This window comes from Haliotis rufescens, unplaced genomic scaffold (genome assembly GCF_023055435.1).
Source record: "Haliotis rufescens isolate VD_foot unplaced genomic scaffold, xgHalRufe1.0.p SCAF_1, whole genome shotgun sequence".
Taxonomy (NCBI): Eukaryota; Metazoa; Mollusca; class Gastropoda; order Lepetellida; family Haliotidae; genus Haliotis; species Haliotis rufescens.
Window position 1 is genome coordinate 8,161,742 of NW_025963779.1, and position 576,716 is coordinate 8,738,457.

General features: G+C 38.4%; 5 protein-coding genes across 10 annotated transcripts; 3 read left to right on the forward strand and 2 right to left on the reverse strand.

Moving 5' to 3' along the window:
* The first annotated feature begins 9,460 nt into the window (after nucleotides 1-9,460).
* On the forward strand, nucleotides 9,461-439,139 carry LOC124136674 (zwei Ig domain protein zig-8-like). 6 transcript variants are annotated; one of them, XM_046502651.2, is made up of 13 exons: nucleotides 9,461-9,812; nucleotides 96,542-96,624; nucleotides 190,695-190,758; nucleotides 287,249-287,851; nucleotides 297,424-297,658; nucleotides 366,859-366,989; nucleotides 406,782-407,001; nucleotides 410,294-410,314; nucleotides 412,233-412,253; nucleotides 420,883-421,173; nucleotides 424,582-424,626; nucleotides 431,136-431,159; nucleotides 433,621-439,139. In XM_046502651.2, exons 5-13 carry the CDS (start codon nucleotides 297,538-297,540, stop codon nucleotides 433,734-433,736), a joined length of 990 nt encoding a protein of 329 aa, XP_046358607.1. In that variant the 5' UTR covers nucleotides 9,461-9,812; nucleotides 96,542-96,624; nucleotides 190,695-190,758; nucleotides 287,249-287,851; nucleotides 297,424-297,537; the 3' UTR covers nucleotides 433,737-439,139. The 6 variants fall into 6 exon arrangements, with proteins under 6 accessions (XP_046358607.1, XP_048257588.1, XP_048257634.1 ...); XM_048401631.1 differs by lacking the exons at nucleotides 9,461-9,812; nucleotides 96,542-96,624; nucleotides 190,695-190,758 and adding an exon at nucleotides 215,290-215,469; XM_048401677.1 differs by lacking the exons at nucleotides 9,461-9,812; nucleotides 96,542-96,624; nucleotides 190,695-190,758 and adding an exon at nucleotides 215,517-215,641.
* On the forward strand, nucleotides 72,446-73,600 carry LOC125374339 (adenylate cyclase, terminal-differentiation specific-like). The gene has a single exon (XM_048386726.1). It carries the CDS (start codon nucleotides 72,446-72,448, stop codon nucleotides 73,598-73,600), a length of 1,155 nt encoding a protein of 384 aa, XP_048242683.1.
* LOC124136720 (lisH domain-containing protein C1711.05-like) lies at nucleotides 96,800-98,218 on the reverse strand. Its single transcript, XM_048391566.1, has 4 exons — nucleotides 98,074-98,218; nucleotides 97,418-97,969; nucleotides 97,116-97,343; nucleotides 96,800-96,975 (listed from the first exon to the last, which is right to left on the reverse strand). Exons 1-4 carry the CDS (start codon nucleotides 98,216-98,218, stop codon nucleotides 96,800-96,802), a joined length of 1,101 nt encoding a protein of 366 aa, XP_048247523.1.
* Nucleotides 109,247-118,881, forward strand: LOC124136719 (vegetative cell wall protein gp1-like). Its single transcript, XM_048392216.1, has 2 exons — nucleotides 109,247-109,357; nucleotides 117,859-118,881. Exons 1-2 carry the CDS (start codon nucleotides 109,247-109,249, stop codon nucleotides 118,879-118,881), a joined length of 1,134 nt encoding a protein of 377 aa, XP_048248173.1.
* LOC125377998 (putative uncharacterized protein DDB_G0282499) lies at nucleotides 237,416-251,564 on the reverse strand. Its single transcript, XM_048392702.1, has 3 exons — nucleotides 251,372-251,564; nucleotides 239,182-239,658; nucleotides 237,416-237,645 (listed from the first exon to the last, which is right to left on the reverse strand). Exons 1-3 carry the CDS (start codon nucleotides 251,562-251,564, stop codon nucleotides 237,416-237,418), a joined length of 900 nt encoding a protein of 299 aa, XP_048248659.1.
* Nucleotides 439,140-576,716: the final 137,577 nt, after the last annotated feature.

The window sequence follows — 576,716 nt, forward strand, 5'->3', positions numbered from 1 at the left end:
CTCCTTGTCAGTTTACTACTCATTTGTAGTGTCCCCAAGAATGAATCACACCAATCAGTTATTAATGTAGCACGTCCGAAACATTGGGTGGTGCTTAATTTAATGCTCATGCAATCATGTTTTACACATTGGATAATTCATTATTACAACTAATGTACTGCATTGTAAGGAATTAATTTCTGTATACATTTTTCTGTATTTTGTTCCCCGTGAGCATGACAGAAATCCGAATTAAGATAACAATTTTAAGTAATTGACTTTTTAATTAGCATAATCTGCAGTAGTATAAAAGGAATCTGGACAGGTATCAAAGGGCAAACCTTTTTCAGCTGCCATTTGACAACAATTCCAAAGGAGCTTTGTGTCCTGAAGACAGTCGTGGCATTTATAAATTGTCTGAAACACTGGCTGAACTGAGTCCAAGCTGTAAGCTGATCACCTTCAGTCTATACGTGTAAATGAATGGACACATTACCCAATATTGTCTTTCCATCACACTTAGTGAGTGAGCATTACAGATCACGATACGAGGGCTGGTCAAAAAGTTCTAAGCCTGACTAACTTTCAATTGTCGGCCATCACAAATTGAACTAGTCAATGTAGAACATTGTTTCAGTAGTTCATTGCAAGTGTATTTGGTATGTTAAGGTCGTTAGTATATTAGTTACAGGCGGCGGAACGTGATAGTGAGTACCGAGCAGTCATCAAGTTTTTGACTTTAGAGAATAGTACTCCCTAAGAAATTCATGACCGCACGTCACAAGTGTATGGGTATAAGTGCCGTAGCTATACCACTGTTAAATGTTGTTAAGCTATGTTTAAGGGTTGTAGAACAAGCCTTGATGATGACCCTAGGTCTGGACGTCCATCAACTTCCATCAAAGAAGATTCAATCAAGGAGATAGAAAAAAACATACACGTCAGATAGACGTATTACCATTGCTGCCTTCGAGGAAGACACAGGTCTAAGCCATGGATCCATTGAAACTATTCATGAACATTAACAGATGAATAACATATCTGCTCGTTGGGTGCCAAAGTTTCTAAATTCTGACCTAAAGGAAAAAAGAACTGACACTGCTAGAGACAATTTAGAGCTAATTGAGGAAGATTTCGTCAAATTCAAAAAGAGATTAGTAACGGGTGTTGAAACATGGCTCTACCACTATGACCCCGAGTCAAACCGTCAATCCATGGAATGGCAGAAATTCCACTTCTCCGGGACCAAAGAAATTCAAGTCTTCAAGATCAGTGAAGAAAGTTAAGGCCACTGTATACTGGGATGCAAAGAGTGTGATCCTCGTTGATTACTTAGAAAGTCAAAAGACAATTACCGGTTCCCACTATGCTGACTTGCTTCATCGAGATTCATTCAAAGAAAAGCGGCTATGAATCCTGACTGCTGGGGTTCTACTATTTCATGACAATGCCTCTTCTCACATCTCTCGATTTGCAAAGGCTGCTGTGCAACAATGTGGGTTCGAACAGCTTCCACGCCCCCTATACTTGCCAGACCTGGCATCATGTGTTTTCCAGCTGTTTCCTAAACTGAAAGAACACTTCGTGGAAAGGGCTATGACGACAACGATGACCTTAAAGCTGCCGTGAATGGTGGCTTCAGAAAACTTCTGGAATTGAAAAACTTCACCATCGATATGTGTATTGAAAAGCAGGAGATTATATTGAAAAATGAAATTATAAAAATATCACAGTTGTTGGTTTTGTTTGTTAGGCTTAGAATTGTTTGACCAGCATTCGTAAGACTATCTATCGATACGATACCTATACTTTGTTCACGATACGATAAATATCGCGATACTTATTTCGCGGCAATTTTGATTTTTTTATATATTTCATAGAGTATTAACAGTATTATAAAAGCTTCAATATTTCCTAAAGATTTGGTCTTATATAAATAAAAAAGTCTCTTTTCAATCAATACTTAAACACATTAAACTGAAGGGAACACTATTTTCTGTTATCAAATAAAATAGCAAATTCCCTGTTCGCGAGTGTCCTGAGATGTGCATCCGAAATTACATAAATTGAATATGAATGAATGGGCCCATGTGTCAAACGTTACGGGATTAAACTATGAATCGATTCAGGTAAGTTTTCATTTGGAAATAGTATCGATGGATCGGAGTATTGTTGAATCGTGACATACCTTGTGAGCATCTTTGGTTTAATGCAGCTTAAACATATTTGATCATTGAATTCATAGACTATTTGAACACAATTGCATTATTTAAAACATTCAAGAATTAGTATAAGTTACACATATACCTTCTATGTGTATGTTGTCAAGCAAACCCCCACTGAAGGTAAAATTTCAAAATGTGCTTGTCGTTAGAAGCAGCTGACCATGCTCGATGACTTGGTTGACTGCGAAACACCGAAAGCCTGGGGCCAGACTTGATTATTTACAGCCCGCCATGGTAGAGATGGACCATTGCTGACAGCAACGTTTAACAACAAACCTGATCATTCCACACTCGCCTATTAGTTGGGCCTGATTGACCATACAGTACGAAAGCACCCGTTGACTGTAATAATGTACTCGTTTTTTTATCCAGAAACCAGTTTAAATCTGAAACATGGCTGTCAGGTTTAAAAGAGATTCCGTTCGAAACTAATCTATCAACGCGAACAACTGGTAGAATCTCTCAAATGTTTTATGAATACAAATTATTAACACAAATGTGTCAACATGTATACACGCTTTCCTCCACAGAAAAGTGTAATGTAGTGTTTTGTACCTATGCACAGGGACCTATAACTCACGACAAACGCTTCGTTGATGAAGCAGTCGTCTGCTCGGCCAGGTTTACTGTTAACCACAATGTCAATGCTAACATGTTTCACAATACCTGGAAATATCTACTTTAGCAACCAAACCATCCCCTAAAAGCCCAACCAACAACTATTAGGGTTTCCCATTGATGCAGCGCTTACATCTTGTTTCCACAAACGCCTCTTCTGTATGCGTATATTAGTTAGACTTAGGATGTTTGCGGTTGTCGCCAAATGGGAATGAAATCGTGCAGAAAGGGAACACCACTAATACGTTGTCAATGTGGCCATTTGTGGTTTTACGTCACAAACATGCTAATTCCATTGAATGGGAAATACTCGCGTTTGAAATATTAGCACTTTGATTGGATGATGATATCACAACAGACTTATTCTGAATCCAAAATGGGAAAACATGATAGATTATATCTCGGAAAGGCTAACGCGTGTTCGGAATTACCACTCTCGCGTGTCTTCAACAAAGCCGTGTTTGAAATTCAGGCATCTGTGATAATCTGCAAATTGAGATCACCAAGACTTTAATGTCCAGACAAATCTGATGAGGATTAGCTTAATGGAGGATTTATCTGCACGTCCCTGGAGTCCTGGTAACGTGAACAGGTGATGCGATAGAAAACAACCGCTACCACTCCGACGCCACCTTTGTTAATTGTGGCTTGTCCCAAAGGAACACACGTGTATCATCAGAGTCAGTTGATAGTGGTCGGTACGAACATAGGTCAGAGTGGGAGCGTCTGTGCAAGAGGGTAGCTGGCTACGTTCACGTTTAATTTGGATCTAATTAACCCGACTGATAACAGTACAGGGGCTTTAAAATGCTTCTTTAGAATCTAGAGAGGTTCTAAATTCCCATTTGCATTCCCGTCTGCGCGTTAGCAATCTATCTCTGTGAGGGGGTCGAAATTAAGAGACGCGTCTAATTACTTTATTATTTGTTTAAAACATTAAGTGTGAAAACAGACGAGAGATGAAGCCCGGATAGTCTAGCGGCCAATTTGTTAGGCCGGTGAACTCCGAACACTTACTGTGCTCGTCTACACGTTGTAACTGAGTAACTATCAACAGACACCACGTATCACTATTCACGTGTACATGGTGCAGCGTTGTGTGTGAGAGCCCGATATGAGTTGGGCTTTCAGAGTTTCAGATTCAATTATCACCTGTTTGTATGACGATGCACTGTAGTATCTAGGGAAGGAGGGGGGGGGGGGGGGGGAGAGAGAGAGAGAGCATGGGGTGCCCCCCACCCTTTTTTTCTCAGACACCTTACATGATGTTATTAGACCCGTGAAGAATCCGGGGTAGAATGCTTGCCGTAAAAGGCGACTATGCTTGTCGTTAAAGGCGACTAACGGGATCGGTGGTCAGGCTCGCTGACTTGGTTGATGTATGTCATCGATCCCAATTGCGTGGCTCGATGCTCATGATATTAATCACTGGATTGTCTGGTCCAGACTCGATTATTTACAGACCGCCGTCATATAGCTGGAATATTGCTGAGTGCGGCGTTAAACAACAAACCAACCAACATGTTATTAACTGTACATGATGTAACCGCGCCCTCGGCCAAGTCAGCTTGTGACTTGGGTATTATGTGCCCCCCCTTTTTTTTTCTCAGACACCTTACATTCTTACATGTTAACTGTACAAGTGTACATGATGTAACCGCGCCCTCGGCCAAGTCAGCTTGTGACTTGGGTATTATGTGCTCACCACATTATCAATCACTGAATTATCGGGACCAGACTCGATTATTTACAGACCGTCGTCATGTAGCTGGAACATTGCCGAGTGCGGCAGTAAACTACAAACAAATCAAAATCCTCGACCCGCCTCTGGCCCCATGTAGGACATTCGCATGTTTGTGTTAATTTGGTTAATGTCAATATTGTAGTTAGCTAACACATCCAGCCAAACGCGGTCCAGCTACGTTTATCCCTCTCTTAAGGGTTGGCTAGTCCATGAAGGAAACAAACGATATAGGCCAACTTATATGACCAACCCTTGTATTGTTCAAGACTAATGACTTGAAAACAGAGGAAAGACCTCCTCTACGACTGTCACGCCATGATATAACTAAAATACAAAGCGGCGTTAAACCCAACCCACTCACTCTACCAGTAACCTGTGAATATCCAGGTTAGAATTGGTCTTCAGCAAACCATGCATGTCGTAAGAAGCGACTAACGGGATCGGGTGATCAGAGTCGCTGGCTTGCTTGATGCATGTCATCGTATGCCAGTTTAGATCGATGCTCATGATATCAATCACTGGACTGTCTGGTCCAAACTCGGCACTCTACAGACCGCCGCCATAAAGCCGGAATAATTCGGAGCGAGGCGTTAAACAACAACCAAACACTCGAGCAGCTGAATATTTTGCTGAACGCGGTGTTAAAAAACAACAAAACACTCCGAGCAGTTGAGTATAGGATTCAATATCACGTGGAATGATTGTGTAGAAAGCTTGGCCTAGTTAACACTCAATCGGCCAGGGCAGAATGTGCATGTAAGCTGCATCCTATCACTGTCTTAGCCAGCCTTTGCCTTAGCGTGAACCCCTGGGAACTCTTAAGGATTCAAACTGAATCTGAACTGACCAATCAACTAAGAAGAAGAAGATTTATTGCACATAAACACCCACAGGGTCTGAGTACAAAGCATGAAATTGACTAGTTATAATGAAAAGCTATAAACATTGACATACACAATGGAATACAAATATTTTTAAGGTCTAGAGGAGAGATGCATATTTTCTTCACATGAAGATTTTGTAAATGAAATATGAGATAATTTTTGCAGAGGCGCTAGTGGATTTAGTACCATTTTGAGTGATACTGGGTGCACAGCTAAGGCGGGTGGTGATTTAAGTTCCAGTTTCACATTGTTGTAGACAGGGTATTGCAACAGAAAGTGTTCCTCGTCTTCTATTTCATTAATATTACAGAAGGTACATATTCTTTCTGCTGGAGTGTTAAAGTATCTTCCTCTCCCAATGTGAAGGTCCGGAGCACTCAGTCTTAGCCTTGTAACTGCTTAGCGGTGCTCTTATGAGGTGGTTGCTTTCAGATATGGTTTAATTTCGAATTTGTCTCCTAATTTCCCGAGGCGTCTAAACTTATGTGGTTAAGTGGATGGGACTTGGTCAGTTTCAATGAGGTATATGGACTTTTTATGCAGTCTCGTTAAATTTTCCAGAAAAGATGGTATTGTGAGCCAGATCAGGGAAAAGATTTATTGAAGAGGTCCATCAGTTCAGTTTTTATCTTTAATGAAGGCGGCAGAGAGTCATCTGTCATCCTTCACATCTATTAGCCGAAGGTAATGGTTGTACATTGATATGAGTTGAACTCTTCGTGAAAACAGTCGGGGCGAATCAAACCGACACCCAAAACATCCAGTAACAGATAGCTACCGTTACATTGTGATCAAAATGTCCATTCGCTATAAGACCGCCTCCACGGTCCAGTCCGCCCGGAGAGTGGAAGGTCAGTGGTTCGAAAAGACGTTAAAAGATGGTACTTGTTGTTACCCTGCCTGGCGCTCGGCATTAAGGGGCTAAAACAAGGACTGGTCGGCTCGGAGTCCATACACTGTGTCTTAGAGGGATATTCATGTTTAACTGCGACATAGTATATCCTCGGGCTAGCACTATAAATCGGCATCAGTCCGGACTAGTACAAAACACACACACACACACACACACACACACACACACACACAAACACACACACACACAAACACAAACACACACGTCGTGATATAAGTGCAATAATCTTGGACGCTACGTTAAACACCATTTCACCTCACCTCACCATTTGCTGTGGTTAAATACGTGTTCAGTAATACAGGCACCAGCAGATAGAACAATTTACGTCTCGGCTCTCAAAATGTCACGTTGCCATGGTAACACAGGTGCCAAAACCATATTTCAAGAACCACATTTGATCGATTTCACGGAGTACCATCCCGGTAAAAGTTCGATATTTAGTCCCTGGCCGAAGACTTCATATTGACTTTCGTATGTCACTTCGGTAATCTTAAACAGACTTGCTCGAGACAAGTAGAGATCCAAGTATCGATAACATGTCCTAGTCTAATTAACATTTTACGCTGAAAAGAATTTTCAAAAGCCTCCCTTACATGCTTTCATTGCAAGGCGATGTTGACACGCAAAGTAAAGAGTGTCTTGCTGATTCTCTATATCCATGATCTTATATTACCGTGCAAAGTCTATAATCATTCTGTCATTTTTTTTAAAGTTACGGCTGTAAAACTCGCACGGCGTCATAGTTGGACATGTCGCCCACGTTGGGATTTCTTGCGTCGTGGACAACGACGATGCGTCTTGTTGTAAAAGACTAGCTATCAACGGTTGGTCTTGTGACCGGATACCCAAAACGGTATGTTGTATAAGAAGGACTGGCGCAGTTGATCAGTAATGAGAAACTGGTGCTTTTTTACGCAGTTGTGACAGAATTAACGTGTATGGCACAGATGTAGGTATACACCTCACGTACCTCAATTCAATTTGGTTGCCGTGGTCATTGTGACACACACGAGTGAGTGAGTGAGTGAGTTGGGTTTTACGTCGAATTTACTTATATTGCGGCATTTCAGATTAATGTGGGAGGTAAGATGGAAGTGAAGCATGTCTTAGTAGTCTATTGTGTCCCATTGGTGAGAGCAGCTATGGGGTTGACGAAGCTAGAACCATTAACAGGGCGTATCTGAGATTCGAACCAAGACTCATAATTCTGGCACATCTAAGGGCCGCAACTCTGCACAGAGTATTACGATACCTGACCAGTGAAGATCCGGGGTAGAATAGGTCTTCAGCAACCCATGCTTGTAAAGGCGACTATGCTTGTTGTAAGAGGCGGGCGAGTACAGGGGTCGGGTGGTCAGGCTCGCTGCATGTCATCGAATCCCAATTGCGAAGATCGATGCTCATGATGTCAATCACTTGATTGTCTGGTCTCGATTATTTACAGACCGCCGTCATCTAGCTGGAATATTGCTGAGTCCGGCGATAAACAACAGACAAACAAACAAACAAATTACGACACCTTAGACTTCTGCTGATGTGAAATGGGGTTTTCATATCGCGTCCAAGATTATTGGAAGCATATAGCGACGTGCATGCACGTGTGTGTGTGTGTGTGTGTGTGTGTGTGTGTATGTGTGCTTGTACTAGTCCGGACTGATGCCGATTTTACACTGCTGGCCTACTGGGATATCATGCAGCAGTTTAACATGAATGCCCCACTCAGACACAGTAAACTGGCTCCGATCCGAACAGTCCCTGTTTTAGCCCCTTAATCCCTTGCGCCAGGCAGAGAAACGACAAGTATAATCTTTTAACGTCTTTTAGAATGACGCGGCCGGGGATCGAACCCCGGACCTTTCGCTCTCCGGGCGGACGCTCTACCACTAGACCACGGAGGCGCTCCTTAGACTTCTAGGCTGCCCGTGTCACATCATATATATCGGTTGAATTCGATTCCCCACATTCACTCTGAAATGAGAAGAACCTTCAGTGATGCATCGAACGCATTAAAAAACACAGGATATGTCAATGTTTTGTCATTTGAACCGTTGTGGTATTTTCTTTCCCAATTAAATATTTATTCAGATTCCGTTTTGGGCATAAATCACCGGTCGACAGTTTTTTGTATCGTAAATGTTGAAAATAACTTATGTAGAAAGGGATAAAGTGTCGGCATCAACATCATCACATTATTTTCCCTTGGGCATACCTGCATAATTATTTTTGGTGTTTATGTAATTGTATCGTCTCTTAAAAATACGAGGCGAGGTGAAATGGGGTTTAACGTCGCGTTCAAAATTATTGCACATATTTTGCGACGTGTGTGTTTGTATGTGTGTGTGTGTGTGTGTGTGTGTGTGTGTGTGTTGTCGTTTGTGTGCGATCTTGTACTAATACCGGACCAGTGCCAGTGTTATTAAATTGTCTCCGAGCGACACAATCCTTGTCTCATCACCTAATACCGAGCGCCAGGCACGGTAACAACAAAGATAATCTTTTAACGTATTTTGGTATGACGTACCCGACCGGCGATCGAACATCCGACCTTCCACTCTCTAGGCAGACGCTCCATCCACTTGACCCCTTAGAAATGTAATCTATCCATTATCAATTGTTCATAAATTCAAATATGAATAGTTTTTTTGCACAATGACGCATAGCAAGCAGGATGCAAACATTAGTGTTTAACTGTACGAGAAACGACACAGCTCAGCTGAAATTGTCCTAGGCTTCCTGGGCATATACATGTTTTAATGAACACAGCAATCAGGGGCAAGCAACCAGCGACTCAACCGTTAAATACAAATATAACAGCTGTTTGAAATTTATCCCGCGATAGAGAGGCAGAAACGTACAACAAAGTCTCGAATTATTTTAAAACACGTTATCGTTCATCAATAACGTTCAGTTATCGTTCAGTTGTCTATTTCCGAGAAGGCATTGACTAACGTAACCTTCAGCGAACCTCACAGGCCAATTCCTCCAAGAACTCGTCTGTGTCATGCGAAATTGAAACGAAAGTGGGTTAGATTTTTGAAAACCTAACATTTTAACTTTAAAATCAATTGTGCGGAGAAAGGTTACGCCAGTAGCTGACCATCTAACCACAAGAACCTGGGAGAGCTATTAGGTCTCGCTGCTTCTCGAAATTGCCTCTGATAGATTTGTGATCGGTCTAGCACGAGTTAAACGAACTATCAAAGAGTTAACTAAACCGTTGGGCAAGCACCGCCATGCCAAGCAGGCATTCTGTTTTCTTCGTGGCTCGGTGATACTCTATTAACACGTGGTTCCACTAAAAGCTCGGAAACAACGTGTAGACATATTTGTAAGTGCCGTTGTCTCATGCACGCTGTGTTTTCACAAGTCACAGCGCCCACGGTAATCATGCGAGTGTTCGTTGAGTGAAAAGACCAGTTTTTGGATTACGACAACGTTGACAAGCGCTGGTAAGTGTTTTGGGAATTTGTGACAGTTGAGATCAATCAATATACAGTATTGTCGTTTCTGATTCTCTCCGACGTTGCTTATGTAGTGTCAGAGAGAGACACCCAAATCATAACATGTGAACGATGGCGAGTCGACATCAAGCTCCATGGTGACTTTATGATTTAATGACCCATGGTATACATTACAAGAGATGATTACATTGACATAATTTATTAACTGGCTGTTGTGTCTGAAAAGTTTGAAAGTTGTTGTTGCATTGGCGGGCAACACCACAACTCAACACGCATTTTACATGCTCATATTTCTGTTGACGACCGTCTCGCCTTGATTGGTGACAAGGATTATTTCTGTACTGTTTCAGCGTCTCCACAATAGCCCAAGTGTGTTCCACCCCAGACAAACTGATATCCTAGCATAAAAATATTGACGGGTTCATTTGTGTAGACAAGCGATTGTCAGCATGGAGGACCGAAATGATTTTCATCTTTCTCAGCTGACAATCTTTCTACAGCACTTAACGGTATAATCCTGGTGAGAAAGGAATAAAAGCCAACAGGAAATTGAAGGCTGTGAATATGGTGCGATATATGTAATGTCAGGTGACGCTTCTTCATAAAACCTTTTATGCAGCAATCATTTCCTACTTTAAATCCATTTGTAGGACCTCAGAACAAGCAATGCTACAACAGTTTGGTGTAGTTTACTCTGAATACTGTGGGGTTGAAAACAACTGCTTTAACAGTGAATATGTTTTGAGCTTGATTTGTGGATGTATTGATTTGCCATGATTATTTATATGTATGACAATAAATATCTACTCAGATTGTTTTGACATCAGTCATTTTATTGACTCAAATTTTTCAGTGGATATCCTTTTCAAATGATTTATTTCCAATTCAAAGTTTACAAACAATTAGGAACTACCATCTAATTGTGGCAGTTTAAAAATTGGGGTTTACAAAAGTTTCTGGTATTTTAGCATTTTTTTATGAGGAGTCCTAATCAGTGATCAATACATATTTGCATTTAACATATTAATGTTGACTAGAAGCAACTGAAGGAATGTGTTGCATGTGTGATGAGCCCTAGTGACAAACGTTATGTGGCACAGATGTCTATTTTAGAGATATAGTAGTCACATGTATCATTGTTCAGACACATTCCTTCATTGTGAGAGTTAGAAGTTGGACAGCACTATGTGTTTCTTGTGTATACTCAAGGGGTTTGGCACTTTGCCCTTTGATACCTTTGTCTTATTCAAATGCAGACAGATTTATCAGAATTAGCATCCAGTGCCATCCTGGTATGTCTGACTTGACACCCACAAGTTAATTAAGATTTCAAAACGTGATCCACCCTGCTATCCCCCATAGGCCTAACAATAATACCATCGTGTAATGGATGTATGCAATATGGTGATTCTGAAGTTGTTACCATCATTAACTGTTATGATGTTGTAATTATGTAAATGGGCTACAAGATGGTTATTATATTGTTTAACCAACACATGCCCTACTCAGTCTGAAACTGCTAACATTTACTGTTAGACCAAGCCCAGAGTTTGATAAGCAAGGGTTTGCATGTATGTACAGTTGATTTCCATAAACACTGACACTACAGACAGATTTAGGTCTGTCGCTATCACTGGAAGATTGGTGATTTGTTTCTCATCCATCAACATTTAAAGCTGCTTTGTCTAGCTTTGAATGTGACTGGCACTTGCTACTGATGTGTGATTGGTTAGGGAGTTGTGTCAATCAGAGCTGGTGATTTAAACGTAGCATATTATGTTGCAGCCACAACCTCTAACAAATGCCCCATCCCCATCCCCAAGTACCTGTTTTTTCCTGTTACCACAAACAATCCATCATTCCACTTGTGACCAGAAGTATTTTTATATATGTACCTATTTGCCATGATTAATACTGAAAAAAAGAAATCCTAACCTCCAGATCCATGTCTGTTAGAGGAATATAATATTGCCGTCTGTAAAGTGCCCCCCCCCCCCCCCCCCATGTATAAGGTGACCCCTCCTGTACAGGACTTTAAAATCGACGTTAATTTATACACCCCGTCCATAAAGCAAATAGAAATGAAGCCAGCACATACACAACCCCTACATTTGCAATAAAAATAATTCTGCAGAAAAAAAGTACATTGCTATAGAAGTGCAATAATCTTGGAGGTGACGTTAAACCTCATTTCACCTGACCTTTGGCAAAACGATAACTTTATATATAGGTTATTACATGGCCCTATTCCTGAAAACACTCAGGTAGATGGTTGGACCAGCTGTATAATGTTGTGTCATTCCATTCTATGATAACAGGTCTGAATTACAGATTCACCCTTATTGTGATCTTAAATCTGTCGGAGGTGGGGTAATGTAGAGGTTATAGTGTTCACCTGACATGCCAAAGGCGTGGGTTTGATTCCCCACATGGATGCCATGTGTGAAGCCTGTTCCTGGTGTCCTCTGCCGCAAACTGTACTCCCTCACTTTATTTAACCTGGAGGCACCATATGGTTAAAAAATGCAGACAAATTATTAAGCCATCCTTGCATGACTGTTGTTTTCACTTTTCAATTAGTCTCTCTAGGTTTCCATCAAAACGCTATATGATAAGGCGCACATCCAAAGGTAGGTCCAGGATAATATGTATGAGAAGACTAATAAACTTCCTTTGTGGGGGGGTTTGGGGGGGGGGGAGGTTGTGGGGCAGGGGATCCAGATCCACCATCCCCTCTTTTGAAAACCAAATGTAAAATTATCTGTGAGATGAAAACTTTATTATTTTGGACCCCTCCCTTTTAAATATGCTGGATCTGCCCTTGATTCCAATGCAATGTCTGCAGTACCTGGAGGGGGCGGTCAGGTAGCCTAGTGGTTAAAGTGTTTGCTTGTCATGCCAAAGACGCAGGTTCGATTCACGACATGGGTACAATGACATTGTGTGAAGCCCATTTCTGGTGTCCCCCTCCGTGATATTGCTGGAATATTGTTAAAAGCATCGTAAAACCAAACTCATTCACTCACTCCAGTACCTGAATGTCTGGGTACTAAATGGAGATTTAATGACCACCAAAGTCTACTGAGGATTTTCATACATTATTTGAAATCTCAGATGAAATCAAAGGGCTTAGAGTGATTATGATGAAAAAAATGGTAGGTCTTTAGATTAATCTTCTATGACCAGAATCCCCCATGACCCAAGGACCCACATGCTTCAAACACTTTCCATTTTCCAATGGGTATTTGGGTTGGAATAGGTCCCTTGCATCTTATGCAGGTCATAATAGGCGACTGGATGAAGTCATCAGGTTGGGTAAGTTCTTTGAATACAGGTGATTGTACCTTGATGACATAGATCATTAGCCACAATATCAGTCATTGCCTTGTCTGGTCCAGACTCGGTTATTCACACCATGACTCATATAGCTGGAATAATGCTGAGTGTGGCGTTAAACAACATACGCTTTATATATTGTCTGGGTTAATCATCATGAAGGATGGGCAACCCTTGACTGTCCTGTCACGCAGTATGATTGTGATTGCAGATGTGATTCTTTTGCAGACAGTGTACTTTTGCCTGAACACTACAGACAAGTATCTAAAACAGCATCCAAATACTCAGATTCGTGGAAGAGAAATTAGCAATGGAATGTGTCAGAATTCTCCAACAAGTATTGGAATGTACATGTTTCATAATGCCTCGGTGCTCCTTGTTTGCTTGATAAGTGATTTATATGGGAATTGGGTGTTTTTTAGAGATGAGATGGGATGGTGATTGGATTTGTGATCACCCAAGAAGAACACTCAGTTTGACGACTTTATGATGTCTTTATAACACGCGTGTTGACTGGGTCTCTACACACTGAAGGCTCATGTCATACATGGTACATATGGTTGGAAAGTTAAGTCTATCAAAGCACTAAGATTGGTTCCATGAAGTCATGTAAATACTTCAAGTCTACATTAAGCATTTAGTATTAAAGTTCAAGCTATCAAAGCACTAAGATTGGTCCATGAAGTGATGTAAATACTTCAAGTCTACATCAAGCATTTAGTGTTAAAGTTGAGTCTATCAAAGCACTGGGATGGGTCCATGAATTGATGTAAATACTTCAAGTCTACATCAAGCATTTAGTGTTAAAGTTAAGTCTATCAAAGCACTAAGATTGGTCCATGAAGTGATGTAAATACTTCAAGTCTACATCAAGCATTTAGTGTTAAAGTTGAGTCTATCAAAGCACTGGGATGGGTCCATGAATTGATGTAAATACTTCAAGTCTACATCAAGCATTTAGTGTTAAAGTTAAGTCTATCAAAGCACTAAGATGGGTCCATGAATTGATGTAAATACTTCAAGTCTACATCAAGCATTTAATGTTAAAGTGAAGGCTATCAAAGCACTAAGATTGGTCCATGAAGTGATGAATGTACTGCAAGTCTAAATCTGCTCTTTCACTTTCACAGAAGAACAGGCCATGTCAAAATTGCAATCGTGAAACAATACCTAGGACATTATTCGATGAAGCGATGTTAGGGCTGCAGGTGTACAACTTGCTTATAATGAAAGCCAGCACTTAAGACGTTTGGACAGGAATCCAAATACAGCACTGTACAGAAGCCATCTAGGATTCATGGATCTTCAACTAATCTGAAGAAGGATTCACTATGCTCGGCTGGAGAAAGTGGTTTTAGCCCTATATTATTGCAACCTACCCTCTGTTAGTCTTAATGCTAAGTCTAATTTCATAAATTTTATTACTATCTTGTATCAGACATTCCCTAAGCACCAAATTATAGATTTGCTGAGGGTTGAAAAATGCACAGACAGCAACAATGAATTGAAGAAGTGAATCAGTGCCCCTTGTCCCATGTGATGCGACTACTATATAGTAAGGAGAATGTAATTATGTTTGCTGTAGATATGAGTTCAGTTTAAAGAGATTGGCTTTGTTTTGTCTGAGTATCAAGCAGAGTCTCTGGTGTAAGCGCCTAGGGACCCATCATTGTCCTCAATACCATGATGGTAAGTACTGATGGAACTCACGGCATTTTACATTAGGTCTCCAGATGCTCATTGTGGTGCCAATCTCACTTCCACATTTTGATAACAATGGTATTTCTACCAGATACTACTTGTCAGAAGAATAAATGATAAGTATGATGTTAAAGGATTTGATTTCATGGGATAAAGGTACTTTTATACTTTGATGAAGTATTTATTGATTTGGTTGCAGGGTTCCCCCATTGGTGCGATTTAATTGAAATATGTCCATTGTATAGAATTTATTCTGTTTTCTTGGTGACTTTCAATCACAAATTTAATTCATGAATTAAATAAATTATTTTCTCATTTTGAAACTTTAATAAGATGTTTAGGCAATCATTAGTGCATTAACCTTGTGGAGACTTGGTTAATTGTGTATCCAATTGATACGGATTGTTGGTGATCATTGGATTGTCTGGTCCAGGTTGAATTATGTACAGCCTGCTATATATATATATATATATATATATATATATATATATATATATATATATATATATATAGCTGAAAATATAGCTGAATTGAGTGTTAAACAACAAACCAATCAAACTTTAGTTGATAAGAGATTCTTTAACAAATAGTCGAATGAACAGTGTATAACATACCGGTAATATTAATTATAATCTAATTCAATAATACTCATTCTGTAGCCATTATACTGGGGCCCTGATTAACAGAAATGACCCTTGAACACTTAGCCTATTTTCTATTCTGATTTGCAGTAGAACTGATCACAAATACAGATACAGTCAGTTTAGTCTCTATAAATAGAAATTTTTTACTGTCATCCTGTGCAGATAAACTTGACCGCCAAAGCATCCACATGACTGTTGGCTGTCATTAATAGCTCTTATTACTATGACAAATGTGTGATTCAGATTAAATGCAGGGACATTCATACTGGAGTTATGATAATGAGAAATTTAAACATAGATAATTGGTTAATGGTATTATATGTTTTGGTTAAAGGGAAGTGACAATATGATGTGATATATATATATGCTTTGATATGAATTCTACATAAGCTGCATTTTGAACTGTTTCACTGATTGTAATTAATTTTTGATTTGAACAAATATTTTGAACATTTGTGCAACATTATTTCATATAAAAATAAACAATTTCCATTATTGTTTCCTGGACCCAAAAATATGACAATTAATTGATTTAATAAAAATGAAATACTCTATGTCAATTACTATCTTCTATTTACAATGATTACTGACAATAAAATAAGACACAATCCCTCGAGGAAATGAATACTTCATCATTGCAGAGTATTGACTTTTGTCTGCATGGGTTGTGGTATATCACATTTTCAATAATCTGTGGACATGTTGGAGAACCACCTTCAAGAATGACTTCACAAAGTATGTTCATTTTCTGGTTGTCTATATTACCAATCTAAAACCCTTTTAAGGTCTTTATCTGTAGAAGGAATATATTGGTATTTTTCAAAAGTCAAAACATACTTTCAGACATATTAAAAAGATGAAACTTGGCAAAACTGATTATCATGGTTGAAATTAAAGTGTCAAATGTTCTTAAAGGGAAACACAACACTTGTCTCTGAGAAAATGGCATCACAAGTCAGTATCTTGTGTGTCCGCCATGTGCATTGATGACAGCCGTGCAACATCGATACATGGAATGGATGAGGTGGTTGATGAAGGACTATAGGCACTTGACCGCCCACACTCTGAGGGATGCCTGACGCAGTTCAGCTGCAGTTGTCGCCCTTGGTCAGACGTCATTCATCCGTTTTTGAATCTCGTCTCACAGGTGCTCAATGGGATTTAAATCGGGCCTGAGGGCAGGCGACTGCATGGTTCTGATGCCATTCTGTTGGAGGAAGTCTCTCGTTGCTCTCGCAGTGTGGGCAGGGGCGTTATCATGCTGAACCTCATGGTTGCGGCGACGTGCCAAATGAGGTATGGCGTGTGGTCTCAAGACTTGATCAATGTACTGCTGTGACACCATTGCCTCGCCCTGGACCAATGTTCTGGAAGACCACAGGGCCGACCCTCTGTGCAAGACCAATTCCACCCCACACCATGATGCTCAGACCACCCCATGAGTCTCTCTCAACAACACAAGCATCCGAATAATGTTCCCCATGGCGTTGCCAGACTCTCTCTCTGCCATCTGCTGTTGAGATACAGTAACGGCTCTCGTCTGAGAAGAGGACTCTTCTCCACTGCTGGTGGCGCCAATGTTGGTGCTGTGTTGCCCACTGAAGATGGTCCCGGCGATGAAGTGATGTCAGAATGGGTCCTTGGTGTGGCCTGTGAGAATGGAGGTGTCTGCTCGTCAATTGTTGATGCACAGTGTCCGCACTAATGTGTTGCTGGTGTGTCCCCATGGCCTGTCGAGAAAGTTTCCGAAGCAGTAACAAAGCGAAGATGCTGTCGCACAGTCTGACGATCCTGATGTCGGGTGGTGACCCTTGTTCTCCCACTACGTGGTTGGTCATTGGTAGTGTTGGTGGTCTGGTACCGTTGCTGGAGCCTATAAATGGTCCTTACTTGGACTTGAAATGCATTGGCTACTTGCAGGTCGGTTTGTCCAGCTTGCAATTGTCCAAGGGCTTGGTGTCGCTGATTTCTTGTCAATCTTGGCATGTGGAAGCAATTCAATAACAAATGAAAGTTATAGGGCAAAAAATGGGGCAACACATGTGCATTTCATTTTGCACGGAACTCCTGTGCATCAGGTTGCCGTGATGCGTTTGGGCAATTGGTTTTATTGTCATCTGCTTTGGTTTATCATCAAATTTCATTTTTCCGGACAAGGTAATGTTACATTTTAGATACTTTGCCAAAAATTACCCAGATATTTAAATGACAACTTTTCATGCAATGTTACTTGGGGTGACTTTTCTTTTGCGGTTCAGTATATATTAGATTAAATATTAAGTTAAATATATAGAAACGTATCAATTTATTTTAGTCCTGTAACAGATTTGTATCCTTGTTTGTATATCTCTAGACTTGCTATCTATTACCATACAATAAGCACAATGACATCTTTTTCCTTCAGTACAGCCTTGGATCAAGGCTATGACTGATGTCCAAGTTGTATGTATTACTAATATTCAGAATCTAACTTACTTAAGGAATGCCTGTTGAACCAACAGTAGTATTCCACTTAGAGATAGATGTATGTTCTATATCAAGTGACCCGTGAAGGTCCGGGATAGAATAGGTCTTCAGAAACCCATGCTTGCCGTAAAAGGCGACTTGGTGTAAGAGTCGAGTAACAGGATTGCGTGGTCAGGCTCGCTGACTTGGTTGATGCATGTCATTGTATCCCAATTGCGTGGATCGATGCTCATGATGTCAATCTCTTGATTGTCTGGTCCAGACTCGATTATTTACAAACCGCTGTCATACAGCTGGAATATTGCTGAGTGCAGCTTTAAACAAGAAACAAACAAATCTATATCAAGTGGAGGGGTCAGGTAGTTCAGTGCTCAATGGCATTGCAATTCTCTTTGCAGCATTGTCTCCCTTAGCCATGCCAGGATGCGTTGCTTGGGTTCATTTCCCAGATTCTTGATACTTGATTTGTTTCCATGTTACCTGTACTTATCAGTTTCACCAAAGTTGTAAATGTCTGACCTGTGTCACTTTGAATTTTCCTTTTACATGGTGTGACGGTTGCACCCTGATCATGCTGATGTACGGATTCCCTGATCTCGCAGTCCGATTCATTCAAACTCTTACTTTATTTAACACAACATTGATCGACATGTGTCGCACTGGATTGTCAAATTCCCGGTTGTTTTCAATTCAATATAGTCCTGAGAAATAAGTTAAAACTGATAGGTCAAACTACCATAAATTACTTTGAGAAACACAACTGTGCACATTTTAGAATTTAAGTTAAGTTTTATACCCTAAACATGTGATGCCATTGCTTTCTGTTCTCCGATGGCGAGGCCTGATGGTATATTAAAGGCTGAGTTGAATGTGTCGAGCCCAGATTAACTGAACTATTTCTGTAGTGCTTAGGAGTTCGAGACAACAGGATCGGACTCTATTTGATTCTGTGAGAATTGTTTTAATCAATGCATATGATCTCATTTGTTTCCAAGTTAATCTATCCAGGGTCATGCATGGTCTGTCAAAGAAAGAAATACTGAAATTTTACAGCAGTACTGCATGTTCTGGTGAAACAGTCAACACTTACCTGCTTTCATCAAGTTTTACAATGACGGATGGAAGACAAGTTCGTTTATTTTTCTTAATTAACAAACGGATCATGTGAAAAACATTAGCACCTCAGATGCCAGCAATAGTACAATAAATCCATGGTACAGACATTCACCAAATCTTTGCTCTTTGAACAATAACCGTAAGATACATGCTGGGTCCCTGTCTGTCTTCCTATAGTGCCTTCATGTTATAGCGAGCTAGCCTGTAGGGACTTGAGATTAGTTTTGAAGACATTCAGATCAAGTTATCATCTTCCCTTAACTTTTTATCATTTTAAATACTTGCCATATTTGCTGTTCTAAAATCATCTTGTCAAAAAACCACAAGGCAAATACATCTTAATGAGCTGACTAGCCCCCAATTCATACGGCGGCAGGACACTATCTACATGGGCTTCCCGATCTTACACCAGGAACCGTCCATAGGGATGTCCGGGTCCACGACCCCAGGGCAACTAATCCCACCATTAGGTCCTCTCCGTCCTAACCACGGGTCCACGACCTACAGGTTACTTCCCTTTGCCTTCTAACCGCGGGTCCACGACCTACAGGTTATCCTTCACCTCTAACATACCCAGGGTTGGCGACCCTCCGGCAACCGAAGTAGCCCCCTCAATTGTCCAAAGATGTTGTAAATAAACATATTTTTACCTACATCATGTTTTGTTGTTTCTGCACAAACCGTAAGATACATGCTGGGTCCCTGTCTGTCTTCCTATAGTGCCTTCATGTTATAGCGAGCTAGCCTGTAGGGACTTGAGATTAGTTTTGAAGACATTCAGATCAAGTTATCATCTTCCCTGAACTTTTTATCATTTTAAATACTTGCCATATTTGCTGTTCTAAAATCATCTTGTCAAAAAACCACAAGGCAAATACATCTTAAAATATATAGCTTAGGTAGTTCACACACATGAATATTCATGGCATTTTGATTGGAAAACAATTTAGGCCACTGGAGCCATTCTTGGCCATTATATAATTTCCATACACAAATAAACTGCCTAGGGTGTGTATATAAGCATCCATTGTCTATTTGGCATTGTCCTCTGAGGAAATTTCAGTATCACTGATATGAAGAATGGCTTGGATAAAATGAATATAAGAGATTAATGATTTGACGCTATGTCTGTAATCTGGTAGGTCCTAGCTTGTGTCTGAGGAACAGGAAGCACCCTGACTGTGATGCACGCCTGTACGACACCAGCTGTGGAGGGAAGGGTGGAGTTAGAAAAATACTATCAACTTCACTTTCACATGGAAAACAACAGTGAAAAATAAGGGAAAATAAAGAAACTAGTTGATTCAGTAATCCTATGATTCTTCACATGGCATGAGGGGCGGTCTGGTAGCCTAGTGGTTAAAGCGTTCGCTCGTCACACCGAAGACCCGGGTTTGATTCCCGACATGGGTACAATTTGTGAAGCCCATTTCTGGTGTTCCCCGCCGTGATATTGCTGGAATATTGCTAAAATCGGCGTAAAACCATATTCACTCACTCACTCACATGGCATGACAAACAAACTTACCACATGCTCTATATGGTGCAATATTGAAACCATAGGAGTTAAGGTAGTTTAGTTTCAAAGCCATCTAGATAAGGACTTGATGGAGATTCAGATGGTCCTCGAGAACCTCATGATAGTTTGTAGACATACTGGACTGCATGAATCATTGTTCATCAACCACTGGTGGCTGGATGCAGACTCTGTTGAAACCAAACCCCCATTTTATGGTTGGAAAGTTGTTGACTAAAGAGTTCAACAACATTTCTGTATCTGTATGAGGCAAAAACATTTTGTTTCCAGTATTCACCTGTGACATTTATCCAATGGTGCATTAGTCTTTTTTTATCCCATGTTTTCAGAATATGCCAACTGCAGTACATTAATTACGTGTAACTACTACAGTGACATCAATGTTTTTACTCTGTGGACCATACTTAAGGAAAAAGGGGCAATACTTAAGGAAAAAGAAAAAGGTTGCCACATCACTATGTATAAATTTTGTTGAAACAAGAGACATTTTGATGACATTGATTTTTCGAATTCAAACTCCTGAAACATGATCATGGTTTATATAAGGTTAGGCCAGGTTAAAAGAAATTATTCTTGTTTTGCCATTATGTTTTAGCTCACCTGACTGAAAATCATGTGAGCTTATGTCATGACCTGCCTGTCTGGCGTCTGTCGACACCTGGACCAATAAAGCTGAAAGTTCACATGCTTGTCCCCACCAATGATGAAACCTGAATTTGCTCCAAAGTTTCGAATCATATTTTGAATATGACCGCCATGGCAGCCATATTGAAAGAAGTAGTTATGGCCATTACCAAATCATATTTAGCTCACCTGACTGAAAGACAAGTGAGTTTGTTGTGGCCTGTTTGTCTGGTGTGCGCCATCCATTGTAAACATTTCCTCAGAAACAACTGGACTAATGAAATGAACCTTCAAATATTTAATCACACCAATGATGACACAATAACTTGTTCAAGAGATCAGTCAGATTTTGAAGATTTGTGAAGGCAGTTATAGTTGAAAACCTGTTGATGATCACTTCTAATGAAAAAAAGTGCTTAATGCTGAAAATGTAATGTCATGCTCAAAAATTCTGTCAAAATGGATTTTTGTGTTTTTTTCCCTGATATGCTTAACTTTGCCATGTATGAGTCTCCTCATGATGACATCATATTTTGCACAGAATCATTAGGATTTTAGTGTGTTTTAGTGAAACAATTGGAAAACTTGTATGACTAAAAAACAGATTCTCCTTATAAGGTACATAAGTCTCAGAATCAAAACTTAGTGTAAAGTAAACTTAACTGCTGGACATCTTTGTGCAATTGTACTTTGCAACAATTGTATCAAAAAGTTCATTATTCTTGCAGATTTGGGTTCATTGTGGGACTTTAGTTACTCATTCTTATTTATTTATACTTTTGTCTGCATTATTTATGCAGAAAATATTTGAATAGCAATGCTGACAGTAACTTTTAATAAGATGCGATTTTGGTTGACATTTTAACTATTCACTACATATCCGGGTGAGCTACAGTGTAATTAATGAAATTTGGTATTTGTTTAGTTAGCTGCATGATTCAACACATTATATATTCTATATTCAATTTTATAACCTTGTTTTGACTTTGCTCTTAAATTCTCCCAAAAGACATATTTGGCTCTAAAAACTTCTCTCCAGAACATGTTTAAAAAGCCAGGTTAACTGAGCTGAACTTTGGCAAGTTTATTTTTTCTTATGATGGCATATTTTATTCAAAGCATTAGATTTTAGTTTTTTGAGCCTTCAATATTTATGCAGAAAATATTTACATATTAAGTAGCTGTTTTTCTTGACATTTCAATCTGTTGACTACATATCCAGGTGAGCTACAGTGCCATGGCACTAATTTTAGTTCTTGAGCCTTCAATATTTATGCAGAAAATATTTACATATCAAGTAGCTGTTTTTCTTGACATTTCAATCTGTTGACTACATATCCAGGTGAGCTACAGTGCTATGGCACTATATTCTCAAAGCCATCATGAGTAGGGGAGTAAGATATATTTTTGTATTTTATTTCTTTGAAGATTCCAAATCCTTAAAAATACACAACTGGATTCTAATGCTCTGCATGTGACCATTGTTTTGGCCATTATCAGGCACCAACAGCTGGGTTGTAGTATGAGGTGACAGCACCGCACCCATGGGCACAATACCTGGGTTCCCCTTCGGGTAGCCTAGTGGTTAAAGCGTTCACTCCTCGCGCCGAAGACCCGGGTTCGATTCCCGACATGGGTACAATGTGTGAAGCCCATTTCTGGTATCCCCCGCCGTGATATTGCTGGAATATTGCTAAAAGCGGCGTAAAACCATACTCACTCACTCACTCACTCACTCTGATACACTATGAATGAATGTTATGTCATGAACAAAATTAAAATTGAGTTGACAAATGTTTCATCTCTGATTTTCAGTGATCAATTCATATAATTATCACCTCGATTTTCCTTCTAAGCCAAATGGAATCAGTTTTGATGGATAATCAAACCTGGTTATTTCCTGTCTGCTGTTGATGTTTTATTTTAAGAAATTCTTATAAGTAAATAACCCTTGGGGACAGGGTCAATTTTATGGCCATGAGAAACAAGAAATTAATTTATAAAGACTAACGTGGTGTAGATGGAAAGAATATGGCAAAATTGACAGTGTCAAACATACTGAAAGCATATATATTTAATTGTATGGGGCAGGAAAAGTCTTAAAAAAGACAACCCGTGAAGATCTGTGTAGAGAATAGGTCTTTAGCAAACCCATGCTTGCTGTAAGAGATAACTATGCTTGTTGAAAGAGGCGACTAATGGGATCGGGTGGTTAGGCTCATTGACTTGGTTTGATGCATGTCATTGTATCCTAATCGATGCTCATGATGCCAATCACTGGATTGTCTGGACCTGACTTGATTATTTACAGACCGCCATCACATAGCAGGAATATTGCTGACAAAACTTAAAGGTATAGACTATGGTTTATTTTCAGTGTCTAAACATGGTAAAATAGTCAATTACATATGTCAAACTGAGAAATAACCATTAACTAGTACATCATACAATTAGAATATGCAGATAAATTAAGTGGGCTTTGAATGATTTAAGAAAGCTTCCAGGACCATCAATTAGCCCAAGCATTGTTCCCTTTGTAGAATGACAATGCTCGACAATCTGTTGTCCATTTCCTGTCTGTAGATCTAGACATTGTAATTACTGTTCCTTGTGAAAGTGAAACATCGACTGTGTGTAACGAGGATGTCATTAACTGCTTGATTGATGTACATAGAGAAATTAGTCAGCAGACATTCAAAGCAGGGTTTAAATGACTTAAAACAAACTTGCTGGCCCTGACAAGCGACCCATACCTTCTCTTTAAGTGAAGACAAAATTTGGATATCTTCGTATATTTCTTAAAAAGGATTCTGAATAAGCTATTTTATCAAGAATTTGGTGATAAGGCAATGCCATTACTCTGTATTATCGTGTGTGTTATTGATTATAATAGGCAGTAAAAAAGTGTTATCGGTACATCATAGGCCTATATTTAGACAGATACAAAATTCATCATTTTGGAAAACAGATTATTGAACTATATATTTTTGAAATAAATGCAAAAAGGAGGTATAGGCTTTAGGTTTCATTCTTTATCAATAGATTTATTTGAGAGAATTATTGATTTCTGTGGAATCCTGTAAATGAGATATATGTGATAACATCTGATTCAACTGCTTTTCCTTTTATCCTCATATCCTATGTAAATGGGAAATCTTTTGACATATCGTATGAGATATCAAAGATGAAAAATATTTGCTATTCCAGACAGATTCTCACAGCCATTCACAAGGAACTTTTAATCTAGTTTGCTAAGTAGAAAAGTCATGTCGGGATCTTGAATGTCCTACCAATTGGAACTATGAACAGAGACTTGATCAATCACATTTTCTTTTTTTATGGCAATACGTTCCACAGAAAAAATGTAAAATAATCTATTAAGACGTTGACAAAAAATGTCTCAAGTAGTCATTTCTACTTTTTGTTGTACATTTCACCAAAATTGGTAGATTAGATTTCAGCAAAGATCAAAACAATAGCATAAAAAATGTAACTATTTTGAACAAAGGTTAAAAAAAGTACTTTGGGCTGATTGATCAGAATTTGCACATCTCCTCAAGAACCAGAAGCTGAAATGTTATCATTAGACAAAAAGGGAATCTGGGGTCAACAATTCCGATAAAAGACAAGATAAGAGCAGTTGTGTTAGCGGAAACCATGTTTTTATTGTTCCGCTAGGGCAAAAAGACGTCTCTATTGTTTGAGGGTTTATAGCACAGACTGGCTAGTGAGATAAGAGCAGTATTCTGGGCAGAGGGGTCTATCGTAAGATCATAGCTGAATATATTTGATGTGTTAAAGTCAGCGATGACAGCTTCCATCAACGCAGGCATGTTGGGGAATTTTGAGAGTGCAGAGTTCATGTTTGATGGGTAACAAAGCAGAAACAGAGATAATTCTGGTTATGTCATTATCTTGTTTTTTGGAAACCCTGCCTGTGGTAAAGTTGAAGAAAAACGAAATTTTATGGATGGTTGTTATTTTAACCAGTTGAGTAATTACAGATTGTTTGTACAGCTTATAGTTTGAGTAGGGGAATTATGCTATTATCCTGAGTTATATTATCTTTGACATGTTTTATGTTTAAGTAGCATACTTGAGACTGAATGAGATATTTTTGCTTATAATTTGGAAAAACATAAAGGGCTCTAATTAATAACACATGTTTTGTAAAATTTTAATTGGATTTGTTTTTGCATGAATTCATCATATTACAAGATATGAAATGTCAACGCCAGAGAGTAACCAGTCTTGATTATCAACTGAAGCAGATTCCATTAGGCATCAAAGGCACAATTAAAGTGAAAATTATATGAATTGATCACTGAAAATCAGTGATGACACCAGGTGTTCGCAAAAAGGGGTAACCACTATGGGTGGTGCCTGGCTCACACAGAAATTATATGCAGATACAGTCTGTTCCACCATTCCAGGGGTGTAGAATAATTTCAAATCAATTTTCAAACCTGTAGGGTTGTTTTATGTTGAACAGATCTTGAACTGGCATGACACAACTTTATACTACAAAGTGCTTAATGAAGAAGCCTCGATGTTTGTTTATTGGCAGAATTATAGATATTATTATTACAATATACTTCAATGTTTGTGTGTAGATATAGTATGTATACTGGTCCACCAGGCCACTGACTAAATCTTATAGCAGGCCCTCTGCCATTTCTGCAGGACATGGGCCAAAGGTCCAGCAGTGAAGTTGGCACCTGTAGTTCTTAAACCTGCAGATTGACAGTACCAACACTATATGCAACAGGGAGCTGGGTCAATGATTGATGCTCAGATTTATCTCTTGTAGGACATGTTGCAAAGAGCAATGTGGTAGCCTAGTGGGTTGATCACGTCAATGTCCGGGTTTGATTCCCTTATGGTAATTCCACATGCGTAATATGGATACAATGATAAGCATCCACCAAGTCAGCAAACCTGACCACCAGATCCCGTTAGTTGCATCTTGTGACATATCACTTCCATGGAGAATTCAGGATGGTATAGCACCCCTGTAAGGACCGGCTACAATGTGGATCAGATGGTCAAAATGGTCTGATGTATCATCATACTTGTCACCATTGATCATTCCTCCGACATTTGTCAACGATGATGAGTTCCTCTTGGAATTCGTTCTATCCGGAACAAATATTGTGAGTTTAACTGTATCATGGAAAGATTTTCCAAGTAAAAAACTGTTCCATGGGAATAATTCCCCTAGAAAAAACTGTACAACAGAACAATCTCCCTACAGGAACAGATATTCTGTGACACCGTCTGGCCCAGATTTGACAGCATCATAACAAAACCAAATTCCCCCCTTCATCCCTGTGTCAAGTCATGTATATTGTCCAAGAGTTATTGTCAAGAACTAATTAGTACATCAGCAGGTGTTCTCATTTTTCTATGTCGTCTTCCTCTTCTCAACAGGTGCACCGAACACTGCCTGTCATAAAAATACTCACTGAGTGCAAAGCTATTGTGTATGTCAGGGAAGGTCCTTGTCTTGACAGTCAATGGAGAGAACAATGTTTATGACACCTGTAGATCAATAAAGTCTTTCTTTGAAGACATCTGGTTTATGTAACTGTTGTTTATGAATCACAAAATTCTGTCACCGTTGGTAAATTATTTTTAAGGTTGTGGTTGAGGTTAAAAGTAAGGTTGAACTACGAGTGAGTTGTTATCTTGCATGGGAACATTTGATGGAGAGTGTTAAGTTATCATTATGAGAACAAACCAAGAGTTTTGTTACTTCACCCATGCCTTTGAAATACATCCCCATACGGATGCAGGGTCAAAATGGCCTTCAAGTACCAAATACTTGGTGTTGAACCAATGAAACTGAGGACTGGATAATTAATGTGGGATCTTGCTGAGGTGTTTCATCATATCCTGATGGCTTCCAGTGTTGCTTATGCAATCTACTACTGCTTTAGCAGGTTACAGAGTTTATCATGCATGCTATGCTGTAGTTCAAATATTAAAGGTGGTCATATACTGATATGTGGTCTCTGATACTGTTACTATGGTGTAAAACAACATTCATTCATAACCAACATCACATATGTCAATTTTACTTACAAGCTGATAGAAGAGGTCGGTTCATCCTATTGCATGATTTTCTTCAACATCTTGCAACTATGTAATTCCATAGTTCAGTGTCTTATACCAACCCCAACCTCAACGACAAACCTAACCCAAACCCTTACCCAAACCCAAACCCAAACCTCCAAACCCAACACCAAAACCCAAACCCAAACCTCATCGACAAACTCAACCCAATCCCCCAAACCCCCAAACACAACCCACAATTCCCAACTAGCATCCCAACTCCAACCTGCCACCCAAACCCCAACTCAACCCCACCAAACATAACCTCTTTTTCACATTCTATGCTGAAGCCTCATCCTTTGGTCTCACACTTCCGTCACAGTCCCATCTGCCCTCACTGCCTCTCCATGCATCACAACAAAGTGTCAGTATGCTCTAGTACACATGTAAAACAAACAAATTGAGACCTTAGGAGAAAAACATTGCCCACGTTTTGATTACCTTCACAGTTTTTGCATGTTATTACAGTTCTTCATATAATCTTTGAATATTTCTTTGCCTTTTTGTCCTCCTAATCCAGTCACAGGTAATTGTATGACATTGATTTTATTACACACTTGCTGAAACGAATTCCCATATGTCCATAATTCCCACACCTTCAAGCAGTATGATAACATCAGTCCGTGCTGAAGTTTGAACAACATACAACTTAGTTATTCCATGTTGAAATAAATGTCTTTCCCAAATTAAACCCTATGGCACTTAGGTAATAAAGTTAAATTCTCCCGGTACCGATGGCATTTGGTAGGTTCAACCAAAGGATGTAAGATTCAATGAATACTCAGTGACCTTTAACTGAGGTAATAAAATGTTTTTGTGTATCAGCTTATACCACGGAAGTGTTTTCTTGTTTTTCTGGTAAGTGGATACTGTTTGGCAGCAGGGAGGTATAGACTTTCAGTGAAACCCATGCATGGCAGAAATGGTGCCAAGTTCGGTCTCATTCCCGGCATGTCTGGGCTGCAGCTACCATGAAGACATTAGTGGAATGTTACAGTCACTTGTAAGAGCTGACTGTCTGATAGTAACTGCTGCAGCATGTTGCCATTCCTTTACCATGGAGGTCAGGCATAGGACACATAGTACTCCTTCATAGAACACATACTGGACAGCACATGCATGTTGTGTGGTGAAGACCGGAGGACTGTCTGGAGGAATGTTACATGTTACATATTACATGTTACAATCTGTATTACTTTACCAGAAAGTTTTGGATGTCATTGATGACTGAGATGGTTGTTTAGTTACGCATGTCTCTTAGCACGTTGTGTGTTCAAGATAGATGTGCACATGTTTTTGGAAGCTGAAACTGAATGAGTGACAAAATGCATGGGGTGTTAAGATGTAGACTGCAGTATTTCAGCCATAACATAGTGACCTGTGTGGAATCCCCTTTTTAATAACAAAATAAAAACCCTTTAGAGAAAATATGGTTAATATATAACATCAACGCCAGAGACTAATCAGTCTCATTTATCTGCCAAAACAGATTCCATTAGGCGTAAAAGGCAAAATAGTGATGATAATTATATGAAAGGATCACTATATCAGCGATGTAAAAGAAGAAATTGCAAAAACGTGATCAATGAATAATAAAAAATAAATCGCCATGAGTTTTACATCAATTCCATCCATGCTGAGCTGGTTCTATGGAACAAGCATGTTTATCCAGTGCTGCGATAACTCTGTTTATCCTGACTCCTATAAGAGTCTGTTTTCATATTAACTTAAATGACAAAGAACAATGGCTCATCATCTTAGACCACCCTGCTCAATTTTATGCATATGAATAAAGATACCCTCTCACCTTGGGACCATCAACCAGTACATATTGGACCTTTGTCAAAGTTCATATTTCCCCAAAGAGTATACAAGAATTAGCCTTATTGAACTGTAAAGATTTATTGCTGCTGTAGAAGTGTGTTGTATGATAATGAGTTTTGGGGCTCACTTGATTGACCTCCATGTGAGTGGCTTTACGTGTGTCCCAAATGCACTGGAGTACATCATGAATGTACTTGGGTAATGATTTTTTCATGGCTGATGGATAATAGTTGGACCAATGAATTTATTCATAGTGATAAATGTTTTCTTCTTAGCCTTCATTGAAATTTATCTTTCTTTAATACTTTTCAGCCCACCTAGCTGGGCCTTATGTCCACTTGAGCTTTGCGCTTCGGCAATGCTTCCAGTGTCTTTTGAAATGCAATCTGGAAATAGCTTGTCTCCTGACACAGCTGGACCAATGATGCTTAGTCATTGTCTACATCGTCCCACAAACCTGTGGTTGCAATTAAGTTTAAGATTTTCTCATGTGACATTCAATATGACATCCATATCAGAATTGACACAACCTTTCTTATGTGAATGGTGTATATTGCAGTTGCCCGCTTTATATTTATTTGATAGCTTTGAAGTCCAGATTTGCCCACATTGGTATGTCAACAACACAAAAATGTTTGTTGACATTTTAAGAGTTTCAGCTTTGAATCACTCTTTAACTCACCTGACTAAAACTCATGAAATTTTAAATTTGTCATAAGCATCTGATATCTGGTATATATATTTTTCAGCACATTTGGATATTTGATCAATCTACTGCTGTTGACCTTCATACAGGATTTTTCTAGTGTTACTATCTTTTCTACGTCTCCTCTGAAATGAGCTATGAATATCTGGGTTAGAATATGTCTTCAGCAACCATTACTTGTTATAAGAGGCTGTGGTATTAGAGGTGACTAATGGTCTCAGGCTCTCTGACTTTGTTGATGTATGTCATCGTATCCCAATTGTGTAGATCGATGCTCATGATATCAATCACTGGATTGTCTGGTCTAGACAGGATTAGTTATAGACAACCAACAGCCAAACAAACTCCCCTGAAACTACATGGTGCATGGAACTGAACCATTGTATGATTGATCCCAGCTATGGTGATAGAATCTTGACAAATTTCAAACATGGCCACCATTATTCTTTCTAACTTCAGGTGAGCTAGAGGTCACGGGTGGCCCAGTCATCTAAGGCGCCGCGATTTGCTGTACGCAGTTGCATCCCTTGGGCACGCCAGAAACCTATGATTGTGGGTTTGAATCCCTTTTCGCCCTGATTATGTATCTAGGTTTGTCAGCACCATACCCGTGCTCGTGGGTTTCATCGAAGTGGTTAACATCTGAGACTTGCATCACTTCGGGCTTTCCTCCCACATTAAGCTGACACGCTGCGATATAACTGGAATACTGTTAAAAGCGGGGTTAAACCCAACTCACTCACTCAGGTGAGCTTATTTGGGTTTCCTCCAGAATGTCCAACACCAAGAACCATCTGTTAAGATTTCTTTAAGTGGCATTTAGAAGTTGGTGTGATAAAGTAAGACAGGTTCTATGGATGAACAACTTCTTTATTACAATTAGTGCGACGTTTCGGTGTAGATCCTAACACCTTTATCAAGCAAGTGATCATTTGCTTGATAAAGGTGTACGGATCTACACCGAAACGTCGCACTAATTGTAATAAAGAAGTTGTTCATCCATAGAACTTGTCTTACTTTATCTGTTATGATAACTGAAGTACAGTTTAAAGTGTCATCCAACCCATCTCAATCATCACTCACTCTTATTTTCTTCAAGCTTCCTACAGCAATGAAGCTGAAAAATGGTTCAGAATGTTCAATTTCTTTATGGCATCACAACAACAAAATGGCCAACATTGGTTTAGCTAGCATGTGGTGGTGCCTCACCTACTTGTTGTGCACTTTGATGACACACCCAGTCAGGTTCTGTCACATTTCACCCGCATCCGTTGTCTTGTGGTAGAGCATACACCCTGAGAGTGGAGGGTCCGGTTTTGATTTCGGACGTGTCATACCAAAAGACATTAAAAGATGGTTCTTGTTGTCACCCTGTCTTGTGCTCGGCATTAAGGGGTTTTACTGGTCGGCTCAGAGTCAGAGGCTGTATACTCTGTCTGAGTGGGGTATTCATGTTAAACTGCGGCATGGTATCTCAGTGAGCTAGCACTTTAAATCGGCAAGTCCAGACAAACGTGCACGCACGCACGCACGCACGCACGCACGTACACACACTCATCATCATCATCATCATCATCATCATCACTACCCGTGAATAGGTCTTCAGCAACCCAAGCTTGCCGTAAAAGGTGACTAAATGCTTGTCTTAAGAGGTGACAAACGGGATCGGGTGGTCGGGCTCGCTGACTTGGTTGATGCATGTCTTCGTATCCCAATTGTGTGGATCGATACACATGACATCAATCACTGGATTGTCTGGTCCAGACTCGATTATTTACTGTGCGGCATTAGACAACATACAAGCAAAATCATCATCATCACCATCATCTCAAAGTGTGAGAATTAATACGCTTTATCAGAAATTCATATATTGTTATATTGATCCTTGTCTCTGCAAGTTCCTCATAACAAGACCAGGCTATGACAATGGCTGAACACAATCCTTTTAACATGTGTTGTCTACATCAGTATTCAGCCTACACGATTAGTCTATGCACAAATTTATCAAATATGTATCAGCTGGAATCAGTGTTCTGAGAAGCACATTCACACCTTTCAGTCTCAACAACAACTCTGCATATATTATCAGGGACAGAGTGGCTTTCCTCATGGGTTCGCTTCAAGATAGTCGAGCCATGATCTCATGAAATATTGAACAGATTTTTCCCCTTGGAACAAAAATCTGTAAATTGTTGATAGCTCTCATTAGCAATTCTCTTAAGCCCGAATTTCAAGTGATTTAGATTTGGACAGAGAATAAGAACATTTACATATCAAGAAAAAGTATTGTGTAACTTTAAAGGTAACATTTGCTTATACAACCCAGGGAACACTACCATGTGTTTTGGAATTGGAAATAAAAATTTGGTTTCATTGTGGCTGTATGGTGTCTAGCTGATAGGCTGATAGTGCATGTCTTTGTCAGGACTCCATGGATGTTTGTATAAGGGTAACACTATTTTTCAGGGCATTATCATTTGCAGAAGCCCGAGGTCTTCCAGTAACTGCCCGACAAAGGAGGGCAGTTGAAAAGACTGAGGGCTTCTGCATATAATGCCCTGAAAAATAGCGTTAGTAGGTTTAATGATAATTCTATCCATTTTAGCTATAAGAGGTCTAAGTGTAAGAAAGGAATATCAGTGATGACAAAAACACCTCTGAGACTTTAGGACAGAGATTATTTAATAATATGACATTAGCATACAGACCTATGTAAGCAGTAAGCTTTCTTCTTATTGTGTTCATATTTCAAAAAGTAATGTTTGGTAAGACCTTTAATTATTTTATGTTTTGTCATGTGTGTTGCCTTGCTAGCTGAATGATAAATTTCTCAAAACTGCCAGTGTCAATCTTTTATTTTGTTTTGTTTTGCACACTCACTTGTTTGTAACAAATACCAAAATATATTTGACAATTTTATGAGTGCTTCCTGTGCAGCCAATTTTGCACTTTGACATTATGAAGTGAGGTGAGGTGTGGTGAAATTGGGTTTAACATCGCGTCAAAGATTATTGCACTTATATAGCGACGTACATGCACGTGTTTGTGTGTGTGGCTGCTTGTACTAGTTCGGACTGATGACGATTTATAGTGCTAGCTCACTGAGATACCATGCCTCAGTTTAACATGAATACCCCACTCAGACACAGTATACTGACTCCGAGCCGACCAGTCCTTGTTTTAGCCCCTTAATGCCGATCGCCAGACAGGGCAACAACAAGTACAATCTTTTAACGTCTTTTGGTATGGCGCGACCATTATGAAGTGAGTGCTTTCACCATATAAATACAACTCTGCATAATGATACATGGGACTTGTTCCGGCAAAATGTTTTGATTACTCTTAATATTGCTCTAAGTATTATTGTGTTTTAGGAATAACTGTTATTTATCAATGATAATCTCTGATAGAATCTCGTTTCCCTGAACATTACTGAGCCATTAAGTTGCTTGTTTGTTTGTTTGTTGTTTATCTCAGCAATATTCCAGCTATATGACGCTGGTCTGTAAATAATCAATCCTGGACCAGACAATCCAGTTACGGACATCATGAGCATTGATCTCTGAAATTGGGATGCGATGACATGCATCAGCCAAGACAGCAAGCCTGATCACCCGATCCCATTAGTTGCCTCTTATAACAAGTATGTTCGTCTCTGAAGACAAGCATGCATTGCTGAAGACCGATTCTAACCCAGATATGCACAGGTCAGGTGTGATGCAGTACTATTTGGTCTTTATCCATGTTGATGCCTGTGAATATGCGTATGCTAATAGGTACAATACACTGCATGGTTTTGCGATCTTAACATGAACTTAAGCAACTGGAAAAGCTATTTGTTTTGAATCAGGTAAATCACATTGCAGTTAGTTTTACAGGGTGTGTTTGTAAAATGTCATTATAACTAGACAATAGATAACAAATATAGAGTGCAGGAAAACAATCAGCTGTATCAATCCAGTAATGTCTGTTCATTGTGTTTCACATCCTTGCTATCATCAGAACTGCATCATGGAGGACAAATCTAAAGTAAACTTAATGGAATCAACTGATCATATTATGGCTTTTGCAAGACTGCATATGGGCTTTCCAAGATTGCAGGTAGTTTGAATGACCTCGAGATTCTACACAAATTGACATTTATTCAATCGCTTGCAATCTACCTAGTTTGTATAGAAGGTGGTCATCACTATTTGATAGTGATTCATAAAGACATGCTTTACTGGAAAATATAATTTTGACTGCCAATTTGCCCTTTTATGCCCAATGGAATCTGTTTTGGTAGATAATCAAGACTGATTATTCTCTGGCGTTGTCGTTTCATATCTTATGAAATATAGTCGGAGTGTAAAATGGACTCTGCTTTTTGCGGACATTTCTTATGATCATGGAAAAGGCTGTGGCGTTTTAGTGTCAACTGGTGAAGGTTGTTCATGTGGACTGAATGACAATTTGTGTAGGTAGTAAGAAACAGCTTCCATAGAAGGTCCTGTTGACTATAATTACTTCTTGTGTAGATAGTATTATAGACTTCATGACAATTTGTTAACGTTGATTTGAATGTTACTGGCTGATTGGCAGTTTGTAAATACAAAATATACAACTATACATGAGGCTTTACTTTCAACCATCAGTATATGTGATACGACTGTCACAATACTGAAACTAACTGTCATTGCTTCCTCTGAAGTCCAGATGCAATCTCGGTATTCAAGGATTCTTCACATCTGGATCTTCAGGAAGCACAATGGGGGATGATAATTTTTTGTTCGGTAATTTTCAGTGAATGCTTGATAAAGAAATCCTGAATTGGTCCAGGAATGATATCCTTTGAAATGTCTCATTTTTAGAGATTGGAATACATGGCCCACGAGAGGAAGAGACCAATTTGCAAGAGGATTGCTTTGACTTTTTATATTTCAATCTTTGGGGGTTAAGCCAAAATTACAAGTGTAGGCTGCAGCAGATAGAGGCTGTCCATATCTTCTCCTTAGAATCCAATAATTCCTGCAACAAACACACTGTATAGTCATAGCCTAACTCAGGAAACAGTTCACCAAACTACGAATCTTGTCTTTATCAAAGGAAGCCTTATATCTGAATATTCCCAGGAACCTGTATTTCCAAACTGTTTTTGTCGACTCCACCAGGGTCCCAGACGTTGTGTTTTCAGGAAATACAAAGAATTGCACACAACCTGGTAACCACCTTCATAAAACAAACTAAATATCAGTTAATCAGCTTTTTTCAAGAAGGTTTTGTATCCAAGGTCCCAGTTGGTTTATCATTTTGCCCAGTACCAAAGATTTAGGAGTTGCTAAGCTAATGTTTCATATCACATGCCCAAGTGCAATAATATATTGTCCCAGTGTTGCATGTTTTGATGGAAGTATAGTTATTTCATATCTGTGAAATGGATTATGTTGAATGTTCAGTCAAATAGCGTAAAAAAATATAAAAAAAATTTCTGGCCAGTGACCAAAAGATGTCTTGTGTGGATTTACAGTAAACTATGGTCATAACAAACTCAAATGGGCCACCAATTTCAGTTCATTATAAGCATTTCAACTAAATTTCCTGAATCTGATCATTGCGTTTTAAAGACAGAATCTATCCACTGCAAAGGCTATACTAAATCACTGTTTTCTATTGTTAATTAAGGGGAAGTGGTCAGTACTTAATACAGTTAATCTCTTGCCTACAAATTGTTTATTGCTGCTTTGAACAGCTGGATGTTTTGATAGACTGATTGGTGACTCCTGAGCCACTTAGGGATTAACAGTTTGTTACAAACATCAACATTGTTATTGACAGAGTACACGCTGTACCACAGAGTGTTGTTGCTAGATCTGTTTTGTTATAAGCGTATTGTTATATCCATCAATTTGATATGATAAAATATACAGAAAATGGCCAGGACCGACAAAGCAGTTTGTTATATCTGTCCGTCATGAGTGGGTTCATTATAAATGTACTTTACTATATGTAGATTCAATTGATGATCACTGATTCAAGCTTTATTTCTATCCAGACAAAATACATATTTATACATTCAAATGAAATAAACTTGTGAAATTTATGAAAATATATGCTGAACAGAAAAAGTTGGTTTTTTTATTTCGGAATGCTTTATAAAATTGTGTGCTCAATCTTCACTGCAAAAAAATGTCCCCAAAACATTATGATCTTTTACATTATCTTGGATAATAATAAAACTTACTTCTACCTCAGTTTGGGAACTTGGTTACTTAACATGCCATTTTTACAAACATATTATAAACAAGATACTGGTTCATTTGCAGCATTTCATCTTTATGTTTTCATTTAAATGCGGTCTAGGGTTATTCATATTGGGTTTGTCTTTCAATCTCAGCAAACTTTATTAATCCTGTGAGATTTCTTAAATGCCCATGTTTTTACATGAAGCAAAGAATTGATGAAATCAGTAAAAAATTGCCTTTCAGGAATATCTTAATTTCCACATGAGGGAAATCATCTGTGGCTAATTTTGGCGAAATGTCATTTTCTACCATCTTAATGTAAAAAACATGAACAAAGAGCTTTGCAATCTTTAACTCACAAGAAACAAGTTGATTATGTGAATGTAATTAATAGTATAGATTTTCAACAAAAGCATAGAAAATTACAACCGTGTACAGCAATTGTAATTTGATACACAAACAGTTGTGAAAAACTAGAACTGATTAAACTTCAAACAGCTGCAAGATTTTTAAAGTTTCATTTTAACATCACAGGGTGAATTAATTTCTCTATGAACCACTAATTTCACTTCATTTATGTTGTTGCTAGCTTTGTGATACTGCAAATGTTGCACATTTCTAAACACCAGTTAATCTGAATTGTTTGATAGGCATTACTTAGAAGTTGACAGATGACAGAGTAGACACAATTTATGGATAACAACTTCTTTAAAACTGTAAAAGCGACGTTTCGGTACAGATCCTTATACTGTTGTCAAGCAAGACTGCAAACTGTATCTTTAATACTGTAAAGGCGACGTTTCAATATAGATCCTTATTACCATTGTCAAGCAAGACTGCTAACAGTATCTTTAATACTGTAAAGGCGACGTTTCAGTATAGATCCTTATTACCATTGTCAAGCAAAGACTGCTAACAATATCTTTATAACTGTAAAGGCTACGTTTTGGTATAGATCCTTATTACCATTGTCAAGCAAGACTGCTAACAGTATCTTTAATACGTACTGTAAAGGAGACATTGGTATAGATCCTTATACTGTTGTCAAGCAAGACTGCTAACAGTATCATTAATACGTACTGTAAAGGAGACATTGGTATAGATCCTTATACTGTTGTCAAGCAAGACTGCTAACAGTATCTTTAATACTGTAAGGCGACGTTTCCGTTATAGATCCTTATTACCGTTGTCAAGCAAGACTGCTAACAGTATCTTTAATACTGTAAGGCGAAGTTTCCATTATAGATCCTTATTACCGTTGTCAAGCAAGACTGCTAACAGTATCTTTAATACTGTAAAGGCGACGTTTCAGTATAGATCCTTATTACCATTGTCAAGCAAAGACTGCTAACAATATCTTTAATACTGTAAGGCGACGTTTCCGTTATAGATCCTTATTACCGTTGTCAAGCAAGACTGCTAACAGTATCTTTAATACTGTAAAGACGACGTTTTGGTATAGATCCTTATTACCATCGTCAAGCAAGACTGCTAACAGTATCTTTGATACTGTAAAGGCGACGTTTCGGTATAGATCCTTATTACCGTTGTTAAGCAAGAATGCTTGACAACAGTATAAGGATCTATGCTGAAATGTCGCCTTTACAGTATTATAGAAGTTGTTATCCATAAATTGTGTCTCCTTTGTCACCAGTTAATCTGTCACAGTGGCAGTGATGTCCTGTGTCTAATGCCCTTACATCCATCTTAAACATCCCCTCTGAAACCATGGGAACACACGGAACTGAAACTGTGCATGGACAATCTTGTGTCTACAGTTTGCTCAAGTTGAAAATCCCTTTCTCGACTATTGCACCGAGATTTGTTATAATGCTTTTCCCCCCGGGTAGTACGATGAAATGGACATGTCAATTGCTGATCCCAGTTTCACGTTTAAACTTTGATAACCTCTTTATGAATTGTGATAACACTATGAAATGGGTCACTTCTTCTGAAGCTGAGAGATGTATGAAACAGTGGGATGCCATTAGACCTTGGCGGCCATTAGATATCCTTAGGGACCTTTATTTCACATTTCACTATCTGCAAGATCACAAAATGTCTGTGCTTCAGTAACAGTGTCTTATGAAATGATTGTTTTGTATTGTATGTTTGCATGCATGCACGCATCCACTCAAGGAGATGAAGGAGATCATGTGACAAACGACAAACCTAAGGACGAAATGGCTACTGTCAAAGTCATAGTCGATTGACATAGATATGTATAAGTATGAGTATTTACATGTATGTCGTGTCGGGGTGAAATGATACAGCAAGATCAAGATGTGATACACATCACGATGTACAGGCCATGTTATGCGATATACGCATATTTACGTCAAATCACATAGAAACTTTTTGACCATAAATATTTAGCTGTTTTTGCAAAAACGAAAACTCTGGGGTGGTGATGGGAATCATTAAATGAGTTTAATTCATTTGAACAAGTGGATCCTCTAGATCTAGGGCTTGGACAAGTCCAAATTTACTACCCTGGTACCCACCACCCTATTACCCGACCCTACCCGGGTACCCACTGTAGGTCTCAGGAGATGTCTCAAAATGTCCGATTGGGAACATTTTTAGCATAGCCCAGGCAAAACGTATTTAGATACATGTATTAAACAATCTGGTCATTCATACACTGAAGTTGAATTAAGTTAGATGTTTGTTCAACCATATGAAAAATCAGAAGGAATGGGTGCATAGTCAGAAAGAAATGCGAACATTAGTGACTTTAGTGTAACCATAGAGTTCTAGATAATTTTTGTCATTAAACAGTATATCACGTGACTAACAACGGGTCCAGGTAGTCCTGTGGGTACCCAGGTCCTACTCAGTACCCACCCAACCTGGGTACCCGAGTTACCCGTCCCAGCCCTAGTATCCTCTTGTATTCATACAGAAAAGGGGGAACGGGTGGCCCAGTCATCTAAGGCGCCGCGGTTCGCTGTGCAGAGTTGCGTCCCTTGGGCATGCCAGAAACCTATGATTGTGGGTTCGAATCCCGGTTCGCTCCAAATATGTTTCTAGGTTTTTCAGCACCATACCCATGCTTGTGGATTTCATCGAAGTGGTAAACGTCTGAGACCTGCATCACTTGGGTCTCTCCTCCCACATTAAGCTGACACGCCGTGATATAACTGGAATACTGTTAAAAGCGGCGTTAAACCAAACTCACTCACTCACACACTCATACAGAAAAAGATGTATCGTGTATCGAATTGTCACATAAAAAATCACGATGCACCTGTGCACTGATGTATCATTTCACCCCTAATACCATGGTGACATCTCGATAAGTATGTGAAGTCTATATTCCCCTGTTGACCAGCTGGTTACTGACAGAGAGTGTTATCAAGGGGCATTAATTCAGACTAGGTGGGTTGTGTGTCCTGTGTCACACGATTACCAACAGTGAGAATCATGTGAGAGCTCACAGACCGGACAAAGGACTACTGTTTCAACATGTACAAAGCTTACTAAAATGATTGTTTTAAAATAAATTCTTTATTCAAAATAGCTAAACTATTCAAAAAGAAACAGCTAGATATGTCAACAATGGAAGAATATCTTTCAGTAGAAGAAACTCCTTCTTGTAGATTGATGCAGGAGAACTAGCTATTGGTGATCTCAATATAGTCATGAGCAATATCTGCTGTCGAGACAGTGGAACAGAACACTTTTGTTCTGTGTCACCTTGAGGGTGTCAAAATCATTATGACATGTCTAAATAGGATTGCAGACAATCCTTATTGTCACTCATCCAAACAATACAACAAATCTGTCCCATAGTTGTGTGTCGGTTATAATGCTAATGACAATGTTGAGTGGTTGGCAGTGTCTAGAATTGGTACCTATTTGTGAAGCAGAGATGAGCTGCCAGGATGTAAGTGCTGTGCCAATCATCATCTGGGCCATCTACTCTCTCCGATACACGGGACAGAACAGGGCCCTGTTTCATGAAGCAATCTTAGCACTACAACTGTCGCAAGTCTTCGTTAAACTATTACCACTTTGTGAAATGGATCGAACCCATGTCTTCTCATGCTTGGGTTTAAATAAAATGGAGATCAGTTTGCCCATAGCTATTGTATATGTGTGGTATTCTGATTGGAGATCTCTAGGAAGGATGTACTGTCAGAGATATCAGTGCCTGAGCACATGAATAGTGAGTGAGTTGGTATAGGTTTACGCTGCTTTAAGTAAATTTCCAGCAATATAAGGGCGGGGGACACCAGAAATGGGCTTCACACATTGTCCCCATGTGGGGAATCGAACCAGGGGCTTTGGCGTAATGAGCGAACACTTTAATGACTAGGCTACCCCACACATGGATAGATGTTCATGCAGTTAGCCACCAGTTTGCTTGTTACACTCAGCAGCCCCCAGCAGTAGGGGAAACAGATGTTAAAAATGGCTAATGTGACCCCACCTTTAAGGCGACCCCCCAGAACACGAAAATCGACCCTAAGCCATATACCCCATTTATAAATCAACCTTGAATGAAGCACATCACCACCGCACACACTAACTTTATATTTGCAGTTATAGCGTGTTTATCCTGCATTTTTTCTACGATGATTTGTTGAGTGTGTAACTCCAGCACACGTTGCCATTTTGTGTATACACGGTGCGACACCAAATTGGTGCCTGTAAAATAAAGTTCATTTATGAAGTAATAACATAAGAACACATTTCAAGTTAGGAGCCATTTATTTACTCACTTATAAAAAATTATTCATACAAATCTTCCACTCAATTACAGGCTGCTGTCATATAAGAGGCGTTAAACAACACACAAACATAATCATACATAAATTCATACACCATTTGGAATCTATGTATCTTCAGCAAAAACATTTTCAAACATGTATATGCAACCTTTTCTTAATGTTCATGAAGTCAAGTGAGCACACATGTTGATGCAGAGAAAGTATCATGCTATGGATTTAGTTTGCTAGTGTTATAACAGCTTTAACACAGGAAGTCCCGTGGTTTATGCCTTCACTCATCACAACAGACACCTGTGTTTAATTTCTAAGATCTGTACAATTTGTGAGCCCATGCACATTGTTGCAATATTGTTAAAGAGGCACAGTACATTCACCCACCGAACTATCCATCCATGCACCCTGACCCCTCAGCCAACTTCCCAACACTCTTCAACCAACTACCCAACACTCTTCAACCAACTACTTAACCACCCACTCAACCAACTACCCAACACTCTTCAACCAACTACTTAACCACCCACTCAACCAACTACCCAACACTCTTCAACCAACTACTTAACCACCCACTCAACCAACTACCCAACACTCTTCAACCAACTACTTAACCACCCACTCAACCAACTACCCAACACTCTTCACTCTTCAACCAAATACTTAACCACCCACTCAACCAACTACCCAACACTCTTCACTCTTCAACCAAATACTTAACCACCCACTCAACCAGCTACCCAACACTCTTTAACCAAATACTTAACCACCCACTCAACCAACTACCCAACACTCTTCACTCTTCAACCAAATACTTAACCACCCACTCAACCAACTACCCAACACTCTTCAACCAAATACTTAACCACCCACTCAACCAACTACCCAACACACTCTCCAACCAACCACCCAACACTCTTCAGCCAACCATCCAAGTCCCTCTTCAACCAACCACCTAACCACCTCTTCAACCAACTACCCAACACACTCTCCAACCAACCACCCAACACTCTTCATCCAACCATCCAAGTCCCTCTTCAACCAACCACCTAACCACCTCCTCAACCAACTACCCAACACACTCTCCAACCAACCACCCAACGCTCTTCAGCCAACCATCCAAGTCCCTCTTCAACCAACCACCTAACCACCTCTTCAACCAACTACCCAACACACTCTCCAACCAACCACCCAACACTCTTCAGCCAACCATCCAAGTCCCTCTTCAACCAACCACCTAACCACCTCTTCAACCAACTACCCAACACACTCTCCAACCAACCACCCAACACTCTTCAGCCAACCATCCAAGTCCCTCTTCAACCAACCACCTAACCAACTCCTCAACCAACTACCTACCCAACACTCTCCAACCAACCACCCAACACCTAGGGATGGGATAGGTAACTCAGGTACTCGGGTCGGGTGGGTACTGAGTAGGACCCGGGTACACACAGGACTATACCAGGACCCGCCGTTAGTCATGTGGTATATTGTTTAACAAGAAAAGTTATCTAGAACCCCATGGTTACACTACAAGTCACTAATGTCAGCATTTCTTTCTCACTATGCACGCATCCCTTTTTACTTTCATATGTTTGAATAAAGATAAAGTTTCAGTCAACTTCAGTGTATGCATGATCAGATCATTCTATATGTGTATCTAAGGACATATTGATAGGGCTATGGTCAAACTAGTCCCAATCGGACATTTTGTACCCACCTCATGAAACTTACATCGGGTACCCGGGTAGGGTAGGTAAATAGGGGGTTGGGTACCCAGGTAGTAAATTTAGACTTAAACCATCCCCTCAACAACTACCCACTCACTGAAGTAAAGTTCATGTCCCCCCAGTCCTTTCAACTGTAAGATAACAGGTGTCATGTTGCTGTAGACATATCTATTTGGTCAAGGGTCTGATAGTAATGGACATGTATTGACCCCATGTAATGACCGTGGTGAATCAAGGGGTACCAAGAGTGTTCCTGATAATGGCTATTTGATACAGTATGTGCAGATGTTTCAGGATATAACGCATCCCAACTCAGCAAGTTCTGCTTGGAAAAGAGATATATGATGTGTGTGCATTCCTTATCTGCAGTCTTTGATACATTCTCTCACTCTTTCATTGCTTCACATATCTGCAATAACCGAATAGTGTAATGAATTATAAACTTTGGGCTTCTCCCATTGTGAAATTTGTTGATGCGTTGTCTAACATGGGTCAATTTCCAGAAATTTGCATCGCAAGAGTTGTGCTAGATTTGTGAGGTCCCTTGATGTGTCTGGTCCTTTGATTGCGTTGCATCAGTGTATTTGACAAATGGCTTAGCAATCATATGGAATGGAATGGTTAAGATGACAAACACTGTAATGTAATTGTTCAGGTCACAGGAGACAATTCAGACTAAAACCTTTTAGGAGTAGAATGTTTCTGAGATATGGATGACTTCATAAATGACAAGCTGATAGAATCATATTTTCTTTTGAAATTGCACCCATTTTTTATCCTATGGGTGTAATTAATTTCCTTGTTTTTGCATGTCAGGTAGGTGACGAATTGATATTTAAATGTTCCAGTCATGTTGCATCTTTCAGCATTTGTTGCTTGGATTATGTTTTCATTGCTGCAGTGAGTGATGCAAGTGGGACTACCATGATCCAATTCTTTTGTAACATAATACTGTTGCCATGCTTTGATCAGATTATGGTATTGTGTTAAGATGGAGTGTTCATGATCTGTATAAATAATGCATGCAGTGAGAAAATCATTCTGATAGTAAGATAACATGAGATTTATTGTAAGTGATGCATCCCACATTGCCATATTTGTAGTCATAGAGCTATACAGCAGCCCTGCTAACGAAGGGTTACTTTACAGTTTGGTTGGAACTTGCTTATTGGTTTCGATGCTGCCATATTAAACCATGAAGAAAATCGTCTCAGGCATATCATATTAAGTATGTGGCCTTTATAGCAGCAGGTACTATTCAGATACCCTTGACATATGTCAAAGGTTAAGGTCACAGTGATGTTTTCGTGAGAGTCCCTTTAAATAAATGTTTTTCATTCTTGTGATCAACATTCATGATGTTTTTCACGTCATTAGTACCACATCCTTGGTTCTGCATCATAGAAAACCAGCACTGATATGTATGTTACATAGCTGAGATTCATGCTTGCTTATTATGCTGCAATAATAAAGAGATACAGACAATTTAATAACTTTAAATTTTGAATTGGTCATTTCTGATGACATGAACTGTTTAAAAACAAATTCTTCCTGTTTGTATACATCACTGGCATTACTTCGGGTTTTTACTCTCACATGAAGCTGACATCTTTCGATACAGAATAATTGTATTCAGAGCAGCATTTAACTCTGCTTGCGACAAAACCCTTCCCATATCCATGAGTGAGCTACAAGGTGAACTAAAATGGGGTTAAACATCGCGTTCAAGATTATTACATGTATAGGCAACATACATGCATGTGTGTGTGTGTGGATTATTGTACTACTCCGGACTAATGCCGATTTGATAGTGCTAGCCCACTAAGATACCATGCAGTTTAACATGACTACCTCACTCAGACACAGTATACCGACTTCAAGCCAACCACTCCTTGTTATAGCCCCTTAATGCCGAATGCCAGGCAGGGTAACAACAAGTACCATTTTGTAATGTCTTTGGTATGACGCAGCTGAACAACCTAACCCTTTGCTGTTCTGGGCAGATGCTCTACCAGAAGACCACGGAGGCGGTGAGAAATTCTCTGCCAAAAGCAGAGTGGATTGTATGATTCTGACTGTATCACAAAATTCTTGTTAGCTCAAAGCATCAGGAACATAAGATATATATGAGAAGTTATCTGAAGGCAGATATTACCGTCGACCATATAGGGCCATTAAGTGTACTGCCAGAACCAGACTGGTGCCTCATCTGACACAGTGATATTTCTAGTTTATGGATCTCCTCAGGTTAAAAAGGTTTTACTGCATAGAAAATTGAATCTTAAAGAATTGCCTTTTGTCTGTTCAAAGTAAGCAAATGCTTTTGCCTACATCCATTTTTTCATATTTTGAAACAAAATTCACCTGTAAACTCAGTCTGTCCAATTAACACAAACATATATCAGAACCATTGTCACCCATTTCATGATAGGAGATTGAAGTATTCAATCTCTCTTCAAAGGTTCTGTTCTGTTAATGTTTCCCCTGATAACATTCCAATGAATTAATACAGTACGACATTTCCTAAGATCAAAGCCTGAGAAGTCTATATGATAGCTTCAAAACATCTACACCCACCAACCTTTCTACGTGTGATACTCCGAGGGATACAAAACCATGTTTGTGTATGTTTTTTCTGATATGATCCACTAGTGGAAGAAGCAACAATGATTGGAACCCAATCATGGAAGGTGTTCTCTGGAAGTCTTGTGGCACAGAACCACTGTACTTTAAGGTAAACACAGTCAACTGCCATGGATTAACTTCAAAGACTGAAGGTATATATATGGAATCCAAATGGAATGGAGTTTTTCTCTCCATGGCTTACTGAGAAGATGGTGTTTGAACAGTGCCGCTGTCTCATTTCATATCATTCTTCAGATGTAATCTCCTTCATCTACCAAGTCCAGGTCTGAGATGAATGTTTTCGGCAAGAGCTCAGGAAAACTTTACTCGTTAATCTGGAAAAGACGAAGAAGCTGGTTTTATGTGTGAAAAGCAACAAATAGTGGAAAAGGTTTTTGGAATATGCTTCCTTTGAATTAGTGGTGACTTCATGATGAAGGTACACACACACATGCAATTTGAAGAGATTGTTGTTGGAGTTGGCTCATTGATTACTCTTTTTGTTTGGCCATTTGAAGAAAAGAATTGTTGATGCCACATTGCTCACTCGCTATCTGTTTTCTTTCTGCCGATGACATGTAATCCTGCTGTAAGTTCATTCAGAAATGTTCGAATTGATTCTTTTATGTCATTTGGATTTTGATTAAACTGTCCATGTTTGCATGGAGGCCTTATATCCTTTAGAAAAAGCTGCGATCACTTTCATGGAAACATGTGTAAGAGAAATGATTTTACCAGTGCAGATGTTCATGGAACAGAATCTATCATTGTGAAGAGATTCTGTCAGAATGGCTGTTGGCAGGAGGGAGACACTTATCACAGCATTCATTTATGTACTGCATGGGGGAAATCGGCCATCAAGTTATTTTGGGCACCTTTTCTGAAACGGCTCATCCATTTAGTCAATGTTTGGATGGCTTAATGTATAAACTGTTAATAAAGAAGCCACTACATTGATCTGATATAACAAATGTTATATTTGGGATAACACTTTCTTAGTAAAGTACAGATTCTTGTACTTTTTGGGGTTGAGTCTCGTCCGGGATTCGAGCTCACACTTGCCAGAGTGAGGCACCTAATCGCCAGCACACAGCGATCTAACCCACTCACGAGGCTTCCACAAGTCCGACAACTGGTATTCTAGAACACGTACTTTGAGTATCCCTCTGACCCTCCTACCAGTTGTCAGACTTTCATTTTTGTGGAAGCCTCGGTGGCTGAGTGGGTTAGATCGCTGACTTTGTGGGCTGGCGTTATTTATGGATAAAAAAGTAGGTACTACTTTCAGAAAAAAGGCTTCATCTGTTGGCGATTAAGTCAGAATTGTTGTTGTGTGGGATATCTGACTGCATTTTTAAGTCCCATTAATGTGTTGACAGGGCAGACAGACTCAAAACCAATGTGACAAGAGTAGTTTCCCTTTGATAACGGGCAATTACTCTAGCGGGTGAATTGGTAGATTGCTGTGAAAGGCAATCACTGGTAAATTTGAAAAAAATATCTGTAGGCAATTGTCCTTTTTCCGATAAGTTAATTAAGCCACTGTCTAAGGACTTGTTTCAGTTGGAACTATATTGACTGTCATCACTGTCTTATTAATCCCTGACATTGTGAAATAATATATTAATGTGCACAGACCATGAAAACTTGCAACTTTTGTGGGAGATGAAAATACTTCTTTTGATGAGAGAATTTAAGAATGACACAATATTATGACAAAAAGGTTATCATGCTTGTGTGTTTTGGGGGATGGCAAATATTCTGCATTAGGAATAAACACAATGTATTTAGCTCACCAGTTTTATTCCAAATACAGGATATCTGCCATCCCCAAACACACTCACTTGATAACCTCTATATACCTTACAAGGACATATGATTGTTATTCTAATGCTTAAATTAGTTCTGGAACTTGCCTAGAGGTACATACCATGTGTTGTAAAACCTGGAGGGTCTACAAGGACTGCTGTTTTCTGGCATACTCTTCGTAACATTAGCCAGTAATCCAGTTCCTCAAACCTAGCAGACTGAAGTGACTGGATCAAACCCTGCATGCTAATAATAAATTGGTACCAAAAATGGTTCCCAAACCAATTTCATAATTATAAGCTAACTATATGCAATAGCAGAAAGATTGTTTGGAGATTTTCCTTTCAACCTATACTTGCTGTAAAAGGTGACTTTGCTTGTCGTAAGAGGCGACTAAGGGGATGGGTGGTCAGGCTTGCTGACTTTTTTGAGGCATGTCATCGTATTCCAATTGCGTGAATTGATGCTCATGATGTCAATCACTGGATTGTCTTGTCCAGACTCGATTATTTACAGGCCACCGTCATATAGCTGGAATATTCCTGAGTACGGCGTTAAACAATAAACAAACAAATAAAGTCTGACTATTGCAATATAGCTTTGCAAACATGATGCTTAAATTTTTCTTTTCCTTATGATATTTCTAATGGTTCTTTTTGTCATCTCTAAATCAAGTTATTATTTGAGCAACAGTTTCAACATAAAATATGTACTGTGACATTTTCAAAGTCTAATATTTCAATATGGAACATATATCCACCATGCTTTACAGGCTTATGAAATTGTTACACCAGAAAAGTATAAACCTTCAATGCATTGTCAATATATTGACTTGGCCCAACTTTTTAAGTAATGAAACATGAAAAATTCCCAGATTAAGCAATCTGACTCCCAGACCATGAACTTTATACCATGAGTATAACTGCAGTCTGAAATGTACCAGTTCTTATTATTTCTCAAGTATTGCAATGTAGTTCATGGTCTGGTGCCAACCTGACTCAACTGGTTTTGTCTGAGAGACATATATCTGAAACCAGTGGTAGCACTTAATCAGGACGCCAGGCCTCAGTGAAAGGATCAGTCCTTTCTTCAATTTTAATTCTCAAGAATTTATTTCCCAGCAACTGATCGAAGTGTAGATGTGTGTCAGCATCAAAGCCCATCAATCAGATTGATTTCTGGGAAAATAGACATTCTGTTCTAACTGCAGAAGTTGTGTGTGTAATATAGGAAATTCACTTATAAATTGATCCAGGAAGATTGCATTATTTGTAGGTCAGGGTCCAGAATTTATTTCGATCTAAATTGACTTGCTGACTCACTACAATGGACCGAAGACACCGTGGCTTTTTGCTGTGTTTATCTGCTTTGTGTTAGATTGGGCATGGGCGTAAAGGATGGGTTACAAAAACTGTGTCCAATTGTAGATGCAGATGGATTTGCTTTCTCTCTGAATATGTGATTATGTTTGTAGTATGATGAATATGGGACATGAACCTAACGCTCTCCTTGCAAGTGGTTCCAGTTCCTTGTAAAAAGTTATTGGTATTACAGTAATTTGTGAAGATTCTTTAGGCAAGGAGTGGGAAGTGATTGTGTTTTTAAGCTGAATCCAGTATCCCAGCTATTGCAAGGGAGTCTGTAAATAATAAACTATGGGCCAGACAATCTAGTGGTTGATATTATGAACAACATGCCATCGGAGTGTGATGTCATGCAATCCAGTGATTCATAAGTGAGCTATGATGTTTCTTTGTTTGTTGTTTAATGCCGCACTCAGCAATATTCTAGCTATGAGAATATGAAATCGCGTTATGTGTATCAACATTGTAATTGTCAAATATTATTGTCCTATTGTCCTTTTCTCAGTGCCATCAAACAGCTGTAGGCACACTTGACACCACTCATTGAATATTATTTGCTTCCTTGAAAACCAATGCCGAAAAGCAGAATGAAGAGACAAAGTCAAATATTAATAAAACTGGGTCTTGAATGAATATGATATTGACATGCTTTTGTTCAAGTGTAGGACTGAGAAAAAGAAATTGTCAAGAGACATACTCATATGTTGAAATAAAGCCTAAAAAAGTATGGACTTCAATCGACATTATTTAGATTTCATCACACACATTTACAAATTACATTACATTTGAAAATAACTGAATTGCTTCAATAGTGTTGCTCTTCCACTGAGTGTAACACCCAGCTATAATCACAGTCTGTATTTAAAGGCACTGAATCAACACTTCAATATTTTGAGAGAATCATTTGTGGATTTTGTTGCTTTGAAGAAACAAACTCATTATCCTTCTCCTGATATTGAACCACTGTCATCGTTTAGGAGTCGCTCCTGGTTTGTAGTTAGTATTTGATTCACCTTCAAGGAAACTGTGTTGGAAACCATTCCTGTCTATAGGAAATGAGAAGATGATATTCACGGAAAGTTTCTCTGACAGTTATTATCATTACATGTTTACAGTCATTAATGATGAATCCAAACTAGGAAAACATCAGATGATTCATGTTTTGTTTCTAAATATTTAATTATTAGTTTTCAAGGAATTAATCCAAAATGTCTAGCATCGTTTGAAATTTTAGAAGAGTTATTGTTTTTATATTATTATAGACCACTTTGTTAAACTGTAGAGACATCATTAATACTGGGATCTGTTTAACAAGATATGTCATACAGGATCCAAGGAACCAAAGTGATTCAATGTAGAAGATGATGTATTTCATTGTGGAGTAGCAAGAAAGATGCAATTACCTTAGGCCAATCATCTTCATGTTTGAGGACAATGGGAGAACCTGTTGGCCAAGAGATGCAATAGAGCTCAGCATCCAGGGTTGTGTACCTCAGTACCATGGTATACACTGGAGGTCACTGTGTAGAGTTGTGTACCTTAGTACCATGGTATACACTGGAGATCACTGTGTAGAGCTGTATACCTTAGTACCATGGTATACACTGGAGGTCACTGTGTAGAGTTGTGTACCTCTGTACCATGGTATACACTGGAGGTCACTGTGTAGAGCTGTGTACCTTAGTACCATTGTATACACTGGAGGTCACTGTGTAGAGCTGTATACCTTAGTATCATGGTATACACTGGAGATCACTGTGTAGAGCTGTATACCTTAGTACCATGGTATACACTGGAGGTCACTGTGTAGAGTTGTGTACCTTAGTACCATGGTATACACTGGAGGTCACTGTGTAGAGTTGTGTACCTCAGTACCATGGTATACACTGGAGGTCACTGTAAGGTACCATGGTATACACTGGAGGTCACTGTGTAGAGTTGTGTACCTCAGTACCATGGTATACACTGGAGGTCACTGTGTAGAGTTTTATACCTTAGTACCATGGTATACACTGGAGGTCACTGTGTAGAGTTGTGTACCTTAGTACCATGGTATACACTGTAGGTCACTGTGTAGAGTTGTGTACCTTAGTACCATGGTATACACTATAGGTCACTGTGTAGAGCTGTATACCTTAGTACCATGGTATACACTGGAGGTCACTGTGTAGAGTTGTGTACCTCAGTACCATGGTATACACTGGAGGTCACTGTGTAGAGTTTTAAACCTTAGTACCATGGTATACACTGGAGGTCACTGTGTAGAGTTGGGTACCTCAGTACCATGGTATACACTGGAGGTCACTGTGTAGAGTTTTATACCTTAGTACCATGGTATACACTGGAGGTCACTAGGTGGAGTTGTGTACCTCAGTAGCATGGTATACACTGGAGGTCACTGTAAGGTACCATGGTATACACTGGAGGTCACTGTGTAGAGTTGGGTACCTCAGTACCATGGTATACACTGGAGGTCACTGTGTAGAGTTTTATACCTTAGTACCATGGTATACACTGGAGGTCACTAGGTGGAGTTGTGTACCTCAGTAGCATGGTATACACTGGAGGTCACTGTAAGGTACCATGGTATACACTGGAGGTCACTGTGTAGAGTTGTGTACCTCAGTACCATGGTATACGCTGGAGGTCACTGTGTAGAGTTTTATACCTTAGTACCATGGTATACACTGGAGGTCACTAGGTGGAGTTGTGTACCTCAGTACCATGGTATACACTGGAGGTCACTGTAAGGTACCATGGTATACACTGGAGGTCACTGTGTAGAGTTGTGTACCTCAGTACCATGGTATACACTGGAGGTCACTGTGTAGAGTTTTATACCTTAGTACCATGGTATACACTGGAGGTCACTAGGTGGAGTTGTGTACCTCAGTAGCATGGTATACACTGGCGGTCACTGTGTAGAGCTGTGTACCTCAGTACCATGGTATACACTGGAGGTCACTGTGTAGAGTTGTATACCTCAGTACCATGGTATACACTGGAGATCACTGTGTAGAGCTGTATACCTTAGTACCATGGTATACACTGGAGGTCACTGTGTAGAGCTGTGTACCTTAGTACCATGGTATACACTGGAGGTCACTGTGTAGAGTTGTGTACCTTAGTACCATGGTATACACTGGAGGTCACTGTGTAGAGTTGTGTACCTCAGTACCATGGTATGCACTGGAGATCACTAGGTGGAGTTGTGTACCTCAGTGCCAGGGTGTACACTTGAGGATACAACTGCTTATTTTCCTATCCCATTTGTGTAGATTGATGCTCATGATGTCAATCACTGGATCGTCTGGTCCAGCCTCGATTATTTACAGACCGCCATCATACAGCTGGAATATTACTGGGCCTGGTGTTAAACAACAAACAAACTCTTCACTTGGATCAGTTTGTGAGTTCCTTCCTCTTTAGAAAATATGAAATGTTCATTCAGGTGTTCAACAGGGTGTTGAATCTAAATATCTAAATATCAAGTCACCTATACACGTTGAATGAGTTGACGAATCAGGAAGTCAGGCTATGTGTCTTACATGTTGTCATGCTGGAAGGTATTGATTGTAGCTCATGCTTACAGTCGCTGGTATGTATGATCCTGACATGACTGTTATAGGCTGCAGTAAAATTGACGACTACTGCCTAACAAGTAAAGGACCTGCCTCCATCTGATATGGGAAGAGACAAAACAAAGACCTACCCTTCAGGAAACAATTTGAAGGAAGTGATGATACCATGGATAAGTATCATCCATGATGAGAGAAGGTCAAGGTCATGAAACAACTATTATCATGTCTATGGAATAATGCTGTCTAAGTTTGTTTGTTTGTTTGTTGTTTAATGCCACACTCAGCAATATTCCAGCTATATGATGGCAGTCTGTAAATAATGGAGTCTGGACCAGACAATCCAGTGATTGTCATCATGATCATCGATCCACGCAATTGGGATACGATGGTATGCTTCAACCAAGTCAGCGAGCCTGACCACCCGATCCCATTAGTCGCCTCTTACGACAAGCTGGTTTGCTGAAGATCAGTTCTAACCTGGATCTTCACGGGTAGCTCTCTAAGTGATTTGATTACTCCAAAGACTTGGCGTGTTACCTATACAGCAAACGTTGTCAAACTCTCGAGACATCGGAAGCAAGGTATCAAGACATTCTCTGTACAGTTCCAGAAGCTGCTTTGTACCTGTCTTATGTTCAACAACTAAATGTCAACACATTTCCCATAGTGCCCAGTCAGTCACAGAGATGGGCTTTGTCTCACCTCCTTACATGGGAAGCAGTTAAAACTTGATCGTGAAGTGAGACTCGTGATTGTGGCTTATTTTCCCTGTACCATGCTTTCAGCTAGAACCTGAGTCCCATCAGCAGGGATGAGATGCTCTTGTTAGTTGATGCCATTCTTACTGGTACTACTTTCTCAAAACAAAACTTAAAGCCTCCTAACTACCAATATGTGTAAGTCCTGGCTAACTATAGAATTCCAAAAAGCTATCTAAATTGTCTGGTATCTTTCATGTGTCTCGACAAATCCACAGTGTTTCAGATTGTGTTAAAGTTTCATTGTGATTTAGGAGTTCACTCACTCTTCCTGTTCCAAAGATTATTGAATTTCAATCTCTGTGGTCTTAAATCTGGCATTTGGCATGTCGGTCCTGAAACTGAATAGCACATTTCATTCCCAGAGACAATATCAAGATGAGTGGAGGTTTTGTATCCGTTTCTTCATTGAGATCACAGGGTTTATTCTAGCTTCTGAATGACCTACACATATGGTCATTTTTAGCTATAAAGTAAGTCAATGAAACTTTGTTTTTAGCCATACAAGTACCATGTTAATGCCACAAAGAGAGGGAGGGAAGGTAGTTACAGTGTTTGTGACTTCCCATATTGGATACAGTTTGTAAAATCCATTCATCATGTTCCTGGTGTTTCACCTTGATATGGCTGACATGTTGGTAAAATGGAGCACGAAACATACTCACTTACTCACACTAATAATGTACATATAATAAATATATCAGAACAAGAATAAAACTAATTGTGTAATTTTTGTGCTCTCGGCATATAATGCGGGATATAGTCATCGTCTGGCCTGTCTGTCTGTCCGTACATCTCTCCATCCGTCCATCTGTCCATATTTCGTTTCTGGAGCATATAACTTGAGAAACTGATAAATGCTTTTCATCCAAACTAGGTACATGTACTAACCAGGGGCTGAAGTGGTGCATTTGCTATTTGTCATCTTCTGTTCGCATAAAGCTGAGTATGATCCTGCCTCACCAATGGCACCATCACAAACACATGCAAAGGCAAGGCAAATGATCATCTGAACAAACAAATGAAGTTTTGGTTTGGTTTTGAAGATATTATTACCATGATTTATATACCCAAATGTCCTGATTTTGATATCATTTTGTAGTAGCTGTGTTGTTAAAGCATATATTTTTTATTATGTGTACTAGGCATGCATGTGAACTCATGCCCACAAATGGATAATCACATACACTTATATTGATATACATGTTTAAAGTTACCCGTGAAGATCTGGGGTAGAATAGGTCTTCAGCAACCCATGCTTGTCGTAAGAGGCAACAATGCTAGTGGTAAGAGGTGACTAACGGGAACGGGTGGTCATGCTCGCTGACTTGGTTCATGCATGTCATTGTATCCCAATAGCTTTGATCGATGCTCATGATGTCAATCACTGGATTGTCTGGTCCAGACTTGATTATTTACAGAATGCCATCATATAGCTGGAATATTGCTGAGTGCGGCATTAAACAAAAACAAAAATAAACAAAACATGTTTTAAAGTAGTTAGCACGCTATGCTGCTGCAATTTGACATAAAGATAAAAGTACATTTCAGTCAAATTGTTTTACCTTCTTGGCGCTGCATGGTTTAATAGTTTTAATTTCCACTTGGCTGCTTGTTAATTCCCAAGTCCAATCCAATCCAATACATTGTTCCCTTGGCTAGTATGACAAGAAGAGAAAACGTCTCTCAAAGAATAGACTTTATACACTAGACGCTTTCTGATCGTGCAGTGATTTTCCATCACTTGAAATTGAAAAACAAGTGTAATCATAGCACGAGTACCTGAATTTCACCCCTAGTTTTGAGGCCTGTGTCACTTTGGGCTTAAATTTCCTTCAACATCAAGCTGACATGCTGTCTTATAACTGGAATACTGTTAAAAGCGACTTTAAACCCAACTCTTTCACTCACGCAATCAATGTCATTTGCTCACTCTGTAGTCAGTTAACCTTTGTGTTCCACACTAAAACTCAAATTGGGCTATGACAGTTTCGCCTTCAGCAATGCTCTTAACTTTATATTACGTACACATGAAGTTATTCCTGTCAAATTGTGATAATACAATTAATGCTGTTATGAGATTAGAAATTAAATATTCATGGTTTGATGTACGATGTATTTCGGCTTCAAGGACTGTAGTGTGTGGATATCAGGCAATTGACTCATGACATATCTCTCTAATGTTGTTAAGGAAGGCTATTGGCCAGTGTATGTACGTCAAGGTCACTGTGGGTCGACACAGGTCCCGAGCACATTGCTGGTCGTAAGAGGGAATGTATAGGATCAGGTGGGCAGACTGCATGTCATTTTGATGTTAGGGCACCACAGTTCTCTGTGCAGAGTACTGTCCCTTAGAAAAGTCCAGAAACCAGAATCCCAGATTTGTGCTGATTGTGCTTTTAAGTTTGTCAGCACCATCACCATGCTTGTCAGTTTCACCAAAGCGGTAAATGTCAAGACCTGCATCACTTTTGGCATTCCCCCACATTTGACTGACTGGCTGAATATGACTGAGATATTGTTTAAAGCAGTGTTTAACCAAACTCCCTCACTCATTGTGTCGATCTCCAGCTGCGTCATAGGAAAAGATGTTAAGAAATGGTACTTGTTATAGTGCCTGTCCATCAGCATTGAGGGGATAAGTCAGGACTGGCTAGCTCAGTCAGTATACTGTGTCTGTGTGGGGTATCCATGTTAAACTGTGGCACGGTATGTCAGTGGGCTAGCACTATGTAATAGGAGTTATTTCGAATAAGTACAAGAACGCACATACACGCATGCACACACTATATGTGTGCATATATTTGTCCCACTATATGTACTATAATCTTGAATGTGATGTTAAACCCCATTTCACTTCACCAGCATTCACAGTGCCTCAATGGTGTTAACGGTTGCTCATGTTTTCAACCACTGGTTCCGCTGGTCCAGTCTTGATTAATTACAGACCAGCATGTATAGCTGGAATATTGCTGACTGAGGTGTTAAACAACTTTCACTAACTCACCGCCGCCCCACCAACCACCCATGAACCCCTTCACCCACCCATCCAACCATCCACCCATCCATCTATCCATCTATTCATTCATCCTCCCATCCACCCATTCACCCACCCATCCATCCATCCATCCATCCATCATCCCTCTATCCATCCATCCATCCACCCATCCATCTGCCCTCCCATCCATCTACCCAACCACCCACCCATCCATCCATCTACCACCCATCCATCCACCCGCCCATCCATCCATCCATCCCTCTATCCATCCATCCATCCACCCATCCATCTGCCCTCCCATCCATCCACCCATCCATCCACACGCCCATCCATCCATCCCTCAATCCATATATCCATCCACCCATCCGTCTGCCCACCAATCCATCCACTCGCCCATCCATCCATCCATCCCTCTATCGATCCATCCATCCATCTGCCCACCCATCCATCCACCCGCCCATCCATCCATCATCCCTCTATCGATCATCCATCCACCCATCCATCTGCCCACCCATCCATCCACCCGCCCATCCATCCATCCATCCCCCATCCATCCATCCATCCACCTAGTTTACCTCACAGCACTCCTGAAAGCCAGTGTGCATGATGGTAGACATTAAAAGTCTCTATCTCAAGAATCTCCTAAATATTCACGATGCACTGGAGTAGTATGTGTTTGGGAGAGTCTGATGTTTTTACTACATTTTTTAAAGCCAGACTAATCCAAACAAGGTGTATACTTTGTTTGAGGCTTACATCAATACTGTTGTGGTCTTTAATGAAACCTTTTGCAGGGTGATACATTCAGTTTGACATGCGTGTAGGCTGGTAGTTACCTGAAGGTTCATGACCAAGAATGAGGTCTTGGTGGGAGTAGTATGACCTGAGAGGATAAAGGTCTTACAGGGAAATTATGAACCTCCAGTGACATCATCCCATTCTTCTTTTAGGTATTTTTTCCTTTTAGCAATTGGACTCATTCAAGTTGAAAGACAGGAGCACTTTGAATATACATTTGAAGATCTTACTTTCCCTGCAGGTTTTGCAGGGGAAAAGGTTTTTCAAATAAATACAAAATATTTGATTATTGTGTATATCAAACTAGATGTTGGTTTATAAGTCAGTTCATGACCTCAAATTTGGTCTTAGTGGGAATAGTAAGACCTCGGAGATAAGTATATTAAAGAAACACCTCATAGTTGATCGTGAATCATTACATAAAATCTCCCAACTTGAGTTCAAGTACTTGCTCAAAAGAGAAAAAAAATTGTTTTGAAAATGTGATGATGTCACCAGGGGGTTGTAAATCTAGGTGAGATCCATGAAGAGGCAACTATGCTTGTCGTAAGAGGCGACTAGCAGGATCGGGTGGTCAGGCTCGCTGACTTGGTTCATCCATGTCATCGTATCCCAATTGCGTGGATCGATGCTAATGATGTCAATCACTGGATTGTCTGTCTAATGATGTCAATCAGCTGGAATATTGCTCGGTGCGGCGTTAAACAACAAATAAACATACAAACGATAAATCTCGGTGATCGCAACCTGTAAATAACTGAATCTGATGGACAAACCAGTGGTTAATAATATGAGCAACATTCCATGGGGATATGACATGCAGTCAACCAAGTCACGAGCAACATTCCGTGGGGATATGACATGCAGTCAACCAAGTCACGAGCAACATTCCATGGGGATATGACATGCAGTCAACCAAGTCACAAGCAACATTCCACTGGGATATGACATGCAGTCAACCAAGTCACGAGCAACATTCCGTGGGGATATGACATGCAGTCAACCAAGTCACGAGCAACATTCCATGGGGATATGACATGCAGACAACCAAGTCACGAGCAACATTCCACTGGGATATGACATGCAGTCAACCAAGTCACAAAGCCAAACCATTTGGGGATCTATTAAGTAAATAAAATGGTGTCCCTATTTCGTTGATATTTGGCTCAAAAATATTTGAAATGTTTGCTTATCGGGGAGTTTTTTTTATGGATGCATAAAAACTACTGGATGTCATCTTTTTTCTCAATTGTTATTTGACTGAGTAAATAACCCACAGTCTACATGTACGAGTTTCTGATGATGAGCACATAGATGTAACCTATCCAAAATGTTTGTCAAAAAGAAAGTAGGCAGTTTTGCCAGTGGTGACTGATTTCATAGTTGAGAGTCTATGGATTTTCCTGGAACCAGGGCATGGCTTATACAAGGCAGGCTTTAGTTTGATAGCTAAATCTCTTTCCTACATACAAGAAACAGGTTCATTTGCTTGCTTCTGAAGGTTGAAAGAGTAGGTAGGTAGGTAGGTAGGTAGGTAGGTAGGTAGGTAGGTAGGTAGGTAGGTAGGTAGGTAGGTAGGTAGGTAGGTAGGTAGGTAGGTAGGTAGGTAGGTAGGTAGGTAGGTAGGCAGGCAGGCAGGCAGGCAGGTAGGTAGGTAGGTAGGTAGCAGGCTTTAGTTTGATAGCTAAATCTCTTTCCTACATACAAGAAACAGGTTCATTTGCTTGCTTCTGAAGGTTGAAAGAATAGGTAGGTAGGTAGGTAGGTAGGTAGGTATAAATGAAATAAGACAAATGTCCCAAGTTTACATATTCTATATAATAGAGAAGTGTTTCTGGATATTTTAATTCAAATAATTGTTTTGTGGAATAACAACAGTTGTCAATATGTTAACGTTTTATGTATAGGCAAAGGATAGCTAAATGTCAATAATATTGGTTTCCCCATTGGTTTTGTTTAAAGTTGGTTAATTTCTCCTACCCAAATCAAGCATGACCCATAACAGGGATTTTTCTAGGATTCCAAACTAAGTGCCCTTGGCAGGCAAATTGAGAAACAATCCTTATTTTGTTCAAAATTGGGATTTTTTTAAAAGTTTGTATTTTCCTAAATTCAGAGGTATTTTAACATCGAATTTCAGCTCTGCATTCAGTGCAGTAATGTTAAACAAAGCAGTAATGTTATCAGTGAATCACCTCTATGAAACCCTACCATTAGATACAACTCGTGAACTGGGAAATGTTTTATTCAAATTTTTGAAATTTTACTGACATTTTCTGCATGCAGACTTGAGGCCAATAAGAAAAATGACTTTAAAGCTTTTAAAAGTTAGTCACAGCGCTCAATACCTATTTTTTGTTTTTTGCAATAGTTTAAATTTAGATCTTAACTTAACCTTTTCACTTTGACTACGCTCCTAAATTCTCTCAAAATGCATTTCCAACCACCAGAAACATCATCTCCTCAGAAGCTGTACCTTCACATGCATGTTCCCACCAATGATGACATCCTGGATCTGCTCTACTTGTTCAAATTCAGTTTTCAAAATGGCTGGCATGGCTTCCAACACTAAATATAAGAATTATTCTACTAATGATGCTAGGAGAAAAATTTGGTTGGATTTTTTGTTTGTTGAAACAATTACTAAAATAAGAGAAGCACTGACATGAAGCTATGATATTTATCAGCTGGAATCTTTCTCTTATATGTCAGTGAGTGAGTTGGGTTTAGTGCCAGTTTGAACAGTAAATCAATTATCTCACGGCGTGTCAGCTTAATGTGAGAGGAAAACCTTAAGTGATGCAGGTCCAAGATGTTTACCACTTTGGTGAAACCCACGAGGATGGTTATAATGCTGACAAACCCAGAAACATAATCGGGATTTGAACCCATGATCAATGGTTTCTGAAGAGACGCAACTCTGCACAACTGCTGGACCACCCATGCTCCTGTCTTGCATGTAATATTAGGTATGGCTTTAAGATGATGCACAGATACAAAGTGGCTATATGAAGACATTATGTTCAATGGCTATCCATCCATTTTCGATAAATCATGAAGAAGATTAAGTACTACAAAGCCATTAATGCATGTTTTGTCAGCCATTTGTGTATATGCATTCTTATTGTAATTAATATACAAAACTATTATGTAAAATGTCAAGAAAAGATTATGTTTCACATATTTGCTATTTAAGGTCACGATTTCATTTGTGATTTAAAAAGGACAGAACTGACATTTTGAGATTATTTTAAACATGTTCTTTTAGAAGCTCTGCAAAACATCTATCTGGAAGACCATTGTTTGGAAACAGGAACTTAAAACTGTTATGCCAAAATTTCCGTATTTTTCAACTGAAATCATGCACTAGATTGAATTGTCAAAAAAGTGACAAAACCCTTTCCATATCCAATAGCATTCTCTGCATAAAGAGAGTTGACAGTATGATTCCAACTATATCATAAGCATGTGTTTATGAGTCACTATCAAATAGTGATCATACCAAGTGTTTGTGAAAAGGTGAGCGTATCCTGCCCCAGCAGTGGCACCCATCACAAACCCATGCAAAGGCATGCCACTTTAAGTCTAGGTTTTGGTTTGAGTACTTTGCCACCTTATTAGGAGAGTGCAGATATATATGAGTGATTAATCCTGAAGATTTCCACTGTCTTCTACACAAAAGATTATTGAGATTAGACATTATTCGTCCAATGAAATCTTCCACATGGTACAACAGAATTCTTTTGGCACATGTCATGTAAAGGTCCAAGGTCAAGGTCACAAGGTACGAATGGATTTATCATGAGACTTGTTAGGTATTTGTCACGATATGGCTGAAATATTGCCGATGTGACGTTAAACTTTAACTCGCTCACACTCACTTGTTAGGTATTCCTTCTCTAGGTTGGGACCTGCCTGTGGTGTGAGGAGTGAGCAATAAAAACACCTTCAGCAGCAGCAGCAGATGTCCCACAAGAGTCACAGTTGTTCTCCGAGTCCCAGTTGTTCTCCGAGTCAAGGCTGGATACAGCCCAGGAATTAGATAGTTGTCAGTTTGGTGTGTAAGGGAATAATTATGAAATATCCCTATAAAAAGTAGTGTAGTATATTGAACTCATTTCACACCCTGCTTCATACAATTTGAACACTTTTATTGTCTTGCTCCCAACAAGACCTTACCAAATCTATACCAGCAAATATCTATTCAGGTTTTGATAAGAACAGTCTTATTTCAGCAAGATGTTTCAGTCGGCCGTGAGGAGGCTTCCTCCTAGTATTTGATTGATCATGTGTAAGTTATTCAGCACTGAAATCAAACTAGAACTTTGCCTAAGGCAATTCTTTGAAGAAAGCCTATTTGCCAACAGCTCATTCGTGTTCTTTAGGGAGAAATATTTTTTCAAAATTGTTTATCATTGATGCAGTTAACATAATAACCAAACATGCTTCTTTTCGATGTTGATTTATGTTTTGAATTTTATGCTTAGTCAGTTCTAAAGGCGTTTGCTGTAATTCAGGAACAGATGGTTTGTGTAAAAGACAGATTTATTTCCTAAAGGCATTTTATGTAGTGTGAATGCATTTATGATCGGCTAGTTATGTGTGGCACATTAATTTGTGTGAGTAATTATCGGATATTCTGACAGTGGTATTTGAGCTCTCAATTGCATGCACTCAAGTTCTTTTCTTACGGCACATTCGTGCAAAATTCTTTTAGGGATTGAAAAAGCTTATTCAACTTTTGTGTGTCTGTGGCTGAAGATTGCATGGAGATGAGATGTGTTAAAAAATAGGATAAGATACTGAAATCTGTAGGAGATGAATGTGTGGATTGACAGATTTAGAGGAAGAAGTACATAAAGGATAAATGAGGAGAGATAGATTGGATCTATTCTTTCTGTGGTTTAAGCTAAGTAGAAATGAGTATTGCCTGAAGAGATTGAAATATCTGTTTAGCCTTTGTCATGGACTCTTTATGAATAAGGAGAAACAAAATAATATGTGATTAAGATAAAAGCGACGTTACCGTTTCAGTTATTATTAGGGACATCTCTGCCAAAGCAGGTCCATTGTGTGAATCCAATCTTATGTGCATGTGTTTTCATGAATCTCTATCAAACAGTGATGATACCAGGTGCTCACGAAAAGTGGAGCGAATCCTGCCCCACCAGTGGCACCATCACAAACACATGCAAAGGCAAACCACTTTAAGTCTAGGTTTTGGTTTGAGTACTTGAGCACCTTATTAGGATAGTGCAGATATGTGAGTGATTAATCCTGAAGATTTCTTCCACGCAAACACTTGGGAAGGCAATCAATTGTTTACTTGAAAAAACATAGGAACGTATAGGGACATTTTTTTTTATCACCGATGCATCAAAGCCACAACTAATGTGTTACATGTTTTAGATCTAGATCTTCAGCATGTTTAATCTAGATCTGTTCTTTGTATTACATGAGGTGGCTGGGAAGCTGCTAATATCCACATCTCATTGTGAGTATTTTGTTGTTATGAATGCAATGATCACACTTAACATCTGGTATGTTTGATGACACATTGTTTAACTGAAATTTAAAATAAATAATCTAATTTAGTACAACTGCTCAGTGGCTATGGTTTTATGCCGCTTTTAGCAATATTCCAGCAATACCACAGCGGGGGACACCAGTTATGGGGTTCATACAGTGTCCATATGAGGGGAATCAAATCTGGGTCTTCGGCGGGACAAGCATGCGCTTTTTCCACTGGGCTACTCCACCTTCAAGTTGAAAAACAGGAGCGGTTTGAATATACATTGGGAGATCTTACTTACAATTGGGAGATCTTACAAAACCTCAAGGCAGGTTTGGCAGGGGAATAGTTTTTTTCAAATAAATACAACATATTTGATTATTGTTTATATCAAACTAGATGTTTGTTTATAAATCAGTTCATGACCTCAGATTTGGTCTTAGTGGGAATAGTAAGACCTCGGGGATAGGTAAGAAACACCTTATACTCGGTCGTAAAACAATAACATAAAACCTCCCATCTTGAGTCCAAGTACTTGCTCAAAAGAGAAAAAAACCTGTATAGAAAAATGTGATGATGTCACCAAGGGGTTGTAAATCTAGGTGAGATCCGTGAAGATCCGCGGTAGAATAGGTCTTCAGCAACCCATGCTTGCTGTAAAAGGTGACTATGCTTGTCATAAGAGGCGACTAACGGGATCGGGTGGTCAGACTCGCTGACTTAGTTGATGCATGATCAGATTCAAATTGCGTGGTGGGGCAGTTGGGTAGCCTAGTGGTTAAAGCGTTTGCTTGTCAGGCCAAAGACCCGGGTTCGATTCCCGACATGGGTGCAATGTATGAAGCCCATTTCTGGTGTCCCGTGCCATGATTTCGCTGGAATATTGCTAAAAGCATCGTAAAATCAAACTCACCAACCCAAATGCATTGATGGATGCTCATGATGTCAATAACTGGATTGTCTAGTCCAGACTCAATTATTAACAGACAGCTGTCATATAGCTGGAATAATGCTGAGTGTGGCGTTAGACAACAAATAAACAACCGAACAAACAAAACTCCACCATCCCTATTCTTTTAGATGTTCAGAGATGTTTTTATTTTCATTGTCTAATAACATACACATGTTTAACTCCTGGAGTCTGTGCTTATCTAATATAGCCTGATATTACATATGGATAAAAACTGACATGCTGTCTTTGAAAAACAAATATGCAGTAATATTTGTTTGATAGAAATGAACTTATTGGATTAAAAAAAACATTTGAGTACAGGGTGACTCTTTATTTTGACATTACAGTGATTTGTTTGTTTGTTTATTTGTTTGTTTGTTGTTTAACGCTGCACTCAGCAATATTCCAGCTGTATGACAGCAGTCTGTAAATAATCAAGTCTGGACCAGACAATCCAGTGATTGACATCATAAGCATCGATCCACGCAATTGGGATACGATGACATGTATCAACCAAGTTAGTGATCCTGACCACCCGATCCTGTTAGTCGCTTCTTATGACAAGCACAGTCGCCTGTTACCGCAGACATGACAGTGAAATCAATTTGAATATCGCTAACTTCTGTGTTCTGATCTCATAAATGATCTTTTAATACCATCCTTAGGGAGTTTACAGAATTAAAGTGTTATCATTATTAAAGATTCTTTTATCTTCACACTGTCCAGGCATATCCATACTGTATGTGTGCAGAAAGACAAAGTATGCCCTAAAGAATTGGAATTATGTGTATGGAAAACTGATTTTGAAACTATCTCTTTGATGTACTGATTTTTAAACGAGATTCATTTGTGGTGCTTATGAACTCTCTGTGCAAAGTGGCTTATCTTGACAGTATTAATTTGAAATTACATACTTTTCAGTGTTTTATGTGCCAAAGCGTAATCTTCTGTCGATTCAGATGTAATGCTCTAGATGAAGAAAGACGGAGCTCAAATGACTTTTACCTTAGGGACCAACTGACACTCTGTTAAAGTGACTTAGAGTTTTTGCACATAAATAATTTGTTCCTGAAGATACTTAAAAAAATAATATTCTTCAGGTTTTGAAAGATACAAAAAGTTTTCACTGGACAAGGTGGAAGTTCTGAAAAAAATATGACTGAAAAATATATTTTAAAATATTGTTTGGCTCTTCTTTTTAGAGAAGGAAGCTGTGTGTCTTGAAGCAAAACAAAAATCCCAGTCTCCCCAAGTAAGAAATGGTCAGTTCCTCATTACGATAAATGATACAAAACTCTTTGTATAAAACTGATCAAGTGAACATTTACTGAAGATTTTTCAGACTTTATCTACTAATGTGTAGACATTACAGATCACAGTCAGATTACCTAGACTCTTGGCCAGTACTATGGAATGACTTGAGCTCAGGAAGCTCTTAAAACACTTCTCTTTGACAAAAGCCAAAAAACTATTTCTGCCAAGATTTACTGATGGGCCGCTGATCCTCATCTGGGGAGGTGGGAAGATTTATGGGTGGAATCAGTTCTTGTATTCACAACCTAAAATAATCAATAATGTTTACTTTTGAAAGTAAAAAGAACTTTGAAAGTATTCTGCCCTATGAGAGTCATATTCAAGTATATTTGGTTAACTAGTGATTGAATAAATCTGTGCTAATACTGGGCTAATACTGGTATGTATGACACCCTAGAAATACAATCGGGGTGAATATGGGTTTCGAAAATGCATGATAATAACTTCCTGGCTACCCAAGGGACATAACTCTACATAATGAATTATTGAAGTAAGGGACCGACCATTTGATATATTCAGTAGAGGGAAATCAATAAATTGCCCCAGAAAATGGTAAAAAAATTAGGTATGCTTCAGACTGTTGAAAAGAAGAAGAAAATGTCTGACACAGAAATATATTGTTGCAAGACGTTCTTCTTAAAAGAAGTTTAGGCTGTAGCTGAAACAATATCCAGTCTCCATACAAAATACCAGGCTCTCCCCTCCACCCACCACCCCAGAATTTCAAATCATTGGTCCCTAAGTGATGAAAGAAATGGTGATAATGATAGAAATGATGATGATGATGATGATGATGACCTTTTTCTTCATAATTGATTGTAATTGTGCAAATTAACAGCAACAATTAAAACAAACATGAGCATATGACATGATATGACCACATGATATGACCACATGCATTCAAGAGAATCTCATGTCAATTTCTGTTTCCATAGGCATGGAAAATGTTTTCAAGACATCTGTCACAAGACTGGCACAAGAGGTTTACTTTGTAGTAGGGAATTTTGTTGTGTTTGTACATAACATGCAAGGCTAAGCACCCCTGATCCCAGGAACTATGGACTGCTGCTTGTCAACTGTGAAGTAGCCTCAGAGATAATTTCCCTGGAACATGAGAATAAGTGCTGCCAAGTTCCCTCTGTGCTCTTCAGGCCTAGAGGATGTAAGTAAATACATTGGAATTGTGGTATGGATTTTGTGTGAATGAGGGCCACCAAGAGGTCTAGTTTGACCTATGCAGTTGTCAATATGACCTTGTATGGGCTTGGTTGACCTTCTCGTCAAGCTGCTCAAAATCTGAGACTTGATCATTTTGGCTGTACCATTCATAGCTCAGATGGTCTGCAGAGCCTTTGGATGTCTATGCATCTGTCCAACCATCGTCTATTTATCTGTCTGTAGGCAATCTTGGATGTATTTGCCCAAATGTTTCTAAGACGATATTACTTTGGGATTGAATTTTAGTAACAATGGATTTGGATTACATTTGGATTATTTAATGTGACAAGGAGGGCTCAAGTTCAGCATGTAAATCAAGTTTGACATTATCACCTGTTTATTTTGTCTGTGATTTTAATGCAATCCAGTATTTAGGGGGCATATACAAGGCTAGGATTAAAACCATTGTCTGTGATTGATCCTGCCATCCCTATATATGGACAGTAGCTTCCAACAGAATTTGGTCAAGTTTGTTACATGAATAATACTTTATGGCTGACTTATACCGCCAAGTCAGCCAATGTTAAGTGGGTGAAAGGTTACATGATCAGTCTAGAATTGACTTGTATTGGTTTCAAGGTAATATTTTGACAACTTGACATTTAATGACATATGATACTTCGAAAATCAAAATCATATAGGTCAGAGGTTACGTCACCATGACAATGACATTGGTCCAGGACTTTGAGCAAATGTGGATTGTCAGGTCTTGTAAATTGATAAAAATTAAGTAGTCAGAAACAAAAACATATTCCCACCAGTTGAGCATCAGTCAAAAGTATTCCTGTTGACTTCATGAAGTGCTGCCTGTTGGGCTTCATCAACTGCTGTATATTTAGAATAATACCTACCAGAATCCATACATCGTGCATGAAATATTTATGATCTTTAATATTGCAGAACGAAGGATAACTTTGAAATCATTTATCTTTTTTTTTTAGCATTCACAATTGCCTGGCACAGGTGGCCCAGTCGTCTAAGGCGCTGCGATTCGCTGTGCAGAGTTGCGTCCCTTGGGCACGCAGAAACCTATGATTCCCGGTTCGCCCCGATTATGTTTCTAGGTTTGTCAGCACCATACCCGTGCTTGTGGGTTTCACTGAAGTGGTAAACGTCGGAGACCTGCATCACTTCGGGCTTTCCTCCCACATTAAGCCGACACGCCGCAATATAACTGGAATACTGTTAAAAGCGGCGTTAAACCCAACTCACTCACTCACTAATGATAATCATATGGACATATTTTGTATTATATACAGCAAAAACATTCACATTTTAGATCTGACTAGGGTAAGTTGCTAAAAGTGTCCATGCAACATTCTAGACAAGGCGGATGGTCAACTAATCGTTGACTTAGCATGAAAATTAGGGTTGTGCTTCAATATCTGGAAAACTATAAACATTGTGCTTTGTGAGATCAATGGTTTCATTGATAAATGTTGTGTGTATGAGAAAGTACCTGAATAATGGGGAACGTCTGGTGGAAGGAGCATGACACCTGTGATGGAGTGCTTTGTTTCACCTGTTGCAAGACATTACAAGAATTTTCAGAAAATACTTTCATCTATATGTAACAATCATAGGCATTTATCAGCTGCCTGGCAGGTCATTAAGTCTAGAAAAGAAGCTATCCAATTTGTGACTTATTCAGGATTTGTTTCTGTAATTTGGCTCTTGGTTAGACTGTTTGTTCTGTATTGTGCTGTGCATGGTTAGGGCTATTGTTGTTCTTTCTTCCATTTGACTGCCTCTGTGGTCTCGTAGTAGTGTGTTTGCCTGGAAAGAGGAGGGTTCGTGGTTCGATCCCTGACTCTTATACCAAAAGAAGTTAAAAGATTGTGGTTGTTGTTACCCTGCCTGGCACTCAGCATTGAGGGGCTAAAATAAGGACTGGTTGGCTCGGAGTCAATATACTATGTCTGAGTGGGGTATTCATGTTAAATTGTGGCATGGTATCTCAGTGGTCGTGGTATAAAGTAAATCTGATGACAAGCGAAAGACCATGAGCAGCATGCACACAACAGAAGTCATGACATATAAGATTGAACACCCTTTCATCACTAGCCCCAGTGGCTCATTGGAATACATCAAGTCGTTTTTTTAATCCTAGCCTTTCAAATCACACCATGTCACGCTTTGCCAGAAAGACACAAATGTTGTACATGGCAACAATTAAATGTGTATTTCATTTTTAGGGCCTTAGCTCTCCACGCACGAGCCTTGAAAAGGCCTTCAATTTTGTGACAGGAACACTGTATGAAACATGATAAAGAAATGGCGATCATCATATATGTGTAATGACTGGCATCTCGCAGACTTCACAATCAACTTAGTATGTAGTGTTTGTATTACAAAGCATACAATAAACCTTTGATGTTGATATAGCTTTGTTTACCATAATGTCATCAGAAACATCTCTTGCATAGTACTTACACTACATACAGAAAATGACTGTTCAAACGGTGTTAAACACAACTCATTCACTCACTCACCCAGATAGAAAAAAAAAAGGAATTCCAGTGTGACATGTTTTTATTTTTATAGTTCACCTTTGCAGTAAAGCTTCTTTTTTAACTTGCAAGTCGGTGATCTTTACAGTTAAAAAATCCTTGTTTGAAAACCCAAACTTGTATTGTTGAAAACTCAAACATATCAAATGCAAAATCAGTATATTTAATCAAGAGACCTACAGAAAAGAGCTTTACAGAACTATTTCAAAGTATCATCATTCAGTATCTTCAAGATTTAATACACCAACTTGGACATTCCAATCCATTTTTTGCCAAACTCCACAAGCCACGTAAACCAGAATGATCCTCTTGCATGTGCCTTCTCTGTTCAGAACCTGACATTAAGGGGTATCTACATCATTAAACCTCCTTCAGGTGATGTCAGTTTGAAAACTGACGTTCACCAGCGAGAATTTTTTACCAGAGCTCTGATTATATATAAGTACATAAATTGTCTGGCAACTGTTGTGTCAGTAATGGTGTGAAAAACACACCCTGCCAAAATCACATCCCCAATGTGTTTATTTCTCTGTCAATGTTTCTGTGTTGAAAGGGGCTTGTATATACGATAAGATGTCATCACTTTGTGTTAAGTAATAGACTTGCTGCAAGAGCCTGATAGACAGATAGACATATAGACATTAACCTTACATTGAACAGAGTTATCTCCCTTTGAAGTGTTTTTCAATCTGACAAGAAAACAGGAATGTTTTAATAGAGAGAAATGCCAAACCTGAGTTTAATCAAACCCAAGTGTCCAAATTGGTGTAGATTCCTTGCATGAGATTATAGAGACATGCCAATCTTAAGTACATTAAGAGGTAGGTATCAAAGCTGAAGCCGTTTTTAGATTCTGTTAGGTTTCCTTGTAAAATTACCCCATTATACAGAGGTTATCAAGAAAACACCATGTTCAAAAGGGAGACTGGTGATCATGGTGATGTTAAGATGTTGATGTCAATAAAATGTCTTGGATCTTTCCTGGCATCTATGCATGTAATGTAATGGTACTATCAAAGAGTGTGTTACGCTTCGGCAAACTGGTTATGTCATGACATGTTGAGCTGTATCATAATTGCTGTTCTAGAGCCAAGGGTGTATATAGGCTTCTGAAAGGGGCTCTTGTTGGGGTGTGGTGGTGTCAAATGGGGTTTAACGTTGTGTCCAAGATTGTTGCACTTATATAGCGACTTGCATGCACTTGTGTCTGTGTGTGGCTGCTTGTACTTGTCTGGACTGATGCCGATTTATAGTGCTAGCCTACTGAGATACCATTCCACAGTTTAACATGAACACCACACTCAGACACAGTAAACTGACTCCGAGCAGACCAGTCTTTGTTTTAGCTTCTTAATGCCAAGTGCCAGGCAGGGTAACAACAAGTTCCATCTTTAAACGACTTAAGGTATCAAGCGGCCGGGGATGGAACCCCGGACCTTCCACTTTCTAGACAGACAGTCTAGTTCTGGACCATGTAGGCGGTCCTGTTATTGGGACCTAATGTTGTATGTAAGGCTGGGATGGGTAACTCGGGTACCCGGGTGGGGTGGGTCCTGAGTAGGACCCAGATACCCACAGGACTACCCAGACCCATGGTTAGTCACGTGATATATTGTTTAATGAGTTGTATGTATGTCATCCCAGTCTGTTAAACAGATTGCTACATTCCCTGCCACAAAGTGGGAGGGGGAAAATAGGAACAGAGTTAGTCTGTCCCTCCTTCCGTCTGTCCATCCGCTTCTCAAATTTTCTCAAAAACTATATAAGTCAGAGAAATGAAATTTTACTCACTAATATTACTGGACATTTCAAATGAGTCAGGAAATTGGCATCTTAAATTCATTTCTCACAAAGTTACGGCTCTTGCTCCATGCTTTTCAACTAAGTGCATACTGCGCGAAATGGGGACAAGTTTTCTCAGAAACTACTGAAGTTACATGAATGATAGTTTGCAAGCTTATCTAAAGGATACTTGTCAAGACTGAGTTCAAAAGTTGATGACATAAATTATGTTTTTGCAAAGTAATGGCCCCTGCTCCTTGCTTTTCAACTTATTGCAATGGTGTCTGCAATGGGGACAATGTTTCTCAGAAACGACTGATGTTACATAAACGACATTTTGCATGCTTATCTAAGTGATACTTGTCAAGACTGAGTTTAAAAATTGGTGCCGTAAATTATTTTACTGTGTTTAGATTTTGAGCATACACAGCCCTTGATCCATGTTATTTTAAGTGCATAGTGTCTACAGTTGGGATAAGAAACTACTGAAGTTAGCTTATCTAAGAGTCACTTACAGAGACGGACATCTGGAATTGGCACCAATAAATGTTTTTTCCAGAGAAGGGCCCTTTGTGTGTATTAATTTCACATTTTATCATTTTTTTCTGATGACATGAAGTGACCCTAGTGCCCATCTCTTCTTAAGGCTTAATAGGACTCTATTTTATAGTTTATATTCACTGCTATATGAACAAACAAAATTCTCGTGTGCCCCATGGCGGGGAATAGTGATAATGTGATAACTTTTCTTGTTATCCATAGTGGAATTAGAAAGTACTAACTCAAGTGATATTATGACAACAAATACTTCCAAAAGGGAATTGATGAATAAGTTTTGATATTTGTTTCAATAGTTAAATATGGTCCAGAAGCAATGTGTCACACTTATTTTGCTATTTTTGATTGGAACTACTTATTGGGCAAATGAAGGAAATGGTGGAGGCAACCATGATGCACCCACAAGTGGATGAATATGTAAACAAAAACATGCTGGCATGTGATAAATATTTACATGTCTTTATCATGACATGATTAATTGGTAAAACATACAGATTGTTCTCATAAAAAATAGTTCACTACTATTAATTTCGTTATATACATTGTACAATGATTAATCTTCTTATGTTAAAGGTTACATGGGATAATATCTCCATTTGGGTTTGCATAGTTATTATCACATTTATCTCAACAGGGTTGGATGATTATGAAGAAGAAATATGTGTATGACATGTTTACAATAGTATTCTTAACCAGATGTGAACACTTGTTGATATGAACAATATAGTGTTTGTTTTAAGAAGTAAAAACATTATGTTGCCATCTAATTATTTTTACCATACCAATGAGAACGTTATAATCCAAAACTGGCCTCCACAGATATCGCTTGGGTGAGGTCAAACGGTTTCTCCCAGGAGATATCGCTGCAATCAAATTGTATCACAATACTTTGCAGACCATTGTGACATCATCAGTTGCCATCAAATGACATCACTAATATGATATCTATCACTGAAACTGGTTAGTTGTACTTTTGTCCACACACTTTTGACTTCTGTTACAAACTTACAACAAGAATGGGTTGTTGAAGAACAATTCTGAGACCCAGATCTTCATGGGGAGGATTAGTCTGTTAGTTTAGGTGTTAGATCCGGGATACAGTAGGTATTCAGCAACCCATGCTTGTCGTAAGAGATGACTAACAGGATCAGCTGGTCAGCCTCACTGACTTGGTTGATGCATGTCATTGTATCCCAATTGCGTGGATCGATGCTTATGATGTCATTCTCTGGATTGCCTGGTCCAGACTCGATAATTTACAGACCACCGGAATAGTGTTGAGTGCCTTAAAAAACAAAGAAACAATAAGAAAAACACCTGTCATACAGAAGACCTGCATATCTGGGAACAGTGTATGAAGCCCCATGCTTGGTGCTTCCAAATGTAATGATGCTTGAATATTACTAAAACCTGGGACAATAAAATCACCCAGTCAAATCACTTCTGTCAAAACACATCTCCTACATCTGCTGATACAGCAGCCACTTCCCTGTGGATATGATATAGTTTCAATTGTAACCACTTGTTGTATAGGCCATATTGAAAATGTCACTCTGGCTCCTTACTGGTCATGTTGTCAGCTGTTTGTCATATTTAGGATTCAATTAGCATGTAATTGGGCATGCATTATTCATGTAATAAATGCAAATGTGTGTTACACAGTGTTAAATCTCTAGCTTGTTGCCATGAAATAGTTTAACCATAGACATTAGTCTGTTGAAATGCATGAAATATGAAATAAGTAACAACCACAAGACTGAGAGTGCAATGGGCATAGTTTTGTTTACATCATCATAATTACTTGCTTAGAAATAACAGAGACAACTCTTTCCATGGTCACAAGAAATTTCTGCTAAAAGTCCATTATATGATTCTTACCATACCATAGGCATGTTTTTATGAAATCATCACCATAATCACTTTAAAACAGTGATGATTCCAGGTGTTTGTGAAAAGGTGATTGTCCTGCCTCAGCGGTGGCACCCATTACAAACACATACAAAGGCAAGTCAATGGTTCACTTGAACAAGAAATGGAACATGTGGTAAAAGGTCAAAATAGGGAATTGCATCAAACATCAGAAATGTTGTTGAATGCTGCAGCCAACAATATTCCTGCTATGTCATGTCACAAGAACAGAGTACAGCAACAGACGCAAGAACACAGTACAGCCACAGACACAAAAACAGAGTACAGCCACAGACACAAGAACACAATACAGCAACAAGCACAAGAACACAGTACAGCAACAGACACAAGACGTGGTACAGCCACAGACACAAGAACACAGTACAGCCACAGACACAAGAACACAGTACAGCAACAGACACAAGAACAGAGTACAGCAACAGACACAAGAACACAGAACAGCCACAGACACAAGAACAGAGTACAGCAACAGATACAAGAACACAGTACAAACAACAAGAACAGAGTACAGCCACAGACACAAGAACACAAGAACACAATACAGCAACAGACACAAGAACACAGTACAGCCACAGACACAAGAACAGAGTACAGCAACAGACACAAGAACACAGTACAAACAACAAGAACAGAGTACAGCCAGACACAAGAACACAATACAGCAACAGACACAAGAACACAGTACAGCCACAGACACAAGAAAAGAGTACAGCCACAGACACAAGAACACAATACAGAAACAGACACAAGAACACAGTACAGCAGCAGACACAAGAACACAGTACAGCCACAGACACAAGAACACAGTACAGCCACAGACACAAGAACACAGTACAGCAGCAGACACAAGAACACAATACAGAAACAGACACAAGAACACAGTACAGCCACAGACACAAGAACACAGTACAGCAGCAGACACAAGAACACAATACAGAAACAGACACAAGAATAGAGTACAGCAACAGACACAAGAAAAGATTACAGCAACAGACACAAGAACACGTACAGCAACAGATGGAAGAACAGAGTACAGCCACAGACACAAGAACACAGTACAGCCACAGACACAAGAACACATACAGCAACAGATGGAAGAACACAGTACAGCCACATACACAAGAATAGAGTACAGCCACAGACACAAGAACACAGTACAGCAACAGACACAAGAACACAGTACAGCAACAGATGGAAGAACACAGTACAGCCACATACACAAGAATAGAGTACAGCCACAGACACAAGAACACAGTACAGCAGCAGACACAAGAACACAGTACAGCCACACACACAAGAACACGTACAGCAACAGATGAAAGAACACAGTACAGCCACAGATACAAGAATAGAGTACAGCCACAGACACAAGAACACAGTACAGACACAGACACAAGAACACAGTACAGACACAAGAACACAGTACAGACACAAGAACACAGTACAGCCAGACAGAAGAACACAGTACAGCAGCAGACAGAAGAACACAGTACAGCAGCAGACACAAGAACACAGTACAGCCACAGACACAAGAACACAGTACAGCCACAGACACAAGAACACAGTACAGCAACAGATGGAAGAAGAGTACATAAACAGACAAGAAGAAAGTACATAAACAACACAAACACAAGACCCAGGGATCATGTTACCTGAGCAATATGTTACCTGAAGATGTGGCAAGTAAGTAGAGACCTCTTTCCAAGTCCTATAATTACCAACTTTTGCAATGTCAGTATTTAGCCTTATTATTCTAAATCAATATATCTATTTCAAACTTTCGAAAGTTTTATGTTTCAATTTCTAATTAGATTGCTAATGATTTCTGTTATTACTTCAAGATATATTTAAGGACTTCTATTTGTTATTCTGATTGCTACAGTATTTTCTGAGATAGAACTACAGTACTTTAAGGTATAATGTTGTCTTAGACATATTACATCCTAATCAAACTTAAACAAAAACCATTAAAGTATTAAGTCTTCGAAGAAATACCTCCCATTATATGTTGACAGAGTAAAGGCAAGATAAAGATGAAACTTAATATGTCATGAGACATTGGTAAAATCTAATCTAAATAAAGAGTAGGAAATATTTCGAGACTTTGGTAATTACAGTATTTTGCTCTGTAAACAGTGGACATGTTCTTACATTCAAATCAATGAGAGACATTATATACTGACCAACAAAAGTTCCTGTGACATTGAATAAGATTTAATGCAAAGTTATGTTTTTTACCAAATCTGAAACAATTTCGGTTTGCAACAGATAAAAGACTCCTGTAAGTGTTCAAATGGTTTAATTTGCCAAACTGACTTCAGAAAATGTGTGATTTCATAAAAAAACCATGAACATGCCAAAATGTCAATTTACAAATCAGTAGCGTGTGTGTCCACCTCTGGTTGCGATGCAAGCAACACATCTTCGTCTCATGGAATGGACAGGGCGTTGCACAAAGTCCTGTGGGATATCTGTCCATATCTGCTGGAGCATGTTTCGAAGTTCCTGGAGTGTCTGTGGGACACGTGGTTGACGTCGAAGGCGCCTATTCATCTCATCCCACATGCGATCGATTGGTGAGAAATCAGGGGAACGAGCCGGCCAGGGGATGACATTCACGTTGTTTTGTTGAAGAGAATTCTGAACAAGTCGAGCAATATGAGGCCGGGCGTTGACATGTTGAAAGGTAATGCCTGGGCCATAACGATGCAAAAAATGGTAGAACAACAGGGATGATTATCTCGTCGCGGTAGCGCTGTTCATTGAGATTTCCCTCTACCACTAACAAACAGGTCCTCTGTTGTGCTGTAATCCCACCCCATACCATAACGCTGCCGCCCCCGAACCGATCTTCTTCCATGACACAATCATTGACGTAACGTTCACCTCGACGTCGGTACGCTCAAATCAGTCCATCGCTGTGGCTGCGGTGAAAACGAGACTCGTCAGTAAATAGAACTTGTCCCCACGCTGTCTGCACCACTGTAGACATGCTTGACGGTGGTTTCCTGTCAAAATGGGATGTCTGGCGGGTCTTCTGGCGACAATCCCTGCACATCTGAGGCGATGACGTACGGTTTGTGAAGATATTCGTCGAAGGCCAGGGATGCTCCTTGCAGTCACTGTTGCTGACTGGATTCGATTTTGTAGGTGTGTTTGAATCCAGTTTTCTTGTCGATTATTGGTCACGCGTGGCCTGCCACTCCGAGGATGGTCTCTGACTGCATTCGTCTGTTGCCAACGTTGCCATAAACGCAAAATGGGGTTTCTGTGGACGTTGTCTTGCAACATCAGGTTGACTCGATCCTGCTTCAAGCATACCAATGCCTCGCAGACGCTCATTTTCGGACAGGCGTGGCATTTCGTAATGTTGAATAATTGCGTAATTTTGTTGTTTTTCTGAGTGGTTGTTGTCAGCACGAAGCTAAACAATGCATATTTAATCTCGTTAACGCACATGTTTTTATACCCATTTTTGGGTAGTGAAATGCATGGGGCTTGCATAAAAGTCAACTTTTGGATGGAATGCATGCTTTTCTGTAGCAGTTGCTATTTTTGTGACTTGATTCCATACATGTACTACAATATTGAAAACCAAAATATTGGTGTCACAGGAACTTTTGTTGTTGAGTATATGCATCTATACATGGACCCATTGTTTTGCTCAAAACATACAAGATCTCGAGAGATGTGGTGATAACAATATTTTGCAAGAAAAACAATGAACACTTTCTTACATTTAAATTAATAAGAGACATTCAATTTATCTATACATGGACTCATTGTTTAACTCAAAACATACAAGATCTCGAGATGTTTTAATAACAATAGTTTGCAAGAAGAACAATGGACACTTTCTTACACTCAAATCAATAAGAGACATTCAATTTATTTATACATGGACTCATTGTTTAACTCAAAACATAAACTATTATGACGTCAATGTCAGCATTGTAATGCAGATTTGTCCTGATTCAGACTCTTGGTTTCACACCACCATGCCCTGCTGGTGAGTTTACGAAGTGGTACTGTAAATCTTGACATTAAATGCAATCATTGCATCCAAAGTCTTTGATGTTATATTATTGGGTATCTATTAACTGCATTTGCTATTCGCTCTTTCCAGCCTAGATTACAAGAAAATACACATGGTAATCTTATTTAATCATCTGCATGTCAAACATACTTAGCATCACAGGAAATACAAGTTAATTGGTAAATCATCATGTCCAATGATGTTTAAATTCAAATTTTAAATCTTTCTTGTCACCTGTTCGTTCACATGAAGGTCACGAGGGGAGGTCCTTTTGTCAACAGTCTGTTTGAGATATAAATACGAAGTATAATTAACACAAACAAAGAGCACACATTTTTCACATTAATTTCACCCTGCTATTAATTTCAAGATATACAGTATACCGCCAAAACTCTTCCTACATTCCAGCTTTCCTTCCACTTTCAGGTGACAAGCTTGTTGACATGACTAAAATAGTGTTCAATATTCTGCTACTCCCAATTCTCTCACTCACTCACTCCACAGTAAGTTGAGAAGCACCACATTTCAAGCCCTACTGACTCTGAAATTAATAATAGTCTACTTTAATTAAATTATGAGATTTTCTGTCAAAGGAGTGTCCCAAATCAGTCGCTGTGACAACAGGAGCATCAATATTAAATGGATGCTGAATCGGATCCTATCAGTATTTGAAACATTGTACAATTAGGAATTGAAAACAGATGCGCCGACTTGATGAATAACAAATCAATTATAATGTTAACTTTCTATAGAAGTTGCATCCCTCTGAGATGTATTAATATAGCAAAAACGTTTTAAAAATGTTATAAATTCAGGATAAAAATCACTACAGTTTTTGCAGGTTTTTGTTTGCCAGTGTCGGTTGGATTAATTCTCCGTTTATTTTATGTTATATATTCCAAATACTGCATGAATCATTTAACCATTGTATCGTTTATCTCACTGATGCTAAAGCAGCTCATTTAGATCCTGGAAAACTCTTCTTCCAGTGCTACCTAACACTTCGTTTCAAGAATGTAGTCATTATTTTGTCAACCTTAAAGTGTAAACTGCTACTGCCGTCACAATATGTATAATTTACCGTTATAACATATGATAACAATCTGGGTGCCTGGCTGGCCCAGTCGTCTAAGCTGCTGCAATTTGCTTTGCAGAATTGCGTCCCTTGGGCACATCAAAAACCTTTGATTGTGGGTTCCAACCCTGGTTCGCCCTGATTATGTTTCTAGGTTTGTCAGCACCATACATGTGCTCGTGCGTTTCACCGAAGTGGTAATCGTTTATAACCTGTATCACTTCAGGCTTTCGTCCCACAATAAGTAGCATGCCATGATATAACTGGAATACGGTTCAAAACAGCATTAAACCCAACTCACTCACTCACTCATAATAGCAATTTATCTCACAGCTGAGCAAAACCAATCGTTTATCTGCTTGTGTTGAAAGCTTTCATCTCCACCATCGGTTGTCAGCCTTTATAGTGGATGGAGGTATTAGGATATCTAATCGTCTTGTGTGATCCTCTTAATTAGTGATGGCTTTGTATGTATCATTAGAGTATCATCAGGGGCTGCAAAAACCATTCCATCTAAATTCCAGCCATTTCCCAGCGCTGGTAAACTGTTTAGGTTTGGCAATAGTACCATGTTAGAGGAGAAGGGATTTATTGTATAACATATATTTGCCGGCCATTAGATGGGTGATAAGTGCCATGATGCTTTAAGTTCGTCAGATCCACTTATTGGAAACACAAGCTTTTTTGGTAACATTAGGGAACAAAAACTGCTGAGTATTTCAGCTGGTCCCAGCTGGATTTGCCAGTATTATCAAGTCCTGCGTCTCAAGTTACTCATGCACGGTTTCAAAGAATTAATGTAAAATGATTATACTCACGAATGTTTAATTCCATTAAATTTGAGCCATTCTTTCAAGAACCTTTTTGAAAATAATATACACCTCCTTAGGACTGACAATTTGACCATTATCAAACCTAATGTGAAATTTAGGATGAAAGCAAATGCAGAACATCAATATGTTGAACACAAGTTGTAAACACTTTTGAATACCAATGTCAACAACATTGAAAAAATATTTTATCATTTCATTGGAACTGTGAAAAATATATGTGAAAATTGAATTAATTTTAGATTGCTTTTCTCATTGTGAATTCAAATGGTCCAGTGAAGACAAGTGGACTACAAGTGTCCAAGAATCCCATCCTGAGTAAACTGATGTTAAAAATCAGTGATGTAAGAACAATGTCATGTCTTTATGTATGCTGTATGTATTCACACTGCCAAGAGCTGTATGTATACTACTCAAATAAAAATAAGGACAGATTAACTGTAGTAATATGAAAGAATCAGGTGGTCCTTAACTTATTTTGGTTGTATACATGATGGCATTACAGATTAACTGTAGTAATATGAAAGAATCGTCAACTGTTTTTGGGTAGTGTATGATGCAATACATTTATATTGCTATGAGGTTCACTGTAGCTATCACTGTATTTTGAAATGGATGATTTGTCATGATATAGCTGAAATATTGCTGTTGTGATGTTAAATTTTAACTCACTCACTGAAATGGATGATATGACAAGTTACGCTTACCCTTTCAGAGCATTACCAATTTGTAATTTTTCATCGTGACAGACCAATTTAGTTCCTTGGTTTATGCATGAGTCTACGTTAAACCTTTCAAAGGTAATAACATTAATTAAAAAAAATGAAAATGAAAAGGTGCTGATTTTGACGTGTTAGAACCTCTTTTTATTGGTATTTTTGTTTCAAATTTCAGTTAAAGAGCTCCTACCGCAAATCGCCTCAGATTTGTTCCAGTGCTACATGTTGACATATTGATGAAGTAGCAAGTACAAAATTCATAAGAAAAGCAAAGTGGTCTGGCATCATGTAGTTTTGTTTAACACACACGAAGGCCGATTCTATACCCTTTTCATATTCTGCTTTCATTCGTTCTGTATGTAGCTGTAGAATATATTCATAGATGTGAAGATTTTGCAGTGGTGTGGCGCAATGTATCACTTCCCCATGTTGGGATTCCAAAGAAGATCCCTGTGAGAATTCTGGATTAGAATTGGTGGTCCCCAGCAACCAATGCTTGTCATGGGAAGTGATTATATGGATGAGGTGGTGAAGCTTGGTGGCTTGGCTGATTGAGTGTCAACATGTGCTGGACACTATGCATAATATCACAGAGTTGTCTCATTTTGACTACATATTTTACAGGCCACTGCTGTATTGTTGGAAGGTGCCTGCTGGAATATTATGCAGTGTTAAACAACAAAGAAACTGAGAAATAATAGATCTAATAACACTTTGTAGATGGCTGTAGCATTAATTCTGTTATTCTGTCGTTTTAATCCCATATCAGTCTCGGAGCAACTAACATCGTTTATTCATGAAACATAAAAGCCTATGCTTTCACCCACAAGTGACTATATCACAAAGATACATGAAAACGGTTGAACTGCATGACACTTGTCCGATTTTCAGGATTTATTCAAATGAAACCTTACCAATGATTAACCAGGAATAAGTGATGAAGACAGTGTGTCTCCTGACAGTTTTATTGTGTATGAAGGAATGGTTGTTTGGTACTATTATGTAGATTTATAAAATCAGGAATTTAGATTTGCCTGGAGGCATACCAATGGCTGCTGAATGGCAGTTGACTTTCTGATATACATCAAACAGGGGTGATTGGGTAGTCTACAGTTGTCGTCGCACTGGTCACAATGGTAAAATGTGTGACACACTATGATGTGGCTTGAGTATTGATTAATAAGAGTTGTATAAAACTCATGCTCACATTCTGTCACTTATAGGGTAATTGAGACAAGATTTTGTTGAGGGTCACACCTGTTTTCTGTTGTGTAGGGACATATAAGGCATGTGTATGTGGTACTATACTTTAACATAATGTAGTCAAAGTATGATGTTAAATTACAATTGACTGTCTGAAGACGTGATGTTAAATTACAATTGACAGTCTGATGGCATGTGATGTAATATTACAATTGACAGTCTGAAGACGTGATGTTAAATTACAATTGACTGTCTGAAGATGTGATGTTAAGTTACAATTGACAGTCTGATGGCAGGTGATGTAATATTACAATTGACAGTCTGAAGACGTGGTGTTAAATTACAATTGACCGTCTGAAGATGTGATGTTAAGTTACAATTGACAGTCTGATGGCAGGTGATGTAATATTACAATTGACAGTCTGAAGACGTTGTGTTACATTACTATTGACAGTCTGAAGAGATGATGTTAAATTACAATTGACAGTCTGCTAAATATTGTACCATTAAATAATTTGACTCTGTAGCTACAACATCAATTTCATTAAAATATACTATTATAATTCCACACTGTGTAAAAGTCTGCAGAATCTTTTACTGATTATTTTTAGAAATAGCTAATTATTCCTCATGTGAATAGTTTCTTTTCATTTGATGTTGATTATATATTAAGATTCCTTCAGACATAATAAACAACAAAATTGAAGTTTTTATCATGTTTTTGATGGTTGTTGTGTTTAAAGAATGACAAAACAGTAGGCAATGTTCTTCCATTGGTCTTTGCACAGCATACTTTAAGGATCACTTAAGCTACTCTGAAGCATTAAAAGTGCATATTCATGAGATGTATGGCCTAATAAACAAATCTCTACCCAATGGTTCTACACTCTCAGGATAAACGTAGTCTCAGCTTGGCACATAATAGAAGTAGCTACCCACTTCTTGGTTTGGCAGATCCACGGTAAGACAAATGGATGGCCTAATTGCACAAGTTTGGGAAATGCATTTACCATACAAGTAATGTGTAGCAGGAGTTAGTTTAATCTGAATGGAAATGAGACGTAGCAACATGGACAATTAAGACTAGGTAGGGGTTCCATGTACTCGCAGCCGATTGCTTTCCGCAGCTGTCATGGCGGCAACGGAAAGTCGGCTCAACAGCTGATGCTCAGACTTAACGCTTCTCTCTGCTTTTCTATTAAAAATTGGCACTGAATAATGGTTTCCTGGGTTACACTTTATGTAGCTCTTCAACAGGATAATTCAATTGACATATGTTTGTCTATCAGTCTTTAATAGCTTTAGGTGTGTTCAAAAAATTGTGTCATGTTGATTGCCAAGCTTGTACTCCTACTTCGATGTATGTGGTGTTTGTTACACAATTTATTTTTGGTGGTAAGTGCTTGATTAAAATATCACAATGAACCATTTATTGTAGAACATGTAATCAGAATTCTTGGGATTTATCTAGGATTCTAAACTAAGTGTTCTTGGCAGTCAGATTGGGAAAATATTTTCCGTTCTTCTGAATTTGGATTTTTTTAAAGTTCTTATGTCAGAGGCATTTTAACATGATATTTTAACTTTGCATTCATACTCTTCTTTTTAATGGCCCTGTTATGAGTAAATACAATTTAATTCACATTTGGGAATTGTTACTGACATTTGCTGCAGCCTTGGGACTGAATATTGGGAGGTCTGCCAGTCTACTGTCTACTGAGTCTGATAGAACCATCTTGGGAGGTCTTCCTGTCTACCAAGTATGATAGTGCTGTGACCATCTTGGGAGGTCTTCCTGTCTACCAAGAATGATAGTACTGTGACTATCTTAGGAGGTCTTCCTGTCTACCAAGTATAACAGTACTCAGTGACCATCTTGTGAGGTCTTCCTGTCTACCAAGTATGATAGTGCTGTGACTATCTTGTGAGGTCTTCCTGTCTACCAAGTATGATAGTACTATGACCATCTTGGGAGGTCTTCCTGTCTACCAAGTATGATAGTACTGAGACCATCTTGTGAGGTCTTCCTGTCTACCAAGTATGATAGTACTGTGACCATCTTGTGAGGTCTTCCTGTCTACCAAGTATGATAGTACTGAGACCATCTTGTGAGGTCTTCCTGTCTACCAAGTATGATAGTACTGTGACCATCTTGTGAGGTCTTCCTGTCTACCAAGTATGATAGTACTGAGACCATCTTGTGAGGTCTTCCTGTCTACCAAGTATGATAGTACTGTGACTATCTGAGTCAGACAGTACTGTTAGGTGAGGTGAAATTGGGTTTAACATCGCCTCCAAGTTTGTTGCACTTATATAGAGACGTGCATGTGTGTGTGTAAGTGTGTGTGTGTGTGGCTGCTTGTACTTGTTCGGACTGATGCAGTATAAAAGTGCTAGCTCACTGAGATACCATGCCACAGTTTAACATGAATACCCCACTCAGATACAGTATACTGACTCCGAGACGACCAGTCCTTGTTTTAGCCTCTTAATGCCGAGCGCCAGATTGGGTAACAACAAGTACCATCTTTTGGTATGATGCGGCCGGGGATTGAACCCCGGACAGAACTGTGACCATCTTGGAGGTCTCTTGGTCTACTGAGTATGATAGTACCGTGACCATCCTGGGAGGTCTTCCTGTCTACTGAGTAGGTGAGTACTTGCTGATAGTGCGCATCTGGGTTAGAATATGTCTTCAGCAACCCATGATTGTCGTAAGAGGTGACTTATCTTGCCGTAAGAGGCGACTAACAAGATCGGGTGAAGTCTTTGGAAGGCATTTAAAAGTGATAATCATAAGGAAGGAATTTATGGATGTCAGCTTCGGAGTATGTGCTTATACTCCTTCATCAGGTGGTCAGGCTTGCTGACTTGGTTAATGCATGTCATGGTATCTCAATTGTGTGGATCAATGCTCATGATATCTATCACTGGATTGTCTGGTCCAGACTCAGTTATTTACAGAAATATATAGCTGGAATATTGCTGAGTGTGGCATTAAACAACAAACATCTGAACAAAAACAAACCAAGTATGATTATAAGCACTGTGACACTGACCATTTGGCAGGTGTACCTGTCTACTTAGTGTGACAGTATTGTGATGGAAGCTAAGGATATTCTTCAGTACATAAACCTCAAGTCAACACAGATTTGTTCTTGACATACCTCTGGACATATAGGAAAACATTAAAAGGATGATCTGGCCTCATGCCGTCTTGTTTAATAGCCAATTTGGTACTCATTTCATATGCTCCTTTATTTCATTCAGTCTACAACTATTGAAGAGATTTCGTAATATGAAGATTTTTAAATGGATTTGTGGAATGCACCACTTTAGTAACCTCATGAAGGTATTCAAGGAAGCGCCACATGGGGATTGTAAGTTAGAATTGGTCATCCCCAGCAACCTATGCTTGTCATTAGAAGTGACTATATGGTTAATGTGTCATCATTCCCTGAAAGTGTGGGCTGTTGCCCTCAATATCAATCACTGGTTTGTCTGTTCTATTCTTACAAGCATTTGTTGAGTTTTTTTGTTTTCTGCATTATTTGAGTATCAAGTGAACTATACCCAATCTTTTAGTCCATTCTTCTATCTGTCTCTGTGTCTTAATGACCGTATATGGAAGAGGAAAGTGTTCAGCGAGGTTCACCTTTACCCTTGTTATGGCCATACAAGGAAACATTTTTGAGAAGTATGTATGATTTGTTTTATTTCGTTTCATTCCTCACTCTGGAAAATTCCAGCTGTATGACAGCAGTTTGTAATATAATCAAGTGTGGAACCGACCACCCAGTGATTGACATCATGAGCAATAGGGCGGGGCGGAGTAGGACTCGGGTACCCACAGGACTATACCCGGACTCGTGGTTTGTCACGTGATAAATTGTTTAATGAAAAAAATGATCTAAAACTCTATGGTTATACTACAAGTCAGTGTTGTTCACATTTATTTCTGACAATGCACCCATTCCTTCTGACTTTTATATGTTTGAATAAAGATAAAACTCCATGCAGTAAACTTCAGTGTATGCATGACCAGATCGTTTTACACATGTATTTAAATACATTTTGCCAGGGCTACGGTCTAACTTTTCCAAATCGGACAGTTTGTACCTATCTCTTAATATCTACAATGGGTACCTTGGTAGGGTCGGGTAATAGGGTGGAGGGTACCCGGATTGTAAATTTGGACTCGTCCCAGCCCTAATGAGCAATCTATCAACGTAATTGGAATACGATGACAAGCATCAACCAAGTCTGTGAGTCTGACCAGCCGTTCTTGTTAGTCGCCTTTTATGACAAAGAGTGGGTTGCTGAAGACCGATTCTTCGTGGGGGAGTAGATAGAAAGACAAGAGGATGATAACACTAGAGATCTGCACCAGTGAGAAGATTTGAAATGAGGCCCAACTGCTGTACTGTGGTGCATTAATAGAAACCTGTCAGGATTAGTGATTTAAGTCCCCAATTAAGATATGTTTATGTCATGGATATGTTAGAAAGATCAAAGTAATCGAGATAAGAATTTAGAGAAAGAAACATAGGTTCAAACAGGGTGTGACATTCATTGTCAAATTGGGGAAAATTCTTCACAGACAAAAACTGGTTGAGGATCCCCATAATCTGGGTTATGTCTCACTAATGAACATGAATCAAACGGTCATTACCATCATCAAACCGTCATTAGCAGCATCAAACAGTCATTAGAAAAGCCACTTTGTTTAGCAGTGATAGCTTCCATATGACTATCCTCCCACATGAAACTTGAACCCTAGTTCTTAAGCCATTCACAGCAACTTACGAGTCTTTTTACTACTTATTTACGAAGTTAATTGTGAGGAGTCACACCTATGATTCTACATTGAGGTTTGGCACTGGGTGTGTTTTGTTTGGATACCAATCTTTGCATATCATTTACCTGAATGAGAGGAAGATGCTAACACCATGGCCAGTCGGATAATGTTTGGATCCAAGTTTTTTACTGTGGTATGAATTTGTGAATGTCATTAATTTTATGTCAAGAGTGAATAAATTTGGAATCTGTTTCGGCGGATAATCAAGACTGGTTAATCTCTGGTGTATTTTATGTAATACTGCTTTCAGGGAATTTGAGTTTAATATCTGCATATCTGCTTTATTCAAGAGGAAAGCCCAAAGTTATGCAGGTAGTCATAGACATGGATGTGGTACTGACAAACCAAGAATCATACATGGGCTCGATCTCACTCATCTTTGATATGAATCTTGACAGATGTTCACATGTTCAGTCAATTTTGTTCAAAATGTTATGAAATTTGATAAATGTGTAGATATCAGTGGGGCTCAACATATACTCTGCAAAAAAAGAATTGCAAAAGTAGAAAAATCGTAAGTATCCATCCAAAATTAATACCAAAAATGAATTGGTCAATTCTGCATGGATTGGGATTGATTTCTGTGGAAAAAATGAGGTATTGCTGAAATTTGGTGAAAAGATGGAAAAATCGCAAAAACACAACAACCTGACATGCATGTGCAACTTCACTTGTTTGGCTGTAACACGTTGGGTTTTCATTTGTATGCCATCAACAATCTTGTAGCAGGTGAACAGTGAAAACATGCCACGGCTGACGGAAGCTCAACGCAAGAACGCCTTCGGCCAACTGCAAACAGAAGAATCATCTTCAGCTTTGGCCAGGTATTTCCAAGTAGCACCAAACACCATTACAATTCTGTGGAACTGTTATCAGACAAATGAGACAACATGTGACCTTCCCAGATCCGGTTGACTACATATCACCACCAGAGCACAGGACAGATTAATACTAACGTGAAAGAACCACTGCGGCCACCACAACAACTTCAGCAACACCAGGATTGTGTAGGATATCAGTCCAGACAGGGAGGAACTGTTTACTCACTGACGGTATACGTGCTAGACAATAGTTCAAGGTGTCATTTTGAATGGCCTGCATCATCGGGTGCGACGTCAATGGTATCAAAGTTACAGCCACACCTGCAATGGAGACAATATACATCTAAATTCACTTTTGTGTTTCTACAGAGGCAATATGTTCGATTTTTGTGATATTTTAGATCTGATCTTGATTTGACCTTTACACTTGGACCACATTGAATGCTGAAACATATGGCCATTACTCAGACATGTTGTTTCATATTGTCATGAAATCTGGTATATGTGTGGCGGTCGGGTAGCCTAGTGGTTAAAGCATTCGCTCGTCAAGCTGAAGACCCAGGTTCGATTCCCGACATGGGTACAATGTGTGAAGCCCATTACTGGTGTCCCCAGCCGTGATATTGCTGGAATATTGCTAAGAGCGGCGTAAAACCATACTCACTCACTCTGGTATATGAGTAGTTTGTAGTGGGGCGCAACATACATGTAATCTTGCTGAAATATCTTATGGCCATTTCTCAACGATTTTTGTACAAAATATTAAGAACTTTGGTGTAGGACATGCTTACCATTTTCACACACACCTGGTGTCATCACCGGTTTTCAGTAATCCATTCATATAATTTCACCACTATTTTGCCATCTATGCCCAAATAAATCTGTTATGGCAGATAATAGAATAATTTATTCTCTGACATTGATGTTTTATATTTAGTTTAATTTGGGATGAAACATGTATGTAATGTTATTTGCATAACATTAAATTTTGACCTTGTTTTGACCCTGTGTTTTAGTTTTCTCAAAATACATACTTTGGCAAGAATGTTTCTCCTTATGATGACATCATATTTTCTTGAAATCATCACATTTTAGTGAAACATTTACTGAAACAATATTACATGATTGAGTATGACATCAAATGAATTTTGTGAGTTTGATGTCAAAGAGATGGCACAGTTCTGGTTATAAAGCATATCATTAAGGTGGGCTACTGTACCTTTGGGACATTGGTAGAAATTCCAAGCCTTGCATCATCAATACATAAGGGCGGGAAATAATGTAATTTCAAATCAATTTCAAATTTCACATACGTGTGTCTCTTCATAAACAAGATCAAATTCTGAAGGCCATTTTCACTTAAATGGAGCCTTGGCAAAAAAATAATTCTTCAAGTCAACTTTGTTCAATTTGGTTGTTTTATAAATCTTTTTCAATTACAAGAATAGTGGTTGTTTCTGGAGTCATACTTCAACATTGTTCAAGATGCCTTAGTAAGGCATAGATACATGACACCTAAGGTGCCTTGAGACATTTACAATCTTTCACTGTTATATTTTGCGTATCCAGGGAAACAAGATAAAGAGATAAGCTTTTAACAAAATAATTTGAGAATGTCTGTGTATTTACTTACATAGGAAAACATATTGTCTCTAGCTTAGCATCTCCATTGGAGTATATTTTGGCTAATTTCCCAAATAGGGCAAAGTCTCTGAAGATCACCTATGATAACGAAGGAACTCGGCAATATTCATATTCATATGTTGTGTTCGCTGGAATACAGGGAAATTGTCTGTTAGTGAATTATTTATGCATTTATCCCCATGTTCCACACATATATATTTATTTAGTTTTATTATGGCTTCATCCTCTGGTGGGCCTCCTCCATGGTCTAGTGGTTGGGCGTCGGCCCAGAGAGTGGAAGGTCGAGGGTACAATCTGCATCTTATCAAAAGACATTAAAAGATGGTACTTGTTGTTACCCTATCTGGCACTCGTTATTAAGGGGCTAAAATAATGACTGGTCGGCTCAGAGTCAGTATACTGTGTCTGAGTGGGGTATTCATGTTAAACTGTGGCATGGTATCTTAGTGGGCTAGCACTATAAACTTGGCATCAGTCCGGACTAGTACAAGCAGCCACACACACACACACATACATGCATGCACGTCACTTAATAAGTGCCAACATCTTGAACGCTATGTTAAACCCCATTTCACTTCACCTCATTCTCTGTTGATGGTTTGTTACAAATATATCACTTTGTACTCTTAGTACTGTATTAGTACTATTAGTATGAAGTCAGTGAATAATTATTACACATGTGCTTGGTATAGATTTTTGTAAACTTCCTTAAAACTATTTGGGTAATAAATAGAGGATATTTGACTTTTCATGTCAGATAACACTTTTGTCTTACCAAATGACCAGACAAAGTTGATATTTTCGATGAAATATACATTTTATTTGACAAGTAAAGTCAAATGTTGTATTTATTCTACATTTTCTTATTGATCTTCATGATCTTACTCACACTCGAAAAGTCAGTGAGGCAGACTGAAAGTCGTTCCAGCATGTTATTTCACTCAAATGAAAGTATTCAGAATTTCAGATAAATGCAGTATTAAATCACTATTAATACATAATAAATATCCATGATCAAAGCACCAACTGAATGTAGCTCATCAGTTTCCTGACTTGATCTATGTATGGGATTTGCATATATATAAACACAAGGATTTATGGCCTGGAGAATGACTTCAATTTTCTAACTGTCATTTTCCCCTTCATGTCAAGCAGTGTACACCATTACCCAGTAGTTCATGATTAAATCTCTCAACTATTGAAATACTCGACCAGTAGATCCTTTAATGCCAAAAAAACCATTACTTCATGTTCGTTAGAAAGTATTTGATCTAGCTGTGGTATTATGGAACTCACAAAAAGGGCAAATATTCTGAAACAATCGGATGATAAGTTACAAGGGCTGGCACATCGTATAACTTACCTCCCTTCACAAAAAACATTACTTTATTTGGGATGACTGCAATAAATATATGACCTGGCTGTGTCATTTGGTACCCAAAAGGTGTAGATAAGCCGAATTTTGAGGACCAGAAAAAGATTCTGTAGAATGGGTCGGCTTTATTTTATCTATGGGTTTCATTAAACTCTTTTTCTGTTGGTAAAAATGCTACATCGTATCGCTTCAGGTGAATGAACATCGCTATAATGTAAATGTGAAATTTACAATTAAATATCATTACACATAATGATTTTCCACTTTGATTGTATTTTTTGTCATGCTAGGCATTGTTTTATAGAGATTACCTTGTGTATTGTATTGCAAACTAAGCCGGAAGTAGCAATCAGCTGTACACACATTTTCTCCCAATCTACCGGTCAGTATGTTAAAACATACCAAAAATATAACGGAAATTTTTTTGGATGCAAGGATCAGAAAAGATAGTATCTTAAACTACTATTTTACTACTAATATTATATTCTGATATTGTGTTATTTTAATTGCAGGTTTTACCATATATCTTCAAAATAATGATAACCATACCCAAGGTCATGCGGTAGCACTTTTGTGAAATGTCGGATCTCGCTATTTCCATCGCAAAAACAATATGTTGACATTTCATTGTCAAACTACAACAAATATTACTTTTAACGACTCAAAGTATGGCAGTTATGATATATGTATTCATTCTCTGTCAACTGAGGTTTGTTTCAAAGTGTCATTCCCGTGAATGTCTAGCTGTGGTGATGTAGGGCTACTCATGTACTCATGGATGATTACAGACATAGCTGCATGTGTTCAGTAACGTAAATGATAAAAATCAATGTGAACTCGGCCACAAGGTCTAATATTTTATGATCAGTGTACATGTTTTGCAAAAAGTTCACTTTAATATTAATTCCTTCAAATAAGTCACGAAAATACCCATAAAAGTATGACACTGGGCATGCTATTTTAAATCACAACAAAAACACATGTGGCAGTAAGAAGGAGTCTTGACAGATAAAACTAAACTCCATCTGAGAAAGCAATGTTGTGACATTAATGGCACTCATGGGAGGACCATAATTTGTCAGCAAGCACTTGACTGTGATGGAATACTGACACAGTGATTCTTCATCCTGCCTCCAACTGCCATCAGGACCAGCGCTAATCTCACTCCTAGACTGTCTTAGATTAACCAAAGTGAACTGAAATGTCCAGTTCCTTCTTACTTAACTGGAGGCTGCACACATTATTAGTGTTGTTCTGACCATTTGAAGCATTAAAGATGTATGGCATTAACAGAAGGGCTATAGGTTTATGTTGTGTATGAGAGAATTTCTATTTATTATCAGTTCTAGACCATCTTGCATTCCATCTAAATGAACCCAAGTATGCAGTTACTAGCTCACCTGGAAATCAAGCAGGCTCATGTAATGTGTTTTGTCCATCACCTGTCTTCCCATCGTAAACTTTTGTATTTTTGACCTTTCCTTGGAAACTGCAAGGGCTGTGAAGCTGAAACTTTGCATAAAAGATCCCATGTATTGTCTTTAAAATTTTCTCACAGAATTTCCTATTCGATTTTAATCCATATTGACAATGTCAGTTTTGCCAATTATGATTATGAAATTTGATATGTATAAAATTTGTAGCATGTGGAATAATAATAACATAATATGTTTTTGTCATCTTTTGTATTTTTTATCTAGCCATGACCTTTGACTTTATGTACACTTTTGTCTAGTGATACAGCATTTTTTACTTATCCTCAGAAACTACAAGGCTTCTGAAGCTGAAACTTTGCATGAATATATGAATTTCCTAAGCTATGGTGTTTCTAAAGTGTACATTTAGAATTCTGTTTCAGTTTCAGACATGGTCACCACTGTAGCCATATTTTGAATTCCTTTAGAGGCTTTTACTCAGCCCTCTTGTTCTGAAATTTGGCATATTTGTAGTTAGTATGGGAGTATTTTGTCCTTTATTCTACATTTAATCCTTGACAGCTTAATCGTTAGTGTCACTTAAGTGAAAATGCTGTCAATGGAATTAAAAGTCCAGGTAGGTGCAAAATTATATGCAAAACCCAACCACTCTAGAACTAGCAGTCCTTCAAAGATAGGTCTCTTTTTTGCCACAGACTACTTTAAAGGTACATGACCCTGTGACCCCGACACCCCGACACTGACGTTCTTTGTTCCTTCTTTCATACAGTCTGGATAAACATGTCTATGTCTAAACAAGATTGTGGTCTGACCCGACTATATTGCATAGGTTCTTTAAGGAAACGTTCAGTAACAACCTAACTAAAACGACCAATTGCAATAGCCATTTTGGAAACTTTCATGAGCCACTGCAAGTCCAACACTTTCATTCCGGATTAGAGAAAAATACATGAATCAAAGTGCTTATTACCTTCAGTCTACTATTAGCCTGATTCTCTTTGGCAGCCATGTCGTGAAAGACAATGATCTGTATTTCATGATCGCAATAATGAAGGCGATGGCAGATGATATCATTATATCATATTCTTGACATTCTAATTGCACTTTAAAGGTGTCCTCACAATTACATTTTATGTGTATGAAGGGTTCTAGGTAATAAATTAGGTTGGGTTGATGTGTTCAACTTCACTTCTATGAAAGATCATATATGCATGTTTTGTTCATTGTCCTTAAAGCTGTTTGGCTATGGCATAATGTGTCTTCATATTCTTAACTCAATAGTCAGATAAAAGATGTGGGAACAAGAATGGTTAATTCCACTATTCTAAATCATATCTGTGACATGTTCTCTCAGATTGTCGATCATAGACTGTCAGGTGAGCTACAGTGCCTTTGACTTTGAATATCCCAGGAAGTTGTTACAATGATTCAGTTCTGAAGCATGCCCAGTCAGAAACTCATAATGATGGGGATTATTTCTGAATGTAGGCATTAAACAAACTTTCAAACTTTATGGATTTTGTTCTATGTAAACATCAAATATATAAACTTTTACTCAGTGAAATTAAGTTTCCCTGCATTTTTGTAGAAGTAAATTAATACAATTTGAGGACCCTATTTTGACAAGGTGTCATCCTTTGAGTCAAGAAATGATAACTCATTGACAAAATTGCAATAAACAAACTTATTTTCTCATCTTAAAAATTCTGTTTATTGAAAATTGGAAGCAACAAGAGAACAATCAACTATTTTATTGTCCAATTAGGATGTGAAATATGTTTGGCAAAAACACAGAGTTGCTGTTATTTCATGTTGTGCTGATCTTAGGACACCTCACATAAAAATGTCATATTTCTGAAGACCCACTTGGCGATAATGCATCTCTGAGCACTTAATGCCGAGGTTGCTTTAGAAGCAGATGATGTTTCCATGCCTGAGCCTCAGTGCACAACAGTATCACTTGTAGATGATGCATTTATCATCAGCTTCGCCAAAATCCTACAGATTACAACGTCATTCTCCAATGGGGCTGTCAGTGGAGTCATAAGTTGGTGAGGGAGGTCATTTATGTTAGCTGTCTTTCCTGTTGGATCTGACATGAAGGTGGGAGATATATATGGCTCATATTTGTTTTCATTATGTGTATGGGGCTGGTATGACAGATGGTAAGAATAGGCTGAAGAACAGGTGTGGTTATTGGTCATGTTACATGTACAACAAAGGTGATTTGTTTCAAAGGGTATTTAAAGCATGGATAAAGATGAGGATGGATTGTTCTTATCACTCCTGAAATGAATGAAAAATGTAACTCAGTGATTTGATATGACATAGTTCACTTTTGATGATGTTCACTTTTGATGATGATGATGATGATGATGATTATTATTATTATTACAATCACTGGATTGTCTGGTCCAGGCTCAATTATTTATAGCCTGACATCCTATAGCTGGATCATTAATAAATGTGCAATACTATATGAAGGGCCCTTATACAATACCAGTACATATCTCAATAGACTGGTCACGATATGATACATATCTCGATATGCCAGAATTACAACACAAAGCCATGAACTGAAATAGTAATGTTTGACTCTCAGAAACTGTGTTAGGACAGTAAATGATCATCCTTCATGGTAGGATATTCTACCTGGATTTCATGATGGGAGTTGTCCCCTATATTTCTCTTTAATTAGACTAGACAAGATTTACCACTTACCATGAAGGGTCACTGTTGGAAATTGTGAATATATCTAAAGTTTGGTACTGTCCAGTAGGTCCACCCATGGTACTGGTCAGCTCAGCAAAATTTAAAGTATGACAGCTCTTGTTTCTTGTTACTAGTTGTACCCAAGAAGCCAATTTGTCTGATATCCTACAGTCCTTCAGTGTGAGAGGGATGTGCAGGAAAAGAAGCCAATTTGTCTGATATCCTACAGTCCTTCAGTGTGAGCTTCCAAGGGATGTGCAGGAAAAGAAGCCAAACATCTACTTGGAGTTAGTCTAAAATTACCATAAATCAGATCCCTGTGTTTCTAATGGCACTGAGGTTCTGGCTTCCATTTACACATGTGGGTGCAATTTGTGAAGCCAATTCTTGGTGTTCCTATGTAGTTTGGGTATTGCTGGATAATATGTGCTGTCGAATCTGTGTGAAGCTCCACTCACAGTCACTCCTTCACCTCATAATCACCCTCTCATCGCCTTCACTCACTGGCAACCTTCACTCACTCACTTGCCACCTTCTCTCACTCACTTGCCACCTTCACTCACTCACTTGCCACCTTCACTCACTCACTTGCCACCTTCACTCATGTTCCACCTTCACTCACTCACTTGCCACATTCACTCACTCACTTGCCACCTTCACTCACTCACTTGCCATCTTCACTCACTCACTTGCCATCTTCACTCACTCACTTGCCACCTTCACTCACTCACTTGCCATCTTCACTCACTCACTTGCCACCTTCACTCATGTTCAACCTTCACTCACTCACTTGCCACCTTCACTCACTCACTTTTGGTAAAAAACAGTTTTATCAGTGTCTGTTTTTGAGGCATGGTAACCTCTAAAGGGATGCAACTGAATTTATGTTTGTCTTTATGCAGAGATTTCTATTGGATATGGAAAGGGTTTTGTTGCGTTATTAACAAAATCCAAACACATGAAATATTGGTTGCCCTCTGTCAAAGGTCAAGGTCATCTTTGAGACTATTTTGGAAAGCTGTTGTACTTGCATTCATTGGCACTTACTGAGCACTTGTGTACTTGTAAAATCATGGAACTTGGTGACTGTTGAATATCTGAAAGGTTGGAGGTCTGAAAGTGATGTTTTCAGAATGGAAGTACATGGTGGTATATTAAGATTTAAGGGGCTTTGAGGAGATGATGGTTCTTGCTAACACATCCAGTTTACAGACCTGAGCCCAGCTTTGACAGAAGTGCATTGCTGTAACAAATCACAGTTCTGCATGCTCCATACTAACCTGTTAGTCAGAAGACATAAAGTAAGTCTGACTTAGCAGCTGGACTAAGTCTAGAATTAATCTAAATCATATTCTTTTGAAGAAATAATCATTATCGGTGGCTACTCTCTGCTGATGACTGATATCACAGGAAGTGTTTACTCAACAAAGAGAATGGTGCACCCTGGGTAAACAGTGGCGGTATAAAGAAGCTACATTGGTCCTCGAGATGCAGAAGGAAATAATCACTCTTATTGAATTGCCAAAGACAGATGTTCAATAGGAATGGTGAAATCGATAGAAACGAGCTATTTGAACTATAGCTGCCAGCAAAGGGTTAAAGTCATTTCACAACAAACTTCTGAAGCAATCATGACCTGTGGAGTTTTAACCACAAAATGTTTTCATTTCGACTTTGATCTTGTTTAATTGGTTCAAATGATTTAATTCTGTTATTTGTAATGTATTTTTTACCGTTTTTAAATGAGACTGAATGTATTGTTGGATAATTTTTTTAGCATGGGAAAGGAGGTTGTATTTGTTCATCGAACACAGACCGTGTGAGGATACATATGAGATGGGGGTTCGTGGTGAAGATGCTCTCGGCTTTCTCAAATGTTATGGTTTAATTTGTCCACTGTCTATTCCCAGGAATATTATGCAGCTGTACATAGACCAGGGACTTGGTGGTGATGAAGCTGATTTGTGCAAATTTCATTATTGAAATTGATGTTGCTGTTATAATTATATTGTTTGGTTTTTCAGTGAAACCTTGTTCATACAACATAATATGTTGCATTATCCATGGTTAGAGGCATGCTTGTTTCTAATATTAGGTCACATGCAGTTCTAAAAAGGACTCTGTATGGGTAATGAAGTTTCATTGTCTGAAACAAATTATTGAACAAATGGGGGCCGGGTTGTAAAGGCTCTGGAACAAAACTATCCAAATATTCCCAAGTCTACAATACTCATTTGGATTTCTCCAATTTCTTAAAAAGTAGAGATTTTCTGGGATCCTTTATATTATGTATTGAGAGATATGTACTGTACAGCAGAAGTCTAGATGCTCTATATACCAGCATACACTGTAGATGCTCTATATACCAGTACATACTGTAGATGCTCTATATACCAGCATACACTGTAGATGCTCTATATACCAGCATACACTGTAGATGCTCTATATACCAGCATACACTGTAGATGCTTTATATACCAGCATACACTGTAGATGCTCTATATACCAGCACATACTGTAGATGCTCTACATACCAGCATACACTGTAGATGCTCTATATACCAGCATACACTGTAGATGCTCTATATACCAGCATACACTGTAGATGCTCTATATACCAGCATACACTGTAGATGCTCTATATACCAGCACATACTGTAGACACCCTATATACCAGCATGCACTGTAGATGCTCTATACACCAGCACATACTGTAGACACTCTATATACCAGCACATACTGTAGATGCTCTATATACCAGCACATACTGTAGACACCCTATATACCAGCACATACTGTAGACACCCTATATACCAGCATGCACTGTAGATGCTCTATACACCAGCACATACTGTAGACACTCTATATACCAGCACATACTGTAGATGCTCTATATACCAGCATACACTGTAGATGCTCTATATACCAGCACATACTGTAGACGCTCTATACACCAGCACATACTGTAGACACCCTATATACCAGCATGCATTGTAGACCCTCTATATACTCGCATACACTGTAGATGCTCTATACACCAGCATACATTGTAGATGCTATACACCAGCACATATATACTGTAAATACTCTATATATCAGCATACACTGTAGATGCTCTATACATCAGCACATACTGTAGATGTTCCATATACCAGCATACACTGTAGATGCTATATATACCAGCATACACTGTAGACACTATGTGAACCAGCATACACTGTAGACTCTCTATATACCAACATACACTGTAGACTCTATATACCAGCATACACTATAAACACTATGATATATACCAACATACATTGTTAGCACTATTGATATCACACCATAATTGTATTTTCTCCTTCCGTCAAATCAAATTTTCTAATCAAACCTATTCTGAGACAGTGACACATAAGTTCCATGATTGTTATGTTTAAGATGAGTTGATGATAAATAATCAAGTGGATCATGTAAGGTCACACGTAAATATTTTATTATTCATTGCCTCCTAAACTTTGAAAAGAAATCAATCCTAGGGTTTTAATGTCTATATTTTTAACAATTTGCAGGATACTCCAGACATTTACACTTCACGCCAGAGTGCATTTCTACAGACAAAAAGTGTATTTGAAGTCAGTGACATCCCATTGAGGTAAGTTGCTATCTTTGTCTTCTAGGGTGAGGTAAGTTGCTATATTTGTCTTCGAGGGTGAAGTAAGTTACTGTCACTGTTTTCAAGGGTGAGTTTACTGTCACTGTCTTCTGGGGTGAGGTCACTGTCTTCTGGGGTGAGGTCACTGTAACTGTCTTCGAGGGTGAGGTTACTGTCACTCTCTCCTGGGGTGAGGTAAGTTACTGTCACTGTCTTCTGGGGTGAGGTTACTGTGACTGTCTTCTGGGGTGAGGTTTCTGTCATTGTGTTCTGGTGTGAGGTTACTGTCACTGTCTTCTGGGGTGAGGTTACTGTCACTGTCTTCTGGGGTGAGGTTACTGTTACTGTCTCCTTGGGTGAGATAAGTTACTGTCACTGTCTTCAAGGGCAAGGTTACTGTCACTGTCTTCTGGTATGAGGTAAAGTAAGTTACTGTCACTGTCTTCTGGGGTGAGGTTACTGTCACTGTCTTCTGGGGTGAGGTCAGTTACTGTGGCTGTCTTCTGGGATGATGTTACTGTGACTGTCTTCTGGGGTGATGTTACTGTCACTGTCTTCTGGGGTGAGGTTACTGTCACTGTCTTCTGGGGTGAGGTTACTGTCACTGTCTTCTGGGATGATGTTACTGTCACTGTCTTCTGGGGTGAGGTTACTGTCACTGTCTTCTGGGGTGAAGTTACTGTCACTGTCTTCTGGGGTGAAGTTACTGTCGCTGTCTTCTGGGGGTGAGGTTACTGTCACTGTCTTCTGGGGTGAGGTTACTGTCACTGTCTTCTGGGGTGAGGTCAGTTACTGTGACTGTCTTCTGGGGTGATGTTACTGTCACTGTCTTCTGGGGTGAGGTTACTGTCACTGTCTTCTGGGGTGAGGCTACTGTCATTGTCTCCTAGGGTGAAGTTAGTATCACTGTCTTTGAGGGTGAGGTTACTGTCACTGTCTTCGAGGGTGAGGTTACTGTCACTGTCTTCTAGGGTGAAGTTACTGTCGCTGTCTTCTGGTGTGAGGTTACTGTCACTGTCTTCTGGGGTGAGGTTACTGTCACTGTCTTCTGGTATGAGGTTACTGTCACTGTCTTCGAGGGTGATGTTACTGTCATTGTCTTCTAGGGTGAAGTTAGTATCACTGTCTTTGAGGGTGAGGTTACTGTCACTGTCTTCTAGGGTGAAGTTAGTATCACTGTCTTCTGGGGTGAAGTTACTGTCACTGTCTTCTGTGGTGAAGTTACTGTCAGTGTCTTCTAGGGTGAAGTTAGTATCACTGTCTTCGAGGGTGAGGTTACTGTCACTGTCTTCTTGGGTGAGGTTAGTATCACTGCCTTTGAGGGTGAGGTTACTGTCACTGTCTCCTGGGGTGAGGTAAGTTACTGTCACTGTCTTCTGGGTTGAAGTTGTTAGCACTGTCCTCTTGGGTGAGGCTACTGTCACTGTCTTCTTAGGTGAAGTAAGTTACTGTCACTGTCTTCTATGGTGAAGTTACTGTCACTGTCTTCTGGGGTGAGGTTACTGTCATGGTCTTCTAGGATGAAGTTACTGTATCTATCACTATGAGATGTCCTTTGTCTGTATGTCAGTCTGTCTATCATGAAGGTTTTCATTATTGAAATCTTGTCTGACACCACAAAGCCTTTGATACTGAAACTGTTAATTCCAACACTTTTGTACTGTGATCACTGAACATAACAGCTATGGAAGCCAGATTGAAAACGTTCATTTGGCCAACTGCTCAACAATTTACTTTGTGCCATCTTGTCCTTTCGTCTTTGTATATATCCAAATGAATCCCGAAAAAACTGCATATCCGACATCTTATCTGATACCAATAAAATGCGTAAAAAATAAATACGCTAAACTGCGATTCAGGGCCTTGTGTTCCAGAAACATCTTAATGCAGTCTTAACACAGTCTTGTGACAATCAAGATTACCCCAATGTATTTAAAAAAACCTAGTGGAGGTTGGAATGCATCAACATATGTTACTGTACTGTTACAAATGCAGGGCCATAGATACAACCTTATAGTTCATCACACATGCGAAGATCCGGGGTAGAATAGGTCTTCAGCAACAATGCTTGCAATATGCTTGTCATAAGAGGCGACTAACAGAATTGGGTGGTCAGAATCGCTGACTTGGTTGATGCATATCTTCGTATGCCAATTGGGTAGAACGATGCTCATGATGTCAATCACAGGATTGTCTGGCCCAGACTCGATTATTTACAGACCGCTGTCATACCGCTTGAATATTTGCTGAGTGTGGCGTTAAACAACAAACAAACAAACAATCTTGGCCTACTGATGTTCGGCTTCAGCAACAGCAACATCCTTATCTGATATGACCTTCACTACAGAAGACGACTGAACTAAAAGCAAGATCCAGCACATCACTCATGTGTGTCTCCCTCCTGTGAATCAAATATCCCTTGATGTGTCATGCCAGGTCCTGCAGCATCAGATACATCCAAACTGTAACATAATATTGTTGATATGAAAATGAACAAAACGACAATTCTTTTCCCAAGAAGTGGCAAATTAAGGCTTTTGGCTCTTTAAGATTCAGTCTTCAATGACATTTCAAAGGATGATGTTTAATGATTGTGGTCAGGAAGCACACACAGAGTTTCAGATCCTTGTTGCTTTAAGGGACTATTATTGAACTTGAGTGGGTGAAGGAAGCACTGATATCATTAATGTTAAGGAACCAAGTGTCATTTAGAAATATCTTGCCATTTGATTGACTGGCAGTCTGGATGTGTTCATAATTCAAAAGGAGCTATCTACAATTTAAAGTGACATTGATAGTGATAGTTGTTGAAGTGTACTTTGTAAAGCAATGACTCCTATTAAAGTAACTATGTTTAACAAAAGGTAAGGAGATTTTGTACATGGCCCAAGTCTTCTTTTCTGTTAATTTTGTAATGAGAGAGTTTTGTTTAAGAAACAGGGTCTATGCTGACATATTGATGATTATAATGGATTCCTGATTTAGTTATGTGAGATCTTGTAATTTGCCTTGTAGAACATGTGAAAGAAATGTCGTGGAGACCTTGTATTCATTTTTATTTTGGCATTTCATGTCATCCAAAGGTATTTTTCACATGGTTGAATTTTAGCCTGATTCCTTCTGTCAGATCCGTAACTAATGATAATTAGACTGCATTGTTTTTGTATTCCGAACTTTTACTGTTGTGTCAAACACACCATATCTGAATTTGTCATTTCAATTGAGAATTGACTTTTACTTTGTGTGAGTTCATTGAAGTATGAATGTCTGATTCTTCAGTCCAACAATGGTGATTTTATCCTTGCTACCCACAAACATGCATGCACACATGCACGCACACATACATACTCACATACACACTCACATTATGGTGAAGCACTACCCTCCTTAATATTTAAACAGCTCGCCCAAAATTCTTCAAAAACATTTATGAATAGTTCATGAATGCTTGAATGTTTTATGTTCATGGATTTGTGTTTCTGGATCCGAACCGACCACGTAAACTGAAAAAAATATATGAGAAAATCTTTTCCAGTGCAGTCCTGACATCTTAATATTAGTTTTGATGTCTTTTTATATGGGGAATTGATTACTTCCATCTTCTGAACAACTACATCTAGATGTTGAATGATGCCTATTTTTATATCACCAAGTGTTGGGAATTGTGGATTTTTTATAGTTGTTTTTCCCCTATAAATGATGTGTCATAAATTATGGTATTGATTTTAAACTAATAAGGTTAATAAAAGATGTTTTTTGTGTTTAAAAAAAAATCTGATTACAAGTAATTGATCCAATCTCACGATTAATATAGATGATTATCCAAGCTGTCTATATCAAGTCCTTACATGGCCGAAGTTAGCTGTGTTATGTGGTGGCTTTCTGTAACTCGGATCAACTACCAACAGTTTTGTATGACATATAGTGCCTGGTTCAGCAGTTGGGAAGTTATCTATTGGTTCATGATGTCCTTTGCTGAAATCTGTCAGTTACAATTCTTAATCATGAATAAAGAGATTTATATGACATTTTATCTTCATTAGGATTTTGATGATTGTCATTATGACCATGTCTGGATGCTAAAAACATAAAAAAGCAACGTTAATTTTCATGTTACTTTCCATAAAAGCCATCAAATACAAACATTGTCATTGGGAATAGGTTTGTTGAAATTAAACTTTTAATGAAAATATGTAATGCCTCCGGCTTCTCAGTTTACCAACAAAAATAAATTCATTATTTGTCGAAAGATGTTGAAAATTAGGCAAGATGATATGGAATTTGTTTGTTTCAAATCAGATAAGATACTTTGATGGCTATTTCATTTATTTTGTTTGCCTGTTATTTTCTTACATGAACACATATTTTTTTAAATCAATGTTGACAAAATTTTCAGAATATTATATTACAGTTTGTTGATATCACATTTTGAAATTAATTTCTGAAGATGGTTTTCATTTGCTAAAAGTTTCAAATAAGGAATGTAGTTTGATTTTCGGTTCAGACTTTCAGTTGTTTATAGTTTCATACATTTTCATCTACACAGTATAGGGAGGTTAGTGAAACAACTGTGTCATAGTCATATGTGGCAAAGCCCTGGTCAGTCGATCCCCATGTGGATTCTGGTGCATCCTTGCATCTGGTGGTCCTGTGGCTGGTCTTGAGATTGGTCCCTGGCTTGTTGTATTATTATTATTATTATTATCTAGACCTGCTTAGAGGCAAGTCTTCTGCAGCAAATGTCATTACAAATTCACAGATTGGAAACATTTTAAACGAAATGTCTTTTTTTAACCCACTTTGCCTGCCAAGGACACTTGATTAATCCCTGAGTAGAGGGTCCGCAAATTATGTGTGTGAGCGGATGTGGGTTTGGAAGTGGTTATGGGAAATTGGGTGTGAGTGAGTAAGTTAGTGAGTGAGTATGGTTTTATGCTGCTTTTAGCAATATTCCAGCAATATCACAGCAATGGACACCAGAAATGGGCTACACACATTGTACCCTTGTTGGAAATTGAACCCAGGCCTTCAGCGGGACAAGCTAACGCTGTAACTGTAAGGCTACCCAACCACCCCTGAATTAGTTGTGGATGTGGATGTTGGGGAGGGAATTGGATGTGGATGTGGGGGGATGTGGATGTAGGGAATTGGATGTGGGTAGAGGGAATTGGATGGAGGGAATTTGATGTGTGTATGGGTTTGAGGAATTTGGTTTGGATGTTGGTGGAGGGAATTGGATGGAGGGAATTTGATGTGTGTATGGGTTTGAGGAATTTGGTTTGGATGTTGGTGGAGGGAATTGGGTGTGGGTGTAGATATGGGTGGAGGGAATTGGATGTTGATGTTGGTTTGAGGAATTTGGTGTGGGTGTCGTTAGGGGGAATTGGATGTGGATATGGGTGGAGGAAATTGGGTGTGGATGTTGGTGGAGGGAATTGGGTGTAGGGAATTGGATGTGGGTGTGGATGTAGGGAATTGGGTGAAGGGAATTGGATGTGGGTGTAGGGAATTGGATGTGGGTGTGGGTTTGAGGAATTGGGTTTGGATGTGGGTGGAGGAAATTGGATGTGGGTGGATGTGGGTCTGGTCATGGGTTTAAGGAATTGGGTGTGGGTGCTCCGGGTTGTATCCCATAATATATCATTCTATTTACATATATGCATGTCAACTGTTTGGTGTATCACAAATTAACATGAATATTCCTTTCAAAAGTTGAGATGTTGTTTTTCAAGGGTGGCATTGCAAAAGCTCTAGATCGCTTACACTGAGCAAGTTGTGAAATTCTGGCTCAGAAACATTAATTATTCTGATTTTCTGACCCTAATGTACTCCATCTTCTGCCCATTTTATTGTTGCTTGTACAATTCAAAGAAATATATGTGGATCCGACTTGTCACTGTTGTCACCAACTTATCAATCACAGTTTATTGTCATGTCAACCCACATCAGACAAAACACTGAATGTCTGTTTGCAAATATCAATTCAATACTTGAGAAAAATCCTTCAGTGAAAAAGGTATTCAGTACCTACACCAAACATGGACACCAAACTTTGATCTATTTTTCATTGCCCAAGTGGGATTTCAGAAAGTTGAGGCAACACTTGATTCTCAAAGGGTGAAAGAAGTAATCACTTTTGTTGGTTGCCTTTGGTCGGTTGATTTAGTCGCAACTGACCTACACTGAAGTTGTCACATCGCCACCTATAATGACTACTGATATCTGTCTCTAGAGACTTAAGAATTCCTAGCACTACCATCACAGTATGTGAAGCAAAAGCAGACGTCATTCTGGATGACTTATAGCTGATCATGAGATTAGAATTTCATTTCAAATTACCATTGGATTTCATCACAGCCCAAAACTGGCAATATGGACAGCTAGTTCCACTGTGAATAAAGAATGCACAGTGAGTTTCCTTGTGAGAAGGCTTTTGTAAATTGTTAAGGTATTGTATTTATGGGTACACTACTTGTTATTTAGATCAAGTTTATAGTGAGTTAAGTTAAGTGAGTGAGTTAAGATTTAACGTCACATCGACAGTATTTCAGCCATATCGTGTCAAGTTTATAAGGAAATCTTAATGAAGTAATGTTTTAATATTTACTCAGTGATCTGACAATGTAAAGTGAATTACTAAAATATTCTTTTGCTAATGATCATTTATTTCTCTGTCTTGGTCATAAATCATTGTCCAGAGTAAATTCCCATTGTAGTACATCCCATCAGAATCACAGCATCTGAAGTCAAATATAACACCACAACCTCCTCCAAAGGGTTACCTCACAACCTTGAGCTGACTGGAATAATGATAGGGTAGGACTTGTTCAATTCACCACAGCAAAGATCAAATCTGATCTTGGTGAAGTTCTTCTGAATCTCTAAATCTAATGATCTATGGAGATCCGTCATGCATTGTTGCTGAAGTCGTGGGTCATGTGTCATGTTTTAACTGATGAGGTCATCACATTGTAGAGTTGTATTGTGTTCCAGAGAAAAACAATTCTGTGGTAGTCTCTTTTACACTTCGTGTCTTGTGTGGTTAGAAAAATAAGCCTTCCGGCTGCTGGGAGAGATGCCATCATCTTGAATTGATACTTAGTGATATATGAGGTATGCTTGAGATGTGTTGATTATCTGAGGAGAGAAAATGTGATGGGTGTTCACACTTCTGCAGTGTTAGGGCTGAACCAGTAAGGATTTGGAACAGAGATTGCGTGTTAATCTGGATGGCTCTTAATGACAATTGTGAGAGTCGTCGACGCAACCAGTAGAGAAGGACATGCTTACCACTTTTATGAACACCTGGTGTCATCACTGATTTTCAGTGATCCATTCATATCATTTTCATCACTATTTTGCTTAGTATGCTCTTATGAATCTGTTTCTGCTGATAATTGAGACTGATTTTTCTCTAATCATTTTAATTAATAATCAGTGAATTTCTCTGGATTAACAAATTGTCATGGTTTAGGTAATTTAAGATATTTTCCTGACAATGTCCCGACGAAGTTTCACTGTAGCTTTTCCCAAAACCTAGTTATGTTCTATAAACCTGTTTAAGGAATAAGCGATGAATTGGAGTTGTTTATCATACAATAAAACACTGCAGGAAGAATAAACCATGATGGATGCAGCCCCAACTTGTTTATTCTCCCTCCTGCGTTTTATTGTATGACAAACAATGACCACTAGTTTTTTATTTTTTATATGAGATAGCAATATCATGCACGGCCTCTTTGAGGATGTTACTAAAAGGTACAATCTTTAAAAATAATTACCTGTATTTTGAATAAAAATGACTCCCTGAGTAGAATCCAACCTCAGCAATGTTGGTCAGGTCCACAGTCCATTTTATGAACAGGGGGTAGATTTGCATGTCGATTATCTGTACCTTTTCTCCCTATTCCAATTGTCACATGTCTCCCACTTTTGAATGCGATCACTTGGCAATTTCATTTATCTACGTCGCCCAGCTACATCTGTGGGGAACAACTCACTAGACACTTCCCTCTCAAAAGCAACTTCATCAAATTTACAATCTCATCAAGTTGTCAGCTCATGTTTGAATCTCCAGAAATGACGTTGTGATAAAACAATGTTTCGTTCTTCATTGTTTTTTTGTGATTTATTGTGTATCTTTCTTATATGAACCTATATTCTGTTGAGCCAAAATGAACTCTGGACTAGACTCGTGAAGATTCCAGGGTAAAATAGGTCTTCAGCAACCCATACTTGCCGTAAAAGGATCGGGTTGTCAGGCTCGCTGACTTGGTTGATACATATCATCGATCCCAATTGCGTGGATCGATGCTCATGATGTCAATCACTGGATTGTCTGGTCCAGACTCGATTATTTTACAGACCACCGTCGTATAGCTGAAATATTGCTGAGTGCGGCGTTAAACAACAAACAAACAAACTAAAAAAACTCTTGACTAGCTGGATGTACTTCATGATGTCTACCTCTGTTTATGTGGTATATATTTTATAAAAATGAAACTGAAATAGTTTTGTGAAATCTAACTCTTGACATTAAATCAGCATTAGTAATAAGACATTTCTAATCCATCAACAGTGGTGTAATCATCATGACTATTATAATGAAAATATATTTTCAACATCTTTCAAAGGTCTTTGGGTTCATTTTCATAAATGACTTTTCTTCAAAAACATTTTCCACCAAAGAAATGGAAATTACCTGGTATCAGTAAATGTGTTTTGTATTTGACAAATTTTCTGGGCCAAAGATCCAAAGCCAGTCTACATGAACTTTTATGATTGATTTGCTGGTGATAGATTTGGTTCTGTGACAGATGAGTTCTCTAGCAATGGCCATGATTGCTTCTCAGCACATGCTCAGCTTCTGGTAGTGATGTCCACAATCGTCTTGGAGGGTGACCACCTCCTCTTCTCCGCTACATCCCAATTGACCTCCACAACTCCATCTCTGCCGAAATCCTTGCCCAACATGGAAATAAAAGAGGCAGTGTGTCCATGGGGATCTATGAAACCAATTTTCTGTCTTTGTTGGACAGAGCCATGTGTTTTAATCGCATCAAGTTCTGTGTGACAATAAAATGATGCAATTAAGAAAGCCCATTTCCTGGGAGAAATAAAAAGGCTCTTGAGAGGTTGTCGATTGGGTTACAATGATGTTGATAGGCTCAAGTGTACATTCGTACCGTCTCCCAGTCTTGTTTGCTACAGGAATTCTTTTATAAGAACACTTTAAATACAAAAGGCACCCGTGCAGGAAACAGTTTCTGAGATATATCATAAACTGATGATGAAATGACATATTAACTTTTTCTCAATTTCCATTTTGACTTATTCAGACCTGTATCAGAGGACCGATGAACCTTAAAAAACAGTACTAAATTTTTCTGATATGCATGCCAAGTCACAGAGAGACCATCAGTGTAACTCACTGAATTTATTTCCTTTTTAAGTTAGTATTCAAATTTTTAATATAAAAAATTCCAAATATTCCAAATGTTCAAGTTAATGTGATTGTGTCACTTCAATTCTTGTGAACTTGCATTATACAGTGGATAGAGAGAGGTATGAGTTCTCTGTGAAATGGACAATTTTGATGTCCAAAGTTATGAATTTAAATGAAATGTTGAAAGTAAATATGAGACAACAAATTTTAATTTTCAGTTTGATTGAAATATGTAAAGTATAAATTAATTAAGCGACCATGTAAAAATGCTGGGCCAGGGGTCTACCCATATAGTTCAGAAACATAAGGGTTAATAAATAACCTGAGCCTTCTGGTAACCCAGAGCACTAGACTTGAATTTGAGATGTTTCCTGATTGAACTATGTGATCTGGGCTCAGACATCTATATAGCCTTGCTTTTGTTCATGTTTCACATTCACGAGCCTTTGACCACTTGTTTCTGACACACTACACCGGAAGAAGTGATTTCTTTGATGACGTCAATTGAATACTTCTTTGATATCTTCGAACACTTAAAATGCAGCAATCAGCACATCTAAAGAACTTATTTCTGGGACACATGTATATGAATTCTGTCATGTTTTTAATACTGTTTTTTGCAAAAGTCAAATATTTAAAAAAATCTGAATTTATATGAGTTTATAAGCTCCAGGTCAGCTTTCTTCAGATAAAGGAAATATCCTGATTCAGGCAATAACTAGAAAAAAATCCAAGCTTGCATGATCGTTTACATTTTTTTCCTTTATTTTTCAGTACTAAAAAATATAATTGAGTTACAAAGTTTTATTGGATTGCATCTTAACCAGGAGGGGTTAAATTGGTTCATTGTTGGGATGGAGATGACATTTTGAGAACAACACTTTCATCAGGGTGAGACAGTGTGCTTGCTCCAGTGCTTTGCACAAAAGTAACTTCTTTCAAGGGGGCTTCATAATCGAAATAGCTAGAGTTAGGCTAGACAAAAGATAGAAAAGGCTGGAGTTTTGACTGAACCTGAGGCAGGTTGACGAGGCAATAGAGTCCTGCTGGGGTATGGAAGGACTTGAGATTGGATTTGTCACAACCATATGGTATAGAAGTCTTAACAGACCTCATTTGCATAAAGTCATTGATGCTAACATTTGGCTGTTCTTTTTCTTTGGGTGCATTGAGAATTTTGTAAAGGAGAAAATATTGACGAGTACATTAGTGATTGCTGGTTAACCTGCTTTGAAATGATGCTTATGTCTTCTTGTTTATAGTCTTTGTAGATGGCCTTATGGGGTTTCTGGGTTTGCAAAGAATTGTTTTTTTGTTGTTTAGAGTCACGCTCAGCAATATTCCAACTATGTGACTGTGGTCTGTAAATAATTGAGTCTGGACCAGACAATCCAGTGACTGACATCATGAGCATCGATATAAGCTATTGGGATACAATGACATGCATTAACGAAGTTAGTGAACCTGACCACCCGATCCTGTTAGTTGCCTCTAATAACAAGCATGAGTTCCTGAAGACCTCTTCTGAACCGGAATCTTCACAGGTATAGGTCCTAGTAACCTATGTTTGACCTATTGCATGTCAGCGTACACTGTGATGCTGATTGTTACTCATAATGTCAACCACTGGTTTATCTGCTTGAGGCTCTCTCTACAGGCTCACATGGCACATCTGGAATATTGCTGATTGTATAGAGTTAAATAACAAACAAACAAACAAATCAACTGTACCTGTAAGTGATTGAAATCAATCTGGAAAACGTTAGTTCTCTGTCAGAAAATTGGAAACTTAAACTGTCTTTCCAATAGCTGTAAATGCAAGAATGCTGACAAAAGAATCGTGTTGATCATTCCAATGCCTCATTCCTCATTTGTAGGATGTTATCATGTTAGAAGGAGTGACTTTATCATTTTTCCCAAGAGTGAATCTTTGTTTCTTGAAATTCAATATAAAAGTTTTACAGTGTGTTTCACCATCTGATGACTGATCTTTTGACATACCATCTTGACATACTATCTCCTTTTAAAGGGCCACCCCCAAAATGTGATTTCTTAACAGTGATCCATCTGTGATGTTAGCAGGGAGGCAAACTAACTCCCAGTCTGTCTGACAGTCCCTAACCTGTATTATTTTCCCATTTCGGCCAGTCCTTATTTTAATGCTATAGCCCAAAATGAAGCAAGTCTAGATTTTCCCCAGGTTCACATTTTGAATCTTCTGTCTTACTGGGGCTCCTTTTTTCAGTTTAAATGTAGTTGCTCATTTCTATCAAAACCATATATTTTCCAAGACTGAGTATTTGTCTAGTAAACCCAAGAAAGTTGTTGTGAGTTACGAAAAGTTTACTTGGAAGATGACCCGAGAAGATCCAGGGTAGAATAGGTCTTCAGCAACCCATGCTTGCCGTAAAAGCCAACTATGCTTGTTGTAAGAGGTGACTAACGAGATCGGGTGGTCAGACTCGCTGACTTGGTTTATGCATGTCATCGTATCCCAATTGCCTGGATCAATGGTCATGATGTCAATCACTCGATTATTTGCAGACCGCCGTCATATAGCTGGAATATTTCTGAGGGCTGTGTTAAGCAATAAATAAACAAACACTTGGAAGATATAAATACTATTTCTGTTAAACATGCAGGATATTTGCTCATTATTAAGTAACGTGTACAGACATTTATTAATGTCAGAGAAGGCTTTGTTCTCTGTATTCAGAGCCAAAGGTTCTTGTGTTAAAATTAATTAGTTTCTTTTTGTTAAATTCTTTATTTTTGTTTGATCCGTAAAATATAGAACATTGAAATATGAAAATTGAATTAAATTATTTCAATTTTTGTCTTCAATTTTCTGATTGTTACATTTGGCTCTGGTAAGTTGAATTTATGAAACAATTCATAATGAGATTTTGTTCCAAGAATTATATCAAATTATATAACTAACATTTAATTTGATTTGATGAATGTCAATACAGTATGTTTAGAAAGGAATAAGAAAGGTATGGTACGACAAACCCACTTGCACAAAGACTGTCTTCTGGTTATACTGCTGTAGAATCTTGTTAATAAGCACATGTTGAATTTGATGCCTTGTTCATGATAATGGCAGCAGATGATGAAAGATTATTTGCTTTATATAAAGTTACATTTGACTGTCATAATGGAAGTCAAATAAGGTCCATGGTTATCTCAATCCTGATGATCTCAGACTTTGTTCCTCCATCAGAGAGCATAGCTGATTCAATGGTCGATGTCCAAGCCTTGAAGGATCTGCTGGTCCATGGGGCACAGGTGGCCCAGTCGTCTAAGGCGCCGCGATTCGCTGTGCAGAGTTGCGTCCCTTGGGCACGCCAGAAACCTATGATCGTGGGTTCAAATCCCGGTTCGCCCCGATTATGTTTCTAGGTTTGTCAGCACCATACCCGTGCTTGTGGGTTTCACCAAAGTAAACGTCTGAGACCTGCATCACTTCGGGCTTTCCTCCCACATTAAGCTGACATGCCGCGATATAACTGGAATACTGTTAAAAAGCGGCGTTAAAACCCAACTCACTCCCTCACTCACTCTGCTGGTCCTGCTGAAACACAGATATATCCTGACTCTGATCCTTGTTCTGTCAGAACCATCATATCCATGTCATGTGTGGGCAAGACACAGATTTCTCTGGATATAAAAGATAATGTGTTTTAAACTATGCTTTAAAGGTGACTAAAGATTTCAAGCAAAGACCTTCCAGAGTAGTCCAAACTTCACCACTTTGGAATTCCTTCATCCATAAAGGTGACATTCCTTGATGGAAATGAAATTTTCAAAGATTGCTTATCCCAGTATCTCACAAATGTGAAATATAGAACCTATGTGGAAGTATAGTCACCATACCACTGTGAGGAAATATGTTATCGCTGAAAGGGCACTCATTACATGAAATTGTTTTATATTTTTTAATCATTTTGGGAGGGGTGGGATGGGGTGGGGTGGTCTTGATGGAATAATTATTTAACTCACTTATTTCCCATGATGGGAATCAATCCATGGACCTTCTGATCTGAGGTCCGAATAACCAAACAGGTTAACCCTAATGCAATGTCCAAACCCTAATGCCCTGTCCAAACCCTAATGCCCTGTCCAAACCCTAATGCCCTGTCCAAACAAGGCACATCCCATGCTATACTGATGTTTCCTACACTCACATTTGATGTGAACATGGTCCGACTGGGCATCAATGTTTGTTTTGTTTGTTTGTTTGTTTGTTTGTTTAACACCACTCTCAGCAGTATTCCAGCTGTATCGCGTTGGTCTGTAAATAATCGAGTCTGGATCAGACAGTCCAGTGATTGTATCATGAGCATCATTCTACGTAAATGGGATACGATGACATGCATCAACCAAGTCAGCGAGCCTGACCACCCGATCACGTTAGTCGCCTCTTACGACAAGCATGGGTTGCTGAAGACCAGTTCTGACCTGGCTCTTCATGGGACGAGCATCAACACAGTGACCATAGAGTCACAGGATGGCATTATAAAAATAGAGATCATCATACTGCTGGGATATTGCTGAGTGCAGCATTAAACAAATAACTTGAGAACAATAGGTTAACAACTCGGTCATACCTGTGATTTCTTCATCCATCAGACAGCAGATACAATAATTTTGTTTCTGTTTGAAGTCACTTTGTTTCCAGAGAACTATATCTGTTAAAAAATATTAATATTTCTCCATGAAACTGGTCATCTTGGTCTGGTGTTTTGATAATCTCACCAGCTGGTGGTGCTTTTGTATGCTGCATCCTTTGTTTTCTGAATTAACTTGACAAGAATTGCAAACACAATTTCCACTGCATCCCAGACAATATGTAATTGGCTTGACAATGGTTGTTTCATATTAAGGCATGTGGTTTGTTGTTAAATTGAATTTTGATCTAGACCTGGCTATGTAAAATAATGTCTTTGTGCAATAAATAACATCAAATCCTTTTTTTAAATGTTTTGGGAGTGTTTGACTCTGTGAAAAGAAATTCAAGGTCATGAATAAGAAGATACATAGATAATTGGCCTGGAGGAACTATCTTGTTTAATGTATCTCCTTGGCTGCAAATGAAGATATCAAAATACGCCACAAAACAGATGTCAAAATCGTTATTTTGAATTGCCTTTTTCCTCCATTGCCTGCAAATTGCAGGTTTTTGTGGTACACTTTCAGAGGGATTGGCAAGGATATTGTTCAAATTCTTATTCCTTGGTATATGACCATGAGATGTGAGCGTGCTCAAAGACTTAAAATGGTTTCTGGGAATAATAGTGGAGTAATATTCCGTGACTAGCTAGGAAGTCATTTTCTGGTAAGTCTGTTATTAAGGCAGCAGATTGAGTACAAACAGATGTGTTCGTGTTCTGTAGCCACACCATGACTGCATGACTTTGAGGCAGCTGTTGTTTATTTATCTTGTAGTATTCCTTCCCTGTGGCTTGCAGTGTTATTGTCCTGGTAATATGGTACCTTAAATTGTAGTTTGGTTTGTATCCGGAGTCCAATGGACATGTTTATTGATGCCATTCTGTAATACAGTTCATGAAACTTGACAATATGGTACCTTGTACATGTGTAGTTTGGTTTGTATCCGGGGTGCAATGGACATGTTTGTTGATGCCATTCTGTAATACAGTTCATGAAACTTGACAATATGGTACCTTGTACATGTGTAGTTTGGTTTGTATCCGGAGTCCAATGGACATGTTTGTTGATGCCATTCTGTAATACAGTTCATGAAACTTGACAATATGGTACCTTGTACATGTGTAGTTTGGTTTGTATCCGGGGTGCAATGGACATGTTTGTTGATGCCACTGCGTAATACAGTTCATGAAACTTGACACACTTTGCCTTTATGTTTCTATATGTTTTATGATAAATGTTACCAATCCTATTTTCACTTATAAACAAGAAATTACTTTCTGAACAGTAACTCGTTTTATGTCACCTGTCATCTTTATTCAAAGACACATTTTGTCAATGGATGCAGTGGATTATGTGAATCTAAATGAAATTGTTAATAAACATGAAAATATGTCTAGGTTCTTGTCAGACCCGTGAAGATCTGGGGTAGAATAGGTCTTCAGCAACCCATGCTTTCCATAAAAGGCAATGATGCTTGTTGTAAGAGGCGATAAACGGAATCCGGTGGTCAGGCTTACTGACTTGCTTGATGCATGTCGTCATATCCCAATTGCCTGGATCAATGCTCATGATGTCAACCACTGGATTGTCTGGTCCAGACTCAATTATTTACTGACCGGCTTTATATAGCTGGAATATTGCTGAGTGCAGCGTTAAACAAACAAACAATAAACAAACAAACATTGTGTCAGCTTAAATGTGCAATAGTTTAAGGATAGAGCTTACATAACCCTGGAACAATGTAAGGACCCATTGGTTTGGCTGGGCATTTATGTATATCATCTTTAATGTAGATGTAGATAAAGAAGGTCATAAAATACTGGATGCTACTGGTATTCAAAGCTATGGAGAATTCAGCAAACTACCCATGATACCTCGTGATCGACTTAGAAGCATGACACTCCCAGCTGCCTTTCAGTAACAATGAGTATAATTATTTTCATTTAAAAATCCATAGTTACACATCACATTTCAAATATGAGAAATAATGATTTTTAAAACTGCATATACAGCTTGCACTGAACCAATGATTTATTATTGTGCGCAGACTTGTGACAAATATGTTTTGGACTTTATAACTACTCCATGACTGCATTTTTTGTTGCTTGTGCTATCAATCACTGATCTGCCGTGCCAAGAACCTATTATTATACCCCACAACGAAGTGGAAGGGGGATATAGGAATGGATGCTGTCTGTCCGTCACTCCATTCTTTCCGTCTATGACATTTCGTTTCCAGAGCAGAACTATAAAAACATGAGAGATATCTTAACCAAACTTGGTACATAGATAGATCTAGTAGTGAACTGGTGCCATTTCATAGTTTGGGATTTTTGAAAAACTTATTTTGGGGGTTTCCATAGCAACGATTTCGACTGAAAATGGGTGGTAGTGCTCGTTCATAAAAAATGTAAAATATTTTGTGACTTGCACAACCGGTCATGTTATATTTGCAGGGGATCTGAGTATTTCATGTTTGTTTTCCACCTGCTGTAGTGTATAGATGATATTCAGTTCAAGTAACATGTCAACTTAATCTCATCAAGTTACCTTCACAATCCAGTGATAGACATCATGAGCATCGATCCATGCTTGTCGTAAGAGGCGACTAACGGGATCGGTTGGTCAGGCTTGCTGACTTTGTTGATGCATGTCATTGTATCCCAATTGCATGTATCGATCCTCATGATGTCAATCACTGGATTGTCTGGTCCAGACTCGATTATTTACAGACCACTGTCATATTGCTGAGAGGGGCGTTAAACAACACAAAAACACACAAAAACAAAATCAAATACTGACATGTTCATGAGTTGACCGATATTACCAGTGTCTGCCCACCATTACTCCCTCAGCAAACTGCTACTGCATCCCCTAGTGGCTGTATATGCACAAGTTCTTTGAGTTTTAAAGATAAATGATATGCCACATTTACCATTCCAGTGCTGAAGAATGGAGAAGATGATGGTGTAGGACATAATTGGTATGACATTGTGCAATTTCTGACATGAATGAGAAATGTTTTGTATTAAACAATTGTACCAGTGGAGAGAGTGCAAGCAAATAAACAATGATAGATTAACATGAATGACTGTATTATTAAATGGTCATATCAGTTTTTTCTTTCAGTAATCTCAAGTTCTCAAGGGCATGAAGGACTGTGTATGGGAATGTGAAAAGGCTTTGCTGTTGTTATTGTGTATCTGCAAAGATTTTAGAGGATGAAATTCAAGTCATGTAAATAGTTTTTGTGTCCCTATGACAGGGAATTGAGAAACAACATCTCCTATTCTCAGTTTTAAGATGATGTGGGCATATGGTAAGGGATTTGCCTGGGATCAGAGGATCCACAGCAAGCATTATCTGTGTTGGATGTAATTCCAGTGTATTCAGACAAACCAAATGCAACAATTTTAACTCATGTTTTTTGCCTTCAGATACTTCATCAGCTTACCATAACTGACACAGGTCTTAATATGACATATTTGAACAAATCATCACTAAATGGCAAATGGGAACATAAATCAGGAAGAGCGTTTGAGAGAAACAAATTGTACATTCTTATCTTCAATTGCTTAATTTGGTTTGTTCATTTACAGGATGTGCAACTCTTTAGTATTTCAAAATACTTTCGATACACATTTCTTTTTTCTTGTGTTGTATATATGTGTGTCACAATGATATTTCTAAGGATGTTTCTAGTAATACCTATGTGTAGTTGACAAATTAGAAAAGTATATTTGTTTTCAGTAATGTTAAACTTCCTACTCTACAATAATACAAATCTTCCTGAAATACCTGAAATACCCAATGGTACAATCTATGAAGCCGAATTAGCTGGAGTCACTGTCCATGACATTCTTCATCCTACCTCTTGCCATCAGTATGCTGAATACAACTGAACCTTGATAATATGGACAGTGTTTTATGAACAGGTTATGGATGTGAAACAGACTAATAAGATCACAGGGAATGTGACATTAATGGATAGGATGTGACTTTTGCTCTTAAGTGTTGTGGAGGTGTCAATGCAAATGCCTTGATAAATGAACAATTTCATTGATTTTTATTACAATATGTGGTGATTCTGTCACATGTAAGAACCTTGAAAATTACTTTGGTCTTTACGTCAATGGAACTCGATATTTACTTTTGGATGTTTTGTACAGCACTGTCCTTTTGCTAGACTGGAGCCTTGCAAGCTCAGGAAAATTAATGTTCATGGAAAAAACATACAATACCTTTCAGGCAAAAATTATTCAAAAGACTAATTTCCTGTTGTTCAACTTCTAATGTTGTATCATTATTTGTGTTGGCATTGCAAGTTGTGATATTTTGAAGGGATGAGATGTGTACTAATGAGTTGTAATGAATGCTAGTGTAATTGGCAAATCTTTCTTCCAAGTCTCAATGTTCAATTCTTGACAGAGGTAACATCAGAAATTCCTATACTTCAAAAATATGAAATTTCCTGAGAGCTTCTGATTCTTACAGATGATGAAACATGAAACTTATTTTAAATTTGAAAAAATATTTTCAAAGAGGAGACCTGACGGCTTGTCAAAGAATGTTGATTCCAAGACTTGCCGGAAGGAAGGAACAACACAAAAAGACAAACGCAATTGCAGGATGTGACATTTCTCTGCATGATATCAGAGCAGGGAAGGCCAAGGGCAGGAATGTAATGGGAAAAGGGTAAGAGAGTGAGAGAGCCATGATAAAGATGTAAGTCTCACACTGAGAACATCATGGACAAGTTGGGCATGTCCTGTTGTGTTATGACATGTGTATGACAATATGACATGCAGTTTATTCTAATGAAGAATTGGAAGACTTTCCATGCAAGTCCAATTATTTCAGTGATTCTGTAGAATTTTGAATCTTGTCAGTACTGAAAATTCTGAAATAGGATTACCTACATGTTGTGCTTCAAATTTGTCTGGTGGTTGAGTTGTCTGAATGGTCAAGATTTAGAATACATTGGTGTTTGTGTGTCACCGAGGTCATATGTATAACATAATAGCACCTGATGACAGAAGATAGGTGTCAGTTTTCTTTGTTTCGAATGGGTAAGGTTTGATTTAATTCTTAACGCTATTCAAAATTAACATATTTCTGGTTTCAACGGTTTCTCGTGATGTGGCAGGAGTACTGCTGTGTGGTGTCACGCAACAAACACTCTGTTCTTTATTCAAAGTGTGTGAGTGGTGGATGCGACCAGTACGGAAGGACACACTTACCCTTTTCTCAAACACCTGGTGATCACTAATTTTCAGTGATCCATTATTTTCACCGCTATTTTTCCTTTTACACCCAATGGAATTTTTTTCAACAGGTCATTGAGACTGATTGTTCTCTGGCGTTGACGTTTTATGTTCAGTTACAAGTTTCAGAAGTGACACATGTGTTACATCTTTGCTGAAATCCAAGAACACAGGTATGGTGCTGACAAGCCAATCACCCTGATCCAGACAACTCCTGGCTTGACTAAGTGACACAATAGCTGCATCTATAGACGACTGAGGCATTGCCTCAAAGATTTACCCAAAGTTGTCACATCAATAAGGTTCTGAGGTTAATCATTGTACTGCACTGTTAACTGATAGGACAGCATTGATGTGATGACACTTATAAATTTTCTCTACAATAATAACTTGTAATTGTCTGCTCTACACATAATTCAGGCTGCATCCAATGATGAGGTGCAGACTTGTGAAAGGCAAGAAGGCTGCGCATTATTCATCTCTCTTGTTAAAAAGGTATTTTCCTGAAGTGGTGCAGATGTAGAGAATCTGTTGAATTAACATCAGGTTAAGTTGTTTTTTTCCCTTTTATGCCGGATTTTTCTGTGTGAAGTTACACTGATGTACAGGCAGATATAATGATTTATTTATCTGCCGGTTTCACAAAAGACCCCCGTCACTGGACACGAAGAGCATGTTTACAGAAACATGAGAATCATGTGCTTCATCCAGAATGGCAGTGCTCTTTTGACAAAAAAGTTAAATGGGATGTTTTCATGATATTTCTTTTTTGATAAGACAATATAAATGTAACAAGTCTGATTCTAATGATTATATTTATTCAAATATGAAACAAACAGTGACAGGCCAAAGCTTTGAAGTCTAAAAGTGTATGATAAACATATCTGGCAAAAGAGTCGAAAGTCTCCTTTCAGCATCAGAAATAAACATGAATTATTGCATCTACATCCCAGAAGCTATTACGGATGATGTTTTCAGATAAACTAGTATCAGTACATGAAGTTTGATCTACAGGGACATCAACCACAGTTGCTTTGTATAAAACTCCAGGGTGATTCCAGGGTAGGTGAAGCTTTGTATATTGTATTAGATGACTGATAAGGATAGGATGGTTACAATGTGCGGTCTGACTGATTGTGTGTCAGCTGACCACGATGTTGTAGAGTGTTCATTCTATCAATCACTGTTTTCTCAAGGCTCCTGGCTGATTATAGGTATTGCTTACCCACCTGTCATATTGGTCTGCCTCTGTGGTCTGGTGGACCGAGCCCCTGCCCGAATTGCCAAAAAGTCTGTGTTTTGATCCTCTGGGCACATCATACCAAAACATGTTAGAATATGCTGCTCAGCATTAAGGGGCTAAGACAAGGACTGATGACGGTATCCATGTTAAACTGCAGCATGGTATCTCAGACACACACACAAACTATATATTATATGTAGAAAGTGCAATAAACCCAATTTCACCTCACTTCATATTGAAATTATTTAGCAAATAAACACTGTGGGATCATGTTAGAGTGTGTCCCTTCCACTTGAGGTGAGAGGTGGATATGATGGAGCTTGAGGTCGGACTTGGTTGTTGTGTCTTATCATACCCCAGCAGTGTGGGAATCTGCTTACAATGTCAGTCACTGGTTTGTGTGTTGACAGCTAGGCCACCATGCTGCAGCTAGAATATTGCTGACTTTGGTGTAAAACAATAAACAAATACATTCTGCTGTCATGTACAATGACATATAGTAATACAAATCCTAATATGACAAATGTCTAACTACTGTTAAGATTCAGTCCTGGGCAGATATTGCAATGCAGGGTTTTCCTACCCACTAGACCTTTTCCTCCATTCAGCTACCCCTCCCTCCATCCTGCTACCCCTCCCTCCATCCTGCTACCCCTCCCTCCATCCTGCTACCACTCCCTCCATCCTGCTACCCCTCCCTCCATCCTGCTACCACTCCCTCCATCCTGCTACCCCTCCCTCCATCCTGCTACCCCTCCCTCCATCCTGCTACCCCTCCCTCTATCCTGCTACCCCTCCCTCCATCCTGCTACCCTTCCCTCCATCCTGCTACCCCTCCCTCCATCCTGCTACCCCTCCCTCCATCCTGCTACCCCTCCCTCCATCCTGCTACCTCTCCCTCCATCCTCACAACTACCCCTCCCTCTATCCTCACAACTACCCCTCCCTCCATCCTGCTACCACTCCCTCCATCCTGCTACCCCTCCCTCTATCCTGCTACCCTTACTCCATCCTGCTACCCTTCCCTCCATCCTGCTACCCCTCCCTCCCTCCTGCTACCTCTCCCTCCATCCTCCCAACTACCCCTCCCTCTATCCTCACAACTACCCCTCCCTCCATCCTGCTACCCCTCCCTCCATCCTGCTACCCCTCCCTCCATCCTGCTACCCCTCCCTCTATCCTGCTACCCCTCCCTCCATCCTGCTACCCCTCCCACCATCCTGCTACCCTTCTCCATCCTGCTACCCCTCCCTCCATCCTGTTACCCTTCCCTCCATCATGCTACCCATCCTTCCATCCTGCTACCACTCCCTCCATCCTGCTACCCTTACCTCCATCCTCACAACTACCTCCCCTCCATCCTGCTACCTCCCCCTCCATTCTCCTACCCTCTCTTCATCCTACTACCCCTCCCTCCATCCTGCTACCACTCCCTCCATCCTGCTACTCCTCCATCCTGCTACCACTCCCTCCATCCTGCTACCACTCCCTCCATCCTGCTCCATCCTGCTACCCCTCCCTCCATCCTGCCTTCCTCCCCCCCACGAAAAGAAGAAACAGAAATCCATGATGAGCACAGTAACACAGGGAGGGGCCTATCATCACAGCTCAAGGACTGTAATCAGGATTAATGTCTAGAACAATACACTGCAATACGTCACACAAGATGACAACCGGATGTACTAGGAAGGCGAGAATGATTGAATCAGAAATGCTTGTCCAAATACATTTGCCATCAATACTGACATAGTCTGTTATCAAACACAAGGCTGGGAAACATATCTTGTTCCTTAACAGAGGTGGAAGGTTCGCTGGAGTCGTGGCCTTCCATTGGAAACCTACAGTGTATGTGTTATGTGTGTCATCTCAAATATGTCAGTCATGCTCAGTGAAAGAATAACATTAAGTTACAGCAATTTGGCCAATGATTGGTGCCATTTACAGTCACACCGTAGTTTATATAATGTTTGTTCCGTTGCTTTTCCACAAGATCTCCAACAGTGCAGAGTTGCATCCTTTAGCCATGCTTCAGTCAGGTACTGGTTGGTTCAAATCCCACATTCATCCTGATTATGATCCCTGGTCTCTCAGCACTATTCCAATTATGATGGGTTTCGACAAAGTGCAAAAACCTGGGTTCCATTACCCACATAGGTACAACATCTGCAGCCCGCTTCTGGTGTTCTTGCCATGATATTGCTTGAATATTACTGAAAGTGGTGTAAAACCAAACTCCTTCAATCACTCATTCCTTCACTCACTCCTTCACTCACTCACTCACCCCTTCACTCACTCCTTCACTCACTCACTCCTTCACTCACTCACCCCTTCACTCACTCACTCCTTCACTCACTCACTCCTTCACTCACTCACTCCTTCACTCACACTCCTTCACTCCTTCCTTCATGCATTCCTTCACTCACTCACTCACTCCTTCACTCACTCACTCCTTTACTTCTTCACTCACTCCTTCACTCATTCCTTCACTCACTCCTTCACTCACTCACTCCTTCACTCATTCCTTCACTCGCTCACTCACTTACTCCTTCACTCACTCACTCACTCACTCACTCAATAATCAGACAGGTCATGATATGACTGAAACTTCAAGAGACATTAAACCAAACCAACTCACTTTCAAATGACCCCGGAATCCTTTCAATGCATGACCATCCAATGTGTATCCTGATTGCTTCTGTGGTATGCTTAATGGTGATGTAATACTACCAATGACTCAACAATTTTTTTATCTCTAAACATGCATTTACGTTATATTAGAGCTAGTATGGTATCATCTTATCGCGGTACAATTTATGTCTCAAGTAGCTGTGCATGAGCGCTAGACACCACTACACATGCTCACTCAGGCTACAAGGGATATCCTATGACAGCTTCTTCTGCGTTATATGACAAGACATTTGTTCATCGTTTTACTTATTGCTGCGCATGCAGTGCACATCTGGGGGTGGTGTGTTCATTGGGCGGGGTTCAATTGGCACTCCTCAAAACAATAACTTCACAATATTTGTTCAGAAAATTGAGACCTGTATTTATTTACAAATTGTAAATCGTCAGCTTTAGAAATACATGATTCTAATTGACACACACGCTCAAATCTGACTTTTATATATAAATACGAAAAGTAGAAAATGTTGTATCTATGTTTGAATAAAAATTGTGCACTTTTTGAAGTACAAGGTCAGCCTTAATAAAATACAGCTGGCACCTACTTCTTCATATAAAGAAGGATTTAAGCAACAATAGTGATTGATAATTATAAAAATGAAACCCATGTCCTTCCTACCTTGTTGTTGATCACTTGCTTGATAAACTTACAATTACCTTTACAAAATGTTCATCACAGAAAAGTTTAAATTGATAATTGATGCATATTGATTATAACCTCTTTTTTCTCATATAAATAATAAACATGGTTGAAAGATATGTTTTTTTTATAAAAGAAACCCAGGAAGAAAAACTTTTATATTTATATAAATAATTCCTGAGAAGTGTATTTATTTATGAAGTTAGAAACACAGTATGCCAAGTTTTCATTTAAATGTGAAACTTTGGAGGTAATTGAGTCATAATACAATTTACAATTTTGGAAAGATTATTTTTGTTTAATCCCAAAAAGGAACAAAATAATTCAGGAGATTCTTTTTAAAATGGTAAATCGTATTATGACTCAAATTATTCCAAAAGTCTCACATTTAAATGCAAACTTGACATACTGTCATTGTAACTTAATAAATAAATAAAACCTTGTACAAATGATTGTACAAGTTCTTTTGCAAAAGTTGAAAAACATAAACTTTTTCCCATATTAGAGATTTGACAGGGACTGCATCCTCGTAGTGATGGGACAGATGCAGCTGATGACCTTCAGAGTGCAATCTGATGACCTTCAAACAGTTTTACATGTCAAGCCCTTGATGTTTGAATCAGAGGAAATACCCACCAAATTGTTTACATAACATTTCAAGAGCTTAACCTTGTTTTGCTCAACATATGTTTCTCATCCTTTCAGTTGAAAACTATTTAATTATTTTTAAATGACCAGTATACACATATGGTGTTGACAAGAGATGAAAGTAAATCAACTTTTTTACCTTCAGCATCAGATGCCTTTGAGCACACTGTAGTACTTTTAAAAAAAATTGTTTACAGAACCGCTGACCCTAAAAAATAGAAAATAAAATAAAATCTTAATTTCTTTTTATTCTGCCGAATGCAAATTTTGTGCAGGTCAAAAATTAAAGTGCACCCTTATCAAATTAGTCAATTAAAAACTTCTCTTTTTTATTTGTCCGTTTCAAGCTTGTTTATGAAAGGGAAGTTAATTACTGTCATTCTCACCTTCTAACTGAACTATCCAGATATAGTCTGCCAAAAAAAAAAATGCAAAAGTAGTAACAATGTGAATATCAATATGAGACATATGTAAAATCAAAAATTATTTCTGAGGGAGTCTATGACGAAGAACTTGAAATCATATGCGCATTCTGATTGGTTTGTCGTATTTTCGCACATAACATTCATTGATAGGGGGACGAGTCTTCTTGCAGGTTATGGAAAGGGGCGAGTGGTGACGAATGCAGAAATTTGGTGAAAAGATGGAAAAATTGCAAAAACAGTACCATGTGAGAACCTGTTGCCGAAACACACCAACATGACATGCACGTGGAACATCACTTGTTGGGCTGTACGATTGTCTGGTCCAGACTTGATTATTTTCAGGCTGCCATCATATAGCTGGAATATTACAGAGTGCAGCATTAAACAACAAATAAACAAAACATCTATTGTCTTTGTACAGTTTGACTAACAGAGTTAAGAGCATGAATGACCCACAAGGAATTAATATTTATTTATTGTCTCAATTCTATATGTACTTTTTGTACTACACACAGACACTTGATAGCACAATGTTTTTCCAGTGTACTAGATCTCAAAGAGATTTTCATATCATGTTATTTTTACCTTCCTCATGTAAAACGACTAATTGTTATTGTAGTGGTATATTTGTTTGTTTACTATGTCAACATGGCACTTCTAAAGTTTGTCATTAGGGGGAATTTGTAAACACTGGATAATTCCTGACCATCTATTTAGGGACAAAGATCTGCATCATTACCACTACCTCTGTTAGCGTCACGACTTCTGATGATAGCAGTGCAATCATAATTGTGTACAAGGAGATTAAAAAATATCCTGCTTTATCACCATCACATTGAGGAATATTTGGCAAAAGCTGGATATCATGTTTCTTGAGATTTCTCCAAGGACTTCAATCTTTCCTATTCATTACATTATATTTAGCAAAATGAAATAAAGAGGAATATTCTTCCATTTGCCTGGGGAAATTACAAATGATGCAATTTAATGTGGTATTAATTTGACATGAGATACAATGTAGTATTCACCAGGGAAATGGTTACTAAATTAGTTTTTTTATATTTCATTCCGAATGTTTTGTGTGTCTGTGTTTTTTCACTTCTGTAAAACATATATGTGTATATATGTTTTCAAAATGCACAATATATTGGTGTTAATGGTCCAGTGTTGTCTTTCTCAATTCTGAAATTGTAAATATCTTTAAAAGATTTGATAGATTCCATGGTTGTTGATTGTGAATGTTAATCTCCATTAGATACGTCAGGATATCTCAATCCTTGAAATGTGTTCTGTATTTATTGCATATACCTTAGCAGTACCTCATATAGAGAATAGTCTCTTTTGATATATCAAATATACATATACGAGTCATTGAAACAGATTTATTATATATCCTCCTCTTAGGATTAAAAAATCAAATGAACCTCTTTGTTTGGCTGAAACTGTTTCATATGCTACCCAAATAAAGTTAAAAACCAGTTGATATTTTCATATTAGCATAGTTAATCTGTCATGAGTACTGTATGTATTTTCATAATAGTTTTTACTGGATGTGCTTCAAAGACAATGTTCAGAATTTGTTGTACAACTCTTTATCTCTTTCAAAGCCAATAGCAAAATTGTTAACAAAAGACATTTGTTTTATTAAAAATGACAGCAACACTATCTCCAGTACAATACAACTCAAATATTCTTCCAGTATTATTAAGTTCTAATCAAGGCACATATAAATATTAACCATGGACGCCAGAGAATAATCAGTCTCGATACTGCCACAACAGATTCCACTGGGTGTAAAAGGCAAAAAGTTGTGAAATTATATGAATAGATCACTGAAAATCAAATATACATGTATAAAATCACTGTGTAACTTACCGGCATGTTATACATTCAGCAATACCTATTGGGACAGTTTGCCTTCATGCAGTTGGGAGTTGTCACAGCTGAACTGATGTACTGGCAAGAAAATTGTGACTTTATTAGAGTTTGAAATGATAATACTATTGGTTTTGTTTAATAATCTGTATAATATATGAGATCACCATCGGATCTATGTAAGTCACTTCACTGTAGTCAAACAAACTGGTTGGTAAAGATAATCCTCCGCTTTTTGAAGCGCAATACATGTTAGATTCAAACACACATGAACCCTGCTGAGGTAATTAACAGCCATATAAAGTTTCAGCGCATTTGGTCCAGCTGTTACCAAGAAGATAAAAAGTAGCATAATTCTTGTTAATACCACACCTTTATTACATCATTGACATAATCCTGCATTTTGGCTTTCATCACACTATAACTAAATCTTCAGATTTTCAACAGAAGTCCTTTTCACTGTCAACTATACATGAGTAGTTGTACCCATATCACCACAGCGCTCCTTGCATATGTTCAAGGCAGGAAAATCTTACTTCTTTCCTGTGTGTGCTTGAAGTCTGAGTCTCTTTTCTCTAGCACATTGGTTGTTTTGACACTGCTGTCCAGTTGTATTCAGTTTTAATTGAAATTGTAATTACTTCGTTTTTCTGCTGGTTTGGAATTTTTTCTCCAGTAATCTGGTTATGTGTTATTCACATCAGTATTAGTTGGGTGTGTGTCTTGTGGAACAGAGATGACATCATTATCGCTGCAATATGCAACTTTACCTTCAGTGGGGGTGGTTTTGAGTGCCAATAATAATGTCAAGTCAAAAGATCAATTGAAACTACCATTCAAAGGTACGTGTCAAATACCTGGGTCTTGCATGTGGTATGTGTTTTAGAAGATTTTAGAACAAAATGTATGTTTGGGTTATGTTAAGAAAAAACAAAAACAAGTTAAATATCAAACAGTGCCAATTATGCTTACCTGACCTTTACAAACAAATATTTCTGATTAGAGTTATTCCCCCTTAAAAAGATGTATTACATAAACTGTATCCTGGACAAGCAGCCATATTGGATAAGGAGGTGTTTAACAGTTGCATATGACAGAGCTGTCAAATACACATTAATTGTTTTCTTTTTGTAGTCTTGGAAGCGATACTATGTAGTGTTTTTGCTGCACACGAAAATTTCCCCCAAAGTACTGCATCCCCTAGAGGGGGGTGCAAATTACGCTTAGGTGCGCACTATACTCAAGAAAATATGGTATGTTTATCCAGTACTGATTTCGGTTGAATTTAACTAGAAAATACCCACGATATAAAGGCCTAGACCATTTCAATCAAGAGTATAATACAATTATATTTTTCAGGCGTGTGTATATTAACAAGAGAAAATTGTAACATAATGTCAAATAATTCATCATGATCTTTTCGTAAAACTGGACTTAATGTCATCATCATCATCATCATCATCATCATCATTGAAATATGCTACATGAATACTGACTATCTAACAGTATAATATAACAGAGGTATGTGTATAATACAAGAATGAAAAGTGAGGCTGTACTAAGGGTTATTTCAGTTTATGCCAGCAAATAAAACTGCTATCATTTACTATGTTTACCATGTATTTTATTGCTAACAGAAGTGGAGGGTTTTGTCTCCACCATGTTTATGGTGATGTGTATTCAGTGCAGCATATGTTCAATTACATGAAAGTCAGATCACCAAGAACAGACAAGTGTCAGAATGATCAGGAGAGAAAAACGTATTTCTTGCTGCAGTCATTTCTACCCCTGGTTATTGAGAATGCTTGGCTTTTTCAAATCTAACCTTTTTTCTCCTATTACAACTGAATCTAGTCGAATGGTGATGTCAAAGGTTACATACTTATCTGCGATACCGATGTTACAAGAGCGCTAATTACTGGCACTTCCTGCAGAGGCAAGCATCGGGTTGCACTTTGAAGGAAGTGTCTGTTTGCTATGGGATATTGATGTTAAAACTTCTGATTGCCAAGCAAATTAAATGTTTATTCTGACTTGAGCCTGTGGGAAAGCAGATCTATTTATGTGGACTTTGACAGTGTGCGGACTGGCTTTCACATTTATACCTCCATAAATGCAAAATATTTTGAAGTCAATTCTTATAAATAGATATGTCAGCAATAACTTCACAGACTGCATATTTAGTCATCACACTCAAAAGTGTGTACAACAATATGAATTCAGTGACATCTTCAGCAAAATAATGCAACGCAAGCCCCACCCATTCCATTATCAGCCAACCAGGAAACAGTAGTCTGTTAGTGGGTGTGGCCTATTTTTTTCTGTCTATGGAAACATACATGTGCCACAACTGCTTCTGTTAGACTGTTTAATGCTACAGAATCACTTAAAATAATAAATCATGTCATAAATAGATACATAGAATTACATTAAATATCAACTGCATGACTTGCCTAACATACAGTTATCTTATTAAAACGATAAGGGTGTCTACAAAATACAAATATAATCCAAATGGAGTCCAGAACAAAGCTTAGTTGCAGGCTAGACTTGCCAAATGATTCTAGACTTGAGTTGGATTCATTTTTAATTCATTCTCTAGGGTCAGGGAGATTGACTATTGTATGAGGTCATTAGCATTAGCCTTCCTCTTTATAAGCCACAAAAATGTCATATATTTCATATTTTTCTGTTTGAAAAAATTCAAAACAATGACGAAACTTTCTATTTATGTCTTCTTTGTCAACATGTGGCACAGGACATGGAAATACATAGGTCATGGACTGTTGCCCTGCCATTGCAAGTTGTTACTAGTTTCGTCCCTCATTCGTGTCTATGATATTTGCAGTACCTGTGAAGATCAAGGTTAGAATTTGTAAGAATCAGTTACCCATGTTTCTTGTAAAAGGGATCAGGCGCTCAGGTTGTCTTAGTTGAGGCATATCATCGTATCCCAATTGTGTAGATCGCTTATGATGTCAATCGCTGGATTCTCCGGTCCGGACTTGATTTTTTACAGACCTCCGTCATATAGCTGAAATATTGCAATATATAATAGTACTTAGTAATAACTAATTATGACCTATATAAGTTGAGAACTGAAATGCTTGTTGTTACTGACTGTTAAAACTAAGATGCTAGTTGTAGAAGTTAGACACCTAAAGAAAAAAACAACAATAAAAACTGTTGGTTTACATCTTACCATTTACTTACTTATTTTTCTTTGTTCACAATCAATAAAACTGACTTGACAGCATTGAAATACTATTGCTTCTCAGGAGCCTATTCACCACCAGTTTCTCCCCTTTCATCATTGTGTATGTTTTTATGCTTTTGAATTACCCTGCTCTAATAAGTGCCCAAGGCTGTATTTGCTAATATATTGGCTAGTGAACAATCCCAATTAGCACCCTTCCGATTGATCAATGCACACAAGACTTATTTATTTGTGTATAATACGCACTTGTGTGTTATATGCACCCTTAATTATGGGCAATTAGATTCTGGAAAAATATATCTGTCGTGTATAATATGCACAGACTTTTCTTTTGTAACATTTCAGGCTGTCAGCATAAACCACGAAATTTATGATCTTTCAACTCTTTCACCAAAATTATATTCTAATAAGAGCCCCCTATTTCTAATTTTGAGAGGGCCCTGGGCGCTTATTACGTCGAATATGGTATGTTTGTTTGACAAAAGATTGAGCACTACTTCTTTGAAGCTGTCATGATAACAATTGATAGTCATGCATGTGAACAGGTCATGCAAAACGTCCTGCATTAACATCGATGGACAGTTAAGATAGTGGATTCTTGAGGTTTCTGAATTTTAAATAAAAACTATGTATGGATTAATTTTAACCTATAAATATTTCAGTTGCTGAATTGAATTTTACTTTGCCATTGCAACAAATTCAACAATTAGAGTCCTAAAATTACTGCCTGATTAAAAAGTGTTTACATGTGTGTTAGAGGAACAAGTTTGAATTTCAAAGTATCTTTTAATAATTTGGAAGAAAATCAGATGTAATGTGAAATATATTTCATGATGATCTCAAAACATTATTTGACTTTACACTGAAATTATTTTTGCATGGCCTTATTTTACAGATTCAGACAAGGTGCATTAATAGCACCTGATGTATTTGAGAGTTGATATCATTTTCCTATCTTGACATCATGAGCCTGAGGGTAATGATAGCACATGCCACAGACACGAGCACAGAGGTGGTCCATGACCTGATGTCATGTGGTTGTGGGATATAGATCATCGCTGTCGTCACTTAACACCCACTGGAATAACATCGCTAACTCATGGTGTTCCGGGCTGTCTTAAGCACTGGTTGGATGGTTTGTGTTGACATAACCTGTGTGTATACATTTGTCCCTCATGTTGGTTATTACAGAATCCAGAGATGGGAAAGTGATGAGCTTGTCATTTTGGTTTTCTATTAATCATGTACATTCCTGTCCCATGAAAGCAAACTGACATGACAATTTAGTTAATGGTTTTGGAATTGTTTTATGGAGTGAAAAGAAATGTGGTTGTTTGTGTGGCGAGGAAAATTAATTTAGGCGTAGCTTGTGTTAGTTTTCTTTGACATGTTGTTGCTCTCTGACAACGTTGTATGTTAGAGCAATGAATGGAGAAATGTGTGAAATAACATTATTATGGCTGTATGAAAGTTTAAGAAAGATGAACTTCTGAAAATCATGACAACATGTTCTAAACATTTAGAGCTTTGGAATGTGCTAACCTAGTAGTGATCAGACTGCCAACAGTCCTTGAGTGATCTACTCTCCAAGTTCAGGTTCAGAGTTGCATCCCTTAAGCATGCAAGGATGCAGTGAGTCCAGATGCTCTTGGAATAGGAATGTCAGCACCATGTCATTCTGGCAGTTGTAAACATCTAGAACATGCATCTCTTTGAGGTTCTGTAGACACAAGCTTGCATGCTGTGATATAGCTGAATTACTGATCAAACAGATGTTAAATCCAACTCTACTGCATCTTGATCTGTTATAAGCTCTCACATCATCTTGGAGTGTTGTTGTTCGGTGGCCTGCTGCAACCAGTGACTTCCTGACACACTCACTGTACCAAGTACAAGTGCCATGGGAGTGGGCACACTGCATGTATATTTGATTGATCAGTCATTCGGACACAAGGGAAACACACTGTAATATTTGATTATAGATAAATTACACGTTCAAAGCGGTTTCAGAATAAAACACAAATATACACACTTGTTAAAAAATATTAGAAATAGATTGAGGCAATTACATTTACACTTTGGAAATACTTTTTGAAGGACAAACTCTTTTGTCTGATTAAAATAACATCATTCTGACACGTTCTAAAACCGGTTTACAACAATACACTTCACTGTTGGGTGTTTGTGAATGCATAATTGTGAGTAATTGATTTTATTTATTGAGTAACTTGTCATGATGTATCTAAAATAGGAGATAACTTAAAAGGGTTGGTGATGACACATACTCAGACCAGTCACTTTCTAATTCAGCAGCAGCAGCAGCAACAGCGGGCAAGCAGATAGTGTTGTTACCTTGCCATGCAGGCAGTCAGGGTTTGACTCCCTACTTCATCTTTCTTTATAACGTGACATTACATATGTCTTCATTGTGATTTGTGCTTATGTTGCATGAGCCTAGGCATGTCAAAAGATGTTAAAAGATGGCACTTTTTGTTTCCCTGCCTGGGGCTCATCATGAAGGGGCTAAAACAAGAACTGGTCCGCTCGGAGTCGGTATACTGTGTCTGAGTGGGGTATTCATGTTAAACTCTGGCATGGTACCTTGGTGGGCAAACACTATAAAATTGGTATTAGTCCGGACTAGTACAAGTAGCCACACACACACTTTGATTTTGTTAATGACAAATTGTATATCTTTGTTATGCTGTATTGGAGTTGAAAGATTTCTTTTGTATTTTGTTTGTTGTTTGAAGCTACACTCAGCAATATTCCAGCTGTATGGTGCATGTCTGTAAAAAAATCAAGTCTGGACAAGACAGTCCAGTGATTGACATCATGAGCATTGTCCTATGCAATTTGGATACGGCGACATGCATCTACCATGTCATCAAGTCTGACCACCCGACCCCCTTAGTGGCCTCTTACAACAAGCGAGAGTTGCTAAAGATCAATTCTAACCAGATCAAAAGAAGATTGTTTATGTCACATATTGCCTTAGTTTAATGTGACATCTATCGCTTGCTGAAAGAAACCAATAGGGGTATCAAGTATCATTATCAGGGCCAAATTGCAAGGTCCGGGGTAGAATAGGTTTTCAGCAATCCATGCTTGCCGTAAAAGGCGACTATGCTTGTCATAAGAGGCGGCTAATGGGGTTGGATGGTCAGGCTCGCTGACTTGGTTGATGCATGTCATCATATCCCAATTGTCTGGATCATCATCATCATCATCATTATCATCATCAACAGCAGCAGCATCATCCTTGCAAGGCTAACATTGCTCACCGTTTCATGAACACCTGGTATCATCACTTTTTGACAGTGATTCATAAACACATGCTTATGATGTAGTTGAAATGACAAAAAAAGGACTCCGCTTTTGGCTGAGATTTCTTATGTTTATGGTTTTATTTATCTGCACAGCGCCATGGACCACTGAACCTTTCATACCTCTTTTGATATCAGTAGAATGGTACTGTGCACAGGGCACTGGTCACAAATCATGTGAATTGTTGGATGGGTGACCACGTTAGGCAGCTTGACTCCTGAGAGTTTCTAGGGCTTTGGTCCTACCCCACACTGAAGCACATGTAGCATGTGTCTCTTTGGGTAAAGGGGCGGTCGGGTAGCCTAGTGGTTAAAGCGTTTGCTCATCATGCCAAAGACCCGGGTTCGATTCCCGACATGGGTACAATGTGTGAAGCCCATTTCTGGTGTGCCCCGCCGTGATATTGCTGTAATATTGCTAAAAGCGGCATAAAACCAAACTCACTCACTCACTCACTCTTTGGGTAAATGACTTTGTTTCGAAATATGCCTCTGTTCACCCAGAGGGGCAGTCGGGTAGCCTAGTGGTTAAAGCGTTAGCTCGTCACGCCGAAGACCCGGGTTCGATTCCCGACGTGGGTACAATGTGTGAAGCCCATTTCTGGTGTCCCCCGCCGTGATATTGCTGGAATATTGCTAAAAGCGGCGTAAAACCATACTCACTCACTCACTCTGTTCACCCAGTAGTAAGTCGGGTACCTGGCAGGATGAGTTGGTATTGTGACTGTTGACCTTCAAGTGCCTGGCAAGGACGCATAGGTTGTATATCCTCAGAGAGCTGAGAATGAAAACTGAGTGCACACTAATCCATTGATCTGTGTAATAATGTTAGCGCTTTGAGCTTGCACCTTCGGTGTTTGGAGCCTAGCACAATATAAGTACACACATTACATTATCTCTGATTTTCTTATCCCGTTACGCAGACAAATGTGTTTCCTAACTCATTAAACTAATTGTCATCCAGTTCTATCCAACAAACAACATTGATTGACATCACACACAGTTTAACAAAGCCTCCTTGAAAACAGGCTCCTCACAGAGTTACAAATGATGTATCTAACCACAATTTTGACATACCTCATCAGGAATTGGCAACCTGGATAATACCCTGCTCTAATTGACAATCCTAAACAAAGAAAACACTCTCATGACAATGTTACAAAATATTCCCTTTGATCCTGGTGTGAATACTGATAAGATTAAATTTCATCAATGACTTCCTAACCCTATTTACTTTGAATGGATAAGCAGCATCATGGTGCATGTTCAATAAAACCTAGAATAGAAACAGGATAAAAGGTTTAGTTATAAAGCAAAATTGTTCTCAAATCATGATGAGCAACAAAAGCCATTGTAAGAAAACAACATGCTCCTTGCGCCTATAACTTGTCAGAGATCACAATGAGCTGAGCATACAGAACACCTCTCTAATGCTATTAGTGAAATGATATTATTAGAATGACTTAGGCTTCATTGCAATTCTTTCCCATACTTTAGAACCAACACGGAAAGAGTTAATAAGACTAAAAGCTTCTTGTTATTTTCCTTTTCAACTGAGAGGTGATGGTAAATTCTGTATCTTCATGCTTGACAGGCAAGGATACATGGACACTCGGTTTTAAGGTTGCCTTGAAAGAGTGTCATCAAAGATTCTATTGTGTTTTATCTGAGGATATCTCAGAACCATGTTACCTCAGGAAGACTGTAAGAGCTTGTTTCATTATACTTAAAGTTGTGTTATCTTTATGGTTTACAAACATAGTACCTATGCTTGTTGCTTTTAATGTCCAAACATGGAAAGTTAAAAATGTCATTTTTCGTTGTTGCTTTTTATGATGAAGACTGATAACTAATGCATTTCTTTGTACTTTCAATGTGAATATTCAGTTGAAAAAAATATATGAACACAAAAATATGAATTGTTACACACATTTCATCCAATTCCCTTCATCCTCATCCCCCCCCCCCCCCCTACTTGTTTCTTGTTTTTGTTCCTCGATCTCTGTCTGTAATGTAATCTTAGTTGACCTAGTTGTGGATCACACTATGATGAGTGTAATGACATTTATACCAAAACATCTCTTGAAGCTCAAATCCTGAAGTCTACTCTGTCTTCATTGATACTACAGATTATAAAATGCTATTTAAATGTACCCTTATATGATGTCATATATATATATATGATTATGATTATCTTTGTCAATGAAAACATTGCAGTTCTCCATGAGTGTCTCCATATTGTTTGTTTGTTGTTTAACATGGCACTCCGCAATATTCCAGCTATATGAGGGCGGCCTGTAAATAAATGAGTCTGTATCAAACAATCCAGTAAATGACATCATGGGCATCGATCTACGCATTTGGGATTTGATGACATGCATCAACCAAGTCAGCAAGCATGACCACCCGATCCTGTAAGTAACCTCTTATGACAAGCATAGTCGCCTTTTCCGGCAAGCATGGGCTAACTATCATAAACACCAACTTCTAGACACTACCATCATCCATACAATTATTTCAGGCAAATCTGTTTAAGAGAAGGTTATTGTTTAAACATCATTTGACAGTCTGCTAATCGGGATATCCATATGAGTTGAGCTAAGAATTATTTCGTTCCATGTAAATAGGGATGCTTTAAGGTTCTGCCTGAATTTGTTTTCTAACACCATGTGGTGCTTGGACATATGAAGGATGCATGATGCATATCTCCATTATTGCGATGGGACATCTATTTGACGCATTGATAAGTCAAGGTCATCCTAGTTTGTGTTTGCCTTATTCGAAAAGGAAAATGCAATCTAAGTTCAGGGTCAAAGTAAAGGTAATACTTTAAGTATTTGCCATTTGCTCAAAACTTTGTTTCCTGCAGATATTTTGAAGTGTTATGCATTTTGTCATATTATTTGAATGTCATGTCAGGGTCAAGGTCAAGGTCAAGGTCATAGCACCACCCCACATCACCCGTCCCCCAATTATCTACCCCTGAATTCAAGAAGGATTTACTGTAAGTCAATGAAACTTTGTCCGTCATCCTCACAGAGCAGCATTTATGTGGTAAGTGGAAAGGTCATTCTTAAATTAGTTCTGCCTCTTTGTATACTTTACCAACCCTCGTGTTGATATGACACGCTGAACTACCAACCATCACTGTCATCCTTACCACCCATTAAAAATACCAGAACAACCAACCAACCACCATACAGTAGTTCTCCATTGTAAAAATCAACATTACTATTTTCACAATGATCACCACCTGGATTCATTCACATGAAAAGCAGCATCAAGACTGATCAACGTCCCCATGCTACATCATCTTATATTCCCTCCTGTGTGAAAATAAGCTCCATCACTACGACTTGATTCAACTCCCACCGTGCCTCCATTGATGCATCATTATATAAAATCTTCTGCTATACCCATACTACACCACCTGTGATTTATCTCACAGAAACACTACAATAACACATGCAGGCATTCCATTGCAATACATGTTGATGAATTTGTTAATTCATCCAAAAAACATCTGTTTTGCAAATAAGACCTAATGATCACCTTAACATGAATCCAGGTTAAAAACATGAATGAATCCTTCATGGCATTCTCCCTTGCACATATTTTATGCTTTTCACATTATTTATTGTATTCAGGGCTGCTTAATCCCTTGCAATCATATTAAATATATGAATAACGAGAAACACTAATATATCACCAAAGGATCTTGTTATATTTGAGTGAAAATGTGCCATTTTTAACACCTTGCTCGAAAACATTGATTAATACAAACACCTGTTGTGTAATGAGATGTGATAATAAAACTGTGACCACACCCTTATAGACAGACAGGCATTTGATTACCTTTATATGTGATTCATCGTTCTTGTACGATTCATGTCTCTACTTACTGTGCAAAGAGTAGCTGCAAATTTGCTGATTTGGCTTTAAGCAATAATCACTCACTCACGCTACTTACTGTAGAGCTTGTAGTAGCTTCCATGTATCAACGTTTTAGAAAATAATAACAGCCACAAAAACCTTTTCATATTCAATAGAAATCTCTGCTAAAAGTTGAGTCGATTGTCCGACTCCAACTATATCATGAGCATGTGTTTATGAAACACTATCAAATAGTGATGATACCAAGTGTTCGTGAACAGGTGAGCATTTCCTGCCCAACCGGAGCACCCATCACAAACACATGTAAAGGCAAGTCACTTCTGAAAAACACGGGAACATATGGTACAAGTCAAAATAGGGAATTGCATCAGACATCATTTTTGTCACTGATGCGTCAAATTTGAAATATCCTCCATATGTCTACCAAAAAAAGTTTTGAGAGCTTTTATGAGGCCTTGAATGTCTTAACCTTGATCAAACAACTTCTGAGCCAGAGTCATATGACGCTCTTTGAAATCTTGGTAGAAAGAATATGCTTGATTGTATCTCAGAAGTTGTGAAATGTAGACACCAAGGGCTGGAGTAGCTGGAATATTGCTCGACATGAAGGGAAAGTTGACTATTGGAAAGTTGAAGTCATCCCTCTTGTCATACATGCAGTCTTGTGGAGATATATGCAAGTGTATATCTGTGATGTTGTTGGGCCACAGGCCCATGGTACATAATGTACAGACAACAGAATCAGTTTTGGAGGTCACACTGAAGAATTTCTTGATAACAAGCATGATATATAAACAATGAAAAGTTTCGAGTTATTTTGTTGTTGGTACATGACATTAATGAGATTCAACTTATCTTGATTTGGATGTACATAATATTGTTGTTCCAAATATTGTTTTCTTATTTCATCATAGTTCCAGCAAACTAACAAAACTTAATATTCATCTTCAACCTTATTCAAAGAACGAGTACATAATCTTGATATATTTAAACCTCTAGGTATATATATGTATGTGCCAACTTCAATTATTAATCTTTGTGGGATATTCTCATGTATAGAAGGTTCAAGTCTTGCAGGGGGATCTGGGGACTCTGAGTTACTGATTTGTAAGATTTCATGTAAATCTCTTGATAATGCATGTGACTGATACTCGCTGAGGGCTCCATTAGAATATATACATTTACCAAATACGATGGGTAAGATATCTTAGGGACCAGTTTTCTTCACATTTCCATATGTGAAAGATGTAAAGATCAATAAATGTTTACTGTGGTGAACACAACACTTACAAGTGGTAGCAGTTTGTTCAATTATAATGTTTAAATCTGAATTATTCACAGAAATATCTTTTCCTGGATGAAGGGAATTTCTTATTTCATCATTAATATTTTCAGTTATGAGAATGAGGTCATGGTCACTACAGCAAAATCAAGGGAACCAACATTTATGTGTTCTTATAATAAACTTAGATTTATATCTGTTCTTATAAACCCACATTATATGTGTTCTTATCAACCCACATTATATGTGTTCTTATAAACCCACATTATATGTGATCTTATAAACCCACATCATATGTGTTCTTATAAACCCACATCATATGTGTTCTTATCAACCCACATTATATGTGTTCTTATAAACCCACATTATATGTGATCTTATAAACCCACATTATATGTGTTCTTATCAACCCACATCATATGTGATCTTATAAACCCACATCATATGTGTTCTTATCAACCCACATTATATCTGTTCTTATAAACCCACATCATATGTGTTCTTATCAACCCACATTATATGTGTTCTTATCAACCCACATTATATGTGTTCTTATCAACCCACATTATATGTGTTCTTATAAACCCACATTATATGTGATCTTATAAACCCACATTATATGTGTTCTTATCAACCCACATCATATGTGATCTTATAAACCCACATCATATGTGTTCTTATCAACCCACATTATATGTGTTCTTATCAACCCACATCATATGTGTTCTTATCAACCCACATTATATGTGTTCTTATCAACCCACATTATATGTGTTCTTATCAACCCACATCATATGTGTTCTTATCAACCCACATTATATGTGTTCTTATCAACCCACATTATATGTGATCTTATAAACCTACATTTACATATGTTCTTGTATACCTACATTTACATATGTTCTTGTATACCTACATTTACATATACATTGTATTCTTATAAACCTACATTTATATTAGTTCTTATAAACCTAGCCACATTTACATATGTTCTTGTAAACCTACATTTACATATATTCTTGTATACCTACACTCTGTCTTTATCAACCTATTTTAATATAGGATATAAGGGTATTGCAATTCTGTGACCCTATTGTACATAAAACTGTGTGTGTTGTATGAGTTTTCCTGGTCAGCATTGTAACATTGTTTGTCGTTGGTAGCCCTAAAGGCACTATCTGAAATTTGCATTAGACTGACAATGTTCCAGTAATTCTGTGATGCCTTTAACTATACATCAGTAATGTGTGACAACGACTAATGTAAGACCCAAGATAATTTCACAGTGACCATGTAAAGTCTTGACAAGACCCAGGATTATCTTTGAAAGACCTGATAAAAATGAGGGAACACTAATATCACAAGAAGACACATGATCATCTTGGGAAGCTCAGATTATATCTAAGTATGCACCAGACAAGTAGAAACCCTTGAGTCATCTGAGTATGATTAGGAGAGAAGCCATCTGTCTTTTCAGCTTAAGTAGTTTGAAAACAATTAAAATGTGAGGTTTTGAATTTAAAAATTTAGAGATAGAGTAAACTACGTTTATAATGAACACGCTTATAACGAACCGACCGATATATCAAACTTACTTTTTACTATATGTGCTGTATGCTGCTTATAACGAACTATGGTTATTACGAACTAAAATTAGTGGTCCCTTTGAGTTCGTTATAACCGTAGTTTACTGTACTGATTTCAAATTTGAATCTACTTAACTATTAATTTCAAATCACAGTTGATTTATCTATAGTCTTCCATGATTAAATGGAATTAATTGCAAACTTTGCATAAACATGTAGTGTGAAAGTTCACACCTTCTGAAACAATATAATATTCCCTTGTGGGTATTCTGATTGGTCCCTAGCAAACTCTGCTGGTCGTTAGCAGCCAAATGTTTGGATAAGAGTAAAAAATTGTATAAAATAGCGTAGCATACCTCTGAAAAGTAGTTCTGTCCCTCTCAGATTTTCTTCAGTTATCGAAAAGTAACCTTCAATTTTTATTTTTATTTTTATGTCAGCCAATCAGAATTGCAGAATCAAACCCAGCCATCCGAAACAGAGTAATTGACAATATTTTATATCATATGGATACTATATTAAGCATGTATTCACAGTCATTGCTATAACATGATTAGAAACTAAAAGATTCATAAAGATGCAAATCGGAATAAAACAATATGAAAACAGATCTAAAATATAATGTAACAGCCATAAATATCTGTCATAGTAAGATCGTTTGATGGTGTATGACAATGTATGGCAAAATGATAAGCTGTTTCGGTACACCCTTACACATGCTGATGCAGATTAGATGACTCTGTTTTGCCTCTGCACACACATTGCTGTGTTTCTAAGACTTGACAGACCTCGTACATACAACCATCACATTTTTGTTTGTACCCTAAATGTGATACGCCATGGACCATGAGAGACCCCATTAGCTTACACAAACCAACCAATGTTGTTCTTTCCCCAGAACCAGGCCTATCTGTCATCCCCAACGTGATACTGTGTTCTTCTGATGTTCAATGCATGTCAAAATATTTCCATCACCGAAGACTGTAATTACACAAGTGATGAGCGCCTAAGTGCACCCTGCAAAACACTGACATCGGGTTTTGTCGTGAAGTTGCCATTACATATTTCTTGACAAATTGCTGTCAGCAAGTCTGATCGTATTTACATGGAGTCTGTCAAATTTGTTTGAATTATCACATAACCATAATCTCTTGAGACATATAATGTTGCCATTTGACTTGCATGACTGCCAAGTTGTTGTAAGTGTGTATAATTTACATATGTGTATATGAATCTGAATCTACACATAATATTATCTCTGACAACCGCAATGTTAATTTTTATGAATGTTAATTTACAAAAGCCACATATAGATGTATGTTCATGGAGGGTATTTGTTAAAAGACGTTATCGAGATAGAAAAACATATTTGCCAACAATGATATCAGACAAAAAGAGAAGTCCCAATGCAGTTGCCCTCATTTTCCATGGCAAAATGCCTGTACCTAGTGCACTATGAAGGGAATGAATAGGTCATGCACACCTTGAGATTACTCCATGTAAAAGAGGTTTGTTATTAGTAAAGGTAGCCCAGTGGTTAAAGTGTTTGAATCCCAACATAGGTACACTATATTCAGCCCATTCTTGGTGTCCATGTCATGACATGTCTGGATGTTGCTACTGGTTATCGAAAACACTGCACAGTCACTATGACCAATAAGTAGTCTGCTGATGTCTCGACTCCATGAATTTTTATGAAAAATTAATCATAATTGATTCTCATATTGCAAGACCTCCACTGTGTCCTTTTAAGGATAACAGACCCGTGAAGATCCTGGGTAGAATAGGTCTTCAGCAACCCATGCTTGCCGTTAAAGGCAACTATGCTTGTTGTAAATGGCGACTATAGTCCATGAGCCAGACCGAATATGAGTATCAAAAAGCTGAACAGATCAAATGTGGATTTTCAGTTAGCACGATGTCTTAAGTGTTCAAAAAGCCCACCCGGACATTCAGGATCGGTAGCTTAATACCAATTTGGCGGCCATCTTTAAAATGGCCGCCACGCCCAGTCAGAAATATACTAACCGCCGGAAAAACTGAAATAACTCGCCACCAAGATGACCTATGAACATGCAATATGGCTTATTTTGTTCGCAACAAAATTCTGCACCAGACACTATATAATAACTTGACTTTTGATTTTATAATCTGTTCCAAAATTCGGAGTTTTTCAAACATATGGGTATGCGTTGATGCTTTTTTTCACAAAGTTCTTTCAAATGTCAAGCCTGCTATACACACCAGCAAATGTATGTCCTAGATCACCTTGGGCAGCTCTCCAGGTGTGGATAAAATGTTTGGGGCAGTTATTTGACCCTTAAGTATAAGTGCAGACAATAAAATGTTGGTAATAATTTATTGCATTTGGCGCTTTCTGGAGTGGGTTATCACCACGAATCAGAGGAAATCAGTTAAACTATTTTCAAAAAAGCCTTTATGCACAAATTGGCCTCTCTATCGAAAATGGGCTCTGCTGCTACTTGGGTAGGGTTTTGTGAATTGGAATTATAGTCTGTTTCTAATAATCAATCGACTGAAAGAAAAATGCTATTCCAGGTGACTTGTGGTTCAAAACATAAGTCCGCATTAGTCTTCATCACTATCGATGTCACTATCGTCACTCTCTTGGACTGGGTCGGTGTCATCTTCCGTTGTCATGTTCTGCAGTTTGCATGCTGGGGTGCAGGGTAATCCATTCTGGATACAGGTGCAACTGTCTTCAGCACAAACACGTGGACACTTGCAAGCCATCAGGGAGAGAACCATCTCAGGAGCCGGTGCTCGGATCCTCTGACAGGATTCGTTATTCAAGGTAGATTCGAATGTTGCTCCACGCGTATCATCTTGCAGATCAGCGACTAGACGGATCACTTCATCCAGATGATGAAGGTCTCCCTCATGATTTGTCTCCAACCATTCTGTGAACGATGCCCAGGCTAGGCGCATCAGGGCTTCATAAGTGAGCTTGTGTAGACGCACACTCCCGTTGTACTGTTTACGATCCAACACTTTATCAATGGATCCCTCAGCTATTACTCCTGATTCAACAGCAAGATCTCGAAGTCCTGCATCACGGAACATCTTTCCAATGATGGACAACAAATTGCAGATTATGTGGAAGTTCCCCATCATTAGTACAATGTTTCCATGCCACTTCGGTCGCCTTAGCATAGAGTGCTTGGTCCATAACAACAACAATTTTCTCCAGCTGCAGACTCTGACGAACTGCCTCTGATTGGCGGAGGATCTCCTGAACAGTTGAAAGCGCAGTGGCAGGTGCATTTATAGTTGGCAAGTATCCTACCACATCAGCAGAAACTGTCACTTGGTCTCTGGCCTGGATGTTGAACCCTGTCCAGGAGGAGACATTTTGCTGCACATGCTCATGAAGGCGAGTGATAATCCAAAGAGGATTACGCTGTTTTGCACGCGCGGTTGCATCTACGAGAGGCTGTGAAAGGTTGGCAGACTTCAATGGTGGGGGACCTTCCCTTCTAGAGGAGATATAAGCTGGTAGCATCAGCTCAGTAGGCTCTACTGTACGTCTCCTGTCTTTCTTATCCACACTAGCCAGTCTGGACGGTGCACAAGTCAGAGATGTTGGCTGAACTATGATGCCATTAATACGATGTGAGGTCCCTGCACCACTCAAAGTTTCCTCCTGCCTGTCTATATTGTCAAACGCAAGCACAGTTGGGACGCCGGGGTGTATCCCAGCTGGAAAGGCAGGCAAAGTTTCATTGCCAGAGTTCATCTTCTCTATGCATAAGGCAGTGTCCATCTCCTCCAACCGAGTGTATGAACAAGAATGGCCTAGACGATTCAATGTCCGGATAAGGTCAACATTGCCCGTAAGGGTCTTGATCACCGATGGGAGTAGAACGTGTTTGGGAGTTATTACCTGAGCATTCGTCACAGCATTAACAACATCCTGAGCTAACGACCACGACAGTCTGTCTATCCGGTCAGAGTTCACAGATTGCTTCCCACCGAGGAGCACTTTCAAGAACAACAGGAGACAGTCTGGAAGTTCAACGTACGTTTCAGTCAGTTCTTCTGGTTTTGGTGGCCAGACCTGCTCCGTGATTCCATCTGTAATGTTATCACGCAGAATAAGAGCTACCCGTTCAATCAACTGTTCACACTGTTCTCCCTGTGTGAAAACTTCCAATTTGTCCTTGAGATTTACAAAATCACGGGCAATAGAATCAGTTGAAAGATTGTGTGGTCGAATGTATACCCTACGGCCAACTGGGAAGAAGCGCAAGGTGTCACCAAACACCAATTCTAACTTCCTGCGCAGATTTTTCTTTGTTGAGTCTTTGACCTCTACACCCAGTTCACTTAACCAAGACACAAGCTTTGAGGTGGGGTCAAGCAGAGACACTATGCGTGGGGATGAAAATACGTTGCTTCGAATCTAGTCATACAGTCTTTGAAGTGCTTCCTTTTCTGCCTGCTGATAGTCATCCCCGGCTGGAGTTCTAGTGAGATCGGACACATAGGGCTTAGGGGCACACGTGTACTGTTTATAACATGAAATGTGATAATGTGCCTCTGCTGCAACAATGTCGCGTGAAGTAATGGCTAGAATCCGTCTGTCCGACTTGGCTGTTGCTATATCACGGATAGTTTTATCAGCTCTGAGGTCCAATGCTTGAACCAATGGTTCTCGGGTGCGTGTACTCTTTAAGTACTTTGTATTTTTTTCACAAAAGATACAAACTTTGTCGTATACACGTGACGTGGAAGACCCCTGCTGACGTAGCGACGGCCTCCCAGGCTTCTCCCCTTCAGCTGAACTGGCAGCAGTCACCTTTTGTATTTTTGCTAGTCCTTTTTTATGCGTGAAATCGTCTCTACAGCGCCTATGATACAGCACATTTGGTACAGAGTTTGATGCAATTCTTGAACGATTCATTATCCCAGAGTTCAAGAATTGCATCAAAGTTCCTGATCTTGGCCGCTTCATGAAATCTTTGCCAGGAAGGTAAGTCCTTTGGTCGGATTTGGTCATCCAGTTGGGATTGCTCCCCACATATGATACAGCATCCTTTGTCAAGTTATGGTTGCTTTCTTGCCGGTCCCTCTGCCATCATGGGATATCTTCACCTAACTGTATCGTGGAGCTCATGCAGCAACTACTCTCTGAAAGATAATGAAAAACTGAGGTTATTTACATGTTAGCTAATGTTTTTTTTAACTCTGGTGGTGGTGGTGGGGGGTGGGGTTGGGGGTTGGGGGTGGGGGGTGGGGGGTGGGGGGTGGGGGGGGGGGGGGGGGCGATAGTGAGAGTGGGTTCAAGATATTACATGAAAGCCTGTGTCCTTAAAATGTCCTGTTATGAAGTGGGCAACTTATGAATGTGCTTCATGAAAAAGAAACACTTTTTTTCAATAAAACGCAGTAGTTGGAACAGATCATACATTCAAAACTTTAAGAAACATATCCACTTATGCTAAGGTCATTTAACTGCCTCCAAGCATTTTATCCACACCCAGAGAGTTGCCAAATGTGATCTAGGGCATAAATTTGCTGGTTTGTAAAGCAGAGTTGACATTTGAAAGAACTTTGTGAAAAAAGCATCAACGCATACCCATATGTTTTGAAAAACTCCAAATTTTGGAACAAATTATAAATTCAAAAATCAAGTTGTTATATACTGTCTGGTGTAGAATTTAGTTGCGAACAAAATAAGCCATATTGCATGTTCATAGGTCATCTTGGTGGTTAGTTATTTGAGTTTTTCTGATGTTAGTATTCTTCTGAAAGGGCGTGGCGGCCATTTTAAAGATGGCCGCCAAAAGTGTATTAAGCTACCGATCCTGAATGTCCGGGTGGGCTTTTTGGACACTTAAGACATCATGCTAACTGAAAATCCACATTGGATCTGTTCAGCTTTTTGATACTCAAACCTGAAATTTTGAGGTCTGGCTCATGGACTACTAATAGGATAGGGTGGTCAGGCTCAATGACTTGGTTGATGCATGTTATTGATCCCAATTGGATCGATGCTCATGTCAATCACTGGATTGTCTGGTCCAGACTCGATATTTACAGAGTGCGGCGTAAAACAACAAACAAACAAACAAAACTTTATGGATAACTGGAATAGTCAGGTCATGAACTTCAGGAAGACTTTCTCCCATCTACCTTAACACTGTTAGCATTACAAGATAGGTCTGACATGGTAACCTTGATCCTTATCGTGACTGAAAGGTGCTTTGTGAAACAACTTCTACTAAAAGATTCAGAAAAAGGCAACATCTAGCTAGTCTATGAACAACTTCTCAATGACTTGTATCTTAAATGAAGATAATTAAGTCAATACATTATCAATTCATTCCAATCTCAATGTAATGATAAACAAAATATTTGCCTGCATCATATCACTGGCAGGATGGGTGTGTTGGGGAGGGGGTCCAGAGGGGACGTGCAGGGGTTCCCCTCGGGAAGTCACTTGACACTTCCGTATTATGTGCATCCCTCTTTCAAAATCCTAGATCTGCTTCTACATCTACATACAGTAATTGTTTTAGGATATTGTTAAACAATTCTGTGTGGCCTGCAGAGCGAAATCTGGTCATCAGTATCAGCAATTTTTTTATTTAATAATAGGAATTTCCAAAAGGGATATATAGCAGATATATCATATATGAATATATAGATATGCATAAAAAGAAGGTAAAAAACATCATTTAATAAACAAAGAACTTGTACATCTGATGTGACTGATACAGTTTTGTTTTGGACCACTTTAAGCAGTGCTCCATCCATCAGGTGATGTCAAAAATTAGCTTCATAAATTAATCCACATTTCAAGAAAATGTAGGAACAATTTGTTGAGTGACCCTTGCAAGAATCTGTTTGCAGTTACCAACTAACCCACACATGCACCCACCAACACATGCCATCATTGACCTAATCACTAAGCCCAACATGCACCCACCAACACATGCACTAACCCACACATGCACCATCAACACATGCACTAACCCACACATGCACCATCAACACATGCACTAACCCACACATGCACCATCAACACATGCACTAACCCACACATGCACCATCAACACATGCACTAACCCACACATGCACCATCAACACATGCACTAACCCACATATGCACCATCAACACATGCACTAACCCACACATGCACCCACCAACACATGCACTAACCCACACATGCACTAACCCACACATGCACCCACCAACACATGCACTAACCCACACATGCACCATCAACACATGCACTAACCCACACATGCACCATCAACACATGCACTAACCCACACATGCACCCACCAACACATGCACTAACCCACACATGCACCATCAACACATGCACTAACCCACACATGCACCATCAACACATGCACTAACCCACACATGCACCATCAACACATGCACTAACCAACACATGCACCACCAACACATGCATTAACCCACACATACACCCATTGACCTAATCACTTAGCCCAACATGCACCCACCAACACATGCACTAACCCACACATGCACCCACCAACACATGCACTAATCCACATGCACTATCAACACATGCACTAACCCACACATGCACCCACCAACACATGCACTAACCCACACATGCACCACCAACACATGCACTAACCCACATGCACCATCAACACATGCACTAACCCACACATGCACCCACCAACACATGCACTAACCCACACATGCACCCACCAACACATGCACTAATCCACATGCACCATCAACACATGCACTAACCCACACATGCACCATCAACACATGCACTAACCCACACATGCACCATCAACACATGCACTCATCAACATACACCTATGTCCAGGTTCGCAAGAACACTGCCACAGTGAAAACCCCTTTAAACGATCCGATTTTCAACAATAGTGTTGAGAACTAAAATATTTATCTCATGGTCCTTATCAGTATTTTAAATATATTTTCATCACATAAATTGTCTGTAGTGTGAAAGCCTATCTCTTCCTTCTCAGAAATCCCCTGATCACCAAACAGTATACAAAGAAATAGGAGCTGATCTTTGTAATACATCCAATCTCCAATATTGACTGATCATTCTTGGGGATCAAAAGATAACATAATCACATCCCTTTACAGCCACATTAATAGCCACACCAATGATAAGGGTGATAAGATTCTTTTAGAAAATGTCTCCAGAGGTGCAAAGGTCATTTATCTTCAGCTGTGAACTATATCAGCAACTGAAACGAAGTGTCTGTTGAAATTAAACATTGAGAAGGTGAAGTTTGTTCCTGCCATGGACAGAATGACAGTTATTTCTCTAAACATGTGAACTCTTGGTTAAAGAACATTTGAATTTCGGTTATGTTGTTGTATTCCTGTATCTTTCAAAAATATATTTCTATTACACATAACGGTTTAATTTTAAGCCATTTCTAATTCCAATATGTCCTATTTTATGTATAACTTTATGTTAATGGCATAAATTGGTCCTGGAAAAGTGATTTGGTGATTCAGTTATCACTAAAGTGGGAGAATTGGCTTATTACCTTCATCGGTCCCAGCCACAATTTGTTGTCATGCCAGCAGTCCTTTCAGTCTCAACAGGACCCGTGAAGATCTGGGGTAGAATAGGTCTTCAGCAACCCATGCTTGCCGTAAAAGTCGAATATGCTTGCTGTAAGTGGCGAGTATAACTGGATCGGGTGGTGCAGGCTTGCTGACCTGGTTGATGCATGTCTTCGTATCACAATCGCATAGATCGATGCACATGATGTCAATCACTAGGTTGTCTGGTCCAGACTTGATTACTTACAGACCGCCGTCATATAGCTGGTATATTTCTGAGTGTGGCGTTAAACAACAAGCAAACAAACAAACAGTCTCAAGTGATGTCAGAGCTACCATGGAAACATATCCCATGCTAAGGGAATTGCCAGGGGATTGGCAGATTGGCAGGGGTTTTAGCAATGGGATCCGTCCATCTTTCCTTCACATTTTGTTTCCGTTATGGTTTCTGGGGTTTGTCTAAACAATTCAATTCTTTTCCTTGAAACTTTGTATACTGCTTCACTTTCCAATGCATGAATTTGGACAAATATAATCTCGAATTTCTAAATCAACAAGTTGGACTAAGGTTTTGGACTATTACACAAACGTTCCTTATTTCCTGTTGTTATACCTCTATTAAGAATCTTGCAACTCATTGGTTCATGTGTACCACGTGACGAAACACTACATTTCAATGTCGACCCCCAAATCATGTGACACTGACCTCGAATATTGACCTGTCACATGATGAATACTGACTCGTCTGCTAGAAAACAAGATGGCGTCTGGTACGAGCATTTTACAGTTCGGAGCTAAGTTACTGTAACAAAACAATGGATGGTTTAAAGACTTCATAAACTTGAAAGTGAATTTCGGTTATAACAAAATGAATGATTCCTCTTGACAAGGTTAATATGCAAAAACAAGGACCCGAAGCTCCGACCATCCCTTTCCACGGTCTGACCGGACCTAAGCTTGTGACCTCGGTCTGGTCAAACCACATCAGGTTCCTTGAGTCCTTGTTTTCACATATTTTTGCATTATTTGCATACGGTATCTTCATGTGCATACCAGATGTCATATATTATACATCATACAGTATGGGACATTGCGCATGATATCAGTAACTGATTTGTCTGGCAGTCTCAAATATTTACAGGCAGGTGTCCCATAGCTGGAATGTGGCAGAGTGTGGTGTTAACAAACAAACAAAACATTGAACATCATATTTTTGTATTATGTTGTCGAAATTTCATAATTTAAATATTTTTAAATACATTTATATGTGACATTACTATCAAATGAAAATTTCTGTCTGTTGAAATAGTAGTTTCAGTAATTAACTTGATTGGGAAGTATAGAAAAAGTTTAATTATAGAAGGAATAATTAAGTTTAATCTTAACATTGATGCTGTCACTCATGTCTACTCCCCTTTCTTTGGGGATTTTACATACATATCTTATTTCGCTTGTTTTTCTTAATATTTTCACAGTTACATCAACATTGTTTACATGTTCACCATAAGCAAGTGATATCTACAATACTTTAATGTGTAAGAGTGTCAAAACTCAATCTCATTGATATATCAGATCTTAGTGCTCGCTGCCAGTAAACAAAGATCTGAAGACATCCCATTACAGGTCATGTCAGAGCGGCCTTTTTTGAACCTTGACCGACCAATGAAATGACTAACAAGAAGTAAACATTAGCCAATCAGAAAGCAGCTTTCTTAAACTATATGGCACACGTTTCAAACTGGTGACTTGCATGCCAGAAAACGCATTGAACGATTTGAAAACTTAACAAGTGAATATCTGATAGATGGCCGAGATTGGGTAGCAGTATTTCTCACAGGCTTTGACAAGTCTTTTTGTGTAAATGTTTATCCCAGACCACAGATAGATGATAGATTTTGAGACGCTCTTCCTGCTCGGTTGAAAGGTGGTTCTGACTGATAATTGGATGTGGTAGCAAGAACCAAGATCTTGTTTTAATGAGAATGATCGATACCAGTTTCTTGAACATTGTAAAATATGGTAACGTATTCGTATCATGATTTAAATAACAAGGACAAAATCCGAAATGTCTTTTATATTTTATATCTACCGACCACACAGGACTTTCAGATCCAATTTGATCAATCAGTCACTATTGAAAGGACACGATATCACAATCTTCTAAAAATGAACCTTGTTGGTTAGTTATGATATCGGACCACTACATATGTATGACTTCAGATGGCACAGAGGATAATAAGGATGATACAATGTCTTAGATAACACTTGTGTCATGAAATTAAGTGTGACAGATGTCGAGAAAGCTTTCCCAGAACTCTTCTCAAGCCACCAGCAAGATTGTGATGAGGCTTCTTCCTTGATGTGCCTGTCATTGTTCATGTTGTCCTGCGCTGCTCACTCGGGTCTCTGTGCACAGCATGATCAGTTTGGATGTGTATTATTTAATGCAAGGTTTCAGGTAATCTGACTGTCTAATGTTATTGTACATTATCATCTGACAGTGTAGCAGGATTTTAAGTGAGTCCTTTGCTTGGTTGGTGTGACATACTTCTGAGGCAAAATTGAATCTATACGGAGTTGCTTCCCTTCTGTGGGCCAGAAACCTGTGATCATGGCTTCAAATGAAGTTTGACCTGATAATGTTTGTAGGTTTGTCAGTAGGTTTGTCAGTTACCAGACCTGTGGCCATGGGTTTCAGCAATGTGGTCAATATCTGAGATGTGCAACACCTTATGCTTTTCTCCCATGTAGCAGGGCGTGGAGTCATCCCACAGATGACATCCTTACCTTGTCAGGGGGTTAACCTCTTTGGTCATTTGGATGAGGCGTTCGACTTTGATCAGAAGGTCGAATCCCATCACGGGACATGGAATTTTTTTGGCTGCTACACCCACATCATGCTGACATGCATGCTATACTTAAACACTGTTCAGTATGAAAGAGGTGAAATGGGGTTTAATCGTGTGTGTGTGGTTGGGGGGGGGGGGGGGGGGTGCTTGTACTAGTCCGGACTGATGCTGGTGCTAGCCATGCCGCAGTGTTTAAAATGAATACCCTACTCAGACAGAGTATACTGACTCAGAGCCGACCAGTTGTTTTATCCCCTTAATGCTGAGTGCCAGACAGGGCAACAACAAGTACCATCTTTTGATGGACCCCAATCCTTCTGTTCTCAGGGCGGACACTTACCACTAGACCATGGAGGTGATTCCTGTCAGTATGAAAGTATTGGGGGTATTGGTGTAGCCACTCTTAGTTATTAATGTTTCCCTTGTTAAAACATGGTGGAGCCACTGGTTTCAATACTCAAGGCCACTTCAAATGATTGCCAATTGTAATGTAGCTGTGAAGTTGCTTACTGTACATTTTAAACTCATTGTCACTTACCTGCTCCAGTGAGTGAGTGAATTGGGTTTAACGCCGCTTTTAACAGTATTCCAGTTATATCACGGCGTGTCAGCTTAATGTGGGAGGATAGCCCGAAGTGATGAAGGTCTCAGACGTTTACCACTTCGGTGAAACCCACGAGCACGGGTATGGTGCTGACAAACCTAGAAACATAATTCGGGCAAACGGGGATTCGAACCCACAATCATAGGTTTCTTGCGTGCCTAAGGGACGCGACTCTACACAGCGAATTGCTGCACCTTAGACGACTGGGCCACCCGTGCCCCCACTTACCTGCTCCAATTATTTGTCATTATGGCTGCAATTTGTAATGTGCAGTTCAGAAGACAACACAGGTTGGAATTTGATTAGCCCTAACAATAATCCTTGAATTTCATCACAATATTTGCTCATGATATTTGATCAATCACTGGATTGTGTGGTCCAGACTCCATTATTTACATCCAGCTGTCATATTGCAGGAATATCGCTGAGTGCAGCGTTAAACAACAAACAAACAAACATTAAACTGACATATCTTCCACATAAAGATTTTCTGGTGCATATGTCCTAAACATCATTCAAAAATGAAATACAAGATGTCTGATACTTATAGAAATAACACAATAGACATTCATTAAAATTTCAGAAACAATGTCTCATTATTTCCAGGTATATTCCAAGAGGCAATTGATAAATGATATTGTTTCCCATAGTTTATTATATTAACTGGTTGTAATCTGATCATATAGTAGTTTGTGTTGGAAGTTTCTTTCTGTTTTGTATGTAGTAATTACAAGTATGTGAGTTGGGTTTATGCTGCTTAGTTGGATACAAACAGTTATTTGGTTGGCCATACCATAAATGGTCTTCACATATTGTACCAATGCTGAGTATTGAACCTGGGCCTTCGGCTTGAAGAGTGAATCTGTACAAGTATGTAACTTCTTTTGGTGTAATTTATTATCATTTATAAATAACAACATTACAATGAGTGATATATGATCAATCTCTAATTCGGACTGCCCTTAATAAGAAATATATATATACTACTCAAAATTTGTTGGGGATCAAAATAGTCATCTTTAGTTAAAGGGTGGTCCTTAGCAAATGTTGAATAATATAATACAGTACATCTGTAATGTAAAGTTCGAATCCTCAAACCACTTACCTGAAAGAAGATGTAATTATCAAACAGGTTTATTTTGTTTAATGGGCATTGTTACAATTTTAAATAGGGAAAAGTGGTCATTTTTACCATGCTGAGCACGAGCAGCTGTTAAGATCACGGTGTGTCTTTTTAGAAACTTTTGACAGAAAGACAGCATAGAACCACACGTTGGGATGTGGATTCTTAGCCAGTAGCTTGAATACTCAGAGAGTATGTGACTTGTGAACAGAATACCATTTGAGTATAATTCCTACGGGAATGCTGGTTTTCAACTTCTTCAAGAACAATGATAATAATCTATTACTTCCTTTCTGGGGAAATAAACCAAGATCTAGAATTGGATATCTGTCAGCATAAAAAATGACATCTTGAGTAAAGAATAGATTCATAAACCATACATACAGAAACTGTCTATTTTAGATATTGAGGAGGTGTTTAAGCTGCATTTGTTTTGCAAATAAAGGTGTTTCCTCATATATCCATGTAAAAAAATGCAGATAAAAATGTATTGGTGAATCATAGGATAGTTAACAAGGTCAGGAGAATAACTTTTCTAAATATTGTGAAAAAAGAAGTTTTGTTAAATATTAGTTTACACTTGTGTTTTTAAGAAAGCTGATGAGACAGTTTTCTAGAGTTCTGAAATAAATGAGAAAAAATATACACAAGGCTGAAGAACTAAAGGGAGGATTTCAACTTTCCAGTAGTCAACTTTCCCTTCATGTCAAGAAATGTTCGAGCAGCTTTGGTGTCTAAATATTACTATGTTTGAGGCACAATCTAGCCTTCTTATTCTATTAAGATTTCAAAGAGCATCATATGACCCATAAAAAAATGTTGATAAGGGTGACAGTATTCATGTTTTAAGGTAGATAGATTTCCAAATTTGTAGCATCAGTGACAAAAAGGATTTTTTTACTTGTTCCTGTGTTTGCTCATCTGAACAATTGACTTGCCTTTGCATGTGTTTATGATGGGTGCCACCAGGGAGAAGGATACATCGACCTTTTCGCAAACACGGGTATAATCACTAGTAGTGATTCATTAACACATGCACATGATATGATATTGTTGGAATTATGCTACGGACTCTGCTTTCATCAGAGGGTTTTTATGATTATGGGAAGCGCTTTGTCACTTGTATTTTTTGACACATATTAACATTATGTGTGTTTACCTTTTATAAGGTTCATTGGAACATCAGTATCATTATCATCAGTCATCAGATTGTTTTCTTATAACTGGTAGTTCCAGTTTAACTCAAATACCCAGATATCCATGCGTATGGTTTTATGGATAGATTAATGAAAAGAAACAGGGATCAGCACCGTGGATCATAGAAAGGAATATGGGGAAGCAGTCTCTTGTCGAAAGATGAGCACATCCTGACATCTATCCGGCAGTAATGATAGTGTTAAGGCTGCAGTTTTTGTCCCTCCTGAAGAGATTCCTTGTACCGTAAATCTTCTAGTAATATGACTGTTAAAGATGATATCAGAAACTTTGGTTGTTTATCAAATTAGAAAATGCTGGTATTATGAATACTGCAGTGTTTGATAATTTAGTCTGTTCAATTTGTTTAGTGTTTTTCATGATGTTGTAAAATATATGTGAATGTTGCTGGTCGATAGCATTATATGGAGTTTGAAGTTATGAAGTTTTCTCGACTTTTGTTTACATCATTTATTTAGCTGGCTCCAATTTAAAAAATGTGGTGCATTGTATTCATTATTTTCAGTTTAATCATATGTGATATAATATACTGAACCGCAAAAGAAACATCACCCCAAGTAACATTGCATGAAAAGTTTTTGTCAAAGTTTCTAAAATTGTCCGGAAAAATGAAATTTGATGATAAAAAGCAAAGCAGATGACAATAAAACCGATCACCCAAACGCATCACGGCAACGGCCATGGTAACCCGATGCACGTGAGTTCAATGCAGATTGGAATGCACATGCGTTCCCCCAATTCTTGCCCTATAAAAATACACCCAGATTGGATAACATTCATTTGTTATTGAATTGCTTCCACATGCCAAGATTGACAAGGAATCAGTGACACCAAGCCCTTGGACGATTGCAAGCTGGACAAAAACTGCCCGGCAAGTAGCCAATGCATGTCAAGTCCATGTAAGGACCATATACAGGCTCCAGCAACGGTACCAGACCACCAACACTACAGATGTCTGACCACGTAGTGGAAGACCAAGATGGGACAGCATCTTCAAGATCGTTTTGTTACTGCTGCGGAAACTGCTCGACAGACCATGGGGACACACCAGCGACACATTAGTGCGGACAACATGCGTCAACGATAAACGAGCAGACACCTCCACTCTCAGGCCACACCGAGGACCCATTCTGACACCACCCTGTCTTCAGTGGGCAACACAGCACCAGCATTGGTGCCACCAGCAGTGGAGAAGAGTCCTCTTCTCAGACGAAAGCCGTTACTGTATCTCAACAGCAGATGGCAGAGAGAGAGTCTGGCGACGCCTTGGGGAATGTTATTCGGATGCTTGTGTTGTTGAGAGAGACTCATGGGGTGGTCCGAGCATCATGGTGTGGTGTGGAATTGGCTTTGCACAGACGATCGGCCCTGTGGTCTTCCAGAACATCGGTCCAGTTAGAGGCAATGGTGTCACAGCAGCTTGGTACATTGATCAAGTCTTGAGACAACACGCCATACCTCATTTGGCACGTCGCTGCAACCACGAGTTTCAGCATGATAACGCCTGTGCCCACTCTGCGATTGCAACAAGAGACTTCCTCCAGGAGAATGGCATCAGAACCATGCAGTCGCCTGCCTTCAGTCCCAATTTAAATTCCATTGAGCACCTGTGGGACGACAACTGCACCTAAACTGTGTCAAGCATTCCTCAGAGTGTGGTCTCAAGTGCCTATGGCCTTCATCAACCGCCTCATCCATTCCATGTATCGATGTTGCACGGCAGTCATCAATGCACATGGCGGACATACAAGATACTGACTTGTGATGCCATTTTCTCAGAGACTAGTGTTGTGTTTCACTTTAAGAACATTTTACACTTTAATTTCATTATAAAATATAATATATATGGCACATAATCAAGACTGAATATTCTCTGGCACTGACATTAAATATTAACACTGACTTATTCTCTTTTCCTTTACCGTACATATTACGTTGATTCTTGAAGTATATTTTGAGTGTTCACGTTATTAGGATAAATACAGTAATGTCACTGTCACTGTCAGCTTAATGCAGCCTTGTACATTATAAACTCGTCATCGTCTTTCAGCATGTCCTGCCATGCAATCTGCCAATTATGTTGGTGCTGTAATAACATGAAGCTATCAGGGTTTGAGAGTAGGGAACTCCAAGATTGGAGGCTGCTGTGATGAAGGGGGCTTCTTAAGGCAAGGACATATCACCTTGTATTTCAAATAGTCCCCACACATGATTTGTTTAGATTAATTTTGATACATGTTGGATAGATACATATATACATAATGAAGAAGGAGCGTAATGGGATTTACAGTGAATCAGGTTTCAGAGATATGACAAAACGTGTCCCTGCTGTTTTTCGTATCACATGCTTCTCAAATGTTTGATCTGTGAAATAGTGAGAATGTTGGCGGTCTGTCAGCCATAGCATTACATTTGAAAACTTTCTATGAAGTTAGAAAAAGATCTGCATGTTATAAAGAGTGTTTGTTTTCATTTTTCATTCAAGGATCCTTAAGTAATTATGAGGCATGCTGTTTATTTACATTGCAGCTGAAAAAACTGCTGATTGTACACAAAATCATGACAGCAGTCTTTGCAAACTCAACTTGTGTGGATGTATTCACTGTCTTTGCATTAAAATTGATTAATTAATTGAACATCAGCAGGTGAATGCCTGGTGCCTGAAATAGGTGAATGCATTGTGACTAGTACACACAGATGAATGCATTAAGCCTGGTATAGGTGAATGCATTAGGATTATTTTACAGTAAAACCATGTTTAGCTAGATAGGTATGTTAAAAGGGATGTCTAAAAGGTTCTGAGCTTATGAAAGATGCATGGCACATACTTAACAGTTTGCATGTATTAAGTACAATACTGTACATGCTTACTGACTGCATTTAAACAAACTACCCAACCAGGCAGCATATTTCTACTGGCATCAAAGTGACTAGGTATTCTCTGTTGGTGAAAATGGACAAACTTGGCTATCAGGCTGTCATGAAGGATATGGTGTCAACTTCATGAGATGATGATGCTTCTGTTAAGAGGTGGGCAGTGAGTTCAAGGAGGGGGAGATCCTAATAGTTGATCCAAGATAAGAAAGACCTTCAACTGACACCACTGAGGAAAATGTTGATAAAATGCATGATATGGTTATTGATGATAAGCTACTCACTTCACATCACATAGTCAATAGAGTAGGTGTCTGTCAGCCAGAGACTAAACAACAGTCAAAGCTGTAGAAAGATCCACCATCTCCCTCAAAGAAGAAGGCAAAGTCTGTTCTATCATCTGGCTAGGGGATGGCTTTGGTTTTCTGGGATTCCCCAGGAATCTTACTGATGGATAACCACCCAAAAGGTCAAATTAATAGTGGCCAATATTATGCTAATCTGCTTAGGCAACTGCATGAGAATATCAAGGCTAAATGTCAAGGAAAACTTGTTAAAGGTTTGTTGTTCTACCAGGACAATGTGCCTGAGCACAAGTTTGTTGTCTGCCGTGACTGCAATGCTTGACTGTGTATCTGAAGTCGTAGAACACCCTTTGTATTCACCAGATTGGGCACCATCACATTTCCACCTCTTACCATACTTGAACAAAGAACTAACTGACAAGCATTATGAAAATGATGATGGCATCATGTCTGCTGTGAAGTACTTTTTACACCATCAGGAGGAAGCCTTCTACACCAGGTGGCTCTAGGCACTCCAGTATCACTGACAGAATTGAGAAACATAAACCTCGGAGGGGATAATGTTGAAACAAAAACACCCATACTTTTAAAGCAGTCCATAATAGTTAGGCTCAGAACTTGCTTCCCCTTATATGCAGTAATGTCCATTAAATGATGTAGTTCCCTGATAAATGGCACATGACTGACAGACCCATGAAGATTTGGGGTAGAATAGGTCTTCAGCAACCCATGCTTGCTGTAAAAGGCAACTATGCTTGTCGGATGAGGCAACTAACAGGATCGGTGGTCAGGCTCTCTGACTTGGTTGATGCATGTTATTGTATCCCAATAACGGGGATTGATGCTCATGATGTCAAACATTGGATTGTCTGGTCCAGACTCGATTACTTACAGACTGCTGTCATATAGCTGGAATATTGCTAAATGCTGCATTAAACAACAAACAAACAAACCAACAAAACATGACTGACAATGTTTAGATATTGAGAAGAGTTTTTGTCTTTTCTATGTAGTCAGTAATCGAAAATGTGAGCCACATTCCATTCATCAGATATGAATGGGGAGACCTACATTTTACCACAGCAATCAAATGGATGGCAGTTTTCTCAATCTATTTCACCAATCCCTGATCATCAAAAAATGTAAAAATTATTGTCAATGGTCTCCCTTTAAGTTTAACAGTTGTTTTAAAACAAAAAACAGTCCATTCCTGATATTCATTGAAATCTAAGTTAAGGTTTCTTTTGATATGACCACATCATCCTTGAGACTGTATGGCCCTTCACTATCTGACTGTGTGCAAGTGTCCTCCCATTGCTATGCATGGAGAAATTATCTCAGTTTATTCACTTCATGTTGTGTATCATTCAATGTGACAACATGCCAAGTGGCATTAGAATTTCCAAAAATGATGTGAAAGACGTATTTTCTCTGCTAATGAAAGAAGTTCAATCCAAAACAAATCCTGTTATCTTCACAAGATTGTTGGATTTCTGTCTTTGGCAATCAGAAAGTAATAGCCATAAAAAATGATTTCACACATATTTTATTGTGTGATGTGGATTAGTTTTGATAGGTTTGGCTACAGTTAAAGCATGATTAAGTTGATATGATTGGAGCATGGGAATGATTGCATCAATATTTCATGAAGTTTGATAGGAAATCTTGTAATTTCCAAATTTTAAATACATGTAGCAGCAAATTTTTACAAATGTCCATTTCCATTAACCAGTGAGTTAATAATGAGATTTTTTAAAACATTTCTTTATACCCTTTCATAATCTTTACTCAACACTTCTCTATTAGACAAAAAATAACAACTACAAAGAATAAATATATTTGCTTATTGACTCAAGGCATTTTTTAAGATTATTTATCCATGTGCACTGTACATAGTTTCACAAGTGATTGTTTGCATGACATACGCATAATTGATTTGTATTGTTCAACACAGGATTTGTTAATATTGTTTTCAGTTGTTGGTGTTGTCATTCTCACCTTAGTCTTAGGTGCTACAAGTTGTGTGTCCCTTAGACATGCCAGGATCTGTTATGAAAATTATATTCACTAAGATTATATTCTGTCAACACCATTCTTGTTTGATTCAGAACCTTCATCAATTAGACCTTGCCGTACAGATCTTACCAACCTTAGATTGTACATTAAAACACAGACAACATAATTTCTATGTTTACAGAGACTATAAAATATCTCATGGTCTCTGATGTTTGCTACACCAAGGGGAGATCATGGGAATGCTGTTGGTTAAAGGCAGCTAAAATGAGGATTAGTTGTCCACAATGGCTGCTGAGTGTAGCTAGTCCAAACATGGGTGACCACCAGAAAAGCTCAACTCTTAGGAGGTATTAGGGAGCCATACGTCTTAATAATGAATAAAAGCAACAAACCCTTTCCATTGTCATAAGACGCATGCATGCATGGTTATGACTATATTTGTGGGTGAGTTAGTTTGGTTTAACGCCGCTTTAAACCGTATTCAAGTTATATCGCTGCGTGTCAGCTTAATGTGGGAGGAAAGCCTGAAGTGATGCAGGTCTCAGACGTTTACCACTTTGGTGAAACCTACGAGCACAGGTATGGTGCTGACAAACCTAGGTTTCTTGCGTGCCCAAGGGACAGTGAATCGCGGGGCCTTAGAGGACTGGGCCACCCGTGCCCCTGACTATATCAGAAGCATGTGTTTATGAATCAAATAGTGAGGATACATGTACTAGGTGTTCACATTACAGCAGGAAATGATGTTCACTCTATTCACCAATGAGTTGCCTGCTCTAATATGGCTGTATCTTTGCTGATGATAATTCCTCTAACCTCATTCTTAGACTCATTTTGTTGTTTGTTGACAAATGTTTGTTGGAATATTTTGACATTCTGATGATGTTGAAATGTAGAATTAAAAGGTAATTTATCTCAATCTTATCTGTCAATGAAATTGAATTTTTTGACAATGTTGCCGTAAAACGTTCCATAACAAACCCACTGCCACCATCAGTTGAAAGATGGCTGTAACAGAGCCATACATCTTCAACTCACCAATACACAAACTCAGTAAATCTTACAACACCAATTATCACAGAATTTGTACAACAGATGCAGCTGATTTTTAACTATGGACAAATTCCAACAGAACTGTTTGAACATCAGGCTGTGAGTTCGGTATTAGGTTGTCCAAATAGATAATATTGTTTTCCTTTCACAGAGCTAATTTTCTCCACCCCCTCGCTAACACTCACCATAATATTGTCCAACAGACAAGCATATTGTCTGTTCCTCGGTTGCTCATCCCACAACAGCTTGTCAAAGAAAAACAATTACCATAAGAAATGAGGAAATTTGTTGGTTAAGTGTTTGTTTTTCTTGCCCAAAGGAGTTGGATACAGAAACATCACCAGACAGGTTATGTGCCAGAGTTTTTTCTCATTTTCCTCTTTGACCCCTCGTTAATTATTCCTGCTGACTACTCAACGTCTTCATAGTAATCCAACATGCATACACTATTGTGGGCACATATGTGGCCATTATTCAACTCGGAACAGGAATCACATGGTAGGTCTGTTCTCTGACTGACAACTGCATATCGCCAGCACATACTTGAAATTCTATCTTTTTGTCTCTATGCACGATCTTACACACTTACAAAAAAATATGTTGGAAGGAAAATTTGTTTGACATACTCTGTGAAGAGCAGCCAGGATTTACCCACAACAGTTGTTTAGTCTTTTTTCACTTGATTTTTCAGTGAGTTTCAAACCATTGAATTCCTCTTAACACCAAGGGGACAAAAAGATAGAGAAATATTCCCAAAATAGAACCGTTGTGTACTCAGACAATGTGCTTGATTGTGTAAAGATCCCAGTATTGAGAGAACCTTTGGATCCAGGCATCTTTGTATGCAGTGGACGAGATACCGATGAGGTTCAGGCTGGTTCAGGAAGGAACACTGACATTAATTTTCAGCATAGAATCTTTAGAGAGAAGGCATCAAAATGTCGTAATAGTGTCAATGTTTACTCTATTAATCATAAAGCTTCAGAAAGGAAAGATAGTGCAGAACTATTTGGTGATGAACATGGTATTTGGTTTGCTGGAGGAAAGATTTTGTGGGTGTTCTTTCTCATTTTAACCAACATGGACTTTGTAGCAGGTAAACTCATTAAGAAGAAACATACTGCATCATCTTACAGAGTTCTCTCTTTATCAAGGACTGTCGGTTAATAGCATTTTGTCTGAAAAATGACAAGTTAAGTTGTGGATGTAGAGATTTTCTGTTATCTTTCTGATACACATGGATTTTTGATGTACAGTGTGTAAGAATATAGTATGCAAACACTATCAACTGCTGCTCTGATGTCTAACTCTTGTTGACATCGCCAACTATATTTTTTTGGTTCGCAGTCTTACGTGATTTATGTGGAGATGAGATTAAATCAAGTACAATCCAGCATAATGTTGGTCTCAAACCACAGAAGAGAAAAAGAAAAGAAAAAATGATAGAAGTTGTTCAGTTCAAACCACTGCCCAGGATTCGCTCTGTTTTTGTTTGTTTGCTTGTTGTTTTCTGCCGCACTCAGGAATATTCCAGCCATATGACGGCGGTCTGTAAATAATTGGGTCTGAATGAGACAATCAAGTAATTGACATCATGAGTATCGATATACACAATTGGGATACAGTGACCAACATCTACCAAGTCAGCGAACCTAACCACCCAATCGCCTCTTACGACAAGCACAGTCGCCTTTTACAGCAAGCATGGGTTGCTGAAGACCTGTTCTAACCCGGATCTTGTTTGACAACACAATGTAAATGTTCATTGGGTGGTCAGCTGTATGTAACTGTTGATTGGTTGATCAAAATAACTGATTATGATTTGGACACTCTTTGCAACAGATTTGCTGTAGATGTGATCTTATCTTTTCCTGGTAACTTGGATGGAGTCCCAAACAGTGGCTACTGGTTTGCTTGTTATCCCCCGCCGCGCGAAAGCGCGAAGCGGGGGATATAGTATTCACGACCGTCCGTACGTCCGTCCGTACGTCCCACCTGTTTGTTGCTGCGATATCTCAAGAACTAAACACTGGATTGTCTTCATATTTGGAACTATGGTGTATATACAGACTCCGCAGACACCAGTCGGTTTTGGTGACCTTGACCCCATTTTCAAGGTCACAGCAGGCATATCTGCTTTTGGAGTTAGAAAACGGTGTTGCCGCGATATCTCAAGAACTAAACACTGGATTGTCTTCATATTTGGAACTATGGTGTATATACAGACTCCGCAGACACCAGTCGGTTTTGGTGACCTTGATCCCATTTTCAAGGTCACAGCAGACAAATCTGCTTTTAGAGTTGGAAAACGGTGTTGCCGCGATATCTCAAGAACTAAACACTGGATTGTCTTCATATTTGGAACTATGGTGTATATACAGACTCCGCAGACACCAGTCGGTTTTGGTGACCTTGATCCCATTTTCAAGGTCACAGCAGGCAAATCTGCTTTTGGAGTTGGAAAACGGTGTTGCCGCGATATCTCAAGAACTAAACACTGGATTGTCTTCATATTTGGTACTATGGTGTATATACAGACACCGCAGACACCAGTCGGTTTTGGTGACCTTGATCCCATTGTCAAGGTCACAGCAGGCAAATCTGCTTTTGGAGTTAGAAAACGGTGTTGCCGCGATATCTCAAGAACTAATCGCTGGATTGTCTTCATATTTGGAACTATAGTGTATATACAGACACCGCATACACCTGTCAGATTTGGTGACCTTGACCCCATTTTCAAGGTCACAGCAGGCAAATCTGTTTTTGGAGTTGGAAAACGGTGTTGCCACAATATCTCAAGAACTAATTGCTGGATTGTCTTCATATTTGGTACTATGGTGTACAGGCGGGGGATATTTCGTCACTCTGTGACAAATACTTGTTCCATTTTCATTTGAAGTGTAGACTGCATTTGATTGGAGGGTATTTCATCCCTGTAACAATTCTGAGTCCATCAACCCAAAAGTCTTTAAAAGATACTTGATGTTACACTGTATGGCGCTCGGCTAGGGGCTAAAACAAGGATGACTCAGAGTTAGTACACTGTGTCTGAGTAAGGTATCCATGTTAAACTGTGGCATGGTATCACAGTGGGCTAGCACTATAAAGTTGGCATTATCGGGTGGTCCATACACACATACACACTTCACCTCATCTCTGTAATCCAATGGGATTCCGACCCGTGAAGATACGGGGTAGAATAGGTCTTCAGTAACCCATGCTTCCTGTTAAAGGTGACTATGCTTGTCGTAAAAGGCAACTAATAGGATCGGGTGGTCAGGCTTCCTGACTTGGTTGATGCATGTCATCGATCCCAATTGTGTGGATTGATGTTCATGATGTAAATCACTGGATTGTCTGGTCCAGACTCAATTTATTTACAGACCGCCGTCATATAGCCGGAATATTGCTGAGTGTGGCGTTGAACAACAAACCAACCAACCAACCAATGGGATTCCAGGTTAGAATTTCTGAGGTAAATTAAGGTCATTCAAACCCCACTGAACTTTTGTGATGTTTTTCAATCCAGCAGGTAATGATGACTCAACTTATGTAGTATAAGATATTATGAAAAAAAAGATTAAACAAAATTAATGGTCTGACTTATAAAAGTTCAACAAAGTGAAGTATCTGGCCTTGATGTATTATGAAAGAACCTTATTCAAGAAAATAAATGGTCGGCCTCAAGGAAGTATGAAAGAGTTTTTTCAACGAAGTAAATGATCTTTGTCTATTACAGGGGTCCGGAAAATTTAAAATCCCAATCGGACATTTGCATTTAGGCCACGCCCCCTTCAAATAGCGTATTTTAGTACGACTTTTCACACACATTACAAGTTTACGTATTCATAATAATTTAAATTGTTTAATTCACCGGACAATTAATAACAAATAATATCATTTTAGATTTACATGGAAAACATACGTTTGTTTCTTTTATAATAACGATCTGTTAACGTAGTGAACGGTCTAATTAATATTCATGAGTTATATTCATGAGTTTGCTCAAGTGTACGCGTTGTAACATTTGGATCGAGACTATTATCCCATATTTGGTTATCACGTGACCTCACGGGAATTTTTTTTTTTAAACTAAAGATTTTTTTAAAAACAAGACAGATAATTTAATCACAAATACAAAAATATCGTTGATAGCAATAGTTATTTGAATACTTTTTTAATCTGTACTTATTTATTGACCATAAAAAAATTGGATATCGATCATCCGAGAAAGCAAAATGGCGGTCAATCAAGATTCAATATACGACTAGCTACTGAAAACAATAAAATCTGCAAATCCTCATTGTATGTCAACCAAGTGAAAGTCGTCAGCCACGACTTAAAAAATGATCGTCCAGACTTTGAGGGTTTGGCAGATCCGCTCGACTGATCTGCATCGGTCGACTGGCTGTCGTCACGCTTTCGCTTCTTGTCTGAGGTTACGTATCGTAGCATTGTGAGGATAATGAGGTACATCGATGATGCAAGGTATTAATGTACAGTTGTAAACACCTTTCACTCAAATTAACAAGATGTTCTCAGTAATTAATCCTCGATTAATCAGTGTCAACTCAGTTTATTGCCTATTACAGTGATTGACCGATTGGACTATCATGTATAGGTACGATGTATTTACAGCAATCAAAACAAACAAAGCTTGTCAGTGTAGTTAATCTTCATTGTGTTGCAACTGCAGACAGAAACTGCTCAGTCCTAACTGTTGATCATGTCCGGTCAAAATTTAAGAATGTCCGGACAATACTTTTTAAAATGTCCGGTAAGCAATATTTTAAAACGGACATTTGAGATTCCCAATCGGACATGTCCAGCGCATATGACAGTTTCCGGACCCCTGGTGTATTATGGAAGAATTTATTAAATGCAGGGATGTTCCACATGCTCTCGTGGTCAGTGCATTGACTGCCATGTGAATTTAGTGTAGACCGGGGTTCTTAAAACATATCAAGTGATGTCTGTTCCTTGAAACCAGAAAACAGAAACCCACAAGATTAAAAGGTTGCCATACACTAGATAGGCATAATACTATGGTAGCTGGTAAAGCTTGGAAGGCTGATATTTCAAAGTAGTCTGTGGGGAAGCGAGTCTCTTTATAATATACATCATTGTCTGCCTAATGTTTTCTACTATAGAACCATGAAGTTATTATTTATAAGCTATCATTTTTCCTTTTGATTTATGTCTTTATTGTCATCAACTTCCTTATCACATTTAGAAACAATAACAAGAAATGGCAAGAACTGAATTAAAAAGTCATGAGGCCGACAAAACAAGGCAATATGTTATTTGTTGTCCAGATCCCTTATGGCCAAGAGTGCTAATGATACATACAAGGTTGTTATATACAAAACATTAGGAAATAGAATTGAAGCTATTTATTGACATGAAAAGATGGATGTAGCTGAAACATTTTCAAAGGTTAACCTGTAAATGATGACACAATGGCCATAAAAGATTTGATATGGTGATAAACATTTTCTAAGTGGTTTGCGTGTTGAAGCTCAAGTGTCTGAGCATCTATCACTTTCATGCATATGACCAGTCAGGGATCCTGGGTCCCAGCAGCCTGTGATGATGATGATGATGATGATGATGATGATGGAGATTTAATGAGCGCTTCCGGTGTTGCCGATTTCGCACTCGGAGCCTTTGGTAGTCTTCAGAACTGATTGTAATTAGGATTGGGTAGTTTCTGTGTGTGACCTCACCCGTGAAGAACAGGCTTAGAATTGGTCTTCAGCAACCCATGCTTCTCATAAGAGGCGACTATGCTTGTCACAAGAGGCGACTAACAGGATCAGGTGGTCAGGCTCGCTGACTTGGTTGATTGCATGTCATCGTAACCCAATTGCATAAATCAATGCTCATGATGTCAATCACCTGATTGTCTGGTCCTGACTTGATGGTTCACAGACCGCCATCATTTAGCTGGGTATTATAGTAAAATCCTACTTCTTTTGATATATAGCAAGCATTAAACTAGAATAACAAACTGATGAGATGCTAATTGTTTTATTGATGACATCTGTTACTCATCTGCTAAGCTGCTGTCTTAGATAGTTCAGGCCATCCCCATAGCTCCCTCATCACCACAAATCTATGGTTCTATCAGTTTGGAGGATGGACTACAAGACTACCAGACAGCAGACTTTACTCAAACAGAATATATTAAAATAGTGTGTGGGCCCATGTCTGTGACAAAAAAGTGTGTACTTTCAGTTAATATTAGTGATGACTGAATCATTGCTGCATTCAACTCGCTTGCAGGATGAGGATGCTGCTTTCAGGATGAGGATGACTATAGATGTTACTGAAAGAAGAGCTATGAAAGTTTTGATTTTGTTTAATATTTAATACATGAAAACTTCACATGTCATTTGTGATAAATAAGAAAATGTTCAGCAAGAACTTGTTTGTAGAATCTCGTGATTGAACCTTGTGGATTGCCTGCAAACATTCTAACCATGAAATAATCAAGCAATTTTCAAGTTTTACTTCCTTTCAGTATTTTTTAGATTCTATTTTCTACTTTTATTAGTGAAAAAGCATTCTCAAATTAAAGTTTTGTCAAGTGACTCTAACAAGATTTTCAACCCTTTAGCAACTTTATTTTTGAGAAGATTATTCCAAAATTGATAAAACAACAATATTAATATCGATGACGTAAAGGGACTAAGGGGCATATATTTGAACACCTAAAAACAGATTCCGTGGGCGAAAAAAGGAATAAGAAATGTTTCTCATCGTAGTGCAGTTCCTTTTAAACCTTGCGGGTCAATGCATTTTTCCCCCAGTTTTCGAATTAAGCCATATCTAATTTTCCACATTTTAGAATTTTCTCTTCAATTAGAGTTATCTTTCCTTTACTGTGTGACCACCAAAAATGTGGGTAAAAAACAGCAAAAATATCTGTAGTATGAAATATCTTATTTCCCCAATCAAAAGTTGAGTATTGTATAAAGATGAAACCAGAATAATCCTTTCATGTTTCTATATTGATTCTCAAATAGTTGAGTTTTCATTTTTTACTATTTGTTGGTATTAAATTGAATGTGAAAATGAAGGCACATACCAGATCATTGATGCTTGTATTTATTGTTGTATGAGGAAATATTGAAATTTAAACTAATACCTTAGCTATCTTCATGTATATGAGAATGTGTATATTTAACTGTACAAAATTACTTCATTGAAGTGAAACATCATTGAGACTGTGATCCTGTTTCCCTTGAAATCGGCAGGATTAAAAGATCTGAATGAACAAATCATGGATATGGAGCAATGTTCTTTAGGATTTATGGAGACATATTCGAAAAACAAGTTCATCTAATAGGTAGAAGTTCTAGACGACCCGTGAAGATCTGGGTTAGAATAGGTCTTCAGCAACCCATGCCTGTCAGAGGCAGCTAATGGGATCGAGTGGTCAGGTTCGCATGTCATCATATCCCAATTGTGTGGATGGATGCTCATGATATCAATCACTGGATTGTCTGGTCCTGACTCCATTATTTACAGACTGCCATCATATAGATAGAATAGTGCCGAATGCGGCGTTGAACAACAAACAAACAAACAAACAAAAGGTTCTACACAAGCAAGGTATTTGAGAGAATGAACATACTCCCATTAGTAATGACATACTTGAAATAGGTCCTTAGTCCTGCATCATAGACCCGTGAAGATCCAGGGTTGAATAGATCTTCAGCAAACCATGCTTGCCATAAAAGGCAACTATGCTTGTCGTAAGAGGCAACTAACAGGATCGGGTGGTCAGGCTCGCTGACTTGAATGATGCATGTCATTGATCCCAATTGCGTGGATTGATGCTCATGATATTAATCACTGGATTTAACTGGTCCAGACTTGATTATTTACAGACCGCCGTCCTATAGCTGGAATATTGCTGAGTGTGGCGTTAAACAACAAACAAACAAAGAAACCTGCATCATAACTGTGGAATATATATATTTTATGAAAACAAAACCAGTCTAGATATATATACAAAAGCAAGTCTAGCCAGCTCTATCTAGCTCTATCAGCATCAGGGAAATTATTTGTTTCAATTTCAGAGGAGAGAAGTGTATTGTGTAATATATGATTTCATAGACTATTTGTTAGCTTATAGGTTCTCAGGGGACACGGGTGGCCCAGTCGTCTAAGGCACCGCGATTCGCTAAGTTGTGTCCCCTGGTCGCGCCAGAAACCTACGGTTGTGGGTTTGAATCCCGGTTCGCCCCGATTATGTTTCTATGTTTGTCAGCACCATACCTGTGCTTTGGGGTTTCACTGAAGTGGTAAACGTCTGAGACCTGCATCACTTCGGGCTTTCCTCCCACATTAAGCTGACACACCGTGATATAACTTGAATACTGTTAAAAGTGGCGTTAAACCCAAATCACTCACTCACTTAATTATAGGTCCTCACCAACCTAGAGGACCTGCTATGCTGGTTGTAAGAGGCAACCAAATAGATCAGGTGCTAAGGCTCGAGGCTAGGTTGATTGTGTGTCGTACCCCGAAGACTCGGATCACAACATCAACAGCCCTGAATTGTCTGGAACCGACTCGATTTCTTTCATAACCGTTATCTTGCTGAAATAATGCGGCAATAACAAACCAACATACAAGCATTTGTAACTATAATATAATGCAATATATTTGGCTTAGCAATCTTCAGAATGGAGTTCAGATATGTATGATGACGGGAAGGCTTGTTTAGGTTGAAAGACGATATGGAATATGTTTTGGGATCATGTGGTATGAATGATGACCTTTACAGCATGTTGGAGGTCCACAGTTTGTGTATATGTTCATATAAAGGCCAGATGACCACAACATTTACATGCCAGGGGGGTGTAAACAAACCCACTCCTCATCTTGACTTGGTATACAATGGTCAAACAATGACCACTGAGATAAATGAATAACAGCTTGTTGGACAGATTATTCGGTCAAAAGCCATTTTAATTACCCCACAGCCAGAAGGCGATTTTGTGATCCTGGTCAGAAAACCATCCAAACTTGATAATAAATCATTCAAAAAAATGAAAATAATAATAAGGCTGTTTCTATAGGATGACAGCCTCGCAGCCAAGGCACCTTCTCAATGACGTCTTCTTTAAAACTGTAGACATTATGAGTGAGTGGTTTTGCACTGCTTTTGGCAATATTCAAGAGCAGGGGCACCACAAATATTACACACTAAACCTGTGAGAGGAATCAAACTGTTTCTTCAGTATGACACTTCAGCATGAACTCTTTTAACACCACGCTACACTACTGCCCCTGCAGAAAGTATCACATAGATGCCAACCTTTCCTATTTGGGAATTATATTAATGATTTTTCTCTCCCAAATTCTGATTTCTGTCATTTTTTTCACTAATTATATACATGCATAAGATATCATGGAAAGTAAATTATTAATGCTGAGATGACATGAAGCGTTCTGCAGCAGGACTATGCTTACCAATGAGAACCATGCTATTAATTCACATTGTGTTAAACTGTCTACTACTCAGTGATACACAGTCTCTGATTGGTTGTTTTGTTCAAACCCACTCAAGTCCTTTTATCGGTTGATCTTTGTGGAAGCAGACAGGGAACTAACTGCATGTACACTGATATTACTTGGAACTCAGAACATCTCTTTGTCTAAACAGTTAATTAGTGTCACATGATGAGGTTTATGACCATCAAGGCCTAACGAAAATGTGGAAGCAAAATCCCGCATAGGAGAATCTCTAAGGTGTCAACCAGTTCTAAAACAGTTGTCATTACTCTTTTTCACATGAAATTTCTCTTTTCCCCGCCCAAATTACTCCAAAGCTTGAATTAGAGTAAGGGGGTGGTTGGGAAGCCCAGTGGGTAAAGCGTTAGCATGTCATGCAAAAGACCCAGGTTCGATTCCCCGCATGGGTTCAAAGCCTGAAGCCTCTTTTCTGGTGTTCACCACCATGATATAACTACAATATTGCTAAGTCAGCGTAAAACCAAACTTACTTATTCAATTAGGGTTGACATCTCCGGTATCAGACTGAAATTTTGCATGTTTCCTTAAACGGTGTCTTGAAATGTGGGTGCTAGTTTAATATCAAATTAAAATCATCATCATGGCACATGCAAGTCACACAAGAAATCTATGGATCCGTGAAGATACGGGTAGAGAAAAGGTCTTCAGCAACCCATACTTGCCATAAAAGGCGGCATGTTTGTCATAAGAGGCGACTAAAGGGATCAGGTGGTCAGGCTCGCTTACTTGGTTGATGCATGTCATTGTAACCCAATTACATAGACCAATGCTCATGATGTCAATCACCTGATTGTTTGGTCCTGACTTGATTATTTACAGACCACTGTCATAAAGCTGGAATATTGCTGAATGTGCATTAAACAACACACAAACAAAATCTGTGCTTGAAGAAAATGGAACGTTCTGGGATTTTTGGACAGAAGAGGACCCCAGAGCTGACTAAAACAGATTTTTCTGTCAGGCTCGCTGATTTTCTCCCCCAGATTGGATATTTAGAGGTTGCCATAAGATTTGTGCAATGTTGCTGATTATTGCACAACATGCCAAACAAAACAACATCTAAAGTTTATTGCAGAAAATAATAGCAACAAAATTTTATTAAAAATCATAAGAAATGTCTGCTAAAAGTCAAGTGCCTATCAGGAGCATGTGTTTATGAATCACTATCAAACAATGATACCAGATGTTTGCATGAAAGTGAGCATATCCTGCCCAACCAGTATCACCCATCAGAAACACATGCAAAGGCAAGTCATTTGGCCACCAGGAAAAAGTCAACAAGTCAAATAAAGGGAATTGTATCAGACATCATCAGGAAACAGCATTACCTGATACCCAGTAAATCAATTTATGGCCATTGATGTTTTCACATATGTGTGGGAGTTCATATCTACCGTTGTTATCATTTAAGCACCTTGACTGTTATATATTGATCACAAGGACTGCTTAGATTTTCATTCCAGAATGATTATTATCTTGAAGTCTAGAACAAAAAATAGACTCAGACTTATTAATATTAAAGAGATATGATAGTTTATCTTTCAAATCTTACTCATTATTAATTCATTATTATAAAGTAGTTTGAAGTAGTATAAAATAAGATTTGATTAGAACGAGGAACAACAAACAGTTAAAAAATGGAAACTTCCTACACTGTGTAGTATAACATGAGACAAATTAACTGCCACTTGTTTGATTTGAATTGGTACCGGTACTTCTTTACTCTTTATGTGGTACAACTGTCTCATTTAGTGAATGATTATTTCTAAATTGCTAAAACCATTCACCTCGCTTAATATTTGTAGACAAAGGTTGTGACTGCAATGTACAGATTCCAATGGCTGATAGACATTTTTGGATTTGAATACCATAGAATTCTGACTAGAAATATGGTGGAACCTGTTGTTTTGAACTCGGATGTATCGAGTCCTCGGTTGTGTCAAACTCACTGTGTAGTCTCCAGCACACTCTTACTATAGTTTGTATCCTGGGTGTGTTGAACTCGGATGTATGGAATCCCTGGTTGTGTCAAACTCACTGTTACTCTTACTATAGTTTGTATCCTGGGTGTGTTGAACTCGGATGTATGGAATCCCTGGTTGTGTCAAACTCACTGTTACTCTTACTATAGTTTGTATCCTGGGTGTGTTGAACTCGGATGTATGGAATCCCTGGTTGTGTCAAACTCACTGTTACTCTTACTATAGTTTGTATCCTGGGTGTGTTGAACTGGATATTCAAATTTATGGTTGTCTCCAACTCAACTTACAATCCTAACAGTTAAAAGTAAGTTGATACCTACCCTGATGGGTCAAACTCAATAGTTTTGAAAAACTCAATTTTGAACAATTTAGAATTTGTATCAAGCCTAGACACCACACAGCATGAAACATCAAAGATAGGGAACATGCATGATGTGATAGCCTTGATTTCTGTGGGCAAGGTCAGATTCTGAGGACAAGATGTGTCAAATGCCATTTAAGTCTAACTGTTTCTCTGATCCCTTGGAGGTTTAGAAAATAGGGTTGACTGTCTGTAGATAATTATTAAGTACAATCCTAGAAATAAATCACTGTGAAATTATTCTAAACACTTTATCAATCAGTCCCCCGCGCATACCCCATGTCTCATCAAGTGCTTAAAGTTGACTTCTACATCACACACAGCTGATACTTCAGACCATTATACATAACAAGTATGTCCAAGGTGTAAATCACTCTAAAATTACACTTGGGACATTAACAAGCCTCACCGACAACCAAAGTATACAGCTAGGAATCAATGTTGATGCTACAATGAAGACAAATGATAATTGTTGCACTTTAGGCCAGGAAACCACAGGTGATCGGCCATCCTGATGCCAAGATGGTCGCAGGCTGGCCACAGGAATTTGGTGACCTTTAGGAATGCACTACAGAGTTGTTTGTCCATTATGTTGGCTGACCAGGTGCCGATGTGCTAGACCTGGAGTTGGAGAACTGGAAGAAAAAGAGAATAATTTATGACAAATGGCTGAAATTGTTTAGTAGCTTTGGAAATGAAGGGTTCTTAAGGTAAGAGACATGTGGTTACTTTTTTCCCAACCAGAACCAATGGTTCCTTTGAGCTTATGTCATGGTAAGCTGACCACCATCTAGCCATCAGTCAGTTTGCTTGTGGCAGCCATGATTGTTGAAAACATGCTTTTAACTCATTATTCAGCCATACATGTATTTATTATTGTGAAATGATATGTGCAATGTCAATGCATAATGATATGTTACTGGAGTATGAAATGTTTGGTCCATCTGTGGCATTTTGCTTTCATTTATCTGTTATCCTCTTCATAGCCATCTTGAAGAAGTCCTTTTTCCCCCAACCACAGAAACATTATACAGATAATGTGTAAGGTGATACATAAGTAGAACTGTTGTGTAAAACATTTTGTATAGTTTATTTAACCCTGGTATGACTTCAATTTCAAACAAAATTTCAATATTCCAATATTTCGGGTGACCTCCAGAGCATCATGGCTCTATTTGGATTAAGTAATGCTTGCCATTTATTTTAAATTGACCATATTTATTTCTACAATTCACAGCTTACCAGTGGTCAGGTTTTGGACATATAACATCAAAAAATAATAATTGAGTAATTATTTAGTGAGGTATGAATTCTTTTGCTTGATATTAATGTATTGTCAAAGGCATTGATGAGCCATGGAAGTAGATTATCACATCATTGTTACATATGTATGGAAAAACATCATTAATTAATACTATTTTACAAATTCCACAACAACTTTGTAATAACCTTATACTCCGAACTCATTCAAGTTACATTCCAATTTACAAATAATGTCTAGAAACAAGACAATTTATTAACAATCATGCTTTCACTTTACACAAGTCAAGCAAAACCATAACCATAAGCTGTTTTCCATTCAAACCTCTACATTTTATTGTGTTTGTGATGAAAGCGTTTCTTGAGGGAAGTAGAATGAGCAACAAATGCTGTCAAAATGAAAATCTGCATGCTTTAATGTTATTAGATATTCTTATGTTATTCAATCTGTTATTCTTCCACATCCTGGGGTGGCGGGTGAGCCAAGTGTCTGACATACCGAGACACCCAGGTTTGATTCTCCACATGGGTACAATATGAGAAGTCTAATCTTGTCTAGTCATTGATGGGCATGAGGTTGGAAGAACATGAAGACATTATTGAATAACTATTATGGATAGCAACTTCTATAATCTTTGTTACAACGTTTCTCAGCTACTTCTAGCAAGACAGTTTCATATCTTCAATTCTATTCTTCGTGTTGTGATATAGCTGAAATATTGCCAAAATTGTGCAGCAAGAAACAATTTGGCTCTTACCTTAAAAGCCCCAAACAATACATCTAATCATTCATAAATTACAAAGCCTAAAGCTTTTGGACTTGCAGCCTTCATCAAGCACATTCTTTAAGTTTAGGGGGGCACGGGTGGTCCAGTTGTCTAAGGCGCCGTGATTCGCTGTGCAGAGTTGCGTCCCTTGGGCACGCCAGAAACCTATGATTGTGGGTTCGATTTCCGGTTCTCCGCAATTATGTTTCTAGGTTTGTCAGCACCATACCCATGCTCGTGGGTTTCACCGAAGTGGTAAACGACTGAGACCTGCATCACTTCAGGCTTTCCTCCCACATTAAGCTGACACGCCGTCATATAGCTGGAATACTGTTAAAAGCGGCGTTAAACCCAACTCACTCACTCACTCACTCTTTTAGTTTAGCACTATATTATTCAAGATGCATTCATTGCTGTAACTGAATTAAGCTATGATGTCCATTCGTGACCAACTCGTGTTATTCCGGGACAAGCCGAATAGCGACTCGTGCCCCTCTCATGGCCATTTTTGCGACTGAGTTCTGGCTTAGCGCAAACGGGCATACCTAAAACAATTGTCAACTCGTTGCGTCATGGTTCACATCTTTTTCCCCATATGTAATATGTATTTCAGATGCAATTTAAAGCACATCGGGACATGCAGAATTATACAGTGTGATTGAACACATTTAATTGTGTCTTGGGTATATTTTTAGATGCAAGACATAATTTAAATCAAAAATTATTCCTGAGGCATTCTTTGACGAAGAACTTGAAGTCATACACGCATTCTGATTGTTTTTTTCACACATAACATTCATCGATAGGGGGTCTTCTTAAACGTTACGGAAAGGGGCGAGTGGTGACGAATGCTATAATGTCATTACTAACTATGACATCATAGTCATTGTTCATTGTGACATCATGGCAACTTCTGTCTACACAAGACATCATAGCTAAATTCATTTACAGCAATGAAAGCATCTCGAATAATGTAGCGCAAAATTAAAAGAGTGTCAAATGAAGGCTGCGAGGCCGTAAGTTTGAGACAATGTATATTTATGAATTTTTAAAAATTCCCCGATGGGAATGAACACAAAAGAAGATTTTTAATCACACAGTTTATGTTAATCCTATTCAGGTTAGGATGTTGTACATATCAGTCAATGACGTAATGGCTTGTTGTGCCAAGTGGCGTCAAGCTGAGTCATGGATCGTCAATTACTCAGTCCCGAAGAACTTCCCAGAAGACATCTTCACCACCTGTCACATGCATTGTTTCCCAGATGTGACAGATCCATCTACTTACCTCAGCTGCCAAGATAGACACTTACTGCGGAGATTTCACATGATGCAATATACATTACAATAGTGAAATAAACAAGATAAGCATCTGTGCCCCATGTGTCAGCTGATCCATTGTTTCCAGGCATGGTTCCATGTTTCATGTCTCTCAGTGTATTTGTGCAATGATGTTGTGTTTATTGAGCTAGTGCCTATCATAGCATTAATTCTGAATGAAAGGATTGTTTCCACCTAATGTGTTGATTAGTAATGATTGATTGAAATGCAGATTTGACAGATGGTTTTCTTACTTGGGTGTTGTCTGTGTTTGTGCAAATCTGATTTCATTATTTACTTGTTGTATAAACAGGCTATGATTGAGACACACATGTGTTTCCTTTTGATAAAGTGCTTGACATATTATTTCCTGCAGGCAGTGACTGAATAGCTATTTATTTGTTTGTTGTTTCAACACTGCACTCCTCATTATTCCAGCTATATGACGGCGGTCTGCAAATAATCGAGTCTGGACCAGACAATCCAGTGATTGACATCATGAGCATTGATCTATGCAATTTGGATATGATGACATGCATCAACCAAGTCAGCAAGCCTGACCACCTGATCCTGTTAGTCACCAGTTACGACAAGCATAGTTGCCTTTTTGTGGCAAGCATGGGTTGATGAAAACCTATTGCATCTTCGTGGGTCGACTGAATGGCTACTATAACATAGTAATGCTTATTTAATGATCCCAAAAAGATCCAGGTTAGAAAACCTGTGATTGTGGGTTCGATTCCCAGTTCGCCCGATTATGTTTCTGGGTTTGTCAGCACCATACCCGTGCTCGTGGGTTTCACCTAAGTGGTAAACGTCTCAAACCTGAATCACTTCGGGCTTTCCTCCCACATTAAGCTTACACTCCGTGATATAACTGGAATAATGTTAAAAGCCGCATTAACTCCAACTCACTCACACTCACCCAGGTTAGAATTAGTCTCCAGCAACCTAGGGCGGTCAGGTAGCCTTGTGGTTAAAGCGTTCGCTAGTCACGCTGTAGACCCGACATGGGTACAATGTGTGAAGCCCATTTCTGGTGTCCCCTGCCGTGATATTGCTGGAATATTGCTAAAAGCAGTGTAAAATCAAACTCACTCACTCACTCCAGCAACCTGTGTTTGTCATAAGAGGCGAGTAACAGGATTGGGTGGTCAGGCTTGCTGACTTAGTTGAATGCATGTCATTGGCTCCCATTTGCTTAGATCGATGCTCATGATGTCAATCATTGGATTGTCTGGTCCAGTTATGAATATGTACAGACCATTGTCAATAGATGGAGTGTGGCATTAAACACCTGGTATCATCACTATTTAATCGCGATTCATAAACATATGCTTATGATATAGTCAGAATCAAACTATCGACTCTGCTTTATGCAGAGATTTCTATTGGATATGGAAAGGGTTTTGTCGCTTTATTTGTAAATGATGAAAAACAAGAATCTTGTTATTTTTTTCAATCAAACATTCAAGAGTTCATCTTCTCAAGAAAGCTGTTGGCCAGGGTTTGTCTTCTCGAGATAATAAACTCTTTATAACTGTTCCACACCCTTTCATATCAACTGCAAAGAAAATCATAGAATGCAGCAATCCAATTCACACATGTTAAACCCGATATCAAAAGATCCCAATTGTGATGGAGTTTGCATTCAAAAATCAATTCTTATTGATACAGTGAAAGTTGGTTTGTGTATGAATCGCTAGTAAATGTAATTAGTTCGAGCAGTTTATTCCCAAAGTTGGCATTACCTCAGTAACTTTTCTCATTTTCTCTACTTTGCAGTATTTCTTTGACATTTAATCATAAAATAAACCAATAAATACGAATTGTACTCATTGAACTTTGTCACAATAGGTTGTTATATTTCCCCACTGTCAGAGTTTTACCTGTATCCCAGCAACTGTGGCGATAATAACAAAAACCACATCTGTTACACCAAGTTACGGCAGAGCAAAATGATAAGATGTATTTAAAACTGAGAGGATTTGTATTCATGTCAAATTTAGCAAGAGCATCATCCTTAATGATACCTTTTGACAGCTTCAGAACTATAATTGGGAGCTGTGCTATTCTAACCTCAACAAACAAAATGGGCTAAAGAGAAAATCCAAAAGGATGCAGCTTCTAAATTTAAAAGCTTCTCTTGAAAATCTTTAATGAGGTTTTATCTTGTAGATTGCCCTGCATTTTCCCTCTCACACAAACCCAATTATATTTCATAAGTGTGTGCTGTGTGAACTCTTAACACCCCACCTCGTGTGTTAGGATTAGCCCTGTCAGGAGCTGGCTGTAAACGCCCTGAAATGGATCAAGGTTGTCGATATCTCGTTAGAGGTGTAAGATTTACACCTAGTCTTTAACCTTTCAGGATCTCAAGCCATAGCTGCTGGCTCCTTTTCAATTTCGGCCAAATCAACTGGCCTGTAAATTCCATATTGAAGACTCCATAGGATGCTGGGTCAAACACGCCATGTTTGGATAAGCGTAATATTGTTTTGATTGAATGTGTCTTTAGTTCTGAAAAGACGTGGGTCGGAGTTCACAGACGAAATGACAATATGGAGGGCGACTAAATTGTCCGCAGATGGACACAGAGAGGAAAGCAGTGACAACTGTCATGTTTCCCAAAGCAACGGGAGACTCCAACTTCATCAAGATTACTGCTCTTTTTAGCCACTCTTTATTGACCTGCCTGGTATACCCAAAAAAGACGAAGACTAATAAGTTCTGAGAAAGATAGCTCTGGATGGCTGATCGACCATCTAGAATACTCGTCAGCTAGCTGTCTTGATCAGTGTCATTAAGTGACACCGGTCATTGTCACATTTCCTCATTTTCTAATTTGCTTTGTACCTTATTTTGATAAAAGACTGATGTGTAACGTTCTGAAAGAAGGAAGCTGCAACTGTGATATGGTGAATTGTCCTCATTGAAACACAAAGCTTTGCACCTAGATACAGAACAAGGAAACAAGCTGTGTATGTAGAACATGTTTGGCTGATGTCTCTACAAGCACTTGGCGTGGCAGGTGGATTGGCTTATCTATAACAGAACTGCAAAAATACACACACCAGGATTAAAACAACACATCAAGTCCTGACATTTGACAATGGGGTTTTGAACCTCTTTCAGTGTCTCAAGAACTGTCTCAGGTTCTGACAGTAATGAGCTGGATCTTATTGACCTGTTTACGTTCTATTTCTCTGTCACCGTTCTGATCACACCCTCTCTGATATGATGATGATGATCATCATCATCATGGCATGAAATGGTATTTATTTATTTTGAAAAATAGGCCTTTGTCAAATAAGAATTTTACCAAGATTTTATTAATATATACAGTTCTGGTGATGTGCCAATGTCATCCTGTTTTCAGCTGAATATAGTGTAATTTGGCTAGACTATTGCTGATACTCTTAATCGGAATTTAAAAAATACACACAGTATTCAGTAAACTTATTTAGTCAGTGAATCAGTATCAGCCTCCCTTGGATAATTGTGATTTTCAAGGAAACAGTGCCATTGTTCGGCAGGGCTGGAACATATTTCATTTAACAATTTTAAAATATTTCATTTTATAACTAATGACAAGTGGATCTGTTTCTGTGGTAAATATATTATCTGTAAATTTTGTATGTTTGTAGTTTATCAGCAGATATATATAAAAAAATCCCTTGAAGGTGTTTAAAGCATGCAAGTTCCAGCCCAAATCTTAACGCTTTAGTTTAAGTGTGTCAAGTGATCTCAGGATTATTGATTCATATAACTACAAATATTTGAATACATTAACAGAGTTTGTGTGTCCAAGTTAAGTTTTACAAGCTGAAGAAATGAAACTTCAAATCAATAAATGTCCAGATGTTTTTTGCGTCTTTAATTCCTCGCTTGAGTAAAGGAAGGAGATGCGTGTCCTGAACAATGGAAATTAAATAAATACCTTAATGTTTCTGTCACTTTTTTAAGGACAAGACTTAAAAAGGTGGGTTCCAGAGAAAGCTTTCAAGACTTTTTCTCCATAAAGCACACTTTCCCACAAATACACAAAGGATAGCTTGGAAGCACATCCCCCATTCCTCCCGTGAATACAGATAGGTGGATTTCCTCTGTCATGTTCAATCAGGTTTGATAGAGACATGACTAGTTCCATCACAAACCTGTATAATGAATGTGCTTCTTTGCATTCCATGTGTAACTGTCATTCCTGCCCATTCCACTCCACCATTGCATCATCTCAGGGAGAATAAACATTACACGTTTAGTGTGTAGTTGACCGAGGATTGTTTGTCAACCCATGTATGCTGAGTGATGCATGGAATGATGGGGAATGAGAAACACTGGGTGTCATGAGGAGAGTTATTTCATCAATTTGACATAAATTGTATGGTATTTTCATCAACATATTTTCAGATTATTTTTATTTTTCAAAAATAATTCAGATCAAGTGCAGTGGGAAAAAGAGACTGCTGAGAAAAAGATCAAGTGCAGTGGGAAAAAGAATACTGACTTATGGGGCCATTATTAAGGATTGATTAATCCCCAAAGATATTAGTTTTTTACAGTTTTGTATCAGATCATTCATTCTGTTTTTTGGCCTGTGCCTCAAGTTTTATCTTGAACAACAATCTAGCAATAAATTCAGAAGTCACCTGTCATATAAATAATAATTATGAATTCAAGAAATTATAGGGTATATGAATACAAATTGTTGAATATATATACATATATACATATATATGTATTTACATTGATTGCAGAAATGGGAAATTTTGTTTTTTTCTGTTTTATAAATTGTATACCAGTAACAAGCAGCAGAGACTGGAAAAAGAACGAATGTTTATCCAATTGATGAAACCCAAATTGAACTGTAGAATGTATTAATACATTTGTCATTTAAGTCGTAAATGTTACACTGCTACTTTACAAATACTTAAAGTATTGTCGTCGCTGGAGTGTTTAAATACATTATGACGTCACAGTTGTAATTTATGATGTCATCACATGTATGATGTCATTAATATGTCATTGTCAGTTACACTGAAGAGCTGTCATGAGACAGTGAAAGTACTATGTCTGAAACTGATATAAAGAAGATGTTGGACTAACGTGGACTTTATTATTTTATTATATACATGATTACTATATAATAAAACTCCTTGTCATCATCTGACCTGAAATGGCTGACAGAAATTCCAAGTCTGTCCCTTTGGAATAGACCCGTGAAGATCCAGGGTAGAATAGGTCTTCAGCAACCCATGCTTGCCGTAAAAGGCGACTATGCTTGTCGAAAAGGCGACTAACGGGATCGGGTGGTCAGGCTCGCTGACTTGGTTGATGCATGTCATCGATCCCAATTGCGTGAATCGATGCTCATGATATTAATCACTGGATTGTCTGGTTCAGACTTGATTATTTACAGACCGCTGTCATATAGCTGGAATATTGTGCGGCGTTAAACAATAAACCAACCAACCAACCAACCCTTTTGAATGTGTTCATCATAACCCATGCTGCTGAGAAGAGATGACTGCAGTGTTTGGCTAGCTGCCCCTGTGTCTGATGGTGGTAGACTGACATTTTATTTTAATGACAAAAACTGTTGAAGTATGAATGCGACAAAACCCTTTCCCTATTCAATAGAAATCACAGATATAAACTTAGCTAAAAAGTTGATACAATAATATATAAATAAAGCGACAAAACCCTTTCCATATCCAATAGAAATCTCTGCATAAAGCAGAGCCGACCGTACGATTCCGACTATATCATGAGCATGTTTATGAATCACTGTAAACGCAAGTCAAAAGGCAAAGGCAAGTCAATTGTTCACCTAAAACAACATGGGAACATATGGTAGAAGTCACAATAGGGAACTGCATCGGACATATTTTAATATTTGTCACTGATGCATCATATTTAGAAATGTCTTCCACATGTCTAGCATAAAACTTTCTGAAAGCGTTACTGAAGCCTTGAATGTTTGTGACCTTGATCAAACAACTTTTGAGCAAGAGTTGTATGATGCTCTTTGAAATCTTAGTAGAAAGAGCATGCTAGATTGTATCTCAAACGTTGTGAAATGTAAACAACAAAGGCAAAAATCCAATGTTGATTTGAATCTTTTACACAAAACATTTCTCACTTTTAAAAAGCGAAAATATGGAATATGGCCAGCTAGACTTTCTGATACATGTCATCTAGACAATTAAGATATTCTAAAGCCATGGTGCTCGATGTGATAACAAGACAGACCAGTAGGTAAGCTGGACCATCTCTCAATCAGCCTGACCAGGTGACACATGCACAAAGCAATCTTAGCAATAAGACAATCGGAACTTCTCATGCATTAAAATGGACTGAAATAGTCTTAGTGAGTGAGTGAGTGAGTGAGTGAGTGAGTTTGGTTTAACACCACTTTTAACAGTATTCCAGTTATATCGCGGCGTGTCAGCTTAATGAGGGAGGAAAGCCCGAAGTGATGCAGGTCTCAGACGTTTACCACTTTGGTGAAACCCACGAGCACGGGTATGGTGCTGACAAACCTAGAAACATAATCGGGGCAAACCGGGATTCTAACCACAATCATAGGTTTCTGGCATGCCAACGGGACGCAACTCTGCACAGCAAAACGCGGCGCCTTAGACGACTGGGCCACCTCTGCCCCCAAATAGTCTTAGTGCAAGAGGGCCCTGGCTGACTGTCTTCATGCCGTGATGCTGAGATTGGTGGTCCTGACAGAAGCTGCAGGATTATCAAGGGATGATGAAGACTTTGTAGGCTGATTCTAGTTGTGGTACTGCTCAAAAGGTGTCAGTGGGAAGCAAAATAGTAGCGCTGAATTTAATCAGTCCCAAGTTTGAGAGTTTGACTTGACATAAATGTAGACCATCGTCAGTTGTTTATTATGTCATGAATCAGTAGTGATGGATCACATACATTTTGTGGACCCTCTAGTTCACACATGACAGTCTGAGATTCTATTTTAGAAAAGGGGGAGCCTAGTGGTTAAAACATATGCTCATCACCCTGAAGGCCTGGGTTCGACATGGGTAACATGTGTGCAACTATTTCTGGTGTGCCCTGCAGTTTAGTGCTTGAATATTGCTAAAAGCGATGTTTAACTCAACTAACTATTTTAGAATCAGTGTTTCTCCTGTTCATCTGTAAATTGTTATGTAACAATTTGTCTATGCATTTTCAGAGGCCTGTATGCAATAGATGTGCCACAAGTCCCTTAGTTGGAAATAGATTTCCTAATTCAAGTTGACATAATAATGCCTCAGTTTTGTAGTTGTATTTTATTTTTCTGATGAGCAGGACTTTGATACAAAGTTTTAAATAATTGCATTAAATGCCCCAGAATATTAAATGATGAGGACTTTAAAACATTCCCAATTTCAGACAAAATATAGCTTTTGTTGAGTTGTGTTGAAAACCCCAGCCACATCCCTGCACACACCATGGGACCCGTGAAGATCCAGGTTAGAATAGGTCTTCATCAACCCATGAATGCCGTAAGAAACGACTGTACATGTCATAAGAGTTGACTAACAGGATCAGGTGGTCAGGCTCGCTGACTTGTTTGATGCACGTCATTGTATCCCACTTGTGTGGATCGATGCTCATGATGTCAATCACTGGATTGTCTGGTCCAGTCATGATTATTTACAGACCGCCATCATACAGGTGCAATATTGCTGAGTGCGGCGTTAAACAAAAAACAATCTTACAAATATTTCTGGATGGATTTGCAAATCTAGTTTTCAATATAGGTCATGTTCAGACAGTCCAATTTGTCAAGAAGAGGATGTGAAAAAGGTGCTTGCTCATTGTAAAAATTGGATTGGTTTCTGAACGGAAATATTATCAGTGATTGATGTGACAATTTGTTTATGCTGAGCTCCGTGTGAACCGATAGGTGTTAACATAGAAGTCTTAAGTTCATTGGTCAACAGGAAGTAGGTCAGTGGTCATATGATCTTGGCTTAGTTTGGAGAATAACATCCTGGATAACAAAAAAGAAGAATTTTGAGGAGGTTTTTAAAGGTTATATTTCTAGTTCTTTAATTTCATGCATGGTGTGATTAATTGGAATAGTTAAAGGCTATATGACAAATAAACTCTGACAAACTTGGCCATAACAGATTGATTGTTTATCAAAATGGACGTAGGCTCTTTCAAAGAAATTGTGCATGTTTTTGTTGGCAGTTTTTGCTTCATGTAGGCCTACACTGAGATAGTTTTAACTGACATTAATGGTATCAGAACAAGTGTCAGGAAAAGCCAAAATGTATGGATCTTTTTTGTTCAAAATATATACCAAAACAAAGAGATATGGGAGAGGGACGTTGCTCACGTCCATTAAATACCCACCTGCGTGCACTTCTTCCACTGTATTCTCTGCAACCACTGCATTATCAACAACCACTACATTTTCAACATTCACAACATTCACTAAAACAAGTACATTCATCATGCTTGTCGTAAAAGGCGACTAACAGGATCGGGTGGTCAGGCTCGCTGACTTGGTTGATGCATGTCATCGATCCCAACTGCGTGGATCGATGCTCATGATATCAATCACTGGATTGTTTGGTCCAGACTCAATTATTTACAGACCGCCATCATATAGCTGGAATATTGCTGAGTGCGGCATTAACAAACCAACCAACCAACCAACCAACCAACCAAATAACATTCATCCATTGCAATCACCATACCCACTGCTTTTGCTCCTTTCCTTAAATCCACAATATCAAATATAACTTCACTATGTTCACTACATCATCTGCATGCTCTGCATCCACTGCATCCATTACCTACAAAGGGGCGCTCGGGTAGCCTAGTGGTTAAAGCGTTAGCTCGTCACGCTGAAGACCCAGGTTCAATTCCCAACATGGTGTCCCCTGCCGTGATATTGCTTGAATATTGCTAAACCTTACTTACTCACTCACTCACTCATTACATTGCACACATTACGTCAACTGCACCATCTACTTCCCATGCATCATCAACATCCACAGCATCAACCATATCCACTGCATCAACATCATCAACAGCATCAAGAACATCCTGCATCCACAGCATCCACTTCATCAACAATATCCACTGCATCAACAACATCCACTACATCAACAATATCCACTACATCAACAATATCCACTGCATCCACTGCATCAACAACATCCACTACATCAACAATATCCACTGCATCCACAACATCCACAGCATCAACAACATCCACATCAACAACACCCACTACAACATCAACAACATCCATTGCATCAACAACTTCCACTGCATCAACAACATCAACAGCGTCAGAAGCATCCACTGCATCCACAGCACCAACAACACCAACAACATCCACTGCATCAACAACATCTATGGCACCAACAACATCCACTGCATCCACTGCATCCACAACATCCACTGCATCCACAACATCTACTGCATCAACAATATCTGCTGCATCAACAACATCCACTGTATCAACAACATCCACTGCATCAACAACATCCACTGCATCAACAACATCCACAGCATCAACAACATCCACTGCAACATCAACAACATCCATTGCATCAACGACTGCCTCCGTGGTCTTGTGGTAGAGCGTCCGCCCGGAGAGCTGAAGGTCCGGGGTTCGATCCCCAGCCGCGTCATACCAAAAGACGTTCAAAGATGGTACTTGTTGTTATCCTGTCTGGCGCTCGGCATTAGGGGCCAAAACAAGGACTGGTCGGCTCGGAGTGGGGTATTCATGTTAAACTGTGGCATAGTATCTCAGTGAGCTAGCACTATAAATCGGCATCAGTCCGGACTAGTACAAGCAGCCACACACACACAAGTGCATGCATGTCGCTATATAAGTGCAATAATCTTGGATGCGACGTTAAACCCAATTTCACCTCACCTCACCTCACCATTGCATCAACAACTTCCACTGCATCAACAACATCAACAGCATCATAAACATCCACTGCATCAACAACATCCATGGCACCAACAACATCCACTGCATCAACAACATCCACTGCATCCACGACATCCACTGCATCAACAACCACATCCACAGCATCAACAAAATCCATTACTTGGTACTGCATTGACTGCCTACACAAAAATCACTGCTTCAAAAGCTTTCACAGCAATCACAGCATCCATTAGAGTTTAAAGAAATTACTTTACCATATATTGCTTTACCAAATTATAACTTCAGCCCAAATATCACTTAAGGATTAATTGTCTGGATTAATTAATGACCCTTGTCATTGTCTGAGTATTTAGCTAAACTGCTCAAAGAGTATACCTCTTGGAACAAACAGAAAAATATCCAGACACATTATAGTGGATGCAGTCTTTTGAGGAGCAATGAATTACTAATAAATTTCAGATTTTAACACACATCAAACTAGCAATACCCATAGCCCTCAGCCTGTGGTTTGAAGGTCTAATGCATTTAGTGATTATTACCATGCAGACATCAAGCAAATAGCCTGATGAACTGCTATACTTCCCAGGAAATACTGGATCCAAGTGTTAACACTATTGTCCATTATCCATGGTACAAAGATTGTATGGTTGACGTTCAAGCGGATATTTAACATCCAATTTATATAATCAACTACAACTAATTTGTATAAAGTTGATGTGATTTTGTCATGTTTCTCCAGTTGTATGGCTAAATCTAATGTGGCTAAAGCAGTTTGAAATCTTCACAAAAAACTGGAATATATTGATAAGAATATTTGATTGGTCAAATGAAGCTGGAAATGTATCAAATAAGCATTGAATCATGAAATCCAATACTTTCTTGCCAGACAATGAATTTGCTTGTTTGTTTGTTTAACACCAAACTCATCAATATTCCTGCTTTATGATGGTGGTCTGTAAATAATCAGTTCTGGACCAGACAATCCAGTGATTAACATCATGAGCATTGATCCATGCACGATGACATGAATCAACCAAGTCAGCGAGCCTGATCACCTGATCATGTTTGTCGCCTTTTATGACAAGCATAGTTGCTTCTTTCCGCAAGCATAGGTTGCTGAAGACCTGTTGGAAATCCTATTTGATCAATTGATTGTCAACTACACTCTTTGAAAGGAGTATGTGCAAAACACATTTCGCGATATGCTTATTTCCAAAAAGTACAAACATCGCCTATTTGAATATGGTAACATGTTGATGGTTGAAATTTTGTAAATTTTGTGTCTTATGCCATGGCCTGTAGTTGTTTTGTGTGAAACGATGCCAGGTCTAACAGAGAATAGTCTGGCATGTCAGTCACTAGTCAAGATAGAGAAAAGATAAGTCACACACAAACTTTTTCATGCTTTGAATCGTTAGCTTGTTCTGGTGCAAAGAAACTTCCTGATGAATATGTTAGTTCTATTAGTGAGTACACACAAGCACTGCCCTGCATTGGAAACAATATTGTACATAAACTAATCTTGATATGCTAGCTGTTACTGTTGTAATATAGAGAAGGTACACGAGAAGTGATTGGAGTTAGATGTCATGTGGGGCAAACATTCTGTTGTAGACCTTAGAATTGTAGGAGTTGGAGAGCTTCACCTTGGAATTGTGTACAGAATGGGGTTTTGGAGGGATTGGGGTTGTGGACAGATTGGAGTTGTTGACTTTTCTGTGTTAGGTGTTTGACCTTGGAGTTTTGTAGATTGTGGAGTGAAATTGGGGCTTGGTGCGTAGTATATCTTGGGGGTTGTATCGCGCTTGGAGTTTTACACCTTGACCTTGGAATTATGAAGACCTAAGAGTTTGGTGTGGTAGACCTTGCGGTTGTGCATGTTACCCCTTGACCTTAGCATATCACACATTGACCGTGGAGTTAGAGAGTTTGGAGTTTTCGGCCTTGACTTTTGAGACCTTGAAGGTGCAGGCAAGATATACCTTTCATCCATTCCTTTTTCACACTAATGTATAAATGAGGCAAGCTCTTATCACATGATATTTGATTACATGCAACATATACCCCATGACACATGAGGAAAATATTTATTGGATTTGTTTCAAATGAAGTCAGATAATTAAATGATGGCAAGTACTTGTTGTACTATGTTTATAGTACAAAGACACGAATACAGCAAGATTTATTCTCAATTCTATTCAATAGATTTACTTATTTCAATTTAGCACAGAGTGCCAGTGGACAAGATCAAATTACAGTTTCCGTAATATATTGGCCAAGACAGATATGAAGTTAAATCTTTTTTAGACATACATGTAAGTCTCAACCGTCAAAATGGAACTCTAGGCCTCAGGGGATACTTTAGCAAGATGGTTATAACAAGAGCTGACATTATTATTTAATGGCAACAGTGGCTTCTGCTGAATCTTCAACTTCCCTTTTGTTTTACCAGACTTATTCAGTGTGTCCCTATACTCATACGTTGGGATCCACAAATCACAATCCGACAGATCCAAAGGATGATTCTTGAGCAGTATCAGTCCTTAGTGCCTCTGTCTGTGTGATTCAGCCCAACTAGTGAGGATTAGATGGTGCAATATTGCTGGTGTTATGGAATTTTGTCATGATGATGTGGATTGTTCTCTTGCTATCAATCACTAGTTTGCCTATCTCAGGCAGATATTATGTAGACTAACTAGAATCATGCTAAATGTGGCATAAATGGCATAAACAACATACATTCACTGTGGCATGTTTCACCATGTACTCATACAATTAACATGGCCAATTGTCACTGACAACTGTCAGTTTTGTTAGACTGTGGTAATATGCTGCTAATGAATGCCAGCAGATTTTGAAGACATGCAGATTATTTATCAGAAGCTTGTGAGGAATACATATAGAATATACATCATTTCTATACATTCATTGAGCTATTTCTGTAATAAGAGCATGAACTAGTACTGTTTGTTACTTCAAACAAAGCTAATTAGGAATTTTGAGAGCTTGTATGTTTGTAACACAATCTTTTGGTTTGTTAGTGGAGTCTACTGGTCTTTGAGAAGCATTTCAGTCATTTAGGACATTTAAAAAGCAGAAGCAGTGTAGTACTACACATGTATTTAGCAGAAACAAAGGTAATTATGGATATAAAACACACTCAGTTGGAGACAGGTGAATTCCATCTAATCATCAGAAATTCGATCATGAGGAAGTTTATAATCGGACCTTCAGGTTAATGTTCGTATGTCAAATCCCTTCCAGAGATGCACATCAGTCTAAGATGCCTTCCTAACAACCAGACTCCAATGTTTTCGAGAGACGGTTAGATTCACCGAGAAACTACAGAGTTTGCGATTGGCCTTTTGAAGTTGGAGACTCGGTGGAGGCGTCACTTTTAGGTGCTGACATTTGGTCAAAAGAAGAGGATAATGATTCTATCGGTGGCGCAATAACTCAGTAATTGAACTGTCACTCCTTTGAACTCACTTTTCTTACTAAGTAGAGATGGAGTTGTAGGTTAGCGTGGAGTTATTGGACAACAATGGATTAAGCAGACATACTGGCATACTTTCCCAAAGCAGCCTGATGGAGCTGAATAAGTTCAAATGACCTTCAAGAGGTTTGGCTGGTCACTTCAAAAATTTGTCTTAGTGGCAATTTGAACAAAGCAGTGGAGAAGCTCCATTTGGTTGGTGCCTTTGACTAAGTGGTTATGGCAACAAACAAACACTTAATTTTGTATGCAAATAGTGTGAGAGGTGGGTGCTACTGGTAGGTCAGGACATGCTTACCCTTTTTTTGAACACCTGGTGTCATTTAGATAGTTTACAATTTTGCCTTTTATGCCCAATGGTGCCCAATATTTCAGCACATATTCGAGACTGGCTATTATAATCTGGCATGGTGTTTTGTATTCATTATGAACAGGGTGTTTGGGTTGATTGTGATCATATAAACCTAAGGTTTTCTTGTTGGATGTACCAGTGACTTTATAGTAAAGGTTTGGATGCTCAGTGCTTTTCTTACTTCAAAGGAAATGTGTGTGGGGGCCAAAAATTTAGACAAACAGTTACCTTGTTTTAAGTGAGAAGGTGTAGTGGCTATGAAACTGATACTGTCGCCTTGATTTTACAACATAGCCTCAGATATGTATAGCTCTTCTTATGCAAATCACAATAAGACATGAGGAGGAGGTTTTTAATTCATTTTATGTCCTTCTATGAAGATACGTCTTTGTTCTCTTGTTCACATGTCTTTGGACTCCACACTTGGTATACTGATCTGTTTTAGTTACAAAAATATGATTCCTACATTAAGACCTTGCTGTGAGAGCAATTTGGTCAAAAAACTACATAAAAAATATTTTGACATCACTATAAATATTAAGATGTTGATGGTAAAGTTTCAAATTATTAAACATTTTTTCACATCACTTACCAAAAGTAAGACATGAATTATTAACAACATTGTTTGCTATTCTTTTTAGGTAATAGACAATTGAAAAGTAAAAATAATGCATAATATATGAGGCTGCCAAGTATGAGACATGTCAAAGTGTTATGCATAATGGCATTTATGTGCTCGTTTCCTGCTGCACATTGTCCATGGCTGTGGCAGTATTTTCTTTCAACACCAAAAATCTTTTCTGATCTATTCAGTGTTTAATGGAATTTGCTTGCATTCCCTCTGTAGACTGAAGTTCATATTGTGTCAGAGGCATATGTGAATCAATACAAGTCTTTTGATAACTGGCTTCTTACATATACAAAGGTTTTACATATGTGGTTCATGATACCACTTTACTCATACAAATGGTAGAGAATGTGATCAATTTAGGCAGTTTCATTTCAGTAATTTCAAATTGTACTTTCAGCAGTTTTTGTCAGATTTGAAACAATATGACCATTGGCTAAGGCATAGTGCAGAGGTGTTGAGATAGCAATTGATCCCCAGGGTCCACTTGAGTTTGAATCCAAGACATCCATTGTCTGCCCTCAACCTACCCAGCGTTTAGCAGTCCCTTGCAGAACTTTGTTACTTCTGGCTCTCCATTCTCCTGCCATGCTGTTGTGTTTTGTTTGTTTCCGCTATATGACTCCGGTTTGTCATTAATGAAGCCTGACCCAGACAATCCAGTGATTGAAATCATGAGCATCGATCCACACAGTTGGGAAACAATGATGACAAGCAAGCAAAGTCATCGAGCATGTCAATCCAATACATTTTGTTATGACAAGCATAGGTTGTTGGAGACCTATATTCTGAACTGAAATCCATACAAGTTGGCATGCTATTATGTATTGGAAATGTACTGAAAGGTGACGGTGATGACAGATGAACAGACAGATGTAATAGTGATGTTTGGAAGGTGAAGGAGTAGGACGAACATAAGGAATTAGAGAACAATGAAAGAATCCACACTGCTGAGAAGGAAAGGTGATGTGTCATGGATAGGGGATGGAAATTGAAAACTTTAACACCAGAGAATAATCAGTCTCCATTATGTGCCAAAAGAGATTTCACTGGGTGTAAAAGGCAAAATAGTGATGACAGTTGTATGAATGGATTACTGAAAATCTGTGAGACCATGTGATAGCAAGAAGGGTAAGCATGTCCTGCTCTTCTAGCAGCACCAGCCACTCACTAATTTCATAAAGAAGTAAGTGATAGTTTGTTGCCTAATGCTGCATCTAGCAGTACATCTGCCCTAGGATGGAGGCATGTGAACAGTAGAACAGGTCTTCAGCAACCCATGCTTGCCATAAAAGGCGACTAAATGCTTGATGCATGTCATCGCATCCCGATAGCGTGTATAAATGCTCATGATGTCAAACACTGGATTGTCTGGTCCAGACTTGATTATTTACAGATCACAGTAATAAAGCTTGAATATTGCTGAGTGTGGTGTTAAACAACAAACAAACAAACAAGCATGTAAACAATTGAGTCAGTGAATGAGGGAACAGCTTAATATTCAGATGAAATGAATGATAATGTATGATGTATGGATTTATGTATGAATGGACACAAGAAGGATGAACATGGATAAGCATGTGATGAGAGACGGATAGACTTGTAGATGAACAGAAAGAAGACTGCGGAATAATACATGGATGACTAATATTGGGGTGTGGGTGGACTGATGAAGAATGATTGATACATGATGAAAGGGAAAAGAGAATGCTGGCAGCAACAGGAAGAAGAATCTAGTAGGACATGGGGCATATGGTTGATAGGAAGAAGGATGGTGAATGAATGTACATAGGGATTGAAAGGCAGAAATATGCTTATAAGGATGGACCTAAGAATGACAGATAAATAATGAAAACAGAAGGACGAATGATAGACAGAAAAATTCATGTCATGTTGTATGAAGAGACATCGATGGAAAGAATAAGAAAGTTGAAGGGTAACTGGATATATTAAAATGTAAAAAGAAAATTGTGGCATGGTGGGAAAGGTAAACAATTTGAGAAAGGAATCAGATATGTAAACTTAAGAAGAAAGTGTATGCACCAATAGGCGATTAGAAGGTGGTGGAAAACTCTCAAATACAGGTGCCCAAATCAGATGCCTTTTGATTTATTACATGAAAATAGGCATTCTAGAATGTGATACTTTTGTAGCTTCTACTGCAAAAACCCTCTGTTGTAAACAGCTAAGATAATATTGTATATGCATGGCTCATAGAATAAATAAACACAGTCTGGTGCCAGTAATCATGTGAATATTAGGAATATATATCATACTCATTGTCGGTGTAACTGTGCATGACTTATCATAAACATACTTGATACACACTGGTGATTGGTGAATCAGTCAACGTACGGTCCTGATTCCTCCCAACTTGTAGTGTGATGTAGCAGATCTGGGGAGGAATCGCACACACTTATATAGTATATATAGCTATAATCTACGCTTAACAAATATTGGCGTCACAGGTCTGAATAACATTGTGAATCCCTGCAAAAGCTATCATCTACTGTTTTCAGAATTATTTTGTTTTATCTTCGGTTTTGTAGTTTTTTAAAGATATATGTCTGAACAATATTGCTGTCTAGAATGTCTGGGCAGTCTGCTATGAAAACGATAGGATTTTTAAACCGTTATAGAGTCGGTGTAAAAAATAATTCTGTATAAAATGATCACATAATGGCCAAAGAGCTTCATACCTTAGAGACATTATTTTAGAAAAATGAGAAGCAACAACCTTCTCTTGTACAGTTGTGCTGGATAAATATTGTTGGAAACAGATAAATACATTAATTCATGAAAATATTTACAAAGTCTGACATCATTGAACATTTATTTGACTTGAAATACATATTCTCAATATTGTCATTTAATCCTTAATGTATATGTAAATCACCTTGTGCCAAGGTCACCCTTATAGGAACATTTTGCTTTCTTTTGGAATCTATATATGCAGATGTATCAGGCAAAATCAATTATTGGATATTATTGACCAAAGTGGCTTTAATGGTCGCCCTGTTACTGTTTAAGAGGAAATACCTCCCGCCACCCTCACACGCCGTGCCTGCTGGAGCAGAAAAAATCTTTCCTTTTTTTCCCTCAATGCCTCTGATCCAAATTTGAGCATAGATTCATTGAACAGAGAATGGATGCAAAGTGCAAGGTCTAGAATAGGAATCAATTTTTGATTTCTCTCTCACAAAGGTGAGTGCAATTTCTAAGAATACATGCGTGTGAGTCTCAAACGGGCCAAAGCGTGTGGATAGAAGTGATGATAGAATATCGGAGTGTATTCAGTTGCCGATTTAATCTCCTTCTTCGTCCCCCACAGTCCTCCAGACCATGAAATCAGGATCGTAGAGAAATGACAATCAGTACCTCATTGCGAGATAATGAGAGAGGTAGAATCATCATGGATGGATGTGATCTCTGCGTTGTCGGCACATTAAGTGGAGCTGTTTGATGGGATGGATTTGTACGTAAATGAAGGACTCTCCAACTGGATTTTCTCTGTGTGTCAGATTTCTTGTAAAAGTTTTCTAATTGATTTGTTAAGACTAGCAGGATTTCTTTGAAGACTGTATTCCTAAAGAATTAAATTGTTTCTTGCAGATAAGGCTTCTTCTGAAGTTGGTTTGACCTGGATTACCATTATTGCTGCTTTTCTGATGGCAAGGTAAGATTCACTGCATTTTCATACACTTTGCTGTTGTAATTGGTTTTAAGGGAAGAACTCATTTTGATTTACAGTCTTTATTTTATCTTTAGTGAACAGTAACAGTGATAAGCTCAGTATGCTTACCTCCTGACCTGCAATGATGATGATGATGATGATGATGATGAAATGATAATAGCAATGATTTAATTATTGCTTCTGTTGGAAACAGTTTAATACGAGTCTCATAACAGCATAATATTATTTCCAATTGTCCCTGGTTAGACATTCATTTGGCAGTTGGGGCAGAACAAAGGTTTAAAAAATAAGGATCACTCGCCTGGAGGGTTTGAAAAAAAAGTGTATGATGGTTCTTGGACAACGGGTAAATTTAAATCCACTTTACAGTTGCCCAATGCCTTTTATTTCCCTTAGCACCATGCCAACCACTGATGGCTGGTTGCACTGCCAACACAAACCAAATACTTGGCAGCATGGGTTACATGCCTCGCCCCAGTGTCTCATGAGCCCACTGGAGAGTGAGATATTATACATGCTCTCTGCACCATACCATTGATTCATTCATCACATATTAAAATGGATGTTCTGAATTCTGAAGGGAACACAGCAACAAAAAAGGATTTGTTTTGTTGGAGGGGGTTCAAATTTTGAATTCTGAACTTCAATGGAGGTTAACCAATTTGAATTTGTATCTTAACTGTGTAGGGGAAGGTAGGAGTGGTGGGGTCTTATAATAAATTCTCATTTTCTGTGCGTGTGTATCATATTGTGTGTGTAAATGTGTATTTCAATAATATGGAGAGATTTCCTTTGGGTTTGTATGTGATTTCCATATTTTTTCGCATATGAACAGGCATAAATTTAATTAATGCCACAGTCAGATGTGTTTGTCCAACTTGTAAAGGTGTACATTGGCAATGGTAATAACCCCTGACATTGTGTATCATCTTAAACTAACAATATTTCTTAACAATTGCTTTGTTTTCCAAGTCCAAGTATTCCTGAAGGTAAATTTTGTTGTGTTATCAGTGACAGACTCCAATCCATTTGGCTCTGATCTAGCAATCCTGATGACATAGACAGTATGCCATTTTGTGTTTAATGCATATGTCGATAATTCAACCACAAAGGTAAAAAACATGTCCAAAGAGATACAAATCTTACTTCTGCTACAAATTTACCTCTACCGCCTGCATGGAAGAATGGAACTATAACCAGTGTTTGCTTGTTCTGTGGGATCAAGAGCTTTAAGGTATAGATCCAAATCACAAAGTTACTCTGAACACATTTGTATTTGAGAAAGGCAAAAAAACGTTGCTGACCAAGTTTTGGAAGTCATCCTGAAAAGAATATTTTTCTCACCAATACTGGAAGATTTGAAAATGACTTCATGATATCAAAGGAGAGAATTAAAAGTGAAAACAAACTAACAGAGTTGGAAAAGCATCACAACAAAAATTATTACTAGTACCATGTTACCGCAGATATCTACAGTGTATATGTATGATAAGCCATATGAAAAAGACTTGATATTTAGCATTAGATATAATCTTTTTTAACATTTGTAATGGTGATATAAGCTAAGGTCACTTAGTGAGAATTAGCCAGTGCATGTGTCTGATGTTATTGATTATATGAAAAGACATTGTTATCAGGATCATTACCATCAGCGTCCTTTATCACCAAATCTGCAGACATGATGATGCCCTCCCGTATTGATGGGTCAGGCTGACTTCCTGGAAGCAGTGCCAGGGGATGTGACCTCCGACTGAGCTTAGTTCCTGCAACTGTCTAACTGATTCCAATGTTTTACACAACGATTGACATGGTGGTGTGGATTATTGTATACATCTTTAGATAACTTTACATTTGTTTTGTCACACATATACCATTTACTTTGTAAAAACCGAAAACTTCCAGCTAAAGAATAAAACACTGTTGCTCACCTGTCTGTCAGGGTAACGTTACCATGTGGGTACAATGCCAATTCATGTTTTGAAGTCCCCCTGCCACTGTGGCTGAGGGATATGCATTCACACCCTTTGTTCCTTATTCTTGTCCTTGAAAGGGGCGGTCGGGTAGCCTAGTGGTTAAAGCCCTCGCTCGTCACGCCGAAGACCTGGGTTCGATTCCTGACATGGGTACAATTTGTGAAGCCCATTTCTGGTGTCCCCCGCCGTGATATTGCTGGAATATTACTAAAAGCGACGTAAAACCATATTCACTCACTCACTCACTTGTCCTTGAAAACTCTGCATCACATCTTCAGTAATTATATATGATTGACAAGGATCAGCTGTAACTGCATTAATTAATTTTATATATTTACCGTATTCGACGTAATAAGCGCCCAGGGCGCTCTCAAAATTAGTTGAAAGATAAATTTCGTGTTCATGTACGACAGATATATTTTTCCAGAATTTAATTGCCCATAATTAAGGTTGCATATAACACACGAGTGTGTATCATACACGAATAAATAAGTCTTGTGAATATTGATCATCCGGAAGGGGTGCTAATTGGGATTGTTCACTAGCCAATATATTCGCAAATATCGCCGTGGGCGCGTATTAGAGCGGGGCGCTTATTACGTCGAATACGGTACTGAAAATACAGAAGGGATGAAGTATCATCAGTGTGCTTCTATTTATCATTTACATGATACTTCTGGATACTTTCATCATGAAGCTCTATGAACACACAATACCATTCAGAAAGTGGTTAAATGTAACAAATGTTTTATTTGGGTTAACACTTACTTAGGAAAGTGCACATTCAGGTACCTTTTTGGTGTTGAGTCCTATCCGGGATTCGAACCCATACAGCCAGAGTGAGGCACCTAATCGCCAGCACACAAAGTCAGCGATCTAACTCACTCAGCCTCCAAGGCTTCCACAAGATGACGGAATCTGGTAGTCTAGATCACATTCTATTTGTACCCCTCTGACAAGTGTAAATTGGCACGGCTTCCATGGCCGAAAGCTATGAACACACAGTGCCATTTTGAAAATGGTCAAATGTAACAAATGCTATATTTGGGATAACAGTTTCTTAGTAAAGTACAGATTCTAGTATGGATGGACACAATCCACGAAAAGTACTAGAATCTGTACTTTACTAAGAAAGTATTATTCCATATATAACATTTGTTACATGTAATAAATTAGAGGAGGGTGTTTGTGTGTGGGAGGAGCTGAGATGGGGCTGCAACCATATTTTTCTCCAATATGGCAGACTGGAATGTTCTTATACTTGATTTGTCACCATTATGAGGTTAATTTTGTCCATAGCCTCAGAAATCAAAATTTTGAAAGAATGGAAAATAATTTTATGCAGAAAGAAATATGTCTCACCCCATTGTATATATACAGAACCAACACTGAAAAGTTGTGTATCGTAAATGTAACTGTTTTGTATTTCAACATTGTTACACAATATAACATGTATTTTTGCAGCATAAGAAATACATTTAAAATTTGAAATTGCTTACATATTTGTCAATATGAGCTGAAGATATTTGATTGTCAGTGCTGACAGCACATTTTGTTAAGTGAGCTACATTGCCTTGGCACTATTTCACACATGTATTTCCAGTGCAGTCTGGGCTGAGCTTTTACTTGTTATTGAACTTTACTGGGACATGAACCTCTTTCATGTGACATATTTGATATTTGAATTCTGAAATCTATATTAAATTTCCATGTAATATTTAAACAATGCAGAGAAGTTGTATTACATTGAACTTTACGTGAACTTAAGAAATGTATTGTTTTAAACGAGTATCATGAAAGCATAAATGCCAATATGGTAGAATTTGTCCCTATGTCAGCGTGTGAAATAGTTGACTCATGATTGCAATTTGGGTTTCCTTTGTTAATACCTTCATAGAATCAAATTTCTAGAAAAATAAACTGTTGCATATGTAAGCTTATGAAATTGAAAACTTGCTAGTAACTTTTAAGGCTAGCTATCACACTTGGCCAGAAATATTTTGAGGTTATTTCGCACACAGCCCTATGTATATATAAACAGACTGCAATTCAAATGAGGTTGTTCCACTGTAAGTCTTGGCTTAATATGTGTCAGCATACACCAACATCATGGATCAAATGCGTACCAGGGTAAACTTGTAGTTGATAGCATGAGTAACATTCAGTGTCTGAAACACAGACATCTAACCCTCAGAAGTCAGCACATTCAGTACTGGGGTATATCTTATTCGTTCATAGTAATAAAGTAAGTGAGTGAGTGAAGTTTTACGCCGCTTTTAGCAATATTCAAGCAATATCATGGCGGGGGACACCAGAAATGTGCTTCACAAATTGTATCCATGTCGGGAATCAAACCCGGGTCTTCGGCGTGACGAGCGAACGCTTTAACCACTGGGCTACCCGACCGCCCCTCATAGTGATAAAAGAACAGTGTGTAAATAACATGTGATATTTTTTTAGTATTACTGCATGGACATGTAATTAATTATCATTTTTTCAGGATTACTGTTGTTATTGTTATACTGTTATGTCTAAGTGGTGTGTGCATAATCTGGCACAGCTGTCGATAGTATTAGCAACTTTCAACACCACTGACACACAATACGATCACAACATGCAACCACTCATTGTTTGTTGTTTAACGCCACACTCAGAAATATTCCAGCTATATGACAGCAGTTATAAAATAATGGTCTGGACTGACAATACACTGATTGATATCATGAACATCAATGTATGTCATTAGGATATGATGACATTGGTCAGCGAGCCTGACCTTCCGATCCTGTAAGATGCCTCTTGCAACAAGCATAGTCCTCTTATGACAAGCATGGGTTGCTGAAGACAAGTTCTTTCAGTACAAGCATCTTGTAACAAGCACAGGATACTGCATCCATGGACATCATTTTCCCCACAGGGAGACAAGCATCGTATGCTGAGGTCCTACTCATCATCTGAATCAACACAGGGAGATATGAAGGCCAAGTTTTATCCACATTATCACACAGAGTGATCCTATCTCCATTATCTAGACTCTGTGTGAACATTTTAATTTCATTGTATTGATAGCAATAAACTGATCTTTTCATTCAAAATGAAAAACCATAAGATAAATTTCTAAAATAATACATACATAATGCACACTTGGTATCCACATCATGAGATGGGGATATTTTGTTTTCACTGCCTCCTCTTTGTTTCAATATCAGTGAAAGATAATTACTGCTATTGCACTGATATATGTGAAGTTATGGACTATCTAGTGTTTCAAAGAGATCAATTAAAACAAAAGTAGGGATCATGAAATATAAATGTTGATACCGAGTATTAGAACAAAGATAAGTGTTGACTACAAACATCTTGGAAATTTTAACACCAAAACACATCTATAGTTTGCACATGCATTATACAGAAGGGTCACACACGTGCGTAGGGTGTCATTTCTGATTTCGACACTTTAAAGCAAGGTTGATTAATCTCTGTGGACCATTATTTCTGTTAATATTATTGATTCTGCTTATCATACAATTGTAATTTCATTTAATGTTTGTGTATGAACTACCAATATGGCGTCAACATGCAGCTCATCTCCAGGCGCAACACAACGTTGAAACTGTGGAAATCGTCCCTGGTTATGTGTCATGTTTTCAGATGAGTTTCGATTCACTTTTCACTTCGCTGATAGGCATGATCGTGTCTGGCTACATCAAAATTAATGTCAAGACAAAGTCAACCTATGACCACATGACAGATTTGGTGGTGGATCGGTTATGGTGTGGGGTGGCATCACTATGACTGACCAAACCCCACTACGTATTGTGCAAAGAAGGGTTGCTGGACAGCACTATCGGGACAACATACCGACATCCTTTGTCGTTCTGTTTCGTGTTTCAGGGCACATGCCCACCAAACATGAGTCGCCAATGCTCACCTCCAGCAGCACAACATCCAGCAATGAGCCCAGACCTTTTCCCCATGTCCGGGACATGATAGGGAGATGTGTGCGTCAACGTCCTAGGCTGCCGACCACGTTAGTTGAACTTGCCCAGGCGCTGCAATAGGAGTCGACAGACTCCCTCAAATGACCATAGGGAGACTAAAACACAGTATGCCTTTTGGAGTGAATGAATATTGGGCAAATCTTATCATGCACTACTTTTCCAAAAACTTCAACTTTGAAATTTCCCATCTCACCCCCCTCTTACAAGATTGTTGGCAGTCGAAACATCTACTGTCATTCTTCACTTACGGTTGTAACGAGTTCCCAGTTCATTCATTATTATCATACTGGAAACTAATATATCTTATAATTGTGGAAATTTTAAGTTATTTCCGAGTATCCCCTATTTCATAAGTATATAATGCACATATCTGCTATTATGGAAATGTGCTAGATTTGCATTTGACATGCTCTTTCAATTTCTGTACAAGAATCTGTGAATTATACTTTACACATTATTATGCGAAGCATAACAGTCTGACATTGCAGAGTCCGTTGATTCGTTTGTTATGGCTGATTGATTAGCTCAAGTGAACCTTCAGTGGCACAGGCAAACACATCAATCAAAGCTGATAACACATCAATTTAGTTCAATATATTGATTTTATTCTGCTTCAGCTATTTTTGAAAATCAGATTGTTTTTGCAGTTCATATCATGATGCTTCCCAGACCCGTACATTTGTTTCCGGACTTAAACACCCCTTGATCAGTCCATAATCTAATCCTGGGGCTGTGGAATTTCAAGAAGCTGTTTTCAAAATAGTATTAAATTATGTTTTTTTGCAGTTGGTTTGTGGAAGTGGAGTCTCTCAGGAATGTGCCGGCATCGTCATGTTCTATTTAATGCATCTTACCCTTGCATTCCCAGGGGATAGTTTCTTCAAATTTGAATGCAGTTATTCTGTGTTTGAGAGCTAATGACATTCGAGTTGAGAATTCAGATCAAGCTGGTGAAACATCAGACTATAATACTTAGATTCTATTAGTTGGTAGGATATATAGGCAAAGTATTTCAGAAAGTAGGAATATTTGTTCCCTGAAAAAATTGAAAAGACTCCAATCACTTGTTCCAGACATTTAGTTTTCATGGTGTCAGGAAGGTATGTTTGCAACAGACTTACAATTATTCTGATTATGGGTCAGAAAAGATCCCTGCTATCTCATGCTAGTCAGAACAGCTTACTACTACTGCTGCTGCTGCTGCTGCTGCTGCTGCTGCTGCTGCCGCTGCTGCTGCAGGCATGGTGTGGTAGCCTAGTGGTTCACTCAACGCCATGTGTTGTACAAATGTTTCAGTGTGGGGCTGGACCAAAGACCCAGAAACACTCAGAAGCCAAGCCGCTAAAAAAGATCACTCATCCAATGACTTTCTGCAACAAGCATTGCTGTAAGTTCCCCTGATCTGTGGCCTGTGCACTGTACACAGGACCACGTGCCACCACAATGAGGACGACACTGGGTGTCCAGTAGTCAGGCTCTGTAACTTTGCTTACTGTATGTCATTACACCCTTATTACAAACACTGATGCACATGATGTCAATCACTGTATTGTCTGGTCCAGACTGCTGTCATGTAGCTGGACTATTGCTGAGTTCGGTGTTAAACATCAAACAAATAATGATGTTGAATGTTGTTCAGTCTGTCAATCTCGGTTTGCCTTGCTAAGACTTGATGAAGTAGCCAAAATATTTCTGACATTTGTGTAACACATCCAGTTTGACCATTAACTGCTTGAGGGATTCTGGTGCAGGATAGCTGCAAAGGTATGAAAGCACATGGCATTACAGCAGACTTGAACAGTTGTGATGGTTGTGTAGTGTCATGGGTTATTGCTCTTCTACCACTGGCTGGGTTTACCTATGAAGATCCAGGGTAAAATAGGCATTTAGCAGCCTACGATGCTTGCCGTAAAAGGTGACTATGCTTGTCGTAAGAGGTAAGAGGTGACTTACGGGATCGTTTGATCAGGCCTGCTGACTTGCTTGATGCATGTCATCATATCTCAATTGCGTGTATTGACACTCATGATGACAATCACTTGTCTGGTCCAGACTTGATTATTTTCAGACCACCGTCTTTTTGCTGAGTGCAGTATTAAACAACAAACAAATGAACTGGCTGTGTTAAGCTGAGTCTGATATTGTACAGTCTGTAAATGATAAATATTGCTGTTTATATGGAACATAACAACATTCACTCACTTAGGGAAACAACCCATTTATATTTTGCACTTACACTCAATACTATTCTACAGTTTTACCGTAACTTGGAAAACAGTTAACACTGTGTTATATGAAAGACAATGTTCATGTAGATAAATGTTTCCATGTACAGTTAACTATGGTTTTAAAGAACTCAAAGGGACCACAAATTTCAGTTTGTTATAACCATAGTATGTTATAAACTTAGTTTACTGTAATCTGTTGTCCCATGGCCATTCTTATGCACCACATTACAGTTACCAGGTGCAGGAGGAACCAGCATATCTCATCCTTATGATGTAGAATGTGTCTCCTGGTCTCGCCATGTTTATAGTTCCTCATCACATAGAGACCGTGGAAGTCAGATCTTATCAAATGATTACAGTTTGTAAAATTCATCACTTTCAAAAGCATCAAAATTGAACATTTTGAGAAATAGGAAGTTTTAATGAAATCTTCCTGAGCTATGATGCTTTATGTATTTGGCTACAAAAGTGCATATTTCAGATCTGAACCAAATGATGTATTTTTTTATTCTTAAACACCAAAGTACAAAAAATAGTAAATGTAATTTTGTTCGAAAAAATGTACATTGTGCTTCTACCTTTGCTTTAGAAATATTTGACAGTGTTTCATTGAATTGACACTTCCATTACTCTGGTTTTATATTACTTTTACAAGTTTGTAGAAATACTGTTATTCTTCAAAGAAGATTGTCCTTTCAAGTATGATAAATGGTGTCCTTAGGATATCGGGAACAGAATATAAAGAGAAATAATCTGCCACAATGGCCCTTGTCACTCTTACGAGATATCGAGTCCTTTAATGTTTCAAGGGGTCACAGAAATCAAACGTTTTCAAAAAAAAGTTGAAGCTTACCGTGACCAGTAGTTGTGAAGCTCATTGAAATATTACTGTTTTAGACTGAAGTAAATCCTCATCTCTACAAGATCCCAGTTGAGAAAACCTTCTCTAAGGACACATCTTTACAGGGATATTTGATGTTTTCAGAGCCAAACCAAATCAGGGATAATTAATCGCATCATCACTCAATATTGTATTCAACATATCCTGTTTGCTTCAAACACATTGATTAAAGTCCCCGTATTTAAGATTCTCATGGTGCATTTTCATTGCTCGATGTAGCTGGAAGTCTAGTCTGTCTGACAGTCCCCAAACCATATTATTATCCCTTCCTCCCACCCTTTAAATGCTATGGTCTAAATGGAGCAAGTCTAGATTTTGCCACAGGTTCTGAATCTCCCATCTCACTCGGCTCCTTTTCAATTTAAATGGAGTTATTTGTTTCTATCAGAATTATATATTTTCAGAGACCAAGCGTTAGTCAACTTTGGTCATGTGTAACAAGTTATTCAATGTGAAACTGAAAGATGTTCCATCATTGAGAAGGTGAAGTGACATTGTGTAGCTGACCTATAATATAGGCCAATTTGAGCGTGTCCTGTTGTACATCTAATACTTGTGTTACTATTAGTCTCCTCTTTCCTCACCCTGTTCTTTTGTTTTGATGACTGCTTCTGTTGTCTAGTGTTAGAGTGTTCGCCCGGAGAGAAGAAGGTCAATCCCCGGCCGCATCATACCAAAAGACGTTAAAAGATGGTAATTGTTCTTACCCTGTCTGGTGCACACACTCCAGGCACGCACTCACGCACACGAACCCAGGCACACCTGACCTCACCTTGTTTTGAAAATTGTAGTTAAGGTTGTGATTTCATGTATTTCATCAATATGTTTAAACACAATACATAGGTGAGCTACAGACCCTGTTGACATGAAGCTTTGCTATTTCTATTATTGAATCCATTTTTAACCTTCAAAGGTACCAGTTTGTAAGTGCATAGAGCATTGTATATAAGGATGCTTATGAAGATTAGTACACTGAGGATGCCCCTGAATTTCATGCTAGTCTGTTAGCTAAAGACTACTAAAGGACAATAACAATTCCAGTGATGATAATATTCAATGAATCATTTCCATTATTCTTTACCAGTGTTTCTCCATGCTTTGATTGGACTACAAGTCAGTCAAGCAGGACAAGCTACAAGCCCTGGGGACTAATGAAATATGTTTTGCAACAGTCCTATTGACTGTTATTTTATTGGTTGACTGTCGTTTTAGTGTCTATATGTTTATGGAGCGTACCATCACACACTAATATTGCCCACTACAAAGCAAAGTCATACTGGAATTCCTGCATCTCAATTCATCATGTGCACATTTCTTTTGTTGTCTTCACAAATGTGTACCATGCTCTGACTGACAGTATTGGAGGTGTGTGAGATGGGTTTAAGGACATATTGATCACTATTTCAGATCTATCGTAGCACGTCAGGTCAATGTGTCAGGAAAGCCCAACATGACATGTGTTGTGGACATACCATTTAGATCAATCTACCACCATTGGTGTTGTCCTGAAAGATAAATGATAATGATCTGGTCAAATCTAAGATTCAAATACAAATGATCCGCAGATCCTGGCATGGCAAAGAGACACAACTAGCTGTTGTTTTGCCTTAGCTCTCTATCCGTAGGGACCTGGGTAGGACTCACTTGCTAAGTGCCAGAAGATACTGGTATTGGTGGTCAACCTTGGTGATTTGGTTGATTGTTATCATACACTGACAGCAAGGAAAGTCTTTCATGATATCAACCACCAGCTTGTCTGGCCCAGATTTGATTATTTACAGGCTGCCATGATAAGACAAACATTACTGACAATGAGATTTCTCTCTCTGTTAGACCACTCGTCAAAATCATTCAAACTCAACCGTGCACCGTTACACCAACTGTGGATGTGTTCAAATTAACTACAGACTGCATAACATCATGTGAGAGAACAAGACTTTATGCTGCTTATTACATCCATTTCGCAGTGGGAGACCAGACAGTACTTTACCCAGGGACATTGGCAAGACAATTCTTAAATCTGTTCTCCGCCAAGCTACCCTCCCGTCCAGCACAGCTGAAACTGTAACAGCAGCTGATATGTAATTATTGAAAACATACACCCCTAATCAGACAAAGTCTGGTTCACACTGATGTTGACAAAGATTAATAACACTTGTTCTGTGATCAGTTTCCTAATGGTTCCATGTGATACATGCTCTTTGTTCCTATGTGTCAAATCCTGCAGCCGCTGCCACTGATATGCCTTGAAGATCATCACTAACATGATCAGTGGTCTTTATATAGATATTAATCAATGTGGCAGTCAAGCATCATTGTTTCGTAGTTGAAATATCATCTTTCATAATAGCATCAGACATCTTTCTCAAGATGAGATAGGTATGGAATCTGGCGATCTATTGCACCATCAGGTGTCTATGGTCATTATAGATATTAGATTATAAGTTAATTTTGAACCGACCAGATGATGTGATTTTGGGTAGATGGTAGTGATGGAGTTATGAAATATGAAGATGGACTCCTGTCGTGATGGGATTGTCCTTGTGAGATGGTGCTGTCGGTAGATGAAGCAGACACACCAGGAAGCTGATGTCTGGAGTTCACGCACAATCTCTACTGCCCCTGGACATTGTAAATCAGGTTCAGTTGGGAAGGGATTGGATATGTGGATTTAATGGTGTCTCTGAAGGAGACTGGGATAGCTGGGTAATTTTCAGTAATGTTTTGTAAGAGTACTCTCCTGCTGCTATGAATATACTTATTGCATGTGTAATATCATCTTTTCTCAATTTGTACGTATATTGACTCCCTGAGGTACATGAAACATGTTGCGGTAGCTACATAAGTAGGTATACTACCCTGACCAATCTCTTTCTCTATCATCCACAGATGCCTGTAGGTACAAGTTTCACTGTGACTATTCAACTGTGATCTAACTTAACCCTCCTATCACTTACCAGATCACTTATATGACTAAGTCTAGCCCAACTATATACTATCACCCTATGTTCACCTCAACTTTATATAACTCAACTATCGCCCATTCAGACTATCACTCTACTATCAATTTGATTCAGAGCTGGACAACCCAACCATCGACTATTCAGACTGGACAACCCAACCATCACATATTCAGACTGGACAACCCAACCATCACCTATTCAGACTGGACAACCCAACCATCACCTATTCAGACTGGACAACCCAACCATCACCTATTCAGACTGAACAACCAAACCATCACGTATTCAGACTGTGGACAACTCAACCATCACCTATTCAGACTGACCACCCAACCATCACCTATTCATACTAAGACCACCCTCACTATCACATCGATTCTGACAAAGACCACCCAACCATCACCTAGTTTCCTTCCAGACTTACACCAAAGCCCCTTCACCACCAATTATCCCTCCTGCTCATGCCCCAGACATCTAGTGATTATCCTAACTGTGACTCCCACTTCTTGAAATGCTAGTATTATCATCAACTGATGCATTTTGAGTTCTGCCTAATCGACTTTTCAGAATTATTGGTGTGAATTAAGGATGGTCTAGACCACAACTTGATGATGTTTCTATTGCTGTTTTGATGGCTTCTGATCCTCGGGGATTTTTTTTAGAAATATAAGCACTTCGCTTTCATAGATATGTGATATGGACCATCACAAATGAGATGTTAAATCAAAGCCTTGAACTACTTCAGAGATATTGATCAAGTAATTAACTTTTTGTCATCTTCAATGGGGGAGTAGATCATTTTCAAGAACTTTACACCAGATTTCAGGATCAACTTGTGAAAGAGAATCTTCAGAGTAGCAGAGAAATGTCTCCTTAACTCAATTCTAAATCTGTAATGCATGGCAGGAAAGCTTTCTTCAGTAAAGTTTTACTGAATTGCTATATTCATTCTTCAAACTGTTTCAGTTTGCAGAAATGTTGCTTACTCTAGATTGGCAAAAAATATGCTTGCTTACACCATTTTTCAAAACTCTTCAAAACCATGATTATTTTGTTCGGTGATAGTTCATATTTTCAACAAAATATAGTTTATATAACGCATAGTCCATGTCCTTTAGGCCTGTATTTGAGTTAGTGTGTAACAAAATAACAGTGTTTCAACAGCAACAGTTTCACATCACCATGACACGAACTCCTAATGATTTTCTTGAAAGATTGATTAGTACGGTGGCTCTGGGCAAATTGTCTTCTTGGTTTGTAAATATTCCTCAACATGCCTATACAAAAAGAACATAGTTGGGATAATTATTCCATGGTTAGAATTGCAAACTGAATAAGTACTAAACTATCGATGGCATCGATGGCATTGTTTGGCATGGGAGGCAGACCATGAGTAGATCATTTGTTTGTGCAACTTTGGTAAATACAGCAATTTACTTGTCACAGATGCATTAATCGGTCCCGGTCAATGAGTTTGGATACTGTAGTGTAGAAATTAGCAGCACTTTTGTATGATAGTGTGTTACAAAGGCTTCTGATCAAATAAAGCCTCTTTCAGAATTGATTCTCTACACTGTGCAATTTAAATGATTTGAAGAAGATGTTTTATGGGGAGGCAACTCCTAGTTTCAGATGCAGCATTTCTGTTAAGGCAAGGAGTGTGCAAACAGACTGGGGATATGTTATGGAACAGGTGAATGGATGGTGTTGATGGTGAGTGAGTGAGTGAGTGAATGTTGTTTTATGCAAGTTATCAATATCTTATGTCATGCCAGCCAATAAAGAATGAGAAGGTAAACCAGTTGTTGATAGCATGAGCAATATTCCATACCATAGGGGCATGATGTCACACAATATAATCGGATTAAGTCCTGGTCGCATATATTATGAATGGCAGAGAAAGTATCTGTCTCTCGGGTTGAGAAGAATAACAGTACTGTTGGACCTATTCATAACCCAGGGAACTAATAAATCCTGACTCTCAGGTGTTTATATGCAAAATTATGGCAGTGAAAGCATGATTGTTTAGTGGGAGGATTACTAAAAAGGGATTTGTAAGACAATTATGAATTACTAAAATGAAATCTGCTTTTCTTTTGACAAAGCATAATACAGAAAGAAAGGTAATGACGTAACTAGTTGGATCTAGAAACAGTCTCCATCGATATGTCTGTCAATCATTCCATCTGTCTGTCACATTTTCTTTCTGGAGCATAATCCAGAATCCATTCATTATTTCTTCATGAAACATGCATGCTATTAACTTGCGCCTTTTGCTATTCAGGAATTTTGGAAATGTCCTCCACATGTCTACCATAAAACGTTTTGCAAGCCTTTCTATGGCCCTGCATGATGTTACCCTGATCAAACAACTTTTGAACAAGAGTCATTTAATGCTCTTTGAAATCTTTGTAAAAGGAGCTTGCTTGATTGTACCTCCAAAGCTTTGAAATGTAGACACCAAAGCCGGAGCTGCTGGAATATTGCTATCTGTCACTAATGTGACTATTAAGTTACATCATCTTAAACAATATATCAACAAACATCAACGCTTCATTGCTCTGAAGTTTGTCCACCCATATTTGGTTCTCATTGTATGTACCCAGTATTCATGTGACTGCTTTCAAAGGATTCTCATTACAAATACATTATCTTTGGTTATTCCACATTGTGTCGTGACTGCAGACGAGGCTGTGGACTTAAATTATCCCAGCCATTTATCTACACAAATAATTCTATCCATATGTTCAGATTTAACCCAGTCCATGACGGAAATCATGATCAACATCACAGGAGCACGGTAATAGGGGTTTATGCTTCCCATGATGTATTTTAGTCCAAAAATCCATAAAACTACTCCTGTGCATAGGGGTGGTTTTACAACTAGAGGCACAAATCAGGCTGAATAAGTGTCTGTTTCCAAAACCCTTTCATTGAAAGAGCGAGATTATATTGTTGTAAAAAGCACATTGAGCACATCTTTGTATTTTTGTGATTACTGATGAAATAAACATTCAGGTGTGTTGTTTATTGTCATTACCGTCACACAACAATCATAATAAAAAACATTCCCTTGAAAATGTATGATTGACAATTCAACAAAAACACATAAACCATCTTCATTTGTTTAAAGTCTCTAAAGATTCTACCTGAGTTGTTACATTTACATAATAAAAGCAAAAAGTTTAAAAACATTCGGAAAAATTAAATTAATAAAAAATACTTGCATTATGTTGAATTGAAAATGATAGTATGAACAAATTATTTAACATATCACTTAATAATTGTAAAAATAAGTTTTTTTGTATGCACTGCAGCAGTGTTTGTTTGTTTGTTTATTTATTTGTTGTTTAACGCCGCACTCAGCAATATTCCAGCTCTATGACGGCGGTCTGTAAATAATCGAGTCTGGACCAGACAATCCAGTGATTGACATCATGAGCATCGATGCACGCAGTTGGGATACGATGACATGCATCAACCACGTCAGCGAGCCTGACCACCCGATCCCGTTAGTAGCAGCAGTGACAACTGACAGTAGTGACTATAGCAGTGACAGAAATGCCAACTGTTCAATCATGTGACCGTAATGATAATTCTCATATATTTTTTAGAGGGGGTCCTTATTAGCATGGTCATCTTCCAAAACACTCATTGAGAAACACTGGGTTCAAAGAAAAAAACCAACCCTGTTTGCAAAATTATTCATTTGATACTCAAAATGGTTTGCTGTAATGTATTTGGTAATTACATGGATTTAGTACACAGCATGAATCTGCCATGACTGAAGACCAAGTTAGGGATTTCATGCCAAATACTAACCTCAAACATAAGTCTGTCACATGGCAGCCATGTTGCTCTCTTCAATCATCCCACTTTCTGACGAGAGTGATCTCCCTTAGAACAAGTACTTCACATATGGTAGTAGTGTGTAGGTAATGACAAAAATTGCTGGAATAACATATTTCCTCTTAAAAATTGTAAATTTCCCGATATTTTAGTTTTTCTGTCAAATGTTTCATTAATGTTTATTTTGTGTTTGTGAATAAGCAAATAATCTTGACCTTTTAAGGATTAAATTGAAAAATACAGATAAACAAACAAACAAATGCCATTCCTGTTTGTGACTACATACACACATTAATAAATAATTATCTTTATAAATATTACAACGGTAGAAACTAACATTTTTGGTCCACTATTCCTTATAATGATAATATATAGCAAAACCCTTAAAAGTGGCAAATTTCTACTAGTCCTTATGATACCTTAACTATTGGGCAGTTTGGTAAGGACTATAGGACTAGTGCCAGTTTCTTACCCTGATTATTATTATTTTTCACGAACGGAAATATTATGTTAATGAATTAAATTACCCTTAACTGATAAATCTAGCTTGGATGTTATTTTTTAAAGGATTTTTTAATTTAAAAAATCTATGTTCCCGACATCTGTTGTGCCCCTAGTTATAAAATCACCCACATGTTAATCATGATGTTTCCTAGTATCCTCTGGTATGTTATGCTGATTGTGTCTACCACATGTGAAGTTCAGCAACATCGGTCTCGGAGAGTCCTTGGATGGGTGACCACGTTCAGCAGCTTGACTCCTGAGAGTTTCTTGGGCTTCGGTCCTGCCCCACACTGAAGCACATGTTTGTCGGTTTGTTGTTTAATGCCGCACTCAGCAATATTCCAGCTTTATGACAGCGGTCTGTTGTTTAATGCCGCACTCAGCAATATTCCAGCTTTATGACAGCGGTCTGTAAATAATCAATAATTGGGATACAATGACCTGCATCAACCAAAACAGCAAGCCTGACCATCCAATCCCCTTAGTCGCCTCTTATGACAAGCATGTACCACATGTGGTGTCTCCTAAGGGAAGTGCCTCTGTTCACCCAGCAGTGAGTGGGTACCCAGTAGGATGAGATGATAATGTGGCTGTTAACCTTCTAGCACCTCACAGGCATCTTGGGTTGTATACTCCCCAGGGAGCTGAGAATGAAAAGTGAATGCACACTGATCCATTTACCGGTGTAATAATAGTGTAACGCTATGTGTATCCACTTGGTGAATGGAATCTGGCACATTATAAATGCACTTTCATAGGAAGAATCACTGATATCATTCAGTTAAATCCACGTGACCTTTCTGTTCATTTGATTTGTAGCCTGGCAAGGTATATCATGGATAGTCTTTAATGTCAGCATCCAGTGCAGTCCTCCAGTTTGTCCCTCAAGATCAGTCACACAACCGCAGTGCAAACAGGTCAGGGATCACAGATCTTCAAACACATCTTGTGGAGTTAACAGTAGGCATTACATACATGCCCTTTGATCAGTTCCAGTGTGTTTGACATAGTTTTAACATGGACTTTAACATGTTCTTGTTATGTTAAACAAACTCTGTGATATGAGTGTGGCAGAGTTCAAATAGCGCTTCTGATTCCATCCCTGATTATTATTTTTCACGAACGGAAATATTATGTTAATGAATTAAATTACCCTTAACTGATATATCTAACTTGGATGTTATTTTTTAAAGGATTTTTTAATTTAAAAAATCTATGTTCCCGACATCTGTTGTGCCCCTAGTTATAAAATCACCCACATGTTAATCATGATGTTTCCTAGTATCCTCTGGTATGTTATGCTGATTGTGTCTACCACATGTGGTTTGTTTGAATATTATTTGCAAAAACGTCACTTTATGATAATTGTTATTGCTGCAGTTATAATCAATATGGAAAAATTAATATTCTAACTTAAGTAATTGGATCAGATTTCATCATAAATATTTGAGAAATCTCTGTTTCAGATAACTAATCAAGAATGGCACATTATAAAAGCTGATTAGTTTGAAGAAATTTGATATAATGATTTAACATTATTCTTCATACCTTTGATCATGTTTTGTTTATCAAATTTAATTTGTTGTTTGTTGTTAGCTCACCAGAACTGAAAGACAAATAAATAGGCTGATGATATGAGTAGTTCGGTGATTTTTTATATGTTATATGTTACCATTTGACTTCTACTTCAACATGGGATTAGCCTAACACTTATGGAGGGTATAATTATAAATTCAGTTTATTGAAAGAAAATGTAAAAAAATGGGACAATTAATCTGTGAAATATCTTCTTCATAGAAACTACAAAGTTTTGAATGATACATAATGGGATTGAGATCTGGTCATGCAATATTTTTCTTATTTAAATATAAAAATTCAAAATCTGAAGAACCTTTTAGTATAAGAAACCACCATCCATTAGGTCTGAAAATTTACAAAGCTGTGAAGAAACATTTTGTGACTTTTTTATGATTAAAAAATATTCTTCAAGTTTGAAGCATTTTCTCAAATACCACATGCCCCAGAGAGCTGATAGATGTTGGCTGTGTAGTACACTGCTATGTCCGCCTGTCTGGACCTGGTGACACATGAAGCACGACACAAACTGGAAACAGCCAGTCCTCATGTTAGTTGGGGGACGGTGGGAAGCCTAGTGGTTAAAGCGTATGCTGAAGACCTGGGTTCGATGCCCCACATGGGTACAATATGTGAAGCTCATTCATGGTGTCCCCCTCCGTGATATTTGCTGGAATGTTGGTAAAAGCGGAGTACAACCTCACTCACTCATGTTAGTTTGGATTTATGTTCTCGGGCATTGGCGACCTGTGTGAATCATGAAGGAAAGGATGACTGTAACACTATGTCATACAACTGTATGACATAGTGGCATTACTCTAAACGACAAAAACATGTTTGAAACTTTTAAGAATATGCATTGGTGGTAGCAAGTGGTCCTGTGCACATCGCACAGGTCACAAATCATGTGAAGTTAAGCAACATCGGTCTCGGAGAGTCCTTGGATGGGTGACCACGTTCAGCAGCTTGACTCCTGAGAGTTTCTTGGGCTTCGGTCCTGCCCCACACTGAAGCACATGTTTGTCGGTTTGTTGTTTAATGCCGCACTCAGCAATATTCCAGCTTTATGACAGCGGTCTGTTGTTTAATGCCGCACTCAGCAATATTCCAGCTTTATGACAGCGGTCTGTAAATAATCAATAATTGGGATACAATGACCTGCATCAACCAAAACAGCAAGCCTGACCATCCAATCCCCTTAGTCGCCTCTTATGACAAGCATGTACCACATGTGGTGTCTCCTAAGGGAAGTGCCTCTGTTCACCCAGCAGTGAGTGGGTACCCAGTAGGATGAGATGGTAATGTGGCTGTTAACCTTCTAGCACCTCACAGGCATCTTGGGTTGTATACTCCCCAGGGAGCTGAGAATGAAAAGTGAATGCACACTGATCCATTTACCGGTGTAATAATAGTGTAACGCTATGTGTATCCACTTGGTGAATGGAATCTGGCACATTATAAATGCACTTTCATAGGAAGAATCACTGATATCATTCAGTTAAATCCACGTGACCTTTCTGTTCATTTGATTTGTAGCCTGGCAAGGTATATCATGGATAGTCTTTAATGTCAGCATCCAGTGCAGTCCTCCAGTGTGTCCCTCAAGATCAGTCACACAACCGCAGTGCAAACAGGTCAGGGATCACAGATCTTCAAACACATCTTGTGGAGTTAACAGTAGGCATTACATACATGCCCTTTGATCAGTTCCAGTGTGTTTGACATAGTTTTAACATGGACTTTAACATGTTCTTGTTATGTTAGACAAACTCTGTGATATGAGTGTGGCAGAGTTCAAATAGCGCTTCTGATTCCATCCCTGATTTTAGGCATCCGTTTCTGACATCGTTCTTCATGACAGGAAGAAAGGATGTGGATAATACCAATAAAATCACTTCAATGACGTAGTAAAAGTAACAAAGCTATTGCTTGTAAGTAATGTCTGTATTTGTATAACAATACTTAATTGTTCAACTGTAATATATATAGAAAACTAATCAGGTTCGCATGTAATAACAATTTTATGAAACGAGTGAATAGTTCTGGTATCTTCCAAGCAAAAGCAAGCCGATCACCGACCTATTAATGAAATATGGGTATTACACGGGAGCGAGTTTAGTATTTTATTTATTACTTGCTGTTTATAATTTTTTTCTAAATTTCACACTCGTGTGTGAATAGGCAGACATCAACGCAATCCACATCATGATCCAATTGAGTGTAACTGAATAATACTTCAAACATGTTAAAAGTTGACACATATTCATTTAATACCATACAACGGCCCACCTTTAGAATTCGGGGTCCGTTCCATAAAGCTATTGTAGTGCTAAGATTATCATAACTCCCATTTTTTAACAGATTTATAACTGTTGTTGCACTATTATTGCCTTGTGTAACGGGGTCCTGCACCACAAAGTTTACAATCACTTCACAATACCCTGTGACGTAATTTGTGGAATTTTGTCGCAAGATCCACCGGCGTAACAATGCCTTGCGACATCAGCCAAACAACAGGGTTGCTGGGATCATCGAGTGTGCATAAGCTCCTCTCAGTGGTCTAACATCTGTACATGCAGTGTCATTGAATAAGCCCAGGGATGTTGGGAGTTTCAATATTTGTTAGTGAAACTTGTTCCAACAGTACATAAGCACACGTGGGCACGGGTGGCCCAGTCGTCTAAGGCGCCGCGATTCGCTGTGCAGGGTTTCATCCCTTGGGCACGCCAGAAACCTATGATTGTGGGTTCGAATCCCGGGTTGGCCCTGATTATGTTTCTAGGTTTGTCAGCACCATACCCGTGCTCGTGTGTTTCACCCAAGTGGTAAACGTCTGAGACCTGCATCACTTCAGGCTTTCCTCCCACATTAAGCTGACACGCCGCGATATAACTGGAAAACTGTTATAAGCGGGCGTTAAACCAAACTCACTCACTCACTCAGTACATAAGCACACGCCTTGGTATACACAACATGTTTCGGTTGGACATCTCAAGTATTGTTATGAAATACAAGCATTACTTGTTATATAAAATACATTGATGTTGTTAGAAACATATTTCAAACCTTTCTGTTTTGAGTTACATTCAGTTATCTCAACATGGACATGAATAAAGAATGAATTACTCTCAGTAAAGTTGACAATCCCAGAAAGTTTGATTCAAAAGTCACTGTTTTTCTGCAAACTTAAGTTTTAAGATACAAATATGACAGTTGATAATTACCAAAAATACAATGCCTTACAGTCACAACATAAGACTAAGATCATTTGACTCAAGACCTAAGAGGTGTTGCTGACATATCCGTAACTAGGGCCGGGACGAGTCCAAATTTACTACCCGGGTACCCACACCCCGCTGTTGGTTTCAAGAGATAGGTACAAAATGTCCGATTGGGAATAGTTTGACAGTAGCCGGAGCACTATGTATAAAACGATCTGGTGATGCAAGTTGACAGAAGTTTTATCTTTATTTAATCATATATGTCATAAGGAATGCGTTCATAGTTATGAAGAAATGTGAACATAAGTGACTTGTGTAACCGTGTTGTTAATACTAGTTATAGTGAATTTTTGTCATGAACACTACATTAAGTGACTAACCACGGGTCTGGGTAGTCCTGTGGGTACCCAGGTCCTACTCAGGACTATGATGTGGTGATGGAGTTGGATGGCCATTGTTATCAACATTATCCTCTCCAAGGTCAACATACTTCTGCCAATGATGCAGGAGTGCCTGAATCCCACTGATGTGGCTTGGTGGTGTAAAATGTCCTCCACAGCAGAAATGACATCATTGTCATTTGCATAATATATTCCAGACAGACCTTCTTTGTAGGACCTTCTTTGCAGGACCTTCATTGTAGGACCTTCTTTGCAGGACCTTCTTTGCAGGACCTTCTTTGTAGGACCTTCTTTGCAGGACCTTCTTTGTAGGACCTTCTTTGCAGGACCTTCTTTGTAGGACCTTCTTTGTAGGAGGATGTTTCAAAAGCTTTGACTTTTGTTTAGTCTCTGGCTGATACTGGTGAACCCAAGATTCTTCGGTGGTTACAAATCACGTGCACTGAACAAAAAAATAAAATATATAAACTTCAGTTTTAATTATTATTCAACTGGGCCATACAAAAAGCAAATGAAGAGGTTTGTTTATCAGTGATGTTTCCATGTAACAATATACTTCGCAAGATGTAACAATGAAACATCAATGGAAATGCGAGAATTATCATGCAGACCAACTGTATTCAGTCAGGGCTGTCTCTCTATATAAGCAGTTGATGTGACCTAAAGGATGAATTATAAACATCTGGAGAGAAATGCCCTTTAAATCTGTTTAGAGTCTCAAACATGAGTCATTTGTCAATGAAAAACAAAAGTAAAAATATAAATTACCTGACACACTGGGTAAAGAGTTATTGGGATGGAAAAGAAATCTGTGACTTAATTTGGCTGTGATCGTTCCCAGTTTCTCTCTCCAGATAAAGAAGCTTGTATGTTAGCTAAATAAGACGTCTGTACTTTGGTAAAGGAAGAAGACAATCTAATTAACTAAGCCATGTATTATTTGAAAGAAACCACACGCATGGTCCCAATGGCATGGGACACTGAATTTGTCAAATACCTCAAGTAATCAAATTTTGTGAAAGTTGTTTAATTACAAAGACAATTCTGCTTGAAATTTGTTTGCAGGAAAAATGTATATATGTTAACATATATAAAACATATGTCAAAATTTAGTCTGGAAACTGAATTTGTTTTTGTTTGTGAAAGAATGTTGTTATAAGCTGAAGTCAAGTGTATTTCAGCAAAATCACAAAGGGTCGCAAATACTTGTATCTAGTGGCAAACTAGGGGTTGATAAAATGAGCAACAGTCCTTTCATCTGGGTTTCCTGACACAAAGGTCAGCCAGGTCACACATTGTTACCACCATGTCCTCAGAAGCTGTCCTCCTCTGACAAGTAGTGGGTTTATGGATGCAAATATGGATACAAGTACTGATACAAGTATGGGGTCAAGGCCATGGCCAGACTACTTACTCAGAAGATACTTGACCCCAGTGGCCCCCAGTAACCCTAACATAGACCTTTGCAGTGAAAAGTCTGTTGCACTATTACCATGCTCTCAGATATCTTTTCCTTTGGGGGGCACGGGTGGCCCAGTCATCTAAGGCGCCGTGATTCGCAGTGCGGATTTGTGCCCCTTGGGCAACCAAGAAACTTATGGTTGCGGGTTCGAATCCCAATTCACCCCGATTATGTTTCTAGGTTTGTCAGCAACAAACCAGTGCTCGTGTGTTTCACCGAAGTGGTAAACGTCTGAGACATGCATCACTTCGGGCTTTCCTCCCACATTAAGCTGACACGTACGCCGCGATATAACTGGAATACTGTTAAAAGCGGCGCTAAACCCAACTCACTCACTCACTCTTTTCCTTTGATACTGTTTGATTGAAAAAGCTGAAATTTGGCGTGCATGTTCCTTCTTATGTAGACATCTTATTTTTTTTCCAATCATGCTGATTTCTTTTAATTTGTTTTATTACAAATATTGAAAAATTATTATTTTACAAGAGTTTAAAAAGATTACCCTTTAAGGCACAGAAAAATGAAACTTTTCAAAGCCTCATGATTAACAATCATTTTTGTTGTCAAAATAATGTTTGCAAAATCTTTCTTATTTTCTTTTTCCTCGAATTTATAGCTTTGATTTCTGACATTACAGATGCTTAGCACCATTATAAGGTTGAAGCATCATCAGGCGAGCTACAGAGCCATAGACAGAGCTATAGACCAGCCATTTTTTTAATTTAATGCGTCCTATTCAATTCCTGCTGCCTAATGTAGCATACACTTACTGAATTGATTAATCATGACATACAGTGTAGATTTATCTCACACAGGCCATTCCATCTCCATCACTGTGTTTGCCTATGCATTAATAGGATGAAATATTCATCATGTACAGTGAACACTGTTTTCACAAAATATCCATTTCTGTTTTCAAGTTTTCAGTACTGATCAGCTTTTAATTATGAACCTCTTTTCAAAATGATGGCATTTCAATTTGTTCCATATATTGTTTATACATTAAATAAATATGAATACAGTTCAATATCTTCTATAACTTGATATTACACTCGAAATGGCATTGAATTAGATATAATATAGATCTGTTGGTGCATGCATCCCGACTTCATGTACATGATAACCCAGGTATTGCTATCTCTATGACTGCTTTCCATAACGATGGAACAATTATGGCATGATACAGTTTAGCATGTGTAAAGAATAATGCTAATCTAACATATGAAAAAAGTTGAGATATACATAAGGTATTTGTAGATTGAAATATTTCAGGTGCATTAGCCTATGCCGTTCATGTAAGAGTGAGGCTTGCACATTTCACACGTTGCTAGCCATGGTGTCTATTTGTTACTTGATTACGAACACGCTAAACATACTCTGAAAACAAACAGTGCTTTCACGCCAACACACAAAACAGGTGAATTTGAAGACTTGAAAGTGAAGTTGTCTGACCCGTCGGCTGAGACCCTGGACAGATATTCACTTATCTTGTAGGGAAATAGCATTGCTTTCTCTGGTGCATAGGATACAAAGCCTGCCTAATAGAGCTCCTGACAGGGTTTTGTCAAGTCGCCAACGCTGAAGGGCTAGCCCCCGAGACGGATATGTGATCGAGGTAAAACAGTGCTCTTGTCATTCAGTAACAGATAAAGAAGGGTTTCGTTAATAATCGCTGGATTATGTTGTATCTATACACTGTTGGAAGGGTAGTCCTCAGTAGGAGGAGCACGGTCTATGATCAGTCAGTGTGAAAGGAGATTTCCTGTATCAGTATGCTATCTGTACAAGTAAGTAATAGACATATATATCTTGCTTGTCAATTTCAACATGAAAGCATATATATATATTATCAATAGGAAGACCGAAAAGTAATTGATAATTTGTTAATTTCCACTATATAAATAATGTGTTATTATAACTTATGTGTTCAGTGTAGGAATTTGTACATAGATTTTTTATATAGTATGAGGTACTGATATCTTAAATATATGCTCAACAACAAGAGATTGTCAAATTTATGCTCAACAACAAGAGATTGTCAAATATATGCTCAACAACTATATTATATAGAGATTGTCAAATATATGCTCAACAACTAGAGATTGTCAAATTCTTGTCAATTTCAATATCCTTCACTCATGTTTAAACACAGGAGATTATCAATAGTTTGTTACTTTCAATATACTGTGTACATATTTAAACATTGCAACCAGTCAATACCTAGTTATGGCAGATTGTACTGTATACATAAGACCATACATGTCCATTTAAAGCATTTAAAGTGCTCCGTGCTTGCCAGGTTCAATAGAACTAGTCAGGTTTTAACGGTGAATGGGGTCAATAACTTGTTGATTTCGATCAATCACATGCATATCAGAAAAGGAATAATGCATTTAGCTTTCAAATTTCAGTGTGATTATTCATGTTATTATATGTATCAGAAATATATTGGAAGAATGCCATTGAGTTTCTATAAATAGTTAGGATTGTTATGCACAAAATGTTGCTTTTTTCTCTTGAACTGGGGATTGAATAAAACGAATATGATTTCTTCCTCTGAGGTTCTAATGCCTATCACTTCCTTCTTAACTCAGTGATATCCTTCTGTACTGACATTTACTGTGACTTCTCCACTTGTGATGATATCAGTAACTTTCTTCTTAATCTTCTACAAATTTGCAACTTTTACCCTCCTTTAGTCTGTCTATCCCACTTTGTCTGCCTCAGACTTGGGTATTTACAGGGTGCTGTGACATAGCTGGAACATTGCTGAAGACGGCAATACACAACATTCACTCACTCCTACATCCAGGTCGGACTCTCTATTTCTCTTATGTAGTTGTATTAACTGTGACTGTCTCCTTCTGCAATGATACTATCACTGACTGTCTCCTTCTGCAATGATACTATCACTGACTGTCTCCTTCTGCAATGATACTATCACTGACTGTCTCCAGCTCTGATACTGTCACTGATTTTCTCCTTCTGTTATATTTTCACAAATTTTCTCCTCCTCCTATGATACTATCACTGATTTTCTCCTTCTTTTCTGATATTGTTACTGATTTTCTCCTTCTGTTATGATATGTTTCACGGCTTTTCTCCTGGTATGGACCGCCTCCGTGGTCTAGTGGTAAAGCGTCCGCCCGGAGAGCAGAAGGTCCGGGGTTCGATCCCCGGCCGCGTCATACCAAAAGATGTTCAAAGATTGTACTTGTTGTTACCCTGTCTGGCGCTCGACATTAAGGGGCTAAAGCAAGGACTGGTCGGCTCGGAGGCAGTATACTGTGTCTGAGTGGGGTATTCATGTTAAACTGCGGCATGGTATCTCAGTGGGCTAGCACTATAAATCGGCATCAGTCCGGACTAGTACAAGCAGCCACACACACACGTGCATGCACGTCGCTAGTGCAATAATCTTGGACGTGACGTTAAACCCAATTTCACCTCACCTTCTCCTGGTATGATACTGTCACTGATTTTCTCCTTCTGTTGTGATACATTTTTTAAAATTTTCTCTTGTTATGATACTGTCTCTGTTTTTCTCCTTCTGTTATATCTTCATAAATTTTCTTCTGCTATGATACTACATCAATTTTCTCCTTCTATGATACTATCACTGAAACCTCCTGTTATGATACTATTTGTGGATTCATTTAAGCATCTCATTCTTGTCTTCTACTACCGGAATCTGTAATGTTTTTCTTTGGTTCTGCTCGATATGGACCGCCTCCGTGGTCCTATGGTAGAGCGTCCACCCGGAGAGCGGAAGGTCTGGGGTTCGATCCCCGGCCGCGTCATACCAAAAGACGTTAAAAGATTGTACTTGTTGTTACCCTGTCTGGCGCTCGGCATTAAGGGGCTAAAACAAGGACTGGTCGGCTCGGTGTCAGTATACTGTGTCTGAGTGGGGTATTCATGTTAAACTGCGGCATGGTATCTCAGTGAGCTAGCACTATAAATCGGCATCAGTCCGGACTAGTACAAGCAGCCACACAAACACATACTCGTACATGCACGTCGCTATAATAAGTGCAATAATCTTGGACGCGACGTTAAACCCAATTTCACCTCACCTCTGCTCGATATGACATTCCCTTTCTCATGCAATGCTGTTTATCTATTTCTCTTTGTTCAGACGTTTAAGTCTTTGGATCTCTGAAATATGACTGATACTGTATTTTTTTCCACCAACTATTGACATAACCAGTCACAGGGGAGGCTGCAGGGGTACAAAAACTGCTGACCTAAGCCATAACTCAACTCTTTTCATTCAGGCACTCTATCACTCATATAGGTGAATGTTACGGCAGGGTTTTACCAGATGTATAATGTTGGATGCAAATAATTTGTGTTGCAAGGACACAATAAGGTATGTCTGTTTTAACGATTAAAAGAAAGTGAAGTGTTGGATTACATCTAACATATAACTGACATTCTATTCTTGAAAGATATATACACTGAGCTCAGGTGTCTTAACATTGAAATCCCCATCTATTGTAGGCTAAAGGCTTCTGAGCAATGAGGGCAGCGGGGTAGCCTGGTGGTTAAAGCGTTCGCTCGTCACGCCGAAGACCCGGGTCCGATTCCCAACATGGGTACAAAGTGTGAAGCCTATTTCTGGTGTGCCCCACCGTGATATTGCTGGAATATTGCTAAAAGCCGTGTAAAACCATACTCACTCACTCACTCACTCACTCACTCACTCACTCACTCACTCACTCACTCACTCACTCACTCACTCACTCTAAGCAATGATATGACAGTAACATGTCGGCAGCCTGGAATCCCCAGGAAAAGAAAATATACTCACCGCCAAAAATAATGCAAACAATAGAAACATATAGAGATGTATGTACCTTAAGAAGAGATGTTTCCAATGTGTACCAATTGATGACAATCTAACAATTAGGCAAGTGTTACCACAGAGTGTCTTCATTTCTTATCAAGATATGCAACACATGATTTCCAAACTTTACACGCTAATCCTGCACGAGACAAATGGTGCATCTTGAGTCATGCATCTATGACATCACATGTGATAGATTCATGAGCATCGGTTCAGACAACATACCAGTATGTTCGTTTGTGCATCAATCCAATCTAACATCTCTTGAACAGGAGTAATTCATCATATATTAACCAACATATAGTAAACTACGGTTATAACAAACTCAAAGGGACCACTAATTTTAATTTGTTATAATCGTAGTTCGTAATTAGCATATGTACAACATATATTTATCAAATGGACAGGATAAAAAATAGTTCGCTATATCCATCAGTTCGTTATAAGTGTGTTTATTATAAACATAGTTTACTGTATATGGTATTCGTGTTTCTTTTGTCGATGAGTATAGACCTAGTTATGCCTTGTTATAATACATAACCAAATTCCAAGGTTTAGCTGCATGAATCCCAGAGCTCATGTTCAGTTAACTTAAAACCCATTTACAATGTATGTTGCAGCTAGATATCTTGTAACGGGTTAATGGCATCCATCAGAATGATGCTTCTAATTGAAGACATCCTAACCTGCACCTAGTAATGGTAATCCTCTTGGTATTTCTCCACTCTCCCGATGTAATCTCCTTATCAATAGAACATTTATGATACACTTGGCAACATATCAGGTATCACATGTACATTGAAGGCTTGCTTTTATTGCTGGTTATTCTAAGTTCCTGACCCAAAACAATACAAGGGAGGAAGCTGGTTTTACTGAGTACCTGGGTATATTAATCATGGACATTGTGGTGTTTTATCTTTGCGATGTATGTCTTGTGATTTGCAGAGATCCGGGAAGTTCTTTTGAAGGAATGAAAACTGATGACAGGTGGTGGTTGTTTATGTTACAAACAGACCTGAAACAAATGCGGATGTTCTGATATTAGTCTTGTTTCTGTGTTTAGTGAGCATTACCCACTGTCCCTAATCGAGACCAAAACAGTAGTTTTTTCAGGTGGTTTTACAGAAGATGTTTCTTTTTTTGGTGTTACAGTTTGAGAGTAATGTTATCTGGCAATTCTATCTCCCAGGATTGAATCCTAACTGTAACGTTTTCCTCAGCACAGACTGACAGAAATACAAATTAGTACATGTATGTGTACTGATAGAAATGACAAACATGATCGGGTGGTCAGGCTCACTGACTTGGTAAATGCATGTCATCATATCCCAATTGCGTGGATCAATGCTCATGATGTCTATCCCTGGATTGTCTGGTCCTGATTCGATTATTTGCAGACCGCTGCATATAGCTGGAATATTGCAACAAACAAACAAAATGATGGAAATGAATAAGGGAACACCCAGTTTTAGACACAGTAAAATGATATGCTATCATGTGTTCCCAGCCCTGTCAACCAATTATGTGTTGGTAACAGTGCACACAAACACATCTCAACATTTGATTCTGAACTTGTATTTGTGCTGTTTTAAAAAGTAAAGCCGGTTCCCTATATTTTTTATTTTTCTCTTATTCGTTTCCATCAGTACACATATTTATTTCCATGTAAATACTGTGTGGATTCTGTGATAGACTAGGTCCCATGTATCTTATATTTGTAACTGTTGAGTAAATAGGGACTAGGTGTTCGTAATAACTGAGGAATGATGTCTATTAAGGAAATGCAGCTCTCAGCTGTACTGTGAGTCATCACTCTGAATGGTGTCTATTGAGGAAATGCAGCTTCAGCTGTATTGTGAGTCGTCACTCTGAATGGTGTCTATTGAGTAAATGCAGCTCTCAGCTGTACTGTGAGTCATCACTCTGAATGGTGTCTATTGAGGAAATGCAGCTCTCGGCTGTACTGTGAGTCATCACTCTGAATGGTGTCTATTGAAGAAATGCAGCTCTCAGCTGTACTGTGAGTCATCACTCTGAATGGTGTCTATTGAGGAAATGCAGCTCTCAGCTGTACTGTGAGTCATCACTCTGAATGGTGTCTTTTGAGGAAATGCAGTTCACAGCTGTACTGTGAGTCACAACTCTGAATGGTGTCTATTGAGGAAATGCAGCTCTCAGCTGTACTGTGGGTCACAACTCTGAATGGTGTCTATTGAGGAAATGCAGCTCTCAGCTGTACTGTGAGTCATCACTCTGAATGGTGTCTATTGAGGAAATGCAGCTCTCAGCTGTACTGTGAGTCATCACTCTGAATGGTGTCTATTGAGGAAATGCAGCTTCAGCTGTACTGTGGGTCATCACTCTGAATGGTGTCTATTGAGGAAATGCAGCTTCAGCTGTACTGTGAGTCATCTCTCTGAGAAGGATGAGTGCTCACACTTTCAACCACTGGTTTGTCTGATCTAGTACCAACCAGTTGAACGAGGCTGAACACCCATTTCCTTTCTATCCTTGTCGCTATACAAGTTTATAATCTTGAATGCGATGATGTTAAACCCCATTTAACCTCACCTGAATAACCAGAGCAAAAGTCACAACAGCACCTTCACCTGGATGGTATTTGGAGATCATTGTCTTCTGCATCTCCCATGTTGTGATGTAGTTGAAGACAGCAGAGGACACTTCACTCAGTCGTATTTGTATGCATGTCTCAGGTCCGGGTGATATTGTCCCCTAGATGTATGACAGGCTGGATATATATGAGACCATTTCAAATATTTAGTATCAGAGAAAAGGATTATCCATAGCTGGAGTCGTATGGCAGCAGGCCATTACATTGGGAGAAGCAGTCCATATCTACTATACTGGTAATCATATATCATTTCATGTGATCACTTCTATGTCAAGTAGATCACAGAATACTCAAAATTTTAACCCTATTTCTATCCTATTTAGTAAATTTGTATGATAAAATCTACAAACGTAAGAAATATACCTGAATATATCTTGATATAAAACAGTATGTACTTCATAAACATTCATATAAGTCCATGAATAATTTTTAAAAGTTGTAATAAATGGTATATTTCCTCCAAGGGTTAACAGCCAATTTCAGTGCTCCAATTCTTCATCATGACAAAAATAGACTGTCAATTCTTTAATCCCTGGCACATTCAGCAAGTACTTGTTAAGTCCGAGGTCTATGGTCTGTGTAGGGTCTGCTGTGTAGGACATATGGGGGCCTGTCCAGCCCAATTGAATAACTCATCTATGTAAGCATCCAGTTGAGGAACTAGCAGCCACTTTTTGTTACGTTCAGGCCCATTAATTCAGCCGAGGGCTTCTAAGAAGCTGTGTAAACAATCTCATTGAGGGAAACTGTTAATAGAAAAGTTTACCCGATCTCGTCTACGATATTGGTTGGCACGTGTCCCTGGGTAAATATCACAGGTAGCGAAATTGGGAAGGGCTTGTTACGCTCTGTACCGTAATGATGGCAAAGGAAGGTAGCACATAACTTGGCCATGTTTTAAAGATGGAATTTAGATTATTTTATTATCTTTTTTATATGGTTTGTTTTAATGATAGATATGTTTTGGATTTATTAAAAAATGGTGTTTATCATATTTTTTTTATACAAGTAGTGATTTAAGGTTGAGAATGTGCCAATTTATCATGATATGAGTTCATGACATTGTGCCATGTTAGTTTGTTTGCATCTTGTTGGCATGCCGATTTCATATCCTCTGCACATCCAAACCTTTGTTCAAATGTAATTTTCAATCATGATCAGAAGCTAATCAAGTCACCCCTTTTGGAAACTATGTGTTATACGATATATGCAAAGCTCTTGGAAAAGTGCATGCAACAGTATCACAGAAATAAATAAAACCCACCAAAATAATGACTTTATAGCCATTTTAAGTTACATTTAAGCTAGCTGAAGTGTGCGCAGAAAGTAGCCTCAATTTCAGAAGACATTGTTTGGATGCTAAGGGTAAAATTACCTCTCTGACTGCATACTAGAAACTAGAGTTTTGACCTGTTTCAAGGGATTCATCTGGGTACTTCTGATATGATGCTCTTTTCAAAATATTCGACAAACCCCTGCTGTCCTAAGGATACAGGATTATATTTATGAAATGACATGTTCTTGCTTCAGACGTTACATGCACATTCTCCAACAAGTAGTTCCAAGGGAGCAGGGAAAGAATGTCATTTTGACTATTTGTAGATAAATTTGTGTAATATTGACATAATCTTGCATGTGTAACATGTCTTTTGTGAGTATACTATTTTTTCAATGACATTTATAAGACATACCTGCATTTATTAATAGAAAGGGGTTTTCCAATTCTAATGAAGGACTTTATGTACTGGTAAGCCTTATTTTATTTTAGCCTTTTTGCATCTCGATGTTTTTTTTTATGTTTCGTAGGAACAAACTGTGATGGCAAACATTTAATTAATTTTTGCATTCAATTATCTCAACATTAGTGTGAGATAAAAATGTATGGGATAAAAGGATTAAGATGGTCTGGCTGTGTCGATAGCTCCTGCATTTAGTAATTGGGCTGTGGTGATGACACCTTAATTCATCTCTATCAGGAATACTACGATATGAATGATAGGAATGTTTCCCTACTTGAGATAATCCAGGTTCACAGAAGGTCAAGGGCTCCCCATTGCTGGGGATAGACCATAGCTGTGTAAAGTTGATAGGAATGTCAGTGTATAAAATAACGGAGGATATCATACCTTGTCATGCAGATGTATCTATCTTGTAACAAGGGACCATATTATTTTATTTTATTTTGTAATAAGTTCCGTATTTGAGATCTGCATTTTACTTTGACATTAGATAGCTTTGTTCAAATTGTTAATTCAATCAGATAGTGATGTAGTGAAACCTATTTTACTTATAGTTATTACCGGTAATATGAACCTGAAGCATCGGCTGGTATCACTCAAATATGTTTCAAATATTAAATTGCTTCCTGTGACCTGCGTGTGGCTTAAAGGAAGTGTGTATACTAGGTTTCTGGATGTTGGTGCTAATTACATCACTGAAGTTTCTGATACTGGTAGAGCAGGACATGTTTACCTTTGCCGTTACTTTCAATGATTTTCAGTAATATTTATAACTATTGACAGATAATCAAGACTTGATAATTCTCTGATGTCGACATTATATATATTAGAAACTATAGCACACGTGTACTAGATTTATAAATGAAAGATTTTAAACCCAGTGTAGCGGCCATAAAATTTCCGAGTCCCGTGATGGGATTCGAACCACGGACCTTCTGATCCAATGTCGGACGCCTTGTCCACATGACCAAAGAGGTTAACCCCGTCAGCAAGCTGACAAGGTAAGGATGTCATCTGTGGGATGACTCCACGCCCTGCTACATACTCCCCCGTCAACAGAAGGCACGTCCCGGGCCGCATAGTAGAGTACTGAGGCTTATTTTGCTCAAATTTAATATGAACGTGCTCAGCCCCACGTTGGGCGCCAATGTAGCGGCCATAAAATTTCCGAGTCCCGTGATGGGATTCGAACCACGGACCTTCTGATCCAATGTCGGACGCCTTGTCCACATGACCAAAGAGGTTAACCCCATCAGCAAGCTGACAAGGTAAGGATGTCATCTGTGGGATGACTCCACGCCCTGCTACACCAGCATCCATCTTCATTAGATCTACACTCTGACCCTATACCCAACCATCCACTACCCACTTCACACACCCTATCCCACTTCACACACCCTACCCCACTTCACACACCCTATGCCACTTCACACTCCCTATTCACTTCACACACCCTACCCCACTTCACACACCCGAAGCCACTTCACACTCCCTATCCCACTTCACAAACCCTACCCCACTTCACAAACCCTACCCCACTTCACACACCCTACCCCACTTCACACACCCGAAGCCACTTCACACACCCTACTACACTTCACACACCCTACACTATACTCTACACACCCAACTACACTTCACACACCCTACACCATACTCTACACACCCAACTACACTTCACACACCCAACTACACTTCACACACCCTACACCATACTCTACACACCCAACTACACTTCACACACCCTACACCATACTCTACACACCCAACTACACTTCACACACCCTACACCATACTCTACACACCCAACTACACTTTACATACCCTACACCATACTCTACACACCCAACTACACTTCATACACCCAACTACACTTCACACACCCAACTACACTTCACACACCCTACACCATACTCTACACACCCAACTACACTTCACACACCCTACACCATACTCTACACACCCAACTACACTTCACACACCCTACACCATACTCTACACACCCAACTACACTTCATACACCCAACTACACTTCACATACCCTACACCATACTCTACACACCCAACTACACTTCACACACCCTACACCATACTCTACACACCCAACTACACTTCACACACCCAACTACACTTCACACACCCAACTACACTTCACACACCCTACACCATACTCTACACACCCAACTACACTTCACACACCCTACACCATACTCTACACACCCAACTACACTTCACATACCCTACACCATACTCTACACACCCAACTACACTTCACATACCCTACACCATAGTCTACACACCCAACTACACTTCATACACCCTACACCATACTCTACACACCCAACTACACTTCACACACCCTACACCATACTCTACACACCCAACTACACTTCACACACCCTACACCATACTCTACACACCCAACTACACTTCACACACCCTACACCATACTTTACACACCCAACTACACTTCATACACCCAACTACACTTCACACACCCTACACCATACTCTTCACACCCAACTACACTTCACATACCCTACACCATACTCTACACACCCAACTACACTTCATACACCCTACACCATACTCTACACACCCAACTACACTTCACACACCCTACACCATACTCTACACACCCAACTACACTTCACACACCCTACACCATACTCTACACACCCAACTACACTTCACACACCCTACACCATACTCTACACACCCAACTACACTTCATACACCCAACTACACTTCACACACCCAACTACACTTCACACACCCTACACCATACTCTACACACCCAACTACACTTCACACACCATACACCATACTCTACACACCCAACTACACTTCATACACCCTACACCATACTCTACACACCCAACTACACTTCACACACCCAACTACACTTCACACACCCTACACCATACTCTACACACCCAACTACACTTCACACACCCTACACCATACTCTACACACCCAACTACACTTCACACACCCTACACCATACTCTTCACACCCAACTACACTTCACACACCCTACACCATATTCCTCTTCACACCAAACTACACTTCACACACCCTACACCATACTCTACACACCCAACTACACTTCACACACCCTACACCATATTCCTCTTCACATACCCTATCCCTCATCACACACCATACTCCACTTTACACACCATAACCCATTTAAAAACGTCCTTCATCCAAACCTTAACCACCAACCTAACTCATCCTATACATTGGTGGGGAGCACAGGTGGCACAGTGGTGTAAGAGGCTGCAATTCAGCTGAGCAATGGTTTAAGTCCCAGATTTGCCCTGATTATGATCCTTGGCTTGAAAGTACAATACCCATGTATCACTAACACAAACTGTATCACATTGTGCTCTCATCAATCAGACACCCTGTGATATGACTGTTCAAATCCAACTCACTCACCCACTCATGAGCCTAAAGCAACAGAACTTCTAACATGCATGTATCACTGCCACCATTGTATTGATTATGTACTGTGTAGTTAGTAATTTGGTACAGCCCACAGCATAGAAAATACGATCCCCTTTTTAGGTATTTAGAACTAACACCGGCACAATTTCTTTGATATTTCTGAGGCTCCAGACTTTATTTCCTCAAAAATCAGACTTGACATATGAAACTGCACAAATTACCTGTAAGAGAGTTTATGTAAACAGTTAATTTCAGTACTTCAAGGGCTGTTTTCTTAGATCCAGAACTTTTCCATTTTTTAACAATATTGGAAGAATTCGGACCACCAAGACTCACACGTAAAAATACAGTTGTAAATGAGGTCAGCTGTCACGTCTCGGGGCAGCCATCCATATTCCGCTGCATGTGCACCACATGTGCAGGAGATGCTTGGCTTGGGTTGGGGATTTCTTATCAATATTACCGCAATAAATGACATTTTTGACTAGTTGATTTATGCTGCACGGAAGTCAATAGTTATTGATAGCAACCCCATGGCGTTGATTCTATGTTTGATATCACAGCACAAAGTTGTTATCATTGAAATTCTTCGAAACATATGTAGAACCGAGTATTGGTTAGGTTTAAGAGAATCTATATTCATCACAGTTTTATGGATAACAGCTTCTTCATTCTATGTAGACAAAGGGCTGCTTCTTTCCCCTTCATCAGGTGAATGACTGGGTGATATATATATGTATGTATGTATGTATGTATGTATGTATGTATATATAATAAAATAATAAAGTCCACGATAGTCCAACATCTTCTTTATATCAGTTTCAGACATAGTACTTTCGCTGTCTCATGACAGCTCTTCAGTGTAACTGATAATGATCACTGAAGAGCTGTCATGAGACAGCGAAAGTACTATGTCTGAAACTGATATAAAGAAGATGATGGACTAACGTGGACTTTATTATTTTATTATATATTACATGTTCCCCCGAGTGAACATTATTATATATTACATGTACAACGAGTGAACATTTACCTCATTTTTGTATATATAGAAGACATTAGGGCTGGGACAGCTAACGTGGGTTCTTGGGTTGGGCGAGTAGGACCCGGGGGCACGGGTGGCCCAGTCGTCTAAGGCGCCGCGATTCGCTGTGCAGAGTTGCGTCCCTTGGGCATGCCAGAAACCTATGATTGTGGGTTCGAATCCTGGTTCGCCCCGATTATGTTTCTAGGTTTGTCAGCACCATACCCGTGCTCGTGGGTTTCACCGAAGTGGTAAACGTCTCAGACCTGCATCACTTCCGGCTTTCCTCCCACATTAAGCTGACACGCCGCGATATAACTGTAATACTGTTAAAAGCGGCGTTAAAACCCAACTTACTCACTCACTGAGTAGGACCCGGGTACCCACAGTAGTCACGTATTGTTTGATGACTAAAATTCACTATAACTCCATGGTTATGCTACACTAATGTTCGCATTTCTTTCTGACTATGCACACATTTCTTCTGACTTTTATATGCTTGAATAAAGAGACAGCTTCAGTGTATGCATGTCCAGATTGGTTTGTACGTGTATCTGAATAATTTTTGCTCGGGTCCGGTGAAACAATTCCCAAGGGGACATTTTGTACCTAACTCTTGAGACCTACAGCGGGTATCCGAGTCGGGTCGAGTAATAGGGTTGTCGGGTACTGGGGTAGTAAATTTGGACTCTTCCCAGCCATAGAAGAAATTGAATGTGTTGTGATGAAACTCATTGATGTTGATCCAGCTAATGAAAGAATCTCGTTGTGTTCTGCTTGCTACTGATCGCTAGCGACCACTCTGCTATGCCAGGATCTGATCATGGGTTTAAGTCCAAGATTCCCCCTTATTTTATAACTTGGTTTGTCAGAACCATACTGATGTTCATTGCATTTTAAATGTGAATAATTAACTCGCCTTTGCATGTGTTTGTGATGGGCATCACAGGTCCAGCAGGATATGCTTTTCATTTCACAAACCCCTAGTATCATTACTATTTAACTATCTGATAGTGATCCACAAACTCATGCTTATGATATAGTAATAAACTAGGACCTGGGCCCACTTGCACAAAGCGATCTTAGCGCTAAGATGATTGTAACTCCCATACTTTAACATAGGCTTACAATAGTCGTAGCGCTAAGATCGCTTTGTGAAAGTGGGCCCTGGTTGTACTTCAGCAGCTGAAAATCAACAACTGCTTGAATATTGTGTGTAAAGTACAGTTTACTCATTTGAAAGATAACAACAGACAATAGCATTGAGAATTATTATCTCCAGTATGAATTAGTGGTGCAAGTTATGACTTACTGTGGAAATGTTTTATCTATATAATTACCCAAGACAGGGATTATTTGTAAATAAAACCATTAATTTACAGACGTTAACATTCTGAAGACTTGGTTATCAGCAAAACTATTTTTTGCATGCAATTAGAGACCATATACTTAGTAGATAAACATGCTGTGTTTCTAAATAGAGCTTAGCTTGTTACCTGCAGATGTAACCATGCTAACTCTACCTTTCTACCTGAAAATTATATGGTAACAAATTTCTGCAACTACGACTTACTGGATGCCAGGAGATGGGTTTGGTATTTTCACTGGCACTTAACAGGTATTCATTACTGATCTATCTATAAGTTGTGTGAGCTTGAATTGGGCGTTATGACGAAAGAGTAAAATTTTAATGAGTAAAATGTTATTGTATGAAGCTTGTTTTCGTATGTATGGATTTGAGTACCATGGAAATGAAATTATATCAGAATATTATTATTGGATTACATGTTGAATATGTGTATGATATGCATGTGCATTACATGATAGTGTTGCTCTTAAAGGGGGTCTTGTCCCTGTACAGTCAAGCTATTACTGCCTAGATGTAAAGGGCATTCCAGATAGAAACATTAGAAGTGACAGGGGCTAATTGATACATTTATAAAATCTTCAAAAAAAAAGAGAGGTAAAATGGCAATAAATAATGAATAAGATAATAACAGCAATGTTGTCAAATAGTATTTCTAAATTTCTTGCCACAATGTCATCAAAGGCGACTCTGCTTGTCGTAAGAGGTGACTAACGGGATTGGGTGGTCAGGCTGACTTGGTTGATGCATGTAATTGAATCCAAAATGCAGATTGATGCTCATGATGTCAATCACTGAATTGTCTGGTCCAGACTTTATTTACAGACCGCCATCATATAGCTGGAATACTGCTTAGTACAGCGTTAAACAACAAACAAACAAACAAACAAAATCAATTGAAACATAAACCTTTAACCAGTCAAATAGAGAATTACTGACATATTGATCATTAAATAGCCTTAAGACAAATTTCTCTTATGTGAATTAAATTTTCTTTACCAACGGATTATGCTGTTCAGTCAAATAAATACAGTTGAATATATTTATTATAAATATCCATTTTTTTAAGGTACATCACAGATGACCCTGGTGTGTCATAACTAACCTAAAGAGTGAGTGAGTGAGTTTGGTTCTACGCCGCTTTTAGCAATATTCCAGCAATATCATGGCGGGGGACACCAGAAATGGGTTTCACACATTGTACCCATGTCGGGAATCGAACCCGGGTCTTCGGTGTGACGAGCAAACTCTTTAACCACTAGGCTACCCGACCGCCCACTAACCTAAAGAACTAATGGGACTAACACCAACCAAGAATAATCAGACTGCATAATTTATCACAACTTATATTATATCCAGTTGGTGCTCACAAGTCTGGAAAATAAATTTGTTAAAGATTTTGAATCTGTCTCCTCAAAATTCCTTTCAAGTTTAGTAGAGTTTGTTATTGATGAATTTCAAATTACCTTTTAGATAAGAGCTTCCTTGAAAGTGAAGTATAAAACTGCTACAGGTTATTAGTTTATCTGTTATTATTTATCATGGTCTTTTCATGCGGCTGACAGAGTCAGACCTTGATAACAAATGAGTTGAGATAAATGACAGCATTTGATGAAATGACACGTGGAGGCACACCAATTGCAATAAATATGTCATTATATGTCACTTTCGTGTCTCCATGTTTACATTATATGATAAAAGTTTTAAATCAATGTCCGAAATCTTTTGTTATGGATGATTTAGCAAGCCGAGTTAAACCTCCGTATTATTGTCATTTTCTTGTTCGTCTGCAACAGTCATGCAATCGGTTTCTGTCAGTGCGGAAAGTCTTAAATCAAACTACAATGTTTGATGTCCAATCATAAACATATTTAACTGAGTATATCTGTGACAAGAGTAGGGCAAAGCCCTAGTGGGTATCTGTGTTACAATCTAAGGACTTGGCATTATCATGCACTGCTCTCAACAGAGTCAGGTCAGAGGTAGATTTAAACGTGCATGTCTCGAAAATAAAGGTCAACTCTGATTCGAGTCCATGCGGCCAATAGCCCATTACACACTGTCAACTTTGACTCATAGTAGTCGTAGATCTTGCTAATTAGGTAGGAGTATTATTCTTGGTATCGTAGAAATAAGATTAGGCTTGTAAGGTGTTATTTTGTTTTACAGTGATGATATATTTAAATACAAGTAGTAATTGCTTACTGATCAAGTTCTACATCATGGAAACTTGAGATCTAATCAGCCAAGGGGAAAACTACAAATAGGTTCTTATACTGGTTCTGTTTAAGGAATCAAACCTAGGTCTTTGATGTAATGGGCAAATGCTTTAACCACTGGGCTATCCCAGCCATGTAATGGGTCGCACATGTTGTACCTATTCAGCGAAATATCCATGGTCTTTGATGTGATGAGTGAACAATTTGTCTGCCGTGCTACCTGACTGCCTCACGAAGTAGTACAGAGAGTTAACACCTTTTGTCCTCCCTAGCCTAGGTTGGTATAAATATGAAATGAGTACTGTCTTATGATAAGCATGTTTTCATTCATATTTTATATCTTATTGCTGTTATTATCTAGGGTGGGGCAGTGGGGTAGCCTAGTGGTTAAGGCATTCGCTCGTCATGCTAAAGACCCAGGTTCGATTCCCCACATGGGTACAATGTGTGAAGCTCATTTCTGGTGTCCCCTGCCGTGATTGTGCTGGGATATTACTAGAAGTGGCATAAAACCATACCCACTCTCTGTCATCTAGCGTTCAATTGATCTGAAACATTTGATGTCACATCATATTGTCTAGACTAACATAAAGTCTATAAAATCTTTTATCACACAATACATTTCTCTCTCTAAAATTAAAACAAATAATTTTCCAGATGCTGATTAAATAGAGCTGGCTAGATTTGCTTTTGTATATGTATCTAAATTGGTTTTGTTTTCATAAAATAAATATATTCCCCAGTCATGGTGCAGGACTGCATATTGTTGTATTGGTTATTTACTATAGTATGAAGATCTTGTACCAATATGTTAAATACAGGAGGAGTTGCCTGTGAATATCCAGGTTCGAATTGGTCTTCAGCAACCCATGCTTGTCATATGAGGCCACAATGCTTTTCTGTAAGAGGCAACTAACAGGATCGGGTGGTCAGGCTCGCTGACTTGGTTGATGCATGTCATTGTACCTCAGTTCCGTAGATTAAAGCTCATGATGTCAATCACTGGATTATCTGGTCGATACTCGATTATTTACTGACCGCTGTCATAAAGCTGAATATTGCTGAGTGCGGTTTTAGAAACAAACAAACAAGAAGAGTTTTAGGAGTTTATATACATAGGTTGGTAGGTTGATTTGTTGTTTAATGCCGCACTCAGCAATATTCCAGCTATATTATGGCGATCTGTAAATAATCGAGTCTGGACCAGACAATCTAGTGATTGATATCATGACATGCATCAACCAAGTCAGCGAGCCTTACCACCCGATCCTGTTAGTCGCCTCTTATGACAAGCATAGTCGCCTTTTACGGCAAGCATGGGCTGCTGAAGACCTACTCTACCCTGGATCTTCACAGGTCTTGAATACATAGAGTATCAAAGGCAGACCCATGCATCCTTTGAAATTTGTTGTTGTTTTGAACTAGGCCAGGGGACTAGTGTATACCTGTGAAGCTAGTCCTGCTTAAACAAGTAAAAAATGTTTACTGTGTTTTCATTTTATATCTGTTTTATGCAGTTACAATGTATAGCAAAATGGCAGGGCTGTGAACTGGTTCAGAATTCTAGCCCTCAAATGCTTCTTGTCAATGAGAACTACCATCATTGGATTTTACCTTCTTCTCAGCACAATTTTGTAGTCTCAGGCCAGCGGACTAGCGTGCGTGAATTTCAAAGGCTGACCAAGGGTCCACACAACACAAGTCACATAGTGATTTAATACTTCTTAAGGGGGCATGGGTGGCCCAGTCGTCTTAGGCGCCGCAATTCTCTGTGCAGGGTTGCATCCCTTGGGCACGCCAGAAACCTATGATTGTGGGTTCGAATCCCGGTTCGCCCCGATTATGTTTCTAGGTTTGGCAGCATCCATACCCGTGCTTGTGGGTTTCACCAAAGTGGGAAACGTCTGAGACCTGCATCACTTCGGGCTTTCCTCCCACATTAAGCTGACATGCTGTGATATGACTGGAATACTGTTAAAAGCGGCGTTAATAACACAACTCACTCACTAATACTCCTGAAATAGGGTGAGAGGGTGAATTTGGTTAATCATCTCTTTGAACAGTATTCCAGTTGTATCACTGTATGTCAGTCTGATGTGGGAGGAAACACTGAAGTGATGGAAGTCATATGAAAAGACATTCTAAGATTTTCCTTTCCACAACTGTTGGAAAGGGAGCATCTAGATGTACACTAAACACATGAGTCAGTGAATGAGTGAGGGAGATGAGTTTAACTCCACCTTTAACAGTATTCCAATTATATCACGGCGTGTCAGCTTAATGCGGGAGGAAAGCCCAAGTGATGCAGGTCTCAGTCTTTAGTGAAACCCACAAGCACGGGTATGGTGCTGACAAACCTAGAACATAAACAGGGTGAATCTTGGATTCTGAAATAGGACTGTGACCAGGTACAGAAAGCCCCAGCAGCCTCTCCCCATCTCTTCGACTGGGAACACAGGTTAAGGAACCCCATTGGAAGTATGCTTTGTTTGTCTAATTCCAAAGTGTGATTGCTTTTTTAAAAACAAATACCAGCAAAGCAAGCTTGCATAGGCATTTCTGCCAAAATAAATTGTGTCGTAATGTGTAGAACAATATAATGATGAGCTATGTGAAGTCAGCCACTTCATGATTTACACGGCTGTCAGGCTGTTATTGAAGATGCATGTTTTGCAAGTTATTCATTTATATCATGATTCATGCAACCCTTTTATCACGTTGAAAGCCAAAAGGGATATTATTAAAAACCTAATGTTCACTTTTCACCAAAATGGGAATTCATATTGAACAATAAATCATTTACCAACTAAATTTCAAATTCACTTTGATACTAAATTATAATGATAATATCAAGCATATTGACAATTTTGAACTAAAACAATCTCAAGAATCACATTTTTATATTTTGCCTAAATACTTTTTTTCTGCTGAATATGCGATATATGTGCCGATTATCAAGATAAATAACAGAAGCATGACTCCTTGTCAGAACAAGCAGTCAATAAATCTTGAAGAAGGTTGATGAATTACCGATAAGAATGCTCAAATTGAATTCTATTTTATTGACATTGACAATTTTGCATCTAAGGATAAATTTAAACATTTATATGCCCCCGGATATAGTCGATGCCTTGTCTGTCCGTCTGTCCGTAAAACCATACTCACTCACTCACTCACTCACTCAAGGGCTGAAGGGGTGCCTTTTGCTATTTAGGAATTTAAAAAAAAAAGATATCCTGTTTCCATGGCATCAAGTTTGACTTTGACTTTGTTCTTAGTGGTGTGTCTGTCCAGACCATATCTCTAAATTTTTCTTAAAACTGTGCACACACAAAGACCAGGCTGTCAACTGCTGCCTTTTACTATTTATGAATTTTAGAATTTATGTTTTTTCTGTTTCCATGGCAACACTTTGACTCTGTTCATAGTGGTGTGTTCCTGACATCGAAATACAAAGTTCCGAATCCCAGTTCTATAGTATTGTTTTGATAGTTCAATAACTACTCTTGTATACGGACAGACGGATTAGATAGAAATTCTCTCATCAAGTTAGACTTAAAGCTACAGTCATTTGTTCTTTCGATTTTTGTGGGGCCGGGGAGATTTGTCATCTTCTGATGAAGCTTATTTTCACAGTGTATCCCTCCGTCATCAGCAGTTTAATCATACTGAAAATAAATTTTCTATGTTCTATTGTACTTTCAAATGGATAATAGACTTTGAAATAACTCTCTGTGAAGTGTATGTGTACCTAAAGTTGACAAAGAAATAATGACAATACATGTATATAAGCTTCTCCTTTGATGAACAGCTATATTAGCATCAGAGTGACAATCAGAACAAAGTACATGGTTATTCAGTGGATGGCTGTACTGAACTTGTTGTTAAGTGGCCATAGTTCTGAAAATTGTTGTAAAGCAAATTATAGTACCATTGATAGCTGCTCAGTAAATTATTACCTGTGTCATGCTATATTTCAATCAGCTTGCCCATTCAGACACAGCATAAACCATTTCAGTTCGACTGATAATCACTATGATCCTGTGTGTATATGAAATGCATTGGAAGCATTTAGAGGCTTAATTTTGTCATAAACTGTGTCAACCTGTCCATCAAATGAAGAATTTGGAATATATGCAGGGATTAGATTGTTTGCTATTATTTTTATCAGCGCTTTGGTTGAGATTACTGTGTCATGGCTTGTAGTCAGAAACCATCTGTCCGAGCAGAAGGTTACAGGGTCATTGGATGTGACTTTTGCTGGTACAATAGCATTGTTGTTGGTGTAGTTGCAGGTTCCCGCATTGTTGCTGGTGTAGTTGCAGGTTGTTGCATTGTTGTTGATGTAGTTGCAGGTTGCTGCATTGTTGTTGGTGTAGTTGCAGGTTGTTACATTGTTACTGGTTTAGTTGCAGGTTGCTGCATTGTTGTTGGTGTAGTTGCAGGTTGTTACATTGTGCTGGTGTAGTTGCAGGTTGTTACATTGTGCTGGTGTAGTTACAGGTTGGTACATTGTGCTGGTGTAGTTGCAGGTTGCTGCATTGTGCTGGTGTAGTTGCAGGTTGTTACATTGTTACTGGTTTAGTTGCAGGTTGCTGCATTGTGCTGGTGTAGTTGCAGGTTGTTACATTGTGCTGGTGTAGTTGCAGGTTGTTACATTGTGCTGGTGTAGTTGCAGGTTGCTGCATTGTGCTGGTGTAGTTGCAGGTTGCTGTATTGTGCTGGTGTAGTTGCAGGTTGTTACATTGTTACTGGTTTAGTTGCAGGTTGCTGCATTGTTGTTGGTTTAGTTGCAGGTTGCTGCATTGTTGTTGGTGTAGTTGCAGGTTGCTGTATTGTGCTGGTGTAGTTGCAGGTTGTTACATTGTTACTGGTTTAGTTGCAGGTTGCTGCATTGTTGTTGGTGTAGTTGCAGGTTGCTGCATTGTGCTGGTGTAGTTGCAGGTTGCTGCATTGTTGTTGGTGTAGTTGCAGGTTGTTACATTGTTGCTGGTGTAGTTGCAGGTTGCTGCATTGTTACTGGTTTAGTTGCAGGTTGCTGCATTGTTGTTGGTGTAGTTGCAGGTTGCTGCATTGTGCTGGTGTAGTTGTAGCTTGTTACATTGTTACTGGTTTAGTTGCAGGTTGCTGCATTGTTGTTGGTGTAGTTGCAGGTTGCTGCATTGTGCTGGTGTAGTTGCAGGTTGTTACATTGTTACTGGTTTAGTTGCAGGTTGCTGCATTGTTGTTGGTGTAGTTGCAGGTTGTTACATTGTTGGTGTAGTTGCAGGTTCCCGCATTGTTGCTGGTGTAGTTGCAGGTTGTTACATTGTTACTGGTTTAGTTGCAGGTTGCTGCATTGTTGGTGTAGTTGCAGGTTCCCGCATTGTTGCTGGTGTAGTTGCAGGTTGTTACATTGTTACTGGTTTAGTTGCAGGTTGCTGCATTGTTACTGGTTTAGTTGCAGGTTGCTGCATTGTTGTTGGTGTAGTTGCAGGTTGCTGCATTGTTGCAGGTTGTTACATTGTTGCTGGTTTAGTTGCAGGTTGCTGCATTGTGCTGGTGTAGTTGCAGGTTCCCGCATTGTTGCTGGTGTAGTTGCAGGTTTTTACATTGTTACTGGTTTAGTTGCAGGTTGCTGCATTGTTGTTTGTGTAGTTGCAGGTTGCTGCATTGTTGCAGGTTGTTACATTGTTGCTGGTGTAGATGCAGGTTGTTACATTGTTGCTGGTGTAGTTGCAGGTTGTTACATTGTTGCAGGTCTAGTTGCAGGTTGCTGTATTGTTGCTGGTGCAGTTGCAGGTTGCTGTATTGTTGTTGGTGTAGTTGCAGGTTGCTGCATTGTTGGTGTAGTTGCAGGTTCCCGCATTGTTGCTGGTGTAGTTGCAGGTTGTAACATTGTTACTGGTTTAGTTGCAGGTTGCTGCATTGTTGTTGGTGTAGTTGCAGGTTGCTGCATTGTTGCAGGTTGTTACATTGTTGCTGGTGTAGTTGCAGGTTGTTACATTGTGCTGGTGTAGTTGCAGGTTGCTGCATTGTTGCAGGTTGTTACATTGTTGCTGGTGTAGTTGCAGGTTGTTACATTGTTACTGGTTTAGTTGCAGGTTGCTGCATTGTGCTGGTGTAGTTGCAGGTTGTTACATTGTTACTGGTTTAGTTGCAGGTTGCTGCATTGTGCTGGTGTAGTTGCAGGTTGCTGCATTGTTGCAGGTTGTTACATTGTTGCTGGTGTAGTTGCAGGTTGCTGCATTGTTGCAGGTTGTTACATTGTTGCTGGTGTAGTTGCAGGTTGTTACATTGTTACTGGTTTAGTTGCAGGTTGCTGCATTGTTGTTTGTGTAGTTGCAGGTTGCTGCATTGTTGCTGGTGTAGTTGCAGGTTGCTGCATTGTGCTGGTGTAGTTGCAGGTTGCTGTATTGTTGCTGGTGTAGTTGCAGGTTGCTGCATTGTTACTGGTTTAGTTGCAGGTTGCTGCATTGTTGTTGGTGTAGTTGCAGGTTGCTGCATTGTTGCAGGTTGCTGCATTGTTGCTGGTGTAGTTGCAGGTTGTTACATTGTGCTGGTGTAGTTGCAGGTTGCTGCATTGTTGCAGGTTGTTACATTGTTGCTGGTGTAGTTGCAGGTTGTTACATTGTTACTGGTTTAGTTGCAGGTTGCTGCATTGTTGTTTGTGTAGTTGCAGGTTGCTGCATTGTTGCAGGTTGCTGCATTGTTACAGGTTGCTGTATGGTTGGTGTAGTTGCAGGTTGTTACATTGTGCTGGTGTAGTTGCAGGTTGTTACATTGTTGCAGGTCTAGTTGCAGGTTGTTACATTGTTGCAGGTTGCTGTATTGTTGTTGGTGTAGTTGCAGGTTGCTGCATTGTTGTTGGTGTAGTTACAGGTTGCTGCATTGTTGCTGGTGTAGTTGCAGGTTGCTGCATTGTTGCAGGTTGTTACATTGTTGCTGGTGTAGTTGCAGGTTGTTACATTGTTGCTGGTGTAGTTGCAGGTTGCTGCATTGTTGCAGGTTGTTACATTGTTGCTGGTGTAGTTACAGGTTGCTGTATTGTTGCTGGTGCAGTTGCAGGTTGCTGTATTGTTGTTGGTGTAGTTGCAGGTTGCTGTATTGTTGGTGTAGTTGCAGGTTGCTGTATTGTTGGTGTAGTTGCAGGTTGCTGTATTGTTGGTGTAGTTACAGGTTGCTGTATTGTTGCTGGTGTAGTTGCAGGTTGCTGCATTGTTGGTGTAGTTGCAGGTTCCGGCATTGTTGCTGGTGTAGTTGCAGGTTGTTACATTGTTACTGGTTTAGTTGCAGGTTGCTGCATTGTTGTTGGTGTAGTTGCAAGTTGCTGTATTGTTGTTGGTGTAGTTGCAGGTTGCTGCATTGTTGTTGGTGTAGTTGCAGGTTGCTGCATTGTTGCTGGTGTAGTTGCAGGTTGTTACATTGTTACTGGTTTAGTTGCAGGTTGCTGCATTGTTGTTGGTGTAGTTGCAGGTTCCGGCATTGTTGCTGGTGTAGTTGCAGGTTGCTGCATTGTTGCTGGTGTAGTTGCAGGTTGTTACATTGTTACTGGTTTAGTTGCAGGTTGCTGCATTGTTGTTGGTGTAGTTGCAGGTTGCTGCATTGTTGCTGGTGTAGTTGCAGGTTGTTACATTGTTACTGGTTTAGTTGCAGGTTGCTGCATTGTTGTTGGTGTAGTTGCAGGTTGTTGCATTGTTGCAGGTTGTTACATTGTTGCTGGTGTAGTTGCAGGTTGCTGCATTGTGCTGGTGTAGTTGCAGGTTGTTACATTGTTGCAGGTCTAGTTGCAGGTTGTTACATTGTTGCAGGTTGCTGTATTGTTGTTGGTGTAGTTGCAGGTTGCTGCATTGTTGTTGGTGTAGTTGCAGGTTGCTGCATTGTTGCTGGTGTAGTTGCAGGTTGTTACATTGTTGCTGGTGTAGTTGCAGGTTGTTACATTGTGCTGGTGTAGTTGCAGGTTGTTACATTGTTGCAGGTCTAGTTGCAGGTTGTTACATTGTTGCAGGTTGCTGTATTGTTGTTGGTGTAGTTGCAGGTTGCTGCATTGTTGTTGGTGTAGTTGCAGGTTGCTGCATTGTTGCTGGTGTAGTTGAAGGTTGCTGCATTGTTGCTGGTGTAGTTGCAGGTTGCTGCATTGTTGCTGGTGTAGTTGAAGGTTGCTGCATTGTTGCTGGTGTAGTTGCAGGTTGCTGCATTGTTGCTGGTGTAGTTGCAGGTTGTTGCATTGTTACTGGTGTAGTTGCAGGTTGTTGCATTGTTGTTGGTGTAGATCCAGGTTGCTGCATTGTTGTTGGTGTAGATCCAGGTTGTTGCATTGTTGGTGTAGATCCAGGTTGCTGCATTGTTGCTGGTGTAGTTGCAGGTTGCTGCATTGTTGCTGGTGTAGTTGCAGGTTGCTGGATTGTTGGTGTAGATCCAGGTTGCTGCATTGTTGCTGGTGTAGTTGCAGGTTGTTGCATTGTTGCTGGTGTAGTTGCAGGTTGCTGGATTGTTGGTGTAGATCCAGGTTGCTGCATTGTTGTTGGTGTAGTTGCAGGTTGCTGTATGGTTGGTGTAGTTGCAGGTTGTTACATTGTTGCTGGTGTAGTTGCAGGTTGCTGCATTGTTGCTGGTGTAGTTGCAGGTTGCTGCATTGTTGCTGGTGTAGTTGCAGGTTGCTGGATTGTTGGTGTAGATCCAGTTTGCTGCATTGTTGTTGGTGTAGTTGCAGGTTGCTGTATGGTTGGTGTAGTTACAGGTTGTTACATTGTTGCTGGTGTAGTTGCAGGTTGTTACATTGTTGCAGGTCTAGTTGCAGGTTGCTGTATTGTTGCTGGTGTAGTTGCAGGTTGCTGTATTGTTGTTGGTGTAGTTGCAGGTTGCTGCATTGTTGTTGGTGTAGTTGCAGGTTGTTACGTTGTTGTTGGTGTAGTTGCAGGTTGCTGCATGGTTGCTGGTGTAGTTGCAGGTTGTTGCATTGTTGTTGGTGTAGTTGCAGGTTGCTGTATTTTTGCTGGTGTAGTTGCAGGTTGTTACGTTGTTGCTGGTGTAGTTGCAGGTTGCTGCATTGTTGCTGGTGTAGTTGCAGGTTGTTGCATTGTTGTTAGTGTAGTTACAGGTTGCTGCATTGTTGTTGGTGTAGTTGCAGGTTGCTGTATTGTTGCTGGTGTAGTTGCAGGTTGCTGTGTTGCTGCTGGCGTAGTTGGAACACATCCAATCAGAATTCTCAGATTGTGAAAAGTTCTGGTTAGTGGTGGAGGATGAAGAAACATGTATAGATGAAGAACAAACAACAAATTTGAAATTCCTGTTTTTCCTGGTTTGTTTTATTGCATAACATGTATTTAAATTCTCGATGCTTCAAGAGCCTTCTACTATTATGAACACACTCCTCACTCTCAGTCATCAGTGTCCCTGTGTTAGATTCAACATGCCAACCAATTATTAACTTCCCAATAACTGGGCTGCTCCGGCAGGCATTATCTGAACACCTCTCTGTCCTTACACAGACATTGTATCAACACCCTTGTGTTGTCCCACATGCACATCTGAACACCTCTCTGTTGTTAATGGACATTATCAGCGGTAGAAACTAACATTGTTGGTCCACAAGTCCTTATAATGATAACATGTAGCAAAACCCTTAAAAATGGCAAATTTCTACTAGTCCTTATGATACCTTAACTATTGGTCAGTTTGGCAAGGACTACAGGGCTAGTGCCAATTTCTAGCGCTGATTATCTGAACACCTCTTTCCTCTGACACATGCATTAGGAACAGGTCATTTATTGCAGGGGTGGGTTGGTCAGAGTTTGTTTTATGCATCAATATACTGAAAATAATGACCCCCATATATCATGATCAACCCTCCCCATGTCCTTGTACATTTGTTCATGACCCTGAAAAGACAAAATGCAAAAGCACTTTCTATTTTATTATAAATGTCCATTTTTTCATGACTCTCCCCAAATACGTGTATTCATCTTTTATGACCTCCCCTAGAGACAGTCATATTTTAATCACCCTCCCCTGATTCCCTCTGACCCACCCACCCCTAAAATCAGTGACCACTCCCTAAAATATCTGACCATCTCTGCTGTGACAACAATCACATTAAAATCAGATCTTAGTTCTCGCAACCGCTAAACAAGGACCTGAGGACACCCCATTACGGGTCATGTCAGAACGACCTTTCATCCAACCAATCAGAGCGTCGCTTACCAGATCATGAAAGTGACAGTCAGAATGTGTTTTCTAATCATGAAGCCTCGAAATATTTAACAGAGGGTATTCCAAACAACAGTTACAGGTTTTATGATTATACCCATCCTAGGCCATCTATTAGCCATTCCAGGATGTTCTTTTGATCAGTTTTAAAATCTTTAATGGAGAATATGTCAAAATATATTTCAAAACGTAGTTGCCAGTTTGAAACTAGTGATTGATTAATGTCGATTTCTTGTCAGTCATTTCATTGGTCGGTCAAAGTTCGCAAAAGGTCGTTCTGACGTGACCTGTAATGGGATGTTGTCAGATCTTTGTTTGGCGGTAGGGAAAACTAAGATCTGATGTTAATGAGATTGCTGTGACAAGGACATTATGTGAACACCTCTGAACTATGGTAAAAGGCATCATGCATCTCAACCCTTATATCAGTCAGCACACCAGTGAATTCAAGCATGTAGCTATAACCAAACACAAATGTAAACTCAGTCATTTTGAATTAGACAGATCGAAATACTAATTTGTGCTACCTTCTGAATTTTTCAATACTAATGATCGCTCAATATCTGGTATTATTTTCCATAATACAATGAAAAAAGTCTGTTACCCAAAACACCTGTGGCATTTTATTTCAAAGCTTTGTATAATTACTCTCAGCAGCTTGACTGTTTTCACACAGCATGCATGACCTGGTGTGTAGATGCATCTGCAAAATCAGGAGATATGTGATCGTCCGTGTCTTGTGTGATGATATATACTGCTTCACTATCAGATGCCAGGGCAAGGGTGGCCCAGTCAACTAAGGTGCTGCAATTCGCTGTGCAGAGTTGCATCCCTTTAGCACCCAGAAACCTATGATGGGTTCGATTCCCGGTTCGCCCCGATTATGTTTCTGGGTTTGTCAGCACCATACCAGTCATGGGTTTCATCGAAGTGGTAAACGTCTGAGACGTGCATCACTTCAGGCTTTTCTCCCACATTAAGCTGACACGCTGTGATATGACTTGAATACTGTTAAAAGCATGGTTAACCCAACTCACTCACTCACTCACTCACTACTATGTTGGATGCAAGGGCATCGGTGGCCCAGAGTTGCATCCCTTAGAAAACTCTGATCGTGGATTCGTTTCCCAGATATACATTTGTGTTTCTCGATTTTGTCAACACCATACCCATGCTCGTGGGTTTCACCAAAAGATGAAAACATCTATCACCTGCATCATTTCAAGCTTTCATGACATGACAAGCTGACACATGAATAACTGAATACAGTTCAAAGCAGGGTTCCATCCAAGGCACACACTCATTAATAGCCTATGCACTGTCATATACTGCAATATGTTTTATGATATTTCTCACTTGGCTAGCTGGCTGGACTTGCCTTTGTATATATATCTAGAATTGTTTTGTTTTCATAAAATATATATATTTCACAGTGTTGGTGCAGGACTGAAGTTGTTGTATTGATTATTTATTATAGAGTGCACATTTTTATATCAGCACCAATATGTTTAAATATAGGAGGAGTTGCCTTTGAAGATCCAGGTCTTGAAGTCTTGCGCGACCATGCTTGTCATAACAGGCAACTGTGTTGTTGTAAGTGGCAACTAACGGGATCAGGTGGTCAGGTGGTATCCCAATTGCATAGATTGATGCTCATGATGTCAATCACTGGATTATCTTCTCCAGACTTGGTTATTTACAGACCGCTGTCAAAAAGTGGAATATTGCTGAGTGCAGCATTAAGCAACAAAAAACGAGCTAATATTTCTATTGAAGTTCTCGTATGTTTATCATCGTACATTATTTCTCCCTGTTGTCACTGTTCGTCTGTTATTAGTGAAATTTGATCATTGTTTTGAATTGAGATATGTTTTAGATTTTATGCTAAATATTTGCTTTGAAACTGAATGGTTAATCGATATGAATTACGAAGAGCAATACAACCTAGAAATAGCATACCTCCTGAGTTAAAACAGCTGATCTGTGTCAGCGGAATGCGCACTCAGTGACCTCTTACATCAGGCTCAGTACAGATATTTGTCACTTTTAATATCAACAATTGTTACAGGAACAGGCTTGTATATTCTAAACATGTGTTGTTTATATTTTTGTTAGATGATGTGAGATGTATAAGAAATTGTCAATTTGCAAATATTAGTTGACCAAGAATCAAGACAAAAGAAGTAACATCGTAAATTGACACATTATGTGTTTGTGATTTGATGCCTATACCTGCATGACCAACCAGAAATATGTATTTACCCAAACTTGGTGATCTATATGGTACACATATTACACACATGTATTACATACAGATTAGACACAGATTGTAGTCCTATTACCTACGGATCACACACGGATCACACATGGATCACACACATTGCGCACATATTACACAGTATGCACATATTACCTACAGATCACACACATATTTCCTACAGATCACACACATATTATCTACAGATTACACACATCTTACACACAGTTCACACACATATTACCTACAGATCACACACATATTACCTACAGATCACGCACAGATTACACACATCTTACTCACAGATCACACACATATTACCTACAGATCACACACATATTATCTACAGATAACACACATCTTACACACAGTTCACACACATATTACCTACAGATCACACACATATTATTTACAGATTACACACATCTTACTCACAGATCACACTCATATTACCTACAGATCACACACAGATTACACACATCTTACTTACAGATTACACACATCTTACACACAGTTCACACACATCTTACTCACAGATCACACACATATTACCTACAGATCACACACAGATTACACACATCTTACTTACAGATTACACACATCTTACACACAGTTCACACACATATTACCTACAGATCACACACAGATTACACACATCTTACTTACAGATTACACACATCTTACCTATAGATCACACACAGATTACACACATCTTACTCACAGATTACACACATGTTACTTACAGATCACATACATATCACCTACAGATCACACACAGATTACACACAACTTACGGATTACACACATCTTACACACAGATCACACACATATTACCTACAGATCACACACATATTACACACATCTTATATACATTACACACATCTTACACACAGATCACAAGCATATTACCTACATCTTACACACATCTTACACACAGATCACACACAGATTACACACATATTACCTACATCTTACACACAGATTACACACATCTTACACACAGATTACACACATCTTACACACAGATCACACACATATTACCTTTTGATCACACACAGATTACACACAGATTACACACATCTTACACACAGATCACACACATTACCTTTTGATCACACACAGATTACACACATCGTACACACCTATTACACACAGATTACAAACATCTTACACACATCTTACACACAGATCACACACATATTACCTTTTGATCACACACAGATTACACACATCTTACACACATATTACACACAGATTACTCACATATTACCTTCAGATCACACACAGATTACACACAGATCACACACATATTACCTACAGATCACACACATATTTCACAGATATTGCTTGATGAGCTGTCATATTCAGGAAGCAGGACCACCACACAGAAGATATGGTTAAATATGTCAACTTATATGGCACTGTTATATTCCTTGAATATTGCAAAAGGGTGTATAACACTCGCTTGTTCTACTGGAATACTGGTATTCTTGAAAAAACAAACAAATAAAGTATTACATATTACAACATTTATTATCTATTTTTTTTTGGTTTTTGTTTCACATTGCACTCTGCAATATTTAAGCCATGCGACGCCAGTCGATAAAAAATTCTGGACCTGACACTTCATCGATTGATATGATTAACATCAATTCATGCAATTGGGACATTATGACTTGTGATCAAACCAAGTCACCAAGCCTGACCACCCGATCCATTTAGTCGCCTCTTACTACAAGCAAATGACTAGTGATCTAGCTCACCTCAACTACATATTTCACACAATAAATAAATTGATCTCGACTACAATCTTTTGAGAATGAATAATGAAATCCTACCCAATTGGAGTCGACCCTTATCATCGTGGGAGTAACACTATTCGTTGAGCAGGTTTCTAAAACTCATTGATTCTTTCGTGTAGTCGTATACAGTTACATATTTCGCTACAGAAATTGAAATATCAGCACATATATCAATATGGCTGTCTCCTATATCTTACGATAGCACTGAGACAATTCAATAAGAATGGTATCCTATCCTTGCACTAGGCTATGCTAAGTATCATACACTCCGGCCCTAGGCCTTTTTTCCACAAATCGCTTCATTACAGCAGCCGTAGCTCTGGTTGTGTCTTTTCATGCAAGCCAGCATGCGAGATCGTTATTGACAACTTCATAGCAGATGATATAATGAGAGGCTCCATCGTGAAGACTTGCGCCACTACAGCCTGTGGACTTTTACTTTAAACTCAGTAGTTTGATGTATTTATATCTGGAATTTTTCTTTGTCATTTTCTTGATAATGTGTGCAGAATGTGAGATGAATGTGTGATTCAATAATGGGATTTTATCTGGATGGATGGAATGTGGTGTGGATGTTCACAAGGGACCATGTCTGTGATGGCAATGTCATTGTTGGTATGTTTAATATCATCAGTTTAAAGTATTCTTTGTAAAAACTACTACTACTACTACCACTACTACTACCACTACCACTGCTACTACTACTACTACTACCACAACTACTACTACTACTACTACTACTACTGGGGGGCACGGGTGGCCCAGTCGTCTAAGGCGCTGCGATTCGCTGTGCAGAGTTGCGTCCTTGGGCACGCCAGAAACCTATGATTGTGGGTTTGAATCCTGGTTCGCCCCGATTATGTTTCTAGGTTTGTCAGCACCATACCCATGCTCGTGGGTTTCACTGAAATGGTAAACATCTAAGACCTGCATCACTTCAGGCTTTCCTCCCACATTAAGCTGACACGCCGCGATATAACTGGAATACTGATAAAAGCGTCGTTAAACCCAACTCACTCACTCACTCACTACTACTACTACTACTACTACTACTTCCACTACTACCACTACTACTACTACTACTACTACTACTACTACTACTACTACAACTACAATCAGCACTAGTACAAAAACAACCAACATTTGTACTTTCAAATCTATTGAATTCAGCTAACAACTCCATTCATTCACTCCTCTCACTCACAACTGCTTCTATACTATTCTCACTACCACTATAATACTACTCTTTGTCCTGTCACTAATACTACTGGCTGTGGTCTCTGCTCTGTGACTAAGTACCTTACACTCTCCCTTCACACTCGAACAGAACAGGAATTGATAAATTATTAACACTGTGATGCTTTGATATAAAATCCATGATTTTCATCTTCAAAAATTATTTTCCTCCACACAATTCCTCATACAATGCAGGTCTTAAGCCATTACTGTTAAATTATTCTCATTACAGGAGGTTAGCAGTTAAACTTTTAAAATGAACACATTTATATTCAAGCACTGGAACATAGCCAGCTGTGTTGTAGCATGAATGAGAAGAATACTAGAACATCAATACAGCCAAGAAGATTTATTATCCAAATTGTGGTTACCCAACCAATTGGCCCAATTGCAAGCTCCATCATTAAGCTCCCTAACACTCCGTCATTTGAGATATCACCAGCCAGAGTTCTAGGTTACAGTTAAAACTGACCTGTGTCAGTCTGACACTTGAAACACAATTGACAAATAATTTCCTACTATTTTATTCTACAAATAAATAAGACTAAGTAATGTTCAAATCATATTGAATTTGTGACAAATTGTTTCTCAGATCAAGGGGCTATAGGTTTAAATGTCAATTATACAACAGTGATGGAACAATGGTAGGAGTGTTTAGTTCTTCCTTAAGTTGCTACTTGTTTCAGTTAGACCGTCAGCCTTGTGTCCTTGTTAACATAACGTAACACTTCAGTGAGAGCATTCTTCATTGTGATAGCACACAGTGTCTACCCAGAGAAGACCAAGATAATAAACTCATTGATTTCCACAACCACCATACAGTAAAACAGGGTGTCAGGGGACCCATGCCAAATGCAGAGAACCCAATGCGAGATTCCTATTGATTGATAGAAGCAATGGACAGACAGGGAGTAAGATGCTCTGCCGCGAGACGACTCCACTCCGCTAGACTACTCAACTGATAGACCACTCTACCACCAAACTCTGTCGAAGTCTGTCACGTGTGTGTGGCACAGAGATCTAACATAGCCGGCTTCCCGAGTGGAGATAGTCCATTGTAATGCGTGTTGCCAGTTTGTAACAATACTTGGCAGCTTATGCTCTGCTTCGGAGCGTGAGCTATCAATGACTTGAGAGGTAGCCAGTGCCATAGCATGTCTCTGGGTTGTTCCTATGTCAAGTCAGTGTTGGTTAACCCCCTTCTCTGGATATAGCTGCTTTTGGACAAGTACCTCCAGGTTTGTAAAGTTGTCTGTGTGTTGTAACTTTTGGATTTACTGTGCGGTCGTCAAAGGAGAAAGGTTTGTACGTTTGACATCACAACTTTTATAGTAGCATTTTGGTTAGGCTACTGTTTAACACTTTTCATGAATTTACCTATTTGATGTGGATGGAAATAGAAATATGATATTTCCAAATATTACAAAGACTATGTCAATAAATGGGTATTGATTTTGATGGGAGATGTTTGTTGATTTTTAACAAGTTTGAGTCGTATGTGTGATGGAGAGATCGGATGGCATTGTCACAGTGTGCAGGAAGGTTGTGTAAGGGACCCTCGTAATTGGATTTTAACAACCAATGGCTAACAGCTGTTTTGGGGCTTGTTAAACTAGTTTGCTGTTAAAACACTAGGAGTAGGTTGTGGCGACAGTTTTAGGATAGTCAGCTGTAGGGAAAGGTTGCCCATCCATTTCTGATTAGAAAAAAGCTTTTACACAGGATATTGACTCTCAAATGGGACTTTGTCACTTGACAGTTCTTAATCTATTTTTTGCATGTTGTTGTAACAGGATGGTAAGATGTCAGATGTCAGATATACTTTACTTATATATACCATGTTTCAAATTGGAAAGTGTTATACAATTTATATCAAATGTTCAAATGGATGTATTTTTTCATTCATGTCTAGGAGGGATTAATATAAAAGATATAATAAATTATAGTCTTGTGATGATGTACACCCTGTATCACCAGATCTTACAGAAAGGTTAAAGTATGTTAAAGAATAGAATCTGTAATGAAATATTACATTTATATGTTTCCAGCATAATTTGGTATCAGATATGAATATTATTAATTTGGTTTGTTTCCTTTTAAACTTAACATGATACAATATTTACATGATAGAATATTCTTATTGATTAATAGAGAATGGTGGAAAGAGCTTTCAAATACTGATGATTTCTGTTCAAATATGCAAGTAGCAGTATGGCGAACATTCATATAAAGGTATTCTTTATCAGCAGTGAGAAAATTACAATCTTTTTGTGATATTTGAAGATGTAAATCTTTAAAATTTATATTACCAAACCAAATAATCTGTTTTCATAAAGCATTTTTTATTGATGAATCTTGATATTAAAGTATAAACAATGAAAGGTCATATACTCAATGTGTGACATTACCCGAGTGATAAAGAAAAGAAATATGTTTTTTTATGCACCATTTTTTTCCATATCTATAATAAACAATTACCAGGGCATTTCACATGATGGATATTTTCACTGTTATTTTTATAACCTAATAACAAACTAGATGATAAAGGTTTCATAATATGAAATATATATTCACAGTTTCAGATTAGATCTTTTCCCATTCAAATCTAATGAGAACAATGGACAGGTTTCAGAGTGAAAAAATGTTACATTCCATGGAAGTCTGATCAATTTTGTGTGTCATTTATCGGAAGGTTATTGTGACTGAGAGAATTATAATATTTGATTCTAATCTGATTTTCATGTGAGAATTTTCTCAACTCACACGTTGATGCAGTCTCAGTTCAATAATTCAGTTAAATTTAAATCTGCTGCGTATAATTATAACATAACACTTAATATTTACTTCGGCTGAATCTGGTTGTATATTTAAGTTGTTTTAGTTGTAAAATCAATATACCAGTCACATTTCAATGACTCGATCAAGTCGTATCCTGAAGTAACTGACATACCTAGTAGAATATTCCAGATGTGTCTTTCAAGTGGTCCAAAACAGGAGACCATGAGGGACAAAATATTTCCACTGCACAATTAAACTGAGATTATTCTGTACATCTATTGCCATGACTGATTACAATTATTTCACTCTAATTATTATATATTTTAAAAAAATCATGGCTGTGTTAATGATCAGTGCATGGCTTCACAGATTCCTGCATAGACTTCACATGTGGTATTAATTCTGTGCAGTCGGCTGTCATCATAAATAGTGGCTAGCAAATGAATGTGTAAACTATGCCACAAATTCCTCCACTTCAAATGCAACTTTGGTCACAGCTAGAGCTTCATAGGAGTGTCGGATACATAGTACAGTACATATATCCTACGAAAAAAAGGTAGGACCACCCAATTCTTTCATATAGTTATTATCATGCCAAAAGTGATCCATAACTTTCTTTTAGTAGTATATATTAAAGCATTGAATTGTTGCAGTCACTTGTAACACAAATCAAATTTGTCAAACAATATCTGTTTTGCAGTGTTGGTTCAGCAAATACTGTATGGAAATATTTGTCAGGCAGTATCAGTTTGGCAGTGATGACACAGAAATATTTGTTTCGCAATATTTTCCCGGAAATATCAATTTGGCAATGTTGGTCCAGCAATGTTTGTTCTGAACTATCTGTTTGGCCAGATTTGTCAGGCAATATCTGTTCAGATGTATCCATTTGGCTGCATCTGTTATTGTTATAGTTTCATATACTCTTATTGATGCACCAGTAATAGTCTACATTTATTTTGCATGCTGAATTTGTCTGGACAAGATCCCCATGTAGTTTCATTGAGAAGGGAGCAAGCTCATTATGTTAATGGTACAGGTCATAATCTGTCAAGTCTCCTGTAACACACAATACTGCAGACATAGCATGAATAATTTGTGCACACATTCATTCATAATTTGTTAAAATATTTTTTTCAGTATTTCATGGAATTTGATATTTTTGAAAAGTGTTGCCATATTTATGATGTGAATGATGTTGGCAGTGCTCTGTTCTTTGTGCTGGCCACACTACACTAAATAATCCAGCAGTCATCTTGTAGAGTTGAATGTTACAAATTTGAAATGGCTCGACAACATCCCATTTTTTCTCACTGTTCTAACTGACACAGGTTCTCTCGCATCCAAGTAGGCAGGACCTCTTTATATGACTTCATGTGCTGCTGTTGAGGAGGAAGTACATTTTCTTTTCTTCAGATATTTCTTCAACAGCAGCCACCCCCATTATAATAAACACATTATCATCATCTGCCTGTGTCTGTGTTCTCCAACGGCCCGAGCCGGATCATAACCACTACCCCGGCTAAATTCAGTATATCCTAACTGATACAGCTTTATGAAAAAACCTGATTTAATTTGGCAGCGTATTCTCCAGTACTTACTCACCACACACTAATTATCATACCCCGATGTATGCCGCAATTACAATCCAATCTATCTGAACCTAAGCAATGAGTCCAGGCTCTCTCACACACATTCTTGTGTTTCCTTGTCCTTTCTGAAACATTTCACCAGCTTATTGCTGGCTCCCTGCAGTAGATAAGCCAGATCAGTCACTCTTTTGCACCTCTCCTTCTGTTGACATATCTCCCTCCCCTTTTTTCCTCTCTCTCTCTCTCCCCAATTCACTCTCTCTATTGATATAATTTTCTCCCACTGTTTCCCTTTCCAAGTGTCACTCTATTGAAATCACCCTCACACCCTCTCACTCGCAATCTATCCCTCTTGTGATATCACATTCACACCCCCTCCTACTGACTCGCTCTCTCTCTTTCTCTGCTACTTTTTCCCTCTCCCTCTCTCCCTTTCCTTTCTTCCCTCTCTCCCTCTCTTTCTCTCTCCTCTCCCTCTCTCTCCCAACCTCTCCCACTCTCATATAACCGTCAGTCTCTCTCTCACACACTATAGATATCCCCCCTCTTTGATCCATCACTCTTACATTCTCCATTTCTGATCACTCTCTCTATCACTTTCACACTCTCTGACTCTTACGCTCACCCTCTCTCCAGCACTGTGTTATGCTCAGCACCTCTCCTCTGTGGAAGCCAGCCTGGCTAACAATCTTTGTGACAGTACAATACTGGGGTACTGTATCCATGCTGAAGACAGATGGATGGCATGATCACAATGTCTGACTCCAGGTCTCTTGTGATGCTCACTAAATATACAAATTTCAAATCATCCTGACTTACAATGTCCCAGTGCTGTAGTGGAGAATGAGAGTAACCGGTTATGAGTTTGTGTATTCTTCGGACACTACTGTATTTGGTTTTCAGAACAGAACTAATGTTTGGAACTTCAATAATATCATATGTTTGTTGTTAGGTTTAATTAGAATGTGTGTTGATGGATACAATGCCATATATTATCATGATGTGTGAATTGATGTGATATGTGACACCACTAGAGCTAGGTGACAGACAGCACAAATAGAGCTGTCACATCATCACAATGTGAGAATCTAGGTGACAGCACAACTAGAGTTGTCACATCATCACAATGTGAGAATCTAGGTGACAGCACAACTAGAGTTGTCACATCTTCACAATGTGAGAATCTAGGTGACAGACAGCACAACTAGAGTTGTCACATTATCACAATGTGAGAATCTAGGTGACAGACAGCACAACTGGAGCTGTCACATTATCACGATGTGAGAATCTAGGTGACAGACAAAATAACTAGAACTGTCACATTATCATGATGTGAGAATCTAGATGACAGACATGACAACTCGACTTGTCACATTTTCCTGATTTGAGAATGTAGGTGACAGACAAAATAACTAGAATTGTCACATTATCACGATGTGAGAATCTAGATGACAGACAACACAACTGGAGCTGTCACATTATCACGATGTGAGAATCTAGGTGACAGACTTGCCTTTCAAGTATTGATTGTTTAATCGGTGTGGTAATTGTCCATTGTCTTAAACGTGTTTCCAGTGATCAGTTAGTCAGCAAAGCAGAACAGTACATTTATGAATATTTTACAACTGTTAGCCATTGCTTTCTTGTCTCATTTCAGATTTATATATACATACCATAAGTAGTTCTCAAGTTGATTTTTAACTCAGTGTGAAGTACTTTATGGATTTCCCCTTGAAGATCCAGGTTAGAATTGGTCTTCAGCAATCCATGATTGTCATAAGATGCAACTAACAAGATTGGTGGGTCCGGCTCGATGACTTGGTTGATGCATGTCATCGAATCCCATTTGTGTAGATAGATGCTCATGATGTCAGTGACTAGACTGTCTTATCCAGACTTGATTGTTTACAGACTACAGTCTTATGATTGGAATAATGCAGAGTGTGGTATTAAACAATAAACAAACAAACAACTTTATAGATGGTTCCACTGTACTATGGTTTTGATATGATGTTAGTGAACACATTGAGATTATGTGATTAGATTCTGCATGATTTGGGTGGCTCAGTCATCTAGGTCATCTGAGTGGTGCTGTGTCACTTGCATTCAAGAAGTCTAGGGCAATAGTTCCTATCCCAGATCGCCCTGATTGTGATTATTGGTTTGCCACCACCATGTTCATGGGTGTCAAGAAAGTGATAAATGTCTAAAACATCCTCCCCTGACAATTGAAATACTGTTTAAAGCAAAATTTACTTATATATCCCCTCCAAAAACAAACACATATGTGGTTTCAAGAGATTCTTTTGGTGGCTTCTACAAGGCCTTAAAGTGATACGTGGGATGTGTGTGTGTGGAAGATTACAATTGAAACATTAAAATTGACGTCATCACACATTATTGAAGGAGTCTTTGCATTTGCCGATTATGTCACTGTCTCAAGCACGTTAGTCATGAAGCCTAGTACTGTATGTCCACCATTGGCCTGAATGACTGCAAGACACCTCCTACCCATGGAATCAAGAAGGATGCTGGTGACACCTTGTGGAATGGTAATTAACCCATTCTTCCTGAAGAGATTGGCATAAGCCCTGTAGCTTCTTGATGGCCATGGGTCCTGTGTAGGGACAAGTATTTTCATGCTGAAAAATGTTCCCTGATTCCTCCGACGAATCTGTTCTTGTCCGGTATAGCACTCTTTCTGCCGCCAATATGTACACCTGGATCCACCTATATGAAGCAGGAAAGGGTATTTGTCACTAAACCAAATGCTATGCCAACTTTGGAAAAGCCACTAATAATGTAATCAACACCACAGCAGCCACTGAAGTCAATTACAGTTGATAAGTAATGCCAGTGTAGCTAGGGCCTTCTTGCTTGGATTTGTGCAGCTGGTAAACAGTTATGGAGAGTTGTGTGCAGATATGGATGTAAACCAGGAACTTTGCAGTGTATGTCACAGTTAGTGTCCTGTTTTGAAGGTGAAGGCCCTGGATGTAGTGATCCTCGGCTGCTGTGATGATGCGGATTCTCACTGATCATGAACAGTCTCTAGTGATGCCATCTTGAAATTCCTTGCCACTGATGCTTGTGATTCAACAGCTTCAGCTCTACCAATAGCGTTATTTCTCACCTTATTATTCAGTCCTGGCATGACGATTCTCAAAATTCCCTCGTTATCTGAATGATTTGAAACAAAGACTAGACATAGGTCACGGACTAGAAACAGGACACACCTAGAAACAGGGCACAGGCTGGACACAGACTAGACACAGAACACAGACTAGAAACAGGACACATACTGGACACAGGGTGGACACAGGCCGGACACAGGCCGGACACAGATTGGACACAGGCTGGACACAAACTAGACACAGGGCTCAGGCTGGACACAGACTAGACAAAGGATGCAGACAGGACCCAGGCTAGACACACCATAGAATAGGCACAGGACACAGACTGGACACAGGGCACAGACTGGACTCAGACTAGGAACAGGACACAGGCTGGAGACTGGACACAGGACACAGGCTGGACACAGACTAGGAACAGGACACACCTAGAAACACGACATAGGCTGGACACAGGCTAAACACAGGACACAGACTAGGAACAGGACACATGCTGGACACAGGACACAGACTAGGAACAGGACACAGGCTGGACACAGACTAGACACAGAACACAGACTAGAAACAAGACACATACAGGACACATACAGGACACAGGGTGGACACAGGCCGGACACAGATTGGACACAGGCTGGACACAAACTAGACACAGGGCTCAGGCTGGACACAGACTAGACAAAGGATGCAGACAGGACACATGACACAGGCTAGACACACCACAGAATAGACACAGGGCACAGACTGGACACAGGAAACAGGACACAGGCTGGAGACTGGACACAGGACACAGACTAGGAACAGGACACACCTAGAAACAGGACACAGGCTGGACACAGGCTAGACACAGGACACAGACTAGGAACAGGACACACCTAGAAACTGGACACAGGCTAGACACAGGACAGAGACTAGGAACAGGACACACCTAGAAACAGGACACAGGCTAGACACAGGACACAGACTAGGAACAGGACACACCTAGAAACAGGACACAGGCTGGACACAGGCTAGACACAGGACACAGACTAGGAACAGGACACACCTAGAAACAGGACACAGACTAGACACAGGACACAGACTAGGAACAGGACACACCTAGAAACAGGACACAGGCTGGACACAGACTAGACACAGAACACAGACTAGAAACAGGACACATACTGGACACAGGGTGGACACAGTCATGCACAATGGGAATATAATGTAACAGGTATCTTGATTTGATATTTTAACTGTAATATATCTCTTTCAACGTATCTTTAACAGTAGAAAATGTTTCACTAAATATTTCAGTGTCACTTTATCAAAAATAACATTGGAATGTTTTACAGATGACAAACTTGAATCTTATTTTCTAATGATATCATTATTAGTTGCCTCGTTTACAATTTACTGCCATTTTGGTGTGATTGTGTTTGGCTACAACAACAACAACAACGACGATGATGACGATGATGATGATGATGATGAAGATGATGATGAAGATGATGATCTGCCAAATCCACACCCTAATGCATGCTTAAAGTGCTACATTATTACCCTGGTCAATGGATCAGTGTGCACTCGATTTTTATTCTCAGCTCCCTGGGGAGTATGCAACTCCAGCTTCTAGCTAAGGTGCTAAAAGGTTAACATTGGGTAGGCTAATGGTTTACTCATCATGCCCAGGGCCATGTTTTAATGGCCAACTTTGGTGACAATGCATGTGAAGCCCAACCTCGTTGTTCCAAACATGACTGGATTATTTGTGACCCTACTCTTACTCAAGTTTGAATGAAGTAAGGAAAAAAATAAGAATAATATACTCTTTATTATATCAAGAGGTGTTTTTTGTAGTTCCTTCCTGAGGTTTAGACTCAACAGTGAGATCCTTGAACCATATACACAAGTATATTATATTTTGGTACACATTATTTCTCTATTTTCTGTTAATTGTACCAATACCTCTGTGAAGATCTGGGTTAGAACTGGTCTTCAGACACCCATTCCAGTTGTAAGAGGAGACTAATGGGATCGGGTGCTCAGGCTTGCTGACTGAAGTTATTGTAAGTCGACCTGAGAAGATCTGGGGTAGAATAGGTCTTCATCAACCCATGCTTGCTGTAAAAGGCGACTATGCTTGTCGTAAGAGGCGACTAACGGGATCAGGTGGTCAGGCTCGCAGACTTGGATGATTCATGTCATCGTATCCCCATTGCGTGGTTCCATGCTCATGATGTCAGTCACTGGATTATCTGGTCCAGACATGATTATTTACAAACTGCAATCATAAAGCTGGAATATTGCTGAGAGCAGCTTTAAACAACAAACAAACAAACAAACATTACAATTCATCGTATTACAATTGTGTGGATTGATGCTCATGGTGTCAATCACTGGATTGTCTGGTCCAGACTCGATCATTTACAGATTGGCACTATTTTGCTGGAATACTGCTTAGTGCAGCATTAAACACTGAACAAACAAACAAACAAAACAAAACACAATTGTACCAGTAACAGTATGTCTATTTATTAAAGTCTCATTTGCAAATAGCAGTGAGAGACAAAAGATAAGCACTAGTTCCAAATGAATTACACGTACACATCTGATGATACACCAAACAGTTGTATGTCACACCAAACCTTTTTGGCTAATGTCAGTCAGCCATGACACTGCATGAACAACCTGGCGCTGACTGAATTACTGATAAGTGAAACTATTCTAGCTTTGACCCCAATTGCAAATGTAGACTCCTACGCTCATACATTGTAGATTACCATGCGTAGACATTTTAATAATCCCTTTAGTATCGATATAAACACCACTCAACTTGTTGTACACTAGCTGGATCCCTTAATTTGGGTGCCTTCCATCCCTTAAAACGGCCTGTGAAGATCCAGTTTAGAAATTGTCTACTTCATGCTTGTGGTAAGAGGCAACTAACTGGATCGGGTGGTCAGGCTCACTGACTTGGTTGATGAATGTCATTGTATCCCAATTGCGTAGATCTGAGCTCCTGATGTCAATCACTGGATTATCTGGTCCCCACTCAATTGTATACAGATTCATGTCATATAAGTGTAATATTGTTGATAACATCATAAAAATACAAACAAACAAAGAAACTTGAAAATGCCTTGAAAAAATAGGGTCTGAAAAAGAATTTTGCCTTATAGGGATGAGAAACAATTGAAGTTATTCGTTAACACATTTTAGCAAGTCATCATGAGTTTAGAAACAATTTGTATATTACAGTGTAAAATTTAAAGTATATGATAATGAGCACTGTGGCAGTACACACCGGCTGCTGAGGGGGGTGTTCTGGGCACACTGCAAGGTTATTGTAGATCTGTTATCTCCCCTAATTTCCATGATAAAAGTTTAATTATCTGTTCATACAGAATACACTTTTCAAAATTGTTCATACTCATAAATAAAATGTATAGAAGACTGACACATAAACCATGGAATTACACATTGGGTATATGCACAGGAATAGCAGTGTATGTTAAATTTATCGACTTAATATCTTGGAAAGAAATGTGTTTGTGAAAAAGGAAAATAAAGGCTGAATTTATTTTGTTTTCGTGTAATGGTTTGTATGGCCTGGACTCAATTGTTTACACGCTTCTGTCATGTGGCAGTCTTATTAGGTGGCATCAGGCAACAAACAAATCCTTATTTCTTTATGCAAATCGCGAGAGTGGCTGGTGCTACAGTAGGCCAGGACACTCTTTTCTCAAACACATGGTGTCATCCCTAATTTTCAGTGATCAGTCCATATTATTTTCATTGCAATTTTTTCACATTTTATATTTCCCTGATTGGTTCCTGGTAATGGACAGGCTCCATCCTATCAGGTGAACAGTATTTTGGGGCAATCAATTCATAGGAAAAATCTCTTTTATCTTAAAAGCTTTTCTTTTACAATATTTATAAAGTTTATATGACAGATGATTTTGCATGCCACTTCCGTTGATTTTGTCTGTTAAGAGAATTACCCTGTACCCAGTATAGGTGATCATGCAGGAACAGCCAACTGCTCCTAAGTGGAGTGGATAGGGACACTCCCTGGTAGATATTTATTGATACAGGATTGAGAGGATGCTGGGGTTTGTCTAACAGAATCTTGTAAGGAGGGCTGATTGAGGCGGGTAAGCTTTGTGTGTGAACAGTAAATAGCAGAGAAGAGTAAGAACACTACACCATCAGTAATGAGCACAGTGAGAGATTGTCAGTATATCAACTCCAACTTTCACATTCCAACACAATTTACATGTTTGTTTCTCCAAATAACCTTGATGCTTCTATGTTGATGCCTCATACTGTGTAATTACAGATTATTCTCTTTTGTACATGAAATGCGCAATATTTGTTGTCTGGGAGCTGGTTTCCCGTTTCACTTGGAATAATGTTAATCTCTCAATGACTAGAGTATTGTTTTCTTGTCAGTTGATTCCTGCATGTACAACAGCAGGGGATTGCTTGTCTGGCTGTCTTGCTTCAGTGTCTTTCAGACCTGACTGTAAGGGATACGTTGTACATCTGGGAGGTATGTAGTCTTGCATTAATCATTTTGTTCAGAATGTACTTGGGTAAAGAGAATTCACTACAAGACTCATGGAGACCCAGTTGTCTTAGGTGCTTGCTGTGGAGAGTTGTGTCCCTTAGCCATGTGAGGATTTGCTGGTAATAAGGCTTTGAAAGTAATTGAGACTGGACCAGACTGTTGCATGAGCAGCGATGAAATGATACCAGTCAAGTTACAGAGTATGTGTACAGAATTCTTTTTAGCAAACTCTTACAACAAACGGGATACTCCGGGACATTTTCTGACCTGTAAACCCCACCTGCATATTCTAGAATACAAGTAAGGTCATTTGAATTGTAGCTCACAACAGGGCATTTTGTAAATATCAAGCTGTCAGGAGTTGTCAGACTAGGTTCATGAGACAAACATTTTTACGTTTTTGTTTTTTTGCTGAAAAAAATCAATCTATTTCACCCAAAGTCTGGATGTGTATTCTTTACAAAGTCATAAATGCTTTACAAAATTATCTTGAGGGATGCATATCAGTAGATCTATATTGGAGTGTTGAATGTCGTGTCTTTCTTGGGTGGAGAGTATTATTTGTTTGGGCGTTTCAATATTCATTCCTTGTTTCAGTGTCCACGAAAGCCTTTGATTTATATGATAAGAAACATTTTGCAAACGATTTTATCTTAACAGTTTCCATCTTGACATTTCAGTCAAGAATTCTACTCAGATAACAATGCCATTTTCTTTGGTTGTAGCCTTCTTGTTTTCAAATGACAAAGTTTCATGAACAGTTCACGTTATGTCTACTGTTCTTTTAACAGCCACAAACATGTGAAAGGTTGAGTTTTCTTTAAATTCACACTGGTAAAGATTTCAATGGAAATGAAAATAAACATTTTCAATGAGAACCTTCTTGGGAAGGAGAAAAATGTCCAAGTTTGTCCTTTTAGTGGTCTTTGGAATGAAAGCATATGGCAAAAACATCGTAACAAGCCGGAAATACCTAGAAAATCTGGGAACTTTTTGGTGCTTGTATGAGCTATGGGCTAAAGAAACTTTAGCATGATTGGCAACGGCATGAAGGGTGTTCTGCTGAGTGCTGCAATAGCTTTTGTTTCAAGTCTTCATTTTTCAGCTTAAACTTGTGCTACAGTTTCTGCTTGTATTTTTGCCAAACACATTTCATGATTAGCTTTTAGTCATATGAGAAGGTTACTCTCAAAGGTTAATAGATAACTATCATTATCTTAAACATATTATGTTTTAGATGATTAATCAACAAACATTTTTTCTCTCATTTTTGCTAAAAATAGAATATCGTATCTCATAGAATATTGATTTTCATATCTGTATTGTTTCAGATAGAAAAGATTAGATACACAGCTGGCCTTAAAATTTGAATTCAAACTTAAAAAAACTCGTAAAATAATGGTTATCTCTTGCTCATTTTGTCAATGTTTTATCTGAAAATCTTGGAAAAAACTTTTTTATGAAACCTGTTTCTTGAAATTGTCTTATGTTTTATTATAATTAGTAGACTTTACAGTTTAACTTACAAACATGGCCAGTGTATGGTGATTCATGTACATCAGTCCTCAGGAGTAAACTGTAAGGGTAATAATCCTTGCCTTCTGGTAAGTAACAGCAACACAAGCCTTCCATGATCTTGAGAAATCTCTGCTTAAAACAGAGCTAACATATAATATAAGTTAAATATGATTATAGCAATATTAATACCATCTTCTACACATACCACCATCTACACATACCACCAACTACACATACCACCATCTACACATACCATCTTCTACACATACCACCATCTACACATACAACCATTTACACATACCACCATCTACACATACCATCATCTACACGAACCATCATCTATACATACCGTCATCTACACATACCATCATCTACACATACCATCAACTACGCATACCATCTTCTACACATACCACCATCTACACATACCATCATCTACACATACCATCATCTACACATACCATCATCTACACATACCATCTACACATACCATCATCTACACATACCATCATCTACACATACCATCTTCTACACATACCACCATCTACACATACCATCATCTACACATACCATCATCTACACATACCATCTACACATACCATCATCTACACATACCATCTACACATACCATCATCTACACATACCATCTACACATACCATCATCTACACATACCATCTACACATACCATCATCTACGCATACCATCTACACATACCATCATCTACACATACCACCATCTACACATACAACCATCTACACATACCACCATCTACACATACCATCATCTACACATACCATCATCTACACATACCATCATCTACACATACCATCTACACATACCATCATCTACACATACCATCTACACATACCATCATCTACACATACCATCTACACATACCATCTACACATACCATCATCTACACATACCATCTACACATACCATCATCTACACATACCATCTACACATACCATCATCTACACATACCATCTACACATACCATCATCTACACATACCACCATCTACACATACCATCTACACATACCACCATCTACACATACCATCATCTACACATACCATCTACACATACCACCATCTACACATACCATCATCTACACATACCATCTACACATACCATCATCTACACATACCGCCATCTACACATACCATCATTTACACATACCATCTACACATACCATCATCTACACATACCATCATCTACACATACCATCTACACATACCATCATCTACACATACCATCATCTACACATACCATCATCTACACATACCATCTACACATACCACCATCTACACATACCATCATCTACACATACCATCTACACATACCATCATCTACACATACCATCATCTACACGAACCATCATCTACACATAACATCTACACATACTATCATCTACCCATACCATCATCTACACGAACCATCATCTACACATACCATCATCTACACATACTATCTACACATACCACCATCTACACATACCATCTACACATACCATCATCTACACATACCATCAGCTACACGAACCATCATCTACACATAACATCTACACATACTATCATCTACCCATACCATCATCTACACGAACCATCATCTACACATACCATCATCTACACATACCATCTACACATACCACCATCTACACATACCATCATCTACACATACCATCTACACATACCATCATCTACACATACCATCATCTACACGAACCATCATCTACACATAACATCATCTACACATACCATCTACACATACCATCTACACATACCATCATCTACACATACCACCATCTACACATACCATCATCTACACATAACATCTACACATACCATCTACACATAACATCTACACATACTATCATCTACACATACCATCATCTACACAAAACATCATCTACACATACCATCTACACATACCATCTACACATACCATCATCTACACATACCACCATCTACACATACCATCTACACATACCATCATCTACACATACCATCATCTACACATACCACCATCTACACATACCATCTACACATACCACCATCTACACGAACCATCATCTACACATAACACCTACACATACTATCATCTACACGAATCATCATCTACACATAACACCTACACATACCACCATCTACACGAACCATCATCTACACATAACACCTACACATACCATCATCTACACGAATCATCATCTACACATACCATCATCTACACATACCATCTACACATACCATCTACACATACCATCATCTACACATACCATCATCTACACATACCATCTACACATACCACCATCTACACATACCATCATCTACACATACCATCTACACATACCATCATCTACACATACCATCATCTACACGAACCATCATCTACACATAACATCTACACATACTATCATCTACCCATACCATCATCTACATGAACCATCATCTACACATACCATCATCTACACATACCATCTTTGTTGTTTTTTCCACTTCCTGTTTAGAAGGCTTAGGAGGAGGTATATATACTTTGGTGTGAACTGGTTTTTTTAATCATTAGTTAGCTATTCTGTTCATGTACACTCATATTGTCTCTGTGTGAAAGATCTAGACATGTACATGGCTTGGAAGTTCTCTATGACAACAATCAATGTGTTAACTTAGCTTAAAGAGGCAGTGTTTCAACAGTTCTGACGCTTTGTTTGTAAACTATACCTGACTGGCCCATATTGGCCCCATATTGTTTTGCATTATTATGTAGATATGTTACTTCAACAGTGACAGTGAGGTGCATGACAATATATATTTAAGTGACCATACCCTGGCTCTCTGTAGGTCTTCAGTGACAGCTAGCATGTGGACATATATGCAAATGGATATAGTTTTTCACATTTTAGGATATTTTCTCAGTGAAGTGAAATGTTTCATGGCATATGTTTTGCTAAATGTGCAGACTTGTCCAAAATGAAACAGATGAAAAACTCATTCAAGAACTGTGTAAGATGTGACAATGTGATAGAGGTACTTGGCTGGCTGCAAGGAACTCTGGGTAGGAGAGTGATTGGCTTCACATGACCGAAGCATATTTATAGTGTAATCTAGGCTTTGATAAACACTGTCTTCTAGTGTAATCAAACTGGCAATTAGTATTTTGTAACTCATCTGTAAGAGATATACACACATGCTTTCTCTTCAATTTTCCTCTAATAAAAAACATTATTGAAGCTGGTTTACTCGATCTGTGGAGCATTTGCGTTGTCGGCTTCCCTGTGCCGAGCTCCTTTGTTCTGGTTTCAGAATTGAATTGGGCATGACGTTGTACGTGACATCACGCTCGGGAAATATTTCATGCAGGATGTAAAAACACACTGAACCATAAATGTACTGTCCCTTTAAGTTAGACCGCCTCCGTGGTCTTGTGGTAGAGCATCCGCCCGGAGAGCGGAAGGTCCAGGGTTCGATCCCGGGCCGCGTCATACAAAAAGACGTTAAAAGATTGCACTTGTTGTTACCCTGTCTGGCGCTGGGCATTAAGGGGCTAAAACAAGGACTGGTTGGCTCGGAGTCAGTATACTGTGTCTGAGTGGGATATTCATGTTAAGCTGCGGCATGGTATCTCAGTGAGCTAGCACTATAAATCGGCATCAGTCCGGACTAGTACAAGCAGCCACACACACACATACACGTGCATGCACGTCGCTATATAAGTGCAATAATCTTGGACGCGACGTTAAACCCAATTTCACCTCACCTCACCTCCCTTTAAGTTGGTTTGTCTTTTAAGCAATTTTGATTCAGATGTAAATTATGTTACATGAAGTAACATACAGTACATATATTTTGGATAAATTACGATAGCAGAAATATTCATGGCCTATATTTAAAGGGTGAGTTCACACAAAAATGTAATTGCTGAAATTGAATAGAATATTAGTGGAAAGGTCTCAAGTTGCATGTTGTATTATTTTTTAGTTATTGTTTTGAAGTACATACACGTCACCCCCTTCCTACCATTAGCATATGTCTTTATTATTTCTGATTCTTAATGTCGAAGCAGGATGTTACACAGGAGGCACATTATTGAGCATTCCATTGAGACATGTGTATAATATTGTCAGGAAATCCTGTTATTGTCAATATATTTTATATTATATTCTCAAAAAAACTGTTTTACTATCATAATGGTTAGGACAAATGCTATATATTCTTATATAAGGACATCGATCTAAGATGTATTTGATATTGTGAAGAAATGTTGTTGTTGTTGTTGTTTTTGTTGTTGTTTAATACTGCACTCAGCAATATTCCAGCTATATGACGGCGGTCTGTAAATAGTTGAGTCTGACCAGACAATCCAGTGATTGAGCATCGATCCACGCAATTGGGATATGATGACATGTGAGCCTGACCACCCGATCCCGTTAGTCGCCTCTTACGACAAGCATAGTCACCTTTACGGCAAGACTGGGTTACTGAAGACCTATTCCACCCCTACCCCTATTCTAGTGCATTGTTGCAGTTTTAAGCTTATCACCTGAACTTTGAAAAAACACCGAAACCTAGTTACTGAACCTCATCCACCTGATGTATCATAATAGCTGGCAGAATCAGCACTGGGAGGCATGGGGGGTCCAGAGTGGTGTCCCTTAGCTGTACCAGGAAACAAGGATCATGGGTTCGAATCCAACATACCCCCTGATGATGTTAAAACCTGCATCATGTTAGGCTTTCCTCACACATCAGACTGACAAATCATGATATATCTGAAATTTGTTCAAAACAGCATTAATCCATACCAACTCAATCACTTAATTATCAGCATTGCATGATTGTCTTCCCAGCATTCACTTGACTTCCACTACTGATTACTTGATAGGTCTTTGATGGTCAGTAAGGAGTTAATGACGTCTTGTCTTTACCAGTAATAATTGTCAGGAAAGCAGGATTTCTTAATTAATGGGGTCCAACCTGAAGGGATTCATCATATATGTGCTTCCTGCACACAACTGTAGTAGTGTTTATGTAGAGGAATCTGTGGTAGTACACGTGCAGCTAAACTAACGTGATCGAGGATCCTCAATAATGTGTTCTGATATTGTAATGAGGCCCCAGGAGACAGAAACAAGGTAAAGATCTGATCTCACAACTGCAGCATAGTGACAGTCTGCCGCAGTCAAACAATCCAGGGATTTGGCCAATTCCGTGTATTTACGAATCTTGACACCAGTAATCAAGGGACACAAACCCCTTATCATTCAGCTGATATTTTTTTAATTAAGTACAGGTTTTCCTCATTTCTTACTTGATATGAGATTCAAAAGACTAAGTTGATCAAACATACATCATAAAAAAGTATTACAATATGTGTGGACCCATGAAGATCCAGCATAGAATTAGGCGTGAAAAGTGACTATGCTTGTTGTAAGAGGCGACTAACGGGATTGGGTGGTCAGGCTCGCTGACATGGTTGATTCATGTCATCGTATCCAAATTGCATGGATTCATGCTCATGATATCAGTCACTGGATTGTCTGGTCCAGACTCGATTATTTACAGACTGCTGTCATTTAGCTGGACTATTGCTGTCTGAGGCAAAAACAAACAAAACAAATAAACAATATGTGTCTGAATATTTACTTCTTAAATGGTGTTGATAGACACAGTGAGAACTGTGCTGAAGTTAACATAACCTTCACAACTGTCTTCAGAGTCTTCTACAAAACGTCTTTTCTCTACATTTCCTTGAGGGTTTTATTAGATTTTTTGGTCGATGAGATCTTTGTTGTTTCGGTTGCAACATTGATACCGATGTCACTGGGTCATGTACAGAGGGGATTAAATGTCAAACTTCAGTTGAAACTGTGTTAGGAGCAAAAACCTTGACTTGCACCAATCGCCTGAAGTGCATTTGTACCTTACCTTATATGCACAGATCATCACAGATATATATATACTGCATTTGTGTGATTTGTGCAGTTTCAGTTTTTAAGACCTCATATCTGACAACAGAAAAATGAACTGTTAAGATAACATCATCTGTAAACTGACAAATGTTTATTCAAACCTCATCCAGTACAACATAATACAGTATTACATAATCTATTAGCCAATACATTTTACCTCATCCAGTACAACATAATACAGTATTACATAATCTATTAGCCAATACATTTTACCTCATCCAGTACAACATAATACAGTATTACATAATCTATTATCCAATACATTTTACCTCATCCAGTACAACATGATACAGTATTACATAATCTATTATCCAATACATTTTACCTCATCCAGTACAACATAATACAGTATTACATAATCTATTATCCAATACATTTTACCTCATCCAGTACAACATAATACAGTATTACATAATCTATTAGCCAATACATTTAACCTCATTCAGTACAACATGATACAGTATTACATAATCTATTAGCCAATACATTTTACCTCATCCAGTACAACATAATACAGTATTACATAATCTATTATCCAATACATTTTACCTCATCCAGTACAACTTAATACAGTATTACATAATCTATTATCCAATACATTTTACCTCATCCAGTACAACATAATACAGTATTACATAATCTATTAGCCAATACATTTAACCTCATCCAGTACAACATAACACCGCATTACATAATCTATTATCCAATACATTTTACCTCATCCAGTACAACATAATACAGTATTACATAATCTATTATCCAATACATTTTACCTCATCCAGTACAACATAACACCGCATTACATAATCTATTATCCAATACAGTTAACCTCATACAGTACAACATAACACCGCATTACATAATCTATTATCCAATACATTTTACCTCATCCAGTACAACATAATACAGTATTACATAATCTACTATCCAATACATTTTACCTCATCCAGTACAAAGGAAATCATCACAGCCCTTATGCATTACAGCATATTACTGTGTTACCTTATCCAGTATCTATACACACTAACTACTCCAGCTCTCCATAAATACAAGGGAAATCAGTACAGCTGAATCCAGTACAATATAATTCAGTATTACCGAATCCAATACAAACTCATTTAATACAACCTAATGGGTCTAAGGATGTGTGCAGTGGTACAGAGGTTGGTTGTATCATGCAAGTAAAAACATGTTTAGTTACCTAAACATTGTATTTAGTGAACCTTGTATGGCGAGCTAAATACATAGTTTTTATTCCTAATACAAGATATTTGCCTTCCCTAAAACTACAAACACACGTGATAACCTCTTTATAATATAATGACCTTCTTAAATTCTGCCATCGAAAAAAAGTATTCTTGTTTCTCACAAATGGTTCTTGAATATTGCAAGACTTCCTGGAATGTGCGCATTAATATGTGTCTATGTCGCAAGGTCAGTGATTAGTCTGTTGGACACTGGCAACAGGCAATATAAATATAGTTCCAACTGAATCTTTATGATGGTAGCAATCACGTTACAATTCTGACTTGATCACCGATGGACAAGGACATAATATTTGTTTGTTAACACTGAAAGTAGTTCCTATCTGATCTATTTTATTTGCATATTTATCCATAAACGCACCCAACGGATACTGTTTTATACTTTGGTTTTATCCTGCTGAGAAACCTACCCACTATATGATAAAGTAGTGTAAGCAGACGTTAAATATATTTTATATTCCTAACACGAGAGATTCCTTTTCAAGATACAAGGTTAGGACAGCTTACATCCTAGACACTGATGCATGATTATGATATCACAACCATTAATTCCAAATTTGTTGTTTGAAGATGTAGTTACACTGGGATGTAGGGTCATTGGGAACATGCATTTGAGATTTGACAAATCCCACGGACAGATGCTGTCCTACCCAGGCCTTTTCACCCAACCAACCACCATCCCACCACCAACCACCATCCCACCACCAACCATCACCAACCACCATCCCACCACCATCCCACCACCATCCCACCACCAACCAACCTCCTCTATCTTACTCAAGTACATCCAGCTCACTCCTTGCATTCTATAATCATATCCTTGCTACCCTAGAGCAGTTCATCCAGTTCGCCTGAACCTGTCAGATCTGATTCAACCCTGTACGACGTAGCTGGACCAATCCTTAATCAATCAAACCCCATTAAACCCACCCCCACATCTCAGCAGCAATTCCAAAACATCAGCTCAACCTGTCTGAGCCATGTACAACCCAGATTGATTGAAGTCAACCCATATTCTACATGAATACCACTTAAAGCCTAGAAAGCCCTAAGTCCAGTTTATTCAGGTTTAATCAACCCATTTTGTTCCACTCTGGCCTCAAGCCAGAGCACGCTGTCCTGTGAGAATCTATCCACCATGAGGGGCGGTCAGGTAGCCTGGTGGTGAAAGCGTTCGCTCGTCATGCCAAACACCCGGTTTCGATTCCCAACATAGGTACAATATGTGAAGGCAATTTCTGGTGTCCCTTGCCATGATATTGCTGGAATATTGCTAAATGTGGTGTAAGACCATACTCACTCACTCACTCTATCTACCACGATTATGTCAACCAAGTTAAAACTGATCCCAACCTATTACAGCTTATCTTAATCTATACATTATGACTTACCTTATATCATTGAGCCTGGCTAGCCCAGTGGTCTAAGGTGTAGCGTCTCCCTGTGCAGAGTTGCAGCCCTTAGCCTAGCCAGGATCTACTTCTTTTGTGTCCAAATCATAAATATGCTCCAATTCTTCTGCAACCCATTCTTGTTTTAAGAGGCAACTATCAGGGTGGTCAGGCTTGGTGACTTGGTAGATGCATATGTCATCATATCATAAATGCATATATCGATGCTCATGATGTCAATCACTGGAATATTGCTGAGTGCAGTGTTAATCAACAAACAAACATAATCCTTGGTGATGGCCTGTGGCCTTGATCCGGTCAGCCCACCACAGGAGTCGGATCCTTTGGTCCTTATTTTCCCACCTTGACCTCGTCAAAAGTAATATAATGTATAATGCTATCTTATAATGCTAATTATGTAGAAATAGTAATGCAACATACCTGTAATTCACAATTAATTATAAACATTAACTTTCATCTACAAGATAAATCTTCAAGACGATTATAACTGTGGATCCTTGAGTAGCATGTATAAGAATGCTCCAACATTGCCTATGTTGTACTGTACTGGGACTGATGTAGAAACATTATAGCCCATTGTCTGCCATGTTATAGCATACAATGTTATAGCATACAATGTTATGGCATACAATGTTATGGCATACAATGATCTGCGGAGAAGGATAAAGAGGTTGAGAAATTGATTAGCTTTAACCCCCCAAATCCATTTGACTTGACGGATGCATTGAGAGCACAAGAATACATGAATATTTCATGTCTGATTCTGGTATAAACCAGTGGGTTACATTGACATGATTGTTCATGCAAAAGGTATGGTGATAAAGCACATCAGTATTTTAAACTGCAGCGACATACTTCACCAGTTGTCACCTCCATATGGTAATATAAGTGCTGTATTATTCAGGATAGAGATCAGTGGTCTGGAGCATCCACGGATGTGATACTCTACTTCTTACGATGACAGACCTGCACAAAGTGAAAAGTGATGAAGCAGATGTTCGAGGCTTTTTCAGAATGAAAAAGAAAAGCAATATGAGTTTCTGACATTGGTTGATGGTATAATTATAGTGCTGTATTACACAAGATGTGGCCATTTAGAAGGGTCTCACATATTAAGGTTTTTTGGGAATGACAAGAATTACTTTCTTGGCAGGTCATCACATTTGGGAACTTTCCACCTCATTTATATATATCATCAAACTTTAATTTGTTCTATTCACTTTGGGTGGTGGTTTATCCTAGCGGTTAAAGCGTTCGTGCCGAGGCATGGGTACAATGTGTGAACCCCATATCCTTATTCTGAGGCTGTGATATTGCTGAAATATTGGTAAAAGCAGCATAAAAACCGTACTCACTCACTCACTCACTCTATTAAGTTCCCCATACTGAGTGCATGTGAGTCAAGGTGGCATAGGGCACTTCAATTCTCTGTGCTGAGTTGTGTCCCTTAGCAAATCCAGGATTTGCTTGTCATAGGTTTATTTGCCTGCTTTGCTCTGATTACAATCCTTGGTCTGTCAGTACTGAACGTGTGCGTTTCACCAAGACCATCCCTGAACCGCATTACTTTAGGCTAAATTGTGAGGTTAATCTGGTTTATGTCTGAAAGGCTGTCATTGTAGCATTAAACTCAACTCACTCACACTCTGCTGCCACACTTCAAGACATTGGAAATGGAAATGATGGATGGGAGTTATTCATCATTGCAATTCTGAATCTGTTAATATGCAAGTTAGGATTTGTATGGAAGACTGCCACGAACATGTGGACTTAAAAACACCCAGTAATCCATACTGTTTCACATTCATTTGAGATGTGCATATAGCCATAACAAACTTGAATACCTTTGTTTCATTACCTGCACTATCACTGAGCAATATTTGGATTTGTAATAACTGATGTAATTAATAACTAATAATGCAAGAGTATTTGAATATATATGTGGCTGCTAAACAAAGTTGGTAGTGGACTGTGGGTGAAAAAGATATTTGTTTTTTCATGTAAATGATAAAAATGTTTTGTTTATAGAAAGCATGAAAAGAAATTGTTATTCATTAGTTTTGGATTGTATTTGTAAAGCTTTGTGATGTAATATAAAAGAATCAGTATTGTTATGTATGTTTAATATACAATCAGTGTTTAATATGTATATCAACTATCATGACAGGCATGTATCTCCAAGGTGGCCCAGTGCAGTTGCATCCCTTAGTTATGCCAGGATGTGCTGGTTGCAAATTTGAATTCCAAATTTGTCCTGATAATGATCGATTGTCTGTCTGGACAGTACTTCCCTAGTAACTATCTATAATTGTGGTCCTTTAGGCTTTCTTCTGACATATAACAGACATGCTGTAATATAGCTGAAATACTGTCAAAGTCAGCACGAAACACAACACTCACACAACTAGAGATGCACTGGCTTGGTCTCAAAGTGATAAGTTCACATCGCTATAGCAAATTATGTATAAGTGCATTGTATAGTGTTGGGCCCCATTGGGGTAGTTGATATATTGAATGTGGGTCAGAATAGGTCTCCTATACCCTCTGTGGGAACAGTGTGTGCATGATATGGCTGTGTGTGTGTCATTGTACCTTAGTGGCTGATGCTGCAACATTTGTGTGGTCCGGACATGATAATTTACAGTCCACTATGATATGGAGCTGTGAATTTCCTGACTTTGCAAATAATACACTGTGTTCAACTCCCTCCAGTTTCTACCTTACTCATTATCACCTGTTGCCCTTAATTAGATAGACCTCGTCGCTATATGGCTGAAATAATGCTGATGCGATGTTAGATTTTAACTCATTCACTGATCAGATACACAGACCACCATGGAAAAGATCTGAACATTTCTTGTGATGGGTGGCACCGGTGGGGCTATCTTCTCGAGTTAGTGTTTACTAGCCTATATCAAAAGCCTTGTTTCTACCTTTGCCGCATCAAGGCCACTTTTCTTGGCTCAACCCTGGCGCCACCTTGCGTAGAACACGAGTTGTGCCCCTTGTATTCTAAATGCGATATCCAATTAGATCGCTGTTCTTATCTTGTATAGCTTCACAAAGATGGCGACTACCATAGGCGATGACCCAGTCGATCAGATAACAAAAACATTGTCGATTTCATCCCTACACAAAAACAGGCAATCATTAGGGAGGTTTAAAAGATGAAAAAGATGTGTCAACCAAGACCGGCAGGGGTAACTGACTTTCATGTGAAGGTGTACCAGTCATGGATGTTGATTTTGTGAAGCGTTCTCTGATTGGACTATCGATATCTGTGATAGTCCAGTCATATTTAGCACAGGAAAGTGGCCTTGATGTGGCAAGGGTGGAAACAAGACTTTGATAAAAAGGCTAGTGGAAGCTCATTACCTCAGGAAGATGCGGTGGGGCGGGATATGTTCACCTTTTCACAAACATCTGTATCATCATTTTTTTATAGTGTTTCCTATACACATACTTATGAAGTCGGAATCATACAATTGACTCTACCTTTAGCAGAACTTTGTTTTGATTATTAAAATATTTTTGGTACTTTTATTGCAGCATCAGCAATGATGCTCATCATTATTACAATGACTGACAATCAACCAAATTAGATTAGCTTTTAGTAGAGACTTTTTATGGTTATGGAAATGTTTTTTGTTACTTATATATTTAGCAACTGATATGAAATTTGTTTTGATTATTATAATGTTTTTTGTTGCTTTTATTGCAGCATCAGCAATGATGCTCATCATTGGTACAATGTCTGACAAACAACCAAATTAGATTAGCTTTTAGTAGAGACTTTTTATGGGTATGTTTTTTGTTACTTATATATTTAGCAACTGATATGAAATTTGTTTTAATTATTAAAATGTTTTTTGTTGCTTTTATATTTAGCAACTGATATGAGTGTTTAACCTTCTTGATACCTTATTTGTGGTCGAACACATGGTGTGTGACCCAGTTAAGGGTGATTCCCCTGTTTGACATGTGATTGTTATAAGAAACAATTACAGTTAGCATCAGACGCCTGTTTAAGAAGAGTATCAAGCATAGATAGACAAGGAAAAAACAACTGATTGTGTTTCATCACGTCATCGACCATTGGCTCTTCTATAATCATGATACAGTTACATACAGGCTTGTGCTTATATGCTTTTTGAGATGCATAAGACATAGCAAATGTATCTAATAAATAATGTATTTAATAAATCTAATGTAATAATAAATCATCAGAAACTGATGGCAATCTTACCCTCAGCCTTTACCATGAGTGCGTGAGTTTGGTTTTACGCTGCTTTTAGCAATATTCCACGGCGGGGGACATCAGAAATGGGCTTCACCAAAAAGATGAAGACAAGTGGGGGATGAGAGGGAGAAAGATTAAGCAGCAAACAGGTCCAGAGTGGAGTGATTTAAAAATATATGACTTTGAAGGAAATTCATCATACATTTAAAGTTGGCGTTCTGAAATCCCTCTGGGCCATTAGTGCTTTTCAGCTTGAGGTTATTTTTAAACGAACATAATTTCTATTCCTTCTTCTATAAAACAAGCTTAGCGTAAAGATTAGATCCTATGGGAGGTATATATCTATGCTAACTGTCTGGCAAGATAACCAGTTTGTTCTAAATTTACTTAAAATTGACGGAACCTTTATACAGAAGACAAGACTGTCAATTGTCAGAGATTTAAGGATATTAATAGCCTAGGATAAGCTGAGACTTACAAAAAAAATCAAAGTGATCTACATATGTAGATGTGTTAGTTGTAAGAGAAATCTGAAATGGGGATAGGGTGGTTATTTGCCTGCTATAGATAGTGAGTGAGATGGGGTTAGTTCCGCTTTGAAAAGTATTTCAGTTTAAGCATGGCAGTTTAATGTTGGAGGAACGCCTGAAGTGATGCAAGTCTCAGATGTTTATCAACATGGTGAAACGCATGATATGGTATGGTGCTGACAAACCTAGAAACATAATCTGGGAAAACCAGGATTCAAACCTACATTATTAGGTTAATTCTATCCATTAATAGGCAAGTCTAGATATGTGTACAGTACATCAGTCTGTTATAGGGACAACTTGTTCTTATTATTTACATAATCTAGAAATTATGATTTAAAAACTAATAATTAGTTCTTTAAAGACTTGTGTAAGTCTAACCAAGGAGGACTATGGCTGATTGTGTCATTGGACTTATTGTGTATGCTTACACAACCAAGGACTGGATTTGTCTTGATTAAGCTGGTGGAATGTACCTTTAATGTCATTATAGACATTACAGAAAGTCATTATTGAAAGTACCTTTCACTTCTTTACTCTACCTTTGGGTATTTCAGGGCAGAATCAGTCTAGTACCACAACATTGTGGATTAGGTAATTACAATGTCTAATTTGGCTGATTGGGAGTCATTGCTCCAATGGTGAGGATCATTGCTGCTGCCATCAATAAAAGCAACAAAAAACATTTCTATAATCATGAAAAGTCTCTGAAAAAGCTGAGTCCATTGTATGTTTCCAATTATATCATGAGCATGTATTGAAAATCACTATCAAGTAGCGATGATACGAGGTGTTCATGAAAAAGTAATCACATCCTGCATCACCAGTGACACATCACAAACACATGCAAAGGCAAGTTTGGTTCAGACTTACTTTGCTTCTGTAATATAGCCCCTTATGAAGATGCGATTAAGAAGTGGTCTTCAGCAACCCTTGCTTGTTATAAGTGGCAGCATGCTGGAATATTGCTAAAAGTGGTGTAAAAATTACTCTCACTCACTCACTCACTCACAAGTGGTAACTAATGAGATCGGGAGCTCAGACTCCGAGTGACTTTGTTGCTGATAGCATCTCATGTACCCAGCTTATAATATATATTAGTAGATTGTCTGGCCCAGATTCGATTTTCACACGACCATCTTATAGTTAGAATATTGCTAAGTGCCTTGTTAATCAACAAGCAAACAAATATAATCTTATAGAAAACTTGTACACATTTCCAGCCAACATCCTGTGCAGCATCTCCCAATAGTATATATGCTCGGACCGATCCACGTGTCACTCAAACATAGTCTCTGGGAAACATATTGCATGTGATAGAATCTAAACCCATCTTCATCCCCGTGAACAACGCGCAAGTATAAAGATGCAACTCATCACCAGATACCAATCTACTTCCCTGAGAGACATAATATGATATTTATATCCCATTAGAAATACTACAAGCTTAATAAAGCATGATATCTACATGCAACAGTTTGTGTGTATGTTCTAAAAATGTTACGTAATGGCAACTCTGATTGTTTTTCACACTAGTTTCCTGTGGATATTAAACTTGGTTACATTGGCACTAAATGACATTTGCCAATACTGAAAGATTTTACGCTACACTAATCCTTATGGAATAGAATATTCCTTTCATCAGTAAGTCTTTGAAACTTTAATACACATGTAAGTAAAATTGGTTTTAAGTCATGCATGTATTGCTGTTGACTTAAGAATTCTTGCCAGTGAATGTTTGTATCATTGGACTGAGAAGTATGTTCACCGTGAATGTGTGCAGATGATGGCGTAGTGAACCAACGGTGTACCGACTGCCCTACAAGTCAGCATTGTTTGCTGTGGTGGTAACATCTTCTGTTTAAACTACTGGGAATTTTACACGATGGTATACAAAGATTAACCTGCTTAGGGACCAGACCCTGGGGTGCAACATGGATTTCTGTCAATTATTTACGCATTTTTATGTCAATCAACAACACGTGGGGAAGAAACTGAGATGGAGGAAGGTGTCCAGCAGATTGTTAAGAGAATTTGTCAGGATTTTGGCAGGTGGGTGGAGAACGGTTGTAGCTTGAGAGGAGATTACAGGAGAATGTTGAGGAAGGTGTACTAGGCTCTGTATGAGTATGTTGTCTAGGTACTTCCATCTTGTGTTTCATGCGGCAAGAATGTCTCCCGGTAACATTTTCAGAATACTGTTCAACTTGACATTTCTTTGTCCAAGAAATGTTTAATGCCTGATTTTCTTGTATACCAGATATACCTTCTCTGAATGAAATATGTTTGGAATATGTGTGAAAGATGAATGTTTAAACATGATGTTGTTAATTAATATATTCCAGCCATAGCTGGAATCTTGTAAAAGAGAAATTCATATTATTCTAGGTTGAGTTGGCCTTTAATACTGGTAGTCATACGATGCATCAACACTGTCTGTGAGTGAGTGAGGAGTGAGTGAGTTGGTTTCATTGCTGCTTTGTACAGTTTTCCACTAATATCACAGTATGTCAGCTTACTGTGGGAGGAAATCCTGAAGTGATCCTTTGTGAAACCGTTGAGCCCAGGTATCGTGCTGACAAACCTAGAAACGTAATTGAACCCACAATCATGGGTTTCTGGTGTTCCTAAGGGATGCAGCTCTGTACTTGAGAAGTCCGGGCCAGTACTGAATGTGAATGTCTGGCTGATTGTGTGTCATATACCCCATTATGTAGGAGTTTTGCTCATGTTATCAACCACTTTTCTGCCTCACCAAGATGCGATTATTCACAAGCATCTCTCTCTCTCTCTCTATATATATATGAGTCTTATACATTGGTAGCTGGGATATTAAACAAAGTTCACTTTCTCAATAATCAATATTATGTCGTCGACAAGTTCTGTACTGAAAAATTCATGGTATAACACTGCAAATATCATTTATGGCATATCTGATCACCAAGAAATGATGAGTAATGTTTTAGTTGGGAATAACAAATTACAGTCAATGAACTGATGTTAAGAACCCGTTGGAGTTTGTTATACTAGGAGTGGACTGTATGGTTAACATGTTATCTAGAATTAAGAAGAGGCAGTACAAACATGGCTGTGTTTATTTTTTGGTTGTTTGACTGTTTGTTTCATGGATTAGGAAACTAATGCCCAGGCTTTAGTTGGGGATGAGGGCCTGAGACAATGGAGAATGGAAAAGCAAGCAAACCTGAATTAATGAGTGTGTTTTGCTTCTGTTTGCAAGCAACACAATGTTTAATTCAGCTTTAGTTGGTATTTCAGATGTTCAATCGTTATCAGGAAGTGGACTTGCTCAAATAAGGCATATCAACATCTACTTTCATCCTATATTTCAGATAGATTCAAACAGATTCACAAGGAAAAATCAGTTTGCCTGCTGTCAATCTTATAAAGTAAATCGGGGGGTGGTGGGGGGGTTGCTTTGTGGTTAAAGTGTCCACTCATCACCCCCAAGACCTGGGTTTGATTCCCCATATGGGTACAATGTGTGAAGTGGGTACTTCTGGTGTCTCTGTGATATTCCTGAAAAGTGGCGTAAAACTGTACTCATTCACTATAATGTGAATCTGTAATTTCGAAGATCTTAGCAATACACTTGAGCTCATCTTGATCAGTAGAGTGAACCTGACCATGTATATCCAATGTCCATTATCAGAAGATTCGGGGAAGAATAGATCTTCAGTAACCCATGCTTGCCGTAAAAAGCGACTATGCTTGTTGTAAGAGGCGACTAATGGGATCGGGTGGTCAGGCTCGCTGACTTGTGAGATTCATGTCATCGTATCTCAATTACGTGGATCGATGCTCATGATGTCAATCATTGGATTGTCTGGTCCAGACTTGATTATTTACCGGCCGCCGTCATATAGCTGGAATATTGCTGAGTGCAGCAAACAACAAACAAACAAGAAATCTTGATTGATCAGTTAATACACAGATATGTCATTGACCTACTAACACACTACTTAAACTGTTTCCAAATCTTGTGCAAGGGTAATCCTGATGTTAAGCTGGCCTAGGATTGAATGTTGGTCATGTGACTTCCAACCAAGACACAGGAAGCCTCTCTGAAAGAAAACTGAAGTAGTGACAGCATTGCTCTAGATACTTTCAAGTCAGTGTAAACAAACCAACCTTTAAAACAGGCCATGGGCTCCTTTGAGATTGAACCTGTGGCATGTAGCTTCAAATAAGACTCTTGAAAATAAAAATGTCAGAAACTGTGTTTGATCCTTGATTTGAGCTGCCCTGGTATTGAATTAGGTGCACTGATTTTCAAAATACATTCTACTCACTTGGGAAACTTCAGAGGAATTGTCGTGTGCCCTTGAGACTTTGTTTTCATTTTGGTTTTTAACAACTCTTTTCTTTACTAGTAACCTTAACTTATTTGATGCCAAGTCAGAATGATTACAGGCTCATAAGGGGGGTCCTCAAAGAATATTTTGTGGAAAAAATGGGTTCACATAAATTGTGTGTGTGGCGGGTGCTACTGGTAGAGCGGGACCTGCTTAAGCTTGCACAAACACCTGGTGTCATCACTGATATTCAGTGATCTATTCATAAAGTTTTCACCCCTATCATACCTTTACACACAAAGGAATCCGTTTTGGCAGATAGTCAACCTGATTATTCTCTGTTGTTGATGTTTTGTGTTTTCACTTCAATTTATAAACTACTATAACATCCCACATATAGGGATGGGAAGCAGTATCATGGTTAAACATTCATTCAGATTTCATTGGTCAGTTTCTTTGTTAATTTTGGATCTTCGAAATAGTGTTGTAATTATTTCTCAATCAATGACTGGGAAAAGCTGTTTCCCTAACATACAGCCCATATATAAGTAAGTCAATGTATACCATCAATGTCCCATACTGTCATTGTCAACTAAAGCACATGAAAATTCATGAGAATTTTTTTATCAGTGTGTACGAGTATGAAATGTTTTTGAAAATAGATCCCTGATTATATTTTACATCTTAATACCTAATGAAACAATGATGGTGGTTTTAATTTTATTTGGATTTTTTTCTCTCAGTACAGGTTTTGGAACAGTATTGTTATATGTTGCAACAGTGTATGATAGAAGATTTTGTAAATAGGGAAACATTGTCCTTTGAGTTCTTTCTTGTTTTGGCACAAAACGATATGACATTGTGTTTATGTTAAATATTTAACGTTGTTTTATGATGAGTGTCATGTGTCTGAATATGAGCTTGAGTGTGGGCAGTATTACTTTCTCATTACTGGGAGACAGTTATCATGTGTAGAGATAATTGGAAGTCATCCTGTTGACTGATCCTTTGGAGTTATCCCGTGGACTGGTCTTTAGGCATTTCCCGTTGTTTATGATCATTGGGAGAAGGTTACCCTGTGGTCTCAGACATTTACCCACTTCGGTGAAACCCACGAGCACGGGTATGGTGCTGACAAAACCTAGAAACATAATCGGGGCGAACCAGGATTCGAACCCACAATCATAGGTTTCTGGCGTGCCTAAGGGACGCAACTCTGCACAGTGAATCGCGGCGCCTCAGACGACTCGGCCACCCGTGCCCCCTGATCATTGGAAGTCATCCTGTGGACTGATCTTTGGGAGTCATCCTGTGGACAGATCATTGGGAGTCATCCTGTGGACTGATCACTTGGAGTCATCCTGGTAACTTTTCTTGGAACAAATGTTCAGTCCAAGACATTTCTAGACCAATAACGACAGCAGAGCTGTCTTTCCATTAAATTGTTTTTGGCCTACTGGTCTTCTGAATCATAATGGAAATACATGATTCAACTGTGGTTCTGAACAATCTTATGTTTGAATCACCACATGCACTAATCTTGTTTGTTTTGACAAATAAAAATTCTAATATCTGCCACCTCACTTATAACATGATAGAAGAGAGCTTAGCCAATGTTAGGGGCACGGGTGGCCCAGTCATTTAAGGCGCCGCAATTCGCTGTGCAGAGTTTCGTCCCTTGGGCAAGCAAGAAACCTATGATTGTGGGTTCAAATCCTGGTTCGCCCGGATTATGTTTCTAGGTTTGTCAGCACCATACCCGTGCTCGTGGGTGTCACTAAAGTGGTAAACATCTGAAACCTGTATCACTTCAGGCTTTCCTCCCACATTAAGCTGACACGCCGTGAAATAACTGGAATACTGTTAAAAGCGGTATTAAACCTAACTCACTCACTCAATCACTGAACCAATGTTAATCTAATTTCAAGGTTTCTTAGTGATAAAAACCAACCAAACAGCCTGTTTCATATGTCATGTACATCAAATGGCATATACACTTCCTTACTCTGGAACAAAGTACTTAACACTTGGCCATCAAAACTGTGAGGTTGATGAAGATGTTACATTGTGCAGTTGAGCTTTCTTTGAACCAGATACAGTGTACATGCACACTTCTTTGTCCAATGTAAATATGTGGGCAAGTGGAACAAGTTGATGAATGTTTATGTTATGGCTGGGACGGGTAACTCGGGTACCCATGCTTGCCTTAAAAAGCGACTATATGCTTGTTGTAAGAGGAGACTAACAGAATCAGGTGGTCAGGCTCGCTGACTTGGTTGATTCATGTCATCATATCCCAATTGGGTAGATCGTTGCTCATGTTATCAATCACTGGATTGTCTGGTCTAGCCTTGATTATTTACAGACTGTCATCATATAGCTGGAATATTGCTGAGTGCGGCAAAATGAAACAAAAGCAGCATTCATTGTGTGAGATTTTATTCCTCAGTGGAAGTCAGTGAGTGGAAATGGTGGAAACAACTTTTGTATAGTAATTGTCATTGTTGACCTTCAAACCATTGACTACCTGTCCAGGTGAGCTACAATGCTGTGAAACTATTGGTTCTCTGTTAATGAATACTCTCTTAATCTCTGGAGATTGATATACGGTAGATAATCTATGAAATGCGTGAAATTCTCTTTACAGCTTATTTAACACAGATTAGCAGCAGTGCTCAACACAATATGCTGATGGCCAATACAAACTCCACAAAAATCATACAACAATATAACCCACATTTGTTTCTGGGTTTCATTTTTCAAAGCCCCTTAATTTTTTCATCACCTGTTCTGTGAAAGTTGAATTATTCAAAGTCTTTCACCGTGTTTAGTTCACAGTTATAGTCGGTATATTGGGCCGTAAGCGCCAGCTTCATGCTATGCTCTCTCCTCTTAGCGAGGTGCCAAGGCCATTTTGAACTATATTTATCTTTTACTCCTAAATGTGCACCACAAGGAACTTCATGCCTTTATCAAATACCAATTAGCATTTATTGGCACTGCCTGAAGTTTTACCAAATGTGGTTACCACAATGTGGAGGATAGGGAGAGATGAGGTGAAGATTATGGTCCGATATACATTTACCATTATATGTGTAATCCTGATGGCATTTCTGTGTAGGTTTCCCTATTCGTTCAAAGTTAAAAATAATTAAACCTTTAACTAAAAGACTTATTTTGTATTTGAGATGATCTTCTTAGAATATTATAGCTGTGAAAATTGATGTGAATTTTTAAAAATATTATTAAATCTGACATTTTTATTTTTAATCAATTTTAAGTTATAAAATAAAACATATTTATCATAATTTAAGTTTTTGTAGACAAATGATATAGAAGCATGTATATGTATATGAGAAGTGCTGTAAACACAAAAAAGACTTGATGCCTTCAACATTCATTGTCTCATACTTAAGGCTCCCAAGCATCTAATAATATTTCCACATTTCAGTTGACCCCATGTACCAAACTTACATGTTTTGTACTCCAGATATTCTTAAACTTGACAGCTGAAAGTGCAACACTTCTGTCTTGTTGAGCGGAATGTAAGGGGCAATCCTTTATCATAGAAGGGTAGACAAATGTGAATTAGTGGAGTAAGGCTTGATTTAAGAAAATTGATAGATTAAACTTTCATAAATACACAATTTGGATTGTTGTTAATGTAACGTGTGCATTTCATGATAACTAACTACATTACTAGCGCAAGCAAATGTTTTGAGGGTTTATCTCATAATTTGTTGTCATGAATGAACCATCACCCTTTATTTAATGACCAGTCACTATAAGAACCCTCTGTCCACATCACATATGAGAGATTTACCATCAACTATGGCTATAAGAACAAACAACTATTCATGATAGAATTTTGACTATTGTTATCTCACCAGGGCTAATCCCCTTATAATGCCTGAAGCAATAAAGGTATGGTGTACAGTATGCTTCATCAGGTAAGGACAACATTGAATGTGAATGTAAACTATTATCTTAGTATGCTTCAGCAAAGGATCACAAAGCTGTAGTCACGAATCAGCCAGCAGATCTCACAGCTCTGGTTATTCTCTCGCCTTGCCATCAATATTTCACTCCCAGTATGTTCAGTTTTCTCCAGTGTCAAGCAATGGCATTCAGTGTCTGTGTCATACAGTTACATTTGCAAAGTGTCTCCACGTCAAACAATGCTGGCAACATTAAGTATTAAACTACTAACTAGGACCTATTAAAACAAGCATCCTTGTCTCGCCATTGAGGTGGTGTGATGGCATGACTTTTTCCATGAATACTAGGTTTTGAATATTTTATGAATATCTTTGATGGGCTTGAGTAGTGAAAGATGACAGAGTGTGTTTCTGTTATTTTCTCTACCAAGAGATCATTGACGACAAATCAGGCAAACATGATATGGTGTGTGGCATGAACAGCCTTGGTAGGTATTGTTTACCCAGGTGTATAACTTGTTGTACCAAGCCTTGGAATACTTTGAAAACAATGCTAAGGATTGTCACTTGTATTTAAATCAGGATTTTGTCAATGCTGGAAATGGTAGATCAATAATATGTATGCATTATTCATAAACAGTTCTTAATCACTGAGGACATCAACCCAGCAGTATTTAATCACTGAGGACCATCAACCCCACAGTATTAATCATTGGGGACCATCAAACCCCAGCAGTATTGAATCACTGAGGACCATCAACCCCAGCAGTATTAATCACTGAGGACCATCAAACCCCAGCAGTATTAATCACTGAGGACCATCAACCCCACAGTATTAATCACTGAGGACCATCAAACCCCAGCAGTATTAATCACTGAAGACCATCAACCCCACAGTATTAATCACTGAGGACATCAACCCCAGCAGTATTTATCACTCAGCACATCAACCCCAGCAGTATTTATCACTGAGGACATCAACCCAGCAGTATTTATCACTGAGGATATCAACCCAAGCAGTATTTAATCATTGAGGACCATCAAACCCAAGCAGTATTTAATCATTGAGGACCATCAACCCCACAGTATTAATCACCGAGGACCATCAAACCTAGTAGTGTTTAATCACTGAGGAACATTAATCCCACAGTATTGATCACTGAGGACCATCAAACCTCAGCAGTGTTAATCATTGAGGACCATCAAACCCCAGCAGTATTAATCACTGAGGACCATCAAACCCCAGTAGTCTTGATCACTGAGGACCATCAACCCCCACAGTATGAATCACTGAGGACCATGAACCCCAGCAGTATTATTCATTGAGGACATCAACCCCAGCAGTATTATTCATTGAGGACATCAACCCCAGCAGTATTATTCATTGAGGACATCAACCCAACTGTATTAATTATTGAGGACTATCGACCCCCAGTGGTATTGATCATTGAGGATCATCAACCCCCAGAATTATGAATCATTGAGGAGCATCAACCCCCAGCAGTATGAATCATTGAGGACCATCAACCCCAGCAGTATTTAATCATTGAGGACCATCAACCCCACAGAGTCAATCATTAAGGACTTTATCATCTGCCGTTGTGCCTGCTACATACATATATATATAATGAAACACAAACACTCTTCCATGATGAAAATAAAAATGTGCTGGCAAGACTACATCAAACCTATTTACTTTATCTGATCAATATGCTTGGTATGTGTAATGTATTAGATTCTGAGGGAAGAACTTCATTTATCACATAACACTCATGATTCACTTTTGAATTAAGCAAATATGCACAGAATCATGTTTCATAAGATTGTTGTAAGGATACTAGTACATTATTTTTTTCATCAGCTGTGCTAATTGTTCTCATGAGGTGAACATAACAGTTGCACTTGCTGCATGCATTCATGCATTCTGTAAAAATGTGGTTTACACTATTACATAAGACATTATTGATGTTATGATAAACTAGAAGGTGTAATCCGGGACGATATGCTGGTATGTTATGACCTATAAAACTGTAGCATAGTTACAGAGAATGGAATAGGGTAACACATTTATTGGTGTACTGTCTTTACAACTCATCATGATCGAGAGAAATATTAACTACCCATGAAGGTACAGGTTAGAATTGGTCTTCAGCAACCAATGCTTGTAAGAGGTGACTAGCGTAATCAGGAGGTCAGGCTCAATGACTTGGTGGATGCATGTCACTGTATCCCAGTTGCGTAGACGATGCTCATGATGTCAATCCCTTGATTATTTACAGACCGCCACCATATAGCTGGAATATTGCAGAGTGCAGTCTTAAACAAAAATAAACACAACAAAAGGAAATATTTACTGAGCTCTCCTGGGTGTATTACCTTTACTGTGGAACACCAGATAGTCCAGATTTTACAAGGCGTGCATTATTAACAGTGTATTAGCATGTTGTTGCATCATAAATCTATCAGTCCCACTTCACAATTTTTATGGGCGGTCGGGTAGCCTAGTGGTTAAAGTGTAAAGCGGCGTAAAACCTCACTCACTCACTCACTCACTCACTCACTCACTCACTCACTCACAATTTTTAGATGAAATTTCTGCTTGAACTGATTGTCCCTACTTGGGCATGGAACTATGCCGACAAATGAGAACCAGAAATCTGAATCTTTGATGGCACAAAACATCTCCTTGACAGGGCTCTGATGTCAAATGTTTCTGACATTTACTTCCCATGTATGCATTGACAGTAGTTTTTAAAAGACTTAAAAGATAAAGGTTTTGAGTAATTGCTTTTATTATCTGAAATGTATATGTTATTGGGTTTTTTTATGTAACTTTGTTATTGTGAGCATAATAGCTGCATTTATTTCTCAGTTGAAATATTTTGTACCTTGTAGTTGAACATTACGTTATACCGGAGAACTGTAAATGTTAAGGGCATCTGGTTCACTTGACAATACAGTTTATTAAATGAATGGCAGATTATATGCAGGAATGGCAGGGCTATTTTGTACACACATTTCGAATGTGAAGTATGTGTTTTGGATTCTTTGAGAAGTAAAAGGGAAATATCTATAGTGAATGTGTATTTTAAACCTTAAAAGAATGCTATTTAACAAAATGGAGATTCAGCTTCAGATGCTGATCAAATACACAAAGCTCTTTCCTGCCCAAATTCTGTAAATAAGCTGCTGTTTGAAACTTCAGAATATCGACTTCATAATACTGCTTATCTCGTTGCTCCAGAATGTAAAAAAATATACTAAAAACACACTGTTTAAGACAATAATTTTATTATTATAAACTATTCATGCATGAATTTTTTTAGATAGAAATATTTCAATTCTTGCTGTCATCTCAACAGGGCTTGAGTCTCTGGCTATGTTTTGGACAACAGTTTTATTCACTACATATTCAAAACCATTTGCTATAAATATGAGCAGTCTATTGACATCCGTCTGTGGCCCAGTCGTCTAAGGCGCTACAATTTCCTGTGCACAGTTGCATCCCTTTGGCATGCCAGAATCCTGATTCTGGGTTCGAATCCTGGTTCATCCCAATTATGTTTCTTGGTTTGTCAGTACCATACTCATTCTCATGGGTTTCACCAAAGTGGTCTAAGACCTGCACCATTCAAGGTTTCCAAACACATTAAACTGACAGGCCATGATAATAATGTTATAGTGTTCAAAGTGGCGTCAAACCGACCTCACTCGCTCTGTGTGTCTCCTAAATGAAAGAAAGGGGTTAGTAGCTATTGTCGTCAGAATTAAAGATGATAGATTGAATATCAAATTGACAATGATTTGGTATTTTGACATGACATTCCTGATGAAGTAAACCTTTAATAATGTATCTTGTCTGTCTAGAAATATCCACTGATCACTTCAACAAGTAAATTAATAAGAAATTAGCCTTTCCGTGCAAATGTCACAATTTTAATAAATTGCTTCTTGGCTGTTTTTACTTCTCTATTACTGATATCCAATAGGTAGTAGGTTCATGTAGGTTAAGGAGCCATTTGGTATTATAACCAGATGATATTTTCACTATTTGATAGTGAATCATTAACATATAATGCTAATGATTTAGACAGAATCATACACTGAGTCGTTATGATTATGAAAAGCTTATGGAATATACGTCAAAATCATATAATATTTCTTTTTAGAAAAATTCTAATTCACTAAGGAATGACAGGTTGAAATGGCTTTACCATCATTCTTCTTAATATATACTAATCAAAAGATTCTACCATATTACTACAGTTAACCATGCCGTGACAGATAAATGATAGTAATATGAGGTGTTATTTTACTTCTTTTGAGTAGTATATATGTAGCTATGGTACGGTAGTTTGAGGAGGTCAGTTAGTGAATGTGTATAGGCCTTGTCAAGAGGATGTCATATGTACACCAATTGAGCAACAGCTGATCCAAAGAATCAAACCAATGTTCAAAGGAGAAGAATTGTCTGCATGACTCTAGAGTCATACTTTGTGAACAAGAAACATTTGGGTGGGGTGTGACAAGGAGATACATCAGTTGCCATTGCTTTAACCATATAAATCACCTTGTCAATCACTCAGAACAATCAGGGCATAAGTAAAGTCATGTTCATAAAAGGACTGATTGCATATGTCAAAAGCAAACATTATCTCTAGCTTTCACTTTATTAGTGTTTAGCAGTTTTGATTTGTTTTCAGATACTGGATTTCATTCTTTCAATTTTAGGTATTTTTTGCATCTTTGTACCAGAAAAATTTAATTTGTTGTCAAATGGATGTTTTTGGTATGATGCCAAAAAGCTGGAAGAAAAATAAAAATATTAAATAAATGTTGTCCATCTTGATTTGAGGTTTATTACATTAAAAAGCTCGTGAAAGAGAAATTTCACAAACATACAAATAAACAGAAGTTTAAAGAAAATATATTTTCAGTATATTAATTATTGTTTTCTCGTATTTTTGTAAGACAAAAGGATTGACTGCAGAACAACAACAAAATATTTCTTTGGACATAAGTTTACTGTTTGTATTAAATCTAGAAATGTGAGTCATGATCTTTTATAAGCTTGTTTTATGGGCATGACAGATTACACGAGACAGAAACATATTAACAAGAATAGTTGTTTTTGATCATGCATACATACATATTTCTAACTACATATGACTAGAGCATAGTTACAGGAGACACAGAAGAATCTCTTGGTAAGAATCTCTTGCCTGTTTTATGTCAGTTGGTTTTAATTTGTTTGTTTCAAGACGACTATTTTGACATGTGTGCTGCAGTATAAACAAACCACTCTTGCCTCCACGTTGAGAGGAGAGCTTCATTCCCTAGAGGTAATGTGGTGTGTAATTAACCTAATCAAAATACTTTGTTGTGAATTTCAGGTTGGGAACCGCAGGTGTACATGACTTGGAGCAGACTGGATTAAGGAGTGCATGTTCGGAAACCGTGTAGGCAATGATATGGACCAAATTACTCAGATAACTCTCCGCTCAAAGTAATCCTCCAGCTTGTCAGAGAAAATCTGGGATTGAATGACAGACAGAAGGAGTGATATGAACAGAAGCTGATCAAATGCCAGGTGTATCAACGTACAACTTGACTACAAGGATTTGAATACAGTTCACAGTCAGGAAGGCGTTTCATCCCTCATTTTGAACATACGAATACAGAAGTATTTCATAACCTCTTTTCAAAAGTCATTTTGTTATAAGACATACTTTTTTTAGTCATGCGATTACAAGTATACGCAAAAATAGTTTAACAGTAGGTATTTTTTACTGTGAATGTACTTGTCAAGTGAATTATGGGATTGTTAAGGACTGTGAAGTACAATGTGATTGTTTGACTACATTCTGTATTCTGGGATATAAAAGACTTGGACATTTATGAGACTTGTGACTGACACCGTGGTGGATCTTTGATTTGGATACAGTGTGAATAACAACATTGGAGAACATTACAAAGAGAAGACATTATTCAACGAGGTGAGAGAATGTTTTTGTAATCCACCCCATAAATTAAAAAAAGTGTTTTGCTTTAATTGCTTTTTGAAGTTTAACGTTTGTAGTTGTGTAGATATGAAAAGATTTACAGTGAATTATCTGCACACAGCATATATCGGTGTGAAGTGTTGCTCGGTGTGAGTGAAATGTTGTTGTTGTTATTATTATGTACAGATTATAAATGCAGAAAAGAGGGTTTGCGTGATCCTGGCACAATCAGGCTGGTTAGGCTCATGATCAGCTCAGCTCAGCCCAGCTAGCCCAGACAGAGAATGGGACTTCTCCCAGGAAGCCCTGCCTTGTCAAACCCATCAAGGACAATTCAGAGAGTGTGAAGACTCCCCAACACTGCAGCCTTCTGCATTACCTAGATTATCAGAAGGGCTGTATTCCTGGCAGCAACCCCGGGTACTCTCCCAGTGTCAGTCAACTGATTGGGAGGTACCAAAGGCACCATGAACAATTGGGACAACTTGGTACTTGGGATGCAAGTGTGACATTTTGAAAGCAAGTTCCGCATATTTGCCATGTTTTTTCTGAATCTCGTCAATCATATTAGTGTTAAAAGGGACAGAATATTTAATGACATAACAACTGCATTGGATTATCAAAAAGGACAATTGCACATAAACTCGATGCAGTGGTCGTTCAGATAGCTTCTCCTTGAAAAACTGAGTCTGGACCGACTTGATATGGCACTTCACTTGGTTGACACTCATTTCCGTACCGTCCAGCAGTACAGAACCATCAACAAAATCAACACCGACATTGAGATTATGTCCCACATCATGGGCTCAGTTAAGAAAACTTTGGCATATCATGAGTCATGATGATGATATTATTGAAATATGGATTAAATATTGTATGTTCAATTTGATTGCTTGTTTTAATTATCAAGCAGATGGTTATACTGTCCAAAAAATTGGAAAGGAACACTTTTCTACGTCCTAAGGAAGTGATCACCTTGACACGTAGTCTCTTCATTACACAGATGTCGGAACTAACTGCCAGTCTATTGATTGCCACACTGTTAACTGTAACACAGTTATTATCTAGGCTTGACTTTAATTAAGCCTTGCATACATATTGCTGCTTATACATCTAAGCTGCCGAGTGATACCTCATTTCCTATTTCATGGATTTCATAAGTTCTTGTGAGTCAGTGTCCTATAACACCTTGTCAGCTGACATTATCCACTTCAGTTGCCATGTTGGTAAAATACCAGCTTGGCTCATTTGTCAACCATTTATTCCTGTGATCATTCATTAGTGTCGCTATTGATAACATAATATGGTAATTAAGTTTATTTTGTGGAAATATGTAATAGGATATTTGTGAAGTTTGATATTGTACACTGACATGGCCTTTGATCTTAACACATATATAGCCCTTAAAGTTGACACCTGAGATCTCCTCATCGGCAACATTCTGTGATTGTCTTGTCCCCGGGTGTGTGTAGATCAGTATCAATTTTCCGTCCAGTATGAAATTTTAATGCCATTTCAGCTGCAATGTTTAAAATGCAGTGATAGAAATGTATTGTGAAAGATGCTGAAGCATCACTTTGGGATATAAGTGTTCCTACGAGAAGGGTATCTTTTGTCTATCTTCATAAATGGTGAATGTTGTTCCACCAAGTGATATGTACATTGTAGATGATGAGCAGTAGTAATCTGGATATTTTGCTCTTTCATCTTCATGGAGATTGCTAAAAAGAATTCAATTTCTGAATCTTTCATTGAACGTATTGGTATGTAAATATTGTCAAAGTTCATGGAGATAACTCTTGATAGAGACCATTCTTTCAATAACTTTATATAATAAACGTCATCAGGGTGTATTGTTTTTAAGTGTGCTCTTCAGGCCCCAGGAATGTATTTTACATGCCACTGTCACTGTAAGAAAGGAAATTCAACCCTGAAATACCTTCAGCAAATTATACATATCCATGTGTAATTGTATCTACAGCATTCTGTTGTGTAGAAAATGTAATAAATTTTCGTGAAGTTTTATCTTGGCCTTTGTATAAATTTTATTATCTTATTTCTACTTACTTGGGGGGCGCAGGTGGCCCAGTCATATAAGGCGCCGCGATTCGCTGTGCAGAGTTGCGTCCCTTGGGCACGCCAGAAATCTATGATTGCGGGTTCGTATCCCGGTTCGCCCCGATTATGTTTCTAGGTTTGTCAGCACCATACCCATGCTCATGGGTTTCACTGAAGTGGTAAATGTCAGAGACCTGCATCACTTCGGGCTTTCCTCCCACATTAAGCTGACATGCCGCGATATAACTGGAATACTGATAAAAACAGCGTTAAACCCAACTCCCCCTCTTTGCTTACTTGATCTGTAATGGTGTAAGCATTCCAGTAGAAGTAAGGTGTTCTACAAAACCTTATAGCTCTATGATTTTAAATAATAATAAGGTTGATGTTGGTAGTCAGACTGAGCTGAGCATATCTATGCAAAACCTTCTTGTTCATATTAAGGTAGATTGGGGCAGGGGAGCTGCTGTGGGAGGCATGTTGCCAAAAATGAAAGTGATGAAGGTAGCGGTATTAAGTAATCGAACTCCAGCTGGTGCGAAACTGTTAATATTGGTAAGCAAGAGGTATTATGGCCTGAGCCTTGGGAATTCAGGAAAAGGCAGAGAAGTGTCCACATATTGCATGTGTTTTACGCCCAATGGAATCTGTTTCGGCAGATAATCGAAACTGATTATTCTCTGGTGTTGGCGTTTTCAATTTTAGAATATTTTGCTCCTGAATCATTAACTGGTTGTTTGGAACACACAATACGTTCTCAATATTTGGCTTGCATGATACAAAAATAAAGAGAAAAAACAATGTCATGTCAAACCTTCAAAAAGTTAATTTCAAGGATGGGTAAAAAAAATTAATTTTCCCTTTTTGGCAGTCTTAACTGTTTAAACGTCATGGATGTGGAAATAGAGCTTGGAAGGTGCCATTGAGTCATGTTTATGTTCAACAACTGACGTAATTAAAGTGGCGTTCTGTTTCAGAATCCTATTTGTAATGCTAATGATCTGTTTACAACTTCAGAATGTATACCACGTTGTTGGTAATACTACAGGGACCCAAATGGCATCATTATCTCAGTTTGGTGATTTATCATGACATATAATTGACTCTACACCCTGGGGAGAATACAGTATTTATCATTATTACCGAGGTCGGAATCAAAGTTGACTTTTCCGGCCCATCCTTATGTTAAGTATTTTGGGATTGCCAAAATGTGTAGCCAATATACAACATTTTAATTAAATTAAGTATATATCTATGACACTTTTAGCAATATTCCAGCTGTGATATTCCTGTGATATACAGTTGAGACTTTTATCGCAATTTAATTACTTACCGAAATTATATGTTAAAGCATTGATGATTTATACAAGTTCTTGAATGTCTGTGACTGTCATCTACAAAGATTTGAGAAGAAGTGTGTTAATGAATAATCGTCAAAGACATGTACATACAAATTAAGACAGTGATGGGATCAGCTATGTTTGTGTTTGTTCTTTAATCTAGGGCAAAAATGATTGTTAAAAAGTAATTCTTGAAAAAGTAGCAATAGTGAAAATAATTTGGTATGTGTATAAATTAATCTGTCTCTATTGTGCAACATCAAACACTGCCTGATGAGATCAGTCCTCATACTGTAAAGGTCACTGTTACTGAATTAAACACCTGAATGAGGAAAATATTGTGTACAAGGCTTTGATGATAGTTTTATATGCCCTTTCTTCTTAAATCTGAGTAGGTGAAGGTCATGACAACTTCATAACATGGTGTACCAAGGAGTAAAATGCCATTCCTGCTTGCATTCTTTGCATTTTAGCCTGAGAAAGAAGGTTAGGGTAGCTCAATGGATACATTGTTTGCTTGTCACACTTAACACTAGGGTTTGATTCCCACATGTGTACTGTATGTAACAGCCATTGATGGTGTGATTGCTATAGTGGTGCTGAATACTGGTTTAGATTAACCATGACTCTGTTATCTGTGTTGGGCTTTTCAACACTAGAGTTGGTTGGGTGAGACCGATGGAAGGAATCTCTTTGTTATTATATAGTTGATCTTGATCACTTCATAAATGAAAATGAGAAAACTTTGAAACCGATAATGAAAAAGATGGTATCACAGAGGTGTAGAAGTTAACCTTCACACTCACTCCCGACATTGAACTCCTTCACTTGTTTAACATTTTGAATGAATGAGTAATAATAGCATGTTTACCTAAAGTAACAGCAACATAAGTGAAAGATTTTCTTTTTCAATTTGGACCAGACCAAAATCTTTTTTGATGACTAATGCTATCCTTGATTGTAAATAAGCTCTTTTTAACATAATTTGTTCTGTATATATAGGATATCTCTTCTTCCAGTAATTACTACAAATCAACCATGACGATATTTAGAATTTGTTATTTTGCCAATATTCTGCCTCCTGGCATAGTCACCTAGAAAAAACAAGAAATTAAATGAAGGCTTAAAAAGCAATAAACATCTGCTCTCAAACACAGGACCAATGAGTCCAGGAAGTCAAAATCAGTATTACACAAGTATGGGGGAAACGGGTGGCCCAGTCCTCTAAGGCGCCATGATTTGTTGTGCAGAGTTGCACCCCTTGGGCATGATTGAAACTCATGATCATGATTTCAAATCCTGGTTTGCCCAAATTATGTTTCTTTGTTTGTCAGCACCATACCCGGGCTATTTAGTTTTACCTAAGTTGAAACCATCTAAAACCTGCATCTCTTGTGGCCTTTCTCCCACAATACTAATAGTGAGTGAGTTGGGTTTAATGCCGCTTTTAACAGTATTCCAGTTATATCATGGCATTTCAGCTTAATGTGGGAGGAAAGCCGCAAGTGATGCAGGTCTCAGATGTTTACCACTTCGGTGAAACCCACGAGCACGGGTATGGTGCTGACAAGCCTAGAAACATAATCGGGGTGAACCGGGATTCGAACCCACAATCATAGATTTCTGGCATGCCCAAGGGACGCAACTCTGCACAGCGAATCGGGGCGCCTTAGACGACCCGTGCCCCCCCTCACTCACTAATACAGATACAATTATTGTTATACCTTATGTGGTGTTCTTGCTGTGTTACACGTGGTCATATATTGTGAATTCAAGTGAAGAGTGTAAAACAATATCCACTGCCATAGCATAGTCTGTCATACAGACCCTGAAATAAATATCCATGCATGTTCATGATAGTCGGCAAGTCTAGATTACTGCAGTCTGAAAATGAAGAAAGTCTCTGGGCTCCTTTTTATTATATTTATCAAAATAATTGAACAACTTCATTTTTTGTAAAATATTTTCAGAGACTAGATGTGAGTCTGGACTTGTACTTAATCAATTGGTTCAACCTCGGTCAGGCTTCTACACTATAAACCATGTGTGCAGTGAGAGCTTCTGATGTGTGAAGGAAGTAAAAAAATAATAGGTTGCCGCCACTGAAATTACCCATTATATCAGAATAGCACTGATTAAAATGAAACAGGTTGTATTGACTGAGAGGCAGTAGTTGCATGTCAGCCATGAAGAGGTGATGTGTTGTGCTCGCCTAAAGACACAGAGCAGTGGAGAAGGTCAGCTAGGTTATTCCAAGAGCAGGTGCTGGTAAAGAAGTGTTACAATTGTCTACTTCAAATGTAGTTGCCACTTATGAAGTTGTAATACTGTTGAAAATTTGGACACTATAGTATTATGGATGGTACTTTCAGAAGGGCAGTTATATTGATTTTCTGGTACTTGAGATTGAATGTATATGGTCATTTGTCAGTGTGTATTTGAGGATTTAGTGAAAGTTGTGTTGAAATAGCCTCCTTGTTGCATGTGTTAAATGTGTCTGATTTATCATTATCATAAGGTCAGTTAGATATTCTACTTACTGTACATCAAACATTAACATGAAATGCACAATGAGTCAGAGTACACTGTGAGTTGAAATTGTGTTTAATTTGGTGCTTTAGTGTTTAGAAATGTGAAGTGTATTGTAGCTGTATCCTACAAAAGTCCTTGAATTCATTGTTCTGTTCTTTATTAGAGCGTTTCTGTTTTATGGAGGGCACAGTTAGCTCAGTCATCTTATGCGCCGCATTTGTAGAGTTGCGTCCCTAGGGCATGCCAGAAACCTATGATTGCTGGTTTGAATCCCGGTTCACCCCGATGATGTTTCTAGGTTTGTCATACCATACCTGTGCTCGTGGGTTCACCAGAGTGGTAAACGTCTGAGACCTGCATCACTCGGGGCTTTCCTCCCACATTAAGCTGACACGCCATGAGTAATGTTTATTATAGTCTCACATGTTATATACACTTCATACTAAAACAGGGGCGGTCGGGTAGCCTAGTGGTTAAAGCGTTCACTCGTCACCCCGAAGACCTGGGTTCGATTCCCGACATGGGTACAATGTATGAAACCCATTTCTGGTGTCCCCCGACGTGATATTGCAGGATTATTGCTAAAAGCGGCGTAAAATCATACTCACTCACTCACTCACTCATACTAAAACACATACACAAACAATAAAATATAACATCCGACCAGGTATGGACTACGAGACACGAGGTATAACGTCATATATTGTAGAGAGAACCCTGCTGTAGTCAAGCTGGCCTTCTGATTCATTTTTCATTTGTTGCTAAATGGTATGGGCCAGACTGTCCAGTAGAGCTGATACAGTGGGCAGCATCTGTCATCATACTCCACCGTCATCCACTGTCTGGTTTTGCGCCCAGCCAATAGCTGAAACAGTTTATAATGAAGTTGTACATAGCTGTGTGCATGCATGATGTCTCATGAAGGTCAGTGTTATCAGATCAAAGGTAGCCATCTTCCTGAGGCAAGGGAGTTAACTGACTCGAAAAGTCCAGTTACCACTCTTGGGGAACTGGGCTGGAATTTCTGGGCTTGATAGTACCACCACCAGTGGCTATTACGAGATATGTCCCTTCTATGTCCCTCCTACTGACTAATCAGTTTCCACCTCTCATATCACTTGCATTTGCTTCCAACAAAATGGCGGCACCCAGTCAAGATGATCTGATCGATGATCAAGATATAAATTGTAATAAAAACGTGTCTTACCTCGCTAAGTGCATTAAATCATGTGAGCACCTTGATTAAAAACATGAACAGATTGTGAAAATAGTAAAAATTGATTTTGCCAAGTAGTCAGTATGACTCTTTTGCAAATCCTGCAGTAGACCAAAATCCATGTTGTTTATGAACCAGATGTCGATTTCTTTATGTGATTTTGATTGGACTATGCATAGACCAGCCAAAATGCAACTCCATAATTGCAGCCTATTTTGGCAAGGGTGGAAACTGGAATTTTTACAGTCAGGTATCCCTTGCCTCAGGAAGATGGCTAAATGCAGGCAAACAAGTTTTGATCATTATTAGCAAGGTGCCGGGTTATATTATGTTGATTTCCACTTTTCAAAGACTGGTATCTTGATGGTTTAGCACAGACAAATAAAGATGGCCATGAGATCTTTTAGTGGTTCTTCACTGAAGAATGTTGAATTTGAAAGCCACACAGTTTGGTCAATATTGAGGTAGTCAAAAGTAATATTTTCCATGTGAAAGAGTGGCTAAAACTATTGATAGATGAAGACCAATTTCAATTTAGAAATCTTATGTAAAACAGCCAAATTGGCCAGTATTGGGTTATGCACAGTTGAGATGGAATTTGAAAGGATTTCTAATTCTTGCTTCCTTTCAGATCTTTGAGATAAAATGCACCTAAGATGGAGATTTGACGGTCACAATAATAGTAGAGGGGTCAATACTTTAAAATAACAACTCATGACTGTGCACCCAGCTGGGTTAGTGCGTAATTGTGTATGTACACATTCAAATGTTCACTCCTACTGGTTTGTCTGCTTCATTTTACGCTATTTACCCTCTCACTGGCTGTGGTTGTATGCCTCAGACACTGATGGTATCAAGTCTGATTTATCTTCTCACTGGCTGTGCTTATTCACCTCCGACACTGATGGTATGAAACCCCATTTATTTTCTCATTGGCTGTGCTTATACACCTCTGACACTGATGGTATGAAACCCCATTTATCTTCTCATTGACTGTGCTTATGCACCTCCAACACTGATGGTATAAAAGCCAAATAACCTTTACACTGGCTGTGCTTATACACCTCCAACACTGATGGTATAAAACCCCATTTATCTTCTCATTGACTGTGCTTATACACCTCCGACACTGAGGGTATGAAACCCCATTTATCTTCTCATTGGCTGTGCTTATACACCTCCAACACTGATGGTATAAAACCCGATTTACCCTCTCTATACACCTCCAACACTGATGGTATAAAAGCCGAATAACCTTTACACTGGCTGTGCTTATACACCTCCAACACTGATGGTATAAAAGCCGAATAACCTTTACACTGGCTGTGCTTATACACCTCCAACACTGATGGTATAAAACCCCATTTATCTTCTCATTGACTGTGCTTATACACCTCCGACACTGAGGGTATGAAACCCCATTTATCTTCTCATTGGCTGTGCTTATACACCTCCAACACTGATGGTATGAAACCCCATTTATTTTCTCATTGACTGTGCTTATACACCTCCGACACTGATGGTATGAAACCCCATTTATCTTCTCATTGACTGTGCTTATACACCTCCAACACTGATGGTATGAATCCCCTATTTACCCTCTCACTGGCTGTGCTTATACACCTCCAACACTGATGGTATGAAACCCCATTTATTTTCTCATTGACTGTGCTTATACACCTCCGACACTGATGGTATGAAACCCCATTTATCTTCTCATTGACTGTGCTTATACACCTCCAACACTGATGGTATGAATCCCCATTTACCTTCTCGCTGGCTGTGCTTATACACCTCCGTCACTGATGGTATAAAACCCCATTTACCCTCTCACTGGCTGTGCTTATACACCTCCGACACTGATGGTATAAAACCCCATTTAGCCTCTCACTGGCTGTGCTTATACACCTCCAAAACTGATGGTATGAAACCTGATTTACCCTCTCACTGGCTGTGCTTATACACCTCCAACACTGATGGTATAAAACCCCATTTACCCTCTCACTGGCTGTGCTTATACACCTCCGACACTGATGGTATAAAACCCCATTTAGCCTCTCACTGGCTGTGCTTATACACCTCCAAAACTGATGGTATGAAACCTGATTTACCCTCTCACTGGCTGTGCTTATACACCTCCAACACTGATGGTATAAAACCCCATTTACCTTCTCACTGGCTGTGCTTATACACCTCCAACACTGATGGTATAAAACCTGATTTACCCTCTCACTGGCTGTGCTTATACACCTCCGACACTGATGGTGTAAAACCCCATTTACCCTCTCACTGGCTGTGCTTATACACCTCCGACACTGATGGTGTAAAACCCCATTTACCCTCTCATTGGCTGTGCTTATACTCTGAGCTGCATCAATCTGATGTTGATGATGTTGTAATATATGTAATCTCTTTTTCAGAACTGAAATGTGACAAAGTAATCCGGGTCAAGTGACAATCTTTGGATACTTCTTACTACAATCTGACCTGCTGTGGGATTTTACCAGTGGTCTGATGAGTGTTGACCGCCAAAGATGAGGTTTGAGGCCGGTCAGCCAAAGAGTAGCATCTGCCGGGCGTGGCAGGTGATCAGTTCACTATATTGTCGTCTACTACAGCTCATCGTCTTCCTCGTCATCTCTGTGGCACTCTCAGGTAGGTGGCAGCAATTACATCATGTCCAAAGAATGGGTACTGATGTTTACCAAATCAACTGAATATTGACAGTTAGGACCAATTTTCCAGCTGGATGTTATCACAGGAACAAGGTTGATATCAAACATCTGAATGGAAACATCATTTGTGCTCATATCTACTTCATGACCTTAAATAGAAATTATCAAATATAGTTTTGTTTTTGGTAATATTATCTAATCCCGGTGCAGAAACCAGGGTAGTACTCCTGTAACCGTTCACCTTCTCCCTCCAAGAATCGACTAAGATAAGAAATAGCTGGTCTTGATGACTACTAAATACAAACAAGAGAAGAAGGTTCAGTTGTCATTGTTTTGCTTGCATCTATTGTAACTGAGCGTTGCCCAGTCGTGAAAGGTGCTGCAATTCTCTGTGCAGAGTTGTGTCCCCTAGGCATGCCAAAATCCTGTGATCGTGGATTCAGATCCGAACAATTATGTTGAATCTGCTGTATAACGTATGTATGTATTTGAAGTGAATGATGAATATTGGTCTTATTCCACAAAGAGATCGATCTTACAAAACATTTATCGTATCTCACATACTTTTACAATGACTTACGATAGTCGTAGTACTCTGTAACGATCCCTTGGTGGAAAGCTATCGTATGAAATTCTCGTAACTCCCATACTTTGACTCGACTTACGTTAGTCTTAGTGCTAAGATCACTTGGTGGAACCATGTCAAGGGTCTCATTCTACAGCAATATTAGTGATACTACATGCATAAGTCCATATTATGGATGTAAGCATGGGATTTATGATAGGTGTTGTGCTAACAGTGATGAGTGAAATAAAACCAAGTGGATTCAAGTGGTGGTATCTCCAACACTGTAGGCTGTACATACAACCTACAGATACCTAATCTGTTTCCTGTGGGACCAGTAACCAACCTTTACCTTCATGATATGCAAGCAGAAAATATACCATGCTCACATAAGTCTGATGATAGCTGGACATTGATAGCAAATGTGATACTGTGGTCTGAACTGTACTGCAGTTTTCTCTGAAGTTGTTTTTATGCTCTACTACTAGACCACAGAGGCGGTCGTATTTGGTTGAGATGAAAGTCAACAAACCAACGTTTCATTTATTTTAATTTTAAATGAGAAATTTCACCTATAAAAATGTACTCAACCATGACGCACTAGAAGTAAGTTCATTTGTACTTTTATAATGAAAATTTTAATTGAAGTTTCTAAAATCTGTAAATAGCTTGTGATGAAATTCCAAAACATGTACAAAATATTTAACACTACATGTATATAATAGGTACAATACAATGAGTATTGTGCTGCTGGAAAAACACAACAATATTAATACATGCTCTGTTTTCCCACTTACATATATATCAGACAAACATTTTGTGATAAACGCTATAATTGGTGGGGATGTCACACCTGTTGTTCAATAATTGAAGCACAATACCCAGCACTGCATTTATTACATCTGCTTAAGGTCCCAATTTCATATTCTATTTGCCATTATCAACCAGTCATATTTCAACAAGCTGTCATGAGCTCTACACGTAATGGGCAAATACTTGAACTGAAATTAACATTTATTTTAGTTTTCAAAGTAAAAATAGAATATCACCTGAAATTATTCTAATCAAGTATTATTTAGTGTTGACTGTTTGGCAATATTTTGGATATTTTTGTTATTTAAGTATCCAGAATTATTATGCTCATGATATTGACAGAGGATATGCATATAAATTAAATGTAATGTATAACACATGATGATATAGCCTTCCTGTTATTGTGTATGAGGTGTGACGTAGATCGTTACACACCTGGTAAGTATTAGTTTCTCATTTGTAACAATTGATGGCAGATAATTATTATGGTCCTGTTCGGATGAACAAAACCTTCCAAATGACGTGCTGGTTTTCTTGGGGGAATTAGTCAGCAAAGAGCTGGAGTCACAGGAGAATAATCACAATTTTATTTACAAGAACAATGAACAATTTACATTATCTTAGAAAATAGCTGAGGGTGCCACAGAGAGTCAGTACAACCCTCTGGGCTGTGGGAGAGAGATCTGCTTGGTATGAGCGTCAAACCCCTTCTGCTTAACATTTTGCTTCTGTATGTATTTAACAAAACTTAGAACAATAAAAAGGAATATGGTTGGTTGATACACAATTGGGTGTTGCCCTATGGTTAATGAATGGTTAGACAGAGGGGAATACTTAATCCTGTTAATCCTGTTGAAGTGGCACTAATCTTGTTGACATATGCACTGAGTGCTTGGAAAGAGATTATGGTATCACTATAGACAAGCTTGTATGGGGGCTAATCCTTAATGAGTCTAAATTGAAGTAATTGTTGAATGTTATTCTAATATAGGTGTTGACAGATTTTCTTAAATAAAATAGTTCAAGCCAATCTATAGGACTACGAGACATATCTCTTGTCTTATTAGATATTATGTCTGGGAGATGGGATCTTGATACCTTAGGCTAGTATTTATCTAAAAGCTTTAAATCTATTAAACTATGTAGACATAACTTTTGTCTTATTGATTAGTATGTCTGGGAGATGGGATCTTGTTACCTTAGGCTAGCATCTATCTAAAAGCTTTAAATCTATTAAACTATGTAGACATAACTTTTGTCTTATTGATTAGTATGTCTGGGAGGTGGGATCTTGTTACCTTAGGCTAGCATCTATCTAAAAGCTTTAAATCTATTAAACTATGTAGACATAACTTTTGTCTTATTGAAGAGTATGCCTAGGAGATGTGTTCTCGTTACCTGAGACTAACATCTATCTAAAAAGCTATAACTGAAACTACTGATATTTTGTATATGATGATATGTATTACTTGCTATAATTATATGAAATGTTGTATAAATGTTACACCATGATAACTCATAAAAGCACTTGTTGTGGATCTAATTATTATATGAAAACTTAGTATAAATGTTCTGTCATGATATAACCCTGGGACACCAGCAGAAGCACTGCAGTAATTGTAACAAATGCATTAGTGTAAAATTACAATGGAATTTTGGCTCTTACCTGACAAAATCATTTAGACAGGCAGCCTTGTGGTTAAAGTGTAGAATAAAAGTGATAAAACCATTTCCGTGATCAAAAGAAATGTCTGCTGAAATCAGAGTCCATTGTGTGATTCTAAATCTATCATTAGTATGTGTATATAAATCAATACCAAATAGTGATGATAAAAGTTGTTTGTAAAAAGTTGAGCATATATTGACCCAGTGGTGACAATCTTCAGAAAGAGCATGCGTGATTGTGCCCAGAAGTTGAGAAATAGGCATACATTTTTTTACCATATTTATTTCTTGTCAGTGTATTGGTTTATGTGCGAATCCCATTCATGGTGTCGTCCATGGTGATATTGCTGGAATATTCCATACTAAAAGGACTGGAAAACCATATATACTCACGTGACCAACACAACAAAAATATCCCAATGTGTTTCGACTGTTTTCCATTCAACTTGTTCCTTAAAGTGAATATTTCTTTATTAGTATTTCATGATAATAATATTTATAATGATGATAATAATAATAATAATAATGATGATAATAAGGCTATTTATATGAAGCAAAATCTACATCACTGAGGGACATGCTCAATGCGCAATGTAAGAACAGTTAGTTTGCATACCATTTCTGTTGACGTTTGATAATAACCCAACTGACTTACATTGCCATGCACGCTCCAGCTTATATTCTAGCTGCTTTTTTAACTAGCTGCATGAAAGCTTAACTGTCCTACAGAGCCTGTCATATATATCATTGTGATGATCTGAGAGCATTTGTTCCTCACAGATCTACAAATCAGAGACGTGTCAATAGTCAGCGCTTCAGTCTGATCATCATGATGCGTGTGTGCTGAGAAGCTTAATTACAGACAGAATATATAAATGTTAAGCTTTCCATACAAGTCACGATGAAATGCAACATGGTTCACACTGGCTTGAAAATAAAAGCGCCAAAACCCTTTCCAATATCATAAGAAATCTTTGCTAAAACTCTGTGAGTCCATTGTATGATTCCATCACAAACATATGCAAAGGCAAGGTAATTGTGAATCTGAAAAAACATGACAACATATAGTATAAGTCGAAATAGGAAATTGCATCAGACATAATTTGTATCACTGATGCATCAAATTTTGAAATGCCCTCCGATAATTTGAGAGTCTAGCCCATAGTTAACTCTGCTGTTAAATAAATACTTTTTCTTTTTTTTGACTGACATCATATAGAAACAGATAAGTCCTAAATCAATAAGTAACCTTGAAACACTGGTGCGTGGACTTGAATATTTTGATAGTGCATTGGGAGGGACAAATGGAGCCATTTCAACTATGAAATATAAGCGACAAAACCCTTTGCCACAAGAAATCTCTGCTAAAAGCAGAGTCGATTGTATGATAAAAGCAGAGTCGATTGTATGTCTTTGATAAAGCAAAATCGATTGTATGTCTTAATAAATCTGTTCAAAAGCACACTTTTGGTCTTCATTTGTAGCCTTGAAGAGTGTGATCATTGTCTTGAAAAGGCCTTAAAAAGGCTTAAATTTAGTGGCTAAATTTCTGAATGCGCCGTGTTAAGTGAAACAAGTATTTAGATGCCTCCAGAACATCTGGTGCCCCCGGCAACGTTCCAGCAGGAACACAGACATTGGGACAATGTGTAGGATGCAGTTGTAACTGATCCCTGAGGAATGGTCATCATTTAGTTCAGTGAAGTCACAGGAGTTTGTAATTCCCAATATGACATACATCTAGCATCTTGAACTAAAGACACAATTGTAGTATGACAGTAACTCTCGTTTAGAGTCCCTGATGACTCTATTAGCCCAACAAACAAATATTCTTGGCATATCGCATATCTACCTGGGGATATGTCATTGTTCACAAGCAGTTCCACTCAATGTCTTGGCGGAACCCAGAGCCATGTCATTGTTGGTTTAATTATTTATTCATAAGTCATTTATTACCTATATACCCCAAAGAGCTGTCATTCTGTCTTTGTTTGAAGACAGTGCCTTACCTTTTCAGTCACAGAAGTAGTTCTTTTGTTGCTAGCTTAAAGAGTCAGTGATGATATATTTCATATCATTTCAACTGTCATCTTATGGAATATTTAGTTAGACTAACACAATCCCCAATATTAAGACTTCTGTTGTTTTTTAACATCAATCTAATTATTATTTTATATTTCATTACATTAGCTACCTTTTGAAATCATGCTGCTGTTGGTTGCTTTTTACAGATTATTAGAATAGAATATTGTATTTTGAAATTCATTTTGATGTTCATTTTGAAATGGGAATGAAACAATTGTTTTGTATAGGTTTAGCAAAGACCATTGGAGGTATTGATTTATTTTTTTTTTTCAGTTAAGGTTTTCAATTTCCCGATTATTTCAATTAGTTTCTATGGCAATGAATTGAAATGGTCGATGTGTAAAATACACTACTTCGTAAACTACATGCAGATTTTGTTGTGAATGGTCTGAGTTTAGAGAGGTATGTAAATTAGTATAATGATCAAGGAATTCTCTTTGATATATGGGCCAGCTACTCCAACAATAATAAGATTGTTTTTAGTCAAATCAATAATTTATACATACATCTCCCAACAGTGTAATAACAAGGGCATATAACGTGGGTTTCACTTAACAGTATCACGCTTTTATGAAAACAAAACATCTTTTGTTCGTATTTAAATCAGTGGTCCATATGACAGCTATGTAGTATTAAAAGCACAATTCGGGGATCCAAGCATACCGTGACAATGTGATTGTTCCAACTGATGAGTATTATGGAAAACACGCTTACATGACGCAATGCATCAAAGGTCTCAATATTGAAAATAATGACAATTGTTATTGATTTTTTAAGTCATTTGTGATCTCGGGAGATAATAACGGCAGAGCCCCATTTTGAACTTCGATCATTCAGTGTGAAAATGTGCAAATATCATCAGAAGCTTATGACCCATAAAAACATCAAACAGTCATTTCAGTTTGAACTGGAATAGGAATATGGTGAAAAGGAAGTTCTGAATACTTTCCTAATACAAAATTTCATGGCACTCTTTGCAAATACAACACAGGAAATAGAAAAGGTAATCATATTCAATGGAATGCAGCAAAGGACATAATAGGGTAACTAAAATATTCATCAGGATGTGGTGTACTAAAGTATAGACCAGTGGGATCAAAATAGCATGTTTATCTGGTATCACATGGTTCATAACTTGGAGTCATTACTCTGTATATATCCTAGGTTTCACATTTAGGATGCTGACGTTCAATTTGAAAGGTGTTGTCAGTTTCCTCTTATAGCTTGTCAGTAAAGTCAATAAAGCAATAAAATAAAGTATGTTTCTCACTAGGGGTGTCACCATTTATCGAACAACCATCGAATTGATACAGAATTAGACTGAAACATCACTAGTTTACATCGATAAAGAAATACAAAATGCAAATATATTGACATTAACAGCAGTTACGCCATCCCCAGAGAAACATGTCAATTATAATGTATCCATTTAGGAATTTCCATATCTGTATGTTAGTGTAGCACTGCATGGACAGATCTGCCTGGAGAGCAGAAGGTCCGGGGTTCGATCCCCCTACCACATCATACCAAAAGACATTAAAGATGGTACTTCTTGTTACCTTGCTGGTGCTAAGCATTAAGGGGATAAAATAAGGACTGGTTGGCTCTGTGTACTGTGTCCATTGGGTATCCATGTTAAACTGTGGCATGGTATGTCAGTGGGCTAATGCTATAAAAATCAGCAAAAGTCAAAACTAGTACAATCAGCAACACATACACATGCATGTGTAGCGGCCATAAAATTTACCAAGTCCCGTGATGGGATTCGAACCACAGACCTTCTGATCAGAGGTCGGACGCCTTGTCCACATGACCAAAGAGGTTAACCCTGTCAGCAAGGTGACAAGGTTAGGATGTCATCTGTGGGATGACTCCACGTCCTGCTACACACTTCCCCGTCAACAGAAGGCACGTCCCGGGCCGCATAGTAGAGTACTGAGGCTTATTTTGATCAAATTTTATATGAACGTGCTCAGGCCCCACGTTGGGCGCCAATGTAGTGGCCATAAAATTTCCGAGTCCCGTGATGGGATTTGAACCACAGACCTTCTGATCAGAGGTCGGACGCCTTGTCCACATGACCAAAGAGGTTAACCCTGTCAGCAAGGTGACAAGGTTAGGATGTCATCTGTGGGATGACTCCACGCCCTGCTACACATGCATGTCACTATATTAGTGCTATGATCTTGAACACAATGGTTGACTCCAAACACCTCACCTTACGTCAATATTATACCCCATTTTCTCAGCAGGTTGCTGGAAGGTTAATTTGGACAGGGGTTTGCTCCGAGGTGTCATGGTCAGTTCCAGTCTAGGATTGCATGCTGTTTCATGTGTCAAATGGGACATTTTCTCTCTGACGTTTTCATAATTTCATTGCTAGGTTAAAAAGATCAGGAAATATTGAGTTGACAGATTGAAAAAGAGGGGTTTTATTGTATTAAAAAACAACCTTGATAGGACTGCTGATTTGCTGAAAGTCTCGGTCAAGCTCTACCGGTAATTCCATGCCACCCTTTTCAGCAACTACTGTCCCCGGTGGTGATTACAGTTTATTCTTGGTACCCAGCAACCTTTACTGGTTTTAAAAGGTGATGAAATGGATCAGGAGGTCAAGGTCGGTGACTTGGTTGATAGCACTGTCCTCATACCTTGACGGTTTGGGTCGTTGCTTACAATATCAATCATTGGATTGTCTGGTCCAGTCCCGATTATTAACAGACTGCTCTCATGTACCGGTAGCTGGAATATTGCTGAGTGTTTCATTAAACAAACAGCAACCAACTGAGTGAGTTTTACACCATGTCAAATAAAAACAAGAAACTATCATATATCAATAGCCTTGTGATAGTATATTAACTTTTATCAATAGAACATTTCCCCAATAGTCCTTCCTATATCTCTCAGATATTTGCCAGGTAAATAATTCTGTTACATTTTGTTGCGGAATTCAATATTTGACATCCTGTTTTAAATGATAGGAGTAATTTGATTTACATGTCAAAACTATATTGAAAGATAAAACCTTATTCTGTCCCATGGTGTTTGTTATCATGGGCACCAATAGTGATGGGTGCAACAAAAATGAAATATCATCACACATGAATAACTATTATGACAGTATTTGTACATTGCATCAAGTGTTCACCACACCCGTCAGCCAAATAACATTTCTCAGGATTGTGGCCATAGTTAATGATAGGAACCCATCCAAGCAGCATGTTATGGAAATCAATACGTTATGACAGAAGAAGCAGGCTTTTGAATATCTGGATTATTTCACTGGATGTAATTTGATATAACAACATTTATTATTTTATATTTCAGCTGTTTTCTGATTTCTAACAGCAACATATGCCAAAACATTTGTTGAGTAATACCACTATGCCAGCAATATGGAATATGTACAATTTGAGAAATTTGAAAAACATGTTTTATAATCAGTAACTTTCATTCCCATACGAGAAGATGTTGCAAGTAACACCCTTGATCATGAAGGATGTGATTACGTGAAACTGAGGATCGCCACATCATGAATAACTCCAAGATTATATTGACGTATTGATGTTAGGATCACAAGTGGTAAGAGGAGCCCTACATGCCCCGTCAGAATTGAATCAAAGGTCTGAGAAGGGATATGTTATTTTAAGGCAAAGCTCTGATACTTATTTAACAGAAAGTCTGGTGTATTTAACTGCTTTTAATAAGAAGAACAATATTGACTTACTACAAAATCCTACTTACTTTGCGTGTGTGTATGCATGAAGTGCCCAACACCCAGATAGTTGGTGTAATGGCACCTAGAGTACTAAATGGATAAGTATAAAAATATATGTATTGACACTCCAGCATAGTGGCATTGATTCACATGAACTTCTACCAAGATGAGATAAATGTTTCTTTCTTGTTTTATGATTTATTGATTTTGTTTTTGGTTGATACAAGATAAGAATACATCTTTCTTTCATAAGTTGAACTGATAGGAAAAGAGATATAAAAAAGTTGGTCTTTAATTAAAGGTTACTTGAGTCTCCCAGATTGTATTAGTTTCTTGATTAAAAATTCTTGGTAGAATAATTATTCCTGCGCATTGTGCTCTAAGTATTGTAGGTCAGCAAGTCACTGATCTAGCTGTTTGTCATTTTGATTGACAAAAACAAAGAATCATTGGCTGAAGACAAAACTTAATGACTTAGAGTTTTATATCCACTTTTTCCTGTTCTGGAACATGTCATTTTCTCACTAATGGGAATTAATTCCACATCAAACACAGCATAGACAATAGCCAAGCCTGTTACCGCCCATGGAAGTGAAGATATTCAGTTAAGACAGACTCTCTGGGTTAGTATTGCGTCAAATAGGTCCCTAGTTGCCCTCAAAGCTGGGAAACTACAAGGTGAAAGCACCAGTGCCACTTTGTCCATTTGTCATGAGATGGTGTTTCAGTCACAGCCATCTTTGAATTGCTGTGAAGAGACTCCACAATCAATAAATTGATTTTGCAACTGCTCACTCATACATGGCAATATGATGGGCCTTTTTTTGTCAAGGCATTGTTTCACTTGATGCAATACAGCTGTGATTTGAGACAGTCCCAATGGAATTATCCATGACATTAAAAGAGATTGCACGTAGGCCTATTTCTCTTGATAAATTTATTTTTTTAAATATGTTTTTAAGGGATGTGAATTTAATCTTATAAGATGATAAAATGACATTTCTTGAATTTGATGTATGGCAATGGCAAAATTACTTGAACATATTAATTTATGCTATTGATTTTCAACAAACTTCTTTGATGCATGAGATGTACTATTCATCACTCCAATTTTTTCACATAAAAAACTCCGAACAAAAATTTGATGATACATCTTCAATAGATACACTGCCAAATTTAAGAAAGCTGCTGATTTCAAAGTAAAAATTATTAACTTTTGTCAGATAGTCCTAAAGATGTTCAAAAGAATAATATACTCCATACCATCAGCTTTCTTTGATCAGTGATAGTTTAATTATAAGTCACATGTGAATATTATGTGTTATTAACTCTATGTATCCACCAAACATGGTTTTCATCATTTTTCAATTATAAACATTCTACCTAAAGCCCCAAATTATTCATTTGTTATAAAAATGTGATACTTTAATGTTGTTTCAAAATTCAACTTTTAATGTATACTGTATTTATGTCAAATGAGAAACGTCATGATAGTTTAAGGGTTAATGGATGATAGATCTCATACATGAAAGAGAAGCAATTTCATAATGAAGAAGAGATTTCAAAGGAGGTGGCAGTGTGATAGCTTTATCACTTGTGAATAAACTAAATACATACCGTAATCAAAAGCACTAGACCAGATTACTCGATCATTTAGTGTTTACAAGAATGCACTTGATTTCCTACAAATATTTAAGACTCCCGGGCTGCCTGTAATCACATTTTTTGGCAAAATAAACAAATGAATCTTGCAATATCTGTCAGTCTGGTGCAAATGGTATCAGGAAAGTAAGAATTGGATGAAAGCGAGGCCATTCAGCTTGTTTTTGATACTGAACACACTTGGGATGGTCGACATATGTTGAGAATCCTGTGTATTTCTTGCTGGATATTGTAACTGAATTTTGCAAGTGAAACATGCGCAGATGGAATAAGATATGTTAGATGTTGATCATGGTATTCCATTGAGTAGCATGGAGGTCAAGTCTCGATATGAAAGCACTGTTCAGAGCGGAGAAAAACCTGCCAATAATTTCCTGCATCTGGTGATAGGTTACCAAACGTTTTCTGATACGAACACATCTGGATCACAAACTTGAACACGTGCTAATTAATTACATAATTAAACCATACTGTGGAATACATTGTGATGAGAAGCAGTCAACATATATATTTCTGCAACCCATGCACCAACTGCACAGCGGTATATGTTCAGGAAAAAGTTATATGTGCACGGACAATTATCTCCGCTGTTTCCATTATATGTGAGTGCTTCCAGTTTTCCTCAGCGCCATGTATTCTTGTGTCTACTCTGTGTGGTATGTCTGTTCATGTAAATAGATATTAATTTGTAATTCAGACAAAATTGCCTGGTTGGGATATTTCCTGCCAGGGTAACAGACAATGGTGAACCCAACACACTTTATCTAAAGGGAAACTTGCCTGTTTGTGTGGATGGTCTATTTCTGTGGTGAAGGTTGATGGTACTTAAATGATACAATATGTTGTACTTTGTTACCTCATATGTTTGTAGTGTGTTTCGAAGATTTTTCAAAGAATCTATTTCTCAAATGTTGTTTTATAAAGGGTTACGACATTCAAGGGCATAGTGAAGCTTTTAAGACGTTGTATGGCAGACATGTGGAGGACATTTCTAAATTTGACAAAAAGATTTTTAAAAGAGCATATTGCTCAAAAGTTGTTTTAACAGGGTTACAACATTTAAGGCCTTTGTAAAGCTTTCAAGACTTTTTATGTCAGACATGTGGCGGACATTTCCAAATTTGATAAAAATGATGTCTGATTTCAACTTGTGCCATATGTTCCCATGTTTGTTTCAGGGGATCAATTGGCTTGCCTTTGCATGTCTTTGTGATGGGTGCCACTGGTGGGGCAGGATCTGCTCACCTTTTCACAAACATCTTGTATCATCACTAATTTAATAGTGATTCATACCTGCTCATTGTGTATTCAGAATTGAATAACTGACTCTGCTTTTAGTAGAGGTTTCTTATGATTATGGAAAGGTTTTGTTCCTTTTATTCATATGTGAACGTTTTTAAATACAAGTAAATCAATGACTGTGATAACCATATATCTGCACACAGGATTTTGTGGGATGAATTTGTCAAGGTTCAACTTATCAATTAATTTTCAGGTTTGGGTACTAGCCCAGTGGGTAAAGCATTTGCTCACCAAAGATGTTCTAATCCCATTCTTGGTTCCCCCCAGCAATATTATCAATGGTAATTCCAGTTCCATATTGAGTAAAGCCATACTCACTCATTCATTTACTAGAGACGTTTCTAAATCAAGTGTGTGTTTTACAGAAAAACAAACTCAGTATAAGCTATGAAACAAAATAATGTTTGAAATGATTGAGGAATAATCTGTTACAAGCAAGTTTTGAGGATTCTATTATATTTTCTGTTTGAAATGTTTCCAAAACAAACACGACTGATTATTTACACAGTTGTGGCCCTTGGTGTAGCATCGTCAGTAATGCAATATTTACGACGTAGTAATTAGCTGTTTGTTTCAACATATTTGACTTCAAGAGGCAGCAAATATAGCCTTTAATATTCTACTAAATTTACTGCAGTGTCACGACTGTACTTTTGCCAGCAGCAGACTGCATAAACTGGCATATTTCACTTAATTTGTTGCTGATTTTTTAAAGAAAAAAAAGCCAAGCTAGCACCTGCCCCTGTTATTCCCATGTTTTTATATATAAGCCTGTCGTCGTGTGCAGTGATGGATGTATTGTGGAACAGTTTCGACAATGTTTGTTGTTGTTTGTGTCTATGGATAACCAGTGATGATCACATTGATTTTATTCATCAATTTTTTTAAAGATATTCAATAAGAGAAGCCTAATTAGCTATCTTAAAATCCTGATTGTATCATTATTTTCTATGCTGTAAAACATCCATCCATAATATTTTTCTGAAAGTATTGACGTAATACCTTGGTAGAACATGATCTGTATCATATTGCCATTCAGGATGAAATAGCAGTCTTTGAATACTCAAATTTGTTTTACCCAGTAAGTGCAAGTACATCTCTGGTAGATACACTTGCTACTCTATATGTTTCTACACACGCTAGTATATATCCCTACCATGATTTTTTTATTAGATCCAGGTTAGACTTGATCTTCAGCAACCAATGCTGGTCAGTCTCGCTGACATGACTGATGCATGTCATCGTGTCCCAATAGTGTAGATCGATGCTCATGATGTCAATCACTGGATTGTCTGATCCAGACTTGATATTTACAGACTGACGTCATACAGCTGGAATATTTCTGAGTGCAACATTAAACAGCAACCAAACCAGGATTTATTTTGCAATATTTTCCATTAGTTGAAAGTGGATCGGTTTATGTGAGTTGATGTTCCCCATGCTTGTTTGATTAACTTCCTAATCACTCCCAAATTTAAAAAGCTGAAATAATATAACTTTGTAAACCTGGCAAGACTCTTGGCATGGTGTCTGGTATGATTCTAGCTAAGATTGGCAGAAGGGTTTGAATTTCTTGCACCAAGGTACCTCCCATATTAATATTTCACACTTGCAATGTTATTAATGTGTACATTAATCAGAAGCAAGTTAACTATCATTTTTTTATTCTTCATAGCAGAAGGTTACACAACAGTGTTTTTTTGTTTGTTTGTTGTTTTACGCCGCACCCAGCAATATTCCAGCTATATGACGGCGGTCTGTAAATAATCAGGTCTGGACCAGACAGTCCAGTGACTGACAGCATGAACATTGATCCACGCAATTGGGATCGATGACATGTATCAACCAAGTCAGCGAGCCTGACCACCCGATCTCGTTAGTCGCCTTTTACGACAAGCATAGTCGCCCTTTTACGGCAAGCATGGGTTGTTGAAGACCTATTCTACCCCGGAATCTTCACGGGTCTACACAACAGTGAATCAACTAGATAAAATAATAATAACATGTATAATAATGTGGATTTTTATAATGCACCAAATCCACACCCTGAAGCATGCTCAAAGTGTGACATTATTACTCCAGTCAATGGATCAGTGTGCATTAGAATTTCTTTCTCAGCATGTACTTCAGTGTGGGGCAGGACTGGAGCCATCATAAACTCAGGAGTCAGGCTTGCCAAACACGATCACCCATCCAGCTACCCTCCTGGACCAATGTTCCTTTGGGAGCTGTGTGCTACAATGGACTAAATGCTTACATATATACATGTTTTAAAAGCGAAAGAAAACAATTCTTCCACACATACACTGTTACACAATAGTCCACAAAGACTGAGCTTTGGACTACAAACGGACATTTTACAGTCCAACTCATTATTTGTTATAGTCACCCAATAAACTCACCGACAGAAGAAACGTGAATACTATATTTGTTGGTTAATATACTACTCAGAAGAAGTTAAGGATCAGCAGATTCTTTCAAATTACTATTGTTAATCTGTAATGGCATGAAAGATAAACTATAGTAATAGAAAATAATTGGGTGATCCTTAACTTCTTTTGAGTAGTATATATGAAGTAGTACTCATATTCAAGAGATATTAGATTGGTTTGATGCACAAACAAACTTGTATGTTGTGTAAACCGACACTCATGAACGCACCACATGTGACGTCATGGATCCATGACTCCAGATGCTCCTTTTGTCTTGTGCAGGATTAGCCTGTAAAGTTTGGAAATCATGGCAGCATATCATGATAAGAATAAAGACACTCTGTGGTAACACTTGACTGATTGTTAGTTTTGTCATTAATTGGTACTCATTGGAAACATCTCTTCTTAACGTACACACTTTTCTATATGTTTCTTAGGTTTGCGTTCCTTTTGGCGGTATAATAACCCAAAGATTTCACTTGAAATGGTCCAGGCTACATTTGTTTGACTGTGTAAAGTAAACCATAAAAGCTGTAGAAAACTAATTAGTTTATTAAAATAGACACCATTCAAGCTTACCCACATGGTATGGAATTAGATCTGTTGCAGCTACCGTCTCTTCGGTACTATATGGTCCTCTGCTGCTGTTGGGAGAGTGCAAGCAATTACATAACAGGGTGAACTATGTAGACAGTGTTATAGTATGGTACTTCTTTCAGCTTTAATCATGTTACGCCTGCACAGGGAAGTAATTAATTTATGGCAAGGCACAATTAGCTAAAGATGTGTACTAGACCCATATTTCATATCCATTTTCTTGACATGATGCCAGGGTTTTAATCTCTTCGAAATAGTAATCTCAAAGTACTAGTTGTATGAAAACTGTATTATGATATAAAGTGGATGTACGCACCTTGATAAATTGTAAACAATGTCATAAAAATATGGGTTGTGTTTACAGTATGTTCTAATGAGAGCTATTGGTAAAGACAGCATATGGAGTAGAAATGTTATCTATTCATATTGCTATATCAATGATATACATGTGATCAAAGTTTGAATTTGAAATTGCCGTTATGCCATTAAAACCGATAGACTTTAGAAAATGCAGGCACTGACCAAACTCTTCAGGCCGTCATTTAAAAAACTGCAGTTTATTGTGAGAAATAAATTGACGTGTAAATTTACTGCAGGCCATAAGGCCCATACAACTTTGAAACTACAGGCCCGAAATGAGATCTACCTGCCACAGGCCTATGATCAGTCGCTTATTTCGATCACTGTATGTGATGTTAAATCAATAATACATGTAATGTGAATAATAATGATGATATCAATTTGCTCTTTTATTCTGTTGATTGAATCAGAAAGTATTTCATGTTAATGACATGGTTTGTTTATTCACTAATATATTACTAATTTAAATCTAAATCTTGTTTTGTGATTTTTGTGATTTCATTAACAGATTGTTTCTAAACTATAATTACTGGAGTGAGTGAGTATGGTTTTACACACCTTTTAGCAATATTCCAGCAATATCACAGTGAGGAACACCACATTGTACTCATGTCGGGAATCGAACCTGGGTCTTCAAGCATGACGAGTGAACGCTTTTACCACTAGGATACTTGACCGCCCAATAACTACTGGTAGTAAGAATGTAATGAAGTCTACATTTGTCTGTTTGTTGCATATATACAGAGCCAGGAAAAGTGCAGAATCAAGGATTTAAAAACGGATGTTGTGTATGCAGAAGCCATCATATATCTCAATCAAGATCCGTCTGTCTTTCAAAACAACTGCCAAACTCTTATCACCTCCTCACACAACATTGTTGTGTTTTTTATCCGTGATAGCTTGAATGTATTTATAGCACCGTAACACATGTAATAGAATTTATAATCTGAATTTACAATTGTAAATAGGACCCTTGCTGACATGATTCGTTCATCAACACTTTTAATGGAAAACATCTCTGCAGTACATGTACCTCGAAACCTTGAGAGTAACCACCAGTAGCGTAAGTGCAACTGTGCACATTTTCTACAGGGAGTTGTAGCTGCAGGTACCTACACACATGCATGCACTCATGTGCAGTTGTAGGACAAGGGTAGGTAACTCTATACGAGATATGCAACTGCAGACCACCTGGGCTGTTCGCTAATGGATGTAGGCTAGAATCAACTCTGACTGTGGTTGGGGTTGAGGATGGTTACAGGGTATTTACCCTTCCTGATAAATGTTTCAACACTCTTGTCAAAAATCGTGTATTAAATAGCCTCAAGTGGGGGCTAGTTGTCTGTTCATCTTGAGCAGCTTTGACAGAAACAGCCTTTAAATCTACATGTTGATAGAGACAACACTGGGCTGTGAATGTCTACACAACCCCATCAGGCAGTTGAAATGCATACTGAAAGAAAATTGGAAAATCTTGCACAGATCTGGACCAGGAGAGTTAGCAAATATGAGAAAACACCACCAGTTTTTTAGTAATACTCTGTATTCAATTCGATCATGTTTTTGTCATTTGGCAGTGGGGATATACATTTCCAGCAAGAATGACACAATATTAATTTTGATCATTGAGATATGATGTGGTATGGATGTTTAGAGATAATTTCAAGTTTCATCAAACAAGAATGGCAGATCAAAGTGCTCCCTGTTTTGAAACATATTGTTGACTTAAGGTGTTGACACTTGTACCTCTGTCTCAAGAAAAAAACCATAATCCCAACATGATGTGGGAGTGACAAATTATAAAAGCCATACTCTTCAAGAATCATTGTTACCTTACAGTGATGGATCCAGGTGTTCTGCCCTATACGTTTCACCTTGCATTTTACACTGCTTCCGTCCCCGAGAAACCCATGTTTATTGGTGGCAGATGACTCCTGATAAGTATTTTGGAATCTGGTTCCACTTGGTCCAAGAACTTTGCTGTTTAGACTAATTAGGCATTTCTTGAGCACATATACTTTGACAGAGACGACACGTAATGTGACACATGTCAACTGATATTAGGGCTACTCCCTAAAAAACTCATTATAGCAGTACTAAAAACAATACTGTAATGGCCCTACATCAGTTATCGGTTAATGATCAGTAATAGTTTGTGTCAAGTAATTACTACTACTTATCTTGTGAAAGGTTAATTACTTGTTGCTATATGGTTTCTTAAACAAAGAATAGTGGACGAAACAGAGAATACTTGATCTCTTCTGAAACACTTTGTAACTGCTCACACAAACTTCTACCTGGGGAACGAGCCTTCACTCTCATCGTGTTCATCCCAAATGAACACAGTTTTGTGTGGAAATTTGTCTCTTTCATGCATCTCAAGATGTTCTTACGATGTTCTTAAACATATTTACATTTTCCTTCCTGTACATATTTTAGTTGTACTGACAGAAAACTCATTGCTGCAAAATTGGAAATTGGATTTATGTATGAAAGCAGAGCATTTTTCTCAAAACTCAATCTCCATCCAAAGCGTTTCATACATTATCTTTTTTCTGCAGAATCAATTATGTTTTGTGTTCCTCAAGAATGGGTTACTGTCAGAAAGGCAGTTTTAATAGTTGTTAAGTATTCTCAAGAGGAATGTAATTTTCTCTCACAAAGAAATGGTTGGAAGGATATCTTGTAAAAAGTTACATCCAATAACAGCTGCATTCCATGGTTAGGTATACCTTAAACATTTAAATGACAAGATATATAAAAAGGAATTAATAAAGCACAATAGTTATTTTATTGTGTTTTTCATGATCTTCTTTCACAAAATAATATTTGGAAGGATAACCCACATAAAAATTCACCCAATGGCAGACATAAAGATGCATATTATTAATGTGAGATATATCTTAAACATAAATTACAAAAAAAGGAATTAATAAGGTACAATAGTTATTTCATTGTATGTAGTGCATGATTTCCTATTTTTCTAATATAACTAATATGTTATTGTTTGAATGAATGTAACTGGAAAGTGATCCTGCCATTAAAAATAAAAACACTGCCAGAGAATAACCATCCTTGATTATCTGCTGAAACAGATTCCATTGAGCATAAAAGGCAAAATAACAGTCAGTTATATGAATGGATCAATGAAAATCAGTGACGACACCAGGTGTTCGCAAAAGGGTCAATAGCAATCAGTGTACTAATCTGTCTTTACATTTCATATACACTGCACTGTCATAAGTAATAGCAAAAAGGATTTTAAAGATCTATGTCATAATGATTAGAGTTGTAGTTAGTATTAGGTCCTTCAATGCCAGTGTACAGACAGCTAGGGTGATACTTCATGCTCAAGAAAGAAGGAGAAAATACCTCTTCATGTTCTTTATCACAAAATATTTTCCTCAGGCAATGACCCTGACACCTACCATGATTTTCATGACGCACTATTTTCTTCCATTTATTATCACACAAATGTTTAGTGCCTTAAATTTTGTCAAAATATAGCTGATGCTTATTAATCTGATAATCCGGTCATTCTCACTTGTCCATCAATCAATGTGGTCATGTGAATCATGTAAATTTGGACATGATTTTTTTCTTTGTGTGAATTTTGTGACTGAAATAATCTGACTTGCCGGAAATCTTTCATTGTTACAGCGCAATAATTTCAACTGTTTATTGTATAATACTAAAAACTAAACACATATCTGTTTTGTGAGTTCAAACAACTGCTTCAAATATTCTAAGAGCTGAAACTCACTCCAAAAACACTCCTTGTTGATATATGATTCTTATTGTATACCCAATATTTGTTGCAAGTTGAAACACAACAGTAAATTGAATTCCATTTTCAACAGGGCGATATTTCCGGTTTTTAGCAGCATCCGATGACATTTTGAGTGATTCTGTTTGGTCCTAGTTGAGAATTACACCAACAAGAACTGACAACAAACACTGAAATGCCAAGGAATTAATGAAGTTAGCAAGACCAGGGGTGTTTTTCTCTCCATGCTCTCAGTCTCAGTAAAGTCTTCATTATATGTTCCCCCTGTTCTGGTTTCCACAGCCTCCACAGCCTCCACATAGTTGTCAGTAATTAGAGGTGGCCTCTGCTCACAGATTCAATGGCACTATGTCAGCCAGAGGATCAGGTCCAAGACATTCTCACATACCTGTTGTTTGTGATAAAAGACAAAAGCTTGAATAAACTGAGGGTTCCTTTGTAAAACAACAGATGTTGAGGGCATAGACAGATACACCAAGCTGGGCTGTGTTGAAGCTTTGCACAGGCTGTGTGCTTGCTGTGAACCTGTTGAGTGTTGCTGTTGCTGTTCCTGGAGTTGTATTTCCTGTTGAGTCTGTGGTAATAACAAACACTTTAGGACCGCATGTTGACATTACATTCATTCCAAATATTAGTTATGCTGGCTTTTGATATATGTTGCAGTATTTGTGTGGAGTTGTGTTAATATCATATTTTTTCAGATGCTCAAACTGCAGAAGATTCACTTTTTTTTTTCTCAAACTAGAGCCAATATATTGATAAATTACCTCTGGTTTCGTTTTGGATGATTTTTTATTAGAGGTAATTTCTTTTGATTTGTGCAATAGTAGAGCATGTTTCTGATAGCATTAATCACACAGTTTGAAATTATCGATATCACGTTTAATACATGTTAATTGTATTTTAATGTATGACAATACTACACTCCACCCTTCATGTCCATAGGGCCCTGTATGGAATCCTAACAAGTAATTATTGTTTGTTATTTTACCATTGTTGCTGGCGGCTATGGTAGAACCAGAAGAAGATATGTTGGGAGCCCTTCATGCTCTGCCACTGGCGCTTTGTGGATCTTCCACAAGAAACCTACAGTTGTTGGGGCTGTTTGAGCTGCCACATACCTCTCGCAGGCAATTTTATGACTTCTAAACAGCCTGTTGAAATCTGCTGTGCTCTAGTGGGCCCCCTAGGCCCAAGGATGAAATATCGACATCATGAAAATACTTGCTGTGGCTTGGCAAGAGACGAGCTGGGAACATATTTACAACGATCATCTGAGTGTTAGCACACACAACAGACTAAGGTTGTTATGTTTGGGGTTTATTTTGACTACACTTTACCTTGAGAGGTTAAAGGAAGCCTGTAGACAAAATGTTTGACATCTTTATATGTCTGTGGCATTTCGCCTATAGTTCCACTAACACTGTACAACTCTTTGTCTTTGACAGGAATTGATTTCTACCCTATATGTTTGACTTAGGAAAAGAAAACTAACTGAAAGAATTAATTTTCAAACTGTAAACCACCAGTATGGGTAAGACTCTTCCTGATGAATTATCACATTCACAATTTCAATGAACTGCAAGAAAAATCTGTCTCATCCACATCAACGTCAATAAGATGTCTCTGACCTTTTTCTCACAGTGAGAATATAGTCCCTTACTATGTCAGCATACAACATTGGAGGTAGCTGAACTGTCAATGCCATGCCGAATACCAGGTTTGATTCTTACATTGGTAAGATGGTTGTGGACCATATGCTCATGCTTCTCACTTGAGTGCAGAAATTTTAATATTGCAGTTTACAGATCTGCTTACCATAGGAAAACATCATTAACTGCAATAAAAGCTGGGGGACGTCTTCATTCCTTTCTAGTTGACTGCTTGAAGTTATTTGAATGGTTTTCAAATGAAGAAAACCTAACAAAATACAAATGGTTAAGATATTTAGGCATAAATAGGACATATCTCCACTCTGATAGAAGTTGGGAAAAGGTGGATTTGGATATTTTCAAAATTACACACATAAACCTACTATAAAAGTGAGTGAGTGGGTGAGTGAGTTGGGTTTAACTCCGCTTTTAACAGTATTCCAGTCATATCACAGCATGTCAGCTTAATGTGATTGAAAGCCTGAAGTGATGCAGGTCTCAGACGTTTCCCACTTCAGTAAAACCCACGAGCACGGGTATGGTGCTGACAAACCTAGAAACTTAATCGGGGCGAACCAGGATTCAAGCCCACAATCATAGGTTTCTGGCGTGCCCATGGGACGCAACTCTGCACAGCGAACCGCAGCACCTTAGATGACAGGGCCACCCATGCCCTCCCTACTATAAAAAGTCATGAATATTACAGGATGTTTTACTTCCCCTTTCTTAAGTTGGAACACTGATTCAGGGCTCAATAATCTCATCCAGATGTTCTATAGATTCATCTGGACACCCCAACATACTCATAATACAGTCAGCCTGACTTTGGTTTTAGAAATATTCCAGCAATATAACGGTGGGGGAACCAGAAATGGGCGTCACACATTGTACCCATGTGGGGAATCGAACTGGGGTTATGAGATGAGGGTACGCTTTATCTACTGGGCTACCCCACTGCCTACTGCCTTAAGGGATATCAATCAATCAATCAATCAATCAATCAATCAGTAATAAGGCCTCAGGCCCACGTACAGATATATACAATTTAGTTTCGCATCAAGTGCTGCATGAAATAATATTTACAGGTAAAAAGAACGAAGACAGATAGCATTTTTAACATAATTGGCTAAGTTCTCAAGGCGGTTTACATCAGAAGGGGTATCTGAGAGTGATTGAATAAGTTGTAATGAATTATTTGCTGTTGTTTTCAATGGAATGTTTAAAAAAAGAATTGTGGATAGGTCAAGTGTTGTGGTATAACTATAATATACTCATGGCACATATTTACAACTATAATTTTCTAAATTATTAGATAAAAGAATTAAAAAACTTTTTATGGTTAATGACACATTTACTGACATTTATGAAAAAAACACCACTTAAACCTTTTACCGACATTTTTCTCTAAGAGCATACATATGACAAGATAACAATGGTAGACTAATGGTTTTAACTAATTCATTTTCGATAGCGTAAAAGGTAAATCTCACATCGTAGTTTTATGAATAATAGATAAAGACGAAAGGTTCCTTGCCAATTAACTTGAAATCTCTTTCCTGGTGAAATTCTTCTTGTTTTTGTGTGGCATATCTGAAGCTTTTAATTTCATGGCTTTTAGCAGACTTAAAGTATAACAAAACTCATTTATTTTCATGATCAATTGATGGGTCCCCAATTTATTTCAAAGGTAAAATTAAAAAATATTTAAATGCTGTGTATGAATTAAGATATGTTTTTGTCATGTGTATTTGAATTTTTTTAGGCATGATGCTTTCTTGGCATTTAGTTTAAATCAACACTAACAACATTGTTCTTTTTTTATTTTGCATCCTGCTTCTTGTTAACCAATTTAAGTGACAAAACCCTTTCTATATTAATAAATAATATCTGCTGAAGGCAGAGTCCATTGTAGGATTCCTACTACATCATGGGCAAGTGTCTGTGAATAACTGTCACACAGTGATGATATCAGGTGAAGAAAAGCCATTAAACAAACAAAATTGTTTTGTGAAGAAAATCCATAAAAATACAAGAAATGTTTTGTGAAGATAGCCCATAAAAAGCAAGAAATGTTTTGTGATGAAACTCCATTAAAATAATGAAGAAAATCCATAAAAAATAACAAAATTATTTGGTCTGTTATAGTGAGCAGGATACTTTCAACCTCTCCTTTGTGGACATAACTGTTAACAGTTAGGACATTTCCCAAAAGGATTGAAAAAAGATGTACATCTAAGACCTGCATCACTTTGGGCTTTCCTCCCACATGAAGCTGACATGCCGTGATATAACTGTAATACTGTTCAAAGCGACATTACAAGAAACTACTCTCTCCCTGTAATAAGGACGCGAGCCACAATAAACAAGCAGTTATGTGTTCTTTATAGCTTCTCATTTCTTCACCTGGAAATGAGTATGATCTTTAAGATCTCAACAATCTTTTCCCTTCGACAATTACACAGCTTTTCTACACCCAGGATGTATTTTATATGACAGACCTTGTTTCCAAAAGCAGATTTTTATGAGGTTTCAGGCCGGATTAATGGCAGCTTTTCTTGACATTCGCTTTAAGCGGCATGGTCCTCCTCCAGATGTTTACAGTGGTCTTAAACATTCTACTAGACTCACAGTTTTGCAGCAAAATGCCAGGAACTGATAAATTTTGGAATATTTTCAGGTTTCGTGAGTGGCATTTATATAATTCTTTGAGTGATACTGATCTTGAAGTGGAATGAATTGCAGGTTTGTGTGCAAGTTGGCATATGGGCAATTTCTGTCTTGCGTAGCTTGACTTGCCTATAGGCCTCATAATGAAGAATCAGACAAATCCATGATATTGTAGTTAACATATGCATACTCATTACCCAAGTGTTCATCCTTCACATATGGAGTAGTCTACTGGTTAAAGTGTTAGCTCATCACACCGATGATCTGGGTTTGACTCTGCACCAGGGTACCACCTTTCTGCAATATTTCTGAAAAATGATGTCACTCATTCTGCTCACTCACTCACTCACTCACTCACTCACTCACTCACTCACTCACTCACTTACTCAAACCAATTATCTTTTGGCTCTATAAGTCATCACCATTTCTGAGTTCATATTGTTAGCTTCATGTTAAATCTATACTTATGTAGTATTTAGCCCTGACCACAGTAATATTTCATGTAACAAGGTTTCTATCAAGAACTATCTATGAATTCATTTATACATAAACCCAAATCCATTTGACCTTAGGTCATATTAGTATCTGAAGGTCACTTGATGCAAGCTAGGTCCTAACGAAGGGCAGAGCATTGTCGCCAAAGACAATATCGCCTCTGACCTTTGAACAAGGACCAAATTATCATCCATGGGACAATTACTACTTCTGTATTTGGATGGGATCTGTGTGATAAAAGGAAATTGCTTGAAATGAACTGTATGATATGTTCAGAAGGGAAATTAAGATGTAGAAGAAGATGTTTTGGTTTTCATATTAACCATCCCACATTCCTGTATGCAGATAATCAGGCCTTGATTGAGCTGAAGAATGAGGCTGCATCTGATTGATTTCACACCTCATACAGACATTATACAATGATGTCAATGTACTTTATGTACTCAGGTCATGAAATTTGGTCGTATTTCTCATGAGCTGGCTGAGGTAAACGTTGTGCAAAAAGTAGTTAGGATTTAATATTAATCTTTATATTTTGTATATGTTGTATTTATTGTTCTCGGTGATAGTCAGTGATCCAAGTCAGGCATCAGTTTTGTATTGTTCCATTTTTGGATCTGACTGTTCAGCGCCAAATGCCATAATCAGAAAGTACATTAAAAACACCATTTTGTGGGTTTTTTATCGCTCAAATTTGATGGATTAGAACAAATATACAAAATCATATTTTATCAAATGCATTGTATGGCCACTTTAAAGCTCCAGGCCAGAAACAACCTCTTATTGTGGGTTCAAATCCCGGGGTCGTTTAATTATGTTTCTAGGTTTTTCAGCACCATACTCAAGCCCGTGGGTTTCACCAAAGTGGTAAACGTCTGAGACCTTCATTACATCAGGCTTTCCTCCCACATTACGCTGACACTCCGTGACATAACTGAATACTGTTGAAAGTGGCATTAAATCCAACTCTCTCACTAACTTATTCTTATGAAGAGAACATATCTCTCTCAGAAGTAATACATATATGTATATATATATATTACAGTACCGCAATTCATGCACTTGAAACAGTATACCTAAGCAGTTACTTTTTGTCAGTTAACTGACCATCTTCCCGAGGCAAGGGATTTAACGGACTATAAAAGTCCAGTTTCCACCCTTGGCGAACTAGACGAACCAGGATGATCGATCAAATTGTCTTGACTGGGTGCCGCCATTTTGTTTGAAGCAAATGCAAGTGATATGAGAGGTGGAATCTGATTGGTCGATAGGAGGGGCATAGAAGGGACATAACTCGTAATAACCATTAGTGGCTCTAAGATCAAGCCCAGAAATTCCAGCCACGTTTGACAATGATGGAAACTGGACTTCTACTGCCTCGAGAAGACCTGACTGACCCAAACAATATCCTGCTAAATAAAATCAGAAAACAATTAGTGATACAAATATATTATAATTTCTATTTTAAAGAAATTTAAATTTTTAGCAAAATCTTAAAAATACAAAAGTTTTGCCTTGTCAGCAAACCTTTCTGTATCAGTAGAAATGGGACACAGGAGGCCAAACTGAATTGTCAGTTTCACAAGAATCACATTATTCACAGATTCTGTCGTCTGTGTTTTAATATTTATATATCTTCTCTTTCAAATCTCCCAATTGGGAGCACTTAGTAACAGTCTATCCCTGTATCAATATACCTCTGTTCATATGTATCATTTAGGGGAAAGATCAGTAGAATGTATTTGTGTTTCACTGAGCCAGACTGGCTGGCCAGTTTTCTTCCCCTTTTGGTGTTGAATGAGTTGATCAGATTATAATACGCTTGAAACAATGCTATGATCAATACATCACTCATGTATCAATTGCTGTTGTTTACAGATCAGTTGATTTCATTGCCGCTTAGATCCCATCTTTCATCAGATTTGATGAATCATGAATCTCAGTGAGAGACAACTGTTTGACCTATCTGGACTTGTCTGCAAGTCTCCGTCCTTCATCCTCATCCTGATTGCATGGAAAAAACAGTCCAAACCACTGATTCACCTTACACGCTTGGTTATACAAGTCCTTCAAATTGTGAAGACTTTTAAATATAAACTATTCATAAACCACCTGCCTGATGTCTGGGGAATGATGACAATTTGAGTATGAGCTGTTTGTCAACCCGGACATGAAGACAACCGACTTCCATGAAATATTCAATTTGCCAGCTGCAGTCTCTATGTTAACCTTTTAATCAAATACATCTGGTCTTTGTTTCTCAGCTAGGTTTCCTATTGACATTAAATGCAGCCTGAAGAAACTGGCATGTTGACAGCATGATTCTGTAATTTCAGGTTGCATTAGGTTTAATTAAAATTACCCAGAACAAAGCCCATCTGCTGTTTCCCCTCCAAATGTAGGAAGGTGATGGCAGTGTATGCGTGATACGGGAGTGAGGATGTACCTTCACTTGCTGGGGGCTGTCGGCTACACCGGGCAGTCAAGTTCGGTGTGTAATCACGTCATGTTTTGTCTTCAGCTGACTGAATGTCAGGATCTCGAAATGACCCCCATCAGCTTCAGATTGTCTACAGCTGATGACCAAATTACCAAATAATGCAGGTTTCAGAGTTGGTGAAATCCAATGTTTATCTGCTTGGCTGACTTTGGAGTTGGAAGGGAAGGAGATGTGACGTCTGCTGTCAGCAGTTTGCTGTCAGCTAATGACATCTTTTCCTTGAAGTTGGGCAGTAATTGTGCTCCAAGCCTTTGGGTTTCAGATGTATAAGAGGTGAATGTTTTTCTCGCAAAGAGATATTAATCCAGGCCACCTGCAGACTAAAGTAGGTTGTAAACTGTTTAACACAATGGATTATTTTGTTGTTTTTTTGCCTTGCACTTAAGAATTTATAAATGACAGTTGTGATTGGGTTATCAAGTTATCAATGACATTATGCAAGAAATTTTAACAATCAGATTAACTTCCCTTTTGTGTATTGCAACGGATCTCCATATTGTTGGCTCTATTGGTTTACTCACACCAGATGACAGAGAGACATACATTAATTAGATAATAATTAGACTGCCATGCCTCTGCCCTTGCCTGCATGCCAACACCCGTGTCACACCCACTCACATGCCCACATCCACACCCACACCCATTCACATGACCACACCCACGCCCACGCCCAACTCATAAATTCCACCCCATACCCACACCCACACCCACACCACAAATTCCACCCCACACCCACGTCCTCGCCACAAATTCCACCCCACACCCACACCACAAATTCAACCCCACACCCACACCACAAATTCAACCCCATGCCCACACCATTAATTCCATCCCACACCCACGTCCTCGCCACAAATTCAACCCCACACCCACACCACAAATTCAACCCCACACCCACACCAACACTCACACCCACACCACAAAGTCCACCCCATGCCCACACCAACACTTACACCCACACCACAAATTCCACCCCATGCTAACAGCCACACCCACACCACAAATTCAACCCCATGCTAACAGCCACACCCACACCACAAATTCCACCCCATGCCCACACCAACACTCACACCCACACCACAAAGTCCACCCCATGCCCACACCAACACTTACACCCACACCACAAATTCCACCCCATGCCAACAGCCACACCCACACCACAAATTCAACCCCATGCCCACACCATTAATTTCATCCCACACCCACGTCCTCGCCACAAATTCCACCCCACACCCACACCACAAATTCCACCCCATGCCCACACCAACACTCAAACCCACACCACAAATTCAACCCCACACCCTAATCCATGCCACAAATTCCACCCCACACCCACACCACAAATTCCACCCCATGCCCACACCAACACTCACACCCACGCCACAAATTCAACCCCATGCCCACACCACAAATTCAACCCCATGCCCACAGCCACACCCACACCACAAATTCCAGCCACGCAGAATGTCCATGAGAAGAATGAATGTGCTATTCAAGAAGATATCAATTAACCAAACAAAACTCGTGATCGCTAATATTGAGCAGAGATTTTACTGTCTTACTTTATTCAAGCTATATTCTTCAAGATTACATGAGTACTGAGATATATTTATTAAGAGATTTTAATCTTTTTCTTCCTTTCTCCAATGAGATGAAAACGTTCAGATTTCTATATTTATGGCATTTGCATGTGAGCTGACACATTCCAAGACTCTCATTCATAAAGTTCTACCGGAAATACATGACACATTTTCAAAGTGCATAGTTTCAAAATAGTTTGTCATTTGCTTGGTGTAAAAATATATCAAACTTTAAATAAATAAAAGATCAGAATTTGAAAACATCAAAGCCCATGGCTTCCACAAGTAGCACAACAGCCAATGAGGAAGTTGCATGATCAGCAGCAATGTTCTCCCACTGGCACAGACTTGCCGAACATGCTAGCTGGCTTTTAAGTGCATTGTATGCATACTGAGGTCTCCTCACTACATCGCCAGCCTTATACAACATATTGACTCAAAGAGTCAGCAGCCTGTACCGACTCAAAAGAATCATGAACTAGGTCATTGAACAGAGTAATAAAACTAGTCCTAAACCTGGCTACTGTCTAGTGAAACAGAATAAGCCATAAACTAGACAACAGATTGTCATATGAAATGAAACTAGTCATAAACTGACCTGGTGACTATTGGCCTGAAGCTAGTCGTAAACTGGGCTTTCATCTAGTGGAACCCAACCACTGAGTTTTCAGCTAGTGACTCTGAACTTCTGGTCTCAGGAAAGAGGATACTGTCAAATGAAAGATTTAGGTTAAGCAAGTGAGTATGGTTCTAGCTGGCTGCTTTTAGCAATATTCCAGCAATATCATGACTGGGGACACCAGAAATTGGCTTCACAATTTATCAGGAATTGAACCAGAGCAACCTGACACAAGACTACCTCACTAACCACTTAGTGAGTGAAAGTATGGTTTTACGCCACTTTTAGCAATATTCCAATATCACAGTCGGGACACCAGAAATGGGTTTCAAACATTGTCAGGAATCAAACCGGAGGATTCGGTGTTACAGTCGAACACTTTAACCAGTAGGCTAGCCCACCGCACCCCTACCCACTTGACAAAGCCTATGAATAAGGTTGCATAATACGAAGTAATTCTACTATGCTCTTTATGTTATATTTATATTTAAAGATGCAGTGTGAAAAACAGACTTGGTCTTCGTCTTGTGGAACTTGAGTTTGAAGCTGATGCGTTGTTTAACCGACACTGCCTTATCATATCAGCTGCAGTAAACTCCATTCAGTGGCATAGCTGTTTTGCATATTTGCCGATGCATCATGGGTTTCAGTCCCAAATTCATCCTGATGAGAAACCTTGGTTTGTCAGAACCATTAAGAAGGTCATGGGTACATTTCACCCCTGGCATGTGTGACTCGTGAAGATCCGGGGTAGAATAGGCCTTCAGCATCTCATACTTGCCCTAAAAGGCGACTATGCTTGTCGTAAAAGGCGACTAATGGGATCGGGTTGTCAGACTCGCTGACTTGGTTTATACATGTCATGCATCGGTCCCAATTGCGTGGATAGATGCTCATGATATTAATCACTGGATTGTCTGGTCCAGACTCAATTATTTACAGACCTCCGTCATATAGCTGGAATATTGCTGAGTCCTGCGTTAAACAACAAACCAACCAACAAACCTAGCATGTGTAACTTGGGGTTTCCTTACCATGATGACCCCATGATATTGTAACTGAAATACTGTAAAACAGCCTAAAAACTGACTCACTCACTCACACACTCCATGCATAGGACCAATTGTTGACAGTTCTTGAATTGACCACGTTCAGCAGCTTGACTCCTGAGAGTTTCTAGGGCCTCGGTCCTGCCCCACACTGAATTACATGTAGCACGTGTGGTGTCTCCCTAGGCAAGTGACTTTGTTCGAAATGTGCCTCTGTTCACCAGGCAGTGAGTGGGTAGCCGGTAGGATGAGATGGTAATGTGGCTGTTAACCTTCTAGCGCCTCACAGGCAGCTTGGGTTGTATACTCCCCAGGGAGCTGAGAACAAAAATTGAGTGCTCACTGATCCATTGACCGGGGTAATAATAGTGTAGCGCTATGATTTCCATTAACCATTAATTCCTTGTGTACTACTTTTGTCTAAATACAGTACAAAGTAAATGAGAATAAGATTGTTAAATACTTCTTACAACAGTGTATGATAATACCAATCTGAATGAAACCTATTATCGGAAAAAAGATACATTATTTGCATGATTTCATGCTGGTGTTATGTCCTGCCTGATATTACCTGAATATTATATTCACATTGTGAATGTCCTAGGTACAGAGTCATAATACACCATGATTAAGAATTCCACACATCTTAGAGTGTTACTACTGAGGGGCGATGATGTGGGGTAAATGTCACATTTTAGATTATTACACTTGTATGGTGATGTGGGGTTTGGGGGAGGGAGGATGCTAGTGCTAATAATAAGCCAGACTAATGCCAGTTTCATAGTGCTAGCCATTTGACATACCATACCACCTATAACATGGAGGGGCGGTCGGGTAGCCTTGTGGTTAAAGCGTTCGCTCGTCACGCCTAAGACCCGGGTTCGATTCCCGACAAGGGTACAATGTGTGAAGCCCATTTCTGGTAACCCCCGCTGTGATATTGCTGGAATATTGCTAAAAGCGGCGTAAAACCATACTCACTCACTCATTTAACATGGATACCTTACTCAAACATAGTATATTGACTCCAAGCTGACTAATTCTTTTTTCATCCTTAATGATGAGCGCAAGGCAAGGTAACAACAAGTACCACCTTTTGACATGGCAGGGGATTAAACCAACGACCTTCTCTCCAGCCAGACCCTATATCCACTAGTCCAGATTGGCATCACGAATCCAGGAATCAACAGCTATCCTTTCAACAATGTGTCCTTTAACCAATGGAGTTAAAGACCATATTTACAGAAGAAACCAACATCAGTGGGCATCTCTTTAAGTACCATGACCCACATTCTTGTGTAGTTATATCCCATGTTAAGACATTTCTCTGGTGATTTAAGAACAACCTTGTCTGACGGCTGCTTATAGTCTTTCAATAATGCCTATTCAGGAAAAACTGCCACAAAGGAACCAATCAACTTGTTCTGGAACATTTTCAGGCACCAAGATCCAAGGGGAATATATTTTTTGTGCAATTGTAATACCTATAGTGAGGGAAAGTTGAACAAATTTTAATCACCCCAGTGAGGAAAACACATAGTTAGGAGAGTGTCAATATTCTCCTGAAGTGAGTGTTCAGTAGGAATCACATGGGTACATACCTGGGTATAGCAGAAATTCAGTTTTGATGCCGGTAGTGCAAGGTCATTGAAATTGAAATTATATAAGGTATTTTAATAGTCGGTGTGACAGTATCAAACTGCAAATATATTTTGGAGGTTTAATTTGATTGTGAAGGTCAACATGTTTCATTTGTGGATTAGAACAAGATCTGGATTAGAACAAGATCCGGATTAGAACAAGATCTGGATTAGAACAAGATCTGGGTTAGAATTGGTTTCAGCAACCCATGCTTGTGTCCCCCTATGAAGTTCTGGGTTAGAAGTGGTCTTCAACAACCCATGCTTGTTCTAAGAGGTGACTAATGGAATTGGGTGGTAAGGCTCCCTGGCCTTGTTAATGCATGTCATCATATCCAAACTGCCCAGATCAATGCTCATGATGTCAATCACTGGATCTTCTGGTCCGGACTCGATTGTTTACAGACTGCCATCATATATTGCTGAGTGTGCTGTCAAACAACAAACAAACAAATCAAACAAACATTTGTGGATTGACATGTTGTTTGTATAATAGGCTGTATTGCTGAATGCGGCGTTAAACAACAAACAAACAAACAAAACAAACATATTAATATCAGTAGAAACGATAATAATTTAATTAACCAAATAAGTGTATATTGTATTTGACAATCATATGTGGTTTCCTTTAGCAGAATCAGTGTTATTGTCATCAGACCCAAACAGCGGAAATAATAACGAGAGAGACTACAGACAAGGAACAAGTGGTTGCGGTGTCTGTTTCATGCCTCCATCCTCTTGTGCTGTATATCACCAGTATAGACACTGGAGTATTGATAAACACATCATGGAAGTATCTCGCTGATTCGTTGGCGATCATTCAAGTATTGCAGTAATCATCTTATGCCTCAATACTGTCTGATCATGTCTCTTCGGGCTGAGGCCAGTTTACAATGGCCCAACAGTAATTGATTCATTGAGAAACTGACCATCGTAAATAGCGAAATAAGTCTTGATGAGAATGTCTGGACTTCTGCAAGTGTCACATGACGTCCACAAATGACGTTCAACGTAGTCAACGTGGATTTTATCCCGTATCATTGTTGGGTGACATGAATTCCTCAGATCCTTATCCGAAGCCATGATTGATTTGATAGCGTCTTTCGCATAATCGGATCACATGCAACATGCTTAGAGCGCAATTTGTCACAGCACTTCTGTGCCGTGTTTTTACACTGTCATACTTATAATTACGCCAAGCTGAAGATGTTTCGCTAAGCGTGAGACACTTGTAAAGGGATTGCTAAAGAACAATAGTCCATTGATTTCTGTACCCAATCTATTTCTACTTTCATTCATCAAGTGATTATCAGTCACCAATAATGTTTCAAGTGGTGTCCGTGATTATAATGCCACTCTCAACTTGACAAATGGATATGTAAAGAGATTATGGCACCTGGTGTTTTGTCAGGAATGTCGTTGACTTATCCTCGTAGATGTCACAAAACAAGGGATATATTTCAACTTGGATGTTTTTAGTCCTCTTTCTTTTTTGGTGTTCTTGGTGTACCGTGGTGTACACAAAGTACGAGGGGTACACAAAGTATGTGATCTAGACTACCAGTTGTTGCACTTTCATTTTTGTGGAAACCTCGGTTGCTGAGTGGGATAGATTGCTGACTTTGTGTGTTGATGATTGGGTGCCTCTGTCTGGCTGTGAGGGTTCAAATCCCGGACGGGACTCAACCCCCCAAAAGTATGAGAATCTGTACTTTACTCAGAAAGTGTTATCCCAAATATAACATTTGGCATTGTGTCTTTTTATTTTTGTTGCATATTTCTCAAAAAAAATTCAAATCAACCTACTGCATGTAATACAATCTGTGTACAGCAGCCTAATCATTATTGCAATGAGGAATCTGAGAAAAAAAGTGACAAAACCCTTTCCATATTAATTTGAAATCTCTGCTAAAAGCAGAGTCAATTCTACGATTCTGATGAGCATGTGTTTATGAATCACTGTCAAATAGTGATGATACCAGGTGTTCATGGGGGACACGGGTGGCCCAGTCGTCTAAGGCGCCGCAATTCGCTGTGCAGAGTTGCGTCCCTGGACACGCCAGAAACCTATGATTGTGGGTTCGAATCCCGGTTCGCCCCGATTATGTTTCTAGGTTTGTCAGCACCATACCCGTGCTCGTGGGTTTCACCGAAGTGGTAAACGTCCGAGACCTGCATCACTTCGGGCTTTCCTCCCACATTAAGCTGACACGCCGTGATATAACTGGAATACTGTTAAAAGCGGCGTTAAACCCAACTCACTCACTCACTCACTCACCAGGTGTTCATGAAAAGGTGAGCGTATCCTGTCCCACTGGTGGCACCGATAACAAATATATGCAAAGGCATGTCAATTGTTCACCTGAAAAAACATGGGAACATATGGTACAAGTCAAAATACGAAATTTGAATCAGACATCACTGATGAGTCGAATTTTGAAATGTCTTGCACACTTCAACAATAAAACTTTTGAAAGCTTCACTGACCTTTACTCACCTTTATGACAAAATAATAAAATATAACAGAATATACACAGAAAAAAAAGATACCAATTAGTAATAATAGTAGCAGTAGTAGTAGTGGTAGTAATAGATGGTGGACTCCACACAAGCATACTAAAAGGGCATGACAAAATACAAGATCAAGATCAGTGTGCATTATATTGCATTCTCAGCACCCTGGGGAGTATCAAATGTCAACATTGAAGCCCAATGTCAGAGTCAATAACAGGTCCTTGTAATGTCAGTTATTGCAGACAGAAGCCAAAATCTAATAAGGGACTTTTAATAAAATGATGATACCTTTTTCTCCCAATGTCTCATGGTTTACAATATTCCATTCCATAAATTAATCATCTAGCTTATCTGCCTGTCATACTGTGACATGAGATTCCCAATACTAGGCAGCAGACCTTGCTATCAACTGTCCAATCATGTTGTTGAGTATGAGTTGAATTATGATCCTCTATTGATACCTGACAAATCATCTATCGAATCAGTACTTCTTGCTGGTTTGAGAAATACATCTTATCACTGATCGCTGATGGACGTACTTGTCAATACAACACCATTACCAGTCTCATTGTGAAAATGTTGTCATCTTTGAATTATGGGAGAGAGATCTAACCTCTGTGCTGTGAGTTTGGCCTAAAGGTTCTCCTAGGAGGGCAAGCAACGCTCCTTTGTTTCCTAAACACCTGGCGTCTTTATGGCTACTTCTTGCATTTGTGACATCCATTTTCATTCAATATGAATACAGTTAAGGCAGTGATGTTCTTAATTGAATTGCTTGCATAACTCAGATTCAGATTCAGTTATAAAGACTTTGAAAATAGATGACACTTTAAACTGGTAGTTGATTTGATATGTGTTATAGTTTTGTGATTGCTTGCAAAGAGCCTTGAGTATTCTCCCAATTTACAACAGGGAACTTCAAATGCATTTGGCACCCAATATTAAACTACATCAAGCCATCTCAGTCAAAACACATGTGCAAACATTGGAAATTTTGAACAGAGGTAGGGTTCAAGGCTTGAACTGGTAAATAAATGCCCAGATGGTTGGACAAAACCTGTTCAGAACAGCTTATATGGGTAAACAACCAAGTGGTTGTACAAAACATGTTCAGAAAAGCTGATATGGGTAAATAAATGCCCAGATGATTGTACAAACTTGTTCAGAACAGCTTTTATGGGTAAACACCAAGATGGTTGGACAAAACTTGTTCAGAACAGTTTATATGGGTAAACACCAAGATGGTTGGACAATACTTGTTCAGAACAGCTTTTATGGGTAAACACCAAGATGGTTGGACAAAACTTGTTCAGAACAGTTTATATGGGTAAACACCAAGATGGTTGGACAAAACTTGTTCAGAACAGTTTATATGGGTAAACACCAAGATGGTTGGACAAAACTTGTTCAGAACAGCTTTTATGGGTAAACACCAAGATGGTTGGACAAAACTTGTTCAGAACAGTTTATATGGGTAAACACCAAGATGGTTGGACAAAACTTGTTCAGAACAGTTTATATGGGTAAACACCAAGATGGTTGGACAAAACTTGTTCAGAACAGTTTATATGGGTAAACACCAAGATGGTTGGACAAAACTTGTTCAGAACAGTTTATATGGGTAAACACCAAGATGGTTGGACAAAACCTGTTCAGAACAGTTTATAAGGGTAAACACCAAGATGGTTGGACAAAACTTGTTCAGAACAGTTTATATGGGTAAACACCCAGATGGTTGGACAAAACTTGTTCAGAACAGTTTATATGGGTAAACACCAAGATGGTAAGACAAAACCTGTTCAGAACAGTTTATAAGGGTAAACACCAAGATGGTTGGACAAAACTTGTTCAGAACAGTTTATATGGGTAAACACCAAGATGGTTGGACAAAACTTGTTCAGAACAGTTTATATGGGTAAACATCAAGATGGTTGGACAAAACCTGTTCAGAACAGTTTATAAGGGTAAACACCAAGATGGTTGGACAAAACTTGTTCAGAACAGTTTATATGGGTAAACACCAAGATGGTTGGACAAAACTTGTTCAGAACAGTTTATATGGGTAAACATCAAGATGGTTGGACAAAACCTGTTCAGAACAGTTTATAAGGGTAAACACCAAGATGGTTGGACAAAACTTGTTCAGAACAGTTTATATGGGTAAACACCAAGATGGTTGGACAAAACCTGTTCTGAACAGTTTATATGGGTAAACACCAAGATGGTTGGACAAAACCTGTTCTGAACAGTTTATATGGGTAAACACCAAGATGGTTGGACAAAACCTGTTCAGAACAGTTTATATGGGTAAACACCAAGATGGTTGGACAAAACCTGTTCAGAACAGTTTATATGGGTAAACACCAAGATGGTTGGACAAAACCTGTTCTGAACAGTTTATATGGGTAAACACCAAGATGGTTGGACAAAACCTGTTCAGAACAGTTTATATGGGTAAACACCAAGATGGTTGGACAAAACCTGTTCTGAACAGAGGTAGGGATGGAGGCTTATTTTGGCTTATATCCAGATATTGAAGCAAAAGAGTGTATGTTGTGTTCAAGGGATTATTAATTTGCAAAATTAGACAGGAAATATTGTCTCATCTCGAAACCCAGACAATCATTTGAATTTGACCAATCAGACTTAAGGCCAATATTAATCCAGCATTAGTTTAAATAGATAAACATAATAACAGGGTGGTCTAGCAGTTATGGTTTGATTCAACTCACTAAACATCAAAGTTTGATTCCACAGATGGGTAAAACACATGATAAGTTTCAATTTCCATGAATTGTAGCAGCACTAGTGAATGCTGTGCATAAGTCCAAAACTTTCATTCTTTCACTCAACATTCAAATCCCATTATACAAATACCCTATGCATGACAAATTGCACATTGAACATTACCCAGGCAATGCATCTGACCTATTCTTTCTGTATTATAGTCTCTTTAAAGCCAATTTGTGTCAGTCTTTGATTTTATTTGTAGCAAGCTCTTCAGACCCACTAAGCTTAATGTCATGATATAACTGAAAAATTGCCCCCACACTCTGGGATAACTCAATTTTAGTCCCAAGCATTAATTACAAATCATTTTAACCCACTGACCTCAAAACTGGGAATTGATTGGGTATACTGCCCTAGATATGAGATGATCTCCGATTAATGCGAGGTGTATATGTATGTATGCTACCACCAAATATATGCACATAATCATAGAAAGATAATTTTGAATTAATGTATTTGCATCCTTCAATATTTAAGTTAATAATTTCTCTATTACTCATCCCAAACCTACTGAAATATGATGCCAATGAGGTTAGGAGATTGACACATTAAGTCATCTAGCCACAGCTGAAGTGTAATTGAATATATTAAATTTTATTTGTTTTATATCTTAAATTTGAAGAATCATTTAGTATCTAAGGTAACTTAAAAGTTTTAAGTTCATATAAACTATTAAAATGTTGTATTACTTCATTGAAACCCAAGTATGTTTTCATGTACATGTACCAAGGTCACCACGGGTGGCCCAGTCGTCTACGGCGCCATGATTCGCTGTGCAGAGTTGCGTCGCTTGGGTACGTCAGAAACATGATTGTGGGTTCGTATCCCGATTCGCCCCGATTATGTTTCTAGGTTTGTCAGCACCATACCCGTGCTCGTGGGTTTCACCGAAGTGGTAAACGTCTGAGACCTGCATCACTTCAGGCTTTCCTCCCACATTAAGCTGACATGCCTCGATATAACTGGAATAGTGTTAAAAGCGGCGTTAAACCCAACTCACTCACTCCATGTTGAGTTCAAATCAGTGCTGTCAAAGGCATGGAATGCTAATAATATTATCTTGGTGTTATGACATCTCAAATTCATGTCAGGAAAAGCAGTGAGCTCCCAGCATATTCATTTATCTGGGAGATGAAAATTCAGGATAACAAACAAAGGACGTTCCTCATGGTGTAATGACAAATTATCTTCTATTTTGCTTGTTAGGTGAAGCCTTGCCCCTGTAATAATGAGTGTATGACGAGAGACAATTGGCTGGTCTTGCATGAGTGTAGTGAGTCTGTCACTGCATTATGACATGCAGTGGAAGAAAAACTGTAGCAATTGGCATATTTGCAGGGAGGACACAGGAAAAGTGTCCACTAAATTTAGAGTTAATCATGAAAATGGCCTGGTTCTGCCTTTGGTGCTAAACACCCATTATAACATTCTGGTGACGTTTCTGGAAATGTTGTACAACCCTTTTGGGGGATGAGTCAGAGAAGCCACAAAAAGCATTGGTTGATATTTAATAGCAAGGTATTACTAGCTGTTCTGAGTAGGAATTATTTGTAAAGTCACGCCCTTGTTGTCCACTGTTTGTTGGAATTTGAATTGCTGCATATTTTTTAATCGTAAAAATGATTTATATCTTGATTGATGACCTTAATGACCATTTGCATGATATCTTTAACAAGTTCGTTTCCAAATTGGTTAAAAAATGATCATTTGTCAATCCAGTGATTTCAAAATCACCTTATAGGATTGAATTGAATTGAATGTTCTCATCTTCATTGAAAATACATTTCTTTGTGGAAAATAAGACTGATTCCTCTGTCAATGTTAGGCATGCATGGTCACAATGCTATAGGCATGACCATCGTACCATAAATTAAGTTAAATTAAAATGCCCTGAGAGTGAAATCATTGTCCCAATGCTATATACATGATATTCATATTTTAATAAAAGTTGAAGTAAAATCATCAATAACTTCATCAACAGAATTAAGAGTATCAGATTTTTCGAAAAAACAATTGATATTCATTGGTTTTCAAGGCTTGCTACTCCTTCTAGATTATTTTTTGATAAATCTGTACATCCAAACAAACCAACAGCCAGAAACATCCATGAGCTTGACTGCTTTCCTATGATTTGAATATAGGAATTGCAAAATCTGGCTTGGCCATTGCACTGAGGGTCCTATATTTGAATGTATATTTCTATTAGTATTTTGTGTCATTGATACAAATCGGGTTTGATGCGATTACCATGCTTAAGCTTCAAAGGTATTGGGGCCCAAATGAGCTGGCAGTAATTGCAGAGTTGTGCAAGGATCCTTTCAAAATCCCTTCAAAAAAGAACGGGGAAAATTTAAAGTATGAAATTATTACACGAATGCTTTTACCTCTTTCAATTACTTTGTCATTATTGGTAAATGCCAGAAAGAGAATGAAGAAATTCCTGTATCAAAACTCAGTGATGGGAATAACAATTATGAAGCTGAAATGACAAATATGAGACGTCACAGCTTCGAAAATATGGAATAATCATGTACTTAGTGATATCATGTGTTTCTTTTCTAGGATTTAATAATATTGAGAAATGCGTTTCAACAGGTATGAAAATCACACAATTTCTGATTATTAATGCTGTCAGCAGAATCGTGATGGTGTGCCCTCGTATGGTTCAAACATTGCTTTTGGCTGTCAAATCAAAACTTTTTTTCTATGACAGGAGTCTCTTAACATTTCAGAACCTCCTACTTTTCCATTTTTAGATAGGAGGGGGCAGCTATAAATAACATGGTATTTATTCCCTAAGAGGACCCACAGAGGCTTGTTCTAAGTACTTTAAGGGGAATCCTTTTAACAGCTTGTGAAGAATTGGTACCCATTATTGATTCCACATGGATAAATGGATAAAATGGTTTTCGTTGAGGTTAGATTTTTTTCAATAAAACTCTTAACAGAATGACAAAGAATATGTCTTGACCATGGATGATAGAATTGTTTTAGTTTGAATGATTTTTACAGGACAGAACACAGGTACCACCAACTCATCATGCCTCATTTGGAATACATTTTCTCACGTTGGCTTATTGATTAGCACTGATAAAAGAGAGTTTTATTCGTTTGGCATCGTATTGGTATCTACTACACAAGTTTGTAGCCATTTTAATAAAGGAGAAGGTTGATGTCATACATATTCATAGAGCACAGTTTCTCCTCTGTCACATATTATAAGTCCCTATTTACATGTATGCATGAGGCGACTAACTGGATCAGGTGGTCTTGGGTGTTGCATGTCATTGTATCCCAATTGCATTGATCGATGCTCATGTTACAATCACTGGACTGTCTGGCACAGACTCGATTTTTTGCAGACCACCATCATATAGCTGAAATGTTGCTGAGTGTGGCGTTAAACAACAAACAAACAAACATTGACCTCTGACTTGTAGGTGTGGATGAAAATATTGAAGTCTCATTTAAATGATTTACAGTTTGCTGGGTTGGCCAGGAATGATCGTGTAGATGTTGCAATAAGGAGTAACGACTTTACCTTGCTTTATTTTTAAAGTGTTGCATGTGATACATTTTTCTGGAGTCAGTCTGAGTAAATGTTTCAAAATGGCTGCAGACTTGTCGTTTGGTTTGTGTGATGGGGATGCATATAATAATGTGATATCAGCCACAATAATAAAAGTAATGATACAGTAGTATAATACGCAAATGGAAATATTGATATCGATGATGAAGATGTCATACTCACATTTATTCACTCATCTATCTTTGTGGCCATTCCAACAGCTCATGATTGTCCAAATGTGTGTGTCCATGGTGATGTGAAAAGAAATATATTCTCCCATGTCTTGTCATCTTATCTCTCAGATGACTACCAGCTTACCTAGGAGTCATCATCTACTTGCTTGTGTCTCCATTTCCTTCACAGTAGCAATTACACATCCATCCCCTTCATCAACATGACTCTGTTACATCAGTTTCATTCATCTACCATTTCACTCTGATCCACTCATCGTCTTCATCCCTCAGCCAATCCTTTGTCTGTGACCTTCCAATGTCATCTTCACTTTTTTGTTCATGTTCTTTCTTTCTGATCCTCTATGCAATTTAGCACCACCTTCTTCATCTATCATGTTCTTCCTCTCGATCTACCTGTACAATGTTCCCTTGGGCGCGCCAGAAATCTATGATCGAGGGTTTCTAGGTTTGTCAGAACCATACCCATTCTCGTGGGTTACTTAGTGGTAACCGTCTAAGACCTGCATCACTTCGGGCTTTCCTCACACATGGTATAACAGAATACTGTTCAAAGTGGTTTAAACCTCACTCACTCACTCACTCACTCACTCACTCACTCACTCACTCACTCACTCACTCACTCACCCACCCACCCACCTGTTCTTCCTCTCAGGTCCACCTAATTTAATACCTTCTTCATCCATCTTTTTCTTCCTCTCCAGAGCTCCAGATAAGCTGTGTATGTACGTGAAATACGCATCAGAAATGCAGAAATACGCAGTAAAATATTATCCAAGCGTATCAAATACGCAACGAACATTACAGATACGCTACAAAAATAAAACTTGTGCGTATCATCAAAATATTGTGAAGTAGCCTCTGTATTCGATTAGCAAATCAGCAACTTATTTTGAAATTATAAACGGGCATTACGTCAACCTTGCCAAACTCCACGATGACAGTTACATCATGATCATTTGCCATTACACTTTCTTGTGGAAGTATCGTGGTATTTTTTGGTCCTATAAAGCTCTCGAACCCACACGACACCAGTTTGCAGGAACTAGATGAATAGTATTTTTAAATATTTAACTTAAATACACACATCTGTAAAAACTAGTGGGTAACAGAAATTTGAATACGCAGATAGAATTACTGATACCCAATGATTTTAAAATGCATGGGTAAAATAGCCAAAACACCAAAAGCTTATCTGGAGCTCTGCTCTCTGATCTAACTACACAATTCAAGGCCACCTTCATCATCATATTCTTCCTATCTGATCCACCTGTATTATTTATCATCACCATCATCCTTCATGTTATTTTTCTATGATCCAACAACTCAAGTTAACACCATCTTCTGCATCCATCATCTCCTTTCTCTCCAACCTACAAGCTGCCTCCACCTTCTTCAGACTTCAAAGTAACTTAAACCCATCTATAATCAAAGATGTTTAAAATCAGAAACTAATGAATCCAAGTCAAAACATAGATTACGATGATGCATGTTTTCATCAAGCATCTATGACTGTAATTCCATTTCTACATATGTTCTTGATAACCTGAAAAAAGACGTAAATTGCATTTCCTAAATCTAATAAATCAAAATCATTCCCTCCACTGACGCCAACACCTGAATCAGTACCAAAAGAATCCAGACAAACTTGAATATCTTTGTCATATCTTGATGGATGAAAGTTGGACTCTCTCGTTATTGATTCTCTGTACAATGTGACTAGTCATTACGACTAAACCTTGGGTTAGGACTAGGAATATGGTACCCACTGTCCTCATAAACTTCATATAAGTGTCCCAGCTGCCACTGGGTAATTGAATTGGTCTGCACTTGTACTCTTTTGTTGATTTTCCACTAGGGGATACTAAATGTATTATTTCACTTCATCTTCATTAATATTCTCAAACCATATTATGAAATTTCTTGAGGGTGTATTTTTACTGCCTTTACCGGTATATAGAAATACCTTTGAAGGCAGAACTAATGGTAAACGCTTCATGTTGATTAGTATAATATAGCTTGACTTGTCTACCTACCCCCCCCCCCCCCAACAACCACTACTGTTGATGAGTGATAGAAGTAAATCACTTTATCTCAGAAGTAAAACACTTTATCTCAGAAGTAAAACAGAAGTAAAACACTATCTCAGAAGTAAATCCCTTTATCTCAGAAGTAAAACACTTTATCTCAGAAGTAAAACACTTTTTCTCAGAAGTAATACACTAATTTGTCCAAATTCAAAACACTAGTAACTCGAGTAATTAAAAAAATACAAAATTGTCAGGAACAAGCATTCTGTTTTCTTGCATTTTGTCTTCAAAGCAGGAGGTTATTTTCCTCTACTTATTTTGAAAATCCAATTTAGAGACACAACCAAACTCCCAACAGTGCACTATGAAGTGAAGCAGAGAGAGTCAAGAGACCTGTTGGCAGTGTGAGGAGCTAGTGACATTTATTTCCCACAGTTGACAGTTATACGACTGCCTCCTGATATCTGCCACTGCAAATGAAGTAGGTCTGTCCAACGAAATCTTCTTTTTCTTATTGCAACATGCAATTCTTCTTCTTTTTAATTTTATTATGTGTCAAGTGTAAAAATGTGTTGAAATGTCCTGTAGTCAATAAAACAGCTTGCATCATGTTTGAGTGTGTAGGGTTGAAGTCAGTTAACACTATTTCTACCCAAATCAAGATGGAGAATTCCCAAAAGGGAGTATCTGAGTGAGTGATTTGGGTCTTAAGTCACTGTTAACATTTGATCAGACATTTCATGATAGGAGGGGGTGGTGGGGTAGCCTTGTGGTTAAAGTGTTCACATGTCACGCTGAAGATCTGGGTTTGATTCCCCACTGGGGTACAATATGTGAAGCCCATTTCTGGTGTCCCCTATTGCTGGAATATTTCTAAAAGTGGCATAAGACGATACTCACTCACTCATGCTTGTGCTTTACACATTATACAGATGTCGAGAGTCAATCCTGGCCGGTTCCATAACCAGTTGTAAATCAGCCGCTAGCCCAACCATATTCCTTAGTTCATATTAACATGGGTTAAAAGGTAGTACTCTGGTTACAGTGTTTGCTCTTCAAATCCCATGTGAAGATTTCAGGATCATGCTTTTTAAGGGACCAGCCATTTTATATCCAGTGGGGGGCTGGTATTTTGTGTGGAGACTGGATATTTTTTCAGCTACAGCTGCAATACCAGATATTTTTTCATTTAGACCGATGAGTCGACATATTTTTTCTTCCAACATCATATTTTTTATGCCCCGCAGATGCTTTTTTCTCTCTAGAATCTGAAGCATCATTTATTTAAAGACTCTTCTGTAATTATATTTTTCGATAAAATCCCATGATATAAGCTATCAAAAAATACTTTCAATTCAAATTATTTTCTCTCATTGAAATCCTTAAATATATATGCATCTAGTTTCTATGCATGGTCATTACAGAGTTTCATGATATTGATATCATTCAACTGTTTTTTCACAATGCTAAAATACTTATTATTATACAAAGTATATTATATTATTATATTATTAATTGTTATACAAAGTACAGATAATTTTTAAGATCTGTGTGATAACAGGTAACTCGGGTACTCGGGTCGGGTGGTTACTGAGAAGAACCTAGGTACCCACAGAACTACCCGGACCCGTGGCTGGTCATGTAATATATTTTTTAATGTCAAAAATGATCTTGAACTATAGCGTTACTCCACAAGTCACTAATGTTGGCATTTCTTTCTGACTATTTACCCAGAAATTATGTTTGAATAAAGATAAAACTTCAGTCAACTTCAGTTTATGCATGACGAGATCATTTTAAATGTGTATCTAAATACATTTTGTCAAGGGCTACAGTCAAACTATTCTCAATCGGACACTTTGCACCTATCTCTTGAGACCTACAGCGGGTACCCGGGTAGGGTCGGGTAATAGGTGGGTGGGTACCCGGGTAGTAAATTTGGTCTCATCCCAGCCCTAGTGTGATCTTGTTCCAGTCATGTGAAGATACTGATAATCTGGATCCATAAGGATATGAAATCAGCCTGCAGGGTTGGTCTGTTGCATACTTTGCTGCAAGTACACCTCTGAGAGCCAATGTATGTCACTTACAAAGTCATGGCTTTGGTTCCTAAGGAACTTTTAGAATTCATCAAATGAATTATACAAGAGTGGAACCACAGAATGGGAGAAAGAAAGAAATAGTCAAATAAATCATTACAACAACAATAGGTTGATGACACCCAGGAGACATTGTATTGTGTTCCAAGCTATTGTCATGGCAGGAATTGCGGCGTTTGTGTCAGTGCAGGCGGTTCTTGTGAATATGTTTTGAATGTCAACTGTAACCACACCAGATGCATTTTTTGTTTGTTTTAAAGTTAGGAATGGAACTCGAGGGATCCTTGTTGTACACCTTATACAAAAAGAATTTGAAATATAAGGAGCCTTGAGTTGAGATAGTGTGGCAAGAATAGTGAATCATAGAAGGAGCACTCTCAGTATATGGTTGACAGAATACATTAAATTCTTTAAGACATGAAAAAGGCAGCAGATACATTTTGAAACTTTTAAATTCTTTGAACACACAATTCCACTTTTACTTTGTGTACACTTGTCAGAGAGGTACACAAAGTACGTGATTTAGACTACCAGTTGTCAGACACTCATTTTTGTGGAAGCCTCGGTGGCTGAGTGGGTTAGATCACTGACTTTGTGTGCTGGTGATTAGGTGCCTCACTCTGGCAGTGTGGGTTTGAATCCCGGACGGGACTCAGAGAATCTGTACTTTACTCAGAAAGTGTTATCCCAAATATAACATTCATTTCTTTAAATTCTTGTCCACTCAATCCTTCAACATGAGAAGCTGATTTTTAAAGGACAACATTTACTCTACCAAGAGATTTGGACATTTTGCTCACTTGGGAATACTTTAGTTTAGGATGTAGAAGCAGCCCTAAGCATCATCAACAAGAGATGTAACCAATGAGTTTAATTTGCTGTATAATGTGAATGTACCTGATACTTGTTGTTAAAGCTCTTGAGTGGATAGTAGTTGCAATGTGCAACTTGACTGATTGTATTTCATCGTGCTTTTGATGATTATCATGCAATCAATCACTGGTATATCTGGACCAGACTTGGTTATTTAAGACTACCATTATTTAACTGGAATGTCACTGACTGCTGAGTTAAAAACATTCACTCACTTAAACCGAGAAAAGATTGGAGTAGGTTTGTGGCCGGGTTGTTGAATAGATATGTGTAGATATCCAGGTCAGATGGAATAATCAGTTTGGCCAAATATCAAGACTATGCTGCCTCGTAAGTAAAATCTTGCCATCAACCAGCAAGATATCGATTGATTAGGAAGAATTTCTATGCAATCACTGGTTGATTTTATTTGCAGTTTATTCATTGAAATAATACTCATTCTGTATGAAATATTATTGAAATGAAATATTGGAATGAGAACCATGATGACCAAGTATGTAATACATTTACATAAGTGTAGTTGCTGTAGATCATTCTGTAGCTAATGTCCAAACAGACTTTTGAAGAATACCATAACCAGCACATTATAGATGTATTTGCAAATGTTACGTATAGCCATTCCCATGCAGGAGTAGAAAGCAAAAACATGATCACCATGGTCATTTTACAAAGTATTCTAGTCATGTACATCAATTTCATCATTTGAATATTTAAAGGACATTCAAAATATATGTCTACTCTGATTAATGAATGTCTGCTTTGTGAATTCCAGGATCATGGTCTTCTGTTTCAAGTTATATCAATAAAAAACTTGCCTCAAGTAACAAGGAATATGCATGTACTGCTGCAAAGTAAATACCTTCAGGACTCTAACCTTCCCTTGAGCAATGTTAACTGGCACATCATTGGTTAGACCTTTCAGTTTTCCTTGCAGATGTTTGGTGTGTGTCCCATTTGCAGTCATTTGAAAAATGATAGCCTGGATGAAACATTTGGAGACATTTACATATTTCGTCTGAAGGATGCTCATTGATAAGTAGTTGGCTTTTCAATTTGAAATCTTTAAAACTAGGCACAAGCCTGCCCCATTTCTGGTATCAGCAGATGAAAAGAGACTCTAAGATGGTTGTTTTCTTCAGCCTAATTTGAATGATGAAGACCCTTAGAGTACCAGTATCTGGAGGTGGGAAAGACCTTCATCAAATAGGATACGAGTTTCCCAGGAATTAATTTGACTATCAGAGCACATGAAACAAAGATGAACTACCCATGCTAAATAGTCCCCTGGGCTTAGATTACTAAGTGTTTACAACCAGGGTGTTTAGCTGTTTGGAGCAGGAGATGGTAATTGATTGGTGAGGACCATCTTTTGGGATTATTTGTGTGTGTGGAAACACAAACCAAACACCCAGAACTCATCGAGCTTGTTAGGGTCGTGCATTTCGGCAGGATGGTCAATTGGGGATGCATAATGAAACTACAAGAACGTGAAGTGATGGTCATCATAGAGTGAGGTGCCCAGATGAACAATTCCCTCAGGAATTGACAGCTTCATCAAAATCATGCCTTTCCATGCATATTTGGTTATATACATCCCTGTATAATATGGAATCATTGACCTTCTTCTACATAGCTGGTATCTTGTTGAATTACCTATTATGCCAAGTTTAGCTCATGGGATACTGTTAGTCTTCTATATCTTGTATGTCCCATGATAGGACTTCATGTTTGCTGTTGACTGACTACCAGTATATGTTATGAGTATTGACGAGATGTACAAATTTAACAATGGATATTTGTTGGAAACGGAATATATAGTTGTTTGAATTCCTGTTAATCCTGATTGATTAAATGCTTGGCTATTGTGGTAGGATATTTAGAATTAAGATTCCTTTAGGGTTTTGTGCCTTTCATTAACTCATGTGACCTTCATTTTATATTTGGGTTAATTGTATAAATTCCTCATTAACGTGGAATGACCAGGCGTAGTCTTATGAGATAAAGGTCAGAGACCTTTGATTGCCATGGAAGTGTTTCTTTTGACTTCTACAATTCAATGTTGTTCCTGTAATCATGACATTGGTCTTAATGAATCTTTGATGGCCATAACCCGAAATCAAATTATTTTAATATGCGTTGTCTGTCATAGTAGGCTCACCCACGAGTACGTAAAATGCTGTTTTCTGTGATCTGTAAAATTAATGTCAGGGCATCAAGATTTGGATTCTTTGATGGTCTTCATCAACAAATTTAGCAATACCATGATGCTTTGATATAGGCATGCAGATGTTGGTGCTTCAAGCCCAGTTTATTGTTGGCACAAGGGATAAGCATAAACTTCCATGTTTGGAGGTCTGCAAATGCTTCTGCCCATGATACTCCAATTTAACAATACTTTGGATATTTTTAGATTTTGACATTTTGCCATAATCGCTTTCAGGGTGAGAAGTGTGTCACAGTGATGACTCGGTGGAATATACAACCACACTGTGTACTGTTGTGTTCAACTGGAGCATTAAAGGCTTTAATGAATGACCTGTCACGTTTGTCTATGAAGGAAATGAAGGAGCCCTGTATATTACTACAGCATGCCGCTTTATGATGATTCCTTCATAAAAGAACATGTTACCATAGATTTTCCCACAATTCTGACCATTAATTCTTTGGTTCAGCTATAATTGTATTAATAGAAATGTCTGCCAGCAATATCATTTTATTGGCCCACCAACAGAGTTTATTGGTAATAAATACAACATACTCAATAGGAATCAATCCTAACGGTCATTTCCTGCAGTAAAATTACAACTAAAATGCTCTGAGGAAAGCGTAATGTAAATGGTCATTTAACAGACCATAGGGAAGTGTAATCTTGTGGTCAGTGCTTGTGGAACTGCAGCTTCGGCACCAGCCTTCAGCCCCTTAATGATTCCGTGTGCAGATATAAGCATGACTGTACAACATCCCAAATTTACAGGTCAGTCAAGACTATGCTTACCAATAGAGAATGTGATCATCGTGAAGTGTAGTTACATGCCTATCAATTTAGTTGCATGACGATGATACCCATGTGCCCATGTGCATTCTCCCACAATTAATATTGAGATAATCTGGTACAGAAAGAAGAGTGATGAACTTTATGTGTTTGAATTGAATATGGATTAGGTGTGTACATGAATAGAAAGTGGAGTCTGCTTTCCTGTGCTAGACAGGTCAGAATGCTTTGCAGTGTATCAAAGCATTGACCCCAATGGATTGAGGAAGAGGCATTGACCTTTAATGTTGTTTCTAGACTGCACATCAAGTGTCTCTGGTGCAGTGTCAGTATGTGTCTACATGGGAAGACCATCCCTCAGTCAGAACCTTGCTGTATTAGTGTGTCATCAACACACAAACGACATGGTTGGATGGTTACAATGATAGACCAGTGATTGGCTGCTTCACAACAGAGCAATCATTCTAAGCTATTGTAATCGTAATGTTGCTAAACTGTTGCTTACCATGGAACAATACCCTTCTAATACACTATTGTACTGCATGATTTTAAAGTCCATTTTTACAAGGATGAATTATAAGTAAGAAAATATCACAAAGAAATGATATTTTTATTTCATTGACTGGCAGATCCAGTACAGTTCAAAATTTCTGTTGCTGAACATTTTGGAATGACTTTCATAACATACCTCCCCTTTGAGATTTCAGGTCAAAATAGGTCCAAGTTCCCTGTACAGAAAAGAACAGACTAATGAGAATCAGGTGGCTTCAGTGTATATGACCTGTTTGATTCTGTATCATCGTGCCTGCATGTATCTTTGCTTAAACTATCAACCACTTGTTATCCTAGCACAGATATGATGATTTTCGGGTTGTAGTGTGAAGCTGAATATACCTAGCTGCCTGGCACAAACAACATTCACTCAAGAACACAACTCTGATTGAGTCCGAAATTTTTTTTGCGTTTGCTGGTTAATTTAACATGTCTTTTCTCAAACCTTTGATGAACATTTTTTTCAATGGCTGGTTGACTGGGAAGAAATGATGTCTGTAACTTCTGGTCCATTGAGGTTAGTGAGAAGGGAAGAACCTCCCCTCTGATTAATTAGTCTTTGATGGAGATATGTGTGGGTGTCCAGAGGAGCAGGCAGCCATTTATCACTGTGGACATGCTGACATTTGATTAAGCTATTATTATCATGAAAGGCCTTAGGATCAAGGCTTCAGCTGGTCTTACCCAAACCATAGTTTCAATCACAGAGATCCTTTTGACAAGCCACCAGATTTTAAGCTGCTCAACAAGATCAGCGAGTCACACCTGAATCCTGCAGATCAGCTCAGACTACAGTTGTTATAATGTGTTGCACAAAAACTTAACACTCACAGTTCGGAAATGGAAACTGTATATTAAATATTTTTATAATTCATTATCTTTTTTGATAAAATGATATATTTGTCAAATGTTCTTTTAAAGATGATTAAGAAAACTTTATCAAGTATAATGTATCTTTGTTTTTGCATGTTTATCCAAACCCTAAATACAATTCTAAAGTTCATAATCATAAATAATACATACATATTTGGTTCTTTAGTTATAATTGGTATGGCTGTTTGAGTTTTGTGAGTTTAATTTTTAAGCACATGCGTCATGTAAAGCTTTAACTTTATTCTATCATTATTACTGTATACGACATAATAAGCGCCCAGTGCACTCTCAAAATTAGAAATAGGGGTCTCGTATTAGAATATTATTTTGGTGAAAAACAACAGGGTTGAAAGATCGTAAAATTCGTAGTTTATGCTGACAGCCTGAAAAGTTTATATACAACATATTTTTTTTTCCAGAATCTAATTTCTCATAATTAAGGATGCCTATAACACACGTATTATACACAAATAAATAAGTCTTGTGTACATTTATCAATCGGAAGGGGTGCTAATTTGGATTGTTGACTAGCCAATATATCAGCAAATATGACCGTGGGCGCTTATTAGAGCGGGGCGCTTATTACTTCGAATACGGTATACATACTATGCTGTACCATGTGATTGAAATACAAAACAATTAAGTTGAGATATAGAAATGTTCATCTCATGTGTCCCTTGTATCATCCCTATATCTTGATAAAGTATCCAGGTTGCCTTAGTACAAAACAACTTTCGTGAATTGACTGTCGTAAGTCAATGTTGAAGGTATGGGAGTTACGAGTTGTGATCGCTTAACGCTAAGATCTTCTTGTACAATGGCACCTAGGTTCTTAACTGAGATTAACAACGTATGTAGTCGTATGCCCATCTGTAGAATGGGTGTTTGTTTTTTCGTTGCTGTTAAATTAAGATGTTGAATATAGCATGAATCTAACATTTGATATCTCAGCTGGAAAAATAACGTGGTGGATACTCAAGTGAAGTGTTTGTTTTGCAATAATAATAATAGTAATAATGATGATGATGATGATAATAATAAACTATGTTCTATACAGCTCCAGGGTCCAGTTAGTTGGTGCTTTACCATATTATTACCCTGCTCACTGCTCAATGGATCAATTTCCACTCGTTTTTCATTTACCTCATTGCCTGTGAAGGGTAGAAAGTTGGCAGTCACATAATGATCTCATCCTACCGGGTACCCATCACTGCCAGATGAACTGAGGTATATTTCTAACAAAGTAACGTACTTGTTTAGGAGACAACACATGTTGTACTTGTGCTTCAGTATAGGTCAGGACCAAAGCCCTTAAAACTCTCAGGTGTTGAGTTGCCCTGCGCGGTCACCCATCCACCTACTCTACTGTAATATCTATCCTCTATTTGACTTTCCTTGTAGCATGTTAATGGGTTGTTGGTTTCCAATGCCACATCAATTAAGCTAAACCATTATTTGTTATGGATACATGTTATGAAAATTAATAACATTTTAAGATATTTGACATAAATAGCCTAGCATTGTGTGATAACCAGCTAATCAATTTAGAGTTTGATTGCCATTACATATTAATTATAACATAACATGTCACCCTCATTAAATGTACATGTTCTGGATATATATAACCTTTGATACATTGCCAACCACACTATAGTCCCTTGACTTGGAATTAGAAGTTGATTGTGACTTCCTACACAAATAAAGCACACAAAGCTGTACACAAGAGAAGCATGCGTCAGTTAAGTTAACATGTTAATCCTGTTAGTCATTCCATCGGGATTGGTTATGCACCAAGATCTGACGTTGGCGCCACTCGCATGGGATCCACTGGGATTTGTAACATATCTGTGTTTTGTGTGGATATTACAATACAGGTAGGATGCAGACAGGTGCAAGTCTATTTACTTTGACATTGAAGTATGTGTAATAGATCAGTATCATGTAAATAGGATTTGGAAATGTACTTGAACCAATTTCTAAACAGGATCAGATTTAAAATTCCGTTACAAATATAAACAATAGAAAATAATTAATCCCCTGCCTGCCTATTATTTTAGTTATAGTCACAAAGAAACTAATAATCAGTCCCTTGTTAGATTATTGTTACAGTTATCTTGCTGTTGTCAAGACTTGCCTCTGTTCCATCAATTTGCCTTGTAAAGCACTTGATTGATACCTGTAGAAAATATACCTGAATACAATGCCAGGTACCAAGTGGAGGTGTAGGGGTATCAGTGTGTGAAGTTTGGCTGTGATCAATTTGTCCTGCAAAGCACTTGAATGATACATGTAGAAATAAATTTGAATACATTACCGGGTACCAAGTTGAGGCGGAGGTACATGAGTGTATGTAGTTTGGCTGTTGATGATAAAATGAACCAAGCCTGTTCTGTTTGTTTGTTTGTTTGTTGTTTAACAGCAATATTCTAGCTATATAACAGTGGTCTGTCAATAATTGAGTCTGAACCAGACAATCCAGAGAATAACATCATGAGCATCGATCAGCGCACCTGGGATACGATGACATGCATGAACCAAGTCAGCGAGCCTGACCACCTGATCTCGTTAGTTGCCTCTTACGACATGCCTGTTCTAAAACTATTGCTTGGTACATGTACAAGGGCATGAATCTGTATCACATATTATTGCAGTTAAAAGAACTGAAAAAATATTAGTTTTGTTTTCCATGCCTCACACTGAAAAATCATCAATTCCTTCAGCGCCTGATATTTTTAAAAACATTTTGTGGTGCTACACTGATCTGTGTTAAAGAAATGAACATGTTGGTCTGTTTTGAAAATATATGATGCTATACTTCAAAATACGGGGGTGATGGGTCAGTCTTGTGGTCAGACCATTTGCTTGTCAAGCCACAGACCTGGATTTGACAACCTTTATGCAACAATATGGGAAACCCATTTCAAGTGTCTGATGATGTGAGAATTCTGGAATATTGCTACAAGTGTCATAAAATCTTTCTCACTCACTCGAAGTACATCTCAGGAAAACTGCAACTAAAAACAGTGTCCTCATAATGAGCAGAATTAGAACATGCATTTCAGGGTATTCCATTCATGTACATCTGATTATAGATTTAAATCCAAAATTAATTTATAACTTAAATGAATAAAAGTATCTAAGCTCCACATAGCACCCAGCTAATGTTATATTCCTCACAGCTACTATCATTACCCATTCTTCAGGAAGTGGTTACCCTTGACAACAAGACTGGAACTAATGTCCATATTACAAACTTGAGCTTTAGGAGATGTTTATCCATTACAAAGTGTGTCGTTTGATGATTCAATTGTGTCAATATCTGTGTCACTAACAAACTTTAATCATCTGGGCTGCCTATCAGGGTCTGGTCGGATCTCCTGTGTCGTACAATTCCCAGTTTTCAGGAATAGTTTGTCCATCTTCGTTTTATCAATTTAGAAAGATTCCGGTGGGAATCGGAACAGAAAGAATAAAATGATTATGGTTCACCTCTGATGAAAACTGTCACTGTTAATGCCACTAGAATACTACTTAGAGTGTATCATGGAGCTTTGGAGCAGTTATTCACCAGGAAGCCTGGACTCTGAAATGTACTTCTGGAACTCCTCTTGGTCTCCTGTATATAGGTTAGAATACAAGGGGCAAGGGTTATGGAGCAGTACCCTTCAGTTTCAACTCTGATACAATCCTGCTAATCATCAGAGCTCCAGATAAGGTTTCTAAATATTTACATGTACATTTTTTAAAGAAATTTTTCAGTTAATTTGCAACATGACGTCTCTTACATTTTACCATCAATGGGCATTTGGAAATGAGGAAAGGGGGAGTAGGTCGATGCAAGTGGACGGGGATGAAAATCTCACAAGTGACCCATTCTTATGTATCTGGCACCATGCCTAACAATGGTTATGTTGTTGTACTGTATAAGTGCAGTGGTTCAGTGTGTTTCAGGACTGCATCAGTGCATATATATATTATTTGAAATTGTCACATCTATTGTGCCTGAATATTAGCATCGTATTTTAATTATATTTTACATGCATATGTGGTAGCATTTTGATTATTATCCCCCGCCGCGCGAAAGCGCGAAGCGGGGGATATAGTATTCACGACCGTCCGTACGTCCGTCCGTACGTCCCACCTGTTTGTTGCCGCGATATCTCAAGAACTAAACACTGGATTGTCTTCATATTTGGAACTATGGTGTATATACAGACTCCGCAGACACCAGTCGGTTTTGGTGACCTTGATCCCATTTTCAAGGTCACAGCAGACAAATCTGCTTTTAGAGTTGGAAAACGGTGTTGCCGCGATAACTCAAGAACTAAACACTGGATTGTCTTCATATTTGGAACTATGGTGTATATACAGACACCGCAGACACCAGTCGGTTTTAGTGACCTTGACCCCATTTTCAAGGTCACAGCAGGCAAATCTGCTTTTGGAGTTAGAAAACGGTGTTGCCGCGATATCTCAAGAACTAATCGCTGGATTGTCTTCATATTTGGAACTATAGTGTATATACAGACACCGCATACACCTGTCAGATTTGGTGACCTTGACCCCATTTTCAAGGTCACAGCAGGCAAATCTGTTTTTGGAGTTGGAAAACGGTGTTGCCACAATATCTCAAGAACTAATCGCTGGATTGTCTTCATATTTGGTACTATGGTGTATATGGCGGGGGATATTTCGTCACTCTGTGACAAATACTTGTTAATACTGATATTCAAATATTTTTGTTGAATGTAAACATGACCGAGACAATACTTTCTGAAACAGTCCATCATGAATCATTGTGTTTGTGTACTGATAAAATGTATTTTTAGCAATATTATAAATATGATAATGATGTGAATGCATAATGTGTGATGCACATGCTATAGACACCTAGGATCTCTATCTTACATATGCATAGCCAAGGAGGTCATGCACGCATGACCAGATAAACATAACATTGACACAACAACGAGACTTGTATCATGTGTTCAATTTTCATTAACCCTGGGGCAGACTTTGTTTTCAGTAAAACATTTAGTAAAACCGATAGAAGGGAGGACTGGGTGGTTATAATGTTTGTTTGTTGTTTAATGCTACCCTAAGCAATACCCCAGCTATATGACGGCGGTCTGTCATTATTCCAATCTGGACAAGACTGTCATGATAACATTACCAGGGCTCGATTTAAATATGTCAGTATAAATTGTCAATGCAAGAGAATAACCCACCTAGATTTTCTGCTGAAATAGATTCCATTAATCTGAAACCCGCCATTCAAACAATTTGTATAAAAAAGTAAGTATTTATTGCAAGACGCTGCACAGCAGTACTCTGCCATGCGACGACAGACTGTAAGCAAACCAAACAATCAAGTGATCAATGAACCAGAAAATCCAGTGACACAAGAGTACCATTACTGATTTAGTTGCAACTAATAAAAGCGGTATGTTAAGTTTGATTTACGTCTGCTGTGTACAAGTGCAGAGAGTTTCCTGCTGATAAGTATAGAAGATAAACGTTAAGAAATGTATTCTTTTTGCAACTCAGTGGGGGGCAGTTTTACATCTTGGCCCAAACATTTCTTCTGTAGTTGAATCAGCATAGACAATGCTACTGAGCTTATGATGAAACCGGGGACTTCATTCCACCAGCTGAAACATCGAGTTCAAGTAAATATAAATTGTCAATGCAAGAGTGAATGCACCATGCACCTGCGCGACCTATTATTGAAACGTGCAATCTATTATTAAAACATGCAACCTTTTATTGAAACGTGCAACCTATGTCCACAAGCACCAAGCACATGGAAAAAAATTCAAATTTGTGCCTGACTAACCCTTACTTACCCAAACAACAACGACCTTTGAATTCTTAGATTTACATACCATACTAATCCCTGTGTTTGTGTAATGCTTTCTTGGGCTTGACATCATCAAACCGTGGGGACTTCACGATTATATGCACATGTTATGTTTTACAGGAATATGATTTATATGTTTCGGCTTGTTAATACATTTAGGTTTCAACTTTGACAAATGTATGAGACCAGGGTGCAACCTGTGTTTTTGTTTTCCCGTCAACATACACCTGGTGCACATTAAATCAAGTTCCTTAAATCAAGCACTGATTATGAGCATCGATCTACGCAATTAGGAGATGATGACATGCATCAACCAAGCCAGCAAGTCTGACCTCTTGATCCCATTAGTCGCTTCTTACAACAAGCATGGGTTGCTGAAAACTAATTCTAACCTGAATGTTCATGGGTTGTTACAATGTGAAAACTGGCTGTTTGGGTGACATTGTACCCAAACAATGTGCATTGTTGCTCATGCTGTTAACCACTGGTTTGCCTGGCCTAGCATATTCACAGACCACCATGGTATAGCTGGAATATTGCTGACTGGGTAACAACAACATTCCATTTCTTGGGGAAATAGTGATGATACTAGGTGTTTGTGAGAGGTTTAGGGTATCCTGCCCCACTGGTGGCACCCATCATAAACACATGCAAAGACAAATCAATTAGTTTACTTGAAAAAAACCCACATGAGAACATGCAATACAAGGCAAAATAGTCAATTGCATCAGACATCATTTTGGCCACTTCCTCCACATGTCTACCTTAATATATTTTTAAAGCTTTACTAAAGGTTTGAATGTTTTAACCTTAATCAATCTTTTGAGTAAGAGTCATATGACACTGTTTGAAACATAAGCCAGGGCTAGCTGTAGTTGATGTGGGTATATGGTGAATCAGTCAACTAATCAAGTATGTGTAGTATAATTTAGCTCCCTAGGGGGATGATGGTGCCAGGTGGGTCAGCCAAGATGGTCAGGTATACTTAGTGTAGCCTCCCGTGGGAGCTCATTGTAATTGGATGGTAACTTGATGGCAGACTGGGTTAATTATGTAATCTCTGCAACCAAGTACCTGTCTGCAACAGATAAGAAGGTTTGCTGCTTCAGGAAATAAGATCTTTATTGTCAGGTGTAGAGGGTTGTTGTCTCAATCAGACAATCTGAGTGATGAGTTCCTGCTAGTGGTCTTCAGTCCTGCAGCTGTCTGGGTAGAGTTGTGTCCCCATGTGTGGATCTGCTGGTCACGGGTTAATATCTCATATTCAGTGAGTTGGGTTTAAAGCGCTTTTAACAGTATTACAGTTATATCGCGGTGTGTCAGCTTAATGTGGGAGGAAATCCCAAAGTGATGCAGGTCTCAGACGTTTACCACTTCGGTGAAACCCACGAGCATGGTCATATTCAGACAAATTTTGAACCTTGATTGGTCACACCTGTGCTCATGGTTTTCACCAATGTGATATCAAGAGCTTCATGACTCACTTTGAGTTTTAAATTCCTCACACAGTTAGCTTATGCACTGAAAACTGAAATACTCTTCATTGCAGCTTTTGATTGATCATCCTCAAAACAATAATACCAGGAGGTGTGAATTTTCAAATCCAGTACACATCATATCATCTGTGTAAAGGAGTACCAGAATTAAAGATAAAGAAAGCTTTATCTCAAGTAAACAATATTACCTACAACTGAATCGAAGGAAAAGGAAACACCCACTTTAAAAACATAAAAAAAGAATGAATCGGTCAGTCACAAATGTTTGTGATGTGAGGTTTTATGCCCTTTTTTGAAGAATAACCATATTAATAATTTCGACTGAATAAGATGGTTACTATACAATACAGATGAAAAACATAGAAACATGGTGAATGAAACTGATTTGAAACAGAATTATATTTTGTGTCTGTTAATGGGTAGAAAAACGGATTACAAGTAATAAAAATGTGTCTAGATGTTATTTTTACCCTCGGAATGAGCACATTATGGTCCTTGCCAAGATGTTTTAAATTAACTTGCGCCTACACTGCAGACAATTTTCTTTTTCCAACCTTAACTTTACCCTTGAAGATATGTCCCTATTTCCCCCTAGCACTCCCAGTGGTGCACTTTTCAACACTCTCATGACAAATTCAAGATTAAAGAAAAAAGAAATGTATGTGATCACCTGGTTCCTAATACACGCTCTCCCTTGCCAGTCATTACCTCTGCCTTTCTCAAATGAAAATCGGCATATTGCTAAATTCACCTTCTGTATTGACAAGCCATGGGGAGTGATTACCAAAATGGTCCAATTTATCTCTGGCATATATGTGTAGGATGGTTTTATTGGAGCTTAACAGGCTCTTTTTACCATTGAGATTCATACTGACAGTGGTAGTTTAGTACTAGTTTCAATCACACCTTCTGGGGAATGTTGTGATGAACTTGGATAACACCGAGGGAAAACCCTTATTTGCTGTCATTCTTGTCTCCTTCTCAGACCAGGTTTTTGCAGGGATGTACTTAAATTTGATGATGAAGGCATTTATCTGTTAAGATGTACGCATCAGGCTCGGAAGGGTGTATATAGAAAGGGTCATAAATCGAGCACAATTTTTTTTCAGGTTCTGAAAATTACAGATTGATACAGTGTGTATATTCATCATTCACTCATGACATCCCATGTAATTGAACATTTCCAAATAACCCCACTCATATCATAATGAAATTGCAACACAGCAATAACATGATACCTTTACAATGTAATGCAATGATTGTTTCTTGTTATTTGAAACTTTGAAAAGTCCCGTGTACACAAAATATGGAAGTTAAGCATCAACACTGACAGTGTTTTGTTTCATCCACAATTAATAATCACATTAACACTGATATTATAACATGACAATATATATATGTAAATTCCCTTGCATTATCACACACACACAATGGATAATAGGATACATGATCTCACAAGTAACATCATACCACTTGGATGTAAATGGATGAAATTAACTGACAATGGCCTATTACAAGGCCATAACATGGCCTTCATAATATCATGTCATATTGATGTTTATGTACCTGAAGAGTGGATCTCGACCATGTAGAACAATTTCATATACTTAAACTACACTCTCTCTCTCTAAATAAATCTTGACCATCTCTGGTGACTTGGAAATGTTATAACATTATTCCAAACCTGACTTTCAGGGGTTATCAAAAGGAGTTTTTTTGTGATAAGGCTCTCGGTCCAATTGTGTAGTCTTCAAAATTAAGTTTGGTCAACAAGAAATTTAGGGAAGAGAATATATGGATATCAACTTCGAAGGAGTAAGCATATACTCTGAAATGTTGTGTTCCTCATAATAAAGAAGTTGACATCCATATATTCTCTTCCTTATGTATATCACTTCTAAATGCCTTTCAAAAACCTGAACAAGAAATGTATATTTACATATCTCTTATTCAAGCATAGCAGGGCGACATAGGTTGTATTCACAATTCTTTCATCTGTGTTACAAGTTGTAACTTACAACCCTGAACCAGTAGCTACTGCTCAGGGTTCAAATCTCAGATGTGATCTGATTATGTATACCTTGGTTTGTCACCGTCACGCCTATGTTTCAACATGGAGATAAACATCTGCAATCTGTATATTATTAGGTTATCCAACACATTGACATATACAACTGAATACACTATTCAAAGAGCAGTGAAAAAACATAAAAACAACTTAACTTACTCCATTGAGAGACTCTCAATGTTAAACTGTTGTGTGGCATCGCAATGGGCTAGCAATATAGAACTTGCATTAGTCTGAGGACTAGAACAAGCAGTCACATGCATGTGTGCATACAGATAAATAGACACATGCGAGCACACACACACACACACACACACACACACACACACACACACACACACACACACACACACACACACATTGCTATATAAGTGGGTTAGTCTTCAGCGTGACGTTAAATCATATTCCAACTCACATATGTTCATATATAGCCTATGTTCAAATACATTAAACGTTGCCCTTTTGTTGAAAGGTACTTAAATTAATAGCGTTTAAACTGTTTTATGTTCTATCTTATTGGAAAGGTTAAAGAAAGCCAAAGGTTAAATTTGAACTTAGTCAGCATTGTATGCTATCAAGCAGTAATTAATGAAAGTTTAAAAGGTACTTAAATTTATAGGGTTCAAATTGTTTAATGTTTTGTGTTCTATCTTATTAGATAAGCCTTAGATAAAATTTGGACTTAGTCAGTGTTGTATGCTCCAGCAGTATTTAATGAAAGTTTTACCCAAATTCACATTGATGGATGTCATTGCTACCAGGAAGCATCCACTTCTGTACACGATGTGATGACTGATGTATGGGAAGTATGGGGATCAATAAATTGCATTAGTTTTATATATATAACTGGAATAAACTTCTGCAAATGAAAAATAAGGGAAAACATTTGTCTTCCTGCCTGCAATATGTAGTTTTGTGGACTGATGCAATTTGCAGTGACATTTGCTCTGTTTGATGTTTTTGCCAGGCTTGATCAATCTTGATGTATGTACATAGATCTTGTGTGTTAGTTACACAACTTTAATCAAAAAAGCATGGGAATCTATTCAAGTATGCTTATTTCCTGGAATTGTGTATGTAATATATTGAGATTATGCCTGCTTTTATTGTCATGGTTCTGTTTGATCGTTTTATGCTTGTGAGTTCCATCTGTAAACACTGATAAATGAGCAATTGCAGCTAGAGAAGGAATATAGTACCGGTATGGCCTTTACACCTGTGAAGCTTTATTTCATGTATTCTGTCGCATATTTTTCTTTTTTCTGTATGAACCATTTTAATGCTGATGTGGGTTTTTTTGACAAAAATATTCAATTTCTTGAAATTATGTTTGAAGCTTTTCTTACCTACTTGTCCATGTGTTGGCAGCTGTAGTTTATCATGGGGTAAAACTGAAATGTAAATCTTTGAAAATGTCTTCCTAATATTCCCTGTCTGATTCCTACAATCCTGATTCATCTTATGAATGTTACAAATATGTTATCTTCCTGGCAATATTAAAAAAATATTCATATTGGCTATGTCTAGCTTCACGCAGACTAATATTTGTCGCAATATTTCCAATAATTATTGATTAATCCAGCTGGCTCATCAGCTGCCTATCACCAGACTGCGAATTAAGAAACCAATCCAAATAAGGAAATAGGTCACTGATCAGTTTGTAATTAAGCTTGACCTATCTAACACCGTTGACACTGGCAGCGATCATCCTTCCTCATCAATGTACCAGTTTGAGAAGCAGTCATCTCCGGTCTGCATTTCAAAATGGCCGCCAGCTAATCAGACATTGATTAAAGACGTAGAAGTCCCAAGGAGTTGCAGGGACTTTAATTTGATTGCTTTTTTTTTCAGGAGAATTAAATTAGATTTTGATGGATTTAAACTCATTGATTGTTGGGTACATGGGCGACCGTCCCTGAACAGGGGTTTTACAAACAGTTCATTGTCAACAAATTGCTAGGCTTGAAAAAGGGCATTTTCCTCACATCTGATTATGTAGTATTCATACTTCTGTACAAGCTACTTACAATCCAGGAGTACAATTGCTTGATTAAATACTGAAAACTTTCATATTTTAAATGCATTGTTCAAAAATATTAAATCTGATTGTCAGGTTTCTTTTCACATTTCCCATGCATGACTCAATATGCCATCAAATTTATTAATTAATTCATGATGTTATGCATTGTTCGGGGGGAATAGTACGGCTGGAATAATGCTAATAGTATAAGACCCTACTCACTCACTCACTCACTCACTCACAATCAGTGTTGGTATAGCCTGTCTTCAAGACCCCAGAGAATAAAAGAAAAAAGGAACCAAACTCAAGTCTAGAATATAATGGTTAGTCTTTATTGCCTCAGCTCTAATTAAGGACTGTTCTGGGCTCTATTTTTATTTTGGAGATATATATGTTTAAATAAGATAACATTATTTCTGGGTCTAAATGTCAGTCTTTTGTCGTCTTCCCCAAGTGTTAATGTATCCAAGTACTGATGGATCTAACAGCCACTGTTAGCATCTAATACTCATGATTTGCTGTCATTGAATCAATCCTCCTACTTGCTGAAATACTAAGTTATTGGCAACTGACAATATTATGTGAATAAGTAGTTTCATTTCAGTTACCAAATACATGTGGGTGACATTTCAATGTTCAAAATATATCATGAAGGACAAACTGATTGACGTCTAACAAGATCATATGTATAAAGATGCCAATTTGAGGTCAGAAGTGACTATAACAAATCTAATTATTACAGATACAGATATGATGAACATCCTAGTTTAGCCATGTTCATTGTCAGAAAACAGATACCATATGTCAGGTTAATGTATTTCTGTATCTTTGTCATTAATATATTCAGCCTGACTAAAACACATTATTCTTTCTTGCCCCGTTCAGTAATCAACTGCATTATCTCAATTTTCAACTACAATTTGACAGAATGACATTAAAGATGTAAATCATTTATAGGTTTTGAAGGCCATTTTAGCATGATTGATTCAGAGATATTTCCAGATCATCTTATCATAGTCAGGTGTATATAGTGTTACCTGTCAATTCCCAAATTGGAACAATATGCTAACCCAACAATCTGTACGTAAAAGAACTTAGTGTGAAACCAACAAACAACCAATAAATGGTATACAGTTAACAATTGTATTACAAAATTAACTCTATTTATTTATAAATATAAATTACTGCTCAGCAATTACAGTGGCAGTACACAATAGTGTGGTAGTACAATATTCAATGACAGTATATAATTTGATAGCAGTGGTCAGTATCAAATACAAATACAGTGGTGATAGTAAAATCAGTGATAATAGTATATTCACCAAGCTGTGATGGGGGTCAAGCATCCGAGATGGCCCAGACTGTGGTCAAGCTTCCGAGATGGCCCAGACGGTGGTCAAGCTTCCGAGATGGCCCAGACGGTGGTCAAGCTTCCGAGATGGCCCAGACGGTGGTCAAGCTTCCAAGATGGCCCAGACGGTGGTCAAGCTTCCGAGATGGCCCATGTGGTGGTCAAGCTTCCGAGATGGCCCAGACAGTGGTCAAGATTCCGAGATGGCCAAGACGGTGGTCAAGCTTCTGAGATGGCCCAGACGGTGGTCAAGCTTCTGAGATGGCCCAGACGGTGGTCAAGCTTCCAAGATGGAATCCATGGTGATCCTTACATGAAAGATGATCTTGATATATTCTGAGATGAAAGTGTGTGATGAAATATGTGAGATATGCAAGAGGCATGCTCTTGTCCCCTTATGTACCGTCTAACTAGCTTCCAGAACTTTCTACACAGTGCTGTAAGGCTCTGTACAATGATGGACGAGTCTCGCTGTTTCCGAAGTTACCATTCCGCTCTATTCTCTAAGTGAAGTAACTTCATGATGACTGCTTACATTACATACTACTACATTCCTGATGACTAATCATTGTCCAATAATAAAATACACTGCCATATAACAATACTAACAATATGTGTATCACTGGGGACTACATGTCTCAGGGACTGCCTCCATGGTCTTGTGGATAGAGCATCTGCCTAGAGAGTAAAAGGTCTGTGGTTTGATCCCCTTGCCTCATCATACCAAACGATGTTAAAAGATGGTACTTGTTGTTACCCTGCCTGTCACTTGGCACATAGGGAAAACCAAGAACTGGCCAGGTCAGAGTCAGTATAATGTGTCTGATTGGGGCATGGTCATGGTATCTCAGTGTGCTAACTGCTTTTTACAGTATTAAAGAAGTTGTTATCCATAAAATTGTGTCTATCTTGTCATCCGCCAACTTCTAAGTAATGCCTATCAAACAAGTTACTGATAAGACAGCAATAGTCCGGACTAGTACAAGCAGCCACACACACACACACATCACTATTTAAGTGCAATGCAAAGCAACATTCCTTTTAATGCAAATTTGGTCACAAAAGATGTATCTGATTTTAATCAATACCGGTATATACATGTTATGATTTTGAATATCCAGCCAGACCCAAGATAGTTGTGTAAGTCCAGTGGTTGTTGTGTAAGCTCTTCATGGACACCGTTTGTTTGCTTCCCTGCTACCTCTATGATGAAGCCCATATACTGTGTGACATCTCTCTTCCATCTGATGTAGCACTGATTTCATTTGAGTGATTGCGTGACTTTGGCTCAACACTATTTTAACAGTAGGTCAGTGTTATCATGGTGTGTCAGTTTGATGTGGTAGGAAAGCTAGAAGTGGTTCAGGTCTTGACATTTACCACTTTGATGAAACCAAACCTGGGTAAGGTTCTGACATGATAAAACATACAAACATAATCACAGCAAACTGCAGACTCAACCCACAGTCATAAGTTCCTGGCATGCCTAAGAGTTGCATCTCTGCACAGCGAATTGCTGCACCGCAGATGACTGGTCCACCCATGTCTCTGATTTGATTTTAAAAAAACTATAACCCTAATAATAATACATTGATAAATAAAAGAAGAAGTCCCGGTATTCTAACAACATATGAATATTGATTTGTATATTAACTTTGTTTCATGTTGAATTGTATGCTACTAGGGATAAACTCTCTCTACCAATCTTCAGGGTTTTTCTTAGCCCTATCATAAATGGCAGAAGTAAAAACGTGGACTCCTGATTTGGGGTCTTTGATCTGCTGAACATTTTTTTGCCCATTTCCTAACATGCCCCAAGATGAGATCAAGCAGCTTTTAAAAAAAACAAAATGATTTTTAGAATGTTTTACTTCATATAGATAGATAAACAGTCTGTGTATGTATTAAATCAGCCATCACATCTCTCCTGAGACCTAGGAGTTATGAAGTTATTGGTTCAAAGGTGTACTAGAAAACTTCAGAAATTTTGAATAACTGCATAAGATGTCCCATGATGGTTATGCATAAAGCAATATGTCAAATGTTTGACAACATCAGCAATTGTTATGATGGTGTACGAGCACTGTTATGGCGTTACATAACTATTAGTAGTGATTTCCATGCGTAATGGCTGGCCTCATCCCTGTGACAGACGTAAGCCTTGATTTCATACAGTACATTGGGCACAAGAGAGGACACTAGTAGAACATTAACACTTTTTTGTGATTTTTCTACCACATTTGTAATGCTTTTTCAATTGAATTAATGTGACATCCATTGAAAACTGTCATGTTTGGTACTGCAGTATGAATAGTAAAGGATTTGATATTGATTGTTGAAGCACTTATAGAATATTCTGTGAATATTGGAGTGAATATTTTTGCAAGATCAGCAAATAAGATGGAAATGCCGTTTGTACTGTATATGTTTATGACATTGACATTGAATTTGTCAACGTTTATAGGAAATCTAAGATAGAATAGGTCCCCAGTGACACATGCTTGATATGAAAGGCAATTTAAATGGGAACATGGAGACCGAAGGGCCACAGAATTCTGACAGAATTAGATGGATGGTCTTCTGGAAGATGGATGTTCAGTTTTGCCATTCCTTTAATAGTGTTCTCCCTAATAATGTGCAGGCAATGCTGACAACAGTTGGTTAATGTGATCCAGATTTAATAATACATGGCAGGAGATGTCTGGCATGGATCTCAGCATGGATCTCATTCAGTGACTTACTTACGTTTTGCTTGCTTCCAAAAATTGCTGAGGTATTACATGTACATTAATATTTAGGGACTGTATATATTCCATACCAATTTTCATCTAAATAAATGGTAGTAGGGTAGTCTAGTGGTTTAGATGTTACCTTATCACTATTTTCTAACTATAGGTAGTATCACTATTTGGTAGTGATTCATAAACACAATATAATAGATAGAGAATGAGTGCCAGACATTGGGGTACATGTGGTTTTAACAAGGTACACATAAAACAACATGTACCCCGAGTGATACTGCTACAACATATCTACCTCACCCACATGTTTTATTCTGCCAGTTTAAGAAAATTAATACAATTTCAAAATTGATAGAAAACAGCTTTTTGATTTAGCTAAGGTTAACTTGTGACATGTCACGTGACTTTCATTGACTCTGAAAAAGCGTGCAGATTTTTTGTTCGAAGCGGAGTATAAGGCTCAGAAATCCACGTGCAGCCTGTGTTCTTCATGGCGGGGTATTACAGATTTGTTCACCTGCTCAGAAATTTATTTCCCTCCCAGCCGGGATACATGGTATTTTATCAAGATCATGTGAGTCAATCAGATCTTATCATTCTGACATAGAAGTATGATAAGATGTTTTGCCTGTTGAGAATATGGCATCATAAGTTATCAAGCGTATTATATCACCATTTAATTACAATAAATACCTTGGACCCATTCGCGAACATACCTTTTTTGTGGAAATAGCATCTCTATCTCTATCTCTCCTATATGATGAACTTAATACAGAATTTCTCTTACATATGAGAGTAGTTATAATGATTTTAGTGCCATTCCATTGAATTGGGCTCAAAACAAAACTTTGGTAGCAAATGGACTTTGGGTGTTTAGCATAACAAGATGGCAATAAAATACACAGGATAGTTGAGGATGTTACTGTTGCAGCTTGAAACCATATTCACTCAAAGTTGCAAGATATGTTGCAGTTAGTTAAGTCAGAGATGTTCTAGATACGTATACAATATAAGTTTGTGGGCGGTATTAGGTCAAGAAATGGTTGTCAAACTACCACAGTACTCTGTCAGGTTTCCAGGTCAGAATAGGCCCTAATGCTTGTTGTATTACCAAGTAGAGTCAGTAGTACAGTCCTAAACCATATTATTTTCCCTTCCACCCAGCCCTTACTGTATTGCTATAGCCCTAAATTTGAAGCAAGTCTAGATTTTCCACAAGTTTAGGCTCACTGGGGCTCCTTTTCAGTTTAAATTGAGTTGTTTGTTTCTATCAAAATTATATATTTTCAAAGACTAAGCATTGGCTGGATCAGACTAAAATGGTAACAGATAGTGTCAGGTGCTGTCATTGCCCCCTTCTATGAACCACAGGTTTTATTGGACCAGACTTCAATCTTATTCTGCGATCTCAGTGATGAGGCAGCAGGGAGATTGCTGACTGCGACGTCAAATAGACAACAATTTGCATACTGGCCATAGCTGTATGAACAGCATATGAAGAAAAGAATTCAAATTTGTAATCATTATTTCAAAATCAAATTATTTATCACCCTTACACCTTAAACCTGAGTCTGTCATACAGACCCTGAAACAAATATGTATCCATGACAGCACATGCAAGTCTATAATAGTTGGCAAGTCTAGATTACTGCAGTCTGAAAATAATGATAGTTTGGGCTTCTTTTTATTATTAGGTAATTCAACTACTGTTTTTTTCTGTAAACTATTTTGATATCAGGGATAGATGTTAGACTACTTAAACACCAAACCAAGTACTGTCATTTCAGAAGGGGCACATTTTCCAGCAATTACCATTTTATGTTTCTTTGCTATGATATAAAAAGTTAATAAGTGTGAATGTTTCATGTCTTGAGGCAGTAAATGACAACATAGACAGCCAGTGAGGCCCGTGTGTAGATGAGATAGTGAGGATGTCACAAAGGTGATGAGTTGCCCTTGGGGAGATCATGTCTGCAAAATACTCCAAGTGTCACGCAACTAGCAGCGCAAGCACCACCATTGATCTTTGTAATGCTACATTGAGGAGCTCTTTTCATACTTTGGGAAGGAGGGCCGCTCCAGAACTGGGCACCATCACTGTGTTGTATCGGGGGACCCCTTAGATGTGCTCTGTGTTACACAGTGACTGTATTAGCTGACATACTGTGTGTTACATTGTGACTGTGTGGCAACTGAGAACATACATACTGTATGTGACACTATCATGTTATGACTTTGAAGTATGTTGGTTCTTGTTCCTTGAGAATATGTGTCCAGTTGATCACATTCCTCCTCATAAATGATCAATCTTGATTTTCAACTTCCTATTTTGGAATTCCATGAATCTTGCCTTGTTTACAACTTGCAACATGACATGACTCTCTGCTTCCTGTATATTGAGATCTCATGACATCTGCCACCTGCATATTTCGGATCTCATGACATCTGCCTCCTGCATATTTTGGATCTCATGACATCTGCCACCTTCATATTTTGGATCTCATGACATCTGCCACCTGCATATTTCCGATCTCATGATATCTGCCACCTGCATATTTCGGATCTCATGACATCTGCCACCTGCATATTTTGGATCTCATGACATCTGCCACCTGCATATTTTGGATCTCATGACATCTGCCACCTGCATATTTCGGATCTCATGACATCTGCCTCCTGCATATTTCGGATCTCATGACATCTGCCACCTGCATATTTCGGATCTCATGATATCTGCCACCTGCATATTTGGACAAAAGAATATGATCTCTGAATACTTTACAATATGATATTGACCATGAGTCCAGTGTCAATATGTTCAGGATTTTTTCAGGACGTGACTACAGATCCTGGTGCTGTTAAAATAGAATATTATTCCATGATATCCTTGTATGATACCTATATATATTTTATAAATGGTCAACACTGCCAATCCTAAATATATTGGCAAGAAATAGCCCCCATGCCCATTAATGTTGATGCAATCGGATATCTTATCGACCTTCAGCAATCGGCAACTCATATGCAGGGTTAAGTAGGTCAGTTCCATAGTTATTCAAGATGGTCCTAGTTATACAATGCTTAAGTGTCATCTGTTGCCAGTATGGAAACCATGTCATGTTTGACAATATGAAGTAGCTCTGTTGAATTTCAATGTGACAGATTCAAGAAAAGATATCTTTCACAGAACTCAGTATATCAGGCCCCACATTTTCAAAGTTATTGACATCATTCTATATCTGAACCAACCAGGGAGAACTGATAATTCCCAAGGACGAGTGAGTGAGTGAGCTGGGTTTAACGCCGCTTTTAACAGTATTCCAGTTATATCACCGTGTGTCAGCTTAATGTGGGAGGAAAGTCCGAACTGATGCAGGTCTTAGACGTTTACCACTTCAGTGAAACCCACGTGCACGGGTATGGTGCTGACAAACCTAGAAACATAATCAGGGTGAACCAGGATTTGAACCCACAATCAGGTTTCTGGCGTGCCAAAAGGACGCAACTCTGCACAGCGAATCGCGGCGCTCTAGATGACTATGCCACCCATGCCCCCTCCCCCTCCCCCAAGATGAGCACTCATTAATGCTTACTTATGTCATTTTGTTTAACTTGATTGCACTTTTTAATACCTATATAGCATATAGAAAAACAATCCACAGACATAGCAGTATATCTGTATGTGTTGGGTTGAGAAAGGATCGACACATTTAGTTTTCAGAATATGATTGTGTAAACACATAATGGAGGACATGGATCTTAATGTCAAATGCTGCATATCATTTTGAATCCATAATGAATATTTAATATTGATGTAAATAGGTAAATGTGACCTAAGACATCAATAGAAATATCATTGTACGAGATCAGTTTTTCATCCTAATTATTTTAATGTGGTATCTCAGGTTTTGTAGTTAAATGTCATGTCACCTCGAAACTAGTTGATCTGTAACTTTATCTCTTTTTTTTCACAGGTTGCAGCGAGTCAGTCAAACGCCAGTTGACACCAACTCCCAAGTTCCTGCCAGGCAATATGAACGTGACAGTGAGGGAGGGTGCCATGGCAGTTTTACCCTGTAAAATAAGAAATTTAGGAACGAAAAAGGTAAGAGAGCAATACTGATGTCACTTCTGAACCCTGGCTCATACCATGAGGCAGGGCATGGGTGGCCCAGTCATCTAAGTCACTGCAATTGGGTTTGCCAGAAAACTATGATCATGGGTTTGAATCCTGTTTCACCCCGATTATGTTTCTAGGTTTGTCAGCATCATGCCGATACTTATTGGTTTCACAGATGTAAACATCTGAGACCTGCATCGCTTCGGGCTTTCCTCCCACATCAAGCTGACACGCCGTGATATAACTGGAATAAAAGTGGCATTAAACCCAACTCACTCCAAGCCAATCCTGTGCAACAGGAAGCCATATTCACATACAAATGAAAGATCAGTTGGAATATATCATACAAATGTTGTCAACATTAAATGTTGCAAACATAACATCATTTCAGTCTTTTCTCCCATACTAAGCTGACATGCCATGATATACCGGTAACTGGAATAACATTCAAAGTGGCGTTAAACCAAACCCACTCACTCACTCACTCGTACCATAAGGCCCAACCAATTTGTTTTCTGAAAGAAGCTTTCTATTTGTTCCTAAAAGATATCAGCAGATGCAAGAGCATCATACGCATCTTGACTCTGACTGTTCAAGCTAACATGCATTTGAAGGAGTTGATTAACCTGGGTGTAATGGGGGAACATGCTTCCAAGTTCATTCCTATGCTGACATTTTGATCCTATGATCCATTAGAATATATCTCAAATACTGCACACTGTTAATTGACAATTTTCTAAATCAATGTCCTAACTTTATTTACATATGCAAACATACATGAGAAACAAAACTTGATTTTTATACACAGACCTTTGATTAGGAAGGCACTTTTGTTGCCTTGGCCATACATGCAAGAGTCAAGTAGTTTCATAACCTAAACTTGACAAAGTCAGGTTCAAGGTCATGCTGTCACAGGTTTCATGACTAAAGCCTCTTCCTCAGACTATTGGGAAATTCTTTTTTTCCAACCTGTCAATATCTTAATCACTCAGAGACAGTTCACAAGATAACTTTGCTTGCGGGTTGGTGAAAAACTTGATGAGCTTGGTATCTTGGGAAATTGTCTAGTTTGTGCCATGGGCAAGCCTTGAAACTATTCACATGTTAGTTTTTGTACTTTCAAAAATTAAGATTCAAAACATGTTCATTTTTAGATAGCACTGGCTCTGAAATGGATTCTAATATTCTTTTTCTGAAATGATTTAAAAATATGTCATGCTTTGACATGATAGATTTAAAATGCTTTAAATCATCCTACATGATAATATTCTTTAAAAGTTAACATCTAAATCATAACTTTTGATGTGAAAATGACCAGTTATCTTGTGTTTTATCTTTTTCTTCCATGGACCTTAATTGCTGATATTAAATATAAAAATGTTCAAAAGGCTTGGTTAGAACCATGGAGAGGTTTGATGCATTGACAAAGATGGATGGACGAATGATTTTTGTGTTGAAAAGTTACTCTTGAAGAAATTACATGTGTATTTATAGATCAAGTTGGATCTAAGAAAACATGTAATTGCCTGTCTCTCACTGCAGCCAGAAAATTATTCTAATCTTTTGACAAATTTCATGTTTAAGGGCAATTTACGCAGGAAATATCATGTTACCTTGAGAAGTAAGTTCTAATCAGTCTATTACAAAATAGTCAGCTAGGACGAAGACATAAAAAATCTGATTTTAAATAGAAACCTTTTTTCAATGATGATTTAATTGCCTTTTTAACAATATTTCAAATTATCTCTTTGGTCAGCTTGTTCCTACCTAAAACAATCAAAGACAGCTGTTTTAATCTCAGAGGAAATCAACCTTTTTGGACCAACTGCAGTAAGGTGGTGGTTGGAGCCACAATTACCCATGAGAAATTTATTCTATCTTGATTAATTTCTAGTGGAGCATGTATGACCAAAGCGCACTGAAATTCACTGTAGAGAGCAAACTGGTTATAGGTTTAAATGGCAGATTGCATGGACTTGATCTATGATCTTTCTGGACCAGACCTGTGCACATTGGTTTAAGTGGTAAAACAACCTATGTCACTGGTATTTTCTCCCTCAACAAGATGTTCAAAATAGCAGTTAATTTCAACTCAGAATTGCTAGTTCTTTGTGATGTATGTATAACAAGTACCACCAGGAGGGAAGGATATCCTTTTGAGAACACCTGGTGTCATCATGATTTGAGGCCATTGAGATACGACTTTCACAGATCTCATTCAATGACTTGATCATGTTTTGCCTGCTCACAAATATTTAGGGATTTTAATATCAGAGGATACAAGATTAATCCATACCTATGTTTTCATGCGAACAGCTAGGATCAAAGTGATTGATAAGCACATACTTCTGATACAGTTGGTCTCATACAATAGACTCTTAGATTTATTATTATGGAAAGAGTTTTGTTCCTTTTATTTTACATTGTGTCACAGGGAGGGACCCTGGTGTCATAGGTAGGGACTCTTGTGTCACAGGTAGGGACTCTTGTGTCACAGGTAGGGACTCTTGTGTCACAGGTAGGGACTCTTGTGTCACAGGTAGGGACTCTTGTATCACAGGGAGGGACCCTGGTGTCATAGGTAGGGACTCTTGTGTCATAGGTAGGGACTCTTGTGTCACAGGTAGGGACTCTTGTGTCACAGGTAGGGACTCTTGTGTCACAGGTAGGGACTCTTGTATCACAGGGAGGGACCCTGGTGTCATAGGTAGGGACTCTTGTGTCATAGGTAGGGACTCTTGTGTCACAGGTAGGGACTCTTGTATCACAGGGAGGGACCCTGGTGTCATAGGTAGGGACTCTTGTGTCATAGGTAGGGACTCTTGTATCATAGGTAGGGACTCTTGTGTCACAGGGAGGGACCCTGGTGTCATAGGTAGGGACTCTTGAATCATAGGTAGGGACTCTTGTATCATAGGTAGGGACTCTTGTATCATAGGTAGGGACTCTTGTGTCACAGGAAGGGAATCTTGTGTCATAGGTAGGGACTCTTGTGTCACAGGTAGGGACTCTTGTGTCACAGGGAGGGACCCTGGTGTCATAGGTGGGGACTCTTGTGTCACAGGTAGGGACTCTTTTGTCACAGGTAGGGACTCTTGTGTCACAGGTAGGGACTCTTGTATCACAGGTAGGGACTCATGTATCACAGGTAGGGACTCTTGTGTCACAGGTAGGGACCCTGGTGTCACAGGTAGGGACTCTTGTATCACAGGTAGGGACTCTTGTGTCACAGGTAGGGACTCTTGTGTCACAGGTAGGGACTCATGTATCACAGGTAGGGACTCTTTTGTCATAGGTGGGGACTCTTGTGTCACAGGGAGGGACCCTGGTGTTAGAGGTAGGGACTCTTGTGTCACAGGTAGGGACTCTGGTGTTAGAGGTAGGGACTCTGGTGTTAGAGGTAGGTACCCTGTCATAGGTAGGGACTCTTGTGTCACAGGTAGGGACTCTTGTATCACAGGTAGGGACTCATGTATCACAGGTAGGGACTCTTGTGTCACAGGGAGGGACCCTGGTGTCACAGGTAGGGACTCATGTATCACAGGTAGGGACTCTTGTGTCACAGGGAGGGACCCTGGTGTCATAGGTGGGAACTCTTGTGTCACAGGTAGGGACTCTTTTGTCACAGGTAGGGACTCTTGTGTCACAGGTAGGGACTCTTGTATCACAGGTAGGGACTCATGTATCACAGGTAGGGACTCTTGTGTCACAGGTAGGGACTCTTGTGTCACAGGTAGGGACTCTTGTATCACAGGTAGGGACCCTGGTGTCACAGGTAGGGACTCTTGTATCACAGGTAGGGACTCTTGTATCACAGGTAGGGACTCTTGTGTCACAGGTAGGGACTCTTGTGTCACAGGTAGGGACTCTGGTGTCATAGGTAGGGACTCTTGTGTCACAGGTAGGGACTCTCGTGTCACAGGTAGGGACTCTGTCTTGTGTTAGAGGTTTGGACCCTGTCTTGTGTCATAGGTATTGACTCATGTATCACAGGTAGGGACTCTTGTGTCACAGGTAGGGACTCTTGTGTCACAGGTAGGGACTCTTGTATCATAGGTAGGGACTCTTGTGTCACAGGTAGGGACTCTTGTGTCACAGGTAGGGACTCTTGTATCATAGGTAGGGACTCTTGTATCACAGGTAGGGACTCTTGTGTCACAGGTAGGGACTCTTGTGTCGCAGGTAGGGACTCTTGTATCACAGGTAGGGACCCTGGTGTCACAGGTAGGGACTCTTGTATCACAGGTAGGGACTCTTGTATCACAGGTAGGGACTCTTGTGTCACAGGTAGGGACTCTGGTGTTAGAGGTAGGGACTCTTGTATCACAGGGAGGGACCCTGGTGTCACAGGTAGGGACTCTGGTGTCATAGGTAGGGACTCTTGTGTCACAGGTAGGGACTCTTGTATCACAGGTAGGGACTCTGGTGTTAGAGGTAGGTACCCTGTCTTGTGTTAGTGGCTTGGACCCTGTCTTGTGTCATAGGTATGGACCTAAAGCTGTGCAAACATCAGGTGTCTCTCATCTTTCACCCCTGCTGTGTGTGTTAAGTGCAGTTTGTGGCAAGTGTACCAGTTCCACTGATATAAAGCTCCAGTGTACCCTCCACATTACCATGTTATTGAGGTAACACAGTCCCTTTGTAAGCTAATGTCTTGCACTTGTCTCAAGGATGAAGAGCTCTTTGTAGAAGACGAAGTTTGTGTCGGTGAAAAGTGTGTCAGTCTAATGTAGCTAATTCTACAAAACAAGCAAGTCAGTTCAATAATGTCCACTTTTAATCATCTTGTAATTGGTTTGTATGAAGAGATATATTATTTCAGTCAACATTGATTTATTAGAGAATGTACTGTATGATATATTGGTTTGCAAAGTCTGAAAGGTCTTTTCTGCCCAACCCTTACTGTAATGCTATAGCCCTAAATGAAGTAAGTCTAGATTTTCCACATATTCATGTCACTGGAGCTCCTTTTCAATTTAAATGTAGTTGCTTGTTTCTATCAAATTTAATGTAGTTGCATTCATGAAAATTATGTATTTTTGGAGAATTAAGTATTAGGCCAGTGAAACATTAGTAAATTTTGATATGTCTGCTTAAAAAGTATAAACTCTGCCATCCTTGTTTGATAATATGGAGTTTAAACCACTTGCTGATTGACCTATGGAAATCGAAACTGTTATTGTATCAGTAAATGTCATTGCCCCATTTTCTGAATTTAAACAACATGGCAATTTAATTGTCTCATTACCTCATATCCCATAACAGTTTCAAACAACAGAAATTACTTTAAATGCCTATCCAGGAATCAGTCAGTGTTAAAAGGTCTGTTAGAGAGCATCCTCTTGTCTCAGCTCAAAGACACTGGAAACAAGTAAGCAGACAATTTGATGATGCTGGGTCAAGCAGAACCTTGAGGTGAGAATGGCAGATCAGGAGTGTCAGAGGTGGTCCCTAGTGAGTTAAGTCCTTAACAGAGATTCCAGGTTCCTGTCAGGAAGGTGTTTGGAGGGTGAGTCAAGTGTCATGGCTACATGTCCCTTGTGAATATCAGAAGCAGGGAGTGTCAAGTGCTGCCCTGGATTCCTCTGTGTATTTACAGATGGTTCGGTTTCAGGATTCTTTCAAGTGTCATGTAAACCCTGGTGTGTGTGTGTGTGTGTGTGTGTGTGTGTGTGTGTGTGTGTGTGTGTGTGTGTGTGTGTGTGTGTGTGTGTGTGTGTGTGTGTGTGTGTGTGTGTGTGTGTGTGTGTGTGTGTGTGTGTGTGTGTGTGTGTGTGTGTGTGTGTGTGTGTGTGTGTGTGTCCTAATATCTTTCCACTTCATGATTTTTTCATGAAATGGTTTAGTTTTTGGAAGCATTTTAGATAATGTTACATATTTCAACTGGAATTTCTCATGACGTTTGATGCTGTTCCAAATTACTCAGTAATTATGTGGTAGTGAATGGTCTCATTGTTACTGGTACCCTTCAAGTAATCAAATTCTTCCTTTGAAACCTATGATTTATCATGAAGTACGTCACTTCAGTGACAACCTCATGTAACATGACTCAGTCATTAAAACAAAATGCCTATCCCTAATTCTGTGCTTTGGGAACCATTATATGACGTGATTTTGTAATGATGTATGACTATCCTTGTAAGAGTGAAACATTAACTTCAACCCTGATTAACATTGTTATAATCTTATTTCATTTTATTTGAAATTTTTATTTTGGAAATTGTGTTTGCTCTTTAACTTTTGTTTTGGCTGCCAGGAACAATTTGAGGCCTGCCACCCCTTGTACTCTAACCTTATTTTGTTCAATGTTCTTGAAACCCAGATCTCAAGTCATCTATTTATTGTTTCAGTGGATGTCATTTCAGTATGCGTTATATATTACCAGGGTACAATTTGAGATTTGCAAATGAGGGATATATATTAAAAATATTGCCCATGGACATAAGCCCCAGGAATTGATTGTCAGATGCTATGGAGCTGAAGAACGTGGCTGAAGAATTGGAAGAGTTATTTTTTGGAACAATAAGCTACAAAAAGCTGCATTTGTGTAGAGTTTATGACTAGCTTAAAGAGAGTTAGCCACAGGATTTAGTCCACAAACCTGCCTCATCCTCCTGTGTGATCAGCTTTACCGCAGCTTGCCCTACATGTAAAAATTCAGTTGAAGGTGAAGAAGATGACACCATATTTGCGAACTCATCAATAATGGACAGAGCTTCATTTTTCAGGAAACTGTAAAAAAAAGAAACTTTGTAATCAACTAATTTACTCTATTGAGTAGTGTTAAATTCTTCACAGAGGATGTTTTTAGATAATTTAATACGCAATTCCCCACCATTTGATAGGTACAACAACCTTTTTTTCTCTTGGGATATTCACAAGTATTGTTAACTGGTGAAAAAGTGCTTGTGAATCTAACTGTTAACAAACTTCTAAACAAGAATTGATTTTCACAGTTCTTGGTAATGGTTTAAGGATTTTATCACCTCATTTTGACAGCACTTAAAAGTCTTCGTGGATGTAAATCACTGTAACGACAATAATTAGAGTGAAATAGACAGGGGGCTGTATCAAAAGTAGCCACTTTATATTCCCACTTGAAACTGGCACCAGTTTTTGGTAATAAAAATAGAATTATGTGCTCAGTGGGAAGGAACCTTACTTTATATAAAAGGTTAAATTGACCTGATAATGGAATGTATTTCAAAGTATACAAGTAACAACTTCCATATACAAATATTGAAATAAATATGAGATGGTGTAAAATGTATATGCACATGACTGATTCTCCTCAAAAGAATGTTGATGTCGATACTTCTCTGGTCAATATTTTATGCTGAAATGGATATGTTTAATTCTGCATATTCTATAATTATGACCAGAAATGTTTAGAAATTTTTGACATGAGTCATCTTAATGTGTCAGCCCTTATCTAATTAAGATACACTTCATTTTGTTCTATGAATAAATGAGTTTTTGTGGAACAAATTATGTTCAATTCTAGGTGAGTACACTTGATCCGTTTAAATGGATTTGTTTATGGACGTGATTAAAATGGATAATAGCTTGGATGTTTTCTCTTAAAGTTATCAGCAGCATTGCAAATATCCAGCTTGATGGATAAATGTTCGTATTGATTTGGTTTCCAATTAAAAGTTTATTTCCGTAGTTAGAGGATTATACTTAATGCTTGAACCTCCAGTTGTGTGTAAATGACTTATAGTCATGGAGCTAATATTGATGCATACTCTTTGAAGTCCTGGCTCAGTTTTGCTGTTCTGCAAAAGGAACAGCAAAAGCTTTTGAATGTTGTGCTCTGCCTGATACGGCGCTAAGATCAAAGTAATCCTATACTTAGCATTTGGTCTCTTCATTCGGGTTGTCGGCAGTCGGCCAGCAGTGTATCAGCTTCATACTGGTTTGTAAATACAGACAAATAAGTGATTGATAGCACGAGCATCGATTATTATATATTCTGAATTTGTATAACACACTCTATTATATAACTGCTCAGTTACGCTTAGACCATGGTAGATCTTATTATTACCTGGTCACTTGATCACTCTCAGCTCCCAGGGGAGAATACAACCCAAGCATGTGACGCACTAGAGGTTAACAGTCACAATATCCTAGGACTCTTACCACCTTCATTGAGGAAAGATGACTTAAACAGCAAGGTCAAACAGTATTACCAGTGTTTCCTTTGACAGACAAGTGATATACACACTCTACCACTGAATGCCAGAGTTAGTGAGTGGATCATATATGATGCCACATTATCTATTTTGCAGCAATTCAGTCAACAGTTATGGTTCTCAGTCTAAACATGTCAGGGGGCACGGATGGCCCAGTCGTCTAAAGCGTCGTGATTCGCTGTGCAGAGTTGCCTCCCTTGGACACGCCAGAAACCTATGATTGTGGGTTCGAATTCCGATTTGCCCTGATTATGTTTCTAGGTTTGTCAGCACCATACCCGTGCTAATGGGTTTCATCGAAGTGGTAAACGTCAGACCTGCATCACTTCGGGCTTTCTTCCCACATTAAGCTGACACGCCGTGATTTGACTGGAATACTGTTAAAAGCGGCGTTAAATTCAACTCACTCACTTAACATGTAAACAATATAAACTACTAAAAAAAAGTTAAGGATCACCTATTCTTTCATATTACTATAGTTAAGTGTCATGCCATGGCATATTTACTATAGTAATATGAAAGAATCAAGTGATCCTTAACTTTCTTTCAGCAGTATTTTGCATTTCCATAGCAATTCAATTTACATGGGTGTAAATTATGGTAATAATATCCACTAGATATGGAGCTGTAATGAGTAACAGATGTGTTGAAGACTTCAATATAATTTCAATTTCACCAACATGTTATGAATCATTTCATTGATGGATTCTGCCATATGCATCAAAAAAGTTTTGATGGGATTAAGAGGAAATATTGTTGGGCAAATGATTTCTTGGAACTTTTAAATGTTATTAAGTATTTGAATTGACTGCCAGCTTGTTCTCCACTATGTCAGGATGGCAAACTGTATAAAGTTTTAAAATGAGAGCAACCAACAACATCTTGAAATGCACATTTTAGAAATCGAGAGACTTAGGTAGCTCTACTTGTCATTATTATTCATATTTACATGCACATTTCCACTATGGGAGCAATTTCTGTCTGTTCAACTACCTTGCTTTCATAAGTGGTTGTGGATAACTTATGTCAGCCAATACAGATAGATGAGGCTGTTCCTGCCATATTTAAACCACATTAAAACATCAGAACTTGTCTGGCGGGAATGTAATGAAAGTTGTTTCATGTGAAAGTACGCTGAAACTTCCTGGAAATGCATCAGTTGTTGTAGTGCCTTCTTAAAATAGGTTTATGGACACAGTGTTTGAGAATTACATGCAGGTCTATGTTAAACTATAGACGTACAATGGTTGTTGCATGGAGTGTGTTTTGTGGTTTGAAGCCCTGGTGACCGTAGCCGAATGCACAACAAATCAATGCTTCCAGGGTATGCATTGGGGATTAAATTCTGAGGGGACTCTTGGTTTGTTCTCTCTCACTCTATAAAACTACTATAAATGGCAGAAACTCAACTGGATCTTTCAACTTCTTGATATTTCAAATTAACCTAGCTCCATGAGGATTTAGAGTCAGAGCAGGCAGCTAAAACAGGGATTAAATAAATGTGTGTTATGAACTAGTGGGCTGTGTGACTTTGTCACTGACGTCGCCATAAGAACAATGTATTGTAAGGTTGAGTGACATTTTGAAAGGCAATAACTTATTTTTCAGCAAAGTTGATTTTGTTGTTGATGTACAGAACTCTTGACTGGATGGACATTTGCTGAATCTTGATGGAATATTGCATTTTGCATATACTTTACTGTGGAAATCAATAAGATTAGCATGTAATACTCTGCTTCGATTGTTACCTAACAGATCATTGGGCCGCAGGGAGGTAGCTGTGCTCATGCTGAATACCACCCTCACTCAGCTATCTACCATACACACATCAACCACCCACCCATCCACCTATTCACCCATCCAATACTCACCCATCCACCACCCACTCAACCACCACTCACCCATCCACCACACACCTACCACTCACCCATCCACCTACTCACCCAACCACCACTCACCCATCCACCTACTCACCCATCCACCTATTCAACCATCCACCACTCACCCACCACTCAACCATCCACCACTCACCCACCACTCACCATCGAGCCATCCACCACTCACCCAACCACCTACTCACCCAACCACCACTCACCCATCCACCTATTCAACCATCCACCACTCACCCACCACTCAACCATCCACCACTCACCCACCACTCACCATCGAGCCATCCACCACTCACCCAACCACCTACTCACCCATCCACCTACTCACCCATCCACCTATTCAACCATCCACCACTCACCCATCCACCTACTATCCCACCACTCACCCATCCGCCCATCCACCACTCACCCATCCACCTACTCACCCATCCACCTATTCAGCCATCCATCTATTCAACCATCCTCCACTCACCCACCACTCACCCATCCACCTACTCACCCACCACTCACCATCCACCACTCACCCAACCATCGACTCACCCATCCACCTTTTCAACCATCCACCACTCATCCACCACTCACCCATCCACCTACTCACCCATCCGCCCATCCACCACTCACCCATCCACCTACTCACCCATTCACTCATCCACCTACTCACCCATTCACCCATCCACCACTCACCCAACCACCACCTCACTCACCCATCCACCACTCTCCCAACCACCACCTCACTCACCCATCCACCACTCACCCATCCACCACCTCATCCACCACTCACCCATCCACCCATCCACCGCTCTCTCACCCACCAGTCTATGACTATTTGAGTATGTACAGCTGTGTCTCTATCAAGTCTAAGGTCCCACTCAGGGGCACAAATGGTCCAGTTGTCTGAGGTGCTGTGCAGAGATGCATCCACTGATCATGGGTTTGAATCCCACATTCACTCTTATTTTGATTCTTGGTCTATAAGTACCATTGGGCTTTACAGTCAAAGTAAGCTGCCATAGTGTTTTTGCTGGAATATTGTTCAAATCTGCTTTAAACCTTGCTATTTAATTGTCTCAGAGCTACACTCTTTCAATGTTCACAGTCAAGTTATCACCTTTAAGCAATAGCTAGATAACTCATCCTTACTTTTTGCACAACTTTAATTATAGTGTGTCAACATTGACTTAAAATATACTGCGGTGAAGACCCGGGGTAAAAGGGGTCTTCAACAACCTATGCTTGCCATAAGAGGCGACTATGCTAATCGAATGGTCAGGCTCACTGACTTGATTGATGCATGTCATTGTATCCAAATTGCGTGAATCGATGCTCATGATATCGATGACTGGATTGTCTGGTCCAGACTCGAATATTAACAGACCGCCGTCATATAGCTGGAATATTGCTGAGTGCAGCGTTAAACAACAAACAAACAAACGAACTTAAAAACTACACTGACAGTGGTGGTGTACGTTCAATCCTTTACAGACAGTTTAACCATGTGAGAATGATTGGCAGAACTTGATCACTGTCAACATGTACGAAATATCTGAAACACTGCCCTGCTTGGAATTCTAACACACTTCCTGACTATACAACAATGCCCCTTCAGAGACACACCTATATCTGCATACATCCATCATGAAAAATAAATAAATTTTATGAGTAGTTTTCAGGAAGTTTACAACCTTTTTCAGCAGTTTGATCCTCATTTGCACCGAATTAATTGATGGCTAAGAAACAATTTTTCCATTCATTCCAGATTTTAACAGGGATGCATTGTTCATTTGCTTCTTTTCATCTTCAATATTTAGAGTAACAACAGCAATAATTTGCCTTTTAATAGCTAAATTGTGGAGTGCTGCATCTCTGAAATAGAAGAGTGGAGAATATGGCATGCACGTGAGAACACCATATACAATCCCAGATTGAAATATTGATATGATTTGTGATGGAAAATGAGGCAGGTAAGCCTGTTATCTGGGATTTAATTAGGTTATTATAGTGAGGAGCCATGGGATTGTCTTTATGGTGGCATAAATCCATATTATGGGAAAGACAGGTGTTCTTCATTATTTCTGTCTTCAGTTTTAAATGAACTGTTGGCTGAGAATTCCTGAAGGAAAATAGCAGCTCTTGCAGACAGAAGTAACTTTTTGAGGATGTGCCCTTGCAGATGTGTAAATTCTCAAAGGTGAAGAAATGTCAGCATCTTTGACATGGTGTCATGTCAGATTATGGTTTTCATTAAAAGATAAAAGAGTAGGAAGAGAGGTTTGGGTATTAAAGCTGTATGGAGTTTTATAAGCAGGTGCAATTTGAAATTTAAGGAGTGATATTTACAGATCATTTTTAATTTAACCTAAATTGAAATATAAAAACATTTTATCATTGTATCTATTATGGAGGTATGGGTCTGTTTAGTATAAGTGCATTTATTTGTACATAAACATAAGTCATGAAGATTGTATTATGTAAAAATGTTATAACACAGTATTTTCAAAATGATATTATTAAATACAATATGTACCTTCTTACTTTCATTTTTTAAAATGTAGATAACCATTTATAGGTAAAAATGTATTATCACCCTTATAAGGGGAAATATATTCTGAATTTATTAGAATAATTTGTTTGGTCAAAATAACATACTGTATGCATAAATATTCAATTTTATTTCAATGCATCTTTCATATCTTCTATCTTTTAAAATAGTTTTAAACTGCTTTTTATGAAATGTTGGTGATTATATTTAATAAGCTGGTTTTTAAAAAAAACATTCATGAGTCATACTCTTTGATAATCTGGTCCAAATATGATTAATCATGAGAAAAATGTGAAATATTTATGAAGAATGTATTTGGCAAACATTGCTGGCATTTATTCAATTTGACTGGAGCTCAAACACAATTCATTTTGTTCATTATCTGTATGTAATGACATATATATTGGAAAAACAGCTTCAAACAAGAGGGAGTAAAACATTCAATCCCTTTTGCGTGTTTGGTCTCGATTTTGATGATATGTTGAAAAAATCCAGATTAAAATGTCTGGAGATAGATGAATATAAGTATTTTTACCCTGTGAGAATGATAGCTACTACCTAGAGAAAGGCTGAGAGTTGGTATTGCATTCTTATCATGAAAAAACTTGGACAGTCAGTCAAGTGTGCTTTTATCACGAGACAAGCCAATCTTTCAGTACACAGTGGCGCTTTGAAGAATCAAACCTGACATAGAAGTTGACATAAGTAGGAACAATTGTGTTATACGGATGTAAACTGGGAGATGTTGGATAACAAATGTGTGTATGTGCACCAGGTCAGACTCCCTGGGTCACTCGGTCAGGTCTTAAAGGTGTACTGTCACTTATCACCTGAACTTTCTTTTCTTTTCAAAATGTGGAGGTTAAGTCCATAGATTGACAATAATTACACTGGGAATCCTTTTACTGTTGAACTGTTCTTTTAATTAAGCAATAAGTTAGCTATGTTTTCAATATAGATATTTCAAATGCTCATTCGATACCTTTGAATTTGATTCCTATTGACTGACTACATGGATTTGTTTCAGTTGTCTGATACTTCACATAAATATCATTCTTTTGTTACATGGTGTTCCTTGTCGACATGTAATTAGTCTTCATTTTGTGCAAACTTATGAGTGAATGTGTAACTATAGGTGACAGAACTTGACACACAGCAACTAGTCTGTCATACAGACCCTGAAACTAATACATCCAAGTCTAAATAGCTGGCAGGTCTTGATTACTGCAGAAAATGCAGAAAGTCTCATGGCTTATTTTTATTATATTTTATTAAGATTTAACAACTGTGTTTTGTTTTCCAAACAAAATTTCAGAGACTAGCAGTTAGTGTACTCAGCAACCTGAGCTGACATTCGCTGCACCTGGCAAAAGGGAGATAACTCTGAATGAACCTCATCGTCTCGTAATCACATGACCACCCATTCTCTGAGATGAGTAGGGAACACAATACTATGCAAATATGTCTGAACTTGTAGTCAAGAAATGCCTAAGTGTTCCAAACTGCAAACATGCATCTGAGGAATGGCTATATGAGAGTGTAAACAAAGGCCTGTTTGAAAAACTATATGTTCTGTTCATGAAGTTGCTGACAAAAAAATGTTTAAAAAACCGATCAGCAATGTCTCCATTGGTTAACAGAGAACAGGTGATGAAGATTCCTATATCCATAGCATTAGGAAGGATTTGATTTCCCATTGTGTGTCACCAAAGACAAGCCTGCTTCTGCTGAAATTAACTCTCAAGACCAACATGTCAGTCAAGACATGGGCATTCATGGTAGAGGATGTTTATATTTGTTTCTATTTTGTTTGTTTTCTAATTTTATACCTACAACATGGAGAGAAGGTGATCAGTTGATTTTGAAGTTTTTAGTCAAAGCAATTTTGTGGCAGAAAATTTTGGTCCAAGAGGTGTTGAAATAGAGAATAAACTTGACTTGTCCCTAGACGAGTAAATGAAACTGGCAAAACTTCTCTCTCACTCACTCACTTCTATGTATATATACCGTGTATTTATATACAACTTGCACATCTAAATCAATGAATGATGATTTTGGAACACAGGCAGACACTAACAGTAACATGAAGCTGGAGCAAGATGTGCTGTGTCTAAATGCCAATTTGGACATGTGATTTTAATTCCGATAAATATTTTTACATGTCCAAGGACAACAATAAAGCAACTTTTCGTTTCCAGCAGTGTTTCGTATTGGTCAGGCATGGCATACTTCCAGTTCCAACTACCTGGTCTATTTTTTATTTTTATTTTTATTTGGATTTGATAAAGTCATACAATCAGGTCTTTGAAAGGCATTTAGAAGTAATACACATAAGGAAGGGAATATATGGATGTCAACCTCTTTATTATGAGAAACACAACATTTCAGAGTATATGCTTACTCCTTCATCAGGTGAATCAAGGAGTAAGCATATACATTTTTGTACTCTGAAATGTTGTGTTCCTCATAATAAAGAAGTTGACATCCATATATTCTCTTCCTTAAGTCATACAATAATTAGGAGTGAGTGAGGGAGGGAGGAAGCTCAATGGTATCTGTGAGAAATGAAGGAATAAAAAAACGTAATAAATGAATATATAATTTGACATTGATGGGATCATTTTTTGCAGTTTTTCCAATAACTGTTTTTTTTTATAAATATATGTACATATGTAAGGATAACTATACAGTACATATGGTGCTGGTCCAGCAGTGTCCATCAACAGGTTACAGTGATGAGCATGAGTCATTTGCTTCCATACCTTTATTCTTTCCTCACAAAGTTTAACAAAGCAATGATCGGGTGCCCATTGCAGACTAGACATTTTGAAATTTTATTTAGAAAATCCATGGAAAGAAGAGCAGCTAAAGATTTAATGAAGGTTGATGCTTTATCCCAAACTATTTCATATGATACTGGACTAGTTTTTACTAAGAGCAGTGAGAAGATATGTCACATACTACATATATACTCAAGCTGTGAAGATGCGGGGTAGAATAGGTCTTCAGCCACCCATGCTTGTCGTAAAAGGTTTCTCTGCTTGTCATAAGAGGCAACTAATGGGATCGGGTGGTCAGGCTCACTGACTTCATTGATGCATGACATTGTATCCCAATTGCATGGATTGATGCTCATGATATAATTCACTGGATTGTACAGACCTCCGTCATATAGCTGGAATATTTCTGAGTGTACCGTTAAACAACAAACAAACAAACTACATATACTCCTGTCACAAACTTCATAAAATGTGAAATATTAATGTTTTTATCAAAAATCTCTGCCTTACAAAATGACCTGGGGATCTTCTGACATAGTTTATTACCTTGCTATGATTCACCATCTCTTTTATTTTACCTTTGCCAACATGTTCCTGAAAAATGAAAAGAAGCTTATTTGACATTTCAAGAGTTGAAACCTTTGGAAATGATTTTTCAAATAATCATACTGTCACTGGAAGTAAGTGTTGTGTTAACATTATTCCAGACATATGGTACTACACTGAGTCATACATAATAGAATGGTTGAATATGGATTATTTTTTTTGTCTGTCGCTGCTTATGTACACTCCCTCTCGTACATTTCTCGGACCTGACTGAGTGTATAGACCCAAGAATAGGCAAGCGCAATAATCTCTCCTTCAGCTATGGTAATTGGCACCTATGTTAATCTGTACATTTGAAAAGGGACAGCAGGCCCGAGGGGTTTCATGAAGTGACTATATAATTGATTTAGAACTTGATGTCATACCATTGTGTATTGAAATTTATTCCATTTTTGAGAACAACATGACATTTATAATGCCAGCATATATGGTCTGATAGAATTCCTTTTAATATGTATAAAAAGATAAGTGCTGGACGTCATGTTGAACAGAATACTTTCTTACTGAATGTCTTAGACAAAACTTTCTTTTTAACTCGTAGAGCCATTTCAGCATGACCAAATTATCTCGGAAATTGAGTTTTGGGAATTTGATATTTGCCACATACAAGAAGATAACAGGCTATTATGGAGCTCAGAATTTCTTGCTTGTTCATGTCAGATTTTTTATGCTTGTCATTTAAAGGTAATTATGTCATAAATGGCATGGGTCAAAGTGGATGGCTGGACGATGTTGAACTGGCACTCTCTACAGGGTGTGTACTGATTGGCTCACTTCAGTCTCCCCAAGGAGGTTTTTGGAATTCATATCATGGCTTTACATTACAGAATTTTCATAATCAATAAGTATTAAAATACAGATACAAGATTTATGTGTCGTGGAGTCTATCAAGAAAGTAGATTGTGACATTTGCTCACTGAAGTATTAAGTTCATAGCCAAACATTGTAGATACATTGTAAACACAACTATGTCAGACAAGTAGTCATTTGAAATTACTTTTCTGTCTGACCTAAGCCTGACATGAATTACTGATACGTTTTCTTATCAAAGGGACATCTTATCATCAAACGAAAGACTGTTGTTATCTCAGCAATTGGTCTTGTAATATTCATTGATATCATTTACTTTACATTAAAACATAAACAAGAAATACTCAGTGACATTTGTTAGTATTTCAGGGATGCTTATTGATAGGGGTGAGGGAACAGAGCATCTGATAGATCATGTGAGAGCAGAGTCATCTGACAGAAGAACTAGATCCTCACCTTTTCCAGACTGTTAACATTTTTGGTCAGACTGATAGTAATTGAGAGTTGCTGCACTACATGACCTTTTGGATCATGATGTGTAGGACCTGTGAAGATGCAGGGTAGAATGGGTCTTCAGCAACCCATGCTGTAAAAGGCGACTATGCTTGTCATAAGAGGTGTCTAACAGGATCGGGTGGTCAGGCTCTCTGACTTGGTTGATGCATGTCATCGTATACCTAATGCGTGGATCGATGCTGATGATGTCAATCACTGGATTGTCTGGTCCAGACTCGATTATTTACAGACCACTGTCACATAGCGTGAATATTGCTGAGTGCGGCATGAAACAACAAACAAACATTATGTGTAGCCATATGGGATATGCCATATACTGTATATATTGCCATGAAAAGCATGTATAAAAAATATACACCAGTATATGAAATTTATATTTTGCCTTCATGTTGTTATGCCACGTACTGCCTTAAAAAACAGGTTTCATTTGGAACTATATCACCTTGTTGTCTACTGACTCAAATCAATGTGACGTTTTATGTATAAACTTGTTCAGGTATTGTTTGTGAGAGATGAGAATAATTTCTTGAATGACATCACTGGGATGGTAGATATCCTGTATTAGGAATAAACAGTGATTTAAATACGCCTTTACAATCCCATCCCAAACACAATGATTAATATCCTGATTTAGGAATAAACAATATGTATTAAGCTTGCCAAGGCTGGAATACAATACAGGATATTTGTATTCAATTTCTTTATTTCTGTACTGATGGAGGCCACAGGCCTATAGTACATTTATGAGTTGTACATTCAGAGTAGTAGAGTCTATAACATAATATTTTCTGTCTCATTGCATGATAAATGTACATAGATACATTTTGTAAAAGTAAGTACTTAGAGTTGTATAACAGAGATGTGAATTTAAAGAAATTGGGATTCACATGGTAATATTCAGGTATATACTTAGCCCTTAATGTTGCATAAAATGGGCATATAAGAAGGAAGTGGTATTCATCTTCAATGTCATTTAGGGCGCACAAGTGACAAATGTGTTCAGTCCAGTTTCAATAAATAAATCGTGTGAACAACATCGAAATGTTGCTAGGGAAACTCGGAATATTTTTACATTTAAACAAGATAAATACTGTTCGGGATATAAATAATTTTTTACCATTTTGTCATAAATACATTTGTTTGATTCAGATACAGATTGAGACCAATTTTGTAAATATATATCTTTTAGTCTTTGTGTTAATGATCTAACGAAATAAGAATGACAATGTATATTTTGTTCACACCATACATAGCCATAACCAACAGAAAACAGCAAGTCTTTTACGTCTGTTACCCAATTTCGTTTTCCATTTTTATCAAAGAGTACCATCATATTATAACATTTTTTCGGGAACCTATAAGATGGCATATTCAATAATCTTAACCAATATTTGATAACCTTTAGATATGAATATATATAGATTGGAAATCTGCCACAATCACCATATACCATAACACTTGATGTATTAACCTTAACACCAAGGAATATCTTGCAGGCATATAAATGTACTTTTTTATTTGTTCAAGCTTACTGAGTCCCCATATCTGTGCTCCATATAGTAATATTGGACTTATCTTTAAATCAATTATCTTAAAGAACGACTTGTAAGTAATATTTCCAAGAGTAAAGATTTGTTTTAACACACCAATTTATACCTTATGAGCTTGCATTGATGCTTGCTTTGCATGCATAGACCAACTAAGATGATTTGTAAAGTATACACCTAAATTCTTGTAGAAAGAGGTAGTTTCTAGGTGTCCCCCGTGGTAAAACCATTTTTCCTTTTCCACCATTTTTAAAAACAATGATCTTCATTTTGTCTTTGTTTACACATGTACAGTTAATTTCCATTCATCACAGTACTTTTCTTATTCATTAATTTGTGTCTGTAAGCTGCCAATACTACTTGAGAATAATATAATATCGTCCTCAAATAATAGTTAAAATAATTGTGTCATGTCAGGATATAGTTGATTTCCATTTGTACACTTATCTTGACTTTGTGTTGCTTATTCATTTATAAAAAATGAGAACAAAAAAGGACTTAGTATGCAGCCTTGTCTCACTCCAAGTTCACTATCAAACATTTCCGTCAGTTCTTGGTTATTTCTGACACATACTTTTACATTTTCATAAATATTACATAGAAGTTTGCTCATTTTACAACTAAGACCATGGGAATCCAAAGTGAACATAACTTATATCGTTGTACAGAGTCAAATGCCTTTGCAAAGTCAACGAATAGAGCATAGAACTTTCCACCTTTTGTACTTAGATACTTTTGTACAATTGTTTGTAGTATAAACATATTATCAATAGTTGTATAACCTTTTCTAAATCCAGCTTGGGCTTCATTTATAATATCTATAGCATTACCCCAGAACACTAATCTCTTGTTAATGATAGATGTAAATATCTTACTGAATATGCTTTAAAGGTTAATACCTCTTTAATTAGATACGTTATTTATATCACCTTGTTTACAGGATATTTACCATCTCAAAACACGCTCCGTGATAACCTCTATTTGTCCATTTGTTCAGAGAAGAGTATTTATTATGCCTTTAGAAGTTGGATGTAAACGTGACGAGTGTTTTTATCGATAACAACTTCTTCACTATATATACACAACATTTCAGAGCTACTTCTTGCCCCTCCAGATATATTGTCCAAAAACTGTCATAATTATTTCATCTTGTTTATCTAGACAGTTTTGAGGCAAATTCTTATGTTTTGATTTTTTAAAAGGTAAGAATCATATATAAATACTTGGAGATGACATTTCTGATAGACAGAACTCCCTTTGTTTGTCGTATATGGTTTCATCAGCTGTATTAAATATAATAGGAAACAGCTTGTTTATAGATGAGTATATAGACAGTAGCTCTGAAATGTTGAATACAGTTAACATAAGCAGTCTCATTTTTGTATTAAATTTATTATATTGTTGGGGAATTAATGTTGAAGGAAACAGGTGTGATGGATGTTTTGCAAATAATTAACATCACTACCGCAATACTATGCCTGGTTTATCAGTGTCAAATGAATCTAATAATATTTGTTTATAAATATTTGTCACAGCCAGTCAAACTGAACTATTTTAATGGAAATTGAATACTATCTAATATTATGTTTTGGTATATGTGATAGGAACTAATTTATAGTTACTTTGAATACCTAGGTGTTATGAAAACAAAACAATTCTGACGAAACTTCTACCTCTATTACATATCTGCCATAAATCCTGTATTTTGGCTTCACTCACACTGACTAAAATTTTCAGATTTTCAACAGACGTCCTCTTCACTGTCAATTATACACACACAAATAGTTGTCACCAAGTAGTCTTGTAACCACCCAAGCCATGACGTCATAATGGCGGCAGCCTCACTTTTTTCCTGTGTGTGCCAGAGGTAACACCTACCGGCACCAGTATTTAGTGAATTTACACATGCAAGAGGCACAGGGTTGAAACTTTTGTTGCAAGGAGATTGTAAAAATGTTTATCAATATCAATCATGCTTTCGTTTTTGAGACATTCCGGTAGTTGTAGTTTAAGAAACAATGTGTTTTGCAGTTACTTGTAACATTTTATCCATTTGTGCTCAATCTGTTCAGAAAATATTTGAATATTGACATGAGAATGAAATTCTACAAAAATGGAATAAATCTAAAGTCCATGCATATATTCTGAAGACCTTGAAAAGTGCACTTGTTTTATGTTCACCCAATATCGAGAGAGTAAGGGACTAGAAATTGCAGCCATCTGTCTTGTGTATGAAATTCAATTAGATAGAGGGATCCAGTTTTGTGATGAATGACTTACTCGATGACAACAAGAGTCAGAATTATCATCACAAATTCTTCCAGGATTCTAGATATAAGCACACACAATGCTAGGGAAATGACATCCGGAGGCAGTGTTCAGCCTGATTAATCTTCTGGCTCTGTATGTTCCTGACAAGGGTTGATAGCCTGGCCACCATTTCAGACTTGCACTGCTCAATCCTGAGAGCTGAATCCCTTGTGATTCAACCCAAGTACACTCTTTCACCACATGGAAGGTCGTCCTGAATTGCTGATCAAACATCTATAACCAATAACCGTTTTTTCATATGTTTGTTGCATGGTAATAGTTTCTTGTCAGCATCACTGCTCATATATCACAGCATCGAGGCCAGTTTCACAAAAACACAGGTCAAAAAAGGAAGTTAAGTTCATATGATGTTTTCCCCAATCACATCAGAGTAATGGTGAGATCAGGAAACAATTGTCAGAAGACAACAAGACAGGGGTGGGGTAGCCTTGTGGTTAATGTGTTGACTCATAAGTGAAGATCTGGGTTTGACTTTCCACATTGGTACAATATGTGAATTCCATTATTGGGGCTTCTTGCTCTGATATGTCTGATTGCTAAGAGTGACATAAATCCAGAATCACTGTAATATCCTACCGCCATACTGTCTTAACTTAAGTCACTTACTATGCTTGCCGTATAAGGCGACTATGCTTGTCATAGGAGGCGACACCGGGAACAAGATGTGAATCACTTTTTTGTCTGGTCCAGACTTGATTATTTACATATAGCCCTCATATAGCTGGAATATTACTGAATGCAGCGTTAAACAACAAACAAACAAAACACTCACTCACTCATTAAGTGTCAGCACAAAGTCGCACTTACTACCTGAGACCAACATAAGCTGACACACCATTATATTTAACTGAAAGCCTGTTAAAACAAATGCAAAGTCCAACTTATCTCCATTTAGAAAAAATAATTTCCAACTATTGTTTCCACATCAGAATTACCAGTTTTTACTTTTCTTTGGTCCTCTGAAATAAAACCAATTACTACCTGCTGCAAATGCAGATGGATCTAGTTTTACATTCCTGTTAGCTATGAAACCAATTTCTCGCCTCTACAGCTTTTTGCATTGCCTGTGCATGTCTAATGCGAATAAACTACCTCCACAGTAATGTACCCATTCCCAACATCTTCATGCCTTGTCTATCCATGTCTAGTCCAAATCATTCCTCCCTTCCTTAAATATTTCACACACTGTCTGTCAATAAAATTCTTGTTCAAAAACCAAATCACTCCGAATTCCTATTTACCCAGCCCTTTCATCATTATCTATATGTGCATGTCTCTTCCAAGAAATGCAGCAATGCATCCTCCCCTGCACTCCCCATCAGCAGCATGTATCTGTACAGGTCTATTTCCTGACCTCCTGTTACTAGCCACAAGCAGCATGGATTATCAGAAATTAACGCCCGGATATTGACATATGTCCAGGTATTACCACTGACAGTGATCAGTGGTGGAGGAAGCAAAGGGCAAGTGTTTGGTCAGTGACCCAGCCCTGCTAATTACACGTGGTTCATCACGAGGAGATATTGATTATGATGGAGATGAAATTTGTAGCCCTTTGCCCAATGGACCACCGTTCTGATGAACATGGCTTGTACTTCTTCACCATAGACATGTTTCTTAGCACCAACATGCATAAAGTTGGTTTGTAATTGAAATGAGTTGTTTCACCCCATTAGCAGTACAAGACCAAAGTGTCACAAACACTTTATGGGTAATTTCTAAGAGTAATGACAGAGAGGTACCAGCTTTGTGGAATGGATGGGGGAAAAGGCAGATGAATACTGGAGAAATGATAAATTGATGTTTCATCACAAATATGCATTTGTTTAATGTTGTCTGTCTCATGAGAACATAGGACCTTCTGAAGTGGTTGTCCATGTTTTGTAAAACAATGACAAATAAGATTATCTTGCCGTTAATTTATTGTCGTAATTTTATTGTTTATCATTGTAACAGTGGTGCCTGGCACCAGATCAGATAACCTTTTGCAACCTATTCTCATAATGCTGCGATATTCGTGTGATACTGTATCCCACTAGAAGGGTGAGTGAGTCTGGTTTAAAACAACTTTTTACAGACTTCCAATTGTTTTAGTTTACTGTGGCAGCAAGCCTAAAGTGATGCAGGTCTCAAATGTTTACTACTTTAGTGAAACCTAAACAAGGGTATGGTTCAGACAAAACAAGAAACATAATCAGGGCAAACAGGATTCAAACCACGATCATTGGTTACTCTAATGCCCAAGGGACACAACAATTGCAGCGCCTTAGGCCTCTGGGTAAGTTATGTTTCAACAGTATCCATCTGGCGAGATAGTTTTGTATGTAATGACTCAGGGAAAATATGAATAAGTATCAAGACCATCACAGCAATCCAAATTCAACAAAACATATGTACAGGCAGTAGGATTATGTAGGAACGTGTATCTGTGATTGGATGTTAGTGATGTTTATTGGTTCGTCTGCTTGAACAATGCATACACAAGACTATGTATGATGGTATGTCATTGAGAAGAACTGTGACTGGTGAAATTGAATAGTCTGCTTGTCAACCACAGACCTGTGGTGGATTCCACTGCCAGAGACTTGGTGTTTTTCACCAGACATACTATCAATATTCAGCCTGCAGCAACAACGCAATGTGCTCTTAAAACTAAATTGCTAATTTCTAACGTCAAAGGCAGATTCGGATAAGGCCCGTGGTTTCTAGCGTAGGGAATTGGCCTTATTGAGAGATGTCATCTACAAAAGAAAGCCATGACATTTTGTTTCCCATTGTTGGGTGTGTTACTGTCAAACAGACAAACATGCGCTGTTGAATAAAATCTATACCAGTCTTGGGAACTGAATTTAGCCTTTTACTGTTTGGATTTTAAGTGCACAATATGGAAGTGTTTATGTTCAAATGTTAAAAAACAACAAATAAAACACAAGGAACATCAAAAGGGAAGGGCAAAGCAACTGAAGGCTTTTAGTAGACCATGTAATGATGTGTGTTTAGGTAATTTGTGTACTCTTCTGAATCATTACTGTTTTAAGTATAGGTGAGCTACAACACATCTGGTGTCTTTTGTTCTTGTGGAACAGTTGAAATAAGAACATGTTTAACAGGATTAAATAACTGTAAAATGTCAAAGGTAGTTTCAAGCTATCATAAAGGATGGCAATGCCATTGTTCAGATAACAAAAGAAACTGTTAATGATGTGCTTTGAGCTTTAATATTTCAAAGTTATATTTGAAGTGTTTCCGAAGCTAGAAAGAGGGCATTCGGTGAAAATTAAACAGTTTGTGCATGAAACATCTGGTTCTGACCACCCATGTATCCTGCCACTAACCAAAGGCTAGAGGAGCATTGTATTGTTTGTCCTCAATGGTCAAGGGGAATGGAAATGTCATGTTTTGTTCTGCAGGGGTTGTGGTCAGTGTAAACATGACCACACACTGACCACTTGGGAATGCAAGTCTGACACTTCTTGGCCACTTCAATGTTGCTGGCAGCTTCAATAAAACCAGTCATACCAACTCTTATATGAAGTGGTATGTTTTGAGAGTCTGAAAATGTTTAAGGCATTTGTTATATTTAATACTGTGTTTACAATGTTGCAAAGTATATAGCTTTGTTTAACACACAGCTGAACAATATTGATGTTTGAAATAAATATTTTGAACAATTGTCAGGAGGATATAAAATGCATTGATGTTGAATGTGCATGTTATGTTTTGTGAACAATCATTCATGCATATTTCATTAAAAAAACATAACTTTGTTAAACAAGCAGACACATCTTTTATGCTTTTTATAACATTGTGTATCTGTAGATTATTATGCTTTGCTCCCAAAAATATACATATTCACAATGTCATATTTTATGGTCTTGACAATAAAAGACACAAAACACACCATAATATAAATATGAATTAATGTCATAACAAGAGAATAAGCAGTCTCGATCATCCGATGAAACAGATTCCATTGGGCGTAATATGCCAAACATTATTTATTAGTTTTGTTTTTAGAAAATATTCATGAGAATGGTCTTTTTGTGTGGGAACTCGCCATAAGCAGCAATAATTCCTGGTGTGAGAAAATTATTTATCATCCAAAACCTGCTTCAAAAAGCGATATCGCGTGAATCAAATCAAGCAATATCCCATATGAGATAACAGTACAATGAAATTGCAGCACAATAATTCACAGACCATTTTGACATCATCAGTTACCATGACAATCAAATGACATGACTACTTTCTCTGCCACTGAAGCTGGTTTGCAGTACTCTTTACACTCAAGACACTGTTTAATCTGTATTACTGTTTAGAAACTGAACAAGCTGGGAGATTTTGGATGTTAAATAGAATCTCACCCTCATGTCTTTTGATTGCAAATATGTCAACACGAGTTGATAAGAGTTAAAACTTTGTTGACTTGTGTTGATATATTTGATAGCCAAAAACACTCAGGTGATATTCTCTATTTATTTGTGCTTCAAAAGCTGCAACATCATAACGATGTTCTTAGCGCAAATGAATTACATTAAAACCATCGTCACTGTTAGATTTATTACAATCCTCTCCGTAATGTAAAACAGTGTTGCCATTACGCGTTTAATAATCCTTAAATTTACTGTCACTTGAAATGTAAAAGCTCATGTTTGTCATACTTTAAACTGACATGAATGTTTTAGAAAGTAAGCTGTATTTATGTGGTGCTGTTATTTTGCAAGAAGTATGTTCATTTGAAGATAATCATTCTCTTTTAGCCTATTTGCTAAAATGCATCACTTCTCTAAGCTCAGCAAATGCAATAATTTTGTAAATTCCTATTGAAAACTAAATACCATGGCAATAAATTAGGTATCAAAGATAAGAAGAAATATGTTTTTCTTTCGCATATATGTCATTCAATCGTGTCAAAGAACACCCGATACAAATGCCAGGTAAGAATTGCTCATGTAACTTCATCTTCCCAAGGCAAGGGAGTTATCTGACTAAAAAGTACAGTTCCACCCTTGCCAAAATTTTGGAATTTTGTGGCTTGATCCTAGCGCCACCAGTGTGGCTATTATGAGTACCGTAATGTCCCTTCTTTGTCACTCCTATTGGCCAATCAGATTCCTCCGCTTATATCACTTGCATTTGCTTCAAACAAAAAGGTGGCTCCCACTCAAGACGATCTGATCAAGTTAATTAAAGAAGAGTTTCATGTTCCCTGTCTCAGACGCCCAGTGCATGTGGATTGTAGCACAAAACTTGAGCAGGTTGATAAGATTTGAAAAATATCTGTCGACGCCCAGTTGACAGTACACATGCTTTGCATATCATGACGTCAGCCAAACACTGCACAACAGTCGCCATGTTGTCAATGTCGATTTCATTATGTGATTTGATTGGACTGTGCATAGACTTGTTGGTCCAGTCACAATATAACTCTAAAATTCAAGCCTAGTTTGGCAAGGATAGAAACTTGACTTTCATCCTTGGTGAACTCCCTTGTCTCGGGAAGATTCAGCAACTCATGCTTATTGTAAGAGATGGATCAGGTGGTCAGCCTCAGTTAACTGGGTGATTGCATGTTATCATATTCTGATTGTGTGGGACATTGTTCAGAATATTAATCACTGGATTGTTTTGTTCAGGCCCCCATCACCCATGAAGACCAAGGTTAGAAACAATTTTAACCCATGCTTGTTGTAAGAGGCAACTAACAGGATCAGGTGGTCAGGCTCACTGACTTGGTTGATGCATGTCATCTTATCACAATTGTGTAGATCAATGTTCATGATGTCAATCACTGGATTGTATGGTCCATACGCGATTATTTACGGACTGCCATCACATACTGTAAATCTTGATATAAACGCGAGCGTGAATTAAATGCGAAAAATGCTAGTGGTCTTTGCTCGCATTATTAAACATCGCATTTATATCAACAATAAGACATTTTGGATAGCAGAAATACCAACTTAGACATACGCTGAAAACAAACAACTATGTATTCCACATCACTGTTTATTGAGCAGCACTTGTAACAAGTATATAAACAATGTCATTCAAACACTAATTTACCGTGTGCGAAATACGTATCAGTCGGAAAGCGCACGTTAAATCTCCAAAGTAAGTAAGTAAGTAAGTAACACTAATTACATCCTGTGATTTGTTACTGCTGGGGTCAAGACAAGCGTTCTACTCACTCATGCCATCACTGATCACACCTGCAAGTCGAGACAGACGCCACCCAACACGGTGTCTTTGCTCTTTGCGACTGCATCAAAGGCAAACACGAGCCAGCGCACGTATTGTTTTAGCTGAAGTACTCTACTCAGCGCTAATAAGCGGTGCTATTTGGTGTGTGATTGGATTAATGTAAGGTTGGATTAAGGCGAGGATTCTCCTGTAAACCTGACAGAGGTCATTTTTTTAGATATAAATCCACTGATGCTTGAGAGGAGGGGGTGTCGCATTCATATTGAGTCGCATTTTTGGCTAGGGGCCAGCAGTCGCCTTCTTTTGGAGACGCATTAATTTCACGTTTTACAGTAGTTGGAATATTGCAGAGTGCAATGTTAAACAACCAACAAACAGTGGTATGTTCTACTATGTTGCTTTGTGTGACACTTAACAGAAAACAAACAAACTACATGTGGCAAGTTTGTCACCTACAGTCTTGTTATACAAGTAGAGGATTGTTACACATAACAAGCTCTGGCTGTGAGGGGCTGTATCGCGTGATGACTATATCTCTTGCAAAGAATTGGAATAGCTTTCGTCTTCCTTTTCTTTAAAGAGGGCAGTTTTGTTATATTTCAGGTTTCCATTATTGTTCAAAATCTCTGCATGACATTTAAGATGAAGTAATTGCAGAATTAAGGCAAGTTTATTATATTTTGCACATCTGGATTCGTCATTAAGCACTCAAATCCAGACTATTACTGTCATAAAATGATTCTCTGTAAATCCAGAGTGATAAATTTATCTCTATCTATATCTATCTCATGTACAACGGATGAGAAACTAGTTACAGAGAGTTGGTTGAGGCTAAGCATGAGACTTGATGACCTTGTTTATGTCTTGTATAAAAAACATCATGCTGAGATAGATCTGATTCTCGGAAAACATGCTAAGTCAAGTACACATGATTTTATCAACAAATGTCAGTCATGTGTCTGAAATTTTGTCAGTAAAATTAAACTAGAAAAGTAGATTCTTTCTGAAATTTCCTTTTCAAAACCTGGATAGCTCAGCCACAGTAGTAATCCTTCATTCTCCTCGACATTCCTCTAAGTGCCAATGAAGAGATTGATGTTTACACATATTAATTTTTTATCTGCACTTTGTAGTCAGACGTTCTTTCAGTTTATTAATGCTGATCTTAATGAGTCTTTTAAAAAAATAGTCTCTGCTGATCTTTATTTCTGAGTTCCTGATTATTACTTCTGAATTTCTGACAATAGCTCGAGGGCATGGTTGGCCCAGTCGTCAAAGGCGCCGCTATTTGCTGTGCAGAGTTGCATCCCTTGCGCACACTAGCTGTGATGTGGGTTTGAATTCTAGGTCTGGCAGCACCATACCGTGCTCATGGGTTTCACCAAAGTGGTAAATGTCTGAGACCTGCATCACTTCAGGCTTGGCACCAACAACAAGATAACAATCTATGACTGGAATGCTGCTGAAAACAGCATCAAACCCCACTCACTCAACCACTCACTCAACCACTCACTCACTCACTCAACCCCTCACTCAACCATTCAACCCCTCACTCAACCATTCACTCACTACACCACTCACTACACCACTCAACCACTCACTTTGATAATGATGTGTGTCTTTCTGATACATACTGCTGATCTCTATTGATTATAATTTACTTCTGACTCTCTTTTACTTCTGATAATTACCTCACATCCTCTAGTCATACCAATTCTCTATTCTGTGCATTGCTTTAGCAAATTGATTAATAGCGTTGATATTGAAATCAGACTTCAGGGGGGGCCTAGATTCTATAGAGTGATAAAATGCCTTACATGGTAGTATTGGTTGTCCATAAGCGAAATGAATGCATCTGGCAAAGTTCAAATGAAGGTGTCTTCTAAAATGAAGTGTTTCCTTTGGGGCCCCATTAGGCCAGAATGGGGGCACGGGTTGTCCAGTCGTCTAAGGTGCTGCAATTGCTGTGCAGAGTTGCGTCTCTTGGGCACGCCAGAAACCTATGATTGTGGGTTCGAATCCCGGTTCGCCCCGATTATGTGTCTAGGTTTGTCAGCACCATACCTGTGCTCGTTGGTTTCACCGAAGTGGTTAATGTCTAAGACCAGCATCACTTCGGGCTTTCCTCCCACATTAAGCTGACACGCCATGATATAACTGGAATAAAGTTAAAAACGGCGTTAAACCCAACTCACTCACTCAAGCCAGAATGTGTGGTACTTTGTTATTCAACACCACATTGCCATCAACATCCCTTGATATTCATTCTCAAGTTCAAGTGATGTAATTCGTTTCAACATGATGGAACCACAGATATTTTGTTAAGTTCATTTCTTGAAAATATCTGTTAAAGGTTCACTCAAACTTTGTATTAGATACGGATGCTCTTCACATTCTGTTATGTCAATGAATGAAGACATTGAAGTTGCAGCGTCCATCATGCCCTGGACTTGCGCCCTTCACTCAACTGGTACAGCCATGCAGAAATACATGTTTAACAGCGAGGTGGTAAATGGGATAAAACAGAGTGCCTCGTTTCGCTTTCCGCCTAACGATAAGGACTAATGTTTGAATTTTTCATGACTTTTCTGGAGGTTTGCTAATGAATCTGGGCCATGATTCCCTACAGACCATTTTCCTAGTGGAATCAGAATTGTTCATCATCAGCAGCATTGACTGAATGCATTAATTGAGAGTTCTTTTGTTACGCGTCAATATGTATTCTGATGTACACATTGCTCTGGGGAGGAACATCCACAATTAATTTGTTAGTGCTAAAATTTCTACTTGATATACAAATCTCATGCTTTGGATTCAAACAAATCCAGCTTGGTTATTACGCAGCACTGTACTGTAAATAAAAATGCCAGTTTCGTTCTGGGCCAAATGATTGATGAATTTGACATGAAATTTTCAATTTGTGTTTCTATTCTTTGCTCAAAAATATGCTCAATTTGATTTCTCATCATGTGCATTGTGTCTATTCTGAAACTCAAAGTGGATTATTTGCTTCGATGATGATGCCCCAACACTGTAATGCTGCATTGTCAATGATAAAAATCATCTTCCTTGAATGGAGGATTTTTACAGTGCACAAGTCCCTGGTACAGATATTCAAGTGTGAAGTATTTATTTAGTTTGTAACTTTTGTCATGCATATAGTACAAGAATAATAGGTAATCCATGCCAGTACCATGAAGCATCAAAGGAATGGTCTCTCCAGTAAATCATCTTTATAATGATGATGAATTCCAAAGTCACTGATACACTGGTCCGATTTGTTACTTTTAATAACAATGAATAGGTATGTAGTCTCCTGGTTCAGTCTTGGTTATAAGTTACAATGAGAAATATCCTTTTAAGAATTTATTAATTCAAAAACAGTCATATTTCTCTTTTGTTACATATTAGTTCGAACACATCTCATTTCTTGAAAATCTTTCACACAGGTTGGAAAATGTGTTTGATTTTATTGATTGTTATTTATAAAAGTAGCTTATCCCGCTATAAAATACAACATGATTATCTGTACACAGTCAAACCTTGTTATCTTGAACTCTGTTATCTCAAGTGTAGCGATATCTCAAAAATATTATCTGGTCTTCAGAATATATAAAAACATATGAATGTACCTGGTTATCTTGAACTTGAGATAAAAAAACATTGGGCTGTCATGAACCTTGGACTCGGTCCCAACTTTGAATATTGTATCTTAATCTCAAAGTTGGCCTTTTCAACATTAACAGTTTTGAGAAGCGTAAGTAGATCTTGTACCTTTCCACTCTCATCTAACATCATTGTAAAAGTACAGTGCTGTTTAAACCAATTGTTCAATCATTTTGTACGTATTTTTTAATCCAGTTGTAATGGTAATCTTGACAAATATAACATCATGAGTCGACATGATTCAAAACATAGTGTCATGCACTTTCTGGTTACTTAAAAAAGTGCGAATCAAAGTTGGATTAAAGGAATCAAAGCCATGTGACTCAACTCACAATTTCCAAGCTGTGAATTAATTAACGTGCATGAGGTGAGAGTGGCAGATTGTTGTTTTTGCCAAGTGGACAGACTAAATAGTGATGGCTGCTGTGCCTGTGTGTAAACTACACTGTACTTTTTTTGTCACAATTGTTATTAATCATTGCCATTGAAATACATTTCAATTTGTCATCGCATACACATGTTGTGTTTTTAGTTTTGTGTGTATGCAATCATAATACTAGGTATCTATAATACTGTTACTTGATCTGTCATTCCTCATTTTAATGTTCGGATATCCAACGCTTGCATTGCTAGGTTCAAGATAAGGAGGTTCTTACTAACTGTTTGATTGGCATTTTAGAAGTTGGTGAGAAAATGTAGCTTGATAATGGTGTAAGAATCTACATCGAAACATCACTATATGCATAAACCAGAAGTTGTTTTCCATAAAGTTGTATGTTTTCTTGATAACAGGGTTCGACTGTAAATGTGTTTTGTAAATATATAGATCAATATAATTATTGAATTCTTTTATTACCATTTATATTGTATCATTGCATATGTGAAATCAAGAATTTCATGTTTCATTGTTACATTTGCAATATATACATGCTATGGAAGTAGTTTCAAGTTACAAGTTCATGATTGTTACATAGTTTTATGCGTGACTGATATGAATGGACTGTAAAAGCATTACGTTAGAATATTTGTTCTAGCAGAAATTACTAAATTGTTCCTTGGAATGACATATAATGACAGTGGTCTTTAAAAGCAAACTCTGACTTACGAGTTAAAATAACAATAGCCATTGATCGGAAACCTGTGATGCAATGTCAGAATGTTTTTTAACTGCCAGTTGTAATGAGAATCAACTATAGCTGCAATGAACAAGATATTGACATTTTGTCTTCAACACATGTCAGTGCATACAGATGGTAAAGATTTTCTGTTCAATTTGACAAATATCTATTGATTTTCTAACTGTAAAAACATGGTCATTGTGTCAAATAGTCCTCTTTGTGATGATGGGCTTCAACAATTGTTTATCTACAGTGTGACTGAATTTTCTATAAAGAATATCATACAGTCTCTCTTTGTTGACGACATGATCAGCAAACGTTTGTTTGATCGATGGAATTGACAAGTGACACAGCGTAATGATATCCATGTGATATGCCCTTATATGTTACAACCCACTATTAATCATTTGTTGACGCCAATCGACTCGTGAAGATTCTGGGGAAGAATGGGTCTTCAGCAACCCATACTTGCCGTAAAAGGCGACTATTCTTGTCGTAAAAGGCGACTATCAGATTCTGATTCTTAAGAGGCAACTAACAGGATTGGGTGGTCAGGCTCGCTGACTTGCTTGATACATGTCATCGATCCCAATTGCGTGGATCGATGCTCATGATGTCAATCACTGGATTGTCTGGTCCAGACTAGATTATTTTACAGACTGCTGTCATATAGCTGGAATATTGCTGAGTGCGGCATGAAACAACAAACAAACAAATGTTGACGCAAATCATATAGTATAACCACACCATTTACCTTGAACAGATGTGACAAGGGTATTTCTGTTAACGCCACTGCATTGATAAGCACATTTCCTTTAGAAACCCTGCAGTTTTAACATGGATAACCCTCTCAGACACAATAAACTGACTTCTAGCTGACTAGCTTATTTTGTCCCCTTAATGCCTAGCACCAGGCAGGGTAACAACAAGTTCCATCTCTTAATGGTTTTTGGTAAGATGCTGCCCGGCATCAGACCTTCAAATCTCTGGGCAGATGCTCTATCCAGACTCCGGCTGCAGTAGAGAAGAGATGAATTACATGCAATCGTTAAAATGTTAATCCATATCATGTTTATCGTTTTGTATCTCAGCTCAAACATCCACATATACATGCAAAGAGAGGCACTATATAACGTTCACTGACATGTTTATTGAAGAATGACATTAGCTATGTCAATGCTATAGATTTTCAAACAACTTAGTGATCAGGCATTGATTGAAAAGTCGTCATTTAGACATTGTAGTGATTCATCCAAGTGTATGTAATTTACTCTTCAGATAATGGCACAAATTAGTGGTTTTATTGACAATCTTAAGTACATCTTCAGCATGTACGCAATTTATTCTCAGGAACTGTCATCAGTGAAATTTAAAGATTTGAACTAAGCCTCTTAAGGAGGCAAATTAAATGGATGAGGACGCAAATGTCTATCCGTAATGAATCGTAACAAATTTATCAATTATTGTATTGGCCAGTGCGTCTGGTCTATGTGGCAAGATGACTAGATGATATAATTGACTATTAAGTAAACACTTCAATCATCCTTTTAAGATGTTGACTTCAGTTCTGAACACATTACTTGCTAAAGTCATGAATGTTGATATCTGAAGATACAGTCGATACTCAAATAGTAAATATTTCACTTTCCTATAAATTTCACTTCCCAACGCTTATTGAATATTTGACGTGCAAATATCCATGATTGATTTTGCATTCCTTTTTGGCAAATATATTCAAAAAGGAACTATTTACTGTCTTAACTTTATTGACATTACGGTACGTGCTGGCGGAAATGCCAGCTTCAGGGTTAAATAGCTGTCGTCTTCGCCAACAACTTGTCATAGTCAGCGCTTTTAACATGTCCAGATTAGAGAAGTTGACATAAAAGATGCTTTAAAATCTTCGCATATAGAGACTTTCAATTTCTCCACCTTTGATGTTGGGAGCCAATATCAATCTCGTTTTGGGACACCATCAGAAATTGATCAACCATGGAAAGCATATTTCTTGAAAGGATCTAGTTAGTTCTCCCTGACAATTGAGCAGTATTAATGAATTATTTTGGAAGAATTTGCAGTTTTTCTGAGTTTGATTCATGAACTATATCCTTGAAAATTGCATAATCATTTTTGTATAAAAATGCTAAAGCTTATGGTTTAAGAACAAGCATTCATTTGACTTAAAGAACTTGAATAGAAACTCCCAGTGGTTCAAGAATTTAGTGCTTAATGCCCAGGAAGTGAAATTGAATTTTTTTGTGATAGCTCAGATTTTTTCAACCAAGTTTACATTTGCTGAGGGATAAAGATAAATGTCATTATAAATGAGTGAGCAGCCAAGCAGATGATCAAATATTCATCATCAATATCTTCAGTATCATGTCACAAGAGACACTTTCATTTACTGAATGTAACTGTTATATCTGTTTTGGACTTACGACGGTACTCCCTTAGGCAAGAAAAGATCCTTTGTCATGCATGTCTGTCCATCACTTATATGTTGTTGAATAGCATTGGGGCTAATTTCCATCATATGTCATATCTTTCATGCAGTAGGGCACAATCTGGTAAAAGTAAAATTAGGAAAGAATTGTTTTTAAAAAGTAGGGAAGCCTATGGTTATAATGCTGACTCATCACTAAAATTTGAGAACCTTGTTTCGTATCCCCACATGGGTACAAAGTGTGAATTTCATTCTTCATGTCCTACATACTGTATATGCTGGGATAAAACAAAAACCAGTGCTAAGGTGTGTTTTTTTGTTGTTTTTTTGTGTTAATGCTGCACTCAGCAATATTCCAGCTATGTGACATCAGTCTGTAAATAATCGAGTCTGGACCAGACAGTCCAGTGATTGACATCATCAGCATTGATCCACGCAATTGGGATATGATGACATTTACCAAGTCAGCGAGCCTGACCACCCAATCCCGTTAGTCGCCTCTTAGGACAAGCATAGTCACCTTTTACAGCAAGCATGGGTTGCTGAAGGCCTATTCTACCCCTGATCTTCACAGGTCTTGTAGGTTTTGAACAGTTGTTAATCAACTTCAAACAGTAGCCACCCTTCCCTCTCATGCACACAAAATTAATTCAAGCATGAAGGTGAACTGCTACTTCCACGTAATGTGAGGTGAGGTGAAATTGGGTTTAACGTCTCGTCTGAGATTATTGAACTTATATAGCATCGTGCATGCGCGTGTGTGTGTTTGTGTGTGTGGCTGCTTGTACTAGTCCAAACTGATGCTGATTTATAGTGCTAGCTCATTGAGATACCATGCCACAGTTTTACATGAATACCCCACTCAGACACAGTTTACTGATCCAAGCCGACCAGTCCTTGCTTTAGCCCCTTAATGCCGAGCGCCAGACAGGGTAACAACAACTACCATCTTTTAACGTCTTTTGGTATGACGTGGCCAGGGATCAAACCCCGGACCTTCTGCTCTCCGGGTGGACGCTCTACCACTAGACCACAGAGGCGGTCTCCCACGTAATGTGTCATCACTGTAAAGAATGAGCAACTCAATACTCCTACAGTAACTAAATGCGCTAAAGCTACCAATTTCATTTCAAAGCAGCATGAACTGCATAAAAATGTTCCTGGAAACATTACTTAATCCTCCTGTTTCTATTTATTAAGATTTAATCTTGTTAAAATGTTATCAAACACCTACACAGCTATTTTCTTACAAGATTTACACTTAAGAAATTGGGTCAAAGTTTGTGTTAATAGATTTTCTTTTAATCAGTTGTCATTGTGCTAGTTTCAGCACCTGTAATCAAGCAGCTCATGAATGTTAGATTACTGGGCGGATGGACCTGATTGTAGTACAACTAATTACATTCATCTCCAGTTCTGAACTGATCACCATCTTCGGCAATTACAACGCTTGTTGTACCATACAGGAAATTTAGAGGCCTCAATACTTCTACTCTATTGGTCAAGGCAATCAGAACTCCAGAGTGGTGTTAAAGATACCATTATTACCTCAAAAATATGACTGGACTACTCTTTGAAACTACAAATCAGATCAAGATTGAATTATAACCATTCCAGAATCATATTACATTTACATTATTAACGGAGTGAAAAAAATTCAATTCTGTCATGCCTTGTGCTTGAAAATATGTCTAAGAGGAATATATTCTACCAAAGAGGAATATTATTTAACTCCCATGTTGTACAGAAGAAGAAATGGTAAAATCGACCGGATATTACCTCAGACAATCATAAATTTGTGTTTCCTTGCACAATCACAAGCTAAAGCTCATATCCACTCTCTTTAGGTCAGTATGGCTGTAACTTTAGGGTCATATATATATCAACATTGTTTTGATTTTGGTCAACCTTCATATAGCCATCCTTCAAGCGAAACTATTTGTAGACCCTGGCATAAACACACCTTAGAAATCTCTTCAGATTGTATTAACAAGGGATATTTCCCAGTAATTGGGAAACAATTCTGTGTTTTATCAGCATTATGTATACTCATATGGCATTGTCCTACAATTTAGTGCTTACTTTTGACCAGATTGCTAATTTGTAATTCTGTCCAACTCTCTTTAGATGGTCTAGACAATGAAATGGGTATTCAAATACCCTCCTGTGATTTCCATAATCTCATTCCCTGTGCAAGACAGTGCACAATTTTGTCTTTGATGATGGAGTAGAAGCTTTCCTTGGACACAAGTGTTATTGCAATAATTGTGTTCACTTGGAAAAGTGCATCCTGGTCAATTGTCAATGTGAATATTCAATAAAAGATGCAGTGCTTCAATCCAGGTAAATGTGGATGCTGTTCACAGAGAAAGTTCAGTATTCATATCCTGTTTTCCAAGCCAATCTGGGGGCAGGGGTGATTGTGGGTTTGAATCAGGGTTCGTGTGATTATGTTTCTAGGTTTGTCAGCACCATGCCTGTGCTCATGTTTTTCACAGACAAATGAAAGATAATTTGGAATATATCGTACAAATGTTGTCAACATTAAACATGACAAACATGGAGACAAAATGGAGACAAGACTACAAGAAGGTAATGTGAAGATTAAGAGTGAGTGAGTGAGTTGGGTTTAAAATTAACACTGCTTTTTACAGTTATACCATGGCTTGTCAGCTTAATGCAGGGGGAATGTCTAAAGTGATGCCGGTTTCAGTCGTTTACTACCTTGGTGAAACCCACACACGGGTATGGTTCTAACAAACCTAGAAACATTATCGAGGCGAACATGACTCAACCCAGAATCACAGGTTTCTGGAGTGCCCAAGGGACACAATTGTGGCACCTTAGACAACTGGGCCCAAAACAGAAATATATAAGACAAAATAGAAATAGAAATAAAATGAAAATGTGATGGAAAGTAGTGGACATGAGTAAAGGCTTTGCACAAATTGTATCTCTGTTGGGAAGCGAGCCAGCAGGTGTACTGGATGATTGAGAAGTCTGTGCTTTATTTAACCGCAAAGCTACATGCCATGAATCCCTCCTGCTGCCACTGAAATATAGATATAGGCCAGATTGGGTTCGGCTTCAATTAGCATCATCAAAGTGGTCACTTCGCATGGTACGGATAATGCCTTGGTCATCTTTGCTGCCTATTCAAAAGATGTTGAAGATCCTTGCTTCATTGCAAGTGGTTAGAGTAATATTATTTCACCGATCCTTGTGTCAAGTACTTTGGGATTTTTAGTTGTCTTAGAATATTTATTTCAGAATTCTGACTATTCTCATTGTAACTTTATGATATTTTCAGAGTTGTTTCAAAATAGTCTAAAGGTTGTTTCAGATCTTCTCTGGGTTATTTTTCTGAGTTGTTTCAGAATAATCCCAAGGTTGTTTCAAACTTATCTCAGGGTTATGTAATTTCAGTGTTATTTCTGGATATCCTTTGCCACAAAGCAAGAAGACTTCCAAGATAGTCCCAGAATAATGATTTATATTTTTCCTTCCATTATACATAGAGGACAAATGGGCAATTGCACAGCAATTGTTTAACAGTACTAAGGTTAGGCAACTCTTCCAGATATGTCAGTCTGATAGGAATTGTCCATGTATTTATGATTTCATTCACCCAACTCTTTAAGTCCATAATAGTCCTGCACATCAGAATCTGCTTCTTCAACATGCTGCACTTATGTGCTTCATCCTCATTCAGCAGAGGAACCCTTTCATTGCTGTGCAGATAAGAGATGTTGTTAGGAAAGTGGCATGGCCGTAATTGAATGAATAATTCATCAGGAAGGTATTATCTCAGACTTATTTCCTGTTGTGATGACAGTGATAAGATATGACCCTAGACCTTCTCCTGTCTGTGTGTAGGGGGTTAAAAACTCTATCAAAATGTGTTTTTACATGTTGCAGTATAATTTGTCTGCCATTTGTATCATGTAAATAGAAAAATAAACCAGAGCCTTGAAGTAAGATTCAAATATGATTCATTTGTATGTTAGGAATATGTTTAAAAACAGAGATCTTATGATTAGATGGATGCTGATTTCTCATTTTTTTCTGGAAAGGTCAGTGAATAGTTTGGTAATGAAATTATGTTTTCTTCATATTCCTGTCCTCATTCATCAAAGCAATACACATCAAGTCAAAACAGTCTGTAGAGAAATGGAAAAAATGTGATTAGGGAAGATTGTGGCAAATAATTCATATTGTATTGTATGCTACCCAAAATAATACATCATTCCTCTGTATTCAGGTTATTTGGGTAAAAAACTATTACTGTCATTGTGTGGGTTTGTGTGTATTTTTCTTGAAATAAAGGATGATTATTTAGTAATGTGTTGTGCAAACCATTTATCAAACTGTCATATTTACTTCTGTTTCCATTTCTTAGATCTTTTCTGCATACTTAATCTGAGCTAGTTAATATCTGGTTTCTAATCCTGTCAAATTATCTACTTTTTGTCCACCTAATTGTCCATCATCCTCTTTGATAAATGACTTTAACCCCAAGTTGATGGTATTGTAAATAGAACTTTTTGCAAATGTTTCAGAACTTGTCACCTTTGTTATCTTGGGAATCAAGTGACATGAATATCAAATAATGCAGTTATCATTTTCTTAGTTAAGGAGCTATCAGATAATAAGGTTCATGTCGAGAGTAACTATCCAAATTTAAAAACAACCCTTGACATTTGAAAATGATTAAACAATTTCTTGATTAAAACTGAATGGTTCAGAGAACCTGCTGGAATGATGAAGGTCACAAGTAAAGGCAACTTTTGTTGAATTTTGGATTTGGACATAGCATTCTATTTGTGGATGGTATTGTCTCTCCTAAATATCACCACTCCACAAATCATACCATCATATATGCTCATCTCACAGCAAATTGTCAAAATTGTTAAAGGTGTTATATTAATGAAGTTCCAACCCCACATGACCATGGCTTATTCTATAGGTGAGCTACAGTGCCCAGGTTTGTTTATGATGGCCTATTGCAAATGATAAAATATTGTTTTGAACCTGTATATGACTTAAATATAAACTGACTTGTTTCAGATGACTATTTTCACCCTTTTGTTGATTCTGACAATCCAACTGAGCAAGTACTTATCTTTTTTTCAGGTAGCGTGGCGGCGACTTAACTCTGACCAGTTTCTGACGATTGGCAAGATCACATGGATCAAGCAAGTAAATATGATGGTGGAGCATGAAACACAGCCAGGGGACATAACTACATGGGACTTGTTAATAAAGAATGTCAAGGCTAATGACACAGGGATTTACGAGTGCCAGATCACATCTACACAGGAATATGCATATCACGTACAGCTGAATGTCGTTGGTAAGTTCAAGCAGTGGGTTCAGTCTCATTAGAGATCAATTGTCCCTTGAAGGATATCATCAAATATATATATATTGTTGTGCTGGGAGATATGTCTTGCCTGATTTTTATACTGGATGGCATTATTTTCATATTACTGATTCCAGAACAGACAACTTATAAGAGTACCTGTTAAATTCTAGGACATTTTCCTAGTAGAGCATAGTTGGATGTCAAAATAGCATTTACCCGTATTTGGACATGGGCACTATTTTCTAAATGATCAGTGATGCTATGCTGCTGAAACATTGCTGATGTGGTGTGATCAGTGATTCCGTATTGCTGAAAGATTACTTATTGCTCACTGGCTATATTTTGCTTATTGATATTTGAGCTGCTAACCCATGAATCTTCAAGGGTTCCTGAATCAATAAAAACTGGTTTAAGTGAAGGGTAGGTAGGGCAGGACATGCTTACATTTTTTGTGAACACGTGTCATCATTGGTTTTCTGTCAACCATTCAAATAGTTATCAATGCTATTTTTGCCTTTTACGCCCAATGGAATCTGTTTTGGAGACTGGCGATGACATTTTCATATTCACATATAAAGTTGTGTTAGGCCTTCCACAAACACAAGACCATCATAAACAGCAAAATTTTTTCAGAAATACAGCATGATCCTTCCACACTGAAAAAATAAATCTATCATTCTGAAAATCATACATATATCATCTTGTAGTTCACTTAATTAAACAATTTTTACCTCAAGTATTGATAGTAGACATTATATCTGTAAATGTCAATAACGTATGTCATGATCAACATGTCATTCACACAACATTCAGACACAATTTCCTCTTCTTTTTTAAAATATTTCGAGACCAAGTCGCCACATATATATTTTACCCCGAAGCAAGGCGAAATGTTATTCCCTTGCACTAAAAATAGACAAGGGGAAACCCTGATGGTCACAGACAAGCTGACTTCGTTCGCAAAATATACTCATATGAATTTCGCAAAGATTTTTGTAAGGTACATGTACTTTATTTGCCGGTCCACAGGGACTGGCAGTCACATGAATCACCGGTCCAAGCCTAATTTTATCCTTAAAAAACTGGTAATAACCGGTAAATGGGAACACTGAATAGACCATCATGTATGTGTGAATTGATTAGCCCAGTAGCCTCCTCTACATTTGACAAAGCTGTGAGGGAAATTAGCCAGGTGTTGGGGTCAGTTTGAAAGCCCGGAGTGTAATTTATGTCACATGGTATTAACAAAGTAAGTTCCTGCCTGGCGTTATGGCTGCTGTCTTTTGTGTAAGAGGCCAGACTTGAATCTCCATGGAGTAGGGCAGCTAGTATTGGAAGTCACAACTGGTTATATGTGAAGAGGATTAAATGGAACTAAATTTGGTCTGAGTTGAGTATTAGTTGTCCAGATGGTCAAGTAGAATTTGATCATTAAAACACCTTGAGTTGGTGATCTTGGGTCGCAGCATTCCAGATAGTATCCGATGGAAATGGAAAATGGTTTCAAATGTAGCTCTTATACACAAATGAACCTTGGTGTTCACAAATATTAAGAATGTCCAATCCTGCTGAGGTAACTGTCTTATGTAGAGGTGTGTCATGATCATAACAATATAGGATGATTTACTTCCCAAGATGAATGGTCATTGGGATGATGAGTTGTTTACTAAATAAGGCATTCACCATTTGTGCCAAAGATTTGGAACCCATCCATGAAGTAATATTAGTGCTACGTGATACCTAGTGATGTCAAAATTCTGTGTTAAAGTATGGGAGTTAGGATCTTCTTTGTGCTGAGATCACTTCATGGGGACTTGGCTTGGATTGCCTACTTTGGTATATGGCACTTGGTGTCCCTGCACTGTTGCATCTCTTGGGCATAACTGAATCCTATGATTGTGGGTATGAATCCCAGTTTGCCTCAATTATATTTCTAGGTTTGTCAACACCATAACCATGCTCGTGGGTTTTAACTAAAGTGGGAAACATCTGAGACCTGCATCACTTTATTCTTTGCTCCTAAATTATGCTGACATAACGTCATACAACTTGAATACAGTACAAAGCTGCATTAAACCCAACTCACTCACTCGATCCGAGGTAGAATACGCCTTCAGCAATCCATGCTTGCCGTAAAAGGTGACTATGCTTGTCGTAAGAGGTGACTAACGGGAACGGGTGGTCAGGTTCGCTGACTTGGTTGATGCATGTCATCAATCCGAATTGTGTGGATCGATGCTCATGATGTCGATCACTGGATTGTCTGGTCCAGTCTCGATTGTTTACAGACTGTCATCATACAGCTGCAATATTGCCAAGTGCAGCATTAAACAACAAACAAAAGAAACAAACAAATAAACACTCACTCACTCTTTGTGTCCCTTGACCTATTACTATAAGTGGTGAACTGTGCCTTGTGCTCTTATACATGCTTACTTCAAAGCCTGATATAAGAATTCCAGCTTTCACATTATGTAAATAGAACACTTTTGTTCATTGTGACTAAGCTCGCTTACCTTGTGACCAAAAAAATTATTATATGTTGGACCAGGCTCTGTAATGATGCATGTAAGATGTCCGTTAAAAGTAAGAACAGAAATAACATGCTTCCTGAAGGCACCTTCTTGTAACATGTGTGCAGATAACAAATGCTTCTTACCAAAAACCAGATTGTCTGGCATTTGAATAATGTACAGTCAAAAAAAACAATTCAAAACTTTACAATCCACATTAGTTGAAGATATCTGGATCTGTTCTTGAAATATTGACATCCTTGAATGAAAGGTTGTTTTCTGACATTTATTACTGAAGTTCACATTCTGTAGTAGCAAACTTGAGCTGATAAATTTCAAATTTGTCATCCTCCCATGATGGACTGTCCAACAGCCACAGAGACCCTCTGTGAAGTTTCTTGGCATTTGTATTGAACAGACTTTTTTTAACTAATTATTGTGCCTCAGACAGACATTTCTTTTTTTCAAACACACCTTCAAACTTTACGTAATCAATGCCCATGAGAAATCATGTCTTCTCGAATATCTGTGCCGGCAAACTATTATCAGTCTTTGTTTTATGTACTTTTGGCCAGCCTGCCAAATACTTGTTTTTTCTTAATACAAAACATATTCTGATTATCAATCAGAAAAAATTGTCTCACCTTGAAAAATACAAGTAATGATCACATCATCAATCAGACATGTTTTTTGTTTGCTTGATAAATGTTAAGAAAATGTTACATTTGGCCTTGAATAATATTGAACTGATTTTTTTCTTCTTTCAGGTCCCCCGATCACAAACCCAGGTAAGTTTACCAAGTTTTATGTTGACCTTACGAGATATTGTTAGTTAAGTCTAATATTAGTACCATTCCATATCACTAATCAACTGATTAATCTGTTCTCATATGTGTTTGGTAAATACCACAATACAAGTCTCTGTTTGCATGTAAGTGAGGGAAGCATGGGACGTCTTCATACTTCATACAGAATTTATAGCAAACTTCTTCAAGGTTGTTACACTTATACAAGGAATTTTAAATTCATGATAAAACTTTTGCGTGACCTGATGATGATTCTAAGATTAATAATTTTTCTTTTAGTCTATCCCTTTAGTAAATCTACTTTTGGTGAATAAGCAAGATTAAAATTATGTAAGATTTGTAACAACTTTGGATAGTCTTGCTGTATAATTTATGTATTCTATGGCCTTACTAACAAACAATACAACTGGAAACTAAGTAATACGATGATAGAAAGGTTTGTATATTACTAATTTGCTCATAATTATTTTTGTAGTAAAAATAAAAATAATAGCTTTTCATTTTTCATCCTAATATTTATTTAACTCTTCCCAAATTGACTCTTAATTTGGGCTTCATTTTGATATTTCTTGGTATTCCATCATCTTTTTCGTGCTCACTTTTAAATCATGACTGGAAACAACCTGAGTTAATATCTTGGCAGTGAAACAGAAAGATATTTGATCATTGTTAACTTATTCCCAAGATTGATTACCTGTCATTTTGTCATGTGACTGTCATGTGCAACATAGGGACAAAAGTGCACTACCCTGTAGTAAATACTCATCTTGTCCATATGTCACATTCCCATCAATACCAACTAGGGATATTTTTACCTATCCAGAATCCAATTATTTTGTAAAGGAACTGGTTCAAAGGATCTGTGTTGGTTATAATTTTGAATGTAATCATTTTATTTTTTCTACATAGAATACAAATATGTTGTTATGTTGCTAATAAGAATTCATTTTGTCCCTGAGATTGTGCATCGTTTGTGATAACTCGACTTTGGAACTAGTGATTAAACTGATTTCAAAATATTTTTGACCCAGATAACGATATTGTAGATCATTTTTAATTGTTTAGAAAGCAAATATTAACTTTATAGCACTGTATGATGACGTGAATCAGAGCTTGTGGTTATTGTAGGAGTTATAGATTAGAATGTTTTAAAAAAGTCCAAAATACTCTCTCTTGCCTAAAACAAGTCTGTTTTCACTATCAATAGTAATGGCTCCCAAAAAGTGTTTTTAAGAATTGAAAATGCATGAAATTTTTAACTACTGTGCACACAAAGATGTAAAAAAGCATCACTATCTGTAGATTTTCCCCATTCTCTACACTATCTGCGTCTTCTGCAAGACAAACCAGTTATCAGAACTATGCAAGTTTACAACCTCTATTCGCAGTCTCCATTCATAAATAATATTCTTGTTGGTCAACATTCATAAGAGATCTTGTTCAGCAAATTCTGCCATTTGTCGTGTACCTTTAGGTGATTTTGAGATAAATTCCATCAGGAAAAATATATACATGGTTCATAAATGGTTTACTAATAATCATATATTTGGTTAATAAATAATATTCAGTGATATTCTACACGTGGTATTTGTTTTGGAGAAACTATTTGTTTGGGTTCCTTTTTTGCAATTCTGTGCAGAGTGTCATATTGTGTTCAAAATCTACAGATATTGCTGCATATTTGTGTTTGAAAGTAGGTAATGTGGATTTTCATTCATTTGCAGTCTATGAACAATAGAATTGTTAGTAGGGCTGACTAAATCCATTGAACCAGTCCTATAGGAGTGTACCAATGTGCAGTTTGTGCGTGCATGAGGTACACAATGTTCCTGGAATGCTGATCCTGTATTTGACTATTGCATCAATAAGCTTATCTATATTTATTTCTGATTTAACACAGATATACGCACTTCCAAACCAGGTGAATAAAGCACAATTTGTGGTGCTAGTCATCAGTTTGTGTGTTCGTCACGTGATCACACGTTTACATGTTTTATCTGTCACTGTCTCTGTGGTGTTATTATTTTGGTTTTGATTCGTTTATTTTCAAAGAATGACTGGATTGGGCTGTGGATTATCCAATTGCATGGTGCATAATAGGTTGCTGGTAAATGTCCCCTTGTAAAATAACAATAGTTACAATTTAATTTTTTTAGTGTTCTTGCAGTGCCAAGATATCATCATCCTCTCCCAGTCAAAAGTTATTTGTGATTTCAAAATGCAGTAGTACTTAAAGGAAAAATAATCAGAAATCGAAAACACTTTGTCTTTCTTAACATTGACGACCAGAGTTCACAATAATCTTGATCATAAATGTACAGTCAATCAACGTTGTGTAGATCTTTGATGTGTCTAACTTCTGGTTGCCTCAAAGTAAATACTTGGTCCCCATAAGTTTTGGTTGTGTCGAAACTTGGATATCTCGAAGTATTTTCGTAGGTCCCTTCAACTTTGACACAGCGTTGTTTGTACTCTGCCTCCAATGTCAAATTCTAGGCCAGTGAAAGGTTGCTCTTGGTTATATTCCCTGGCTACCAATGAGAAAGAAGAGTTAATTATTCCTGTCTAATAACATGTGAAAAAAATCCTGATAATTGGATAACAGTTCTAAAGGTCTCCATAGTCAAATGAAGTGAAGAAGTCGTCAAACTGGAGGCAGATGAAATGTAACTTTTTGAGCAAACTCACATGAACAAAATTTTCACTTGACATGGTTGTATTTGTGAACTGGCCATTTTCCTAATGATGATCAGTTGTGTCATGATTTGTAGAATATAATCATTGTCCACAGAGCTTGCAAAGTGAGGAAATTGTTTATAGATTTATAGATTTCTTCCAAACTATATCCAACACAGAAAATTCATACTGTAATACAAGTAATGATTTGTTACGCCTTTTTTTATTTTCGATTTTCTTCCACAAATATTTCACTTGATCAGCCAGTTGAGACTAATAGTGAACAGCACATTTGGGAATGAGATCATTGTACTATACAGGCTTAGTACCAATGCCATCAAGGAAGCAACAAGCAATATGATTAAACATTCAGAATGTACGTACTACCTGTGACGTCTTCGCACTGCATGGTGGGATGCTAAATAATTTCTTGCATGACCAACTCTTGTGTCAACTAGTACATGTGTGATGAAGTGGAACCAATCGTGCATGTGTGAACGGATGTCGTGAATGGTAGATGTATAGTTTTTTCTGATTGCCTACATCTAAAAGCATGAACTGTTCTCAGTTCCCTCACATGTGTTAGTCCTGTCTCCGTCCAGTCTCTGTTATAACAGTAGGAATACGGAATTCACAAAACTTCAAATTTAATAAAACATATGCATTTTTTTTATGAAGTTGATGGATATATCATCATTGTATTAACACTGTACCTGGGAAAATATGTTTCTATAATATCTATTGTATGAATTAATTAATGTACCGGTACTTGTTTTCTATTTTGGGAGAACAGTATCATTATGTAGACAATAATATTTTGTATGTATTATGGCAGTAAAAAATCTGGGCCGTTGGGTTACATTATTTATTAATGTATCTACTGGTATGTCTTGTGACAGAATCAAAACTACACAGCTAGTGGCTTATTAAGAAGAAATGCTTTGGTGGTGTTTATCTTCATGGTCCTGCTTGAAAAATAAAAGGTCAATTTATTGTCGTCTGAGACTATCAGTGGACACATTCCCCTGAATGGAACCAAAAGATCTTGTCTATTTAGAAATATCTTCTGTTCTGATTTTCGGTCTTGGTTTACTCTCCTATCTATGTCTAAACTCACAGAAATGATGTGTACCTGAAATCCTGCTTACATTGATATGTTTAACAAGCCTTGATAAATACTCTCCCCCTTCAGTAGCCTCTGCAGAAAGTCTGAACCGAACACTTCCTCTTCTATTTGTTTTGTTTTGACATCTGAACCATGAACACATCTTTGCTTCTTTCTTTGTCCTTCATTCACAATGGAACCTAGCTTCCTACAGCTTACTTACTGTTACCCTCTATATGGATCCTAAACTTTAAACATGCTTCTTCTTGCCTCATTGTCTCTTGTCTTCATCCTGTCACATATGTTGAGATTCCTCTTGTGATGATGCCAGCAGGTAGTACGTGCAGTTGCTGATTCATTCAGGTGTTAGAGAGGTGGAGGATTCGTAATGAAAAAAAAATACTAGTAATTAGGGGACATTGATGTCAGGAACTTGAAGTTGTCCCTGTATAGATTCTTTGTGTAGATAGTTCCACAAAGAAGTCTATTAAATGGGTCTTTGTTCTGGTGCCATCATTCTCTTTACCTGCCAGGAATGAGCTTCTATAGCTAGACTCTGTTTAGCTGGAATTTGATGGGGCATTTGATAGTCTTTGTTGTTTAACGCCACACTTACCAATATTACAGCTTTATAATGGCGGTCTGTAAATAATCAAGTCTGGATAAGACAATCCTATGATTGAGCATCGATCCATGCAATTGGGATAAGATGTCATGCATCAACCCAGTCAGTGAGTCTGACCACCTTGTGCTTTCAAAAGTTCTTCACATAAGATGCCATCAAAATTTATCAGCTGGAGGTTAATTTCATTTTGGTCCTCCTCTGAGATACCTGTCTGTTCATCACAATAGCAGCCCTCAGTCATCCAGAATTCTTTACCTATTGATGCTCTTTCTTGGACACTCATCCTTGGACATTGGTTGATGGTATTGAGTGTCCACTCACTGTTTCAGAACCTAGCATTTGTGGTGAATCTGGCTTAGGAAATACCTTATCATGTATGGCGTTACACCTGCTGAACTACACAGTATTTCCATCTAGCCTGTGCCAGTCACAAACTTTATCCTCAATTAGCTCCTTGACAGGTTTCTGACAGAGGAGTTGCCTTCATCTTCTTAGAGATAATACTTAGTAGGGCTTATTCATTACAGCAATATGATATTTTTCTTTGTGTGTGCATACATATATGGCCACACTCAGCAATATTTCGGCTAACTGACCGCAGCCTGTAATTAATTGAGTCTGGACCAGGCAAACCACTGATCGATATTGTAAGCAACGGTCCATGCCGTTGGGGGCACTACGACACGTAGTCAACCTACACACACAAGACTATTCCAAATTGACAAGGCAATGGACATGATTGCACTCCATTTTAGCCAGCAAATCTACCCTCTTGCACACAGATGCTACTTATATCAGTTGCTGTGCACACAAAGAAAGGGTGACAGAGCAGGTTTTCAGGTTTCTAGGAAATCATTTTAGCATCAGTCATTTTGTTGGGCATGACATGGTAAATCTTTGTGTTTACATTTTTCCACCTGCAAAGAATATGTGTATTTATGTTTGGCAAGATGAGATAACTCCCTGGTAAAAGGAATTTCCTATAAGAAGCAGGTCAAAATGAATGGTACAAATAACATGATTATACTCATACAATGTTACAGTTAAGCCTCCCCTAAACTGATAATTTCATGCTAATTGAACACTATGGACATTAAAGTATGGATTGCCATGGCACATAAAATGGCAACGCTTGCCAGAGAGAATTATTACTCTTCCAGATTGTGTGCCTCACACATGTGACTAAAACATTGCTTTAAACTACGCAGACATGTGATTAGTAAGCCAGGATTATCTTTAATACCATCTGAACGTACTACCACAATGTTATAGAGTGCTTACCTGGGTTTGTGCTCCAGATCCATTCCATCAAGGTTTCACAATAGAATAAGCATGGTTCTGTGGGTTTGTGAACCAGATTCATTCCATCAAGGTTTCAGAATAGAAAAAAGCATGGTTCTGTAGGTTTGTGAACCAGATTCATTCCATCAAGGTTTCAGAATAGAATAAGCATGGTTCTGTGGGTTTGTGATCCAGATCCATTCCATCAAGGTTTCACAATAGAGTAAGCATGGTTCTATGGGTCTGTTATCCAGATTCATTTCATCAAGGTTTCATAAAGGAATAAGCATGGTTCATTTGGTTTGTGATCCAGATTCATTCATTTAAGGTTTCAGAATAGAATAAACATGGTTCTGTGGGTTTGTGATCCAGATCCATTCCATCAAGGTTTCACAATAGAGTAAGCATGGTCCTATGGGTCTGTTATCCAGATTCATTCCATCAAGGTTTCACAATAGAAAAAGTATGGTTCTGTGGGTTTGTGATCCAGATTCATTCCATCAAGGTTTCACAATAGAATAAGCATGGTTCTGTGGGTTTGTGATCCAGATCCATTCCATCAAGGTTTCACAATAGAGTAAGCATGGTTCTATGGGTCTGTTATCCAGATTCATTCCATCAAGGTTTCAAAATTGAATAAGCATGGTTCTATGGGTTTGTGATCCAGATCCTTTCCATCAAGGTTTCAGAATGGAATAAGCATGGTTCTATGGTTTTGTGAACCAGATTCATTCCATCAAGGTTTCATAAAGGAATAAGCATGGTTCTGTGGGTTTGTGATCAAGATTCATTCCATCAAGGTTTCAAAATTGAATAAGCATGGTTCTATGGTTTTGTGAACCAGATTCATTCCATCAAGGTTTCAAAATTGAATAAGCATGGTTCTATGGGTTTGTGATCCAGATTCATTCCATCAAGGTTTCACAATAGAATAAGCATGGTTCTATGGTTTTGTGAACCAGATTCATTCCATCAAGGTTTCATAAAGGAACAAGCATGGTTCTGTGGGTTTGTGATCAATATTTATTCCATCAAGGTTTCAGAATAAAAAAACATTGTTCTGTGGGTCTGTTATCCAGATTCATTCCATCAAGGTTTCATAAAGAAATAAGCATGGTTTTGTGGGTTTGTGATCCAGACCCATTCCATCAAGGTTTCAGAATAGAAAAAGCATGGCTCTGTGAGTTTGTGAACCAGATTCATTCCATCAAGGTTTCACAATAGAATAAGCATGGTTCTATAGGTTTGTGAACCAGATCCATTCCATCAAGGTTTCAGAATAGAAAAAGCATGGCTCTGTGGGTTTGTGAACCAGATTCATTCCATCAAGGTTTCAAAATAGAATAAACATGGTTCTATGGGTTTGTGATCCAGATCCATTCCATCAAGGTTTCACAATAGAATAAGCATGGTTCTATGGGTTTGTGATCCAGATCCATTCCAACAAGGTTTCACAATAGAGTAAGCATGGTTCTATTGTTTTGTGATCCCGATCCATTCCATCAAGGTTTCACAGTAGAGTAAGCATGGTTTTATGGGTCTGTTGTCCAGATCCATTCCATCAAGGTTTCATAAAAGAGTTAGCATAGTTCTATATACATAAAGTATCTCCATCTCAATACTCAAAGCTATTACATTCTGACCAAAGTGGTACATGGTAATTAAATTATTTCCCTTTGCTGTTCTACTTCTGTCATAAAGTAGAGAACTAACTTTCTGAATTTTTAGATTAAAACCAGTTAATTCCATTTAGAATTTTTCATTGAATTTCATTAATGTTTTTGTTTATCACACATTCTTTATTTTATTTACATTACAAAATCTGTGTTCATTTCAATTTTGTCATTGTTTCACTATTATTCTTTTTGTGTTTAAACCACCTAGAAAGTGTATTATCACGAGTGACCACTGACACAGACCTCATACCTCATGTCTACCATGTTTCTTCACACACTATTCTGATAAAGAAATGCCACTGCAATTAATTTTGGCTCAGCTGGTCAAAGACCAGTAGAGTTTTTTAAATGGCACTGTGTCTGGTACTTTGCGTCTGGCTGGCTGCTGGATGGGTAAAGGTCATCAGCAAGCTCTGTTTTCAGCAGACAAGTATTTCACCAAGATGTGGCTCTTGTTTTCTGTGATTTGTAACCATGAGTCACAGCATGATCTAACAGTTAACACAGTGCCAAGCAAACTAATTTATTGCTCCAAGTTTTTACCAGCGTAAATATCATTTTCACAAATTGTATGCTGCTCGTATAATAAAATTGTTTGAAGCTGGGAAATGTAGAGTCTGTCAAAGTAATCATACAGATTTGTACATTTGCCGACAGTGGATTGGAAATTTCATTGACTAGTATCTCTGAGTGTTGCAGAACATGAAATAATCTTTGATTTTATTGATGATTAGTTTTTGTTTTTGAGGTGAATATAAAATGTCAATGCCAGAGAATAACCTTGATTATCTGCCCAATAAAATTCCATTCAGTGTAAAAGGCAAAATAGCAGTGAAAATTATATGAAAGGATCACTGAAAATCAGTGATGACACCAGGTGTTCACAAAAAGGGTTAACATGGCCTGACATACCCGTAGCACTCACCACTCACACAATTTGCATGAAAAAGTAAGTGTTTGCTTGTTTGGCGCCGCACAACAGTTCTGCCATGAGACTGTGACCTGTTAACAGACCAGATATTCAAGTGATGAACCAGAAAATCCACTGACATTAATTTTGTTGGAACTAAAATGATATGTTAATTTTGAATTAATCTTCTGTATAAAAGTGCAGAGATTCTGCTTCTTTTAAGTAAAGGTATTGAAAAGGCATTTCTATTTATATCAAATATGATACTTTAGGTTTGGAATCCTTATATGGCATTCATGTCAGTTCAACTGGCCAAAGTTCAACATCAACAAATGTATTAACACCACATTCATTTTGTTATTCTTTGTGTTAAATGTCACTGAAAAAATGATTAAATCAGACTCAGGGATCAACTGTTATGAACACCTGCAAACTAGTTCAACCTAGAAATGGATTCTTTTATTTAATAGTGATTCATAATCACATGCTCATGATATGGTCGGAATCGGACTCTGCTTTTAGCCGAACCGGACTCAGCTTTAAACAGAGATTTCTAATGATTATGGAAATGTATTTTTGTCGTTTAATTGTAATTTCATTTGTTTAGTTTAAACATATTTCCACATCACATCACAATAGTTCCTCCCCTTATTGGAAAATCAAAATATTGACATCAATGAAATATACACGTTTGTCTTTGTAACATCAATTTCAAATAAGTTCCAATATGGACGATGTTCAGTGAAACTAATATTTATCAAATTGATAGCTATAGCAGTGATAATAGCTAAGGGCGAACAGGCTTAAAAATAAAAATGATGGTATCATATGATCATTCTGATCATTCTGCCCGGTGAGCAAAAGGTTGGAGGTGCTCGGTATTAAGGGGCTTAAATAAGAACTGGTCGGCTTGGAGTCAGTATCCTGTATCTGAATGGGGTATTCATGTTAAACTGCCGCATGGGCTCAGTGGGCTAGCACTATAGTCTTGGACTCATCCAAGTACTAAGCCACACACACCCACATGTACATGCACATCGCTATATAAGTGCAAAAATCTTAAATGCAACGTCTCACCTCACCTCACCTCACCTCACCTCACCTCACCTCACCTATAAAGGTAATTCCACAAAGTGATTTTAGCACTACATTAATCATAAGCCAATCTTAAAGTATTGGAGTTACAATCATCTTAGCACTATGGCAATTGTAAGTCTATGTTAAAGTATGGACGTTAAAATCACCATGGCGCTAAGATCATTTTGTGAAACAGGCCGTGAGCTTTACTGTAAAGTGATCTGGCAACATATTAACATGACCTAGCTTTGGTCAACATAAGAAAGATGTTTGTGTGCTATATGCTTTATATGTAGTCATGTAGCTATCGGGGTGAGCTACAGACATCATGGTTGTACTTACTGAGCACATGAACGCACATTGGCATTACCGTGTTTCACCCTACACACGAACACACATTGGCATTACCGTGTTTCACCCTACACACGAACGCACATTGGCATTACCGTGTTTCACCCTACACACGAATGCACATTGGCATTACCGTGTTTCACCCTACACGAACGCACATTGGCATTACCGTGTTTCACCCTACACACGAATGCACATTGGCATTACCGTGTTTCACCCTACACGAACCCTAGCAGATTGGACATAACCATAAACGCATTGTTAGAGAGTGAAGTCACTTGCAGAAATTAACACATTGATGTGTCATATAGTCACATATTGGCTTTAGAATACTGTTTAATGTACCATCACACTATAATACACTACTTTTTCATCATCCATGTTTCTCTGGTGCGATAAGCACATGATAGTTACGATTCCTACAGATCTAAATTTTATTCATGGTTTCAGTGATGTATGTAATGAATAATAACATACTGTATGAAAACATTCTTTCAAAAGTCTATTGAAGTATATACTACTTAAGACAATTGCTTCATTTGGTTATTTCATGAATTGAAGTTTCTAGGATTTACACACCTATCTCATCATGATATGTAACAATAAGACACACTATGGAAATCAGATCTGTTAAGTTTAGACTCGTATACATAATGGTTTTATGATTTGAAATCTTTAACTGGTAAAAACATATTTCCGTGTATTATCCATGAATATATTCATGACAGTATAAAGTAAGTACAACTTATCTCTATGAATATATTCATTCAGCTTAATGTAATATAAGGACTGGATTTTTCAGTTCTTTGAATATGAATATTTCACCATCTTGTCTTAAATGTTTTTCAGCTATTTCAGTGATTGGCAGTACTTACGTGGACTATGGCGAATCAATCAAGCTGATATGTAACGCCACCGGAGGACCTCACATACCAGAGGAGATTGACTGGTTCAAGGATGGAGATAAAATAGATGCACACAAATATAAAGATATTGTTATAACAAAATATCGGTCACTGCGGTCACAGTCGATGACCAGTGAGCTCCTGGTGGACCGAAGCACCACTGACCATTCAGGAACATATATCTGCAGAAGTTCACAAGATGTCATCGCCAGCATTAAAGTCACAGTCCTTGTTGGTCAGTATACCAGTGTTAACATACATCATTGTTGTGTTTGTCAAATGTTTGTTCCTCTTTCGAACCTTCCACTATAGATATGTCCATGTAGTTTAGAAATCCCTTATATTTTGTTGTTTATTACTTAAAGACTACATACACACCATGGTCGGATACCCATTTCAAGACATTGAAATTATTGTGTTCAATCGACACATTGTGTCTGTACCAATGATAATCAGGGTTAGAATTGGTCTTCAGGAACCCATGCTAGTCGTAAGAGACCAAGCGCGGGATCGGGTGGTAAAGGTAGGTGATCATCATATCCTTGTTGCATGGATCGATGCTCATGATATCAATCACTCGATTGTCTGGTCCAGACTTATTTACAAACCAGTGTCACATAGCTGGAATATTGCTGAGTATGACGTGAAGCAACAAACAAACAGACATTGTGTCTGTGTAATAGAAAAAATCACTGTTGTATTGATATTCATTATTATATTTGAGTTATTGGACAAACTGGTGTTTGAAATATTTGACTTGTCAGGACTTCAAATTGGCTGGTAGTTCTGTGTTTGTTGGTAGCTGTATTCTTTGAATGATGAGAATTCAACTACAGAGGAGTTGTATATGCCTATCTCTGTAAGTTGGTATTAGATATAGACCTATGTTCATGGGGAGTGTGAATGCTGGAAAGCCGAGCAGTGAGAGTATCACACTGACAGCTTTGGTAAATAGATAAATCTACGGTTAAACCATATTTCCCATAGGGTCTCAAATTTAACATTTACATACAAAATTAAGACAAGGGGATAGTACCCGGTACCTAAATCACGATATGTTATAGAGTTTTAAATCACTGATGGGGCTGTCAAGTGAAATCCTTTTTTTATTTCATCCCTAGTTCATCTGACTGAAGTCAAGTGAGCTTATGTCATGGCCTCTTTGTCTTACATACAGCATCCAGCTTCCAACATGTGTCGTCCGGTGTAACATCAAACCACTGAACCATTAAAGCTAAAACTTCACATACATGTTATGAAGTTTGGTATATGTGTTTGTTATTATTGGGGTTCAACAAATATGTTCCATTATTCATGATATTTATAAGATTGACTTTGATTTGACCAATTTGCGTTTGACCATGCTCCTAAATTCTCTCAAAATACATTTCCGTGTTCTCTAAGCATTACCTCCCTAGAAACCACTTAAGCTTGTCCATGAATCTGAAACCTAATACATGCTTGTTCCCACAAATAATGTTCAAATGTCCTACATTTGTTCAAGATGTTTGAATCCTATTGACAATATGGCTGCCATGGCAGCCATTTTGAAAAATCTCTTTATGGCAGTACTCAGTCATTATATTTTTCAAAATGTAATTAAATTTGATATGTGTGCAGTTAGTAGTGGTGATGAACATATGTGTTCCGTTTTTCTAGATATTTTCAATGTTGACCTTTATTTCACCTTTGAGCTTTGGCATTGCCCCCAAATTCTCTCAAAATGCAAAGTCTCCCCAGGAACCACTTGACCAATGAAGCTGTAAGTTCACATACTTGTTCCCACCATGGAAGACACCTGAAATTGTTCATGAGGTTGCAATCAGATTTCAATATCTATTTAAGAAAATAAATCTATTTGTGGCCATTACTTTGCCATTTTTATTTAAAATGTAATGAAATTTGGTCGTGGTTAAGATTGTTGTTGGATTCAATACAATATGTTCTGGATTTTTTTTCAAATTTGTTTTTATTTTGACCTTGTTTTGACTATGCACTTACATTATCTCAAAATACTTCTTCTCCTCTGTGGGAACTAATTGAAACTGATGGAGCTGAACTTTGGCATGTATGTTTCTCATTACAGTAATATATTTTGTTCAGATCATTAGATTTTAGTGTTTATGCAGAAAGTATTTGAATCTGAATGCTGACAGCAACTTTTGTTTTGTCCATTCTTGTTGACATTTTAAACTATTTATTCCATATCCAGGTGAGCTACAGTGACATGGCACTATTTTTTGTTTTTTAAATTGGCCAGAAGAGATTGCTACACACAATATTACTAATTGTGAAAGATACACGTCATAGGTAAAACTCATTTGATGGTAATTGGCAATGCAGCTTTTCCTCATCGTGTCAATGCAAAAGCTTGAAGAAAATATGTACACACACACACACACACACACACACACACACACACACACACACACACACACACACACACACACACACACACATATAAAGCTTACAAAAATGTTTCACTGAGCAATGTTAATGTAAATGCGTCTATTTCTCTTCTTTCTTTTCTGTCATGAACTGTATCAATTATGAGCATACTAGTGAATCTATTCCAGATTACGATAAAGGTGTTATGAGAAAAATTAATGTTAAAACTAAACAACTCTGAATCATGTTCAATTCTCATGCACAATAGGACACCCTCCCTGTGTTACTTAATACAAGCTAGGAATGAACCAAGGTGACTAGGCAGTGCAGTCCCAAGAATAAAATCAAGCTACCCCTTTATGTTAATATCCTCCTATGGACCCAGTGGAGATCCAGGGCTAGAATAGTTCCCTAGAAACCTTATCCTGGTCGGAAGAGGTGACCAAATTGATCAAGTGGTCATGTTTTATGATTTGGGTGATAGCACTTGTTCGTACCTCGATGGCTTGGATCGTTGCTCACAATATCGATCAGTGGTTTGTCTGGTCCAGACTCGGTTACATGCCACCGTCATATAGCTGGAATATTGCTGAGTGTGATGGTACGGAAGAAACAAACAAACCTAGTATGGATAAAAACATAGCCACACACCTTGTAATTGCCTGACTTGGATGTCATATATCATGGACTCTCCAGACCAGAATTATGAAGAATATATACCACCACCACCAAGAGTGTTCGAAAGCCTGTACTTCAGAATCCTACATGTCATGGTTTCTGTGCAGACATTAAACAGCTCATAAATCATCTCTAAGAGAATTACCAACAAACCAACAATGTAAATAAGATATGTTTTTATGATAAACATGATACTCCAAATATACAAATGTCAATGGGAGTATCCAATAAAAAAATATTCTCTGTTGATAACAAAAAGTTTTTGCAGAAATGATCTTTTCCCCATTGGCCTTTTATAGTATCAACATGGGATTCTTTCCAATGAGTTCTAATGAAAAGGCTTTGTCAACACTAAGCAGCATTAAACATGCCAGCAATGTGTAATATTTTAGAAGAGGTATTGCTAATGGCACCCATTACTAAAAAAGCAACAAGACTTCATTTTATTAAACGGATAAATATTACTGAAATGCAAATGCCCACATTGTATTTGAATTAGGAAATTGTAAATCAAATACAAATAAAAAGTAATATCCTAGGATATGTATTTGACAGTATTTTGTCAATTTTATTGTAGAACCAACAATACTAGAACGATTTCAACGGAAATCAAATTATAGCAGTGAGTATTTTGTCATTGGTCGGCACATTTGGAATTGCACTGTCTTTGCTTTTGAATCTTGTTTTGTTTCATTTTTTCTGGTCAATGGAGGAAGATCATTTTGAAGTGCAATTTCAATCTGAACCATGCTAGCTATGATATAGGTAGTGGATGTAAGTTAATTTGCATTTGTTTATTTGTCCTAGTCTTATGTTTGCACCTCTGTGTTATTGCCTACTGTTGCACCATTGAAATATTTCCATAATACGTGATAAATCCAAAATATCTGTATTACAATCATTGTATGGTGTCCTTTGTTTGTCTGACACTGGTTCAGTATCTGTTGGGTAGTTGGAAGGGATTGTCACATTAGGATCCAGAAGAGTGACAGTACTGACAATTAATGTATCCTGTGGCTTACTCTGAAAGCAGAGAATGCTATCTTCAAGGCCTGTTCCACAAAGCAATGTTAGAGCTATTGGGAAGTACTATAAAGCTTTGAACAGTAGTTCAGTTATATCATGGCATGTCAGCTTAATATGTATGAAAGGCAAAAGGTTATGCAGGTTTTGGACATTTGTCTTGTTGGTTAAACTCACAGCACATATGCTGACTGACCATTATTAAAATAAGGCAGATGTGAACCACGACCAGATGATCCTGACATGGCAAATGGATACAACTGCGCAGTGAAGACCACTTGACCACCCCTTTGTGATGTGACTCTTGTAACTACTACAACTTGAACACTGACATATGGAATCAGTGCTCCAAGGTTATTCCGCCGATCAGTAAAGTAAGATCTAATCCATCAGCATAGGAAACAAGATGGGATAAATGATTAGGTGGAGAGTAAGATGGCAATACTTTGCCTGGACAATGATACTGTACAATGTTCAACACAAGCCTGTAAGTTTTATACAGCGTGTCAGTGAAGATCCTGTTTCTGACAAGGATTTATTACGATGTCTGGCCCTATTGGTCCTTTGTGTTCAAGAGTGGTAGGTACTCAAGTCAAATGGTCTCATTTGCAAACCAAACAGTTTAGTAAGTTATTGCTAACTTAAAATACAGGCAGATCATGAATTCTGAATAACAACTGTGTCCTTTACTATCGTTAGTGGTTTCATGTCTATCACTGTCATGGACAAATTAGTTTATTATTCCTAAGAGATAAATGTGAGTTGCAAAACTGAAGAAGCAAACTATTTATATTGACAGTATGTTTGAAATCACTAGTTTGGTGGTTTAAACAGAATTTTCCTCACAGCAAGTTATTTTCCTGAGGTCAGCTAACTCTTATGTACTCTATGGTGCATAGCTGTGTAGAGTTGCATCCCCTAGCTTTACCAGGATCTGCTGACCATGGATTTGACTTATAATAATTCCTCATCTTTAAGCACTGTACTTGTGTGTATATCCACCTAGGCCATTCTACAAAGATGATCTGATGATCGGAATTCCCATACATAGACTTCCAACAGTCATAGCACTATAAGCTTGTGGGAAGAAAACCAAAAGAAAACCAAAAGACCCTGTTCCACAAAGCGATCTTAGCGCTATGACCATTGTAAGCCTATGTTAAACTATTGTAGTAACGATCACCTTAGCGCTAAGATCGCTTTGTGGAACAGGGTCTTTTGGTTTTCTTTTGATTTTCTTCCCACAAGCTGACATGCAGTGATAAATCTGAAATATTGTTCAAAGCAGTGGTACATGTAGCGTATCTGGTGTGTCTTTACAGGATCAGTGTAATGGTTGCCAGAGTCAGTCCAGTCTAGGGACACAACTATGCTAGTGCCAAGCTGTTTGACTAAAATGTTCATGATGTTGTCTGGTTCTGGTGTATGTGATTCTTGTTCATATTGTGGCTTTTTTTCATAAGTTTGGTCTTGTCATAGAAAGCATGTCAGCCCGATTGGAGCCCAAGGTCAAATCCAAGGCAATTTAATGTCCCCTTGTTTATACAAATTTTGGTGTTAAGCAAATTGTTCAAAATCCTGTGGTCTGAAGTAGATCCATGTTTTGTTTAAAAGTGTTGTATGCTGCCTGTGTTCACAAAGTTACATAGGTAGGAAGGGAGGGGGAAGAGGCAACTAAAATGACATAACCAGCGTGACATCAACACCAACTCACTATCATGATCTTGCTGAGGGTGTGAAGGTCAGACAAAATACCATAATGACAATACATCTTGATCCACAAACTACCTTTAAGCTGTATCAGTTATCTCTTCTCTAGTTGCAAGCTCATCATGATTGACATTGATGGATGTGTGTTTGTCAAATTGTGTTTGATAAAGATGCCACTTTTGTTCAATTTTAAGACTTTAAAAATCAAGTTCATATTTGCTTCCCAGAAGTCTGACATAGGGATTTGAAAAATGGGCAGTCATGAAAGATCAATATGTTGAAAACTAACATAAGAATTATTTCTGTGAGTACAACTGAAGATATATGAAATTAATATCCAATTATTGGATGGAACTTCTTTTAGTTTCTTAAACCTAAGGGCCATATTTCATAAAGATGCTAATTTGCTAATCTCTTTTCATTCCATTACATGACTTCTAATTCAATTAGTGCATGTTTGATATTCCCTTAACAAGCCACAAGGCCAGATGACTTATGCAAGAGCTGTTCAATGATTAGATTGGATGAACAACCAGTAAAAGATAAATTTAACATTCAAGTACGTCAGTCTGGCGCCAGAAATTGGCATCAAGATCAGGTTGAGTATTTTTAACCCAGTCCATCCTCACTTTTCCATTCTTCCACCATCCCTACTCAAACACTCCCTTTCCTCCTCAAACACCCCTCCCTACTCAAACACCTCTACTCAACCCCCCCCCCCCCCCCCTCCCTAATCAAACACCTGTCTACTCAAACACCCCTCCCTACTCAAACACAACTCCCTACTCAAACACCCCTCCCTACTCAAACACCACTCCCTACTCAAACACCACTCCCTACTCAAGCACCCCTCCTTACTGAAACACACCTCCCTGCTCAACAACCCCACCTTCTCATACGTCCCTCACTACTCAAACACCCCTCCCACTCAAACACCCCTCCCACTCATACACCCCACCCCACTCAAATACTCCTCCACACTCCAAACACCTCTCTCCACACTCAAACACCTCTCCCACTCATACACCCACTCCTCACTCATACACCTCTCCCCACTCAAACAACCCTCCCCCACTCATACACCCCTTCCTACTTATACGCCTCACTCCATTCTTACATCCCTCCCCACTCAAACACCCACTCCTCACTCATACAGCCACTCCGCACTCATACACCTCTCCCCAAACACCATTCCCCACTCGTACACCACTCCAAACTCAAACAACCCTCCCCCACTCATGCACGCCTCCCAACTCAAACGCCCCTCCCCCACTCGTACACCCCTCCCCCACTCATACACCCCTCCCAACTCAAACACCCCTCCCCAATCATACACCCACTCCTCACTCATACACCAGCTCTTCACTGACTCTATCAGAATAATATAGTGTCCCTTTCTCTTTTTTGCTGTTCCCAAATCTTGCGGAGTCTGTAAATATTGTTAACAATGTCCTGGAGGAATTGGATCAAATTAGTCCAGACTGATTGCCTAGATAGTCTGCACTAGGACTGCACAGCTATGTCTTCTTGATATCAATATGCTTTGGACGTGATGAAATTACAGCCCATAGTTGGGAAATATGACCAGAATACTCCCATAGCCTCTTCAACAAGTAGTGACATGGCTGGCTGCAGATAACGTACCGGGCCAACCACACAGGCTGATAATATACTCAAACAAATACTCTAATTTGATATACAGATTTCATTAAGTCTTTTTCACTTGTGCAATCTTGTTTCTAAAGCAAATGTTGACATAAAATGTCAGCAGGATTATCAGTTTGTAATTACTGACAATAATAAAATATTTATAGCCCAGTATAAAGCACCAGGCTTCTCTACAAAGAGGGCTATGCTGACAGCTCATTGCATTATTACCCTGGTCAACTGGTAAGTGGATATTAAGACTGCAGTCTCAGTTCCATGGTGGGTACAGGTACACAAACCTCAGCATCGTAATCACATTTCTGCCTCATTTTTGGTTTTATGGGGGTAAGACTTTTTCTTTCTTACCTCCACACTGATCTCTACTCCATGTTATTTTCATAATATATAAATATGTATCTTTAAGATAACTCAAATGTTATATTTAGATTGATATTTGTCTACATAACAGAAGATATCAACCATAACTGGTTGTACAGTAAACTACGTTTATAACAAACACGCTTATTACGAAACAGGATATTACGAACTTAATTTTTGATCCAGACATTTGCTGTATAGATGTTGTATATATGCTTATAACGAACTATGTTATAACAAACTAAAATTAGTTTTCCATTTGATTTTGTTTTATCTATAGTGTACTGTATTTTCCATTTAAAGCCACGTACAGTAAACTATGTTTATAACTGGTGCTGACAAACCTAGAAACATAATTGGGGTGAAACGGGATTCGAACCCATGATCATAGGTTCCTGGCATGCCAAAGGGAGGCAACTAAACACAGCGAATTGCAGCATCTTATATGACTGGGCCGCCTGTGCCCTCTGAACATTACAAGAAGCAGAGTTAATATCAATGATCATTTATTTGCTACTAAAACAGTAAAGCTATGTGCAGTATAGTCACAGTTGACATGAGATTTATACATGTCGATCAAATACACCTTACACATGCATAAACAAGTAAGCAATCTTTATATAATCTAAAAATTGGTAATAAGGTAAAACAATATTTAATATGAATAATATTTTTGTTAAAAGAAATTTTCATGAACCGTCAAAAATGTATGGCTATGTTTGTAAAGAAGATAATGTTTATTTATCATTATCCAAAACACATCGTGTTGAGATATTTATGATGATTTTGTTCATACTGAATATAGTGGTTGTGGTACGTTCTATATATGACTCAGTCATAGGTTTGTGTTGAACACACATAAGTCACAGAATGTCTTTTTCATGCTTTATGAAACAGAAACATTCCCTTATATAGTTTCATACCCTTGTATAGAATCATACCCTTATATAGTTTCCTGTAGACTTTATTCTTTTCCCAGTTCGGTGAGATTAATATTGTTTTGTTGGTGTTTTGAATTTTGTCTTTACTATTCCAGTTATGCCAAGGAGTAGTATATCTGTTAGGACTTGTAAAAAAAGTTTGAGAATAATAATTGATTTTATATAAAGGTAAATATCCTGATGGAAAGAAGTAAGGGAACTAAGAATATTGCTGAAAATTATTTACTGTTGTGCTCAATAAGAAAGGTTTATGTAAAAGAAGTATGTCACTAAATCATATGTTAGTATGTGAGGTGTTCTCTACATTGACTAGTATCTCTTGTTATCTGACCCATGAAGATTCCAGGGTAGAATAGGTCTTCAGCAACCAACGCTTGCCGTAAAAGGCGACTATGCTTGTTGTAAGAGGCGACTCAAGGGATCAGGTGGTCAGGCTCGCTGACTTGGTTGATGCATAGTATCGATCCCAATTGCGTGGATCGATGCTCATGATATTAATCACTGGACTGCCTGGTCCAGACTCGATTATTTACAGACCGCCGTCATATCTGGAATATTGCTAAGTGCATCATTAAACAACAAACCAACCATTAACTCTTGTTATCTGGACATTTTATTCCTATCACCTTTTGAAGGAAGTCCAGTTATTCAGCATCAATGTTGTGTTCTTCTGATCAGGGGGGCACGGATGGCCCAGTCGTCTAAGGCGCCGCGATTCGCTGTGCAGAATTGCACGCCAGAAACCTATGATTGTGGTTTCAAATCCTGGTTCACCCCGATTATGTTTCTAGGTTTGTCAGCACCAAACCCGTGCTCGTGGGTTTTACTGAAGTGGTAAACGTCTGAGACCTGCATCACTTCGGGCTTTCCTCCCACATTAAGCTGACACGCCGCGATATGACTGGAATACTGTTCAAAGTGGCGTTAAACCCAACTCACTCACTCACTCACTCACTCACTCACTCTTCTGATCAGTGCAGAGATGCATTTAGATATGAATATCACCTATAAGAATATTCATATTATCAGCATCTCTTTGGGAATCCCTTGTCCTTTAATAGGAAAGAAAAATAATAAATAAGTACTTCTTGCCAACTGCATCCACAGACCTTGATTATCCTCAGACAGGGCCAGTGTGGCATTTTGGGGGATCTTTTTCATTTTCTGTGGTTCATGGTTCCATTTTAGTCATGTGATAATTCAGATGATAAGACCATGCTAGGAAAGCTTCAACTCTTGCCTTTAGCAGAGATTTCTTATGAATGTGGCAAGGGTTTTCTTGCTTTTATTATTATCATTATTATTATTATTATTATTATTACTATTATTATTCAACAATGGCTGAACATAACATGCAGTTACATCCCCAAGAAGAATGTTATATCTATACCATGATTCATTTTTGTACTCTATGTAATTTCTTTCATTTCAGCTGATACAACAAATGTAAAACGTGGTAAGTACATGTTTTTGTTCCTTCGTTTTTTTCAATGAATTACGCATGCAGTCATGAATCACGGAAATAAAACCTGTGTCAGCACATTTTATGCACTTTTTGTAAGAAATACGCAATAGCTTTCAATCGATAATTCAATATTGGACATCCATTGTTGAGTAGTAATTATAACAATTCTACACACATACTGAATGCATATCCTATTTATTTCTCCAACTTGATTCAGAATGTAGCCATATAGAATTATGAATGTAATTTGAACTTTTTTTTTATGTCAACTTCGTCTGTTGTTTATTCTGTTTATTTTCTCCAAACAGTGTCCATAATACTGTCTGTAACATGAAACCTTTGCATGTTTTTTTCTAGTTGTTTTTCTTATAAAAGTTGAAGTTTATTTATAAAGATTGAAATTCAGTGAAATGCCAAATGAAAATATTTTTGAGGAATATTTTTCTTCATGAATAGTATTTGATACAAGTATTGATTATCATGTTTTTCAAATATGGAGACATTGTTGACTTATGGATTTGAAATTCTTTATTCTTTGAAAGTGACATTACGGTACAAGTTCTTGTTATTGTTAGCCAAGTCTTCATTGATACTGTTGATAAGTATTTTCAGTATTGATTAATGTAAGTTATATACTACAGTTATCAACCATTAATTCTCTTAGCAAACTATTTTGTTGCATCCTACTGGCTGAGAAACATTTAGGTCCTCTGTCACAGATGTAACACTATAATGATGCACAGTTTCATAGCAATGCAAATTATCAATATATTTATCAATATGATGTTGCCGAACCATTTTGAATTAATGAACCATGAACTTTTTAAAAACATGTTTTAAAATGAAAATGGTAACAAGAAAGTAGACTATATTAACGTACATTAATAGATTACAAGTGAAACATAAGCATATTTATTCTGGTAAAAATATCAAACATAGCCACAACTTTATTTATTATTTAGGTCACCAAAAATGGCCAAAAATAGTATCTTTGAATGTATAATAAGAGTTACCACCCTTGGTGCCATCAACATGTCTCCAATATGTATCAGTTCATAGAGCCAATGTGAATTGCTACAGACCATAACACAATTTTAACTGGCACAACTCATCCCTACATCCCCCCAGCTTACTGTATATCCTAGGGACCCTCAGCCAGTATATTCTTGGAATATCAATCCATTTTCTGTAACATGTATTCTTTAGAGATTATGGCAGCAATGGACAGTGCAGTCTGTGGGCCTGAACCTTCATTCTATCAGAGCTTTCACTGCCACATGGAAGTCTCTGTCTGTAGAAACAGAATGTAGTGATAAAGTGATGAAGATTTCTGTTGATGATGGCAAATAGGAACCATATTGAGCAAGGAAATGTATCACAGGGGATCATCCCTAAAGCTGTATGTCATAATTTCTTATCAGATTTAAGCAAGTACTGAAATATCAAGGTTTATCTTAGATATATTTCAAAGAAATGTTCAGAAATAAAGATCTTTTTATAGATTTTCTGCAATGCATTATTTTTTCTTTTACTCTAGAAATTGTCAGCTTTAATCAGTTATGGGTCATAAATTCAGTATGAAGTAAATGTAAATAAAACAATATGCTCTTGGAATTGATATCTTTAATGTTTTCTGCTGTTGTTAACTAGCCTCTGGAGGCTTTGGTGTATTAGCTGTGTTTCAAAGGCATTCCAGTTGATAAATCTCAGTAAGGTCATGTAATGTTATTGCTGAGGTATAGACGAGGATGAGTAATTGCTATACACTATTCCATTTGTTCTGTCACAGGCACAATTACCGGTATGTGCTGTTCCATAATATCCTGTCTCTCATTTCAAAGCATTCTCAGGTCCTTACAGTCAAAGACAAATGGACTATTTTGTTATCCCTGTATATGTACGGCCAAGAAAATTGTGGTCATTATTCTAGTAAGCGGTCTTGAGTAATCTGAGATGTGGAGATAGGTTTTCCACATTTTCTTCTGTAGCTTGTATACAATAATAACCTTTAAAAAAAAATACATAGAGATTTATGGATAAACTTCTCCAACTTCTAGAATGCCAACCAAACAGTTAATACTCATCTGGTAACTCCTAGGCATGACGAAGACTCATCCTTAATTCAATTTCTGCCTTCAGTTGACATAATAGCGATAGGGGAACTGTTAATGAAGATGTAGGTATTATGCCATGAAAATACCCCAGGATGCAAAAAGGGAAAGAATGTAATTTGATCATTATTTGTGTAAGATGAGATGTGTTTGTTTCAGAAATTGATATTAATATATGTTTCAAGGCCTTTCCAAAGGTAAAGTGCATGGTGAAGTTTGTGTTCACTTGATGAATTGTTCTGGACATCAGGTATATAATCAGAAAATGTCTTATAACTTTTTTCAGCATTTGCTTCATTTTAAAGATACAGAGTGACAATAAACTCCCCTGTATTTTGCAGGTACTGGTTCCCAGATCCATCCGAACCACGCAGGGGTATCTATCTCAAGCTATGCAAAAACATCGCTGATGTTGTCCCTAGTTGTCTCCCTTCTCCTGGTTCGCTGTGTCTTATGACACTGACACCTAGATCAAGTTATCTGTGCCTTATACAGTCTGGTGTACATGTAGCTGAACAAGCAGTCAGCAATATGATTGGTGCAATCTATTTTCCACTTTCAAAACAACCAATGAGACATCAAACAGGCTGGAGGTTGGTTTCTATTGGTTGCTGAAACTGTCCAATGGAATACAATGGAGTTACAGCCAATGAGAGAAAGAGGTCTGTGAAAGGATTCACCTGATTGGTCAAGAAGGATCCTATGAGGTTACTTGTGAAAGTGAGGCAAAATCATAGGAAGTAAACCTTCCAATGACTGGACAAGTATGAGACTTCCATTTAAATCAGCATTTGATTTAACAAGACATGTTGATGTCCTATAATATTTCACACTATTTTGTACAGGATAATCTTAATAAAAACATGGGAGAGTGCAATCTGTTCTCACATCAACTGACAGATGAAGAAAGAGCTTTGGTTACTATGTAACCAGAGTCTTTACCTGTAAAGGGATTTGTGCAATCTGATTGGTGCAAATGAGACACCTCCAGCTATGATTGGCTGGTTTGGATTAAGGCAGCATTACAGGCTGATGTTGAACTCGTACATTACTTTACACGCTGTCCATGAGTCAACCTCGGCTACGGAGGCCTAGAACTGTTTCTTTCTCCCAAATTAAATTTCATACAATGCCATTGTACTTAACAGGTTCTCTGACTAACACCTAACACAGAATTGGACACATCAAAATAGAGTTGAATCTTTTAACAGCTATGTGACATTTCGAAGTGTGTGTCAGCCATGTTGTATATGTTGCTTGCTTCTGAGTTTTGCCTCAACTTGAATCGGGGCAGAAATATACAAATTTGTATATTTCAGAAATATGACTTGTTTTCAATGCCAGTTATTTATGATTGTCTTGGAACATTTCTCAAAGGTTGTGATGGCTGCATTTCTGTGGGAATTCAGTTTTTGCAAATCAGGTGTGTTTGCACAGACATGTTTGCAAGATTGACGCTGGATGAAAGTCAGTTCAAGCATGAGTTTCAAACTACGTAATTTGTGCACTGAAAGACCAAAGTTGACTTTGAACATCGAAACATTTTTCAGTGAAATTGAATTCTTCGGAATCTGAAGTCGACTACTTCCTGATTTTTGTTTAAAAGCATAGTGTTAAAAGAACAACAATCAAGAACACAGCTTTGAAATGAAATTAGATGCACCACAAGACTAGCACAGCTTTGATGGTAAAGGACTGTGACTCCTGAAGATTGACTCCATGACAGACTTATTCTCCAACTGCCACCCCAATTATTTTAGGAAGATCAAGATTTCACAAGAGTGACTGCTTGAGTTTCACCCGAGTGTACATCTTGATATCCTGATTTCCTAACTGCTGTTAATGTGTTCTTTCACAAGCAGTAGAATTGTATATAAGAAATGATAATAACAACTAAGTTGTACAATTTGTAAAGTATGTATTCACGTTTACCTGTACAGAGAGGCATGTACAGTACAAAGGTGTACAGATTGGATAGGCTAGATTTTGTTGTACAGTATAATATATCAGGAATTTGTGATATGCACAGGTTAAAACAAGGAATTTGTACTGTATAATCTCTGAAAATTTGAACATTTCTAATTAAATAATAAATTTGAAGGTACTTGTATAAAAGAAAATGACAATAATAAAATGTATATCAATAAATATTATATTATTGGAATTGAATAAATATTGATCACATACTGAATGAAATATGATGTACTTTAACCTTTAGTGTTAGATAATAAATAATACCTGATAATGTTTTTTTAACTTTGTATTTCATGTAATCATATATGAAATGTAATTTCTGAAAGTAAATATGGAAAGAAAATGTTTGCATGTTCATCTTGGTGGAGTTTATGCAGTATGACTGATGCCAAGCATCACGGCAGTACAATCAAATTAGGCCTAAATATGAATGTTGTGGTTCTGTACAAGAACAACCAACACAGGGTTGGTCGTCAGGTTAATCATGTATCAACAGAATATATCAAGCTGAATATCAATGTTGCATCTGCAATGTATTTGGTGGGAATATAACTGCAACGATGGCAACGAAAAGTAAAACGTAGGATTGGTTGAAATATTGGAACTACAACATTTATTAATTTATGCCATAGGGACTGACCATTTGCTATTCTTAGAAGCTAGGCTTGGCATTTAAGAAAATACTGGGAAAAATAATAAAAGGGGAAAAAAAAGAGAAAACAAGCCTTTCGATAATCATAAATATAAAATGTCAATGCCAGAGAGTAACAAGTCTCAATTATCTGACAAAACAGATTCTGTTGGGTGTAACAGGCAAAATAGTGGTGAAAATTATATGAAATGACCAAAAGCAGAGTCCATTGTATGGTTCAGACTGCATGTATATCTTAAGCATGTGTTTATGAATCACTATCAGATAGATATGATACAGGTGTTCCTGAAAAGGTGATAGTATCCTGCCACATCAGTGGCACCTGTCACAAACACAAGCAAAGGCAAGTCAAGTTTGATGGACTTGCTGGATGTCCTGAAAATAAGTGGGTTGTGAAAGAAAACAAAATTATTCGACCTCTCCTTTCAGAGAAATATATATGTGTGTTTTGAAGAAGTGACCAAAACATATCAAATCTCTTACAAAAGTCCCAGGTTCCTCTCCACCCCCAGGATATAAAATGGTCACTCCCGATTCATAAAAAGTCAGTGTAGTTTTGTGTCCAGGGCACATATTTGTGTTTTACGTTTTTTTTGTGCATTGACATCAGTTATTATTTTCATGATATAAGAATTCTTACAAAAAATTCAAGGAAAAAGGAAGTACATGTATCGCTACATGGATTTTTTGGGTGTTGGATAGGGTCAGTTTAATAGCAGACGTAACTCCAATTAAAACTGAATGTGTAAATATGTAATCATATTCTATCTTCATTTGATATGGTTTAAACAGTATCTATTTCTTTTGTTTGAAATGGATTGGAGTACTGTTACTGACCTATTTTGGTTGTATTTCTGTTTAAATTGAAATATTTTAGATTTAATATTTGATCTGTACAATAGAAATTGATATCAGGACATTGTACAAAAAACATCTGTCTTGAATGGGAAATGTTGTGTTTTAATACTTTTATAAAATTTTTGATTCATGGCAAATAATAACTCATGAAAATACCTTTCTTTTTCAAACCAAAAATATTCCTTCTGGTCACAAGTGCTGTCACTAATCCACTCACATTACATTACACTCATTGAAGGGTATATTTTCAAGAGCTCGGGAAAACATGTAAAGATGGAATATATATTTGTTGGTTTTTTTCACCAAAGAGTGAAAACATTTCAAAATTCCTGGGATCTTGAAGATATTTCAAAAGTTGACGATTTTTTTACACTTAATATCAGAAGCCTGATGTACATATATGAATTGATCAAGACTTATTCATCTTCATCTAAAAAATCATAAAGTTAATTTTTTCACATTGTTTGAAAAAAACCCAACTTCCACGTGTTTACTGACAAATGTTGCATAGTTTAGGCTTATATGGAGGTCATTCATTTGTTATTTTTATGTATTTTGTAACATAAAGTATATCACTAATAAAGGTAATATCTTCATAATTTCGTGAAAGTTGTGCTAATGAAATGGAATTATTTTATGTTGGTATAAAAAATAATTGTACATTAAAAGTGAATTGTCTTTGAATACTAAGTATTTTAAATTATTTGTTTTCCTGATTGTAAGAAGTTTGCAATTGTTAAACATTCTGACAAGTATGATGAAATATTTCATGGGAACTCATATTAGTGGTTGAAATCTAAGTCATAGGCCTTGAACTCTCATTTTCTGCCAAAATCACCAAGTGTTGAAGAATGCATCTTAAATACAGATGAAACTTCAAAATAACGCGGCTGATTAAAAAAGCAGAGTGGAAGTCAGCTGTATCTGCCTCTTCTCCAGTCTTCTCCTCGTTAGTCTCCTCTGTAGGTTTCACTCCATTACCTTGAGGAGGAGTGCAGAGACATAGAGAGTATGTTCACACTGAGTCTGACATTCTACTTAAAAGGCAATGCAAGGAAAATGGCAAAATATGCAGAAAACAGTAATTTGTTATATTTAAAACCATCATTCCAACTATTGCTTGTTGATAATGTTTACATGGAAGTAAATTTCATGGTATCAATTAGACTGTGAAATCCATATTTGATATTGATATTTCCGACGTGTATTAGAAAAGATGGTATTTTGCTTCTCTACATACCTTTCTAATACAAATGCTATAGTGGGATGAAATGACTTCGCTTGGAAAATAATTTTAGAATCTTCAAGCATGGGTCCTGTTAAGCTAGTCAACGTTTGGTTGAACAGAGAATGATGGGGATCAAATGTACCTCTAATAAATGTTTTTCTCATTAGTTGAAGCAGAAAGCATGAAAATACTTCCAATGTTAAGAGGACAGAGCAAGTCAACTGTGTCACATACTGAGAATGTATTTAAAATCTTAGATTATTTTTTTTAATGAATTTTATGTGATAATTTGATCATGATTTTAAAAAATAATCATGCCTTTGGTTGAAATATTTCTCTGAAATAATAAACAACTTACAAGCACATACCAGTATATGATATTAATATTTTTCATGTATCAAGTGGAAAACATTATTACAGTAACACTTTGGTAGTTTCAAGGACATCTTGTGTAGGACGTCAACGGAATCCATTCTACTTACGAAGGAACACAAACAACATACTAAGATACAAAGACAACAAAGTCACATGATTCGTTAATCCAGATATTTGTTACTCCAGATATTTTTTACTCCAAACAATCTCACTGGGAAAAGGACCTTCAGGATAAACAGTTTCACAGTATATAGTTGTGTTTACCAGATGAAAAACAACAAACTCTTTGCTTTGTACTTAAGATTAGAATAGCTTTTGGAAAACCTTGGTGCATCTATAGTCTCAATTTACTGTATTAGAAATATGCAGTCAACAAAGATTGGTTTGAATATTGTGTGTTTAAAAAGCTTTTTAGTCATCAACAGAGATCTTGTTTCAACTGTTGTGAATAGAAATAGCAAATTTATCAGATCAGGATAGATTGGTTGCGTTTCTATTTTGTTACGTTTCTGTTATTTGTTTTTGATTAGCATACAATGGTGCATCACCATGGCTACTGCTTGCTCTACCTCAGCTAATCAAGTCACTTCGTTAAGGTAAAGGTCATCTTCTATTTGTGTTTCCATCACAATCATTAACAAGGATATATTTGTGTAAGAGATCAAGTCTCATGTATTTAGTTCAAATGTTGATTCGCATGAAGACTGTGTGCAATGTACTGACATAAATATCAGGATATCTGATTAAAGTAAACAATAAACAAGTTATCTGTGTTTCTTTTATGTTACTATACTTCTTTCTAGCACAATTTAATGATCCCAGGTATGCCGAGTTTAGCTAACTCTTAAGTTTATACACACATCATAGAGGAATAACCTCAAAAGAAAATATATACCTATGAATCCAGGCTACCATCATTAGGGTATTAGGCTACCCAGCATCCTATACTACACTATATGCTGAATTCATAATCTGCAAAACTCCAAAACAAAATATTGATGGACTAACTTTTTAAACCTAATACCCAGCATCCTATACTATAATTTATCCTGAATTAATATGCTGCAAAACTCCAAACAAAATATTGATGGACTAACTTTTTAAACCTAAAACCCAGCATTCTATACAACACTATATCCTGAATTTATATGCTGCAAAACTCCAAACAAAATATTGATGGACTATCTCTTTAAACCTAATACCCAGCATCCCATACTATAATATATCCTGGATTCATATGCAGCAAAACTCCAAAACAAATCTTTAACTTTTTTAAACATGCCGTTTATGTATAAAGTTATCTTGGAAAAAAGGCTGATGGTTCCTTTTGCTGGCGGCCTTGATAGCTCTTGAACATGCCATCACCCACCTGGCCCAGACCTGTCTCTGTCCTTTGGAACAATTTTGATTATTCCTCAGGTCACCGCAGACCAAGTATTTGACTCCCAACAGTTTCAATACAATCGGCGACTTTCAAATTCCATGTCGGTCACCCTTTTGTTGAGAAATTAGCGAATCGCTTTACAGAGGTAATCTCTTGTTAATCCGTCTTCTAAAATATAGTTTTACTAAGGCCATAAGTCATGCCAATTCCCTATGCAGAGTTGCTTCTCCTCGTTGCACCAAGACAGGTTGTGATCTTTGGTTTGTCAGCAAATACAGTGTTGATGGGTTTCTTGTCCATGAGTGAGTGAGATGGGTTTAACGCCGCTTTTAACAGCATTCAAGTTATATCACGGCGTGTCAGCTTAATGTGGGAGGAAAGCCCGAAGTGATGCAGGTCTCAGACGATTACCACTTCGGTGAAACCCACAAGCACGGGTATGGTGCTGACAAACCTAGAAACATAATTGGGGCGAACCGGGTTTCTGGCGTGCCCAAGGGACGCAACCCTGCACAGTGAATCGCGGCGCCTTAGACGACTGGGCCACCCGTGCCCCCTCTTGTCCATGACCTGTGTTAATTAGGGCTTCTTCCCAACTGAAAAAATTGTGAAAAGTGATGTTAACCAAACTCACTTCCACTTGTTCACTCACACTATGGCTACTAAATCTGTGATCTGGCTGTCAGCCACACGGTCAGGTGATGACCTACATGTATCTCTGTGCACCAGACGAAGTCCAATTGTGGTGCAGAACTAGACTTGCACAAGTCTCTAAGATAATAATTATTAATATAAATCATAATTTCTAGATTATATAATAATGGGAGCATGTTGTCCTTATTAAAGACTGGTATTCTTAGGATAGAAATAATATACAGCTTGTAGTTATCATTCAGTGCAGCCTTGGAGCAAGGCTAGTTTGCTTGTTTGTTTGTTACATTGTTTGTTTAACGCCGCAGCAATATTCCAGCTTAACGACTGTGGTTTGTAAATAAGTCTGGACAAGATTATCCAAGGATCGATTTCATGAGCATCGATCCACACGTTTGGATACGATGACTCGAATCAACGAAGTCAGCGTGCCTGACCGGCCACCCGATCCCGTTAGTCGCCCCTTAACGACAAGAATGGGTTGCTGAAGACCAATTCCAACCCGGATTCTTCACGGGACGATAGTTATGTTATATAGGAAAGTTAGGGTTTCACTGTATTTGTTTCTCTGTCTGGTGCTCGGCATTGAAAGAATAAAACAAGGACTGGTCGTCTCAGAGTCAGTATTCTGTGTCTGAGTTGGGTTACCATGTAAAGCGGCTGCATGATATCTTTGTAGGCTAGCACTATAAAATCGGTATCAGTCCGGACTAGTACAAACAGCCTCACACACAAGTCCATGGACGTCGCTATGTTCGCGACGTTAAACCCCATTTCACCTCCCCTCCACAAATAGACCCGTGTATACGTAATTACTCAAATCAAGGCAATAATGCAATAAAACCACCCGATGTCCAAACTAGCCGCAACATAATCATTTAAATCTATATGCTTTCTATATTCCCCAAGAGTTCCTAACGATATACAGCTTAACCTACAGACTAAGAAGACATAACACTTGATAGCTGATAGTAGGCAGTGCTAATACAAGCTACAACAGAACATCTCAACGATATACGTAGTTAACAAGTACCCAAACATGTTTGATACAGCTACGCTGAACAACTCTGTTGTTTTTTAACTCGGGCTCGCAAAAATACCCCTTTAGTTGTGACCCCTGTAGAGATTCATGATTAGAATAGGTCTCCATGAGTCTATATCCGTTACATGCACTTCAAATTGCCAATTTTAGAATAGATGAAGTGTTGATATGGCTTGAAGCCTTATCTACCTTATCGGAAGCTGCTATTACCTTTGAAGAAATTAGTTCATATCCGACTAATTATACTATTCTGGGTTAGAAATATTCCCCAACAACCTAGTACGCTTGTCGTGCGAGGCGACTTAATTGATCGGGTGGTCAGATTTGGTGACTTGTGTGATTGCATGTCAATGACTGGTTTGTCTGGTCCAGACCCAAATATTTACATGGTCGTACAGGTCGCACAGCTTGAATATTGCCGAGTCGTTCAGCAAAATCAAAATCCAAACAACGTAATGTTACTCTACTTGTTGTCCTTATTTTGAACCATTGGTCTTCCAAGCCAGCGAGGCAAGAAACCAGTAAGTGTGCACAGAGAAAGCCATACAAGATGATACAGATCATTGGTGGCGATGTGTCCTGATAAAAAGGGGTATTTTGATCCTTTTCGTTATTGATCAGAGAATAAGGGGACGTTAATTTACTCCAATCGACACTAGAATCACATATCATTGCTTGGACACCCTTGGAAATGAAAGATGTTCGCCATATTGAACGAGGTACATGTCGGTTCAGAGGTCGCAGAGTTGACTCTGACACATCCATATGCTGTGGTAGAGGTTGACACATGCTTGGGATATGTACACTGTAAAACCTTGACTGATCCACATAAAGCTGATGCAGAATAATCTTGCGATCAGAATCAGATGATCATGATAGGGACGAGAAGAAGACACTTCAAAGAAAATATCTCCTAAAGGATTCAAACCTCATCGTTAGACAGCTCCTTCATTAAATCTCGGCATTTCCATCCGAAGAATGTACATAAAAAACTTAAACTTCAGTCGCGTTATGGCATTCTGCAATATGTGTAATGAGGTCTAGACAAACTACCATGAGTCCAATAAGGAGATGCACATACTGTGTTTTCAATGTAGACCTGTTTCATGTAGACTCGTTGGTGATAAACTGAATTTGGAACCAAACGCGCAGCGTGAGATTTCAAATGTTAAATTTAGCACCGTGAAATCTACAGGTGCTATAACTCTACATTTGGAAACATGGCATAGTTATCTCCATTCTACCATGCCATCATTACACACGAACACTTTGGTGTTGGCGAAGGTAATGCTTGGAATCGAAGCTTTGGTTTAGTTTGATGTTGGTATCATCACTATTTAATAGCGGTTCATGAACACATGCTCATGATATGGTCTGAATCGTACAGTCGACTCTGCTTTAGGTAGAGATTTCTTAGAAACTAGGAACTAGAACTACAAGTAAAGGAGACCAGTGAGAACGCTTCATCTGTTTCATATTAAGATATATGCATACAGATTTAGAGTGACAAAACACTCTCCACAAGACTGTATGACAAGGGGGGATAACGTCAACGTTGCAATAGTCAACTTTCCCTTCATATCAAGCAATATTCCAGCAGCTCCGGTCCAGTCTTTGGTGTCTACATTTTACAACTTTTGAAATACAATCGATCATGCTCTTTCTACCAAGATTTCAAAGAGAGTCATACGACTCTTGCTCAGAAATTGTTTGATGAAGGTTACAACATTAAAGGCCTCAGTAAAGCTTTCAAAATGTTTTATGGTAGATATGTGGAGGACATTTCCAATTTTACGCATCAGTGACAAAAATTATGTCCGATGCAATTCCTTATTTTGTCTTGTACCATATGTTCTTTTCAGGTGAACATTTGACATACCTTTTCATGTGTTTGTGATGGGTGCCACCGGTGGGGCAGGATACGTTCACCTTTTTGCGAACACCTGGTATCATTACTATTTGATAGTGATTCATAAACACATGCTCATGGTATAGTCGGAATCGTAAATCGACCATGCTTGATGCAGAGATTTCTATTGGATACGGAAAGTGTTTTGTCACTTTATTTATACTTATGGAAATATGTTTTGGCGCTTTTATAGTGTAAATGTTTTAGTTAAGTAGCTTTGAGTTGATTGTCGATTTGAGTTAATGATGCACCGATATTTAAATAAAATATGTTGCTGTATGTACTCAAACATGTTTTTATACCAATATTTTTTACTTATATATACGCGAGGCACTGAAAGAGTGTAGCAATGCTACTTCGTTAGGAAACATAAGGCAACCCTGAAGAAAATTAAGCGAGCCTTGCAAGGTTTAGATGAAAACCGCTCACATCTATACATGCAATGACGCAACATTGAGATGCACACAGTGTCTCAGTAGAACATAGAACAACGCCAAATGTCAAACATCTTGTCCCAAAACATCTAAAATGACCCACACGTGAGAATATATTGTTACACGATATACTTCAAATGGCAGTATAAGTAGGGTATTCGAAAACGAAAAGCGACAGACGTTTTCACACCGATTTCCACACAGGCAATTGACTTAAATTGAAAAAATCTGCATAGAGAGAACGACAGGGGTGTCTCAAACGATCATGAAGTATGTTTGAAAAGAAGTTACAAGAGTATTCATGTTTTTGTGGTTTAACGACACATTTAAAACCTGAAAGGTGTGAGGAAAGAATATTTCATATTTTAAATGAGTCTGTTCTGAAAGAGAGCTGGTAAGTGCAAGAGAAGTCATGCTTGTCTTCAGATTAAACAATATTTCTTTTATAGATTTCAAGTAATTGTGGGACAGTAAGTGTCCTGGAACACATCCGGATTGGAACTTATATAAAACTGATTTCTATGAAAATGATTATGTAAATACATCTCCAATAACTTCCCAAGTATGGATAACAAGCTTCTTGGCCTGAAATTTCGAGGGTAAGGATTTGTCTCCTTTCTTGTCTCCTGAAGACAATGCATAATGGTACCACTGAAGTTATTACATGGTAAAGACTGCTTGCTCTTTCATGGTGATATCAGTGAGGAACGATTCACAACACTGTTTAAAGGGAAGTGAGAGGTGATTAGTAGCTTCCTAGTGTCATCACTGATTTTCAGTGATGCGTTAATACAAATACAGACTTTGTTTAGGTCACCAACAAGAACGATATCGCTAATAGGTGCACTTTCTTGCATGTGTTCAAGGACAGTCCTATGCAGTGAGGGTATTAGTTGGACGGCCTATTTGAGTCTGGGCCAGGTAAAAAGCATCAAATGTGTTTGTTTGTTCCTCAACGCCACACTCTGCAGTCTTCCAGCTATTTCACTGCGATCTGTAAATAATCGAGTCTGGACCAGACGATCCAGTGACAGTTCCAACGTTCTGTCCAATTGGAATACGATGACATTACAATCAAGCAAGTCACCGAGCCTAACAATTCGGCAAGCACTGGTTGGTGACGACCAATTCCCTCACAACATGTGGTTCAAAGCTGAAAAGTACAAGGGCACACACGTCAATGAAACCGACCACCCAATCCCTACTTTAGTTCGCTATTATATATGAGGCTCTGAAACCTATTCTGGAATCATCACACAACACAATCTCCCTTGAGAAGTCGCTTACTTACAAAAGATGCTGAGAACTAACTTTAATCGGGGAAAACCTTTAGATTTATTCCCTATCTGTTTCCTCAATGGTCTCACTCGGAAAATCTTTGTCAATTTCCACAACGAATCCTACAAAACATGTACTCCTTAAGCTGATAAGCATGCTTCATCAGATCTATAGCTCACCAAGGAAATACAAATCTTAACTTGCCGTGAATGAGATATTCTTCAGCAAGATGTAATAATGGACATGATTAGCAGAAAGAAGCATTGAAGAAACATTTATAGACTTTAGAAACCCATTTAAAACCGGAAACGCAGGCTCATTAATTTTCACTTCCATTTCTTCATGAATTATAGTCAGTACCTAATGGACTGTCACTGCAAATTTTTAAATGACAAGTGGCGCTGCACAGAAATAATAAACAATTCACAACTGCCATGAAAGGATGACATTTTGGAGTTACCGTATTTAGAACCTTCAGATCGCCAAGCAGTTTGGATCCGACACACTGGAATAAACATGCTCTCAGAGGCGACCACGGATGAATCTATATGGATGATATGCACATACAACTACCGCTTTTAGAATGGATGAAAGATAACTGATGTGGCGTGAAACATTATCTTCGCTCGGCTTCGGAGGCTTGTATATCTTTGGAAGATATTAATTTTCATGCTACTTCCTGATGTTAGGATTTGGGGAAGAAAATTATAAGTTCCCCGTACCCTCTACAAAGTTTGTTGTGTATTGGATGGTCATGTCACAGCGACTGCTTGGTATGTTAAGAATAAGTAAGGTCTGTAAACTGACGGTAGTATCATTGTGTGGAACGTTGCTGCAAAATTGTACACTGTTGTCCTTGACCAAGGTTGATTATGTTCATACACACACGCACGCACGCGCGCGCACCAAGCACCTATCCACTCGTACAGTAACCGATGCATTACTCTTATTCACATATAAATGCCACTAAATTGATGAATGAATGTGTAACGTGACAAGCATATCACATCAAAGGAAACAGGCATACATGAAAAAAGGAAGGCCTGTGGCGACTGACGTGCTCAAAGCCTCGTTAGTCACTGTGTTCTGGTTGTTTGCATGTGTGAGTGAATCAGATCATAAATACTACCTCTTCTGTCCAGGTGGCTGGACCGTTCCCTTCAGAAGTCCTCAAGGTCAAGGTCAAGTATGTAACCAAGCGCGAATGTCGTAATTATGTGGTTCAGTGTTTTGTAATGCTTTTAGGTAAGCCTTATAGACCTATTATTGCGTTTCTAAACGATTATTCTTGAGCTATTTAAATTCTTCGTGTGTAGGTAAAACTTTTTTGATCCATATTCTGATTTGTAGTAAAATACACCCGGTGTACTTGATTAAAATGGCTGAATATGATAATATGGCAGCCCTGTCATATCCACGAACATATTTAGCTAATAAATTATCAAGTAAATTATATTACATGTGAATAAAACATAATTCCAAAAAAATGTAACGTAGTCAACGATATGCATGTTGTATGACTACAAGTATTGTTATCGTGACTACTGCTCCAGTCAAACTGGCGAGTACGAGTGAGTGAGTGAGTTGGATCTAACGCCGCTTTTAACATTATTCCAGTTATATCGCGGCGTGTCAGCTTAATGTTGGAGGAAAGCCCGAAGTGATGCAGGTCTCAGATGTTTACCACTTCGGTGAAACCCACGAGCACGGGTATGGTGCTGACAAACCTAGAAACATAATCGGGGCGAACCGGGACTCGAACACACAATCATAGGTTTCTGGCGTGCCAAAGGGACGCAACTCTGCACAGCGAATCGCGGCGCCTTAGACGACTGAGCCACCAGTGCCCCCTGGCAAGTACGAAGATTCCATCGTGGATACTGTGTCTTCTAGGACAGTGCTAAATGCGGAGTAAAACAATATGCTCATGATCACTCACTACAAGACGTGGATACTCGTAAAGCTCCATGTTAGAATTGGTCTTCAGCAATTCATGCTTGTCGTAAGAGGCGACTAACAGGATCGGGTGATCAGGCTCGCTGACTTGATTGATGCATGTCATCGTATCCCAATTGCATGGATGCTCATGGGGCAATCACTGGATTGTCTGGTCCAGATTTTACAGACCGCCGTCATATAGCTGGAATATTGCTGAGTGTATCGTTTAACGTTAACAACAAACAAACAAGGCTTTGAACGGTGGTTTTGTAGGACATGATGTGAAGTGAAAATTATCCGATTTTCTCTTAATGAGCATGTGTATTAACAAGGGCAATGATCAATTATGCCACTACCTCTATACCCTTTGTGTGAAAAGCCCATTTGGCACGCGTCCGCCCGGAGAGCGGAAGGTCCGGGGTTCGATCCCCGGCCACGACATAACAAAAGACGTTAAAAGATGGAACTTGTTGTTACCCTGTCTGACGCTCGACATTAAACGGCTAAAACAAGGACTGGTCAGCTCAGAGTCAGTATACTGTGTCTGAGTGGGGTATTCATGTGAAACTGTGGCATGGTATCTCAGTGAGCTAGCACTATAAATCGGCATCAGTCCGGACCAGTACAAGCAGCCACACACACATACACACATGCATCCACATCGCTATATATAAGTGCAATAATCCCTGACGTGACGTTAAACCTAATTTCACCTCACCATTTGGCACAGAACGCCTCAGCATACATTTATGTATGCGAGCCCATACACATGCAACACAATTCGGATTGAAGAAATGCCTCAGAAACTATGTTAACATCGAAACACTTATTGGCTGACATGAATACTTTCAATCACACACACAACGTTAATGTTTTCGAAGTACAGACTTCCTGTTAAATCCACCCAAATGTATTTAGCCTTCATGAGTTGTCTACTTGGTTGCGAAGTACCAAATGCCAAGGCTGTAATTTCGCGGCAATTAGTCCCTTCGCAAGGAAACATCTATCTCTAGTGTTTAGTCACAAAGACACATAAATTGCCCCACCAGAAACATTGCATGACACAAGTCCATTGTACGATAATGACCCACGTAGCTTCCTCTGTGTTCGTGTTCGCTTTGATTAAAAGAGCGCCTGCTGGAAGTATAGGATAGAGCTGCTGTGGCGGGGAAAAGGTCTGTGTTGATAAAACATAGCCATGTAAAAAGATTCAAGAACAATTTTGTAATTGATCTTTAAAAAAATGAACTTTTTTGTTCAACCTAACCCTTGATAATTGTAATAATAGAACGTCCCCAAGTCTGGAGGAGACTTATGAAGGAAGTGGTTCTTGCCCTTTATAAACGGAAGCGTTTGTCGTGTTTGGGCATTAGCTGGATAAGTATAGGACTACCTTATATTAATGATGTTTCTATATCGAGCGATACCATGGCAGGTGCATGCAGGTTGCCATCTGTTGCTGTAGTGAATAACAGTGACAAAACCATTCCATGTTCATAAGAAATCTTACAAGTAAAAGCGAGTCGATTGTAAGATTCGGAATACATCATGAGCATGTGTTTATGAATCACTATCAAATAATGATGATATCAGGTGTTCGGTGAGCATATCCTGCCCCACCGGTGGCACCCGTCACAAACATGCAAAGTACGTCGAATGTACGAACGAAACTTAACACGATTTGTTAAAAAAACATACATATACACATTGTCCATTGAGAACGGGTGTACAAACGTCCAAGCGTACGAGTGTCGACTTTTTTGTTGTAGGTTAGCATACAAGAAGAACATAATTCGAAACATTGAGGGAAGACGTTGACACATACATGTAAAACTGTCTTCTTATGCATAGTAGGTTGGTTTGTTGTTTAACGCCGCACTCAGCAATATTCCAGCTATATGACGGCGGTCTGTAAATAATCGAGTCCGGACCAGACAATCAACTGATTAATATCATGAGCATCGATCCACGCAATTGGGATCGATGACATGCATCAGAGAAGTCAGCGAGCCTGACCACCCGATCCCGTTAGTCGCCTCTTACGACAAGCATAGTCGTTTTTTACAGCATAGGTTGCTGAAGACCTCTTATGCATAGACACATATAACATCATAGACAAATAGACACATATTATCTGTAATGCAAAATGACTGGTGCTACATCATTGGTTTATAGCCGATGTGTAAGACCTAACCTGGGAATGAACAATCAGACTTATATCGCTGTGTTTGTTTGTTTGTTGTTTAACGCCGCACTGAGCAATATTTCAGCTTTATGACAGCTGGACCAGACAATCCAGTGATTGATATCATGAGCATCGATCCATGCAGTTGGGATACGATATGTACAAGGTCATGTTCGTAGATTTAGAGGGGCGGTCGGGTAGCCTTGTGGTTAAAGCGTTCGCTCGTCACGCCGAAGACCCGGGTTTGATTCCCGACATTGGTACAACGTGTGAAGCCGTGATATTGTTGGAATATTGCTAAAGGCGGCTTAAAACTATACTCACTCACTCGTAGATTGCGTTAGTTCACGGCATTTTAGCTTGACGTGGGAAGAAAGCACAAAAATGCAGGTCTCAGACATTTACCACTTTGGTGACACCCACAAGCACAGGTATGACGTACGTATATTTCTAGTAAAAGTAAAAGTAAATCGCCTTTTTCACTCACGCTAGTCATATCCATGTACTTGATCGTGTCAGAAGGCAAACGTTTGCATGTGTAAGAAAGGGGGAAAGCTTGATATTAGCAATGTGAACATATCCTTATTGCACCTGGTCCTTCATACCAGTTATAATTACGAAAGGTATACTTGCGAAATCTGTTCTCAGTCGTCAGGCGGTGGGGTGAAGCCCATTTCTGGTGTAGCCCACTGTGGTATTTTGCTTAAATATTGCGGCGTAAGACTATACTCACTCACTCTTCCGACTCGTTATGGTTACTAAGCCGCGTTTCGGCATTGCGCAGGAATTATATCACAAAGTGGATACAAAACACCTGAACGAGCGCATTACCTTCTCTTTGTCTTGAGACCAGTGAAGATCCGGGGTAGAAAAGGTCTTCAGTAACCCATTATATGCTTGTCGTAAGAGGTGACTAACGGGATCAGGTGGTCAGGCTCCCTGATTTGTTTGATGCATGTCATCGTATCCCACATCCGTGGATCGACGCTCATAACGTCAATCACTGGATTGTCTGGTCCAGATTCGATTATTCACAGACCGCCGTCATATGGCTGGAATATTGCTGAGTGCGGCGTTAAACAACAAACAAAACAAAACTTTGTCTTGAACATGGACTAGAACAACGGACATTATTGTCCAGTATTCATATGGCAATAGTCCCAATGAAATGTGCAACATTTATTTCTGCCTTACGGTACAACTGGTAACGTTTGATTACTGTAAATAAAACTCTACTAAGATTAAATTTGCAAGCAGTCTATCATAATAAAAGTCAAAGAATTATTGTGTTCATTGATTTCACAGTTGGAATGAGTTGTCCTTCCTGCACTCGACGGGGTGAAGGTCGTTAACATCTGAACAGGTCTCACAAGAGGCAACGATTAACAATAATAATACAGATAGATTAAACACCTCACAAACATACATCACAAGGGCCTATTTATAAATGAAGTCATAACCTCAGATGGACAGAACGTGGATCGATGTGTATGTGGCTGCATGTTACCGTCCAAATACCGGGTATTTACTGTATTTACTATAGGTAAAGGTACGCTTGTCATGCTGACAGACGTGGTTCGTTTCTTAATGTCGATATATATAATTTTATTAAAAAAGTATGAAACTGTTGTGATCTAGCTGTATACATGTCCGTGTAGTGTTGAAACATGTGTGACAGATATATCAAGTGCCACCATAGATTTATTAAACCTTAACAAAAATACGTCTTTAATTATGCCATTTGAAGCGTTAGAACTAAATGAAAGGGGGAAAATATACACATCTGTTTGTTTCATGGTGACTAAAACTGGAACGCAAAAGAGATAGTTATTCGATTGTGATTAATTTGATACGGTATCATTGGCGATATTACATCCATCACACCAAGGAGTATGTCACTACAGGTGACTGTTGAAAGCCTACATGAAATAACGTTTGTAATGTTTTGCTCAAATAACATTTTTAAATCTGTACCTTCTTTTGCCTGGAAGAAGAGACAAACAAATAACTCAAATGAGAAACAGTTTTTAATTTGATGTTGACAGTATTATTTGTTCATGTATTAGTATCCTTCTTTGCCTCTCTATGTATGTAGTTGAAACGAAGTCTACACGATATATCCTGATGAGACTTTATATTAGGGTAGGGTATCATATAACAAAACCTTGCACTCTTTTTATTCAAGCCTTTATCAACAAGACGAAGATTGCCTTTGTGCCGGTAGCACAAAGTTATCGAAAGGAGAATATAGAATTCACAAGCGCATCATGCCCTCCAAAGGAGAAATGCGAGGGAGGTTCTGTCACATATAACATGATATGGTGGAGGCTGGCACCAGAACTCAGACAACGCCTGGAAGCCATCACAGTCAGTTACATAGCACATGACCGGGAGTTGCAATGTGAGGTGTCGATATTTCAATACGATGCTCGGACAAGCATATAAAACAGAGACAACCTTTCTAACCCAGGATGAGACGTCTGTTGCGTAGATATCATTTCGTGCCCATTACTTGCTCCAAGGATACATCAGTGTCATCCCCGCGGTTTCAGAAGATATGAACAGATTGACATACTAAGACGAATGGCTGCTCATGCTGGTGACCTTTCCATTATTCTGCAAAAAACTCTTCATGTAACACTGCGAGCCCGAACTTTCTACCAAAATGCATTATTTATCCAGCTCCATATGAACACATACATCAAAGAGACATTGACTGATTCAGATTAGCAGCCAGTGGAGCTAGTAGATGGCGATAAGAGCACGGACGTATGCCAATTGATCTGGCTGTTTACAAGACTACCCAATAATGTATATATCAACCACTGGGAAGTACATATCATCTCCGCCAGGGGGCGCTGCACGAGAGGAATAGGTTATTGTTGCTACTCCGGGAGTCAGATATATAATCCATGAAGGCAGGTAGGGGGTACACTGCTCGGAGGAGATTTCCCTGTTGAGAATTGACGATCAAAAGAACATTGGCGACTTTTGTCATGTCGTGACTTCTTCCAATTGGTTCAGAATGTATGTTGTAAATGCTTTATATTAGTCACAAATTGTGTACGTATTGGTTTCGGTGGACTGCGAGTTACATATAATGTACCTATATTAGTCTCATTACATTCATGTAAATGTTATGTCAAAGGTCATAACGCTTTACCGAAAAAACATGTTCTTTAGATCTTTCTTTTAGTTCTTTCGATCTTATTTAACATTTTACGCTAATTTTACATAGATTATGGTTTATCCTATAGAAACGAGCATACCCACGAGGATGGGTTCAGAGCTGGCTGTAAGAAGGTGGGTGAATATTTGAGCTTGTGAACGAAACACTAACTTTGACCATCTCATTGTTCAAATCTTATAACAGTACAGAATCCGACCTGAATCCCTTTGTTGAGTGTATATGGTATTACGCCGCTTTTTAGCAATATTCCAGAAATATCGCGGCGGTGGACACCCGAAATCGGCTGCACACACTGTACCCATGTGGGAAATCGAACCCGGGCCTTCTGCGTGACGGGCGAACGCTTTAAACACCTGGGTGCCGTTGTACAAAGCGATCTCAGCGTTAAGTGATCGTAACTCCCATATCTTAACATAGGCTTACGACTGTCGGCACCCAGACCAATGGACGCAATAGGTTACATGTCCAAAGCGAACATTGGTTAAAGGGCTCAACCTTTGTTACATTGGACATTTGATTCATGATAAGCCACTCTGCACTTCACAATAAAGTTCACATGTTGATTACGTTTGATAACCTTGTTGCGTTTGAGTGTACATAATCACAGCAATGAATTACTTCTACCAGTTTCAACATATACGCGTCGCAGTCGAGTGCATCTTCTGCATCTAACTAACTATGTAAGTCCAGTGTCCACCCTTGCCGAACTTGGCTGGAATTCCGGAGTTACATTTTGGCTGGACTAACGTGTTTGTGCATAGTCCGTTTAAAACTGCGTAACGACCTAGACATCTAGTTCTTAAACAAACATCAATTTCAATGTGCAGATTTCAGTTGACTGAAGGATTTCCAAAACATACCGCCAACTGGGCGTCGACATATATTTTACAAATCTTTTCATGTTTTTAATGAAGGTGCTCAAGTGATTTGATGCACTTAACACGTTGTATTACACTATAGATCTTGATTATCGATCAGATCGTCTTGACCGGGTGGTGTCATTTTGCGTAAAGCCATTGCAAGTGATATGTGAGGTGGATTCCGATTGGTCACTAGGAGAGACATAGAAGGGACATAACTCGTAATAGCCATTAGTGGCGCTACGATCGAGCCTGGTTCGGCAAGGGTGGAAACTGGACTTTTATAGTCAGTGGTATACATCTTTAATTTCTGGTGTCATAACATTATCAATTTCCTGAGGTCCATTTCTTCGTCAAAGGCGCTGAATTGTAGCGTAATTTAGCAGTGTCAGGGTCCGCTAGTCCTGGGTTCGATTCCTAGATTCGCCAAGATACTTAGTCTGTGAACACCGAAACGTCGTCGTGACAAAGTCCTTACACATGCATCAAATAACTTCAGATATCTCAACAGCCCATTGCAGTGACGTATCTGCCCAATGACCTCGTGTGAGAGGGTAATAGATGACGAACAATGTCTGAGCTGGTTCCTGCGTGTGGGTCTGATCTGACGTCATACAGGTCAACCATATCTGAAGGTGATGTTTTCTGATTTCCCTGAGAACCCTCCCGGACAGCGACACTTCCGTCCCGGAGCAAATGTTGCATGAAACTAGGTATTTGATGTCGTCTGCTCCTTCAGTCTGTCGCCGATATGGAACAAAAGAAGGCCACCTCGCATGACAATCCAGTCTACTGTAAATGTAGATATGGCGGATGGTCGGAGAGGAGATGATGACTTTGGCTACAGGATATTGGCCGGCATGTCAAAGTTGACGTTTTCACTGTTAGATAGACCAAGACGTAAAAGGGTTGTGATCACAACCCTTGGAGCGGTCTCGTTCGTGAACCTTCAAATGGCGACTCGGCTATGCAACTCTAGTTAAGACGTATTTTTTTAAACTAGCGGTTGAAAACGTATATTGATTGAAGTGTTCAAAAGAAAATTTATTCGAGATTGGCAATTCAAAATGAAAAGAGAAAACCTATCAAGCGATAACACGTGTTGTAGTCTTTTATATATTGATTCTTGTCTAGATAGCAAAGGATTTGAATCTAACCACTACGTTACTCAGGAAAGCAATGTAAACAATGATATCATGATCACAAACTTAGATAATATCATATATGTTTATACATTTGAGGCAAATTGACAAAACATACATTACCTGGGTGGTGGTGAAGATTACATGTTCATATCTATACAAATATATTGGCTCCTGGAGCGCCACAAAGATAATATAATAATTTATCAAATGCTCTCGTGTGTGTTCGTTCAGTTAATGCGTTATATGCACGTGTTTTTCATGCATCGCGTGTTTACAATTACCTCTCGGCCCGGTGCAGATAGATGTGAAAAAGACGAAAAGAAAGTATATATTAATTTATGTCAGGACCAAAAACACAACAATCGTGGATCCAGAAAACGTGCGCATTACACACACATCCTTTCTCCTTCACCTTTTGTGTGAGAGAGTTATAATGTAAAGTTACGTGGCAATATTTCAGATATACTGTGACTTGAACAAATTATACATTTGATGTTATATAAAACAAACGTCATCAAGAACAGTACAATAACAAGACTGATTTACGGATTTACTTTTAATACTGGTTTGAGAGCTTTGGACGGACTATATGTCAACTTATGATTAATTCATAGTGCATGTAACTTTCGTGACATAGTATATGCTTTGGGGTAACGCATGTCCATCGTTGGGTTATTTTGTTAATATGCAGTCTTGCAGAAAATATATATCATTCATATACAAAAGAAACGCCCTGGTATGTTCGCCATCTCCACGTGTATAGCCATCACCCAGCTTAATGTTCAACTCACCAACATGAACAACTCAACTGTTTTACCGTCATTTCTCTCAATGATTACGGTCAACTCCAGGGTCTTCAGCCATTTTGAAATTACTCGGCGGAATAGATCATGGAAAGGGGAAATAACTCAGTCTAAATTAATCAAACGCATTCAAGCGCATGGGACATTTCGTTTCCCTCCTATGTCGCGTAAAGATATCGGTGAACAGGCTGTCGCGGTGAGGAGCTTGGAATTTGGTATAAAAAAGGTGATAAGCACTCTTATGCCAATCAAAAGTCCACCATAACAAAAACAGTTTCCGTTTTGTTTGTCCCTTATTTTGTTCAACCAGTATGTTTTCACTTCTCGTAGATAAAAAAACGTTTTATATTTTGACAATATACATTCATATGTTGTTTTACTTTTTCTCCACATATGTTAAATGGCTTATCTTCAAGGATATTATCCTTGCCGCACCTTCTCGAAGATATAAAACGTGTTGCACAATTATCTAACGGTTTATTTTGACAGTATACATTTGTTTTGTTTTACATTTTTCTCCTCATCTGTTTTTGATGCTGTAAATAGCTTATCTCACAGAAAATTATTCTTGCAAGAATCGCATGGAGCCATGAGGTATTATTAATTCAAAACTGTCCGACACCTTATAGCCATGAACACCTTTTTAAAAACAATTTTGATTTGATCATAAAATCTGGTGTCACATGAAAGATATCTTTATGGGATTTTACTTAATTGGAAAGAGGCCTCCCTGTGTGATACAGATCATCTGTGACGTGCTTCACCCACGGGTACACTTAGTCACTGCTGGGCTTCTAAAGTCTCATTCTGATTTCAATTGCTTCATGATGGTGTTGAGATACTTTGACGTTAACTCAAGCCAATCAAATTCGATTGGAAGCATCACATCCGGGTAACACCGCCAATGTCAATGTACAGGTCACTCGCAGCCATGTAGCCTTGAGGTGCCGTCTATGTCTTACGTCGTTCTTTCATTGCTGCTATGATGTAGGTATTCCGGGGCAGAATAGATCCCCAGTTTTGTTTGTTTGTTGTTTAACGCCACACTCAGCAATATTCCAGCTATATGATGGCGGTTTGTAAATAGCGAGTCTGACCACTCGCTCCCGTTAGTCGCCTATCACGACAAGTATGGGTTGGGTCCTCAAGAGACCTCTTTGATATCTTATAATTATGGAAACTTTATAAAGAGTTTTGCCGTTTAGTTAACTAGAATGCCAACCGCCTTGGTCCAACTAACATTACATGGCCCATCATAACCCAACAATACTTGCATCGCATTATTATAAACGATTTATCGAAGCATTTCAGTGTGATTGCAACAATGCACGTATGAAAGAGTCGTGGAAAATGGGCTTTTACATCCCACTGTGTTGACGGGACACAGAGACTCATATTTCCTATCTTCTGTCGAATTAACTGTCTGGTTGACATTCGTGTCCTGCTGTTTTTTACCATTAACTGACCATGCTCTACATCTTGTGATTAAAGTTTGGAATTATTTTCATATTATCCGTCTAGAGTTCATATTGAAAGGAGAATGGGAAAGATCGCACGTTTAATCAGGGACCTTATTGCATAGCGTCCCTTGTTCTATTCTGTTAAAGGATTCAGACAGGGGGCCCTCAATGTTCGGAAATGCAAGAGTTAGGATTGACAGATTTCCTCCTAATTCTCAACGTATTTTTTAAGTTGTTGTCCTTAAAAGGAGATTGATTATTGGGCGAAGGCTGTTTTTGTCCCCCACGACACTCATGATACGACCCCTATACACGTGAAATCCGTGATACGTGCACTTCAATATATCGAATTTCTAATGTCAAAGCAAGCGTTCCAACATACCATATTTCACAGCGGATATAAATACGTGGTTTTGCAATTACAATAAGGCATGTTTAAATGTTTGACGTTAAAATTAAGTCGTGTAAAATAAGCATCCGTTTCATGGGCTGACATCCCACCATACAATCTCATCCCCTCCACAACTTCTACAGGATGTTGGCGATGAAATGTACACACGAGAGCTGATTTATTGCACTCAAAGGTTTTTGAAAACGACTTTCAGCGTAATTTCTGTTTTAAAAGCGTCGTATTTGTGACGTTTCGTATGTCGGATTTCGCAAGATATTACCGTCTACACGCTTTTGAACGAAAATACATAAATAATATTTTCACAAAAGCTGCTACGGGATTAAGTTTGTCATTAACGAAATTTTGTAATTTGGGGAACGTATTTAAATCTTCGTTTGCAGCATTCGTGCTTTAGAGGTACAAATAAAAGTCAGTGACACGTTATTTTTTATGATATCTCATTAACTATTGAAAAAGTTAATTGCAACTACATTAGCAAACAGTTGAAAGAAATAATGCAAAACCTTATTTTGATGAATGACACTAAATCAGATTTCGATTGCAATAGGTTTTTAAACACAACTGTCGTTTCAGTGGACTCGCGAGATTTTGACGTCATGATTGTCGCAGAATTTGAATAGACTCCGGATGTACAAGCATATTTTCTTAACAATGGCTCATATGTTACATTGTTTTGCTGTTTACATAACGTGTTTGTAATCACATGGTATTAAATATAAATAAGACAAAAAGAGATAATCAGGGATAAAAGATCCTCGTAAGGATACCAACCTTTGTTGAGATATCGAAACGAGTTTGAAGGAATAACTGATTAATAGAAACAGGTTACGAGCAATGATAAAACCAAAAGACCTTTAGAAATTGGGAAATCAAGAATCGCTTCCTGCTTTCCCGTAATCCAGCCACTGATGCCCTTTACTTAGAGGGTGATACGCAGACTAAAAACAAATCGGTGAGTGAGTGTAGTTACAACGAAGCTCGAGATTTATCAGAATCAGTGAAGCAAAAACTAGCCGAGCCTTTAGAATGGTCCTTGCAAAACAACACATCGCTTAGATTGACTGCAAGGAAATGATTCAAACTTAAGGAGGCACCGATTTTTTAAAGTCTTCATGTGAAACGTTTCTTTGAAAGATACGATTATTTATCTTGTTCGTAATCAGGGACGTCGAGGAAAGGGATGAAGTGGAATCCGGAAAATACTCTGCTTCAACCAAATATCGAACTTGCCTCGGAGAGAGTGAAATCGGATTGGAAGCAAAAGAGAAATACTGGCTTGCTTTTTTCCCGGTCAATTACCTAAGTAGGTGAGTTGTTTTTGTCTCGTCTTCATGTCCTGAACTGAGTGTCATGAGATTTGTACAACTTGACCTCAAATTCTGTGGTAACGTCTTTTTGGAGTATATATGATTTTTATTCAACCTTGAATTCAACCTTGTTCGTATATATGTAAGATGTGTATGGTCACCTCTTACGGCAAGCATGGATTGCTGAAGGGCAGTTCAAACACGTCATCATTTTCATCTATGTATATTTGTAGCATATTATAGTCTCTTTGTTGGAGAAAATGTAAAGTTCTGAAAAATCTGTGGTCCGGGTTTATTATATATCTTTGTAAACTGAAACGAGCATTTGGTATAATTTTGGGTGTTTCGGGATGTGAGTTAATAAATGTTGATAAAGCTTTGGACTCTTGTTCAGTGTTATCGCGGATGTCGTCAATGAGAGAAATGCTGACAAACCAAGGATCTTAATCTTTCACTAGCGTGAGTATTGTTTTACGCCACCTTTGGCAATATCACGACGGGGAACACAAGAAATGGGCTTCACACCTCATACGCAGTGAGGAATCGAACCTAGGTCTTGGGCAAGAAGAGCGAAGCCACTGGGCCAACCCATCGCCTCTCTTTGACTAGAACTGGCAACCAAGTGTCGTAACTTTACACAATGACCACACGTTGACCACATGTATCGATATATCTCATGACACAATAGCCTGGGATGGATACGTGAATCAACGCAACGTATAGTACAAACCCAGGGTCCACTTTCATAAAGTGTTCGGAACTACAACGGTCGAAACTTCCATTGTATCAAATTAAACCGATGTAAACAGAACGTACACTAAGATGTGTGTTTGAATATGATCAAGTTTTGTTCTGCTAATTTCCCCCCTCTTAGTTATCCCCATACGAATAGTGCACTGGACCATCTCCGTTACAGTTCAGTTACACTTCGGAAAAAAAAAGTCGCTTTATTTCCCTGGTCAACACTCAACATTTCGAAAAAATCACATTTGTCTCATCTCAATTATTCAAGAGATACTTCCTCTATTCTAGTGATTAAGATGTCTTCAAGATGTTTTATGATTGATACATGTGGTAGTATATTTTTGTAATTTTCAAATGTTCCGTATGCGAAGCGCATTTGCAACTTCTCGTAACTGTCTAATCGAATGGAAATCCAATATTTAAAAAAAGAAATTAGATATTTTTCTTTAAGTCTTAGTCTAAAAAGATACGTGCTTACGGTTTAGCTGCCTGTAAATGACACAAACTGTAACTTCATGTTTATCTAGTTCTAAAAGACGCCTCAGGGTTCCACCGATTCCAGTCTGTATAATTAGGTCACATTCACAAGGGAGAAGACGAACGCTGGGTTAGCAAAGTTGTTAATTAGACTTCTATCTGGAAATACATACGTTATTGGAGAATAATGAAGACGGCTTAAGAAAGGAACATTCAACAGTAGACAATATCTATACATGTATATTGCTCTTTGCTGACGATCTGGTTTTGGTGGATGATACTGTTGTCAGCTTCAAAATACATGTTGCAGCGACTGATTTACGACAACCATTGTCTGAATGAACAGTTTATTCCAAAGGCAAATTATCCAAAGGCAAAGTCCCATGTCCAGAGCAACGTCATTGTCTCTTTGTCTGTCCATTGTTGTTCATTACTATATATGTGTTATCATTACACTGTTAGTCAGCTCGGTATTCCGAGTGCTTGTGTAGGGATGATCTCGAGCAGGATGTGCCGCTCGTAGGAAACGTAGGTTGAGCTGGAGCTCCGCCGACTGCATGTATGCCTGAGCTGGCAGATCCGCTCATTGGTGTGTTTGTGTTGTCAGAGCAGGTATTCCGCTCATTGTGTATTTGTCCGTGATTCCCCCGAGAGCCAATTCCCCGTCAACATGCGCGTTGACATAAACTTCAAGACTATTCTATAATGTGGGATATGGATATCAATTTAGAAAAAAGAGAAAAGTAGTTGTAACTAAGTAAGTTTGAGAAATGTGCATAAAATGATAAACCAAAAGCAGTTGTTAATGCATATACATATCTGGGTCTTGTCATGCCTCCAAAGTTAGTATGGTCAAAGACCAGCAAAACATTGTCCTAACAAGCTAATAAAACTCTCTTTCCTATAAAATTTGTAAGGAAATATGATACATTGATTCCGATTGCTTTTCAGATGTTTGACAAGATGATTGTACCTATTCTGACACATGAGTGACATAGCTTAGCAATCCAAAGAGTTAAAAAAGCTCGATGTGAGTTAAATAATAATGATGCATTGTGTAAAGTTTGTAAAGTGCCCAAAGAGGAAAAACATATTTTGTATAGCTGGTTTTTATATAACACCATAAGTGACGTGTCACTCCCAAAAGGAAAGGCCAACATATGTGACAACGTTTGATCTATTTCTTCAATCCCTAATTCCGATTTCATTATTAAACTTGGCAAATAATCTCATATGTGTATTTTGATATGGGAAGAATTGTAAACTCATTGTAACTCTCACTAGACAACATTTGTCATTATGTTTGTACATTGGGTCTTGGCCAGATCTACGAATTTACTTTTTTCTCCGTCTCTCTGTCTTTCTGTCTTAAGGCATATGCTTGTTCACTCGAAGATACATCTCACATGCTGTGGGCGTTGTAAAACAATATTCATTCATTACGTTGGTATTTGAATATCACGAGTTCGAAAACGACAATGTATCTGTGCCACGAAATTAAATACCAATTAAAAGCCATACAACATATTTTACAGATAAAAATGGGAAATATTTAATGCTGATTCCGATCTAGTGACATGCTTAATGTATATGTGTGCAATGGTGATTTAATGTCTAATTTTGAGAGTGTGGATTCGAATCCTGGATGGGACTCCATCCAAACGATGTCTAGAATTTGTACTTTACTCAGAAAGGTCAGATACCGGATGACTTGCTTGCAGCAGTCGTCTCAATATGTATGTTGTACATCCGAGGTGAGTCGAGAACATAATTAGATTTTAATCTCAGAAAAGATCCAAGTTCCATTCTGTCAAAACGTTAGATTTTTCAACTTTATACATCACTATCCCACACGACAAACTTACGAAAAACCTCATTCCTTGATCCATAGGGCATTCGTTACAAAACACAGATACAGTGACGTATCTATATTAAGATGTTCGGGACAGTTTATGAAAAATGAAAGCAAATGCCATCTGAAGTTTACTGAGAAAACAATATGTGAAATGCTGGTCTTCATTGATAACATCTATGTAAAATTTGGGGGTAAGACATTTAGGCAAGAAGTAGGCATCCCCATGGGCACCAACTGTGCTCCCCTTCTTGCGGATTTGTTTCTTTATGCATATGAATCGTCGTTTCTATTCGGATTGGCAAAGTCAAAACAAGGTAATTTGACAAGAGGGATGACTTCAACTTTCCAATAGTTAACCTTCCCTTCATGTCGAGACATATTCCAGCAGCTCCAGCTTCATTATAGATAGAATCGAGCATGCTCTTTCCACCAAGATTTCAAAGAGTGTGATACGGCTCTTGCTCAGAAGTTGTTTGATCAAGGTTACAACATTCAAGGCCTCAGTAAAGTTTTCAAAATGTTATATGGACATTTCCAAATTTGACGCATCAGTGAAAAAAACGGTGTCCGATGCAATTTCCTGTTTTTGACTTTTACCATTTGTTCCCGTGTTTTTTCAGGGTTTTTTTTACTTCCCTTTGGTCACTTCGGCATATTGTCCTTATTCCAAACAGTTTGGTTTTTTTAGCTGTCGACAATACATTAAGTCTCAAATGATCGTGCCTCCATTTCCTTCAAAGGTTGTTCCTAAAACGTCATGTATGACTATGGACTAGTCCTAAAAGGTGCATGAAGTCTAGAAATTCACTAACTGAAACTTCGTAATAAACATCGTATACAACAGTGTCCGATTTCACCTCCCCTCAACTCGAGTCATCCGGCATTTTGAGTCACATTCGACCACTTACATCCGAATGGTTCAGATTAACTAATTTCATTGAAAAATGATGTCATCATGTTTCACAATCAGTTTCAAACAACAAAGTATGTACACGTGATTAAAAACTTGAGCACTTCAAAATGCATTCACACAAGAAAGTGTAAGAACTAATTTCCGTTCTGAATGCAATGAACCTCTTGAAACTCGTGGATTCAGAATAATAGATGTCTGTGCAAGACCAAAGTCTCCATCAAGTATGGAGGCATTAACGTTCACCATATAAACAAGGCAATTGCAGTGGAAATTGTCCTTATTTTCCTCATCAGATAGCCGGGAAGTCTTACCTCGGAATGTGCCGATGGAAAAGTATTTGAAAGTATTCCAGAAGCAAATTTAATTTGTTCTCAGCGTTGAAGATAGTGTGCATTTGACATGCATGTGTTCTGTTAAGCTGGATGTATTAAGGGAAAACTGTCTAAATGCAGATGAACTGATTCCAGTTTGTTAGTTCATTCTTTGGTGCTTAGGTCTTGAGGCTGAGCGATAGTCTGGAAGTATGTAAAGACCGGGTTTGACTCCCCAGGGGAACGACATTGAGTTCCTGTTCATGGTTTGGACGAAGAATTGGTAAACAAGATATGACACACTTCTACACTGGTTCCACGACCAGACTGTCGTACAGGTGCACAGACATAACGTCATGGTGTATCTGTAATGTTGTTGATTAAAGCTTTAAATACCATTCATTCACTCACAAATACCTTCGTGATATTGCTGTAATGTTGCTAACCAAAGCATCCATCTCATCTACTCCCCGTGATATTAATGTAAAGTTCTTAAAGGCATAAACCTCTTTCACTCACGTACTCATTCACATTTGTAGACGTGTACACCCACAATGATATATCTGTACTGTTGATGAAGGTATTGAACCTCACCCACTTACACTTTGTAGATCCGGGTCAGAATTGGTCTTTAGCAACCCATGCTTATTGTAAGCGGCGTCTAACGGGATCGGGCGGTCAGGCTCGCTTACCTGCTTACCTGTTTACCGAATATAGCTGGAATATTGCTGTGTGCAACGTTAAACAACAAACAAATAAACACTTTGTAGAAACGTGCACCCACCGTAATGTTGCTTTCCAAGCATGAATTGCTTTCACTCACTCACTCACAGAGTCTTGCACAAATTATATAACATTCATATACAAAAGAAACGCTCTTGTATGTTTGCCATCTCCACGTGTATAGCCTTCACCCAGCTTAGCGTCCTTCCCACACGAACAATTGAATTGTTTTACCCTCGTTTTCTCAATCATTTCAGTCAACACTAGGGTTTTCCGCAATTTTGACACTTTAATGGGCGGAACAGATCATGCAAAGGGGAAATAACTCTAATTCAATCAAACTCATTTCCAGCGCATGGGACATTTCATATCCCCCCTCTGTTCTGTAAAGAGATTGGTGAACAGGCAGTCACGATGAGGAGCTTGTAATTTAATAACAAAAAAGAGGTAAGCACTTTTCGGAAAATAAAAAATCCAACATTGCAAAAACCGTTTACGTCTTGTCTGTCCCTTATTTTGTTCACCCAATATGTTTTCACTTCTCGTAGATAAAAAAACGTTTTCCACAATTGTCTAACGGTGTATTTTGACAATATACAGTCATCAGTTTTTTATATTTTTCTCCACATATGTTTGGATGCTGTAAATGGCTTATCTTCTAGGATATTATCCTTGCAAGAATCGCGCTAGAATTGAGGTATCAATAGTTCAAAAATGTTTGACATCTTATATCCAGGAACACCTTTTTCAAAACAAGTTTGATTTGATCATAAAATCTGGTGTCACATGAAAGATATCTTTATGGGATTTTACTTAATTGGAAAGAGGTCTCCCTGTGTGATACAGATCATCTGTGACGTGCTTCACCCACGGGTACACTTAGTCATTGCTGGGCTTCTAAAGTCTCATTCTGATTTCAATCGCTTCATGATACTTTGACTTTAACTCAAGTCAATCAAACTCCGACAATAACACCACCAATGTCACTGTTCAGGTCATTCACTACCATGTAGCCTGGAGACGTTACGCCTTACGTTGTCCTTTCATTGCAGCCATGATGTAGGTATTCCGGGTCGGTTTGTCAATAATGGAGTCTGGAACAGACAATATGTGGATTGCAATCATGAGCATGCTCGTCATTGGAACCGACTAAATGACTGACTGATTGGACTCTCCGAAATTGCCCCAAGCTTAATATATAAACTAAAACGAACCCGGATTGACAAAAGTAACTGTCATATGAACAAAACTATATTTTAATCGGATAATCCTGTATTCCCAAAACGGAAAACTTACAGTTTGAAGTTATTGAGCCAGGTAGTTTACCATATCTCATTATCATTTTCAAGAAAGAATAATTAAAGGTCTTAGCGGAACTTTGTAAAAGCGTTATGTGGCGGATATGTGGTGGACAGAATTTTTCAGACGAACTATTGACGTGCCTTTGCATGTGTTTGTGATGTGTGCCTCTGTTTGGGCAGGATGCGTTCACCTTTTCGTGAGCTCCTTATATCATCATTATTTGATAGTGGGTCATAAACACTTAGTCGTTGAAGATTCGGAATCGTACAATTGACTGAGATTTCATATGCTTATAGAAACTTTACAAAGAGTTTTGTTGTTTCATTAACAATACACGTCGCTATATAAGTGCAATAATCTTGGAAGCGACGTTAAACCCCATTTCACCTCACCTCACCTCATTAACAATATATATGCCAACCCTCTTTGTCCTACTCACATGACATGGTAGCTCATAACCCAACTAAACATGCACTGCATTATCAATAACGATTTATCGAAGCATTTTATAGTTCTATTGAAACATGCGTATATAGGTGAGTCGCGGAAAATTGGCTGTGACATCCCACTGCTTTGACGGGACACAGCGACTCATATTTCCTGTCTTCTTTCGAATTAACTGTCTGGTTGTTATTCACGTCCAGCAGGTCTTTTGTTATTAACTGACAGTGCTCTCTATTTTGTCATTAAAGTTTGGGATTATATCCATATTATATTCACATTAACTGTTCATTTTGAAAAGAGAATGGGAAGGATCGCAAGTTTAATCAGAGATCTTATTGCATAGCGCCACTTGTTTCCGATTCAGATAGGGTGCCCTCAATGTTCAGTAATGCAAGAGTTAAGATTGACAGGTGTCCTCCTGTTTCCCGGTGTATTGTTAAGCTGTTGTCCTTAAAAGGAGATTGATCATTGGCCGAAGGCTGTTTTGGTCCCCAACAGCGCTCATGACACGACCCTTGAAAACCGTGATACGTGCACTTCAACATATAGAATTTCTAATGTCAAAGCAAGCGTTCCAACATTCCATATTTCACAGCGGATTAAAAGACATGGTGTCGCAATTATGATAAGGCATGTTTAAATGTTTGACGTTTAAATTATGTCATGTAAAATAAGCATCCGTTTCATGGGCTGACATTCCATCATAAAATCTCATCCGCTCCACGAACTCACAGGACGTGGCGATGAAATGTACACTCGAGAACTGATTTATTGCAATCAAAGGTGTTTGATAGCGTAATGTCCGTTTTAAAAGCATCGTTTTTGTCACGTTTCCTGTGCCGACATTCGCAAGATATTACCGTCTTCACGCTTTTGAACTAAGATAGATAAAACACATTTCAATAAAAGCTGCTCCCGGAACTAAGTTTGTCATAAACGATATTTTGTAATTTTGGAAACGTATTTAAATCTTCGTTTGCAGCTTTCGTGCTTTGGAGGTACAAATAAAAGTCAGTGATGCGTTATTTTGTATGATATCTCATTAACTATTGAAAAAAGTTAACTACTACATTTAATTTAGCAAAGAGTTGAAATAAATAATGCAAAACCTGATCAAGTTAAATGAACTAAATCAGATTTCGATTGAAATAGTTTTAAAACTCGTCTGTCGGTTCTCTTGACTCGAGTAATTTTGACGTCATGATTGTCGCAGAATTTGAATAGACTCGAGAACACAAGCATATTGTCTTAACAATGGCTCATACGAAACATTGTTTTGCTGTTTACATAACGTGTTTGTAATCATATGGTATTTAATATAAATAAGACGAAATTGAGATAATCAGTGATAAAAGATCCTCGTAAGGAAACCAACCTTTGTAGAGATATCGAAACGAGTTTGAAGGAATAACTGATTAATAGAAACAGGTTACGAGCAATGATAAAATTCAAAGAACTCAGAAATTGGGAAATGAAGAATCGCTTCCTGCTTTCCCGTAATCTTTCCCACAGATGCCCTTTACTTAGAGGATGATATGCAGACTAAAACGAATCGGTGAGTGAGTGTAGTTACAACGAAGCTCCAGATTTATCGGAGTCAGTGAAGCAAAAACTAGCCGATCCTTTAGAATGGTCCTTGCCAAGCAACACATCGCTTAGATTGACTGCAAGGAAATGATTCAAATTTAAGGAGGCACCGATTTTTTAAAGTCTTCATGTGAAACGTTTCTTTGAAATATACGATTATTTATCTTGTTCGTAATCAGGGAAGTCGAGGAAAGGGCTGAAGTGCAATCGGGAAAATAATCATTCTGCATCAACCAAATATCGAACTAGCTTCAGAGACAAAGTGGAATTACATTGGAAGCAAAAGCGAAATATTCGTTTGCTCAATTATCTAAGTCGGTTGGTTGTTTTTTGTTTCGTCTTCTTTTCCTGGATTGAGTATCATGAGATTTGTACAACTTGATCTTAAATTCAGTGGATACGTCTTTTTAGATTACTATAGTATACAATGTTCATTTGATTTTACACGAATCATATATTATATATATCGTATATATGTAACACATTTATAGTCACCGATAGGCATGGGTTGCAGAAGGGCAGTCATTATTTTACTGTACTGACATTAGAATATTATAGTCTGTTTGTCGGAGAAAGGTAAAGTTCTGAAAATTCTCTGGTCCGGGTTAAAAATATGTATTTGGTAAATCGAAACGAGCCTTTAGTATAAGTGTGGCTGTATCGGGGTCTTCTTTTGTTCTGTGACTGAGTTAGTTAAATTTATAATCACCCATGTGGGGAATCGAACCTAGATCTTGGGCGTCATGAGAGAAGCCAGTAGACTACGCCACCGCCCCTCTTTGACAAGAACTGGCAAACGAGTGTCGTAACGTTACACAACGAACACACGTTGGACTGTTTAGACATATCTCCAGACACATTAGCCTGGGATGGATACGTGAAGAACAAACCCAGGGTCTTCTTTCACAAAGCGTTCGGTATTTGCGTAACCGAAATTTATGAGATAACGCGTGGTTTCACGTGGTCTTAGGTTAAGATTGGCGTTGGGAATTCATAACGTCGAAAACCAGGAAATATTAAATCAAACTTAACCGATGATAATAGAGTGTAAAATAATGTGTATGCTTGGGATATAATGCTAGTTCTCCCCTCTTGATTATCCCTGAAGATCCGGGGTAGAATAGGTCGTCAGCAACCCATGCTTGCCGTAAAAGGCGACTATGCTTGTCGAAAGAGGCGACTAACGGGATCGGATGGTCAGGCTTGCTGACTTGGCTGAAGCATGTCATCGATCCCAATTGCGTGGATCGATGCTCATGATATCAATCACCGGATTGTCTGGTCGTATATAGAATCATACCCTTATATAGTTTCCTGTAGACTATATTCTTTTCTAGGTAGGTGAGATTAAATATTGTTTTGTTGGTGTTTTGAATTTTGTCTTTACTATTTCAGTTATGCCAAGAAGAAGTTTATCTGTTAGGACTTGTAAAAAAAGTTTGAGAATAATAATTGATTTTATATAAAGGTAAATATCCTGATGGAAAGAAGTAAGGGAACTAAGAATATTGCTGAATATTATTTACTGTTGTGCTCAATAAGGTTTATGTAAACGAAGTATGTCACTAAAGCATATGTTAGCATGTGAGGTGTTCTCTACATTGACTAGTATCTCTTGTTATCTGACCCGTGAAGATTCCAGGGTAGAATAGGTCGTCAGCAACCCACGCTTGCCGTAAAAGGCGACTATGCTTGTTGTAAGAGGCGACTAAAGGGATCAGGTGGTCAGGCTCGCTGACTTGGTTGATGCATGTTATCGATCCCAATTGCGTGGATCGATGCTCATGATATTAAAAACTGGATTGTCTGGTCCAGACTCGATTATTTACAGACCGCCCTCATATAGCTGGAATATTGCTGAGTGCAGAGTAAAACAACAAACCAAAACCAATACCTTAATTATCCCCACATGAATAGTGCACTGGGCCGTCTCCATCACAGTCCAGTTTAACTTCGGAAAAAATATTGTCACTTTATTTGTTTGGACATCATTCAATATTTCGACAAAATGGCATTTGTCTCATCTCAATTATTCAAGAGATACTTCCTCTATTCTAGTGATTAAGATGTCTTCAAGATGTTTAATGATTGATACATGTAATAGTAATATATTTTTAAAATTTGAAATGTTCAGTATGCAAAGCACATTTGAACTTTTCTTGTAACTGTCTAATCGAATGGAAATCACATATTTTTCTTCAAGTCTTAGTTTAATAAGACGTGCTTTGCACGGTTTAGCAGACTGATAATGACACAAACTGTAACTTCATGTTCTAACTATTCTAAAAGACGCCTCAGGGTTCCACGGATTCCAGTCTGGATAATTAGGTCACTTTCACAAGGGTAAAGACGAACGTTGGGTCTTCAATGTGGTTAATTAGACTTTTATCTGGAAATACATACGTTAATTGGAGACTTATAAAGACGGTTTAAGAAAGGAACATTCAACAGTAGACAATATCTATATACTGCAAAGTGTCCTGCTGAAATTCACTACCAAAGGAAAAGGAAAAGTATACTGTGCATTTGGATATTTTAAAAAGGCATTTCATATGGTTAACCGAAGTTTCTATACTCCATGCTTCAGAATCGAAGTAATGGCAAATATTTCAAGATTATAAAGAATATGTATGATGATGTCGAATAAACTGTATCCATGGACGATGGAAAGAAACTACCTAAATTTGTGAAGACTACCTATGGTTAACACAAGGCTGTGCACTTTGCCCTTTGTATTATTCTCCTTGTTCATTAATGAACTCGCTACCCTTTTTAACATTTCATGTAAGACGGTGTAATAACCTATATCGGAGGAAATGCACAACATGAATTATGTGGGGTATGGATATCAATATAGAAAAAGGTAAAGCGTTTGTTAGTAAGTTTTAGAAATTGGCAAACAACAACAAACCAAATGCATATAAATATCTGGGTCATGTCATGCCTCCAAAGTTAGTATGGTCAAAGGCCAGCAAAACATTGTCCTAACAAGCCAATTAAACTCTCTTTCCTATAAAATATCTTATAAGGAAATATGATATATCGATTCCGATTCCCTTTCAGATGTGTGACAAGAAGATTGTACCTATTCTGACATCTGGTTCAGAAATTTGGGGATTTAATGTCAGTTAATACATTGACATCGTAAATGTAAATGTATCTTGTGTTTAGGATGTAGAACCCTAAACTGTGTCACATATGGGGAAACTGGTAGATATCCTCTATGTGAGTTAAGCAATGATGATGCATTATATTAAAAATGTAAAGTGCCGGAAGATGAAAACCATATTTTGTAACACCATAAGTGATGTGTTACGCCCAAACAGAAAAGACAACATGTATCACAACATTTGATCTATTTGTTCAATCCCTAATTCAGATTTTCTTATTAAACCATGGGAAGAATTGTAAACTAATTGTACCTCTCACAAGACAACCTTTGTAATTATGTTTGTACTTTAGGGCTTGGCCAGATCAACGAATAAACTTTTTCTTCTGTCTGTCTGTCTGTCTGTCTGTCTGTCTGTCTGCTCGTTCACTCGGAGGTACATCTCACATGATGTAAGCGTGGTACAGCAATATTTATTCATTACGTTTGTTTTTGAATATCACGAGTTTGAAAATATAATGCATCTGTGCCACGTTATTGAGTAACATGGAAGGTTTTACAGCTTAAAAGGGAAATATTTGATGCTGATTCCGATCTAGTAACATGCTTCATGTATATGTGTGCACTGGTGATTAAATGTCTTATTTTGAGAGTGTGGGTTCGAATCCTGGATGGGACTCAACCCAAACATGTTCTAGAATTTGTACTTTACTTAGGAAGTTTACATCGTAATACCAACAATAACATATGTTAAATTTGACTGCTTTCTAAAAAGCATTTTTTATTCATGTGGATCAGACACCACGACTAGCTTGCAGCAGTCGTCTCAATATGGTGTTGTTTTATGTCTGTACCTTCTTGGTGAGTTGAGATCATAATTAGGTTTTAATACCTTTGGCCACTTCAGCATATTGCCCGTTGCTACATATTTCTATACAGTTTGATGTTTTTTGTTGTTGTCGATAATACGCTAAGGCTCCAATAGTCTTGCCTGGAGTGTCTTCAAATGTTGTTCCTGTAACGTCATATAGGTGGACTAGATCTGGAAGGTCTGTGAAGCCCAGAAATTCACGAACTGCTGCAATACTTCTGGTATTATGTTGATGTAACAGCTGACATTTACCCTTCTTCCTTGTAGGCGGAAGGTCAGTGGTTCGATTCCCAGTCGCGTCTAACCAAAAGACGTTAAAAGCACCTGTTTCCCTGCTTGGCTTGACAAGAACTGGAAGGTCTATGAAGACCAGAAATTCACGAACTGTTGAAATACTTCTGTGATTATGTTGATGTAACAACTGACGTTTACCCTTCTTCCTTGAAGGCGTGGGGAGCGGAAGGTCGGTGGTTCGATTCCCAGTCGCGTCTTACCAAAAGACGTTGAAAGATAATACCTGTTTCCCTGCTTGGCTGAACAAGTACTGGAAGGTCTATGAAGCCCAGAAATTCACGAACTGCTGCAATACTTCTGGTATTATGTTGATGTAACAGCTGACATAGTATGTAGTATACAGATATGCATATAGAAATATCAATATGAGTGTAGGAAACCAACGAAATGAAGGTTTTACAGATATTCCGATAGAAAGAAAAGTGATAAGCCCACACAAGTGTCAGTTTTGTAGGAGATTTCACACTAATCTGCCGAACAGGTCAAAGAATTTGCATGGAGTAAAACTTCGTAATAAACATCGTAAACAATAGTGTGCGATTTCACCTCCCCACAACTCGAGTTATCCGGCATTTGAGACACACTCGACCACTTACATCCGAATGGTTCAGATTAACTTATTTCATTGAAGAATGATGTCATCATGTTTCACAATGAAAATCAGTTTCAAGCGAAAAGTATGTACACGTGATTAAAACTTGAGCACTTTAAAATGCATTCACACAGGAAATTGTGAGAACTAATTTCCGTTCTGAATACAATGAACCTCTTGAAACTCGTGGATTCAGAATAATAGATGTCTGCGCAAGACCAAAGGCTCCATCAAGTATGGTGGAATTAACGTTCACCATATAAACAAGGCAATTGCAGTAGAAATTGTCCTTATTTTCCTTATCAGATAGCTAGGAGATTTTACGTCGGAATGAGAAGATGGTAAAGTATGAGAAAGTTTTCCAGAAGCAAATTTAATTTGTTCTCAGAGGCGAAGAATTGTGGAGATAATGTGACATGCATGTGTTCAGTTATCCTTGATGTATTAAGGGAAAATTGTCTAAATGCAGATGAACTGTTTCCAGTTAGTTAGTTCATTCTTTGGTGGTTAGGTCTTGAGGCTGAGTGATATTCTGGAAATATATAAAGACCGGGTTCGACTCCCCAAGGGAAAGACATTGAGTTCCTGTTCAGGGTATGGACAAATAATTGGTAAAAGAGACATACACTTCTACACTGGTTTCCCACAAAAATCTTAGTACAGATACGCTGACTTGGTTGATGCCCGTCATCGCATCCGAAATTAATTTTGATATTGCTAAATTCGGCGCTGAAGAGTGCGGCGTTAAACAACAAACAAATAAACACTTTGTGGAATCATGCACCCACCGTTATGTTGCTGTAATGTTGCTGACCGAGGCATGAATTGTTTTCGCTCACTCACACAGTCTTGCACAAATTATATAGCCTTCATATACAAAAGAAACGCTCTTGCATGTTCGCCATCTCTACGTGTACAGCCCCCACCAAGCTTTCTGTCCTTCCCAAGTAAACAATTGTATGGTTTTACCGTCATTTCTCTCAATCATTTTAGTCAACACTAGGGTTTTCGGCAATTGTGACACTTTAATGGGCGGAATAGATCATGAAAAGAGAAAATAACACTTATTTTATCAAACTCAATTCCAGTGCATGTTGTTTCCAACCTATGTTGTGTAACGAACAGACTGTCGCTGTGGGGAGCTTGTAGTTTGATATCAAAAGGGTAAGAAGCACTTTTCGGAAAATCGAAATTCCACAATAACAAATACAGTTTCCGTTTTGTTTGTCCCTTACTTTGTTCAACCAGTATGTTTATCACAACGTTGCCGCACCTTCTCGAAGATATAAAATGTGTTGCACAATTATCTAACGGTTTATTTTGACAGTATACATTCATGTGTTGTTTTACATTTTTCTTCACCTATGTTTTTGATGCTGTAAATAGCTTATCTCACAGGAAAATATTCTTGCAAGAATCGCATAGTTCCGTGAGGTATTATTATTTCAAAACTGTCCGACACCTTATAGCCAGGAACACCTTTTTAAAAACAATTTTGATTTGATCATAAAATCTGGTGTCACATGAAAGATATCTTTATGGGATTTTACTTAACTGGAAAGATGCCTACAGATCATCTGAGACGTTCATTCTGATTTCAATTGCGTCATGAAAGTGTTACGATACTTTGACGTAAACTCAAGCCAATCAAATTCGATTGGAAGCATCACATCCGGGTAACACCGCCAATGTCAATGTACAGATCACTCGCTACCGTGTAGCCTGGAGGTGCCGTCTATTCCTTTCATTGTTGCCATGATGTAGATTTTCCGGGGCAGAATAGACACCCAGTTTTGTTTGTTTGTATTTAATGCCTCACTCAGCAATATTCCAGCTATATAAGAAGGTTTGTAAATAATGGTGTCTGGAACAGACACTATAAGGATTGACATCATGAGCATCGATCTTCGCAAATGGGATACGATGATATGCATCAACCAAGTCAGCCCGTCAGACCACCCGTTACCGTTAGTCGCCTCTTATGACAAGCATGGGTTGCTGAATAGACCCCTAGTTCTCGATGCCTGTTATTGGAAGCCACTAAATGAGGATTGTATGGTTGCAGTGGGTTGGCTGATTGATTAGATTCTCCGAAAATGCTCCAAGCTTAATATATAAACTAAACCGAACGCACATTGAAAAAGAACTGTAATATGATCTAAACTATATTTGGTACGGATATTCCTGCATTCCCCAAACGGAAATCTTGGGGTTTGGAGTTATTGGCCCAGGAAGGTTTCCATATCTCATTATTCCTTGAACGAAAGGATAATAAAGGCCTTAGCGAAACGTCTTGAAAGCGTTTTATCTTGGATATGGAATTGGAGGACGGAATTTTTCAGAAGAACAATTGACGTGGAGTTTCATGTGTTTGTGAAAGGTGCCACTGGTTGGGCAGGATGCGTGCACCTTTTCTCGAACTCCTAATATGATCATTATTTGATAGCGACTCATCAATACCTAGTCATGGTATATTCGGAATCGTACAATGGACTCCGCTTTTAGCAGAAATTTCTAAAAAGAGTTTTGTCCTTTAGTTAACTATATATGTGCCAACCGCTCTATACTACTAACAGTACATAGTCCCTCATAACCCAACAATACCTGCATCGTATTATCATAAACGATTTATCGAAGCCTTTCACAGTGTGATTCCAACAAAGCGTGAGTGGGCTGAAAATGGGATGTTGCATCCCACTGTGTTGAAGGGACACATTTCCTATCTTCTGTCGAATTAACTGTCTGGTTGACATTTGTGTCCTGCTGTTTTTTACCATCAACTGACCATGATCTATATCTTTGTTTGTTATAAGTTTGAATTAGAGAATGGGAAGGTTCGCAAGTTTAATCAGAGATCTTATTGCATAGCGTCACTTGTTTCAGATTCAGCTAGGGTGCCCTCAGTGTTCGGTAATGCAAGAGATAAGATTGGCAGATTTCCTCCTGTTTCTCAGTGTATTTTTAAGCTGTTCTTCTTAAAAGGAGATTGATCATTGGCCGAAGGCTGTTTTTGTTCCCCGCAGCACTCCTGATACGACCCCTATGCACGTGAAAACCGTGATACGTGCAGTTCAATATATCGAATTTCTAATGTCAAAGCAAGCGTTCCAACATACCATATTTCACAGCGGATTAAAAGACATGGTTTTGCAATTAAAGTAAGGCATGTTTAAATGTTTGACGTTTAAATTATGTAATGCATAATAAGCATCCGTTTCATGGGCTGACATTTCATCATACATTCCCATCTCCTCAACGATCTCTTCAGGACGTGGCAATGAATTGTACACACGAGAACTCATTTATTGCACTCGAAGGTTTTTGAAAACGACTTTCAGCGTAATGTCTGTTTTAAAAGCATCGTATTTGTAATGTTTCGTGTGTCGACATTCGCAAGATATTACCGTCTGCACGTTTGAACTAAAATAAATAAATAAATAACATTTTAATAAAAGCTGCTCCCGGTATTAATTTTGTCATTAACGAAATTTTGTAATTTGAGGAACGTATTTAAATCTTCGTTTGCAGCATTCGTGCCTTAGAGGTACAAATAAAGGTCCCTGATGCGTTATCTTTGTATGATGTCTCATTAACTATTTGAAAAAGTTAAGTGTAACTACATCAGCAAACAGTTGAAAGAAATAATGCAAAACCTTATCTAGTTAAATGAAACTAAATCAGAATTCGATTGAAATATTTGCTAAACTCAACTGTCGGTTCTCTTGGCGTTCTTTTGACGTCATGATTGTCACATAATTTGAATGGACTCCGGAAATACAAGCATATTTTCTTAACAATGGGTCATACGAAACATTGTTTTGCTGTTTACATAACGTGTTTGTAATCACATTGTATTAAATATAAATAAGACGAAATTTAGGTAATCAGTGATAAAAGATCCTCGTTAGGATATCCACCTTTGTGGAGATATCGAAACCAGTTTGAAGGAATAACTGATTAATAGAAAGAGGTTACGACAATGATAAAACCAAAAGAACTCAGAAGTTGGGAAATCAAGAATCGCTTCCTGCTTTCCCGTAATCTTTCCCACAGATGCCCTTTACTTACTAGATTATCGGAATCAGTGAAGCAAAAACTAGCCGAGCCTTAGAATGGTCCTTGCCAAACAACACATCGCTCAGATTGAATGCAAGGAAATGATTCTAACTTAAGGAGGCACCGATTTTTTAAAGTCTTCATGTGAAACGTTTCTTTGAAAGATACGATTATTTATCTTATTCGTAATCAGGGAAGTCGAGGAAAGGGATGAAGTGGAATCCGGAAAATAATCATTCTGCTTCAACCAAATATCGAACTAGCTTCAGAGACGAAGTGAAATCACATTGGAAGAAAAAGCGAAGTACTCGTTTTTTTATTTTCGGTCAATTATCTGAGTAGGTGTGTTGATTTTTGTCTCGTCTTCATACCCTGGATTGAGTATCATGAGATTTGTACAGCTTGACCTCAAAACTTGTGGTTACGTCTTTTTGGAGTATATAACATTTATTTGATTGTACACGAAATCAGCCTTGTTCGTATATATGTCACATGTGTATAGTCACCTCTTACGGCAAGCATGGTTTGCTGAAGGGCAGTTCTACTACGTCATCATTTTACTCTATGTATATTTATGGCAAATTAAAGTCTGTTTGTCGGAGAAATTTAAAGTTCTGAATAATCTCTGGTCAGGGTTTAATATATATTTTGATAAATTGTATAATTCTGGCTATATCGGGGTCTTCCTTTGTGGTGTGACTGAGTTAGTGAACGTAAACAAAGCTTTGGACTCCTTTTCAGTTTTATCGCGGGTGTCGTTAGTGGGAGGAGTGCTGACAAACCAAGGATCGTAATCTTTCACTAGATTCGAACCTAGAACTTGGGCGTGAAGAGCGAAGCCACTAGGCTAAACCACCACCACTCTTTGACTAGAATATGCAGCCAAGTGTCGTAACTTTACACAACGACCACACGTTGACCACAGGTATCGATATAGCTCATGACACAATAGCCTGGGATGGATACGTGAATCCACGCAACGTACAGTACAAACCTAGGGTCCACTTTCACAAAGCGTTCGGAACTACAAGGGTCGAAACTTCCATTGTGTAACCGAGACTTATGAGGCCACACAGTTCACGTGGTTTTACCTTGAGATTGGCGTTAGTAACTCATAGAATCGAACACCAGGAAATATAAAATCAAGTTGAACCAATGTAAATAGAGTGTAAACTAAGCTGTGTGCTTGGAATATGATCAAGTTTCGTTCCCCTCTTTATTATCACGACATGAAAAGTGCACTGGACCATCTCCGTTACAGTTCAGTTACACTACGGGAAACATATGGTTGCTTTATTTCTGTGGTCAACACTCAACATTTCGAAAGAATGACATTTGTCTTATCTCAATTATTCAAGAGATACTTTCTGTATTCTAGTGATTAAGATGTCTTCAAGACGTTTACTAATTGATACATGTGGTGGTTATATATTTTTTTAATTTCAAATTTTCCGTATGTGAAGCACATTTGCAAATTTCTTTACTGTCTAATCGAATGGAAATCACATATTTCTAAAAGAAAAAACAGTTTTAAGTCTCAGTCTAAAGAGACACGTCCTTTTCACGGTTAGCTGACTGTAAATGACACAAACTGTAACTACAGGTATAGCTAGTTCTAAAAGACGTTTCAGGGTTCCACGGATTCCAGTCTGTATAATTAGGTCAATATCCCATCGGTGTAGACGAACGCTGGCAAAAGGGTTAATTAGACTTTTATCTGGAAATACAGACGTTAATTGGAGACTGATCAAGAAGGCTTTAGAAAGGAACATTCAACAGTAAGAAGTATTTTTATATTAAGTGTCATCCAGAAAGTCATCCCAAAAGGAAAAGGAGTATAGTGTGCATTTGTAGATTCTAAAAAGGCGTTTCATATGGTTAACCAAAACAAGCTTCTATACTCCATGCTTCAGAATGGAATTTAAGGCAAATATTTTAAGATTATAAAGAATATGTATGATTATGTCCAATAAACTGTATCTGTAGACTATGGAAAGTAACAAATTAAACTCTTCAAGACTGCCTGTAGTGTAACACAAGGCTGTGCACTTAGCCCTTTATATATCCTTCTTGTTCATTAAATTGATGAACTCGCTACCCATTTAATCTGATCATTTCCACGAGAAGTAATTATATCGGAGGAAATGCATATTCACATGATTTTGCTGCCCTTTGCAGATGATCTGGTTTTAGTGGCTGATATTGTTGTCAAGTTACAACGAAGATTAAATAAACTTCAAGACAATTCTATAATGAATATCAATTTAGAAAAAGAGTAAAGTAGTTAAGTAAAGTTTGATAAATGGACGTACACTGATAAACCACAACGGCAGTTGTTGATACATATAAATATGTGGGTCTTGTCATGACGCCAAAGTATAGGCTTGCAAAACATTGTGCGAACAAGCTAGTAAAACTCTCTTTCCTTTTAGGAGATATGAAATATGTAGTATATATTTTGAAACATTGACATCGTATATAGGTAATATTGTTAATGTATCTTGGGTTTATGATATGGAACCTGAATTTTTGTCACATATTGGGAAATCACATTGGGTAGATATCCTCTATGTATTATATATTTGGAAACATGTATCATGTACTGGCTTCGTCTGTTGACGATGTCACATCAGAGGCACCCTTATCAATGCTATAGAATGTTAGTAAGTAACTATAATTGATAAGAAACACCCAAATGGGGCTACCATCGTAAGAAAGATAGTACCTTTATTTCAACATGGTTTTTGGTATGTGTGGATTTCACTGGAATTGGGCAACTCTGCTAGATTTCTGTATACTGAAATGTATACAGAAATGTAATGAGAGACTGTGCTACCCAAATACGGTCTGCTATGCTTTACAACAAATCATTAGAAATGAAAAGTGACCAGGTTTGAACAACCAATTAACTATTTTGTCTGTTTCTCTGTCTGTGTGTGTATGTGTGTGTGTTTGTGTGTGTGTGTGTGTGTGTGCGTGTGTGTGTGTGTCTGTGTCTGTGTCTGTGTGTCTGTCTTCAAGCATATGTTTGTTCATTGGAAGATACATCTCACATGCTGTAAGCGTTGTAAAACAATATTCATTCATTACGTTGGTATTTCAATATCATGAGTTTGAAAACCACAATGCATATGCGCCACGATATCAAATACTAATAAAATGCCATGCAACTTGTTTTACAGATAAAAAGGGACATATTTGATTCGAATCCCGTTCGAATATGTTGCATTTGGCCGCTTTCTAAACGATATTGTGTATTTGTATAATGTTACCTGTCAAGGTAAAACAGTTGAGCTCAGTTGATACAATGTCTGTTTCATCAACAACAGAGATCAGATACCACGACTAGCTTGCAGCAGCCGTCTCAATATGTTGTTGTTTTATGTCTAGTGGAGTAGAGATCATAATTAGGTTTTAATGCCACTTCAGCATATTGTCCGTTGCTACATTTTTCTAAACAGTTTCATTTTTTTGGCTCAAACGATCTTAGCTCCAGGTCGTTCAAAAGTTGTCACTTGTTCCTATAACGTCATATGACTGGAGTAGAACTGAAAGGTGTGTGAAGCGCAGACGACCGTTGTGCATGTACCCCTGGTATTATTTTGTTATAACAGCTGACATTTCCCATTCTTCCTTGTATCAGTGACCGCATCAGTGGCCTAGTGGATAGAGCGTCTTCACGGGGAGGGGAAGGTCGTTGGTTGGATCCCAAGTCACGTCTTACCAAAAGACGTTAAAAGAGTTTACCTGTTTCCCTGCTTGGCGATTGAGGGGACACAATAAGGACTGGTTGGGGCTCGGAGTCAGTATTCTTTGTCTGAACGGGGTGTATCTATGTTAAACAGGGGCTTGGTATCTCAGAGGCTAGCTCTGTTAAACCGACATGAGTCCGGACTAGTACAAGCAGACACACAGACACACACGCGCGCACGCACGCACACACACACACACACACACACACACACACGCAAGCACGCACGCACGCACGCAAGCACGCACGCACACACACACATATGCATGCACGTCTCTATATAAGCGCAATAATATTGAACGCAACGTTAAACCCCATTTCGCCTCACCTTGTATTTGTCACACAATCTGACTACGAAATGAGATCAGCAGTTGTCGTGCCTGTTAATATCAGTAATACTTTCATAGTAACATAGGCTCTTGTAACAAAATTAATAGCTTTTGGCTGATTACCAACACAAACACCTTTTTGCCAGAAGTGATTCAACATACGTTATATGATCAATGTCTTGATGCGCTTCTGATATTAAGCATTATGTCACAGTTTCATCATCTGCCCAGTGTTATGAACGATATAACGGCACCGTTTCTTTGTGAAAGTATTGACTGAAAAAAGAAACCCTTAGCATGAAATAAGGCATGTTCATCTTCTTCTGTGGTTGTTTCTTCCACAAAACAGATCAAATAGGCCATAAATCTGTGACAATGTATATAGAAATATTTATCTGAGTGTAGGATACCAACGAAATGAAGGTTTACAGACATTCCCATAGAAAGATAAGTGAAAAGCCCACGCAAGTGTCAGGATTTGTGAGGAGATTTCACACTAATCTGCCGAACAATTCAAAGAATTTGCATGGAGTAAAACTTCGTAATAAACATCGTATACAATAGTGTGGGATTGCAGCTCCCCTCCACTCGAGTCATCCAGCATTTGAGACATACTCGACCACTTACACCCGAATGGTTCAGATTAACTAATTTCATTGAAGAATGATGTCATCATGTTTCACAATGAAAATCAGTTTCAAGCGAAAAGTATGTACATGTGATTAAAACTTTAGCACTTCAAAATGCATTCACTCAGGAAATTGTAAGAACTAATTTCCGTTCCGAATACAATGAACCTCTTGAAGCTCGTGGATTCAGAATAATAGATGTCTGAGCAAGACCAAAGGCTCCATCAAGCATGGAGGCATTAACGTTCACCATATAAACAAGGCAATTGCAGCAGTGGAAATTGTCCTTATTTTCCTTATCAGATAGCTAGGAAATCTTACCCCGGAATGCCCCGATGGAACAGTATTTAAAAGTATTCCAGAAGCAAATGAATTTTGTTCTAAGCGTCGAAAAAATGTGGAGATAATGTGAAACTAACATGCATGTGTTCTGTTATGCTAGATGTATTAAGGGAAATCTTCAAAATGCAGAAGAACTGTTTCCAGTTAGTTAGTTCATTCTTTGGTGGTTAGGTCTTAAGGCTGAGCGATATTCTGGAAATATATAAAGACCGGGTTCGACTTCCCAAGGGAAAGACATTGAGTTCCTCTTCAGGGTTTGGACGAATAATTGGTAAAAACGATATGACACACTTCTACACTGGTTACTCGCGTTGATCTTAGTACAGATATATGGTTGTTATGAACCATGGTGTTAAACGACTGCACTCACTCTCACGTTTGTGAATAAATCTCGTGTGAAGTTTTAATCGGTGCGCATGCATAACGCCATGGTATATCTGTAATGTTGTTGATTGTAGCTTTAAATGCCATTCATTCACTCACTCACACATTCGTTCTTGATATTGTTGTAATGTCAAGGACCAAAGCATAAATCTCATTTACTCGCAGTGATATTGATGTAAAGTTCTTAAAGGTATAAACCTCTTTCACTCACGCACTCACCTCATTTGTAGACGCCCACACCCACAATGATACATCTATAATGTTGATATACACGCACACTTCGTAGATCAGGGTCAGATTTGTTCTTTAGCAACCAAAGCTTGTCGTGAGCGGCTGCTAACGGGATCGGGCGGTCTTGCTCGCTGACTTGGTTGATACATCTCATCTTTTCCGGATATGGGCTAGAATACATGTATTTCTGAGTGCGGCGTTAAAAAACAAACAAATAAACAGTTTGTCGGAACATGCACCCAATGTGATGTTGCTATAATGTTGCTGACCAAGGCATCAACCGTTGCATAAATTATATAACATTCATATACAAAAGAAACGCCATTGTATGTTCGCCATCTCCACGTGTATAGCCCTTACCCAGCTTCTACACTGGTTACACGATCAGACATGACCTCATGGTGTATCAGTAATGTTGTTGATTAAAGCTTTCAATACCATTCATTCACTCACACACTCCTTCGTGATATTGCTGTAATGTTGCTGACCAAAGCATCCATCTCATCTACTCCCCGTGATATTAATGTATTAATGTTGTTAAAGGCATAAACATCTTTAACTCACGCACTCATTCACATTTGTAGACGTGTACACCCACAATGATACATATGTACTGCTGATGAAGGTATTGAACCTCACCCACTTACACTTTGTAGATCCGGGTCAGAATTGGTCTTCAGCAACCAATGCTTATTGTAAGCGGCGCCTAACGGGATCGGGCGGTCAGGCTCGCTTACCTGCTGACCCGCTTACCGAATATAGCTGGAATATTGCTGAGTGCGGCGTTAAACAACAAACAAATAAACACTTTGTAGAAACGTGCACGAACCGTAATGTTGCTTTCCAAGCATGAATTGCTTTCACTCACTCACACAGTATTGCACAAATTATATAGCATCCATATACAAAAGAAACGCTCTTGTATGTTCGCCATCCTCACGTGTATAGCCTTCGCCCAGCTTAGTGTCCTTCCCACATGAAAAATTGTATTGTTTTAGCGTCGTTTCTCTCAAACATTTCAGTCAACACTAGGGTTTTCAGGCCATTTTGACACTTTAATGGGCGGAATAGATGATGCAAAGGGGAAATAACTCTAATTCAGTCAAACTCATTTCCAGGGCATGGGACATTTCGTATCCCCCCTCTGTTGTGTAGAGAGATTGGTGAACAGGCAGTCACGATGAGGAGCTTCTAATGTAATAACAAAAGAGAGGTAAGGACTTTTCGGAAAATAAAAAAATCCAACATTGCAAAAACCGTTTACGTCTTGTCTGTCCCTTATTTTTTTCACCCAATATGTTTTCACTTCTCGTAGAAAAAAACCTTTTCCACAATTGTCTAACGGTGTATTTTGACAATATACAGTCATCTGTTGTTTTACATTTTTCTCCACATATGTTTTGATGCTGTAAATTTCTTATCTTCTAGGATATTATCCTTGTAAGATTCGCATGGAGCCGTGAGTTATTAATAGTTCAAAAATGTCTGACATCTTATAGCCAGGAGCACGTTTTTAAAAACAACTTTGTTTTTATCATAAAATCTGGTGTCGAATAAAAAAACACTTTATGGGATTTTACTTAATTGGAAAGAGGCCTCCCTGTATGATACAGATCATCTGTGACGTGCTTCACCCACGGGTACACTTAGTCACTGCGCATGCTGGGCTTCTAAAGTCTCATTCTGATTTCAATCGCTTCATGATACTTTGACTTTAACTCAAGTCAATCAAACTCCGACAATAACCCCACCAATGTCCTGTTCAGGTCATTCCGTACCATGTAGCCTGGGGATGATACGCCTTACGTTGTCCTTTCATTGCTGCCATGATGTATGTATTCCGGGTCGGTTTGTCAAAAACGGAGTCTGGAACAGACAATATGTGGATTGCGATCATGAGCATGCTCGTCATTGGAACCGACTAAATGACTGACTGATTGGATTCTCCGAAATTGCCCCAAGCTTAATATATAAACTAAAACGAACCCGGATTGACAAAAAGAACTGTCATATGAACTAAACTATATTTTAATCGGATAAACCTGTATTCCCAAAACGGAAAACTTACAGTTTTAAGTTATTTGGCCAGGTAGGTTTCCATATCTCATTATCATTTTCAAAAAAGAATAATTTAAGGCCATAGAGGAACTTTGTAAAAGCGTTTTGTGGCGAATATGTGGTGGACAGAATTTTTCAGACGAACCATTGACGTGCCTTCGCATGTGTTTGTGATGGGTGCCTCTGTTTGGGCAGGATGCGATCATCTTTTCGTGAGCTCCTTATATAATCATTATTTGATAGTGGCTCATAAACATTTAGTCGTTGAAGATTCGGAATCGTACAATTGACTGAGATTTCATATGCTTATAAAAACTTTACAAAGAGTTTTGTTGTTTTATTAAACAATATATATGCCAACCCTCTTTGTCCTACTAACATGACATGGTCCCTTATAACCCAAGTAAACATGCATTGCATTATTAATAACGATTTATCGAAGCATTTTATAGTTCTATTGAAACAATGCGTATGTAGGCGGTGAGTCGCGGAAAATGGGCTGTGACATCCCACTGTTTTGACGGGACACAGAGACTCATATTTTCTATCTTCTTTCAAATTAACTGTCTGGTTGTCATTCACGTCCTGCAGGTCTTTTGTTATTAACTGACCGTGCTCTCTATCTTGTCATTAAAGTTTGGGATTATATCCATATTATTTTCACATTAACTGTTCATTTTTGAAGAGAGAATGGGAAGGATTGCAAGTTGAATCAGAGATCTTATTGCATAGCGTCACTTGTTTCCGATTCAGATAGGGTGCCCTCAGTGTTCAGTAATGCAAGAGTTAAGATTGACAGATGTCCTCCTGTTTCTCGGTGTATTTCTAAGCTGTTGTCCTTAAAAGGAGATTGATCATTGGCCGTAGGCTGTTTTTGTCCCCAACAGCGCTCATGACGCGACCCTTGAACACCGTGATACGTGCACTTCAACATATAGAATTTCTAATGTCAAAGCAAGCGTTCCAACATACCATATTTCACAGCGGATTAAAAGACATGGTGTCGCAATTATGATAAGGCACGGTTAAATGTTTGACGTTTAAATTTTGACATGTAAAATAAGTATCCGTTTCATGGGCTGACATTCCATCATACAATCTCATCCCGTCCACGAACCCTACAGGACGTGGCGATGAAATTTACACCCGAGAACTGATTTATTGCACTCAAAGGTGTTTGATAGCGTAATGTCCGTTTTAAAAGCATCGTATTTGTAACGTTTCCTGTGCCGACATTCGCAAGATATTACCGTCTTCACGCTTTTGAACTAAGATTAATAAAAAACATTTCAATCAAAGCTGCCCCCGGAACTAAGTTTGTCATAAACGAAATTTTGTAATTTGGGGAACGTATTTAAATCTTCGTTTGCAGCATTCGTGCTTTAGAGGTACAAATAAAAGTCAGTGATGCGTTATTTTGCATGCTATCTCATTACCTATTGAAAAAGTTAACTGCTACACACAGTTAAAAGATATAATGCAAAACCTTATCAAGTTAAATGAACTAAATCAGATTTCGATTGAAATAGTTTTTAAACTCGTCCTTCGGTTCTCTTGACTCGCGTAATTTTGACGTCATGATTGTCGCAGAATTTGAATAGACTCGAGAACACAAGCATATTTTCTTAACAATGGCTCATACGAAACATTGTTTTGCTGTTTACATAACGTGTTTGTTATCATATGGTATTTAATATATATAAGACGAAATTGAGATAATCAATGATAAAAGATCCTCGTAAGGATACCAACCTTTGTGGAGATATCGAAACGAGTTTGAAGGAATAACTGATTAATAGAAACAGGTTATGAGCAATGATAAAATCCAAAGAACTCAGAAATTGGGAAATCAAGAATCGCTTCCTGCTTTCCCGTAATCCAGCCACAGATGCCCTTTACTTAGAGGATGATATGCAAACTAAAACGAATTGGTGAGTGAGTGTAGTTACAACGAAGCTCTAGATTTATCGGAATCAGTGAAGCAAAAACTAGCCTAGCCTTTGGAATGGTCCTTGCCAAACAACACATCGCTCAGATTGACTGCAAGGAAATGATTCAAATTTAAGGAGGCACCGATTTTTTAAAATCTTCATGTGAAACGTTTCTTTGAAAGATACGATTATTTATCTTGTTCGTAATCAGGGAAGTCGAGGAAAGGGATGAAGTGCAATCGGGAAAATAATCATTCTGAACCAAATATCGAACTAGCTTCAGAGACGAAGTGGAATTACATTGGAAGCAAAAGCGAAATATTCGTTTGCTCAATTATCTAAGTCGGTTGGTTGTTCTTTGTTTCGTCTTCATATCCTGGATTGAGTATCATGAGATTTGTACAACTTGATCTTAAATTCAGTGGATACGTCTTTTGAAATTACTATAGTATACAATGTTCATTTGATTTTACACGAATCATATATTATATGTATCGTATATATGTAACACATTTATAGTCACTGATAAGCATGGGCTGCTGAAGGACAGTTCTAACACGTCATCATTTTACTGTACTGACATAATAATATTAAAGTCTGTTTGTCGGAGAAAGGTAAAGTTCTGAAAATTTTCTTGTCTGGGTTTAAAATAATAAGTTGTGCTGTATCGGCGTCTTCTTTTGTTCTGTGACTGAGTTTGTGAAATTTATAATCACCCATGTAGGGAATCGAACCTGGATCTTGGGCGTGATGAGAGAAGCCAGTAGACTACGCCACCGCCCCTCTTTGACTAGAACTGGCAATCAAGTGTCGTAACGTTACACAACGAACACACGTTGGGCTGTATAGACATGTCTCCAGACACATTAGCCTGGGATGGATACGTAAAGTACAAACCCAGGGTCTTCTTCCACAAAGCATTCGGTACTCGTGTAACCGAACTTTATGAGACAACGCAGTTTCACGTGGTTTTACGTTACGTTTGGCGTTGGGAATTCATAACGTCGAACACCAGGAAATATTAAATCAAATTAAAACGATGACAATAGAGAGTAAACTAAGGTGTATGCTTGGGATATAATGCTAATTCTCCCCTCTTGATTATCCCTGAAGTAAATGAGAGTTGTTACACTACATGACCTTTTGAATCATTAAGTGTAGGACCTGTGAAGATCTGCAGTAGAATAGGTCTTCAGCAACCCATGCTTGCCGTAAAAGGTGACTATGCTTGTCGTAAGAGGCGACTAACGGGATCGGGTGGTCAGGCTCGCTGACTTGGTTGAAGCATGTCATCGACCCCAATTGTACGGATCGATGCTCATGATATCAATCACTGGATTGTCTTGTCCTGACTCGATTATGTACAGACCGCCCTAATATAGCTGGAATATTGCTGAGTGCGGCGTAAAACAACAAACCAAAACCTTAACTATCCCTACATGAATAGTGCACTGGGCCATCTCCATCACAGTTAAACTTCAGAGACAATATTGTCACTTTTTTTGTTTGGACATCATTCAATATTTCGACAAAAGGTCATTTGTCTCATCTCAATTATTCAAGAGATACTTCCTCTATTCTAGTGATTAAGATGTCTTCAAGATGTTTAATGATTGATACATGTAATAGTAATATATTTCTAAAACATTTGAAATGTTCAGTATGTGAAGCACATTTGAACTTTTCTTGTAACTGTCTAATTGAATGGAAATCACATATTTTTCTTTAAGTCTCAGTCTAAAAAGAAAGAAAATAGTGCCGTCAATTATTTTTAGACAGCCAATGAAAACGCGATGACACAGCTCTTCACTCGCAGCCAGCCAATCAAATTGCGTAAACAAACATAAACCACTACGAATAAACCACGTGCACGGCTGGCGATTGGAGACCACGCCATGTTATGGGAGAAACAAACTGTAACTTCATGTATATGTAGTGTATATATGACGCCTCAGGGTTTCACGGATTACAGTCTGGATAACTAGGTCACTTTCACCAGGGTGAAGACGAACGTTGGGTTCTCAAAGTGGTTAATAAGACTTTTGTCTGGACATACATACGTTTATTGGAGACTTATCAAGACGGCTTAAGAAAGGAACATTCAACAGTAGACAATATCTATATACTGCAAAGTGTCCTGCTGAAATTCATCACCAAAGGAAAAGGAAAAGTATACTGTGCATTTGTAGATTCTAAAAAGGCATTTCATATGGTTACCCGAAACAAGTTTCTATACTCCATGCTTCAGAATGGAAGTTATTGAACATATTTCAAGATTATAAAGAATATGTATGATGATGTCGAATAAACTGTATCCGTGGACCATTGAAAGAAACTACCTAAATTTGTGAAGAATACCTATGGTTAACACAAGGCTGTGCACTTAGCCCTCTGTATTATTCTCCTTGTTCATTAATGAACTCGCTACCCTTTTTAACAGTTCATGTAAGACGGTGTAATTACCTATATCGGAGGAAATGCATAACATGAATTTGCTGCTCTTTGCTGATGATATGGTTTTGGTGGCTGATACTGTTATCAACTTCAAAATATACTTCAAGACTATTATATAATGTGGGGTATGGATATCAATATAGAAAAAAGTAAAGCGTTTGTAAGTAAGTTTTAGAAATGGGCATACCATGATAAACCAAATGCAGTTGTTAATGCATATAAATACCTGGGTCATGTCATGCCTCCCAAGTTAGCATGGTCAAATGCCATCAATGCATTGTCCTAACAAGCCAATAAAACTCTCTATAAAATCGCTTATAAGGAGTTATGATATATCGATTCCGATCCTTTTTCAGATGTTTGACAAGAAGATTGTACCTATTCTGACATCTGGTAAGAAATTTGGGGATTTACTGTCAGTTAATACATTGATATCGTACATAGAAAAAAATTGTAAATATTTTGAGTTTATTATATAGAACCCTAAACTGTGTTACATATGGGGAGACTTGTAGATATTCTCTATGTGAGTTAAGTAATGATGATGCATTATATTAAAAATGTAAAGTGCCGGAAGATGAAAACCATATTTTGTAACACCATAAGTGATGTGTTACGCCCAAAGAGAAAAGACAACATGTATCACAACATTTGATCTATTTGTTCAATCCCTAATTCAGATTTTCTTATTAAACCACGGGAAGAATTGTAAACTAATTGTAACTCTCTCTAGACAACATTTGTAATTATGTTTGTACTTTAGGGCTTGGCCAGATCAACAAATAAACTTTTTCTTCTGTCTGTCTGTCTGTCTGTCTGTTTGTTTGTCTGCTTGTTCACTCGAAGGTACATCTCAAATGATGGAAGCGTGGTACAGCAATATTTATTCTTTATTTATACTTTAAGGCTTGGCCAGATCAACGAATAAACTTTTCTTCTGTCTGTCTTCGTCTATTGACAATGTCACATCAGAGATACCCTTATCAATGCTATAGAATGTTAGTTAGTAACTATAATTGATAAGAAACGCAAAAATGGGTCTACCAACGTAAGAAAGATAGTATCTTTATTTCAACATGGTTTTGTGTATGTGTGGATTGCACTGGAATTGGGCGACCCTGTTAGATTTATGTATACTTTAATGTATACAGAAATCGAATGATAGACTACCCACAAACTGGTCTGCTATGCTTCACAGCACATCATTAGATATGAAAAGTGACCAGGCTTGAACTACGAATACACTTTTTTGTCTGTCTGTCTGTCTGTCCAAAAGCATATGCTTGTTCACTCGAAGGTACATCTCACATGATGTAAGGGTGGTACAGCAATATTTATTCATTACCTATGTTTTTGAATATCACGAGTTTGAAAACATAATGCATCTGTGCAACGTTATTGAGTAACAATAAAAGGTTTTACAACTTAAAAGGGAAATATTTGATGCTGATTCCGATCTAGTAACATGCTTCATGTATATGTGTGCACTGGTGATTAAATGTCTTATTTTGAGAGGGTGGGTTCGAATCAAACTAAAACCAAACATGTTTTAGAATTTGTACTTTACTTAGGAAGTTTACATCGTAATACCAAATATAAGATATGTTACATTTGTCTGCTTTCTAAAAAGCATTGCTTATTCATGTGGATCAGACACCACGACTAGCTTGCAGCAGTCGTCTCAATATGTTGTTGTTTTATGTCTGTACCTTCTTGGTGAGTTGAGATCATAATTAGGTTTTAATACCTTTGGCCACTTCAGCATATTGCCCGTTGCTACATTTTTCTATACAGTTTGGTGTTTTTCATTGTCGATAATACACTTAGGCTCAAATAATCTTTCCTGGAGTGTCTTCAAAGGTTGTTCCTGTAACGTCATATAGGTGGACTAGAACTGGAAGGTCTATGAAGACCAGAAATTCACGAACTGTTGAAATACTTCTGTGATTATGTTGATGTAACAGCTGACATTTACCCTTCTTCCTTGTAGGCGCGGGGAGCGGAAGGTCGGTGGTTCGATTCTCAGTCGCGTCTTACCAAAAGACGTTGAAAGATAGTATCTGTTTCCCTGCTTGGCTGAAAAAGTTCTGTAAGGTCTATGAAGCCCAGAAATTCACGAACTGCTGCAATACTTCTGGTATTATGTTGATGTTACAGCTGACATAGTATGTAGTATACAGATATGCATATAGAAATATCAATATGAGTGTAGGAAACCAACGATATAAAGGTTTTACAGATATTCCGATAGAAAGATAAGTGATAAGCCCACGCAAGTGTCAGTTTTTTTAGGAAATTTTACACTAATCTGCCGAACAGGTCAAAGAATTTGCATGGGGTAAAACTTCGTAATAAACATCGTATACAAAAGTGTGCGATTTAACCTCCCCACAACTCGAGTCATCCGGCATTTGAGACACGCTCGACCACTTACATCCGAATGGTTCAGATTAACTAATTTCATTAAAGAATGATGTCATCATGTTTCACAATGAAAATCAGTTTCAAGTCACAAAGTATGTACACGTGATTAAAACTTGAGCACTTTAAAATGCATTCACACAGGAAATTGTGAGAACTAATTTCCGTTCTGAATGCAATGAACCTCTTGAAACTCGTGGATTCAGAATAATAGATGTCTGCCCAAGACCAAAGGCTCCATCAAGTATTGAGGAATTAACGTTCACCATATAAACAAGGCAATTGCAGTGGAAATTGTCCTTATTTTCCTTATCAGATAGCGAGGAAATCTTACCCTGGAATGCCCCGATGGTAAAGTATGTGAAAGTATTCCAGAAGCAAATTTAGTTTGTTCTCAGAGGGGACGAAATGTGGAGATAATGTGACATGCATGTGTTGTGTTATGCTTAATGTAGTAAGGGAAAATTGTCTAAATGCAGATGAACTGTTTCCAGTTAGTTAGTTCATGCTTTGTTGGTTAGGTCTTGAGGCTGAGCGTTATTCTGGAAATATATAAAGACCGGGTTCGACTCCCAAAGGGAAAGACATTGAGTTCCTGTTCAGGGTTTGGACAAATAATTGGTAAAAGAGACATGACACACTTTTCAAAAACAATTTTGATTTGATCATAAAATCTGATGTCACATGAAAGATACTTTTATGGGATTTTACTTAACTGGAATGATCATCTATGACGTTCTTCACCCACGGGTACACTTAGTCTCATTCTCATTTCAATTGCTTCATAATAGTGTTAAGATATTGATACGTTAACTCAAGCCAATCAAATCCGATTGGAAGCATCCTTTCCTGGTAACACAGCCAGTGTCAATGTACAGATCACTCGCTACCGTGTAGCCTGGAGATGCTATCTATTCCTTTCATTGTCCTTTCATTGACACCCAGTTTTGTTTGTTTGTTTTAACGCCGCACTCAGTATTCCAGCTGTATGAGGGCGGTTTTTAAATAATGGTGTCTGGAACAGACACGATAAGGATTGACATCATGAGCATCGATCTTCGCAAATGGGATACGATGATATGCATCAACCAAGTCAGCCCGTCAGACCACCCGTTACCGTTAGTCGCCTCTTACTACAAGCATGGGTTGCTGAATAGACCCCTAGTTCTCGATGCCTGTTATTGGAAGACACTTAATGAGGATTGTATGGTTGCAGTTTGTTGGCTGACTGATTAGATTCTCCGAAAATGCTCCAAGCTTAATATATAAACTAAACCGAACGCACATTAAAAAAGAACTGTCATATGATCTAAACTATATTTGGTATGGATATTCCTGCATTCCCCAAATCTTGCAGTTTGGAGTTATTGGCCCAGAAAGGTTTACATATTGTATTATTCTTTTAACGAAATGATAATTAAAGGCTTTAGCGAAACGATTTGAAACTGTTTTATCTTGGATATGAGGAGGACGGAATTTTTCAGAAGAGGAATTGACGTGCAGTTTCATGTGTTTGTGACAGGTGCCACTGGCGAGGCAGGATGCGTGCACCTTTTCTCGAACTCCTCATATGATCATTATTTGATAGCGAGTCATAAACACCTAGTCGTGGTATATTCGGAATCGTACAATGGACTCTGCTTTTAGCAGAAATTTCTTAAAAGAGTTTTGTCGTTTAGTTAACTAGTGAATGCCAACTGCTTTGTACTACTAACATGACATAGTCCCCCATAACCCAACAATACCTGAATGGTGTTATAATCAACGATTTATCGAAGCCTTTCAAAGCGTGAGTAAATGTGTCGCGGAAAATGGGCTGTTGCATCCCACTGTGTTGAAGGGACACAGAGACTCATTTGTCCTATCTTCTGTCAAATTAACTGTCTGGTTGACATTCATGTCTTGCTGTTTTTACCATTAACTGACCATGCCCTATATCTTGTGATAAAAGTTTGGAATTGATTTCATATTATCCGTCTAGAGTTTATTTTGAAAAAAGAATGGGAAGGATCATAAAGTTTAGTCAGAGATCTTACTGCATAGCGTCTCGGTATGTTCGGTAATGCAAGAGTTAAGATTGGCAGATTTCCTTCTGTTTCTCAGTGTATTTTTAAGCTGTTGTCCTTAAAAGGAGATTGATCATATGTCGAAAGCTATTTTTGTTCCCCACAGCACTCATGATACGATCCCTATGCACGTGAAATCCGTGATACGTGCACTTCACTTTATCGAATTTCTTATGTCAAAGCAAGCCACCTTACCATATTTCACAGCGGATTAAAAGACATGATTTTGCAATTAAAGTAAGGCATGTCTAAATGTTTGACGTTTAAATAATGTCATGCATAATAAGCATCCGTTTCATGGGCTGACATTTCATCATACATTCCCATCTCCTCAACGATCTATTCAGGATGTGGCAATGAATTGTACACACGAGAGCTGATTTATTGCACTCAAAGGTTTTTGAAAACGACTTTCAGCGTAATATCTGTTTTAAAAGCCTCGTATTTGTAACGTTTCGTGTGTCGACATTTGCAAGATATTACCGTCTACACGATTTTGAACTAAAATAAATAAATAAATAACATTTTAATAAAAGCTGCTCCCGGTATTAATTTTGTAATTTGGGGAATGTATTTAAATCTTTGTTTGCAGCATTCATACTTTAGAGGTACAAATAAAAGTCAGTGATGCGTTATTTTGTATTATTGCCAAACAACACATCGCTCAGATTGACTGCAAGGAAATGATTCTAACTTAAGGAGGCATGGATTTTTTAAAGAGTTCATGTGAAACGTTTGTTTGAAAGATACGATTATTTATCTTGTTCGTAATCAGGGAAGTCGAGGAAAGGAACAAAATGGAATCCGGAAAATACTCTGCTTCAACCAAATATCGAACTAGCTTCAGAGACGAAGTGAAATCACTTTGGAAGCAAAAGCGAAGTACTCGTTTTCCTTTTTTCGGTCAATTATCTGAGTAGGTTTGTTGATTTTTGTCTCGTCTTCATACCCTGGATTGAGTATCATTAGATTTGTACAGCTTGACATTAAAACTTGTGGTTACGTCTTTTTGTAGTATATACTGTTTATTTGATTTTACACGAATTTAGCCTTGTTCGCATACATGTAACATGTGCATAGCCAAATCTTACGGCAAGCATGGTTTGCTGAAGAGCAGTTCTAACACGTCATCATTTTACTCTTTGTATATTTATAGAATACTAAAGTCTGTTTGTCGGAGAAATGTAAAGTTCTGAAAAATCTCTGGTGAGGTGATAATATATATTTTGATAAATTGTATAATTCTGGCTATATCGGGGTCTTCCTTAGTGGTGTGACTGAGTTAGTGAATGTTAACAAAGCCCTTTTTGCAGTTTTTAGAGTTTTGTTAATAGTACAAACCCAGGGTCCACTTTCACAAAGCGTTCGGAACTACGGCGGTCGAACCTTCCATAGTGCACCTGTGGCTGATGAGGCCACGCAGTGTCAAGTGGTTTTACGTTAAGATTGGCGTTGGTAACTCATAGAATCGAACACAAGGAAATATAAAATCAAATTGAACCGATGTAAATAGAGTGTAAACTAAGTTTCGTTCCCCTCTGAATTATCCCCACACGAATAGTACACTGGACCATCTCCGTTACAGTTCAGTTACACTTCGGGAAACATATGATGGCTTTATTTTTGTGGCCAACACTCATCATTTCGAAACAATGACATTTGTATTATCTCAAGAGATACATCCTGTATTCAAGTGATTAAGATGTCTTCAAGACGTTTAATAATTGATTTTTAATTTCAAATGTTCCGTATGTGAAGATGTGTAAATTTCTTTACTGTCTAATCGAATGGAAATCACATATTTCTAAACGAAAATACAGTTTTAAGTCTCAGTCTAAAAAGACATGTCCTTTTCACGGTTAGCTGACCGTAAATGACACAAACTGTAACTACAGGTATATCTAGTTCTAAAAGACGGTTCAGGGTTCCACGGATTCCAGTCTGTATAATTAGGTCAATATCCCATCGGTGTAGACGAAAGCTGGTAGAGCAAAGTGGTTAATTGGACTTTTATCTGGAAATACATACGGTAATTGGAAACTAATCAAGAAGGCTTTATATTCATCAGTAGAAAGTATTTATATATTACAAAGTGTCATCCAAAAATTCATCACCAAAAAAAAGGTGTATACGGTGCACTAATAGATTCTAAAAAGGTGTTTCATGTGATTAACCAAAACAAGCTTTTGTGCTCTAAGCTTCGCAATGGAAGTTATGGCAAATATTTCAAGATTATGAAGAATATGTATGATAATGTCAAATAAACTGTATCCGTGGACTATGGAAAGTAACAAACGAAATTCTTAAACGACTGCCTGTAGTGTAACACAAGGCTGTGCACTTAGCCCTTTATATATCCTTCTTGTTCATTAAATTAATGAACTCGCTACCCATTTCAACTGTTCATTTCCATAAGGAGTAATTATATCGGAGGAAATGCATATTCACATGATTTTGCTGCCCTTTGCTGATGATCTGGTTTTAGTGGCTGATATTATTGTCAAGTTAGAACGAAGATTAAATAAACTTTAAGACAATTCTATAATGCTGGGTATGAATATCAATTTAGAAATTAGAGTAAAGTAGTTGTAAGTAAATTTGATAAATGGACGTACAATGATAAACCACAACGGCAGTTGTTGATACATATACAAATATGTGACTCCAAAGTATAGGCTTGCAAAACATTGTGCGAACAAGCTAGTAAAACTCTCTTTCCTATTAAATCCCTTGTAAGGAAATATGAAATATGTACTATATATTTTGAATCATTGACATTGTGTATAGGTAATATTGTAAATGTATCTCGGGTTTATGATATGGAACCTGAAACTATGTCACATATTGGGAAACTGGTAGATATCCTCTATGTATTATATATTTGGAAACATGTATCATGTACTGGCTTCGTCTGTTGACGATGTCACATCAGAGGCACCCTTATCAATGCTATAGAATGTTAGTAAGTAACTATAATTGATAAGAAACCCCCAAATGGGGCTACCATCGTAAAAAAGATAGTATCTTTATTTCAACATGGTTTTGGGTATGTGTGGATTGCACTGGAATTGGGCGACCCTGATAAATTCATGTATACTTTAATGTATACAGAAATCGAATGATAGACTACCCACAAACTGGTCTGCTATGCTTCACAACACATCATTAGAAATGAACAGTGACCAGGTTTGAACAACCAATTAACTATTTTGTCTGTCTGTCTGTCTTCAAGCTTTCTAAAAGATATTGTGTATTTATGTTTAAAGTTACCTGTCAAGGTAAAACAGTTGAGCTCAGTTCACACAATGTCTGTTTCATCTACAACAGAGATCAGATACCACGACTAGCTTGAAGCAGTCGTCTCAAGATGTCTGTACATCCTAGGTGAGTAGAGATCATAATTAGGTTTTAATGTCTTTGGCCATTTCCACATATTGTCCGTTGCTACATTTTTCAAATTAGTTTGATTTTATTTGGCTCAAATGACCTTAGTTCCAGTTCTTTCAAAAGTTGTCACTAAAACGTCATATGACTGAAGTAGTACTGAAAGGTGTATGAAGCGCTGACTACTGTTGTACTCCTGGTATTATTTTGTTATAACAGCTGACATTTCCCATTCTTCCTTGTATTTGGACCGCATCAGTGGCCGAGTGCATAGAGCGTCTTCCCGGGGAGTTGAAGTTCGGCAGTACGATCCCCAGTCATACCAAAAGACGTTAAAAGATTTTACCTGTTCCCTTTAGGGCGATTGAGGGGACACAATGAGAACTGGTTGGGGCTCGGAGTCAGTATTCTTTGTCTGAGTTGGGTATCTATGTTAAACAGGGGCTTGGTATCTGAGGGGGGCTAGCACTGTTAAACCGACATGAGTCCGGACTAGTACAGGCACACACACGCACGCACGCACGCACGCATGCACGCACGCACGCACGTCTCTATATAAGCGCAATAATCTTGAACGCAATGTTAAACCCCATTTCGCCTCACCTTGTTGTATTTGTCAAACAATCTGACTTCAAAGTAAGATCTGCAATTGTCATGCCTGTTAATATTAGTAATATTGTGTCTGTAACAGAGGCTCTTGTTACAATATTAATAGTTTCTGGTAGATTACAAACACAAACACCTTTTTGCTAGAAGTAATTCAACATACGTTATATGATCAATTTTTTCGTTCACTTCTGATATTAAGCATTATGTCTCAGTTTCAGTATCTGCAAAGTGTTATGAACGATGTAACGGCACACTTTCGTTGTAAAAATATTGACTGTAAAAGGAAACCCTTAGCATAAAATAAGTGGTTCTTCTGTGGTTGTTTCTTCCACAAAACAGATCAAATAGGCCATACATCTTTGAGTGAGTGAGTGAGTGAGTTTGGTTTAACGCCGCTTTTAACATTTTTCCAGTTATATCACGGCGTGTCAGCTTAATGTGGGAGGAAAGCCCGAAGTGATGCAGGTCTAAGACGTTTACCACTTCGGTGAAACCCACTAGCACGGGTATGGTGCTGACAAACCTAGAAACATAATCGGGGCGAACCGGGATTCGAACCCACAATCATAGGTTTCTGGCGTGCCCAGGGACGCAACTCTGCACAGCGAATCGCGGCGCCTTAGACGACTGGGCCACCCGTGCCCCCCATACATCTTTGACAATGTATATAGAAATATTAATATGAGTGTAGGAAACCAACGAAATGAAGGTTTTACAGACATTCCGATAGAAAGATAAGTGAAAAGCCCACGCAAGTGTCAGGTTTTGTGAGGAGATTTCACATTAATCTACCGAACAATTCAAAGAATTTGCATGGGGTAAAACCTCGTAATAAACATCGTATACAATAGTGTGGGATTGCAGCTCCCCTCCACTCGAGTCATCCGACATTTTGAGACACACTCGACCACTTACATCCGAATGGTTCAGATTAACTAATTTCATTAAAGAATGATGTCATCATGTTTCACAATGAAAATCAGTTTCAAGCCACAGAGTATGTAAACGTGATTAAAACTTCAGCACTTCAAAGTGCATTCACACAAGAAAGTGTAAGAACTATTTCCGTTCTGAATGCAATAAATCTCTTGAAACTCGTGGATTCAGAATAATAGATGTCTGAGCAAGACCAAAGGCTCCATCAAGTATTGAGGAATTAACGTTCACTATATAAACAAAGCAATTGCAGTAGAAATTGTCCTTATTTTCCTCATCAGATAGCTAGGAAATCTTACCCCGGAATGCCACGATGGTAAAGTATTTGAAAGTATTCCAGAAGCAAATTTAATTTGTTCTCAGCGTTGAAACAATGTGGAGAAAAGAAAATGTGTGAAACTAACATGCATGTGTTCTGTTAAGCTGGATGTATTAAGGGGAAACTGTCTAAATGCAGATGAACTGTTTCCAGTTTGTTAGTTCATTCTTTGGTTGTTAGGTCTTTAGGCTGAGCGATATTCTGGAAATATATAAAGACCGGGTTCGACTTCCAAAGGGAAAGACATTGAGTTCCTCTTCAGGGTTTGGACGAATAATTGGTAAAAGAGATATGACACACTTCTACACTGGTTACTCGCGTTGATCTTAGTACAGCTACACTGACATATGTTTGTAATGAACCATGGTGTTAACGACTGCACTCACTCTCACGTTTGTAAATAAATCACGTGTGAAGTTTTAATCGGTGTGCATGCATAACGCCATGGTAAATCTGTAATGTTGTTGATTGTAGCTTTAAATGCCATTCATTCACTCACTTATACATTCGTTCTTGATATTGTTGTAATTTCGAGGACCAAAGCATAGATCTCATTTACTCGCCGTGATATTGATGTAAAGTTCTTAAAGGCATAAACCTCTTTCATTCACGCAATCACTCTCATTTGTAGACGCCCGCACCCTCAATGATACATCTATAATGTTGATATACACTCACACTTTGTAAATCAGGGTCAGATTTGGTGCTCAGCAACCAATGCTTGTTGTAAGCGGCTGCTAACGGGATCGGGCGGTCTTTCTCGCTGACTTGGTTGATGCATGTCATCTTTTCCGGATATGGGCTTGAATATTTCCGAGTGCAGTGTTAAAAAACCCAAATTAACAGTTTGTCGAAACGTGCACCCAATGTGATGTTGCTATAATGTTGCTGACAAAGGCATCAACTGTCTTGCACAAATATTTATATAACATTCATATACAAAAGAAACTCCACTGTATGTTCGCCATCTCCACGTGTATAGCCCTTACCCAGCTTAGGGTCCTTCCCACATGAACAATTGACTTGTTTTACCGTCGTTTATCTCAATCATTTTAGTCAACATTAGGGTTTTACGCCATTTTGACACTTAAATGGGCGGAATAGATCATGAAAAGAGAAAAATAGCTCTAATTTAATCAATCTCATTTCCAGCGCATGTTGTTTCCCAACCTATTTTGTGTAAAGAACAGACTGTCGCGGTGAGGAGCTTGTAGTTTGATATCAAAAGGATAATAAGTACTTTTCGGAAAATCGAAAGTCTACCATAACAAATACAGTTTCCGTTTTGTTTGTCCCTTATTTTGTTCAACCAGTATGTTTATCGCAACGTTGCCGCAATTTCTCGAAGATATAAATGTGTTGCACAATTATCTAACGGTTTATTTTGACAGTATACATGCATGTTTTGTTTTACATTTTTCTCCTCATCTGTTTTTGATGCTGTAAATAGCTTATCTCACAGGAAATTATTCTTGCAAGAATCGCATGGAGCCGTGAGGTATTAATAATTCAAAACTGTCCGACACCTTATAGCCAGGAACACCTTTTCAAAAACAATTTTGATTTGATCATAAAATCTGGTGTCACATGAAAGATATCTTTATGGAATTTTACTTAACTGGAAAGATGCCTACAGATCATCTATGACGTTCTGCGCCCACGGGTACACTTAGTCTCATTTTAATTTAAATTGCGTCATGAAAGTGTTACGATACTTTGACGTAAACTCAAGCCAATCAAATCCGATTGGAAGCATCACATCCGGGTAACACCGCCAATGTCAATGCACAGATCACTCGCTACCGTGTAGCCTGGAGATGCTATCTATTTCTTTCATTGTTGCCATGATGCGTAGGTTTGCCGGTGCAGAATAGACCCCCAGTTCTGTTTGTTTGTTTTTAACGCCGCACTCAGCAATATTCCAGCTTTTTGACGGCGGATTGTAAATAATGAAGTCTTGAACAGACACTATAAGGATTGACATCAAGAGCATCCATCTTCGAAAATGGGATACCAAGTCAGCCAGTCAGACCACCCGTTCCCGTTAGCCGCCTCTTACGACAAACGTGGATTGCTGAATAAACCCCAAGTATTCGATGCTTGTCACTGGATACGACTAAATGAGCATTGTATGGTTGCAGTGGGTTGACTGACTGATTTAATTCTCCGAAATTGCTCCAAGCTTAATATATAAACTAAACCGAACGCAGATTGAAAAGTATATTTGGTACGGATATTCCCGCATTCCCCAAAACAGAAATCTTGCAGTTTGGAGTTATTGGCCCACAAAGGTTCCCAGAAAGGATAATTAAAGACCTGAGCGAAACGTATTGAAAGTGTTTTATCTTGGATATGAGGAGGACGGGACTTTTTCAGAAGAAGAATTGACGTGCAGTTTAATGTGTTTGTGACAGGTGCCATTTATGGGGCAGGATGCGTGCACTTTTTCCCGAACTACTTGTATTATCATTGTTTGATAGCGAGTCACAAACACCTAGTCGTGGTATATTCGGAATCGTACAATGGACTCTTAAGACTTCTTAAAAGAGTCCCCCATAACCCAACAATACCTGCATAACATTATTACAAACGATCTATCGAAGCTTTTCACAGTGTGATTCCAACAATGCGTGTATAAATGAGTCGCTGAAAATGGGCTGTTGCATCCCGCTGTGTTGAAGGGACACAGAGACTCATATTTCCTATCTTCTGTCGAATTAACTGTCTTATTGACATTCATGTCTTGCTGTTTTTTATCATTCACTGACCATGCTCTACATCTTGTGATTAACGTTTGGAATTATTTTCATATGATCCGTCTAGAGTTCATTTTGAAAATAGAATGGGAAGAGTAGAAAGTTTAATAAGACACCTTATTGCATAGCGTTCCTTGTTCTATTCTGTTGGAGGTTTCAGATAGCGGCCCTCTATGTTCGGCAATGCAAGAGTTAAGATAAATAGATTTCTCAATATATTTTAAAGCTGTTGTCCCCCACAAAACTCTTGATACGACCCCTTTGCACGTGTAATCCGTGATACCTGCACTTCACTGTATCGAATGTCAAAGCAAGCGTTCCAACATACCATATTTCACAGCGGAATAAAAGACATGGTTTTGCAATTACAATAAGGCATGTCTAAATGTTTGACGTTTAAATAATGTCATGCATAATAAGCATCCGTTTCATGGGCCGACATTCCATCATACATTCCCATCTCCTCAACGATCTCTACAGGACGTGGCAATGAATTGAACACACGAGAGCTGATTTATTGCACTCAAAGGTTTTTGAAAACGACTTTCAGCGTAATGTCTGTTTTAAAAGCATCGTATTTGTAACGTTTCCTGTGTTGACATTCGCAAGACATTACCGTCTGCACGTTTGAACTAAAATAAATAAATAAATGTTTGTCATTAACGAAATTTTGTAATTTGGGGAATGTATTTAAATCTTCGTTTGCAGTATTCGTGCTTTAGAGGTACAAATAAAAGTCAGTGATGCGTTAATTTGTATGGTGTCTCATTAACTATTGAAAAAGTTAATTGCAACTACATTAGCAAACAGTTGAAAGATATAATGCAAAACCTTATCTAGTTAAATGAAACTAAATCAGATTTCGATTCAATATTTTTTTTAAACTCAACTGTCGGTTCTCTTGGCGTTCTTTTGACGTCATGATTGTCACAGAATTTGAATGGACTCCGGAAATACAAGCATATTTTGACGAAACCGAGATAATAAGTGATAAAAGATCCTCGTAAGGATACCTACCTTTGTTGAGATAGCGAAACCTGTTTGAAGGTATAGCCGATTAATAGAAATAGGTTACTAGCTATTATTCAATTCAAAGAACTCAGAAATTGGGAAATCAAACATCGCTTCCTGCTTTCCCGTAATCCAGCCACTGATGCCCTTTACTTAGAGGGCGATACGCAGACTAAAAACTAATCAGTGAGTGAGTGTAGTTACAACGAATCAAGATTTATCGCAATCAGTGAAGCAAGAACAAGCCGAGCCTTGTGAATGGTCCTTGCCAAACAACACATCCCTCAGATTGACTCCAAAGAAATGATTCAAACTTAAGGAGGCACCGAATTTTTAAAGTCTTCATGTGAAACGTTTCTTTGAAAGATACGATTATTTATCTTGTTCCTAATCAGGGAAGTCGAGGAAAGGGATGACTTTGAATCCGGACAATAATCATTCTGCTTTAACCAAATATCGAACTAGCTTCAGAGACGAAGTGAAATCACATTGGAAACAAAATTATCTGAGAAGGTTAGCTGTTTTTTGTTTTGTCTTCATATCCTGGATTGAGTATCATGAGATTTGTATAACTTGACCTCAAACCTGTGGTTACATCTTTTTCGAATATATAATGTACATTTGATTTTGCATGAATTCAGGCTTGTTCGTATATATGTAAGATGTATATCGACACCTCTTACGGCAGGCACGGATCGCTGAAGGGCGGTTCTAACACGTCATCATTTTACTGTATGTATTTTAGCTTATTAAAGTCTGTCGGAGAAATGTTAAGTTCTAAAAAATCTGTGGTCAGGGTTTAAAATATATTTTCGTAAATTGTATAATGTTGGCTGTATCGGGGTCTTCCTTTGTGGTGTGCCTGAGTTAGTGAATTTTAAGAAAGCTTTGGACTTTTTTCAGTTTTCTCGCCGTTGTCGTTAATGGAAGAAATGCTGACAAACCAAGGATCTTAATCTTTCACTAGAGTGCGTGTGTATGGTTTTCCTCAACCTTTAGCATTATTATATTATTATTAAATTGGCTTACCCATATGGGGAATCGAACCTAGATCTTGGGCGTGAAGAGCGAAGCCGCTAGGCTAAACCACCGCCCCTCTTTGACTAGAATTGGCAGCCAAGTGTCGTAACTTAACACAACGAGCACACATTATCCTGGGATGGAAACGAGAATTGACACGACGTAAAGTACAAACCCAGGGTCCTCTTTCACAAAGCGTTCGGAACTACGACGGTCGAGACTTCCACAGTGGAACCGAGACTTATGAGACAACGCAGTTTCACGTGGTTTTACGTTGAGGTTGGCTTTGCGAACTCATACCATCGAACACTGGGGACTGGGCCATCTCCGTACTAGTCCAGTTACACTTCGGAAAACATAGGGTCGCTTTATTTCTTTGGTCAGCACTCAACATTTCGAGAAAATGACATTTGTCTGATCTTAATTATTTAATTCTTCTGTTCGGGTGGTTAAGATGTCTTCGAGAAGTTTAATGATTTATACACATGGTAGTAATATACTTAAATTTCAAATGTTCCGTATGTGAAGTACATTTGTAAATGTCTTTACTCGTAACTGTCTAATTGAATGGAAATCACATATTTCTAAAAGAAAATACATTTTTTTCTTTAAGTTTCAGTCTAACCAGATACGTCACGGTTATCTGAGTGTAAATGACACAAACTTTAACTACAGGTATAGCTAGTTCTAAAAGACGTTTCAGGGTTCCGTGGATTCCAGTCTCTATAATTAGGTCAATTTCCCAAAGGTGAAGATGCTGTGGGGTATGAATATCAATCAAGAAAAAGAGTAAAGTAGTTGTAAGTAAATAGGTAAATTTGATCAATGAACGTACAATGATAAACCACAATTGCAGTTGGTAATGCATATATTTATGTGGGTCTTGTCATGACTTCAAAGTGTGGTCAAAGGCTTGCAAAACAAGCTGGTAAAACTTTCTTTCCTATTTAATCTCTCGTAAGGAAATATGATATATTTACTATATAATTTGAATCATTGACATCGTACATAGGAAATAGTGTAATTGTATCTTAGGTTTACGATGTAGAACCCAAAACTGTTTTACATGTGGGGAAACTGGTAGATATCCTCTATGTATTATATATTTGGAAACATGTATCATGTACTGGCTTCGTCTGTTGACGATGTCACATCAGAGGCACCCTCATCAATGCTATAGAATGTTAGTAAGTTACAATAATTGATAAGAAACACCCAAAATGGGGCTACCATCGTTAGAAAGATAGTACCTTTATTTCAACATGGTTTTGGGTATGTGTGGATTGCACCATAACTGGGCGACCCTGTTCGATTTATGGATTCTGAAATGTGTATAGAAATCGAATGATAGACTTTGCTACCCAAAAAAACAAATCATTAGAAATGAACAGTGACCAGGCTTGAACATCGAATAAACCTTTTGTCTCTTTCTCTCTGTCTGTCTGTCAGTCTGTCTGTCTTCAAGCATATGCTTGTTCATTCGAAACTACATCTCACACGCTGTAAGCGTTGTAAAACAATATTCATTCATTACGTTGGTATTTGAATATCACGAATTTGAAAGCCACAATGCATATGTGCCACGATATCAAATACTAATAAAAAACCTTGCAACTTGTTTTACAGATAAAAAGGGACTTATTTGATGCTGATTCCGATCATGTAACATGCTTTACGTATGTGTGTGATCGTGATTAAGTGTGTTATTTTGAGAGGGTGGGTTCGAATCCCGTTCGAATATGTTGCATTTGATCGCTTTCTAAAAGATATTGTGTATTTATGTTTAAAGTTACCTGTCAAGGTAAAACAGTTGAGCTCAGTTCATACAATGTCTGTTTCATCTACAACAGAGATCAGATACCACGACTAGCTTGCAGCTGTCGTCTCAAGATGTCTGTACATCCTAGGTGAGTAGAGGTCATAATGAGGTTTTAATGTCTTTGGCCATTTCCACATATTGTCCGTTGCTACATTTTTCAAAACAGTTTGATTTTATTTGGTTCACATGATCTTAGTTCCAGGTCCTTCAAAAGTTGTCACTTGTTCCTATAGGTTCTACTACACCAAATCAGAACCAGTTTGGACAGTGCGGTTTTCGTAGCCTTCAGTGTAGATCGAGAGATATCTGCAGGCTGTGATTGGAGGATATTCTGTAAGATTTTTATGTCTTTCAAATGTACATCCATCCAGTTATTAAAACTGACCATGTTTTTCTATATTTAGTACTGTCTTTTTCAACATGATGACTTATGCTGAATGTGACCACAGCTATTTTCAAGTAGGTGACATTTGGTGCGAAACTGGGGGTGGTGTGTTTAGCTTCCGGTACTCGGAAAAGGAGCTGACTAAGCTAGTCATTTTAATTTTTTTTATTGCTGCTCAAAGGCCAAACTGTGCACACACATACAGGTAATAGCTGTTGAATGCTAAGTTATTTAAAAAAAAATCATAACGTTACTATAGAAGTCTATGGGAAAACATTTGGTTGTGTGTAACCTGTAGGGTGAGTGCACATTTCAGTAATTCATACTTTACATGCTTTTCTGTTTATATTTCACCATGGATACACCTTGAGGCAAATTTAAAAATAATGACAGTGAAGTTGGGGACATTTTGGGTTGAATGGAGCATTTGGATGGCCTGGAAATGAATGTTGCTTCGTATTGTGGTCGAACTCAGCACGAACCCCCCAGGGTACCACTGTCCAACAAGCCCTCCTCCTGCCTTCTGAATTTGTTGAAACTGATGAATTTGACAACAAATTAGGATAAGTCACCACTGCCACAACAAATTCTGCCTTATGTCAATTGCTTGCCAGTCAAGTTACGCGATGCCGTTATCTTGAGTATGAAGCATGTACACTGCTGACAGCAGAATATGTCACACATCCTCTTATTTACAGTAAACAATGTAGCATACCAATATATCTTTCTGTTAGGTGCTCTTGTGTGAATGAATGATGCTATTTTTCTATTAAGTTTCTTAAAACAGACTTTTTTTTCACTTATATGACTTTCAAATAATTATTTTGTCCCTCAAGAACTGACTCCTGGCTGTTATATCCAAACTGGTTTGCCATTTGATATTGTCTGAACATTTTTTTCAGCTTTTCGCATGCCTGATGTTGACTGGGGAGGTATATGTGCACTCATGCAGAAGAAGTAGGAGTTTCGACATCGAATTTGGCATTTGGAGAAGCTGATCCGAAGTCCGGTGTTGGCAGTGTGTGATCGACAACCCTTGATTTGCCTCGCTGCGCTCTATTACCTTGTAGAAGTTGTGGAACTTGGACATGTAGGTACATTAAGTACATTTAAGAACCCCAGTCCACTTGAGGTTCCTCTGTTGCACACTATCAAGTGCCATAATAAGATCACCCTCATGCACTAGACATTTCTAACAGTGCTCCCTTAATGCCCCACTGTGCAGTTTTTCAGTTTGCAAACATGAAATAAGGGCTATACACCAGTCCCAGAACCTACTTAGATGAAAATAATATCCACTGGCTCTTTTGGAATGTAACATTATGGTTCTGAAATCATCTGTAAAGAATGTGATCGTGTTCGACAATACTGAATTATCTCCCCTGTTTAGTAAAATGCATTGTATCTTTCATTCCCCTATAAACCCATAAATTATTGTAGAGAAACACTATTTTAAGCTGGCATCGCATGACACTGTTAATTGTGAATAAAAAGAATTACATTTATGTCAGGATAAGCTGTACATTTTCAAAATATTATGGAATTTTAACTTTGTTTCATTGAAACTGGCAAATAACTGAAATAAGCAAGTTTAGCCACCTTGAAACATTAAACAGTAAGGATGTTTGATGTCCTGTGAGTATTTTAAAGTCTTAACTAAATAAATCAATAGAGTTAAGTGTAATTTCCTTCCATATTGTGGTTTCAAAGAGCTTTCTTCTACTTGAGGGTCCATTTCCATTTCTCGGCTTTAATAGGCAGTATGGTTCACTGGTCAGCATTTGAGATTGCTGGCAACAATGCACCCTTTTACTTCCTATTTTTTGGTAAAGCTCATTATCCAGCCTTACATATATGATGACTTTAAAGCTGCTTAAAGTGTCCCTTGCTTATTGTTGGCCTGAATTCCATGCTCTCTGTCCAATTTTGAGATTTGTTTCTGATTCCTTTCCATGTGTACTTATGTCACCAGCCTATATCATAGGTGATTATACTTTTGATTTTTGAAGTATATGAAAGCCCAAAAATTTGTGATAGCCCCTCCATAGATGATTTACCAAATGCTGACAGCCATTTGAGTGTTTAATTATATAAACAATGGATGGTGTAAGTTCGAGCAATCTCAAACAATATCAATCGCATCATGTCATGAGTGTCAAAACCATATTCCATGAATGTAGCAGACTCTGCTATGTTCTGATGATGTCAGCAAAGTAAGGCAAACAACAGACCACTACTCAATTTTAAATATGTATTGTAACTGGTTTTGAGGTTTAAAGATTTGTTCAATTTTTTTAGTCGAAAAAATATTTTAGGGTGATATGATCTATGCAGCCTCAATCATTTATAGAATTGACCCTTGACCCCCTTCTTTTATGAAATAAGAATTAACTCCCATGGTCAGTGCATGAAGGTAGAAACTTCTTTATTAATACAGAAATACCTTTTGTAAAACATTGATGAAGTGTACATCCTTAAACTCTCACAACTCTTTCTGTGCATCAAAACTATGTATTCTGGTGCCATATAGACATGCTGGATAGGAACAAGTAGTGAAGTTTAATCCAATTTCCATTTTTTTTCTGAGAAGCTACATATATATACAATACATAAATCAAAGATTTGACAAGTGCAAATATATTCTGATTTGTCTGCAACGTCATATGATTGGAGTAGTATTAAAAGGTGTATGAAGCGCAGACTACTGTGGTACTCCTGGTATTATTTTGTTATAACAGCTGACATTTCCCATTCTTCCTTGTATTTGGACCGCATCAGTGGCCGAGTGCATAGAGCGTCATCCCGGGGAGTGGTAGGTCGGCGGTACGATCCCCAGTCACGTCTTACCAAAAGACGTTAAAAGATTTTACCTGTTCCCTGTTTGGCGATTGAGGGGACACACTGAGGACTGGTTGAGGCTCGGAGTCAGTATTCTTTGTATGAGTGGGGTATCTATGTTAAACAGGGGCTTGGTATCTCAGGGGGCTAGCACTGTGAAACCGACATGAGTCCGGACTAGTACAAGCATACGCACGCACGCACGCACGCACGCACGCACGCACGCACGCACGATTCTATATAAGCGCAATAATCTTGAACGCAATGTTAAACCCAATCTCGCCTCACCTTGTCGTATTTGTCACACAATCTGACTACAAATAAGATCTGCAATTGTCGTGCCTGTTAATATTAATAATATTGTGTCTGTAACAGAGGCTCTTGTTACAATATTAATAGCTTCTGGTAGATTACCAACATAAACACCTTTTTGCCAGAAGTAATTCAACATATGTTATATGATCAATGTCTTCGTTCACTTCTGATATTAAGCATTATGTCACAGTTTCAGTATCTGCAAAGTGTTATGAACGATGTTACGGCACAGTTTCGTTGTAAAAATATTGACTGAAAAAAGAAACCCTTAGCATGAAATAAGGCCTGTTCATCTTCTTCTGTGGTTGTTTCTTCCACAAAACAGATCAAATAGGCCATAAATCTGTGACAATGTATATAGAAATATTAATCTGAGTGTAGGAAACCAACGAAATGAAGGTTTTACAGACAATCCGATAGAAAGATAAGTGAAAAGCCCACGTAAGTGTCAGGTTTTGTGAGGAGATTTTACACTAATCTGCCGAACAGGTCAAAGAATTTGCATGGAGTAAAACTTCGTAATAAACATCGTATACAATAGTGTGGGATTGCAGCTCCCCTCCACTCGAGTCATCCAGCATTTGAGACACACTCGACCACTTACACCCGAATGGTTCAGATTAACTAATTTCATTAAAGAATGATGTCATCATGTTTCACAATGAAAATCAGTTTCAAGCCACAAAGTATGTACACGTGATTAAAACTTGAGCACTTCAAAATGCATTCAATCAGGAAATTGTAAGGACTAATTTCCGTTCTGAATGCAATGAACCTCTTGAAACTCGTGGATTCAGAATAATAGATGTCTGCCCAAGACCAAAGGCTCCATCAAGTATGGAGGAATTAACGTTCACCATATAAACAAGGCAATTGCAGTAGAAATTGTCCTTATTTTCCTTATCAGATAGCTAGGGAATCTTACCCCGGAATGCCCCGATGGTAAAGTATTTGAAAGTATTCCTGAAGCAAATTTAATTTGTTCTCAGCGTTGAAAAAAATGTGGAGGAAAAAAAAATTGTCTGAAACTAACATGCATGTGTTCTGTTATGCTTGATGTATTAAGGGAAAACTGTCTAAATGCAGATGAACTGTTTCCAGTTTGTTAGTTCATTCTTTGGTGGTTAGGTCTTGAGGCTGAGCGATATTCTGATAGTATATAAAGACTGGGTTCGAATCCCCAGGGAAGAGACATTAAGTTCGTTAAGATCGTCTTCGTGGTTTGGACAAATAATTGGTTAAAAGATATGACACACTTCTACACTCGCGTCGACCTTAGTACATATACACAGCCATATGGTTATAATGAACAAGGTTTTAAACGACTGCACTCGTTGTGTGAACGTTTAACCGGTGCGCATGCATAACGCATAACTGGTTGGGGCTCGGAGTCAGTATTCTTTGTCTGAGTGGGGTATCTATGTTAAACAGGGGCTTGGTCAGGGGGCTAGCACTGTTAAACCGACATGAGTCCGGACTAGTACAAGCATACGCACGCACGCACGCACGCACGCACGCACGCACGCACTCACGCACGATTCTATATAAGCGCAATAATCTTGAACGCAATGTTAAACCCAATCTCGCCTCACCTTGTCGTATTTGTCACACAATCTGACTACAAATAAGATCTGCAATTGTCGTGCCTGTTAATATTAATAATATTGTGTCTGTAACAGAGGCTCTTGTTACAATATTAATAGCTTCTGGTAGATTACCAACATAAACACCTTTTTGCCAGAAGTAATTCAACATATGTTATATGATCAATGTCTTCGTTCACTTCTGATATTAAGCATTATGTCGCAGTTTCAGCATCTGCCGAGTGTTATGAACGATGTAACGGCACAGTTTCGTTGTAAAAATATTGACTGAAAAAAGAAACCCTTAGCATGAAATAAGGCATGTTCAACTTCTTCTGTGGTTGTTTCTTCCACAAAACAGATCAAATAGGCCATACATCTTTGACAATGTATATAGAAATATTAATGTGCGTGTAGGAAACTAACGAAATGAAGGTTTTACAGACATTCCGATAGAAAGATAAGTGAAAAGCCCACGCAAGTGTCAGGTTTTGTGAGGAGATTTCACACTAATCTGCCGAACAATTCAAAGAATTTGCATGGGGTAAAACTTCGTAATAAACATCGTATACAATAGTGTGGGATTGCAGCTCCCCTCCACTCGAGTCATCCAGCATTTGAGACATACTGGACCACTTACATCCGAATGGTTCAGATTAACTAATTTCATTAAAGAATGATGTCATCATGTTTCACAATGAAAATCAGTTTCAAGCCCAAAGTATGTACACGTGATTAAAACTTGAGCACTTCAAAATGAATTCACACAAGAAAGTGTAAGAACTCATTTCCGTTCTGAATGCAATGAACCTCTTGAAACTCATGGATTCAGAATAATAGATGTCTGAGCAAGACCAAAGGATCCATCAAGTATGGAGGATTTAACGTTCACGATATATAAACAAGGCAATTGCAGTAGAAATTGTCCTTATTTACCTTATCAGATAGCTAGGAAATCTTACCCCGGAATGCCCCGATGGTAAAGTATTTAAAAGTATTCCAGAAGCAAATTTAATTTGTTCTCAGCGTTGAAAAAATGTGGAGAAAAGAAAATGTGTGAAACTAACATGCATGTGTTCTGTTATGCTGGATGTATTAAGGGGAAACTGTCTAAATGCAGATGAACTGTTTCCAGTTAGTTAGTTCATTCTTTGGTGGTTAGGTCTTGAGGCTGTGCGATATTCTGGAAGTATATAAAGACTGGGTGCAACTCCCAGACATTGAGTTCTTGTTCATTGTTTGGACGAATAATTGGTAAAAAAGATATGACACACTTCTACACTGGTTACTCGTGTTGATCTTAGTACAGATACACAGACATATGTTTGTAATGAACCATGGTGTTAACGACTGCACTCACTCTCACGTTTGTAAATAAATCTCGTGTGAAGTTTTAATCGGTGCGCATGCATAACGCCATGGTATATCTGTAATGTTGTTGATTGTAGCTTTAAATGCCATTCATTCACTCACTTATACATTCGTTCTTGATATTGTTGTAATTTCGAGGACCAAAGCATAGATCTCATTTACTCGCTGTGATATTGATGTAAAGTTCTAAAAGGCATAAACCTCTTTCACTCACGCACTCACTCTCATTTGTAGACGCCCGCACCCTCAATGATACATCTATAATGTTGATATACACTCACACTTTGTAAATCAGGGTCAGATTTGGTGCTCAGCAACCAATGCTTGTTGTAAGCGGCTGCTAACGGGATCGGGCGGTCTTTCTCGCTGACTTGGTTGATGCATGTCATCTTTTCCGGATATGGGCTTGAATATTTCCGAGTGCGGTGTTGAAAAAAACCGAAATAACAGTTTGTCGAAACGTGCACTCAATGTGATGTTGCTATAATGTTGCTGACAAAGGCATCAACCGTCTTACACAAATATTTATAAAACATTCATATACAAAAGAAACTCCACTGTATGTTCGCCATCTCCACGTGTATAGCCCTTACCCAGTTTATCTCAATCATTTTAGTCAACATTAGGGTTTACTGCCATTTTGACACTTAAATGGGCGGAATAGATCATGAAAAGAGAAAAATAACTCTAATTTAATCAAACTCATTTCCAGCGCATGTTGTTTCCCAACCTATGTTGTGTAAAGAACATACTGTCGCGGTGAGGAGCTTGTAGTTTGATATCAAAAGGGTAATAATACTTTTCGGAAAATCGAAAGTCCACCACAACAAATACAGTTTCCGTTTCGTCTGTCCCTTATTTTGTTCAACCAATATGTTTATCACAACGTGGCCGCACCTTCTCGAAGATATAAAACGTGTTGCACAATTATCTAACGGTTTATTTTGACAGTATACATGCATGTTTTGTTTTACATTTTTCTCCTCATATGTTTTTGATGCTGTAAATAGCTTATCTCACAGGAAATTATTCTTGCAAGAATCGCATGGAACCGTGAGGTATTAATAATTCAAAACTGTCCGACACCTTATAGCCAGGAACACCTTTTCAAAAACAATTTTGATTTGATCATAAAATCTGGTGTCACATGAAAGATATCTTTATGGGATTTTACTTAACTGGAAAGATGCCTACAGATCATCTATGACGTTCTGCGCCCACGGGTACACTTAGTCTCATTCTAATTTAAATTGCTTCATGATGGTGTTAAGACACTTTGACGTTAACTCAAGCCAATCAAATCCGATAGGAAGCATCACATCCGGGTAACACCACCAATGTCAATGCACAGATCAGTCGCTACCGTGTAGCCTGGAGATGCTATCTATTTCTTTCATTGTTGCCATGATGCGTAGGTATTCCGGTGCAGAATAGACCCCCAGTTCTGTTTGTTTGTTTTTAACGCCGCACTCAGCAATATTCCAGCTTTTTGACGGCGGATTGTAAATAATGAAGTCTTGAACAGACACTATAAGGATTGACATCATGAGCATCCATCTTCGAAAATGGGATACCAAGTCAGCTAGCGTTTTATCTTGGATATGAGGAGAACGGGACTTTTTTAGAAGAAGAATTGACGTGCAGTTAAATGTGTTTGTGACAGGTGCCATTTATGGGGCAGGATGCGTGCACTTTTTCCGGACTACTTGTATTATCATTATTTAGTCATAAACACCTAGTCGTGGTATATTCGGAATCGTACAATGGACTCTTAAGACTTCTTAAAAGAGTTTTGTCGTTTAGTTAACTGTATGTGTGCCATCCGCTTTGTACTACTAACATGACATAGTACCTCATAACCCAACAATACCTGCATCGCATTATTATAAACGATTTATCGAAGCCTTTCACAGTGTGATTCCAACAATGCGTGTATAAATGAGTCGCGGAAAATGGGTTGTTGCATCCCACTGTGTTGAAGGGACACAGAGACTCATATTTCCTATCTTCTGTCGAATTAACTGTCTGGTTGACATTCATGTCTTGCTGTTTTTAACCATTAACTGACCATGCTCTACATCTTGTGATTAACGTTTGGAATTATTTTCATATGATCCGTCTAGAGTTCATTTTGAAAATAGAATGGGAATTGTAGAAAGTTTAATAAGACTCCTTATTGCATAGCGTTCCTTGTTCTATTCTGTTGAAGGTTTCAATGTTCGGCAATGCAAGAGTTAAGATAAATAGATTTCTCAATATATTTTAAAGCTGTTGTCCCCCACAAAACTCATGATACGACCCCTTTGCACGTGTAATCCGTGATACCTGCACTTCACTATATCGAATTTCTAATGGCAAAACAAGCGTTCCAACATACCCTATTTCACAGCGGATTAAAAGAAATGGTTTTGCAATTACAATAAGGCAGGTCTAAATGTTTGACGTTTAAATAATGTCATGCATAAACAGCATCCGTTTCATGGGCCGACATTCCATCATACATTCCCATCTCCTCAACGATCTCTACAGGACGTGGCAATGAATTGAACACTCGAGAGCTGATTTATTGCACTCAAAGGTTTTTGAAAACGACTTTCAGCGTAATGTCTGTTTTAAAAGCATCGTATTTGTAACGTTTCGTGTGTCGACATTCGCAAGATATTACCATCTACAAGTTTGAACTAAAATAAATAAATACATGTTTGTCATTAACGAAATTTTGTAATTTGGGGAACGTATTTAAATCTTCGTTTGCAGTATTCGTGCTTAAGAGGTACAAATAAAAGTCAGCGATGCGTTAATTTGTATGGTGTCTCATTAACTATTGAAAAAGTTAATTGCAACTACATTAGCAAACAGTTGAAAGAAATAATGCAAAACCTGATCTAGTTAAATGAAACTAAATCAGATTTCGATTCAATATTTTTTTAAACTCAACTGTCGGTTCTCTTGGCGTTCTTTTGACGTCATGATTGTCACAGAATTTGAATGGACTCCGGAAATACAAGCACATTTTGACGAAACCGAGATAATAAGTGATAAAAGAGCCTCGTAAGGATATCTACCTTTGTTGAGATAGCGAAACCTGTTTGAAGATATAGCCGATTAATAGAAATAGGTTACTAACAATGATAAAATTCAAAGAACTCAGAAATTGGGAAATCAAAAATCGCTTCCTGCTTTCCCATAATCCAGTCACTGAGGCCCTTGACTTAGAGGGTGATACACAGACTAAAAACTAATCGGTGAGTGAGTGTAGTTACAACGAAGCTCGAGATTTATTAGAAATAGTGAAGCAAAAACTAGCCTAGCCTTTAGAATGGTCCTTGCCAAACAACACATCCCTCAGATTGACTGCAAAGAAATGATTCAAACTTAAGGAGGCACCGAATTTTTAAAGTCTTCATGTGAAACGTTTCTTTGAAAGAAACGATTATTTATCTTGTTCGTAATCAGGGAAGTCGAGGAAAGGGATGAAGTGGAATCCGGACAATAATCATTCTGCTTTAACCAAATATCGAACTAGCTTCAGAGACGAAGTGAAATCACATTGGAAACAAAATTATCTGAGAAGGTTGGCTGTTTCTTGTTTCGTCTTCATATCTTGGATTGAGTATCATGATATTTGTATAACTTGACCTCAAACCTGTGGTTACATCTTTTTTTCGAGTATATAATGTACATTTGATTTTGCATGAATTCAGGCTTTTTCATATATGTAAGATGTATATAGATACCTCTTGGGGCAGGCATGGATCGCTGAAGGGCGGTTATAACACGTCATCATTTTACTGTATGTATTTTAGCTTATTAAAGTCTGTCGGAGAAATGTTAAGTTCTAAAAAATCTGTGGTCAGGGTTTAAAATATATTTTCGTAAATTGTATAATGTTGGCTGTATCGGGGTCTTCCTTTGTGGTGTGCCTGAGTTAGTGAATTTTTAGAAAGCTTTGGACTTTTTTCAGTTTTCTCGCCGGTTGTCGTTAATGGAAGAAATGCTGACAAACCAAGGATCTTAATCTTTCACCAGAGTGCATGTGTATGGTTTTCCTCAACCTTTAGCATTATTAGATTATTATTATATTGGCTTACCCATATGGGGAATCGAACCTAGATCTTGGGCGTGAAGAGCGAAACCACGAGGCTAAGCCACCGCCCCTTTTTGACTAGAATTGGCAGCCAAGTGTCGTAACTTAACACAACGAGCACACATTATCCTGAGATGGATACGAGAATTGACGCGACGTAAAGTATAAACCCAGGGTCCTCTTTCACAAAGCGTTCGGAACTAAGACGGTCGAGACTTCCACAGTGGAACCGAGACTTATGAGACAACGCAGTCTCACGTGGTTTTACGTTGAGGTTGGCTTTGGGAATTCATATCATCGAACACTGGGCACTGGGCCATCTCCGTTCTAGTCCAGTTACACTTCGGAAAACATAGGGTCGCTTTATTTCTTTGGTCAGCACTCAACATTTCGAGAAAATGACATTTGTCTGATCTGAATTATTTAATTCTTCTGTTCGGGTGGTTAAGATGTCTTCGAGACGTTTAATGATTTATACACATGGATGTAATATACTTAAATTTCAAATGTTCCGTATGTGAAGTACATTTGCAAATGTCTTTACTCGTAACTGTCTAATTGAATGGAAATCACATATTTCTAAAAGAAAATACATTTTTTTCTTTAAGTTTCAGTCTAATCAGATACGTCACGGTTATCTGAGTGTAAATGACACAAACTTTAACTACAGGTATAGCTAGTTCTAAAAGACGTTTCAGGGTTCCGTGGATTCCAGTCTCTATAATTAGGTCAATTTCCCAAAGGTGAAGACGCTGAGGGGTATGAAAACCAATCAAGAAAAAGAGTAAAGTAGTTGTAAGTAAATAAGTAAGTTTGATAAATGAACGTACAATGATAAACCACATTTGCAGTTGTTAATGCATATATTTATGTGGGTCTTGTCATGACTTCAAAGTGTTGTCAAAGGCTTGCAAAACAAGCTGGTAAAACTTTCTTTCCTATTTAATCTCTCCTCAGGAAATATGAAATATTTACTATATATTTTGAAACATTGACATCGTACATAGGAAATAGTGTAATTGTATCTTAGGTTTACGATGTAGAACCCCAAACTGTTTTACATGTGGGGAAACTGGTAGATATCCTCTATTTGGAAACATGTATCATGTACTGGCTTCGTCTGTTGACGATGTCACATCAGAGGCACCCTTATCAATGCTATCGAATGTTAGTAAGTAACAATAATTGATAAGAAACACCCAAATGGGGCTACCATCGTAAGAAAGATAGTATCTTTATTTCAACATGGTTTTGGGTATGTGTGGATTGCACCATAACTGGGCGACCCTGTTCGATTTATGGATTCTGAAATGTGTATAGAAATCGAATGATAGACTTTGCTACCCAAAAAAAACAAATTATTAGAAATGAACAGTGACCAGGCTTGAACAACGAATAAACCTTTTGTCTCTTTCTCTCTGTCTGTCTGTCAGTCTGTCTGTCTTCAAGCATATGCTTGTTCATTCGAAACTACATCTCACACGCTGTAAGCGTTGTAAAACAATATTCATTCATTACGTTGGTATTTGAATATCACGAATTTGAAAGCCACAATGCATATGTGCCACGATATCAAATACTAATAAAAAACCTTGCAACTTGTTTTACAGATAAAAAGGGACTTATTTGATGCTGATTCCGATCATGTAACATGCTTTACGTATGTGTGTGATCGTGATTAAGTGTGTTATTTTGAGAGGGTGGGTTCGAATCCCGTTCGAATATGTTGCATTTGATCGCTTTCTAAAAGATATTGTGTATTTATGTTTAAAGTTACCTGTCAAGGTAAAACAGTTGAGCTCAGTTCATACAATGTCTGTTTCATCTACAACAGAGATCAGATACCACGACTAGCTTGCAGCTGTCGTCTCAAGATGTCTGTACATCCTAGGTGAGTAGAGATCATAATGAGGTTTTAATGTCTTTGGCCAATTCCACATATTGTCCGTTGCTACATTTTTCAAAACAGTTTGATTTTATTTGGTTCACATGATCTTAGTTCCAGGTCCTTCAAATGTTGTCACTTGTTCCTATAACGTCATATGACTGGAGTAGTACTAAAAGGTGTATGAAGCGCAGACTACTGTTGTACTCCTGGTATTATTTTGTTATAACAGCTGACATTTCCCATTCTTCCTTGTATTTGGACCGCATCAGTGGCCGAGTGCATGGAGCGTCATCCCGGGGAGTGGTAGGTCGGCGGTACGATCCCCAGTCACGTCTAACCAAAAGACGTTAAAAGATTTTACCTGTTCCCTGTTTGGCGATTGAGGGGACACACTGAGGACTGGTTGGGGCTCGGAGTCAGTATTCTTTGTATGAGTGGGGTATCTATGTTAAACAGGGGCTTGGTATCTCACGGGGCTAGCACTGTTAAACCGACATGAGTCCGGACTAGTACAAAAATACGCACGCACGGACGCACGCACGCATATCCCTATAAAAGCGCAATAATCTTGAACGCCATGTTAAACCCCGTCTCGCCTCACCTTGTCGTATTTGTCACACAATCTGACTACAAATAAGATCTGCAATTGTCGTGCCTGTTAATATTAATAATATTGTGTCTGTAACAGAGGCTCTTGTTACAATATTAATAGCTTCTGGTAGATCACCATCACAAACACCTTTTTGCCAGAAGTAATTCAACATATGTTATATGATCAATGTCTTCGTTCACTTCTGATATTAAGCATTATGTCACAGTTTCAGTATCTGCAAAGTGTTATGAACGATGTTACGGCACAGTTTCGTTGTAAAAATATTGACTGAAAAAAGAAACCCTTAGCATGAAATAAGGCCTGTTCATCTTCTTCTGTGGTTGTTTCTTCCACAAAACAGATCAAATAGGCCATAAATCTGTGACAATGTATATAGAAATATTAATCTGAGTGTAGGAAACCAACGAAATGAAGGTTTTACAGACAATCCGATAGAAAGATAAGTGAAAAGCCCACGTAAGTGTCAGGTTTTGTGAGGAGATTTTACACTAATCTGCCGAACAGGTCAAAGAATTTGCATGGAGTAAAACTTCGTAATAAACATCGTATACAATAGTGTGGGATTGCAGCTCCCCTCCACTCGAGTCATCCAGCATTTGAGACACACTCGACCACTTACACCCGAATGGTTCAGATTAACTAATTTCATTAAAGAATGATGTCATCATGTTTCACAATGAAAATCAGTTTCAAGCCCAAAGTATGTACACGTGATTAAAACTTAAGCACTTCAAAATGCATTCACACAAGAAAGTGTAAGAACTCATTTCCGTTCTGAATGCAATGAACCTCTTGAAACTCATGGATTCAGAATAATAGATGTCTGCCAAAGACCAAAGTCTCCATCAAGTATTGAGGAATTAACGTTCACCATATAAACAAGGCAATTGCAGTAGAAATTGTCCTTATTTTCCTTATCAGATAGCTAGGAAATCTTACCCCGGAATGCCCCGATGGTAAAGTATTTGAAAGTATTCCTGAAGCAAATTTAATTTGTTCTCAGCGTTGAAAAAATGTGGAGAAAAGAAAATGTGTGAAACTAACATGCATGTGTTGTGTTATGCTGGATGTATTAAGGTGAAACTGTCTAAATGCAGATGAACTGTTTCCAGTTAGTTAGTTCATTCTTTGGTGCTTAGGTCTTTAGGCTGAGCGATATTCTGGAAGTATATAAAGACTGGGTGCGACTCCCCAAAGGAAAGACATTGAGTTCCTGTTCATGGTTTGGACGAATAATTGGTAAAAAAGATATGACACACTTCTACACTGGTTACTCGCGTTGATCTTAGTACAGATACACAGACATATGGCTGTAATGAACCATGGTGTTAAACGACTGCACTCACTCTCACGTTTGTAAATAAATCTCGTGTGAAGTTTTAATCGGTGCGCATGCATAACGCCATGGTATATTTGTAACGTTGTTGATTGTAGCTTTAAATGCCATTCATTCACTCACTTATACATTCGTTCTTGATATTGTTGTAATTTCGAGGACCAAAGCATAGATCTCATTTACTCGCCGTGATATTGATGTAAAGTTCTAAAAGGCATAAACCTCTTTCACTCACGCACTCACTCTCATTTGTAGACGCCCGCGCCCTCAGTGATACATCTATAATGTTGATATACACTCACACTTTGTAGATCAGGGTCAGATTTGGTGCTCAGCAACCAATGCTTGTTGTAAGCGGCTGCTAACGGGATCGGGCGGTCTTTCTCGCTGACTTGGTTGATGCATGTCATCTTTTCCGGATATGGGCTGGAATATTTCCGAGTGCGGTGTTAAAAAAACCCGAATTAACAGTTTGTCGAAACGTGCACCCAATGTGATGTTGCTATAATGTTGCTGACAAAGCCATAAACCGTCTTGCACAAATATTTATAAAACATTCATATACAAAAGAAACTCCACTGTATGTTCGCCATCTTCACGTGTATAGCCCTTACCCAGTTTATCTCAATCATTTTAGTCAACATTAGGGTTTACTGCCATTTTGACACTTAAATGGGCGGAATAGATCATGAAAAGAGAAAAATAACTCTAATTTAATCAAACTCATTTCCAGCGCATGTTGTTTCCAAACCTATCTTGTGTAAAGAACATACTGTCGCGGTGAGGAGCTTGTAGTTTGATATCAAAAGGGTAATAAGTACTTTTCGGAAAATCGAAAGTCTACCAGAACAAATACAGTTTCCGTTTTGCTTGTCCCTTATTTTGTTCAACCAGTATGTTTATCACAACGTTGCCGCAATTTCTCGAAGATATAAAATGTGTTGCACAATTATCGAACGGTTTATTTTGACAGTATACATGCATGTTTTGTTTACATTTTTCTCCTCATCTGTTTTTGATGCTGTAAATAGCTTATCTCACAGGAAACTATTCTTGCAAGAATCGCATAGAGCCGTGAGGTATTAATAATTCAAAACTGTCCGACACCTTATAGCCAGGAACACCTTTTCAAAAACAATTTTGATTTGATCATAAAATCTGGTGTCACATGAAAGATATCTTTATGGGATTTTACTTAACTGGAAAGATGCCTACAGATCATCTATGACGTTCTGCGCCCACGGGTACACTTAGTCTCATTCTAATTTAAATTGCTTCATGAAAGTGTTACGATACTTTGACGTTAACTCAAGCCAATCAAATCCGATAGGAAGCATCACATCCGGGTAACACCACCAATGTCAATGCACAGATCAGTCGCTACCGTGTAGCCTGGAGATGCTATCTATTTCTTTCATTGTTGCCATGATGCGTAGGTATTCCGGTGCAGAATAGACCCCCAGTTCTGTTTGTTTGTTTTTAACGCCGCACTCAGCAATATTCCAGCTTTTTGAAGGCGGATTGTAAATAATGAAGTCTTGAACAGACACTATAAGGATTGACATCAAGAGCATCCATCTTCGTAAATGGGATACCAAGTCAGCCAGTCAGCCAGTCAGACCACCCGTTCCCGTTAGCCGCCTCTTACGACAAACATGGATTACTGAATAGACCCCAAGTATTCGATGCTTGTCATTGGAAACGACTAAATGAGGACTGTATGGTTGCTGTGGGTTGACTGACTGATAGGATTCTCCGAAATTGCTTCAAGCTTAATATATGAACTAAACCGAAAGCAGATTGAAAACTATATTTGGTACGGATATTCCTGCACCCACCAAACAGAAATCTTGCAGTTTGGAATTACTGGCCCACAAAGGTTTCCATATTTTATTATTCTTTTAAAGAAAGGATAATTAGAGACCTGAGCGAAACGTATTGAAAGCGTTTTATCTTGGATATGAGGAGGACGGGACTTTTTCAGAAGAAGAATTGACGTGCAGTTTAATGTGTTTGTGACAGGTGCCTTTTATGGGGCAGGATGCGTGCACCTTTTCCCGAACTACTTGTATTTTCATTATTTGATAGCGAGTCATAAACACCTAGTCGTGGTATATTCGGAATCGTACAATGGACTCTTAAGACTTCTTAAAAGAGTTTTGTCGTTTAGTTAACTAGTGAACGCCATCCGCTTTGTACAACTAACATGACATACTCCCTCATAACCCAACAATACCTGCATCGCATTATTATAAAGGATCTATCGAAGCCTTTCACAGTGTGATTGCAACAAAGCGTGAGTAAATGTGTCGCGGAAAATGGGCTGTTGCATCCCACTGTGTTTAAAGGACACAGAGACTCATATTTCCTATCTTCTATCGAATTAACTGTCTGGTTGACATTCATGTCTTGCTGTTTTTTACCATTAACTGACCATGCCCTTCATCTTGTGATTAACGTTTGGAAATATTTTCATATCATCCGTCAAGAGTTCATTTTGAAAATAGAATGGGAAGTGTAGAAAGTTTACTCAGACACCTTATTGCATAGCGTCCCTTGTTCTATTCTGTTGAAGGTTTCAGAAGGGGAGCACTCAATGTTCGGTAATGCAAGAGTTCAGATGAATAGATTTCCTCCTGTTTCTCAATGCATTTTTAAGCTGTTGTCCTTAAAAGGAGATTGATCATTGGCCGAAGGCTGTTTAAGTCCCCCACAAAACTCATGATACGACCCCTATGCACGTGAAAACCGTGATACCTGCACTTCACTATATCGAGTTTCTAATGTCAAAGCAAGCGTTCCAACATACCATATTTCACAGCGGATTAAAAGACATGGTTTTGCAATTACAACAAGGCATGTCTAAATGTTTGACGTTTAAGTTATGTCATGCATAATAAGCATCCGTTTCATGGGCTGACATTCCATCATACATCCCCATCTCCTCAACGATCTCTACATGACGTGGCAATGAATTGTACACACGAGAGCTGATTTATTGCACTCAAAGGTTTTTGAAAACGACTTTCAGCGTAATGTCTGTTTTAAAAGCATCGTATTTGCAACGTTTCGTGTGTCGACATTCGCAATATATTACCGTCTACACGTTTGAACTAAAATAAATAAAAAAATGTTTGTCATTAACGAAATTTTGTAATTTGTGGAACGTATTTAAATTTTCATTTGCAGCATTCGTGCTTTAGAGGTACAAATAAAAGTAAGTGATGCGTTAATTTGTATGGTGTCTCATTAACCATTGAAAAAGTTAATTGCAACTTAGCAAACAGTTGAAAAAATAATGCAAACCCTTATCTAGTTAAATGAAACTAAATCAGATTTCGATTCAATATTTGTTTTAACTCAACTGTCGGTTCTCTTGGCGTTCTTTTGACGTCATGATTGTCACAGAATTTGAATGGACTCCGGAAATACAAGCATATTTTGACGAAACCGAGATAATAAGTGATAAAAGAACCTCGTAAGGATACCCCCCCTTCTTGAGATAGCGAAACCAGTTTGAAGGTATTACTGATTAATAGAAATAGGTTACTAGCAATGATGAAATTCAAAGAACTCAGAAATTGGGAAATCAAAAGTCGCTTCCTGCTTTCCCGTAATCCAGCCACTGATGCCCTTACTTAGAGGGCGATACGCATTCTAAAAACTAATCGGTGAGTGAGTGTAGTTACAACGAAGCTCGAGATTATCGGAATCAGTGAAGCAAAAAACAGACGAGCCTTTACAATGGTCCTTGCCAAACAACACATCGCTTAGGTTGACTGCAAGGAAATGATTCAAACTTAAGGAGGCACCGAATTTTTAAAGTCTTCATGTGAAACGTTTCTTTGAAAGATACGATTATTTATCTTGTTCGTAATCAGGGACGTCGAGGAAAGGGATGAAGTGGAATCCGGACAATAATCATTCTGCTTCAACCAAATATCGAACTAGCTTCAGCGACGAAGTGAAATCACATTGGAAGTAAAATTATCTGAGTAGGTTAGCTGTTTTTTGTTTCGTCTTCATATTCTTGATTGAGTATCATGATATTTGTATAACTTGACCTCAAACCTGTGGTTACATCTTTTTCGAGAATGTAATGTACATTTGATTTTGCATGAATTCAGCCTTGTTCGTATATATGTAAGATGTATATAGATACCTCTTGCGGCAGGCATGGATCGCTGAAGGGCGGTTCTAACACGTCATCATTTTACTGTATGTATTTTAGCTTATTAAAGTCTGTCGGAGGAATGTAAAGTTCTGAAATATCTGTGGTCAGGGTTTAACATATCTTTTCGTAAATTGAATAATGTTGGCTGTATCGGGGTCTTCCTTTGTGGTGTGACTGCGTTTGTGAATGTTAACAAAGCTTTGAACTTTTTTCAGTTTTCTCGCCGGTTGTCGTTAATTGGAGAAATGCTGACAAACCAAGGATCTTAATCTTTCACTAGAGTGCGTGGTTATGTTTTTTCCTCAACCTTTAGCGATATTAAGGCGGGGAACACAGGAAATTGGCTTACCCATATGGGGAATCGAACCTAGATCTTGGGCGTGAAGAGCGAAGCCACTAGGCTAAGCCACCGCCCCTCTTTGACTAGAATTGGCAGCCAAGTGTCGTAACTTAACACAACGAGCACACATTATCCTGGGATGGAAACGAGAATTGACGCGACGTAAAGTACAAACCCAGGGTCCTCTTTCACAAAGCGTTCGGAACTAAGACGGTCGAGACTTCCACAGTTGAACCGAGACTTATGAGACAACGCAGTTTCACGTGGTTTTACGTTGAGGTTGGCTTTGGGAACTCATATCATCGAACACTGGGCATACATGGTAGTAATTTCAAATGTTCCGTATGTGAAGTACATTTGCAAATGTCTTTACTCGTAACTGTCTAATTGAATGGAAATCACATATTTCTAAAAGAAAATACATTTTTTTCTTTAAGTTTCAGTCTAACCAGATACGTCACGGTTATCTGAGTGTAAATGACACAAACTTTAACTACAGGTATAGCTAGTTCTAAGAGACGTTTCAGGGTTCCGTGGATTCGAGTCTCTATAATTAGGTCAATTTCCCAAAGGTGAAGACGCTGAGGGGTATGAAAATCAATCAAGAAAAGGAGTAAAGTTGTTGTAAGTAAATAAGTAAGTTTGATAAATGAACGTACAGTGATAAACCACAATTGCAGTTGTTAATGCATATATTTATGTGGGTCTTGTCATGACTTCAAAGTGTGGTCAAAGGCTTGCAAAACAAGCTGGTAAAACTTTCTTTCCTATTTAATCTCTCGTAAGGAAATATGATATATTTACTATACATTTTGAAACATTGACATCGTACATAGGAAATAGTGTAATTGTATCTTAGGTTTACGTTGTAGAACCCCAAACTGTTTTACATGTGGGGAAACTGGTAGATATCCTCTATGTATTATATATTTGGAAACATGTATCATGTACATAATAACTGGCTTCGTCTGTTGACGATGTCACATCAGAGGCACCCTTATCAATGCTATAGAATGTTAGTAAGTAACTATAATTGATAAGAAACACCCAAATGGGGCTACCATCGTTAGAAAGATAGTATCTTTATTTCAACATGGTTTTGGGTATGTGTGGATTGCACCATAACTGGGCGACCCTGTTCGATTTATGGATTCTGAAATGTGTATAGAAATCGAATGATAGACTTTGCTACCCAAAGAAAACAAATCATAAGAAATGAACAGTGACCAGGCTTGAATAACGAATAAACCTTTTGTCTCTTTCTCTCTGTCTGTCTGTCAGTCTGTCTGTCTTCAAGCATATGCTTGTTCATTCGAAACTACATCTCACACGCTGTAAGCGTTGTAAAACAATATTCGTTCATTACGTTGGTATTTGAATATCACGAGTTTGAAAGCCACAATGCATATGTGCCACGATATCAAATACTAATAAAAAACCTTGCAACTTGTTTTACAGATAAAAAGGGACTTATTTGATGTTGATTCCGATCATGTAACATGCTTTACGTTTTTGTGTGCTGGTAATAAAGTGTCTTATTTTGAGAGGGTGGGTTCGAATCCTGTTCGAATATGTTGCATTTGATCGCTTTCTAAAAGATATTGTGTATTTATGTTTAAAGTTACCTGTCAAGGTAAAACAGTTGAGCTCAGTTCATACAATGTCTGTTTCATCTACAACAGAGATCAGATACCACGACTAGCTTGCAGCTGTCGTCTCAAGATGTCTGTACATCCTAGGTGAGTAGAGATCATAATGAGGTTTTAATGTCTTTGGCCATTTCCACATATTGTCCGTTCCTACATTTTCCAAAACAGTTTGATTTTATTTGGTTCACATCATCTTAGCTCCAGGTCTTTCAAAAGTTGTCACTTGTTCCTATAACGTCATATGACTGGAGTAGTACTGAAAGGTGTATGAAGCGCAGACTACTAGTACTGTTGTACTCCTGGTAATATTTTGTTATAACAGCTGACATTTCCCATTCTTCCTTGTATTTGGACCGCATCAGTGGCCGAGTGCATAGACCGTCATCCCGGGGAGTGGTAGGTCGGCGGTACGATCCCCAGTCCCGTTTTACCGAAAGACGTTAAAAGATTTTACCTGTTCCCTGTTTGGCGATTGAGGGGACACAATGAGGACTGGTTGGGGCTCGGAGTCAGTATTCTTTGTCTGAGTGGGGTATCTATGTTAAACAGGGCCTTGGTATCTCAGGGGCCTAGCACTGTTAAACCGACATGAGTCCGGACTAGTACAAGCATACGCACGCACGCACGCACGCACGCACTCACGCACGATTCTATATTAGCGCAATAATCTTGAACGCAATGTTAAACCCAATCTCGCCTCACCTTGTCGTATTTGTCACACAATCTGACTACAAATAAGATCTGCAATTGTCGTGCCTGTTAATATTAGTAATTTTGTGTCTGTAACAGAGGCTCTTGTTACAATATTAATAGCTTCTGGTAGATTACCAACACAAACACCTTTTTGCCAGAAGTAATTCAACATATGTTATATGATCAATGTCTTCGTTCACTTCTGACCCTAAGCATTATGTTGCAGTTTCATCATCTGCCCAGTGTTATGAACGATGTAACGGCACAGTTTCGTTGTAAACATATTGAATGAAAAAAGAATCCCTTAGCATGAAATAAGGCATGTTCAACTTCTTCTGTGGTTGTTTCCTCCACAAAACAGATCAAATAGGCCATAAATCTTTGACAATGTATATAGAAATATTAATGTGAGTGTAGGAAACCAACGAAATGAAGGTTTTACAGACATTCCGATAGAAAGATAAGTGAAAAGCCCACGCAAGTGTCAGGTTTTGTGAGGAGATTTCACACTAATCTACCGAACAATTCAAAGAATTTGCATGGAGTAAAACTTCGTAATAAACACCGTATACAATAGTGTGGGATTGCAGCTCCCCTCCACTCGAGTCATCAGACATTTTGAGGCACACTCGACCACTTACACCCGAATGGTTCAGATTAACTAATTTCATTGAAAAATGATGTCATCATGTTTCACAATGAAAATCAGTTCCAAGCCACAAAGTATGTACACGTGATTAAAACTTGAGCACTTCAAAATGCATTCATTTAGGAAATTGTAAAGACTAATTTCCGTTCTGAATGCAATGAACCTCTTGAAACTCGTGGATTCAGAATAATAGATGTCTGCCCAAGACCAAAGGCTCCATCAAGTATGGTGGAATTAACGTTCACCATATAAACAAGGCAATTGCAGTAGAAATTGTCCTTGTTTTCCTTATCAGATAGCTAGGAAATCTTACTCCGGAATGCCCCGATGGTAAAGTATTTGAAAGTATTCCAGAAGCAAATTTAATTTGTTCTCAGCGTTGAAAAAAATGTTGAGAAAAAAAATGTGTGAAAATAACATGCATGTGTTCTGTTATGCTTGATGTATTAAGGGAAAACTGTCTAAATGCAGATGAACTGTTTCCAGTTTGTTAGTTCATTCTTTGGCGGTTAGGTCTTGAGGCTGAGCGATATTCTGATAGTATATAAAGACTGGGTTCGAATCCTCAGGGAAGAGACATTAAGTTCGTTAAGTTCGTCTTCGTGGTATGGACAAATAATTGGTTAAAAGATATGACACACTTCTACACTCGCGTCGACCTTAGTACATATACACAGCCATATGGTTATAATGAACAAGGTTTTAAACGACTGCACTCGTTGTGTGAACTTTTAACCGGTGCGCATGCATAACGCCATGGTGTATCTATAATGTTGTTGATTGTAGCTTTAAATACCATTTCCTCAATCACACAATATGCAAACCTTGAACACTTCCGTTGCGGATTAAACGTCAGTAGTCTTAGAGGGAAAAGTATACCTTTCTGACAAGTCTCATCAGATAATTGGCTGTCTGATAATAAAATAGTTACGTGTTTGTGACATGGGTGCATGATCAAAGTTCTCTGTCATTAGTTCGATGTTCCAATATGGCAGAAAATGGTCGACTAGCACGGTAACTACCATATTTCACAATCCGTAGCACTGTATTACACTGTATTAAATATGAATGTGGCAGATGTTAAAGCTGAGATGATAGCTGTGATGGTGATTATGAGTTGTATTTTGCGCACTCAGTTTTTGACATCTTAATTCACAGTTGAAATGGCACTAAGGGGGTGTGAAAAGTGAGAGACCATATATAGTCCCGTGGCACAAAGAGGGTTAAATTAAATGTGTTTCACTCACGCACTCACTCACATTTGTAGGAGTAAACGCCCACAATGATACAGCTGCACTGTTGATGGGCAAGCTGTTGAACCTTGTGACATTTTGTAGGTCCGAGTTAGAATTGGTCTTCAGCAACCCATACAACCCACGGGATCGGGTGGTCAAGCTCGCTGTCTTGATGAATGCATGTCATCACACATCACAGGTCGATGATCGTGATGCCAATCACTGGATTGTAAGGTTCAGGCTCGATTATTTACAGATCGCCGTCATTTTGGTGGGATATTGCGGAATGTGGCATTAAACAACAAACAAACACTTTGTGGAAACGTACATCCACCGTGATTTTGCCGTAATGTTGCTGACCAAGGCATTAACCCCTTTCACTCACTCACTCACTCACAGTTTTATCTTAATATCGCTTTGTTGTTGCTTGCCAAGGTTTTAGACCTCACTCACTCACTCACCCACTGTCACACCTCACTTATAGCTGTCACGATAATCTATAAACTGTCGCATCTCTCCGCCAACTGTCACACCTCTCTACTAACTCTCAGACTCTCTACCAACTGTCACATCTCTCTACCTCCCGTCACACCACTCCACAAACTGTCACGTCTCTCTACAAACTGTCACACTTCTTCATCAACTGTCACACCTCTCTACCAACTGTTCCACCTCTCTACCATCTGCTACACCTGTCTACCTCCTGTCAAGCCTATCTACCAACTGTTACACCTCTCTACCTCCTGTCAAGCCTATCTACCATCTGTTACACCTCTCTACCTCCTGTCAAGCCTACCTACCATCTGTTACACCTGTCTACCTCCTGTCAAGCCTATCTACCATCTGTTACACCTCTCTACCTCCTGTCAAGCCTATCTACCAAATGTTACACTTCTCTACCTCCTGTCAAGCCTATCTACCATCTGTTACACCTGTCTACCTCCTGTCAAGCCTATCTACCATCTGTTACACCTATCTACCTCCTGTCAAGCCTATCTACCATCTGTTACACCTGTCTACATCCTGTCAAGCCTATCTACCATCTGTTACACCCCTCTACCTCCTGTCAAGCCTATCTACCATCTGTTACACCCCTCTACCTCCTGTCAAGCCTATCTACCATCTGTTACACCTGTCTACCTCCTGTCAAGCCTATCTACCATCTGTTACACCCCTCTACCTCCTGTCAAGCCTATCTACCAACTGTTACACCTCTCTACCTCCTGTCAAGCCTATCTACCAACTGTTACACCTGTCTACCTCCTGTCAAGCCTATCTACCAACTGTTACACCTATCTACCTCCTGTCAAGCCTATCTACCATCTGTTACACCTCTCTACCTCCTGTCAAGCCTATCTACCAACTGTTACACCTGTCTACCTCCTGTCAAGCCCATCTACCAACTGTTACACCTGTCTACCTCCTGTCAAGCCTATCTACCAACTGTTACACCTGTCTACCTCCTGTCAAGCCCATCTACCATATGTTACACCTGTCTACCTCCTGTCAAGCCTATGTACCGTCTGTTACACCTCTCTATCAACAATCACGACTGTAGTAAATAAAGCGACAAAACCCTTTCCATATCTTATAGAAATCTCATAAAACTGAGTCCATTGTGCGATTTCGATGCTGTGGTTATGAAACACTATCAAATAGTAATGATACCAGGTGTTCGCGAAAAGGTGAGCGTATCCTGTCCCACCGGTGGCACCCATCACAAACACATGCAAAAGCAAGTCGATTGTTCACCTGAAAAAAACACGGGAACATATGTCACAAGTCAAAATAGGGAATTGCATCGGACATCATATTTGTTACTGATGCGTCACATTTAGAAATGTCCTCCACATGTCTATCATAACACCTCATGAAAGCTTTACTGACGCCTTGAATGTTGTAACCTTGATCAAACAACTTCTGAGCAAGAGTCGTATGACGCTCTTTGAAATCTTGGTAGAAAGAGCATGACCGATTGTATCTTAAAAGTTCAATTGTGAACACCAAAAGTTGCTGGAATATTGTATCTTAAAAGTTCAAATGTGAACACCGAAAGTTGCTGGAATATTGCTCAAATTCAATTGATTTTTCGAATGACCGATTTATTGGATTTACTATACTCTTTGGTCTGTCATAGCGGGTGAAATTCTTGGATATAAATACGGTGGGGGTCTAAGAGATCCATTTAGAGGGCGGGGTTCTGCTTTAGACATAAACTGGTCATGGGAGACGTTCCAAAATTGTCCCGATTAGGGTCCATGGTCTGTTTGCGCTGTTTGTACTGCTCGTGACCCACCGAGCCTCTACCACCCTCGGAACAGTGACATGTTCCCCTACCTACACCAACCACCCCTCCCCACCTCACCCAACGTGCCTTTAAATATCGGTGTTGAAGTCGTTGTGAACCTTACTCTGAACGCTGTTCCATTATATCAAAAGAATATCGTGAGGCCAGTGCACCGCAATCACATCGCTGTCATGTAAACCCACTTATTCACATCTATGGTAAGCAGATCAAACAGTATTTCTTGTTAGCTCAACTGGGCAATCAACCAGTGAAGTTCATGTTTGGGTCATATTGCTTGGAAAAGAGGCCCTCTTGGGGTTCGTCTCTTGAAGAAACTCTTTGCTTTGGCTTCTTGAAAAAGATACTATCTGAAGACGAAAGCTGACATGGAGGATCTAATATTGCACCACACACACAAATCTGAAGAACATCATCATGATACTGTACGAGCTGAAGCAAGGACTTTAAACACAAATATTAAATTTCTGCCTGAAGAGATTCTCTGGCCTTCTTTTTATTATTAATCAAAACTCAATTTAATAATAAAAAAACATTATTAATATAGTTTCATTTCATAACTAAGTGTTAATCCATGTGTCTATGTTTCCACGATCCTTCCGCCTTTCAGAACATGACAAATATTCTCATACTCTGTGATAATGTCTGTCTTGAGAGCGGAAGGCCCTCGGTTCGATCCTCGGCCGCGTCATACCAATATATGTTAAAAGATGGTACTTGTTGATACCCTGCCTGGCTCGACATTAAGTGGATAAAACAAGGACTGGTCGGCTCGGAGTCAGTGTACTGTGTCTTCGTGAGGTATTCATGTTAAACTGCGCATAGTATCTCAGTGGGCTAGCACTATAAACTCGTCATTAGTCCTCACATTACAATACAGTATTATGTTAACATATCATGAGTTCACCTGCACACGCACACGCACACGCACACGCACACACACGCACACGCGCACGCTTATACTCACGTTTTATTAATAGTGCCTACACACATGCACGCACTGCACTCTTCAAAGAATATTGACGTTACACTATGAAAACGCTGGCAATGAAAACGTCATTCAAGTGACGTTGTAAAGACCACTTCCCTTGAGCAGGAAAAGGAAATATTGACTGGTATTTATGAGTGGAGCTGAGGAATATTGACTATCTTTGTGAGCGGATCCGTCTCATGGCTGAGCTGCTGCCGCTGACAGCCTATCAAACACACTGATGCAGATCAGAGCGAGGCTAATTGCTGAACCCTCTCCATCGCAATGCTATTTGGGTTAAGATATAATTTGGAAGCAATTTTCCAAATCCTGTCAAATGTGGCTATTGGGTCCTACGCTATTTTTTCAGTCTGTTACACAGTGAATGGTTGAATAGAAAAATGCTTCGAAATGGCTATGAAATCGGTTTATCTTTCTCTACACGCACATCTAACTGATATCTGGTACAGCTGAGCGTTCTAAATGAAAGGATTGGGTGTTTGGAGAGATTGAGGTCAGTGATGATATGATTGAGTTTGCAAATGAACGTTTCTGAAAACTTATTTAGGAAATGTATGGCCATCACGACACCATGAATTGAAATACACACTTTACAAATTCTCAGATGGTTGAATCAGGATTCAGATAACGTTCGAGGGCTTGGATTGTGTGATTAGATATACTTGGGGTTATGGGAACTGTTACTTGGGGTTATGGGAACTGTTACTTGGGTTATGGGAACTGTTACTTGGGTTATGGGAACTGTTACTCGGGGTTATTGGAACTGTTACTTGGGTTATGGGAACTGTTACTTGAGTTATGGGAACTGTTACTTGGGTTATGGGAATTGTTACTTGGGGCTATGGGAACTGTTACTTGGGTTATGGGAACTGTTACTTGGGTTATGGGAACTGTTACTTGGGTTATGGGAACTGTTACTTTGGTTATGGGAACTGTTACTCGGGGTTATGGGAACTGTTACTTGGGTTATGGGAACTGTTACTTGGGTTATGGGAACTGTTACTTGGGTTATGAGAACTGTTACTCGGGGTTATGGGAACTGTTACTTGGGTTATGGGAACTGTTACTTGGGTTATGGGAACTGTTACTTGGGTTATGGGAACTGTTACTCGGGGTTATTGGAACTGTTACTCGGGGTTATGGGAACTGTTACTTGGGTTATAGGAACTGTTACTTGGGTTATGGGAACTGTTACTTGGGTTATGGGAACTGTTACTTGGGTTATGGGAACTGTTACTCGGGGTTATGGGAGCTGTTACTCGGGGTTATGGGAACTGTTACTTGGGTTATGGGAACTGTTACTCGGGGTTATGGGAACTGTTACTTGGGTTATGGGAACTGTTACTTGGGTTATGAGAACTGTTACTTGGGTTATGGGAACTGTTACTTGGGGCTATGGGAACTGTTACTTGGGTTATGGGAACTGTTACTCGGGGTTATGGGAACTGTTACTTGGGTTATGGGAACTGTTACTTGGGTTATGGGAACTGTTACTCGGGGTTATGGGAACTGTTACTTTGGTTATGGGAACTGTTACTTGGGTTATGGGAACTGTTACTCGGGGTTATGGGAGCTGTTACTCGGGGTTATGGGAACTGTTACTTGGGTTATGGGAACTGTTACTCGGGGTTATGGGAACTGTTACTTGGGTTATGGGAACTGTTACTTGGGTTATGAGAACTGTTACTTGGGTTATGGGAACTGTTACTTGGGGCTATGGGAACTGTTACTTGGGTTATGGGAACTGTTACTCGGGGTTATGGGAACTGTTACTTGGGTTATGGGAACTGTTACTTGGGTTATGGGAACTGTTACTCGGGGTTATGGGAACTGTTACTTTGGTTATGGGAACTGTTACTTGGGTTATGGGAACTGTTACTTGGGTTATGGGAACTGTTATTTGGGTTATGAGAACTGTTACTCGGGGTTATGGGAACTGTTACTTGGGTTATGGGAACTGTTACTTGGGTTATGGGAACTGTTACTTGGGTTATGGGAACTGTTACTCGGGGTTATAGGAACTGTTACTTAGGTTATGGGAACTGTTACTTAGGTTATGGGAACTGTTACTTAGGTTATGGGAACTGTTACTTGGGTTATGGGAACTGTTACTTGGGTTATGGGAACGGTTACTCGGGGTTATGGGAGCTGTTACTCGGGGTTATGGGAACTGTTACTTGGGGTTTGGGAACTGTTACTTGGGTTATGGGAACTGTTACTCGGGGTTATGGGAACTGTTACATCACTTTTCAGATGTTCTTCTGGTGTATTGGTGAATGTGTTAGGGGGAAATGGAAACGAATACCAATCAAATTGCGTGTGAACGCAAGATGTACGATTACATTTGAAATTTAAGATGACTCCTAAAACAAAGATGCACTTAATAAAGTTACACTAAATTTGAATATTTGGCTTCACTTTGTTCATCAAAATATGAATCGATTTGTGAATTGATTTAGACATCAGAAATCCACTTTATAATGTATTTGTCATATCATAGAAAGTCATGACTCGATCAGCATTTTTGCAGAATGTTTAATTGTATATCTTTGTGAACCCAACCGCCTTCGTGGTGTAGTGGATAGAGTATCTGTCCAGGGGGCGGAAGGCGGGGTTAAACGACGTTATAAATTAGAAGATTGCACTTGTTCTTACCTAGCCTGACGCTTGGCATTAATAGGATAAAACAAGGACTGGTCGGCTGAGAGTCAGTATACTGTGTTTGAGAGGGGTATTCATGTTTAACAGCGGCATGGTATCTCTAGTAGACTAGCACAATACACTCGGCATCAGTCCGGACTAGTACAAGCAGTCGCGTACACTCACACTCGCACGCACACGCACACGCGCGCACACGCACACGCTCAAAGAAATGTTACTGTATAAGTGCAAATATCTTGAACGCGACGTTAAACCCCATTTAAACCCCCAAAATTTTGGTTTAACGCTGCTTTGAACCGTAGTTTCAATTATGGCACTGTGTGTCACCTTGATGTGGAAGGAAAACACGAAGTGATGCAGCTCTTAGACATTTACCACGAGCATGGGTATGGTGCTGACAAACCTAGAAACAGAGTCAAGGCAAATCTGGGATTCGAACCTTAGATAACTGGGACTCCCTATGAGGTATATTGCTTTGTTAAGAACGTGGTGATCATTTGACAGAGGTCGTCATTACTTGAGACGATATCAACCTTCAATGTGGATATGAAAGATGGCGATTGTTTAAATCATTGTTCAGAGCAGGATCAGTTCCCAAACGATTACATTAAGAAATTCCAATAACCAGCTTAATGTTACGCTGGTTTTAAAGGTAACCTCCCAAAACCCCTACATCCCATTTCCCCTACAGCTTAAGACAACAAAGTTCACGGTCCATGGCACTGCTAATCCCTAGTCTGTTACCTATTTCATACAATCGAACAACCCAAGAAACTCGAATAGATTGAGATAAATATTTAATTACGATTACGATATTATTCAAAATTCATAATACATTATAATAAAAAGTTCATTTTTCAAAATTCATAATACATTATAATAAAATGTTCATTTTTCAAAATTCATAATACATTATAACAAAATGTTCATTTTTCATCTCAACTGTAAATCGTCTGATCTCAGTTTCTCAGTGTAATAATTGTTTCTTCCTATTGTTATTTTTGTAATTTCTAAAAATTGTCTTCTCATCATACCGGCATCTTTCATTACACTTACATTATTTATTTTTTTTAACTTTCCTTTAAGTCCCCTAATCCCCTAAAGCTCTACCCCTTTCCTTTCTACTACCTCTACTCCAGACCTTAATCTCTCCTTTAGGTGAGTTCATAAAGCCAGACAGGTAAATGCCGCGTGTTGTTTTAACTAATTGTAGGGGAACTGGGTTGTAGGGGAAATGGGATGTAGGGCTTTTGGGAGATAACCGTTTTAAATGTTGGATGGAATTTTGTTGGGTTATGGGATGGGAGAGGTTCCTCCAATCCTCATATAGGCGAATCATACTGTTAGCACTGGAGCCTGAGTTTTAATGATTTTTGAATTGGTGAATGACACCAGGTCCTGGGTAGATAGATGATCATTCGCTTTTAGTTAGTTATTTTTTATGGAATTATTAACACACTTAAAGTTTGTTCTCTTGTCATCTCATCAGAAGGTTAACTCTAAAACAAGCTTCCGGAGAGTTTACTGACTACTGCTGCATGAGAGAGGCTTCATGTTATGTTTGATATTAAAAGCAACTTAAATGTATTGAAGAAGAAGAAGAATTAGATCTATGGAATGGTGTCTCTTTAAATGGTATTTCAGTTATAGTACGGTGTGTCAGCTTTGGAAAGAATACATATCTATTCTATTCTCTATATTTCGGTAAATGTTTTTTACATTTGATTACATGACGTGCTAAATACTTACAACATATCAACCACGAATAGTTTTGACAGGTTAGAGGATTTATTACATTATTTATTTATTGTTTAACTTTATCTTTAATTGTTTACTACGATGAAGGTACATAGCTGGATCGTGAGTACACGTAAAACGTAATGTGGTAATTAAGCCACATTTATTCTTATTAGGGTAAAGGCTTTAGGTCTCTTGTAAATACTTAAAGTGATGCTGTTCTTAGAGATTACCACGTAAACGTAACGTACGAGCACTGGTATGACAGTGGCATATGGAGTCGTGAACATATACCTACATACAACCCTTTCGCACTCAGGATAAATCGGGATCCATGTGCAAACTATTCGTTGCTCCGTATGATCTGTAGGAAGACGATAAGGCTATCCGAGGACAACATAAAGCTGTGATGTTACGATCAATGAAGCGCATCAATGAATAAGTGTTGATGTGCCTGGCATTAAATCAGTCGTTACTTTGTGGTCGCTCTAAGTCTGGATAAATCTATACAGACGAAACAGTTCATTACTATAGCTTGCAAATATAGTACACGTCACAGTGAAAATTACTGCTCCAAGCACAGAACTTATCTTGCACCTTCAGAGCGTCTTTGTGGGTCCTTGTGATAGATTTGTCTCCGAATATCGCCCTATACTTCCACGTCTCCATCAAGACTAGACGACATGTTTTATTCCTAAACACGACGACACTCTTCCGCCCAACACAAATGTTGGTTAAGTCATCTGAATCAATAAAAGAAACAGACGTTAAAAAAGAGGTTCCCTATCTTGCACTGCTAGCATTAGAAGTAGACGTATTTTTCCGCTTAAAGTACACTATGTAATGTAACTAAATGATTCAAATGAGTAAGCCATCTCTTCAGAGCCAACGATTTTCATCATGATTTGAAATTGGAAGAAGAGCGTAAATGAGGTGGAAGTTAAAATGGGCTTTTTGTTTGACTAGGAGATGGTTCCATAGACCATCCCATCATCAAGTTAGTAAATTTTAACATTATTCCCCTCAAATAACCATTAATTACATATGCCAGTACACAAATACACACGCACGAAATATAATGTTATCAATTTCGCGGCAAAGTCATTTAAATGTGAACGGAAAATCTTGTTGAGCCACTCCAAACTCTGACACACGGCTCGAGGTAAAAGCGATGCCATTCTTCGCTGCACAGGAAAAGCAAATTCGGCTATTGCAGAATAGAAGCAAATTATGCGATTAAATTGCAAAATTGATTTCACGGAAAGTTTCACCATCACGTTAGATTAAATGTCACAGGTCCTGACACGGGGAACATCATACCCCAGCAGAAGAAGGAAGAGAAGGGGGAGAAATGTATTTACCTTATGCAATCTCATTTGTCGTCCTTAACATGAGATAAGACGGGATGGTGAGACGTTAATTTGATGATGACTTCTCAGAGTCCGACATGTATAAAAAGAAATTCTGAAGTCAAGTTTTTATTAATGTATTCTTGGTGTATACACCCTTCCAGGGCTAGAAACAATATTTACCACTAGTATCAAACGGTTTCCTCAAAGCGATCCCATTGCTACGACCGTCATAACACACGCCATCGCATCGCTAGGGCCGCTATGTTGAATGGAGCATATTTCCAAAACTATCAGAATTATATTACCCGTTTTTAAAGAGTAACTTCAATTTGAGAAGCCGATTTCGCTTCAACAATGGGAACACCTTGGGCATGCTCGTCAACAAAATGCATACGGTCCTAGCCATCATTGAACAGATACTTGTCACTTTTATTAATACACGGTCTTTGACCCCGTTGGGGTCCAAAGCCAGCAACTATTGTTATAATAAAATATGTTCTCGTCACTATATGGCTGAAATAATGCCGATAAACTCACTCACTCACCCAAGCAACCTATGCATGCTGGTCGTAAGGGGCGATGAAGGGATCGTGTTGTCAGGCTCGATGACTTGATTGGTAACGTGTCATCGTACCCCGAGGGCGTATCGTTGCTAACAATATCGATCACTGGATTATGTGGTCAAGACTCGATTATTTACAGGCAGCTGTCATATAGCTGGAATAATGCTGATTGCGACGTTAAAGAACAAAAAAACAAAAAAACAACTGGGGATCTATTCTGCCCCGGAATACCTATATCGCAGCAGCAATGAAAGGACGACGTAAGGCAAAGACGGCACCTAAAGGCTACATGGCTGCGAGTGACCTGTACATTGACATTGGTTGTGTTACCCGGATGTGATGCTTCCAATTGGATTTGATTGACTTGAGTTAACGTCAAAGTATCTCAACACCATCATGAAGCAATTGAAATCAGAATGAGACTTTAGAGGCCCAGCAGTGACTAAGTGTACCCGTGGGTGAAGCACGTCACAGATGATCTGTATCACACAGGGAGACCTCTTTCCAATTAAGTAAAATCCCATAAAGATATCTTTCATGTGACACCAGATCTTATGATCAAATGAAAATTGTTTTTAAAAAGATGTTCCTGGCTATAAGGTGTCGGACAGTTTTGAATTATTGTTATCTCACGGCTACATGCGGTTCTTACAATTACTAGAACTGTGTAATACAAAACATTTACCATCAATTTACAGCATAACTCTAAAACTAAACACTGATTCTGTCAAAATTCAAATCATAAAGCTCACCACGGCGTTAACTAACATACGTCTCGTTTGAGGTTCTGGGACCGCCTCCGTGGTCTAATGGTGGAGCGTCCTCCCGGAGAGTGGAAGGTCCGGGGTTCGTTCCCCTACGCGTCATACCAAAAGACGTTAAAAGATGGTACTTGTTGTTACCCTGTCTGGCGCTCGGCATTAAGGGGCTAAAACATGGGACTGGTCGGCTCGGAGTCAGTATACTGTGTCTTAGTGGGGTATTCATGTTAAACTGCGGCATGGTATCTCAGTGTGCTAACACTATAAATCGGCATCAGTCCGGACTAGTACAAGCAGCCACACACACACACACACACACACACACACACACACACACACACACACACACACACACACACATGCACGTCGCTATATAAGTGCTAATCTTGGACGCGACGTTAAACCCCATTTCACCTCACTTTGTAGCGCTGATAGCGCTTTGTGCAAGTGGGTCCAGTTACCCAGTTATTGGTTTCGCTGTAAAGATGCACTATTGAGAGTAAACAGTGGAACCATCTTTATCAACCTTTCATGCAAGCCTTTCATGGAATTGGTCCCCAGCAACCTATGCTGGTCGTGAGTCGTGATTAAATGGATCGGGTGGTTAGGATCGGTGACTTGGTTCATTGCTCATGATGTCATCACTGGTGGGTCTGGTTTCATGCCGCCGTCATATAGCAGAATATTAAGGTATGCAGCGTAAAGCAACACTAAAATATAACAATAAACGCCTGGCAAGATAACCTAGTATTCCTCAAAACCTTAGAGTCTAAATAATCTGTGCTAATAATATCTTCAAAGCTGGACCTTATCTTTGTTTGTCCACATATCGCCACCTAAAGTAGCAACACCATACCACTGAAAATTTGCTCGGCAGCTTTACTAATGTGTGTAAAAACTGATTTTCAAATAGATATGCACGAACCTTTCATCAAAATCCATGTTCATGTGTCAGTGAGCCAATGGATTGGAAACAATATCGTTGTTACGAGTTATAATAAAACGCACCATAAATTTAAAAGTGAATATTGAAAGCAATTTAAATAAAACGCTTCCAAGAGCGGAGTCTTTCATGTTTAAAACGGGTTGAAATCAATTCATAATAAAATTATCGTACCGTGCTATTGTAAATAGTTTTATCATAGCAGTTTGTGGCAACATCCACAGTATTCAATTTTATGACTTAGGGAGCCATTGTGTTGACTGCACAATACATTGGTATACATGAAAATTAATATATTTGGATGGTCGTCTAACTTTCAACTGTTTATAATGTACATGACTCAACTGGTTGTTCTTCAACTTGATTCGGATCATTTCAAAACCTTATACGTGGCGAGTGTGCTTTGGAATTTTATTCGAAGAGAGACAAATGATCCAGTGAGACAACTGTCCAGAATACACAAACATGTACAAGGAGATTAATCATACGGATCTAGTGGTTACAGTCACCGAGCAAACATAGTGCTTGGCTGTATACCATGAGGTCAGACCATTTATTCCACGCTGTATTGTTTTCATATATATTTATATATCATCAACTGATGTTGATACATATGATATCATGAGGCACAAGGGTGATATTCTATTTATAGTTTGGCCAGAAATTATTGATAATTATTCATACCATTTTGGCCATTTATGTTCAAAGGTGTAAGTCTTACTTTGATTCAAGGGAGATCACTCCAAGTGTCATATTTGTAATACATGACCATAGTTGTCTCCCTTGGTAAACAAGCTAGCCGACGGCAAAGAGACCACTGTGGACATGGCAGCTCTGGACAAAAAGAAAAACTATTTCTGAACTATACAATGAAGGAATCAAATCAGTACATGTCATTACAGAAGGTACAGACATTCCACTATCAACTGTGTACCGTGTTTTGAAAAATATTGAGAGTGGAGATGGAATTGAGCACAAAAAGGCAGTAGGTAGGCTAAATTTAAAGACATTTACTGTTAGCGACTTATCGGCGTCTAAAAACAGATGCATGAGCACAAAAAGTATAAGGCATGAAATGATTGATAGAGGAACAGTTCATGTTTCTAAAGAGACAATAAGAACGCATTTGCTTGCAATCGACTGGCAGAATTCCATCATCACCCCTAAACCTGAACAGCAAGAACGACGTTTGAACTGGTATTTGGAACATAGAAATTTCAATTGGGACAATGTTATGTTGAAATGAAAGTTGTAATAAAGACGTTGTTCGTCCATAGAACTTGTCTTTCTACATTTTCTTCGTTTCTACCTCCTTACCCCAAAACTTATTGACTATAAAACGTCAACGCCGGAGAACATTCCGTCAATCATTCTCGATTATCCGCCGAAGTCAATTCACATAAATAAATACATCAACAGTAGCTTCACAAACTTGTTTAATAAAAAAACAAACTGAAGACAAAAATACGAATACGTGACTCCGTTCAGCGCAATAGTGCAACACAAGCTCCGCCCATTCTATTATTAGCCAATCAGGAAACAGTAAACCGTTAGTGGGAGACATAAACGCAAAACACATTGCTTGCTTAGCCCATCATATGACACGGAATTATTGCACTTTATTTATTACATATTTCTTATAAGTTTAATAACGAATAGTGTCATCGAATCGATAAACTACTCTGATAAAGTTGGTATCACGATTCGATAATTAGTCAAATGTGGTTATCTTGTTGGAGTCACTTTTATTATGCCCCAAACATCGATGCTTTCTGCAGTCGATAAACGTTTGTCTAATGTTCCCAATCATTTTAGGCAGGGGTTTCCCGATGTGTCGGGGCTGTAAACACATGGCTGCAAATAATTTGATGAATGGGCCAGTTCACCACCCAGGCATTGTATCCATACGCCGTTTCTAAAGTTACTTTTTGGAAAGAAAATAGGCCTTAAAACTCGAGTAAAATAAGAAAGAAGTTACATAATAAAGAGAGTATTACCATCATGTGTTTCATTATCGTAAATAACATATATGAGGAATTAAAAATGGATGATGCCAGCCTATGGCTATGGCCCACTTAATACAAGTTTTGTTCCTAATCCACGATGCATTCGACAGAGAAACAAACTCTTCTACTAATCTCTCTCTCTTCTTTACGGGACTCTTTGAAAATTAAAATATTACTTAAAGGGGAATCTGTCAAAACGGGTGTCGAAGTGATCCGTCAACCCTCTAAATTAAAGATTCCAAATTTACTTCGTTTAATTATCAGCAAAATAAATCTGTCTAATCGGACGCCCTTCGCTCCGCATTCCGGACTGAAATTGTGGTTGTTTAACGCCGCACTCAGCAATATTCCAGTTTATGACGGCGGTCTGTAAATACCCGAGTCGGGATCAGACAATCAAGTGATTGACATCATGAGCATCGATCTACGCAATTGGGATACGATGACATGTATCAACCAAATCAGCGAGCCTGACCACCTCATTCCGTTAGTCGCCTCTTACGACAAGCATGGGTTGCTGAAAACCTATTCCTACCCAGATCGTCAAAGGGAAGGGCCCCAGTACACCACGTTTGTAGAGGAAGCGGAATTCTTTGAGCATAAAGGGGTTGCTGTATGTGACCCTGGATCTCTTTCACGTTGACGACCACTGGCTTGCCTGTCCCAGACTGGAGTATTAACGGAGGCCTTTTCAACAAAGCGATTTTAGCGCTACGACTGTCGTAAGTCCATGTTAAAGTTTGGGATTTACGATTCGCTTAATATCCCAGGGCCCCGTGGTGTCGCTGTAATAGTCAAATACACCCCTCTTCTCCAATCTGTTCATTGCAGTGTGGGGCTATTGACAAGCTTTGTGTCTCACCCTGCACTGAATATGGGGAGTATTGATATTGCTCCCGTTTTCAAATTATCCATTAAGGATTTCAAACCAAGACTACCCAAGTTATCATATTCATAACCTACAAGTGCTTCGCTTTTTGTACATGATTCAGAGCATTAAACATTCATTTAACACGCAATCACATAATTATTCATAGCTTCAACGAGTTTTTTGGGGTGCTAAAACGCAGAAAATCCGTGACACTTGGGGAAATATTTCTGTTCGTGAAATTAAATTTTATACAAAGGCCTGCACGCTATTTACACACAAAACTAATTAGAGTCTGACACTCAAATTAAATTGTCTTTTTTTAAAGGAAAGTTATTAATTTGTACGGAGCACAAAGAGAAAAAATGCATGTTAAAACAAGCTGTTCGCCTAGTAAAAATAAATGGTGATAGATTTCTTGGGCCATAAACGATTAATCAGAAAAAAATATTCATCATGAAGATGAATATTTTCTATAGATGGCGTGATAGGTTTAAATGCTGAAACCTGGTGCATTTGACAGTGTCATGCATAATCGTGACGTACGAATAGACGGGCCGTAGTCCCATGAGTCGGTGCATGCGCGCAAACAATACAGGCCCAGTTTCTGTCACTGCAGTGTAGAATAGGAATATGCATTTGGGAAAGGTTCCTGGATGTATAAGCCATACCAGTGTGATATGAGCTGCACAATCTTTTATTGCAACAATACAGCATTTTTTTGGCAAATAAGAGTTTTTGGAGGTTATCAAGGCGCGCTATATGTTGGTAGGATTCTGCAATCCTTTTCTATGTGGCTTTCAAAAATAGCGGGAGCGCTCTTTATACCGTTTGAATGATAAAATACCCTACGGACTTTGACCAATGAGAAACAATACCAAAATAAAGACGAAGTAAATAACGGTCTATCTGTGTTAGGCTGCAGTATGTAGATTCTGAATATTGTGGTGATAATCTGAACTGGGCAATAACATTGATTGCTTAAATCGTTTCACTCCTGACTTAATTTCTTGGCGAAGTATTTACGACACTCACAGTGTAACGTTTGGTCATGCTAGCTATCAAACAAGATTTGCCACATGGTGACAGCAGAGCTCCAGATAAGCTGCGTATCTGCGTAAAATACGCATCAGAAATGCAGAAATACGTAGTAAAATAAAATCCAAGCGTATCAAATACGCAACGAACTTTACAGATACGCTACAAAAATAAAACTTGTGCCTATCATCAAAATATTGTGAAGTAACCCTGCGTATTCGATTAGCAAATCAGTAAAACTTATTTTGAAATTATAAACGGACATTTCGTCAACCTTGCCAAACTCCACGATGACTGTTACATCATGATCATTTGCCATCACACTTTCTTGTTGAAGTATCGTGGTAGTTTTGAGTCCTATAAAGCTCTCGAACCCACACGACACCAGTTTGCATGGACTAGATGAATAGTGTTTTTAAATATTTAACTTAAATACCCACATGTGTAAAAACTAGTGGGTAACAGAAATTTGAATACCCAGATACAATTACTGATACCCAATGATTTTTAAATGCATGGGTAAAATACCCACAACACCAAAAGCTTATCTGGAGCTCTGTGGTGGCAAACAGAACCAAACCCCACTGGCAGATAACTGCGCGTGTTCAAGCACTCTGTTCCATGTGAAATACACCCAAGGTGGCCAAGTTATTCTCAATTATTTTCCCTCCTCTCTTTGAGACAAATCCTGTATCAAGCCACCGCCTCTTTAACTCCCGATAGTGTCTGCACACACAATTATCTAGACTTTACCTCTTTGTATAGTCTATAAGCACCGAAGTCCAACTCAATAACTTGCCGTTCGCTCGGCATGCTATAGTCTCGTCATTAACAAGCTAATGATATATTGTCCTTTAAGCTAGACTTTGAACAAAGCATTGTCGACTGTTTGCCTCGCCATAAAGAAGAAGGGTAAATGGAGCATTGACTTCTCATAGACACGGAAGCTGGAAAAATAGTTAAATGAGTGGCAGTAGATGTAAATCCTTTCATTTTTGTCTTGTCTGCTCGTAGATGGCAGGCGATCTGATTTTCCTTCTCGAAAAGTAATGCATTCCACGAGGCTGCTGTTTCCAGCCACAATCTGTCATTGAATAATAACAAAGATGGAGGGGTTCCGCACAATTTAAACCCTCAGACAATCATTGAGTCATCCTCTTCCTGGTGGAATCGTCGTTCAAACATGATTCTTCTGGTGTCTTCCCCTGACGCAATTTGTTCTGTTCGTTCTCCATATTTGCCAAGATGCTCAACACGCATGAATAACGTCGGCTAATCCCCCTGCATCCTAAAACAAACTTCGATCAGTTATCCCCTACGTTAGGATGGGCCCATCTGTTTCACAAGCAAAAGTAAATTGTATGGCGGAAATTGATCTCAAATCCATAGCGACAATTTCTACAGTAAACGTCCTCTTATCAAAGTAAATTAATTTACTAAGATGATGACACGTTTGGAAGGGAAGCAGCGTTTGCTATCCCCCTAACTTTACGTGGTTCTCCGGAACGGATTACAACTCCTGCTTCTAGAATTAGACTACGTGACAGATACTACAGTTTGATCTCAGTAACAGATTTGCAACGATGCTATGGCCTCACTCGGTCCAGTCGTGCAGAAAGATAGCAGAACCGCATTGAGAGGAAAGGCCACCGCTAAATCAAGTCTTATTTTTAATGAATTAAAGGAAAGTGTCGGGCATTTCAAGGCCGTCTGCGGGCGAACAAGTGGAGTATTGGTTTGTACATCTTTCCAAGTGCTTGTATCAACCGGTGTCCAGAGCTCCTCAAATCGCCACCATTTTTCATCCCGCCTACCCCGACTTTGCAATTACCGGCCACGAATGAGATAACACCACGACTTACAGTCTCACTACTGGGACATTTTTCACGTCAAAATTGTCGTCTGCTTGATTGTCTGATATAAGTCTGCCACGTTGTATGTATTTTGTGAGCTTTCTCCCTGTTTGATGCCGAGAGACGTACTGACCAACGCTAAGAATGACTAACCAACTTAATTTGTGGAATGAGACCCATGTTTTACAGACGTCTCACTGTGAGCCCGATGTGCGATATTTCTTCCGACGACTCATTCTACAAAAACTCGTGACTTATGTAAAAAAAACATGTTCCAAACTCCAGACGCTATCCTTAACAAATGCTCTTGCAGCCAGTCGTAACTTATTTTTTATTTCCGAAACCGCTGTGAATATATAAAAAATGATCCACTCTTCTCCCAGCATGCATCTGTAATGTAAATGTATTTAAAACATTGTGTGAGGGTAATGTGGAAATGGGAAATGTTTAGTTAGTTGGTAACAAACGCTTGTTGCAAGGAGTGATTAAAGTAGATCGTGTGGACTCGGTTACTTGGTCGATTGCATGTTTTCTATCCCGAAGGCAAGTGACTTTGCTGATAATACCAATCACTTGTTTATTTGGTCCAGATTCGATTATCTACAGGCCGCCGGGATATTGCTGGATATTAATCGTCAACAAGGTCTGCACGTCACTACTGAAACAGTTCGACAGTGAAATCCTTTCGTGAAATCAGTTTATTATATACTTCAGTGTGAAAGACTGAGTTTTCCGTCGTCGTAAGTGACTCGCCCGTACACAAACTGTTGACGTTCTTTTTACTTTAGGTCCACGGTGACAAGGCAAAAAAATGGAAGATGGTCGTTTATGGAGTTAATATCACTTGTTGAATTTTGTTATTCTCACGAAAATGTTTCCTTATAAACTGTAAATTGCTCATTTAACTCGTCAATCGAGACAAATACAAGGCGTTGTGAACCGTCCCTGTGTGTAAGGTAGGGAGAAGTTACGTTTCAAGGTCACCCCTTCACTCGACACATGAAATATCCTCTCTATATAAGTCTATACATCAGTTGCTGTGAACTTGTGAAATAACACTACCCACTAATCGCCTTCATATTTTGAGAGGACGCGTTCTTGAATGTTTTAAACATATTTTATTTTTTAAGGATGACAGTAAAAGAGAATCAGTATACAATTGGAGAATCAAGACTTTAAATATGCAGTACATTTACAAGAACTTATGTACGCTACTTTTAAAATACATCAGTGTTAAACATATGCACGATCAAAAACCTTGCCAATGATATAAGTCATTCGCTTTGGGCTTGTATTTTATGAATGAAATTGCCTGGTATGATAATTGGTTTATTCTATGAAATACAAAACGTCACGCCACAGAATAATCAGTCTCGATTATCTGCCGAAACATATTCCATTGGGCGTAATAGGAAAAATACTGGTCAAAATAATATGAATGAATCACTGAAATCAGTGATGACATATGTGTTCTCGGAAAGGGTAAGTACATCCCAATCTATCTGTAGCAATGCCGCTCAAACAATTTGCATACAAAAATATGATAGTTTGTTGCCCAACGTTGTGCAGAGGAAATGGTAGGAAGTGAATAGCTTCACACAATAGATGGGTTGTTATCCCGCATTGTATACAGAACCATGCCTATCCTGCAATTGTTCTTAAATCTAGTGGCAGTGGCATCTGTTTTCCGCTTAACATACAGCTTGCGGCCTTGATTGCGTTGGACTCAATACATGGTTATAGCACCACACATTACAATAAATGTATTTAATCTGTAATAATTTATTAAAATCCCGCAGGATCAGACCATTTTAGTAACCACAGCAACCTATGCTGGTCGTAAGAGGCGAACAAATGGATGGTCAGACTCGGTGACTTGGTTGATGGCGTGTCCACGTACCCCGATGGAGTGGATCGTTTTGCTCACAATATCGACCACTAGAATGTCTGGTACAGCGTCGATAATCTACAGGCCGCCGTCATATAGATGGACTAGTGCTACGTGTGGTGTTAAGCAACAAACAAACATAATTACTATCGCTGCTATCAGTCACAGGGTCTTGTAACACAAAAAATAGCGGCTACAAGATACATGGTCACACCCAGTGTCAGTATAAAATATAAAAGGATAACAGGACACTGAGTGTGACCATATTTCTTGTAGCTGCTATTCTTTGCGTTACAAGCGTCTGTGCAGACAGTAACACTGAATACGGATTCTGTCGCAGACAAATCCAAATTGATTCTATTCCTCAGAAAAAGAAAAACTTAAACAAAGTTCTTATCACATACACACTTTGGTGGTAAACCCTACTAGGATTAAACATTGATAAGTTATTCCTAAATTGGTTCACGCTAGCTTAGCATCAACTGGCCCTGTACATACCGGTCGAAACATTATTCTCAGCGGGTTAAGTCAGCATTTCCATTTTAAAAGCCAATCCAAATCCATTTACTGTAGAACATTACATGTGTTTGCGAGGAATATAGATGAGACTGTCCACTTATTCAGTCAATATGCATCTTTTTCCAGTAAACAGAGTCAACTCCATACATGCATGTACGATCTGTCAAGATAAGGACACGAATTAAGATCTATTTCCTTGATCTGTCAATCACATCGTACATGAAACGGTTTCAGCATGAATGTTGCTTGACCCCTGGTTCTGATGGGACATTTATAACTATATAAGTGGAAGGTTTGCTTTCCATTTAATGCCATTGTCGAGAATTGAGACTCTGAAAACACGCCTCTGACAATAAACCTTCCGGGTTGTTCGTTTCTTCTTGCGAAATAAACACTCTGCACGTTTTATTGAATAAAAGTGTGCTTTCTAGTTTCGTTATATTGTTGTTAGTAAAAGTGGGAAATGAATCGTGCGACAATATCTCCAGTCACTGTCGACATTCTTATGTTCGTAAGCGCCCTCTGTTGCCCTTGGATCCAGCGTAATCGATTGCAAACTCTTATAACTCGGACAGTTTAATCTTTCCAGTACAAGAATATATCATATATTGTTTGATTACGGCGAATACTCACCATCTCGAAGTTCAGGAAATTTTTGATTATATGTGGTCAGTACTTGAATTGTGAGGTGAATTACTTTAATTTTCGCCATACCTAATAACTCTTAACGTGGTAGAGTTGAAAACGGATTTTATTTCTGTAGTAAACGACAGCTTCCCGTTTCGTACATCGTCATCATTATCAAGTGTATAATATCATCTCATTTTGTGTGTGAACCATTCCCCGTCATAAGTACTTTTTGGCTTCGATGGTTTTGTTTGTTTTATGTACACGTTTGTTTGTTGTTTTACGCCACACTCAGCAATATTCCAGCTATGTGATGGCGGTCTGTAAATAATCGAGTCTGAACCAAACAATCCAGCGATTGACATCATGAGCACCGACCAACGTAATGGGGATACGATGACATGCATCAACCAAGCCAGCGGGTCTCACCACCCAATCCCGTATAGTCGTCCCGTACGACAAGCATGGGTTGCTGAAGATCAATTCTAACCCGGATCTTCACGGGTTGAACGGGTACTTTCTGTTAAATCTTCACATGTTGCTATGGCAGTTGAGTGTGAACGGGTGGCCTTAGCGTGTAAGGCGCGGCTGGTCGATGTGCAGATCGTGTTCCGTCCCTCAGGGGTAACAGAAACCAATGATCGGTTCTGGTCCCAGATTAACGCTGCGGTTTGTCAGCATCTTTCCCGTGCTCGTAGGTTTCACTAAAGTGGAAAACGTCAATATCATCATGACTTTGAGCTTTCCTCCCACATTAAGCTGACATACCGTGATATAACTGAAACTGTTCAAAGATCCGATTGACCAAACTCACTCATTCTAACAGTTGTCAATGCATGGTTGTGATCAAGAATGTCACAGTGTCATAGGAACGCCTTCCTATCTATCGCCACGTCGTTCAAGGGCATGACGCCAATGAGGACTTGGTGCCTACAGTGTGTGACAGACTATCTGCGTGTGTCATTGTACACGGGCGGCGTGGATTGCTGCTCATGTAACAAATATATCATCATGGCATAGACTTGACTTTATATAACCGCGGGGATACAGGTGTGATGTTCAGAAAACTTCAGAAGATTCTGGTGGGAATTCCGGTCCAGAACAGGCGCCCATGCTTTAGCTGACCTAAAATAGGGATCGGGTAGTCTTGACTGGCTGCGTGTTTGTGCATTGGTTGTCCTGGCACAGCATCGTTGATCATTAGTTTCCCCTATGTGGCATTACGAGAAGCCGGTCGTGGCTCTTGGTAGTCATGATCCAAGGTGGTGAGGTGAGGTGAAATGGGGTTAACGTCGCGTCCAAGATGTTTGCACTTATATACAGCGACGTGCATGCACGCGTATGTGTATATGTGTGTGTGTGTGTGTGTGTGTGTGTGTGTGTGTGTGTGTGAGTGGCTGCTTGTACTAGTCCGGACTGATGCCGATTTATACTGCTAGCCCACTGAGATAGCATGCCGCAGTTTAACATGAATACCCAGACACAGTATACTCCGAGCCAACCAGCGCCAGACAGGGTAACAACAAGTACCATCTTTTAAAGTCTTTTGGTATGACACGGCCGGATATCGAACCCCAGACCTTCCGTTCTCCGGGCGGACGTTCTACCACTAGACCACAGAAGGGTCTGATCCTCGGTAGTATGGTAATGAGATACACATGTGCCCGTGATGATCCGGGTTAGAATAGGTCTTCAGCAACCCATGCATGTCGTAAAGGGTGACCAATGGGATCGGGTGGTCAGGCTCGCTGACTTGATTGATGCATGTCATCGTATCCCAGTTGCTTAGAGACCCGTGAAGATCCGAGGTAGTATTGGTCTTCAGCAACCAGTGCTTGCCGTAAAAGGCGGCTTTGCTTGTCGTAAGAGTTCACTAACGGGATCGGGTGGACAGGCTCGCTGATCTGGTTGATGCATGTCATCGTATCCGAATTGCGTAGATCGTTGCTCATGATGTCAGTCACTGGACTGTCTGGTCCAGACTCGATTATTTACAGAACGCCGTCATGTAGCTGGAATATTGCTGAACGCGGCGTTAAACAACGAACAAACAAAACGAAATTCTTGGTTTCGAAACAACAGCTAATGGAAAGAACACGTCACACAAATCCATGCATATATATGGAATCACAACCATTACTCTTCTATGGTACTTTCAGCAGAAGCAGCAACGGAATTAATGCGTCAAGATATGATGCTGTATGTAACATTGAAAAAGCTCTGTGTTGGACCTATCACAATCGCTGACAGTGCCTGCTCCTCCGGGTGTGCTTCCTCAAAGGAGTTCGTTACGCATTCTCTGTCCTTTGAAGGTGAACCAGGATGGAATGGATTGTCCTGGTGCGCTACCAATAACGGTAATGGTGGATCTTCGAGACGTAACAGCAAGAGTAGACTGACTGGATGTCATAGCGGATGAGGGTGTGCCTTCTCGTCAGCATTGTAGATTCGATGAGGGCTCGACATCAAATTATACCTGTCAAGTATGCCTTCAAGATCATCCAGATAGTGACAGATCGTATCCTCTAAGGTGGTAGTCTTTTCCCACCGTATCTCCAGTGATCTTGGCTCTTCACACGGAGTTAATTCCATCTTTTAATCAATGAGTAGAACAACTGTACTTCAGCCCTCGTATACTGGTATATTGTAGTGTATTTTATTGTTGAACAATGATTGTAACTGCGTCATATTGTTTCTGTTGAGTTTCGGTAGACGCTCATTGCATTGTGTTTGGACAGTGACCAGTCGTCAGGAAGTTACAATATTTAGATGCATAGTGTGGTGTGTAAACTTCCGGTCCTGTATAACGCTGACAGTGATAGTCTGTTACTGAAATTTCTGTTATGTTCTATGTTGTGAGGGCACTATATGGAACTTTCCAGCAGCTGGTTAGTGAGTGAGTGAGTATATTTTTACGCCGCTTTTAGCAATATTCCGGCAATATAAACGGCGGGGGACACCAGAAATGGGCTTCACACATTGTACCCATGTCGGGAATCGAACCGGGGTCTTCGGCGTGACGAGCGAACGCTTTAACCACTAGGCTACCCGACCGCCCAGCAGCTGGTTAGACTATATAAGGGGTAAGAGCGTGTTTACGTATCTCTCACACATTTCGTCTCTGACGCTTTTCATCGCTTCGAAATCAGCTTTCTTGTGAGGATCGCTCATCATTCTTGATTCCCTATCTAGCCCATCTCGGAAGCTTGATCACTGTCGCCACTGGTTGAATATATATTGTTATCACTGACTTTTGCTACCACCACTGTATTTGTATTTGATACTGACCACTGGCATCATATTGCCATTGAATATGATACTACCACTCTATTGTGTACTGGTATTATAATTGCTGTGCAGTAACTTGTATTGATTTGGAAAATTGGTTAATTTTGTATAACAATGATTGTATGCCACTTGTTGATTGTTTGTTGGTTTCACATTAGGTTGTTTTACGTACAAATTTATCGGTTAACATATTATTTCAATTTGGGAATCGACTCGTAACAATATCCATGCCCGCAAAGGGCCATGGCATCTACATGTATATATAAAACAAAATTATGTTCTTCAATCTTCTTTAGATAATTGAGGCCTTCCTCTGATCCCGACATGGAGAGCAGCAACCGCAACAGCACTTGCTGCTTTCGTTATTGCCATACTAGCAAAAACGGCATCATCTACTTTATGTAATCCCTTAGACGATTGTTGCTCACAATTACCTCAAAGGGAAACCTATATTTAAACCCCCAAAGATCTTAATGAAGCCATGCCATCATTATTGCAAATTTAATGAGATATGGTCGTTTCTCCCTTCCGTTAATCTAGTGAGAAATAGGACGCCAATGATCAAGTAACTTTTGGACACTGAGCAGGCGATGGATCTCACACTCGATTACATCTCTTGCGTACGTTTATGTTTGTATTTTAAGAGGTGATGTGAAGTGAATTTGGGTTTAACATCGCGTTCAAGACTATTTCACTTATATAGCGACGTGCTTACACGTGTATGTGTGGCCAGTCCTAGTCCTAGCCCAATGAGATACCATGTCGTAGTGAGGTGAGGTGAAATTGGGTTTAACGTCGCGTCCAAGATTATTGCACTTATATAGCGACGTGCATGCACGTGTATGTGTGTGTCTGGCTGCTTGTACTAGTCCGGACTGATGCCGATTTATAGTGCTAGCTCACTGAGATACCATGCCGCAGTTTAACATGAATACCCCACTCAGACACAGTATACTGACTCCGATCCGACCAGTCCTTGTTTTAGCCCCTTAATGCCGAGCGCCAGACAGGGTAACAACAAGTACCATCTTTTAACGTCTTTTTGTATGACGCGGCCCGGGATCGAACCCTGGACCTTCCGCTCTCCGGGCGGACGCTCTACCACAAGACCACGGAGGCGGTCCCATGTCGTAGTGGGACATGGCTACTTCAGACACATTATACTGACTCCGGACCGACCTGTCCTTGTTTTGTCCCCGTAATGACAAACGCCAGACAGGGTATTACTAACAACATGCGCCACATGTGAACGTCTTTTGGTATGACGCGGCCTGGAGATCGAACCACCAACCTTCCGCTCTCCGGGCAGACGCTCTATCCCTAGATCACGGAGGATGTGATTAGATTTTTAAAAGTAGACAAAACTCTCATTAGTGAACAGTGGGTAAAAACGCATTGTTTGCCAAATATATTAACTTGATTTACGTTGTATACATTGACGCGTAATATTTTACAGTCCAGATTAGCCTCAGCAGAAGATCAAACCAGCCTGTGACGTCATACCTCGTTACGCATCGCGAGAAGTAGAATTGCAAATAACTGATCGAACTGACATGACGAGACGATATGTTATCTTCCAATGCCATTAACATGTGTACATAATTAGATGTGTTTTGTATGAGCTAACATGTATCACCATATGGTGGCGAACGTCTATGAGCCATGTGTTTTTCCTCCCACATCAAGCTAACACTCAATGATATAACTTAAAAACTGTTCAAAGCGGCGTTAAACCCAATTCAATCAATCACTTTATCTGCCTGTATTGGTTTTCGTTATCTGCTTGTATTAGTTTCCTTAATCTGTCCATTGTTTTCTGTTCCCTTCCCTTCACTGTTTGCAATAACTGCTTGTATGAATTACCATGACAACTTGAGATTCCTGGCGCGTCGAGGCGAGTGATTGATTCCACTGTTTCTTAAGGGGTTTGGACCGTGAGTTAATTTGGAGGTAAACACTCTTTCTAGTTAACGAGATTCGAACCCATATCCATAATTTATAGCACCAGGAAGACCAAAACAAAGATATTCATTTATGTAAATGTACACTTCCCGTTGCCAGAATTCTCTGTCCCCACTTCAGTATTATCGACCGAGGAACTTAGGTTAAATATCTACACTAATTAACGCAGACATCCTACCATGCCGTATAAAGTAAGCCCTTTGTGTTAATTGGCGCATACAGATCCCCAATCATTTGGGTTAATGTGTACACAACTTTTGGAATAGCTCTTCAGAAACCCATGCTTGTCGTCAGAGGCAACTATGCTTGTCGTAAGTGGCGACTAGCGGGATCGGGTGGTCAAGCTCGCTGACTTGATTGATGCATGTCATCGTATCCCAATTCTGTGGATCGATGCTCATGATGTCAATCACTTGATTGTCTGGTCCAGACTCGATATTTACAGACGGCAGTCATATAGCTGAAATATTGCTGAATGCGGCGTTAAACAACACACAAACAACACCTTTTCTGTTTTAATTATCGTAGTGTATACTCTGCCCAGAGTGACGAAAATATATTTTATCACGGGATGTGACCATTTTGTTATGACTTCAGTATAAATTTTGGTCTACCTAGCAGGCTTGGTGAGGTAGCCAAGTTGTTAAAGGGTTCGCTCGAAGACCGTGTTCGATTCCCAACATGAACTCAATGCGTGAAATCCATCCTTGGTACCCTCGACGTGATATTGCGGAAATATTGCCCAAACCTATTCATCCTACGTATTTTTTGGTATAGCAGTTACCCCAGTGGATAATGCGGTTCGATTCCCTTACAGAAACATTTCATGAATATTGGCACAATCGTCCCAGTCATAGTAACCCCGCAATCACATAAGATCAAAACATCCTTGGATCTTGTTTAAGTCCTATTAACACTCACACAAGAAAAGGACATTTTGTTAATTTCCTCAGTGAAATCATTTAACAGTCTCAGTATAATGTCCACTGAGTATCGTCGACCATACATTCTAACCAGCCATCTAACTAACTATAATTAATTGTTACGACGTGAAGCGCGTTAATCCTACGAGATCCTGTCTGAAGGAAATGTAATGTCCGGGCGAGTTCCGGCGCCCCCCGCTCTTCATCTCCCGGATACAATTAGACGCTCGTTAAAGATACCCGCCTCCGTTTTCACCCACCCAATAAGAGGTTGTTGTCTCGCGGGGAGATAGACGAAGCTTTCATGTCAAATCCCTGGCTCATTACTTTACAACTCACGATGTTTCATATCTTAACTTTGGCTAGAGGGTCAGTTGGTTATTTGATTTAGGGGGCTTGGGGATTTGATAAATTTAATGGAATCTCTACTGGCGTTGTCTGAATTCTTGTAGGTGTGGTAGACACGGTCTCAACGTGGAATCTGTTGAGCCGACGGTGTTAGTCTTGTCGTGCGTCGTCATTTGTCGTAGTACGTCGTCGTCAGACCCGCAATCATCATCGTCACAATCGGATGTGCACTGGGGATTATTTGGTCTGATATTAATGACTGATAGGGCATGGTCACACAGAAACCGCACAGCAGTAACTGAGGATTGTATTCAAAAGAAATATTGTGAGAATAATGATAATATATCTAAAAAAACATTACACTCCATTAGGTCTTTGAAAGGCATTTAGAAGTGATCATACGGAAGAGAATGTATTGATGTCAACTTCTTTATTATGAGGAACACAACGTTTCGGAGTACGAGTACATGTACATGCTACTCATTCATCTGAATTCGCCTGAAGAAGGAGTAAGTATATACTCCGAAACGTTGTGTTCCTCATAATATAGAATTTGACATCCATATATTCTCTTCCGTATTGCACTCCCATTATTTCAAATACGCTTTCTGGGAGATATCTCTTTAACCTTCTGCCACAGAAAAGAACCAGTTCCTATTTGTCAGTAATGTTTTCTGTCTCTCTGATATATCTTCACATATTTCTGGATATCATTTTGAATCTAAGCAAATTTACACAAAGTCATATAACAAAGTTTCCATTATGTTCGCGATACAGTCGTTCCACTCTATTTTCCTCCACAACATTTCTTCTTCTCGGCAATCAACCTATCAACCTCCTCAAAGGTTTGATATAAAGAAGGTTAAGGGTTCATGCCGTCAATGATTAGTGTCACCGTGTGGTTCCTGGTAATCACTGCTCACAAGGTTAGAATTGGTCTTCAGCAACCCATGCTTGTCGTAAGAAGCGATTAACGGAATCGGGGGTCAGGCTCACTGACATAGTTGAAATATATTTTCATCGTATCCTAATTGCGTAGATCGTTGCTTATGATGTCAAACACTGGATTTTCTTGTCCAGATTATTTCATCATCATTATCATTATCATCATATTCATAATCTCAAGAGTCAATCATTCTATTATGATGACGCTGTGTATTGCTGTCCACATCAACTCCTGTTTAAGGGCCTCTTAGTCTAAAATCGCAATACCATTATCAAAATAATCCTGTAACTATACTATTGCAAACAGCATTGTCAGATCGTCCATGACTCCAGGCTGACGACCGTCGTCTCCCTGGTGTTCCACAGCCACCCCCCAAACACAACACTCCCACCCCCACGCCCAAACCCCTTCACAACCACCACTAACACTTCCCTTTGCTTTATCTACATTGTGTAAACAGAACTAGGTTTTTTTCAGGCTTGTATCAACAAAGACAAATGGGAAATAATTTCCAATGCATGTAATCCTATCTGGATTTAATACAGCAGCCACAACCTAATTTACTTCACGTTTCGACAAATTGATATCGTGACTAGTTTTATACGAACATAATTTTCATTTAGCGACGAAAGCCAATTTTTATGACTCTAGTCGATACTTTAAAAGTTTTAACGAGCAAACCAAAGAAACTCTTCATTTTCCATTTTATGAATACACTCCGGTATTACAAGTCGTGGCCTCCACATTAACTTGAATAAACTAGTATTCCAATATAGCTGTCTGTTGAACATGAATATGTCCCTACAGTAATGCCCTGACTGAACCTCGTTCATAAATGTGTGGATATCTTGTATACAATCCATTTGCAAATGTTTATCAACATTTCCCTTCACAATTGTACTGATACACAATGTGGCCATGCAATCACTCCATCCCCTTTTACCGTTAACGCTTAAATGCCAGTCAGTGAGACAGACACGAAATGTAACGTATATATGATTTTCCTAACCAGTTTAGCAAGGATGAAGAGACATGGCTGTATGTTTCCACAAAGCAAATCAAGATACCATATTGGCTGTAAATATCTTAACTCTCTAGTAGCGAATAGTTAAATAGCTTTCAGACTGTTGAGCCAAAAAACATTAACAGCGAGCAACTGTTAGCGGTGATCATTGTGACTTCTAATTACGCTGTAGGGAGCTTGCATGCGGAGATGCACATCGTTTCCGGGGGATAAGCTTCCAAGTTTGTTTGTGAGATTACTTACGAAGTACCATCAATCTCTTTATTAGTTCTACCAGATCGAAACTTGCTCATGTAGGCTTCCGGACATCAAAGTCAACTTAGGGCGTGAAACGTGTGTTGCCATTCTCATTGTGGGTTCTCGATGTTATGAGTTTAAAGCGGCCATTAAATTGTCTGGATGGGTTGGAATAAATAGGATTACGACGCTAATAAAACTCTCGGTGCGTCTGCTCCAGAATAAACCTCAACGTGGTCCACGGGAACTATAGAGTGTTATCTTTACAGGACGATATCATCTCATAACTAGGCTAAGCACACCACATTGAACATATTCAAAAGCCTGTGCAGTTATTCATTTTAATAACCTTTTTGCCTTAGACTCCTTCGTTGAATTTAGTCTGCCATTCAACATCTGAGTAGCGAGACGTTCTCTTTGTCATGTTGAACGCTGATCAAACGCATGACACTTTCGACGGTAGACACATCTTTCATAGAGACCATGAAGTGCACTGATGTTTGTATGTCATAGCTGCACAAGGCTATGGTTCGATCATAATGCCAATTCTCATTGCTTCTTTTAAACAGTCGTCTAAAATCTAGCCATGTACAAACATTGTCTTAACGATAGATTAACTCATAGGGGCTGAGCAGAATGAATCGCCCTTTACCATTCGCGATCAGAATCTTCTATGACTATGACTATGAACACTCTACTGTTACCCCTAATGGAAGTCGATCCGTTTTCCCCAGTTTCTATTATAAGCTGGGATACCGTAGAGAGAAACATTGTTAACTCGAACTACTTTACATTGTAACGTTTCGGGCGGTGTAACTAACGTCCTGGTGTAATTCCTTTCTGCACTTAAAGCGGCACGACGGATAAGTCCCGATATTCTATATTCCCCAGAACCTTGGAGATAAAGAGCATCCTCTGTATTTCCTACATAAGTTTTCTCAATATTGTTTCTACAGTTCTGCAGGCAATTCTTATATTTCCCATATGTTTCAAAACAACATGCCAATTTCCCTTACTTTTAAACTGAAAAATGTGAGTCGATTCGCCACGGGGAAAATCAAGAATTATCCAGAAATATGGCATTTTCTTCATCTGAACATGTCTCGGTGAAGCCGATTATATATTGATATAATTCAATAATAATACAGATGGGAGATAATTGATTGCACTTTAGGAAATAAATCACCATTGGGAAAATATATCAGGCCACGATGTGTATTTACGGAATTAAGTAATAAAATATTGAACAGCTACACCCTAGCGGCCGCGAGCACTGACAACAACAACAGAATATTTTAGCAAACATACATGTATAAAGAAATAAAACCGCTTCCAAACAGCTTGAATAATCAATCCAACGTTCACAAATGTCCATTTTGTATTTCAAATCTCCGGGCGATATAGAACAGGCTGTAGAAGGATTCTAAGGGATTTGTTTAAGGTTTGAAGTTAAAGCTTCTCGACTTAGAGTTATCAGTTATAATCTCTCACAAAATAGACATAATCTTTTGAGGCGGTTGACACTGCCTATGTTAGACGTAAGATTAATAAAATAACATTTAAACTGTTCACATGACGATTAACATCGCGTGGTCAACATCGCGAGAGAAAGTGAGACTGTGCTATATATCCTGAATTATTAACGTTCTTGCAACGCTCTTTAACGTTAATGTTTGGTAAATGTTATTGTGAACCGAGTAACGGATTAACATGTGGAACAATAATCATGTTTAATACAGCATGACTGACAGCTTGTATTGGTAAGATACATGTGTATACATTTGCCATCGTAATATATTTTATGTACTGGTGCATTGCAATCTTTAAGCAATAAATAGTGTTCCTAAACACGTGCATTTTCGATCGTTTCGCACATGCTACCAGGTTCTTTTCAACACTAAAAAGTCTTTGTGTAAAATGTGTTGGTTGAATAAAAATAGCACAACTCTGAGCCAGTGCTGCACCCTCTGTGTTCTCTCTCTCTCTCTCTCTCTCTCTCTCTCTCTCTCTCTCTCTCTCTCTCTCTCTCTCTCTCTCTCTCTCTTAAAGGCAATGGTCAACACTTAACCTAAATACACAATTGAGTGTGAACTGTAATTATTCCACTCCATTTGTATCAGCTTGTAAGGGCCAAAAGAAATAGTTAATTCCAACCACACATTATTAGAAGTTATTCCGGCGCCAATGTATTTAACGCAAAGTTGTTGCATCATAAACAATTACAATATCCCTGCATCAACAAAATTGTGATTGCATTATGGACAGAAAAAAAGCAATATCGATTTTAAGTTTTGTCTTTTTAACGAACAATCTAGCCTGAGATTGCATATATCAAAATCTCCTTTGTGATGCCCATGGGATTATGAAAAATACATTTCAATTTTCACATTTTTACCAAAATTTGATAACAGCCCATACTCGTTTTGTAATGCGTTTGTTCCGAAGTACACCATATCCTAGCGCGTAAACGTCAAGAAGCCGTAATCCCATAGAAGCAATATAGCTTCAAGATATGAGACAGGAATTGTTCCATCAACACATGGCTGCGGTTGTCTGGGGCGCCATACCTCGCTGACAGAGACCCTTACTCACTTACCCGTCTCATCAAGTTAATGACTTACATAGTAAGCATCATGCACAGGACCTGTCATTGTAAATCCCCTCCTTCATTCCACCGTCCTCGTCCACTATCATTATTCATACACCATACCCATAATCCGACCATCTTCCACCTCCCACAGCTCCCATATCCCGATGACTATCAATAACCATATTCCATGCCATCATGCATGTGTTGTCATTTCCTCTGAAGTCGCTATTTCCTACGGCGGGTCTGTCATTAAACTACTTTTCGGGCCAATACAATTTTTGTTTATGAGGCGAAAGCAAACCATGCAGTACTGCCGATATAACGTCTCATTTCAGCCCGACTGTAAACGGAGGAATCAAAGTGGGGGATGAGAGGTAGTAGGTGTTTGGAACTCTCTTGTCCATAAATGAGCTGTAAAGATACCGCTGTGCTAATATAAGGCCTTGACCAAAGGGAAGTAAGCGAGAAGACAGAGGGGAGTATTCTTATTAAAGTGTCTTGTAACTTCTCATAGTTTCTACTTATCTTGGGTCCACGTAGACACTAAAGCCCATGTCGTTATGGTGACCACATTAAGTTGGTTGGTTGGTTGGTTTGTTGTTTAACGCCGCACTCAGCAATCTACCAGCTTTATGACGGCGGTCTGTAAATAATCGAGTCTGGACCAGAATCCAGTGATTGACATCATGAGCATCGATCCAAGCAATTTGGATCGATGACATGCATCAACCAAGTCAGCGAGCCTGACCACCCGATCCCGTTAGTCGCCTTTTACGACAAGCATAGTCACCTTTTACGGCAAGCATGGGTTGCTGAAGACCTATTCTACCCCGGAATCTTTACGGGTCTGACCACATTTAGCAATGGATTCCGCTGGGTGCTTGGAAGACAGTATTTGGGTTAGTTACCTGCTGGTACCCAGTCTGTTGCGATCTGTAGTGTTTTCCCAAACACTTAAGGCATGTCGGAACTAATAGCCCTGCTTTGTCTGCTCGTGTGTCCAGTACGCTGGGAATTTATACGTCTTGGTACGATTAAAAACCGCTGAGATCCTGCACACTAACTCACTTTGACTTTGGGACAAAGGGGCTCATAATTGGGACCCTCGTGGTGCATTGCAAAGCTGCGACTGATATACACATCTATTCCTGCTAGTTGGATGGTTTCGACGTCAGAACATGTTCGTGTCGATACGTGGAATCTACACCAATGCCAACACGAAGACGAATGAAAACTGACGCATGGGCTCGGCTTATCGTACGTCCGGGTCAAGGACTGCTTACAGACGATTGCTCAATACAATGTTATGTTTTAAAGATGTTGTATATACCAAAACAAACTCCATGTCAAGTCCACTCAGAGCACATGGCTGTATCTGCCATCAGAGGATAAGCTTTAGGTTGATATAAGAAATTCAGCAAGTTTGATTCGTTTATCGTTTGTTTGTTTGTTTGTTGTTTAACACCCGCACTCGGCATACATAATTACTCTTAACGTGGTAGAGTTGAAAACGGATTTTATTTCTGTAGTAAACGACAGCTTCCCGTTTCGTACATCGTCATCATTATCAAGTGTATAAAATCATCTCATTTTGTGTGTGAACCATTCCCCGCCATAAGTACTTTTTGGCTTCGATGGTTTTGTTTTGTTTTATTTATATGTTTGTTTGTTGCTTTAAGCTACACTCAGACATATTCCAGCTTTTTGACGGCGGTCTGTAAATAATCGAGTCTGAACCAGACAATCCAGCGACTGACATTATCAACGACCAGAATGTTTATGAGGTATACAGCTTCCGTCTACTCAAACTGTACATTGTCAATGTTTCAGTATCCCGAGGTGCCGCTCTAATGGCATTATCTTTACTAGAATGAGGGAGTTTGGTTTAACGCCAATTTTAACAGTATTCCTGTTACATCACGGCGTGAATAACCGGGGTAGAATAGGTCTTCAGCAACCAAAGCGACTATGCTTGTCTTAAGAGGCGACTAACGGGATCGGGTGGTCAGGCTCGCTGTGTTGGTTGAAGCATGTCATCGATCCCAATTGCGTGGATCGATGCTCATGATATCAATCACTGGATTGACAACAGACCAACCAACCAACATCACGGTGTGTCAGCTTAATGTGGGAGGAAAGCCTGAAGTGATGCAGGTATCTGACGTTTACCACTTTGGTGAAACCCACGAGCATGGGTATAGTTCTGACAGACCTAGAAGCATAATCGGAGCGAACCGGGATTTGAACCCACAATCATAGGTATCTGGCGTGCCCAAGGGACGCTGAGACCAAGACTTAAAATAGGCAACAAACATTTGGGTCTGTTCAAGGGGCATTTATAACTCTCGGTCAACCACATGGTTATAACCTCCACTTTGACTTTGTACATCTGATATCCCAATACTTATTAAACTTACGGGGCGGTGGTTTAGCCCTGTCGTCAAAGCGTTCACTCGTCACACCGAAGACCCGGGTTCGATTCCCCACTTTGGAACAATGTGTGACGCCAAATTCTGCTGTCCCCCGCTGTGATATTGCTTGAATATTGCTAAAAATGGGGTAAAACCGTACTCGCTCACTCTCTATTATACTTACACGCACAATTAGAATATTCGTATTGATTTAGGACATTTAGAGAAATCGGGCCAGGTATTAGTCAGAATTAAATGTAACTGAAAACTAGTAAGCTCTTTTGGTCTGGATGTTCATCAGCTGATCAACAAGAATGGTCCGATATGGTCTGAGACTATTTTGGTTTTGTAATATAACATTTTAGTGACGATTGTGGAAATATTTACGGAACTATGTCCTTCTGTGATTGTGATATTAGTGAATACTGGACTAAAGTATTACATGAATACAAATCCAGTAATACATCAGTAATATCTTGTTACGGAACCCTGTGACATGCTCAGACATCTCCCGCGTTCTTTAATCAATTTGATGGACTAGCTGCGTTAGAAGAGTGGACTTTCGAGGGCGCGATGAACCAAACGGGAAGACATGATTAAAGTATATTCTTCTCCGCCCGTACTGCAACCAGACCAAAGGTCGCAGACAACATCAAAAGAATTCGCCAACAATATCGTGACTTTTAATCAGAGAGAAGACCAACCTTTTCTTGAAATAAAACAGGTTGTGCGTATCATCCGTACATTTCTGTCTTAACGTGGCGTTAATTGGCACGGTGTTACATATTGAACATACCACCAATGTGCATCCGAAACTCCGCCCTATCCCGCATATAACGCGGCCCGAACATTGCATTCCAAATTCCAATAAAGCGACGGCCGTAAATCTCTTATCAAATTTAGTCTGAGATTAGCACACTCGGCCTAGCTCCTTTTTACGGTCATAAATCACGCATTTAAGCATGACGATGACGGACAAAATGTGGTTTAAAATTTTCGAACCCTTAGAAGCTGTTTCTGTTTCATTTAACACCGTTGAATGATACATAGCGAACGACCCCACTTGTGAAGGAACGACATCAATTCTTGATAGTTCCTTCTTTTATTATGAAGCTGGTTTAACCAGTTTGCGCAAACCACCGTTGCAATACATGCTCGATGGATGAAATGTGAGGTTTAGGCGTTATCAAAGACGTTCATTAAGTTGCATGATTAAGGCAGTAGACACCTTTGTCATTACAACGAGACTTGGATAATCACTATTCGTTAGTGTCTTAAAGGGACTCTTTGAAGAGCGGCAATGGAGATATGGTGGACATGTCTAGGCTACATGATGGGTATAGGGTGCAATGAGTGTAATGTGATGACGGGAACATTTTCGACGTTATGACGTTTGGGGGATTCACACATACAAGCATTGACGCTTGTGTATTATTCATTATCTATTTGGAGCACTGGGAACTCTGCTGGTCTTTGAAGTACTGGAATTGTGATAAATGGCAGTCCAATAAAATTTGGATAAAAAAACACTTTTTATCGTCTACTAACTCTGTAAATTCAATCTTTATTATCTTAATCGATGTCGCAAATTTGATTACCATGTCTCAATTTCAGTCGTTAATCACGTGAGGCCTAGACTGACTATTGACACCAGACTAGAGCCTGGCCACCCTTTGAAGGTCTGGAACCTGTTTCTTGTCAAGGCGGTGTAGACGTACCGTGTATGAAGTGTAGGTATAAATTAATATGTCTCTACATGTATCTGTCACTGCACGTATTGAACATGTATCTGTTACTGCACGTATTGAACATGTATCTGTTACTGCTTATATTGAACATGTATCTGTCACTGCACGTATTGAACATGCATCTGTCACTGCACGGATTGAACATGTATCTGTCACTGCACGTATTGAACGTGTATCTGTCACTGCTTGTATTGAACATGTATCTGTCACTGCACGTATTGAACATGTATCTGTCACTGCTTGTATTGAACATGTATCTGTCACTGCACGTATTGAACATGTATCTGATACTGCTCGTATTGAACATGTATCTGTTACTGCACGTATTGAACATGTATCTGTTACTGCTTTTATTGAACATGTATCTGTCACTGCACGTATTGAACATGTATCTGTCACTGCACGTATTGAACATGTATCTGTCACTGCACGTATTGAACATGTATCTGTCACTGCACGTATTGAACATGTATCTGTCACTGCACGTATTGAACATGTATCTGTTACTGCACGTATTGAACATGTATCTGTTACTGCTTATATTGAACATGTATCTGTCACTGCACGTATTGAACATGCATCTGTCACTGCACGGATTGAACATGTATCTGTCACTGCACGTATTGAACGTGTATCTGTCACTGCTTGTATTGAACATGTATCTGTCACTGCACGTATTGAACATGTATCTGTCACTGCTTGTATTGAACATGTATCTGTCACTGCACGTATTGAACATGTATCTGATACTGCTCGTATTGAACATGTATCTGTTACTGCACGTATTGAACATGTATCTGTTACTGCACGTATTGAACATGTATCTGTCACTGCACGTATTGAACATGTATCTGTCACTGCACGTATTGAACATGTATCTGTCACTGCACGTATTGAACATGTATCTGTCACTGCACGTATTGAACATGTATCTGTTACTGCACGTATTGAACATGTATCTGTCACTGCTCGTATTGAACATGTATCTGTTACTGCTCGTATTGAACATACATCTGTCACTGCACGTATTGAACATGTATCTGTCACTGCTCGTATTGAACATGTATCTGTTACTGCTCGTATTGAACATGTATCTGTCACTGCACGTATTGAACATGTATCTGTTACTGCTCGTATTGAACATGTATCTGTTACTGCTCGTATTGAACATGTATCTGTCACTGCACGTATTGAACATGTATCTGTCACTGCACGTATTGAACATGTATCTGTCACTGCACGTATTGAACGTGTATCTGTCACTGCACGTATTGAACATGTATCTGTCACTGCACGTATTGAACGTGTATCTGTCACTGCACGTATTGAACATGTATCTGTCACTGCACGTATTGAACATGTATCTGTCACTGCACGTATTGAACGTGTATCTGTCACTGCACGTATTGAACATGTATCTGTCACTGCACGTATTGAACGTGTATCTGTCACTGCACGTATTGAACATGTATCTGTCACTGCACGTATTGAACGTGTATCTGTCACTGCACGTATTGAACATGTATCTGTCATCTGGGCAACGGGTGACCTTAGAGCCCCAACTCGTTGTTGCGTACTTTAGCCGTGCCAGGATCCGCTGCTTGTGGGTTCAAATCTCATTTATGCGCCGATTATGATCAGTGGTTTGTTCGCACCATGTCCATAATGAGTTTCACACGAGTCGGGTTACTTTTGGACCAGTATCATAGGCTGAAGAGATGTGATATTATTAGCGTTGCTTAAAGCGGAGTAAAACCATTTCACTCTTTCACTAATTGAACAACATCATATAAATTAACTTAGACGATAAGTTATTAAGTTTTTGAATCATTTGAAGTCAACGTGATATGACTTCAAAGTGCCTCCTAAAGTTGTGGCAAACTGGTAAATTTGTGTCTTTCTGTTGAATTCCCTCTGGCGGCATATGGTTCATGATCATTTGAGGGTATTCCTGCATGGTATGTATGAAGTCGTCGTGGCATACCGCTTTGTCTTTTATACACCTTACGATATGGGGATGAAGAAGAGGATAAGGATGAGATTGTGTTGCAGTCTCAGCAGGCAAACTAGCTGCCGTTCACTCCGCTTCTACGATCATTGTTTCATTGGCATTTACATTTGAATTATGATTTTCTCCTATCGTAGCCCTTGGAGATCCTACCAGATCTAAACACCACAAATCTTGTATTGCATTGTGTTGTAAGAATAAAAACCGACGATCACAAGAAAGTATATCAAACATTCTTTTAGAAATATACACAATTTACGTTTTAGGGAGGTTAGATAGGTTCGAGTATTGTTGGACGTAACGTAACAAATTAAAATCGTCGCTCTTGGTGATGCTGTACTGGTAAATTGGCATCTTAAAGCAAAGATTTACTGGATCGCCAGGTTACAGGGTGACTGGCAGACAGGCCAAGAAGACCCCGCGTCACAACAGCCAATGAGGACCGTCCTCACTGTGACGCCATCTGCAGCGACTGCGCTGGGACGTGCCATCAGACGTCACACAGTACGTCGACGACTACGACAAAATGAAATCAGGGCCTATCGACTATTGAGGGGAACGACGTTGACCAAGAAACATCAGCTTCACGTTGGGCACGTCAAGCTCAACCTTAGCAATGCGTGCTCATTTATGATGACAGCAGATTCCAGCTGTCCAGAGCTGACGTAAGAGTACGGATCTACCGACGTGACCAGAGAACACCACACAGCCCTTCAATGAACGGATTGTATAGGCACTCAGAGAAAAATGGCGGGCAAGTTTTGATGACGACTTAGACGCCTAACGAACTCTGTCATGTGCATGCTTGCATGTTTGCACGTGGAAGACACATGCGCTCCTGAATAAATGACAATAATATTGTGACAGTTATGGCCATGTTTATTCACACTTCTTCCTGAGTGTTGTTTTACGAAATCGCAAATTTTCCTCCTTGTGTGGTTGTGAACTTTGATGTTAACATTGATGGTTAGTATTATGTATATCAGTGTTCATATCTCGTCAACGTCATTTCGAAATACAATGTTTGCATCAACTAGACAGAGTATTTTTTTGTCTTTTTCCCATTGTGGAAAACCGATTTGTACACTATCTTTTGTGTCTCAATTTCGTATGTATTCTATTGTGTAAAGCCGTGTACGTGGATGTGACATGGTCAAATCTACCATAGCATCGTGATATAGTTTGAGTTATAGTGAACTGCAACCTTGCCGTGGTAGAGTGTGGTTATCTATGTCCTTGCATGTAACCTAATCCTTATATGTACGGGCAGTCTGACACATGACATTTATTGGGTTTGTCAAAGAAGGATGACATCGGCAGACATACTGTAAATCATATGCCCAATTTTAAGATGTTTCTTTGACTTCAATGAAGTATGGAGTTCACCTTTGAATCCACAACGACTTCCAAAGACGGGGAACATACCCAATGTCGTAATGTCAAATCTAGACAATGATAATAAAAACAGATTCCTTTATATGATTGGTTCAACCTGAAAAAAAATATTTTTTTTAAAAAGGCAAAATCAAAGAAAACGCCCTTTCTTGTGACAATTGCCTACATTGTCCTGTGTTGAAAGGGACAGGAAGGCTACTTGACATGACTGAAGAAAAACGGCTCTGTCAGTCGCGGTGATAGGCCAGTATGCTGTCCAATATGTGCAAAAGAAGCACACGAAATTAGCATTGTAAACCAATTTACCATTCCAAATAGACCTTCTATAAAAAGACAAAGCCTCTTGGAAATAGTGACAATTCACATTACAGCTTGAATTCGTCCATTTAGTATGGCGTTCCGAGGGGAATGAAGCCTTTTAACATATTACACTGTTTTCCCCGTGGAGCTTGCACACATAAGTTAGCGCTCTGTTGAATGCAAAAAGAAAGGGCATATTGTGCAAATGCAGATTAAAACTTTTGTTTCATTTGTTGTGAACTAGACCTAACAAACAAGAGACCGGATATGTCTTTTTACTCGATCGGTCGTTTAAATCGATGACACCTTTTGGGCTCGGCAGAAACTTATCGAAAATATAGACTAATAACGTAATGGGACGCAAAGTAGCTAATCCTTTGTTGATGACATTTTGCCGTTAGAGTCACACTGACCTCTCTGAGTTCTGTGTGCGAATTACAGCAGCATTATATGTTGGTGTTTGTCTTCATTGGGTTGTGCTAGGGTTGTTACCTTCTACTTTAGCTATTATAATGATAATTAAATGTTACATTTAGTTTAACAAGGGCATTTTTCAGGGCTTTATTTTTTAATATCCAATTATACAGTGTCTTCGTCAGTCAAATGACATTGACAAAGAGCGTTATCCTAAGACAATCTACATTATTTGTTTCATGTTTTCCAGGATTAACAAGGGTGTATTGTGTTGGCCCGGTATTCCACAGTCATTTGTAATTTGTCAAACAAAAATACTTTATAAAGAAAGGCGCTATGGTGGCGTGGTGGTGTTATAGTTTAATGGCTACGTTGGCCTTCAGAAGGCCGATTTGCGCCCAAAACTTTGACTTTACTCAACAAGAATCACAAAGTATTATATAGCAAAAGGACCAACACGAAAAACGTTTAGATAACATAAAGGAGACGTCAGCATAAGTAATATTCATTTGGAGAAGACAAGCCTGTCTTGATATGGATTAACACGCTAGAGAGACACTCTCATTTCAACAGATCGACCTGATGAAATGTAAAAATGATTGTTTGGGCAATGTGGCCCTGTGGTGAGTTGCGTCCCTTAGTCATGCCAGGATCCCCTGATCGTTATAAGCTCTGGTTATGATCCCCGGTTTGTCAGAACCTTGACAATGCTCAGGGTCCTAAGCACCAAACACTTCGGCCTTACCTCACACATTAAGCTGGAACGCCGTGATATAACTGAAATACTATTCAATTTTAAAATTAGCAAGAGAAAGTATACACTTGAAAATTTGTTTTGACCAACAATATCAAACCGTTACCAGGCGGAATGATAAAAGTTGACGAAGCACTGCAAACTAGTCTGTCTTACAGACCCTGATACAAATATGCATCAAATACAGCCCATGCAAGTCTATAATGTTTGGCAAGTCTAGATTACTGCAGTATCAGAAAATGAAGAGAGTCACTGGGCTCCCTTTTATTATATTTTTATTAAGATAACTGAACAACTGTTTTTTTCTGTACGATATGTTCATTTCAGAGACTAGATTTTAGTCTACCCTGCAAAGGTCCAAAACACATCTGTGATACCCATATCACAAACATCGCCATCGAATAACCGTTTTCAGATTTTCAACATTTTCAGCGACTGTCAAACATGGGTGTATACTTTCTTTTGCCTGACTGTTTAGTGGGGAATATGCATAACTCAGGAAGGATATATGGGAGCTACATCAGCGTATTTGAGTTTGCTTGCAAATTCACAGCAGTTTGAGAACACGCCAGAGTACGAGACAGGTTCAAAGACATAGTTCAGAACCACAATGTTCCACACACACAATCAATCCCACGGCTCCGCGTTTTCACAATCTTTAAACAATTATTGGAATGTTCATGTCTGCTAACTGCCTGTTCGAAATAATGTAACCGAGTCCACTTCTGTTAATCGAGTTATTAATTTCATTCATTAAGCTAAAAGCATGTTTAGCATATGGAATGGCATGACAGGAAGGGCATTTGGGTATTATTGAAGACAAACCATCTCGGGCAGTTACGAATTGACATCCAGTTCTCATGCATTCTTGAATGAACCATCTGTCGGGATTGAAACGGTGAAGGAGCTGTTTATTGAAGGCACACCATGTCTCCACTCTGATTAACTTCTTGACCATCAGGGACGTGTAACTCGATTGAAAACATTAATTTAGAATCGTATTTGCTTGATCAGAGAACTGTTTTGAGGGAACTCTTCCTAGACATCGAACGCTGATTGGAAGCGTTTCGTCCAGTAATACAAGCTAGTGAAGGCTCTTACATCATCTTCGGACCATATTTTTAATATGATACAATGAGAGGATATTACAGATCTTTATTCATCTCATAAACTATTCTAAGATACTCCGCAAAGGGAAATATTGCAAATTGGGAGTATTGTGTAGATTGCCTTTGAAATTGATCGGGTTTGTATAGGTCGCTTTTATTGAAGACAATTTATATCCTTGACAGTTCTCAGAGAGGTAAAGGTCCTTAGGGGCAAAATTAAATTGGACTGTGCATGTCTGTACATTCTTTAAACATATGTCATGCCCTTAGGAATGCCATGATGTCTGAATGAAGGTGAACTTAATCATCATCGTGGAATATGTACGAATTAAGTTATTACGTTCCACATATATCAAACACTGTTTGTTTGTTTGTTTGTTTAACGCCGCACTTAATAATTATATAATATTCCAGCTATATGACTGCGGTGTGTAAATAATCGAATCTGGATCAGACAATCCAGTGACTGACATCATGAGCATCGATCTACGCAATTGGGATACGATGATATGGATATGGAAATGGTTTTATCGTTTGTTTGTTTGCTTTTTTGTGTTGTTTAACGCTGCCCTCAGCCTTATTCCAGCTATATGACGGCGGTCTGTAAATAATCAAGTCTGGACCAGACAATCGAGTGATTGATGTCATGAACATCGATCAATGGAATTTAGAAACGATGACATGCATGAACCAAGTCAGCGAGCCTGACCACCCGATCCCGTTAGTCGCCTCTTACGACAAGCATAGTCGCCTTTTACGGCAAGCATGATTGCTGAAGACCTATTCTACATCGGATCTTCACGGGTCGTCAAACACTGACAAACATATATCGGTTTATGGCTGTTCAATAGACTGCCGACCTTTTAAGGTACAACAGTCTCCCTTAAACATAATTGTCAACACTGTTTCACGTTATTTCCTACTTTAAGGCATTATCGGACGAATTACATTATGAAATAGCGATGGTAATATTCCTGCAATGACGTCACAGAAATAAATGATTGTAATGAGACATTTGTTTTGCAGGACAAATCTTAAATCGAGACGCAAATGGAACTTTATTGATTTTTGCACCCATTTGACATTGTGCTCTTTAGTGGGAGTATCATATTTTCGTTTGTGGTATTGCTTTAAAACCTCTCAAATAGATTTGCTGAGTGTTTGCTTTTAACGAAATGTCTTTCCTATTACAGTTGTTTACATACAGAATCTAACGGAGGCAGCATTTCGTGTGCCTAAATTAGTGTTTATTGTAATTACAAAATCGGTTCGAAAAGCCTTAATGCTTAAAATCACCCTCGTAAAAGGTTGAGATTAAGGGAATATGATATTTAAACGTTTTTAAAGAATGCCAAGCACTAAGTATCCTGAGTGGGAAATGGGTGAGTTACTGATTTGAGATTGAAAATGTCGGAATAAAAATAAATCTATAATCAGTGACGACAATTACCTGGACATTTCTTTGCGAGGAAACTCAAATAAAGGTTTGTTCTTTTCTAAACAAGATTGGAGGCATTTTTTAAACCCAGGTTTATTTATTCCGCGTGATTATAATTCTATGCACATAACGACAAAAGCAGTGGCTCTGCTGTTCACGGATTGGGAGATGTCACGATTTATGTTCAATGGGAGGTAACTCGTGTTTGTATTTCTTTGAAGCCTTGGTTGCATGCGTTGCCTCCCTTGTAGTCACGAGCGTACAACGTGCTGGGTGAATACAATTTTTTTAGAAGTTCAACTTGCGTTTCATTGACTTGATATTTTTTGTTGAAAAAAATCATATGTTATATAATTGTTATCGTAATTTTCTACATTAATACTTTGTTTATCAAATGTTTGAAAAAAAGAAAGGGGGTTACCCCTGCACCCACCTATTTGATCCACGAATCCAAAATATAGTTTTGAACAATGTCTCTCATCTCTCAAGTTTCCTAATAGCAGAAAATACGAGTAAATAACAACATAATGTCTAGATATGTGAGGCAAACGTAACTAGGGTCAGGGTCATATTTTTCATACCGTGGTATTTTAGAAGCATCTCTTTCTTTCGAGATTTTGTTTTTATCATTTTATCCTTCAAATTCCTTAAACCATTGGTCCTTTGTCTACAGGCTATAACTAACTCAATTGTTAGAGACAAATTGGAAATGACGAAATTTAATTTTTTCTGTAATTTAATTTAAGGAGAGAGTAAAATTCTGCAGGCCAGGGAATGTTGTACACAGCAATATGGCAGAAACCCAATGTTTATTATTTAAACCTAAAAACATAATCGGGGCGAACCGGGATTCAAACCTACAGTTATAGGTTTCTGGCGTGCCCAAGGGAGGCAACTCTGCACTGCGAATTAGCGCCTCAGATAGCTGGGCCACATGTGCCCCCGACGACTCACAGAGCTGTCACAGTCAAGCACGTACATGAAAACGTGCAAATCAATGTTGTAGCGTCTTGGTTTGAGTAACAAACAAATGCTTTCTTCATCAGGAATATGTTGCTACAGAAATGAAATCAGGATATATGATATGTGGTTCCTCATCATGGGTCCATCAGCATGGAGGCTGACTTGAATTGGTTCTGTGACATACATTTCGTCACCCTCGTCATCAGTGAGTGATGCGCTCGTGCAAAAGGACCAGGAAACACCATTTAAAATAATCACGCATATTTCTCAAAATATGAATATCTTAAAAAAAGATGCTTGGAAGCGAAGTTAGAGCACGGGGATCCCGTTGTTTTGTTTGTTTGTTGTTTAACGCCGCGTTCAGCAATATTCCAGCGATATGACGCCGGTCTGTATAGCATCTAATCTGGACCAGACTATCCAGTGATTGACATCATGAGCACCGATCTACGCAGTTGGGGTAGATGACATACATGAACCACGTCTGCGAGCCTGACCACCCGATCCCATTAGTCGCCTCTTACGACCCCGTGTATAACAGTTGAAAATGTTAGTTAAGTTCCTAGGCACGGATGAAGATCATATTTGACCACCTTGCACCCATTTATCAGTCACATAAATATAACTTGTTCAGATTAATGGGCCCATTAGCAGCAAACATAGCCTTGGTCAAGACGTGTTTCTATCTATTCGTTTCTTCTAATGACAATCTACCTAAGATCAATGCATGGAATACTTTAATAAACATAATGTCAATTTCCCCATTCACTTTGAAATCAGGAAATTCCTGGTCAACGACAACTGATCCATGGTTTGAATAGACATATTAAGGGTTCATTTGGAAATTCGGTTTATTAAAGGGCTGTAAGCACTGGTCGTGTGTGATTCCAAGATTAACATAATTATTTCAATATCCTAGACGTCAACGTTGAATGTATTGTCGTCCCCGTCAGTATACACACGTTTCTTTTTAACTAGTGGGCAAAAGAAACGCCACCAAATAAATAATGGTCGTCAGCTTTTAACAAATTTACCAATCAGCACGAAAACAGTTGGGAACACATAGCTGGAATGTAACTTACCTATTCCCTGTAAACATGTGCACGTGCTTCGCGTAATTTGCGAGAAAAGTCAATTTAATCACTAAAAAAATGCAAAATGTGCACAAAGATCCCGTATAAAACATGAGCAGAATTGTGCTCTCTCTTCACGTGAAAGCGTTTGAAAAAACGAGCCTGCCTCGACTAACCGCAGAGCAGAAGGAGAGAGCCATCGGTATGTTGGAAATTGGAGCGACGCAGGAGCAAGTTGCCAGATTCAGGTGCACCATCGCCAGGCTTGCCACACGTCTCAGGCAAACTTGCAGTACTGCATACAGACCGAGGAGTGGAAGACCCAAGGTCACAGGACCCCACAGGAAGACCGGTATTTACGGGTGCTTCCTGTACGGTCAAGGGTGCCGTTGTACAAAGCGATCTTAGCGCTAAGGTGATCGTAACTCCCATACCTTAACATAGACTTACGACAGCGGTAAGGTTGTTTTGTACAACGGCACCCAGATTCCCAACTGTGACGTCATCATCCGCAAAGACATCCTTGGACATCCAGTCAGCAGAAGGACCGTTGCGAGACGTCTCCGCCTGAATGGTCTCCGTGCCTATCGACCTTTCAAGGGCATGACGTTAACGTGTCTACACCGACGTCACAGGTTGGGATGGGCTAGGACTGTACAGCAGTGGCAGCAGGGAAATTGGCGAAGAGTGCTCTTCAGCGACGAGAGTAGGTGCCAGCTCTTCAAGTCTTCAAGTCGAATCTACCGACGACGTGGAGAACGGACGACACCTTGTTGCGTCCAAGAAGTGGAGCCTTTTGGAGGTGGTAGTGTCATGGTCTTGGGTTGTATCTGCGCGGACCAGAAGACAGATCTGGTCATCATCGACGGAAATCTCACTACACATCTTTACATTGATGAGGTTTTGCGGCCTGTGATACTGCTTTCCGGCAACGACACCCACGGACGCTGTTTCATCAGCCAGATCACCGGACCTGTCGCCCATAGAGCACCTCTGGGACCAACTTGGACGCAGGATTCGGAAACGCCAACAGCCGCCATTGACGAGGGATGCCTTTGCAATTGCCCTGCAGAAAGAATGGCGTAGGATCCCTAATCAGGATGTCAGGAGACTATTGTACTCAGTTCGACGTCGTGTTAGGGCCTGCATCGTTGCTGGAGGGGGTCACATCCGATACTGAGCCATGTGTGTATAGCACGGGACTTTAAAGGAGATCGATGTCGATTCTGCGGGTGTGATCAAATACTGGACAGTGCACCCAGCATGATAAACGTGTCTGCAGAACTTAAAGTGCATGTTTTTTTATCTTGTCATTTGTAAATACCGTTTTTTTATAATAAAACATAAACTGTTACTAAATTTTGCGTCTGTTTTGTTTTAAACCAGAAAATTGTTTGGTGACTTTTCTTTTGCCTGTTAGTTTATTATAATCACAGGTGACTTCTCTGTTGTTGACAATAACAACCTTCGTCAGTAATTCAAATCTGGACCAAACTATCGTGAGCAGCCTCCTACCAACTGGGATCACAACTTTAAAATCATTATGGATGCTGTCGAAGAATATGCCAAAAAAAGGGAACCTGTTGAATGTCTTTCAGACTGGCTTAAGTCAGTGCGTTACATTCTCATTGGTAGAATGCACAATCTTAAAAATGGCAACGGAATTGGAATAAACTCATTCTGTCCCAGTCAGCTGTCATCCAAAGTCTGGCTGCCCTACATGAAAAGTTTGTAGTTGTTCCCACTGACAAGACAATAACATAACCATTATATGTAAGCATCATTACATTAATTGCTTGATCAAAGGACTTGGTATAAATGACATATCAAATAATGCCATGTATAAGGCCAGTATGTTAAGTGAGGAAGAAATCTGTCAAAACCATAAATCAAAGACTTTTGACTTGACTCTAAAACCTGAAGACATGTCCATTCCTCTTTTGTACTGGATTCCAAAGCTCCAAAAATAACCATACAAAGAGAGAGATATTTCTGGGTCCAGCAAATGTACCACCAAATCCCTGTCTCAAAGACTAACCATAATCCTTGATGAAATCGACCCGTGAAGATCCGGGGTAGAATAGGTCTTCAGCAACATGCTTGCTGTAAAAGGCGACTATGCCTGTCGTACGGAATCGGGTGTTCAGGCTCGCTGACTTGGTTGATGCATGTCATCGTATCCCAATTGCATTGATCGATGTTCCTGACATCAATCACTCGATTGTCAGGTCCAGTCTAGATTATTCACAGACCGCCGTCATATAGATGGAATATTGCGGAGTGTGGCGTTAAACAACAAACAAACAAACGATAAAACAATTTCCATAATGAAAACATAAAGTATTGCCAGTGGACGAGAATAAGCAGTCTTGATTATCCGCCGAAACAGATTTAAATGTGGCGTAAAGGGAAAAATAGCTGTGGAAATTATGTAAATGGACCACTGAAAATCATTGATGACTCAAAGTCATCGCGAAAAGGATAATCATGTACTGCCCTACCTGTAGCATAAGAAATATCTACTCAACGCAGTGTACGTTATCCTGAACTTGTACAGCGCTTCACTGAGGGTTTGAAGCGCTCCTCCAATCATTCAGATCGTGCCACTCTGGGGGGCGTGCTCTTCGAGAATCCACCATTGAAACAAAAACTGCCCTAAATGCGTGGGGCGATGTGGATTGTTTGTTTGTTTATTTGTTTGTTGTTTAACGCCGCCCTGAGCAATATTCCAGCTATTTTACGGCGGTCTGTAAAACATTCAGTGATTGTCATCATGAGCATCGAGTAGAGTATGAGTTACTATTGGTTAACATTTCAACTTCGAAAATTTGTTCAAAAGTTTCAAAAACTTCATAAACATGTTTTCTTAAAATTGAATAAAACAATGTTTGTCGTTCACAAAATATCTCAATTGAGGTTAAACTTCGATCAAACGTTATTGGCATTTCAGTTCAATCCACATAGATAATGGCATAAGAATAATTACAGGAATCAATCCTTAGTGATGAAACATTCAAGACTATCCATTTAGAAGAGAAGTCTCTGGAACAAAATTCAACTCATTTGTGGTTCTGCATAAGAAATATGTTTATTGTTTATTATGTTTCTTGTTTAACGCCGCATTCAGCTATATTCCCGCCGCCATATGACGGCGGACCAGACAATCCAGGGATTGACATCATGAGCATCGACCTACGCATTCGGGATACGATGACATGGATGGACCAAAACAGCGAGCCTGATCCCGATCCCGTTAGTCGCCTCGTACGGCAAACATGGGTTGCTGAAGACCATTTCTAACGCGTCAGAAGAATCATGACGGAAGGATGACGTCCTCATCACTGATAGCTAGGCCTCTAGCAGTTACCTTAAAATGGGCCTTGAACATGATTGACATAATGACAAAACTGCTGTAAAGACAATGTATTTTATGGTATGACAACTTCTTTATTCTGTTATGATGCGACGTTTCGGCATAGATCCTTATACCGTTGTCACTATCATGTAAGGTCACCATTGCTGAAACTACTTCGGTGGAAACCAGATCAAATATGATTCTATTGTGTTCACTTAGTTGTATTAAAATCATCCCTAGTATTTACCGTACCACTTGTAAACTGCCAATCAAATGCCCCAACTGTTACGTTTGTGGAAGAGCATAGATAACGTTCACGGTGTTATATTCTTTATTCCATACGTTTGATCTCGTTTCCATGGAAACGCAAGAATTTAGGAGTATTAGAAGACGAAAAGGCAAATGCTAAAGCCGTTATAAAGGGACTTTCTCATTGTGTGTACAAAGTTCTGTGCCGATATGATGAACTGTTTTTGAGTTCTAAAACCATCGACCTGCTTTCGTCAGTATTTGTCTGATCTCCATGGAAACACAGTATCGGACGGATCGACGGACCGACCAAGTGGCTTGGAACAGTTACCATCGGCAGGGAACCGGTCCCTCTTTCGAATATGAATTAAATATATAAATATATAAATAGTTCTCTGTATATATTTTACCCCGCCCTGGTGTGTTCCGAATGCATAAACACCCCTTGAAACATGATAAATATATACATTAGGTATGAAAAATATTGTATACATTTTATAACAATGTTTGAAAATGTATTTTAGGTTGCATTTTGTTTGTTTAAGGTATTTTGAGATATTATTTACATTTAATTATAAAAAGTGGCGCCTACGCCTGTCTATCCATTACTTAATAGAAGGATTATAATAAATAAACAACAGATGCATACAGCATTGTGTTTAAGGTTCCTGTGGAAGGTGATTAAACTAAGGCAGCTATATTCTATGGCCTATGGACATGTATAACCTATATATGGGTCAGATATATATAGTTTATACGACGTCATCTAGTAATCACGTCTTGACAAAGACCTCAAATAACGTCAAGCGAGGCAAAGAGCA

What these genes read in the sequence shown, in the direction of transcription:
- LOC125374339 (XM_048386726.1), top strand. Translation starts at nt 72,446, where the DNA reads ATGCTGCAGCCAACAATATTCCTGCTATGTCATGTCACAAGAACAGAG.
- LOC124136720 (XM_048391566.1), bottom strand. Translation starts at nt 98,218, where the DNA reads ATGAAAACCTTCATGATAGACAGACTGACATACAGACAAAGGACATCT. An exon ending in CACCATAGAAGACAGTGACA is followed by an intron (nt 97,970 to 98,073) that starts GTAACTTACTTC and finishes ACCTCACCCCAG; the next exon opens with GAGACAGTGACAGTAACCTC. An exon ending in CACCCCAGAAGACAGTCACA is followed by an intron (nt 97,344 to 97,417) that starts GTAACTGACCTC and finishes CCTCACCCCCAG; the next exon opens with AAGACAGCGACAGTAACTTC.
- LOC124136719 (XM_048392216.1), top strand. Translation starts at nt 109,247, where the DNA reads ATGGTTATCTCAATCCTGATGATCTCAGACTTTGTTCCTCCATCAGAG. An exon ending in TGCTGGTCCATGGGGCACAG is followed by an intron (nt 109,358 to 117,858) that starts GTGGCCCAGTCG and finishes TCCTCCATTCAG; the next exon opens with CTACCCCTCCCTCCATCCTG.
- LOC125377998 (XM_048392702.1), bottom strand. Translation starts at nt 251,564, where the DNA reads ATGGAGAATGTAAGAGTGATGGATCAAAGAGGGGGGATATCTATAGTG. An exon ending in GAAAGAGAGAGAGCGAGTCA is followed by an intron (nt 239,659 to 251,371) that starts GTAGGAGGGGGT and finishes CCAACCATACAG; the next exon opens with CAACCTGCAACTACACCAAC. An exon ending in CAGCAACAATGCAGCAACCT is followed by an intron (nt 237,646 to 239,181) that starts GCAACTACACCA and finishes CAACTACACCAG; the next exon opens with CAACAATGCAGCAACCTGCA.
- LOC124136674 (XM_046502651.2), top strand. Translation starts at nt 297,538, where the DNA reads ATGAGGTTTGAGGCCGGTCAGCCAAAGAGTAGCATCTGCCGGGCGTGG. An exon ending in CATCTCTGTGGCACTCTCAG is followed by an intron (nt 297,659 to 366,858) that starts GTAGGTGGCAGC and finishes TTTTTTTCACAG; the next exon opens with GTTGCAGCGAGTCAGTCAAA. An exon ending in TACAACAAATGTAAAACGTG is followed by an intron (nt 431,160 to 433,620) that starts GTAAGTACATGT and finishes TGTATTTTGCAG; the next exon opens with GTACTGGTTCCCAGATCCAT.